General features: G+C 38.2%; 2 protein-coding genes, 3 long non-coding RNA genes and 1 pseudogene across 19 annotated transcripts; 4 read left to right on the top strand and 2 right to left on the bottom strand.

Moving 5' to 3' along the window:
- Window positions 1-9,798: 9,798 nt before the first annotated feature.
- Window positions 9,799-25,761, bottom strand: LOC148109709 (uncharacterized). 2 transcript variants are annotated; one of them, XR_015725295.1, is made up of 3 exons: window positions 25,373-25,761; window positions 12,316-12,634; window positions 9,799-12,199 (listed from the first exon to the last, which is right to left on the bottom strand). It is a non-coding gene; the product is annotated as an uncharacterized LOC148109709 (long non-coding RNA). The 2 variants fall into 2 exon arrangements; XR_015725294.1 differs by having other exon boundaries at window positions 9,799-12,634.
- Window positions 25,762-25,792: 31 nt separating this feature from the next.
- BIRC6 (baculoviral IAP repeat containing 6) lies at window positions 25,793-252,773 on the top strand. 13 transcript variants are annotated; one of them, XM_087863742.1, is made up of 75 exons: window positions 25,796-26,202; window positions 51,439-51,620; window positions 53,843-53,980; window positions 60,777-60,970; window positions 63,892-64,003; window positions 65,812-65,894; window positions 69,300-69,522; window positions 69,601-69,761; window positions 74,322-74,380; window positions 78,819-80,213; window positions 85,282-85,431; window positions 87,736-87,961; window positions 90,052-90,212; window positions 91,250-91,381; window positions 91,875-92,006; window positions 94,053-94,231; window positions 95,211-95,344; window positions 96,521-96,682; window positions 96,780-96,911; window positions 97,782-97,879; window positions 99,314-99,461; window positions 100,323-100,456; window positions 106,169-106,303; window positions 113,683-113,757; window positions 115,274-115,461; window positions 116,272-116,595; window positions 116,833-116,932; window positions 118,872-119,086; window positions 119,249-119,457; window positions 120,180-120,526; window positions 121,133-121,352; window positions 121,866-121,999; window positions 122,724-122,861; window positions 124,343-124,470; window positions 127,653-127,784; window positions 128,614-128,829; window positions 129,672-129,855; window positions 130,495-130,650; window positions 133,694-133,827; window positions 134,489-134,642; window positions 137,011-137,127; window positions 139,339-139,493; window positions 139,998-140,124; window positions 142,330-142,440; window positions 144,066-144,199; window positions 146,666-146,793; window positions 150,557-151,119; window positions 152,112-152,287; window positions 153,539-153,635; window positions 153,775-153,969; window positions 154,755-154,955; window positions 157,636-157,915; window positions 158,782-159,038; window positions 159,500-159,608; window positions 161,995-162,216; window positions 163,368-164,148; window positions 165,692-165,835; window positions 166,262-166,391; window positions 171,714-171,845; window positions 172,613-172,780; window positions 174,019-174,192; window positions 175,294-175,490; window positions 176,910-177,210; window positions 179,673-179,890; window positions 183,412-183,576; window positions 184,440-184,608; window positions 209,861-210,071; window positions 223,582-223,727; window positions 224,388-224,498; window positions 230,492-230,709; window positions 232,343-232,504; window positions 235,424-235,501; window positions 240,998-241,186; window positions 246,344-246,478; window positions 251,621-252,773. In XM_087863742.1, the coding sequence occupies exons 1-75, from the start codon at window positions 25,878-25,880 to the stop codon at window positions 251,798-251,800; spliced, it is 14,730 nt and encodes a 4,909-aa protein (XP_087719868.1). In that variant the 5' UTR covers window positions 25,796-25,877; the 3' UTR covers window positions 251,801-252,773. The 13 variants fall into 13 exon arrangements, 12 of the variants coding, with proteins under 12 accessions (XP_087719868.1, XP_045665069.2, XP_045665068.2 ...); XM_045809113.2 differs by lacking the exon at window positions 113,683-113,757 and having other exon boundaries at window positions 91,292-91,381; window positions 122,724-122,834; XM_045809112.2 differs by lacking the exon at window positions 113,683-113,757 and having other exon boundaries at window positions 91,292-91,381; window positions 106,169-106,315; window positions 122,724-122,834.
- LOC123799853 (large ribosomal subunit protein uL4 pseudogene) lies at window positions 130,657-133,687 on the top strand (annotated as a pseudogene).
- A 4,754-nt stretch (window positions 252,774-257,527) lies between the features above and the next one.
- LOC123799851 (uncharacterized) lies at window positions 257,528-262,878 on the bottom strand. Its single transcript, XR_006781727.2, has 3 exons — window positions 262,755-262,878; window positions 259,790-259,923; window positions 257,528-257,921 (listed from the first exon to the last, which is right to left on the bottom strand). It is a non-coding gene; the product is annotated as an uncharacterized LOC123799851 (long non-coding RNA).
- A 118-nt stretch (window positions 262,879-262,996) lies between these two features.
- On the top strand, window positions 262,997-437,461 carry TTC27 (tetratricopeptide repeat domain 27). Of its 2 annotated transcripts, XM_045809106.2 has the most exons (20): window positions 262,998-263,293; window positions 264,491-264,668; window positions 265,078-265,207; window positions 271,482-271,622; window positions 277,820-277,922; window positions 287,357-287,521; window positions 289,844-289,977; window positions 297,494-297,606; window positions 299,605-299,671; window positions 327,161-327,274; window positions 354,386-354,481; window positions 358,067-358,189; window positions 380,858-381,085; window positions 399,963-400,061; window positions 403,813-403,865; window positions 408,659-408,824; window positions 427,124-427,321; window positions 428,598-428,709; window positions 433,172-433,272; window positions 437,208-437,461. In XM_045809106.2, exons 1-20 carry the CDS (start codon window positions 263,194-263,196, stop codon window positions 437,328-437,330), a joined length of 2,544 nt encoding a protein of 847 aa, XP_045665062.1. In that variant the 5' UTR covers window positions 262,998-263,193; the 3' UTR covers window positions 437,331-437,461. The 2 variants fall into 2 exon arrangements, with proteins under 2 accessions (XP_087719869.1, XP_045665062.1); XM_087863743.1 differs by lacking the exon at window positions 358,067-358,189 and having other exon boundaries at window positions 262,997-263,293.
- A 4,368-nt stretch (window positions 437,462-441,829) lies between these two features.
- On the top strand, window positions 441,830-447,426 carry LOC148109708 (uncharacterized). The gene is made up of 2 exons (XR_015725293.1): window positions 441,830-442,344; window positions 447,332-447,426. It is a non-coding gene; the product is annotated as an uncharacterized LOC148109708 (long non-coding RNA).
- Window positions 447,427-491,682: the final 44,256 nt, after the last annotated feature.

Raw genomic sequence — 491,682 nt, 5'->3', positions numbered from 1 at the left:
GTGATCAAAAATGTAGTGTTGAAGATTGGAAGTGCTAAACTCATATTTCATCCAAAAGCAGTCATGTTCACTTAAAGCTCATACTTCCAAGATTTGCAGTCATCAATGAGAAGATTAAAAGGATCATATATCATTTTCAACAATAAAGAATTTAAAAGTGTCTTCTATAAATTTCACCTGAGAGTTTCAATTGTAATTCAAAGAAAAAAATATTTTGAAAGTATCATTCACATTGTTAACACCAACTACTGTTGTGTTAATGTTAAGTACAAAGAAGGATTTTTAGGCATGAAATGTTTAATAGAACTTATTAATACAGACTCTGCAATTTAGATTTATGGTCTCACTTATAAAACATACCTGACCAAAAAAAAAAGTAAATTTCAATCATTACCACAAAGCTTCAACTGTTACACATAAAAGTGTCTTAATAATTTACTTAAAAGGCGAAATATCACAATTTTTAAAATAGTTTAATGGCTTTCATTATTGCTGTGGAGCTGGAGGTAACATCTGGGGGAAAATATCAAACTTAATTGTAGGCGTTCCAAGGAAAATGATTCCAATAAGAACTATATGTAAACTTTATTGCATTTTGAACAGACAGTACTATGAAATGCTAGGGAAGAAATCTGGAATGATAGCCAAAGTTTAGAAAGATTTCCAGATGTTTTTATTTGGCACAAGGTCACTACACTTGAGTATCTCTAAATGATGCAATAAAGATATAAATAAATGAATCACTAAAGTATTTTCCCAATAAACTGTGTATTTACTATCATAAATTTATGATCACAAAGGTAAATTTTTCTGAGAAAGTATCTGAAGAGCTCAGAATTGTGGTAAGAATGGTAATTGGAATTATAGTTTGGCTTCAGTGGCAGGCTATAGTTTCAGAACTACAAAGGTAATTTGAAAACCGTATTAAGCCTTGCTTGGTTTCTTCATTACAAATTTGGAAATCAGGGGCGCCTGGGTGGCTCAATTGTTAAGGTCCCTGGGATTGAGCCCAGCATCAGGCTCCTCTTCGCTGGGAGCCCGCTTCTTCCTCTCCCACTCCCCCTGCTTGTGTTCCCTCTCTCACTGGCTGTCTCTCTCTCTCTGTCAAATAAATAAATAAAATCTTTTTTTAAAAAAAGAAAAAGAAATTGGAAATCAGAGCAAACATTTAGAATATGAAAATATTTTTAGAAATTTGGCCTTATTAAAAGATATTTGATCAAACATTATTTGGAGTTTTTCTGTGAGAGTGTTTTGGATGAGATTAATATTTAAATAAGTAGACTGAGTAAAACAGATTGCCCTCCATAAGTGGGGTGGACGTCAACCTGAAGGCCTGAATAGAACAAAAAGGCTGACCTTCCTTCCCACCCCCCCAAATCCCACCCCCAAGAGAGAATTCCTCTTGGCGGACTGCCTTCAAGTTGGGAAATCTTGGTTTTTTTCCTGCCTTCGGACTCAACTCTTCCTGGGTTTCAAGTCTGCCAGCCTTTGGACTGGAACTACACCATTGGCTCTCCTGGGTGTCCGGCTTGCCTACTTACCCTGCATATCTTTGGACTTGTCAGCCTCTGTAATTGTGTGAGCTAATTCCTTATAATAAAACTCTCATATATATTTATACATATATATTTATATGTTTATATATTTACGATTGGTTCTGTTTCCCTGGAGAACCCTGACAATACACTTTTTCCTATGCATAGTCTTAAAACATGGACGTTTTATATAAGTAACTTTTGTACAATCTTATTTAGTGTTCATTGAGAAAGTAGTTATATATAACATTTACCTTTTGAAAGGATAAGGAATGTGGGTTGTCATACTTGTGAACAGCATGTCACAGAACATGGTTACCTGAAAGCTCCACTCACTCCTGAGTACTTTTCGGCTAGTCAGTCTTCCTCAAACCTGGATGTGGTCTAACTGGCACCCAGTGGGATTTCTCTCTCTCTGGTCCTCTGACCCTATAAGTCTGGCAGTGCAGTTGGCTATAGGGTTTATTTTCTTGGAAGCTGAATCACAGCGATGCCTAGCTGATAGTTTCATCTAACACCTCGGTTATATGAGGTCTCTTATTATGAACCTGTTTTCTTGTTTTACTGTTGGTCTGGCCTGGTGCTTTGGAGGTTATTTCTTCCCCCAACTCCCCGAGAAGATAAGAAAAAGAGACTCCTAGCTGTTTCCTTCCTGTTACCTACTAAGTCACCATCTTCTCTGTATTTGGACCTTTTCCTAATAGTCTCTAGCCCTTTGCTTATTCAGTGTGGTAGCTTTCTGATAGTAATTTAATGTTTAATCATTCAGGTGTAAGAAACATTGTATTTCTCTGTTTTTCTAAATTAACTTAAATCTAACACTGACCTTCCTCAGGCCTGACTAAAGGACTTTCAATATAGGTGAAATATGGGATTTTTCTAACCCCATCACTGGATCTTACGAGATGCCAAGGATCGAGTGTAGTTCATTGAGTTTTCCATTATTCCCATTGCTTCTTTTAGAGAATGCTATTGCTGGGCGATGGTCCTTCATCAGGCCCTGTTGCTCTGTAAAGGTCATCAAAATGCCCTCACTGCCATCTCCCCACTGACCACAGGCTGGCAGAGCATAGAGACGTCTGTTTTGCTCTTAGGCCCCTGCACTTACACCAGCCTTGACCACTCTGGACACAGACACCTCTTTCTTTTTTTTGAGGTGGGAAGGGGCAGAGGGAGAAGGAGAGAGAATCTTAAGCAGGTTCCACATGCAGGGTGAAGCTCTCTGCAAGGCTTGATCTCACAACCTTGAAATCATGACCTGAGCCAAAATCAAGAGTCAGATACTTAACAGACTGAGTCACCCAAGTGCCCCAACCCATCCAAACCTCTTAAGAAAACTTCCCCAAACCTAATCCCCTTCCCAGTCCCTGGGACTCCTTTTTCTCTAACCAGGCTACGTCCTCCTTTTTCCATCCCAAGCACCAGTATCTTCCACATCCGTGTTCATCCTCAACACCAGGTTAATTCCTTTTCAACGAAATACTGGAAGAATTTTTTTCCACGACAGCCCCTGAAATACAAAGGAACTGCAGCACACCCCTCACCCTCCCTACACACAATCAGTGGAGATGAACCCAAATTCTAGAACATAAAGTCTTGATTGGAAAATGGGTGATTCCTCTCTATCAAAATGAGGAAATACATTTCCATCATGATGAGTCTATAGTCAGGAAAATAAGACAAAGGTGATATTTCTTTTAAATATACTATGAGACATTTCAGACTTACAAAAAAGATGTGCACATTAATGTAGTCAGCACTTGTGTTAAAAAATAGGGGTGCCTGGGTGGTTCAGATGGTTAAGCATCTGCCTTTGGCTCAGGTCATGATCCTGGGGTCTTGGGATTGAGCCCCGCATCTGGCTCCCTGCTTCGTGGGGAGCCTGCTTCTCCCTCTCCCTCTGCTGCTCCCCCTGCTTGTGCTTTCTCTCACTCTCTCCATTGCTCTGTTAAATTAATAAATAAAAAAATTTTTAAAAAATTTAAGAAATATAGCATTACTATCAGTTTGTATTCCATAATCATATTTTCCTTATTTTTTCTCCCAACAAAAATGAAGACTTCTAAATTTTGTGGTTCTCATTTCCATGCATTTTGTTAAAATTTTACTACATATGTATATATCCTTTTTTTTTTTTAAAGATTTTATTTATTTATTTGACAGAGATAGAGACAGCCAGCGAGAGAGGGAACACAAGCAGGGGGAGTGGGAGAGGAAGAAGCAGGCTCATAGCGGAAGAGCCTGATGTGGGGCTCGATCCCAGAACACCGGGATCACGCCCTGAGCCGAAGGCAGACGCTTAACTGCTGTGCCACCCAGGCGCCCCTACATATGTATATATCCTTAAGCAATATATGTATGGTGGTTTTGTATGTTTTAAGTTTGTACTCCAATAGTATCTTCTGGTGTGTATTCCTCTGCATCCAGCTTCATTTGTGGGGAGATAGATGCAGATTTACATTTTCACAGCTGTAGAGAATTTCCTTGAATGAATATACCACATCCTACTTACCTTTCTCCTGTAGATGGGTTGGGTTGTTACCAAGTATGTATTACCAAGTATTACACACAACGTAGCTATGAGCATTCTTTTTCATAGTGCCTTGTTGATTCAAGTAACATTTCTCTAAAGGAAACTTTACCTAGGAGTAGAATTGCCGGGTCCTAGGGCATGAACATCTACTTCAATATCAGCTGCAAATTGGTCTCCAAAGTTGAGACACCGACATACCCTTGTAACCTTTTGCTTCACATCTTTACCAATGCTTAACATGCTCCGAATTCTTAACTTTTGCCAATGTAATGGTATTTCATTGTGGTTTTAATGTCCCTGATTACCAGTGAAGTGGAGCATTATTCATGTTTGTTAGCTATTCATTTTCCTTTTCTGTAAAGGGCTCTTGTGCTTGTTCATACCCTCTGTCATCATCATCATTATTATTTTACAATATTGGGTTGTCTTTTTTGTACTGATTTATAGGAGTACTTTATGTGCTCAAGAAACTAATTCCTTGTCATTAATTTGCATTTGCAAATATATTCTTCCAGTCTGCAGCTTGTCTTTATATTGTTTGTGGTATTTTTGGATGTACAGAATTTTAAAACTTTAATATAGTCAAATGGCAGTTTTCTTTCATGTGTGCCTTAATTTTGTTTTAAAAAACTCTTTTAGGGGCACCTGGGTGGCTTAGTTGGTTGGGCATCTGCCTTTGGCTTGGGTCATGATCTCAGGGTCCTGGGATCAAGCCCCACATCGGGCTCCCTGTTCAGCATAGAGTCTGCTTCTCCCTCTCTCAGTGACCCTCCTCCCTGCTTGTGCTCTCTTTCTCTCTCTCTCTCTCTGTCAAGTAAATAAATAAAATCTTTAAAAAATTAATAAAATTTTTCATGATATCACTCCCAAAGTTAAGGGTATATGTCTAATGTATGTTCAACATTCTTCTTTTTGCTATTACAGTATCGTCCAAGTATAAATTCACACTGGTGTCATGATACAAGTCTATCTTTCTGGTCAGAATTCAACTTGGCTTACAAGTGATTCTTTTTTTTTTTTTTTAAGATTTTATTTATTTATTCAACAGAGAGAGAGAGAGCCAGCGAGAGAGGGAACACAAGCAGGGGGAGTGGGAGAGGAAGAAGCAGGCTCCCAACGGAGGAGCCTGATGTGGGGCTCGATCCCACAACGCCAGGATCACGCCCTGAGCCGAAGGCAGACGCTTAACCGCTGTGCCACCCAGGCGCCCCACAAGTGATTCTTAATATATATTTTTAAAGATTTTATTTATTTATTTGACAGGGAGAGACAGCCAGCGAGAGAGGGAACAGAAGCAGGGGGAGTGGGAGAGGAAGAAGCAGGCTCCCAACAGGGGAGCCTGATGTGGGGCTCTATCCCAGAACGCCGGGATCACGCCCTGAGCCGAAGGCAGATGCTTAACGACTGAGCCACCCAGGCGCCCCGATTCTTAATATTTTTGCTCCCTTTAGAGCAACGTAATCATGAGGAAGGCAAATGTTCTCTGGATAGGTATTACAAACTTTCCCATATCCCACCATGAAGTACTTCCTGTTTAATTTTAAAGTAATAAATTTCTTTCGACCTTATCTAAAAATCCGTGATCCTCTTCATCCTCCACTTTAAAAAATACACCAATTTTCTTGCTTTTCCTGAATACTTTGAAGTGGGAATAAGCAGCAGGAGATGGAGCCTCAGCTTAGCCTGAAATGAAGTCAGCACATCTACAGGATTGGTGGGCAGGCTCACCAGAAGCCTATTTCCATGAAGGTCTGAAAATCCTTGAAGGACTGAACTCATCCTTGGGGAAGAGAAAACCAGGCATAGTAAATTTGGTGCAGTTGCAAGCCTTTACTTTTCTGAGGGAAGAGGAAATTCTGTATCAAGCCTGAAACTTAGATTTGATTCACAGGTCAACAGTACATTCCCTACTCCCTTCTTCCCCTGATGGAAAACAGATATGACATTAAAGTCAACTCAATAAGAATTTTAGATTATATAGTATAAACTTTCTTCTCAACTGAGAATACTTTTATCTTCAAATATTTATGCTAAAATATTTGACCGCCAGACCACCCAGGTTCCAATCTCAGCCTTATCACTTATCTGGAAGACGTTCAGCAAGTTATTTAATTTCTGTGCCTCAGTTTCTTGAACTGTAAAATGAAAATAATAAAAGTAGTAGCTACTTCATAGGATTATAATGATGATTAAATGTTAATGTATGTGTATGTATGCATGTGTGTATATAAATATGTCTGTTTCCCATTTGTCTGCTCATACAGCCCAGTAGCATTGGGCACATAAAGTATCTGGATGTTGGCATCTAAATTCTTTCTCCATTAAAAAGAACCAAGACTCCTTGAAGAAATGGTTTATTCCAGGTCTGAGGCAGGGAAAATACAAGATGAACTTGGAACATCTTTTGTGGTATGTCAACGTCACAGGAACCTGTTTGAAGGAGCTCTCATGGACAAAATCTGTAACAATTTGAACATTAAAAAAAAAAAAAAGGAAAGGTATATAACCTATTGAGTAAAGAACAGGGCCATGGGGCACCTGGGTGGCTCAGTTGGTTAAGCATCCTACTCTTGATTTCAGCTCAGGTCATGATCTCAGGGTTGTGAGATCGAGCGAGCCCCATCGTGTTGGGCTCCACACTCAGTGGAAGTCTGCTTCTCCCCTTTTCCCTCCGCCCCTCTCCCCACTTGTGCCTGCTCTCTCTCTCTCCCTCTAAAATAGGTAAATAAATCTAAAAAAAAATATTCTCTCTCCCTTTGCCCCCCCATTCTCGCTCGCTCTCTTAAAAAAAAAAAAAAAAAAGAAAAGGCCACAATGGTAAAGATAGATAAGGAGAAAGTTTATTCTTAAAGTAGAAAGTCATGTGGAAGAAATGAGGGAATTAGAAAAGCATCATTTGATAACCATAATAGTAATAATTATGGATGGTAAAACTAGTAAATGAAAGTTTGAGGAATAACAGAATATTTACATCATCTCAGAATATCTTTCCACAAGATACCTATTAAGTACAAAGAGTAAACTAATAACTTGACAGTGGAGAAATCTGGTTGATACCACCTCAACCAATACTAAAGACAGTATCACTAATAGTGGGACAAACCAATATTATATGCCTTCTGAAGCACTGACGAGAACTCAGCATAGGAAAAAAACAACAGCAACAAAAAACAACTCAGCATCACTTCTGTAGTATTCTAGCCAAATCACTGAGTCTGAATCTAATCATGAGGAGCTTTCAGACAAATCCAAACCGAGGGACTGTCTACAACACAACTGACCTGTGCTCTTCAAAAATAATGTCATTTACTACAAAGACCGAGAAACTGCACCAGGTTAAAAGATGCTAAGGAGGTATGACAAGTGACTGCACACATAGTCTTGGATTTTCTTCTGATTTAGAAGACATTTTTAGGACAAGTGGTGAAACCTGAATGTAGGTTAGGTAATAGTATTACATTAATTACAGTTTCCATGATTTTAGGAAAAACTACTGAGGTATTTAGAGATAAAATGACATAATGCAACTTACTCTTAAATGGCTCAAGAAAAAAATTACTATGATAGACACATATATGAAGGGGATAGGGAGAAGCAAATGTAAAATGTTAACAATTGGTGAATCTGGGTGAAAGGTATTAAAGAGCTCTTTGTCTTATTTTTGCAACTTTTCTGTCTGAAATTCTGATTTGTTTATTACCTTGATTATGGTAAAGGTTTCATGGGCATATGCATATGTGCAAACTCATCAAACTGTATACATTAAATATGTGCAGTTTTTGTGTATCAATTCTATATCAGTAAAGTGGAAAAAATGTAAATGTATGTAAGAGTTTAGAATGGTGTCTGGCACATAATAAGTATATGTGTGTTTGCCATCATCAAGATGATGCCATCATCAAGAATGTGAGGGTAAAGATCATGAACGTAGGTGACATTTTTCCTTAGATTATCACGAGTCCCAGGAATCCCAGGACTTGTGATAGTTTATTTTAGTGTCTAACATAGCCTGTATATTTTTTTTCACTTGGAAAGAATTGAAAAGCATATGATCTTAAAGTAGAAAGTAAAAAATAGCTTTTTATTTGAAAAGAATGGAAAGATTTTGTAGGCAGATCATAAGCACACCATCTGGTTAACTCAAGAGAAATCCTAGAACTTAGATTCCGCATTTTTTATCAGCTGTGTATGGTTTAAGATAGACCTCTGTAACCTAAAAATATCTAGTCATATTTGTCTTGCTATTCGTAAATTAACTGAAAATGCCATCAGTTGCAGTACTAATGATTTCATTGATCCTAAGAATCAGAGTCCATCATGGTTCGTATTTCTCAAGTTAAGATGTTCAACTCTGTGCAAGACAAATTCATCATGTAAGAAGCAGGCAAAGTAGGCACAGTAGTGTCTAAAATTAAATAAATTTTAGTCTTTAAATGCAATCACAGTGATCCTCAACCAGGTACAATTTTGCCTTCAGTGGATATTTTGCAAAGTCTGGAGACATTTTTGGTTGTCACTACTGGGTGGAAGGAGGGTGAGGAGCAGAAGGAACATTACTGGCATCTAGTGTGAGAAAACAGGGATGCTACCAAATATCCTACAATGCACAGGACAGCCTCCTACAACAAAGACTTCCCTGGTCCAAAATGTCAGTAGTGACAAAGATGGGAAATCCTACACAACGAATACATTTTCTTTTTTTTTTTTTAAAGATTTTATTTATTTATTTGACAGAGATAGAGACAGCCAGCGAGAGAGGGAACACAAGCAGGGGGAGTGGGAGAGGAAGAAGCAGGCTCATAGCGGAAGAGCCTGATGTGGGGCTCGATCCCATAACGCCGGGATCACACCCTGAGCCGAAGGCAGACGCTTAACCGCTGTGCCACCCAGGCGCCCCTGTGCAAATTTTTAAAGCTGTTCAGGCCACAACTACTTGTCCCAACAAATGGGAGAGGATAAATCTCTCCCCATCCTCTTTTGCTTATTTTGTGCTTGAGCGAAATGATGTAGGAGGAAGTTACTTATCACTGCTCTACTCCTCAGGAGTGTATGCTTGAAGGTGCCCCCATTAAAATGGAGAAGCTACAAAGTGCTAAGAGTTCCTTTACACCATCATTCGGTTTTATTTCTCACTAGGAAAGGAAATGTCCACAAAACCTTCATCAATCTGTAGCAAAACCTCAGGTCATCTGATATTTTTGAAAAAATTGTGTTTAATGTCTTGTATTCAATGACCACATGTCTAGAAATCTTTGAAGTAAGAAATAAGTGATAATTACTTAAGGAATACAAATATTAATATTCTTTTTTAAAAAATAACTTATTTGAGAGAAGAGAGACAGAGATAGCGAGAGAGAGCACATGCTGGGAGGGAAGAGAGAAGCAGGCTCCCCACTTAGGAGGGAGCCCGACGCATGGGGCTCGACCCAAGACCCCAGGATCATGACCTGAGCTGAAGGTAGATGCTTAACCAACTGAGCCACCCAGGCGCCCCTCCTATGTTAATATTTCTTGATGTATCAATTGTAGACATCTACTCCTACCTTTGAAAAGGGTAAAGATTTAACTACTTAAGCTATTTTCTCTCCTCTTCAGTTTTAGTATATTATCTTTGTTATTATATTGAAAGTCTTTTTAACTTAAGATAAGGTGCTGTTCCTGGTTCATCAGCTTTTTTTTTTTTTTTTTTTTTTTAACAATAGCTCTTGTCTCCCCTGTTGTCTCCCCTGTAGGTAAGATGAAGCCGTTACCACACCCTCCTTTCCTTGCCTCCTTCCAACCAAACTCTGTCAGCTTCACTTTTGCTTTCTATCTTTTAGTTTTATGACATCAAGGTTAATGACAGCTACATTCTGTTCTGTAGCTATAAACAAATATTCAATGTTTTGTCCATAACCAATTCTAAACTTTGACTGGCAGTAAGCAACATTTGCTCTGTTATCACAATGTAAACATTACTTAGTGCAAAAACAGGTGCTACACCAGGACAACATTTCCTCTTTCATGAGTCCACTTTTCGACCCCTCCCACTGCCACTTAAGAGAAGATGTCCCTTTCCTTAAATTCCATCATGTTCAAAATCAAGCCACATTTTAGTTTGCTTCCTATCTGGACTGTGGCTTTCTTGAGATTTTGTTTTATTTGTTTTTCCTACAAATCCCAATTGCCTTTCTTTTTCCCTGTTGAAGAGAAGACATATGTGCCTCTCTTATCCATCCATAGCATGAAATACTTCCATTCTTTGAATACATGGAGCACGCTGACTTAATGTCCTCGGGAGATATATGGCTTCCAGATCGGCCACTTCTTGGCATTCTTCTTCACTGGACTCTTGGTTAGTTACTGTGTTCTTGTATCCCATGTCTTCTTTTTTGATTTTTGCCCTTGTTTTGCTGGCACAGATTAATACATTTTCACCAGGATTTCTTGTCTTCTAATTTAGAACATGTCCTTGATTTTCCTTTCCAAAAAAAATTAATATGCACCCATTTGAATTTCTTCTACTTTAAGTGTTCTCCCTTTGTGAACCTATCTTGCAACTCTCTTCTTAGATTCCTTACAAGAAAAGCACCAGTATTCTTTAAAAGGTAGGTGTATTATGAATTCTGTAACTTTGAGCAACCGTTGGTTCTCTATATGGTGGAATAATGATCCAGATAATAAGGAAAAACCTAATACATGTTTTGCAGCAGAAAAGTTGATAGCTTTTATAAAGGTTGAGTGCGAATTTGACCAATTTTGTCAAATTGTCTTGATTTTAATAGTATTTCCCAATAACAAAGATTAACTCAATTTAAGGGTGTACAGTTTATTGTAGCTATTTAAAGAGAAGATCTAAATTATAACCAGAAATGTTTTTAAATATTAATTATTTCTTATAAATATAGCTTAGAATAGGATTGATTCAGAAGCCTGGGACTAAAGGCAGGTAAAAATTGAAGCTTTTAAAAGGTGTCTATAATCCCAGCGTCTTTTCTGCAATAATGAGTTAGTGAGGTTGATCAAAGTTAAGAGATCTGTCAGAAGGATAGATAATATAAAATTCCTGGACATCAGTAGAAACTGGAATCTAAAACCAAGAGCTAGATAATATAGTCCCCAGAGCCGAACAGTCAAGATTCATGGAATAAATGGAAGGCAAGTATCCCAGCTGCAAAGAAATAATAGAGGTAAAAAGGATTACCCAATCAGCAAAGACACTACAGGCTTGTATACAGAGATGCTTTTCAAAATATTTGACAACCAACTGGGAACAAAGACTAATCAGAATTGAGGCTGACCATGGCTATGGAACCAGTGCCCAGAGGACCCTGCTGGACAGAGCATTAACTTTTGAGTAGATACACTGGAGGGAGGGCCCAGGTGGCCTCCAGATGGGAGCAGAAGTGTGAGGAAACACTGGCGTGTCCCGGATAGTAGCCCTTTCAGTATTTTAACCACCAGTATAGCCATGCTGGTAGTCTTGGCTCCCTGAGGTGGTTTCCAGTCTGGAGCACTAGCAGTGAGCAGAAATCCAGATAATTTTCTAATCATCTATGCAGGAACTCAGCTTCCAAGGTATGAAGCAAAAATCCAGTTCTTAAGAAACTGAGTGACAACTGTAGAAACTCAGCTCTAGAGGGGAGCTTATGCCCGAAGCTGAAACACTTGGAACAAAAGTTAGGTTAGAATAAGCAGCAAAGCCAGAGGGCTACTGAATTTGGGCTTTGCATATCTTATTAGGCTGGGGTCAGGTTGGAATCACAGTGAAGGGCAGGCCAGGATCACAGATGGGGAGGCAGCTCGTAATGAGAATAACCTGGATTAGAACGTGAGGGTCCAGACACAACATTTCCATGTATTCTAAAATCTTACTGATTACCAGCTAGGGTTTAGTGCACAAAACAGAAACCATTGGAGGTATCTTAAGCATGAAGGGATATATCATACAGATTTATGTGCTTAGGAAATCTTTGAAAGGGGCGCCCGGGTGGCTCAGATGTTTGGGCATCTGCCTTCAGTGCAGGTCATGATCTCAGGGTCCTGGGGTCGAGTCCTGTGTCAGGGTCCCTGATCCGCAGGGAGTCTGCTTCTCCCTCTCCTTCTTCCTCTCCCTCTGCTTGTGCTCTCTCTCTCTCTCTCTCTGTATCTGTCTCAAATGAATAAATAAAATCTTAAAAGAAAATATCTTCGAAAGGGCTGAAGGAGCAGGTTCGAGGCTGGGACGTCAGGAATGACTTCTAGAGCAATATAGAACGGACTCACCAGGGGACTGCCTTCTGAGGCCACTACTTGGAATGACGGAGTTCAAGACCACAATACCATGGAAGCAGGATTCGTGGATTTAGGGTTCAGGAATCCAACATGGCTCCTGTTGCCACAGTGACTGCACTCCAACCCCCAGAACGCTGTAGAAGGAACACTGAAGGTGCTGCTATAAAACAATAAAATCTCACATTTCCATGACCTCACCTGCGCAGAAAAGTAAGCAAGAGGAACAAGAGCTCTCACCTGATTTCTGCCCTTCCAAATCTCATTTGAATATGTCTAATTGACAGAAGCCAGCTCACATCCAGAGTTGTACCTGCGAAGGAGCCAGGATTGCAGATTTTACTGTTCTAGCCTCTCCTGTACAGGAAGGCACCCTAGAGAAGGGTAGAATGCAGGCTGAGTGAGCCAGTGCACATTATCCACTAAAGCGACACACCCATTTTAAAGTACAAAGAAATACGCTGAGTGGGAACAGCTAAAGGTATCAGCTCAAGGTATCAGCTAAAGACAAGATGCTGTGGAGGGGCACCAAATTCAAGATCAGACATTTTCCTGGGGTGTTTACAATCAGTATGGCCTTGATTTGCTTTTAACAGTTAGTACCTAATTGGTCAATCTTCTTCTTTCAGGAAACTTACTTGACAATTTTATTTTGCATATGGGTAATGCATGCATATGCTTCAAAATTTGAAAGTTTCACAAAGCTTTGTAGTCACTGCCCCTCAGCTACTCAGTTATTCTCCTTAGAAGTAAACAACCATATCTTTTTGTTTTTATTCTAGTACAATCTGCTCTGGATTTTTAAAATTCATTTTTTATATTTTTTATTTTAATTTTTAAAAGTAGGCTCCATGCCCAATGTGGGACTTAAACTCACAAATCTGGGATCAAGAGTCACATACTCTACTGACTGAGCCAGCTAGGCAACCCCCAACAATCATATCATTTTTGCGTGTATTTTTCCAGAGCTATTTTATTCATATATACATATGTGTGTGTCATAGTCTCCCTTCCCCTTTTATACAATGATGACCTTTATGTGCATTGCTGTCCCCTGTATTTTTAAAATCATTTCCCAGTAGACCTTGGACATTATGCCATATCACCACAAAACGAACCTCTCCATTCTTATTTATAGATGCCTAGTCTTCCACTGTATGATTAAATACCATAATTTATTTAACCAGTCCCCTATTGGTACATGTTTAGATTGCTTCTTTTGCTATTACAAAGAGCGCTTTGAGAAATAATCTTGTACACATGTCATTTCGTGAGCCTGCTGGCATAGTCATGGGATATTCCTAGATGTAGAACTGCTGGAATTTTGAGTATTTAAAAAAAGAATATGGACTAGAAATGATGAGGAAGACCGGAGGCATTAAGATAGTTCTGCAGAGGAAGGTCATTCTAATGTGCTTAGATTGGGGTCACCCTAATGAGTCCTCTTATTCATTAGGTGCTGAATCCTCTAGGACTTTAAAGATTTTATTTATTTATTTATTTATTTATTTATTTATTTATTTATTTATTTATTTGAGAGAGAGCACAAGTGGGGGAGAGAGAGAAGCAAGCTCCCCCCAGGCAGGGATCTGATGATGGGCCCAATTCCAGGACCCCAGGATCATGACCTGAGCCAAAGGCAGATGCTTAACCAACTGAGCCACCCAGCTGCCCCCTCTAGGACTTTATTTAGGACCTTGTGATTTCACTTGATGCTTTCCCCTTAATCCTCCAATTTACTATGATCAACTTGTCCTTTAAAATTAAGTAAACTTGGGGCCTGGGTGATTCAGTTGGTTAAGCATCTGCCATTGGCTCGGGTCATGATACCAGGGTCCTGGGATTGGGCCCCGCATCAGGCTCCTTGCTCAGTGGGGAGCCTACTTCCCCCTCTCCCTCTGCCTGCCACTCCCTCTGCTTGTGCTTATGCTCTCTCTCTCTGTCAAATAAATAAATATTTTTTAAAAATTAAGTAAACTTAACTATTGGTACTTCATCAAGATAAAAAGGCTCTGCACAGCAAAGGAAACCATAAAACTAAAAGCCAGATTACAGAATGGGAGAAGACATTTGCAAATGACATATCTAGCAAGGGTTAGTATCCAAATCTATAAAGAACTTATCAAACTCAACACCCAAAAATAAATAATCCAGTTAAGAAATGGGCAGAAGACATGAATAGACAATTTTCCAAAGAAGACCTCAGGTGGCTTACAGACACATGAAATGATGCTCAACCTCACTTATTAAGAGGGAAATACAAATCAAAACCATGATGAGGTACCACCTCACACCTGTCAGAATGGCTAAAATTAACAACACAGGAAACAACAGGTGTTGGTGAGGATGTGCAGAAAGGGGAACCCTCTTACACTGTTGGTGGGAATGCAAACTGCTGCAGCCACTCTGGAGAACAGTTTGGAGGTTCCTCAAAAAATTAAAACTAGAACTACCCTATGATGCAGCAATTGCACTACTAGGTATTTACCCAAAGGATACAAATACACAGATTTGAAGGGCACCTGGGTGGCTGGCTCAGTGGGTTAAGCATCTGACTTCGGCTTGGGTCATGATCTCAGGGTCCTGGGATCAAACCCCCCATTAGGCTCTGTGCTCAATGGGGAGTCTGCTTGTCCCTCTGCCCCTCTCCCTACTCATGGCCTCGCTCTCTCTCACTCTCTCTCAAAGAAAGAAATAAAAAATCCTTAAAAAATGCAATTCAAAGGGGTACATGCACCCTGATGTTTATAGCAGTGTTATCAACAATACCCAAACTATGGAGAAAGCCCAAATATCCATTGACTGATGAATGGATAAAGAAGATGTGGTATATATACCATGGAATATTACTCAGCCATCAAAAAATGAAATCTTGCCATTTGCAATGACATGGATGGAGCTACAGTGTAATATGCTAAGTGAAATAAGTCAGAGAAAGACAAATACCATATGATCTCACTCATATGTGGAATTTAAGAAAGAAAACAGATGAACATATGGGAATGGAAAAAAGAAAAGGAGAGAGGGAAACAAGCCATAAGAGACTCTTAATGATGGAGAACAAACTGAGGGTTGATGGAGGGACGTGGGTGGGGGATGGGCTACATGGGTGATGGGTATTAAAGAGGGCACTTGTGATGAGCTCTGGGTGTTGTACGTATGTGATGAGTCACTGAATTCAACTCCAGAAACCATTATTGCATTGTATGTTCACTAACTAAAATTAAAATAAAAGTAAAATAAAATTAAGTAAACTTAATAAAATTCCCCTTCGCAGGACAATTTACCAATATCTATAAAAATAAATAATACCTGGGGGTGTCTCAGTGGCTCAGTCGGTTGTGCTGTTTTGACTGACTCATGTGCTGAGCTGACTCTTGGTTTCAGCTCAGGTCATGATCTTGGGGTCGTGACATTGAACCACACGTAAGGCTCCATGCTCAGTGTGGAGTCTGCTTGAGATTCTTTCCCTCTCCTTCTCCCTCCCCCTCTGTCCCTCCCCTCACCAAATAAATAAATAAATAAATAAATAAATAAATAAATAAATAAAATCTTTTAAAAAAATAATGCACATACACTTCACCCAGCAATTCCACTGTAATCACCATAATATCTAGCAATAGGGTCTGTTTAAAAAACAAAAACAAAAACATTATGGTACATAGAGTCAATGGCGTACTCTTAGTTATATAAAAGAACAAGGAAGCTGTTCATAAGCTGCTATGGAAAAATCTAGAAACATCATTAAGCAAAAGAAGCAAGGTGCAGATAACTATGTAGAATATGCTAATTGTGTAATAATAAAGATCAGGACAATATATACTCATATTTGATCGTAAATGAATATTTACAATTTCTAGAATGATACTTACAAAACTAACAATGGTGGTTACCTGTTAGTGGGAAGGAAGGAAAAGCCAGGCAAATGGAAGACAGAAGGATGGGGGAACGGGGATGGGGGTGGTGAGAAGGGGAGAAGAAGGAACAATTTTTTTAAAAGACAAAGTATAAAATAAAATAAACTTTAAGTAATATAGTCCAGAAGCATAATATACTGGGAAATCCCATGTTCCTTTGAAAACTCTGGAAATTCCTATGGTACCCACATATTTTCTAGGTGCCTTTGTCTTCAAGTTCTGCTGACTTCTCTTTTTTGTCTATTTTACCTCCCATGCACTGTTGTCCCTTTGCCATCCTGTGTCACAGTTGTGCTGTCATCCTGATTCATTCAATCCCCAAAACACCACACAAGGCTGCTTGTAGCACATTATGGTCCACAAACAACCTCAACTTGGATCTTGTTCTTAAAATTCCCTCAGTCACTCCCTCTGCATGACTGCCTCTCCACAGAGCCCTGTAGCTGGGTACTTGTCTCCTCTTTGATCTTCCCTGTTCCCTAGTGTCCCTTCAAAAATTTCTGTGAATTTCTTAAGGCAAAGAAATTTGGCTCTCTCTTTGCCTCTCATCCAAACTAGAAGGCCTCTCTACCAGCCAACCAAAAGCATGTTGGTGTGTAGGGTAGGTGGTATGTGTGTAGGGTATGTGTGTGTGTGAGAAAGAGATTATCATTTTGAAATAACTTTAGACTTAACACTGACGTTACAAAAATAATACAGAAAGATCCTGAATACCTATCACCCAGTTTTCCCTAGTGTTAATATCTTGAATAACTACAGTACATTTATCAAAACAGGAATTAACATGAGTACAACACTATAATGAGAGTTTATTTGGATTTCATCAGATTTTCTATTGACGTCCTTTTTCTGTTCCAGAATCCAATCCCAGATCCTACGTTACATTTAGTTATCACGTCTCCTTAAGTCTTCTCTTGCACTTTCTCAGTCTTTCCTTGTCCTCAAGACCTTAAAATTTTTGGTGCGCCTGGATGGCTCAGTCCATTAAGTGTCTGCCTTCAGCTCAGGTCATGATTCCAGGGTCCTGGGATTGGGCTCTGCCTCCTTGTTTGGCAGGGAGCCTCCTTCTCCCTCTGCCTGCCACTTCCCCCTACTTGTGCTTTCTCTCTCTCTCTCTCTCTCTCTCAAATAAATGAATACAACCTAAAAAAAAAAGAGCTGGAAACTTTTGAAGAGTACTGAAACTTGTGAAGTGTACAGTCCTTTTGTAGCATGGCCTTTAGTTCAGATCTGAAATTTTTTTCATGATCAGATTGAGGCTATGCATTTTTAGCAAAAAAGTTCAAGAGATGTACTTCCTTTGGAGGGTACATAACGTCAATGTACAAAGTGTTTTCAGAATTACTAACCCATACACTTAGAAACAAGTTTACTAACTAACCAGGATATATAGTACCTGGTGCAGTTCTTTTTTTCTCTAACTTTACAGTGTACAGTCAAAATTCTGGTTTCCAGAGTTACTTGGGTTAGTTCTTTCCTGCTGCACTCCTTGCAGCCTGCTTAATTTATTGATTCATAATACACTTAGGTTAATTTTTTATAATTTATATTCCATATTGGGTTTCCTTCACAGTCTGGTTGAAATTTTTTAAAAATTTACATTACAATATTTCATTTTAAACGAAGTATATTCTCTTCAGGAGAAAGATTCTATAGACAGCTCTCTTACAGCAGAGACCAAGCTAGGTTAGGTCCAAAGATGTAACCTGTCCACACAGAGGGTTTTTTGTTGTTGTTGTTTTGTTCTAACAATTGTGAATTCCTTGCCACCATTGAAAAGTTCGAAACTTCACATAAAATGTCCAAACTGACAGCTTTGTTTAAAAGAATCAGATCTATCTACACTGATTCTGCCTTCCCATACGGCAACAGTTCCAACTCATAAGTCTGTTGTGGGACAAAGAGGTTTCCTTAGAGGACGTTAGGGACTCCTGCAATTGAGAAAGAGTGCTCGGGGTCAGAGTGAGGGACACCAGGAAAAGGCAGGATCACAACCCAGGTCCACTGACCTGAGCATTCCTCTCACTACACCACATTCCCTCTGAGCAGTAATATCAAATGTAAAAAGTTACACCCTCTTGGAGGAAGTTTAGTATGAATAGTGGCTGAAAATACAGGTTATGAAGTCCAGTGGGAGTTCAAAGTTCAAACCCTGACTCCCCTTCTTAACTCGTATATGATCTTCCTTAGGACTTCAGTGGTATCATCCATAAAACAGTAGTGACAACATTTTGCACCTTAGGATTGTTGTAAGGTGTAGTTAAACTAATGTTCCTCCCTTAGTCTTCTCAAACTGTATACTGCCCAAATGTTGACTTATGTATTGAAGTTTACCGCAGTTGCTGCCTTACGGGAAAGACTGCTCTTCAGAAGGGTGGTTCATTATCAAGATCAAGGAGCAACCAGAATATTGACTATTCTGACACAGTGGGACAGGTTAGAAATGAGAGGAGAGATACCCAAAGAGATAAGGGGTGAGTGTGATGTAAAGGGGACCCTCCACTCAGAGATCACAGCCACAGAAAAATGTTAGGCATCCAGGACAGAGCATGCTAGCCTAGAGAAGGATCCTGAGGTGAACCACACATCTCTTCCTTACATGTCAGATGGCTAGACTCTCCCCATATTATCTTTTATTCAGGAAAACTGGAGTGGCTCTCTTAGAGACATGGATCTGTTTTAAACCAGTGAGGCTGTGGGCATTTGGGCCGGGGCTTGTGCAGGGTCAAAGGATTGATTCCGAGGGAAGTGGTCAGTAGCTATGTAGATGTACTCATTCCTCTGACCCATAAATGCTGCTGGACTAAAACATGACCATCAAAGCCTTTACTGTTACAGTTTTCCTTCATTCAGCCAACTGTGAGTTCAGGAAATGGGGAGTCTTTTGACATCTCTCTCTCACTCCAGGATTGTTGAACCAATTACTGATTCTACTTTTAAAACATCTCACATCAGCCATGGTATCCGTTTCTTTGCCACCATGCCAGTTCAGGTCACTATTCACTCTCCTGAATCCAACTCCTACATTTCCTCTTCCTGGGACCCTCTTCCTTTGGTTCTCACCATTCAGATTTTCGTCCTACTGGCCCTCGTTGGCCACCTTTTCTTAAGTAGCCCCCTCCTGGTCACAAGATCAGGTTCTCTCTTTTACTTCTTTAATTCTACTTGACAAAATCTAAAATCATCTTGGTTTTTTGGTTGTTTATATTACACTAGAGTATAATTCCACGAGAGTATAGAGACTATAATTGTCTTTTTCACTCTGCACCCCTATAGTGTAGAACAGTGTCTGGCATTGTTGAATGAATGAATAGATGAATAATCTCCTAATTGGTCTTCCTATTTCTGCCCTTGTAGGGTGGGGAAAGTGAGGCACTTGCCTTGGGTGAAAAATTTTAAGAGGGTGCCCAAAACCTTAGTATTCAGGATAAATCACAATTTAATGAAATAATTTTTAACAATCAGAATAAATGCAAAAAATGGTGAAAAAACAACATTTTAACTAAGGACAGCATCTGCACTCCCACAGTCCTATTGTATTTTTCTCAAGCTAATCCCTGTCCTGGTTCCAATAAAATTTTGTTTATAAAAACAAGGAGGGGGAGTATAGGCCATTGTTTGTAGATTTGCTTTTTTTCAAGTCTTGCTTTAAAATATGATTTATCTGGCTGAGTGTTTTGGCAGCTCTTTACATTTTGCATCCTAGGTGAGCGCCTTACTGTTTCTCCCTAGTCGGACCCTGCTTGTGGCTTTTAAATTTTCTCTTCACACAACAGCCAGAGTGGTCTCTTTGCAGGCAAATCAGATCATATCACTCCATTGCTAATGGCTTTCCTTTGCACTTAATAAAAAGTCCAAAATTCTTAGTGTGGCCTACACCTACCTGTCCCTACACATGCTGTCCCCCTGCCTTGCTCTTGAACCTCAGTCCCATTGCCTACCAAACTCCAGGGGTACTTGCTGGAACAAGCCAAATGTCCCACCACCTTCATACAGAATATTCTCTGCCCAGAATATTTTTTTCCAAGATACTCCCAAATACTGGTATTTCCTTTCCAGGTTTCAGGTGCCAGCTGGACTTTTACTTCCGTGGAAAAGCCTAGCTTGACTCCAGTCCAAAGCAGCTTCCCCTGTTACTTTTTCATAGCACTAGGGTTTCTCTTTCATACACTTATCACATTTGCAATCATGTGTTTAGTTTGATGATGATTTGGTTAATATCTATCTGCTCACTCGATTGCAAATCCCAAGGATCAGAGATAATGACTGTCTCTTTGTTCTGCTGTTTCTGTCACCTTTATCACATGCCTCATCGGTAGTACATGCTTAATAAACACCTAACTCAGTGACTGGGTCATAACAAATTCCTAATGTTTCAAAATTATCAGAAAGGTAACTCAGATAGTGTATGAAAGCAAGAAGGAAAGCAAATGAACTTTCTAGGCACTTTAATGAACTTCCAATTCATTCCCACTGTTTTTTTTTTTTTTAATTAAAAAAATTTTTTTTTTTCAGTCTGACTTTTTTGCTCTGAGGCTGCAATCCTATGCTTACTCTTTTCATATCTATAGCTTCCAAGGTGTCTATCCTTACTCTTGAACAGCCTGGTGAATTTTTTTATGATTGCCTGTAAGTGTCAAAGGTAAGCAGATCAGGTATTCTTTCAATTAATGCTGTATTGAGCTTTTCTCCATAAATAATGGCTGCTCACACCAAAAAGGCACTATGATCTTTTTTTCTTTTTAAGATTTTATTTATTTATTTGAGAGAGAGTAAGCACGAGTTGGGGGGAAGGGCAGAGGAAGGAGAAGCAGACTCAGGGATCATGACCTGAGCTGAAGGCAGATGCTTAACCTACTGAGCCACCTAGGGACCCCTCCCCAAAAGTGAATTTTAATGATACACATACTAGCTGTCAATATCAGGCCAGATAGAAGTAATTTATAGGAGATCAGCCTTTCCATTAGAAATCATTAGAACTTCATCATTTCCTGCACTGGGATAAAGCGAATCTGCATATAAACTTCTGGGCATTAGGGTGATAATTTCTATTTTTTGTTTTTTTTTTTTTTAGTTTAGAGATTCCTTTATTGTCATCAAACTTTTTTTTCCTCTAAATTTAGATCCCTTTATTACATTAGGCGTTTCTGTTTTTTTTTTTTTTTTAAGATTTTTATTGATCTATGTGAGAGAGAGAGATAGAGAGAGAGAGAAAGCATGATAGAGATAACACAAGCAGGGGGAGCAGCAGGCAAAGGGAGAGGGAGAGGGAGAAGCAGATTCCCCACTGAGCAGGGAGCCTGATGTGGGGCTCATCCCAGGATCCTGGGCCAAAGGCAGATGCTTCACCGACTGAGCCACCCAGGTGCCCCATGCATTTGTATATGGTTCAATTGTGTGTGTGTGTGTGTGTGTGTGTGTGTGTGTGTTGTTTTACTGGAATGTGTTATAAATGTGCCTAAATTCTAGCTCGCATGGCTTGACCTCAGCCACCCAGAGGTCCCTTAGTATTTAGCAGGGAATCTTCAAGGGAGTGTTTATTCTGTAAGCTCTAGACTCGTTTTGCCTCTCCCTCTGCTCCTGCGCAGCTGCAGACTCAGGCTTCTGCTCAGCCCCTCACCACCTGCAGTTGTGGGCCAGGCGGCCCCTTCCAGGCCTCAGCTTCTCTTCTTCCTTAAGACTGGCCCCCACCACCAATGGCTGTGTAAGGGAAAGAGGGCTGGGTCTCAGAAACTGCTCTCTCTCTCTGCTTATTTCTTTTTCTTGCCTTGTTGCAGTGACTTCCATTAAGTTCCGGAACTTCTAGCATTGCGTTGAAAAGGAGTAGTGAGAGTAGATATCCTTGACTTGTCCCTGATTTTGGAGGGAAAGCATTCAGTCTTTCACTGTTAAGTATGCTGTTACCTGTAGGTTTTTGTTTTTGTTTTTCTTTGTTTTGGTAGCTGCATTTTACCAAGTTGAGGAAACTTCCCTTTATTTTTAGGTGGCTGAGAGTTTTGTTTTGTTTTTTTCTTTGAATAGATGTGGGGTTTTGTCAAATGCTTTTTCTGTGTCCGGCCCCCTTTCTAAGTCCACATTTCTGATTCCAACAAATTCCTCTTTCAAACTGATTGTCATTGGGAATTTCTACTTTTTTTAGGCAATCACCGCCTATGCCCAAAATGGTCTGGGTGGAGACACTCAAAAGTCCATCACTTCAAAACAGACTAGTCATGAAAATCAGTGTATTTTCAAAGTTAGAAGTATTCGTTCTCAATTCCACATGCAGAAAGAAATCAACCCAGTTGATACTGAACATCACTAAGCCTTGTCCAATTTCATTTAATGATAACTTCAATTTAAGGAATCTTAACCTGGGTCCTGAAACACTTAACTGCAGTATTTGAGGTCTCAGTAAGTGCTCAAACAAAAATACATATTCACAAAAATAAGCAAAAAGTTAAACTACAGAGTGCTCTTTGAAACACTTGTTTTGCAGGAATCTATGGTCATAAGAGTTTGTGAAATGTTGGTTAAACAGGAGTCTTTATCATAGAAGGTCTCAGCGCTTTTGGTATGCTAACGTGTATTATAAATCTCCCAAGAGGAGAAATATAGGGGGAGTTGTTTCCTAAATTTCTTTGATTATGGTAGTGTTTTATTTCAGAACATCTTCTGGGTAGCTTTGGAAAATGCTGGTTTACAGGTGAAAGCAGTCTAAATTCATAGAAAAGAAGTATTTTTTTTCCTAATCAAAAAAATGTAACACAGGCTAGCAGATAAAACTCTGCCTCAATTCTTTTCGATACAGTATAACATTGAAGTACACTAAGTTTAAATTTAGTGTTCAGGTTATTAGTTCGTTTTCCCTATCAATAAGATGGGGGCTCGATTTGCATTCAAGGCCTATTCAGGTACCCTTTCAGATGAATGAAAAAATTTGGCTCAAATGAGTCTTGACAGAAAACAACTTTGAAATGGCAGTTTTTAGTTTCTGCTTGTCTCCAGAGATATAAAACACTTTGCAAATGACACCCCCAGTTACATTTAGATTTGATTATTTGCATACTTTACTTACCTCAAGGCACTTAAGTTTTTTTTTTTTTTAAGATTTTATTTATTTATTTGAAGGAGAGAGACAGCCAGCGAGAGAGGGAACACAAGCAAGGGGGAGTGGGAGAGGAAGAAGCAGGCTCCCAGTGGGGCTCGATCCCAGAACGCCAGGATCACACCCTGAGCCCAAGGCAGACGCTTAACGACTGAACCACCCAGACGCCCCTCAAGGTACTGAAGTTTTGAACAGGAGGTTAAGTTAGGAGTCTGGGTTCTGGAGTCAAGCTGCCTGAGCTCAAACTCTAGTGTGCTGTTCATCCCTCCTCATAAGCTGGGAGACCCTGGACAAGCCTTAACCTCTATGTTTCCATTTGTACAGTTTACGAGTACTTTGGTAAGTTTTACAATTTACACGTCTTGTAACAAACCTAAATAGGGCAAATAATTTTATCATTTCCAATTGACACTCAGAATGTTTAAGTGACTTGTCCAGGTTCACAGATAGAGCTGGTAAAGGAAGCTACAGCGACTCAAAATCAGATATTCATTTAGACTTTAATACTTGGGTATTTTTCCACTTTATTATATGTTGCCGCCCAACATCAGATAAAAATGGCGTATTTGCCACTCCAAAATGGAATGGATAGATTATATAAATACAACTTTGCATACAAATAAACAGGCTTAAGATGTAGTTGAGATAATCTGTGAGGATTCCTGAAGGAAGTATGCAGGAATGTGGGAAGACAATTAACTTTCATAACTTTTATTGAGCACCTACTGCATGTCAGATGCTATTCTACACATTTTATATGACTCTTAATCCTCTCAATAGCACTTTAGGTTTTAAGGAAGAAGTATTTAGGCTTTCCAAGATAATGGAATGATCCCAAGAACATACAGTTCTGTATGCTGATTGTGGTGCAGCAATCTACACATGATAAAATGACAGAATTATACACATAACATTTTAATGTCAAATTCCTGCTTTTGATATTATACTAAACTTACGTAACATAACTGTTGGGGAAACTGGGAATACTGGACCCCTCTGTTCTACCTTTGAGGAGTACTGGTCAGGTATTTTATAGAATTCCCTAAATTTGAGTTTGTCCAGTTTTTTTTTTAATTTAAGATTTTATTTATTTATTTGACACAGAGAGAGAGCACAGCAGGGTGAGTGGCAGGCAGAAGGAGAGGGAGAAGCAGGCTCCCCATGGAGCAGGGAGCCTGATGTGGGGCTCCATCCCAGGACCCAGGTAACATGACCTGAGCCACCCAGGTGCCCCAAGTCCAGTATTTTATTGTTTCTTTTTAAGAGAATTTTTAATTTTTTAAATAATATTTTATTTATTTATTTGTCAGAGAGAGAGAGAGCACAAGCAGGGGGAGTGGCAGGCAGAGGGAGCAGTAGGCTCCCCGCTGAGCAAGGATTCCCCATGGGGGACTTGATTCCAGGACCTGGGGATAATGACCTGAGCTGAAGGCAGAGGCTTAATCCCCTGTGCCCCACAGGCGTCCCAGTCCTGTGTTTGAGAGTTAGATAGGCATTATGGTTTTTGGGGAGGCAGACCACAGAGGTCTGTACTGTATTTGCAAGTGTGAATCTAATAATTATTTTTATTTTTAATTTTTTAAAACTATTTTTAAAGATTTTATTCTCTTGACAGGGAGAGAGCACAAGTAGCGGGAGTGGCAGGCAGAGGGTAAAGAAGACGCTCCCAACTGAGCAAGGAGCACCATGTGGGTGATCTCCATCCTGGGAGCATGACCTGAGTGGAAGGCAGACGCTTAACGGACTGAGCCACCCAGGCGCCCCTAATAATTATCTTTAAATAAAAAGACTAAAAATATGATTAGGAAGTTTACTCGACTACAGTTCTTTCTGGCTCCACAACACCCCCACACATCTATTAACAATTCACAAAATTTGAGTTGTTTGGGATGTGGATAAAGACACCAAACTAATATACTTCCAGCACCTCCTATCTGGCACTTCTGTTCAACAAAAAGATCTGGGAATGGCGGCGTGCAATACGCACGGGGTACTGAGGTCGTTTGGTTTCTCCCAATCCAGACCAGAGATTTTTCAGACGGCTTACTTGTAGACTAGAGCCACGGCCCAAATCCTGGGGTCTTCTTCCGGCCACAACCCAGCAGCTGCGCAGCGCCTGCAAGGAACCGTCCAGGCGCAGCTGGAACCGCCGCGAAGGGCCTCAGCACGTCTCTGACAGGTCCCACCGGCCAGGGTCCCCGCCTAGCAGAAACACACGGAACCCAACACCCACCGCCAGGAGCTAGGGAGCGGGGAGGGGCCCAGGCAGCGGCCACTCCCCAGGCTCGGTAGAAAAAAAAAAAAACTGGGACAGTGCCGACGCGGTGCTGGCCAGACGAGGGGCGCGTGGCACGCACGAGCCCTCCCGCGCATGCTCCAGCCGCCCGCTGCCCGCCCCCTCCCTGGGTCCCGCCTCTTTCGCTCCCTCTCCCCCTCCCCCGCCAACCTCCCTTCGAGCTTGGCCCCTCCGGGCGCGCGGCCGACGTCCCGCGTGCGTGCCGGCGCCTGACTTCACTTCCGGCTAACGCGCTCCGCTTGCCCCCTGGCCCCGGATGGTGACTGGCGGTGGTGCTGCACCTCCCGGGACTGTCACTGAGCCGCTTCCCAGTGTGATTGTGCTGAGCGCAGGCCGGAAGATGGCGGCTGCGGCTGCGGCGGCCTCGGGCCCGGGCTGCTCCTCGGCGGCGGGGGCGGGAGCGGCCGGGGTCTCGGAGTGGCTGGTGCTGCGAGACGGCTGCATGCGCTGCGACGCCGACGGGCTGCACAGCCTCTCCTACCACCCGGCGCTCAACGCCATCCTGGCCGTCACCAGTCGCGGGACCATCAAAGTCATCGACGGCACCTCGGGGGCCACCCTGCAGGCCTCAGCGCTCAGCGGTGAGTGTGCGGCACGCCGGGCGGGGGCCGGGCCCGCCGCGGGAGGAGCAGGGCCCGCTGAATGCCGGGGAAGGAAGCCGCCCAGCCCCGGGGCTCGGTCTTCGGCGGAGGGGAAGCGGCGTGACGGGAATGGGGTGGCCGAGGGCAGGGCTGGGGGCTCAGGCCTGACTGTGAACCGAGGCCCGGAAGCTGGTGGAGGAGGACCGTGAGGCTTCGCTTTTTCAGCGGCGGCAGCTGGAAAGAAAAGACTGCCGGGTCGGGGAGTGGTAGGAGTTGCCTTTTGGGCCTTGAGCGTCCGGTGTAGGTGGTCCTCTGGGAGAGGTGAGGAGGCCTCGGAGCTCGGCACCTGAGAAGGCCAGGCCCCCGGGTCGGTTCTGGAGAAGGTGTCGCTGCTGCCTTCTGCTAGATCAGGGAGCGAACGGGTCGCCCGGTTGGTCCCGACGTGAGAGCCTGGTGGCCGGAGGCGAGCGTCGGAGCCGGCACCTAAGCCCTTCCCTCTGGTGGAGAGAAGCGGATACTCGGCTGTTCGTAGGACCCGCAGGTGCAGGGATGTAGAGCGGGCTTCGCGCCGGGGGTGGGGGTGGGGGTGGGGTGCGCCTGGAGTGGGGGTGGGGAGGGAAGTAGGCGGGCCGGCTGCCTGAACTGTTCCGTCGACGACTTTAGGACTCTGGCGGACGCCATGGAAGACTAGACCTTGTCCCTTAGCTCAGGGCTTCCAACTTCTACCCCCTAGTGATGAGAAACTCAGGACCTGCGGTGTATGAAATATAGATTCCTTTGGGTTCGTGATGAGGTGAAACTTCAGGCCCTCTCCTTGTTTTACCACAACGGGCCGAAAGTTAGCATTCGGAGGTATGTCTGAGTCTCGCCAGTGGAGGAGAGCACTTCTAGGTGGTGTAAACGTTGTTCCAGGGACGGGACTTTATGCATTAGGTGAACGCTCTGTGTAGTGGAGTGGAGTGTTTTGGAATTGCCCTGGCTAAGTTGTGTTTGGCTGAGATGACATTTCATTTGCGGTTAAATGATGTGTGGTTTAATATAGATATTATAAATTGAGATTGAAAAGTTAGTATATGAGTGAGTTAGACTCGTGCTCAGAGGTATATATGACTGCATTCAGCCAAGTAAATTAGTTATGTGGCTTAACAATTCACTTATATTTTAACATAAACAAATAAGGAAAGGTCGTTATTCTAGTTTACTGTGTAACAAGGCACTAAGAGTTAATAGCAATGTATGGATAGAAGGATGAGAGATATAACTTATCGATGTGAGAGCTGTGAAAGAAATGGATTGTATATAGCTATGGAATATAAACCTGGATCATATCTAAGGTATGTCTAAGAGTAAGTTTTGGACTGTAGGCTTGTAATTTTTCTTTTCTTGGCTTAGGTAAAGGACAGGAGGGGTGTCCCAGATGTAACAATGAGTAGTAACTGTGATTTGGCCGTAACAACTTGTCACTATGTATGAGAGGGAGATACTAATTAGTAATTGGATATCTTTCCTCTTAAACGCACTTAAAATATTTCAAATACAGAAAGGTATAAAGAATAAGATGAACAACCACATATGCCTGATTCTGTTCATGAAATAAAACATTAGAAAGTTGAAGCCTCCTGTCTCTTGGATTGTGTTCCTCCAGTCCTCCCCCCATGAACATTCTCTTTAATTTGGTTTTATTGTTTTCACACATTTTTGTGTTTTTCAGTATATGCTTGTATCTTTAAACAATATCTAATACTGTCTTTTGTGATTTTAAACTGACCAATTGGTATCATAGTATATGTATTTGAATTTTTTATAAAAAGCCATATTAATGGAAGTTTTAAAATGGTTTTGATAGAAAGGAGTCTACTGGGGTGTTTTTATGCTTGGAGCCTATGTTTGAAAAAAATGTGTATTAGAGTTTGTTATAAATGGTTGAGGAAATTGGACATGTATGAATGTGTCTGTTATGAAAGGGAAGAAACTAGTCACTATAGTGGTAGATTTTTAAAGGGGAGGGTTTTAGGATTTTAACACAAGATTAAGGGTACACGCTTAGAACATCACTGATGTGGGATAACTTAGCTGGGATATGTCGGGAAATTTGTTAATTAGGAAAGTGTGGGATTGGATACGGTTGCAGATGCTCATGCATTGAAGTTTGAGTATATGATTTAAAATCTGTGGAAGAGTTTATGGTAAACAGAAGGATTACAGAAAAGCTTTGAAAGTAACAGTGGGCAAAATCTGAAATGTTTTCATTTAATGAGAATTGCAGTTATTGATAATAATTACCAGAGGTTGTATAGAGTCTTATGTGTGTCATCTTTTCAGGTGATTGAGGAGGGAATGCTGCATTTTTTGTCTTGCCTGGAATATGTATGTGTTTTACATATTTATTTAGGAGGTTTGCTATTAATGATTAATAGAGGGTGACAGTCCTATAAATAGAACAAGGAGAAGGTGCCAGTAGTGACCATGGTCCTAAGATGACCCCTCTTTGCAGTTAAGGGGCAAGGAGCCACTTTCTTTTATACCCCAGAGGAAAGACATCTTTGTGTGAGGGAAAAAGAGTGGTGTAACCATATACAATTTTATTGGGTGGTAGAGTTGTGTGTATTCTGAATAGGTTCAGGTTATAAGGTTATGGGTAGTTTATTAGAGTAGATTGGAAATTGAAGGGTGGGAGCAGGACTTGGGTGTATATATATATTCAGTTGGGTAGCAAAGGTGGTGAATTTTTGACTATGTCTGCTAGTATATATCTGTATCTGACATAAAATGTTTATAAATACACTTTCACCAGGTTAAGAGCTATTAGTATAACATAGGTTAGGCAAGTATTTGCTCCCTTTTAGCATTTAAGAGTTAAGAATTCGGAGTATCTAGGCTGATTCCTTGGCCTGGCATTCTTTGACTTCTGTGATTTGGCTTCTACCCGTCTCTGTAGTCTTATCTCCCTATTTAGTTTTGTGAACTGGTTCATTTGATTTCCTTTCCTAACTCGGTAGTTTTGCTTTTTCTTGGAAAACACCAGTTCCCTCCAGACATATCTTAGCCATTTTTCAGGACCTAGAGCAGATCTCAACTTCCTGATACTTTTAGTCTGAAGTGATCCACTGAACCCCTATGCACATATTGTCCTCTTAATGTCTATTTTAGTAATTTGGCAACTTACTGTTTGCGGTATGTTTTCTGTCTTGAAATATTTAAATTCCATTTTATTTAGCTTTTTGTGAATATATGATGTCTGTTTAACTATATTAAAACTCCTTGTGGGAAGGAACCTGTTCTCTCATTTTTATCTCCTCCTCAGGACGCCCAGTACAAAATATTAATAAATATTTTTGAATTGTGTGTGTAGGTTAATGAGTATATTAAATGGATGCTTCCTTACATGTTAACTGGTAAATGAACACCTTTTTTTTCTCCTTTCTTTTCTAAAATTTTATTTTTTAGAGTAGTTTCAGGTTCATAGTAAAATTGAGCAGAAAGTCCACAGTTCCTAGATACCTCCTACTCCTGTGCACACAAAACCTCTCTTCACTATCAATGTGTTTGTTACAATCAGTGGTCCTGCATTAACACATCATCATCACCCAAGTCCACAGTGGACATTAGCGTTCACTTTTGGTGTTGTACCTTCTGTGGGTTCTGAAAAATGGGTATATCATACAGAATAGTTTCACTTTCATAAAAATCCTCTCTGTTCTGCCTGTTCACCTGTCCCTCTCTCCTATCCCCTGCCACTCCCTGATCTTTTGACTGTCTCTATAGTTTTGCCTTTTCTGGAATGTCATACAGTTGGAATTACACAGTCTTTTCAGTTTGGCTTCTTTCAGTTAGAAATATGCATTTAGGGGCGCCTGGGTGGCGCAGTCGTTAAGCGTCTGCCTTTGGCTCAGGGCGTGATGCCAGCGTTCTGGGATGGAGCCCCACATCAGGCTTCTCCTCTAGGAGCCTGCTTCTTCCTCTCCCACTCCCCCTGCTTGTGTTCCCTCTCTTGCTGGCTGTCTCTGTCAAATAAATAAATAAAATCTTAAAAAAAAAAAGAAATATGCATTTAAGTTTTTCCATGTCTTTTCATGGCTTGGTAGCTCATTTGCTTTTTAGCACTGAATAATATTCCATTGTCTGGATGGACCACAGTTCATTTACTCATTCACCTACTGAAGGACATCTTGGTTGCTTCCAGGTTTCAGCAGTTGGGAATAAAGCTGCTATAAATATTGTGTGCAGGTTTTTGTGTGGACTTAAGTTTTTAGATCATTTGGATAAGTAGCAAGGAGCACAAATGTCAGATTGTGTGTTAGGATTATGTTTAGTTTTGTAAGAAACTGCCAAACTATTTTCCAAAGCAGCTGTGCTATCTTGTTTTCCCAGTGGTAGTGAATGAGAGTTCCTATTGCTCCACATCCTTGTCAGCATTTGGTGTTTTTTGGTTTTGGATTGTGGCCATTCTAATAGGTGTGTAGTGGTATCTCATTGTTTTAATTTGCAATTCCCCAATAACCTATGATACTGAACATCTTTTCATAGCATAATTTGTTTTTTTTTTTTTTTAAGATTTTATTTATTTATTCGACAAAGATAGAGACAGCCAGCGAGAGAGGGAACACAAGCAGGGGGAGTGGGAGAGAAAGAACAGGCTCATAGCAGAAGAGCCTGATGTGGGGCTCGATCCCATAACGCCAGGATCACGCCCTGAGCCGAAGGCAGACGCTTAACCGCTGTGCCACCCAGGCGCCCCTCATAGCATAATTTGTGCACTTTGGATTTTAAAAATCAAAATAGCTGTACATATACCACTTGACCATATTGTTTATATTACTGAGGATGTTTCTTTCTTTAGCTATAGTTTGTTCCTGCAATTTAGCATAATAGGAGGGAGCCCGGTTTTGGTGACAGTTGGCTTAGGTTAAGATCCCAATTTCTGCATTCCCTCATCTCCCAATTTAACTGTGTAACCTTGACTACATTACTCAACATTTTTTTTTTTTTTAAGATTATTTATTTATTTATTTGACAGAGAGACAGCCAGCGAGAGAGGGAACACAAGCAGGGGGAGTGGGAGAGGAAGAGGCAGGCTCCCAGCAGAGCAGGGAGCCCGATTCGGGGCTCGATCCCAGGATGCTCTATTGACTGAGCCAGCCATGTGCGCCTATTCAGTACTTACTTATTTAATTACTGGTGGTGTGTTCTCTTGATTTCTGAAATAGTGCCCTCCTCCCCTAAATGAGTGCATTTTATATTGTTTGCTTTTTTAAGAAACTTTTTTGAGGGCATATAGAAAGAGAATGGGTGTTTATATTTTAGGTATTCCTGAATTTTGAATTTTATCTCACTTACTAACTCACTCTCTAAAGTTCCTGAACTTCAGCTTCAGGAAATTAAGATCAACATTTAATAGGATGGTTGTGTAGATTAAGTGGTAAACATGTTTAAAGTGCCTAACACTGGTTGGCATATGTACACAGTGAATGTTAATTCTCTTAAGCCTCATGGGTGCTTGCTATTGCCATGCTCCTCACTATTACTTTAAATATTCACTGACTTAGTGTTTATATACAGAGGACAGATAGATATCATTGAAATGGACATGGAAATGTGAATGTTGGTGACAAATATTATCTCTGGGTAAATGTCTTTCAGTGTATTGGTGTGGCTGAATGTCAGAATGAAGTTAAGACTTTTATTACTAGTTCTGTGTATACACAGATTGTTCATGTAGTATATGTACATAAGTAACTGAAGATGTATGTGTGTGGGTATTAATCATTAATGTTGTAGCATATGTGTAAAAGGAAATCATGTCTCTTCAGTTTTGAAGTGGGTTGCAGATTTCTGTCACTGTGAGGAAACTGCAAAGCTGCTCAGTGTCTTTAGACAAATAATCTAGTTTCACATTTCTTTGTGAATATTCCCTTTGACTTTGATTTGATTTGAGAAATTTGGACAGTGGTCGTAAGTAAGAAAAAGATCGCTGTGCTCTACTCCAGTTGCAGTGGAGTTCAGATTGAGTGAATTTTCACTACTTTATTTTTTGTTTGATATGAGCTTATTGTTCAGACTTAAAGCCCAGAGCTGCCTTCTCCAAGAAGTCTTGGAGCATAGGAAACTAGTTAGGTTAGCCTGTGTGTTTCTCAAGAAATATATTTTTGGGATAAAACTCATAGTTATTATCACTTTGTTAAAGGTGGAAAATATTTTTTTACTACTTCCGAATTAGGCTTGCATTAATTTGGATAAAATGTAAGCTCTTCCTGTAGGTCTCAGTTTTGGAAATCGTAAATGATTCAGACCACTTCCTATTTCCTGACTTACCTTGGTTCAGGCACCCTTCCTAGTCTTAGTTATTCTTTTATGAAGATAATAAACAGTGGGGATTTCAGTAGCCCTAGAAGATAGTTGTCTCCTGAATGCATCTGAGTTCTTTTTTTTTTTTTTAAATAAGATTTTATTTATTTATTAGAGAGAGGGCATGTGCACAAGTGGGGGGAATGGCAGGCAGAGGGAGAGGGAGAAGCAGGCTCCCTGCTGGGGAGCCCGATGTGGGGCTCCATCCCAGGACTCTGGGATTATGACCTTAGCCAAAGGCAGATGCTTAACCAACTGAGCCACCCAGGCACCCCTGCATATGAGTTCTTTATAAAAAACTTAATCGGGTAGATCTCTTTGTGGACTGAGTGCAAACTTTATGTTGCATTGATTGACTTTAGTAATGCTACGTGATGACCTGCCTTATGTCAAAGATTTGCTGTTTTATTTAATTTTTTTTAAAAGATTTTATTTATTTATTTGACAGAGATAGAGACAGCCAGCGAGAGAGGGAACACAAGCAGGGGGAGTGGGAGAGGAAGAAGCAGGCTCATAGCGGAGGAACCTGATATGGGGCTCTATCCCGGAACGCCGGGATCACGCCCTGAGCCAAAGGCAGGCTCTTAACCGCTGTGCCACCCAGGCGCCCCTGTTTTATTTAGTTTATTTTTTTAAGATTTTATTTTTTAATTATATTTTAAGATTTATTTATTTATTTACTTGAAGTGTGGGGGGGGAACGGGCAGAGGGAAAGGGAGAGAGAGTCTTAAACAGACTGTGCACGGAGCATGGAACCTGGCTCAGTCTCATGACCCTGAGATCACGACCTGAGCTGAAAGCAAGAGTCGAATGCTTAAAAACCCAGGCGCCCCATAAGATTTTATTTTTAAGTAATCTCTACCCAGCTTGGGGCTTGAACACACAAACCTCAGATCAAGAGCGCATGCTGTACTAACCGAGCCAGCCAGGTGCCCCAATTTGCGGTTCTATTAGCAAAACATTTTCCCACAATTAGAGTGAATTTATATTAAAATTAAAAAAAAATTTTGCTCTGTTTTTAAGAGCCTCCAAATTTATCCAACTTTTTTTACATTTACCTTCGAAGTTTTCCTACTTATTACGTGTTCAAAGATGGTTTTGCTCTAGCAAGAATTTGTCTTAGTCTTTTAGTAGTTTTAAACTTACTGAGAGTCACTCTAAGAGATCAGCTTCTGGAGCCAGTTTGGGCTTAAGTCTTGGTTCTATTTGATCTCGAAGTTCATCCCATAAAATGAGGATAAAAGTAGTGTCTACCCCATAAGGTGGTTGTATATATATGTACTCTTAAGTGCTTTTTATTGCGTTTTTATTCTTTTGGTAGCAGTGGCTATTTAAATATGGTAGACATTTTTGCTATAGACATTTTGTTGAAATGGCAGTATTCTTCCAGTTTTCCATGTATGTGGTAATGTGACTGGGTGAAATCTAATGGACATAATTATAATAACTTTTGTATTATAGGAGAAATATAAACTATGTAAGTTAATTGATTTTGGACTTGAAATTGTTAAAAGAGGAAGGTAGTATGAAGAGCTAGTTGATTCGTATTTATTTATACATTTGTTGAACACATGGTAGACGACACGGGGGCACAAAATAATTAAGGCAACATTTTGGCCTTTGAATGCAAGTTTGCTGATGTGTTTAGGTAAATTGTTTTAGTGTAATGTTATTATAAGTACTATAATACAGACATGCAGAATGCTGTGTCAGTACAGAGGAGGTAGTTTCTTTAACCTGAGGAAACAGAAGACTTCTCAAAGGAGGTTGCTTTTATGATTCATTTTGAAAGATGAGATAGTGAGAGGGAATGTTATAGGGATCATCATCTTAAGCTAGGGTACTTGCTTGTATAGAGACATTTTGGTCTTTCAGAACATGGTGAATTCAAGAAGTTTATGAAGGAAACCAGTTGGAGTTTAGGATGTGTGAGGGGATGTTTAGAGTTGAAGCTGAGAGATAAGCAAAGACAAGGTCATAATATGTTTTTTTAAGAAATCTCACTTAAGGGGTGCCTGGGTGGCTCAGTTTGTTAAGCGTCTGCCTTCACCTCAGGTCATGATCCCAGGGTCCTGGGATCAAGCCCTGTAATGGGCTCCCTGCTCTGTGGGCGGTCTGCTGCTCCCTCTCCCTCTGCTGTTCCTCCTGCTTGTGCGCTCGTGCTCCCTCTCTGTCAAATAAATAAATAAAATCTAAAAAAAAAAAAATTTGCCTTGATGTCAGTGGTAGGGAGCCGCTGTAGGTTATTACATGATCAGATTTGTTTTTAGAGATGTTTGAAATTAATGCCCAGGTGTGAGAAGTGATGAGAGCTTTGTATAAGTTAGTTTGAAAGGTAGGAATGATAATTTTTGGTGAATGTGGGTGTGAGAGAGATGGATAAGGTGGAAAGCACTCATGTGTGGGTTCCTACTTTGGGTAACTGGGTGAATGGTATTTTATTAACTGAACTAAGTAATACAAGACAGTGCGGTGAGCGGTTTTTGTTGGAGACGGTTGGGGAGCAAGAGGGAGATAGCGACGTTGGTTGTGTTAATTTTAAGATTCTTGAAGGATATTCAAGTAGAGATGTCCAGAAGGTTTTAGGAATTCAGAGTTGAAGTCTGAGGATTTGGGAACACAGATTAGGAAGACACTGGCAGTTAGAGAGAAAGCTGAGCCTAGTGGTTAAGGATATTGGTTCTGGAGCCAGACTGCATTTCAGACCATGATTTGCTACTTATTATCTGTGCCCTTAGGCAAGATGCTTAACCTCTCTCTGCACACCTAACTCATTCGGTTATTGAAAAGGTTAAATAAACTGATAACACGTTAGGTCCTGCTTAATCCACCATAGGCACGCAGTAAATGTTACTTTTGGATTGGTGTTCTTAATTATATAGTTCAACTCAACAGGTGTTTGTCTGCCATATGGGGATAATAAGATGAATTTAAAATCACCCCTGCCTCCCAATTTGGAAAACTTTTAGAAGAGCTGACACCTTGGCTCATAAAAGGAGTTAGCCAGGTAGAGGGAACAGCATGAGCAAGAGGAGAGTCATGAAGCAGGAAGCATTTGTTACAAGCACGTTGGTATTAGAGTGCAGAGCACAAGGATGGGATGATGAGATAGCCTGATGATCTTGGGTTTGGTCTCTCTGACCTATGGCTACCATATTTTTCAGTGTAAGAACTCCTAGTTTAAGGTAAAAAATTTAGGGACCTATTATTACAGGAGCTATGTTTTTAGTTTTCGTTGAAAAAACACTGTGAAAGGCTGCTACTTTGAAGTAATTTTTATTTTAGACTTCCTACTACATAATTTGAAAAATAATACAACACAGGGATGCCTAGGTGGCTCAGTCGGTTGAGCGTCCAACTCTTTTTTTTTTTAAAGATTTTATTTATTTAGTTGACAGAGATAGAGACAGCCAGTGAGAGAGGGAACACAAGCAGGGGGAGTGGGAGAGGAAGAAGCAGGCTCATAGCAGAGGAGCCTGATGTGGGGCTCGATCCCATAACGCCAGGATCATGCCTTGAGCCGAAGGCAGACGCTTAACTGCTGTGCCACCCAGGCGCCCCGAGCGTCCAACTCTTGACTTCGGCTCAGGTTATGATCTCATGGGTTGTGAGATTGAGAGCCCCATGGCAGGCTCCCCACTGAGTGGGGAGTGTACTTGAGAATTCTCTCCCTCTGCCCGTCCCCCCACTTGCACACCCACGTGCATTCTCTCACTGTATTTCTAAAATAATTAAATATATCTTTAAAAAACCCACTACAACATAGATACTTTGGCTTTTCCTCCCTGCTGATTCAGCTTTTAGATTTTTCCAGGGCGAGTGAGTCTGTTAAGGCTCTTCCATCTGCCCTCCAACTTCAAAAAACTTTTTATCTCCTAACTTGTTCTTTTGTCTTTGTGGGTTTGTTTAATGCCCTCTTTATTTCTTTACTGTCTTTTTAGTGAGACTTGGGAGGGAGCAGAAGTAAACGTGCTCCCAGTATAACTTTGTTGTTTAACTGGCAATTTGTAGTTGTAACCATACTTAAGTTGTTGAAAAATTGGTACTTTGTCTTTAGCAGTGTTGGCTGTAACTACAGATAGACTATAAACAAGAACAGATTTCTTTAATATAGTTTGTAAGAACAGTGGGGAGTGGGCAGGAGGTACTTTTCTGATATGTGCATTGTACTGCCCATGGCCTTATGCCTTTGTGAAGATAACTTCTCAGAGTTAGTATCTTGAAAATGGGGTGGTAATTCTTTTTTTTTTTTAAGTTACTTATTTTTATTTACTTATTTATTTTACCTTTTTTTTTTTTTTTTTTTTTTTTTTTGGTAAAGTAGGCTCCACGTCCAGTGTGGGGTTTGAACTCAGACCCTGAGGTCAAGAGATGAATGCTCTGGGGCGCCTGGGTGGCTCAGTTGGTTAAGCATCTGCCTTCGGCTCAGGTCATGATCCCTGGGTCCTGGGATCCAGCCCTGAGTTAGACTTCCTGCTGAGCAGGGAGTCTGCTTTTCCCTCTTCCTCTGCCTCTTTCCCTGGTTTGTGCTTTCTCTCTCTCAGATGAATAAATAAAATCTAAAAAAAAAAAAAAAAAAAAAAAAAGGAAAAAAGAGTTGAATGCTCTCCTGACTGGTAATTTTTGCCCAGATTACTTTATCATCTGATAATGTAGAAATGTCTTTGTAAACTGTAGCACCTCAAATGTGAAGGGAACAAAAAAGTTAAGACAAACTCCTTGGGGGGTGCTTGGGTGGCTCGGTCAATTAAGTGTCTGTCTTTGGCTCAGGTCATGATCCCAGGGTCCAGGCATCTGGGTTCAAGTCCTGAGTTGGGCTCCCTGCTCAGTGGGAAGTCTGCTTCTCCCTCTCCCTCTAACCCCTTCCTCCACTTGTGCTTGCTCTCTGTCAAGTAAATTAATAAAATCTTAAAAAAAAAAAAAAAGACAAACTCCTTGGGTATAAAAAGAGATAGTAGAGGGACAGATAACAAAAAGAATAAAGTAATGGCTTGTGACAAGGGTGGTGCTCCTAAAAGGAAGTAATTTTGATCTCATTGAGTATTTAAATCAGGGATGTATATTATGCTTACTCTTTAGGGAAAATGATAGAAGTGTTAGAATGGGGCAGATAGGAGTGTTTTCTTTGAGATTTATTGTGGGTGCCAAGAATTTAAGTTATGATTTAAATTCATGATTTCTGTACTTTGATTTATGAAGTAGGAGAGAAGTAAGACTGCATAGGGCAGTGAGTTCTCAGCCTTGGTTGCTCATTAGAATCATCAGGGGAACTTTAAAAAAATATTCTGCTTGGGTCGAAGTATTTTTTTTTTTTTTTTTAGATTTTATTTATTTGAGAGAGAGAGACCACCTACACACACGTGGGGGAGGAGGAAGAGCAGAGGTAGACAGAGAGAATCTCAAGCCGACTCCATGCTAAGCAAGGAGCCCCATATTGGGCTCTATCTCACGACCCTGAGGTCATGACCTGAGCCAAAATCAAGAGTCAAATGCTTAACTGACAGCCACCCAGGCGCCCCTTGAGTCCCAGAATTCTGTCTTAAGTGGTCTGGACTGGAGCCCAGGCATACTTTTTTTTTTCCTTTAAACAGAATGCCAGGTGATTCTAATGTGCACCTAGGTTTAGAGGTTCAAACCTTCATGAGTAAGTTTGTTTGATAAGCCTGGGATAAATGAGAGACAGGTTTCATTTGAATTGAATAGTATTCTATTTAATTTTTTGGGTAAGAAAAACCCTCCCAGTTAGTCTGCTATTAAAATCTACCTCATTGTGTTTTAAATTGTATTTAGTGACTATATAATGAAATATGCTTGTAAGCAGCAGGGATGTATCAAGGACCAAATTTCTGTTGGTTTCTCTTTTTGTTGTAATTCAGTTTTGGTTGATTTTTGAACCAGCTAAGTGCTCTGATACTTGTTCACCAAAATACCCCTACAGCCAAGGACAGTGACCTCATACTGGGGGCAGGAGTAAGGTAGGGTAAAATGGGGCTATGAAGGGTAGAGAAGGGTTATCTGTACCAGATCAACTAGTTTCATGCCTTAACTGTCTTTGTTTCATGTGCTGTTAACAAACAAAACTATGAGAAAATTGTATGTTATCACCTTACAGTTTTAATATATTAAAAAGTTCTTCAGAACCACAGAAAATGACTCATTTATTCAAAAACATATATTGTGTGTCAAGCACAGGTGTACAGTAGTTAACAAAGTCCTTGCTTTGCTAGAGCTCATGGTTCAGTGGGAAGAGATGTATTTCACACACACTATAGCAAGTGGTGATAAATACTGGAAGAAATTAAAGCTGGTACGAGATGGTAATGGGCAAATTTGTGCTGTGAGGTGGTCTGCGAGGATTTCTCCGAAGTGGCCTTGAGCAAAATCCCAGTAATGTGAGGAAGCAGCAGGGTGGATATCCGGGGAAGTTTCTGTTGGCCTGTTATTGTAGTATGCAAAAACAGCTAGACGGATTTTCATCATATTTGGGTGGAATTTGACTTGGACTGACTTAAAATGTAGGCTATGTGAGGAATGATGAAAGGTCTGTGTGACTTCTAGTCTGGATATATGTGCCTTCTGTATTCAACAGAGAACAGTAGTTTCAAATATGAGCTCCAAATAGAAACTCGTGGGGTATATGCTCCATATTATAGAATTGTATTGATTTATAGCTGAGTTCCTTTTCACATGGACAACTTTGTGTAGCAACAGGAATTTGTGTATAGATGGTTAGGGTTATCTTGAGCAATATCGAATAGGGAAGGTAGCTCCCAAATTTCACTTAATTATAGCCAGCTCAGAATCCTGAAGGAAGAATGAAACTGTTGTATCCCATGGTGATTGGGAGATTTAACTGTGACAAATTGAATAATATATGTTGAAATAGTCCCCCAAATATCTTGCAGGATGTAGGTCCTTAAAGATTGAGTTATGTTCTTAAAACTTTCTCAGTTGATGTCAGATACTTAATAGTAAAGTAGGCGGTTTGGTGGAACTTTTGGATAAAATGAATAGAGAAAATTGGAACTTGGAACTCTTTCTTTTTTAAAGATTTTATTTTTTAAGTAATCTTTACATCCAATGTGGGGCTTGAACTCAGGGCCCTGAGATCAAGAGCCACATGCTCCACTGACTGAGCCGGCCAGCCACCCTGGAACTTAGAATTCTTAATTCCAACAAGTCTGTATCTTTTGGAGACCCACTCTTATGCCTAGGCAGATGTTGGTTCTCTTACTTGGAATAATACTATCACTGCATTGCGTTTCATCCGTTTGTTACCCGTTTTTCATGGCTTGGCGCCTGAACTTTCCCAGACTTTCTTTCCTTTGCACTGAGTAGTTTTATAGTCGCTTTGGCTTTGAATAATATAGTGTACTAACAACTTTTGTTAAGTGATTTTATTTTTGGTTACTTTATTTTAAAAGCATTGTAAGAACACTAATTTTATACCCTCTTTATTGACTTTGAATTATGTTTTTATATACTGTGTATTAGTAGGGTATTTTAAGCATTGAACTCTGATGTTACCTCTGTGGAAATGTAATTTTACAGCGTGTCCTGTCAGTTTGCAAAGATAACGTAATTCAGATAATATTTTTGCAAGTTTTGTAGGGATGCTCATGGATAGTGCCTTGACAAAAAATTGACTATTTCTTGAAGTGGGTATTAGGATTAAATGATTTTAAAAAACATAGTTTCCTGCCTTTGTGAATTTCCATTTAAAAAGTGATTTACCTTATTGTAGGACATCAGCTAGATTAAGGAAAAGAGTAGACACCTATGATTTTGTTACCTAGGAATGGCCATTGTTAGCATTTTGGTGTGTAACAATTTCTATTTGCTTTTTTCTGTTGTTTAATATATTTTTTAAAGAAAGTTTTTAAAGATTTTGTTTGAGAGAGAGAGAGAGAGCAGGGCTCCATACCAGGACCCTGAGATCATGGCCTGAGCTGAAGGCAGACACTTAACCAACTGAGCCACGCAGGTGCCCGGTTGTTTAATATATTTTTATAGAATTTGGTTTGCAGTGATGTTTTATAAACTATTTCCCTCCCTTTACTTAGTTCATAGTGTATTATGGATATTTTCTATGTTTTTTTCTTCTATAATATTTTAAAATTTTATTTAATACTCTACAATAAAATAGCCTATTTTTTGTGACTAGCAGTACATGCATAGATTCATGTAACTGCCACTATGATTAGGATACAGTTTCAACACCTGTGGTATCTCCTTTATAATCTACCCCTCCCCCCATCCTGTTCCCCTCCAACCTTTGGCGGTTTTTCCATACTATTTTGTCTTTTTTAGAATGTCCTAGAAATGGAATCCTACAGTATGTAACCTTTGGATAATGACTTTTTGCACTTAGCATAATGTCTTTGAGATTCACTCAAGTTGTTGCATGTATCAGAAGTACATTTTTTTTTTAATAGCTAAACAGTATTTCATCGTATGGATATGTCACCATTTGTTTAGTCAGTCATTCATTGAAGGAGACTTGGATGTTTTCAGCTTTGGTGATTATGGATAGAGCTACTGTAAACATTTGAGTACAGGTTTTTGTATGAATGTAAGATTTTAAGTCTCCTGGGTAAATACGTGGAAGTGGGATTACAGGACCATTTGGTAAGTGTGTGTTTAATCTTACAGGAAACTGTCAAACCAGGGTGCCTGGGTGGCTCAGTCTGTTAAGTGTCTGCCTTCAGCTCAGGTCATGATCCTGGGGTCCTGGAATCAAGCCCCTCATCAGACTTCCTGCTCAATGGGGAGTCTGCTTCTCCCTCTACCTCTGTTCCTCACCCCCCCACCCCCACTCACGTCTTCTCTCTCTCAAATAAATGAATAAAAAAAAAAAAATCTTAAAACAGAAACTGTCAAACCTAGTGTGGCTGTGCCGTTATGTATTTCCATTAAAAATATATGAGTTCCACTTAACTCTGCATCCTTATAAGCACTTCGTATTGTCTGTATATTGTTAAAAAGTCAATACTACCCAAAGTGATTTACAAATTCAGTGCAGTCTCTATCACAATCCCAATGATGTTTTTTGCAGAAATAGAAAAACTCACATAAAATTCACATAGAATCTCAAGGGATTCTACAAGACATTCTTGAAAAAGAACAATGTTGGAGGACTCACATTTCAAAACTTACTATAGTTTTACAATAACCAAAACAATGTGGTACTGGTGTAGACAGACATAGAGATTAATGGAATAGAGAGCACAGAAATAAGTCCTCACGTATGTGGTGAATGATTTTTTGACAAGAAGGCCAACACGATTCAGTGGGGGAAAGGACAGTCTCTTCAAGAAATTGTGCAGAGAAAACTTGGATATCCACATTGCAAAAGAATGAAGTTGGACCCTTAAACGTAAGAGCTACAACTATAAAGCTCTTAGAAGAAAACAAAGGGGGGAGCTTCATGACATTGGATTTGGCAGTGATTTTTGGATACGACATCAAAGACACAGGCAACCAAAAAAAAAATAGACAAGTTGGACTTCATCAAAATGAAAGTATTTTGTGCATTGAAGGACACTATCAGAAGTAAAACAGCAAACCACAGATTATGAGAAAATATTTGCAAATCACATATCGAGGTATATATAAAGAATTAATATCCAGAATGTATAGAGAACTTTAACAACTCAGCAACAAAAAACAAACAACCCAATTAAAGAATGAGCAAAATATTTGAATAGATCTTTCTTCAGAGAAGAAATACAAATGGCCGAAAAGCGCATGAAAAGATGTTCAACATCACTAACATTTTGGGAAATATAAATTAAAACCACAATGCGATACCATTTCCCACCTATTAGAGTGACTAACATTAAAAATAATAAGTGTTGGCAAGGTTGTGGAGAATTGGAACCCTTGTATTGTACACTCTTGGTGGGAATATAAAATAGTGCAGCTGTTATGGAAAACAGTATGGTGTTTCCTCAAACAATTGAAAATAAAATTACCATACGATATCACAATTCCAATCTTGGTTCAATTTCCATTTGAACGCAGGGTCTTGAAAAAATATTTGTACACCATGTTCATAGCAGCATTATTCCCAAAGTCAAAAAGTAGATGCTACCCAAGTATCCATTGATGGATAAATGGATAAACAAAATTCGGTGTATATATACAATGGAATATTAGCCTTAAAAAGGAAGGAAATTTTGATACTTATTGCAGCGTGGATGAACTGAAGACATAATAAATTAGCTTATTGAAATAAGCCCATCCCGAAGGACAGATACTGTGTGACTCCACTTATATGTGGTACTTAGAAGCAGTCAGTTTCATAGTGATAGAAAGTAGAATACTGATTGCTGGGCACTGGGGGATATGGAGATTGGAAGGAGGAGTTAGTTCCTAATGGTTATAGAGCTCAAGTTTTGCAAGTTTTGCATCGTCCAGTCTGTGGATGGATGGTGGTGATGGTTGCACAACAGTGTGAATGTACTTAATGTTACTCAGCTGTGCACTTAAAAATGGTTAAAATGCTAAATTTTATGTCATGTCAGTTTACCACAATTAAAAATAATTTAGAAGTTCAGTGAGTCTGTCTCTGGATTCTCTTCTGTGAGTCTGTCTCTGGATTCTCTTCTGTTCCATAGATCTATATGTCTATCGATTTGCCACTATCATATGTTTATGTGAGTCTGTCTCTGGATTCTCTTCTGTTCCATAGATCTATATGTCTATCGATTTGCCACTATCATACTTTCTTGTGGTACTCTAAGTTTTATAGTAGGTCTTAAAATCACGTAATGTGATTTGTCCAACTTTATTCTTTATCAGAATTGTTTTAGATATTCCAATTATTTTGTCTTTCCAAATAAACTTTATTTTATTTAAAAAAAAAGATTTTATTTAAGATAGAGTGAGAGGGAGCATGAGCAGGGGGAGGGGGGTAAGGAGAAGGAGAAGCAGACTCTCCAATGAGCAGGCAGCCCAACATGGGGCTCCATTCCAGGACTCCGGGATTGTGACCTGAGCTGAGCCCAGTGCTTGGCTCAATCCCGGGACCCTGGGATCATGACCTGAGCTGAAGGCAGGCACTTCACCAGTGGAGTCACCAAGGCACCCTTATCTTATGTTTTTAAAGCTTTTGTAAGGGCGTCTGGGTGGCTCAGTCGTTAAGCGTCTGCCTTTGGCTCAGGGTGTGATCCAGGGTCCTGGGATAGAGCCCCACATCAGGCTCCCTGCTCCGTTGGGAGCCTACTTCTTCCTCTCTCACTCCCCCTGCTTGTGTTCCCTCTCTCTCTGGCTGTCTCTCTCTGTCAAATAAATAAATAAAATCTTAAAAAAAAAAAGCTTTTGTAACTGGTTTTTGTAGATTTCAGCTTCAGATTTCTAGTATATTGAAGTACAGTTGATTGATTTTTGTGTATTGATTTTGTTTACTATAACCTTTCTGAACTCATTTATTAGCTCTAGGAGTTTTATTTTTGTTTTTAGATTTTCTATGTTGGTTAATCATGTCTGTGAATAAGGACAGTTTCATTTGTTCCTTTCTAATCTGTATGGTCGTTTAAATCCTCATTTCCTACTGCAGTAGCTAGATCTTCCAGTATGATACTGAATAGAAGTGGTGAGAGTGTGTTCTTGCATTGTTCCTGATTTTAGGGGGAAAGTATTCAGTGTATTACCATTAATTATGTTGATAGTGGTAGGATTTTTGTAGCTGTCCTTCAGGTTGAGCAAATTCCCTTTCATTTCTAATTTGCTGAGTTTTTTTTTCTTAATCAGAAAGGATATTTTGCCAAATGCATCTACTAACTTCATGTAGCTTTTCTTCTTTAAGCTATAATATGGTAGCTTATATTGATTGATTCTTGAATATTGAACCAGTTTTGTATTCCTGGGATAACTCTACTTGGTCCTGGTGTATTCTTTTTATATTTGCTAAATTCCACTATCTTTTATTTTGTGAAGGATGTTTGCATCGATATGCATGAAGGATAATGATATGTAGGGTTTTTTTGTGCTTTTTCTAGACTTGGCATCAGGTTAATGCTGGTTTCATAAAAGGAGTTTGGAAGTATTCTCACTTTTCTTTCTTGAAGGAGAATTGTGTAGAATTGGTGTTGTTACTTAAATGTTTGATAAAATTCTGCAAAAAAGTCAGGTAGGCCGGGAGGTTTCTTTGGAAGATTTTTAACTATAAATTCAATTTCCTTAATTCAGATGATCTGTTTCATATGGGATGTTTTGGTACTTTGTGGTTTCAAGCAGTTGGTACATTTCACCTTTACCTTCAAATTTATATGTGTAGATCTGTCTTTATTATTCCCCAGTTATCTTTTTAAGTTTATAGTATCAAGTTTGACAGTCTGAGTTTTCAGATTTATTTATTTTGACCACCTAAGTTGTCACATTTATGTACATAGTGTTGTTCATAGTATTTTCTTATTGCCTTTTAATGTCTGCAGGATCTGTAGTGTATTTTCTCTTTCGTTCTTGATGCTATTGGTAATGTATCTTCTTTTTTCTTTGCTAGCCTCACCTAGAGATTTACCAGTTTTACTGATCTTTTCAAAGAACACTTTTTTGCTTATGTTGATTTTCTCTATTTTTATATTTGTTAAGGTCTGTCTTATGACCCAGGATATGATCTGTCTTGGTGAATGTTCTGTGTACACTTGAAAAACATGTGTATTCTACTTTTGATAGGTGGAATGTTCTAGAAATTTTATTCATTGATGATGGTGTTCAGTTTCTCTATATTGCTACTGGTTTTTTATCTACTAGTTCTATTAGTTACTGAGAGAGGAGTGTTGAAGTCTCTAGCTGTAATTTGGATGCCTATTTCTTCTCAGTTCCATTATTTTTGCTATATGTGTTTTTTTTATTTTAAGAGGAAAGAGGGGCAAAAGGGAGAGGAAGAAAGAGAATCTTAAGCAGGCTTCACCATGTGGGGCTTGATCTCAGGACCCTAAGATCATGACCTGAGCTGAAATTTTGAGGCTTAGCCGACTGAGCCATCCATGTGCCCAGCTGTATGTGTTTTGAAGTTCTGTTAGGTGTATATGTATTTAGGATTGGATTTTCTTCTTTGTGAATTGGCCCTTTTATCAGGTAATGATGTCATTTATCCCTGGTCATTTTTTTGCTCTGCTCTTTATCTCATATAAATACAGCTACTTCATCCTTTCTTTAATTAATGTTTGCCTGAAATATCTTTTTTCCATCCTTTTATCTTCACACTTTTATTTATTTCTATTTTAAATTTTGGAATTTTTATTTATTTTTAAAAGATTTTATTTATCTTAGAGAGTGCGCACACTTGTGCGTGTACAAGCTGGGGAGATGCAGGAGAGGGAGAGAGAATCTGAAGCAGACTCTGCACTGAGTGCCCATCCCTTCATGGGGCTTAATCCCACTACTGTGAGATCATGACCTGAGCCGAAACCAAGTCAGAACCTCAGCTGACTGAGCTACCCAAGCACCTCTTATTTATTTTTTTTTTTTTCAGTAGGTTCCATGCCTAGCATGGAGCTGAGTGTGGGGCTTGAACTCAGGAGCCTGAGATCATGACCCCAGCTGAAGTCTAGTTGGATGCTCAGCCACCAGGTGCCCCATATTTTTTTTTATTTTTAAGGAATCTCTACATCCAAGGTTGTGCTTGAATTTACAACCCTGAGATCAAGAGTCACACTACTGAATGAGCCAGATAGGTGCTCCTTACTTTTATCCTTTCAGGAGTGTAAAAGTTTCTTACAGACATCATAGAATTGGATTGCATATGTGTTTTTCCAATTCATTCTGACAAGGTCTTTTATTGGCATATATATAGACTGTTTATATATGATGTAATTGTTGATATTCTGTTTTATTATTTACTTTGTCCCTTTTCTCAGTTTTTCTCCTTTTCTCCTTTTTTGGTTATTTGATTTATTTTTCTTTTCTTTTTTTTAAATGTAGACTCTATGCCCAACATTCACGGGGCTTGAACTCACAACCCCTTGATCAAGAGTCGCAAGCTCCACTGACCGAGCCAGGTGCCCCTTGTTAATTTTGTTTTTAACTTTATTTTTTGCTCTAATTATGTGTATGTGTTTTTTGTAGTTACTTGATGGATTGCAATATATGTACTTTTCACAGTGTATTTAGAATCAGTACTTTACCAGTTTAAGTGGAATATAGAAACCTTTTTACTATATCATGCTCTCCCCTCTTTTGAAAGTTACTTATTATATCCACATACATTAGAAACCCTTTCAGACAATGTAATAAGTTTTGCTTTCAGTTGTCAAATATATTTTAAAGAACTGAGGCAAAAAATCTTTGGTTATATTTACCATTTCAGTTGGTCTTCCCTTATTTCTGATACTCTAATAAGTTTTCTGAAATGATTTTTCTTATATTTGATGAATTTCCTTTTGCAGTTGTTTTTGAGTAGCTTTGCTGGCAAAATTTCTCTTTAGTATTCCTTCATCCAAGAATGTATTTCACCTTCATTTCTGATGGATATTTTTGCTGATACAGAATTTCTTTTTCTCTAGTACTTAAAAAATGGTCCACTTCCTAATGAACCCTGTGGTTTTTAATAATAAATGTTTTTATTGTGTTATTACTTCCATGTAAATAACGTGTCCTTTTTGTCTGTTTGCTTTCAAGATTTTTCTTTGTTAGTTTTCAGAAACAGTAATGTGTCCAGCTGTGAATTTTAACCTGTTTTGTGAAGTTTTCCCTTCCCATAAAGAATGTCTACACTAGTGCAAGTTATTAGTGTCAATCAGGGGTCTGCAAACCCTTGTAGCTCTCAGACTATCTTCTAATTTTATAAATAAAGTGTTACTGGCACACACTGACACCCATTTATTTATATATTGACTATGGCTGCCTTTGCACTACAGTGGCAGAGGTGAGTAATTGTGAGAGACACCATATATCTTGTGAATCCTAAAGTATTTACTGTCTGATCCTTTTTACAAGAAGTTTGCTGATTTCTGTTATAGATGGAGGAATTTGAGTTTTTCCTCTATTAAAATTTCCTGCTCAGTTTTTTAAAAATTTTATCCATGTAGTTTTAAAAGTCACTTTACAAATAACTTTTTTTAAAAAAGGGATTTATTTATTTTAGAGAGAGAGAGTGCACACACACAAGCGGGGGTGGGGGGTGCAGAGAGAGGGAGAAAAAAATCTTGAGCAGCCTCCCCACTGAGCACGGAGCCTGACATGGGGCTAGAGATCGTGACCTGAGCCAGAATCAAGAGTAGGCTGCCTAACTGAGCCACCCAGGCGTCCCTTACAGGTTACTTCTGTACAAAGTTCTAAAAAGATGCAGTAGGCGGTATGGGGTATGTGCCATCGTTTTTTCCTTCTATTTAAAAGCCCAAAATAACTTTTTAGCCAACTCTTCTTGGAAAACATAACAAACATTAGTTAAGCATAGCTTATCTTTCTTTGAGAAATTTATTTTCAGATATTTTAAACTCATAAGGCAAGTGAAATAAATGGTTCATGCCAAAATGGGATTTAAGTTTTTTTTAAAGGTAGTCTTGGGAGATATAATTTAAGTATAGGTCATAAGTTTATCAATATTATTGGTAATATTAAAATATATTGAGTGTTGAAATAGTAATCATGAATCAGAGCATCATGAGTAAAAGTATAGCTTACAATATTCTATAAGACTTTGAAAACGTGTTTTCTGAGTGACACGGTCAAGCTCTACTATAGGTTTCTTGGTTTCTTCATCTCTTTTATTCTTTCTGTGCTTAAAATGGTTACTCTTATGACTAAAATGTTGAATTTATCTCATTGTGAAACCTGTGTTTTTGTTTTTTGCTGTGCAGACGCTCAATTTTGGGTCAGACTTAAACACATGGATTTTACTTTTAACTGAAATTAGAGGATTTCTGCCCTCTCTTGGTCCTTAAATAAGAAAAGATTTGCTCAAACATGTAAGAAGTTGAAAAGTTCCAAAAATACTCTTTGTTCATTGCAAGATATTTTTCTTTCACAGAAATCTAGGATTTTTTAAAAATTATTTTTAAATAATCTCTATACCCAATATGGGGCTCAAACTCACAACCCCAGGATCAAGAGTTGCATGCTCAACTGACAGAGCCAGCCAGGCGCCCCATCTAGGACTTTCCTAGGAGCAGATGAGTAAATCTCATCTTGAGAATACTGTCAGGGTACATTAACAAAGCTCTCCTCTCAAAAATAGTCTTCAGGCCGAGTAAAAGATTGAGAGAAAGGGTCTGTGGTGGGTTCAATAATCTTCCCTCAAAATTCGTGTCTGTGTGGAACCTCAGACTGTGATCTTATTTGGAAATAGGATCTATGCAGATGTAATTAAGATGAGGTCTACAAGCTAGAAGATCCTCCAAGGGAGTATGGCTGATAATACCCTACTCTCTTCCCCCGGTGCAAAACAGCCCTCTGCTTATGGATGATCTTCCCTAACTAAGGTCAAAAACTGGGAATGAACTCATCCTAATGAACATGGTCTTATTGCATGCTGACTGTACTGGCCTGAAGAAATTGCCAAGACTGCTTGATCACTGTGCATTACTTTGAATGCTAGTATTGTACAGTGTATAAGAAGTTGTAAAAACAGTGTTGACTTTTTTCAGTCAGGATCTGTTGAGGAATCTCTAGTGGCATGATACAGAATTCTTTAGGGTTGCATGGAAAACTGTTTGGAAACTGGGTTTCTTGACACTTACATTTTATACCTCTCTTGGGAACTTTTAGCAAAATTATAATTTTTATAATTTGTCACTTAAATGCATGTACCTAAAACAGTAAAGCAGAATTTGTAGTTTGTTTTTTAAAATTTTATAGTTATGTTTGGGGGCAGGGCATATATTGGAAATCTAAGTGCCTTCTACTCAGCTTTGCTGGAAGCCTAAAATTGTTCTAAAAAAGAATAACTTTTTTTTTTTAAAGATTTATTTGAGAGAGAGATCTCATGTGAGCAAGAGTGGGGGGGGGCAGAGGGAATGGGGGAGACTCTCAAGCAGACTCCCTGCTGAGCTCCTAGCAGGATGTGGGGCTCTATCTCATGACCCTGAAATCATGACTTGAGCTGAAACCAAGAGTCAGATGCCCAACCGACTGAGCCACCCAGGCACCCCAAAAAAGAATAGTCCTTAAAAATATTTATAGTTAATGAGTTTTGGTGTTTTGAAACGATCTTTTCCAAGTTCTTACATAATTTTACTCTGAGTTTCTATAATTTGTGTTTCTTGTGGTTTTACCTAGATAGTAGAAGTTCTAGGTGTAAATATGCCTGTTTTATTGTATTACAGAGATTATTTTCCTATATGCTAACATATATTTCAAACCTCCAGTTCTGAGACTGAACTGTAGATTTTTGTTTTGTTTTATGTAGATGGTGAATTAGTTCCTAATCAGTTTGGTAATGCCTCTAAGCTGTCAGAGTCCAAAAGACCTACAATAATCTGAGATTAAGAACACCAACCCAGTATTCATTGATTATAACAATGTTTTATAGTTGACCTAGAAATTAAAAACTAGGACTCTGATTTATTTCCATTTTCCTGCTTTTGTATCGTTAGGTAGTAGCTGAGCTAGTTACTGGGATGTTCTGTAGAGTTGTGGTGGGAGTTCAGGATGAGGTATACTGGCAGCAGGATTACTTGCCCACAGGAAATTATCTTTTCTAATGGAGTAAAATTTCACAATTGATCATTCGTTAAAGTCTTTTTACAGAGACTGTTTGTGGCAGAAACACTTAACATTAATCTCCTTATAAGTCTGTAAATTCAAGTATAGAAACTGATGTTATCTTAAAAAAATTTTTTTTTTGGTATTCAAAGCCTCTTGCCTGTTACTGTTTTTAATAAGACTTCTGAAATTCCACTCTGACTTATTCTGAGAAATTTTATGGTTTGTGTATTCACTGACTTTTTCCATTAAAATACTCTTCCGATACTGACTTGGCAGAAACTTCAGGAACGTTGATCTTCAGCGATAGTTGACTGTGTTTTCTCAGTGGGGGTTGAACTAGAGGCTTTACTAGTTCTCTTAACCTAGGTTATAAACATTTTCCATAATTTTATCTCAGATATAAAAGCCCTCAATAACTTCTGTGGTAATTACCTAGAAACTGGCCATACTGACTTTATGCTTACTGACTTTTGGGGAAAAAAAAAAGGCAAATACTGAATATTTTAAAATTTTGTTCTGACTATTTTAATTATGAAATAGTATAGAACAAAGAACTTCCCTGTACCCTTTACCCAGTTCTACCAGTTTTAATTTTAAATACTTTACCACATTTGCTTATCATTATTACTTTTGCTGTATTGAGAATAAGTTGTGTATATCATGCCCCTTTACCTTTTACTATTTTTTAAGTTTTATGTATTAAGTAATCTCTACACCTAACTTGGGGCTCAAACTCAAGACCCTGAGATCAAGAGTCCCATGATCTTCCAACTTAGCCAGGCAGGTGCCCCTGTTTATTTCTAAGAACAATAATATTTCTCTTTTTTAAAGATTTATTTTTTTGAGAGAGAGAGAATAGGGGAGGCACAGAGGGAGAGAGAATCCTGAAGCAGACTTCCTGCTGAGCGTGAAGCCCGACAAGGGCTTGATCCCAGGACCCCAAGATCATGACCTGAGGTGAAACCAAGGGTTGGCCAGTCAACTGACTGAGCCACCCAAGCGCCTCTATATTCTCTTTTATAATAGCTCTGTAGTTGTCAAGTTCTGACAGTTTCACAATGATACTTTTATCTGATCTATAGTTCATATTACAAGTTTATCAGTTGTTCTAATAATGTCCTTTAGAGCAATTTTTTCACTGCAGGATTAAATACTGTATTTAGCTTCCATGTAAACATTTATTTTTAATGGACTATTGGTCTTTAAATTTTAAGTGTTGAATTTTTGTTCTTTTAACAGCTAAACCAGGTGGACAGGTGAAATGTCAGTATATATCTGCGGTGGATAAAGTTATATTTGTGGATGATTATGCAGTAGGGTGTAGAAAGGACCTTAATGGAATCTTGTTGTTAGACACTGCTCTGCAGACTCCAGTTTCAAAGCAGGATGATGTGGTTCAGCTTGAATTACCTGTTACAGAGGTAAGTTGAAATAAATAAGTGTACTTTTCTACTTAATGTAATCTCAGACATATTAGCTGTTAAATTACGTTGTGTTTGAGGACATTATATATGTACCTTTTCTTTATATGTACCCCTGTAAAAACAGGGAATTGACTTACTGATCACATTTGTTTAATTCCTCTGTATAATTAATTGATGCTTATCAAAGTGGTGTTTAGGTGTAAACTGTACCAGGTTAAAGTGTAACAGAGACACCAAAATACAGTGGCTTTAAACAATATAGTTTTTTCAGTAACAGTACAGGTCTATGTGTAGGGGTAACTTTGCTTACCTCAACACTTAACTTCCATCCATGACAGCTGTTCCAATTCTCATTTGTATTTCCCAGTCATAGTGAAAGGGAAAGCAAAAGTCCAGGGGGAGCATACTGGTATGACCCCTCCCTCCCACTCTCCCTCCCTCCCTTTGTTTCTCTTTTGTCTTCTTTCCCCCCTCCTTCCCTTCCACTTTCCTTCTCTCCTTCATTCCTTCTTGTTCTCTTTCACAAACTCTCTCATATATACCCTTTTCATGTTCATCCCATTGGCCAGAATTTAATCACATGGTCACATCAAGCTGAGAAGACTGGGAAAGAGGTAGTTCTTTTTTAAATATTAGATGGAAGGGAGGAATGAGTATTAGTGGATAACCAGTAATCTTTGCTGTGTATCCTGTCTTTTAACAGTCCCAGTTTAAAATTTTAGTAGTATGTATGTTTCTGTAGTGTTGCATATTCATTACTTAATTTGTGGGTCCACCCTAATTTAAATTCTTTAAGTGTGTGTTGATGTTCATATGGTGTGATTTGAAAGTACGTTTTTCAAAGTTACTGAATTTTAAATCATTTTACGTAAAATATCGAAGATTATAATGCTGTGTTCCCTAATAAAGTGAGATAACATTTTTGTCTTCATACCAAGTTGTTAATTATGAATTGTTTTGCATTTGGTGGTATGATTAGTTGATAAAACCAGTATAGCATATTTCCCAATTTTAGGGCATGAAAATTGTCAGTGTGTAAATATAAAGTGCAGTATAAATGTTTTTATTCTCTTTTTGGAAGGCTTTTAAAAAAAAAGATACCAATATATATCCACTTAGATTTCACATTTAGTGTCATAACACAGTTGTCTGTTATATGTTATTGTTGAAAGTATGTTGCTGAAAGTTTGAGTTCTGAAAAGACAGTAGCCTTCTTTTTGTCATCAGAATATTTGGACCTGGGGTCAATGTCTAAAATTTTTGGATAGAGAATTAATTAGTTTGAGTTGTATTAAACATTTTTTCCTCCTAATTTGAGGAATTTATACTAGACGATAACCTTTAATAAGGCTGATATCCTAATAAAGGCTATACCCTTTATTTTATATATTCTATGGAATATATATATATTTTCTATGATGAAAGATGGTATCAAACTGTTCAGGTTTTAAAAAGAACTAGAGAATTACAATAAAATATTGGAATATTTATGATGAAATAGACCCTCAAATTAGTATTTTCTGTACTGTACTGTCTGAAGTGTTAAGTATTTACCTGGCTTCTATCACCTCCTCTACCTTGTTGGCTGTTAACATCTGATGCTGATTTTCTGTGTACCTAAATAATTACATAATATTGTTCGCATAATATTCTTTGTAGACCTTCCACCATCCCAGATGTCCTTTACTATAGCACATTATTTTGTCACTGTCTTCACTAAAGTATGGGGTCCTAGGTTTGGTTGGATCAGTGTGGATATATTCTTTTCCATATGTCAACCGTGTAGTTCTGTTAAGGTAGTTCTTTTTGAGTTTGTGGGTAACAATACAGAGGGTGTTTTTATATTACCTGTTGACTTAGTGAATGTTCCCTCTTACGGTTTTGTATAGTTTGAGTATTTAAAACTCATTGAAGGATTTCACATTTATCTCTTTAAAATTTTACCTTTCATTTTTGTTCATGGTGTCACCGTATCCAGTTTTTTCTGTCTTGCTTTGGTTTATAACTTCCCTGTATTGAAATTTTACTCTATGGTATTACACTGAATACATTGCTTTATCTCATTAACTTTGTAATAGTCCTTCAAATCTATATATGATTAATTACATGTGATTTATAGTGCCTGTCAGAATCATTACAAATTAAAATATTTGAATAAGGATCTGAATGTAACATTTTTTGTTGTGTTTAATTTTCTGTGATCATCTTTTTTTATTTAGGCACAACAGCTCTTATCAGCATGTTTAGAAAAGGTAGATATTTCTAGTACGGAGGGTTATGATTTGTTCATCACACAGCTCAAAGATGGTTTAAAAAATACATCCCATGAGACTGCAGCCAACCACAAAGTTGCTAAGGTAAGAAGTTTTTTTTACAAAAAATTACTTTGGATTGTAATAGAACACCTCCCTACTTTCACTTTCTCTGTCTTTCCCCCACTTTCCACCTACCCTTCAAAATATTCCAGTTCTAGATTTTTCTCTCTTTTAGAGAACAAAATGTGTTTATAAGTCACCTAAAAGTTGAAACTATTTTTACTGAAGTCTAACTTCAGTTTGTGGAAACTATTTTGCTTACTTTGTTCCTAAAGCTTCTGTGCTTGGTGGCTCTATATTGGTGGAGAGGCTGATGTAAGAGACTTTCTTGTTAGCTGATGAGCTTCATTGAGAAACGGAATATGTCTTTGGAAATGGGGCCATTTGGGCTTTCATTGAAATAAGACTATGTGAGATAGTGCTTTGAATTGAATCCTTACATATGTTTTACTGATTTTTCTTTCTTTTCTAAATTAGAAGTGTAATACATATGAAATTTCTATACCAAAGGGTGTAAGGTAGAAGGTAAAAACCATTTTCCTAAAAATAATTTTTGCATTTATAAGTATCTTTTTTCTTAAGTACCATTGTAACTTACTAAAATGTGATGTACTGTGATCTGTTCTGGCTACTATTAACAGAATACCACTGACTGGGTAACTTATATACAATAGAAATTTACTGTTCACAATTTTGAAGACAGGGAAGTCCAAGATCAGGGTGCCAGGATGGCTGCCTTCTGGTGAAGTCCTTCCTAATTCATACTTGGTTCCTTCTCATTGTGTCCTGATATGATGGAAAGGTCAGGGGATCTTTCTGGAGCCTCTTTTATAAAGGTATTCATTCCTTTCAGAGGGCTCTAGTCTCATGACTTAAGTACCTCCCCAAAGCCCTAGCTACTAAGTCACCTTTGGGGGTTAGGATTTCAACAGATGAATTTGAGGGCAAGGGGACACACACATCCAGACTATAGCATACACCTTGCTTTTTTTCACATAAGATTGTATCTTGAGTATCTTTCATATTAATCCTCAGATTAGCTGCAGCCTTCCTAATATTGAATTTTTTAAATAAAGATTTACCATGAGATTATTAACTTTTATTCCATTGATGGAACATTTTATTTCATAAAACAAACTATACTATGCATTCCAACAAAGAGAATTTATCGTAAGGAATTGATTTTAACATGTGTTTGAGAACTGAAGAAGTGGAAAAGAAGCTGTGAGGAAGCACACAGATGGTAACCCCGGGAAGCAGCTGTCACCTAGGTCTGAAGGAACAAGAGCTTAGGGTTGTCAGCACCTACAGACTTAAAGAATAGGCTCTGTGGGTCTGGGATCCAGGCTTCTCAGGAGGAGCTGCTGTCCGGCTGGTACCTCAGGAGCTTGGGGATCAGAGCTTGAGGAGCTGAGACATGGATCTCGTAGAGGTGCTGCTTGGCTGGTGTTATTACCTCTGGGGAGCTCTGTGAGGCTGGTTCTGGGAATGCTAAGTAAAAAAAATGCGGAGGACTAGAAGAATCAACTGCTGCTACCAGGTCTTGTGCTGAATCAGTGTTGAGAGCAGTGACAAGTCATAGCCGGGGGGCAGTCTTCTCTGCCCTCATTATGCTTTCCCATTTCTATCCTGTATTCCTTCTGCCAGAACCTGACAGCCAGGAAACTGGCTGGGAAAGAAGAAATGCAGTTTGCAGAGTTTCAGCCTTAAGATGATAGGGGAGAGAAATAAAGGGTCAGTTTGGAGCTGAGAGATAATAGTTTCATAATTGGCACTATCTACCCTTTGGCTACTCAGTATCTCCATACATACTTTCTGTACATATTTGAACTTTTAATATGACAAAAATACTGTGATTTTACTTTTTACAAATGAAAATTCCCTCTCCCCATCTCCAGAGATGAGAGAGACAAAGTTCCAGTAGATACTTTATCTATCCCTAGGTGATACTAACTACTAAAATTCAGTTACTTTTAGGTCTTAACTATTTAGGTAATAGAACTTACTTTACGCTGCCCAAAGACTAAATGAACTACATCCAAAATTCTTGCATAAAATAAGTCTGTGTGTCTGTCTGCATCTGTGTGTCTGTATCTGAATCTTCATCCATCCGTCATGTGTAATAAGGGAAGAAAATATTCATAGCTGCTCTATCCCTCAGTTCTTTAATGGTCAAGAGGATATACATGATAGTTATAACCTCCGTCTACTACCGTTTTCATATTTGTCCTCAGCACTTCAGCTGTCAGATGTCGTTGCATGGTGGAGTGACCCACCCAAGTCTTCACTTTTGCAGGATCTAAATCCTCAGTGGTGCTGTTTTAGTTTTTGTAATCACCTATTCATTTTTACTGTTGGACATGGAAGGACTTAGAGGTACCCTAAAGAATCCTTTGGTTTCTTTTTTTTTTTTTTTTAATTTTATTTATTTGAGAGTGAGAGCATAAGCAGGGAGGGGGCGGAAGGAAAGGGAGAAGCAGACTCCCTGCTGAGTAGGGAGCCCAACATGGGGCTTTATCCCAGGACCCTGAGATCGTGACCTGAGCCGAAGGCAGACGCTTAACCAACCGAGCCACCCAGGCGCCCCCCTTGGTTTCTAATAAAGTTCTCCTTGCCCCTATTAGTTAGCATCAATCCAGTTTCCCCTTGTTTGTCAGTTTTAATCATACCAAGCAGCGGAATAACTGCTTTCTTTGCCTGATGATTCAGTGACAAGAGGAGCCCAATATTGCTGGGTAGCAGTCTCAACATGTAATCGAATGTAACCATTGTACTCCTGGTAGAACACTCCTCCTTTGGGATGTAGGAACGCTAGAGCTTAAAGCTTGAAAAAAATCTTTGAATGGGGTATGAAGTGTAATAACGACCCTATTGGGAGAAATTGTTAGGTGTTTTTTGTTGTTGTTTGTTTTGAGTCTGAGCATATTCATCATCCTGTAAGGTAGAACCTCTCTTCCAATTAGTATTGAAAATGAGACTTTGGTAGGGCGCTACACTTTTTTTGTTAGGCCAGCTCCTTCTGGATGATAACACAGTAAGACCAGTCAGTTTCATGGGCAAGAGCCCATTGCTGTGTTTTTCTTGTTTGTTTTGTTTAGTTTTGTTTTTTGCTTTGAAGTGCTTTCTTGGTCAGAAGCAAAGTTGTGTGGAATACCATGATAGTGCATAAGCCATTCTCTTAATCCACAGGCAGTTGTTTAATAGTATGGCAGAAGCATTGTAGGTGGAACAAGTAAACATGTATCTAGAACACATGTTTATTATAGTGAATACAAGTTGATGCCCAATCCATGGCTGAAGGAATCCAATATAATCAACTTGTAATCAGATAGCTGGCTGTTCCCCCTGGAAAATGGTATCATATTGGTGGCTCAGCTTTGTTATCTGCTGTTGGTAGATTAGGCAGTCGGTAACAGCTGTAGCCTGGTCAGTCTTGGTGAGGGGATGTTTGTGTTGTTGGACCTGTACATATCGCCATCTCTTTTGCAATGGCACTTTGCATACAGGTCCATTGAGCAAAGCATTGGGAGTGGCTATGGAGAGAGGGTAAGTGACATTCATACAATGTGTATAATTTGTCCATTTCCTTGGAAGTAGATGTCTTTTGATGAGCATTTGTGTACCTCATAAGTATTTTCCCATTGTGTTTATTTTGAGAGGTCTGTCCTTAGACTTCTACCCTTGACTGCAGTCCTGGTCTTTCCAAATGCCTGACCATCCAGCCAAAACATTAGCTACTGTCTGTTTATCAGTGAGGATCTTCACTTACGGGCAGTTCTCAAACCAGACAAAGAGCACAGCCTCATATACTGGTTGAAGTTCTGCCCACTGAGATTTACCCTCACCACTGTCTTGATTGGGGTTGTAATGTTGCAGCCATCACTTTAGGGTGGTACCAGCTAAATGTGCAGAACCGTCTGCACATCAGAGCCAAGGGTTTTCTTCCACAACTACCTCTTAAGGAGTTCTCTGTGAAGCTATCAGTGTAGAATGAGAAGGAGGCATTATAATGAGAGTAGGTATTGTAGAAGTCTGGGTTACTGTCTTACTCATCTTGTCCAAAACTGGCCTTTTGGACTTTCTCAAGACTGATCTTTTGTAAACCACTCAATGAAGAGAGACTTGTCATTTGTTCCCAGTATTAAAGTTTGGTGTGTCATATAACATCTGGTTTATGATGGACAGCTCTGATCACATACGCATTTTTTTTTTTAAAGATTTATTTATTTTAGAGAGAGTGAGTGCAGGGGGAGGGGCAGAAGGAGAGGGAGAGAACTCATCTCAAGCATACTCCCTGCTGAGCGCGGAGCCGCAGGTAGGGCTCGAGCTCATGACCCTGAGATCATGACCTGAGCTGAAATCAAGAGTCAGACACTTAACCGACTGAGCCACCCAGGTGCCTCTGATTGCACAGACATTTATTTCATGGATTGATATTAATTTCTGTCAGGGACTGAAGCCAGAAACTTTCTCAAAAGAACAGTTACTTACAGGGGAGGGTGTGGCTTTATTCGAGCATTGTGCTAGTGATTGTCCCAGTTCAGCTTGCCGGATGGGTCATTTAGCATCTTTACTTGCAGTACACACTTCTAATGTCATTGAATATGCTCAGTGGTAAAAGTGGCAGAACATCTTGTCATTCAGCCAGGACCTGCGCAGAGCTTCTTGAACTGTGCCTATTCTCTGATAATTGAGTTAGAGTAACATACTCAGATATGCCAGATAGTGGGTCCAGAATCCAGTTAGGCCCACCAAGCACTGTTCCTCTTTTTCCACTATTTGCTTTTATAAGTTGTAGCAACTTGTCTTTCACGTTGGAGGAAATATCCTGACATGCTCAGACCACTGGACTTCCAGGAATTTCACAAAGGTTGTAGGACTCTGAGTTTCTCTGGGCATTATTGATCTTCTCTGGCTTGCATGTGTCTTACTAAGGCATGTAAGTTCTTTGCTACTCCCTCCTGATCCGGACCAGTCAGCGTGATGTTAGAGTGTGTTACAGCATCATGTAGTAGACCAGTGTGGTGATCTGCAGGATATTAAGTTGATCAAGATTTCTGCAGACTAGATATGGTAAAGAACATGAGCAATAGTCCCAGGGTAGTAATGAAGATTGATTGCTACTGCCAGATAAAAGAAGTCTACTTTTGGATGGTTCTTAAAAATTAGTATAGAGAAAAAAGTATTTTACAGAACTGTAACTGCCTGTCAGGTATCAAGGGATTTGTTGATTTGCTTTACTAAAGATAACTCATCTGGAATAGCAGCTGCAGTTGAAGTCACCTGGTAGCTTATAATCCACAGTTTTTCTTTCAGATCCATTTACATTTTGCATAGGCCAAACAGGCCAGTTAAACGAAGGTGAGGTAGTTTGAATTCCCCTGTATCTTTCAGGTCTCTTTTGGTGGCGTGAATCTCAGAAATTTCCTCAGGAATGTGGTATTGCTCTGGGTTAGTAGGTTTGTAGAGAATGGAAGTTCTAGGGGCTTCCACTTGGCCTTTCTTCCTTTAGTAGTTCTTAGGACTATAGAAACTGTGAAGATTTTTCTGGTTGCCGGTTTTATATCTCTTCCAATTATGCTTTTGGAAACTGGACAGTTAACTGCAAGATAGGTACAGGGATCCACAGAGCTCACGGAGATAACATTGGGCTAGAACTCCATTAACCATTTGACCATCCTAAGTCCCTACTTTCACTAGTGGACCACAGTTCAGTGCTACTTCTTGGTAAAGCCTGAAAGATCACACTATTTTCTATTTCCCAGTGGACAGTGACTGTAGTGCATGTCTACAGGTACCTTTGGGGAACGTTTGGAGTATGATTTACAGTGTATGGTGGGGAGTTATTGTAGTGCCCTTTCTCAAGGGGATTCGGCCAAGAGGCTCTTATGAATGGGTTAGTTCTAGGAACAAAATAGGAGGCTTTCATTTTCTTTGTCTTTATCTCTTTCTCTCTCTCTCTAGCAATTCAAATCAAGTTTCTGTCCAAAAGTTTTTCTAGTTAGATGGATAAATTATAATTTAGTAGGCTGCCTAGAATGTACTAGACAGAGTGGAAATCATAGGTGAGCAGGGACAGGATATAGAAATGAAATTATTTTATAGACTTCTCCAGAAGAATAATACTTAGCATCTTTGCTTTCTAACTTTTAAAATAATTTTAATGTTAAATAATTATAGTTAATATTTGTTGAATGCTTACTGTATTAAACATTGTACCAATTCTCCCTTGAATTTTCTTAAGAACATTATGTGAGTAGGTACTATGTGGGTAGTTTTTCCTCATATTACAGAAGCGGGAGACTGAAGTTAATTTGACTAGGGTCACATAGTTGATGGTGAAGATGGTTTTGGAATCTAAGTCTGTGTGACTACAAGATCTGTGCTTTTAGTTACTCTGTGTATAGTGACAACAATAAATACATAAGAGTCTGCTAAGCTGATGTAAATCCTCATATGCCTATGCATATGTACAGTCTCACTACACTGTACAAGTACATTCTTAATGAACAGAGAGATTTGGGTGCCTAGTTCGTGCTTAACATTGCAAATGTGCTGGAGGAATATTAAAAGTAATGGGTGATTTTCGTTAACCTAAATTGTTGATGCATATATGTAAGATGTGCTACCTTCAGGTTCTAAACTGTCTTTTTCTGCTTGAGGTTTCACTTTTTTACATAATTGCAAGTTCCTGCTTTAAATGATGAATTAATGGAGTAAATGAATTGAGACTGATGAATAGTTCTTTTTTTTTTTTTTAAAAAATAATGTATAAGTACAGTTTTGGTTTAAACTGTTGAGTACATTTTCCTTTGCTTACACTCCCAATTTATTTCAGTGGGCCACAGTTACATTTCATCTTCCTCATCATGTGTTGAAGTCCATTGCCAGTGCCATTGTGAATGAACTCAAGAAAATAAATCAAAATGTTGCTGCCTTACCTGTGGCATCCTCAGTGATGGACAGATTGTCTTACCTCTTACCTAGTGCTCGTCCAGAACTTGGAGTGGGGCCAGGCCGTTCTGTGGACAGGTATAACTTTGCTTATAAAGAGATGTTACAGTGAAATCGAATTGATTAGGTTTTTGGATTAACTAAGAATAACAAAAATTTAATTATGACTTAAAATGTATTTCAGAGTATTTTGGAAAACCATTCAGATTCTCATAACAAAATACTGAAGTGAATTAGTGCTTGAATTGCTGTTAAACATTTTTTCTTGGTGCTTGGAAGGTATTTAAAGGGGTCATAAAACTATTCCGAAAATTCCAGCTCCATACTTAGTAAATATTTGAGCCGCCTTAAAAATATAATTATTCAGTAGATAATAATTATGCCTTGATGAAAGCAATGAAAAACAGTTTTCATAAATTGAAAAGCTGTGCCAGAACCTGTGTATAAGAGCCATATATTATTTCCTACTTAAAAAATCAATTAGGGCAATTTAGAATTAAGATTTTTATGCTGCCTGCCCTGGATTTAAACAGTGTATTACAGAAATCATACCTCAACCATTATTTTCTTCAGTAGAGATTCATTGAGGTCCTGCTTTGTATAAAACTAATTAAAAAGCCAGTAATATGTTCATTTAAAAACTTAAATGATTTGTTTGAAATACATTAGATTCTTTTTTTTTTTTTTTTAAGATTTTTATTCATTTGAGAGAGAGCGAGCATGAGGGTGGGGCGGTGGGGAGAGGCAGAGGCAGAGGGAGAGGGCGAAGACAGACTCCCTGCTGAGCTGGATCCCAGGATCTGGAGATCAGGACCTGAGCTGAAGGCAGATACTTTTTTTTTTTTTTTCAAAGATTTTATTTATTTATTTGACAGAGAGAGACAGCCAGCGAAAGAGGGAACACAGCAGGGGGAGTGGGAGAGGAAGAAGCAGGCTCCTAGTGGAAGAGCCTGATGTGGGGCTCGATCCCAGATCACGCCCTGAGCCGAAGGCAGACGCTTAATGACTATGCCACTCAGGTGCCCCTAAAGGCAGATACTTAACCGTCTGAGCCACCCAGGCGCCCCATAACTTTAGATTCTCACCAAAAGTATTAAGTTTGGAAATGCTGTAAGGAAATAATTAAACTCAGCAGTTTTGATAAATTCACATTTGCCTTTTCATGTAGCATTTCACATTTCACTGGATGTGAATTATAATTTCTTATGCTTTTTTTCTAAAGTACATTTATAAATAGTACATGCTGATGTTAGCACAGCCCCTCCTGAATATACTAACTTCTATTAAGTGTGGCTCCTACATTAGTTTGCCATACTTATTAGCTTAGCTCTTGGTAAGCTGAGACTTTTGCTTGATCAGTTGCCTATTTTTTGTTATGGGGTGATTCTGTTATTATGTAAATAACTTCTCTTGGTCGTGTTAACATTTGGGAAGGGTTTTTATATTCTGTATAATACTGCATTGTCTGTTTTTTGGGTAAAATGTAGAGACTATCATTTTTAATCTGAATAGCTACCAGGTAATATGCGGTATGGTTATCATTAAAATATTCCTTAGAATATGTCTGGAGAGGGGGGAAAATATACCTGGAATAAGTATTTCTTTTCCTAGAGCTATACCTACCTTGAGATTATAAAACAGCCCTTCAGAGCTATTTTCTTTGCAAATAGTAGCTGGGTTTCTAAAGAAATCTGTGCAAGCTGTGGTAAATGTCTTATTTTAGGAAATGCATTCACTGGATAGGATATTGTGTTTCTGGAGGTGTTTAAATGTCTCAGAATACTAATTTTGATGTAGTCTGTGGTATTTGTTTCATTAAGAATGAATCTAGGAACTTATGAAGATGTTCATGAACTTGGGTCTGTTGGAGGTTTGTTAGGTTTTGTTAGATGCTCTGCTCTTTTGTTTGGTAATATACGTAAGTGGGTGGTTTTCTGTATGACACAGATCCTGAAGAAATCTATAGCCTGTAAATGATAAGTCTTTTCTAACCCAACAACTTTTGTTTTTTTTCAAACCAGAACACAACTATGAGTTAAACCTAAGCTCACTAGCAATTTTATAGGAAATTATGTGCTAATTTAGGGAAGAATTTAGAGGAAAGTATTTTTCTGGTCTCGCTGTGATGACCTTTACCACTTTCTTTTTTTTTCTTTTTTCCTCCCTTCCTGTTATCATTTACACTTTTGTTTTAGGAAGAGTAACCTTTGCTTACCAGTCCTTTCTTTCTCGAAGCCATTTGGACTTTGTCTAAATTTAGTATCATTCTTTAAAATAATACTCTAGGTTGGCTGCCTGGCTAGCTTGGTTGGTAGAGCATGCGACTCTTGATCTTGGTGTCGTGAATTCAAGCCCCATGTTGGGCATAGAGCTTACTTAAAAAAGTAAATTAAAAAGATTTTTTTTTAAAAAAGCGACTCATTTAAAAAATACTCTAGGTTATAGGTTTACTCTCAGTCTGCTAATATATTTTTATATGAACACATATGAAGATCTTTTTTGATAGTTCCCTGGAGAGTATAGCTTTCCTAGAAAAGGATTTCTCTGGAGAAAGAACAGAAAGAAAATTGCTTTCTACTTAAAAAAAAATTTAAATTGGAAAATACTTTCTCAACATGGTTGAGATAAAACTTATCACTGTTCCTTTGGTTGTGGTTTTATCCATGTATGCAAATTTGGCACATGATGAAAGCATAGGACTCTGTCTTTATGTCTCTAGATTTTCTGTTCTCTGCTTGGTAGTAATGCAACATTTGTTAATTTAATCTACCCCTGGAATTATCAGTTGTAGCTATCAATCAGGTTTCTTTTTCTCTATGGTGTTTCAGGGAAATTCCTGAAAGTGATCAGTTTTAGTTTAAAGTACACATTTGATATTGGTCATTAGACCATTCCCAGTTTTTGTTGATAATCCAGTAAAATTTTTGTTCAGTGTTAAGTAGGAGTGTCACTATAATTTGATGCCTAACTTCAGTTACATAAAGTATGTTTACTCGCAGATCGCTGATGTATAGTGAAGCTAACAGACGGGAGACATTTACCTCATGGCCTCATGTAGGCTATCGATGGGCACAGCCAGATCCCATGGCTCAAGCTGGATTTTATCATCAGGTAAAAAAGACTCAAAAAACATTTTTTTTCAGTATGCTTTTATAGTCTTCAGTAAAATCATCAACATTTAATAGTTTCTCAGAAATTGATTTATGCAGGCTTGCTCTGTGCTTGTATGTATGCATTTGCGTGAGTTTTGTTTTATTCTTGGACCTTTGAATACTGACTGGCTATTTCCTATATCATGTATTGTGTACAAAAAGGAAAAAAAATATTTGTTACAAGTAACTAACAACTGAGTTAATGCTTCATAACTATTTTCTTTCAGAAGCCAGGCAGTATTCTTCAGATTTGCTTTTTGAGAAGTGTTCTCTTTGGATGTGTGTTTATTTTCACTTTGTGATTTCTACATTCATAACAGAGTAGTAGATACCGAGGGTAATGCAACAAAAAGTAACACATTGCAGTTACTCCTGAAACTCTAATTTTGGTGGGGATATAAATTACCCACATACTTAGGTATAACTGAAGAAGCAGCATTGCGGGTGGTACAGTGCGCCTGAATATATATACTTGGAAGAACTGATTAAGAAATTGCACAGAAAGAGGAGTGAGTAGTCAAGGAAAATAGATTTATGTAGAAAAAAGGAGAGCGTACAGTATAGGGATTTATGTGACTAAAAGACAAGCGGGACATTATAGAGAGGTTCACTGACCTAAAGTAGAGGGAAATTAAGAAAAATGACTTCAGATGGGCATAATATACTAAATAAAGAAGGCTTAAACTGGGTAGTGGAGAATGGCTTACCACTGCTAAAGAATCTAAGCAATTTAATACTTACATGTCAGTTTACATAAAGCATGCTTACTTAATTTTAGAATTCAACTAAACTTTGAAATACATTGAAGTAACTATTGTAGAGAATCTGAAGAGTGATTATTCCTTAGTTATCTTGAAGTGTTTGGAGTATCTTAACTAAAATTAAATCAGAAATTCATACATATTGGACTATTTTATTCATGGTCTGTCAGATTTCCAGTTAAAGATAGATTAGTTTGGAGGCTGGCTAATACTAGAGTTACTGAAATTATTTTTCTAACTTAAAGTTTGAATATGGACCATTTTTCCTGATAATTTATCTTCATTGCTATTTGGTATCATTTCCTAAAACAATCTCTGTAAAGTGATGCCTTGGTATTTTTTCTGTTGAATTATTGTTTATTGTATTCCATCTTTGCGAAGAGATCAAATCATAGATTTTCTAAATCTTCTGCCTGTGTTAGGGACTGATTATTCTTAATTTTAAAGAATATAAGTAAATTTACATCTATATGCATAGTAGGTGTTAAGTAGAGTAAGTCCTCAAAAATAGTAATGTATGTTTTCAGAGCTATATTTTAGTTTAGATTTTGATGTATTACACAGGACAAAATGTCATATATATAAAGTGTCTTAAAGAATATTACATGAATTAGGTTCACTAGTTTGCTTTTCCTTTTTACTTGGCCTTTCTTAGGTGGTTGAATGAAATTCAGTTAATAATAAAATGTGTTAGATTCTACTTCCTTATATATTTAACTGTATTTCAAATACTTCAGTAATGCATTTAGAAGATGCTAGATTAGAGACTAAGTATGTGTGTGCCTCCATGTTTGCTCTAGTGCTCATTTTTTGATGAAACACAATTTTTCAAATAAAGCAGCAAATTTTTAAACATTTAGGCATTCACTGTATCTCTGGAATCAGTGTATAGGCTAATTGTCTTTTCCTCAGTGTGCTTTTTACCTAATATTATGAACATTTTTAGAAGAATTTTTATTAAAAGGTTATTTTAATATTAACCTTTTCTGTCTTTATAAATTTGTAGCCTGCCTCATCTGGAGATGACAGAGCCATGTGTTTTACTTGTAGTGTATGTCTCGTTTGTTGGGAACCTACTGATGAACCTTGGTGAGTTTTGATTTTTCTGGATATAATAGGCTAAGTTAATCATATAAGTAGGCTTCTAAATTTTTCGTTTTTCATCTAGATACAATGAAATTCTTGCCTTTTTCCATCTGTATTTTTGCCTTTGTCCTAAGAGAATGAGAGAGCACTGTCTATGCTCTGTCACATCACTTGGCATACAGTAACTAAGGTCTTTGACTTCCTAAAATCTAAGGGAGAAGTGCCAAAGAGTAGAATTAGGCCTGAACCAGAAGGCTATGATAAGTAAGTTGATACAGTATGATTAACTTTAGCAGTTTAATCTTGGTCAGTTGAGGGCAGCCTATCAGTAGGGAGTCCACAGAGCAGGGCCTTACGATCTGTGTTTTTAACTTTAAAGTAATTTTAGGGAGTCTGTGTTAATTTTGAATTCCAATGGATGAAAGTTTAGAACTTGGTTAAACATTAGAGATCATGTATTGAAACCTAATTTTTATAAATAACTGAGGCCCTATTAATAGAAATAGTAATAAGAGCAAATACTTATATAATGCTACTTACCAGTTACCATCCTAAGCACTTTATGTATGTTTAACTCGTTTAATTCTCATATTAGCCCTATGAAATAGGTACTGCTATCTTCATTTTAGAGGAGGGAATGGAGAATATTCCCAGTTTAATCCTTAACTGTCACTCAGTGCAATAGGAATTATTATCCCATTGTAAATAAAGAAAATAAAATTTGCCAAAGAGCATATGGCTGATTAGTGATGGAGCCAGGATTTGGTTTGTAGTAAAATTAGTTTGAGGTCTCTGAATGTTAATCAGCTGTTGTGAATGGGGTAAACTAGCTAAAGCCTATTGGAGTGAACATATGGATTCCCGTTTGCAGTGGGTTTACTATATGAAAATTGAAGTCGCGTCTGTCTGTGGACTGAGAGTTGAACATGTGCAATTTCCAGCTTGGGTTAAGGTTCTGTTTGGAACTCAGTCTTTTCCCCTAGAAACTATTTATATAGAAACCATTTTAACATGTATTTTTTAGTTTCTTAGGCTGATCCTCAGTTATTTAACCCATCCCTAAACAATTATACCATGATATTATAGAATGTAACTTTATTCATAAATATTTTTTGGGGAGGAAATTTCAAATATGCACCTTGGGCTGTCAAAACCTATCTTTTCTTGACATGGTCAGGGAATCAAGGATTCTATCTCTTCTTGCCCCAGGATTCAGGATTCCTCAAATTTAAGCAATTGGTAGCATCTCTGAGGACTTGAGGGCAGTGTTCTAAATGGATAGGAGGGAACAGGATTGAAGGGAGGTGGGGAGCTGAGCCTAGGTAGCTTCTGAATCTGTAAGGGGGAAAAGAAGGAAGACTTGCAAGTGGACAATGGGACTCTCATATATTGATGGCGGGAGTTGATAGAGCTACTTTGGAGGGAGATTGAAGTTTTTAAAAAATAAAATGAGCACACCCTATCATCTGGCAATTCCACTTCTACTTATTTACCTGAGAGAATTAATTCCTCTTGTATACAAAGAGGCATAAAGTAGATGGTAACTGCTGTGAAAAACTGGAATCATCTTAAATGTTTGTCAGGATGGAATAGCCAAATAAAATGTGGTATGGTCATATAATCTATTATCCAACAATTAAAAGGAATCAATAGTTTGCTCTCTATTCACCATCAGTAACTTTTAGTTATGTTATTGTATCAAGAAGTTTGTTGTAGGATGATTCATACAGTAGTAATTTTTTTAGAATGAAAAATTATATTTTCTTACATGTACATATACATGAAAACTTACAAAAATATTTTAGAAGTATACTGATTAAATTCATAAACGTGGTTATTTGGAGGTGGGAAAAGAGATTACTGGGATTGGATATTGTAATTGAGTGGTATTTAGCTTTATTTTATATAGTTATGTGTCACTTGTGTAAATAACATTTTAATTAAAAAGTTAAAACTCAGGGAAGAAAGAAGGATGGAAAGAGGAAAATACCCTAGGATTTAGTTGGGAGGGAATCCAGTCAAAATATGTGCTTGGGGATGTCATTTAAAAGCAATTATGTAAGACATCTGACTATTGCAATTTGTCCAGGGTTTATATATGGATATAGGTAAGTTGTAGGTGCTTTGAAAAAAGAAATATGTACACCCCGAGGAATGGCATATTTTATAAGTGTAGTTTTCCTTTCTTTGCCTTGGAAATTAAAAAAAAAAAAAAAAGTTCTTTTTTTGGTAGCGGCATCCTGACATTTCAGGTAATGCCTTGTAATTACAGCTAGTGAGAGTAAAAAAAAGAATAATCAGAAAGAAAGAAAGTAGTCACAAAGTTGGAGACATACTTTGTAAGTGTTAAAGTTAATCCTTTCAATATTTGAGAATTTTTAAAGTCATTATACTAGTCTTGAGAATTCCTACTGTTTTATTTTTACTAAACATGTTAGAATTTTCTAAGTAAACAAATTTAACGTTTCTTTTTGCTCATTAAGCATTTATGTGAAAGAAATAATGCACAGTCTGTGAATATTATCTTTCTATGTTTCTTTGAAAAGAAATTTTCTTTAGAAGTTATTTATCTGGTTTGGTCCTGTAGTGAATGTGTAATATGTATTTCTGTGTTCTTAACATAGGTCATTTTATCCAAACTCTAGATCTTTTTGCTTTCAGATCTTTACTAAAAAGTTTTTTTGTGATACGAATGACACTTAATCGAGTTTTTACTATATGTCATTTACAGTTGTGGCCACTGATACAGATATGCATATGATTGTATATAATTAATTTTAAAAATAGCTGTATTGAGATATCTTTGACATGTAAAAATTGTATGTATTTAAGGTGTACAACTTGATGTTTTGGTATATGTACACACTGAAAAGACCACCACAGTCAAGCTAATTAATATATCCATCACCTCTACACAGTTACCATTTTGTGTGTGTACATGTGTTAAGATCTAATTTAAAATACATCCTCTTCTCAAACTTCAGGTATATAATACAATATTATTACCTATTGTCAGTATGCTGTACATGATTTCTGGGGAATTTTAAACCAAAACAAAGTAATTACTTATTTACAGTTGTAGGAAACAGTGTGAGGAAATACCAGACTTTACACAATTTTATCAGTATGTGAATATAGTATAAATTATACTATAGCATTTCTGTTTTGTCAGCGACTGATTTTATCTGTAATACGTTAAAGGGAATAAAATCTGCTGCTATAGTGAGTGGTTGAATATGTTAGAGTGATCTTGGTAAGATTGAATGATGTGGCATTTGAGTCTTTTTAATAAAGCGTACTTTAATTGTTTTTTAAAAAAGAAAAGATGATCCTGGAGTTCTTTTTTAAATCTACAGACTTAACAGCTTTGTTGTTAAGTAAACTTTTCCTTCCTTAATCTGTGTAAAGGTCTGAACACGAGAGACACTCCCCAAACTGCCCGTTTGTGAAAGGTGAGCACACACAGAATGTGCCGTTGTCCGTCACTCTTGCGACAAGTCCTGCACAGTTTCCCTGTACTGATGGAACTGACAGAATAGCTTGCTTTGGGTCGGGGAGCTGCCCTCACTTTCTAGCTGCTGCAACAAAACGAGGAAAGATCTGCATATGGGATGTTTCCAAACTTATGAAGGTATGTTTTAATTTTGAAGTAACAAATTAGTAATTGAGAAAAAAGTCAGTCTTAAACCTCGGCTTTTCATTCATTTAGGTGCACTTGAAGTTTGAAATTAATGCATATGACCCAGCAATCGTACAACAGCTTATTCTTTCGGGAGAACCAAGCTCGGCAGTTGAATCAAGGAGACCAACTTTAGCGTGGCTGGAAGACTCCTCCAGCTGCTCGGACATACCAAAATTGGAAGGAGATAGGTATGTGAATTTTTTTTAGTGGATTTATAAAAGTTACATATTGTCCTAAATTTTATATTCTCTTAATTCTAAGTAAAGGGGCAGAAAAAATTATTAGGTCAAGAGAGTAGAGAACAAACGTTTAGTTATAAAGTCTGGAAGAGCTGTGATACTTGAGAAAAATTTTCATTCGGAAATGCCATCATCTATAAAATTTACTTTATTTTCTGTCTCAATCTATGCCAATTGGAAATAATTGCTGCGCTGAAAAATAAAGTCTAAATAATGAAACTAAATCCTTTGATTAAACTTATTTTACCTTCTTCTAAATCTTTTCCTAGTGCAGTTGAACCAAATGATTTTGGTTCCCACTTGTTTTCATTAGCACCTCAAATTGTAGAAGTGCTAATACATAGTGAAATAACCCATGGCTAGGCAAGATGACCTGATTATTTAAAACAGTTTATCAGTAGTCAGCATGAGTTGAGGCATGGTCATTATTACTGTAGAGACATTTTGGTAAAATTGTTATGTTGGGTTCTCTTCCATTCAGGTTTTGTGACAGTCTTGATTTCTGTAGCTGTATTTGATCTGTGTGGGTGCAGGAGTCAAAGTATAATTTTACTTTACCCACTCATCTCTGAAGACACTGCAGTTGTAACTCTGAACTGGGCTAGGATTATAGAGCAACATATGCAGTATTCTCAAGCAGACAGAATGAAGGTTCCAAAAACCACTCAACTTGTCTTAAGCAGTAGAAGCTACTCCCTTTTAAGATTCTGAAGGTAGCAGTGTGAAATGGGGACTATTTAACTGTGATAAGATGTCCTGATGCTGAGGCAATCTGTCATCTCTCTTGCAGGGGCTTCTTACGTTAATGATGTGTGATAGATGTTCTACCACAGTCAGTGATTTCACAGTATTTTACTTCACAGTCCTTTTGGTGGCATGTACATAACATAAAACTCTATTAGTGCAAATTGTTTCATTAATGGAATTAATGGAAAATTCATAGTATATTAGTTGGGAAGGTTACCTCTGTCTGGTCTTTCTTGGTAATGATATGTATAAATTATGGGTAGGTAAATGAATGTGGCCTGAGCTCTGAAACAGACTGCATTAAAGCTTCATTGGCTGTTCTCAGTTATTATAAATCCCTGTGAGTAAATCCCCAGCTTGATGGAAAAGCAGGTGGCCTATTGTTTGAGTTTTGACTACATTTGTCAATAGGACTAGAAAGTAAGTGTGCTTGAGCTCTGTGATTTTCTTAGAAGTTAGTGGAAAGTTAATAGAAGATAATGAAATTGGTATGTGCTTCTGAACACTGATTTAATTAATTTTTTAAAAGATTTATTTATTTATTTTAGAGAGCACGAATGGGAGGGGTAGAGGGAGAGGTAGAGAGAATCTGAAGCGGACTCTGCTGAGTGTGGAGTCCCCCCCTTCGGTCACGACCTGAGCTGAAACCAAGAGTCGGCACTTAACCGACTGTGCCACCCAGGCGCCCCTGAACACTGATTTTATTTTATTTTATTTTATTTTATTTTATTTTATTTTATTTTATTTTATTTTATTTTTTTAAGATTTTATTTATTCATTCGACAGAGAGAGAGAGACAGCCAGCGAGAGAGGGAACACAAGCAGGGGGAGTGGGAGAGGAAGAAGCAGGCTCCCAGTGGAGGAGCCTGATGTGGGGCTCGATCCCATAACGCTGGGATCACGCCCTGAGCCGAAGGCAGACGCTTAACGACTGAGCCACCCAGGCACCGTGAACACTGATTTTAATTAGAACTTTTGTCTTGGAGTTTTGTAATTTGGGGGTTAGAAATTGAATCAAGACATACTTTTTAAGATTGCACACACACTTAGGTAAAATGTACATTTTCGGTAAACACCCAGTATCTCAGGTGGACAGGTATTATGTTGTGGTGTGCTGGAGTTGAGATATAAATCTCTGCGTACTTTTAAGAGGTAGTCTTTCTAGGGTAGAAGGATCCTTTTCTCTTAAGAAAGTGAAGTGAATCATACTGAAAGAGTACTCTTAAGTTGGGGTGGTAGGAGGAAGCTGAAGAGGTGAAACTTCATCTCTAACCTCAGTCTCCCTCTCTGGCTCTCCCTTCCCCCAGAGGTAGCAGGATTTCTGTTGTATTGGTAGTAAATATACTGAACCAAACTAATACTGATTTTGTGGCACAATATATAATATATTTGTTTTGAAAAATACTGTATAAGTTTCATTAGCTCAAAGAATAATGTTAATTGAACGAATTAAAACTTAGCCAAGAAGCTTAATTGGCAGTGTAGTTTGCTTATGGATTGTTTATGACCATTTCTACTTGAAAGGCAACATTTGTCTTTGTTCTGAGTTAATTCAGGGAAGAATATTTATTTGGGAAGGAAGATTATTTGGGAACACATTTAATTTAAATGAATTAACATCTTTGTCTCATTTTGTATATTTTTTAAATTGGTAAAAATTTCCTGCATTTATCTTTAAAGTTGTTTATATAGTATTGATATATCAAAGCTAAGGTATCCATGTGATACTAGTATCTTCAGTTTTCAAAAGTAGATAATACTAACTAACCATTTAAAACTTATTCATAATATCTTATTTATTTTGGATATTTATTACTCTGCAGAAGGTTTTGCACATGTAAAAGGCTTTAGTAAATCTAGTGTCTGTTATAAACCTAATGCATGCTTAACATAGAAAAATTGGACAATACAGAGAAGTAACTTGAAGATATGTAGAGTACCCATAATTACATCATCCAGTTATGTTAACATTTATATATATAAATTTTTTAATGTGTATTTATGTGTGTTTTTTTAACCCATATTTAAGAGTTTTATTAAGGTATAGTTATACATCACAAAATTCACCCTTTTGGTATATACAGTTCAGTCATTGTACTTACTTTTACTATGTAGCGGTATGAGAATTTTTCTATCAAATAATTTTTTGAAAAGAGATTGTATTTTGAAAAACTTGAGAAAGAGCTTTTTATTTCATTTTGTTTTTTTGCTAGTTAAGGTGATTTTCTGGCAACCCTTTATAACATTATTTGTAATTTCATATCAAGATACCTTGAATTCCTTCTTTAAAATATACAACTACTTAGGGCACCTGGGTGGCTCAGACAGCTAAGTATCCAACTCTTGATCTCAGCTCAGGTTTTGATCTCAGGGTTGTGAGTTTAAGCTCCATGTTGGGTTCTACATTGGGTGTGAAGCCTATTTAAATAAATAAAAATAAAATAAATAAAATATACAAGTACTTTATTTAACTTTTTGTCCTTATAGCTGGATAATACTTGGTTATTTTTTTAATATGAAAACCCTTCCGTATATGAAACCTATTGTTTCTTCTTGGTTTGGATTTCTTCATTCTGGATAATTTCCAAAGATTAGTATTTCCTCTTGGGGTTTATTTTTCCAAGTATCTTTATTATTTCTCTGAAATCAGCCAATTAGTATTTAAATAGCTTAAGGCTAATTAGCAACTGATCTTGAACTTTTGCACATTTTTTTGTTGTTTTAAATTATAGCACAGAATTGTTTTATGGAAAATTATTTCCACTTGAAAAATTTAAGACACAGAAATTTGTCAAAAATGTCTAACTGAGCCCTGCCCCTACTGCATATTTCAACCTTTTTTTTTTTTTTAACAGAGATTACTTACTTACATTTCATTTAAAATTATCTAAGTGCCTGGCTATTTCAGTTGTAAGTGAAATATATTGTTTCAGAAAGGGAGAGTTAATATTCTTTCTTTCCTTCAAAATGCATCTTTTAATTTTTTAAATTGAGGTCATCAGAATTTTAGAACTGTAGAAGTGCTGATTGTTAAGAGTATAGACACAGTCTCATATTATGCTAGAGTGATCTTTTATTAAATTTTTTTCTTGTCTGCTAACAGATGAGAGTGCGAATAAAGATGGATGTGAAGAGGGAGGCTGGCAATTTCTTGACTGAGTAAAGAATAAAGGAGGGACCTCCTCTCTTCTTAACACATAACTTCTGAGTTGTAATAGTTTCCCTGCTTGTCAAGGAGCACTTACTACCCCTTTAAAAACAAACAAACCAAACACAAGGCAAAAATGAAGTGTGTGTGTGTGAGAGAGAGAGAGTACGTGTACATATACACATATTTATATAGCTCTTTTATTTGGTTTTAGGACAACTTTCTTGAATTCAGTAATGAAGTAGTTATTAAAATTTTACTATCTGAAATACTTGACTTTATTAGCTGCCTCTCTCTCTTATCCGTTTATTTACCTGCTATTCTCAGTCACACCTTAAGTCTTCAAATCCGTACAAATTTTATTATACATTCTTAGAGGTTTCCACATTCTGTTTCAGACAGATACTTATTTCATGATTTTAAGGTAATCCAATACCAGCATTGTCAATCAGTTATGATTTCAGACTACTTATATGTCATTTAAGCAAGTTTTAATAGTTTTATATGATACTTCTCTTTGAGTTGCAGAGCGGTGGTTGTAACTTTTTTCTTTGTCTCATAATATGTATACCTTTTTTTTGAAATTCCAAATATTTTTTTACTTTGTCTTTAAGTGATGATTTACTGGAGGATTCAGACAGTGAAGAGCATTCCAGATCAGATTCCGTCACAGGTATGTTAAAAATATCAGATAACCTATTGTTTAAATCCTTTCATTTATACAGTTATAGGTAAAGCAAAATATTACTTAATTCTGAATTTCTTAGTGAATGCAAACTCTACATTTTCATTAATATACACAGAAAACTCAAATGTTAAATATTAGAGATCTTGAATCAGCATATGTAGAGTCCCATACTTATATTTTAAATGGTACATATTTGAGCCAAATTAGTTAAAGTGACAGTTTTACTAAATTTTTGTCACAGATGTCAAGGAATAGACATTAAGCTCTTCAGAATGTGTTTGGTTTATTTGTATAATTTATTCTGTTGTTAAATAAAAGTAACATTGAAATTAAGGTTCTTTATTCCCAAAATAAAACAAGTAAAGAGAGAATAAATTAAGTATAAAATCTTAATCATCAGGTAAGTGCTGCCTTACTCATTATCTTATGAAATATTAAGGTGAAAGCGTGTGCTTCACATTCTAATGTAGTTATATAATAGGCAAGGCTAATAGTACATCTCCGAATAGTTTTTCTGTATCAGAATTCAAATTCTTGTCATTTATTATAGGCTGAATGCATTTCCCAATACATAAAAGAGTTATGTTAACTAACATCTGTTAGAGTTTTAGGGACCGATTAAGATAAAAATATGTAAAGCATAGTACCTGGGAAATAGCCAATATTTTTAAAAAGTGTTACTAAATTGCGGCTGTTCTGTAATGTCCTATCTCAGGAACTGAGGACATATATAACTTGTTAAATCTCTGGGGGAAGAGACATGGCTTTGTATAGTACAGATGTCAAAAATTAGAGTGAGTGTAGAATAGCAAGTGCTCTCTAAGTTCTAAACTGTCATGGAATTTTTTTAAAGCCCCCAAACAATGCTAGACTGATTTGGGGTTAAACCTTAGTTGTCTTTTGAAGTAATTTTTAGCAGTGAAAAAAAATTTTAAAGTAGGAAAATGCCCTGAGTAATTTATGAATGTATAATTAGCTCTAGAAAAATAAGGAATAGATTCATTAAAAAAAAATTAGTCTGATGAAGATAATGTTCCTTTCCCATTTTGTTGTCCTTTTGCAAAAACAGAAAAGGGCTACAATTGCATTTTCTTAATCTGGGAAAAAATAATAAACTGGTCACAGGTTACCTGGAGACCTGGTTAGAGCTTGAATTCTACTAATTCACTCTTTGTCCAGTCACTCATACTCTCTGGGCCTCAGTTTTTCCTTTGTAAAGTGAAGTATTTGAACTAAATGTTCCTTTTTCTGCTCTTAAAGTTTTTGATTCTAACCATAACCTTTCCTTTGTATGCTGTAGCTTTGCTCTTTTCTCTGGGTCCAATGATCTCAGTAGGTATTTTTGTAATTATAGTTTCTATCTTTGGCCTATTTCTTTATCCCTTTTCTACTTCTACCTTTTTCATCTATGCCTAGTTGCTTTTTCACACTTCCTTTAGATACCGTAGTCCTGTTTATCTCACTTCTAGTATCTAGAAAGTCACCATGTATGTTTGTTGGCTTTTTCTGTGGTACCTCATTTAAGGTTGGGGTTGTTGTCCTTATGTAGTATTAAAAGGTAGCTATGGAAAGAGAAGAAAAATCCTTCTGGTTCAAAATTTTTAATTCCCTCCTTTTAGGATTTGTAAGTTCATTTGTAAAATATGTATATTAGTCAGCCTCACTTGGGGTTTCGCTTTCCACAGTTTCAGTTACCTTTGGTCATCTGTTATCCTGAGTAGATGACCTTCTGGCATATGGTCAGAAGGTAAGTAGTAGCATAACGGTAGGGCACATTGCCTGTGTCTTTTACCTCACTTCATCTCATCACATCGGTATTTTATCTCACATCATCACAAGAAGAGTGAATATAGTATAGTAGGATATTTTGGGAGAGGAAACACAGTGACATAACTTTTGCTGTTAATCTCTTACTGTGCCTGGTTTGTAAGTTAAACTTTATCATATGTATGTATACAAATAAAACATAGTACATACAGAGTTTTGTACTGTCTACAGTTACAGGTGTCCACTGGGGTTTTGGGATGTGTCTCCTGCCTATAAAGGGGGGGACGACTCTATCTTCTAGGTTAATTCTGTTATATTGATAGTTTACTGGCGAGTTTATGAAGGCTCGTGTTATGAATGGGAGATGTGTTGTCTTCCTGAAGTATCTAAAATAAGTCATAGATGCTATTTCAAAATTTACATTTACCAACTCTAGGAGATTCCCATCAAAGTGAATGATACAGTCTGAAGAATTATGGAATGTATTTCTTACCTAAGAGACTTTTACCCATTTTTCATTTGAAGGTTATGGCTTTTGAAAGTATCTAGATGATGTCATAGAGAGAAAAGTTTGGTTTTGGGGCCAGATAACCGAATTAAGGATACATTTACTTCTTGTGAAGAGTGGGAAGAGTGTTTGACAGGAGATTGAAGGAGGGTTCAAATTGAAATTTCTTAGTTTTAGAAAAGTGCTTAGGTAAAACCTAGTTGCTTACCTCAGGAAGTTTGGCTGATAGAACTGTTGGCTGACACTACCTAAGTAAGCAGAAAACAGAAGGGTTTCCCAAAATGATTATCTGGAGAATATTGTATTGCAGTCTCTTTGTAGCTATATTATATAAAAACTTGTTTTATAGTCCAGTAGGTTTGAGAAATTCTGAGATAACAGATTTCCTTACTGCAGTATTTGACAGTTGTCATTGTGCTTTGTCAGTCTTCTGAAGTAGAATGGACAGCACCGGATGTTTCTTAGATGTTACTTAAATTGTTGGGAAGAAGCAGAGTAATAATGCCACTTGTCATGCTGCCCTTCTTAATGAATAGTCCCACCTTCTATGCCATTTAATTTGAATATTTCTTAAATGTATGTTAATATATGTAATTTGTGGTTATTTTGTTTTTATCTTTCTCTGTATCATAAACTATCTTTTTAGTTCTGACCATAACCTAAAAAAAAATCATTTATATAAGTTTCAGTTTAGTCCAATAAATAGTTGAACATCCTCAAGATTTATTACAGTGTACTACATGCTATCAAAATCTTACTGTCACCTTTTAATTTCAAATCTAAATTAGTAGAGTTAATACAGATAACTAACGCACGGTATTATAGACAGACTGCGTGTGAATGTAACCAAATGAGTGGTCGTGTAAATGAACAGCTTCATTAGGACAATTAAACTGTTGAGTGTGTAATTACAATTTTCTTCCATTTAACTAGAAATGGTGTCAGATTTAGGTCATAATAGCAACGTTATATGAAGTGAGAAGATTATCCCCAGAAAACGGGAAGTTCTAGATAAAGCTGTCATTGAGCATTTTAAAGAAATACTTAATGAAATAGCAGAAATGGTGTGAGCAGAACTTTTGGTATATGTTAAGTGTATGATGTTCTGTGAATCTCATTTGCACATTACATGGGCGCTTTCAAACTTTCATGGAGTTGTTGAGTTATTTTATACTTATTTCCTTTACTATTCTGTATTTTTCTTATCTAAAATCATAAAGCCAATTCCAGTGTGTTTTTTTTCCCCCCATAAGATCTAGACTTAGACATTATTGTTGCTAATGTTGCTGACTGATAGTATTTTTGCTATTGAGAAAGAAACAAAATGGTTCAGATTTTCAGTTCAATATTAAGAGATTATACCTGGTTTAGGGGTTAAGTGACATCTGTTACAAGGTTTTGTGTAGACAAACATGGCATATTTGGAGCTTTGAGACTGAGAAATGACTTTTGTACTCTTTGTAAGGGGACAACACACAATGGACAAAGGATCATTAAGGGATATTGTAGTTGACTTTAAGTGAGCCATGAATTAGCAGAAGACACTTTATGCTTCACTTTAAAATGGCAAATTTTGGGTTTTTTCCTTCCTAGTTATAATTTTTTCCTAAGCTGAAATTAGAATTGCATTGTATACTGTGATAATCAACTGATAATTAGCATGGTGGGGTGGGAGGGAGGAGAGCATGCTATGACTTCTTCTAAATGGTGAAAGAAAGGGAACTGACACTATAATCATGTTTCATGGATATTCTATAAAGTGTGTGACAGTTATAATGGTATTGAGTGTTTTTTGGTTTAGAATTGAAGGACAGAAATCCTATTATTTTGATACTAATAATGTCTTCATTCTTTAACCGTTCTCATAAATTAAAAAGGGTGGGGGAGGGTTGCTTATAAATTGCCAGGAGAATATATTCTGAATTGAAAATGGTTTTGACTCTCTTGAATACCTTAGTGGTTTTTCTGAATAGATTTATCTCAGATTTGATTAACTTCCCCTTAAAGTACTTTAAATTCTTCCACTTACATGATTATAATGCACTGATTGGATGAGTAAGAAAAGAAAATGAACGAAAACATTGTACTAAAGATTTATGACTTACCAATCTCAGGACCAATTCTAATGAATATTGTTCCTTTTCAAAGGGCATACGTCACAGAAGGAAGGCATGGAGGTCAGCCTTGATATAACAGCACTCAGCATTCTGCAGCAGCCTGAAAAACTTCAGTGGGAGATTGTGGCCAATGTGCTTGAAGATACTGTTAAGGATCTTGAAGAACTTGGGGCAAATCCTTGCTTAACAAACTCTAAGAGTGAAAAGACAAAGGAAAAGCACCAGGAACAACACAACATTCCCTTTCCATGTTTATTAGCTGGAGGTTTATTAACATATAAATCTCCTGCTACCTCACCCATTAGTAGTAATTCTCACAGGTCACTGGATGGTTTAAGCAGAACTCAGGGTGAAAGTATATCAGAACAAGGGTCAACTGACAATGAATCCTGCACTAACTCAGAATTAAATTCTCCTCTGGTAAGGAGGACTTTACCCATTTTGCTTCTTTATAGCATCAAGGAATCTGATGAGAAAGCAGGAAAAATATTTTCACAGATGAACAATATAATGAGCAAAAGTTTGCATGATGATGGCTTTACAGTTCCACAGATTATTGAAATGGAGCTGGATAGTCAGGAGCAGTTGTTGTTGCAGGATCCTCCGGTGACTTACATTCAGCAATTTGCAGATGCAGCAGCCAACCTTACCTCTCCAGATTCTGAGAAGTGGAACTCTGTGTTTCCCAAGCCTGGGACTTTGGTTCAGTGCTTAAGGCTGCCAAAGTTTGCAGAGGAGGAGAATCTTTGTATAGACTCCCTAACTCCTTGTGCTGATGGAATTCATTTGTTGGTAGGACTGCGGACATGCCCTGTTGAATCCTTGAGTGCAATAAATCAAGTAGAGGCCTTGAATAATTTAAATAAATTAAACTCTGCACTATGTAATAGACGGAAAGGTGAGCTGGAATCAAATCTTGCTGTAGTGAATGGTGCAAATATTAGTGTAATCCAACATGAATCACCAGCAGATGTACAAACTCCTTTGATAATTCAGCCCGAGCAGAGGAATGTTAGTGGTGGATATTTAATACTTTATAAAATGAATTATGCCACTCGGATAGTGACTTTAGAAGAGGAGCCAATAAAAATCCAACATATCAAAGACCCCCAGGACACAATTACCTCGCTCATTTTGCTTCCACCAGATATATTGGATAATCGAGAAGATGACTGTGAGGAACCTGTTGAAGAAATGCAGTTAACCTCAAAGAATGGCATTGAAAGAGAAAAAAAGGCTGATATTTCTACTCTTGGACACCTGGTAATAACCACTCAGGGAGGATATGTAAAAATATTAGATCTTTCAAACTTTGAAATTTTGGCCAAAGTGGAACCTCCCAAAAAGGAGGGCACTGAGGAACAGGACACATTTGTTTCTGTCATTTACTGCTCGGGCACAGACAGGCTGTGTGCATGCACCAAAGGTAAGCTGTTGGTTTGTTTGGTTCTCCTACAAATCTTACAAAATCAGTGTATATGGCATTCAGTTATATGCATACCTCGTATGAATTTTAGATCCGTATAGATGGAGAGGAATTTATTATTTTTTTTTATGATGAAGCGGTGAATCTTTCTACTGTTTTAACTTTTTAAAACTTTTTTCTACTGCCCTAGGTAAGGATTCTAATTGTAAATAAGTTAATAAGTCTCTCAGAAAGTATCTTCTCTGCTTTAACCTCAAGAAAATAACCTGCTGTTGTTTCTGTGAGTCCTGACTCTGCATCTGCTCAAATTTGTGGCCTTGGGCAAGTTACTTTAAACTCAGTAAACCTTTGTTTATTTATAGATGAGGATAAGAAGGCCTGTTACCAGGCTTCTTAGAATGAAATGAAATAATGTATGTAAGGTTTTTGGCACAGAGTATATATACTGGTCATTATTTCCTCCTGAAATAAAAATATTTAGTGAATAATTACTAGTTTCGCCAAATAAATTTTTCTTGTGTGATTTACTCTTGACCTTTGGCTAATGGTTGAATCAGCTTTGCAACATCTGAGGCCCCATACAGAGTAATACATAGTGTGCATTTCCCCCCCTACTTTTCTTATATATTTTAAGTTGGAAAGATAAAGCAGTATTTGAAAAGGATTACTGACAATATCAGGCAAAATGAATAGTTTTATTGATAGTATAGTAGGAATTTAGGGCCAGGAGATATTTGAAGCCCAGGTAGCTATAACCAGTGCTTGGGAGAAGAACTGGGTGTGTGGAGAGTCATACATTTCATTTGTGGTTCTTGGGAGGAATTAACCCAAGTTTTTTTCACTTTAAAAGATTGCAAGAGTTGGCCAAGAAGGGTAGTGGTGAATGTAGTGGTTCAGATTGCCTTCTTTGAAATACACCTAGTAAAATAAGGGGAAGAAAAGTCTTCAAATAACATCAAAACCAAATAGATTAATTTTAAAAACGAGCAATGCAGAATAACTTTAGACTAATTAAACTTTGAATTAGAGTTGATAAAGTTTAGAAAAACCATCAGAATACTTTGTGGTGTGAAGGATAATTTGAAGTTATTGATCATGTATGTGCCAGTTCACTGTTGAGAGAGCTTTACTTCTCATAATTCGTTTAGTCATCATGCCAACTTTATGAGGTACATACTGTTATTGTCTTCATTTTACAGATAAGGAAACTGAAGAAAGGAGAGGTTAAGTAACTTGCCTAAGTCACAGAGCTAATAAATGACAGAGTCAGCATTCATACCTGGGCATCTGTCATCAGGGTGCTTAAACTACGTTGTACTGCCAGAATGTAACAAAAGCATAAGACTTGTAGGGGCACCTGGGTGGCTCAGTTGGTTAAGCGTCTGACTTTGATCTCAGCTCAGGTCTTGATCTCAGGGTTGTCAGTTCAAGCCCATGCTGAGTGTGGAGCCACTTAAAAAAAAAGTAATGGAGTGTACTTAAAAAAAAAAGATGACGACTCATACGTTGAGTTTTAAAGAATCTTTTGATATGAAAGATTTAAAAAACGAAAACAATTTAATATGCCATAGGTCATCCAGAATGGAGCTGGTTTTGGAACCTGAGTGACCTAGTCCCGGGGCACATCTGTGTAAGATACTAGTATTTTCCAGAAATATAGTCAGGGTTTAATGATTTTAATTGTTTGATGAGATATGCTTTTGTGAGACAGAGGAGAAGTAGTATTTAAATAGATTAATGTATTCTTGGAGTTTGGACAATGAAGAGTTCTAGGAATCGATCTCATGAGATAGGGAATTTATCCGGATGGGTCAAAGGATAAGAAAAAGTCTGAAAAGTTAAGCACTTTGAAAAGTATCTCCTAGTTCTTAAGGATTGACTGATCCGGATAGACTTGAAAAGATGAGATTAGTAATAAAAAAGAGGAAAGAAAAGTTGATGTTTTAAAATGTATATATGACAGTCCAAAAAGTGGTTGTAAAATTTTTAAAAAGGATTACAGACTCTGAATCAAAAGGACATTACGTTTTCATGACATGTCATAAGAGTGTATTCAAATAGCATAAAATCTCTTTTTCTGCTGGAGACTCATTGAGCCTTTTGATAAAAATCTACAACTAATGTTGTAAGTTAATTTCAAATAGTATTAATAATGTACTAAAGGTAGATTTGATACCGCAATGTTTGATTAAAGTTCAGAAAAAGGATATACATACACGTACATATATACATATATGTGAAATAAAGAAATAAGGTCCCTTCCAGCCACCAGCTAACAATTCCAGAAACGTGGGCCACTTTCTCCACTGCTGGCACATGGCTGAGGAATGGGGGATGGCAGCTGCTTCCTGCAGGCCACTTTCATGAAAGATCAGTAGCATTTCCCTTTATCAAGCATTCTCTGGTCATTGTTTCTTATTAGGTTCCAGAGTTCTAAAATAGTTGATTTCATCACTTTCTAGTTCAGTAGCTGACCTCTAGAACTTCCTACCTAGAACTTCCTACTCTGCCATTTGGTGTGACATTACTGGTGCTTTTGTGTATATATATTTTTTAAATACTTTTTTTGGAGTTCTGTTCTTAGTGATTTAATCTGTCACAAACTACTTAGAATAATACTAACTTAATTCTAGTAAAATACATTTTGCTCTAATCTTTTTTCTCCTGCACCTTTGTGCTACCATTGTCTTATATGTTGCATTAAGATAAGTTACAAACCCAACCAAAAAGAGTTTATACAATCTTTGTCTTTTAAAAAGATTTACAAAGAAATGAGATAAAATATATTGTTCATCTACTTATTGCATTACCTATGTACTCATTTCTGGTACTTTGTGTGTGTGTGTGTGTGTGTGTGTATGTGTATGAGATAGAATTTGGTAGTGCTTTCATCTTGAAGGACTTTCTTTAGTACTTATTACAAGGCAGATCTCCTAGTAAAAAATTCTGATTATCCTGAAATATCTCTATTTCACATTCGTTTTTGAAGAATAGTACTGTATATAGAAATTATTGGTTGACTATTTCTGCACATCTCATTCAGTTGCCTTTGACCTCCGTTGTTTCTGGTACGTCTGCTGTTAATTTCCATCATTAGATCTCATGAGTCATTTTTTAACTTGTTGCATTAATGTTTTCTCATTGACCTTTCAGCAGTTTGACTGTAACATAGGTACCTGTGAATCTCATTGTATTTATCCTACTTGAGGTTCATTGAATTGATTGGATTTGCAGTGTTGTAATGTTTTTCTTCAAATTTGGGGAGTTTTTGTCCATTATATCATCAAATTTTTTTTCCTTTGCCTTTTCTGTTCTCTTTTTCTGGAATTCCCATTACATATATGCTCTTATACTTTATCTGTCCCGTAGGTCTCTGAGATGCTTTTCACTTTGAAAGATCTTTTTCTTTTTTTTTTTGGATTGGTTAATTTCTTATGCTCTGTTTTTATTTTACTGATTCCTTCTACTGCCATCTCATTTCTGCTTTGAGCCTCTCTGATAAACTTTTCATTTTAGCTATTTTATGTTTCAACTCCAGAATTTCCCCTTTGTTCTTTAAAACAATTGGTTTTTTGGTTGAGATTCTCTACTTGTTGAGTCATTTCCACCATTTGTTCCTTTAATTCTCCATACCTGATTTCCTTTTATTCTATAAAAATACTTACAGTAGCTTCTTTGAAGTTCTTGTCTGCCAAATCTAAATCTTGAGAACTCAGAAATATTTCCCAGTGATTTTGTTTTTTTTTAAGCATGGGTCATTCTTTCTTCTGGTGTCTTACAATTTTTAATTTAGTACTGGACATTTTAAATAATATTGCAGAATTCTGGATTCTGATTTCCCCTCTTGGGAGGTTGTTGTTGCTTTGTTTATTTGTTCGGTAACCCATCAGGACTACATCTGTGAGATGTTTCTTTTGCAGTGTGCAGTCACTGATGTCTCCCATCATTTTTTCCCCCTAGAGGTTTTCATTTTTAAGCCTTGTTTCTTATTTGTTGCCTCTGTGTCCACTTAGCTTAGTATTCAGTCAAACATTTTGATAAATGATTGTCCCCAAGTAACTTTACCAGAAAGGTGTGTTCTGGCTTTTATGTGCTTTATTTTTATTTTCTGTCATGCCCTCTTACAACTCTTCTGCATATGCATGGGGCTTAGTTGACTGGAAATGTGTGGATGGCTTGGGCCCCATCTGGTTTTGTAACACATGTGTACAGCCTCTGATCTTTGTGGATTATGTGGAGGGTTTGCCAACCCCCCTATGTTTCTTTTGCTTCTTGTAACTTTGTATTAAGGGCAGGGTCCTGACTTCAGGATACACCTCATTTTTGTTGCCCCTGAGCCCTTTAAACTGATGGCTCTCTAAATCCGTTGGGCCCCCTTGCAGTAGCATCCCTTCTGCTGGTTTTCATTGCTTGCGCCACCCTGGTTGAATGACAGTTTTGTCTGGCTTTATAGTTGCTTTCAGGAAGAGGAGTTGTCATCTTCCTTGTTCTGTCATGTTGAAAGTGAGTCTCCAAATACTTTTGTTAGAATATTCTTTTATCCATTGATTTTTGTCTTAAATATTGCTAACTTTGCTTTCAGTTTTTTTCTGTGAGAACTACAAAAAAATAGAAATTCAGTTTCATTTCATTTCATTGTGAATGCTTCAAAAAATTAAGAATCTTTGTTCATTTTTGTTACTGCTGAGATATTTAGCTAGTGCATCAGTTTCCTCATCTGTAAAGTGGTCACAGTAATAGTCCTTATTGCCTCAAGGGGTTTTGGGAAGACTAAGTAAATGAATGTAAGCATTTAAAATAGTGTCTTACACATAGTTAGTACTAGGTAAATAACTGTTTTCACATATGTTTGTGTATTTGCCATTTTTTAAAATTAAATTTAATTTTCAGTCTGTAATACCTTGTCAATTTAATTTCTAAATTCTGGAAGATATGTCACTTTGGCAGCCCTGTTAACTGCCTGTTGAGTGATACTAAAATAAATTGAGTTTCTTAACTAAGTAGTATGCATTTGTATGTTTATCCATATTCCGTGTACCTATGCTGATAAAATTTTACTACACTGTAGGTGGTGAGCTTCATTTTCTCCAAATTGGAGGAACTTGTGATGATATTGATGAAGCTGATATACTAGTGGATGGATCTCTTTCTAAAGGAATAGAACCATCTTCAGAAGGTTCCAAACCTTTATCAAATCCTTCAAGTCCTGGCATTTCAGGTATGATACGAAGTTTTTAAATGAAATTTTAAAAATGCAAATTCTTGTGATGTTCAAAGTTTTCTGAGTCTTTCTTAAATAATGTTAAAATTTCTTTCAGTTTCTACAGTCAACTCTTGGTTACTTTGTTGAGGGAGTTCATTTCTTTGTTTCCATTCTTTCACTGGGCTTGTTTTTGTTTATTATTTATCATTATTTATCATTTTCAGTAGTTACAGATTGTTGTGAACATTAAAATAAAAAAATGTTTTTTTACCTGTGGTGGGTTGGCCGGTATTAGTGATGTTACCTAAGAGGTAAAACATTATTTTGGCCATTAAGGAGCTTTTGGTCTAGTTAGGGAAAAAACATGAAATAGGGAGTTGATTAAAAAAGTATAAAGTCAGTGGAGTGGCTAATTTACTAATATTACTACTGGAATTGAAAAGCTTGAAAAAATATTCTCTCCCTGGGGTAGTATATTGAGATCCTCATAGCCCCATTGTGCACCATTAGATAGGTTTGTTTTTGTATGTTGTTTTTGACTTTTCTCCTCTCTGTGTTCTCTACTGCCCTTCAGAAGTATTTTTTCAGAAGTAATGTGAACATGTTACTCCTGCTTAAATCTTGGACTTTTATGAAATAACTCTCGTCTTCTCAGTGTTTGTTACAATAAACTTTTCATGATTTCTTAAGTGTATAATTACGTTTCATGCTGTTTACATGTTATACTAAGCTCTCTTTCCCCACCCTTTATGACTACAGTTAGTCCTTTTGTGCTTCCACAGTGCTGTTACGTTTTACTCTTAGTCCTTAATACATTCTATTCCCTAAATCTAGCATTTAAAAGGTTAATAAATCTTTAATGAAAAGTGTGTTTAAACTCAGATGTATTCCAAATAGAACTAATACATAAAGTTGGTATTTGGTTTTTATGGACACTTAATATTTGGGTATTTGATCATTTTTCTTTGCATCAAAGGCAAACCTTTAGTGATTACTAGTGTACATGCTAACTTTAGTGACTATCACTGTAATCTATGCTATCTTACATGCCAGGGTTTTTCAGCCTCAGCACTATTATGTCGTTTTGGGCTAGACAGTTTTTTTTTTGTGAGCAGACTGTCCTGGGCTGTATTAGCAGCATCTCTGGCTTCTATCTGCTAGAGTCCAGTAGCACAATTACCTCTTTACAGGTGGCCCTTGGGAGGCAAGATTTTCCTCCTGGTTGAGATAAACTGACTCATGTCTCATGCTACAATAAATCAAGACTTGATTGTCTTGATCAACTATACAGTTTGGTTTAAAAAGCTAACATACTGGATGTTTCTTATTTTATAGGTTATTGTTATAATGGAAAAGAAATTTATATTTTTAAAAGATTCTTAAAATTTATTTATTTGAGAGAGAGAGAACAGGAGCAGGGGGAGGAGCACGGGGAGAGGGAGAAGCAGATTCCCTGCTGAACGGGGAGCCCGACGTTGGGCTTGATCCCAGGACCCCTGGATCATGACCTGAGCCAAAGGCAGATGCTTAACCGACTGAGCCACTCAGGCACCCTAAGAATTTTCATATATAGTCCATAAATACTATTGAGTAGAGAAAAGATGAATTAGATTATAAGGAAGCAAATAATGTAAAGAAGGGTTATTGACATACAATTAATGTTTACAAACAATATTTAACAGTTTCAGTCTGATTTAAAAAGCTCTAAGCTTTGAAAAATGTGGTTTGAAGTTACTTTTAATAATTTTATAGAACTTGGTATAAATTTAAGTATAAATATTGGTATGCATACAAGATATTCTTAACTATCACAAAAGTAGGAAAAAGTCCTGGTAAAGCTTTTGGTTTGTAAGTATTTATCTGCCATCAGTGTAGTTTTGACTTTTAAAAAATTTCTTTTATATAAAGTTAAAAAGGGCAGATGTTATGTACTTATTGATGTTTAGCATTTTGTTTTGTAAATGATGAAGTCTAAAGGTTATTTATTGATTTGATAAAGACTTAGCTTGCATTTCAGCACTACTTCGTTTCCTTTGTTAACTTAGGGCTGGTTAGAGCTCATTCAGGGCTCTTCTAACAAGTTACGTTTGGGTTTCTCCAATAAGGATTACCCTTTTTGTAATTTAAAATATTCAAGATGGATTTTTATTATGGCCATTATGTAGTCAGGGCTAGTTACTTTATTTGCATATAGATATCTGAGCTAACATTAATAACTCTTAGGATAGTTGGCAAGTTTTCTAATTGAATAGACAAAAAACATGAATCAAAGCTCTTTTTTTAAAACCTATTTGAAATTCTATATTCACTGTTGTTAAGGAGTTGATTTATTGGTGGACCAGCCATTCACCCTTGACATCTTGACATCTCTTGTGGAGCTAACCCGCTTTGAGACTTTGACTCCACGGTTTTCAGCTACTGTTCCTCCATGTTGGGTAGAAGTTCAACAAGAACAGCAGCAAAGGAGGCATCCTCAACATTTGCATCAGCAACACCATGGGGATGCTGCTCAGCATACTAGAACTTGGAAACTACAGACTGACAGGTAAGATATTCTTCTAAGGTATTTGATTTTAAGCCCATGTTATGTATTTGTTAGAAACAACATAGAATTCTTAGGTATATTGTTGCTTCTCTTAACGTCTTTATATTAATAACTTTGTTCTTCTCATTTGTCACTTAATTTTGGAGATTTCTATATTCTTAGTTGTAGAATAAAATAGAGTAATCCAGCATTGCGATTAGTTTGGGCACTCAGTTCACAAGTTTATTTAACAGATATGTATTTATTTATTTATTTTTATTTTTTAAAATTTAAATTGATTTAATATAGAGTGTATCATTAATTTCAGAGGTAGAGTTCAGTGATTCATCAGTCTTCTATACTATCCAGTGCTTATCACATCACATGCCCTCCTTAATGTCCAGACCCCTAATTACCACATCTCCCCTATTTAACAGATATTTATTTAGTTGTTTATTTTTTAAAATTTTATTTATTTGATAGAAAGCACAAGCGGGGGGGTGGCAGAGGGAGAAGCAGGTTCTGCACTGAGCAGGGAACCCAATGTGGGGTTCGATCCCACACAACCTGAGCTAAAGGCAGACACTTAACTGACTGAGTCACCCAGGCGCCCCTTAGCAGATAATTAAATGCTTGTTTTATGCAGGCACTCTTGTAGGCACTAGTAACATAGCTGCCACTGGAATTTACATTCTCTTGGGGATAGAAAGATAGTAAGCCAGTATCTAGTGTGCCACATAGTCATAAAAGCCATGAAAAACGATAAGACAGTATGGTGTCAGAGTAGTTGCTGGGTATGTGCATGTGTGCAAGAGTGAGAGAGAAAATATGGTACTTTTTTAAAAAAAATATTTTATTTATTTATTTATTTGAGGGAGAGAGAGAGAACATGGGCAGGGGTAGGAGCAGAGGGAGAAGCAGACTCCCCGCTGAGCAGGGAGCTGACAGAGGGCTCCATCCCAGGACCCAGGGATCATGACCTGAGCCGAAGGCAGATGCTTAACCGACTGAGCCACCCAGGTGCCCCAGTATGGTACTTTTTATATAAGGGGCCAGAAAGACCTCCATGAAGACATTAATTCCGAGGTAATAGCAAGTACAAAGACCCTGAGGAGTTTGGTTACTGAATTCTGGTGAGAGTAAGGAAACCAGTGTTGCTGGAATGCAGTGAAGGTAGGGGAGAGTAGGAGGGAGGCCAGGTCAGAAGAGGTAGGTGGTCACCAGAGGACAAGTATCCTTTATAGGCCGCAGTGAGATTTTTATGTGGTGTAAGATTAGGAAAATATTAAAGGATTTTGGATACAGGAATAATTTATATATTAGAAGGATGCAGTAAGACTACTGTGATGACAATAGATTATAAGTGGTTGTGTGTGTTGGAGGGCAATGATAGAAGTGAGGGTTCTAGTTTGGATGCTATTAGTTTGTTGATGGTGGTTTGGACCATGGTGATAGTTGTTGAGGTGGTGAAAAGAGTGGTCAGATTCTGGATATAATTTGGCATAGAAGGAATAGTATATGCTGATATATTGAACATCTGGTGTGAGAAAGAAGAGTCAGAAATGACTAAGGTTTTGGATTGAGCTGATTGAAAAATAGAATTTCTGTTTACTGAGGTTGGAGTGGGCAATTAAGAAGTTTGGCTTTACTTATGATAAATTAGAGATGTCTGGTAGACATTTGAATGAGTCTGTAAATCAATGGAGTATGATTTGGAGATTTATTTTTCAACCTTTATATGGAATTAAAAATCAGAATAGACATGTCTAAGAAATAGAAGAAGTTCTTATTTCAAAATGCAGATTCCTGGGACCCCACTCATAGATTTGGGGTGGGGCCCAGGAATCTGCAGATAATCATGCTAATAGTCCACAGTATAAGGAACAGGGTTTATTGGAATGTTCAGTTCCCAAGATAGGTGTCGATTTCTAAGGTAAGATCAATTATTACCCTAAGTTTAACCTCTCTTTTGGGAGCTGATCCCATTGAGAAGCATTGAGTTTTGTTGGAGGCTACAAATCAGAGAGTATGAGAAGTGTTATTAATGATGATGTGGTTTTGGCCAAAGAAAGACTTTTGCTGTATTTAGCATTTTCCCCCTTGTTTGACAGCAACAGCTGGGATGAACATGTATTTGAATTGGTTCTACCGAAAGCTTGTATGGTTGGACACGTGGACTTCAAATTTGTTTTGAACTCAAACATCACCAATATTCCACAGATACAAGTGACACTGCTGAAAAATAAAGCTCCGGGCTTAGGGAAAGTCAATGGTAAGAATGAATCAAAATTTATATTTGAAAATTTTTGGAGTTGATTTCTTAAAAAAACTAATTTTCAACTTGGCTGTCTAGGTTTCACGTCCCTCCTCTCCACTCTCTCCTCCACCCCGTTGTTTTTTTCTGTTCTACTTCTGGTGGTTTTATTTAGAAAAGTTAATTCTAGAATATTTTGGAGGTTTTCAGTAGCTCAGTATTGTGTAAAATTGCATAAACTGGAATAATTTAATTTTGCTATTTGGGAAATTCAGTTGGTTCCTTCCTGAATTAGTTTCACTTTCATCATTCCTAGATGTGCACATTTTTCTTCCTAAGCGGAGACTTGATTGGGAAAAGAACTTTGTTAATGGAAGTCACATACTCTTTTAAGATCAGTAGTGAAACCTAACCTTTCATTTAATCCAGAAACACACCCAGAAATACACCCAGCTTTATTTACTTTTCTTACAAGTTCAGAATTTGATATATTGAGTCATTTTACTCAATCTGTTTAAATAGATTGTATACATTTAGTATGTCGGGAACTAGACGTTTCTCATCAGTGTTTTCTCCTTAATAGGTTAATTTAAAAGGCTGGGGATGATTTCAGAGTAAAAGGGCTGCTTTACACCAGGGAGTAGAAACAGTGAAACCTGAAAAATTTCTTGTTTTCAAAATACATATGTATGTGTTTGTGTATATGTGTGTGTTTGTGTGTGTGGTGCATTCTTTTGAATCATGGCAGATTCTGATTTAACTGGGTCTAGGGCTTAGGCATTGGTATTTTTAAAACTTGTACTCTGCAACGTAGGGTAAGAACTTTTACTTTAGTTGCCAGCAAATTATTTCTCAGGTGAATATTTTAGTACCATTGAAAGGAGTGTATGAAATGATTAGTGGAATCTAATTTTTTTTCTTCTTCTGACAACCATTTTGTAGCATCTGTGATAAAAATCACAGTGTTCCCATTTTAACAGAAAATTTTAGAATTTCAGGCACATAAATTATTGATATTAAGCAAAATTAAGTTTACTAATATTTTTATCCTCTAGAAACAGCAGTAGATAGGCAGATCACCTTTCCTTTGTCTCCAGCTCTTAACATTGAAGTGGAACAAAATGGGAAACCGTCCCTGGTTGATTTGAATGAAGAAATGCAGCACATGGATGTAGAGGAATCACAGTGTGAGTTAAATTATAGAGCTGTTGTCCATGACAGTAAAAGGAGTAGTGATCCAAATGCATCATGTTGGGCAGAGATTTCCTTATGGCTTGCAAAAACTTGGTTTTAAAAACACAATTAAAAAATAACCTATAATTCTGCTTTGGCAATATGCTTTAACTTTCAGCTCATCTTTGTGAACACAGCTGCGCTAATACTCGCATTCTTGTTTTTTTAATATCTTGGGATTTAAAATCATGTCATGGTTTTATAATATTTTTTGACGATCAAGGTGAATGTAAATAATATGGGAATGGAAAACAACATATATCAGATATTTGAAAATATATCAGATCTTTGATTATAGTTCCTTAGCATGATAGTGAATTCTTATTTGAACACATTCTAAGTGTGGTATTTTGTGTGGTGGTATTACATATGGGATGGATATTTGCTTATTTCATATTTTTAAATTACAAACTAATTTAAAAGAAAATATGTATTTTTTCTTTTTAGGTCTTAGATTATGTCCATTTTTAGAAGATCATAAAGAAGACATTCTGTGTGGACCAGTATGGCTTGCTAGTGGCCTTGATCTATCAGGGCATGCTGGGATGTTGACATTAACAAGTCCCAAACTTGTTAAAGGTGAAGTAGCATATTTTACAAAAACAGAATAAATAATGCTACTATTGGAAAAATAGATTTTTTTTTTAAACTGATCTCAGAAAAGTAAGATTTTGTTTTGTTTGGAATTTGCATTAACAGTTCCATCAGTTTCCTGGTAGCTGAGGTCATTTTCTCTCAGAAGTGACTGTATTTTTATGTGAAACTTTTGATTCTACTTTCTGTGTTTTGGAGGTCTCAGTTCTTTTAGAGAAAGCATTAAAAAAATGAATATATGATAACTTAGTGTGATATCGCAGAGCTTTTTTGAGTAACCAGGTGACATGTTCTGGCATGGTTGCCTTTCCCATCAACTTAAGAGTCCTGTGTCTTTAATTGTATATTGTTATAATATTTTCTCTTAAGAGGGTTTTTATAGAAGAGTTTTGATAATATCAGATGTAATTATTTGAGTGTCTCACATAAACACATTATAATTAATGTATATTTTAAAACAATTGGCCATTATGTAGAGGATTAATATTGCATTAGTAGGACTTTTATATATCAGCTTTTGTATCCCGGGGTAAATTAAAAAAGCCAATAAACAAAACACCTACCTTCATTATTAAAGTTATTTTGGAGGTGGGGTGGGATGTGCAGTTCTTCTGCAAATCAGGAAAATACCTGACCATGCAGATAACAACTATTTTAATTTGTGTACATTCCTTCATATTAGTTGTCTACATTTACATATTTACCTTTAGTTGCAGACATATATACAAGTTTTAATGTGTTCTCTTGACTACACCTCATTCGTTTGAGATCCTGTGGTGTGTTATGCCACATACTGGGGTATATATACGTAGTGAGCCAGAGTAATAAAATCTCTTATATTGCTTCAAGTATAAGTTACTTTTGTTGAATGAGAATGTGAAACTTAAATTTGTATATGAAAATAAAGATGTTGGCTTTGACAAAATGGGGGATGCAATTAAATGATATGCATTTCAAAAGACTCAATTTAAAAGTATTAATTTTTCTAGAATTTACCAAGAATGATTTTTTATTCTTACCAAATATTCCAAAAATCTTTGGAACTGGAGAAATTGATAGCTAAATTTTTAGAGGAAAAGGATGATATGGATCAAAGAAGTTTGGAAAAAGAAAATAGAGGAGGTCTTGTCAGATATTAGAACATAGAATAATAATACAGCAATAAGAAGAGTACCTGTAATGCTAGCACAGTAGGCAGGCCAATCACTGGAAAACAACAAAGGTAGCTTTTTAATTAGAGAAAGATTTAATACCTGCAGGGTACCGATAGGCTGATGGTTTAGTGGTGAGTGTATTAATAATTTGAGGGTATTTTTACAATATATTTTACTTATGGATTGTGTGGTGTGATCTTAATTTAGTTAAAAGAAAATAAAATGTACTGGTGGTAATAACCAGTATTTATTGAGTGCTGTCTTTGTGCCATGCATAGTTGTGTTTTAGTTGTCTTTGAGGTAGGTACTGTTATTACTCCCATTTTACATTTGAAAGAACCAAACCACAGCAGATTAATTTATCACAAGCCTAATAAATGGCAGAGCCATTACTCAAACCCAGGTAGTGACCCCAAAGCCTGTGCTTTTTCATCTATTAATACCACAGTGCTTATGTATATGTGTGTATGTGCATATGTGTGTGCATGCGTGCATAAAAAGACTGGGATGGATTCACATAATGATACCATCATTATCTATGGGTAGTGCCTTAAAGTTAGTTTTATTGTGTGTGTTTTTCTGTAGTTCACAAAATGTCTGTTACTAAAATGAATAATTTCGTTGGGGAAAAATATGCAAAGTGTTTGTAATAATTAGTCAGAATTTTCCGTCTTCTGGTGTTTGTGTAACTCCTGTGCTTTTTGTTCTTTTGCTACCAACATATGAAGGTTATTTGGGGATTATACTCAAAAAGTATAATTTGAAAATTCTAATCAAGTGTATTTTTCTTCTGGAATTAACTTGCTCTGTGAAGATGAAAAGCAATTTGGTCTTTTGGTGATTAAGTTATTTTTCCCATTCTGTGCTGCTCCTCTAGGTATGGCAGGAGGAAAATACCGTTCCTTTTTAATCCACGTCAAGGCAGTGAATGAAAGAGGAACAGATGAGATCTGTAACGGTGGTATACGCCCTGTAGTAAGACTTCCATCCCTAAAACACCAGAGTAACAAGGGTTATTCACTTGCTTCACTCTTGGCAAAAGTCGCAGCAGGCAAGGTACGAAGCAGTGTCATTTTGAACCACAACAGTGCTACTATAAACATTATGGACAAGATTTGACACAATTGGAAGGAGTACGACCCTTCATTGATTTTTCAATAGACACGTGGTTTGTTTATAATTTTTCTTTGCAGTGACTTTAAAAATGTATTTAAGAAGTATATATTTTGAATTAACTTTAAGCGAATGTTTATAAAGTATACTCAGAAGAGAGTAATTGTTAGCAGACACTTCCCTTTATAATTATTTTAGGCCATAATATTTATTTAGGTTTTAGAGTTTGTGTCTTTTACTGGTAACTCACTACTTTTTTTGGTAAACTTTTGGGAGGATGCAGGAAGAGAAGTTGGGTAATAATGTTAGAGATAAATCCTAATTTCAAGGTTGATTTTCTACAAGTAGCTGTGTACCATGCAGTCTCTTCATAATTGTCTGATCTTGGATTTTCCTGAACTCTGGAGATTTTTGTTTCTCTATCATCATTATTCATAAGCAACAATAGCAATATCAGTAACACCAATCATCTTATATTTGTATAGGTCTTCCAATTTTTCAAGGACTTCTGTGTACTTTATCTGATTTAATCCTCAAAATAACTCTGAGGTAGGCAGAGCAGGTGCTACTATTATCTCCATTTTTCATACTGAAAGTGAGTGAACCTTAGAGATTGGGGAGCGGTCATATTTCATATCGCTTTTAAGTGCTGTGGCTGGGACTTGGTCTCAGGACTTTGGCTTTCTAATCTTTAATTGGGTTATTGCCTTTAAAACAGTGACTTTGTTTTTTTCCCCCCATTATAATTCTGGGGGAATTTAGTCATTTACTGAATATGAGGGTTAAAAGCTATCATTTTAATTTGATGTGTATGTTTTGATAGTCATAATTCAGTTATTACTTTTTTTTAAAACTTTAAATAGTAAATAATTTTTTAGTTTCATTTGTTTGTTCATTGAGTTATTTGTTTTTGTATGTTTAGGAAAAATCATCTAATGTTAAGAGTGAAAATGCAAGTGGTGCCCGAAAATCTGAGAATCTCCGGGGCTGTGACTTACTGCAAGAGGTCTCAGTCACCATTCGAAGATTTAAGAAAACTTCAATTTCTAAGGAAAGGTAACCTCATTTCCTTCTCCTACTATTCTTATAGTAGTAAATGTACAAAGAGTTCTAGTAAATACAACACATATAAAATTTTTTTTTAAATAAATAAAATTTTTTAAAAGATTTTATTTATTTATTCGACAGAGATAGAGACAGCCAGCGGGAGAGGGAACACAAGCAGGGGGAGTGGGAGAGGAAGAAGCAGGCTCCCAGCGGAGGAGCCTGACGTGGGGCTCGATCCCAGGACTCCGGGATCACGCCCTGAGCCGAAGGCAGATGCTGAACTGCTGTGCCACCCAGGCGCCCCAGCACATATAAAAATTTTAAGTCTTCTTTTTACTTGAAAGGTTTTGTTTGCTTTCCATTTTACTTAAGTACTTGTAATCTCAGTGAGGGTATGAATTACCTTTCTACCTCATTGGTTTATCCCTGGTATATATACAGTACTTTGAAGTATACCAGGAATATTGTATTTGTACAAATGGTATTTGTAGAATGAGGAAAGAAATATAATTTGAAGTTTTATTCACTCTTGGTCGGAATATGATATGTTATTAAACTTAATTTCTTTTATTTTTTTAAAAAAGATTTTAGAGAGAGAGAGTGAGCGCGAGCAGGGAGAGGGGCAGAAGGAGAAGCAGACTCCTCGCCGAGCAGGGAGCCTGATATAGGATTCGATCCCAGAATCCTGGGATCAGGACCTAAGCCAAAGGCAGACGCTTAACCGGCTGAGCCACCCAGGCGTCCCAAACTTACTTTCTTTTAAAACTTTCTATAAACCAAGTATTGTTTATATGCTGTTTTAAATCTTTAATACCATAACATTAAGAGATCAACATTCCACTGTAATAATTTTCAAAAAAATATTTTTAATTGTGATGTTCATGATTCACAGTGAAGCAAATGACCAACCAGGTTGTGATAGCTTTAGTCTGTTCTGTTTTGATTGTTTTTTTTTTTTTAAGATTTTATTTATATATTTGACAGAGATAGAGACAGCCAGCGAGAGAAGGAACACAAGCAGGGGGAGTGGGAGAGGAAGAGCAGGCTCCCAGCAGAGGAGCCTGATGTGGGGCTCGATCCCATAACGCCGGGATCACGCCCTGAGCCGAAGGCAGACGCTTAACCACTGTGCCACCCAGGCGCCCATGTTTTGGTTGTTAATATATTTATATTCTCTTTTTTTAGAGTGCAACGATGTGCTATGTTACAGTTTTCAGAATTTCATGAGAAGCTTCTTAACACTCTTTGTAGAAAAGCAGATGATGGCCAAATCACAGAACATGCCCAGAGCCTTGTGTTGGATACCCTTTGTTGGTTAGCTGGAGTACATTCAAATGGACCTGGAAGGTTAATAATTAAGATTTTACTTATCACTGATGATTGCCCTTTGGATGTTATGAATAGAAGTTCAAGATGAGTCTAAATGTCTGCTATTGTTTTGCAGCTCCAAAGAGGGAAATGAGAGCCTGCTTTCAAAAACACGAAAATGTCTTTCAGACATCGTACGTGCCTGCTTCTTTGAGGCCGGACGAAGCATAGCCCATAAGTGTGCCCGATTTCTAGCCTTGTGCATTAGGTTGGTGTTTTTTTGTTGAAAGTCCAGTTTGTAGATGCACTTGAAGTTCAGCAGGTGATGGCTGTGTCTGTGGTGTAATTTGATACTTATCGAATGAGTGTATAATTATAGGATTTTCAAAAGTTGGTGAGGGTTATCGAGATTCTAAGAATGAACTTCAGATTTTTAGGAGAAAATGTCATATTGCATACATTTTTTTAAGAAGATTTTATTTATTTATTTAGAGAGAAGCATGTACGAGTGAGGGAAGGGACAGAGGGAGAGGGAGAGAGAGGATTTCAAGCAAACTCCCTGCTAAGTACAGAGCCCAAAGCAGGGCTTGATCTCACCACCCTGAGATCATGACCTGAGCTGAAATCAAGAATCAAATGCTTAACTGACAGCCACCCAGATGCCCCTTAATTAAAGTAGTCTACTAGGCTTCTCTGCCTATTATTAGCAGTTTGGGGACTTTCGTAAGGCGAACGCTTCTCCCACTTTTATTTTTATCTTCCCTGGTTGTCTTTGGATTCTTCTCCTAAGGCCTTATTCCCTGTTATATGACAGTCTTACCAGGCTTATTTGTAAGATTGTGCAGACCTTTTTTCTAGACCCTGAGACTTAAACCATCTAGTAGATGTTTAAAAATGAATAGTTAGTATTGACTATATATGCTTGTTAGCCCTTTTTGGTGAAGAAAACCATTACAAAGATCCTTAGTATAATCAGTCCCTGTTATCTTTCTATGTGTATAAAGGGCTTTAGGGCAGATTTTTCTTGTAATCTCTATGAATATATTTTAAAGGGTTTTCTTAGGTACTACACCATGTTTAGGATTGAATTTAGATATTGAGTGATATATTTACATTTTTTCTTTTAAATTTTTTTCAGTAATGGCAAATGTGACCCATGTCAACCAGGTTTTGGATCTGTTCTGTTGAAGGCCTTACTTGATAATATGTCATTTTTACCTGCAGCGGCAACTGGTGGTATGTGAAATTAGTTTAATCACAAATAGCAATAGGCATAGGAAATATCTCACAATATATTCAGGATTATTTAGTAAGTATTTTTTTCCTCGGTTGTTCCCCCTTTTTTCTGTAGCTTCTCTAAGGGGTTGATGAATTGTGATTTATCAGATTGGCAGATACTCTGTTCAGTAGTACTGCTTGGAAAAAGTGGGAGAGTTAAGTAAATAGCATCATCTTAATTGATACATTTTCTGTATTTCATTAAAATCATTGAGTTGTTTGGTTGTTAATTGACTGTAGATCAGATATCACAAATTTGCTAAAATGCCAGGAAGGGCCAGAGCGATGACATAAGTAGAATGCTCCATGCATGTATTGTGTGTGATTGGTAGGCACTTTGGCAAACGAGAACTCTCTAAAGGGGCCAGTAGATTTCTTCAGCACTTGAAGACTATAGACATGCTATTCAAGAGTGAATGTGGTGTTAAAAAAAGGAATGAATGTAGTTATCAAGTAGCACTTTATAAAGCAGTCTCTTAAAATAGCACATATATAAAGTAATGAATATTTTAAAAATATTTAAAAATATTCTTAATGCTATTTTGTTGTTACTATAAAGGGCTACTGATTTGTCCTTTTAAACCTAATGTTATCTTTTTGTAGACGTTTCTTACAGTCTTTTGTTTAATAAATAATCAACTTACTCAGCAAGGATTATATTTGGTCTTTGTGGTATTGTAGAAAAAGAGCCTACTCAAAGTTAGTTGTTATATGGTTATTTTATCAATATCTTACTTTGGGTAAAGAATCTGTTTATGTTTACCTTAGACATAAATTGGGTGAAACTATTAACTCTGTTACATAGAGTAGAATGTTTTGGACTCGGTTGCTCACTCTAACAGCCTTGGAGTTGAAAATAGTTTTTTGAGAATATTCTTTGAGGTAGGATGCTTAAATTCTGGGGTGTACTTAGTACTTAGATATCTCATGTTTTATAAAAATCTTAAAGTACATGATAATGATCGTCTTTTAACCGTGTTGATTTGTATCTAACTGGCAGTATAGGATAACTATATTCACTTGCCAGCATGTGTTACTTGTACCTCATAGCCTTCCATTGTTCTTGAAAGTTTTGGTATAAACCAAACAGTATTTCAGGAAGGATGGCTTGGAAGACCTGACATCTCTGTACCTTTCCAGTTATTCTAAAATGTCCCTCAGAGTCATCTCAAGTTATTGAAAACCTAAATGATTAGGTTGACTTATCTAGTCCTTAAAAAACACATTTCTAATTATCTGTTACTGTCTTCTTAGTGTCCTCCAAGGAATTGGTCCATTCTGTATAAGTTGTTTTGTAAGGTGACTTACTGATAAATATGTAATCTGAAGTTAGTTCTCTTTGTTAGCGAACAATGAGGAAAAGAAACATTGATTTGTTTTTATTGTTTTCAGGTTCTGTCTATTGGTATTTTGTCTTACTAAATTATGTTAAAGATGAAGATTTGGCTGGGTGCAGTACAGCTTGTGCATCTTTGCTTACGGCTGTGTCCAAACAGTTACAGGACAGGCTAACACCAATGGAAGCTTTACTTCAGACAAGGTATTTTAATATACGAAATGACTAACAGTGGGCCTTTCAGGATATGATAGGAGCTTTGTACAGAACTGTGTGTGTATATATATATATATACATATATATATATTTGCTTGCAAAAATATATTTGTGCATTTCCTTTTTCTAAATATTAGGTTAAGGTTTTCTTTCCTCTATTTTCTCTGAAATAATTCCTTTTAACAATTTTGAACGTCCTGAAAATGGTTATTTGGAGGACTAATTATATTAAAATGCTTAAAAGTGGTATTTCTTGCTAGTTGAAGAAGCATTTAAAATAATTTGTTTCTCTGTGGTTTGAATTTTGTGATTGGAGTTATATAAATCATTTATTGGCCATAATCAGTATTCTTCATCTGCTGGTTGATTTTTCTAAAACTTCAACATAATGCAATAAATAGCTGAAGGTTACGTTTGAGTTCTTGCCTGATCTTCAGTGTTGGAAGTTATTCTTTTATTTAACACGATGATTTTTGTAATCTTTTTAGATAAGAAATCTTGATCTTGATAAAATTTTACTCAAAGTCTTTGTATTTTCTACTGAGTCAGTGTAACTAGTGGTGGAGTTGAGGGAAGGGTGCTTGGTTATCTTTTCCTTGCTTTAATCTGCAGATGAAGATTCAGTCTTGGTTCATTACCTGCCAGTTTATTAGAATCACATTTGTTGAGTCTCCTTTAGAGTTTACGTTTCTGGGGGAACACAACTGAAATTCACTGAATTTCGTGGGTTAAATCTGGTTAGTGTTTCCCTTTGCGCTGTGTCAAACTGCTTTCAAAACTAAGTAAATAGGTAATTTGTTAATTAGATGGCTGACAGGAAAATTGTTAGGACATTATTTTATTTTTCAGATATGGATTATATAGCTCACCATTTGATCCAGTCCTTTTTGATTTGGAGATGAGCGGTTCTTCTTGTAAAAATGTATACAACAGCAGCATTGGTGTCCAGTCAGATGAAATTGATTTGTCAGATGTCCTTTCAGGTAGTAACATCCTTTATTAAAGGAATTTCTGAATTTTATATATTTGGTTAAGCTACCATTGACAACAGATTGTAGTTACTGTGTTCTGTCTTGAAAAACTAAAATTCTTCAGAACTTAACATCTGTGACTCATGAAACTGTTTGCCTTTATTTTATAACTTCTCCCTCAAAAAAAAAAAAATGATTGAAGTTACTTTTGGAAGGGTTGTGAATTGCTTTTTGTTCGTGTTTTTGTGTGTTTCATTGCATGTCAGTATGACTTTAATGCTCGTAAGAGACTTTAAAATTTGATTATTTGTTGTAGGCTTTTCTGCTTTATTTGGTATGCCTTTGATGGCCACAAAATCAAAGAACATTTTATTTCATATTTCAGAAAATAAGATGGATGTATATTTATTGTAATAAGTAAAGATGGAGAAAAAATTTTCTATATCTACTAGCATACTCAGTTAAACTTTGTACAGTGTTACATGTATTCTCGTATACATTTCTGAAAGAATATGCTTTTAGGATTGAATGTATAACCATTTCAGGTGCCATAATTTGGTGTTTATTTAGTTTTGTTAATGTAAATAATGACCGTTATTTTCTTACATCTTACTGAACTTACCGTAAGTGTTGTCAGTAAACCACAATGTTAGAGTTTTAGGTCAGCGTAATAAGATAATTATCACATTAAACAGAAGTAAATTTGGGCTGTTAATTTCAGTTTCTTAAACTTTAAATTATGAATCATGAGAAAAAGCGAAAGAGAAAAATCAAATACAGAAATAGAAATAAAATGTAAAGTGCCTTAATTACAAACTTTCCACCCTCTTAGATTACCTTAACAGGATGTTTAGCTGCTTAGACTTGTTTGCTACACATGTTCATGAACATTTTTAATGAAAGAGGTCATATTAAACTTACTGATCTTTTAACTTGCCTTTTAATGGCTTATGTTGCTTGTGGGTATGTGTTACCTCTTCTGTTTGATGACTTAGGCTCTGACTACTTTATGCTGATCTCTCTGTTCAAGTGACACGTCAATTTATGAGTGGACCTCAGAGGAGAGGTTAGAACTAGATATATAGATGCCTTCTGTATACTTAGGAGAGAAGGAGATTTCATTATGGAGAGAACGTAAGGAAAAGACCATAAAGCTCAGGTCCGGCCAGGGAGTTAAGCACACGAGAGCAGCACACTTAGTAAAGAGAAGGGACTTAGAAATCGTGACATAAGTCTCCATCTGAATGTTGCATTTTATTTCTCACCATTAAACCTTGTGCAGTGTTCCTTTTCTCAGTTAATGGCATCACTGGCACAAATCAGAAATCTGAATGTCATACTTGATACCTCCTGCTCAGCCTCCACATTGAGGCTGTCAACAGATTCTGTTATATCTTTTTATACCATCATGTATTTCAAAGCTATTCTCTTACCTCCCATGATCACATGATTACAGGAAAGCCAGTCATCTTGAATCTGGACTACAGTAATAGTGTTCTAACTGGTCCTGCCTCACTTGAGTACATTCTCCACGTTGCAATGAGTGTGATTGTTTTTGGATGCAAACCTGGTCACTTTACCTCTCTCCTTAAAATATTTTTCATGTCTTTCCGTTACTCTGCAGTCCAAAGTCTTTGTTTCAGCATATAAAATCTCTTATGATCTGGCTCTCTTTCCCTTGCCACCTAATCTAATACCATTGCCTCTGTTAGTCAACTCTCTCTGGTCCAGTGATTCTCAAAGTGTGGTATGTAGACCTGCTCAGGGTCCCTGAGACAACTTTCAGGGAATCCGTGGGTCAACTGTCTTTGTGATAGAACAATATTATTTGCCTTTTTCACTGCATAGACATTTATACTAATTGTGCAAAAGCATGATGTTCTCTACTCTGCCCTTGCAATAAAAAATATGCCAGTTTCATTAAAAATGTCCCTGATGAGGCAGTAAAAGTTGTTAATTTTATTAAGTTTTGAAACTGTCGATACTCATGTTTATTCTGTGATGAAATGGGAAATAGGCACAAAGCACTTTGGCTGCATACTGAAGTACCACGGTTGTTTTAAGGAAATACTCGGGCAGTTTGAGTTACAAGCTGAACTAGTTGCTTATTTTATGGAACACCGTTTTTATTAAAAGAATGACTGATTTGCAAAATATGTTCATTCGCACTTGATTGGTAGGTATTTTTTAAAAAATGAATAGAAAAGAACTATCAGTTTCCATCCAGTTGATAGTATTTTTTGCCAGTGTTAAAAGAGCTTTTAAGCAAAAATTAGAGTTTTGGAAAACTTACATCATCCAGTGAGCTTGACAGCTTCTCGGTATATAACAACTTTTCTGATAGCCTATGTTGATATTACTGAATGTCATTTTTTGATATATATATATATATATATATATATATAATGTCTATATCTATATATATAATGAAATGTGTTAACGTATGTATATAGTAGTCAACCAGTATTTTCCAAGTGGGTAAGAGATTTCTTAAAAATACAGGAAGTCCAGTTAACACGCTCTAGAGTTTGAGAAGGGCATCAGTAAGATGTCAGAGACCAGGGATGCCTGGATGGTTCAGGCAGTTAAGCATCTGACTCTTGGTCTCAGCTCTGGTCTTGATCTCTGTGTTGTGAGTTCAAGCCTTGCAGTGGCTTGAACTGCGTGGAGCCTACTTTAAAAAAAAAAGAGAGAGAGATTTAACACACCACATGGCAAATAATCTTCAAAAAAAAATACCACTTGCCAAAGTTTTTGAATATATAAGACTATTAAAAATATTCCTTTTCCAACATTTTTTTTTTATAAAGGTCTACCAAAACAACATCCTGCAACATACTGAATGTGGAGACAGATAGGACAATAAACTACCCTCTTTGATAAGCCAGATTTTAAAGAGTTTTGCAAAAATGTAAAACATTGCCCCTCTCATAAAGTTATTTTTGTCTGAAGACAGTTATTATTCATCAGAGTATGCTGTTTATATCTAATGAATTTATTACTACTACATGAGTTAATGTTTAAAATATTCTTATCCTAAGATTTCTGCTAGGATGAGTATCTATCTCTGTCTATCTATCCATCCATCCATCCATCCATCCATCCATCCATCCATCCATCCACAACCAACATAGATGAATGTTCTTTAACAGTTCTTAATCAGTTTAAAGATAGAGAGGTGTTTGGATTGAGAAATGTTCCTCCAGCCTCCTTGCTCCTTTAGTTCCTCTAATGTGCCATATTTTTTCCTACTGGAGAGATTTCACTTATGTTGTTTCTTTTGCCAGGTTTCCCCTGCCTGGAATAAATACATAAAAATGTCATTCTTCCCATAAATCTCATCTCCTCATCATGAAAGTATTTTATTACTCCTTGACTTAGACTGATTTCCCCTGGACTCATTTGTCCTTGAAACTTCTTTTAATTAAAACAGCACTTTTTTTTTTTTAGTGTTTATTTAAATTCCAATTAGTCAACATACAGTGTAATATTAGTTTCAGATGTACAGTTTAGTGACTCATCACCCTTCTTGATCCCCAACACCTGTTTAACCCAACCCCCCCCCACCTCCCATATGGTAACCCTCAGTTTGTTTTCTTAGAGTGTGTTTCTTGGTTTGCCTCTTTTTTTTCCCCTATGATCATTTGCTTTGTTTCTTAAATTCCACATCAGTGAAATCATGGTATTTGTCTTTCTCTGACTGACTTCACTTAACATAATACTCTCTAGCTCCATCCGTGTCATTGCAAATGGCAAGATTTCTTTTTTCAGGCTGAATAATATTCCATTGTCTTCGTAATCCCTTCATCAGTCGATGGACATTTGGGATCTTTCTATAATTTGTCTATTGTAGATAATCTGCTGTAGACATTGGGATGTGTGTATCCCTTTGAATTAGTATTTTTGTATTCTTTGGGTAAATACCTTGTGCCCAAATGCTAGATCATAGGGTAAGTGCTTTTTTTTAAAAGTTCAGTTGTATGATTAGTTGTTTAGTGCCCAGTAATCTGTAACACAGAGTAGGTATTTAATGAGAACTGGGTCCTGTCCTTTTCTCATGTATTTCTCATGTCTAGTATTAAGTGCTCAATAAATAGTTTTGTGTTTTTTTTTTTTTTTAAGATTTTATTTATTTATTCGACAGAGATAGAGACAGCCAGCGAGAGAGGGAACACAAGCAGGGGAAGTGGGAGAGGAAGAAGCAGGCTCATAGCAGAGGAGCCTGATGTGGGGCTCGATCCCATAACGCCGGGATCATGCCCTGAGCCGAAGGCAGACGTTTAACCGCTGTGCCACCCAGGAGCCCCAAGTGTGTGTTTTTTTTTAACAAGTGTCAGGTCCTATGATGTGCACTGACAAAATGTTGGAGAACAGGTTTATGATAATTTGGTCTTGCATTTGGTTTAGTCCTTCAGATGTTGATAGTTTTTGTATCTCCCCATCCTTTCCATCCTTGGTTTCTGTTTAATTTTGTCTGTTAAAGAATTCTGTTTAAAGCAGTGCTAATTCCAGAAAATTTGGACAATACTGAAAATAACCCTTTTCCCCTATACCACATAACACTTTTAATTGTTTTGTGTTCTTCTGTCTTGTCTTCTTGCTGTGGTTTTATGGTTCACATAATTGTGATCATGTGAATTATTTTAATTTTTTTTAACTACATATGCTAACTTAAACTAAAGTTGACCCTTCAACAACATGCGTTTGAACTGTGCAGTCCACTTATATGTGGAATTGTTTTCAATAAATAGAGTACAGTACTGTAGATGTATTTTCACTTCCTTATGATTTTCTTATTAACATTTTCTTTTCTCTAGGTTACTTTATTGTAAGAATACAGTATATAATATATAAAACATGAAAACTATATGTTAATCAACTATGTTATCTATAAGGCTTCTGGTCGACAGTAGGATAAAAGTAGTTAAGTTTTGGGGGAGTCAAAAGTTATGTGTGTGTGTGTGTGTGTGTGTTTTAAGATTTTATTTATTTATTTGACACAGAGAGAGACAGCAAGAGAGGGAACACAAGGAGGGGGAGTGAGAGAGGGAGAAGCAGGCTTCCCGTTGAGCAGGGAGCCTGATGCGGGGCTCGATCCCAGGACCGTCGGATCATGACGTGAGCTGAGGGCAGATGCTTAATGACTGAGCCACCCAGGTGCCCCATATATGGATTTTTGACTGTGTGCTGGGTTGGCACCCCCAACGTCAGCATTGCTTAAGTGTCAGATGTATTTTTATGATTATAAAGTAATAGGCCTCATTCTAAAATTGATAAAATATACAAAATACAAAGATATATTTACAGATAAATCTTGATAATATTTTAGAATGTTTCTTTAGTTTTTACTTAGTGTCATATTTATACAGTCAGTGTGAAAGAATGTATTCTGATTTTATGCATTCTTAACATCGTGTAATCGCTAATATTAGTAGCTGGTTCATTATTTTTTCCTCATTTAAAATCTAAATCACTTGTTACTGTTTCATATTAACGTGAGTGGTCACTGGGTTGCTTTTATGCAACTCTGCTTTTGCAACATGGAAACAAATATCTTCTGTTTGTGAGTTTTCTTAATCCCATGTCCATTGTGGAAGCACTGTATAATGGTTGTGTGTTTATGTATCTTCTCTAACTGAAATTGGAGTAGCAGCTATAATTTTCCATATGACTATCGCCTTTTGAAAATTAATTTACATAGCACAAAACTTGTCTCTTTAACAGGAAATGGAAAGGTCAGTAGTTGCACAGCTGCCGAAGGTAGTTTCACATCTCTCACTGGACTTCTAGAAGTTGAACCCCTGCACTTTACTTGTGTGTCAACTAGTGATGGCACCAGAATAGAAAGGGATGATGCAAGTACGTTTACTGGTATATACCTTCTTTTATTATTCACTCTTTCTATCATACGTTTTATGCTGAAGTAAAAACAGAGTGATATATAAGTACTTAAATACCCGTTTATATTATATGTAAGTTCCTTTGGTGTCATGTTGAATAGAAACTTTTTAATAGGAGGGAAAAAGCATTAATAGTTTTCCATATTTTTCTGTGTCAGTTCATAGTTTTTTTTTTTCTACTTTCTCAAACACTATCTTAAATCCATTTGTTTTTGTGTGTGTGCATTTTTAGAAGCCCTTTAATTTGGAAAATATCAAACATAACAAAAGTAAAGGGGAAAGTACGATAGACTACATTTCCCTTACCCAGCCTCAACTCTCCTCACCTGTTGGCCAGTCTTAATGTGTAGTTTGGGCATCATAATGTTATTTCTTGCATTTAAAGCTCACAGTATATTTAAAGCTCACAGTATATAATATAATATATAATATATATTGAGAAGAGTGAAGAGGGAATATTTTTTTCCAGATACTTTAAAGCACCTTCAGATATATGAACCAATATTTGAATGTGTTAAATTATGTCATATTGTTGGTATTTTAAAAAATCAATGGGAATTCTTGTTTTTAAATATACCTTCTTTTCTGTGATTTTTTTTTCCTTCACATCGTAGAATCAGTATTTATAATTCTGTCTTGCTGCAAATAATTGAAATTTTTATAATCAAAAACATTGGATATGGTTTTATCTTTATTTTACAGTCACAGAAGAGTTTGAATATTGTCTTGAATGAATTCTGCTGTTGGTGGTTTTGTGTTTCGTGGATTTCTTTTTGTTTTCTTCAACAGTTTAACGGAAAGTAAAAACAGTTTGCTTGAGAAGCTACAAAAAATTTAATCTTAAGAAGCGTTTTAGAACGAAATTTTCAGTCTTCAAGCGCCTTCTTTTTCAGAATCATCTTATATCTTCTAATCGTGGAAGTAACCATTAAGTGAAATCCTTGGCTTGTGTAATTTACATGAGAGTTTTCAATTGAAATCTAATATTTCTCTTATATAGGATGTACAAAAGGATGAAATTTTGTGTTTGCTTTCTTGGATTGTTATAGTCATTTTGTAGAGACATACATGTACACTGGAATAGAAAAATGCATGACAAGAAATTGAACTTTCAGAGAACTTTTTTGTTATAAATCAGACTCTTTCTTGGAACTGTTTTGAAATTAAGGGTCTAAAATTCATGTGTTTGAGTAAGTAATGCTTTTAGAAGATATAAAATTTTATAACAGATGTAAGAGTAGGTTTGAAAAAGAGAAGTATTCCTTCACACTCCCTTTCCTCTCCTGTAAAGCAAGCAATGGAACCAGTTTCTTTAATTTCCAAAGATGGTGTGCCTGTACAAGCACTCATATCTGTATTTCGCCCACACTGAAACCACCACCAGCAGAGGGATTTTTATTAAATGTTAGGGCAAAGTCTTGACTAGTGGTCATAAGGTGCTAAAAGGTAACTAGTCTCTCAACTTATTATTTACTTTTTTTTGGTAACATGTTAATTGTGAAATATGATGCTCTTATGAAAAAATGCAGAAAACCATTGTATGACCAGCAATTTATGACAAAACAAACTGTCCATGTGACCGCCAAGTCAAGAAATAATATATCCAGCACTCTAAAAAGTATCTTCATGTCCCTTTCCACTTATTTCTCTCTCGTTCTCTAAAAGGTAAACATTGTCCTAACTTGTAGAGTAATCATTTCTTGGTTTTTGTTTGTTTCATTGTATAATCAATTATGTGTTTCAGATCACTGGTTGAATAGAGCCTTTATAATATAAAATTGCTTTTATGTATTTTTTGGTTTGCCCTCTGTTTAGTGTTATGATTGTTAAATTCATCTATATCAGTGCATGTAGTTACTTGGTTCTTTTTCATTGCTACTTAAGATTCTGTTATTTGAATAAAACAAAATTTATGTGTCTACTATTGATTAGCGTACTATTGATTGATATTTGGGTTGTTCTGTTGTGATGCTTTTAGTGCTACTGGATATACGGTTTTCTTGGATATGAATGTAGACGTTGTTTTGCTGTTTCATAGGTTTTCCATATATTCAACTTTAGAGAAATGTACTTTTTAATTTCCAAATGTATGATGATTTTCTAGTTATCTTGCTATTGATTTTTATTTAAATTGCTATAGGGTCAGAAATTACTCTGTCAGTCTTGCACACTGTGTTGGGAATTGTAGAGGATCAGTTTTTATAAATTTCCATGAATACATGACAATAATGTTTGCTCCGCACTTGTTGGTGAAGTGTACTCTATCCGTTTGGGCAAATTTGCTATTTGTGTTCCTCTGTCTTTATTAACTCCTTGGTTTCTTTTAGTTCATACGATCAGTATGTTAAATTCTTGTCGCTACACCTGTGGAGGTGGCTGTTTGAGTTTCATCAGTCTTTATTTTATGTATTCTGAAATTAACCATACAAGTTTAAAATGCTTGTATCTTTCTTGCGAATTTAATCTTTCATCATTGGGAAGTATGTCTTTATCTTTGCTAGCTATTTTTTACAAGGTTACTGTGTTTGACATTTATATACTTTCCATCATCTTTCTTTTGGTTACTATTTGTATGATACATATTTTTCCTTCTTTTTACTTTGAAGTATTCTTTCGTAAGAGGCTTTTTTTAATCCGGTCTGATACTTTGTCTTTCAGTTGGAGTATTTATTTACATTTAATGTAATTACTGATGTATCTGTATTTAAATCTGCTATGTTTTTAATATACAAGTATTAGATTTCTCTTTTTGCCAGTTAGATGTTCTTCTCTTCTGTTTTTGGCTGATTATATTTTTATGGGGCTGTTTTTCTCCTTTTTTACTATTTTTAGCATTTATCCCAGAGATACAATATATATACACATACCCTTGATATTCAGAAGTCCAACTGCTTTTTGTACTATACAGTGCAAATATCTAGAACATTTGTCACCTTCCTGATTTGTATGGTTTTGTGGTTATATACCTTATGTGTTTTTATTCCCAAATACATTATTAGAGTTTTTTGTTTTTTTTTTTTTAAAGATTTTTTAAATTTATTCGACAGAGATAGAGACAGCCAGTGAGAGAGGGAACACAAGCAGGGGGAGTGGGAGAGGAAGAAGCAGACTCATAGCGGAGGAGCCCGACGTGGGGCTCGATCCCATAACGCCGGGATCACGCCCTGAGCCGAAGGCAGACGCTTAACCGCTGTGCCACCCAGGCGCCCCTAGAGTTTTTTATATTCAGTATTCATTTGAATTTATCTCATAATTTAATTCATTCCTCTCTTTCTCTTTCTTTGCTTTTGAACTGAAATCAAGTATGATTTTCTTTGTTTGAAAAGTAAACTGTGAGGTCTCTTTTTGTTCTTGTCTACTGATGATGAATAAGCTTAGCTTTTGGGGGAAAATTTTCAAATTTTTAAGAATAATTAGATGAGTGGGGCGCCTGGGTGGCACAGCGGTTAATCGTCTGCCTTCAGCTCAGGGCGTGATCCCGGCATTACGGGATCGAGTCCCACATCAGGCTCTTCCGCTATGAGCTGCTTCTTCCTCTCCCACTCCCCCTGCTTGTGTTCCCTCTCTCGCTGGCTGTCTTTCTCTGTCGAATAAATAAAATCTTTAAAAAAAAAAAAAAAAAAAAGAATAATTAGATGAACAGGCCACACAGTCATTATCCAGATTCCAATATTACTGATATTTTTCACATTTCTTTTATCTCTTCTTTTTCTTTGTTGAAGTAATCCAAAAGGAATCCTAGATATTATATCTTTTTTCCATATATATATATATACACATACACATACATATATATAAAATATATAACCTTAAACAATGTGGATATTCTCTATAATAACTGATGCCATTTTTAATCATATTCATTTAAACTATAATTAATCCGGATGCATTTTTATCATAACCAAATAAATTAGCATAATCAGTTCCATGTTATGGTCTGTTTTCCATACATAATTAAATTTATCTGAATATCATAACAATAAATTTTACATTTGGCTTATTAGGTTTAGAGGTGTCCTCTTTATTCTTGGAAGTATAGAATTATTATTTCTCATAGTGATTTAAAGATAATCTTTTACACTGTGTTAGACATTACTTCTTGGTCTTATAATTCCGCTTTTAAGGTCACTGTCAGTTGTCAAGGTGTTTTTGAGATTCATTCATATTCTCTTCCTCTCTTTGCCCCCACCTTTTTAATTTTAAAGGATTTATTTATTTATTTAATTTTGTTTATTTATTTATTTTATCAGAGAGAGAGAGGGCATGCACACACAAGCAGGGGAAGTGGCAAGGGAAGACAGGGAGAAGCAGGCTCCCTGCTGAGCAGGAGCTCGGTGTGGGACTTGATCCCAGGACCCTGAGATCATGACCTGAGCGAAAGGTAGACGCTTAACTGACTGAGCCACCCAGGCATCCCTCACTCCCATCCCTTTTTTAGCAATTTTCTGTGATGTTGCTGTATGCAGTTACATTTGTATTTATCCTGCTCAGGATTCATAGGTCGTCCTGAATCCTTACTTGATACCTTCCATCAGCTTTAGAACGATCTCAGCCATTAACTGTGCAACCATTGTTTCTGGCTTGTTTTCTGTCTTCTCTCTTTTTGTATTTCCAATTTCATCTGTGTTTAAAGTCTATAATTTATTGGTTTGATGCATTTATATATTACAGAATGATTACCACCATAGCAATTCCATGTGTGTTACACTTCATCAGTATAAATGATAGAATTCTCAGTTTAATCTCTCCTATTACTATGTATTGGTATTTTTTCCTAATTCATCTTCCTTTACTAATTCTGTCTTCTATGTAATGATTTATGGAACAAAAATACCCTTTTTCCTCTCTACTGCAGTGTTACCTCTGTTAGAAATCATGTCTCTGCTGTTGACACAGGTCTCTTTTTGTTCCATTGTTCAATTTGTCTAGCCCTATGCCAGTACCTAATTGTCTTTTTTTTTTTGTAAAGATTTTATTTATTTATTTGACAGAGATAGAGGCAGCCAGCGAGAGAGGGAACACAAGCAGGGGGAGTGGGAGAGGAAGAAGCAGGCTCATAGCGGAGGAGCCTGATGTGGGGCTCGATCCCAGATCGCCGGGATCACGCCCTGAGCCGAAGGCAGACGCTTAACCGCTGTGCCACCCAGGCGCCCCTATTGTCTTAATTATTGTAACTTTGTATTAATCCTTGAAATCTGATAGTATACATCCATCAGATTTTTTTTTCCTTCTTTTTTGGTAGATTTTAACAATTGATATAAAGCTTGTTGTGAAGTCATCATCATTGTAATTCCAGAATATTTCCATTACTCCACAAAGAGATTTCATAGTCATTAGCAGTCACTCCCAGTTTCCCTTTCCCCTCCATTGCCTAGCTATCACTGATCTATGTTGTTTTCTATGGATTTGCCTACCCCATACATTTGATATAAATGTGAAAGCATAGTTTGTGGTCCTTTTGTCTGGCTTCTTTCACTTAATATAATGTTTTCATGTTTCATCCATTTAGTATGTATCCCTTTTTATAACTGAATAGCATTCCATTGTGTGGATATACCACTTTTAAAACAACTTGTATGTACCTCCTTTTGTTTATCTGCTGAGATGTTAACAGGCATTTGGGTTGTTACTTCTTTTTGTCTGTTAAGAAAAATACTACCATGCAGCATATTTGTGTACCTTTTTGTGTTTTCAGTTCTTGAGTATATACTTAGAAGTGGAATCCACCATTTTTTTCCTAGTTTTTCTTAAAGATTCTGTGTCTTTTTTTATTTCCATTTTTCCCCAGCGTTATTGAGATGTAATTGACATATAATATTGAGCAAATTTAAGGTGTACAATGTATTGGTTTGATACATTTATATATTATAAAATGATTACCACCATAGCATTAGCTAATACCTCTGTCCTGTTATGTAATTACCAGTTCTTTTCAATGGAGATAACATTTAAGACTACTCTTAGCAACTAGGTGTGTAATACAACATTATTAATTGTCGTCAGGGTGTTGTACATTAAATCTTTGTATTTCCATTTAATTTTTAGAATCAGCTTGGCAATTTATACACCAAAAAGCTTACTTTTTTTCCTATTTTTAGAATTTGAATACAGATCAGTTCAGGAAAATTGGTATATTAATATTAAGCCATTTATTTCATTAACATGGTATATTTAGTATATTTAGGTCTTCAGTTACTCTGGGAGATGTTTTTTAGTTTTCCATGTTGACGTTTTGCACATCTTTTTTAGACTAATCCCTAGGTATTTGATTTTTTAAAAAGTAAGTGATTTTTTCTTAATTTTATTTCCATTTTTTTTGGTTGCTGGTGTATGGAAATAAAATTGATTTGTGTATATTAATCTCATATGTGATGATACTGCTATATTAGCTTACTAATTGTAATGGTTTGTGGATTCTTAAAGACTTTTTATAGACACAATCATGGCCTCTGTTAAGAGTTTTACTTTAGTGTTTTCCTAGTCATTATATGTTTTAGTTCTTTTTCTTTTTTTTTCTTTTTTTTTTTTTTTTAAAGATTTTATTTATTTATTCGACAGAGATAGAGACAGCCAGCGAGAGAGGGAACACAAGCAGGGGGAGTGGGAGAGGAAGAAGCAGGCTCACAGCAGAGGAGCCTGACGTGGGGCTCGATCCCATAACGCCGGGATCGCGCCCTGAGCCGAAGGCAGACGCTTAACCGCTGTGCCACCCAGGCGCCCCTTTAGTTCTTTTTCTTGCTCTCTTGTGCTTTCTAGGACTTCTTGCATGATACTGAATAGAAATGGTGGTCATAGTCATTTTTATTTTATTCTCATCTCTATTATCTTTATATCTTGTTTTTGAGACCCTTAGTATAATAATAGAAGAAGATATTGAAAACTCAGACTGGGCAAAAGATTTAAAAATTTTGTGGTAGTAGGATGACTTATTTCTTTTGGATTGTTCCTGTCTCTTATATGTTTCTGGTGACTTAATTCGTTTTCCCATAAGTATTATTCAAGCATTGGATTTAAAGTAAAGGGCTAACCTCCACATGGTTAATATTGAAAATTACTTTAATTACCCAAAAAAGTACAAGTACAGTATCAGTGCTTCAGTAAGTCTAATAATTATCCCTCTAGAATTGGATTTTTTTTTTTTAAAGATTTTTATTTATTTGAGAAAGAGAGAGCGCGCAGAGTGAGAGTAAGAGAGCACAAGGAGGGCCACGGGCAGTGGGAGAAGCAGACTCCCCGCTGAGTGGGGAGCCCAACACGGGGCTCGTTCCACGACCCTGGGATCATGACCTGGGCCAAAGGCAGATGCCCAACTGCTGAGCTACCTGGGCACCCCTAGAGTTGGAATTAATAGCTGTTTCTTTAGTGGACCATTTGATGAAGTGGATGGATTTCATTTTGGGGCACATAGCTTATGTGTGTTATGATTGCTCTTTCTTTGACCATGCTTGTGTAGTTGGATTCTTAAATATTAAATGAGGTGTCCTATGGCTGTTCTGTAATAAGTGTGTATTTTTTTTAAGTTGAGGACACTTTTAATTGTAAGAGGCTATGCACAGTTTCATTTATTGCTATCTTGTTGATTATAGCTTAATTTTTTTAATAATTTTTTTGAATCCTGGCACAGTATAGCATTGTTAGATGTTAAAATAGGCTGTCAGATACCTGGGTGTTGTTTCCCACCCACCTTTTCAGATATTTATTAGCAATTGATTTCTCTCAGCTTTAGATTCATTACTTGTAAAATGGGATAACAGTAGTACCTACCTGTGTGCCATTGCAAAGATGAAATGAGTTGATGTAAGTTCCATGCTTAGCACTGTGCCCTCCCATTGTCTTTGGTTTCACGTAGTCCTTGGTTCCAACTCTAGTTCTACCACTATGAGCTCTATAGGTAACTTCTCTGAGCCAATAACTAAGAAACAGAGTTCTAGTATCTGCTTCTCAGGGTTGTTCATCTGTTGAATATGTACTTAATTAAAAACAGTGTCACATGGTAATACACACTAAACATTTGCTACTATTGTAGTGGTGTCCTTTCCCAATATAACTTCCCAGTAAAGGCCTGTTATAATATAAATGTTAATGCTGTTATTAAACTTGGCCTTTACTTCTTATTTTGTGGTGATCTGTTTCATTAAGTTGTGAAATTAAGCTTTTTATCTTAGGTTTTTCTTAAATTGTTTTCCACAGATATTGGTAAATACTTAATGGGGAAAGAGTGAGTGATTTTTATAATGTATATTTGAGTAACATTGAAAAGGAAAGTCTAAGAAATTATTCAATTTATAGGAATTTCATAGTCTTTAAGGATGATAATTTTCACGGCTAAGCAGTATGTGCCAGAATTATTTGACATAGGTCAAATCGGACATATTTCTCTCCATATTAGAGTTCTGGGGAACATTTGGTAGGAGACAGTGCTTTACATATTCTCTGTGGGCCAGACTCTGTCTAGGCTATGCTTTAAAATGAGGAAATAAGGTATCATCAGATTTTGAAAATGGTGTTCTCATAATTGAAGGTTTTTTTGAACTTTTGTGGGGAGGGAGAAGGAGGTATTGCTATAGGAAAACTTAGTAAAACAAATTTCAGTTTATTTGTTATGCTCAAATTGTATAATAACATTGTTCTCATTTTGTGTTTTTATTTTAGCCATATTAAATGACATTTTTTGTATGCTGAAAATATTTTTAAGCTCAAAAGTGTACTAGTTTTTCTTTGATTTGAAAGTAGTTCCCAGATCCCTTAAACTTGAATACTGTTATTATCAATCAATATGCTTTTACCATTAAGATTTTCCTGCTGATACTCTTTAGGTTCTTATCTTTTAAAATGAAACTGGAGTTTTAATGTCAAGATAGTATACTTGGAATATGTTTCTATGTGAACCTTTTCCTCATCCCTCTTCTCCCCCCTTGTCTTATGCCAGTGAGTTCCTTCGGGGTTACTCCTGCAGTAGGTGGACTGTCATCGGGGACAGTTGGGGAAGCTTCGACAGCCCTGAGTTCAGCAGCCCAGGTAGCTTTGCAGTCTCTCTCTCATGCAATGGCATCAGCCGAGCAACAGCTGCAGGTGCTGCAAGAGAAACAGCAGCAGCTTTTGAAGCTTCAGCAACAGGTTGGAGACTCTTTGGCTCTTTGTTCATGCTGTCTCTAAACTTCAAAAGCTGAAAAAGTACTGTAAAAATGACCATTATTTTCGTAAAGGAAAGTAGGTTGACCGATCTGAGCTAATCAGTTTCTACAAAAATGGAGGTAACGTCTTTGTGATATATCTAAATTTTTTAAAAATAAATAATTTTTTAATAAATATCTGGGGGAATATAATTGTTATTTTTGGGGGACAGTCTCTAAGTACAATCCATTCTGTTTCAACACTCTTGGTCAAACGTTAGCGTTACCAGTTAGAATTTTTATAGATTGGACCTCCTGAAACGTTTTAGAGGTGAATTGAATTCACGTGGATTAAAATTTAGTAATAATGGCAGGTGCTTTGGAGATTTCATTGTGGTCTAAATGCAGTCTGTGAGATATCGTAGGTGACATTATTTTACGTTAGGCACCATGAGAATCTACCTCCTCCTGTTAATATTTTGCTTTGAGGAGAACTTTGTTTCCTTATTTACATTTATTTGTTCTTCTTCCTTTCTGCCTTTGCTTTGTGGAAGTCCTTGTTCCCCAAAATGAAAGGAAATTGTCAGGAAAGGAAATGACAGGAAATTGTCATCAGATATTTAATTAAGTTGGTATAGCAAAGAATACTCAGTTCATGTTGAGTCCATTTTTTAATTTATTTTCATTTTTGTTTAACTAAGATCTAGTTAATCAGATCATGTTTATCTTCGTAAGCTCTTTTCCTGTGTAGTACTCCCCACAGTTTGGGCAGGCAGGACTAGTCTATATGTTGTGGCTTTTACTTCTTTTACAGAAAGCAAAGCTGGAAGCCAAGTTACATCAGACGACGGCTGCAGCAGCTGCCGCGGCGTCGGCGGCCTCAGCAGTAGGTCCTGTTCACAACTCTGTGCCTTCCAACCCGGCGGCGGCCCCCGGCTTCTTCATCCACCCATCCGATGTTATTCCACCCACTCCAAAAACAACACCACTTTTTATGACTCCACCACTCACCCCACCCAATGAAGCAGTTTCCGTTGTGATTAACGCTGAACTTGCACAGCTTTTCCCAGGCTCAGTTATTGATCCCCCAACAGTCAATCTTGCTGCACATAACAAAAATTCCAACAAGTCCAGAATGGTAAATTATTATATTTTAAATAGGTGTTCGCTTAGACATTTAAAGATATTTTATTGTATACACTAACTTGAGAAGGCAAACTTTTCTTACGCCAACTTGATACATCAAATTAGATTGTTTTATAAAGTACTACAGAATATACATCAGGAAATGAGACTTGTTAATTTGATATTATGGTTATTAGTTGTATAGAGCAAGAGTAATATCAATATAGAGTTATACTTTTTTCTTTTCTAGAATCCACTTGGTTCTGGTCTAGCTCTTGCAATTTCTCATGCTTCACATTTTCTTCAACCTCCACCCCACCAGTCCATTATTATAGAGCGAATGCATTCAGGTAATTCTTGACTTTCTTAAAATATTTTTCTTGCATAGTCTGTCAGCCCATTGAGTCTTAATATTCTATAGTTTGATTTTCCTTTGCAAATACATCCCATCTGTTCTTGGGTAAGTACATTTTACCAAGAATAAGCACTACATCAGGCTCAGCTGGGCTCACCATGTTGAATGCACGAATGCTGCTGGTTAGGGTGGCTAGTTTTATCCAGACCCTGAATCTGACCTGTGTGTGAATCTTGCCTGTTGAACTGTGATGGTCATAAGTATCTGCTTCCACTATAGCTGCTTAATTATCATTACACTAGAAATTACACTTCAGTATTTTTAAAGACCAGCATTCTGGTGTTGAAACCATTGCCAGAAAATAACAGAATTACTGCTGATTTTAATAACTGAGTAAGACTAATGACACTTCATGGTCTCGATAATTCAATTTTACCTAGGTTTGTAGTCATACTTCTATGCTAGTGACCTGTGACTGGGATAGGTGCTTTCAGTGAGAGCATGTTTACCTAGTAAACTGTGGGCAATTTTAACCTTATAATCCTACCAAATTGTTAGTTCTGGGTTTGAGCTGCAGCAGAATTCAACAGAATCCTTCTGTGTGTTTTATAGCAGAGAATAATATGAATGTAATGCATACTTTGTCACCTTTCATCATATATGAATAGTTGAACCATATTTGCCTTATTGCATTGGGCTATTTATTCTTTGAAAGAGAGAGTTTTTAAAAAAATAATAAAATTCTTAATGGTGTTTTCTGTTCAACTTATCCTTCACTGGTATCACCATTAGTGTCTAACATTTAGAATGTGACTTGTTGGTGTGCACTGTTCTGAAATGTGAGCAGTTGTTCACACTGCAGTTCGCTTTTTATCAGTGGAATCAACTGTAAGTTATAGAATTATGTTCTTTGTTATTTAGTGGTTTTTCTGTTTAGGAAAGTGTTGGGAACTACCTTTTTCTACTAAACTAGCTCCATTGAAAATAGCACAAGTTCTAGTTGGGTCCCTTCACTGTAAAATGCAGCTCTTAAGTTTTTGAAGTACTCCTCACCCCAACTTGGTAAAGAAGGAAAATAATTCTATTTTAATGATTCTGTCTACTGTTTCACTACTTGGGCTTATTCTGAAATGTGTATGAGATGAGAGATGCAAATCTGCTCTTTTTCCATTCCTCTCAGATCATTTTTGTTTTTCATTAGTGTGAGCATCTCAGCCATGCTGAGTGTGATTTTAGTGCTTACACGGAGAGGCTTACTGCCTCTTTATTGTGGCCCTTGAGAGTGAGCTATTGACTTCACCTGGTACTGAGTAGCTGAAGAGACAGTGATATGTCAATACCTGGGCAAAAACATTGTTTGAGATACCTGTGTCTTTCTTTATTGGAGGACCTTCCTAAGGGATTGTTTTAGTGGTAGTACTGACTACGTGTGATTTCCGCCTTGTACTTTTTACTTTACATCGTAACCACAATATGAGATCTAACTCTGTAAGAAGTTAAACAAGGCTTGAGAAAACTAAAATCAAGGAATACAATTTGATATCATTAATGCATCTGTTTGGGAAATTTTTAAAAAATGACCAGGGGACCGAAAGAAGATCACATTGATACTTTTTAGAATTAATCCATATACTGTTTTTGGTAATACAGTTTTTCAACTCTACTGTTTTAAATTAAGCTTGTATGTATAGTTGGTTGCTGTCACAATAACAAACTTACTCTTGTATACTTTTTACTTAAGTCTTAACTAGCATGGATTGAGGTTTCAGAAAATTTTTGAGGGTTACTTACTTACTTTTCTTCCCATCTGTTTGTTGTTTAATAAGTTGATTTCATATTTTTAAGATGCATGTTCCCACCTGTTTTTGAATGCATCTTTTGGTGAGTTGAAACAGTAGTAGTTTTTGTCAACTCTTCCTCTCTCTCTCTGATAGGAGCAAGGAGATTTGTGACCTTAGATTTTGGCAGACCAATACTGTTAACAGATGTATTGATTCCCACTTGTGGAGACTTGGCCTCCTTGTCAATTGACATTTGGACATTAGGAGAAGAGGTGGATGGGAGGCGACTGGTAGTGGCAACTGATATAAGCACCCATTCACTAATTCTGCATGATTTGATACCACCTCCTGTGTGCAGATTCATGAAGGTAAAGAACTTCAAGACATGAATTGATATGCTTTTCATGTTTCCAACAAATTATGAAAGATAGACATATAATTAAAAAATATAACTATCCTTTTAAATACATTGCTCAGGATTTTATTTTTGCAGATGGATGTGTATGTATATTCATGTTTTTTTATTTCAGATCACTGTCATTGGACGTTATGGAAGTACAAATGCCAGAGCCAAAATCCCATTAGGATTTTACTACGGTCATACATATATCTTGCCTTGGGAAAGCGAACTGAAGTTAATGCATGATCCTTTAAGGGGAGAGGGTGAATCTGCAAACCAACCAGAAATTGACCAGCATTTAGCAATGATGGTTGCCCTACAGGAGGATATACAGTGCAGGTTATTAGAAAATTGCAGTATATTTTATTTTTTTAATTAATTAATTAATTAATTAATTTATTAATTTATTTATTTATTTATTTTAAAGATTCTATTTATTTATTCGACAGAGATAGAGACAGCCAGCGAGAGAGGGAACACAAGCAGGGGGAGTGGGAGAGGAAGAAGCAGGCTCATAGCCGAAGAGCCCAATGTGGGGCTCGATCCCACAACGCCGGGATCACGCCCTGAGCCGAAGGCAGACACCTAACCGCTGTGCCACCCGGGCGCCCCTGCAGAATATTTTAATCTTAACTGAAATCCTTTTTTTTCTGTGTCTTACATGTGTTTTTCAAGAAATGTCTTTGCATAGATATATAGAAAAAAACAAAAAGATGGTGCACCTGGCTGGCTCAATCAGAGAAGCATGTGACTCTTGATCTTGGAGTTGTGCGTTTGAGCCCCACGTGGGGTGTAAAGATTACTAAAAAATAAATATATAAACTTTAAAAAAGAAAAAGGAAAGAACAAAAGGAAGTAGGAAGCTAGAATGTTACAATATTTGATAAATTAAAATACTGTGTTTAAATAATTGGCTTCATTTATTTAGTACTTAAGAATTGACTAATTCTTTTTAATGGTTGTTAACAGGTTTCAGAGATTTAATTTTTAGTGTACATTTTAGTTCCATATAAAATGGAACATTGCAGGAATTATTTTGTATGTTTATTTTTTATTTACAGGTATAACTTAGCTTGTCATCGACTGGAAACTCTTTTGCAAAGTATTGATCTTCCTCCTCTTAACAGTGCTAACAATGCACAGTACTTTTTGCGAAAACCAGACAAGGCAGTTGAAGAAGACAGTAGAGTTTTTTCTGCCTATCAAGATTGTATTCAGCTACAGCTTCAACTGAATTTGGCTCATAATGCAGTGCAGAGGCTCAAAGTAGCTCTTGGTGCAAGTCGGAAGATGTTAAGTGAAACGTCAGATCCAAAAGATTTAATTCAGACGTCTTCCACAGAGCAGTTGCGTACCATCATCAGATATTTATTGGACACTTTGCTCAGTCTCCTTCACTCTTCCAATGGTTTGTATTTGGCTTCGGTTCTTTAAATGCTAGAAATGTATTTGATATGATTTTGTTGCATGTTTTGTTGTTGTGTTAGTATTTCCTAGTATTGTTCATTTTGATATTCTTTGTAATGTGAATATTTACAAAATGTGTTTGTAGGTAACTGCTTCCCCCCCCCCAGCCCATATTTCTCTCTCTCTCTCTTTTTTTTTTTTTTAAATGGTTTTTCTTTTATTTTTTTCTTGAGTCTTTGCTGTTGATGTGGCACGTCATTTAGTTTGGCAAAATATTAGATACTGTTATTGTGAAAACTGTTAATAAATGCTAACAGTATACTGTCATTTTCTAATCAAGAGCTATTTTTGATCATTACGCATGCGCACACAAACATACTAAACTATCTGAATCACCCGACACCACACATAAGAAATATAGTTGATTCAAATACTAGCTTTTCTCCTCTCCCAGTATTTAACAATTAACATTCTACATACGAAGAATAAATAAATGAATAGCAAAATAAATAGAGTATAATTGGTTACTGATTGCTGGTAAAGAAGAAAGCGGATATTAGAGCATACACTTAAATAGGAAATTTTATTGTTTTCTGTTTTGTAATAGGACACTCTGTTCCTGCAGTTTTGCAGAGCACATTTCATGCCCAGGCCTGTGAAGAGCTTTTTAAACACTTGTGCATCAGTGGAACCCCAAAGATACGGTTGCATACTGGTCTTCTACTTGTTCAACTCTGTGGTGGTGAAAGATGGTGGGGTCAGTTTCTTTCTAATGTTCTTCAGGAATTGTACAATTCAGAGCAGCTTCTCATCTTTCCACAAGATAGGTAGGTCAGAAAATATTGGAGTTGTTTTTTTATTAGTAATTTCAACTTTTCACAGTTAGGGTTCAGATTTTGAAATTCCGTGTATGTGGATCTATCCTGAGCAGAGAAATGAAGCACATCTTTCCAGGGTTTGGGATGCTCAGCGAAGCACATAGTGAAGAAGATTATACATGATACAACTAGACTACATGCTTTAGTTTCCTAGCTGCATCTGTAGAGTTTATAGATCTGTGTTTACAAGTATTTCCTATCAGATTATGTTACTTCATGTGTTAAATGTATTCTTTTGAGACTATGATAAAATTATCTGCTGGATTTCTTATGGATATAGTTAGGAAATATAGCCAAGAGTTTGAGAAGAGCTAATTTTAACATCATAGTTCCAGATATAAATTGTGCTAAGAAACACAGTATTTTAATTTATCAAATAGTCATTTGTTAATTTCAGTGTGAATTATTTTTTATATGAGCAGATTGATTCATACTGGCATTTTATTTATATCTCTTTTTTAGGGTCTTCATGTTACTTTCCTGCATTGGTCAAAGATCACTTAGTAATAGCGGAGTATTAGAAAGCCTACTTAATCTGTTGGATAATTTATTGTCACCTCTTCAGCCACAGTTACCCATGCATAGGAGGACAGAAGGTATTATTTATAGAGGTCATCTTTAGTAAAAACATAAGATTCCTATAAGTACTGCTTTTGTAAAATGACTAGTGTGAAGTACTTATTTTAATATTCATTGCTGTACATTTTGTTAATACTTTTATGCTGTAGACTTTTTAGAATGTAGGCTTTCATGTGATTGACTGCCATATGGTTATTGCTTTATAAATCTGTTCCTTTTTATTATTTGAATTTTGAACTTGGGAACTATTGTAATATGTTTTTTCTGTACTATCATAACTAAAATCGGACTCTTAAGTCTCAGTTTTAGGTACAGTTGCTTTTCTGGTCATTCATAATGTATTTGAGCAACAAAATTGTTATTGTAACAAAAACTTCAGAACTTAGTTTAAAACTATATGATTGGGAAATTGAGAGATTTTTTACTTAGTTACGTGGAAGTCTAAGAATATGACCTTATACTTTGTTTCCTAGTTTATAAATTATTATCTCTTAGATTCAACCTATAATCAAGAATCTATTTTCATACCATAAAGCCTTTGTCATCCATTAGATTCAATGTGTTAGTCGGTTTGTAGCCATAGGTTCCAGTTTTGAGGCTTATTATAAACAAATATTAATGTTAGTAGTGATATGGTATGTTTTGAATTTATAAAATGTTTTATCTCATAGTTATCTTCTCAGACTTCATTAGAACTCTTAGAGTCACCTGATTATTTTTTCCACTGTCACCTGTGTATAGGAGTACTAGATATTCCCATGATCAGTTGGGTTGTGATGCTGGTGTCCAGGTTGTTGGATTATGTGGCCACTGTTGAAGATGAAGCAGCAGCTGCAAAAAAGCCTCTGAATGGTAAAGACAGGGAGAGGTTTCTGACAGGTATCAGAAATTTATAATAATCTGTTGGTGGGGATTTTGAGTGACTACGCGGTTGTTCCAGAACTGGCTATTGGCCTGGAGGTTCCAGCTGTATGTAATTTATGTAAAATATGAATTAAATTTACTAGGAATCTGTTTTAAGGGTAGAATTTATTTTTGAAGGACTTTATGGACAAGCCCCTTATCTGACCATGACTTTTAGTGTTTAGATACAAGCGTGTCTTCATGAGGTTTTTTTCCCTTGCTCATTTAAACACTTTCTAATACCATACGTGTAAGTGAATTTATGAGTAGAAAATCTGTGAAGAGTTCTTTATGTTCTTGAGTGTAGTGTGTCTATTTACCATTATGAAGTACAGTTCTAATTAACTATAAAGAGCTTTTATGCTTAGATATGAAAATTCCTGGATTGATTGTTTGTTTTGTTCTGTTTTGTTTTTGAGTTTCAGTCTCTCTCTATAAAATTTTGAGGCATAGAAAAATTTTAAAGTTAAATGAAATCCAACTGCAGGACAAATTATTTTCTTCCCTACTTCCAAGCTAACAACACTTTTCATAAAGAGTTTGAACTAGCTACATCTTACATCTAAATATAGTCATTAAGTGTGTAAATTTTGAATTTTACATATTGTCAGGATTCTAGTATTTAAAAAGTTCCCTAGAGGTGTCTTACAGATAGGTGAATCAATTGGTTATGATGCACATTATGTTTGGGAAAAGGGTGGGGAATTTTTTCCATGTCGAGGGAATATGTCTTAAATATTTAGAGTCTAAGGGTCAGTTTACTCATAGGATATTACATATAACTACCATATAAAGTTAGACTATTACAGTATTGGAGATATTAGTTTTTATTTATGTCATTGAGATACTGTGGAAACGCATTGGTGGAAGACATTTTTTGTAGGTTTTGAAGAATTTGAACGGACTTAACAAATGGGTGGTAGAGAATAGGAAAGGATGTGTTTAGGTTAAGCAGGCATGCACAAGTAATTGGAGATGGGTCAAGTGTGATGTTGAACAGAAGAATGATACTTCAAGTAATAGTCTGGACACATTTTTAAAAATGAGAAAAAGTAGAGCTACACAGCATGATTTTTGAACTTAATTTTGCATTCATTAAGTCAGATTATTGAATATTTTCTTCTTGGGTCCTTAGGCAGTAGTGAGCATTTGTTGTTGTTTGAACTGAGTTACATCAGAGGTGTGTTGTACAAAAATTACTCTTAACTGTGGAGAAAGATAGCTGTTATCTTAAAGGAAAGATTGGAGACAGAAAACTCTGATTTTAAAGTCATTTAGGGTCTAGAGTAGCCTTTCTAGGGTCAGATCTTACTACTGATTTCATTATAATGGTAATTTTCTTTAAAACTGCTTTGTCATGATTGACATATTGATAAATTTGTGTTTTCTGGGTGTAGAAAGTGCTTTAAAGTCACATTTAATAGAATTACTAATAAAACTTTTTCTTGCTCTTATAGGTAACCAGTGGAGTTTTATTAACAATAATCTGCACACTCAGAGCATAAATAGGTCTTCCAAAGGCAGCAGTAGCCTTGATAGGTTATATTCCAGAAAAATCAGAAAGCAGCTAGTTCATCATAAACAGGTAATTTTCAGTATGCTTTTTAAATTTTGATGTTTGAGAACATTACTTTAGGTTGCATAAGATAGACTCGTTATCAGATGTTAGGTATGCTATTTTAAAGGAGGTGCTTAAGAAAATTGTTCAACAGTTTTGAGACTGAGCGTCCTTATTTGTAAGATGGCAACAATTTGTAGGTTATGGATTTTTGGTGAGGTCCTTTAAAGTGTCTACCTCTTCCCATCTCTACTGATACCATTCTAAGTCAGAGGCCATCATTTTCTTTGTCTAGTCACAAGGTATTTCTCTTTGTTCTTTCTCAGTCCTTACCTTAACATTTCCTTCTTGAATTCTTAATAGCTTCCAGTTGACCTGTGCTTGAAGGTCAAAGTCCTTAACATGGCTTCAGGGTGTCTATCATGGGTCCCTCTCTGTAACTTACAGGTTTGAATTTTAGTCTAGCCATATTGAATTTGAATTCATGAACACCCAATCCCAGTTTTCTCATCCAGGACTTTTGTATGTGGTACGTTTCCCTCCCCACCACCCCCCAACATAGTTTACTCTTTTGCTTAGATAACCTAACTTACTAGGCATTAGTTTATAGTCACTTCCTCAAAAAGGTTTTTCTCTCTTTTCTAAATTAGGATAGTACCCCATACAATATATTCCCCATGTGTCCTATATTTTTTCCTTTCATTATATTCATCATAAATTTTTGGTAGGGATTCTTTTATTTTGTTAACATGAAATTTGTGTGCTTCACTGTGAGTAAATAATTTCTTAAAGTATTGTTAGGAGTCTGCATGCTCTTTTTTTTTTTTTTTTTTTTGCTCAAAATGATTTTTTTGAGATTCATCCATATTGAGTATATCAGTGGTTCTTTTTTATTCTTGACCACTATCCCCATGAATGTTCCAGAATCTCTTTATCCATTTGCCTGTTGATGAACCCATTATTGTTGGTTTATTCTTTTTGAAATACAAACAATGCGCATATATGTCTCTTCTGCTTATCATGCAAACGTTTGCATATACTCAGTTGTTCTTTCACACAAAGTCATATATTAGAATGTGGTTTTTATTGTAGGACACCTGTGCATATATCTTTTTTTTTTCTTACTTGGTTCCATGATCCCCTATGAAATCGCACATACAATTTGTTCGATATGCATTTTACTGTGTAGAAGTGAATTTATAGGTGATATCAGATTCTTACGGGCCCTTTATTATTACAACTTTTTAAAATGGGTCTTTCTCTTTCTCTTACGGTATATACAAGATTAAATACTATATTCTTGATAAATAGTATGGAGCCTAGTGTGTTGTCAATAAATATTTATATAATTGATTTAAACTGTAATTAGAATTTATATGAAAATCCTTAGAATATCTGACAAGTTTGTGAAAGCTTAGGCCTTTTTAAAAACATGGGCTTAGCACTAAATTATTTCTTTTCACTTACAAGTATTTCAACTGTGAGCTAACTATTTGATTTTTTGCGGGAAAAATGATGTGAAGCTTTTCCCTCAACTCTTTTTTTTTTTGACTCTTAACTAATTTTAGGTGATAATAATTTGCATCCTTTCAAAATCAGCAAATTTATGAATATTTAACATTTATGCTTACTGTATTTACTTTAGGATATGAAGTTGAAAAACAAACCTAGAGTATAAACCCAGTAGATTTTTCTTAGTAAAATATTACTGTTTTATTCTTTACTATGAAGGACATTATTGGGACAGTGGCAAAACTTAAAAAAACAATGGGGTGTGAGGCATAGTTGGTAGTAGTGTATCAGTATTCTCTGATTTTGATGGTTTTATTATTTTGCAGGAAAGGATCTTGTTTCTAGGAAATAGACACTAATGCATTCAAGGGTGGACTGGTCATCAGGTTGCCAACTTATTCTCAAGTAGTTTAGGGAAAAAATGTCTTTTTTCAGTAATTAAAGTTGCTGATTAAGATTGTGGTTGTTTTGAAATAAAAAACATTTTTATTGTAATTGTCCTGTGTTTATCATAGAACTTTTAGGACAGTTTTCTGAAAATACTGATTTATGGTAGTTCTTACACACACACTTGTTGATTATCTAATAAATGTGCATGTTGTTTTTAATTTATGACACATTTTTCTTCATATATGGAGATTACAGCCCAGTGAATATTTCTTTGTATTAGTTAAGTTTTTTCCTGATAACAAAAATATCTATCAAAAATAGAAATTAAGAAAAGGTTCTCCGAAGAAGTAGGTTTATTATGTTCTTTTTTTAATTTTAATTTTAATTTTTTTATTATTTTTTGAATAATAATATTTTTTATTATGTTCTTAACTGAATTATTCATTTATTATTATGGGTGTTACTTTCCAGTGACTTTCTATTTAGAAGAATGTTCTGCCTTATATGGGGATGTGGTTAAGTCATTCAGTGGATTTTTAAAGTCTTCCTGTGGAGACATTTTTTTCTTTGTTTTGGTTCATTGCTACTGTCGAGTGGTTGCCAGGGGTTAGGAACTGGGCAAATGGGATAGGAGGGACATGGGTGGGCAATATAAAAGGACAGCATGAGAGAACCTAGCGGTGGTTCATGTGTCTACACATATAGAATTAATACAAAAACACAGATATATACTCAAAAGAGTAGAAGTGAAACTGGAGAAGTCTGAATAAAACTGGTGAATTTTACAGTGTCAGTACTCTGTTGTGGTATTATAGCTTTACAAATTATCATTGGAGGAAATTGGATAAAGTGTATAAGAGATCTCTCTTATTTCTTACAACTGCATATCTACAGTTATCTTGATAAAATTTTTAATTACTAAAGAACATAGACATTCTAAAAAATGTACTACTCTTGAGGGAGATTGCTATAAAAACAAAGCTAAGAATATTGTACAATAAAAGTATTTTCCCCATATATTTAAAAACCAGAAAATATCAGTCTCATTGGTGGCTTACATAAGAAGGTCTTCCACTTACTTCTCTTTTCCTATGGGTGAGGAATTAGGTTTTAATTATAACTTGCAGTGATCAGTCAGCATTTGGAAATGACTTTTCAGCAACACAGTTAAAACTAAATCAGGGAATTATTCCATTAATTGGCTGTATGAAGTCTGTGAGGTATATAATAATTTACTTTGTTCTTTTTAACACTGTTAGCTTAACTTAGGTTAAAAAGTTAGATTTATTTATTTATTTTTTTTAAAGCAACTTAACCTATTAAAAGCTAAACAGAAAGCTTTGGTGGAACAGATGGAAAAAGAAAAAATACAAAGTAACAAAGGATCATCATATAAACTTCTGGTAGAGCAAGCAAAACTAAAGCAGGCTACCTCAAAGGTATGATCTTTGCTTTTTAATGTAATTAGTTTGGGACAGTCACTTTTCTTTTCAATATGTTTAATTGAGTAGTTAAATATTTTCAATAATAAACTTAAAATTTTGTTATTTTGCTTATCAACAGAAAAATCTATTCTAAACGCCTTTTTTTGAGGGAAGGTAGCTTTTAACTCAAGGAAATATATGATAAATATATGATAAATGTATGTTTCCAGTGTGCTTCCTTTAAAGTGGATTGCGTGCCGGTAAATTTAAGATAAAAGATCCAAGGAAATGTACGGTTTTCTTAAAGTGTTCTTTCTAAGTGAAAATTAAATCCATTGATTTGTAAATAAAATTTTAAAATACAACTTAACATATATTTTTTAATTTGGGGGATAACACATGCAGCAACCAATTTTGTTTATTGTGTTTCTATAAATATGAAGTTATAGTTATTCCATCAGATTTTAAGATAACTTGAGTTAATACTCTACTTATAAATATAACATCGGTTTCTTTATCCATCCACCTCTTACGAATTATGTTTAGGATGTTTGGTAATTTTTTTTGGGGATGTTAGATTTGACCTAATGTAGCCTTAACATAGAATTTCACTTTTCTGAAATTCTGTTATGTATTCTATACCTTACTCTCAACAGGACTTTAGGTATATTGATCAGTATAGCTTTTAATAATCTTATTTTGAAGCTATGGTTTATCTAAAATTTTATTCTTTAGAAGTTGTGAATTTTCTGAGTGAATATTTTCATTCCATAAATAAATTTATACTGAAAGAATTTTCATTCAGTAAACACTGATTTAAATATTGTAATTTTTTTCTATGCAGCATTTCAAGGATTTAATTCGGTTACGTCGGACAGCAGAATGGTCCCGTTCTAATTTAGACACAGAAGTTACAACAACAAAAGAAAGTCCAGAGATAGAACCACTTCCATTTACCCTGGCCCATGAACGCTGTATTTCAGTAGTGCAGAAACTTATTCTGTTTCTGCTCTCCATGGATTTTACATGTCATGCAGATCTCTTACTGTTTGTTTGTAAGGTAGGTAAACTAATAGGCATAATTTATAATTACAGACTGAGAGGGTAAGAAGAAGAAAGAATGCATTCTTTAATTGGTTTTTGATTATGAGTAATAATAGTACTTTTATTGGTTTTCCTTTATGTAAGTCAGGTTTTTTTTATCGTGCCTTGAAAGACTTAAAAAATATTTTGTCCCTTACTTCTTAGGAGATGTGACGTCTTAGGAGATGTGATTTATATTTTAACCTAGTTAAAACTAAATCAATGTAGATTTGAAATGTATGTAAGGTGGATATGTCTATCTCTAAGCTGCCTTTTTTTGTTAGCTAAAATAGGATATATACAAGTAAGCGTCAAATTATGGTTATGAAGGGGTTTTAATACCCTGAAGGCTTTCTTGTAGCATATTCATTGTTTTTAGAAATTATTCTTAACTATTCCACCAAGAGTTTTTTTTTTTTTAATGATTTTATTTACTTATTTTAGAGAGAGAGAGAGAAAGCTCTCTTGTGAGTGCTCGATGTGAGTGGGGGGAGGGGCAGAGGGAGAGAAGCTCAAACAGACTCCCCGTTGAGCATGGAGCCCAAAGCAGGCTGATCTCACAACCCAGACTCATGAGATTGTGACCTGAGCCAAATCACAAGTCAGACACTTAACTGACTGAACCACCCAGGCGCCCCACTATTCCATCATTTTTATGAGATTTTAGTATTCAATCATGAAAATACATTTCTTTGTTTTTCATCTCAAACAATTATTTTGACACCAAAAATATATCTCATCATTGAAAAGTATTATTCCAATAGTTTGTTTTTGGAGAAAACATTTGTAATTGCTGTAATTTCATAAAATGTATTGCAGGTTCTTGCACGTATTGCAAATGCCACGAGGCCAACTATACATCTGTGTGAGATTGTGAATGAACCTCAACTGGAAAGACTACTATTACTTTTGGTTGGAACTGACTTCAATAGAGGAGATATATCTTGGGGTGGTGCTTGGGCTCAGTATTCCTTAACTTGTATGCTACAGGATATATTAGCAGGTTTGTCTGGATTTATTTTTCATAGGGTATGTCCAGATTAGCTTGCCTTAGCTCGAATAAGTAATATTTAAAAGAAACTGTAACCCCCCAAAGTGAAAGAGATCTGTTTAATGTTACAGCAGTAGCAACTATTTAGAATTACTTTTGTATTTAATTATGTTGACAGTTGTATACATGTTAAGTCTTTATGGAGGAGTTAGGTTGTTAAAGCACAGGAATATCATAGCTAGTCGATTTCATTATTAATATCAGTAATGGGCTGCTTATTAGTACTTCATGTGGCCTTGAGGATTTTATGTGCCTTAGTCTTTTTATCTGTAAAATAGGACAATAAGAGTACCTTCTTATAAAGTTGTTTTCAGTAAGTGAGTTAATATATGTAAAGTGATTATAATAACTCCTGTTCATATTACACGTTTTGTGTAAACATACTAGTTACTTGTCTTTAACATTTGAGGGTAATGCAGTGGGTCCTAGCATTAAGGAGATAGGTGGGGAATATTTTGCCTCAGACTCTTTTATAGTTGATAGCACATACATGTTGCCATTCTCTAAACTGGGGGAAAAATATGCTTTAATATGTTTTGGAGGTCTGTTAATAACTTATTAAGACACTTAGGACTGTTCTGTTTTGTACAGGGGAGTTGCTGGCTCCAGTAGCTGCAGAAGCCATGGAGGAGGGAGCAGTGAGTGATGATGTAGCTGCAACAGCCGGGGACTCTGATGACTCCCTGCAGCAGTCTTCAGTTCAGTTGCTGGAAACTATAGATGAACCTTTGACACATGATATAACGGGTACATTCCTTAAATTACATTTTATCTAAGATAGTCTTAGTGTTCTTTTTTAATTTTTTAAATTAAAATATATCTCAAAATTAAGAATTTTAGTGAAGTAGATAATTAGTTTTCGTATTTTTGTCTTAGGGCTTTGGCCTTGGTAACCACATCAGTTAAATATGATAAATATGTTTTGGTTTGATTCTCTGAATGAATGCTTGTTATAATAAGATGTAGTCCTTTCATAATGTCCTTATTTTGATATGGTCTGATTTGGCTCTGTTCAAGAAAATACAATCTAGAAAACAGTTAAAGGTACGCACTGGTGCAGATAGCAAAGTTAAAGGCTCTTACTCTTTAAGATCCAGCCTTTTCGGTGTATTTTCTTTCTTTTTTTGTTGTTTTCTGCCTTTTTAAAAACTATATGTATACCTTAGCATGTACAGTCCTTTGTTCCTTACTTTTTGAAGAGGGTATTTTAGGGGCGCCTGGGTGGCGCAGTCCTTAAGCGTCTGCCTTCGGCTCAGGGCGTGATCTCAGCGTTCTGGGATCGAGCCCCACGTCAGGCTCCTCTGCTAGGAGCCTGCTTCTTCCTCTCCCACTCCCCCTGCTTGTGTTCCCTCTCTCACTGGCTGTCTCTCTCTCTGTCAAATAAATAAATAAAATCTTAAAAAAAAAAAAAGGGTATTTTAGTTATTGCTGTGTATGTTGCAGGAGCTGTTGGTCATTTCACCCCTTTGTCATTTCTCAGTCTTACATTCTCTCATAATTTTATCCTTCTTACCTGATGTTCCCTTTATCTGCAGTAGACTTCCTTCTCTTGTTTGCAAGATGAGCTCCTTATCTAGGATTCACATAAAGCTTGCCCTCCTCCAATAAGCTTTTTCCACCACCACCAGCAGCAGTGTTGGAGACTACCTTCGGTGCTGCCTTCTACTCTAGATGGTTTCTTACAGCACTCATCATGCTGTAGTTGGTTTAATTTCTGTAGTGTATCTTCACCTCTGGACTTCAATTAATTCATTGGAGAGCAGAAGTTTGTTTTATTAATCTTCACATACTCAAACCCTAGTACAGGCTGGCATGCGCTAGGCATTCTAGAAATGTATGTTGAATAAGAGGGTGAAAAGGATGGGAAGGTAAGATTTATTGTAAGGCATAGAAATTTAGTTAAGAACTTTGAGACATCTGAGAGCAAAATAACTTCTAATTCAGAATAGAAAAATAAGGTGATTAGCAGCTTTTCCTATAGGAGCTACTGGGTGGAGAGGAGCGTGACCCTCTTCTATCCCTCGTGATGGCGTGTGCTCATCCACTGATACCAGTGGACTCTGAAAAGGGGAAATCATCTGGCAAAAATGTTACTTTGCCTCCTGTGTTCAAGGCTCCCATTTGACTTGATGCTGTGAACTTTGTTCATACCAACTTGCACAGAAACAACAGATGGCTGTTATTGAATTAGCAAGTTATCAAACCAGTGCTGAGTCTTGAATTCCCAGAGTTCAAGGTGGTGGGACTCACCGTTTTGCCAAGGGTGCTTTTAGAAGTATGTTTCGTGGGGCCTACATGTTTGCACCAAACAAAAACCTGGCACCGGTGGCACCACAGAGTGAACATAACACGGAAGTGATAGGCCATCTACTCTGCCCAGGCTGCCTGGCCTTACCAGTGCTGGTCATGTCTAAAGGTCATCGTATTGAGGAAGTTCCTGAACTTCCTTTAGTTGTTGAAGGTAAAGTTGACGTGTACCAGAAGACCAAGGAGGCTGTTTTGCTTAAAAAACTTAAAGCCTAAAATGATATCAGAAAGGTCTATGACTCTTGGTGAATGAGAACTGGCAAGAGCAAAATGAGAAACTGTCATTGTATCCAGCACAGGAGACCAGCATCATCTATAATGAGGACAGTGGTATCATCAAGGCCTTCAGAACCATCCCTGGAATTACTTTACTTAATGTAAGCAAATTGAACATTTTGAAACTTGGCCCCGGTGGGCATGCGTTTGTCCTGAAAATACTTTTCTGCAAGTAGACAATCTGTATGGCATTTGGCATAAGGCTGCCTCCCTCGAGAGTAACTACAACCTTCCCATGCACAAGATGCTTAATGTAGACCTTAGCAGAATCTTGAAAAGCCCAGAGATCCAGAGAACCCTCCGAGCATCATGCAAGAAGATTCATAGCAGAGTCCTGACGAAGAATCCACTGAAAAACCCAAGAATCCTATCGAAGCTAAACCCCTATGCAAAGACCGTATGCCAGAACGCCATTCTTTGCCAGGCCAGGAGTCACAAGCTCTGGATGGATAAGGCAGCAGCAACCTCAGAAGCCAAATCAGATGAGAAGGGGGTTTCAGGCAAGAATCCTGTGATGGTGAAGATGGGAAAGAAAGCTGTTGGTGTGAAGGGTGTGAAGAAGCAGAAGAAACCTTTTGCGGATGAAAAAGGCTGCAGCTACCAAGAAACCAGCAGCTGTGAAGAAACCTGCAGAAAAGAAACCTACAACAGAAGAAAAGAAGCCTGCTGCATAAAAACTTAAATTTGTTTATTCTATAATTGTCAAATCATTTTGAATAGCTAATTTTCGATAAAGATGATCAAAGGCAAGGAAAAAAAAGAAAAAGTTTAATAACAGTCATATGACTTGAAATTTCTTTGCTTTTCACTTTAATACTGGATATCATTTTCTGAAATATTGGATGTAACATAGTGGTTTACATATTGACATATTGGAGGTAGTAAAATGAGTAATGTTCGTTCTAGAAGTGGGTAATGATTATTTTCAACAACAAAGTTTATGCAGCCTAATTCAACAAGGGCTAATTCCATGGTCTTTTTCCCAAGGAAGTAAAATATTTTTGCATGGTGTTTTTAATTGTATGTTCTAGAGTGATACATTTGTATACTTGCTAATGTTTAGTTGTCAGGTATAAAAATTTAGAGATTTTTATATCAGTAGAAACATGTTACATACAAGTAAAATAACCTTTTCTGTAAGTGAAGACAATATATTGGTTAATTTTATGTTGCATACTCTCTCAAAATCATTTTCAATTATTTGAAGGTGCACCTCCTCTTTCATCTTTGGAAAAAGATAAAGAAATTGATCTTGAGCTCCTTCAGGATCTAATGGAAGTTGATATTGATCCTTTAGATATTGATTTGGAAAAGGATCCTCTTGCAGCCAAAGTTTTTAAGGTATGATATGCTATTCTTTGCAATTAAAATATTTCATTTTATACTTTTGGCTTAATCACTTAAAACAGGAAAGTATACATATTTATCACTAAATGTAATCCATTATTCATTGTTCTCAAAATTCATTATTTTGCTAAAGGTCCTATAGTAGTACTTTTTATAATACCAATAGAGTAGTATTAGGAAAAGTTGTACCCTTTTATTAATGTAGCCACTATTACTATCTTATATATTAGTAAGAACCGGTAATATAGGCATGGATAAGTTTAGTTGTAGATTACTAAATTTCAAGCAGCATTTAAGCTCCTCTAAACCCAGTTTATTTCAGATTCTAATTCTGTATTAGCTTCAACGTTTTATGAAGGAGATATACCCCTAATATTTTATATTGCTTCTTTTTGTGTATAACAGATTCTTTTTTTTAGGGATGTTAATTATCTCTCAGGTTCTAAATAAATAAGGTAATTTTAAATTTTGGTGTAAAATGAGAATATTACTGATCTATTCCAATAGATCATTAAGATCATAAGTATATTTTGGCGGTTTAAAGGGTGGGGAGAATGTTTATTTTGTAGCCGTATTTGAGTTTAGAAAGTGTAAATAATGTCACTCTTAGTGAAGAGGTAAAAATAAACCACAATTTTTTTTCCACTCTTTTAAGCCAATAAGCAGTACATGGTATGACTATTGGGGTGCTGATTATGGCACCTACAATTACAACCCTTACATTGGAGGTCTTGGAATTCCTGTAGCAAAGCCACCTGCAAACACAGAGAAGAATGGATCACAGACAGTTAGTGTTTCAGTATCTCAGGGTAAGTGTGTGTTAAATTTTAAGTCATGTGCTATTCTTTTTTTTTTTTTTTAAGATTTTATTTATTTGTTTGCCAGAGAGAGAGAGAGAGAGAGAGAGAGAGGGAAAGCACAAGCAGGGAGAGTGGCAGGCAGAGGGAGAAGCAGGCTCCCCGTTGAGCCTGGAGCCCGATGTGGGGCTTGATTCCAGGACCCTGGGATCACGACCTGAGCCGAAGGCAGTTGCTCACCTGACTGAGCCGCCCGGGCACCTAGTCGTGTGCTGTACTTAAAACAAGTCCTAAGTTTATGTATGTTTTGGCCTTTGAGAAAACGAGTCTGCGTGTACGCTGAGAGGGTTCAGTTTCACAGGTGTGCCTTCAGAATGACAGAGCCGTGTGTTTTGGTGTCAGTCACTTTGGAGGAGCTTCCATTTATGGGGCATCTTTTTCTCAAAATCACACCTAGCAAAATATATTTGTGAGTTGTATGGGATTGCCAGTGATTTTACTTAATTGTGCTTTTTGAAATTTTTTTACGGCTAGTAATAAACTTGTATTTTATTTATAAACAGAATGAAACCACCCTGAATATTATTTTTGCACTCTTCTAGTCATGTAGAATATATCAGACTTTTTTTTTAAATAAAATCTTTTGCTACATTTTGAAACAATCATACCTTTACTGAAAAGTTGTGAGTTTGATACAAAGAACATTTGGGAGTAAGTTGGCTAATCTTACTCATTTTTGTTTTGTTTTTATTTGTTCTTTGTACAGATCAAGGCATTTTTCTACATAAGCAATCAGGGAGCACATTCTGTCAAAATTAAGAAACTAACATTAGTGCTAACACTCATACCTCATTCAGGTTTCAGCAGTTGTGTTTAAATAACGTCCTTTATACAAAGGGATCCAAAGCAAAATGATGCCTTGCATTTAGTTGTTAGCTCTTCAGTCGCCTTCAGCCTGCTACAGTTCTTCAGAGTTCACTCGCATGGCCTTCATGCTTTTGAAGATTACAGGCCAGTTATTTTGTAAAATGTCCCTCAAAATTTGTGTTGGTGTGCCATTTCCTCATGATTAGTTTATGGTCATGCATCGTTGCCAGAAGTATCTGAAATGTAACGCTTAGGTTTTCTTATTATGTTCTGATAGTTGGTTAATTATTCGCCATTATAAAGTTATTCTTTTCCCTCGTAAAAATTTTTTGTGGGTGTGGGAGAATGGTACTTGGAAACTGTTCTTATAAAAAAACAAAAAAAGTCTGTTCATTGATTTTTAAGCAGACCTATGGTTTCCTGTTTTATTCAGTGGGTCATAATTTGTTATTATTTATTTGTTGCTTAGTGTTTATTAAGGTAAAATAGCTCGATGTTTAAGTTGTCCCAGATTTGACCAGTGGGAGGGATCTCCCGTAGCTTATCTATCTCCTCTTTCCTTGAGCACTTCCTTGTTTTCTGGCACAACAAGATGCCCCAGGCTAATTATTTCCTTTTCCTTCCCCAGATTGGGAATTAACTAAAGTAAGGACAAGCGTTTTTTGTTTTTTAAATATTTTATTTATTTATTTATTTGACAGAGAGAGACAGCCAGCTAGAGAGAGAACACAAGCAGGGGGAATGGGAGAGGAAGAAGCAGGCTCCCAGCGGAGCAGGGAGCCTGATGTGGGGCTCGATCTCAGATCCCAGGACGCTGGGATCCGGCCCTGTGCGGAAGGCAGCCGCTTAACAACTGAGCCACCCAGGTGCCCCAAGGACAAGGGTTTTTTTTAAAAACCTTTTAGTGGAAGAATGTGATTAAGAAACCAAGATTTGGGTGCTAGGTATACTTACTGTTTTGGTGGCTGTTTCTGTGCCCTTTGGTGGACAGATCTAGGGAATGTGTGTGTTTATACATATTTGCATCTATATTTCTATATCTGCCTTTTTATCTAGAATGCCCTGAGTTCATATCAATATATCTGGCTATAATTAACTCTGTAGGCTTCATTTTATTTTTTTAATTTTAAAAAATTTTTATTCAAATTCCGGTTAGTTAGCATACAGTGTAATATTACCTAGACTTCATTTTAACTTTCTGCCTTTCCATATTTGTATCTCTTTTCTCTGACAGCGAGGAACCTGTTTCTCGTTTTCCTTAACTTATTTGCTTCTGTTATCATTACTTCATTTATTTGATCCACCTCTGTCTATATAACCAGTGTCCCATCTCTAGCCTCTTTTGCACAGATGTTGGTACCTGCTGTGGCTGATACTCCCTAACAGATTGTTCTTACGTGAGGATACACTCTTCACCCTATTTTGCATTTGGATGTCAACATTTTTATTGTAGGAAGTAGGACATGAGTAATAATTATCCAATAGCTCTTTTTCTTTGAATTGCTTGTCGTAGCCCTAGATGCTCGCCTTGAAGTTGGACTTGAACAGCAAGCAGAACTTATGTTGAAAATGATGTCTACCCTGGAAGCAGATTCCATTTTACAAGCATTAACAAATACATCTCCTACATGTAAGTGAAAATCACCATTCTTAGAGTATTGCAATGAATGTTTTATCTCTTGATAATTTTTAAGTGCATTCAGCAAGGACAGATTTTTAAATTCCGTGTGTGGTGTGAATCTGAGTGGGCTAAGTATATAGCACCTCTCCCTCACTAAGTTAGAAGCAAGTTGAAAAATAAGACAAGGGATTATTAAATTAGGAAAGTGGAGGGAGAACAAAACACCTCCATTTCGTAGTATGCTTACATTCAGTCGATAAACCTGAATGATGTTTTTGTTATTGTGTTGTGAAGTTAATAAAATTCCTAGAGTTGTCTGATTAGCTAGCTGCCTGGGAGTTCATTGCATTATATCCACATTTATGATAAGGTGGGTTTTTATGTACAATAACCCCTTTTTCGGGAGAGAGATGTTTCAAGACCCCCATTGGATGCCTGAAACAACAGATAGTACTGAACCCTCTATAATGTTTTTTCTCTACAAACATACCTATGATAACGTTTGATTTATAAATCAGGCACAGTAAGAGATTAACAATAATAATAAATGGTTATAATCATATACTGTAATAAAGGTGTGAATGCAGTTTCTCTCTCTCAGAATCACCCTTCTGGTGGTGATATTTGGTGATAAAATGCCTGCATGATGAAATGAGGTAAATGACGTAGGCATTATGATGGAGTGTTAGGCTACTGTTGACCTGAGTGCAGTTGCCTGCTGGTAACAGAAACCAGAAACCATGGAGAGCAGAACCCCAGATAAGGGGTCACTACTGCAGTGGCATCTTTATCATCCTTAAAGCCTAGGAGGGAAGAGATATATATGGGCCTAACTGAACTGCTGAATGGAGAGGACTTACTACCTAATTATCTATACCAAAGGAATGCAAATGTTTTATATATAGGGCCAGGTAGTAAATATTTTCTGCTTTCTGTGCTGTACAGTGTGTGTTGTAACTACACAACTCTGACTTTGTAGCAATAAAGTAGCTACAGTCAATATCTAAACCATTGGGCATGCCTGATACACAGAAACTGTGACACAGTTAGGTGGCTTGCCTGTTTTGGTCATCAGGCAGTCATTTGCTGAAGTAGAATGCTAGACTTGGATAGATCGCCTCCTATCAGGCGAGCACATGCTCAGTTAAGATAGATAGCAGCCTGTCTCACAAAGACAAAAGATTGAGGAACTGTGCTAAGGAGATAGTGATGTTTTTATTTTTCTTAGGCCTATGAATTATTTCACCTTCTCTGAGTAAAAGGGTAGATGGACTAGTTAGAACCTAGGAAGAGCATCGTGTTCTTCCCCTGTGAAGGGGGGTTTATGACGCATTAGAGAAATTTGGGTTTTTAGACACTTCTCTGTCAAACTGAATTCTTTCACTTTGTGATTTTCATTTGTTTCTTAGCTTAGAAAGTATATAGAAAAGCAAAAAACCGAAGGAAAGGTCTAGTGTTCTATGATCCTGGTATTGGTACACTAGTGTTATTGTATCTTATCTCTCATGTAATGGAGGGATCTCTTTTGTTGGGCCAGCCTTTCCATGACCACAGACAACTCAGTACTGACCTAAGTAGCCCTTTTCTTTGTTAGACATTTCTTGTTTAAAAAAATCTATTAGAAGATGGTTTTGTAAGTTGTATCTGTTTCTCTTAATATTGTGTCTTTTGATTATTGTCCTGTTCAGAACTCTGTCCTCCTTTTAATATAATAACTTTCTAAATATATGAAAAACCTCTCGTAGAGCTCACATATTTCTCTGCTCCCCATGAATATATACTCATTTATTAGTTTGATGTGTGACTTAGGCATCAGAATTTTTTAATGCTTCCCAGGTAATTTTAATGTATGATAAAGTTTAAGAATTAATGGACTTGAGTCTAAATTATTCTAAAACTACTTTCTTAAGAATTAGTCAAGATTCTTCTTTTTCTTCCTTTTCCTTATTTATTAATTAGGAAAAAATAGAAAATAAAAATTGCTAGAGAGTAAGGTTTTGTTCCTTTGATGGACAAATGCTGTGAATTGGGGAGCTTCTCTCTTTGACTTTCAGGTAATGTTGTAAAAACAAATTTTCAAATAATATAATGATGAACCATTCTTAGGAATGCAATTTTAAAAAAGTTTTTTAAGATCTTCACTTACCTATACATACTAATATCTAGTGAACATTTCTCCTGATACTTTGTGATAAAATCATAATTGTGTTTAATTTTCAGTATCACAGTCTCCCACTGGAACAGATGATTCACTTCTAGGGGGTTTACAAGCAGCGAACCAATCCAGCCAGCTTATTATACAGTTATCATCTGTCCCAATGTTAAATGTTTGTTTCAACAAACTTTTTTCCATGCTTCAAGTCCATCATGTTCAGGTATGACTTCAGGAGAAATGGTGTATTTTTACACAGTATTGCCCGCCTAGTAAAAGATGAAAATAACTGGGAGATCTTTCTCAACCTGACAGGGATGATTTATTCATTATCTCAGACGGAAAAATATTGGAGATCCTTTGATAACCACAGATCCTCAGTGATAGGTTATTTATAATTTTTATGATTTTTAAGATTTATTACTGTAGTTCCAATTATATGTTTTACATACACCTGCATTTAAAGACTTACATCACCTATTTTAATTTGAAAACTATATTTATTAGGTAAATTACAGATTTTAATTCAGTTTAAATTTTGTTTCATCAAGAATTTTAAGATGTGTTTGCTTGTCAACTGAATAGAAGTAACCAGAGGAAATATTTAATAGAAAAATTAATTACTCAAGGGATTCATTCATCAAATTTTTGTTTAAATAGTATTTCATTGTATAATAGGTACTTTTTGTTTTTGTTTTTTCCCCTGTCAATTTTCATTCTTTTTCAGTTGGAATCCCTTCTCCAGTTGTGGCTCACATTGAGCCTGAATTCTAGTTCATCTGGAAACAAAGAAAATGGAGCAGACATTTTTTTATATAATGCTAATCGAATACCTGTCATTTCATTAAATCAGGGTAAGATTTATTAGAAGGAAAATTATTAACATAGCATAAATAAACTAAAAAGGCAACAATTAGGTTAATATTACCTAATCTTTTTTGTCATTAGGTTTATAATGTTTTAGTGGGGGAAAAAACCTTTTTTTATACATTGACTTAAATAATTTTCAGGAAAGAGAACAAAAAACTTTTTCTCTGGTTTGTATTATCTTGTGCCCATGTGTAACTAAAATTTGCATTGTTAATCTTTACATTTCCCAAAAAAACCATCTTGTTCATGAACTGTTCTGTTGCCTCTGGTGTTTCGTAAAAACGTGAATCAGCCCCAAGGGAATTGATAAATTGGAGAAGGATGTCCCATTTCCTGTGGAAGTTGTGTTAATTAGTTTTGGGGTTTTTGTTTTTGTTTTTGTTTTTGACAAATGCAAGAGTGTGAAGGTAATGGGAGTAAAATAATATCCTTCTACAGAAATAGAATTAGCCTTTAGCTCTGACTGCAGGAATCTATTTTTGTTATATTTTAAGAAAAGTGTAACTGATCATCTATTTCTGGTGCTTTCTGTCTTGCAGGGGTGAATTCTGTATTTTGTGTGGCTCTCATAGGCTTGTCCTTCAACCTTAATGACAGCCCCAGTGGCTCACGGTCCCACTTCTATCTCTGTTGTCTTGGCAAGAGCCAGCCCTGCTTTAATTAATAGGTTTTCATCTCTTCCACTGTACTAATAATTATTATAAATTGTGCTCCTATTGTTATTTTCAACTTTGTTATTGTGAAAACCGTTACACATAAACAAGAGTTGTTTATGTAGTAATTATAATATTTATGTAGTTATATAATTTATGTAATAATTATATAATAAATAACTATGCAGTATTATCATCAGATATCTGGTTAGTATTCAGATTTCCAGTTATCTCAGCTGTTACAAATAGAATCCATGTAAGATCCACATATTTTAATTATGTTTCTTTAATCCCTCCTAATCTGTATGGGTTCCCTCCATGTGGTTTTTATCCCCTCAAAAAGTCATTTATCAAAGAAATTTGGTCTTTCGTCTTTCAGGATTTCCACGGTCCTGATTTTTAGTGATTGTATCTCCATTGATGTCCTCTTGATTTCCTATAAATTGGTAGTTAAACCTGGAGGTTAATCTGATTTTTTTTAGGCAGTTTCCTAGGTTGCCTCTCTTTTTACATTTTTAAGACACTGATGCTCAGTGCCATTAATAATTCATTAGAGCTTTCAATATGAGGATAGTCTAATTCTGTCACTTCTTCTTCATTTTAGTTGAAATACTTCCATAAAGAGAAGATGCCTTTCATAGGCTATTTCGTCACCCTCTGTTGGTAGTTTGTATATTAGAAGCAGGGAAAATGCAAGAATTTCTTTTTTTGTTTGTTTTGTTTTCGTTTTTGTTTTTAAATTGAATTGGTTCACAAGCAGTCTACATGCATGATCAGTTAGTTTCTTTAATAAATATCTGTATAAGTTTATGATTAAAAAATGTTTTTTGTTTCCGTTACAATTGTGCTTATTGATGCTGAAATTTTGCCCTTTGTGGCCAGTGAGGTGCTCCTTTCTTAGTTGTTGTTTTTATATACATATTATGCTTTTGTTAACTTTTAGTGTGATAAATATTCCAGTCGATGTGTATTTTAGCCTGAAATCTGGAATCAGCCGTTTTTTAAAGGGTGTTTTAAGGGCACAGTCTGGGCACTGCATTACGTTCGTGCATTTTGAATAACTTGTTTGGCTTCTCCAGCTGCCATAAGCATGTTCTACTCTGGCCTTGCAAGTGACCGAATTATTCTAGTTTGTGCTTTTGTTCTGAAGTTGCATTGGTTTTTAGTGTTCTTACCCCATCCCTGTTTTTCCAGTATCCCTTATTATTTTCAGGCTTTAGTCTTGTAGAATGTGAAGATTTTTAGTAAAACAAGCTGTGTTGCAGTAGAAGTGCCTGTAGTTTGAAAAGCACAGCACATTTATAGTGATAACATTTTATGTGTTGCAGGCTGAGCTTTACTTAGCCATAAAATATTATTAACTCTTAATTTTTAGTGATATTTAATGGGGAACTCATTTCATTTCTGTGTTTTGAGGACACTAGGTAGTGAATTGATTTAAAGAAATAGTGTCATATTTTTAAATTTGTTTTATTTTTAATTAAACATTTGGTTTTCCTTAATTAAAAGTTTTTCCCCTTTCTCTTTTCTGTATAGCATCAATAACTAGCTTTCTCACCGTGTTAGCGTGGTATCCCAACACTTTGCTCCGGACATGGTGCCTTGTGCTTCATAGTCTAACACTCATGACAAATATGCAGCTTAATCGTAAGTGCAAAAGTTTATTCCTTTACATCCAATTACTCCTTTAAATCTCTGACCTATACTTCTTTATTCTTACTATCAGATTGTTCAGATCTTTCCAAGAAGTGATATAGTTGTGAACAGTTTATGTTTCTTATTTGATTGTATCTCTTTTGAATCTGTTCTTACATATCCTTAGGCTTCGTGCTTCCTTACTTTGATAATATACTATCATCATGAGTTCAAATCATAGTTCTACTTTCTAAAAGCTTACTACTTATTAAAATAAAACTGATTGCTTTTAGAATACAAAATCAAATTTTTACTGTTTCATGTTTGTTATTCTTTTTAAAGTACCTTTGCACTCAAAAAATGATTTGTTATATTCATGAACATGTATGATGAGTTTACCACATCTAAAAGCTGTATTCATAGAATATAATTGCTTTTTCTCAGATTGTGATAATAGGTTTTCTACTTTCCTTACTCCACCCCCTTTTTTTCATTATAATTAAGAAAGTAAAAGAATTTCTGTACCTTTTTAGTAAGGAACTTTTAGTGCTTTCTATGGCTTTATGTATTGTGAAGTCATGAAGATAACCCTGCATTATCTTCTGTAGTGCGTATTGATTTTATTTTTCACATTTAGGTCTGGGTTTTATCTGGTATTCTTGAGATTGTTGTGAGGTAGAGATGAAAGTTCACAGTAGACAATAAGGACTAGCCATATATGAATTAAAATCTTCATTCTGTCTATAGGTTATGCTAAGAGGTGGGTAAATTTCATACCCATTCTGTTTGAGATGAATTTCATTAAATAGAAAGCTCTGTCACACTGATAAATATGTCAGTTTAAATCATTGTTTAGCATCAAAATACTACTCCTTTTTTTTCATTTGGAATGTTTTCCAAATATGGGATCAAAAACATCACAGTCTCATATTGAAGATAGATTCAACTCAAAGGATATTTTATTCTGTTCAGGAAACTGGTGTGTTACCTGTATATCATTTAACAGTGTACAGCTTTTATACTACTGACACGCAAAAGTGAATAGTTTTTGCCTAGATTTATCTTAGAAAGAAGGGTTAAGATTTACCCAAAAAGTAGATTCCTGTTTTTGAAAGAGGGAAATAATTACCAAGAATAGGCTCACCAAAAGGTCAGTAAGCATTTAATTATTTCTTTTCCACTTGACTGTATACTAAATAAGATACACATTAAACCAGCTATCTTTTATAGTCAGATTAGAAGAGGGAAGATAGATGAAAATAGGGAATGTGAGTCCAACGTAGCCAATACAGTAGAGAATCAGACCCTTTTAATAAACTAACTCGCAGGGACGCCTGGGTGGCTCAGTTGTTTAGGCATCTGCCTTTGGCTTGGGTCATTATCCCTTGGATCTGGCTCACTGCTCAGCAGGGAGTCTGCTTCTCCCTCTGCCTCTTGCCCCTCTGGTGTTCTCACTTTCTCAGTGTCTGAAATAAATGAATAAAATCTTAAATGAAAAACAAAGAACAAAAAAAAAACTAACTCCCAGGAATATGTAAGTTTTCCTTGAAACTAAAAGATACTTTATATACTGTATTTCTGTTGTTTCAGGGTCCATTTATTAAAAAAAAATTTTTTTTTTTTTTAACGTTTTATAGCGGGTTCAAGCAGTGCCATTGCAACTCAGGAGAGTACTGCTCATCTGCTGGTTTCAGATCCAAACCTGATTCATGTCTTAGTGAAATTTCTTTCTGGCACCAGTCCACATGGAACAAATCAGCACAGTCCCCAGGTAAGATGACTTTTGAAAACTAGTGATAGACCCAGACTATTCAATAAACACTTTTGTAAAGAAAAACTTACTGTACTTAATATGTAAAATTTTTATTGCTAAGGTATTAAATGATACTATTTTACGTATCAATATTAAAAAAGTTTTGAATAATATATAATAATAACTATACTGAAACAAGCATAGTGGGTAGTAAATTTTCTCTTGAGTTTTTACTGGATTTTTATGCAGTTATGTATTTTTGGCATTGATTTTGGACAATTTAAGAAACATTCTGAAAAAAACACCTGAAAGGGAAGCATTTCAGAAATTTTGAAATTAAAAAAACTTTTTAAAATAATGTACCATTTTATTTTATTTTTTTTATTATTATTATTTTTTTATTTTTATTTATTTATTCGACAGAGATAGAGACAGCCAGCGAGAGAGGAAACACAAGCAGGGGGAGTGGGAGAGGAAGAAGCAGGCTCATAGCAGAAGAGCCTGATGTGGGGCTTGATCCCAGATCACCGGGATCACGCCCTGAGCTGAAGGCAGACGCTTAACCGCTATGCCACCCAGGCGCCCCAATAATGTACCATTTTAATGACCTCTGCTGTCAAGATTGAAAGTTTACCTAACTTAATAATTTTATAATATTAAATATATTCTTGAACAAAAAATAAGTATTGCTCAGAGTTTATAAACATTTTTAGTCTTACTATAAACTTCCTTTATATCAATTAATTTCTTATTACAGTGTACTGCTTTTTAAAATATTTCTACCTCATTTTATTTCTTTTTTATGTAAAATATATATGTTTAGTGTTCATAGCGTCTTTTCAGTGCAGGTTATGCAATGTTACCGTCTTTTTAAACTTACCATCTCAAATTCTTCTCTGGATTTGCCATTAGATAAATTCTCATGTAGCTGTCTAGTCTGTAATAGTACCATCCATTCTAATGTTTCATTTATTCGGTAAGTTTTTAAGAGGCTTCTTCTGTGTGGTAGGTCCAGGTATTGTTCTAGGTGCTGGGGATATAAGTAGTTACCAAGACCAAGTCTCTGACTTCTTGCAGCTTAAATTCTGTTGGATACATTTAGTCAGTACTCTCATACTGCATATACTTTCATTTTGCAGATCACAATAAAACAAATGAGACAAGGATGAAAGTAAGAGAAGAAACTATTGTAGTTAGATGGGGCCAGAGTGTTGGTGGGAGCAGAAGCATATTATCAAGGGATTATTGTACATAGAGATTTATGAATTTGGAATGTGAAGATTCCTGGGATCATTGATTCTAATAACTTCATTATTTTACATATGAGAAAAGATGCATTATCTGCATTGCCCACAATCATACAGTTTATTAGCGGTAGAGCTAGGTGTTGGAGAGCATGCTATTGTATAAAATAGTCTTTTTTCTTCCCGCTTTTGGCTTTTTAAAGGCAGAGTAAGTTATTGAAGATCACACTATCCTCCGACATTGTAGTGGCATGTAGGAAGTTTGGTTAATGCTACGATTTATGTGCTCAGTATTAGAAATTAAGTTTATCTAACTTTAAAGCAGTTTGAAGAATTACATTACATTCTATTTTACTAAAACTCCTCCCAGGTTTTATGATCATAGCAAATTGGGATAGAATAAAATCACATGGAAAAATGTTACAAAATATTCCAAAACATACCTCAGGTTACTTAGTGTGGGTCTCACCATTTCTTTCATTGATGAGACAAAAGTTTGGGAAAACAGTCTTTTTTGAATGGGTACAGGTTTGTTTTTACCTTTAGAGGTTTTTCTTTGTGGTTTTATTTTTTTCATTCACGGTAGTATTTGCTCTGCTAGTCATTAGAAGCATGACCATTTGTGTTGGGGCGCCTGGGTGGCTCAGTTGTTAAGCATCTGCCTTCGGCTCAGGGCGTGATCCCGGCGTTCTGGGATCGAGCCCTGCATCAGGCTCCTCTGCTTGGTAGCCTGCTTCTTCTCCCCCTCTCCCTGCTTGTGTTCCCTCTCCCGGTGGCTGTCTCTCTCTCTCTCTCTCTCTCTCTCTCTCTCAGATAAATAAATAAAATCTTAAAAAAAAAAAAAGTAGCATGACCATTTGTGGATCGCTTAACCTCTTTGAGTGCTTCTGTTTTGAAATGGATAATACGATTGTGAAAATCAGTGCAAAAGTTCTTTGTACTTTTGAAAGCATTATGAAGGCATTCCTTGTGTAATTCAGGTGATTTTTTTTTCTGTCTCAAGTTATATAAACCTACTTTAAGTTCTAAACCATAATGATAAAATTATTGACACTAGAATTTGTGATTTTCTGTTTAAATATATTAAGACCTAAAAAATTAATTGGTTTCCTGCTATCACTACTATTTTCATTTTTCATATGAAAAGTTACAAGAGTATAGTGCTTGATTTAACACTTGATAACATTTATAGAATTACTCATTTAAAAATTATCAGTAAAATGTTTTCCATTCTCTTCAGGTTGGTCCAACAGCTACACAAGCTATGCAAGAATTTCTTACCCGATTACAAGTACATCTTTCTTCAACATGTCCTCAGATTTTCAGTGAATTTTTGCTGAAGCTAATTCATATACTTTCTACAGAAAGGTAAATTTCATTGTATACGTATATTCCTGATGCAGAAGTATTATGTGATCCTTCAGATAAACTCTCCCTTACTATTTGTTGGGGGTTTATCTGAGAACAGATAAGCAGTATAGTAGGGATTAAGCAAAGGGGTGTAATATATTTCTCTCCTGACTGTTTTCATTCCATTTTATTATGGCTCTCTCAGATTACTCAACTCTGTGAAAGATATACCATGTGTCAAATCTCTGCTTGCTTTTAAGATTTTCCCAGATTAGTGAAATTTACTAGAAGCTGTTTAAATTGTTCTAAAATACAGAGAGAGTAAAAGCTACCAAGGATTTTACTTGAAACCTGAAAAAAATAGCTTAAAAAAGAAAATTACAGGGGTGCCTGGGTGGCTTAGTCAGTTAAGTGTCTGCCTTTGGTTCAGGTCATGATCCCGGGGTCCTGGGATCCAGCCCCACATTGGGCTCCCTGCTCAGCGGGGAGTCTGCTCCTCCCACCCCTACTGTTTCTCTCAAATGAGTAAATAAAGTCTTAAGAAAAAAAAATTACACACTAATTTCATAGAGAAATCCTACATAAATGTATTAACAAAATCAGGCAATATGTTAAAAGAATATATTGTGACCATGAGTTGTTAAAAATCATAGTACATATCGTATTAATGAATTATTATCTTCATACTGTAAGACATTTTATAAAATCGACATTACTGTCTGATGAAAACTTTTTTTTTTTTTTTTTTTTTTGAAGAGAGCAAGAGCAAGAGCACATGGGGGTGGGCAGGTAGGAGGAGCAAAGGGAGAGAGAGACTCCCAGGCAGGCTTCATGTCCAGCGCAGAGCCCAACACAGGGCTCGATCTCACTTCCTGAGACGGTGACCTGAGCCAAAATCAAGAGTTGAATGCTTAACCAACTGAGCCATCCAGGAGCCCCATGTTTTCTGTTTTTAAAGAAGGTCTCTGATATCCTGATAAATTAGCCAGGAGCTTTTAGGTAAATTAATTATTATATAAGCGAAGAGAAATACCCAGTCTTATTGTAAAGAGGGCATTCAGTTTTATCAGGTAAGTGTTTTGCAGATACTTTCTATCCATCTGTGGATTGTATTTTCATTTTAACAATATTCTTCAAAAAACAAGTTTTCTATTTTGATAAAGTCTTGTCAAGTTTTTCCTTTTTATAAACTACTTCTGTGCTATGAAAAAAAATCTTTGCCTAATCCAAGGTCATACAAATGATCTGCTATGTTTTCTTCTAGAAATTTTGTAGTTTTAGTTTTTACATTTAAGTTTATGTTGCATTTGGGTTGAAGTTTATTTTTTTGCCTCTGAATGTCCAGTTGTTCCTATGCCTTTTATTGTAAAGACTGCTTTTTTCATTGAATTCTCTTTGTATGTGTTTTGAAAATCAATAGACCATATTTGTTTTGCACCGTTTCTGGACTCTGTTCTGTAGAATTGATGTTTGTGTCTATACTTTCCCAGTACCATGTTGCCTTGGTACCTCCATAGTTTCTTGAAGTCTGGTAGTGCAGATTTTCCAACTTTGTTCTTTTCTCAAAATTGTTTTGGCTATTCTACTTCCTTTGCTTTTCCACACAAATTTTAGAATACATTTATTGATTCTTGTCTGTACTGCCCGAAATAAAACAAAACCCTGCTGGATTTTGATTGAGAATGCATTGATCTACACATCAATTCAGGATAAATTATATATAGCCACTTTGGATTTTTCTTTGTATATAGTCATATGGTCAGTGAATGAAAACAGTTTTATTTCTTCCTTTCCAATATGTATGTCTTAGCCCCTAAACCCCGTCCTGCCTCTCTCCTAATGCCCTGGTTAGTACCTCCAATATGGTTGATTGAAGTGGTTAAATTTGCCCTCTTTGTTTTTTTCTCACTTTTAGAAAAGTAGAGGTCTTTCAGAAGTAGAAATGTTACTAGCTGTAGCTTCCTTTGTAGATGCCTGATACCAAGTTGAGGAGGTTTATTTGTGTTCTTAATTTGCTAAGGTTTTAAAAAATCATGTATTACTCTTGGATTTTGTGAAATGCTTTCTCTGTATCTTTTGAAATGATCATATGTTGTTTCTTGAGTAATCTATAAATATGGTGGATTACATTGATTTTTTTTTTTAAGTGTTGACCAATATGTACTCCAGGATATACTCACTTGGTCATGATGTGTTATCCTTTTCATACTTGCTGAATTGAATTAGTTAACATTTTGTTGATTTTTGAATCTGTGTTTTTTATGAGGGATGTTTGCATTTTTCTTATAATGTCCAGTTTTTATGTAAGGTATCTGTTTTTTATATCAAGGTAATCCTGGACTCATAAATGAGGGATCCCTTTTCTATTTTCTGAAAGAAGTTGTGTAAAACTGGTGTTACTGCTCACTTAAACATTGGATAGTACTCACTCCTGAGGCATAGTGAGTCTCGAGTTTTCTTGTAGGAAAAAATGTTCCATTTACTTCATAGGTGAAGGATTATTCATGTTTTCTGTTTCTTCTTGAGTGACATTTGGCAGTTGCATCTTGAAGCAACTTGTTCATTTGTTCTATGTTGTTGAATTATTGGTACTGTTTCCTTATTATCCTTTTAATGTTGATAGGCTCTAGTTTGATTCCTTTTTTTAATTTCTGATACTGGTAATTTTTATCTATTTATATAGGTCATTCTTGCTAGAAGTTTATCAATATTACTGATATTTTCAGAGAACCAACATAAAGCTTTGCCCTGCCATTCATTCCTGTTCTGACACTTTCCAAAGTCAGCATCAGATAGAATTACAGATTTAACTCTTCAGTCCTGTAAGACTGCCCCAACTTGAGAGGGCACTTGTAAGTCCTAGGTCTCAGGCTGCCACACTTCTGTCAGATTTGGGTACAAATCCAGGGGTTCTCATAGGACTCTCTTTAGTTTTGATAATTTGTAAGAATGACACATGGAACCCAGGAAAAACACTCCACTTACATTTACTGGTTTATTATAAAGTGTATAACTCAGGAACAGCCAGATGGAATAGATGCATAGGGCAAAGTGTGTGGCAGGGGGTTGGGGAGATTGGATGCCTATGAATGGGTTTGATGACCAAGGATTCTGTGTTATTACTCTTGCATACACCAGGATTCAGCAAGTTGTTAAATATTTTAGCTGAATTCTTCTTACTCATTTGAATGTTGCCAGTGTCTCTTCTCAAATTCTGTCACAGGAGAGCCAATGCTCCTTGAAGGTGCCTACCTTTTCATGGATTTCAAGCCCACCTCTGATGGGTTTATGTGACTTTATAGCTTGTTTCACTTTCTCTTGTTAATTAGGGGGCACTGTTTTCTCCAGCTTTTTATATCTTAGGCATGAACAAAACTGGAGAGCATTTAATTTCGATGCATAGGAATTATTTGACTGAATCTTCATTTTTGAAAATCATCAGTAGAGAAAGTTTAAAATAGCACCATTTGAGGATATGAAAAAACCAGAGCTTATTCCATTATGAGGAGTGCCATGTGATGCTGAAATATTTTAGTCTGGGGTTTCAAAATCACCTCTTTGATTTACTTGTCCTTTAGTTTTCTATTTGGGAGGGAAGTCATTTTTGATTTTGTGTAACATGGAGAAGAAAATAAGGGTGACTCAGGAAGAGATGGAAACCATTTGCTGCAAAATGAAATAGTGAATATCAAGAGTTTAATTGTTAGCTTTCTTGTGTTGTGGGATGGTTACTTTTTTAAAAGTTTAACAGGGATTAATTTTTAAACCTCTTTTTCTGCAGGGGTGCTTTCCAGACAGGCCAAGGACCTCTTGACGCCCAAGTAAAGCTCTTAGAATTTACTCTGGAGCAGAATTTTGAAGTTGTTTCCGTTAGTACTATTTCTGCTGTAATAGAGTCTGTCACCTTTTTAGTGCACCACTATATTACTTGCTCAGACAAAGTAACGTCTCGAAGTGGATCTGATAGCTCGGTGGGTGCTCGAGCATGCTTTGGGGGACTCTTTGCCAACCTCATTCGTCCAGGTGATGCAAAAGCAGTTTGTGGCGAAATGACAAGAGACCAACTCATGTTCGATTTGTTAAAACTGGTTAACATTTTAGTACAGCTGCCTCTTTCAGACAATAGAGAATACAGTGCAAGAGTATCTGTGACCACCAATACAACAGACAGTGTTTCAGATGAAGAAAAAGTCTCAGGAGGCAAAGATGGTAATGGAAGCAGTAGTAGTATTCAAGGATCACCTGCATATGTCGCTGACTTAGTGTTAGCCAACCAGCAGATTATGAGCCAGATTTTGTCTGCTCTGGGCCTGTGTAATAGCAGTGCCATGGCGATGATAATTGGTACGTATTGAGAATATTTAATCTTATACTTGTTTCTGGTATTGTATCTCTTTTCTTGAGGAACATTTTTTTATTACCTTATAGTGTGAAGCTACTTTATTGCAAACTTCTTAGCATGATGTAAGTGAAAACTTTTATAGAGTGGCTTCTATCAATAAGTGAAATTGAAATTAGGAAGAATTTTAAGTGTGAATTTTTTAAAAATTGAAAATTACTAACCAAATAACTTGTAGTTTGTTAAATTAAGAAAAAATCAGTCTTCTAAGTAAGGTACCGCAATTTATGGTTGTATATCTCTAATGTCTTATAGATGAAGAATTTCACATCAAATTTTGTATTAGGGAACCAGTAAGGTTTATTCACATTTTCTTAAGAAGTGAAATATAAAATTTTATCCAAAGTGTAACAGTTTCTGTGACACATATATCAATGTAAAATTTCTATATTGTTGCTTAACTTTTTTGCCTGTTGGAAAGATAATATCTTGTGTTAATTTTTTTCAAATAATTAAACTTCCATAAATTGTGACAAAATTCATTCCAGTCTATTTTTACTTAATTCTTTGCATAAGGGAAACAGTCATTGTATTTTTTTTTATTAGATGATTTGAAGTGCAGTTATGTACCCACATCACTTATTTTCTCTCCATTTCCTTTCTTCTCCCTAGCTAATGTGTAAGATGATGTTCCTCAGTCATAGAGTAGCTTCTTTTTATTTTCACCAACAATAGAGGTATCTCATGTAAGAAGATATCCAAAAATATGCTTTACTGAATGTGATGTTAAATATCTCAGTTTCAGATAGTAGATAGATACACACACATATATATACATACATACGTGCACACACACACACACACACACACATAAAACCGTTACATATCCATCCTTCAGTGGTTTCAGGAGAAATGACTTTTAAGCTTCTATTTTAATTATTACTGGTTTTTAAGGATATACTTTTCAAAAAATGTTTAATCTTTTTATTTAAACTAGGAGCAAGTGGATTACATCTTACCAAACATGAGAACTTTCATGGTGGGTTAGATGCCATATCAGTTGGGGATGGATTATTTACCATATTGACAACTCTCAGTAAAAAAGCTTCTACAGTCCACATGATGCTACAGCCAATTTTAACCTACATGGCCTGTGGATATATGGGCAGACAAGTAAGTTCAATCCAGCAACTATTTCAGTAATGTAAATAGTTTCTAGCAGTGGGAATAAAGAATTATTTATAGAACAGAGAACAGAAGACTCATATCATATATTGGAAAAAGAGCGGCCACATCAGGTGAGAACTATAGACTATAGCTAGAAGTTAGAATGTAAAGTTTTCTAGAGTTGATATTGTCAAAAATGACTATAGTGATATAAAAATAAAACATTTAATGTGTTCTTTAATTTTAGATTTTTCCCCCATTGTCTCAAGTAGTTCTTTCTTTTCCTGTAGAAATAACATAGTTGAATATCAAAATGTTCTCTGTAGATGTTACATATGAAAATTTAATGCAACTTTTTTTTAAGCTATGTTGCATGTTTAGTTTCCTTTTAGCTGAAAGGGAATTAGATAATTTTAAAAGAAAAATAGGTTAGAATATTCCTGCTTTTTATCTTTCCTTATAAAATGAAATTGTAGGAACCAGTGTGATTATTTTAACTTCTAGTCCATTTACCATTTTTACAAATACAGGTTTTTAAAACGTACTTTTTAAAGGAGTATTTTGTCAGTGTAAAATTACCATTTTCTTAAAAATTTGTTGTATATATATGTGTGTGTATCCATGAGTAGGTAGATATTTGAGAAGGATCCATTTTTATTTTTTATTTTTATTTATTTTTAAGATTTTACTTAGAGAGAGTGTGAGAGAGCACAAGCAGGGGGGAGTGGCAGAGGGAGAGGGAGAAGCAGGCTCCCCACTGACCAGGGAGCCCAGTGTGGGACTCGATCCCAGGACCCTGGGATCATGACCTGAGCCGAAGGCAGACGCTTAACCAACTGAGCCACCCAGGCGCCCTGAGAAGGATCCATTTTTAAATGAAATTAGTGTCTAATGGAAAACAAAATCATTGCACATTAAGGTCAAAAATGATAATAGTAAATATAGACAGATTCATAGTATAGTAGTTATAGACAGATATAGTAGTCTGTAGATAGTAAATAGTCTGTAAATAGTAGATATAGACAGCTTTAAAAAATACTCTGAATTCAGAGAGGAGACTATACACTTCCTTTCTGATTCACATAAGATTTCTTATGTATTTTGGCAGATATGTTGTATTTAGTGATTTAGATTAAGGCTGCCATTTTAGAATAACTAACTATAAAAGAATATTACATTAATAAGTTTAATTGTTCTAATTCACAGGAAATTCATGATTAAGATTTTAAAGTCACAGTACACTTTTTTTTTTTTTAGGGCTCTCTTGCTACCTGCCAGTTATCTGAACCATTACTGTGGTTTATTTTGAGAGTATTGGATACGAGTGATGCCTTGAAAGCATTCCATGATATGGGTAAGATAAATTCCAAAAATTGTCATTTAGTATAATCATTTGACAGTGTATGATCTCATCTTTGTAGTGTTCTGCAAAAGGTGACTCAGTGTCAAAGTATCTTAATGTAATTTTCATTTGGTGTTCTTTGTAAATTTAGGTGGCGTTCAGCTGATTTGCAACAATATGGTTACTAGTACAAGGGCTATTGTAAACACTGCAAGAAGTATGGTATCAACTATTATGAAATTTCTTGACTCTGGTCCAAATAAAGCTGTTGATAGCACTTTGAAAACAAGAATACTAGCTTCTGAGCCTGACAATGCAGAAGGGATCCATAACTTTGCACCCTTGGGTAAGAAAAGAATCATTAAATCTTATTGGTGTGGGTTTATATAGTTGATTAGCTGGTATGAAGCAAAAATAGTTGTTGACGTAAGTTGATTATATTACAGTAACACCAATTACAAACAAGTGATTTTAAAGGTAGTGGTTTTTGAAACTTTCTGTTGATCAGAAGGAAGTTTTTAATGGTTCTTTAGCAATCACATTTGTTTTTATTTGTTAGTTAAATAGTAAGACAGTTTGTGAAAGTAGCAAATTCTTATGTCAGTTTTCATTGTAAATGTTAATCAGTTTAAAGGATTTGTTCCTTATTTTGAAAGATTTTTTTTAAGTAGCTTCAGATTTAAATAGTTACTCCTTTTTCCAGTTTACATAGTTTCTTTTTATATACTTCTTTTCATATTTCTAACTCATAAGTATTGACAACTAAGATAAAGGTGATTATTTTCAAGTTGAAGGTTGTCTTGAACATAGTTCTTTTACTTAAATTATTTGAGAGTTGTGCTAGATTTGTTGTTACTACTACTTTAGTTTTCATTCAACATGTGAGTAAAAAGAAATTAAACAGCAATAATGAACTTGTCACCTTGCAAGTTGATTAGATGTCCTGACGTTTTGTGAATATTATGACAAATCATGCTAAATATACTAATAAGTACATTTGTAGCATCATATGTTCATGGTTTTAGCTAATTTTTCTAGTTTAATTATTATGATTTGAATAGTTCTTGATGCTTTATTTGATTTCTCCTACGAATTTTTTTTTTTTTTTTTTTTTTGAAATCTCTTCTGTAGGTACAATTACATCTAGCAGTCCTACTGCCCAACCAGCTGAGGTGCTTTTACAGGCCACGCCACCCCATAGAAGAGCTCGCTCTGCTGCTTGGTCCTACATCTTTCTGCCAGAGGAGGCTTGGTGCGACCTTACCATTCACCTTCCTGCAGCAGTGCTTCTAAAAGAGATACATATCCAACCTCACCTTGCATCTCTTGCAAGTGAGTAATATTTTTTTGTAAAGAAGCATTATGAAAATAAACTGTAATCAAGAAACACTTAAAAATAAGAAAAATATTTAATAAACAGAGATACACTTAGGTATGATTACCAGATTGCTTAATTTTCAAGTTTTTTTGTATAATATTCAACATTACCACCAAATCATTTCCCTTGAAATGAATTGGCATGGCTATTTCCCAAAAACAAATAGAATGTTTCATGAAATCCAGACAGATATATTTCATTTATACATAATTTTGCCTTGCCTTTCCTCCCAAGTTAAGCCATAGCATTGAGATGAGTTAGTTTAATACACCCGTAGATAGCAATCTTATTCTCTCCATCCCTGTCTTCAGTGCTAGTCTTGTAATGTGAAATTAAATCTATTAGGTTTATTTGTCTTTCCCCCTTCCCATTATAAGATAATTACATGTAAAGAATTTTTTATTATAATATTTTAGATATTTGAGTGTGATTTTTTTTTTTTTTACTTTGTACTATTTTGAGTATCATTCAATGCTTTTTCATTGATTATGTTTTGTCACTTTGCAAGGTAAATAATTCAAAAGAATTTTTAGAAAAGTTTCACATTAAGAGGAGAATTCTTTCAAGTATTCATAAAGGAATGTGAAATACAAATTTGCATTTTTTATCCTCAAATTCTTTCAGTATAAACAGTGATTTTTTTACAGAATTGTTGACATTGTTACATTCATTTATGTTGCTGATTAATTCTCGTTGTTGTCAAATGTCACTCAATAATTGGATGAAAAACTGTGGGAAACTTTGTAGATCCCTGGCATGTGTGGAAAAATAAATTTTCCACTTGCAAGATTAGATTGCTGTTACTCTCTTATATACTTGTGGAATTCACACTTCTTAGATAAAAATAGATATAATGAATACAATGGCAGTAGGAAAATGCATGAATTCATAGTGTTTTAGCAGATCAAAAATAACTGTATTACATGGTAAAATATCAGTCAGTATAAAATGTAGAGGGAAATCTAACATGAGGAAGAGATTGCTTTTATTTAGAAAGAGTAAGAATGGTCCATGTAAATGGTGGGCTTTGAAGTGGGGCTAGAATTTGCACATGGGGACTGAGGTAGGAAGAGTGTTACAAGGAAGAACTCTGTTTTTTATTAAAAAATCACTATGTTGAGGCACCTGGGTGGCTCAGTCAGTTAAGTGCCCAACTCTTGATTTCGGCTCATGTCATGATCATGAGACCGAGCCCTGCGTCAGGTTCCACACTGGGCTTGGAATCTGTGTAGGATCTCTCTCTCCCTCTCCCTCTGCTCATCCCCCCCGACCCTCACTCACTCCCTTGCCCCCCCGACCGACCCTCCCACCCCACTTATGAACACACACTCTCTCTCTTTAAAGAAAAAAAAAATCACTAGGTTAGGTGTTCCCTACTATAAGTGTGCTTAATAAAATCTTTTGGTTTTATTATTGGAGCAGAAATTGAAAATGTGTTTTGTTCCATTGGAAATAACATAGCCTTTAGAATCAAATATGGGCTTGAATATAAAATGTGCCATTTGTTCATGTAAGAATTTGGATTGCTTAATTTCTCTGACTTTGTCAATTTGTGTAAAATGTAGATAGTACTTTTCTCAAAAGTGAAGATTAAATTTCAAAATTGATATTTGTCTAGTTCTCAGTGTAAACCTAACATGTAGTTGGCATATAGTAAAAGTTACTTCCTAATACTATAATTGAAATTAAAATTAAAATCAAAGTTCAAAGATAATTTTAGTTGATAGATTTCTTATATGGGCTTCCATGTTATGTTAGAAATAATTTTCCCATATTACTTCATTGAACCTACTTAAATTTTAGCAGAAAATGATTTAAAATAAAATCTTCTGGATGTTTTGTTAAATTTTGAAAGGGAAATAAAATATTGGAGGCAAAAGCAGTTTTTAAACTCAGCTGTATTCGGGGCGCCGAGGTGGCTCATTGGGGCACCTGGGTGGCTCAGTCGTTAAGCGTCTGCCTTCGGCTCAGGGCGTGATCCTGGAGTTATGGGATCGAGCCCCACATCAGGTTCCTCCACTGGGAGCCTGCTTCTTCTTCTCCCACTCCCCCTGCTTGTGTTCCCTCTCTCTCCGGCTGTCTGTCTCTCTGTCAAATAAATAAATAAAATCTTTAAAAAAAAAACAAAACTCAGCTGTATTCAAAATCATTGCAATATGGTAGTACTGAAATAATGAGTTAGTAGAAAAGAACTTTGTTTTTTTATATTCTTCTTTCCCAAATGACTTAACAGTAAACCATGGCATATTAATAAAATGTCCCACATTGTTGGTGATAATTCTGAGTAAAGTAGAAATAATAGAGCAATTGCCAATTTGGCAATTTTTTTTCTTGTACAGACTCAAGAGTGTACATGTGGATTACATATTTTCAGTTAATCTTTTTTTTAGGTGAGTGTTAGAATTTTTAAAATACTATTTTTGTTATATTGTAGATCTCATATTTTGTGTTGGAAAATAGATCTAAAACCAGTTATCTTGAAAGTCAGTAACAAAGTATGATGTGGCATATAAATTTTCTTTTAGCAAATTCGTAATGACTATAACTAAAAGCTGCTGTTTTACTGGGATTTCCACAAACCATGAAGTCAAGTTCACATTTTCTTTAGTAATTTTTCATATTCTTTTCCTACAGCCTGCCCATCCTCAGTGTCTGTTGAAGTGAGTGCAGATGGGGTAAACATGCTACCTTTGTCCACTCCTGTTGTCACAAGTGGTCTCACCTACATAAAAATTCAGCTGGTAAAAGCTGAAGTAGCTTCTGCTGTCTGCCTTAGACTTCATCGCCCACGAGATGCCAGCACATTAGGCCTTTCACAAATTAAGTTACTGGGCCTCACTGCTTTTGGTACCACTTCTTCAGCGACAGTTAATAATCCCTTTCTTCCATCTGAAGATCAGGTATCCAAAACGAGGTATGTTACGTATCTCATTAAAAAAGAAAAAGCTTTCTGAACTTTTTATGAAATTATTCTGTGGCTTCTTTTTTAGGGCTTAGGACGTTCTTTCCTCCATAGGTAATTTATATAATACCATAATTTTATAAGGTGCAATAGAAATACTAATTCTGTAGAACCGGAACTTGAGACTGGTTAAAGTTTAGATTTATGTGTGTTTAATTCTTGAGATAATCTACAATATGGTATATATGGGTATGGGTTTCTGTTCTTTGGATCACAGTCTAATATAAGAATTTCGAAGTGTCTGTCACCAGGATACATCTGAGCCGTACAGATAGACAATATGGACAGAGACCTAATCTTACATGGTAATTCCTAAATGCCGATTAGAAGGGTTAGCTTGGAGTCCTACAAATTGACCAAGTAAACCAAAACCTGAATATATCCTTTAATTCACATACCTCTAGTAAATTTTGATAGTTGAAAATTTTATAGACTGGTTCTATTGAAAGTTTTGCCTGATAAGAAAATTTAGGGTTTTTGTTTTATTCTCAAGCTGCCAAGACTTTATAGTTTTGCACAGCTATAAGTTTATGCAGTTTGTATTTAAACATAAATGTATGTATATGTAAAAACATTTTCTGACTAATTAAAAAGAAAGACAAGCGTGTAGTTCCTAAATACGATTAGTGGTTAAGTATTATTGTGTTATGAAGAAAACTTATTGTGTTTAATTCCTTATTGATCTTATAGCATTTTTTTTTTTACACAGATTGGTGTTATTTATGAAACACAACATGCTGATTTGTTTGGTTTTACCCCAGAAATAATTTGAGCTAGTTAAATTTACCACATAAGCCATTTTGTGTTGTATATTTCAGTATCGGATGGTTACGGTTATTACATCATTGCCTTACTCACATCAGTGATTTGGAAGGAATGATGGCCAGTGCAGCCGCACCTACTGCTAATCTGCTGCAGACTTGTGCTGCCTTATTGATGTCCCCATACTGTGGAATGCATTCACCCAACATCGAGGTCGTGCTTGTAAAGATAGGACTGCAGTCCACTAGAATTGGCCTGAAGCTTATAGACATTCTTCTGAGAAACTGTGCAGCATCAGGCAGTGATCCTACAGGTGACAGTTAACTTTGATAGTTTTTTACCTATCTGCAAAATAATGAAGTTGAATTATATGATGTCTATGATTAAACCTGTTTCTGAGATTAATTTCCGTTTTGGTTTCAATGTTTTAGGGGTTGGTTTGTTATTTTTGTTGTAACTTATAGAAGAGTTTTTTTTTTTTTTTTTTAGATTTTATTTATTTATTTGACAGAGAGAGAGACAGCCAGCCAGAAAGGGAACACAAGCAGGGGGAGTGGGAGAGGAAGAAGCAGGCTTCCAGCAGAGGAGCCTGATGTGGGGCTCGATCCCAGAACGCTGGGATCACGCCCTGAGCCAAAGGCAGACGCTTAACGACTTAGCCACCCAGGCGCCCCAGAAGAGTTATTTTTAATTAACAATTTAAAATTAAATTGAGCAAATCTTCTTACCCCATTTGCTAATTGAGCAAACTTTCTTTTGGTTCTTTATTGCAAGACTTGAACAGCCCTTTACTTTTTGGAAGACTGAACGGACTCTCTTCTGATTCTACAATAGATATTCTTTACCAGCTTGGAACAACTCAGGATCCCGGAACAAAGGACAGGTATATGTTGCTCTTGTTTTTTGTTTAAAGACACACATACGCACAGTCACATGGTACTGAATGTTACTTGTAATATTTTCTCCTTAGAGTGTTTCAGAGAAATCAAGACTGTTGATTATATTGCACATTTACCTGTATGCTTTACATGATACAACTTCTAGAGATTTTTGTGAAAATTTAACATAAATTTTTATATATTTGGTCATATTTTAAGCAAATTTGAACTCAAATAGAATTTTTAATCAATATTACTTTTGATTGGAATGGAATAAGATATTACATATTTTTACGTGAACGTGTTGTGATGAGAACTTTGTAAGTTGTAATGGTATCCTAATCATACTACTTGTCTTAGGTAGTATTTACTAACTGTGTCTGAATATAGGACTCTTGTGTCCATATTAGGTATGAAGACTATTTTGACAATGGTAAAAGTGTTTGTTTTGATTATTTATTATTATTCATAATATTAATTGACAGCTTTTTAGTAGACTCTCTACCTTTTTTTTCTTTCCTACCACAAAATGAAATGCTATCATACCAAGTAAATAACATCTGAACCTATATATTTAGTGACGTTTTAGTGTAGGTAATTTTTAGATTAGTTTTACTAATGTAGTTCTTCCTTGATGCCTTCTACCTCCAAATTGATAAGAACTCCAAGTATTTTTGGAACATGTTTTTATTGGTACATTTTTTGAGTGATGATTTGGCATTCTCGTTTTATATCTCATTTATATCAGAAGGACATTTGTAGAGTATGTGGCTCTATAAACAATCTTTTGTTTTCTGACTTATGTGATCCTGTAATATTTTAATTATTGTTTGAGGAAATCATTTGGTATTTTATTAATTTGTTTATAAATTAATATTAATTTTTGTGGGTACTTAACTCATTAGTATTTACTGAATAGCTGCTATATGCCTGGCACTGTGCTAGATACTAGAGTGTCCAGGTTCATTGAATCCAGTTTTTGTCTTGGTTTGAGGAGACAATACCGTCATTCACAAGGGAAGATTTACATAGGTCCGACTTGGGAGTTTATAGTAGAGTGTCAGGCATGGAAGGTGCCTGGTAAATATTGATACTCTAGTCATGGATAATGTAATGGCTTTTACTTATTTTAGGCTAGTTGCTTTCATATTTTCTGTTTAAAAATGTTTAAATGACATTTAACCAAGTAAATTTATTTTCGGCATGATAACTTCAAAATATTAAATAAGCTGGCTTCCATTAAGCTTTTTCCTTTACATAAATTATATGATTATTGTATTTAAAAATAGATTGGAATTAAAAAAATATTTTTTGATAAAAGAAATTTGTGCCAAGTTTGAATCATAATGGTTAATAGGGTTAAAAAGATTATAAAAAATGAGTTTTAAATATTTTTCTGGAACAGCTTTCTTAAAATCTCTTATAATTATTTGATTCTTTTAATACTTTTATGGTTTTTATCATAAGAAAATTATCCTAAACAAAGTTGTTTTTACTGCATAATACTTTTTAAAACATAACTGTTTTAGAACTGACGTAATAACAAGATTGTTGGCTTCCATGGACTGACAAAATCTTACTCCTCCCTAATTGCCTCGTCTTTCTTCTCTTTTTCTGACTTCTCTCAATTTCTTGTCATAGGAAATTTGAAGGGACTAACCCCATTTCTTTTACCCTAAAACAAAGAATCTTTTGATCTAAACTAGAAATTTGAAAGCAAACAAAAAGTATAAACACCACGTTTTAAGAACTCAATTATAAATCTTATCGTATTTTCTGTATTTTATATAAACTCCAAAGCCTTATTGCTTTAAAAGGATTGTCGTCAGTCAGTAGCCCCCGCTCCAGGGTATTGAGGGTAGGATGGCACTTGAAAAAAGTGCACTGTTTTCAGAGTGAAGGGGGATGGGTGGCTGCTATTAGTATTTAATGGTTGGGGGCCAGAGGTATGACACAAGCTATATTGCATGAGATTCTACACAATGAAGAATTAGCACCAGGTTACTGCTCTAGGTTGTGTGGATTTGTTACAACATAAAATTTACAAGAGACAGTGAATTTGTTAAGCTTTGTATCCTGTAATTTCAGATCGTGATAGGGTTTTTTTTTTTTTAATAAGTGAGTTACGAAATTAGTGTTTATTTGCAAAATTATAGTTATGTTATTTCAAACATGTTCATCAGTTAAGATTAGTAAGGTTATGGGAAAACTAGAACTACTATATTCTTCCTGCTTATATAAATTCCTTTTCCCTCCTATTTTAGGTTAAAATTACCAAAAACAGTATATTATTATTCTCATATATAAGTTGCTTACATGTAATGGTGATATTTATCCATATTAAATGTCAGTTGTGGTATAATTGGTTATTTGAACTCATTTTCTTTTAAGAATCCAGGCCTTGTTAAAATGGGTCAGTGATTCTGCAAGAGTGGCCGCTATGAGGAGGAGTGGCAGGATGAGCTACATGTGCCCTAACTCTTCAGCGGTAGAGTATGGTCTTCTCATGCCATCTCCTTCTCATCTTCACTGTGTGGCAGCAATTCTGTGGCATAGTTACGAATTGCTTGTAGAGTATGATTTACCAGCACTGCTGGACCGAGAGCTCTTTGAGTAAGTACGATTTTTGAAATTCTTTTTTTCCTCAGTACTAGATCTTTACAGGTTTTCACTTGATGAAACAGTATTTTATATGCCTATTTGGATAATAATAATACTTTGAAAGTAGTAGTTAAATATAGTCAGGTATAATTTTGGAATTAGGTGTCACACAAATTTAATTAATTTATATTCATGTCATTGCCTGCTTTTCCCACCTACAATCAGAGTGTTTAATGTATGTGTCCCTACAGTTCATAGTGTTTATTCTTTTTTGCAAATTTACCCACCAGAATTTTTGTTTTTAATAGGCTCCATGCCCAGCGTGGAGCCCAGTGCGAGGCTGGAACTCATGACCTTGACATCAAAACCTGAGCTGAGATCAAGTGTCAGACACTTAACTGACTGAGCCTCCCAGGCCCCTACCCCACCAGATTTTTTTTATCTTTAATGTACAACTAGGGAGAAAAATTATAGCTGGAAATTTTGAAAGAGTTACTACTTAGAGTTTTTATGATTAGTTGTTTTTACTGCTTTCTAGATATCTGATAAAATTGTTCTTTTGGTAGTTTCCACTTATGCACATTTCTTTACCGTATTCAGCTAAGGCTTTGTTGAACTTCCTGATAATTGCTAAATCTACAAGAGAATATCATTTATTTCTGAGGAGTTCCATGACTCTTAAAAGTTTGGCCTTTTGTCCTGTAGTCTGTCATTTTCATATTTGGCCTCCTCAGTTGGCGTAACCTATGACTTACTAGTGAAACTCCCTAATAGTTTCTGATTTGCAAATGTGAATTTAAGCCATCAATCATGTCAAATTCAATCTAAACGTTTCTTTTGTATAATTTTTCAGTGTTTCTTTATGTGACTTGCTTTAGGTCACACAAAGAATGGTAGATCCATTTTAATATAGGTCTCTTGATTTTTTGTACTCATTTTATAAGACTCACCTAACTTTGTCTACCTAAATATTTAAATAATATATATCACAAGCAATCTTCCTGAAATCTTATGATGTCATATTATGTCAAACAAAATGTATAATTTTATAGATTTTATAATTGTATAGAGTATAGGTTGATTTCTAATAGAGGTATTAGAAACAATGAGGTCTTTCTAAAGATACATGTATAATGTTAACCTGGCATCTTTATTTCCCCTAGGTTACTTTTTAATTGGTCCATGTCTCTTCCCTGCAATATGGTTTTGAAGAAAGCTGTTGACAGTCTGCTTTGCTCCATGTGTCATATACACCCAAGTTATTTTTCTTTGCTCATGGGCTGGATGGGAATTACCCCTCCTCCGGTGCAGTGTCATCACAGACTGTCCATGACTGATGATAGCAAAAAGCAAGATCTTACTTCATCCTTAACAGATGACTCTAAAAATGCACAAGCACCTCTTGCACTAACTGAATCACATTTGGCGACCCTTGCGTCCTCTTCTCAATCTCCAGAAGCTATCAAACAATTATTGGACTCAGGTTTGCCATCTCTTCTTGTGAGGAGTCTGGCTAGTTTTTGCTTTAGTCACATTTGTTGCTCAGAAAGCATTGCTCAGTCAATAGATATTTCCCAGGACAAGCTCAGGCGGCATCATGTTGCACAGCAATGTAATAAGATGCCTATCACAGCAGACCTGGTTGCTCCTATTCTTAGGTTTTTGACAGAAGTTGGCAGTAGCCATATTATGAAAGACTGGCTTGGTGGGTCTGAAGTCAATCCACTATGGACAGCACTTCTGTTTTTATTATGTCACTCTGGGTCCACTTCTGGAGGACATAATTTAGGTGCCCAGCAAACCAGTGCAAGATCAGCCTCTCTTTCTTCAGCTGCTCCAACAGGATTGACTACTCAACAGAGGACAGCAATTGAGAATGCGACTGTTGCCTTCTTTCTGCAGTGCATTTCATGCCACCCTAATAATCAAAAACTGATGGCCCAGGTAAGATTAGAAAAATTGGCTTATGTTTTAGGCATTATTTTAATACACTGTTAAACAACACTAATGAAATTAGTTGAGAAAGGGGTATGTGTTACAGGTGATGATGAAGTTTGGGATCCAGCACATTAAAGGATCTGAATTTGAACCATAATTAAAATAAAGTATTGATGATATCTGCTCCCTCCTCCTCTCAACTGTCATATATTCCTTTTGATGAGATAATGGGCAAATTCATGGCAATTCTAGCTATAGTTGATACATTCCTCCTTTAAAACTCAAACCCCACTCCCTGAAATCCAGTTAAAAAAAAAAAAAAAGCCCAGAAAAACAGTACTTCAGCTGCCAAAAGAGGATTGATCGCTTGAAAGTGGTCATCGAGCTTCTCATCCTCATTGAGACTTTGTATTTTGTTGTGACTGGATTGCTACAACTCTTGGTTTGCTTGTAATGAAGTAGACATTAGGGTAGTTTTCAGATAGGAGACTCTTAGCAAACACATTAAAAATGTTAAGAGATGATTTTATTGTAGTAAGTCCATGGGGCCGAAATCTTGAAAGCTAGAATTATTTCAATAATAATTCTAGTTGATTTTTCCCAGATTCTCCTCCTTTCTGGCTGTTTTGACTTTCATCAGGTTGTTTAACCTATAAAATGGGAATGATAATACCTGCCTCAAAGATTGTTTTTGAGACAATTAAATACCATAACGTATATAAAGTAACTAGCATAGAGCCTGAGATTTCAATAAATAGAAATCAGCTTCTTTTTTTACTCCCTAATTTAGAGTGCTTATTCAGGACAGACTTTATTAGTATCTAGAAGGATAGTTACAATAATTTTCAAAAAATACTAATGATTTAACGTTATTGAGAAGAATAACAAGATACTTTACTGTCAAAAGTAGTTACTCTGAAACTATATCCGCTTAGTGTGCCTAATTAAAAAGGAAATGCTTAAATTACCAGTTTTAACTGAGGCCATGCATATGAGTATTTGAAAATTTGGTTTGTGCCTCAGGGTAGCATGAAAACTTTGTGAATTATTGCTTTCTGGCTTAGTTTTCATCACTCAGCTTCTTACTAAGGCTTTCTGTTTTATTTCTTTCTTTCTTTTTTTTTTTTTTTTTAAAAGATTTTATTTATTTATTTGACAGAGAGAGACAGCCAGAGAGAGAGGGACCACAAGCAGGGGGAGTAGGAGAGGAAGAAGCAGGCTCCCAGCAGAGGAGCCTGATGCGGGGCTCGATCCCATAATGCCGGGATCACGCCCCGAGCTGAAGGCAGACGCTTAACGACTGAGCCACCCAGGCGCCCCTTTCTGTTTTATTTCTAATACCCTTTTTCCCATAATTTTTATTACATTGTAACCGCATTGATACTAAAGTTAAATGTAACTTGGTTATGCTAGGTATTTATTATGTGAAAACTCTGTAGTAATTTCTCTTATTCACAGAAATTTTCTCTGGGGATTGTATTTTTTATTCTTAAAAGTACAAAGCTGCAGATAAATAGTGCACTTAACTTTTAAAATCTCTACTTGCCAGGTTCTCTGTGAACTTTTTCAGACATCTCCTCAAAGAGGGAACCTTCCAACATCGGGGAACATTTCAGGGTTTATACGTAGATTATTTTTGCAGTTGATGCTGGAAGATGAGAAAGTGACAATGTTTCTTCAATCTCCTTGTCCAGTGAGTATTTAACAGTTAAATAAATCTTCATAATTAGCTGTGCGCAGAGATATTTCACAATTTCATATCAGAACCTGAAGTCACCTCTACATCTTAATTTCTAAAATAACAAACTGAAACTAGAATAACCTTTATACTTAATGATAGGACTTAAACCCTCCTTGTGTTGAATAGCCTGATTATACCCTACCATGAAAAGTACAATTTGGTTGGGGGAAAAAGTGACTGATTATTAGGTACAGTGACGCTAATACAAAAGTTGACCAACAAATCAAATGGCTGATGCACCACATTTTAAAATATACACAAAATAAACCCTTATATTTTGTGTGCATTTAAAATTTATTATTCTTTTATGCTTTTGAAATTGTTTTATAATGATACATGTATCAAAAAATAACTTCTTGATTTCTTTTGAATTTTCAGCTGTATAAAGGTAGAATTAATGCCACAAGCCATGTCATCCAGCATCCGATGTATGGAGCAGGCCATAAGTTCCGAACACTTCATTTGCCAGTCTCAACAACATTATCAGAAGTTCTTGACAGAGTTTCAGGCAAGTCAGATTTAAGTATTAATTTTTCTTTGACTTTATGTTAGATTATATAGAATTTTATTATTTTTAGCAACTGTTTATTTTACTGCATCTACTCAGCAACCATTAAATGAATAGAAAAGGTCAACATGTCTTCACATTTTGAAGCATGAGTAAGAAGCTGATGAAGGGGACAAAATGTACAGTACATTCTAACACCCATAGTTCTTTTGGTGTGATGTGTATTATGTGGGGTAATGACAGAATGGACAGTTGGAAATGTTGACAAGCCTTGGGAAGCCGTTGATGGAATTTTCTCACAATAAACCACCTGGCTGTCTTATAATAGATGATTTGCAGGCTATTAGTTGGGATGACAGGACTCTAATGAACATTCACTAGATCTCAGGACAAAATGAATGGTCAAAAGATGAAAATGAGGTAGGTAGATCTGACTGGTGACCTTATTGTTTATAATAGTGAAAAAAGAAAGAAATTTTCCCTTAGGTTCTTGGCTGTATTCTAAGATGATGCTTCTAAGCCATTCTAAGTTAATGCCTTTGAACAGCATATAGGTTATAAAAATAAAAAGTTTTTTTTATAATAATATTTTTTTATTATGTTAGTCACCATACAGTACATCCCTGGTTTTTGATGTAAAGTTCCATGATTCATTACTTGCGTATAACACCCAGTGCACCATGCAATACGTGCCCTCCTTAATACCCATCACCAGCCTATCCTATTCCCCCACCCCCTCCCCTCTGAAGCCCTTAGTTTGTTTCCCAGAGTCCATAGTCTCTCATGCTTCATTCCCCCTTCTGTTTACCCCCCTTTCTTTATCCCTTTCTTCTCCTACTGATCTTCCTACTTCTTATGTTCCATAGATGAGAGAAATCATATGATAGTTGTCTTTCTCTGCTTGACTTATTTCACTTAGCATTATCTCCTCCAGTCCCCTCCATGTTGCAGCAGATGTTGAGAAATCGTTCTTTTTGATAGCTGAGTAATATTCCATTGTATATGGACCACAACTTCTTAATCCAGTCATCTGTTGAAGGGCATCTCGGCTCCTTCCATGATTTAGCTATTGTGGACAATGCTGCTATGAACATTGGGGTGCATAGGGCCCTTCTCTTCACTATGTCTGTATTTTTGGGGTAAATACCCAGTAGTGCAGTTGCTGGATCATAGGGTAGCTCAATTTTTAACTTTTTAAGGAACCCCCACACTGTTTTCCAGAGTGGCTGTACCAACTTGCATTCCCACCAACAATGTAGGAGGGATCCCCTTTCTCCACATCCTCTCCAGCAATTGTTGTTTCTTGCCTTGTCAATTTTTGCCATTCTAACTGGCGTAAGGTGGTATCTCAGTGTGGTTTTGATTTAAAAATAAAAACAATTTTTAATGGCAGAATGCAAATCAACTGTAGACAGTTTGATTTTATTGCCTCTCAGAAATCCTGTGAATGAAATCAGTGATAAATTGACTGAGCATCTTCTGTGTCTAAGCACAATAATTAGCCCTGAGGGTGTGAAAGAAAGCAAGACACACACTCTGCCCCTCAGAGTATTATGATCTTATGTATGCTGTCAGATTAAAAAAAAACAAAATTAAAGAATGTTCACGTTCTAATACAAATATGTTTCTGTCTGTATGCATTGGAAGGGGGTACCTAAGCTTACAACTGTAGGAAGTCAGAAGTATCTCAGAAAAAAATCTTATCCCTATTTATCAGTGGGAAATAGAAATCTAAGCTTAGAATAAAAAACTGGATTGAAGAGATTTCGGAGTTGTCACCATACATAGGTAGTAGGTTAAACCACGTGAATGGATGTGATTGCTATGAGAAAATAAGATAGAAAAGAATCTTTTTTGCCTTTAGTCACTGCATAACCCAAGTGTGTATGTAATACTCTAATTCTTTTCTTTTTACATGTTATGCAATAAAATGTTAGAATACTATTATAACTGCATAAATAACATTTGTTCTTATTTGAAAATGTCTGTCTTATCTTGTTACAGGTAAACTTTTTTGATAATTTGATTTTACAGACTTTTTCTATCATAGCGTTGAAATTGTTCCTTCTACATGATGAAGGAAAGAAATGAATAATAAATGAAAGAAGGACAAGGGGGGAAGAGTACTGAAATTCAGTTATTGAGATTTCTTACATTTAACTTGATTATGGAAAAGTAATAGATATTATTACAGAGTAACTGGAAATTTAACATTTTTCTTTATCTTTACTATAAAGGAATGCTATTTTCTAAAATGTCATATTCAGTCATTAAGAATAAGGAATAGTTCCCTTTATTACATACATATTTAAAAAATAAATTGATTGTTTTGTAAGAATACTACTCTTAGTAAAAAAGTCCAACACAATCATCCTGAGCAAACATCAGAAATTTGCAAGTGCTGAATTTAACCTCTATTTAGCAATGCTTTGGTCCTTTAAGGCATGTTTATGATCTCTAGCTATATTTGATGATATATTTACATGTGTGTATGTATTTTTTCAATATGTATAAAAACAAAAACAAGTAATCCAAAATTACTTAATAATTTTACCTACTTCCTATAGCTTTTCACTATATTGCTTTAAAAAAATAAAGGTCGCGTGTCAGTATTTCTGCTTTTACAAATTTCTCTTGTTGCTTTTAAGCAATTTGATTGTTACATGCCTTGTAGTTTTCTTCTTATAATGCAGGTTTGTTGACTTTCTTGACTCTGGGTTTATAGATTTCATCAGATTTGGATTTTTTTTTTTTTTAACAAATATTGTCTCAGATATTTTCTTTCCCCTTGTTTCTCTCCTCTCTTTGGATAATTCCAATTACACATTTTTATTAGGCCTCTTGAGGTTGTTTCACAGCTCATTGAAGCTCTTTTCACTTTTTTTGCCCAACTTTTTTCCCCTCTCTTTATAATTTTTATATAATTTATATTGCTCTGTCTTCAAATTCTATTCCTCTGGAGTGCCTAATTTGTTAGAAGTTCTTTTGGTTCTTTTTTATATCTCCTTGTCCTTACCTAAAGTGTATAAGCTTTCCTCTGTCATCTTAAACACACCAGTCTGTTTATGTTGATTATTTTTTCCTTATTATGGATTGTATATTATTGTTTCTTTATTTGCCTGGAAAATTTTATTGGATGCCAGGCAATGTGACTTCTACCTTTTTACTTCTTTTGGGTGCTCGAAATTCTTGTATTTTAGTAAATATTTTTCATTTTGTTTTGGAATAAAGTTATATTAACTGAAAACAGATTGTTGCTTTTAGAGCCAGCCTGTAAGTTGTATTAGGTAGGACAAGAGCTGCTTTTAATCTAGGGCAGAACTTATTGTGATGATGGAAGTTTTTTATAAACTTACACTGTCTAGTACAGTAGCTTTTAGGCACATGAAATTTGTTTGGTGAGGCTAAGGAACTAAATTTTTAATGAATTTAATTTTAAAAAGGTGCTATATTAGAATAGAAGTAGGGTACCACATTTGAAAATGAAGGTCTAGGGCTACTTTGGCCTCATTACTGAGGTGATACTCTTCAGAGAACTCCGTTAGGAATTCACTAGGCATCAGGAACACTACATATTATAACCCTCTTTTTAGGACCTGGGGTTGGTCCTCTTACTACTTTTGAGAAGTATTTTCCTTGGCCTTTGGTGGTTTCCTCATATAAAATGCTCATCCGTATGCATTAAAAACCCACGGGAGACACTAGGTCTCTGGAGCTCTCTGCAGATCTCTCCTCCCTGGCAATGTCACCTGAAAACTGCAGCCAACTGCCTTTGTCTTCCTGGGCTCCTAGTCTCTGTCCTCACCTTGGGTGACTCCTGAGTTGTGCCAGTCTGTGGCCTGGGAAACTCAAGGCAGCCTAATCAGCTGTAGAAGTCCTAGGGCTCACCTCTTTAGTTTTCACTCATCCAGGCATCCCTCTCCTGCAGTCCTAATGGCTATTGTCTGAAAACTATTTAATGTACTTTCCTAGTTTGCGGTTATTTCAGGTTGGAGAGTAAATCTGGTTTTTGTTATTTTATCTTGACCGGAAGTGATAATCCAAGCTAGAACAATTTTAAACAATGTTGAGAAAATTTTTTCTTACTGATATCTTTTAGTATTTGGCATTTACTGGGATATCACTGTGTTAAGTTCTTAGCACCTAATGAACTTTACTGGTTTTCTTGATGATGCTATGAATTAATTGTGTGAATTTTTTTTTATTATTTAAGTGTTTCATTCTGACTTCTGTAACTGTTTTGCCATTTGGGGTTGCTTGGTTGTTTTTGTAAGACAGTGAATGTATTGTTGCATCTGTATTTATTGTTTATAGTATTTACAGAATTTCTAAATTTCACAAAAAATGGAACTCTTTAAAAACAGTCTGCAGTTAGGAAGGAGCTCCAGAAATTGAGATCACAGGGATGTTTTCAGACATTCAGAGAAAGCTAAGAGTAGGAAATAATACAAAGCATGCTATTTTATCAATTGATTGTTTCACCTTTTTAACATTATGAAGCAGCATTAGATCATAATTGTGTTAAGTTAGAAAAGTACAAAGAGAATCTATATCAATCGTATCCATTTAGTGAAAGTCATTCTTAATATTAGAACAGTTTTTAAAAAAAACAGTTCATCTAGGTTTTTGGATTTCTTAATGGCCAAATCAGATCATTATACAGTCATCCATTCACTTCATGATTTTTAATAGCATGCCATATTCCAAAGTAATGAAAGAAAACATTAATTCAAAGAGTTTATCTTATTAAAGTCCTTAGTATTTGTTTTTAAGGTATCGAAGTTTCCTAAATTAAAAAGAGCAAAACAAATCTTCATTACCAAAATTTGTTCCTTTCTACTCCTGTTTGTAGAATAAGTCTAATATAATGCTCTAGGATGAGTCCTGAGCTTGAATTCCATATTTGCCATTAATATGTTAGATTAGTAACCTTGCTAAAGGCTGTTTTCTTATTTTGAGAATAATATTCTTTCTTGATACATATGTTGTGAGGACCAAATTACATGTTGGTGGCAAGCACATTAAACTATGCCTAAAGTACAGGAAATTTAGTCGTAATAGTTTTTCATTGCCTTGAGAGGTAATACCACTGTAATTTGTAGTGTTTTCTTAGTATCCTGGCTTATGAACAGTGGTGATTCCCTTACATTGGTATCAGCAAGGAATGGATATTAGGCTTTACCTCATCAATTTCTTCTAAATGCATTTGCATTCTGTCCATATTACTGAAAATGTCTTGTGTAATCTTTGTTTCGAAATATTTGTAGCTTCCTTCTTAATGACTTTGAAAAGCAGTGTATTTTAGGTAATATTTTCTTACAGATACACCAAGTATCACTGCTAAACTAATTAGTGAACAGAAAGATGACAAAGAAAAGAAAAACCATGAAGAGAAAGAGAAAGTTAAGGCAGAAAATGGATTTCAGGACAATTACAGTGTTGTTGTTGCTTCAGGTATGATTTCTTTTTAAATAATCTTGATTTTATTTGGGTTTTTTATAAAATAACATTTATAGAAACTTAATGTAATAAAAAGTATTAATGCAAACGCTTGACTTGTAATGATGTTTTAATACTGGATGTAAAAACATTGCACCTGAAATCCGTTACTCATTGGCACTGTAATTATTACACTTATTTTATATCCAAAACTTAATATAATTCATCAGATACTGAACATCTGTGAATTGTTTAGGTGCTCCATTTAAGCTTGACAGTGTACAGAGAATTGTACTCATACTGTCAGGTGAAGAAGACAACAAAATGGCCAAGATAACTGATCATTTTGGAGGATATTTTCTTTAACATAAGTGAGATGATTTTAGTTAAAAAAAAAAAAAGGTTTCGTATATATTACTTTACTTCTCAAATAGAAGATCTCTGTATTGGTGGAACTTATTCTATATCAGAGAAGAATTAATGTGAGATTTCCTTTACATACTCATACAGAAATACTATCTAGTAAATGGGCAGTCGTCTGTTTCTCAGAGACAGTAGAATTTAGCCTTGTTTTTTACTTTCTTGGAAATAGTTAACAAACGTGAAACCAAAATTCATGGTGTGTCATGAAGGGCAAATAAAATTGGGAGATAAAAATCAGAAGAAACATTTCTCTCTTTTGGCATTAGTTAGGAATGTGATGCTTTTAAAAAATATTGTAGAAATGCTCTTTTATTTCATGAGTGTGTTGGCTCTCTGTAGAATCTTACTGATTCTTTTAGGGCTGAAATCCCAGTCTAAACGGGCTGTGTCAGCTACACCACCTCGTCCGCCATCCAGGAGAGGGAGGACAATGCCTGATAAAATAGGAAGTGCTTCTTCAGGAGCAGAGACCGCCAACAAAATAATTACTGTGCCAGTGTTTCACCTGTTCCACAAACTCTTGGCAGGTAATGTTCACAGTATTTAAAAATAAAAAAAATTTTTTGAAGACATGCAATTACCAGACTCCAGTTTAATCAAGTGCTCTTGATGAGATAAATGAGTTAGTGAGGCTTTATCCGTGTAGTTCCTTGTAAGCAAAATGAGAAGAAAAGGAGTAACCTTTTACATATCCTTTTAAACATTATAATGTTGCATATTTATAGTTTACTAGTTTCCTAAATTTTGCTGTCTTTGTGATATAAAATGAGTAAAAGTAATGTTTTAAAGAGTTCATAACAAGTTGTATAGGAAGCAGTCTGAGGCAGATTTTGATGAATTGGTTATAGTAGTGGAACTCTTTGCTGTACCACTGATAGTTAAGCAATATTTTCTCCCTAGGTGATACATATTCTTTAACCAATATACTTTCCATTGGTTAAGGTGATACCCAGTTTATTTCTATTTTTTTGCTATATTGTTATAATCATATTGCCAGCTACCTTTGAAAGGATTTTCCTTCTTAGCTTTATTTACGTTACTGATTTATAGCACAGATCAACAAAATATGGCCAGTAGACTGGATCCCTCTCTATTAAAAAAAATATTTTTTAAAGTTTATTTTTTTTTAAGATTTTATTTATTTTAGAGAGAGAGAGAGTACAAGCAGGGGGAGGGGCAGAGGGAGAGAAAATCTCAAGCAGACATTGTGTTGAGTGCGGAGCCCGACGTGGGGCTCTATCTCTTGAACCTAAGATCATGACCTGAGCTGAAATCCAGAGTCAGATGCTTAACCAACCACCCAGGTGCCCCTCTGTCTGTAAAGTTTTATTGAAATACGGCTATGCCCATTTATTTGTGTATAGTCCATAGCTGTTTTCATGCCACAGTATTAGATTTAGTAGTTTCAGCAGAGACCGTATAGTCTTCATTGCTTAAAATATTTATTACCTGACCTTTTAGGGAAAAGATTTTGCCAACCCCGGATTTATAGGAATGTTTGTTTCTTTGTTTCTTGCTATGGCTCAGAAGATCTTGGTGTGATTTGGTTGGTGACTAACACTCTCTGTAGACAATATCGTTCACGTGTATCAGAAATAAATTTCTGTAAACTTTCCATGTGCTGATTTTTAATTGTTTTTAAATTAGTGTCAGAATCAGATGCTTAAGGTGCACTTCAGTAAAAACTGTAACTAACTGACTAAATCAAACCAAGTAAATGTCTCCTTCTTGGATTCTAGGTTTAACTTAGTTATGTCATTTTTAGGCCAGCCATTGCCAGCAGAAATGACACTTGCCCAACTCTTAACTCTCCTGTATGACCGAAAACTTCCTCAAGGTTACCGTTCAATAGACCTGACTGTTAAATTGGGATCTAGAGTTATCACAGACCCAAGTCTGTCAAAAACGGACTCTTTTAAAAGGTTACACCCTGAGAAAGGTATGTATGTGATAATTCCTTTAAAATTACAGTCCCTGATCCGAGGAAGTAGGGATTTCTGTAGCTGATGACTTAATTTACTTGATTTTATTTTATCAGGCTAACAAAGTAGTTTTCTTTATGACGGAATTATTTATAAATATAAAAAATTGCTATTTTCGCTAGAAATTAATCTTAATTGAAAGATTTTATGAGCACGTATGCTTTATTATTAGCCTTTTGCATTCTTTAGTAAATTTTAGACTATTTCCTTTGCTCAGTTTTCAGCAGGATTATTTGGGGTATTTTTAGTGTTTATAGAATCTGGTTATGTGTAAACTTACTAATTTTTTGGTTTTCTTTTGTGAGTGATTCAAAGTTAAATCAATATGGTATTTTTAGTTTTCAGTATGAGAAGTTTTTGTTGGTATTCAGTTTTTCGTAATTAGGTACTTCAGAACATGATGTACATTCGTTAGTATTTGCTTTGAATCTCTGCAGACTTTCTTATTTTTACATACAATGTAAGTTACAAATATGCCCTAAAGGACAGTGCTTCTCAGACTTAAAAAATATGCTTATAAATTACCTATAGAACATTGTTAAAATGCAGATTCTTATTCAGTAGGTCAGGGCTGGGACCTGGGATTCTACATTTTGGAAGCTCTTAGATGATGCCAGTGCTCATATGCTAATAACTGTACTTTGAGTAGCAGGACTTTAAGAGGCAAATTCAGAAATCATTTAAAAATTATTGTAGCATCTAGCCTTAAAGATTTGTCTGAATAACCTAAGATATTTATGCTCTTTTGTTGAGTAGAGAGGTGACAATAAGATCTGCTTTGTAAATGAAAGATTATTATAAAAAGAGACCCTTTCTTTTTTTTTTTTTTTTTAAGATTTTATTTATTTGAGAGAGAGAAAGCGAGAGATAGAGCATGATTGCGGGGGCTCAGAAGGAGAGGGAGAAGCAGGCTCCTCGCTGAGCAGGGAGCCCAATGCGGGGCTTGATCCCAGGACCCTGGGATCGTGACCTGAGCTGAAGGCAGACGCTGAACCAGCTGAGCTACCCAGGCACCCCGAGACCCTTTCTTACTTGTTATTTGTAATTTAATTTTCTAGATCATGGAGACTTACTTGGTAGCTGTCCAGAAGATGAGGCTCTCACTCCAAGTGATGAATGTATGGATGGGATATTGGATGAATCTTTACTTGAAACCTGTCCCATTCAGTCACCATTACAAGTTTTTGCAGGAATGGGTGGACTGGCTCTTATTGCAGAAAGACTACCCATGCTATATCCAGAAGTAATTCAACAAGTAAGATAAGATTCCTAATTGAATATATCATTCCATGGCAAAGTCCTTTGTTCTCTTTTTTTTGCTTTTTAAAAAAGCTCACGTGTGTTAACCTTTTGGGAGTACCCTTTCCCTTACAGTCTTTGAGCATCTTTTAAGTCTTTCAAAGGTCAGCCTGTATAGAGCTTTGTGAGAATTAGCTGATACCAAAGAAACGCTGAAGACCGAGCACATATGCCAAGCTCATTACGCTGCAGCATTTACCTTGATTTTATTGGTCATCACACAGTAGCATTTTTATTTCTGTGCTTCTTTAGGCATATTAATTACGGGTATTACTGGAAATGTGAGAGTAAGATGGTAGTGTATACTACTACCCAAATGCATTGCCTTTTTGCTTAACTTTTTTTCCCGTTTTAGGTACGATTTCTATATCAGATAGTTTTAAAAACACACTGCTTTAACCTCTTTACTGTTAATTAATGTTGCTGTTATTGATGTATGTATTTTCATTGCTCTTTTATTAATGAGGGAGTGTGGCTCATGGAAAATTGTAATTACAAAGCACTTTATTGAATGAAGTAGGGAAATTATTCTCTGTAATTTCATGTACTTAGTATATGTATATTAGTTTCCTAGGGCTGCTGTAACAAAGGACCACAAACTGAATGGCCTAAAACAACAGAAATTTATTCTTTTACATGTAGGGAAGCTGTAAGTCTGAAATCAGGTTGTCATCAGACCCATGGTTCCTGTGCAGGCTCTGGGGAAGAATCTGTCCTTGTCTCTTCTTATACACTGGTGGTTGCTGGCACTTGACATTCATTGGCTTACAGCCGCATCAGTCCAACTTCTTCCTGTATTTTCACACAGCCGTCTTTGTTGTCAAAGACATCGAAGACAACTGTCATTGATTTAGGATCCACCCTGATCCATCTGCAGGGACCCTAGTTCCATACTGATGTAGATTAATATATGAATGAATAAATAGGTGGAGAAGAAGGGAACATTTTTACCTACAGTTCAGGGCCAACTAATAAATGTACAAGGAATGATAGAAAACAATAGTAATTATTGTTTTAGGCAAGAATTTTTAAAATGCTAATTCTAATCAGAGTTTGGGGAGAAACAAGATATTTACATAGCCTCAAAGACTCTGTCTGCAGATTCTTAACTAATTACAAAGGATAAAATAGTAACTTCATTTATAAATAAGTAAATGTATGGATGTATGTATCTAACTTTAAAGTAGAGATACTTGGCAGATACCACCATACTCATGATATCATTTAATTTCTGATGTTTGGAAGCTTTTAAAAATAAGTCCCTTTATTGATCCTTTTATTCCTGTATTTTAAAGAGAGCATTTAAAGTCAGGTCTTTAATTTGAACCTGATGTTGAAACACACAAATAGCCAAAAAAATTTTCTTTTTCTCTAGGTGAGTGCTCCGGTGGTAACTTCTACCACCCAGGAAAAGCCGAAAGATAGTGATCAGTTTGAATGGGTGACCATTGAACAATCAGGGGAATTAGTTTATGAAGCACCAGAAACCATTGCAGCTGAACCTCCACCCATCAAATCAGCAGTACAGACCATGTCTCCCATTCCTGCCCATTCTTTGGCTGCTTTCGGATTATTTCTTCGTCTTCCGGGCTATGCTGAAGTGCTACTAAAAGAGAGAAAACATGCCCAGTGCCTTCTTCGACTGGTTTTGGGAGTGACAGATGATGGAGAAGGAAGTAAGTGTTTAGAATTATTAATGAAATTTAACGTAGGACATGTAAAAGTTACTCAGATTAATGCCTATTCTTCCTTATTTCTGTCACAGTAAAGCTACTAGATCATTTGTTCTTGGTAGTTTTGTTCTAATGATACATATAACAAACCCTAAAGAATCTTCATTTTCATTACTTTATTCATTCAAAATGTATTTACTGTCTACAAAACTGCTGGGCACCATCAGAGGCAGCCAAAAATGAAGCAGCTATTTAGATCCTGCCCTCATGTAGCTAATGTTCTTCAGTAGTAGCAACAAGCAGTAGATATAAACCATAGACTTAACAAGTTACAGAAGACTTGCAGAGGTCCAGTATATTGTGAAGGCTCTCAGGTGTGAGACTATTTGCTTACTACCCAGCTATGTGAATGAAGTGACAGAGTAATTTTTTGTGGGGCCTTGAAGGATAGTCTATTTAGGCTGAGATGAGCTAGAAAGAAGATGATTTGAGCAGTGTTTGTGTGCTCAGATTATGTGAGAGACGATAAGTTAGCTGATGAAAATTTGCATAAAAAGCACTGAGAGCTCATTCTAAAAGCTATTATCAATAACGGATCATGGAAAGTCTTATTAAGAACTTCAGATTTTATTCTGAACAGTAATGAAAATTTATTAAAACATATGAACCAAGTCATGATATGATGATAATCTTTCTTAAAGTGAATCTGGAAGCAGTGTTTAGACTAAAGAGAACAGAATGTGGAAAATAACATTATATAATATTTTGTAATGTAATCATATTACAGAATGATAATAAAAAGCTATGGCAATTGTTTCCATTGGGCTGGCAATTTTATTTAATATAAGGGAACATTAAAGAAAAGTAATAAGGTAGCCTAGCAAGTACATTTTCAATCATTTTACCTGTGATTCTTCAGTTAATGACCATTCCATTTGAAAATTAGTAATTGTTCTTAATTTTAAAATCACATGGTTTTGATTAGAGGTGAAATCTGTCACATGCCAGTTAGAATACTGTTAAACCCTTTTAATTAAATATACAAAATATATTTAATCTAATAAAACTGTGAATTTATTCATGGATCCTAGAACTCTGAAGCTATTAAATATTCAAAATACATATTTTATGAAACACATTCTTTTCTTTTGAATTTTCATGTTGATGGGATTCTTCAAAAATGGCTACACTGGGACACCTGGGTGGCTCAGTCAGTTAAGCGTCTGCCTTCGGCTCAGGTCATGATCCCAGGGTCCTGCGATCAAGCCCCACATTGGGCTCCCTGCTCAGTGGGGAGCCTGCTTCTCCCTCAGCCTGCTGCTCCCCCTGCTTGTGCGCGCGCTCTCTCTCTCAAGTAAATAAAATCTTTAAAAAAAAATGGTGACATTATTTTAAATGTTTTTCTAATAACTTACTAAATTACATACTAAATAGTCTTGGTTGTTTGGTTTCATATATAAACTGTATATACCTATTTCAGTAGATCAGGGATTTTTTTTTTTTAAGATTTATTTATTAGAGAGCAGAGTGGGAGGGGCAGAGGGCAAGGGAAAGAGAGAATCTTTTTTTTTTTTTTTTTAAGATTTTATTTATTTGACAGACACAGCGAGAGAGGGAACACAAGCAGGGGGAGTGGGAGAGGGCCGAAGGCAGAGGCTTAACGACTGAGCCACCCAGGCGCCCCAGGGAGAAAAAATCTCAAGCTGACTCTGAGCTGAGATCATGACCTGAGCTGAAACCCAGATGTCCCAGATCAACAATTTCTAATTACTTGACCTAATTCGTTTAAGTAGTAAAGGGATACATTTTATTTTGGCACTCTATCACAAAATGATAGGTGTAACCCTAAGCAGAAAATTGTCTTTATGCCATTTCACCCTTTTTTTTTAGTGACTATACAGTGAATGTTTATTAAAAGTATAATTCTGGTATCCGTTGTCTCATCTGCTTTTCATATAGTGATGGTTTTTATTTTGGTTTGGTTTGGGTTTTTTGCATTTAACATTCTTTTCTAAAGCTAGATGTAGTAGAAAACTATATCACAGACCAAATAAAATAGTTTCACTCTTTCATTATCTGTTCATGGTTGAAACTATTCCCACGGCAATCAGGAACTTTCAGTGCTTCTATTTTAGTTGTTAGGTTTCAGTTCAATTTCTGGTTTATAATAATCTTAATATAGTCTATATTAATATAATTATATGAATATATCTCAACTATTTGTTTACAAATATGATGTCTTAAAGAGGTTTTTCCAGACACTTCTTATTATTAAATTTTCAGATATTCATTTGTGGTCTTTGGGTTGTTTTTTAAATAAATTTAATGATATATGTTATGTTGTCATATAATAATTATTATTTATTATTAATTAATAATCATATATAATAATTTGTGACCCTGTATATTATTCCTTATTGTGTTCTTAAATGTTTTTAATTTTGAGTTCTCTTTTCTTAACCTAGGTCATATTCTGCAATCTCCATCAGCCAATGTGCTTCCAACTCTTCCTTTCCATGTCCTTCGTAGCTTGTTCAGCACCACACCATTGACAACTGATGATGGTGTGCTTCTAAGGCGGATGGCATTGGAAATTGGAGCACTACACCTCATTCTTGTCTGCCTCTCTGCTCTGAGCCACCATGCCCCACGAGTTCCAAACTCTAGTCTCAATCAAGCAGAGGTAGGTTCAGTTTTGATTATTTAGATTATGAAAAAGTTAAGTCAAATTCATGGAGTACAGAATGGGTTTTTTTCTGAAATAATATTTCAGAAGCTCGTGTGCTCCTTTTTGGCTTCTGAAAGGATATTTAAAAGAGAAAATATGAACTAAGTGCTTTCTTCTCTATTAGGCTCTTTTAGAAACCATAAGTTAACCCATCTACTTGAAAACAAAGATTTAATGGCTTAAGCTTCCCCATATACCAGGATATGCTGAATTTATACTGTGATCTCTCATCCTTTTCTTTCTTGAACTTTTGAGAATCATACTATTGAATTGAAGCTTCTAGTTAGTTCAGTAAGAGAAGGAAAAAAGGGAAGAAAAAATAGTCCTCATTATTTGAAGATGATTTGATTATGTCTCTAGAAAACCCAAAAATAATCAATGGTATAAGTGAGTTTAATGAGGATACAGTATCCACGTTCAGTATTTAAAATAAGTTACTTCTGTATACCAGCAAGAAACATAAAATGAACTTTTTAAAGATTTTTTTTAGCATCAAAGAGAGAAAATATCTGTGAATGAATCTAAAAAAATATATGCAAGACATTTATGCATGAAATATGTGAAGTTTTTTTTAAAGAAATACTGGTCTTTCATAAACAGATCTTTGCTCATGTTTATTTCCATGGGCACAGAAAATAGAACAGTTCAATAATATCTCTTATCAAAGTGATCTTTATGTTTGATGGAATTTCTGATTTATTTTGGAGGAAATTGACAAGCCAGTTCTAACATTTTTTTGGGAAATGCAAAGGCTAAAGAATAGCCAAGGCATTTTCAAAGAATAGTAGACCTAGTAGGCTTATGCTGTCATGTATCAAAGTTTATTATTAAGCTGTGGTATTAGTACAAGGACAGATTAGAAGCTGAGCAAACAATAGAGGCTTAATTCCCTGTGTGTTTGGTTATCTAATATGACAACAGTAACTGCAATATAATGGAGTATGAACTTATCAATAAATGATGGTGGCATCACTTAAATGTTCTTGTGGAATAAAATTGAATCTTTAAACCCTAATGTACTCCATATACAAAAATTCTAACTAGATGATAGATTTAAATATGTTATATGTATAAAATATAACAATGCCCTATTACAAAAAGCATACACAGATACCTTTATGATCTTAGAGTAGACAAAGACTTCTTGAAAAGAATACTTAATAACCCGTGAGGGAAAAAAATTGGGAAAAAAACAACTCTGGTAAAATTTAGAACTTTTTTTCATCGAAAACACTAAGGATAGTGAAAAGGGAAGTCACAGAATGGGACACCATACCTAAATCCATATGGGAGACTATAGTTGGGTGTATCTGATAAAGAACTTATATTCAGAATATTTGGAGAGCTTCAAAAATTACAAAAGGAAAAGGAAGAAAGCCCAATAGAAAAATAGGTGAAATGCTACAATGGGCACTTAAAAGAGAAGATGATCTGTTTCATTAGTTACCAGAGAAGTACAAATGAAAACCTTTAATACACTACCACTACACACCCATCAAAAGGTGTAAAATTCCAAAAACCACAATACCAAATATTGTTCTGTCATCATTTGTCAGATAAGTAGGATGGATAAAGTAATGTGGAGACAGTAGAAAGTGATAAAACGTAATACTGTTAGGTAATGAAAGGAAACGGCTACAGCCAACTGCACATAATAGCAGCGATGCATTTCACAAGCACAACTAAAATACCACACATAGTGGAATATATATATATATATACAGCGTGATTCCATTTATATAATGTTCATAATTAGACAAATTGAAACTGTAGTGTCTAGAGTTTCATGCTTAGGTGGTAAAATTATAAAGAGGAGTAAGGAAGTATTGAGTATAAAAAATCAGGATTATAATTAACTTTGTGGAGAAATTGAATGTTTTATCAATAGGCAATGGAGTAGGGGCAATTTCTTATGTGCAGTGATCTAATACTTGACCCGCACAGTTAAATGAGTTTTTGCAGTTCATTAAACTTGTTTTGTGTTTTTTCTTTGTATATGTTATACTTTATAGAATTTTTTTTTTTTTAAGATTTTATTTATTTATTTGACAGAGATAGAGACAGCCAGCAAGAGAGGAAACACAAGCAGGGGGAGTGGGAGAGGAGGAAGCAGGCTCATAGCAGGGGAGCCTGATGTGGGGCTCGATCCCATCACGCCGGGATCATGCCCTGAGCCGAAGGCAGATGCCCAACCGCTGTGCCACCCAGGCATCCCTATAGAATTTTTTAATGAATAACTTTTTATCAATAATGTTACTCTGTTAACTGTTTGTATGGTAATGAAATTGCCATTCATTTAACAGTTTATCTTATAAAATGTGAAAGGTGGCATTTTCGGTCATAGATCCATAAAACTATTTTGCAGGTCAATTTATGAAAGTATTGTACATAGTATTTTTCCTTAGAAAATATTCCCATTAAAGAAAAAGAAAAGCGTTAGTATTACTTTTAAATAACCCTTGAAACTAATCTTAATTGCAAGTGTTTTTTGAGTGTACATCATATATTTAGTGAAAATTCTTTAAAAGAGAATTCTTGTTATAGAATTAATTTTAATTTTACTGTCCACAAAAATAGTAATAAAGAATTGAACTTTACAGAGTTTGAGGTTATGTAAAAAAGCCAGTGATTCTTAAGTAATTTCTTCTGTCTCTATACTGTTCACATTTTTAATATGTCCTCTTTTACCAAAGGAGTTCTGAAAAAGAAACTGAAAATTATTCCTACTAGAAATAGAAGCAATCTTGCTTACTATGATTGAAAACATATGACACTATATCTCCTAAGATATGCTTGTACTGGATTCATCCTAAGGGAAATGTCTCATATCCCTATTTCTTGCATGTTTTCTCTATTTAATTTTGAGTCATTGACTCTGTAGTCTTTATCCCGTCTTTTACTGATAAATATTTTTAAATTTTTATTTATTTATTCTTAAATAGAAGCATTTGTTCTCCATTTTCCCCTTCCCCTAACCCCTGACAACTACCAATCTGTGTTCTGCTCTCTGTATTTACCTACTCTGGGTATTTAATATGAATAGAGTGGTACAGTATGTTATCTTTTGTGTCTGTCTGCTTTGACTTAGCATGGTTTTGAGGTTCATCCACAAAATAGCATGCATGTATCATACTTCATTACTTCTTATGGTTGAGTAATTCTATTGTATGTATATATATATATCACAGTTTGTTTGTATATTCATCCATTGATGAGTATTTGGGTTGTTTTGACTTTTTGGCTCTTATGAATGGTCTTGCTGTGAAAACACATGGACCTATATTTGAGTGTCACTTTTTATTTCTTTGGTTAAATACCTAGGAATGGAATTGCTGGGTCACATAATAATCCTTTATTTAATTTTTTGAAGAGTCCTCAGACTATTTTCTATAGCAGCTAAACTATGTTTGTACTGATAAATATTTTTGAGGGTAAATAAAATCAAATAGTAAGAAATTTTCATTTTTCGTTATAAGCCACAGGTATCAAGCTCTCATAACCCTACATCGACAGAAGAACAGCAGCTGTATTGGGCCAAAGGGACTGGCTTTGGAACAGGCTCTACAGCTTCCGGATGGGATGTGGAACAAGCCCTAACCAAACAGAGGCTGGAAGAGGAACATGTTACCTGTCTCCTGCAGGTATGTTTACAGAGTTGATACTGTCAGAGATAGTAGTTAAATTATTTTTTATATTTGTATTGATTTTCAAGTATTGATGAATATCCAACTCATCCTCAGCTACTTCTATAAAATATATTATGCTCCTTGCTCTCAGTGCATTTAAGATACCACTGGACAAAGATTGTTCTTCCCTACTTATAACTATAAATTTCTTCCCTCTCAGTTAGCTTCTTCACTGAGAGGAAAGTGACAAGGATGAAATTATCTAATAACTGGAACATGTACCTTATTTACCTCTTTCCAGTCATCTTTTGATCTAAAGTGCTGTATCTGGACTCTTAAGGAAGAATATTATTTATATCTTTGTTTCTTATATTGTTTTATGACTTTTCTAGAATCAGGCGAACTTGAACAAATGGAAAGTCCCACAGAACCAGTATGAGAAGGGGAGGTGCTTAAATATTAGTTTTAGTTCCTGCATTAACTAATTGACTAAAATAGGTCAAATCTTTGACCCTTATTATCTGCAATTCTAGAATGATATGCTCATCCTAGTATAAACTTCTAAGATCACTCTCAAAATGTAAACTGAATCTAGTCAGTAAAATAAATAATATCAGAATTGCTGCTAAGTTTTTATGTTTGTGTTCTTAGGTGGATTTTTTTCTATATGTCTGACTGTATACGGTATACCATCATGCTAAAAGTAGACCCTTCTCTTTTGAAAATCTGAAGAAAAGAATATCTTGTATTTAAAAGATAGACAGTGACTGACTTGAAAATATAAACTCTTGGTACTTAGATTGAATATCTTCCAAATGTGGGCTTTTAAAGTATGTGAAGCTAAAATCCATTTTAAACCCAACAATTTTTATTTTTAGGTTCTTGCGAGTTATATAAATCCTGTGAGTGGTGCAGTAAATGGAGAAGCCCAGTCATCTCATGAGAGTCGAGTCCAGAACAGTAATGCCCTTCCTTCTGTACTTCTAGAGCTGCTCAGTCAGTCTTGCCTCATCCCAGCTATGTCCTCTTATCTACGAAATGATTCAGGTAAATCACATTGTTGTTAGTCCTTTGTTGACTTATTTTATCATGTATTAAAATAATAAGTAAAATTGAAGTATTTGGTATTAGTCTTCTCCAGTATATGTAGGTATGAGATTAATGGATGTATTTCTTTCTTTTTTTTTTTTTTTAAGATTTTATTTATTTATTCAACAGAGATAGAGACAGCCAGCGAGAGAGGGAACACAGAGGGGGAGTGGGAGAGGAAGAAGCAGGCTCATAGCAGAGGAGCCTGATGTGGGGCTCGATCCCATAACGTGGGGATCACGCCCTGAGCCGAAGGCAGACGCTTAACCGCTGTGCCACCCAGGTGCCCCTAATGGATGTATTTCTTAAAAATTATTCTGGAGATACTTAGTTGTTTTTAGGGGTTCCTAATTGGATAACTATGTTGTGATCTGTTCTGGAACACAAAATAAAAGTTTTCATTATCCCTTTGTTTTAACCTGTGAAAATACTGTGTTTAAAAATAATGTATGACTAAAAATAATAGGGCAGAGGCTGGCAGCTTCATGCCGCTGTTCTCACCTAAGTATGGTTGATTGAACTTCTGTGCATTTTAATGTTTTTATCAAACACTATATAATTTCAGATGATGGTAATTTGGAGAAAGGCAGATACAAAAATTATTCTGATCCATAGGTACTTGTTAATAAGTACTAATTTTTTACAAAATCAATAATTAAAGTACTGTAGGTACTTACTTTGCCAGTATGCAACTGATAATTGAAACTAGTTATCGTTGTGAAATTAGTTCCAAGAATTGGCATTCTTTTCCCAAATAATAATAATAGAAGTTATATTTTGTTTACAGATATTGCCAAGAAAAACAAGCAATTAACATCTCCTCCTTTTAGCCAAGAACTTTTAGGTTTTTTGTTTTTGTCTTCAACTATCTGTTCTGCTTATCTCTGCCTTTATTCATATTTTTACTTATAAAAATAGACATTTACACATTCAACTAGATTATTAAGGAAGGATAGGTAAGGAAAGTGATGGAAATAAGTCTTGAAGTCTGTTTGGTGCTTGGTAGTTTAATGCACAGTTGGATGGATGGAAAAAGCCACTTGTATTTGAAAAGGGGTAATTGGGGCGCCTGGGTGGCTCAGTCGTTAAGCGTCTGCCTTTGGCTCAGGGCGTGATCCTGGTGTTCTGGGATCGAGTCCCGCATCAGGCTCCTTTGCTGGGAGCCTGCTTCTTCCTCTCTCACTCCCTTTGCTTGTGTTACCTCTCTCGCTGGCTGTTTCTCTCTCTCTCAAAAAATTAAAAATAAAATCTTAAAAAAAAAAATGAAAAGGGGTAATTGCCCCTTATCTTCTACTACCATGGAGTTTATTGGGCTTAAAAACAGATAGTTCTCTAGTCTACCTTAAACTTCTTCATAAAAATGTTCAGGTGATGTATTATTTAGATTGATTTTGTTTTTACACTGACCTGTTTCATACATCACGTTTGTCTTTTTTAAAAAGTAGATGTCAAATACACAGTATATGTTTTGATTAAGTAAAATATTTAGAGCTATAAACAGATATTGGTGCCAAAATTTAATATTATATTGTATAGAGAAATTGAATAAAGTGAGATAAGGTTTTTCTTTATTTCCTTCCACATTATTGAAATACCATTTTATTAATCATTTCACTTTCAAAACTTATATCCTCTCAAAAATTTTAAAAATTGTCTTGTTCTATAATTCAGTCTTTGTGTAACACTTTTATGTTTATGGTTCAGGGTCAAAAAGGAAATCCAATATTATCTACTTTTACTATTTAAAATAATGTATTCATGTAAGGTGCAATTTCTGGGAAGTATATATGTTAATAAGTAAACTGATTTTGGTAACCATCTGGAATTACAGAGACTTTGATTATCTTGGAGCTTTTTTAGAAATTTAATATGATAAATCAGAGTTTGACCTTTCCTTTGTGACTTATTATTTACCTGTAAAAGGTGATTTTTTTTTTTTTTTTCAGCCCAGGGTTTAGATTTATGTCATGGAATCTGGTACCTTATCCAGTGGTATAATTGGAATTGATACATTCATATTTGAATGTGGTAACAAATTGTTTTGAAATAATATTTAAGATAAGTTTAATATAAAGTGACTTAGTTAAGTAGGTCAGATAATTTGGTAGCATACCTCTTAAATGATGTTTTCAGTGATCAGAGAAAATTATTCTCGAGTTTGGAATATATTTTGATCTTTAGTTGGTGAGAAAAGTATGCTCATTTAGAATATTCTAAATATGAATTTTCAGGGAAATATAGCTTAATGTTACATTAGTAAATATGTTACTTATATAATCATCAATTTTTGTTAAATGTTAGTTTTTTTAAGTAGCATTTTAAAATATGAACAAATTATCTAGTCATTTTTCTTGGAACTTAGTAAAATTCCAATTTTAGGGGTGCCTGGGTGGCTCAGTTGGTTAAGCAGCTACCTTCAGCTGAGGTCATGATCCTAGGGTCCTCGGATTGAGCCCCGCATCAGGCTCCCTCATCGATGGGCAGCCTGCTTCTCCCTCTCTACCACTTGTGCTCTGTCATAATCTCTCTCTCATCCTCTCTTTCTCCCTTTCTCAAATATATATAATCTTTTTAAGAATTTCAAGTTTAGAAAATTAGTCTATAGTCCATTTTCCAGTTTTGTCATTTGCCTATCAAATATTATTTTTGGCAGTTTTGGGTGGTGGGATAGGGTAAGTATCCAGTCTAGAATCTTCTGCTTTATTTAGTTGTCATATCTCTTCTCCTTTAATCTGAAACATTTGCCAGCTTTTGTCTTTCATAATATTGACATTTTTACAGAGTACACCATTTATTTCATAGACTGTCTGGCAAGTTGGTATTTAAGTGTGAGAGCAGTGCTAATGATTTCACTTGTGACATTATATTCAAGGGATGGTTTGCTTACATCACTAACAGATAATATACAGAAACACAGGCATAATGCAGTAGGCTCTTTTAAGAGCTGTAGTCAAGTAGTACACATTTCCTTTCTGTTACATGTTTTTAAATGCTGGCAATCAAGACAAGAAAATACAGAAACATACAGTGATTTATGCTCTACTTTTCACTGGTCTGCCATTAACTATCAAATATTGTTTCTTACTCCTCTCCCACCTCCTTTTTGTCCTTCTTTTCTGGCTCCTAATGCACAAGTTAGGTACTTTGAAATCCTTTAACTTTTCTTCTCAATTACTGTTAAAAATTGATAGGAATATCAGAGTCTACTCCTTGTTTCTTTTAAGAAAGGCTTCAAGTTCTCATATCAGAAGGCTTGCATTGTAACGAGCAGGTTAGCTATAAGTCTGTTTTATTTTGGTAGAAGTTTAAAAATTGGCCAAAATTTTTAAGTGATTAACAATATGCTGACCATACTGATGAGCAGTAATTGCACATAGTAATTGATCTTCACTTTTAGCTGTGAACATCTTTGCATCAGAGGTAAACAGAATACTGCAGGTTGCAAAATTATTACCAACATAAAGAGTGCATACTGATTCCTTAGGGGAAAGGACAGTCTTTTTTCCATAACAGTTCTGTAATTGAGGCACTGATCCTATTCTTTGAGAGAGGTACTGGTTATATTTAATCATTAAATTTGTTAAATTTAGTCCATAAGTAATTCTCAGTATTTTTACTTGTAGCATAATAATATCTTTGCATTATTTATCCAGTATGTTAGTTTTAGATTAACTTGTAAAATTTTAAAAATTCTCGGATGCTCTTATGAATGTGTATGTATCTGGAACTTTATATAGACTTGATTGTTAGGAGAAAATCCTAGTGTTTCTTTTTTTGTGAATTAACTGTTTCAGGAGGAATTCTTAATAACCTAATAGTAGTTTTCATACTATAACCTTTTCATATATTAGCCTCTCTCTGTTGGCCTGAAAATGGATGGAGGAGAAAATGTAAGAGCTCGTTATAAGTGAAAGAATGGAGAAATTTTTTGAGTGTTTGGTTTGGCGGCGTCACAGGGGCAGTATAACTCTTCATATTTAGCTAAGTTAATCAGATTTGTCGAATGTTACAACATGGTTCCAGTTACTTAAAATAGCTGAGTACATTTAAAGCTTAAATAGTTCTTTTTATGCTAACTAAAATAAAGACATCTGATCGTGTTCTTATTTGGTTTTGTACATTAGATTAACATGAAATCAGTAACATAGGTTGGTGTTGGCCAACTATATGTATCAAACAGTATTGTGTATGTATTTTTAAATTTTTCTTGAAAGAACTTAGTTCAGTAAGCTAAATTTATAAGAGTTGTTAGAAAAATTATAGAACAGTAAGTTTGAAGCCAGAGCTTCAAGGTGGGTTAATTCAAACAAAAAATAGTTTATCTCCAGTATCAGTTTTCAAAAGGAATGATAAAAACCCTTAAAGAGAGAAAGTAGGTAGATAGGAAAATCCTTGTATGAAGAATGTGTTCATTTTAAATTCTCTCTCTCAACTTTCTGACTTTTTTTTTTCGTAGCCAAGTTATTTTGAAAGCTGCCTTGTAAACAAGGATCATTTTTTTCTCAAGCCGTGTTAACATTTGTGCTATTCAGTAAGCATGCAGTTACCCTGCTGGCCACTAGATGGGAATCCTGTTTCATTGCTAGGGATACTTGGTTTAAAAAAAAAAATGTATGAATGTAAAATGTTACTTTAGGGTTCCTCACCCTCACCTTGTCTCGTACCATTTTGGAAAATGACATGCTCGTATTTTCAGAAAGCAACATCACTGAGCACATTAAATTACTTGCCATTAATTATCAGAGTGTTATAAAATCTCTACATTTTAGTGATAGTTTCATAGCATGGAGGTAAATATAATTTCAGAAAGGGAAATTTGAATTTTCCTCCTCAGCCCCTGCCAATTTACAGATGAGGAAGGGACAAATGAGAAAACTGAAATCCAGAGAAATTTATTCATTTGCCCAGGTTTAACTGTTTAGCAATAATATGGCCATTATTAAACTCACAAATTAGAAAAAAAAATTTTTTTTTTAATTAGAGAGCGGGTGGGAATTGAGGGGGAGGGACAGAGGCAGAGAATTTCAAGCTGTGGAGCTGATGCATGGCTCCATCTCAAGACCCTGAGATCTTGACCTGAGCCAAAACCAAGAGTCAGACGCTTAACTGACCGAGCCACCCTGGTGTCCCACAAATTTTCAAATTTTAAAGCAAGATATAAGTGGCTTTTTCAGTATGGAAAAGAGAAATGAATAAACATGATATGTTAGAAGGAGATAGAAATGAGAGAACAAGCACGGGACTTTTTTGTGGGGAACATTATAGAGTAGCTACCAATGTGTCTGGTTGTCTTAGCTAAATAATGGTATATATTAGATTAAAATTTTCTCATTTTCACAGTATTGGTTTCATAGTTCCATAGCTAGCTATAGTGGGAAACCCATTATTTGCAAGTATTATACCATCAGATTTCCCTCATACCAAATTTTATATGTTTAGAGTTCTTAGTGTATCTTATCTTTGGTTATACTTCTCAAAAAGTCAGGACTTAAGTTTTTCATAGTGTACTGTTTGAGAATAAAGTTAGTTTTGTTGTTATGGCAAATATTTTAATTTAAACATGACCACATTCTTTAAAACCTGAAGTTATTACTAAAAAGTTAATTCAAAGTAAATGTCCAATTGCCAGCATACCCATCTTCTCTCCCCAACCCCACACCTACACTGTACCCATCTTTCTGGTCTTAAGGGCAGCAAATTCAGGAGGGTCTAGTGTTCTTTGAGAGACGTTATATTAGTGTTGTGCCATGAAAAGCTAGTGGTTTATCAATAGAAAATATGTAATTTCATAATTTATAAAAACTTATTTTTGCTTATTTTATTGATATACATTGCCTGGGAACAAATAAGTAGAAGTTATTGAGCCATTATGACACATAGTACTTAACTTTGTATCTTACAGTTTTCTTGATAATGGTTTATTTGAAACTTTTGAGTTGTACTATGCATGTTTCTTTGCACTGTTTTAATAAACAGTCTATCAGAAATGGGTTAAAATTTTTAAAGATTCTTCTGCTAAGTAGAGTTGCATGTCATTTGGTTTTAATCCCAAGCTGTATGTAATGTGGCCTAGTTTTCTTGAAAATTAGTTGAGAAGTACAAAAGAATTTGGACTGCTTACCTATATTTATTGTATTTATTTCTATATATGATTACAAACAAGATACTGTTAGGACCTATCTACCATTTCATTTTTGGTAAAAGCACAGAATGCCAAAATTTTGATCATGTTAGTGTCCGCTTAAGGTGTCTTGCCCAGAGGCATTCATCAACAAATGTTAGTTCCTTTTATCTGAAATTCTCGTATTTGTCAAAGGCATCCTATGTGGGAATAAATATCTTTGGTATAGAATATACTTCACTCTGTTTTGTTAGATAATTGTACTGGTAAATTTGAAAGCGGGGGAAGAGGTTGCTTTAATTAAAATTTAGATGGATTTCCAATTGATTTCATTTGTACAAGTTTGTAAGGATAAAATACCTGCAACACTTGAGAGATGCCTTCCATGATTAACCAAAGTAACTTGATCCTTCCTTTGCTATTATTTGCCATTGTACCTAATGCTTATATTTTCACTTTTCACATTGTAGTCCTCTTATGGTATAAACTTTCTTAATGAAATTCCACCTAACTAACTTACAAATTAAACATAACTCTCCAGTTCTTCTATAAACACCTCGACTTGTATATTTCTTTTCTCAATAATTAAATTGTAAACCTATTACGAGTTAGTTGTGTTTGTTTCCAAATTTATGCTGCTTGTATTGCCATTATATGATTAAATATTACACAAACTAGATGTTTATGTGATAAATAGTAGCCACCTTACAGTACATCATTAATTTTTGATGTAGTGTACAACGATTCATTACTTGCATATAACACCCAGTACTCATTATAACACGTGCCCTCCCTAATACCCATCTTTTTAAAAAAGACCCCATAATAAAGTAATTGGCTAAAACAGTTAATTAGGTTTACATTGAGAAACGATGAAATATTTCATTTCATACACACACACACACACACACACAGATCCCCGGTAGAATGCCCTTCCAGCTGGGTAGAGCAAGTTGGCCCTGACCTGTGTAAAAAACATACATACCTTGATTCTCTGTTGGTAATCTTTGATACTTTGATGTGGATTTCTCTCTATTTCATTCTTCTTGTCTAGTTGCTGGCTTAACTGCCAACTTCAGTCAAAGTTCAGCATATCTAGGGTGGACATGAATCCCCAAAATAATTTGTTGGCTAAGGCTTGGTTGAGATGTATAAATTCAATAAATTAAATAATTGGAAAATTGCAAGGGAGAAGAAATATTGTATATGAATTGTTAGGTGCAGAAGTTATTTTTATCAGTGTATTTATACGAAACCCATTGATGTTTGCATTAGAGCACTTACATATGATAGAGTTAGTGTTATAATTATAGATGAAATTCATAGCACAGCCGTAAAATACCTTCTGTTTATTAATGGACAAATATTCTTCGTGATATGTACTCATTTAAGATATCCTTTCAGTGGGGCCCCTGGGTGGCTCAGTCGGTTTAGTGCCTGCCTTGGGCTCAGGTCATAATCCCAGGGTCCTGGCCCCGCATCAGTGGGAAGCCTGTTTCTCCCTCTCCCTCTGCCTGCCACTCCCTCTGCTTGTGCGAGCACACTCTCTCTTTCTCTCTCTGTCAAATAAAATCTTAAAAAAAAAAAAGAAAAAAGATGTCCTTTCAGTAATTTCATTTGCAAGTGTCTTAATTGCAGAGCCATGTTTTGTTTTTAAATATGTAATAGCAAAGAACAGCTTTTGGTTTATTTCTTCAGTTATGTTTTAGTGAGAATTTAAGAATATTCTGGGTAAAAACAATTCTTTCTCTCTTTACTATACCCAATATTTATTTCAGCCTTTTTTTAAAACTGTATTTTGTTCAAGTATAATTTCTACAACTTGATCACCTAGAGGAGGAAATACAGTTTACTTAGGAAGGATTTTGTATAAGTCAGATTATCAGATCAGTACTAAAAAATTGAACTCTCTTTTAAATAAATTAGTTTGCCAGTCATAATATATTTGTTACATGATTGTCTTTTAAGATATGTACATTAGCCACATTACTTTGTAGGCTTATTAATTGCACATAATTAGGGATTAAATTCTAGTAAGGATTTATAATTTACAGAGAAATAATTTGAGGATCTCGGATTGCTTTGTTTCCATATGATATTTCCATGAAATACAGAATGATTTTATGTTTCAGGTTAGGCAAAGTAATTGGATAAATTCCTTAATTGAAAATTAAATATCTGAATAATGAATTTATTTAGTTTTCACATTAGTTTTGAGTTCACTTAAATTCTGTAAACAAATAATATTTTATTAGGTTGAGTTGAGGTTTTTACACTTTAGATGAGCTTTTTCTATTTTTTTTATATTACTGAAATTCAATAGAGAAAGTCAACACATGTTGAAGATTCATCAGAAAAAAAAACAGGATGCTTTTTTCATGCAGTGTTTGTATTCTGTGTAATCTTACAGTTGCATACAAAAAATCATTATAAAGCATACATTTCTTTTGGGATATTAAATATAAATCCAAAAGAAGATGTCATTTTGAAAATATTCAGTGTTTATTAATTCTGACTAAATATTTTCCTGTACATTTTGTTAGTCTTATTTCTCATACTGACTACATTTCCCTATCCTATATTAGGTTATTAGTTGGCTGAAAGGAAACATATTTAAACACAATTTAATTGTAAATAATAAGTATTCATTATGTATATTTAGAAAAATATCAGTGGCATTTTTGCTTTGTGTCTTGATTTTGGTTTTTTTTGTTTTTGCTTTTTTTTTAAAGATTTTATTTTTATGTATTAGACAGAGATAGAGACAGCCAGCGAGAGAGGGAACACAAGCAGGGGGAGTGGGGGAGGAAGAAGCAGGCTTATAGCGGAGGAGCCTGACGTGGGGCTCGATCCCATAACACCGGGATCACGCCCTGAGCCGAAGGCAGACGCTTAACCACTGTGCCACCCAGGCGCCCCTTGTTTTGTTTTTTTAAACATTTTAAAGTAATTGCTACACCGAATTTGGGGCTTGAACTCATAACTCTGAGGTCAAGAGTCACATGCTCCACCAACTGATCCAGCCAGGCGCCCCTTGTGTCTTGTTTATATTACCAGATCTTGTATGTTTTCTGGCAGTAAATCTTTGTTGTCCATATTTATTGCTGCACTTAGAGCAAGGCACATACTCTGGAGTGTGTGTCATAATCTTCAGGAAATGTACTTTTAAAGGATATGCTTATAAATCATTCTTGTGAGAGCTGAATTTTGTCCTGAATGCAGCTCCATGAAAAAGACCATCAGATTGTGGTACAGACATACACAAAAACAATTAGCAAGAGATGAAGTGCTCTCCCAATAATGCCTAATATGGCCAAGATAGACTCTTCTTTTTCTTCTTTTCTGTTTCTTAACATCTTCTGCTATAGTGATGACAGAAGTACCCATTTTCCCAGAACATCTCTTGGTCTAGAAAAAAAAGAAAATTGTGAAACAAATCTCTAGGAAAGGTACTTTTGAACGTGTAGAGAAATACTAAATAAATTTACTGTATTTGTTTTCAGTACGCATTTCTGTTTTAGTCTGTTAACATGATGGAAAATGATAGAAAATGAGTTGTTTTAGTAGAACTTCAAATCTTTTATCATTTTAACAGTTCAACAGAATGATAGAAAATATAATGAAAAGGCTAAAATTAGATTCTGCCATTTATGTATTACTCTATATTTAGTAGCTATAAATTTATTTTTGAGTTCTTTTATGTACATATAAGCTGACATATTTAATGTGAATTGATGTCAGTTTGTCTGATATGAATGTATAATCACCACATTTTAGCCTAAATAATGAAGTTACTAAATGTCAGGGTTTTATAAAATAATTAAAAGAGATGTGATCCTTATTCTACATTGCATCAGGAATAAAGTGTTATCAGATATCCTACTTAGTCCACAACCATGATGAGTGGATCTTTTTGTGGAGACCTTCTGCTTATACTCAGAGAAAAAGAAGTGAACAAAACTTGGACAGGCTTCATATTGAAGATGGGAAATGTTTTCAATTCATTCAGAGGGATGGGTCTTCTCCATTAGTAATCCATGGTAAACTTCACTGTAAACTATTCCATTTAAATCGATAGCTTCTGCCAGTAATAAGCCAAATGGTAGATATGTTACATTTTTGTCTTAGAATTATTTTAACTTTTATACATGCTGAATGGTGCTTCAAGAAAAAATTGCTAATGTTTATGGTTATTTCTTATGAATTTTCTGTCTGATGAATCTTAAAACAATTCTGTTTCTTTTGAGTTATTTGAATATTCTTTCCTCTGTTGAAATACAGTTTCAACTACAGAAAATGAGAATTTTATTCTTGTATCTACTACTAGTTACTACTTCTATTTTTTAAAAAGATTTATTTGAGAGAGAGCACGCCAGCATGAGGGGCAGAGGGAGAGGGAGAGAAGCAGACTTCCTGCTGAACAGGGAGGCTGATAAGGGGCTCAGTCCCAGGACCGCGGGATCATAGCCCCAGCTGAAGACAGATACTTAACCGACTGAGCCACCCAGGCGCCCCTAGTTACTACTTTTAAATTAGAAAATTTCCAGTGCCTGGGTGGCTCAGTCAGTTAAGTGTCTGCCTTCCACTCAGGTCATGATCTCATGGTCGTGGGATCAAGTTCTGCGTCGGGCTCCTTGCTCAGTGGAGAGTCTGCCTCTCCCTCTCCCTCTCCCTCTCCCTCTGTGGTTTCCCTCACCCCTCTCCCTCTCTCAAATAAATAAAATCTTAAAAAATAAAAAGTTAGAAAAAATGAGAAAATTTCTCATATGGGAATAATTATAGTATTGTCACACATCTGTATCCTTGTTGAAAATTCCAAGGTATTTTTCAGGTATTGCATAATTTAGCAACCAGGAAACATCGGAGCATCAGGAGGATAGTGACTTTGCATAGTAGTAAGCAGTAACACTGAACATGCACTTGGTCCTTCCTGAGTAAAGAAGGAGCTATAAGCCACCCTTGCAGACATGGCGTTGCGTAACAGTGTTGTGCCCCTGCTCTTTCTTTGTCACCTGGTCACATTTAATTCTGTAGTAACAGTGAAGTGTGCATGTAGAAAGGAGCAAAGTATAAAGACACCTAAGGGTTTTCTGATGCAGCTCTTCAGGGCAAAAAGAGGATTAAGAATTCAAGATTAAAACAATTGCTCTGTTTTGTATTGTAACAGGTAGGTTTTCATTAAGAGTTTGTTACATTTATTGACTCCTTTTGTTCACTGAACACCCGTCCACATTAGTTTAAAAGTACATATCTTAAAAAGAGAACATAAATTAGCTTTTCCTTAGTTTTCTAAATTCTCCTCTCTGGCTATATTCAGAAATAAATCTTTTTAAAAAAATAAAACACAAATAATGCAAAATTTGATTTTAATAACCATGTTCCAGGTTCCAGACATAAGTGTAGATTGCCAGATGTGTTAATATCTCTTAGAATTTGACATTAAAATGAACGCACTTGTTTATGTAACTAGTTGTTGTCAGGAAAAATGCAAACATACAAGACCTTGACATTTGAAGTGCAAAATGCATAAGAAAGGATACAGTAATGAAATCTATTTGAAGTTTTTTTATAAATCAGACCCAGAGTTTTATGTCTCACACTGTTGGGGCTACTCTCAGTCTCATTGTCCATTGCTTATTACCCTGTCTCCACAGCTTTCGTTTCTGTTCCTTATCTGGAGAGAGTATATTTTATTTTCATAATTTAAGATTCCCAGTTACCCTGCCTACTACTAGTTTCATTGAAAGAAATAAATGCCATTTGATTAAAAGGAAGTACCATGTTTCATTTACTTAAAAGAGCTGTTTTATTTTCTCTATGCCCATTTATGTTTAGATTTTTAAAAATTTCAGCTATCAATCATACAGTGGTTGTAAATTTGTCATATCTTTTTCCCCAGCTCCTCTTTAGTGAGTTTTAGCTTGCCAGGCTCTCCTCAGCGTTATTCTTATTATGGACAGATATGTCTCATTTTATGGTTTTTCCTGTTGTTCTTGATAACTTACAACAATTTAATTACGTTTTGAAAATCAGTGTGTTTTGGAATAGTTACATTCTTGTATAATTTTATCTAAAATAACTTTAATTTTATGTAGTTCAGTTTTTATTTACTTTATTTTTTTAAATCAGTTTAGGTTTACAGAGTTCCCACATAATCCCTCTCTCTTCTACTCCTGGTATCCCGTTACTTATATCTTGCATTAGTGGGGTACATTTACAGTTGATGAATAGTGATATATTATTTTTAACTAAAGGCAGTTGTTTACATATAGGTTCACTCTGTTTTGTACAGTTCTGTGGGTGTTGACAAATGCATAGTGTCATGCATTCCACCACTATAATATCACACAAAATAGGTTCACTGCCTGTGCCCTGCCTGTTCCTCCCAACTTCCTTCTCACCCCCCTGAAACCTCTAGTAACCACTGATCTTTTTACAGGCTGCAGTTTTTCTTGTCCAGAATGTCATATAGTTGGAATCATACAGAATATAACCTTTTTAAATTGGCTTCTATCACTAAGTAATTTTTCCACTAAGCAGTATGTGTTTGAGGTTCCTGCGTGTCATTTTGTGGCTTGATAGCTTGGATATTCAACAGTTTACTTTCACATTCAGCTTTTGAAGGGCATCTTGGTTGTTTCTGGGTTTTGGCAGTTATGAATAAAGCTGCTATAAACCTTTATGCACAGATTTTTGTTACAATTTTTGTTCCATTGATCTGTCTATTCTTTTGCCAATACTACATTATCTTGATTATTTTAACTTTATAGTAAGTCTTAAATTCTGGTTGTAGCAGTCCTTTGACTTTTTAAATAACGTTTTGGCTATTCTGAGTATCTTGCCTTTCTGTATAAATTTTAGAATCAGTTGGTTGATATCCACAAAATAACTTACTGGGGTTTTTATTGGGATGATTTGTACTTTGTTCTGTTTCTTTTTGTATGTTACATGGAAGCAGGTTGGGAAAAATAAAATATTGTGCAGTACTTCATTAAATGAGTTTATAAAATAGTACAAATGGAAATTTTTGGATAACTGGCTACATTTATATCAATACAAATTCTAATGTTTCAGATATTTAAATGTAGAAATGGAAGCTATTCAGAATTTTAATGGAAGAGGGACGGTTTTTCTGAAGCTTCATTCTTTTGCTGATCCCAAGTTGAAGGAGGCTCTATAAGTTGCATTTATGTCTATGTTTTCATGTGTTTGAAAATTAAAACAACATATTAGGGAAAATGTTTATAAAACTTACGGTTTTCTTTTCCTCATATACAAAGTAGTATTATAAAGCAATTGAAGAAAATAAACATCCCAGAAGGAAAAAGTGGAAATGGTATATGAATAAATACTAACTAAAAAGAAAAAGGTTTTCTTGACAGTTCCATTGAAAGATAATTCACTTACTGTACAATTCACTCACTCAAAGTGTACATTTGATGGTTTTGAGCATACTCACAGATAGGTGCAGCCATCACCACAGTCAGATGTAGAACATTCTTATCACTTTTTAAAGAAGTCATACACCCTTTAGCTGTCATCCCACTGTCCTCTCACCACCACTTAGCCCTAAGCAACCACTAACCTACTTTCGTTCTGTATAAAGAATTGGCCATTATGAACATTTCATGTAAGTGGGATTATAAAATATGTTTTATAACTGGCTGTTTTTGCTTATTACAATATTTTCAAGGTTCATTGATGTTATCTTACTCATCAGTACTTAATTCCTGTTTATAACTGAGTGATATTCCATTGTATGGATATCTGTCGCATTTGGCTTATCCATTCATCAATTGGCAGACATTTGAGTTGTTTACACTTGTTGTGAATAATGCTTATACATTACAATAATGGGCATACAAATATCTCTTTCTGTTCTTCCTTTCAATTCCTAGGTATGTACCTAGGAGTGGAAGTGTTGTTTTACATATTAGTAAGTTATTACCTGAGCTTTTAATTACAGCCATCTTAGTGGGTGTGAGGTGGTGGGTATCTCATTGTGGTTTTGATTTGCATTTCTCTGATACCTAGTGACCTCTGGCATAGTCTCATGTGTTCATTGGCCATTTGTATATCTTCACAGAATTATTTATTCAGGTCCTCTGTCCCGAGAGTGGGGCCAGGCCACAAGGAAGCATCTACCTCTCAGCAGTACTCATCTAGAACCTAGCCACAGCAGCTGATAGGATTACAGTGGTAGGATGACAAAAGCTGAAGTCTTCCCCCTCTTGGGAAGACGATCTTCCAGTTCAAGGTAGGGGGAGAGGGAGCCCTGATTCTGTCAGTCTGGAATGGATTTTCTTTATTGCTGAGCTGAGAAGAGGAAGGGAGCAGGATCTTGGTTCAAATACTACAGACTCTTGTTTTTCTTTCTTTGTCTTAGTAGATTTTCTTGAATAAATGTTTTCTCTGTTATTTGTATGCTCTTAGGGCCATTTGCAGAGACCCTAAGTGTTGGGGGTTTTTTTGTTTGTTTTTTAAAGAATTTTTATCAGTTTGGGACTTCTGGGTGGCTCAGTTGGTTACGTGTCTGCCTTTGGCTCAGATCATGATCCCAGGGTCCCTGGGATTGAGTCCCGTGTTGGGCTCCCTGCTTGGCGGGGAGTTCTCGTCTCCCTCTGTCTGCTGCTCCCTCTGCTTGTGCTTTCTCACTCTTCTCTGACAAATAAATAAACTAAATCTTTAAAAAAAAAAAAGAATTTTTATCCATTTTACTGCAGAGCAAGTAGGTCCACTGAATTCATGCTGTCATACCAGTTAGGAAAAAAAAAATTGAGACTTCATAAACCTAGTAAAAATTTTAAAGCTTTCTTATTAATTAAGTATTCTATATCTTTAGAGTGGGTATTGTTCATCCATTAATTTCTTGAAAGTAAAAATTTAGTACATACCTAAATATACAGTATCATGTACTTTTCCTTTGCAACATAAATCAGTTTTATTAAATATTAAACTACATACTTATTCTTTACCCAAGTATTCTTTTTTTTATGTTCAATTAGCCAACAGACAGTACATTGTTAGTTTTTGATGTAGTGTTAACCGATGCATTAGCTGCGTTATAACACCCAGTGCTCATCACAGCATGTGCCCTCCTTAATACCCATCACCCGGTTACCCCATCCCCCTGCCCTACCCAAGTAGTCTTGTTTCAAAATTCAAAAGCTTTAAGATGTTATCCAATAAATAGTTGTCTTCCTGCCTCTGTCCTATAGCCAGCCAATTGAACTCCCTAGATAAAATCATTATTACTAATTTCTTAGATTTTTATAGAGATCCTGTGTGTGTGTGTACATAATATATATATATATATATATAACAAGTAAATAAGTACATCTCCTTATCTTTTTTATTGTTGTTGTTTTGTGTTATACTTTACCCAAATGGTAGTAAAGTTCCAGTGCATCAGAAAGCACATCTTCATTTTTATGAGCGCACAATTGATATTTAGCACTTAAATCATCTCCATATTGATAAGCACAAATTGATTCCTTTGCTGTTATAAAGAATGCTATGGTGACTAATTTTGGTGACCTTGATTATTTTATCTTTAGGATTAATTTTTAAAATTACTAGAACTAGTGATTGAAAGTGTGTGTCAGTTTCTTATATTGCCAGATTTTAACTTGTCCTCTATAGGTGTTAGTTGGTAATGTTTGATACCTTTGTAAAAGTTTAATACTGATTTCCTTCCTTCCTTTTATCTGTACGTGCATACGAACATACATAAATTTTACACACATACACGCATTTTTTATGTACCAATTGTGAGACGTGTGTTGCAGACACTATAACCCTGTTACCCATGTTTTAGGATTTATTTCCTAAAAGACAAAGGCAATGTACGGCATAACCACATTACAGTAATCAGAATATAGAAAATTAACATTGATGTAATACAACCATCTAATTGTCTAATTCATAGATATCATTCATAATTCATCTCTTATCCCAATCATGTCCTCTATAGCAAAGAAAAAAATCGCTTCTTGTCCAACATTTAATCTAGGATAACATGTTAACATATGTTCCTCTTTCATTTCCTTTGATCTGGAACATTTCTCAGACTTCTTGCCTTTTCTGACTATGACAGTTTAATAAAATTTTTTATTCTGGAAGAGTTCAAAATCTGTAAAACTAGTGATTGTAGCATGATAAACCTCCATGAGCTTCATCACTCAGCTTCCTCAGTGATTAACACCTGGCTGTGCTTTTTATTTATATCTTCACTCTATTCTTTCCAAACACACACATATATACACATAGTAGGTTGTTTTAAAACAAATCTGAGACATCATTTTGTGCATGCCATGAGTAATTTAAGCAATGCCTAAAAGCACAAAGGAGAAAGTAAAAATAGATTATCTCATGTACCACCCTCCAGAAATAGCAAACAGTAGCATTTAGTAATTGTGTGTGTATAGCTAGAAGTACGAATAGGTATCTAGAATGGCGATAGAAGATAAAAGTATGGAGATATTTGGAACTTAAACAGCTTAGCTATTTTTACCAAAATGGAGAGAAGAGAAAGGCTAGTGTTGGGACATCAGAGATCATTAGCTAAGCCCTTACAGCTTTTATGTGGGCTGGAACGAATAGAAATTTTATGTAGAAATGTTTTGCCAATCATAACTATTAAGCCAAACGGGCTTTGCATGATTTATGATGTATTTTTGTTTTGTTCTTACCAGAGGATTTCTGCCTTTAGGGATTTCATTAGTCAAAATATCATTGTAGATTTTTGTTTGTTTTCTTTTTCTTGTTACTTTGTCCTGCCAAACAGTTTGAAAAGGCAAGCATTTGGCCAGTTAATATCTGTAAGAGTTTACTTACTTTTTAGGTGCATTAATTGTAAAATTTCTAATCTATGGCATTAAAATTCAGCTTAACTATTTTGATTTTATAGGGCGTTTACATTTCCATATACATATTAAAGTCATCGTGTCAGTTTCTACCCCCAACAAAAAGCCTGTTGGCTAATTGGGAATTTGATTGTAATTATATTCAATCTTTACGTTAATGGAGAAAACGGACTTCTTAATATTGAGTCTTCTGATCTATGAACATTGTATATCTATCTGTTTAGATTTCCTATAATGCCTCTCAGTACTGTTTTTGTACCCTTGAATTTATGTCAAATTTGTCCCAGTTCCACTTTTTATGCAATTGTACATGGTACTGTTTTATTTAAAATTTCATTTTCCTACTGTTAGTATATAAAAATGCAGTTGATTTTTACTTATTTACCTGCTTACTACCTTGTGAAACTCATGTACTAGTTCCTCTAGATTCCTTAGGATTTCTGTATAGGTAATCATGCCATGGACATTAAAGACAGTTTTATTTTTTTCTTTCCAATTTGTATGCCTTTTTCTTTTCTTGTACTGTCTGTGTACTGTAGAAGTTGTCACTTTGGGAAAGTAGTGTTCATTCCTTCACCATTAGGTGTGATGATTGCAGTAGGGCTATTTTAGAAGCTGTTTCTCAGGTTAGGTGGTTTTCTTCTTCTTCTTCTTCTTTTTTTTTTTTTTTTAAAGATTTTATTTATTTATTTGACAGAGAGAGAGACAGCCAGCGAGAGAGGGAACACAAGCAGGGGGAGTGGGAGAGGAAGAAGCAGGCTCATAGCGGAGGAGCCTGATGTGGGGCTCGATCCCATAACGCCGGGATCACGCCCTGAGCCGAAGGCAGACGCTTAACCACTGTGCCACCCAGGCGCCCCAGGTGGTTTTCTTCTATTCGTAGTTCGGTTAGAGTTTCATCATAAATGAGTTTTGAGTTTTGTTAAATGCTTTATTTAGATCTGCTAAGCTGCTCATAATGGCTTTTTTTTTTTTTTTTTTTTTTGGTCTGTTAATATGGTGTATTACCTTGACTTTTCAAATGTTAAGTAAACCATGCATTCCTGGAAAAAAAATCCCACTTGGTTGTGATTTATTATCCTTTTTTTCTCTTTTCCCCTGTCCTTGTGAGAGATATTGATTCATATTTTCTTTTTTTCTTGTGATGTCTTTGTCTCAAATTGGTATCTGATTAATTTTACCCTCAAAAATGAGTTGTTTCCACTTCCTCTATTTTCTGAAGGAGATCATATAAGATTAATAATAAATTTTTTTCTTTCTTTTTCTTTTTTTAAGATTTTATTTATTTATTTGACAGAGAGAGAGAGACAGCCAGTGAGAGAGAGAACACAAGGAGGGGGAGTGGGAGAGGAAGAAGCAGGCTTCCAGCGGAGCAGGGAGCCCGATGCGGGCCTCGATCCCAGGACCCTGGGATTGCGCCCTGGGCCGAAGGCAGACGCTTAACGACTGAGCCACCCAGGCACCCCAATAATAAATATTTTTTTCTAAGTGTTTGATAAAATTTACCTGTAAAGCCATATGGAGCTTTTTAATGAAAAGGTTTCTAATTAATTCAATTCCGTTAACTGATAAGGGCCTATTCAGATTTTCTATTTCTTTTTAAAGAACCGATTTGGTGATGTTGGTTTTCTCTCCTATTTATCAGCTTTCTACAGTGAGAACATAGGAGTGGTTGTCTGAAGCTGGCCATAGGAGGAAAGGCATAAGGAGAAGTGTTTGGGATGATAGAAATAGTCTGTATCTTCATTTGGCCAGTGATTACACAGGAGTGTTTATTGTCAGAAGTCATTAAAGGCACATTTGAAATTAGTTCATTTTATTGACTGTAACTTATGCCTTAATAAATTGATTTGAAAACTTATAAAACTCATCTGGAAATGATTTCATGATTTTTTCTTGTGTTACAGAGGGTTTTTTGTAAGAAAGTGACAATTAGAAAATCCTGACACTTGGGGCCCCTGGAGGGCTCAGTCAGTGGAGTGTGTGACTCTTGGTCTTGGGGTTGTGAGTTCAAGCCCCACATTGGGTGTAGAGATTACTTAAAAATAAAATCTGAAAGGAAAGAAAGAAAGAAAGAGAGAGAGAGAGAGAGAGAGGGAGGGAGGGAGGGAGGGAGGAAAAGAAAGAAAATCCTGACACTCTTAAGATTCCTGAGAATTAAAGAGCTCAGTTTTTTCATTTTACCATGTGAATGCAGTAGAAAGCTAAATTTGAGACCATGCTGTAAAAATATGTTGAAAAAAGTTTTTAAGATTATGAATTATATAGTATTAAAGCTTAAAGGCAACTAGCATTTTTTAGTGGGTTTTAAGGAAACTGTTATGATGAATTTCAGGCCGTATTAATTTTTTCCCCATGCATAAAGTACTTTTTCTCTCTGTGTTAGTAAATCATGCTAGTGCTTTTCTCTGAAATTGTGACCTTGAGTGGCGTTATAGTTTAGTGCTTAAGGGTCTAGACTTCAAAGCTGGATGACCTGCTTGTGCATCCTGTCCTCTCCACTGATTATGCGGCCTTGAGCAAGTGCTTCACTTTACTCATGTGGAAAATGAAGAGCATATTTACCCCCATGGAATTGTGAGAATGGAGTTAATTAATATATGTAAAATGCTTAGAACAGTTCTTGCCTGGCATGTGTGCTCCCAGTGTTAGCTGCTGTTAACTGTTATCATAATCACTATTTACCTTTGAGACAGTAGTGTTCTGTTTAGAAGTGTCCGGTTTTCTTTGTTTTTAAAGCATCGAAACATCATGATTATTCTCTTAATGTGTACATTTATTTTCTTGTAAAGCAGAAACAGCAGGAAAATAGTATTAGACTAGAAGTCCAGACATTTCAGTTCTTTTCTAAGTCCTTTTTTGGCTGCTTAGGAAACAAAATTTAGTGCTTTGGTGTTAGTTACCTATAATAAAAGGCATTATTAAAAGTTTTATAGTAATACCAATTAAGTACCACTAACTATTAGTCCTAATTAATACCACATTTAGATTTATATCTAAATTTATATAAATTTTACATGAAGCCACCTTTAGAGGGAGATTACTTCTAGGGAGATTACTTCAGAAACTTTCTGGTTTCAGTGATTTATTGATAATGTAATCAGAATCATTTCCTGTATTATTTAGTTGTCTTTCAATTTTAGAAAGGAAAATGATGACACTGCTTATAATTGCTATTATCCTTTGGGGATTAGTAATCAATGTACTGTGATTTATACCTTTATTCTTAAAAATTGATCAGCGAGAAGCTAATGTTATGCCATTTGGAGATGTGTTTAAAATTTCCTTTGTCAAATTATTTCTTCGTGTTCTTTGGATCAAATAGTTTATTTATATATCAGAACATTTTAGGTTAAATTCAACAGGATTATTGTCTTTTAATAAAAACACAGTGTTGCCTCGGGGCGCCTGCGTGGCTCAGTTGGTTAAACATCTGCCTTCAGCTCAGGTCATGAGCCCAAGGTCCTGGGATGGAGCCCCATGTCAGGCTCTCTGCTCAGTGGGGAGCCTGCTTCTCCCTCTCCCTCTGCAACTCCCTCAGCTGTTCCCTCGCCTTTGCCCTTGTTCTCTCTAGGTCTTTCTCTGTCAAATAAATAAAATCTTTAAGGAAAACACACACACAGTGTTGCCTCAATTATTTTATTGTAAGGACAAAATTGGTGTTTATTTTTAATTCTGTTGATTATCCTGGCAAAGTGTCTTGTTATGAAACCTCTAAGACAGTTTTTGTGTATATATAATAAGCTCCTGTCACTTTAAGGTGTGGAGTCACTTTAATATGATGTCGTTTAGCATATAATTTATTTTACTGTTTCTCTAGTGTGAGAGTATATGTTATTAATTATAAAAAGGTATGCTTTGTTGTATTAGGTTTAATTTTTTGAACAATAGAATCTTGCAGAGCAGTGGAGGGTGGATTATCTGGAGGTAATGTAATGTGGAGTATAAATTGCATGCATAGAACTCTGTTCAAAGGAATGTTAGGAAAAACACCAAACTCTGAGGAAAGTCTGTAAGTATACATTACTTAATAACATTGGAAAACAGGGGCACCTGAGAGGCTCAGTCAGTTAAACGTCCAACTCTTGATTTCAGCTTGGGTCATGGTCTCAGGGTTGCATTGGGTGTGGAGCCTGCGTAAGATTCTCTCTCTCTCCTGCCCTCCCCTCTCTAAAAAATAATAAAACAACATTAGAAAACAAAGATTTTACATATTCATCTGAGAGAGATAGAGCAGGTGAACACAAGCAGGGGGGAGGGACAGAAGGAGAAGCAGACTTCCAGCTGAGCGGGGAGCTGGGTGTGGGGCTTGGTCCCAGGACCCCGGGATCATGACCTGAGCCAAAGGCAGATGCTTAACTGAAGGCAGATGCTTAACCAACTGAGCTACCCAGGGATCCCTCAAATAATTAAGTCTTAAAAAAAAAGTTCAAACTGACATATGATAAAAAGTAATTCACCCTAATGTTCTCCCCCAATCTTAGTCCTTCTCTCTACATGAAAATACCATTACTAGTTTATGATTAATATTCTTAGTATTCTATATCTAACTATACAGGTATATCCAATACATGTATTTATCACTGATTTTGAAATAAACCTTAAGCAAATTATTCATGCTGTTTTTCATATAGTCTAGAGATTGTTTATTTTACTCTATGTGATACCTACAACTCCCAGAGAAAGACCCATCTCTTTGGGTCGAGCCCCCGTGCCCACTTATTTTTCGTGGTTTTTATATGTAAATAGAATATAAGGAATTTGGCTTTTGAAGATGGCATTATCCAGGAGAACTTTCGCTATGATGGAAACATTCTTTATCTGTGGTGTCCAGAATGACTCATGTGACTGCTGAGCACTTGAAATGTGGCTAGTACAATCAAGGAACAGAATTTTTAATTCTTTTATATTTTAATTAAATGTGTGTGTGACCAGTGATTACTGTATTGGACAACTCAGGAGACATCCTGGTATAACGAAAAAACTCTAGTTAGATGTACCTCAGTGTCAGTGTTGGTCTTGCTATATTCTATTTAGCTGCTTGTACAACTTAACTAAGTCTTAGTTTCTCATACACACAGTAGGGGCCATAATTCCTTCTCCAAGGATTTATACACACAGAGAAATAAAAATTGTCTAGAAAAGGGATTAGACGTATCTATACCACAGTGATATGCCTGGTGAAGGAGTCGAGAAAGAAAGAATTGGTCAAAATAAATTGTAGCCTTGGGGCGCCTGGCTGGCTCAGTTGGTAGAGTATGCGACTCTTGATCTCTGGGCTGTGAGTTTGAGCCCCACATTGGATGTATAGCTTACTTAAAAAAAAAAAATTTAAGTTAAAAAAGTAGACTGTAGCCTTATCAGGAATGTTTTATGATTTGTCAGGATAATCAGTGTGAGATGTTACTTATATATGTAACATTAATGTTTAGAAATTCATCTTTTCCTCTTAGTATTCCTACATAGTTCCCCAGCCATAAAAAATGTATTCGAGTCTCTTTACATAAATGTCATCTTTGTGTATTATTTGGCAAACTATTTCACTCAGATATAGGTGTTGGAGATCTACTGTATTCTTTTTAAATTCTACATAAGATAGAATCATTTGGATATTATTATGTATTTAACCCTTTAATTTATTGCTCTTAGGGTGCTTCCAACTTTCAGAATTAAAAACAGTATTATAGGGGTGCCTGGGTGGCACAGTCGTTAAGCGTCTGCCTTTGGCTCAGGGCGTGATCCCAGCGTTCTGGGATCAAGCCCCACATCAGGCTCCTCCGCTAGGAGCCTCCTTCTTCCTCTCCCACTCCCCCTGCTTGTGTTCCCTCTCTCGCTGGCTGTCTTTCTCTGCCAAATTAATAAATAAAATCTTAAAAAAAAAAAAAGTATTATATATATATTTTTTTTATTTTATCTTTTTTTAAAGTAGGCTCCATACCCAACGTAGGGCTTGAATTTACGACCCTGAGATTGAGTCAAGTGCTCAAAAACAAAAATCTTTTTTAAAAAAAGATCACATGCTCTATTGACTGAGCCAGCCAGGTGCCCCTAAAACAGTATTATATTGTGTTTTATAGGTGTAGAGTAACAAGTGGTATTGCTAAGTCATAGAATATGGGCACTAAATAATGCCAAATGGGTTATCAAGTTTCATATCTACCTGTTTAAAGTCTGGCTTTCTCATATCCTGACAAGTATTAATCTCAGTGTTTTTGCCTGTTGATTAGTAACTTTGGAGTTTAACTTGAATTTTCTTGAAAAGTGTGGAGTGTACTGTGTTACGAAATCACAGTAAGTAATATTAGGTCATGGGTTGGAAAAGAGGCTTTAAACATAACCAAGTATCTATGAAAATTTTATATATGATTAAGATGGAGGGTAATATTTCAAATACAGCAAGATTGAGCGGTCATACTTTTCTACCCCGGTCCTCTACATCACTGTTGGAAGGTGTGAAATGAGGACCTACTCCTCCATCACTTTAATAAACAGCCTCCCTGTTTGTCATCAGACCATCACAACTAATTTTAGTAAGGTTTTTTTTTTTAAGATTTTATTTATTTATTTGACAGAGACAGCGAGAGAGGGAACACAAGCAAGGGGAGTGGGACAGGAAGAAGCAGGCTTCCTGCTGGGCAGGGAGCACTATGGGGGGCTCAGTCCCAGGACTCTGGGATCATGACCTGAGCCGAAGGCAGATGCTTAATGGCTGAGCCGCTCAGGCACTCCTAATTTTAGTAAGTTTTAATCAGTTGCCACATAGAGTTCAGGATTCCTATGCCTCATCCCCCAATACTGTAATCCCAGTATAGGTCTGTGGGCATTGAAGCAGTTCCTGCCTCCAGTAGGTACTCCCCCAATTCTCCTCCCCCTTTTCAATTTTTTGTGTAGCAGTCAGAGTACCTATTAGCTTCTGAAAAATTTTCCTCATTTTGTCTTTCTCTACCTAGAATGTAAGCTACACAAGGGCAGGGATTTTGTTTATTTTTTTCACTGCTGTATTCTCATCCTGTGCAGGAGCTCGTTTTCAGTCAATATTTATGGAATAACTTTATTCAATAACTGGTATTAGAAAAAAGTTGTTAGGGGTGCCTGGCTGGCTCAGTCGATAGAGCATGTGACTTTGATCTCAGAGTGCTGAGTTCAAACCCCATGCTGGGCGTAGAGCTAAAAGAAAAGAAAAGAAAGAAAAAGTTGTTAGCTCTTTATCTTACATGATTCACAAAAGTAAATTACAGTTGGAAAAAAAGCACAAAACCTAACAAAACAACTTATAAAAGCGTAGAAGTAGCATATGTTCTTAGAGTAGGAAATTCGTTCTTACATGCATGTAGTTTTAAGAAAACATTTCATTTGAACTAATAATTAAAAGTTAATATAGTTAACTTTTTTATAACAAGTTGATCTGTTGAATTATATACCTTTGATAAACTGTGATCATATTTTATTTTACCTAAACTACCATGGCTCTGTCATTTCAATTTAATTTTGAAAATAAAATTCCACTTCATTACTAATGAATTTTTGCTGTAAGTTATTATGTAGGCTATTTAGTCATTTTTATGTGTAAAATAACTAGTTACTTAATTACGTTTCTTCCCCTCTCCCCAGCTGTTTGCTGTGTTCATTTTTTGTCTCCTTGAAGTGCCTGTTACACATTGCACAGTGTAAACATCTGCATTAGTTTATTTACCAAGTAACCAATTAATCTTAAGATCTGAGTAGAGGGGTACCTGGGTGGTTCAGTCAGTTGAGCATCCAACTCTTTTGTTTCAGCTGGGGACATGATCTTTGGGATTGAGACCCATGTGGGGCTCGCACTAAGTGGGGGGTTGCCTGAGGAGTCTCTCCCCCCCCCTCCCACTTACTCACTGTCTCTTTTTCTCTCAAATAAATAAATAAATCTTAAAAAAAAAAAAAAAGATCTGAGTAGAAGCAGGGCACCTGGGTGGCTCACTCATTTAAGTGTCTGACTCTTGATTTTGGCTCAGGTCATGATCGCAGGGTCGTGAGATCGAGCCCCATGTCTAGCTCCACACTCAGTGGGGCGTCTGCCCGAGATTCTCTCTCTGCCCCTCCCCTTGCTTGCATGCATATGCTCGCTCACTCACTCTCTCTAAATAAATAAATCGTCAAAAGAAAAAGATCTGAGTAGAAGTCACATGGCTGCGGGCTGACTTTTATATTGTTCATATTCTCACTTTGTGCTTTCCCCTTTTTACAGTTCTTGACATGGCGAGACATGTGCCACTCTATCGAGCCCTGCTGGAATTGCTCCGGGCCATTGCTTCTTGTACATCTATGGTGCCCCTACTGTTGCCTCTTTCTACAGAGAATGGTGAAGAGGAAGAAGAACAGTCAGAGTGTCAAACTTCTGTTGGTACATTATTAGCCAAAATGAAGACCTGTGTTGATACCTACACCAACCGTTTAAGGTAGTATACTTGGTTCATTTCTCTTCATTCTGACCCTCACTGCTTTTTAAAATAGCTTTGTGGGTTTTTTAAAATGACATACGTTGATTAAACACACATGCATACAAGCAAGATCTAAAACTACAAAGAAAAAGTGTCCACCAAATCCTACTCTCAGAAACATTTATTCACATTGACTTATCAGACCTCTCCTTATACAGTCTTAACAGCTATAGGTGTGGAGTTTATCTTAAATTCTGTCATATTGTACCTGTTATACAGATGGATGCTAGTTTTAGTCAGTATTGGGGCCAAAGACGCCTTTCAATGCCAGTTAAATACATATTGGCCAATAGTGTTCTTAATACTTCCAATTATACATTGTATGTAGGTGCTATATTTTACTTAACCATCTGTTAGTGGACATTTGGGTTATTTTCAGTTTATAACCACATACATACATCTTTTGAGGCTTGTAGAAATCAGTAGATTCATAGAAATAGAATTGTTGGGTTTATGGATTACTTCTGTTTCATTTTGATACATGCTATTCATGCTATAATCTTTTTTAGAAGTGAGAGGATTCAGTATTTATTTGTTGTAGTTATAATAAAGTTAGTATTTATCTTCTTGGTAAATTTAATTGATTAATGAATTTTTGGCTTAAGGTTATACCTCATTAGATCCAGATGTTGAGTTAACAGAAACTCTTTTTAAGAAAACATAGTAAACCTTTTTCTTTCTCTTAGCAGAGTCTGTTCAGTGGTTGTCCATTTTATGTAAATTCTGATTTTTAAGGCATTTATACTGCCAGTGGAAATTTATTCTTCTGTCAGTGGTCTTTTGAGTCAATTAATGTTCTTTACCATCTTTATAAAATATTTGTTCTACCTATTCTTACTAATTTTTTTTAAGATACTAAAATTTGAGAAACATAGTATACATCAAATGATGGCAGAGAACTAGTCACTGAAAGGATAATTTTTTCAGGGAGAAAGCAGCTGCTGTGATAATCCTGAGTCTCTTCGTTTATTGTACTCAGTATCACTTTAAAAGCTGGTGGCTCACTGCCAGGCAGTTAAGAACCATAAATTGGATAAGAGATTAAAGAAGAGCCAGTTGGTAGAAACATAAAAAGCTGTAGGTTCATACTGCTCTTTTACCAGGGAAGGAAAATGTGAAGGTATATAATCTTTGATAGTTAGATTGTTTATGTTATAGAGAAGAGAACATTATGTGTGTCCCATCCTTCATCGTGGCAGAAATCTAACTGGCAATATACACAGCCGGCATACTTAAAAATAGTGTTCTGTCATAATTGAACTGAAGGTCTAATTTTCTAATTGAGGTAATGTCTCATTGAGAAACGTCTAGTTGAACATCGCATCTCTACCCTGGCCATCTCTGTACAATCTTATTGATTGTACAATAAACGTACAGTTATTGACAAAGCAATTAATATAAAATATGCAGAGCTTTGAAATTGCCCTTGTGTATTTTTAGGGGAATTTTGCCCTGTGTTTCTGTACCTCAGCTTTCTGTGTTTTGGGGTGTTTGTACTAGTTGATAACAAAATTGAAAATTTATGAAACCTTGAGTGTTTATTCCAGGAGTATTTTATTTCTTAGATGAAAAAATTGTGTGAAGATTTGGAATATAGTCATTAATTACCACTTTCATTAAAAATAATATCACAAACTTGTGGTATAAATGTGAAAATAAGACCATTAAAATAAGAACAATTGTTTATATTATGTATTTCCTTAAGCTATAATTTCTATTGGGTCCTGTAAAAATGGAGTTATATAGTGGGTTGAATTCTAAGGTAATTATGGAAGATACTTATTGCAGCAAATGGAATTTGTATACTTAGAGCACCTTTTTTGTTTCTTTTCTTAAGTTAATATATTTCCTGTTTTCAAAACATACATAGTGTAATTTTTTTAAAAGTAAACTTGACTTCCGTATAAAATGTTTTGATGATTTACTATAAAAATATCATTTCAGTTAGAGGATAACTGAGTTTCATTTTATTGGAGCTTTTTGTTTTTCTACTTTTTCTACCGGAAAAAAATTATTCTTCAAATCCTTTCCTTCTTTAGTAAGAAAAATGACACTTCACACCTCTCAATTCTGTACCAATGAAATATACGTGTAAAGATCATATGACTGTTCAGAGCTCATTTTATTTACATTATTTTACCTTTATGGTGACTCTGTACAGTAACTATTTGTAATAACTGTTTTAGTGATGAAGAAACAATGCTAATGAGTTTTGTGTTAGGATTTGAATATCCTTCTTAGTCAGGATTATTCATGATATGTATTATATTTTACCGCATCTGTTAGAAAAAAACCAGCACAGACATACATGTTATAACATCCCTACTTGCCTTTTCAGGTTTGGTACATTGAGAATTCATTTTCCATTTCACAGAGAGAGGGGATAAAATCTATTCTCTTTCAGCCTGTCAGGACTTAAGATGCATTTCTTTTCACATTTTCATTATAATAGAACTCTAATAAAGTGAGAAGCATAGTCTAGTTTCCTTATAGAGTTTGCTTATACCCACGGAAATCGGCTAAGTTCAATTTTAACACTGTTTGAAAGTGTAAAACTTCCCCTCCCCCAACCTGCCTATCCCAGCCCAACTGTATTTTTTTAAAAACCCAGGATACTCTTGAGAAAAGAATGGTCAAGGCAAATATGTTTTGTTCATTGATCACTTTTAGGATACGTTTTGTTGCATTATCAGGGTTTGGAGATGTGACTTTAAAAATAACGTTAGGTGTATCTCAGCTCAAAAAATATTTACATTATTTTTGTCTCTGCTGTCAGTAAGAAATGTAAGGGTGAATAAAGTACATCTTTTTAGTATAGTTTTTCTTTTTTCTAAGTAAGAGCAAGTATTTGTTTACTAATTATGTTTATATACTTTATTGCCTCTTTTTTTCTTCTTGTTAACTTCTCATTTGTTACTTTTTTTAAAGCAAGCATACACAAAGGGCATGCATTTTTTCTCCTTCAAATGAATTTTTTTCAATATGTTTAAGCATTTGGTTATCTTAAATAAAAAATAGATTTGCTGTGTACTCTGCAAAAAAGGTCTCTAGATGATAATTGTGGTTACATATAATGATTTTCATTGAAATTATTTCTTCTGTATATATTTACATTTTTTATCTTTCTTTTGTGGATGAAAGAAATGAGAATGTTTTGTCCCAGTACTGAAAGTAAGTTTACTCTCCTGCTGGGAATAACCTGATTGAGATTATTCTGTCACAACTGATTTTGATCTCAAAATTCAAAGAGTGAAGATTATATGGGTGAGCTCACTCTCCCACAGCCATGCTAGAAACCTTCTGTAGGAGGAAACAGAAAGATACTCTTAAGAAACTGAAAAGGCAGATCATTTGCCTGGCTATTACCTAATTTAGATAGGGGAGAGCTGGCCTGGTCACAAGAGCATGCCTGAATTGTTCATATAACAGATGTTTATTGAACATTCATGGGAGCATAGCAAGAAAATTAGGTCCTTTTTCTAAGGAACCGACAGATAAATGGGGTAAACAGTAACTCGACAGTTTTATTACACAGTACATGTCATATTGAGGTTCCTGAAGAATCAAACCTGATTTGGAGTCCTACAGAATAAGTAGGAATTAGCTCAATGAAGTGGGGCAGTGGGCTGGCATACCAAACTGAGAATAATGTTAGCAGTGAAAGAAAGTATCACATATTCAGGGAAACCTAAAGAAATTTTGTATGCCTGGATATAGTATAGTGTGGGAGATGAGGCTAGAGAGGAGAGCAGGAGCTCGAAGGTGAAAACGGGTGTATTTATAGTTATCTGGTCTTAAGAGTGGTGCTGAGCTACTGAAAGGATTTCAGAGATCTGATCAGATTTTCATTACCCAACTTTCTATATACCCAAAGGCTTTGAGCAAGAATGACTGCTTAGAGAAGGAACTAGAGTTGTTGCCGCAGTGGCACAACACCATGGGAATGGTTTTTATGCCTTGTAGTTCTGTAATTACTGAGTTTTTGCTATTGTGTATATGAGATATAATTATAGATACATGTATATATCAGTGTATACACATACATATATCTGAAAGGTAATTTCTGAATTTTAATTTTTGAAATAATAGACCCTAAGGCATGTTTCAAATTTCCTTCAATTATAATTATACCTTAATAAAATGATTACCTCTTATGGGTGAAGATAGTTTAATGACCGATTAGTACTCTGATGGGGTTGATACTTGGTGTGAACCAGAACATTACTTAGGGAATGAATGTAATACTTCTAGTTTATTATATTCCTCTTCTCTGGCTTAAAGTTGTTCCATAGGCAGTTGTTAAATATTTACTGTACAAATTGCATTAAGAGCTTCCTAAAGATGATACTATTTTAATATTCTTTTATTCATGATTCTTTATTTTTACTATCCACCACCTTTCCTAACCCATCCTTTCAAGATTTACAATGTATAACTGCATAGAGCTAATTTGAGTCTAATGGGTAACATAGACGAACTGATTAATATTGCTGTGGACTGATTATTAGTAAGCATTTAGGTTAAGATAAATCAGGAATAACATTCCTTTTAGAAGCACAAAAGAGTAGGCAAAAGTGTATCACTTCAGCATAGAGAATTTTATATTCAACATATTCCAACTTTTGTCTGAAATAGACAAGATTAAAGGTAATTAGTCATCAGGATTTTTTCAGGAATCAATTTTTTAAAATACAGATGACATGGGGCGCCTGGGTGGCACAGCGCTTAAGCGTCTGCCTTCGGCTCAGGGCGTGATCCTGGCGTTATGGGATCGAGCCCCACATCAGGCTCCTCCGCTATGAGCCTGCTTCTTCCTCTCCCACTCCCCCTGCTTGTGTTCCCTCTCTCGCTGGCTGTCTCTATCTCTGTCAAATAAATAAATAAAATCTTTAAAAAAAAAATAAAATAAAAAAATACAGATGACATGTTTTGTACATCAGTTGTATATCAGTTTGAAAGAAACTCTGCCTATTAGGTTAAATGTTATTTTCTACTTAGGCCATTTTCTTCTATGATCTGTCACTTAAAACCTAAACAGTATTGGAGCATTTCAGGATGCTTTCATCAGGAAATTTTGTACTTTTTTGTTGTTCATTTGAAATTTTTTACAGTAGTTTCAACAAAATGGGGAAATGGTTAATTAAACAATAAATATTGGTTCTATTTAACTTTACTTCATTAATATAGTTTATTACTTTATTTCCAAGACATTGTTCAAAAGCCACCTTAGTAATCACTTCAATAGAAAGAACAGTGGACTTCCAAAATGGTAAAGAGCTCCATTTCCTTTGTTTGTCCACGGCCATCCTAGGCACCTGTGAAGATCAAAGGGTTGAATATTTATGCACACAGGGCTTACACTCTAAGTGGAATTAACTCCCTTGGTGGTGGTACAAATTTTCCTAACCATAACACTCCCTCTTTCCTGTGCCCTCAGTGTGCCAGTATTAACCCTTTCTTTCTTGCCTAATGCAGACAAAATTTACTGGCTTCTTGTTTATTTTACCCACAAAGTCTTAATTTCTGGCTTTTTTCTTCAGTTTTATGACTTAATGATTTTTTTGTTTAATACTTTTTAATTTTAGGCCTACAAACAGTGGAAAGGAATAGTTTTGCAGGGACCAAAAGAGAGAGCTAGAGAGATGATGAGAAAGTGCATTGAGAACACGAGAACATATCAAATAGAATGCAGAGATGCATACAAGGTGTTAGCAGAGCTACCCCCAGGCCAGAGACAGCCTGTGATTACATGGTCATTGATGCATAAGTCCAGAGTCACTGCCACTTAATTTTGTACCAGTTACAAGGGGTCAGAATCTGGCGAAAATGAATTTTTCGTAACTGTCAGATCGATGACTTAGGCAGAACACCGGAGTATTTCTTGCATTCCTTGTTCTGCCAGTTTGAAGTAATTTTTGATTAGTGTAGTATTTGTGTTTCGGCCTCTGTGCTATTATTGATTTCTTTTTTCTTGAGAATTATACAAGCTGCTTTAAATTGTGGGGTAAGTTATAATATATAGTAGCATATAGTTATATAAAAAATACACAGGTAATATTATAACCTTCTATGTAGTACATACAGTTTCAAAAGTTCTTAGATACATTAGTTTTCACTCGTAATGCAGTAGGCAAGAAAATATTTATTGTTGTCGTTTGACAGAGAATGAAACTACTGCTTAAAAGAGTTTTAACATTAAAAACTTATCAATAGGTAATAAATCTGGCATATTGCTCCCCAGTCTCCTGATGCCTGTGATTTTCATTATTAAAAACAAGAATTTTTATGAAGAAAGGCAAGTCAATTGACCGTTACTCCAGATACACCATTGCTACCTCTGATCAGAATAGTTCATAGGTCACTTAGGCTTCATGTATGTAGAATGGCTAAACTTGAGGCTTAGCTGATTCTTGAAAAACACGTTGATCAAAAGTCAAAATCCAACTTACTCTATTATTTAAGGGATTAAAACTCATAAAATTATAAGTTGACTTATACTTCTATCTCCATAGCATCACATAACAATATGGAATGATTAGTCCTTATCAGATTACATTTTATAAGCTTTATGTGTCAGGACAGTGTCCAGTCTTTATCTCAAACAATATTTCAAGCACTCTGAATTGTTGCGGAATTTGAAGTGTCTTGCTGAGTAGGATTTAGTTTGTAACAAATCCTTCTGGGCATATCACAATAAGTAACCTGTCCCATATTATCTGTAGGTTTTAGAGCTAGCTGTAAGGGGACTCCTTGGGGTTCACGTAACTCGGATTCTTCTTTTTTATAAATGAGGAAAACAAGGTCCATAAATACTGTGATTTGTTCTAAGTCTTCTGATGCTAAATGGCAGAACTGTGATAACTCATATCTTCTGTGTCCCAATCAAATATATTTATCCACTAGATTAAACTTAACTCCCAAGAACAATTCAGTCTGTGCATCGGTGAATAATTAGAAATTGGGGAGGTGACTTGTTCCTGAGCTGGCTTTAGATATTTAGGATATGTAATTTTTAAAAAATGTTGACAGTGAAGTAAAATTATTTTCTAATTGAAAATTTTGCAGGGTGCCTGGGTGGCTCAGTTGCTAAGCGTCTGCCTTCGGCTCAGGGCGTGATCCCAGGGTCTTGGCATCGAGCCCTGCATCAGGCTCCCTGCTCCACTGGGAAGCCTGCTTCTTCCTCTCTCACTCCCCCTGCTTGTGTTCCCTCTCTCGCTGGCTGTCTCTCTGTCAAATAAATAAATAAAATCTTTGAAAAAAAAAGAAAGAAAGAAACTTTTGCTTTTAATACTTACAAAACTATATACAATAATGCAAATTCTACAGAATTTTTCTGATGTTTTCTCTTGCTCATCTTTTTTCATTACCCTGAAGAATTTTCAAGTCATGATAGGCCATTAAAAGGCAGCATATTTCATTAAATATGCATGGTATTTGAGTTGTGCCTAAGTAGTAATTACTATATTACTGAAGTAAACCTAAGTCTCACTGTTTTTTGGTCTCTCTAGTACATGGGCAGGGAGCAACTTTATATATTTATCACTTACATGAAGAGTGAGTCAGCTTTATCCATTTGATGATTTTCTTGCTCAAAAGAATTAATAAAAAGCACTCCTGAAAATTTCTTGGTTATTGATGTATTCTTCCTCTACTGTCTTTTCAAGCTGATTTGGTATCAACTTGCATAGATTAGGGCAGTGTGTAGGTGATAAAATTGTTTTCTCTATGTTGTAAAAGAAGCCTCTCCCTACCCTGTTATTTTCTATCTCCTGAATTTTATTGCTATCTTAATATACTTTTTCTTTCTAATATCTTTAACTCCCTTGTCAAGAAAGAATTAGGAGCACCTGGGTGGCTCAGTCGGCTAAGTGTCTGCCTTCGGCTGGGGTCATGATCCCAAGGTCCTGGGATAGAGCCCTGTGTCAGGTTCCCTGCTCAGCGGGGAGCCTGCTTCTCCCTCTCCCTCTGCACCCCCCCCAACTCTGCTCTTTCTCTCAAATACATAAAAAATTTTTTTTAAAAGAAGGAATTTCTATAGCAATACTTGATATTTAAGTAAGCCTGGGTGGCTCAGTCCACTAAGCCTCCCACCTTGATTACTGCTCAGCTCATGATCTCACGGTCATGAGATTGAGCCCCACATCAGGCTCCCACTCAGCAGGGAGTCTGCTGGAGATGCTTTCTCCCCTTCTGCCTCTGCCACTCCCCCCACCTGCTCTCTCTCAAATAAATAAATAAATAAATAAATAAATCTTTCTTTTTTTTTTAAAGAACAAGCAAAAACACTCCCCCCCTACTTTATGACCAGTTATTGATCAACATTTTATTTTAAACTTAAGCATGAAAGAACTCGAAAGCAACTCACCTCCATTAATAAAGGGATGGGTAACATAATACTTTAATATATATATCTATTATATATATATATATATATATATATATATATATATATATATAAGTACACATGCAGACATATACATATAATCGTTTCCACTTGAAGTATAATTGTCTAGTGTGAAAATTTATTCTGTTACCCGCAAAATAGTCACACTGTGAAGATGTGACCCCTTCAGCTTTTACATACCAGTCCTGGTGAAATTCAGTTTCTGCTGGCTATTCCAACCTATGTTATCTCAAAACAAAGAGTATAGCTGTAGCAGTTTGGTCTCACTTTTGAATAAGTGTGACACTTATAGCTTCTTTGGAGCCAGAACAAAGGCAGTTATTTTATCTTTAATCTTCTATACGTACTTTTCCTGCTGGATTCTAGTAGGCAAATAATCATATGTAGTATACTTAGTATTTGATATTTCACCAAAAATTTGAAAGAGGGACTTGCTGTCAGTCAAGTCTGAATTGCTAACGAGGATGCACCACAAATGCCTCTGTGCTGAGCGTCAGGTGCTCTGGACATTGCACTCCTCTTCACAGCATGGAAGCAGCCATCTTTATTGCCGGTTCCCTTAGCTGTCTCAGAGCGTCTTCCTGGTGCAGAGAAGTGCATCATATTTAAAAGTAACTGAATTCTCTTGTAGAAATATCTAGTTCCTTTTTATCTAAGCACTAAGATTTAGTTGACCTCCTGCTAAAAAGGCATATTTTCTATCAGACTCTCTTACTGTAACGGCTTTAAGCAGGTTCCTCTAGGGCTTCAGTCAGTTAATAAAGAATTTCAGTTCCAGCCTCCTACTTTTGTTTCTGTTGGTAAAACATTTCCTAGTTTCTCCTCTTTTTCCTCTACCTCTAACACCTACAGAATCAGAGGCCTGGTTTCATAGCCAGGAAGCATTTGTTCTAACTGTACATATATATATTTTTTAAAGTTTCTTTTTTTTGATGACCGTGAACAGGTTTAGTAGTTCATCAGCCTTTTACTCAGTGATGGAGACATCAGTGCCAACATTTATTTTACTGTTTTTATTTGCCTCAGCTGGATTGTCCCTTGGTGAAGCATATTATTTGTGACTACTCCATTCCACAGTAGTACACAGTACCTTCATTTTGTCCTGTGATGTTTAATCTGACCTAAAAATTATATTTTTATCTAATCTAGAAATCAAGATTTATTTTTAAATGCTTCTCATATACCTCTGTTTTGGATATTTCCTTCCCTTGTAGTGTTCATTTATGCTTCCCAAGACAAGGAAGATTTTATTTTCAATTGTAATTCAAATTGAAAACTAAAACTGGTACTTCCACTTGGAAAGAGTTTAAATAAAAAAGGGAATCAGTTAAAAACTGAGCTTTAAGCTAACAGTGCAAAGCATTCATCTTATAGAGGTCTTTGCTCCATTTATTGGTGCATTTCAAGAATTTTCATGTTTTCTGGAGATAATTAGAAGCAAATAATTCTCCACAGTAGTATTTTTAAAAATCTTTTTGCTTACTTTTAATCTTAATTTGTTTTAGACTTTAATCCCTGGCAAAAAGCTTTAGAACTGTGGAGTATTATATGACGCATTGGTTTACAGAAAAATGTAGAAGTTTCATTTGCTTGTAGTTTTAGAATCTTCCTCTAAGATGCTAATTCTTAGTTCTGGAATCTGGACATTTTAGCATGTTTTCTACAGATTACTTCTTCAACATGGCTCTGATTTTTAAATGTTTTATTTCAATTGTGTGATAGTTTTGACTTCAGAATTAGGAGTACAGGGAATAGAGGTGATCTTTCCTAATGTTCTACCACGAAAATAGCTATATTAACCTGTTTTCAGTTTATAGATTATAAAAGAATATAATTCTGATATTTTGCATTTAGTCTTAACAAAAATCCAGCTCATTTTGGGTGATAGTGTTAGCAGAGGCAGGGTCACTATAACTGAATGTTGAGTTATGGTTGTTTTTTTTTTCTTTTGTTTTTACAAGAAAGATTTACCCATTTTGCTCACATCCTAGTTCAGATTATATGTCACAGAGCCAAAATTTGCTTAATTCGTTAGCCTTTTAGTTGGAATTCACAGCATAGTGGAAAATGTTTGCAGATAATTCTGTGCAATAGTAGAAACTTCAGTTGATTCCTCGTATTTCTTCAGGGCAGTGATCACAACCAGATTCAACGTATGCACAAAGCAGCGGATACCATGGTAGCGGCCGTCGCTGATTGCTTTTACCATGTTGGATCCATTGTCAGTCTCAAAGACCTACTTCCAGCTAGGTGCCTTGAACTCAAATAGCTTTTCCCACAGACTTCAGGATGTGAGCTAAGGTATGGCCTTTTTTCATGAGCTGGGCCTACATATGGGTTGACAGTAACCTGCAACTTTTAAAGAAAAGAGACTGCTGGCTGTAGTTTAATATTAGACAATGACTAGTTGTAGTCACTGTTAGGCAGGGAGTATGTGTTCTTCATAAATTTGAAGTACTCTTGCCTTTTGGACATTATCCCTTTTTCTCCTGTATGTTTTTGTCAAGAAGATGATTCACGTAAACATTTCTTATTTGAACCTGGTATAAAGGTCTAAAATATATGTTTTATGAGTTAACCGTTATCTTCAAAATGAGATATATAAGATCATTTCTTTCACACATTTGATATAAAAATAATATTTTTTAAGCTTTTGTAGATTTTTGCACTTTTTTAACATTTTTTGTATGTGGTGATCAAAAAAAATACATGAAATTTACCATCCTGACTATTTGAACTATTTGAATAATAGGAATGTCTCCTACTAATCATCTTTTAAAAACTGGAATTAGGAAATTGGTATTCATGTATAGGGCTTGAAATTTAGAATGAGTACTTTTTCCAAGGGTAACTTGCTCTAAATTGCATTGGTGCAGTTTATTCTCTATGCCAGACATTCTTATTTCTTCAAGGAGAAAATACCCTAATTCTGGGAAAATGAGCTTCACTTCCATATCTTTCTTCTCTGCTTGACAAGATGTGTTTCTTAAGTGAAATCTTTATTGAGCGTACGATGGATCAACTGTTTGATGACAGGCTTTAGGAAACCATCTCTATTTTATTATGGGTATAACCATAACTCTTCTGTTTTTTCAAACTACTTACTGTTGTTTTCCTATTATGGTCAGTGGCCCTATTACTTAAGAATTTTTTAAGCCCTGGTATTAGAGGGAGAATCATTTACAGTTGGCAGGGAGAGAGAGAGTCCTTTTAAATTCAAAAGGAGTACTGTCATGCAGCTTACACACTTTTCTTGGCCCTCACTGTTTGTCACTGATTATGAATAGCTGTTGGTAAATGCAGAAGTTGAGAATCTGTTGGAGCTTATCTACCAGAATTATATCTTTAAGAAAATTAGCAGACCATTAAGCTATAATCTCAACTTGATTCCATAGCTATAAAAGACCCAATATCTTATTTGATTCTAGCACTTAAAATGCCTGCTATTTCAGTCTTAAAACATTAATTTACTGTGTTTTCCTTACATGTACATGCAAACATATATGTTCATATACACGTGTACATATGCATGAGTTGATGACTGAAATGATGTACAATATAACATCTGTCAAATGGTCCTGAGTGGCAAAGCAAAGTTGGCCATGTGTTCTCTATGACTTCTTATACCTCAGAGAAGATTAAGAAGAGCATAGGAGAAAAGGCAATAACCCAGGGACACATTAGGTTAAGTCATCTTGCCAGGTTAGGCAATATATACCTTATAGTTAAAAATATCTGTGGATACTTGTTTTTCACACACTATGGGAATCAATTCAAAACACATGCATAATACTATATATGTTTATCCTTGCTACCCACCTGAGTGGCACTTGTTAATTTACCTCTTATTATCTCCCTAAAGTTAAGCCCTGAATTGCTTCTGAGCAGATTTTTGTCTTTGTGATAAGGAACAGTTCATTTATACATAAATAATAATATCATTTTGTTAAGGACTCTTCTACCTTCTGTTAGTCTTTGTATAGTTCTCTAAGCTCCATGCCCACTTTATGAAATACTGTTTCAACAAAATTGCCAGGTCGTTTTGTTGGTAGGTGTACAACTAGAAAAATATGTTATGTGTAGTCTAGATGAGTATTTTAAACACCTTTATTTATATGTGATTTCTGTTTGTATTATCTATTTAATAAATTAATGAGATGTAAATTTTAGTATATAAGATGTAAATTTTTAGTATCTAAGCAATAGTGTAATGATTATTATGTAAATAATATGTGCTGAGAGTTGAAATAGAAAAAAGGATATTGATATTCACTTGTTATTTTCAGTGACTCTTATAAAATTCTGTATTCATCTAGAAAATTTAAAGAAATATTTTGATGCCTTGTAGACTGAGACATTGTTGTAGTATATCCTATTATGATATAAAATTTGATATAAGGTTCAGTACATTTTAGACCCTGAATAGGGAATGCCTCTAAAATGATTTTACCCTAAAACATAGTGTTTAAATATAGTTTCGATGTATAAAAGCACATTGTCTTAAGATACCTAGCAGTGATCCTGCGTTTTACTCTGGCATATTTCTTTTATTTTTCCCCTTGGGAATTAATACACTTACTCTGAGTGAAATACAAGTACTATTAAAGTGAAAAACTATGTATGGTCCTTTGATTCCTAAGTCTTAGAAGACAGGATAGACCGCTCTCACTTTTAGATAATAGAAGTGATTTCTCTACTTCTAGGTATTTATAATTACTGTTAGTTACTATAAAACTGTGACTCCAAGGATGTATCAGGTGTCTGGGTCTTCTTACAGTATTGTGTTTCTACAGTGTTTGTTTGTTTGTTTGTTTATTTATTGCATTTGAAGGGAAAACCTACCCAAAACTTTATTTATTATGCTAGGCATTATTGTATGACTTCAAAAGCAACAATGAATATAGGTTAAACTACCTCTGCTATATATCATATGTATGTCAAATGAAATGCACACTGTCCTTTTGATTCTTAACCACTTTTTGACTTATGGAAATACTTAATTTTCAATCCTAAAATCTTAATTTTCCTTGCGTTTCTTTCCATATTAAAAAAAAAAAAATTCAGATCTAAAAGGGAAAGTGTTAAAACAGGAGTAAAACCAGATGCATCTGATCAAGAACCAGAAGGACTTACACTGTTGGTACCAGACATCCAGAAGACTGCTGAGATCGTCCATGCAGCCACTACCAGTTTGAGGCAGGCCAATCAAGGTACAGCACTGCCGATTCTATCCTGCTTTTCTTTTGATTCAGAGATGTTTCATTTACTTCCAAAACTGCCTCTCTCTTTCCTCTGTGTTAATGGTTTTCAAACACGTTCCTTTACCTAAAAATTTTGTTGTCAGGTTTTCAAGTTAATCATAAACAGTCTCTAATTTTAAAATACTAATTTCTGTTATGTATGATTACTAATACTAGATTCGGTAGGCTAACAACATGCATCATGATTTTCTCTTCTCCCTGTTGATAGTTGTGAAATTGAAAAATGCCATCGTATTGGATAGGAAAGAATACATGAAGACAATGTGTGAGAATTTAGTTTAAATTGGTATTTTCATGTCTTAGCAATAGGAGATATAAATAATTCTGTATTATCTATTATTTTACTTGTGCTCTTTTGCCTGATTAGATAAAACTAATAAACATTTTACGAAGTTAAGCTTTAAAGTAGTTAAGGGTTTTAGCTCTATTAGTTATGTTTATGAAATAGAAGGAGATCATTTATTCTTAAATGGGTGTAATAGGAAGATAATTGTGAAGAATTGGGTAACTTTTTGGAATTAAAACTTTGAACTATTGAAGTTAATTGTTTTTGTTTTAATCTTTTAAAATGTATGCTTATGTTATTTATCTTGAAATATTAAATAACAGAAAAAAAACTAGGTGAATATTCAAAGAAGGTGGCCATGAAACCCAAACCTTTATCAGTATTGAAATCACTTGAAGAAAAATATGTGGCTGTTATGAAGAAATTACAGTTTGGTAAGTTGAAGTTTTAATCTTTGTGTCTTGAGATCTCCTTTCACATTGTGTAATAGTGCTACTGAAATGTGTTCTATTAAATTAAAGATTTTAAAAGTTGCTATTACCGTGAATCATTCATATCCTGTATATATGTGTGTAGGCATGCTGTATGGTTAGAGTATAGATATATATGCACACACATGCAAAAATTTTTATCATCTTTTTATCTCTGGGTTTATATAATTTTTAGTTATATTTGGGAATCAGGATTCTTTGGAAACCTTGGGAAAAAAGCCCAAAATCAAATGTCTAACAAACAGGCAGAAAGTGGTTTTCTTTATTTAAGACCTCTCCATTTCTGTATATCCTGGCCTAAAGGAAGCTAAGACCTGGCACTTTGAACTAAGTCTATTACTGTTGCCATTTTAGAATTCCATGAGATTTGCTTTTGGAAGATACAGTTAATGTAGTGTTCACGTGTAGCCTTTCCTATTCCAAAACTCTTGACAAGTAAGGACTGAAGAAGAGCCTGTCGGCCTCTCCCATAACGTGCTAGCCTGTAAGTAAACACATTAGTATATGCTATTGTCTGTGCCGCTTTTCCACCTTTGAGAACCAGCCAAAGGATTTGGACTATATGAAAAAGAACACTAAAGCAAGAGTGAAAATATGTAAGATTTTTGTCATGTAGTCTTTGAAACTTCTGTATAAATCATTTAGCTTTTGTTTTACCTTACCTCCCAGGTTTGTAATAAAAATCACATGCAGTAATATATCTGAAAATAATAAAGCACTCAGGCAGACCTTTGAGAGATCTTGTTCATCATCTTAAGATTGGAAGAATTGAGATGAAGTGTATTTGCTGTTATTCAGAAAGAATGTAACAGTTTTGCCAAGGGATCCATATTTTTAGTTTTTGGGTTTTTTTTTAAAGATTTTATTTATTTATTAGAGAGACAGAACAAGCAGGGGGAGTGGTAGGCAGAGGTAAAGGGAGAAGCAGGCTCACACGGGGCTCAACCCCCTGGGATCACGACCTGACCCAAAGGCAGACGCTTAACCGACTGAGCCATCCAGGCACCTGGGATCCATGTTTTTAGATAATTGTGCCAGCCATTGATAGGTTGTGACCGTTTTGTTTAATAAACACTTGAATTCAGGGGGCTCCTGAGTGGCACATTCAGTTAGGTGTCCAACTCTTGATTTCAGCTCAGGTCATGATCTCAGGGTCATGGGATCAAGCTCATTGCCAGTCTCCACACTCAGCAGGGAGTCTGCTTGAGTTTCTCTCTCTCCTTCTCCTCCCCTACCACGTACATGCAGGTGTGTTCTCTCTGTCTCTCTCTAATAATGAATAAATCTTTAAAAAATAATAAAAACAAGTAAACACTTGAATTCAGGAAAGTATAATGACTATAAATGATTATGAAAGTAACAAAAATATTGTCCGCTATAATTTTAAAGTTAAAAGACACCAAGAATAAATGCTATACAAATATGATGTGAATCATAGGCATCTGCCAAGGGTTGTCATACAAAGGAATAATCAGAATTACTGGGGAAAGCTACACACATACAAGGATCAAGTATGATCCTTGTAGCCACATTCAGTATCACAGCTAGCAGGAAAAGGACTCTTAGGGTTTAAATAGACTTAATTTTTTGAATCTCTCGAATGAAAGCCTTTGTGTAGTTATAATTTGATTAATGTATTTTGTTGCAAATCTTTTTAAAAAGTAAATTCACTATATCGTATAGAATAAAAAGTAGACTAGAGATATATCAAGAGTTGTCAGTAGCATTGCATTAAAATGAAATACTTGATATATACCTCCACCCAGTTTGCACGAAGCAAAAATCAAATAGATTGGCGTATCTTTAGCTTCACATTTCTGTTTACTTTTTCACTTTGTGACAGCCTGTTTTCCACAAAAGCATTCCCCTGTTCCACTTACCCCACCTCAGATTCAAAAGCCTAAAGAAACTTCTTCTACTTCTTTATTGGTTATCTAATTATGTTTTTATTCTGAATGAGATTTAGTCTATGAGTTGCCCCAACTGGGTGACAATACATGTCTACCAAAACGTTCAATGTCCATTTCTGGAATGTAATTCCAGAGTAGAATGGAATGGAATTTTGAACCTCAGCTCAGTGGACAGTAACTTTGTTGTGAAACCCCTGAAAACATGCTTAGCTAAAAATAAATCCTGAAAAAACTAAGACCTTTCTAGCATGGCTCTGGTAGATATGTCAGAAGGACATCATTCAGTTGCTTCCCACTCAGCCCCATTAGACATAGCACTAATACTTGCTGGAACTATATAAAGAGGAAGAAAAAGTGGTCCATAGTCATATTTCAAGATTTTAAATAGCATTTTATAAACCACATATGATTTGCTGTTACTGCTAAAGTTTGGATTGACTGATCTTTAATAATTCACAGAGGCTTTGGATTTAACTAGATTTAATCTGCTTTTTAGGTTCTTTATTTTGAATTTTTATTCACTATTTTTGCTCTTCTTTTGGGTATTTAATTCCACAAACTTTAATTTCCTCTTCAGTGTTTAGAGTATTAGCCAGGAGTGGGAGGTGTCAGGAATAGGGTAGTAGAGAGAGAAGAGATGATTCTTCTAACCAAGAATTGATTTCCTTCTACTTGGGAAAACATTCTTCCTGGTGGGCAAAAATTTATATAGATTTATTTTATATAACCTTAGTTTATCATTGAAAAACTGGTTTTGGCTTTTTAGAAATCTTTTAAAAGTGATTATTTTTTCTCTTCCATTGTTACTGTTACAGTTTATAAAACCTGTAAAGCCACTGTGGGATATTACTCTCATTTGTTTTCTGATATTGTATAATATCATTTTTATTTCTCTTAAAAATTTTCCATAATCTTGGCCAAGTAGATTTCTCCTTTGTATACTTTAATTAGGGGTTTGGTTCGTTTCTAATGATACTACAGCCTTTTGCCTCACTCATTTTGACTATCTAGTCCATTCCTCTATTCTGTTAACCTGGTCTGTTTTTTTGTTTGTTTGTTTGTTTTTTTCTTTTTAGACAGTACTTTTGAAGAAGCATTTTATTGGAAATTCCGTTTTATAATTATTTAAGATAAAACTTTGCTTGGTTTGTGTGAATTTGATTAAGCATACTAAGACAGTTTATATCTTTTTTTGGACTCTAGTTTGTTTCTATAGTATTTTATCAAATTATTCCATATTATTTATTTGTTGCATTAAAAATTACTCCCAAAACTTAGGTGCTTAAAACGTTTATTATTTTGGGACACCTGGGTGGCTCAGTCGGTTAAGCATCTGCCCTCGGCTCAGGTCATGATCCCAGAGTCCTGGGATCAAGTCCCACATCGGGCTCCGTGCTCAGCAGACTGCTTCTCTCTTTCCCTGCTGTGCGCTCTCTTGCGCTCTCTCTCTTTCTGACAAAAAAAATAAAATCTTAAAAAAAAAATGACTATTTCACAATTTCCATGGGGCAGGAATTCAGTATTCGTTCAGCTCACTGGTTCTGGCTTAGGGTTTCTTACAAAGTTGATGTCAAGATGTTGGCTAGAGCTTCAGTCCTGTGAGACCTTGACTGACTCTAGGGGCTGAGCTTTCGAGCTCACTCATATGACCGTTGATAGGAGGCCTTAGCTCCTTGCTATGTGGGCCTCTCCATAGGACCTCTTGAGGTCTTCACACATTGTATCTAGCTTCTCTGAGAGAGAGCACAAACAGGAAGCACATGAGGCCTTTTACGATTTAGTTTTGGAGGTTGTATACCATTGCTTCTGCTTTATTCTTCAGAAATAAGTCACTAAATCTAGCTCATACTCAGGGAAAGGGGAATTAACTTCTACCTTTTGAAGAGGGTGTCAAAGACTTTGTGAAAGTGTTTTTTTGGTAAGGTTTTATTTATTAGAGAGCACACATGCACACATGAGTAGGGGGAGGGGCAGAGGGAAAGGAAGAATATCAAGCTGACTCCAGGATGAGCGCAGGGCTTGATCTCAATGACCCTGAGATCATGACGGAAGCTGAAACCAAGAGACTGATGCTCAACTGACTGAGCCACCCAGGTGCCCCTAATTGAATATTGTAATAAAATTTTGGTATTAGTAGTCTCCTATATGTATATAATTAGAAAAGTTTTCCTCCAGGCATGGGAATGGGCTCGTGTGTTTCTGGTGCACTGTTGTTTATAAAATTCAAAGGAAAATTATCTGTGTACTATGTGAAAGGCAGCGGAATTGGGCAGATGAAGTGACTCCAGTTCACAAGTTTACTGACAGGAAGTAATTTTGCCAAGACAGTACATTTGATTGGTAGCGGTTATATGTACTGTATAATAAAGTAAGCTTTCAACATTTCTTTTTAAATTAGGTTCTACTCGTGTAGAATTGATGATAGTTTCTATAAGAAATCCACCAAAAGTTTCTTTTTCTCATTGAAAGATTTGTTAAAAAAAGATTGTGGCACTCCTGTTTTAAACATACGGAGTGCACAGACCTGTGACACTTTATAGGTCTTCCCCCTTTTTCTAGATTATAAACTCCTTGAAGTCAGATTTAGTTTCCTATTTATCATTTAACCCAAACAGCCTACCTAGAGCCTTGTACTTAGGAAATTCTTGGTGAGATTTAGTGCATTAATGCTAATTTTTTTTTAAAGATTTTATTTACTTGTTTGACAGAGAGAGAGAGACAGCCAACGAGAGAGGGAACACAGGCAGGGGGAGTGGGAGAGGAAGAAGCAGGCTCCCAGCGAAGGAGCCTGATGTGGGGCTCAATCCCAGGACTCTGGGATCATGCCCTGAGCCGAAGGCAGATGCTTAACGATGGAGCTACCCAGGCACCCCATTGAGCCACCCAGGCGCCCCCATTAATGCTAATTATAATATAGCATTAAAGTTGTTCCATATATTTAGAATTATATGAGGGCAAGATCAAAAGTTATTGTTGCTTCTAATGACAGTATTTCCCCTAGTATGTGGGTTTTTTTTGATTTAGTGTTAACAATTTATATGAATGTCTTCATCATAACTCATTGGTTAGGGTAGAATAATGTGAACTAGAGATAAAATTCAAATCCACTTTTTTCTTTCTTTTGTGTACAGAGTTTATAAATAAAGAATAACTAAGTCTTTTCTAAATCTGCCTAAATAGTTAAGAATTAGCCCATTAATTTTACTTTCTCAAAGTACTTAGATTACCCTAATAATCTTTTATTCCATTAACTTAAATTCTAAAAGTAATGCCAAGAATCAACTCCAGAAAACTTCTGTTTTCTGATTCCAAAATCAGTGCAAATATATAAAGACCTATTCTTGTCTTTAAAAATGAAATATAATAATGCTTTTGGCATTTAGTATTCTGAATTGGCAAAACTATTACACCACTCATTTTAAGAATAAATTGTCTTCTGCTTTACATTGTTATAGCCACTTGATATAATCTGTCAGTGTATCTACATTGTGGATTAAAAGTCATTTCCTGGGGGTGCCTGGCTGGCTCAGTTGGTAGAGCCTGCAGCTCTTGATCTCAGGGCTGTAAGTTCAAGCCCCACATTGGGTGTAGAGATAGTTAAAAATAAAATCTTAAAAAAAAAAATAATTTCCTGCTTTTGCTTCCATTACGTAGTTCATCCATCTAACAGCAAGTATGACATAAACATGTATAGTTGCTGGTTTTTCAGTCCTCTGCATTTTGTGGGGTTAAAAATTTTTTTTTTTTATTTGTGTGTAGTTGACATACAATGTTCTGTTAGTTTCAGGCGTACAACAGCGGTTCATGGTCTACCTTCTGCTGTGCTCACCACAAGTGTAGTTGCCATCTGTCACCATACAACACTGTTACAGTCTTGCTGACTGTGCTCCGTGTGCCGTGCTTCAGTCCCCCCTCCATTTGGGGCGGAAGAAGGGCTAGTGATTTATTTGTGACTTTTGTCATTGTAACAACTATCTTCCATTCTAGTTCTTTTTTTTCAGTGTTTTTTTTTTCTTCTTCTTTCAGATACATTTGAGATGGTTTCTGAGGATGAAGATGGGAAATTGGGTTTTAAAGTAAATTACCACTACATGTCTCAGGTGAAAAATGCAAACGATGCCAATAGTGCTGCCCGCGCCCGCCGCCTTGCCCAGGAAGCCGTGACACTGTCAACCTCGCTGCCTCTTTCATCCTCTTCCAGTGTGTTTGTACGCTGTGATGAGGAGCGACTTGACATCATGAAGGTAGAAAAAACAGCTGTTTCTTTGTCTCTCTGGCTAATGTCATTATTCACATACTCATACAGAGCACTAGAAATAGCATGAATTTTAATATATTGAATAAAAATTCTGTTGACCATTTTGGACATTAGTGAAAGGAGTCCTTTTTTTATTGTTAGAGTATGTGTAGGAGACCTCTCTTCAAAATAACGGTTTAGAAGAATACACCAAAATGCCTTCCTTGAGTAAAGGTTGTATGCAGCCTATAGTTTTAAGAGCTTAGTATCAAAAGATTTAATGCTGGTCAGTAGAAAAAAGTCATAAGATTTCTTCCTTGTCATCCAAGATATTTCTCTTGTGTTTTATACTGTCAGTCTTTAGAATTATTCTTTTTTTTCTTTTCTAGGAAACTCATTATTTACAGAACTTTAATATCTGTGAATTAAGTAACGGTAGTACAGTAATAAATAACTACACCTTTATGTTTCAACACTGTGGTGATCTGGTCTTAAATTCTAAGCGATTGCTGCAGCAAGAAAATTATAAAGATTGGACACCCACCAGGTGGAATGGTGGCAAACCTTTCTTTACATTTGTTATTTATTTTGGGTTACATAGTCTGTCTTCCTTAGATACTTAGCTGTAACTATTGACACATTGGTTTGAAGAACTTTTTTCCTTGCTTGCTTTTTTGTTTTGCTCTTTGGGATAATTTTTCAGTAGAAATCTCATGGACTTTGCCTATTTTAACCACACTCTTACCTGTTCCTTGTTACAAACAATAGCCAATTATAGAATGATTGCCTCGGGAAGTATTGTATCACTAAATGGACCACATAAATTCAGACTTGTGACTTCGTCTCTGTTAAACATTATGCTGTACCTAAATAAAAAATCCCAACATGGAGCTCCCAGCCATAAATCAGAGTTGTCACAGAGTGGGACTCTAGTGCCACTTGCCTCCACACACAGCTATTCAGGACCAGAGGCTTTGATGCTCATGCCTTGCACAGTTAGCATCTGTTGATCAACTTAAACAGAATTCATTAAATAATTCTGATGCTCACTGTTGTATTCTCTGCTATTTTTTAGACTACCAATAACCCTACAGGAAACACCTGCTGTTCTCTCAAAACCTTTTTATCATAAGCTGTTACGTGAGAACTTTTGTTAACTACTTATCTCATTAGGCCAGAGAAAAATATTTAAAACTAAGTTACTTCTGAAAATGTTAACTTATCTGAAGATGTATTGCAGAAAATTACCCTCATACCTTTTGGATGTGATAACGTGTATACCTAAAATCTCAAATTGTTAAATACTATAGAAAATAACATGCAGGAAAGCTCTCAGAAAAATAGTAAATTAATATTAAAAGGTACTTGATGTTAAGGTAAGCTTTCCTGCTGCCAATAAGGCATCTTTCTTTTAATAGCCCGTTTTCACCAGAACTAAATAAGTTTAATCCTAATCTAAAACCATTTTGTAGTCGTGTTATTTTTAACTTTTATCCTTATTTTTAACACATTCTGGTAGAGATACATGTAGGATGTAAGAAGGTTTTTCTTATTTCATGTTGGATTGTGTTTTTCTAAATCACGAGCCAGTGTTCAGGAAGAGTAACATGGACTTCTGTGTATTTATACATGCATACTAGGTTCTGATAACTGGTCCAGCGGACACCCCTTATGCAAATGGCTGCTTTGAGTTTGATGTTTATTTTCCTCAAGATTATCCCAGTTCACCCCCTCTTGTGAATCTAGAGACAACTGGTGGTCATAGCGTGCGATTCAATCCAAACCTTTATAATGATGGCAAGGTAATGTGATTTCGGTCTTTTGTTTCTAATACCAAAATACTGTAACCAAAGGTTCTTTGTAGTTTAAACAAAAATTTTCTTTTGGTTATCTTCTTTCTGAGAGTTACCTGGCTTTCTTCATGCTTCTCTTTCCTATATGCAAAGATTAGCCTGAGGAATGAGAGAGAAGGAACCAAAAAGGGCAGAAACACAACAGTGTTGAGAAGGACTTATAGTCTTAAGAAGTTACTGAGGGACTAACTTACTCAACATATTCCTTGGCCAGTTGAGAGCTTTCTTCACTCAGGAGGTAGTAGAGCCAAATGTCTGTCTTCGCCTCTCACCTTTCTTTACTTTGTGTATCTCCAATTCCAGTTATCTTTTCACAAGTGCCTCAGGATAGTTGAATGGCAAGAGCATGGTCCTGTCAACTCCATATTCCTTTTTTGCATATCATCACTTTTTTTTGCTTTCATAGCTGTCCATGTTTTCCATGATACATATAATTATGAACTTATTTTTGACATTTAATTTATATTAAAATGTTATATATTTTTAATAGGATGCATTCTAAAAAAGAAGTTGACTAAGAGGTATAATAAAAAAGCCTTTCATATGACAGTAAGCCTTTCAAAATTAGATTCAAAAGAATAGTCATCACTTTTCAAAGTAATTTTGGACAGCTTAATGGAATTTCAACAGTGAATTCCATGCTGGAAGTATTTCATGTTTAAAAATTAATAGATGATTAGGGGCGCCTAGGTGGCGCAGTCGTTAAAGCGTCTGCCTTCGGCTCAGGGCGTGATCCCGGCGATCCGGGATCGAGTCGCACATCGGGCTCCTCCGCTGGGAGCCTGCTGCTTCCTCTCTCACTCCCCCTGCTTGTGTTCCCTCTCTCGCTGGCTGTCTCTCTGTCACATAAATAAATAAAATCTTTAAAAAAAAATTACTAGATGATCAGAAGAAATTTATGGACTTAATAAGCAGACACTTCTTTGATGATATGAGAGGAGCAAGTGCTTGAAGTTGATCTGGTTTATTAAAGGTAGACTAAGTTTTCGCTTGGTTTTGTCTTCATCATAAACTCAGATCATAAAACTGGGATTTGCTTTGAGTTTATTGCAGGAGATTTAATCAGAGATAGACCTTACTTTCTTTGGAAGAGCAAAGAACAGGTCTTCTATAAATGAGCAGAGAAGAGTTGAGTTGACTTCACTGAAGAGAGAGACTAGAATCTGAATAGAGCTTAAGTGTAAAATGTTAAAATTTATTTAAGAAATTACTTCCTTAAGGGGCACCTGGGTGGCTCAGTTGATTAAGCGTCTGCCTTCAGCTCAGGTCATGATCCCAGGGTCCTGGGATCTTGCCCCACATTGGGCTCTCTGCTCATCGGGGAGCCTGCTTCTCCCTCTCCCTCTGCCTGCCACTCCCCCTGCTTGTGCTCGTGCGTTCTCTCTCTTTCTGTCAAATAAATAAAATCTCTCTAAAAAAAAAAAAAAAAAAGAAAGAAATTACTTCCTTAAGACTTAATGGTATAAGTGCACCTGGGTGTCTCAGTCAGTTAAGCATCGGACTCTTGATTTCTGCTCAGATCATGATCTCAGGGTCTTGAGATCAAGCCCTGTGTTGGGTTCCACACTGGCTGTGGAGCCTGCTTAAGAGTCTCTCTCTCCCTCTCTTTCTCCCCCCACCCCCGTTTCTCAAAATAAATAAATTAAATAAATAAAATGACTTAATGGTATAGGGAAGCAGGTAAGGGCCTGAGAGTTGAATATCCTGAATTAAATAGTCTTTGCTATATTGTACTCTGGTAACATTTAATCTTGGATTCCAGACCTATAGGTAGAAGTAAGAATACCTTCCACGTAGTCACCGGGATGCTCTAAAAATGAAAATTTCAACCATACCTTAAGTAATAGTGTACAGAGCTATTCAGATACTAGTTATGTCCTAAATGAATTAGTATTTTTTGCATTATTGCTGTCACAGAACGATTGCAAGAATAGCAGGGAAATGGACTTCTCTGCTTTATTAAGGACCACTCATTTTCCAAGTCTGTTGCCCATTATATGTATTGTTAGTTTACAAGTATAGATAAAATGTCCACAGTTCTGTTTTTCTCAGGATGACCTGTTAACTTCTTTCTGGCAGATAATTTGAGTTCATTCTTGCTGTCTGAGTAAACAAGTATCTGTGTCGTAAAGTTTGTTCTGAGGAACCTAGCAGATAGATCCTCAAGGTCCTTTGGGGCTCTGTGAGTCCTCTTTCTTCCAGCTTCATGTTTATGTGAAGCTAGGTTTTATCCATATACTTCAACCAGAACAATATATTGTTAATAAATTGAACGTAGAGGCAGATAGGAAATCAAGGTCTCTTCTATTAAACCATATCCATTTTGAAAATTTACAAAATTTCGAGAGAGGTTTTTTTTTTTTTTAATTTTATTTATTTATTTGAGAGAGAGAGAGAACACAAGCAGAGGGGAGAAACAGACTCCCCACTGAGCAGAGAGCTCATCATGGTGCTTGATCCCAGGACCCTGAGATCATGACCTGAGCTGAAGGCAGACACTTAACCAACTGGGCTACCCGGGTGCCCTGAGGGAGATTTTTTTTAATGTAAAATGGTACTACTTTTTCCCAGTGAAACTTCTTTTTAAAAGGTTTGGCAAAGAGTTATTTTTCACTAAAAAATACGTTATTTGTATTAACATGTAATAGGTGCTGTTTCATTTTTCATTATGAAGGAATTGTAATGCTGGGCAGATTTGGATCCCATCTGAAGATGCTAATTTGTTAATAACAGACTGACCCTTAGTGTTTTGTTGGGGGACATAAAACTGAGATACTGTGACATGATAGCATTTCGGTTTTACTTCTAGTTGTGACAGTTTTTCAAAAGCACTCAATTCTGTTTATGCTTTCTTCCCTTCTTCCTCAGGTTTGTTTAAGCATCTTAAATACATGGCATGGAAGACCAGAAGAGAAGTGGAATCCTCAGACCTCAAGCTTTTTGCAAGTAAACACATTTCTCTGAGTTTCACTTAGAAAATAAAGAACTATCTATGTTTTTTAAAAGAGTTGGTTTTAGTGACCAAGAATAAACATAGTAAACCAAAAAAACCTATCCTAAATAGCTTATAGGTGAGCAGTTAGTACAATGATACAAAAAATAATTCCTTAGGATGTCACTTTTTGGTTCTATGGAAAGACTTTGCAGTATCCTCATGAATTAAGAAAATAGTACCAAGGGGCACCTGGGTGGCTCAGTCAGTTAAGCATCCAGCTTCGGCTCTGGTCATGATCCCAGGGTCCTAGGATCGAGCCCCACACTGGGCTTCCTGCTCAGGGGGGAACTGGCCTTTCCCTCTCCCTCTGCTGCTCCCCCTGCTTGTGCATGCTCTCTCTCTCTATCAAATAAATAAATAAAATCTTTAAAAAAAAATAGTACCAATAATTTTTCCCTTTTTGTTAATGTTGAGACTAAGGGAAAAAGTACATGATTCATGCAGAGAACTATATGAAAGTTATTAGAATGTTCCTTCCAAGGAACTACTACTTCATTTTAGAAATGATTATTTCAATTCTAGTCCAAAAACTTTAAAATATTTTTTTACATGTATGTTGCTCTTGTCAACACAAACTAAGCTTATGGTGAGTTTTACTACAAAAGGAAATTCAGAGATACCCTATTTTTCATAAAGTAAATTAGACTTAGCTGAGAATTGAATTTTTTGTTGAATTTATGTAATTGTAAAAATAAATTTATAATTAATTTTCAAAGTTTTTTATTTAAAAATTTAATTTACTTTTATCTTTTATATTGCCTATATACCTAATATATACCCAAAATATTGTAAAATAAAGCAACTTAAGCTCAGGGATTTTAATTTTACAAGTTTGGAAACTTAAGTACACATAAATAAACATCTTCTTTTCTTTATATTCCTTTGGGATTTTTTTTTTTTTTTGGTCATATACATAGTTCACAGAATGAGAACATATTAGGTATATCATTTGTACATTGTTCACTTAACATTAGCGCATATCCATTTTTCCAGGTTATATTTTTATAATTTCTAATTGCTGTTAGTAATCTTTTGAGTTCATATATTATAATTGAACTGTTCCTCCATTATTGACTAAATATTTCACTTCTAATTTTTTTTAGTTTTATAAATGATAACAGTTACTATATGACATTCTCTTTATTTTAGATAGCTTCCTAAATCTAAGTTTTCAGACCTGTGACAAACTGACTTGGGCAGGAGCAAGAGGAAGGTCTCTTTTCTGTGGCAAAAGTGAATAGCCTTGTCTTCCTCCAGATCTTAAGGGGGGGAAGCTTTCAGTCTTTCCCATTGATTGTCATGTTACCTGTGAGTTTTTCATAAATTCTGTTCATCATGTTGAGGACATTCCTCTTTATTCCTGGCTTACTGAGTATTTTTATTACGAATGGATGTTGGATTTTGTCAGATGCTTTCTCTGCATCTGTTGAAATGATTCTACTATTTCTGTTTTTTAATTTTATTAATACAATGTATTATATTAATTTTTGGATGTTAGACCGACCTTGCATTCCTCGGATAAATCCATTTGGGTCTCTTGGTATATAATTCTTTTTATGTATTACCGGATTCAGTTTGCTACTATTATGTTTGAGGATTTTTGCATCTGTATTCCTAAGAAATATTGGTCTCGTTGTGAGGTTGTTTTATGCAAGAAATAAATACATGCAGGCAGGAAAACATTGCTCTTTGTCCTGTGTTAGAAACTTTCTTCAGGGGCAGACTAGAAGGGATCAGGGAAAATTACTTAATTTTTTCTTGGTTAGATTTTGGAACCCAACATTGTTTTTGCTTTTTATTTATCACATGTGCACAAAGGATAAAAGTACTTTTGCCAGATTGAAAGTATTCCATAAAACTTTTTGAAGGTTATATACCATTAAAAACAATTCCAAAATATTTTGAGCAGTGGCAAGCTTTATTAGAATTGCTTGGTTTCTCTGTAGTGAGTTTCTTAAAAGAATAATGGTTATTTGTATAAAAATATCTGGTCTTATGCCATAGGTCTCATATCCAGCAGTAACATAGTAATAGTCTTAACTATTAGCACAATTTAAAATCAAAAGTCTTATTGTTCATTAAAACTTTCATCAGAATTATTACAGTAGCACAAGATTTTAGCATTGCTATAACTAGTTTTTATGTTGCTATTATGTACTTAAAATACCTATTATAATCCTTGTGAATAGTTTCTTCCAGTAGGATGTTAATAAAAATGTCATATGCAGGAGAAGTTAAACATAATTTGTGGTTCATGTAATCAACCATTTATAAATGTTAACAATATATATTCCCATTGGGGCACATGGTTGGCTTAGTCCATTAAGCATCTGACTTCAGCTCAGGTCATGCATGAACTCAGGGTCCTGGGATCAAGCCCTGTGTCTCAGCAGGGAGCCTGCTTATACCTCTGCCACTCCTCCTTCCCTGCTTGTGCTCTCTGTCTCTCTCTCAAATAAATAAATAAAATCGTTGTATATATGAAACCATTTTTCTTTTTCTTTTTTTAAAGATTTTATTTATTTGCTAGAGCATGAGCAGGTTGGGGGGAGCAGAGGGAGAGGAAGAGACATATTCCCCACTGAGCAGGGAGCCAAATGTGGGGCTCAGTCCCAGGGCCCTGAGATCATGACCTGAGCCGAAGGTAGACGCTTAACTGAATGAGCCACCCAGGTGCCCCTGAAACAATTTTCCTTAAAATGGAAAGTTCTGGAAATCATCAACTGTTTATAGTCCTACTCAATAGCAGTATAATTTTCCAGAGGCAGGTACTTACTATTTTAAAAGGCTGAAAGCATTTTACTAATAAGAGTGTTTCCCTGACGCCAAAGATGTTATTATTTCTTCTAATAGAGTTTCTTGTTGCAAATTAATATTTTGGATTATATACTCTGTACTATGTTTGAAATATCTATAATAAATTTTAGATACAATGTGAAAATACAGGAAATTAAAAGATAATAATTACTAAGGGATGTGGGATGGAGGGAGGAATATGGCAGATTAGCGGATATTCTAAAGATAAGTCACAAGAATGGATAGTGGTAGGAAAGTTGTGACCAAATGAATATATAAAATCGTAGGATACTTGATTGCTGACTAGTTGAGTGGCTTGGTAGAAGACCACTCAACTGGGTTAAAATTTTTGTTTTGACACAGAGAGTGAAAGTAGGCTGTTACTTGGTTCTTGATTTGGTCCGTTCCAAACAAATTACAATGAAAAGTTCTTGCCCTTTTGTGGATGCTAATATAAAACTGAAGAGGCGAGGGACTGTACATTCAGCCTATGAATAAAAGTCTGTAACTCTTGACTTTGTCGAAGTATCAAAGGATTGACTAGGAATCAGTGAACCTACATTACAGAATGAAAATGTATTCTGTTTATTATTAACTTAAATGTAACTGTATGTATATAATATACTGTGCTGTGTAATGGATGTTTTTCTGTTAATTACCAATTCATTGTCAGCTCATATTCTAAGAAAACACTTTAGCCAGAGGTAGCTATGATAAACATTTTAGTTTGGTTTGATCCAGGAAGCTCTTTTAAGTTTTGTTGGTCAAAGTGGAACTCATGCTGACTGCTTTTCTGCAGGCCCATGTTACATAAGTAAAAAGACTATCTTCAGAGTAGAAATGATTTTGTTTTGCATTTTACTGTCTTCTGGATGCCTGCTGTCATTTTTACGCCACGGAAGAATAGTCACTGTGGATGAATTAAGCTTAATTAATGAGCACTACTACTTAATTCCCAACAAAAGTTTATTTAATTCTTACAGCCATTCCTTAAGTAGTTATCTTCATTTTACAGATGACCCAAAAAATAGGTTCTAGGGGTAAGTTACTCTGTTTACTGTAGTCTCTGACTTAAATGTTTTACATTGTTCTCAGAGCTAGATAATTTTTAATATTGAAAATTAAGTCCTTTCAAAAAGAAATCTTTTCCTTCCAAGTATTTATTAATTTACTGGTTTTTTTTTTTAAAGATTTTATTTATTTATTTATTCGACAGAGAGAGAGACAGCCAGCGAGAGAGGGAACACAAGCAGGGGGAGTGGGAGAGGAAGAAGCAGGCTCATAGCGGAGGAGCCTGATGTGGGGCTCGATCCCATAAAGCCGGGACCACGCCCTGAGCTGAAGGCAGACGCTTAACCGCTGTGCCACCCAGGCGCCCCTACTGTTTTTTTTCATGCCCAGTTTTATGGTTACAGTAAAGTGTGCTATGAATAAAATGACTAAACACGTCAGATAATCCAAGTCTCCAGAAGATTCCATTAAATGAATGTTATGACTCCTACATAGCTGAGTTCACTGAAGAAAAATAAAGTAGCATCTGTATACTTCCAAGGTGGTATATGTTTTAAAAAGCAGGGGAACCTGAGTGGAGCAGTTGGTTAAGCATTTGAATCTTGGTTTCAGCTCTGGTCGTGATCTCAGGGTCATGAGATTGAGCACCACGTCTGACTCTAGGCTAGGTGCAGAGTATGCTTGAGATTCTCCCTCTCCCTTTCCCTTTCCCTTTCTCAGGCTTGTACGCGCTCTCTCTCTCAAATAAATAAGTAAATAAATAAATAAATTCTTTTAAAAAGGCAAACACAGGATGCCTTTAAAAAGTATTTTCCTGGGGCGCCTGGGTGGCACAGCGGTTGGGCGTCTGCCTTCGGCTCAGGGCGTGATCCCGGCGTTATGGGATCGAGCCCCACATCAGGCTCCTCTGCTGTGAGCCTGCTTCTTCCTCTCCCACTCCCCCTGCTTGTGTTCCCTCTCTCGCTGGCTATCTCTGTCTCTGTCAAATAAATAAATAAAATCTTTAAAAAAAAAAAAAGTATTTTCCTTGGAGTAAAAATAAAGATTGCGTTTTTCTTACAAGTGAGTATTATTAAGAGTTCATAGTTACCATTATGCTCTTTAAGAGTGAGGACAGTTTGAGCACAATAATGTTTAAATTGGTGTGGGATGTTTATAAACAAATGTTTTTTTTAGCAATTTCAGGAAATATCTTTAGTTCTTTTTATTTTTTCAAGGATTCAAGAATATAAAATATAAGATAAATATTATATGAGTTTACTGTACCTTTTTAAGATTTTTTTGTATTTATTTTTGTGAGGGGGAGAGAGAGAGTGCGAGCACGAATGGGGGTTGGGGGGGTGGGCAAAGGGAGAAGTAGGCACCCGCTGAGCAGGGAGCATCGATGCAAGTCTCAGTTCTCAGGACCCCAGAATCATGACCTGGGCCAAAGGCAGACACTTAACCCGACTGAGCCACCCAGGTGCCCCATTACTGTACCTATTTTAATTTTGCTTTTAATAACATAGTATTTCAGTGTCCTAATGATTAACATCAATTTTATGGTGATAAAAATATGTGGAAGTACATATTAAAAGATACCAGTTTACTGGTAATAAAAATGTCCCATTATAACTTGTCTTTATTTCTTTGTTCCTCAGGTGTTGGTGTCTGTTCAGTCCCTTATATTAGTAGCTGAGCCTTATTTTAATGAACCAGGATATGAACGGTCTAGAGGCACTCCCAGTGGCACACAGAGTTCTCGAGAATATGATGGAAACATTAGACAAGCAACGGTTAAGTGGGCAATGCTAGAACAAATCAGAAACCCTTCACCATGCTTTAAAGAGGTATGTTCGATAAAATTAATGAAATACTTTATTAAAGAAAACATCATAGAATATAGTTTGTCAGTATTGTATCTGCCTTTATATTTAGACAGCCTGTGGTATACTAAACTTAACTATACTTTTTAATCATAAAAGATGAGTAATAATATAATTGAGGTGAATTTTAAAACCACCTACTTCCTAAAAGTCATCTGACTATATTTTGGGACAATTTTATAACTTCTTATTTTTAACAGTTACCATTCTACTAGCGAACTGTGTTACCAAAGTAGTCCTCAGAGAAATTTTTTTTTTATTTTTTTATTTTAATTTTTTTTTTTAAAGATTTTATTTATTTATTCAACAGAGATAGAGACAGCCAGTGAGAGAGGGAACACAAGCAGGGGGAGTGGGAGAGGAAGAAGCAGGCTTATAGCGGAAGAGCCTGATGTGGGGCTCGATCCCAGAACGCAGGGATCATGCCCTGAGCTGAAGGCAGACGCTTAACCGCTGTGCCACCCAGGCGCCCCTCAGAGAAATATTTTTTATCAGAATAGGTCAAGGTACTTTCTAAAGTTGCCTTACAAATAGAAACTTTGCCTTTATACTAATATCCATGTGTGAATATTGAAGAGAAGACATTTTCTTTCCTTTAGGAAAAAGTTAGACTTAGTAAGTTTCTGAAACCTGTCTTGATATTCACAAGTGCTTTTATTTCACCATATCCTGAAAAGTGACTCTTCCTGTGGTTATTTGCCTCTCCATAATCCTCTTGTCTACTGCCATACCACCCTAAACGTGCCCAATCCCGTCTGATCTCCATAATCTTAAAAAGATGATTTATTCTTTTATTTGTTTGTAAAATTTTCTTTATTTGTCAGAGAGCGAGCACACAAGCAGGGGGAGCAGGAGGCAGAGGGAGAAGCACACTCCCCGCTGAGCAAGGAGCCTGATGTGGGGCTCCATCCCAGGACCCTGGGATCATGACCTGAGCTGAAGGCAGACGCTTCACCGACTGAGCCACCCAAGCATTGCAATATGATTATATTCCTCATCTGTGATACCAGAGAACTTTATCACATCTTACTTTAACTATATTGTGAAACATGTTTCTTTTTAAAAATTGCCTCTCTTCATCATCACTTTCTTAAATTATGCTAGAAACTCAACATGTTAGAGGAAAAATTGGCATATTTACATGCCAGCAAATTGATCTTTACCCTAACAAAGCAGTTCCTTGTGGCCTCTGTGTAGCAGCATACCTGAAGCCCTCCTTATCATCAGATAGCGATGATGAATATGCTTTGAAGAAATGTAAAAGGAGCATTTCTTCTTTCATTTTTATTATTACTAAATGAATTCACACTTTGATAAAGTTAAGTGTTTTATTTTTGCAAAAGTTTGCAGTTTACCTTGAAAGGCCATGGGAATTCACTTTTCCTGATATTACAGAAAATAAAAACATGTATGTCTTTGTGCTCTGAACCATATTCTATCCCTTTTCAGGCTTGGGTTACTTTTTTTTTTTTTTTTTTAAAGATTTTATTCATTTATCTGTCAGAGCGCATAAGCAGGGGGAGTGGCAGGCAGAAGTAGAAGCAGACTCCCCCCTGAGCAAGGAGCCTGATGTGGGATTTGATCCCAGGACCCTGGGATGATGACCTGAGCTGAAGGCAGACGCTTAACCGACTGAGCCACCTAGGCATCCCAGGCTTGGGTTACTTATATTATATTTGCATCCATATCGAATGTCAACTGTTACTAGGCACTGCACTAAGGTACTCAGAACTCAAGGATAAATGAAGCTCAGTTCCTGCCCTTGAAAAACCTATATTCCTCCTCTTGTGTCATGAATTTCTTCAGTGCCCTTAAGACTCGAACAGTGAATCCAAATATATAAACTACTTGACAAGTCCACTAGATTATACAGAAGTCATCTTAACACTAAAACTGAACTCTTGATTCTTCCTTCCTTCCCTCCCTCTCTCAGTAAAAGCACCATCATCTAAGCCCCAAACGTTTACCACCTGTGACTTGATTCTCTTTCTGACATAACACATTCAGTCTAATGACAAATCCTGTTGGGCTCCACCCTTCAAAACATAATGAAAATTTGGTGGTTAAAACCATCTTTGCCATGACCAACCTATTTCAAGCCACTGTTACCTCTTGCTTGGATATTTGAAGTAGTTTCCTCACCAGTCTTCCTGCTTCCACTCATGTCCCTCTCCAGAGATTATCCACACATAATCTCATCCTCTTACTCCATTGATTTCCCATTATATGAAGAAGAAAACCCAAAGTCCTTACCATGGCCTACAAGGCCCTGTATTGTCTGGCTCCTTTCTTCTTATTCTTCAGCCTATCTACGAATTTAAAGACTTTTGATACCAAATGTTAGGATGTGCAGCAACTGGAACTCTGATGCACTTCAGATGGAAATATAAGTCATTATAGCTGCTTTGGAAAACTCTTTAGCAGGATCTGATCAGCTGAATATATGCTGAATGACTAGCAGTTCCTCTACTTGGTATGTGCTTCCTAGAAATTGGGTATAGAGAATGTTCATAACATGATTTGTAACTGTCAAAAACTGGAAACAGTTCACTTGTCTATCAACAGAATGAATGGGCAAATTATGGAATATCCATAAAATGGAATACAGCAATATAAATGAATGAACTGCTTTGCATGTTAATGTGGACAAATATTCATAAATACAATATACAACATAAGAGGCCAAGCATAAACGAGTACATTTCTTGATTCCTTTTATAAAAAGTTCAGAAATGAGTAAAACTAACATGCTTAAGGAAGTCAGGATAGGGGCGCCTGGGTGACTCATTCCATTAAGTGTCAACTCTTGATTTCGGCTCAGGTCATGAGATAGAGCCCTGCGTCAGGGTCCACACTCAGGAAATCTGCTTGTGATTGTTTCTCTTTCCTTCTCCCTCTGCCCCTGCCCGCTGTGTGTGTGCACTCGTGCACTCGTGCGTGCTCTCTAACTCAAATAAACATTTTTTTGAAAAAAGGAAGTCAGGATAGTGTATACCTGTGGGTGAGGATTAATGGTGAGAGGTAGCACAAAGGGGACTTCTGGCATGCTTGGTAATGTTCTGTTTCTCATCTGAGTAGAGATTACATTGGTGTGCACTGTGGGAAAATGCATCCAGTTGTACATGTAATTTGTGTACTTTTCTGTGTATGTTAAGCTTCACTTTTAAGATGTATTGAAATAAGCGTGTAAGTATTTATACTCAGTTTTGTTGGTTCACACATAAAAAATTTTTCTGGAAGAAAAATAAACTTAACACAAGGAACTCAGAGTGGTGGGATGACTTTTACAAAAAGCAAGTAAGTATAATTTGAAACAATAATCTTTCTCATCCTGTAGAACCTAGCTCACAGTAAAGGGGGCACCCCTTGCCCATGAATGCTTTCCTGATTCTCCCAATTAGATGTGACTCTTTGAATTCCCTGGGGTTTTTTGTTTTGTTTTTGCTTTTGTCTTTTGTTTGTTTGTTTTTTCTTTATTTTATTTCATTTCACTTTATTTCCAGTATAGTTAACATACAGTGTTACTGGTTTCAGGTATACAATATAATGATCCAACAATTCCATACATTTTGTTTTTTAACTACCTTTTACACCTATGCACTCACCTATCTGTGGTTGTCATGACTCTTCATGTCAGGCTGTGTCTTACTTTTGCATCCCTGTAGGCATCAAATGCAGTAATTGTTAAATGTAATAGGATCTTACTGGTGTTTTACATCCATTCCCATGTTTTCCTAATAGTACCTTTTGGTATTATTGCCTTTTCATTAGGGGAGATAAGGTCATTGGAATATAGTGGCTAACCCAGAATACAGAATGTTTTTGTTTTAAAGATTTTGTTTATTTAGGGATTCCTGGGTGGCTCCCCCTTGGTTGGATATCTGCCTCCAGCTCAAGTCATGATCCCAGGGTCTTGGGATTGAGTCCCACGACGGGCTCCCTGCTCAGTGGGGAGCCTGCTTCTCCCTCTGCCTGCCACTCACCCTGCTTATGCTCTCTCTGACAGATGAATGGATAAAATCTTAAAAAAAAAAAAAAGATTTTATTTATTTGGGGGAGAGAGAGAGTGCACGAGCAGAGGGAAGGGCAGATGGAGAGGGAGAAGCAGACCCCCGGTGAGCAGGGAGCCCAACTCGGGGCTCGATCCCAGGACCCTGAGACCAGGACTGAGCCGGAGGCAGATATTTAACCTACTGAGCCACCCAGGCACCCCCAGAATGGTATTTTTTAATTGATATAGTATTTCCAAATTGATCTAATTTCTAACTTAAATTTGTCAGAAGTAGACTCATGCTTACACAGTAAGAAATTCTGTCCAAATTTTCAAAGAGAATTTTTAAAAATTCCATATGCAAACCACAATTATTACAAGGAAGGTTAACTTTGGAGCGCCTGGGTGGCTCAGTCAGTTAAGCGTCCAGTTCTTGGTTTCGATCTCAGGGTTGGGAGGTGGAGCCCCACATGGGGCTTCGCACTGAGCACGGAGCCTGCTTAAGATTCTCCCTGTCCCTCCCTCTGCCTCTACCTTCCATCCCACGCACAGGAACACCTGCTTGCGTGCATGCTCACTCGCCCTCAAATAAACAAGGAAAGTTAACTTTATAAAAAACAATCTTAACTATAAATTAACCAGAAGATAAAATTTAAGAAAGTAGTAATAGTGCCTATTTTTAGGGCTCTGTTCTGATTTCTGTGTCAGTATCTTTGACATTTGGAATATCTCTAATTATTTAGGTATTTGTAGAGTTCTCTTTTAAAGGTAGAAAATTTGACAGTTTTTCTCTTGTCAGTACTTTCCTAATTATTTTCTCCTGGTTATTCATTTACAGTGCTCACCTTGTGAGTATATTGTATTATAGATGTCTTTATTCTTGCCGATAGGATTACCTATTTGAATGTCTGGTTGCTATGGGGCATTATTTTCTGCTGTAAAGCTGGGCATTTCAACACGTGTCATCTGTTGTCATTAGCCTGATTCTTCCCTGTTAATGTAAAATTCACTAAATTGAGTTTTTTGGAGACAAAAACGTTGCAATTGTCTTTTAAATTTCATTTGTCATGCCACTTCTTTTAAATTCTGACGTGAACCCCTTTTGTTCCCTTGGTTGTTTCCTTCTGAAGGTTATACACAAACACTTTTACTTGAAAAGAGTTGAGATCATGGCCCAGTGTGAGGAGTGGATCGCGGACATCCAGCAGTACAGCAGCGATAAGCGGGTAGGCAGGACTATGTCCCACCACGCCGCCGCTCTCAAGGTGAGTCAGCCTTCCTAACAGGAGCCCTACCGGCAGCGTTAAAGCAAGAGTTGTGTCTTCATTGACAGAGCCATAGTCCCCAGATGGTAAAGGAATCAGAAGGATTCAAAGAAACAACATTTATTTTAAGTTCAGAGGCCTAAATTGCTATCCGAGAGTCTGTAGAAAAGGTTCATTAATTTTGACAATGAGTTGACACTTCCTAGAAAGGATGTTGACAACAGCGTGTGCTCTGTGAAGGACTTTTTTTATTCTTTTCCCTTTTCTCTTTTGCAGTTTACTTTTCATTCTGCCCAAGGTCCCCGCTCCCAGTTCTCCACACCAGTGACCCTGGCTCCCCTCTCTGCTCCCTCAGCTCTCCCTTCCAGGCCTTTACTCTCATTTTCACCTGTTCTTGCTAGCTCCCTGCCATTCGGCTGCAGCTGAAATTTAACTTTATGGAAACCTGCCTTGACTTAGATCACTTCAGTTTAAGCTTCTCTAACACCCTCTATGTGTTCAAACACTCACTCAGGGTTCCTGACTGGCTCAGTGGGAAGAGCATGTGACTCTTGATTTTAGGGTCATGAGTTTGAGCCTCACGCTGGGGGTAGAGTTTACTTTAAAAAAAAAGTTAAAAATTTATTTTTTTAATAGTTAAAGAAGAAAAGACTCTCATTGCGCTGGTCTAAATGTCTTTTGGGGGCACTTGGGTGGCTCAGTCGGTCAGGCATCTGCCTTCAACTCGGGTTGTGATCCCAGAGATCCCATCAGGCTCTCTGCTTGGTAGGGAGCCTGCTTCTCCCTCTCCCTCTGCCCCCTACTCATGCTTGCTGTCTCTCTCTGTCTCAAATAAATAAAATTAAAAAAAAAATAAATTTTTGTCTTTTCTACCAGTTTTCATTTGTAGACCATGTGGTTCCTCCTCTTCTCATACTCTTTAACTCTTTTAGTGTATTTTTTCTTCCCCCGTCTAAATGATTATATACCTGAAGGCTTAAATTTTGGCCCTCAGGGCCATTTTAGTCTTTTACTCTCAGTTTTATCTATATCCTTAACTTTGGCCATATACTATCTTTCTCTTTTTTTAAGTGTAGCTGACATAAAATTTTATATTCACTTCAGGTGTACAACCTGTGATTCCACGTTTATATGCATTACAAGTGATCATAAGTCTAGCTCTTTGCTTTAAAGGCCATTTATTCTTTTTTTTTTTTTTAAGATTTTATTTTTTTTAAAGCAATCTGCATACACAGCGTGGCGCTTGAACTCAGGACCCTAAAATCAAGAGTCGTATGCTCCACCGACTGAGCCACCCAGGTGTCCCAAGGCCACTTTCTCTTTAAAAGTGACTTTTCCAGGGGCGCCTGGGTGGCACAGTCCTTAAGCGTCTGCCTTTGGCTCAGGGCGTGATCCCAGCGTTCTGGGATTGAGCCCCACATCAGGCTCCTCCGCTAGGAGCCTGCTTCTTCCTCTCCCACTCCCCCTGCTTGTGTTCCCTCCCTCGCTGGCTGTCTCTGTCAAATAAATAAAATCTTAAAAAAAAGAGTGACTTTTCCAACTATTGCCTGGTTTTTGCTTTCTCAGAATTATATTATGGCATTTTTACTTGGATGCCCTGTCATTACTTTTTTTTTTTTTTTTTTTTTAAAGATTTTATTTATTTATTTGGCAGAGAGAGAGAGACAGCCAGCGAGAGAGGGAACACAAGCAGGGGGAGTGGGAGAGGAAGAAGCAGGCTCATAGCAGAAGAGCCTGATGTGGGGCTCGATCCCAGATCACTGGGATCACGCCCTGAGCCGAAGGCAGACGCTTAACCGCTGTGCCACCCAGGCGCCCCGTGCCCTGTCATTACTTAAGGTGAAGGTCTAAAATTAGAACTTCTCTTCCCTCTTATCAAGTTTTCTTTTTTTTTAAAATTGGGCTATAGTTGACATAACATGTACAGCATGTTGACTTGATACATTTTATATACTGTAACGTGATTACCATTGTAGTCATAGCACCTCTGTCACATTGCATGATATCATTTCCTTTTTGTGGTCAGAACAATTAAGATCTAGAATCTACATTGATTATAATACGATATTGTTGTCTATAATAACTGCTCTGCACGTTTGATCTCCAGGACCTATTTGTTAACTAGTTGCAAGTTTGTACCCTTAAACAACATCTCTCCTATTTTCCCATCCCCCACCCCCACTAGCTACCATTTTACTCTAATTTTTATGAGTTTGGCTTTTTAAATTTTATTTTAATTTTAATTCCAGTGTAGTTAACATACAGTCTTATGTTAGTTTCAGGTGTACGATATAGTGATTCAGCAATTCCATATATTACTCAGTGCTCATATGATAAGGGTACTCTTAAGCCCCTTTACTTATTTCATCCATTCCCTCACCCACCTCCCCTCTGGTAACTGTTCTCTGTAGTTAAGAGTCTCTTTTTGCTTTGTTCCTTTTTTCTCCCCATTGTTTGTTTTGTTTCCTAAATTACACACAAGAGTGAACTCATATGGTATCTGTCTCTGGCTTATTTCGGTTAGCATTGTACTCTCTAGCTCCATCCCTGTTGTTGAAAATGGCAAGATTTCATTCTTTCTTATGCCTGAATAATATTCCATTGTCTACATATGCTGCATTTTCTTTTTCTACTCATCTATTGGTGGACACTTGGCCTACCTCCATAATTTGGCTCTTATAAATAATGCTGCAGTAAACATAGGGGTACATATATCCCTTTGAATTTAGTGTTTTCATATTTGAGGAGTAAATACCCAGTGTAGTGTGACTACTGGATTATAGGGTAGTTCTATTTTTAATTTCTTGAGGAACTTCATACTGTTTTCCATAATGGTAGCACCAGTTTGCATTTCCACCAACAGTGCAAGAGGGTTCCTTTTTCTCCACATCCTCACCAACACTTGTTATTTCTTGAGTTTTTTATTTTAACCCTTCTGACAGGTGTGAGGTGATATCTTGTAGTTTTGATTTGCATTTCCCTGATGATGAGTGATATTGAGCATCTTTTCATGTGTCTGTTGGCCATCTGTATGTCTTCTTTGGAGACATGTCTGTTCATGTCTTCTACCCATTTTTTAATTGGATTGTTTGTTTGTTTGGTGTTGGCTTCTATATGTTCGTTATATATTTTGGATACTAACCGTTTATTGGATATGTCATTTGCAAATGTCTTTTCCCATTCAGTAGGCTGTCTTTTCCTTGTGTTGGTTGTTGCCTTTGCTGTGTGGAAGCTATTTATTTATTTATTTGTTATTGTTTGTTTGCTTGCTTGCTTATTTTAGAGAGGGAGAGAATAAATCCTAAGCAGGCTCTATGCCCAGTGCAGAGCCCAACACAGGGCTTGATCTCACAACCCTGAGATCATGACCTGAGCCGAAATCAAGAGTCAGTTATTTAACTGATTGAGCCACCCAGGCGCCCCATATTTTTCATTTTAAATCATTTTTCTCTGTCTTAAAATTTTCAGATATTATTCAACTCCTCCTTCATCTAGTTTACTTGGTCAGTACTAGGTCTTATCAGTGCTGCCTTCAGGGGGATGCTGCCTCCCCTCTCTGCATTATTTCTTTTCAGTTCTCACAGCTTAAGTTTGTTTGACAAGCTTCTTTGGACTTAGTTCTCCCCTTCTAATTCTTTCTGTAGTCCATAACCAAATTGATCTTCCTCAAACCCGTGTTTAGATATCTCTTTCTTTTAAACAAAACCTTAGTGATGAAAGTCCACCCTTCTTTGGCTTTGTTATGTCAGTTGGTGTCTTGCTTATATCTCACATTCTTTTATTCTGTTATTTCTGTGTCGCTCTGGCCTGGAAATCTCTATCCCTGAATCAGCCCAAATTTATATCATTTTAACTATACCTTTGCTGCTGAGTGCTACTTGAGAAAAGTATGCAGCCTTAGCTTAATAATTCCACAGTAAGGACATAGGATCCCACCTCAGCTAAGGCCTTGGAGTCATCAAATTTTTTTCATTCTTCTTCCCTAGTTATTGTTTTCTCCTATTGTCCATAGTGGAAGGGAAATTGGGGCTAGAGAAATTACGAGTTACCAGCGTGTTAATATATTTTGAAACCTTACAAATGGCTACAAGTGTGTAGTTATTATTATTTTGTTTATAGGTCTTAGACCTCTAACCCAAATTTAGGCCCTATGAGGTCAGAGATTATATCTTCCTTATTCTATTCATTGCTTTTATATTGTCAGTGTTGAACACAGTGTCTCATACGTAAAAATTTTTCTATAAATGTTGGTTAGTTAATTTTCAAAGTCAGGTATTGACAACAACAATTTTTCAAAGGCCTGGTGTGATACTTGAGGTCTCTCCCAGTGGAAAAATATAAACCAAAACTTAATATTTGTAGACAACTCTGGTAACATCTCTACATCTTTCTCTAAATGGTAGTATGGTAGAATACAAAATTACATAATCTCTCTGGTTCTTCTTTTTCACTTGCTTAAATTAGAAAAAAAAGTGGGGGGGGCACCAGGGGTGGCTCAGTTGATTAAGTGTTTGACTCTTGCTCTTAGCTCAGGTCTTGATCTCAGGGTCATGAGTTTGAGCCCTGTGTTGGGCTGCACACTGGGCATGGGGCCTGCTTATGAAAAAAAATAGGATGATAAAATTGTTTCTAAGGTTTTTTCTGAGCATTAAGTGAGACTGTTAGTGTGAAGCATTTTGCACATGTTCTACACAAGACCTGGTACCTGATGAATACTTGTTTGCACTCAGTAAAATAATGGTGGGTTTACTTTCATTTATGGACTTCCTGTCAAAAATATTTAGCCAGAGATAGGATGTATTATAAGTCAAGAGGTTATTCTCTTTAACTTAAAAGAGTACCATATGTGAATGATATCTTATAAATCATTAGTAATGCTGTTTCTGTTACCAGGGTAGGGGGCCTGGGTAGGAGCTGTGCCCACGCTACTCAGGGCTTTTCAGCAACGTCAGTTATTTTGAGGTTAGAGGTTTTTGCCCATTTTGTTCACTGCTCCTTAGAGTAGCTAACATAAGGAAGGTACTTAATAAATATTTGTAGGCCTATTTGGGTTTTGTTTTAAACTCAGTTTTTCCCTCAAATGATGTTATGTTAGAATATCAGGGTTTGTAATTGTCGTATCGCTTATTTTCCCCTGTATAGCGTCACACTGCTCAGCTCCGGGAAGAGCTGCTAAAACTTCCCTGTCCCGAAGGCTTGGACCCTGATGCTGATGATGCCTCGGAGATGTGCAGTGCCGCGGCAGGTGCTGAGGAGACTCTAATGCATGATCAGGTCAAACCCAGCAGCAGTAAAGAACTCCCCAGTGACTTCAAATTATGAGCTGCATTGACGTGGACTTCACAGACACAACGGCTTTGAAGCACAAGCCAAATATGTCAATATTTGTATGTAAGAAACTAATTATGTAATAGTTATTGAAACTGAAACTATACTATGCCCTTAAGGAGATCCAGTTTAATTCAAGGTGATCTTTTATTTACTTGTACAAGAGTGTAAACTTTTTTGTGCTTTTATTTTTCAATTGTGAGAACCACTGATTGGTATGTTCAACAAATTTGTGTATACAAAGAAATGGATAAATCACTGATATATAAGGGAAACTACCTTAGGAAAGAATGTTTACTGAATGTTTATTTTATTATTATTTTTTTTTTACTGTAGAGTGAGGGGTTGTTAACAAAGAATATATATTGGTCATTATTACAACTACTATTTAAAGTCAGCAACTTTTCACTAAATTTGATAGATTTTATGTTTGGTCATATCTTCATGCTCATCTTTGATTTCTGAAGACCTTCTACATACACTTAAATAAAAGTTAAATGGACATACTCCCTCTTTTTTGATTTACTGGTACATTTTTTAAATGATAAATATGCCATAAAATGCATTATAGCTGGAGACTTGCACTTGTATGGATGAATTTATTACATTCAACGTATTTAATTTTATGCCTTCTAATTCTAAGATGCAGAAAAAATAAATGAACATGATTTTATTCTATGCCAACATTTGGGCCTGTGAATGTATCCGTTATTTGAATTTAAGTATATGAGAAGGAATGGTCAATTTGAAAAGTCACTCTAAACTGATTTTTTCCTAAAGGGCTCCTTTTTTCCTGGACTCTGGTTTTATTACTGAAGTCACATGTATGTATTAAAACATTGAGGCTCTGTAGAGCAGAGAGGATATCTCTCTGGTGCTGTTACAGGACATTCTGTACCTGCCATACAGGCTCATTTTCATGCAAATTCTTCTTAGAGCCAAATAAATAAAGACTTAGGTGTATTAATATGTCTTGTTTCTAAAACAGTTTGCCATGGTGTGAAATGCTATTTCTACAAAGAATTGTACACTTTCAAGACCTAAGCATGGGAAAGGAAAGGATATTTTTCAAAGACCAGTTATCACAAAGGAAAAGCTAAGGTGATTTTTGACAGTATTTATATAAAATGAAGTGGTGTGTGGGATCCTTGAATCTGGAGCTGACCAGGAGAAGCTGTATTCTGAACAGTGAGCTGCTCTCTGAAGGAAAAGGGGAACTAGGGAGCATGATCCTGTCTGAGATACAAGATATAGTGCTCCCTAAGAAGCATGGGTAAAGGAGGGGAAATGAAAAGTTCTAACACACACTGTTCAGTGTGGTGGGTGGTAAGCTACATACACCAAGAATGACAAAATAGAGAAAGAAGAGTCGGTTAAATGTCACCCCCACACATGCTAGCTAAAATCTAGGTATAAAATGATCAGCAATAAGAAGTAAAAGGACAGTCATCAGTATTCTAGGCTTTTCGGTTTTTTTGTCTGTCAGCGTCCTGTCAGGGATGATAAAAGCTACTGTATCAAGTGTATTGTTTGCCTCCAACTTAGGATTTTATTTTTAATCCTTGAAATAAGGTTGGGTTATTTTCTCCAATTCACACCACTAGTCTTCAGAAAGCTTTTATAAGAGGAAAGTAACAATACCAGTACTATAAGGTCCAATTCATGTTTTTAAAAAACCAAGACCTAGGGGCGCCTGAGTGGCTCAGTCGGTGAAGCATCTGCCTTCTGCTCAGGTCATGATCCCAGGGTCTTGGGATCGCGCCCACATTGGGCTCCCTGCTCAGCAGGGAGCCTGCTTCTCCCTCTCTCTCTTCCTGCTGCTCCCCCTGCTTGTGCTCACTCTCTCTGTCAAATAAATAAATAAAATCTTAAAAAAACAAAACCCCAAGCCTAAAAGTCTAAATTTGAGACTGACTAACATGGTTCTGTCTAGGATCCTGACTTTGAGCGCTCACTTTGAGAGTAGGTACAGGTTCCTGCACTTGAGGGTTGAATGACAGACATGGAAACATAATGTCGGTACAGTTGAGAAGTTCTCTGATAGAGTTTACAGGGTACTGTTGGGAACACAGAGGAACACTTAGCTTAGGCAAAGTGTTAATGGGCATTGAGGTGATGTGGTCATGAAAGGCTTCCTCAAGGAAGATATCCTGAGTCTTGAAGGAAGAGGATAAAGAAGTTAGGCAGGGGCGCCTGCATGGATCAGTTGGTTGTGTCCAACTCCTGATTTTGGTTCAGGTAATGATCTCGGGGTCGTGAGATCAAGGCCTATGTGGGGCTCTGCACTCAGCACAGAGTCTGAGATTCTCTCTCCCCCCCTCTCTGCCCCTCACCCTGCTCATGCTCTCTCTCAAAAAATATAAATCATTTAAAAAAAGAAGAAGCCAGGCAGAAAGAAGTTCTTACAGACATGAGAACAAGGGGAAAACTCAATAGCGCATGGGTTTGTAAGAGACAAAGTTCGATAGTCACAGGAAATGTAGGCTGTAATGTTAGAAAGATAGGAGGGCTTGGATCATGGAAGACTGTCTTGTTAAGAAACTTTAACATCCTGTGGGTGATGGAGAGCAGGGGAGCAACCTGGTCATACTCGGTTTCTAGAAGATGATTCTACCAACTACGGGGAGGCAAGGAGCTGAGTTAAGAGCCCACTAGAGTCCGGTGGTAGGTCATCAACTAGAACAAACAAAGAGGTAGAGAAAAAGAGAGGGGAAATACAAATTTTTTGGTATAAAAATAATTTAAGCATGTTTACTGGCTGAGGTACCTGGGGCGGGGGCTGGGGGTATGGTGGGGAGATGGGAAGGGTAAGCATGAAAGCCTTGGAAAAGGATGGAACTAAGACAGTAAAGATGATTGGTCTAGTTGTAAAACTACCAACTATGAAGCCATCTTAAAGAGAATTGCAAATAAACCGCTTAGTTATCACTGTAGCATTAAGACCAGCATGGTCAAAGCCAGACAAATGTAGAAAGTAATATAAAATTTTTTTGATGTCCTATAGTTTGGTTTATACAGGATGAGATAGGTGAGGGTGAGATGTTATAGTTACTGTGTCTTAAACTGGTGAAGGGTGAAGGTTTTTGGTTCCACCTCCTTTCTATTAGAGACCGATACTTTGTACAATAGGGTAAAAAGCTTGCAGCTTGCCACATTGCTTCCTCTCACTTTCTGTACTTAGCCCATTGCCGACTGGGAGCAGACCGGACCATGACCCGGGCAGCACTGTGCTCAGCCGCTCAGGTGAGGCCTGGCCTCTGGCCAGGCAGTCCTCACTGGCCATTTGTTCCTTAAACTAAAGCTGATTATTTGAGTAGACAAATGTCTACAGTTGCATTTTTTTTAAACCAAATAATATACATACTTACAGTTAGTATTCTGGCATGACCTTGTGTAGATGCTGGAATAATATTTCACTGAAACGTAAGCCTCAAATCTTGGGAGGTAGTGAGACTGGTTAGAACAAAAGGTTCCAAGATGGAAACAGACATATCTACCGGGTCAACTGAGACATGGGCGCAAATCCAGTTGCAGACCTTGAGGAGAGCTAGATAGACTCAGCTGGAGCAGGCAGCTGGGGTACCAGATGACTGGCGCTTTGAGCCTGGCCCCAGCTGGCACGCTGACTCTGCAGTCTTGGACTAGGAGGTCTGAGCATGGCAGGGCTTTGGGTTTATCTGGTTTCATAATACTGTGAAGTTACAAAAAAAATTTTTTTTAAGATTTATTTATTTTAGAGAGAGAGCATGAGCTGGGGAAAGAACAGAGGGAGAAGGAGAGAGAATCTCAAGCAGACTCCCCGCTGAGTGCAGAGCCTGACGTGGGGCTCAATCCCACCACCCTGAGATCATGACGTGAGCTGAAATCAAGAGTCAGACGCTTAACTGACTGAGCCACCCAGGTGCCCGCCACTGCCTATTTTAGAACATTTTCCTGTAGAAGAAAATTTGTGTATTTTAGCTTTATCTTTCACCCCCTTTTCTCTTGTCCTCTCCTCCCCCCATCTCCCACCCCCCGCCCTAGGCAATCAATCTACTTTCCGTTACTTCAGTAAATTTTACATAGTCTTATGATCAAGTGGCGGGGCACCTGGGTGGCTCAGTTGGTTAAGCATCAAGTGGCTACGTTGTTAGAACCTTGGGAGGGGCGGTGAACCTTAAGTTTCATTAACCTCTACCTTTATTTTTCAGGAATCCATACATTCAGTTCCCTACCGTTCACAGAGTTGGTTGGATCTAGGGGAGGGAGAGAGAGAGAGAGAGAGAGAGTGAGTGTGTGTTTTGTGAAAACTCTGAGGGGATAAAAGAGCTCATTTGGAATATCAGGTAAAGCTGAGTAAAACAAAAGAGAAACTCAAGGAGGATAAGATTCAAGAGGTTACAAAGACTTTGAGACTATCTTGGAGTTAGAATTATTTTTTGGCCTCACTTTTCCAAGTAAAGAAGCTGACTATTATTGTTTCGTGTTTTGTTTCCCAATTTTTTTAGAATGCCTTTTAAACATATAATTTATTCTTTCTATCAAAAGCTTCCCATAGTGGCCGTTGTTAGTCTAAGTAAAGGACGGTTTTGTTTTTTTTCTTTTCTTTCCTTCTTCCTTTTTCTTTTTTTTGGGGGGGTTTAATTTTTTTCATTTACCAAGGAAAATTCAAGAGTTCGGATTGTGGTGTGGCTTTATATAAGAGGTAGAAGTTCTTCCAGGAAGCAGTTTAGACTTTGACACCGACAAACCTTTAACATACCAAGAAGGGTGCTGGTGAGGTTCACAGGGTGTGCTTGGTAACCATATCTCAAATTTTCCAACTGAGTGGAGGCCTACTAGTCCTAGACTGTAGGACCATGACCAATGACCCAATAATCATTGACCTTAGACTTTAGCTTAACAAAATGACCTTCTTTCATAGACTGATAGGTCAGAGAGAGAGTGCTTCTGTGAATGTTGTACAGGGAATCCACTGCAAAGTTGGATCCATGGTTTTTCACAGATCCATCATCCATTTAACAACCTCATGGCCAGCTTGGGTTGGAGTGGAGACTTATTGGGCATGTGTTTCCACACAGTCCCTATGGAATACTCCCTTTGACATCCCGCAGAAAAAGACAAAGCTGAATGTGTTGCTTACTGTATAGTTTGCTGAGGTTGCCATAACACAGTGCCACGGACAGACGCTTCACCAACAAGGTGTTGGCAGGGTTCGTTTCTTCTGAGGCCTCTTTCCATGGGCTTGTAGGTGGCTGTTTTCTCCTTCTGTGTTCACATGGTCTCTCTGTGTCTGTGAATGTCCTAATCACCCCCCCCCCTTTTTTTAAGATTTTATTTATTTATTTATTTAGAGCGGGAGGAGAGGCAGAAGGAAAGGGAGAGAGAGCATCTCAAGCAGGCTCCACACTGAGTGTGGGGCCTGAAGTGGGGCTCAATCTCACAACTCTGAGATCATGACCTGAACCAAAATCAAGAACTGGATGCTTAACCAGCTGAGCCACCCAGGTGCCTCCCCTGACATGAACTATGTTTTTATAATAAGTGCTAGTCATCAAAATAATTAAAATATTTAAATTATTGGGCATGTTGAAGTATTCTATTGATTGGTGAGTATTGTTTGCATAAGTAATGAAATAAAACATAATTAGCATATTATTATATATCTATTCCATAGAATTTATTAATGTTGACTTTGTTTCTACAAAATCTTTAATAATGTTTTACTTTATTATTTTTTTAAAGATTTTATTTATTTATTTGACAGAGACAGCAAGAGGGAACACAAGCAGGGGGAGTGGAAAGGGAGAAGCAGGCTTCCTGCTGAGCAGTGCCTGACTCGGGGCTCCATCCCAGACCCTGGTATCATGACCTGAGCTGAAGGCAGACACTTAACGACTGAGCCACCCAGGTGCCCCTCTTAATGATGTTTTAATGCTTGTGTTAGTTCCTAGGGCTGCTGTAAGAAATTACCACCAAATAGGGGGCTTAAAACAACAAATTTATTCACTCACAGTTTTGGAGACCAAAAGTGTGAAATGAAGGAGTTGGCAGGACTATTCTCCCTTTGAAGACTCTAGAAGAGAGAATGCATTCTTTGTCTCTTCCTTTTCCTGGTCCTATTAACATCAATAAACTAAAGAATTAAAAATATATAATGTAATTTTATTCCAAGTATATAAAGTTTGAATGTATTTTCATCAAAAATACAAATTCAAGTAAATGTTAAGTTTCATGTTTTCTATTTTTTCTTCTAAAACATCTAAAATTACTAAAATTAAAAGCAAAATACAAACTATAACAAATGACTATCAAAACTTTAAATCAGTGCTGGTTAAAGAAAGCTAAATTTTTAAAATATTTAATTCAATCTTTTTTTTTTTTAAGATTTTATTTATTTATTTGACAGAGCCAGCCAGCGAGAGAGGGAACACAAGCAGGGGGAGTGGGAGAGGAAGAAGCAGGCTCCCAGCGGAGGAGCCTGATGCGGGGCTCGAACCCAGAACGCTGGGATCACGCCCTGAGCCAAAGGCAGATGCTTAATGACTGTGCCACCCAGGCGCCCCTAATTCAATCTTTTATACAAACAAAATTCAACAGTTCTATTGTTTGATGTCATCTAATGGCTAATGTGAAGAATTTGTATCATATTATATCTCATTTAAATGGTACAGCTGAGTTGTTTAAAATTGTGAAATGTTTTCTAGCCACTGTCCATATCTGTCATAAATAAAATTCTATTTCATGAGTATCTCCAGAACCAAAAATAGAACACAAATCGTAAAAAATGAGCATCACTACTGAGAAAGGGCCTTAATTATGCAAGAATCTGTTGCATTCATGCCAAGAGGGAAATTTAATAAGTTAATTGTCATTTCTAAGCAGCCTAAATCAAGAGGGCAGCGGTTCAAGGTCACCCTGTGTCCTTGGATCTTGAATGAGAGGAACCCTCATGTATTCTTTGATTTATTTTGTGTGTTTGACAACACAAGTTCCCCTTACGTGATTCTAAGCAGCCAGAAGAGTTCTAGAGTCGAGAGAGGGATGGCACTCTCTATATAGGGCTGGTTGGATCAAGCTCAGATTGTGTGAATCAGAGGCATTGTTCCCGTATCTACATTTATGGCTCCTTTGTACCCATACTGCATCTAGGGAAGTCTTGTTGAAAGCCTTATAGTTTTTCACCTGAATGAAGACCTGTCGAGGCAAGAATCTTATTTTGCTTTGTGGGACAAACAACACACCCTTCAGGGGAAGCGTGCTAGTGGTTAAAGTCAACATCTGGGGGCCCCAAGGTCAAAGGAAAGCCTAGGGGGACACCACGGGGCTGCCTGGCTTCAGTCCCCACTCCCCAGGGCAGTTTTCATAGAAGGAAACCTTTGCAGGATCTGGTTGCTTCTCACTAAGGAGGTTAGCTGTCTCGTCCTGCTCCACTTGACTTACCCACATTCCTATCTCATCCACATACATCCTTTCTGTCCTCTGCTTCTCCAGTCTTTGCTGCTGGGGATTTTCAGCATCTGTACTGACCTTGGTTCCAGGGCTGTTTTCAGTATGTTCACTAGGAAGTTATCGTATTGATTTATCTACTTGCTCTGACCTGCATACCAGTCACATACTTCTCATCCTTTGTTCATCAGATGTAGAGAGCATGGAGCTTTAAGGATCAGACTAGGTTCAAATCTTAGTGTAATTTTAGGCAAGGTACCTACCTCTCAATTTCCTTATTTGACAAATTGACTTAATAATATTTGCCTTAAGGGCGCCTGGGTGGCTCAGATGGTTAAGCATCTGCCTTTGGCTCAGGTCGTGATCTCCAGGTCCTGGGATTGAGCCCCATGTTGGGCTCCCAGCTCAGCGGGGAGTCCGTTTCTCCCTCTGCCCCCGCTCCCCCTGCTTGTTCTCTCTCTCTCTCTCTCTCTCAAATAAGTAAATAAAAATCTAAAAAAAAAGTTATTGTAAGAGTTAAGTGAGATATCCATTTAACGGTGTTTAATACCATACCTGCTTTATCTCACATCCTCAATCCATGTTGATTCATTTGCCGCAGGGCAAAGGCCCAGCTAACTCTCTTGAGGGTTAGTGGTGGTTGTGGGGCTTCGTTCTGAGAGACACAGTGCTTGGAAAGAGCAGAGGACCTGCAGAGGGATGAGAAGAAAGAACTGTGTGTCAGGTGAAGGCTTTTGAGTATTAGTCTTGGGAGATCAGATTTTACCTTTTATACAAGAGACAGTCTTTTAAAAACAGTGTTATTGAGGTATAACTGACATAGAAAAAAGTGCACATATTTTAACTGAACGGTTTGTTTTTCCATATGTATATTCCCATTAAACCATTAGCACAGAGAGTGAACATATCTGTTCACTCCCCAAAATGTCCTTCCTCCTCTTGCTTTTCCATTTCCTCAACCCCCAGCAACCAGTGATCTGTTTTCTGTCACTAGAGATTAGTTTGCATTTTCTAGATTTTTACAAATGGATTCATATTTTATGTTCTCTGTTTTCTTGGCTTATTTCACTCAGCATAATTACTTTGGTATCTGTATATATTATATGTATCTATAGTTTATTCATTTTTATAGCTGAACACTATTCCATTGTATGAATATATCACAATTTGTTTATTTGTTCATCTGTGCATGGACATTTGGGTTGTATCCAGTTTTTGGCTATTACTAAAAAGGCTGCTACAAACATTTAAAAATTATTATTAAACATGAGATTTGTTAATGAATATGAAAAAGGATTGAGGGGTCATGAAATGCTGGTTACAATCCTGCCTCCTTTTTACTACTTAGAAAAATATGAGATAGGATTAGTTAAAACACGTAACTAAATCAAACCTGAAGCTACTTGGAGAAAGGCATCATTTACAATACAGATTAAGGTTCTAGAGTAAATATGGCATGTTGAATATATGCCATCTCTCCTTCTTCAAAACCCACTAAATCTATGGTAAAGAAAAAAGTTAAGACATAACCCACAGGGAAAGAGACAATGAGACTAGCGGCCCTGTTTGGGAGCTACTAACTGGTGTAGCTGAGCAGAGAAAGCCCAATCCTACAAATGCAGTGGGAAAAGCTAAGGCAAACTTGTACGTAGCCTGAAGAATCCCTGAAAAACTCAGCAACCGGGAGCGCTAGATATCCCTGGGACTGAAGGTTATGGGATGGGAAGAGGAAGGGCTGAAACGAGGAGGACTCCTGCAAAGATGAGTCAGTCAGTCGGAACCCCTGCCTACTCCTTCCCCGCCAGTCCCCCTGCCGTGGTCTCTACAGGGTCTGATATTCAGACTGGGTCTTTTTTTTTTTTTAAGATTTTATTTATTTATTCATTCAACAAAGATAGAGACAGCCAGCGAGAGAGGGAACACAAGCAGGGGGAGTGGGAGAGGAAGAAGCAGGCTCATAGCAGAAGAGCCTGATGTGGGGCTCGATCCCAGAACGCCGGGATCACGCCCTGAGCCGAAGGCAGACGCTCAACCGCTGTGCCACCCAGGTGCCCCCAGACTGGGTCTTGAATGCTGAGACTCCTGGCTTTCTTGCTCTGCTTGGCTCTGGAACACTGGCAACCAGACCCTCACTGTCCAGGTAGGAAATTTAAAAAGTCTCTGAAAAATCTGACCAGCTCAAGAAAAAAGACTTAACAGGTGGTGACATCAGGGTTCCTAGCAGACTGCCCAGCCAAGCCACTGCACTCATCCTAAAGCGGACATATCCTACTCACTGGCTCAGTATCCACTCCATTTTTTGGTTTATTTTTTGCTTTTGTTTTTTTTTCAATTGAGACCACATTTTTTTCTCCCACATTTTTATTTCAGAGTCCATTTCCCTGAAGAGAGATGAATATACTTAATTATTATCATTGTCAAGCATATCTCACTTAAAATAAACCTTGAATTATAGAGACAGCACCAAGTTCAGTGTATGGGACAATGTGGCTCTACAGGCAAGTGAAGAACCTGGTTGAGCCGCCAGTGTGTTTCTGCTTTAATAGCTCTAACAACTGTCAAATGTTTAGACAGTGCTGGATTTTGTGCTTTAAAAAACCGAAAGGACACACTGATTATCATTTCCTGCACAAATAGCGTTTCATTACTTCTCAGTGAGAAGACATTCTAGGGCATCTGCTCTTCTCCACTCAGCCCACGTCTGGCTTCCCTTGGCTTCTGCTGGCAGAGGCTGAGCACCATTCCCTCCACAGTCTAGGGAGGAGGAAAGTGAATTGAGAATTTAGTTCCCTCCTTGCCGCCGTCACTGGGCTAGGCTCTTTCAGAGATCGCTTGCCCTTGATTTCTCCAAGAATGCGGCGTGGTCAGGGTTACCCTAACTAGTGCACAGCATTCTCACAGTGCAGGCTTCAGGCCCACGGGGGCAGAGTCCCACCCCGCGGAGGCCTGGCTCTCTGAGCCTCAGTTTTGGCTCAGGAGCGCAGCTATGAAGAGAGGACGTGCGAAAGAGGCGCAGCTCGGTGCTCAGCTGCAGGCCCGCAGGGGTGGCAGGTTTCTGGACTCAGCCTACCCGCCGCAAGCTTCCATGCACCAGCTGCGGGGCCACAGGTCCCACTCAGTCATAATTCATATAGTGGCAGCGTCAAAACCAGATTACTTTCCTTATACTTTTTTAAAAAGTTACTTATTTATTCTATTTAGTCATGTATGTGTGTAATGCCTACACCCAACCTGGGACTTGAACTCACTTTAGGAGTCGCATGCTCCTCCCACGGAGCCATCCAGGCGCCCCAAAACTTCCCTTACACTTTAATTCATTCTAATAAAAAAGACCTATTCTCTGCGGAGGTGGTCCTTGTGCTGGCCAACCCCACTTCACAGGGTCTCTAACTTCCTGAAATGGTACCCGGATGTCGGTAGCAAGGGCCCACACGCATTTTGCATGAAGTACCCTGGTTAGGTAGTCAGGAGGGCTCTGATCCAAAAATGTTTAGGAACCCAAGCCGTAGATTCCTATTACCTGTTGGCAGGACAAGACGGCTGCTTCCAGTTGAGTTTTAATCTCAATCCTCAGTGGGTGATGCAAGGGGACTCCACCTCCCCTCAGGTCTTCTACAGCCCTTGGCACCGCCCCTTTAGGGCGGGGCTGAGATCGACCGCGCCCTCCCACCCGCCCCTTCCATGCTCGGGGCGGGGCATCTCTACTGGGCATGCTCAGTACTAAGGACGTGGGTTGGCCTCCTAGGCGGAAACCAGAGCTGCGTGTGTTTTTCCCAGGGTGTCCCGCGCTGCTGTCATGGCCGCGTCCATGTGACGATGTCTGCACATGGACTTCTAGGGCTGTGGGTGTATTCACGGGAACTGTCGCCACTAGGTTTCGGCATCTTTGGACCCTCTTCCTTTCACTTTTTTTTGTTGACTCCCGTGTGACCCTCGTAGAACTCATTTTGTCTGCAGCTATGTCCAGGGTGAAGTGGATACCGGAGCTGGCAGTTTTGAGGGGCTTCCCCACTGAGGCTGAGCGGCAGCAATGGAAGCAGGAGGGAGTCGCCGGTTCAGGTGAGAACGGCGAACCTGCCAGGAACTTAGAACAGCGTCTGGACTGTGAGGGGAGAGTGGTGCCCGCTGGATTCTCATTCCTCCTTGTTTTGTTTAGTTTTTCTGCCGCAATCTAGGTCATCCCTTAAGATTTTGGATTGTTGCATCGTTGATGTGGTGGGCGGGGTCCTTTGGCCTCCGTGCTTGTCTTTACCCCAACCTTCTCACCACCTAGGTTCAGTGATAGCAACGATGGCCGTGTCAGCTACTTTTCTAAGTCCTTAACATTTATTGTCATTTAATCCTTATAACAGATGTTTAAGATAGATCTAAGTTTAATACCATTTTGCAGGTGAAGACGTTTAAAGACAGATTGTTTTCCGTAATTTATTCCAGGTTCCACAGTTGATAAGCAGAAAGGCTGAAACGAGGCAGCAAAGATGTAATTTTTGCGAACAGTACACATTTACCGGAGAAGGAGGTGTTAAAAGCATATTTACTAGTGATAAATGTGAGATAAAGGCACATCTGGTAGTGAGATTTAGGCCGGACCCGGAAGAAAAATAACAATTTAGGACAGTATCTAAGTGGTGTGTGTGTTTGTGTGTGTGTGTGTGTGTGTGTGTGTGTGTGTGAACACCCAATAGGTGCTTCAGGAGAGAGGTAGTTCTTGAAGTCTGGTGATCTGGAAAAGTTTGGTGGAAGAAGTCAGACATGAGCTGAATTTTGATTAAAGGGTAAGACAAGTGGAGAAGAGCTCTGCAGGAGAAATCACAGTGTAGAAGTGTGGAGGTAGGAATGTGCATGGGATATTAGGGGAACAATGAGAGAACCAGCTGTTCTCAGAGAGAATGGTGGGCGTAGGAGAAGGCTATTTTAGACCCCTGATTGTGGAAACTTTCTGTTGTCAATAGGAATCTTTTTGAATTCCCAGAAGGGTGATAATATTTACTAATGAGGAATATTATTCCTATGTCTAACTTCTACTTTGCTGCTTATTGTGTGGATGAGCTGCTAATTGTAGGAGAAGTGATGTTCATAGAATAATGGGAATTTGCTCAATGCTTGTGATTAATGTATAGTAAGCTTTCTAAGGATATACTTTTTTTTTTTTTTTTTTTTGCATACTGAAGTGATAGACTTACCTAATAGTGTTATCCTTTACAGTATGAAGAAGATTGGTCTTTTGGGTTATTAGACTAATTTTTTATATTGCAGAGAGTGGATCTTTCTTACAATTGCTGCTAGAAGGGAACTATGAGGCCATATTCTTAAATTCATTGACTCAAAATATTTTTAACTCAACAACGATGACTGAAGAAAAGATTGACAGCTACCTGGAGAAGCAGATAGTAACATTCCTGGATTACTCAACAGATTTGGACACAATTGAAAGGTAGAATTTTATTTGAAATTTTCATAGAGAAACAGACTGAATATATTTAATAGTGCTTTATAAGTGTAAGACAGTGGTTTTAGCCGTTGTTGGACAACTTGTGCTCCCTGGTATGGCAGCCACTAGTCACATGTGGTTGTTGAGCACTTGAAATAGATAGTACAACTGAGGGACAGAATTTTAAATTTCATTTAATTGTAATTAAATTTAAAAGAGCCTTATGTGGCTTATGGTTATAATATTGGACATTGAGACATAACTTGTTCAGATTTCAGAAATTTTGTTTTGTAGTACTTGGATAATCTCTATAAATGTTGGTTAATATTTTACATTTTTCTTAGTAAAACTGAAATGAGATTGGTTGTGGTCGTACAGTGGTTCATATTTGTTTTTTTATTCTCATATGCAGACAACAGCTGATATTCCTAATTGGTGTAAGCGGTTTACAACTTTTTGTTCGGAGTAACTGGACGGGGCCTCGCGTTGATTTACAACCTCAGGATTTTTTGCCATCCATTTTGTTCCAGCAATTCAGTGAAGTATGCTTCTTGGAAATGTCATATATAGTTATTATTGTGTTTTTTTTTCTTTAGGAACTGGTCTTTATAAACTGGAGTTAATAGTAGGTAGGAAAAAAATATGCCTTTCTAGCTTGTACAAAATGTACTAAGAATCCTTGGTCATTAATCAGATTTTCAAGTGATTCCAGAGGGTCCACTGTCAGGAATGGAATTAGAGATAAGTGTTAGTAATCTGATGGTAGAGGGGCTCCTGGCTGGCTCAGTTGGTAGAGTGTGCAACTCTTGATTTCAGGGTTGTGCCCCACGTTGGGCATAGAGCTTACTTAAAAAAATAAATAAAATGGGGGCGCCTGGGTGGCTCAGTTGGTTGAGAGTCTGACTCTTGGTTTCAGCTCAGGTCATGATCTCAGGGTCATGAAATTGAGCCCGGTGTTGGGCTCTTTGCTGGGCATGGAGTCTGCTTGAGATTCTCTCCCTCTCCCTCTGCCCCTTCTCCTGCTTAAATACTCTCTCTCTCAAATACATAAGTCTTTAAAAATAAATAAATAAATAAAATATATTTTTAAAAAGCTGATGGTGGGGGTGGAAAGAGAAGTAGAAAAGCAGCCATAATCTGACAGCCACAGTAATTAGCTCTGTACACGTCAGTGTAGTGAGTCACTATATTATGTTGCAGTAGATAATTGAAATTCATAATCCTGGCCCTAAATCATTATTGAAAGCTTAAAAGATCTTCTGTATCTTATGTCTAAGAAGGGAATTGAATCTGCACTTTACAGAGGTTTTCATCCAAAGTGATTAAAGTAAAATCCCAAAGATTGTGTCACTTAAAGAGATATGCTTCAGTTGTCCAGAAATTTGCTTATATGGAACATCTCACTCCTTCTGTTATTGTGTATGAAACAGTTTCTGCCTTTTCAGCCCTGTAGTATAGGTTAAAAATTCACCAAATAGTCAAAGTCATAGTGTTTGCTGAGCACAGATATGTGGGGCAAGTGCTTACTTCACGTGTTCTATCAATTTGAGTATCCTAGAGATGAGAAGATGGAAGCTCCCAGTGGTGAAGGAAACTTGTCAGAGGTCTTAGAGCTGGATAATTGGAAGCCACATTTTCTGGGTCCAGATCCAGCCCTCTTTCTACTATACTAGTGGAGAAGCACCTGTAAAGTCAGGTAACAATTCACGGCAGTACAGAAAGAGGTTACATGAGAGATTTGGACTGTAAGAATGTTGAAATTAACCAAGAGATGTGGGGAATGGGAATTTTGTCAGACAGTGTCATTGGGAGTGGACCATGAGTTGAACTGAAGGATGCTGAGGAAATGGGCAGGTGGAGGGGAGCAGGAAAGGCAGTCTGGGTGCAGTCACATGAGCAGAAGTTCAGATGGGGAAGAGTGTGGTGTTTGTGGGAGCAGGATGTTTTGAGCCTACTGGAGAAGCATCGAAAGTTCAGACTTCATGGGATTCAGGGCAGATTGTAAGGAAACTTTGAGACCTTGATTTTAGTTGTTTTTTTTTTTTTTTTTTTTAAATTAGAACTACCTTATACATTCAAAAAGCATATGAAGTGTATGCAGTTTAAATAATAAAACTCCTTTGTTCCCGCCACCCAGCGTGAGAGAGAAATACTAGCAGCGTTGTAGAACAGAGCTTCCTGACTGCTGTTCCCCAGATGTGGAGCCCCTCTGCCATCTCAGTGTCTGTGTGGGGCCTGGTCTGGGGTGGGGAGAGCCTTTGAACTGGTCTGTTCTGGTCGGCAGCATTTGCTAGTTCCCTGCTGTGCACTACTAATAATAACGTCTTCTGTGTGTGCCGTGACTTGGAAAGGGTTGGAAATACTGCCTTAGAAGGTCCCCTACATGTGCTTTCCTGATGGTGTCCCTGGCCCCTCTCTTCCATGAGCCAGTCCCATGAATTTTGTGTTAACCATTCCATTGCTTTTCTTCATAGTTTCAGCACCTGTGTAACGCTAGAAAACATACTGGTTTAGTTCTGCCAGTTTTTGAACTTTTATAAAATGAAACAAACTGTATGCATTGTTCTGTGACTTGCTTTGCTCAATGGTATGTTTTTGAAAGGATACCATTATTCATTTTTACTATTGTATAGTATTCCAGTTGTATGACTGTACCAGCATGCGTGTGTCTGTTCTACTCTTGACAGCCGTATGGTACTTTTTATTTTTTTTTCCCCCTTCATTAAATTACATACAATGCTATTAGGGACACATCTTCTGGAAATCGTTTGCAAGAATTTCAAAGTATAGCATACTGAAGAAATGACTGATGTAGTGTGCTAAACAGAGGAGCTGTTTTTACTGGCCTTCGGGCTGTAGGTGACACCATGAGGGCTGAGAGGATGATCTTTTATTTTTTTTTATTTTTTATTTTTTTTAAAGATTTTATTTATTTATTTGACAGAAAGAGAGACAGCCAGCGAGAGAGGGAACACAAGCAAGGGGAGTGGGAAAGGAAGAAGCAGGCTCATAGCGGAGGAGCCTGATGTGGGGCTCGATCCCATAACGCGGGATCACGCCCTGAGCCGAAGGCAGACGCTTAACCGCTATGCCACCCAGGCGCCCCAAGGATGATCTTTTAACACCCTTGTAAGCCCTTCAGAGTTGGGAAGCTCTGCTGCGGTATATATATCCGTGAGTGGAGTTGCTATGCTCTAGAGTAATGCTCTTGGTAATGTCATCTTGTTGTTAGTTTTTTTTTAAGATTTTATTTATTTATTTGTCAGAGAGAGAGCACGAGCAGGGGCAGAGGGAGAAGTAGACTCCCCACTGAGCAAGGAGCCCAATGCGGGACTCGATCCTAGGATCCTGGGACCATGACCTGAGCCGAAGTCAGACACTTAACTGACTGAGCCATCCAGCTGTCCCTGTCAGCTTGTTTTTAAAAGGAATATTCAGTTTATACCCTTTATCAGCGATCTGAGAATTTGGAGGGTAGGGCGAGTTGAAGTTTTTGAACACGTCAGTATTTTCTAATTGTTGTTTTCCTGCGCTGATTCGTGTTTCTTAGCTCTTTGTGCTTTGTGAAGCACAAATATTTGTGAATATACTTTATGGTCATGGAGTATGGTGACCAAAGCCAAATTCATTTTTCCTGCCTTTAACTTATGGCCTTGTCATTTTTAACACTGACATCTGGTGCTAAATGGTCTTAATGAGGAATAGCACTGAAGGTCCATGTCTGAGCAACATTGGTCACCTCTCACACAGAAAGGTCGATCTTAGTAATCTGGTTTTATAGTAAATTTATCTGTGGCTTCCAGATGTTGAAATTTTTTTTACTGTTATAAGTACTTATATTTTTACATGTCATATGCTGTCTTGACTGAGGAATTGTTCTGAAGAATCATAACCTTTGCTTTTTCTGTTTTTATTGAAAATATAAACAATCCTCTTTAAAAATGGACCGTTTCCCCAAACTTCTGGAAGCACATTTAGAACTCAGTTGGAATATCAGTGTTATATCTTGGGGGTAGGCAGAGGCTGATTCACTTAAGCAGAAGACAGAAAAGCATTTCATTTTTTCATGATGATGCAAGGTAGCACTGGGAAGAGAAGCGTATTTATTTGGCTATTCATACATTCACTTGTTTATTTATTATTTGCCTTGATACCATCTCCAGATAATTTTTTTAAAAGATATTATTTATACCTTTGAGAGAGAGAGCGTGTGCACACGTGTGACTGGGGGAGGGGCAGAGTGAGCGGGACAGACAGAAGCCTAAGCAGACTCCCCACTGAGTGTGGAGTCAGACAGCAGGGCTCCATGTCACGACCTTGAGATCATGACCTGAGCTGAAATGAGGAAACAGACGCTTAACGTACTCAGCCATCCAGGTGGCACCCGTCTCCAGAGAATTTTGAACTGAAGAGTAGGAAGTTTAGTAACCAAGCCCTGGCTTTCAGTATCAGAGGTAATGATACCCAGGTGGTGTACCATGGGCTATCTCTTTGTGTAATTTTTTTGTAGACTAAATTACTTGTTACTTCATCTCTAGGGATTTCATTTAGAAGAGAATGCTCTAAATTGTGCTAGAACAGTTAGATGTGTTTCTCATTTAAAGTGATTAGACCATGGGTGGTTTTTTTTTTTTTTTTTTTTAAGATTTATTTATTTGAGAGAGAGAGAGAGCGAGCGAGCAGGGCAGGGGCAGAGGGAGAAGGAGAGAGAGAGAGAGAGTCCTTAAGCAGACTCCCTGCTGAGCACGGAGCCTGATGTGGGGCTCGATCTCATGACCCTGAGATAACGCCCTGAGCTGAAGTCAGGAGCTGGCCACCCAACCAACTGAGTCACCCAAGTGCCCCGGATTCTTAAGGTGTGTCATATCTTCTTGTACTTCACCAGTTTGGTTTGGACTTTGGGCAATAACAGTGGCTAAATCTTTATTTTGACATCTCTGTATGAGAAGAGAACTCGATGAGGCTGCCGGTATAGTCTGGGCACATTAGGCAGGTTCTTTCCCGAAGTTCTTAAGTGAATATATCCACTGGTGTGTTGAGCATCTCCGCTTGGAGCACTCACAAGACACCTCGGGCTCATTGTGTCTCGGACTGAACTCACAGTGAGGGTCTCCTGTACGTGGGGCCTCTGCTGGTGTCTCTGTGTCATTCGCACGCCACTGTAAGGTAGTGGTCCCAGTCAGAAGGCAGACGTGATCCTGGCCCTGTCTTTGCAGCCTTGCTGATGCTTGGCGTAGTCCTGAGCCTTGCCCAGGGGCAGGAGGAGATCTGTGCGGAGGGCGGCATGGCGTGGTAGGAAGAACATTGGTTGGGAGTTGGAAAACAGGCTGGAATCTCTGTTCAGACACTGACTTCTGTGTCATTTTCAGCTGCACTTAACATTTGTATCTATTTCCTTCTAAAATTGAGGTAGTTGTAATAACTTCAAAATAGTTTCTTTTTCTTTCTTTTTTTTTATTTTTAAAGATTTTATTTATTTATTTGTCGGAGAGAGTGCCCAGGCAGGCGGAGCAGCAGGCAGAGGGAGAGGGAGAAGCAGGCTCCCTCCTGAGCAAGGAGCCCGATGTGGGACTTGATCCCAGGACCCTGAGATCATGGCCTGAGCCGAAAGCAGTCATTTAACCGACTGAGCCACCAGGCATCCCTCAAAATAGTTTCTTAATTATTGAAATTAAAGACAATTCCTATGCCCTAGTGTAGATAATGGTAAGCTTTCTTTGCAGTTTGTTGGTGCTCTTTCATGTCAAGTCTTTATTCCTCTATTATACTTCTCGATGAAGAAGGTAGGACAGTGGATGAACCCATAGCTATTACTTTCTTGGCCGTATTGAGTACTTTAACAACATATTGAGCCAGGCACTGGCATTATTTGGATTATTTAATTTAATCCTTACAAGAACCCTAGAAGGAGTGGGTTCTGTTATTTCATTTGGTAATTAATGAGACGTCAGTTAAAAAATGTACCTACACCCACAAACTAATAAGAGGTGGAAAAAGGACACTATCCTGTGTCTGTGACAGTAGAGCCCATGTTCCTAGTGGGTAAGCATTCCTGCTGTCTGTTTTGTGGCAGCTGTCAAAATTATACCGTACACATCTTAGAAAACACAGGTGGGGCACCTGGGTGGCTTAGTCGGTTAAGTGGCTGCCTTCAGCTCACGTCACAATCCTGGGGTCCTGGGATTGAGCCCTGCATCAGGCTCCTGCTCAGCGGGGAGTCTGCTTCTCCCACTCCCTCTGTGAAAGAAAAGAAAAGTCAGGTGCCTTGTCCATTGCAGAAAATCTCTTCAGCCAAGAAGCAGACTTTTCAAAGGCATCCCTTTTTTTTTCAGCCTTCTGTTCCCACGGGTCCATGGTTATATGGCCACTCAGCATTTGATATGTCAGACCTTGTCGGCTGTTTGGCTTAGGAATTATGGGGCAGACCCGTTTGTAACGACATTGCCAGCTAATGAAGCATAAGTGAAGTGTGTTTAATGTACGTACTTTAATGTAGGGATGCTTTTTATTGAGGTGCTCTTGTGTTGTAAGCAAATCTATAAAGAATGAAGCCTCTTCGATGCTGGCATTTTCTTGCTTTCACTGTTCCTCTAAAGTGCAAGCATCGAGGTGGCCGCGTGTTGGGGCGGCTGGCATTCGTGGGTCCCCGGGGGCATTTATAATGTTAGGATTCTGTCCGGTGCCAGTTGCTGTGTGATAGATTGATGTGTTTGTTTCATAGCAGAAAGAACTGGAAAATAGGTTACTACAAGACCTGTAAAGATTAATATTTTGTTAAATTAGGTCATCTTGGCTTACTTTTTTTTTTTTTTCCAGGTCAAAGGACTGGATGCAGTTGTTCTCAATCTGCTTATTCTAGATGGTGAATCAGTCTACAGCCTGACTGCAAAGCCTGTGCTGCTCTTGTTAGCACGAGTTATTCTGGTGAATGTAAGACATAAACTGACAGCTCTTCAGGTGAGGAGGGAAAAGAAGGCCGTTGGTCACCCCCAGGGCCGACTTCTGTGCTGAGTAGCATCCGACTTCAGGTGTGATGCTGACAGTGTTCTGCTGTGTCTTCTAAGTCTTCTTTAGGTAGTTCACTTTAAAATCTGATGAAAATAAACAAAAACGTTCTCCCTTTGTGAGATTCATCTAATACAAAATGATATTTTATTGAGCCCCTTTTAAAGGATTATATAGACCGTATGTAGGTGTACGTGTGCGTGAATATAAATGTTCAGTACTCTTACCCCGTGGATCTTAATTACTGTTTCCTGGCTCACATCCTACCTTGGTTCGTTATTCCGGTTGGATGTAGTAGAGCGTTAGTTGAATGTCTGTTACATCATTTCTTAAAGATTATTTATTTATTTAGAGAGAGCATGTGCGTGCACACGTGCATGTGAGCAGGGGGAGGGGCAGAGGGGAGAGAGAATCTCAAGCAGACTCCCTGCTGAGTGTGGAGCTCAGTACAGGGCTTGATCTCAGGATGCTGAGATCATGACCTGAGCCCAAATCAAGCGTCTGACGCTTCAGGGACTGAGCCAGCCAGGGGCCCCTGTTAAATTGTTTCTTTATAAATGAAGAATCATATACTTTTCACATGTCACAAAATATTCTTTTGTGTTTTTTTCGGTGGTTTAAAAATGTACAAACTGGGAGCACCTGGGTGGCTCAGTTGGTTAAGCATCTGCCTTCGGCTCAGGTCATGATCCCAGGGTCCTGGTTTCGAGTCCTGCGTTGGGCTCCCTGCTTAGCAGAGAGTCTGCTGCTCCCTCTCCCTCTGGTCCTCCCCCTGCTTGTATTCTCTCTCTCACTCGCTCACTCTCCCTCTCAAAAAAATAAATAAAATCTTAAAAAAATATATACAAACTGTTGGTTCTTGGGCTGTACAAAAACAGGGTGGTTGCATTTGGCCTGCAGACTATAGCTAGCTGACTCCTGTTCTAATTGTGGCAACTTGACCCATGTTACCAGAAATAATAAATCTAAATTTTATATGAAACCTCCCAATTTCTAAGTATTGGTTGAAAAATTTTGAGAAACACAGTTTTCAACTGGCAGAATGTAGATTTGGTCTGTACTGTGTAAGGGCTTATTTTCCTAAGTATTTCAGTTTACACAAAGGAAAGGTAAGAAGGCAAGTTTTGCCTTTATCACTGACTGCCATGAAAGCCAGAGGAATTGGAATCTGTTTTTACTAGAAGGAGTTTTATTAGAAGGGGTTTCAATATGTCAGAGTAGACATAAGGCCTTATCTTTGATTTTTTAGCCATGTTAGCTTGAATTAAAAAAATTTTCCAGAGTTGATCTGAATGAAATGCTCTCTTATAGAATGACTAGTACTTGGCTCTAAAGAAAGTATTACCAAAACACAGGGCTTCCAAGTGGCATTATTTTTTTTTCTAGTGAGACTAGAGTCATTAATGAGTGAGTGAGACAGTTTTAAATTTTATTGGTGGAAACCTTTCATCAGCAATATGTTAAGCATTATTTTTTGAAGCTTTTATTTATTTATTTATTTTCGAGATAGAGTGCATGCAAGCAGGGAGGAGGGCAGAGGGAGAGGGACAAGCTGACTATACTCTGAGCACAGACCCCGACACGGGGCTCAATCCCTCGACCCTGAGATCATGCCCTGAGCCGAAATCAAGAGTCAGACGCTTAACTGGCTGAGCTACCCATGTGCCCCTGTTAAGAATTTTTTAACAAAAAGATATATGTACTGTCAACTTAGGAGAACAAGTAGGTATGTGAGCTGTTCATTGTGATTGTCGTACTTGGTAGGGTTGGAGAGACAAGGTGTTTGAATTGCTTGGCAGATCCTAAACAACTTTTGACCTGGGCTTATAACCCTGTTTTCTTGTTAGATGTCACCATGCAAGGATCGCTTTGTGCTGAAATCTTGCCTTTCAGTGAAAACATGAAAGTTCTTTTTTCTTTGGATCTTTAACATGTCATTTTCTAAATGATGATATAAAAATGACTCTTTGACAAGTGAAATTAAAATGAAAGAAGTGTCCTCTACTTATCCAAGTTAATTTTAACCTTTTAAGTTAGCTCTGAATAGGCTTACTTGTAAAGGATGTTATCAAGTTGTTCATTACAGTATTTCTGTGGAACTGTAAAAGAAGGCGATTTTCCCCCAATCCTCTAATCTGTGGTATATAGGCTGATGTTAGTAGTACATAAATGTTGAGTTAAAAGAGTCTTGGCTTTGAAATCAGACCAAAGTTTGTCTGGCTTAGCTGCTTAATAGCTATGTGACGTTATGCTAGTTAATTTCTCTGGAATATCAGTTTCCTTATTTATAATTATTTTAAAAGCGGTAGGCGCCTGGCTGGCTTGGTTGGTAGACCGTGTGACTCTTGATCTTGGGGTTGTGAGTTCAAGCCCCATGTTGGGTGTCGAGATTACTTAAAAATAAAATCTTTAAAAAAAAAAATGAAATAAGGGCAGCCCTCTCGGGTTCTCTCCCCTTTTGGGAGCTTTGCGCTTTCCCTCCACTATCGCTTGATAACCCTTGCTTTGCTGCCTACCACTCTGCCTGTTCTACCTCTCGTTTTCAAAGTGATGTGACCAAGAACCGTGGGCACAGAAGGAGGAAAAAATCCCGTAATAGTAACTTATTTACATACTGATTTTTTTTTTTTTTTTTGCTAAGATTGTGTTATGTACTACTTGTCTAAAATGAGGGTAAACAAAAATACAACTCATTTCTTAATGCTATCTGGATATTTCATTTCAAACTACGAAATATTATTATAATATCTTTCATTTTGTGTTGAAAGACTTAAGCAATCTGAAGTCCTAAGTCAGTTTTCTATTAGGAATGTGATTATTTTCTCTGAGAAGATATTCTACCAACTGTCCCCAAAATTGATTCAATGCAGAAAACTTCATTGTTCTTTAGGGAACTATTTTTAAGGTTGTTGTGTAAAGATGAAATTTTAGCTCAGGGTTAGAGAAATGGCCAAGGATAGGGTTAAGGTTATGGTTATGTTCAGGTTTAGGATCGAGTGGGTTAATTTACTAGAGACCTTATGTTAGGAATCGTTTTTTGAGCCTTATTCATATCACCTTACATCTTTAGGCCCCATTTTTTTCCTCTGAAAAATGAGAGTGGGATACAGTTATTTATTTATCTCCAATTTATATAACAAAGTGGATTTTAAGAGCCCAAACTCTCATCAGCATTACAAAACTGTAAATGCATAGGATTTAGAGTTAAAAAAAAAAATCTGCATCTATGTTCTGATTCCACTGCTTAATCACAATCTGAACCAGTCTCTGACTCTGGCCTCTGAGTCTCCCTTCCTTCATCTTTAAAATGAGGAGAAATAAATTAAAAAAAAAAAAAAAAGAGGATAATAAGTGGGAAAAAAAAACCCAAAATGGAATTAGCTGGCAAATTTTTTTTGGGTGCCTTTTTAGTACACTTATGCTTCCTGCCTTCTAGGAGGTTATTAACTAACATGACTTTCTAATCAGAACATTCTGTAATAAGTGCTAAAATCAGGAGACGGGATCTAGAAACGAGAGCAAGGCTTTAAGTTTCTTTTTTATTAATGCCTCAGATTTTCTATTAAGCAGTTCTTGGCAAATAGAAAGGGGCACTTTTATTTTCCGAAAGAAAAATAGGCTATGCTTTCTCTATTTTTTTCACACTCCTCCTCACCCTAGATAAAGACTTTGGCTTAAGAGGTAATGTATAGATCTGATGTTTAAAGGTTCAGCATCTGATGTTACGTGTTTTCTTCTTTTTTTTTTTTAAAGATTTATGTATTTATTTGAGAGAGTGCATGAGTTGGGGGAGGGGCAGAGAGAGAGAGAGGAAGCAGTCTCTCTGCTGAGTGGGGAGCCTTACGTGGGGCTTGCTCCCACGACCCTGAGATGATGACTTGAGCCGAAACCAAGAGTGAGATGCTTGACTGGCCGAGCCTCCCAGGCACCCCTGATGTATGTTTTCCTAAAAGGGCAGTCTCTTTGACTGGCTCTAAATTCCTGTGCCTAGAAAAGGCAAGAGTATGCTGCCAAACCTGAGTGGCTTGTTGCTGGCAGCAGTTATGGATTTTTCTGGGGGAGGAGAATGGCACTGAGGTAGCAGAAGAGAGACTTGCTCTTTACTGTATGTGCTTCTGTATTGGCTCATTGCTGTTTTGTTTTGTTTTTTAAATAAGGATCAAGTTTTTTTAAAAAAACATTTTATTTATTTTTATTTAGAGATAGAGATCGCAGGTGAGCGGGAGGAAGGGCAGAGGGAAAGGGAGAGAGAGATTCTCAAACAGAGTCTGCACTGAGCGTGGAACCCAACGTGGGCCTCCATCTCACAACCCTGACATCATGACCTGGGATGAAACCAAGAGTTGGATGCTTAACCGACTGAGCCACCCAGGTGCCCCAGGTGTTTTTCTTTAAGAGTGAGAGAGAGAGAGAGCGCTCATGAGCAGGGTGGGGGGGAGGAGAGGGAGAGGAAGAGAGAGAATACCACCCAGTGTGAGCCCATCATCGGGCTCCATGTCACAACGCTGTGATCCATGACCTAAGCCAAAATCAAGAGTCAGGCACTTAACCAACTGAGCCATCCAGGTGTCCCAGGATCAAGTTTTTTATTTTATCTTATTTTTTAAAAGATTTTATTTATTTATCTGACAGAGAGAGAGAGCACAAGCAGGGAGAGTGGTAGGCAGAAGGAGAGGGAGAAGTAGTTCCCCGCTGAGCAAAAAGTCCGATGTGGGGGGCGCCTGGGTGGCTTAGTCATTAAGCGTCTGCCTTTGGCTCAGGGCGTGGTCCCGGCGTTCTGGGATTGAGCCCCACATCGGGTTCCTCCATTGGAGGCCTGCTTCTTCCTCGCCCACTCCCCCTGCTTGTGTTCCCTCTCTCGCTGGCTGTCTCTCTCTGTCAAATAAATAAATAAAAATCTCAAAAAAAAAAAAAAAAAAAAAAGTCCGATGTGGGACTCGATCCCAGGACCCTGGGATCATAACCTGATGGTTAACTGACTGAGCCACCCAGGCACCCCCACCCCGTTTTTTTTTTTTTTTTTTTTAATAGTGATCAAGTAAGAACAGCACCAGACAATAGAGAAAAACCTACTGTGTTCTCAGACTGTGCATTAGTCAAGACGATGTATGACAGTGCAGTCTCTGTCCTCAGAAATGTTTGGGTCAGGTGGAGTTAAACTCTTGAAACACAAGAGCCATCCAATGTGGTGCTAACTTCTACGGACAGTGTTGAAGTTCAGAGAAGCGAGAGACCAATGTATGCAACCCTCGTGGGAGAAGGCTTCGTGGGACGGTTTCACAAGGATGTGGAAGGGATTGTCTTAGTTTTGGGAAATATTTAAATCCAAGGTATTTCTTACAGTGTAGTTTGTGCAATATATTGCTTTGAGGAGCATATAGAGATGTGCAGGACAGGACTTCTTATCTTACTGGGTGGATGGTGGACAACACTGAAAGCCAGGATTGACCTCCATGAATGCAGGGGAATGTGTTTGCAAAGGATGTAGTACAAATAATATGCTAGAATTTCAGAGGAGGGAAATATTATCCCGCCCTCCCCCCTCCCCCCACTGCACACTCTGCCTCCTGGCGGTTCTTGCTGGAGCTCTCTTGGAGGAGCTGCTGTGTGGATCGCGGTGCTGAGGGGGTGCCACAGCGGACGAGGATAATGACAGCAGCAGACATTTTAAAGAAGGAGATATTAAGTTCTAAAAGGCATCAGGAAGCCCATGTGGCTAAAAATATAGGTTCTGAGGGGATGGAGGAGGCATGTTATTCTTGTGGAAGAGGGAGAAACGGATTTGGGTATTGTTACCAAGGACACAGCAGTGGACGGATAAGTTTATTGAAGAATAAGTTTAATTTCACAGATGTTAAAAAATTCTAGGGGCGCCTGGGTGGCTCAGTCCTTAAGTATCTTCCTTTGGCTCAGGGCGTGATCCCGGAGTCCTGGGATTGAACCCGCATCGGGCTCCTCGGCTGGAAGCCTGCTTCTTCCTCTCCCACTCCCCCTGCTTGTGTTCCCTCTCTCGCTGGCTGTCTCTCTCTCTCTGCCAAATAAATAAATAAAATATTTAAAAAAAATTCTAAACACTAATTTTAATTAATGTAAAAATGTTTTTTAGAGGGTCTTTTATTTTCAGCTTACATGGTGCTTTCTTTCCCTAGAGCTTGCCGTGGTGGACTTTGAGATGTGTGAGTGTTCACCAGCAGTTACTGGAGGAGCGCTCCCCGCAGCTCTCTGCTCTTGCTGGAGACTGTATCGAGGAAGGTATGGGGCAGATTTGGTTGGATGAGGTCATGCAGCTCCAGGCTAATTTCTCGGCTGAGGCAGTCCTTTTTAGTTTATTTATTTACTTTTTGACAAATAATAGTAACTTTCTGGTTGAGGTTGTTTCTTTTTTCCCCTTTATTTCTGGGTGTGGAATATCACAAATTATTAGGGTGTCAGATTATAGAATTTCTTTTTGCCTTTGAATTTTAAAAGAGGTATTCACTATCATTTATATTACCTATTTAGAAAATGATTTGTTCTCTACAGGTTACCATGATTTTATCACAAATTGCTTAGAAGTATTTTAGTATATTCTTTGTTCTTTAATCTAAGAATCCTCTTTGGAAACAAATGTGAACTTTCTTTATTTAAAAAAAATCCTTAACTTTCCTTACTTCCCCTTTTTGAATCATGTACAAATGTTCATTTTATCTAAGATTAGCATATGTTTATGTATTTCTCTCTTAGAACAAAAAAAGATTGAGAAATTAATTTCAACCAAATTACCTAGCTTAGTAATATTTATTACTGCATAAACTAACATCATCTCTAGTGTATTCTGGTCTAGCTTGTTACTACATAGATGTACCCTCAAAGGAAACAGATTCCAGTTGGAGTAAATTGTGCCAAATTACATGCAGAGTAGAAAATTACTTATCTGCTGTCCTTTGAGCACATGAAGAAAGCCTTTGTTTTTTAACATTTGGCAGAAAATACATTTTACTATGGATGATAATAGGTAGAGAGGCATTTTTACATTTTATATTATTTTTTATTATATGTAATATACATATATAAAAGTACCTAAAATCTAAAGTATAAACCACACACCTCTGTTAGTGCCCCCCACTGCCTTTGTTACAGATGCCTTTCACATTTCCTAGGGAAGCATTTTGAAGAGGAAAAATCTTGGGTACCTTGACACTTGGTTTCCCTGGGCTTTTGGAATGATTATTCTTAGCAAAAGTTGCAACACAAAGCAAAACAAAAACAGATTCTCTTGTAGTGAAGAAGCACTTACAGATGAACTTGGGCTTGGTAACGAACTTCAACGAACTTCTGAGTTACAGAGAAGGGGTTTGACCTCTGGTGTGTGTGTTTCCAAAGCCCATACTCCTTTCACATAGCAAGAGTATGTATGGCATTTTTACCACATTTCAGTGACTAATGTTTATAATTGATTATGAAGAAAAGAAAAAAATAATCTTTAAGTGCCATTTTAAAAGGGAAGAACAATATGGTGTGCTTTAGAGAGAATTCTATTCTATGGGGTAAAATTAAGTTTCCAAACAGAAAGAGTTAACTAAGATCTGGAAAATATGACGCTTAAGTGACTCATTCCCCAAGTGGTCTTGATTCTTTTCGGCAATATATTTCAGCATATCATTTGCTTTGCTTACAACTAAGCATTTTTTATGTTGCTGTTCTAGGCTAATCAACGACATTTTTCATTTTATCTAGTCATAAATTGGTCCATTTTGGCTATGTTTAGGTAGGTCTGCAGATAGTCTTAAACTGCAACATTTCATAAAGTCTTATTTTAAAAAATGTTTTATTCTGGGATTGGGCCCAAATGTTGACCAAGCAGTCAGTTATAGCTGAAATATTGCTCAGTGTCCAGAGAAGGATATTATATTTGAAATGTTGCCCTTGAAGGATCATGAAAAAGTTGGCAGGATTTTTTTTAGTCCATGAAGCAAAAGTGAGGATTTCATGAACAACTGCGATCTTTATATTTTTGTCCAGGAATGTGACATCAGTACAATGTAATGGAATAGAGCCCATCAGAATGTCAGCATAACTTTGCTGGACTGATCACATCTATGAAAGGAGTAAGTTAGAGTCTTGCAGACTGCGCTTCTCAGTGTGATTGAGGCACTCTTTTGGATGTCACGCCAATGAAACCACGATTCTCTAAAAGACTGCTTAGGGGCACACACAGCCATTTACTGTGGGAGCCGATACTGCAAATGCATTTCATGTAGTGCATGAAATGTAATATTGCAGTGTCGCTGTTTGAAGATGAGCTTATGAAGAAGTCTGTCTGAGGGAAGACAGGTCGAAATGCTTTGTCCGAGAGTTCTGCTGTAACATCTACAGGCAACTCTGTGATTCTAGGTTAGATTGTTTCCATGTAAAAAGAGCTGATCAAGAGATTAGTCTCTTGGTGACTGATGAGCGCACTGATTTTTTTTTTTAATTGATACTTTAGAATGAATGTTATTAAATATTCTGGATATGATTAATTATAATTATCTGTAGGGATTTCACTTTAATGTAGCATTAAAATAATCTTATAAGAAGGGATTTTGGGGGGCGCCTGGGTGGCACAGTGGTTAAGCGTCTGCCTTCGGCTCAGGGCGATCCCGGCGTTCTGGGATCGAGCCCCACATCAGGCTCCTCCGCTATGAGCCTGCTTCTTCCTCTGCCATTCCCCCTGCTTGTGTTCCCTCTCTCGCTGGCTGTCTCTATCTCTGTAGAATAAATAAATAAAATCTTAAAAAAAAAAAAAAGGATTTTGGTTTTAGCATACATTTTAAATGCACTAGGTGACATTTGCATCCAGAAGGTCATGAATATTCATTTCCATGGAGAACCTACTGATTTATTAAAATAATAAATATGCGTCTACTAGGTTGACATGCTCCTCTCTTTATTTAAACCTTGAGTCATCCAAAGCTCAAAACCGTGTGTTCATAGTTGACTCATTGTTTTCCATCATACTGTGCATCTGGCCAGTTCTTAATCTTATCAGTTCTTCCCTAAGGGTCCCATGTGCCTCCTTTTCCATTCCTACAACTCTTATCCTAGGCCATGTCCAAAATCTTTAGTTTGGAAAGGCCCTTTAGAGATTATTTTGTTCCACTAACTAACTCATTTTACAAAGAACTGAGACTCAGATTACCCAAGAGCCAGACCTGTGATCTAGAGTTTGTAACTCCAAATCCTGCCCACTCTTCTTTCCATTACATTTCTGCAACTGGTCAGTAGGGCAGAATTCTGATATCTAATAACGATAATGCAGTTCATGTTTCTATAGTGCTAGCCCCATGCCAAGCACTGTCCTGCATCTTTCAATACATTAACTAGTTTATTCCTCACAATAACTGTATGGGATAGAGCTGAAGAGTTGACAGAGGGTGGTGGGGTGATGCATATAGTGTGTGTGTGTGTGTGTGTGTGTGTGTGTGTGTGTGTGTTTAAACAGCTTTTTTGAAGTATAGTTAACCTGCAGTATTTACTCATATTTTAAAGTGTGCAGTTGATGACGTTTTATAAATGTATACACCTCTGAACTGATCACAATCAAGACAGTTAACAGAACATGGTGTTTTAAGATCTGGCTTTTAGTTTCTACTCTGTCACTGGCTCCCTGTGTGACCTTAGGCAACTCATCTGACTTCCAAACCAGGGATTCTTTCCGTGTACAATGATCGTTGAATCCTTTCCAGGTATAGAATAATGTGATTCTTCTTAGGCCAGCTTTCCACTCATCCTAATGCTGGAATCCATTGGAAGATTGTATCCAAAAGAGTTATTTCCTCTTTCCTTGGGCACTTTCCGAAATTACTTTGAGAGAGAATGCATTCCATTGTTAGGATCCATAATTGCTGCAAGTGCTTCCTTTTATTAATTAAAAAAAGCTGTGATTTTATCACTGACAACTGCTAGCCGGAGAGCTGGGCTGCCCGATATAGTAGCCACTAGCTATCTGTGACTATTTGAATTTAAATAAAGTAACATAAATGAGATAAAAAATTCAGTTCCTTAGTTTCACTAGCCACATTTGAAGTGCTCCAAAGCCATGTGTAGCCAACGGCTACAATTTGGACAGTGCAGCTAGAGAATACGTACATCATCAGAGAAAGTTCTATCGGACAGGACTGCTGTTGAGCAGCGGACAGTGACTGGGTAGGTCTCTCCTTCTGTATGACCAGCGCCCCAGTTACGTAAGGCCGCCATCACTATCACTCCACATCTGAAGGCTTGCACCTGACTTACAGGCTCTTTCTTGGCCTTTGTTCCTTCTCCCTCATCAGTACTGTATGAGGTACTTTTTCTAGACACCAATTTCATCATGTCACCTTTTTTTGATTAGGATAGCCTTTAATGATTTCCAGTTTTACCTTTGACTTTATATTTTGTACCCAATTTCGTATTTAATAAAAATTGTTTTTGGAATGCTTGCTCTGTTTCAGTCCCTGTGCTAGGTGCTAGGGATATCAATGAATGCAGTAGGCAGGGGCAAAAATACAAGTAGAAACAAGGGCATAAAGAGGAAGGAGTGAAGCAAAGGATGTGGTTAGTCTAAACCTGAGAGATCAGAGAAGGCTTCACAGAGTGCCTCATGCTTGAACGGACTCTTGAAGAATGAGTAAGAATTTATTGGGTGAAGTTGGAAAGGGCATATAACATGTACAAAAGGAGACAGAGACTTGAAACGTCTCTGTGCATTTGGGAATTCCGGTAGTTTCAAATAGCCAGAGTAGAGTGAGGGTGGGTGGGATGTCAGGTGATGAGGTCGAACAGGTAGGTAGGAGCTAGGTCACCGGGACATTGGACTTTATCTTGATAGTAGCCATCAAAGGGTTTTTGAGTACTTGTGCAGTCCTGGGATATTTGTTGAGCACCAGCAGTGATAGGTGGTGCACATACAGCAGTGAACAGGAGCCGTGCGGAACCTTCTTTTGTGAGCCTTATGGTCTAGAAGTGAATTGGAGCCAAATTTCTACCCATCTTTCAAGGCCTGTCCTTCTGAAAACTTTTGTTCAACTATCCCAGCCTTACGGATTTCCCCTCTTTGGTACTTATGGTCACACAATCTCGTATCACATTAACAGTGTATTGAATAATGATTATGTGTCTTCTCTTCTAAGCTCTTCTTCTCCCCCATCCTCTCATTAGGGAAGATCAGGGCTTAAACCTTGTTGTAGGATCTAGCACAATTCTAAGCATCTATAATAATTCAATAGATGTTGATTAAAAGTCATAGGATGGGAGGGGGTGGAGGAATGGGATAGGCTGGTGATGGGTAGTAAGAAGGGCACGTATTGCATGGTGCACTGGGTGTTATACGCAACTAATGAATCATCGAACTTTACATCAAAAACCAGGGATGTACTGTATGGTGACTAACATAATATAATAAAAAAACATAAAAAAAAAGTCATAGGATGGAATAGGGGGAAACCATTGAGAAGGGGAGAGAAGCAGGAGAAGGATGGAACATTGGAGGGACAGCAGTAGGAAATCAGCTTGAGAAGTATGGAGATCAGGGAGGAAAGAAGTTGTTTTTGTTTTTTTGGTTTTTTTAGAGGAAATGAGTTTGAGTTGGCTAACACTTTCCTGTTTTGACATGATGTCACAAATCTGTGAAGGCTGGCTTATGATTATGAATTCTTAGGATATATTTTCCACCTTCTTCTAGTGTCATTTTTCTTGCTGACCTCTTCTGCACGGCAGACTTACCTCCTTTTAACCTTCAGTGAAGATACAGTTCTTTGGGTTTCAGCTTCAAATGGAGTCTCGTGCTAGATTGGCTACTCTGGGTGGTCCAGGCCTCCTCGTCTTTTGTCTTTGGTGTTTTTTGCAGCCATAAAAATGAAATTCTCAGGTCCCTAAGCTGTGGTAGTTAGCTTTAGGGCAGGATATGGAGTCAGTACATGCTTAATTCCTGAGGTTCAGTTTTCATTTAGTTTTTGTTCTCTGTGGATTCCTTTGTTCTCAGCACAGTTGTTAACATAAAAATACATTACACATTTTATTTAATTATTTATTTACTTATTTTTACACAGACTTTATTTACTTGATTGAAAGCCTTTTGGTACATACAGCATTTAATACAGTTGATGTCGGCTTTGTTCACACTGACTCCGATGAATTGTGCTTGGGTTTTCTGTGCTTGAGGCTCTGCTCATTTGCTGCTGTTGCCTTTGGTTTGTTTTCTTTCAGGATCAACATGAGTACTTTCATATAAAATCTTATTTTTAATTCCTTCTCTGGCAGTTCTTCCCTGGATTTTTAGCTTTGCGTAATTATACCTATGATGGAGCCTGCATCCTAAAGTCACCAACGTTAATCCTCCTACTCCAACATCACATGATCTAAATCTACTAGTTAACAAAAAATGTCCAAGGCCAGCCACAGCAGGTCCTAATGAACCATGTAACATTGAATCCCATGCATAGGGAATGTTTTCAGCATCTAAAATTCCTAGGCGCTTAAAGGGCTTCCCCTAGCGGCACCTGGGGGGCGCAGTTGCTGAAGTGTAGGACTCTTGGTTTGGGCTCAGGTAATGATCTCAGGGTCGAGAGATTGAGCCCCACTTTGGGCTCCACGCTCAGCGCGGAGTCAGCTTGTCCCTGTCCCTCCCCCTTGTCTCCACCGCCTCCCCCTGCCCTGTGCATGTGTGTGTGCACTCTATCTCAAATAAATACTTGAATGAAATCTTATTTTTTTAAGCTTTCATTTATTTGAGAGAGAGAAAGAGAGAGCATGAGTGGGGGGAGAGGGAGAAACAGACTCTCCACTGAGCAGGGAGCCCCACCCAGGGCTGGATCCCAGGATCCTGGGATCATGACCTCAGGTAAAGGTAGACGCTTAACTGACTGAGCCACCCAGGTGCGCCATGAATAAAATCTTGAAAAAACATAAATAAAGGGCTTCCCCTTATCACGCTCACCAGGGCTTCAGTGCTGTAGCCATGGGCTCCAGTGGGTGCCTGGGGCCCTATCTGGCCTGTACTATGTATTAAACGTTTTAAATCCAGACTTTTAAAAAAGATTGATTGATTGATTGATTGATTTTTAAAGATTTTATTTATTCGACAGAGATAGAGACAGCAAGCGAGAGAGGGAACACAAGCAGGGGGAGTGGGAGAGGAAGAAGCAGGCTCATAGCGGAGGAGCCTGATGTGGGGCTCGATCCCATAACGCCGGGATCACGCCCTGAGCCGAAGGCAGACGCTTAACTGCTGTGCCACCCAGGCGCCCCATAAGATTTATTTATTTATTTTAGAGAGAGAGAGAATCAGTGAGGGGGGAGAGGGAGAGAGAATCTCAAGTGATTCTGCACCAAGCGTGGAGCCCGATGTGAGGCTTGATCTCACTCCTGAGATCAGGACCTAAGCTGAAACCAAGGGTCAGATGCTTAACCGACTCAGCCACCCAGGTGGATTTAGGTGCCCCTAAATCCAGGTTTTTAAAGGCGTTTTTATTGGAAAAGTAATTTGACATGCTGTTGAAATTTAAAGATTAAATTAATTCTTAAAAAAAAATCAGGACTTATCTTCGTATTTTATTTAATAATCTTTGAACTCTGAACACATAAAATGTAGAAGAAATAAGTGCCAGCTCAAAGCCAATTATAACACATACACACACAGACCCATGCAGATAGGTACGTAGGAGGGGAGATAGACACAGAGAACCAACTTTGAGGATTTATGGGACTTTTTTATGTGTTACTAGGACAGTTTAAGTTAGATAGCCTTCCCTAGGCTTATCTGAGCTATCACATCAGAAGTCTACTTAAATGCAGAAACAGCCCTTCTGTGTTCATTGAGAGATTTTAAAAAACCTTGGCCAAGTTTCACATCCCTTGATGTATGTTTGTATCCAGAACCTTTTGGGAAGTTTACTTTACTGTCATCAACAACTAAGAAGAATCCTGTCACTTGAGAACCGTGCTAACATGATTGAAGGTTACTGTATTTCTGAGAAACATGGCTAGACACTCAGGCGTAATGAGCAGTCAAAGGGAAAGAAGGTTAAATAAAAGCACTAAGAGCACTGAATATTATCAGTTCTAGCTTTTCTTGAGTTTGGTTTATGTGGAGGAGATCTACTGAAGGCGTTTCATTGTGAGAAGTTCATGTTTAGATACCTGTCTGCTTTTGAAGTAAGACGTGTCCATCTTGACTTATTCTGAGTCCAGAGAATCTCCTTAAAGAGCTGACAGTATATAGAAAAACACCTTTTTTTTTTCTTTTTTTAAGTAGGCTCCTTGCCTAGCATGGAGCCCAATGTGAGGCTTGAACTCATGACCCTAGATCAAGACCCGAGCTGGAATCAAGAGTTGGATACTTAACTGACTGAACCACCAGGTGTCCAAGAAAAGCGCTTTCTTTTTCAGACTCATTTTAATTTCAGTTCAGACGAAAGTAAAGGATATCTATTTCATAGCTGTAAGTGTTTCTGTCGGATAGCCGGGTGATGAAGGGGATTGGGTTGTGTAGTGTCACTTCTACACACGTATTCTTCCTCTGCCAACTCCTTCCTCAGCCCCATTTTCCCAGTAAGCATCGATTCAGATTCTGGCTTTGCCACTTAACAGCTGAGGTGACTAGTCGGTAAGCTGTCTGAATTCAAGTTTCTAATGAATCAGATGGGGATAGTGTCAACCTCAAAGACATCGTTGTGAGAATGATAACCCAATGTGTAAAATACGTCGTGCCAGGCAGAGCAGGCATTCAGTGTGTCTCCCTTCCCTTTCAGCTTGAATGGCAGAGAACGGATTCTCCCATCTTGGGACACTGGAAGTGCGTTTTCTATTCATTTATTATGCATTAGTTCTTTCACGTCTTTTAAAATTCCTTTTTAATTGCAGTGTAATTAACGTACAGTATTATGTTAGTCTCACATTATGCAATAATTCTTGTGGACTGCTGTGTGAAATGCTGACTCACCCATTACTAGAAGCTTTTGTGAGAGACAGTTTGTCAGGGATAATTAGAGGTATGGACCGGGTGGACCTGTAGACGTCCCCTGCAGCTTGGTGTGCGTTACCTAGCCTTACATATTACATATAATTAATTTTGACAATCATTTCATTTCAGACTGTGTTAGGTTAATATCCTCCTGTCTTTTCAACTCAGGTATTTAGAGAAATCAGAATCTGACTGCTAAACCAATATTCATTCTATATTTGATATTCATATGGTCATATTTATCTTTGTGTATCTCTTTCTCCTCTGAAAGGAAGACTTTTACATTCTTTATGAGGGAAGCTGTAAACTGACCTCTGCATTAGATTTTTTGTAGTGTTTAACTCTTTGTAGGTTCATTTGGTACTTCGCATCTTCACCTTGTATCGCCATAGTTTTTAATAGCACAATTAAGACAAGCGCTCTAAAATTAGAGCAGGTTAATGAATTGCGTTTCCTAGGATTATTGTGTGGAATAAAGGAGGGATGTATGTAATGTCCTTAGCTTTGTGCTTGGAACATGTGAGTGCTCAGAGAATGCTGGCTTGAATGGCGATTGTACTTGTGTTCCTCATCTTCCAGGTTTAAAATTCTTTAAGCGCAGGGACTATGCAATATATATGCTTCACGTACCGTGGACTCAACATTTGACTTATTTGCTCATTTTACTTAATCATAGATTTTCATTTTCATCATAGTTTTTAATGTTTCATCTTATGTCTTGCAGTGATGAAACTAGAGGATCTGTTTGTTGGTGCTTCCGGTCACTATTTGTCTATTCAGTTCCATCTGGAGTGTGCATATATATTTTTATATTATTATGAATATACAAAAGCAAAAGATCAGTTCAACATTGCTAAAGACATCAGCAAATTACAAATTGATTTGACAGGTAAGACTTGTTACTTTTTGTGGATGATTAATTTTTTTAATGATAAAACTAATATAGACATTGGCAGTTTGGCTATATTTGATTGTGTTTGATTTTTTTCTGTTCTGCTCTTTGCTTTATAAAAATCGGTTTTAAAGATTTTAAGAATTCATAGTTTTAGAATAAGTTTAATTGAAATGTAATATTTTCTTTATTCCTAGAGATTCCCCTTTATTTTCCAGTCTGGTTAGCCACATGTTAGTGAGATATATATATATATATATAGCAGCCAGGTAGTACACAGATGAACTCTTTTTTTTTTTAAGTAAGCTCTGTGCCCAATGTGGGACTTGAACTCAAACCCCTGAGATCAAAAGTCGCATGCTCTACTGACTGAGCCAGCCAGGCGCCCCCACAAATGAACTTTTCACCATTTGTTTATGGGTGTGGGTTTCTTAAAGTTCCTCCGATTCCCACTTTTTTTGTGGCCTCTTTACATTGCCCTTTCTTGTAAATACCCACCTGTGGCTTCCATCTGCTTTGTCTTCAGAACAGAAATTTTCGACTGTTTTATATTCAGTGCCTTAGAACGCTGGCATATTGTTGGCACTCAGATACTTGTTGAATGAACAAGTAAGGTACAGAATTTCTCCAAAAACCTTTGTATTTCTTCCGAATACAAAACAAGAAACAGGGCGTGGGTGGCTCAGGCAGGTAAGCGTCTGCCGTCTGCTCAGGTCGGGATCCGAGTCCTGGGATCAAGTCCCGCATCGGGCTCCCTGCTCCGTGGGGAGTCTGCTTCTCCCTCTCCCTCCACTGCTTTCCCTGCTGTGCTCTCTCGCTCTCTCAAATAAATAAATAAAAAGGAAAAAAAAAAAAACCCACAACAAAATAAGAAACATTGATTGCTTTTTGTGTCTTGCTCTATCCCTGGGGTGTTACAATATCATTGGCATTCAGTATTGATTGTGTTAATGAAAGTCCCATATTATCAGTTCGAGCACACTACTTACACCTCTTGAACCTGAGGTCGGCATTCCAGGCCGTGTGTGTGAGGATTGACGTGATTGAACCTATTTGTCCTTCCTGGACTCGGTCGAGGTGATCTCTAAGGTCTATTCTTACCCCTAAATTCTGTGCTTCTTATTGAGCTGGTCTTGTCATTCAAATCTTTCAAGTATATTACGAGTTAAATATGACTTTGTGCCCTGGTCTGGGATCTTAGCCATCTTTTGTTACGTTGTTTGTATGGGGAAAATTATTAAATATCCAGCATAGAACTTTTGGAACAATGGCCATATAAGTTGGAGTCTTGTCTGTATTTGAAAATATAGTTCTATATAATATAACTTGTGAGGTTAGCTTCAGAGATTATGTTTTTAAATGTTTTGGCTCTCGGGAACTTTTTTGGGGCTATTTAAAAACTAATGGCACAGTATTCTGTATAGTCAGCTTTAATGCTGGTATATTTACTAGCTAGTTCTTCATATTTTTTTCCAAGTTAAGAGTGAAAAACTTAAAAATACAAATGTGGTACAAATATAAAATGAAAATCAGATTATTATTTTTTTCCATTCAACTGTAACCCTTTTATAAAAAAGTAAGCTGTGTTAGACCATCTCAGTAGCTGTTTTTGTGTAGCATGTTTAAAAGGTTGATGTATAATTTAGAGCCAGACTCATTGCAGGATAAAATCCAGACTTCTTAGACTGGGCTTTACAATCAACGGTCTTTGTAATCTGACGCTTGCCAGAGAGTGGATATTAGGACTGTTGCTTCTATTAAAGCTATTCTGTAGCAAGTTATTTCAGATACAAGATAGAAAAAATGTGGGTGTTAAGAAGCCAGATAGAATAATAGAAAGACTGTGGGATTTAGAACCTGGAGACCCTGGCTTTAAGCTCTGGCTGTGAGACCGAGAGTCCTTGTGATCTTAAGCAAGTCCTTCCGATCTTAAGATCGGAACGTCTGTTTTTTCATTTGCTATATGAGGATGATGATACTTCTTCCACCTATGAAAATTTGGGGGGAAGGAGGTAGTTTGATGCAAAAGTGAGTATGTGTAATCTAGTGGCATAAATCTTGGGTTTGAGTTCTGGCTCCATAGCTTATTGGCTTTATAATTTTATTTATTTTTTTATTTTTTGTTTTCTGCCCCTGGCTTTATAATTTTATAAGTAGTTTTAAGATCATTACTGAGTCTCAGGTCTTTTTTTTTTTTAATGTGACATGGAGAAAATACCTTTACAGACTTTAAAGTACTCTGAAATTACTACTTTTCATGATTGTACAGTAGATATGATTGACAAATCGATAAGTACAATTTAATATGTTGTTTTTCAGGTGCTTTGGGGAAAAGGACACGGTTCCAGGAAAATTATGTGGCACAACTTATTCTAGATGTAAGAAGGGAAGGGGATGCATTTTCACATTGTGAATTCAGTCCAGCACCTACTCCTCAGGAACATTTAACCAAGGTGAGTAGGATTGTAAGTTATTTAAATTACTATCCAAATCTAACAGGTTCAGTAGTGAGTTTTGTACAAACACTGAATGGGGTGGGAAGAGGCTTCATTCTATTCCTTCTTGAGCTTTTTCATGGTGGCTGGGGGTTTTAGAAAATACGCAGACATACCAATGTGAGTTTAAGCCTTTTTTACCCTTAAGTAGAGATAAAATGTTGTTTTTCTTTTAGACTTCAGTAATATGAGTTAGTAATGCAGTCAGTTATGTATTACTCTCTGAAAAAATTCAAAAGACAGACTGCGTAGAGCCTGATTTTTCTAGCTGCTACTGTATTTGTTGCCTTAACTTTTGCCTTTTGTGGATATTTTTGAATATTAAGAGACTTGAAATTTCTTAGGTTCTTCAAAATATATAAACAGATGATAAGAATGTCTTTTTACCAGTGTTCTGATCCTTTGTTACTGTCATTATTGGGCTGATTGCTGCCTTAGTATGTTTTTCTTGACTTGGCTAATGCTTTCTCTTTGTTTTTGTTTTTATTTTTTTAAGATTTTATTCTTAAGTAATCTCTACACCCAGTGGGGGCTCAAACGTATAACCCTGAGATCAGGAGTTACATGTTCTACTAACTGAGCCAGCCAGGTGCCCCATGCATTCCCTTCTTGTAACTTAAATTTATGGCTCTTGGTCAGTTTACCTGCTTAGATGCCTTTCCATCTGCTTCCATAGAGGTCGTTAGCATTTATGTTTTCTTACTACGGAGATGCCAAGCTAATGTTTTTGGTTGTCCTTTGCCTGATGTTACTGTCCTTGAAGCCCTACCCTTCATTCCAGAGCCGATAAACAAATTTACCTTGGGTACACGGAACACTAAAATTCTCTTCTGTATTGAAAATAGTGCCAAGAGGAAGGGCTAGGGATGAGAAGGAAGAGTGACAGCAGTCAGGAGTCCCAAGGAAGGCCTTTGATGAGATACTGCACACTTCTGGGCTTGTTCCAAGCACTCTCTTGTTTGCTTTTGAGTTCACTTCAGGGAGGAACCACTGTTGAATCTAAGAGAAGAAGGAAGGAAGAAAGGAAGGGAGAGGTGTAGAAACTCAGGGATACGACTGCACAGGGTGCTGCCTGTACTTCCTGACGTATGTTGAGCCATCATAAAGGAGGGTTTGTACTGCTGTGTTGATGCTGGTCAGGGAACACGGTGCTGCTACCTGCCTCACACCTCTCTTCTTTCCTCCCTGCATGTATGGAGTCTCCTCTTTAAGCCTTTTGTTTTCTAAGCCTTTTGATGTAACCCAGGTCCCTCCCTAATTCTTAGATTAACTGCCATAAACCTGATTTTTAGGCCATCGATATAGCATCAGTTGAAAAGAGATTCCATTCTGCAGTCTACACATTTAATTCAGTAATCCATTGTTTATTGTTCTTTTATATGGCGTTCCCTTATTGAAAATTGTCTCCTGGGATGAGAAATAGGATATGATGACTATTATGAGGAATGTAAAAAAAATTATATACAATTTAATATAGTTTATTGAATCTTTCATATTTAAAGTAAAATACATTCAGATAATCTTATGATTTTCATTAATTACTACTTAGAGGTATAAGGTACAAATAATGTGATGTAGGTATTGATTATATAGAAATAGCTTTATATTTATGGGTGGAAGACAATTGCTTATTTAATTAGTTATATATCCTAATTTCTTATATCAGAGGCACTTTTAGATTATAAAATATACTATCTTTTTTTAAGAAAAGATTTTATCTATTATTTGAGAGAGAGCGAGAGAGAGCAAGAGAGTGGCAAAGAGAGGGAGAGGGGAAAACAGGCTCCCTGCTCAGTCGGGCTCGATCCCAGGACACTGAGATCATGACCTAAGCTGAAGGCAGATGCTTAACTGACTGAGCCACCCAGGTGCCCCCAATCCTTGGGGGAAGAAAAGGAACCAGTATTATATCAATTTTAGTTATTACAAAATATATCCTGATTAGAAATGTTACTGTGTGAAAATGTGTATCTTAGAATTGAGGAAACGGTAACTTTATTGCCACTGAGGAGCAGATTTCCCTTTTTGACCTTCCTAGATTTTTAATCTGTTATTAATGGAGGTTACATAGACTCAAGCCACTGGAGATCAGGGTTTAATAAGCCAACAGTTAGGAGCAACCCCAATGTGCAAATGAAAGATCTTTGTCTCTGTTCTTGAGGTGCCTGGGTGGCTCAGTCAGTTAAGCATCTAACTCTTGATTTTGGCTCAGTTCTTGATCTCAGGGTTGTGGGATCGAGTCCCGCATCCAGCTCCGTGCTCGGTGTGGAGTCTGCTTGTCCCTTTCTCTCTGCTCCTCCCCCACTCATGCTCTATCTCTCTCTCTTAAAAAAAAGGACAGTCTCTGTTCTTAGTTGTTCAGTTGTGTATTTACAGAAAACACAAATGCACACATGATCAGTATCACTGATGAGAAATATACCTTAATGCTAAATATGGTGTGTGCCGCATATTGAAGATAAATTATGTGCTAGTTTCTTGATTCAGTAGAATGTTATGAGGTCCAGGTGGGACTGAGGTAGAACAATATTTTAAGTTTGGGACTTGCAGAACAGGTAAGTAGGTACTGCAGCTGACCCATTTTAATTTCAAAAGAGCAGAATAGGAACAGAGAGAATTTTGAATGAAGATCCAAACTGTTTTGATTACTTGCTTGTGTCTGGCAAATAAATGATGCCATGCTGCCAACACTGACATATCTCAGGTCTTTGGTGGTGGAGGGGAAGGAATCCTGGGATGGCAGGAGACTTGGGTCCCTGTTCCGTCCTTTTTGTCTAGCCTAGGGTGAGAATCTGGGACAGTTATGATATTCTTAGTTCCCTCATTTGTTTTTCTCACATCACACTTTGTTAAAGGATCCGATTAGATTTTAAAGCTTTTGTACAGATGTGTTATTAAACATTGTGTATTAGGGGCACCTTGCTGGCTCAGTCAGTAGAGCATGTGACTCGCGATCTCGGGGTTGTAAGTTTGTGTCCCATATTGGATGTGGAGATTACTTAAAAATAAAATCTTTAAGGGAGCCTGTGTAGCCCAGTCAGTTAAATGTCCAACTCTTGGTTTTGGCTTAGGTCACGTTCTCAGAGTCATGAGATGGAGCCTGCTGAGTCTGGCTCTGTGCTTAGCGGGGAGTTGGCTTGAAAACTCTCTCTCTCCACCCCTCCCCCCACTTGTACATGCACTCTCTGTCTCTCAATAAATAAATAAGTCTTTAAAAGGAAATTTTAAAAAAAAGCAAAAAACCAAAAGAAAACATTGCGTATTGATAAGTAGCTTAATGCAGCCCTATAAGAATGTAAAATGATGAGAATTTTGGGATACTGTAGAGCTGCGTGGTCCAATATGGTAGCCATCAACCACATGTGATTGCTAATTACTGGGAAGTTGGTTCTTGCAATTTGAGATGTGAAGTGTAAAAGACACATTAGATTTCATGGACTGTGTATGAAAAAAAAGAATGTATAATATATAATCAATAATTTGCTGTTGGCACATATAAGAATATTATTTTTTATATATCAGGTTAAATCATTTTTAAAAGTTTACTTTTTTACATGTGACTATTACATATGTACTGCTTTTTAAATTATGGAAGGCCTGCGTTGAAAACGATGGCCACCAGGGTGCGCCATGCACCTGCCAGCCCGGCCTTTGGTGCCCATTCTGGGAGGAAGAGCCGCTTTTTCAGTGGATTTTGAGCAACACCCTAAGGTTCTGTGTTCCTCTCCTGAGCAATTTGTTGCGGTTGCTGTACTCTTTCTTAAAACACTGTAGATAGAGCTAGGCCTACAGTTAGGATGAATTTGAGGATAGACAAGGAAAGCTGTTGCTCTGGGCTGTGTTTTGGGCAAATTTACTGCTTACTAGTTAAGAGGTTACCAGTTAAGAGGTTGACCTCTTAGCCATAGGCAGTTTCTAGCCTTCTGGTCCTTTTAATTCCTAGTTTTAGCTACTTATATTGAATTAGAAAAAAATTTAAAGTTGTGCTTATTTTATTTTAAATGTACAGTTTGAATTTTGAAAAATAGACCCGTGGAACGACCACCATCATAATAAAAATACAGAATCATTTCCATTACACCAAAAAGTCACTTATACTCCTTCGCAGTCAGTCACTTTCTCTCCCACTGGTCTGCTTTCTGTCACAGATTAGAGCTGCTTTTTCTAGAATTTCAAAAAAATGGAATCATACAGTATGACTCTCTTGTGTCTGGTTTCTTTCACTTAGCATAATTTTTTTTTAAGTTCTAGCAATTCTTTTTTTCCAGTTTTATTGAGAAATAATGGACATATCTCACCGTATAAGTTTAAGGCATACAGCATAATGGTTTGATTTGCATATATTATGAAAAGTTTACCACCGTAGGTTCAGCTAACATCCATCTTCTCATATAGATAAAAAGAAAAAAACAGAAAAGAGGGAAATTTTTTTTTCTTGTGGTGAGAACTCTTGGGATCTATTCTCTTTACAACTTTCCTGTCCGTCACCCAGCAGTGGTAGCTGCAGTCATCATGTCGTACACCACATCCCCAGTGCTTATTCGTCTTGTAACTGGAGGTTTGTACCCTTTGACCACCTTCCTCCAGTTCCCCCTCCCCCCACACTCTGCCTCTGCTAACCACAAGTCTGAGCTCTTTTTCTACAAGTCTGGTGTATATATATATATATATTTTTAGATTCCATATACAAGTGAGATCATACAGTATGTGTCTTTCTCTGACTTCCTTCAGCTAGCATCATACCTTTAAGGTCCATCCAAGTTGTCACCAATGGTAGGATTTCCTTGTTTGTTTGTTTTTTTATGGCAGAATAATATTCCATTATATGTGCCATATCTCCTTAATCCACTCATCCATGCATGCAGACTTAGGTCCATTAGTGGACAGTGTGTTTATCCACTTACCTGTTGGACAGTTGAGCTGTTTCTAATTTTTGGCTATTATGAATAAAGCTGCTTGAAACATTTGTGTGTAAGTCTTTGTGTGAACATATGTTTTTAATTCTCTTGGGTAAATACCTAGGATTAGAATGGCTGGATTGTGTGGTAAGTATGTTTTTTCTTTTTCTTTCTTTCTTTTTTTTATTGACATATAATTTTTTTTCTTAGAGAATGAGAGAGAGAGAGAACACATGTAGGGGGGAGGGGCAGAGGGAGAGGGAGAGGGAACCTTAAGCAGGCACATGCTCAGTGTAGAGCCCCATGTGGGGCTCGATCTCATGACCCTGAGATCAACATCTGAGCCAAAATCAGGAGTCGGTCGCTCAACCGACTGAGCCACTCAGGCACCCCAGTGTGTTTCTAAATTGATGAGCAATCGCCAAACTCTTTTCCAAAGCGGTTGTGGTGTTTTACATTTCCAGCGGTTGGTGTATGAGAGTGCCAGTTGCAAATGCTTCATAGTGTCAGTCTCCTTAATTTTTGCTATTCTAGTGTGTTAAGGGGGTGTGTAGAGATAATCTCATTGTGGTTTTACTATTTTTTGACAATTCATTTCTTTAAAAATCGACTTCTTTTAAAGATTTATTTGAGAGTGTGAGCAAGAGTGGGGTGGGGGGCGGAGGGAGAGGGAAAGAATCTCAAGCAGACTCTTCGCTGAGTGTGGAGCCTTATGTGGGACTCTTTCTCTCGACCCCAAGATTATGACCTGAACTGAAATCAAGATTCAGACACTTAACTGACTGAGCCACCCAGGTGCCCCAAATCATTTTTTAAAAAGGATTTATTTATTTTTTGAGAATTCGAGGGAGAGGGAGAAAGAGAATCTCAAGCAGACTCTGCACTGAGCTCAGAGCCCATCGAAGGGTTCAGTCCCATGACCCCAAAATCATGACCTGAGCTGAATATATATATATGCAACCATTACAGTCAATGTATGTTTCATTAGCCTAGAGAGTTCCATCATGCCCATTTGCAGTTAATCCCCCAGTGCACCAGCTCTAAACAGTCATGGATCTGTTTTCTGTGACTACAGAGAGTTTGCCTTTTCTAGAATTTTGTATGTACTTTTTTGTATCTGGCTTCTTTTGTTTAGCATGATGTTTTTGAGATTTACCTATATAATTACATGTGGCAATAGTTCCTTTTTATTGCTGATTAGAATTCCATTGGGTGGATATAGTATAATTTTTCTTTTATTTGTTTATCGACAGTCATTTGAGTTGTTTCTGGTGTTGGGCTATTACAGATAAAACAGTTATGAACATTAATATACATGTTTTCATTTCTCATGGTAACCACTTAGAGTGGAATTGATGGCTCCTATAGTAAATGTATGTTTTTATTATAAGAAATTGGCAAAATATTTTCTTTGGTTGTACATCATTTTAAATTTCTGCCAGCGATGTGTCAGAGTTCTAATTGTTGTAGATCCTTGTCAACATTTAGTATTGTCAGTCTTTTAATTAGCATTTCCTATTGACTGCTGTTGTCAAGGATCTTTTTGTGTGCTTATTGGCCAGTTGTCTATCTTTTTTAATGAAGTACCTGTACAAATCTATTGTCTGCTTTTATATTGGGTTGTTTATCTTCTTACTGAGTTGTAAGAGTTCTCCATATTCTGAATACAAGTCCCTTTTCAGATATTTGTTTTATGAATATATTTTCTGAGTCTGTAGCTTGGCTCTTCATTTTCTTAACAATGTTTTCAAAGAACAGAAGTTTTTAATTTGATGAAGTTCAATTTAAAAAGTTTTTTCTCTGCTGGTTCAGGTATTTTGTGTCCTAATTAAGGACTGCCTATCTAGCCCAGAGTTGCAAAGCTTTTCTCCTGTGATTTCTTCTAGAAGTTTTTTAGTATTAGCTTCTACATTAAGGTCTGTGATCAATTTTGATTTAATTTTTGTGTATGGTATGAGAGAAGGGTGAAGGGTCATTTTTTTCCAAATGGCTAACCAGTTGTTCCACAATCATATATTGAAGAAACTTTCCTTTGTTGAAAGTCAGTTGACCATATGTGGGTCTAAAATTGTGGACTATTCTAGTCCATTCATCTGTACGTCTGTCTTCATGCCAGTACCACGCTGTCTTGGCTTCGTAGTCCAAGTCCCCGAAGTTCTCAGATTTTATTCTTTTCCAAATTGTTTTGGCTATTCTAGATCCTATTGAGAAACAAGAGTTGGGAATTGATACTTTAGGTTAGAATTTAGAGCAGAGTAGAAAGATCTGATTTTAAATCCTGATGCATTAGTAGAGGGGCTTTTACATACTGGGGTCACTGAACGATAGCTGTCATTCCCTATTATTGATATTGTCAGTGCATTCCTGAAGTATAGATGGCATGTCCTCCGTTTCTACCCAGTAAATTTTCCCCAAATATGTGTTTTACAGGAAACAGCCTATTGACCGTATGTAGACATTGTATAATCTTTAAACAAAAAGGTGAATGATCCCTCCTTAGTAATCAGTTGCATACAGTGTGTTGAATGAATCAGATTTAATTTTTGGTCTAAATATTTTATTTTGTATTGCACCAGAATCTTGAGCTCAATGATGATACTGTTCTAAATGAGATAAAGTTAGCAGATTGTGAACAGTTCCAGATGCCTGACCTGTGTGCTGAAGAGCTTGCCGTTATCCTTGGAATCTGGTAAGTCAGTACTTACTTGGTTACTTTGAACACTTTGCATATTGGTTTTATTGTGTTGAGAAAAACTTTATTCCAGGAGGTGCCCGGAGTTCTGGATGAATAGGGAATCTTATAATGGCTACAAGGATCAAGAATAGTGGGGCAGCCAATTACCACTACACCACCAGTGCTCTCTGCTGGGCAACTAAGTAAAGGGTTAGAGATTAGGAATCTCAGGTATCTCCTTTGAGTTAGTATACTTCACCTTCTCTTTCCTTCATAAGCAAAATTTCTTTGATTAGCCTTAGCTAGGAATACACTTTTAATAAAGTATTTAGGAGAGTTGAGAATGATTATTTTGACCTTTGAGGATATTTACGTTCCAAAGGATAGAATTCTTTTTCTTTTTTCCCTAAGATTTTATTTATTCATTTGAGAGAGAGAGAGCATGCGAGTAGCAGAGAGAGGCAGAGGGAGAAGCAGAGAGAGAAGCAGACTCCCTGCTGAGCAGGGAGCTAGCTGTGGGGCTCTATCCCAAGACCTGGAGATCATGACCTAATGCCCATGGCCATTATCCCTGTGGAGAGGTGACTTGGACATTGTAGTGGGCTGGGTTAGTTTAGGAAGGAAACACAGAGAAAGTGAATTCTTGTAGATGATGGATTGGTGAAACAGTGGGGCTAGGGAAAAAAAGACAAAAAACCAGACTCTTAAATACAGAGAACAAACTGGTGGTTGCCGGGGGGGTTGGGAGTTGGGGGGGGGTGGGTAAAATAATGAAGGGGATTAAGAATAGACTTACGTTGAGCACTTAGAAATATATAGAATTGTTGCATCATTATATTGTGTACCTGAAACTTATATAACATGGTATGTTAATTATACTTGAATTTAAAAAAAAGGTAACCACTATCATGAAGTCGAGTTGTCATTTTCTTGCCTTTTCAAAAAAATATATTTACTCACATGTTTTTATACTTCTAAGTCAATTGTTTCATTTGAGTTTTTCTCTGAGCTTTATAAAAGTGGTATCTTACTGTTATATAGTTTTCTGTGATTGTTCTGTGATTGTTTTTTTCTCTCATTATTATGTTTTTATGGTTCATTCATGTTTTATATGTAGCTACAATTTACTTGGGATTATAGCATTCCATTGGGTGACTATTTCTCAGTTTATCAGTCTCCTTTTGGATATTGGGATCATTTCAAGATTTTCTCCTGTTATACACAATATTACTATGGATATTTGTGTATACGATTCCTGGTACACCTGTTCAGGAATTTCTCTGAGCTCTATGGAATTATTGAGCTAAGGATATATGAAGGTTCACTTTACAGGGTAGTGCTAAATAGTTTAACAAAATCATCCTATCAAATTATACTTGGATCAGCAGAGTCTAAGAATTCCCACTGCTCTGCCTCTTTGACAACCTCTTAATTTTTGCCTAATGGTTAAAATAGTAATATTTTAATTCTTTTGGCATGAGTTTGATAAATAGGAGATGTTGCCATGTTAATTCTTTTCATTTTCTTTGTGAAGTGGCACAGATTGGATTTCTTTCTCCTAGTAAAATATGTTGATATTTAGTATACCAACCACATTTTGCCAGTGTTTTTTAAAAGATTTTGTTTATTTATTTATTTTGGGGGGGAGTGGGGGAGGGGCAGAGGGCGACGGAGAGAGAAACCCAAGTAGACTCTGCACTGAGTGCGGAGCCCAATGCAAGACTTGATCTCACGACCCAGAGATTACGACCTGAGCTGAAACCAAGAGTTGGCCCCTTAACTGAATGCTCCAACCAGGTGCCCCTATTTGTACATTTTATTACTTACTTACTTATTACATTATTTATTGTCATGCTTATCTTTGGTGAAGTCATATCTACATTTGCATATAATGCAGTAGTATTAAAATATGTACTTTGAAATAAAGTTTATGCTGCCTTTTTAAAAATTATATTTCATTAATTGCAACATGCATTTTAGAATTAATTTACTTTTTTTTTTTTTAATTTAAAGCACAAATTTCCAAAAGAATAACCCAGTGCATAAGTTAACTGAAGAGGAGCTGCTGGCATTTACATCAGTGAGTAATGTCTTGTCCTTTCCATTTCGTGTTTTTCCTTGCACATTCTATTGCTTCTGATTTATTCTTGCCTCAGATTGCTCATATTGAGACACTGCCACTTAAGGAAATTAAGGAGAAAAAAAACCTCACCATTTAGTTTCCAGTTTAGTTTCCAAACTGCATATATCTTGCTGTTGATGTAAGCATAAGCATTTTTCTTTGTACTTGCTTGGATTTGAGGGCAGTGGCCAACTAATTCTTGTTCATTGTTAGATCCCAGGGCCTAATAGGTGCTCCATAAATGTCCAATGAGTAAATGAAGCGACAGAGCATGAGTCTGACTCCTCACTCCAGAGCCGCTATAGTGTGCGCCTCTTTCGTCTACAACTGAGGGCGATGCCTACATGGATGGGACAGAAAGAGGATGTCAGAGAGTGAGGACCAGAAGCAGGAGGGCGTGGGTTATAGAGGCCGAGGAAGGAGGCAGTGTCAGGAGCATGAGGTGCTCGCTAGCGTTCCGCACTATAGAACCGCGCTGAGAAAGGCTGTGGGTGCTGATAATCGGGAGTGCGCTGCTTGTCTCTAGGACAGTTTCGGTGGAGTATGGTGTAGTCACGTCATCACAGGGAATTAAGGAGGGAATGAGGTATAAGAAAATAAAGTTGATAAATACCACAGTCCACGAAGAATGGCAGTGAAAAGGAAAGATCGAGTAATAGATGTGTGAGGATTTGAGCTCAAAGAAGGCTTTTCAAGGACAGAAAAGTCACAGACCAAAGGATCAGTCAGTATCTTCTTAGCTTATGGATGAAAAGATAACGCACATCTTTGATGAGCACAAGTTGCTTAAGATACTTTTTTTTAAAGACATTTTTATTAATCATAGTTAAAATCAAGAGAGAATTCTGATGTTTTCTTTCCTTGTTATTTTTCAGATAAGGCAAAAATGAAGTATTTTTATCTGGTAGAAAAGCTAGCTTACTTTGTATTGTAATATACATTTTTCAAGTTACTATTTCCTGCCTATGGTTTTAGAGCCGGTAGGATGTTAATCCCTTGAGTCCTCTGGGTGCATGTTTCATTTTCTCACTTGAGGATCTTAGAAATCTTTGGTGTTTCTGATGGTAGCATATCTGTGTTTAGGTAACTATGTGGAAATGTCCCTGTTTATTCATTACATGTGCTATAAAGAATTTGACAAATAAAGTGTTAAACATTTTTTAAAAGATTAATTTAAGAAATTATTCTGTATTTCCTATTTATTCAGCTAATCTCAATTGAATACTGAATTTATGTCAAGCATTGTGCTAGTCATTGGGGATACAGTGTCAACAGAGTCTTTTCCCTCTTGGCGTTTACATCGATTTACATTCTTGTGGGGACAATACACAGTATACCAAGAGAGAAATAATATACTTAACAGATGTCCTCTGGAGACATATAGAGCTGGGTAAGGGAATACAAATGGCACGGGGATGGCTGTTTTAGACAAGGTGTGGGGGGATCTCAGTGTGAAGGATATGGAGGGTCTGGCATGGTGGTGAGTTTGAGTTACTGTAGGAAAGTACAGAGCTGGGTGGGGACAAGGGCCTAGTTGACGAATGTGACCAGGATGCTTGGGTTTCTTCTGATGACTGGGGTAAACAGGATGTAACATGTGCTAGGAAGTGTTGCTGTTGGCCTCTCATGGGGAGGACGTCAGTAATAACATTTTCTTGGGACTGGTCTTAGCAGTTTATCAAGGTATATGTATTCTCCATAGTTACCCTAAAAAGACACTAAAATATTCTATATTCAAGCAGTTAAATTTTTTTAACATTTCTGGTTGGTGGGGGTGTATTTCTTCCTTTTTTAAAAAAATTTTCCTTTTTTTCTCGTTTCTTTTTTTTCATTTTTTCTTTTTTATAATTATTTTTAATTTTTTCAATTTAAATTATGCACCGTATTATTAGTTTCAGAGGTAGAATTTAGTGATTCATCAGTTGCATACAACACCCAGTACTCATTACTTCAAGTGCCCTCCTTAATGGCCATCACCCAGTTACCTCATCCCCCCATCCACCTCCCCTCCAGCAACCGTTTGTTTCCTAGAGTTGAGTCTCTTAGTCTCTCATTATTTGCCTTTCCGATCCCCTACCCCAGGGCCCCACCCCCACCCCCTTCTTAGTCCTCTCTACTATGAAGTACTTCTGAAGTAATTAACTCTGGTAACCTCTGGGGTGGGTAACTCATCTCTCCCAACTTGCAATGAAGGTCATAAATTTGAGTTTCATACTTTTCCGCCAAGGGCTTTGTAATACATCCTTTTTTTTGCTCTCTGTCCTCCTCTGACTCTCGTTCAAGTCAGAAGTGACCTGAGGACTGATCTCTTTGGAGGAAAGGTGTTTGATTACAGTGATGTGTAGTGCCAGGCCTGAGTCTTCTAAGGGGATGAGTTTTTTAATTCCAAGGAAATCTTTAATTCATAAGAAGTAGAACAAGGAACTTACACGTGAGGAGAGCTTTTAGGAGCCCCAAGGATACTTTGTGATCTGCACCACCCCCATCTTTTGTTGATCCCAGAGGAAGCATACAGACCACACTAGAAAAATCCAGATGAGCCCTTGTCAGCTCATCCTTGCATTTATCGGTCCTTCCTGATATCCCTTTTTTGTACATGATACTGAAGCAGATAATAAGATGAATTAGAAGTGGCCCCTCGTCTCAATGAAGAATTCCATTGAAATTTATATCCTATATAATTGAATATCCTGTATATAAATATCCTTTATCTATTACTCCAAAAGAGTATTTAAGGCAAAAGGAAACACTTCTGGTGCTATCCTTCTTCTGAACTCTTGAACTCCTTTCTGTGCCTTTCTTTTAACAGGGATTATATTTGGGCTTATATTATTTATGTATATGTCTTCTTGCTCCCACAAGACTATAAACTCCCCATTTCAGGGACTGGGCTCTTCTTCTCTGGGTCTTCTACAAGGCCCAGGATAGTGCTCCAATGCTTCAGTCATAGTTGTTGCTCAATAAATGGATGCAGAAGAAGAGAATGAATGAGATATCCTTGAACCCTGGAGAGGATTTATGTCTGCCCTATAACTTGATGCTGCATTGCTCCCCTTGGTTTTATAATTTAAGTAGTGTTATGTGATGTGAAGAATCACTGCTTGTTTTTTCTTCTTCTGTGTAATGAGGGAAGTGGGGGATGTGCCCCTTCCTCAGCCCTGAAAACTTGATTTGAGGATCAAATTTGAGAATGTCCTGAAAGTACCTTTGAGTAGGTAGAGCTGGTGCACCTGTAGCATTAGGGGATGAGTGGGGCCATCTGATCACAGGTTTGTAGGAGAGCATTCTGTTTTCAAGGAGTAAGAATTCCTAACTGGATAAGACCTGTTTGAAATTGGCTGTAGACGTGGGAGAGAAGGGAGTGGAGAAGAAAGAAACAGCATACTCTTTCCTGCTGGGCAGCCATTTCCCTTCTGTGGCGTGGTGTGGTGGCCTGGAACTGGGGGTATCAACTATTGAGACTAGGAAGTGTCTTTTGTTAATAGAAGAACAAGAGTAATACAAGTCTTCATACTCCTGCCAGTGGATTATAAGCACTTGAAGGGACGGGAACCATAGTTACTGGGTATTTGTTAAATATTGAATAAACAAATGAATGGCTCATTATTCCTGAATTTTGTTCAGTTTTAGTGAACTGTCTTAAACTTGACTAAAATGGTAAAAAATCTTTTTTGGAGAAGTTTTTAGAAGTGTTTTCCTATTGGTGTAGCATGTTGAAATGTATGTGAGATATGTTGAGAGAATGTTTTCATTCAGCAATGTCAGAAGCTTATCATAAAAGGAATACTTTATTTTTTTAAGGTTGTCATAATGTAGTGCTGTTCCTGAGATATTTGATCCACACATTTCAGGAAAACTGAATGACTCATAGTAAAAATAACCCGTATTGTTTTAGAGAGCCATTTATGTTGTATCGGCTTGATAATTTAAAATTAGCTGTTATCTACGTTATTTCCTTTCAGATGGGCCAAGTCAGTGACATTCAGTAATGCTTTTAATTTCCTTTCATTGTTGAAAATGGGAACAATTTAGTTAATTCATACAGGTGTTTCAGTTTTCATTGGCAGAAGTTTTGCTTAAGTGTGAATTGATACTGGCAGCCTGCCTTCTGAGTGTCTGCCTGAAGCCCCAAGGTCTCTGTAAATGAAAAAAGGAAAAAGACCTTTGGAATTTGTACATTATATTGTATATATTTTCTCTTTCTGCTGTTAATTTTAAAGCTATTTAGTAAACACTTACTTATGAACATAACATAGTTTGCAAACCATTTTTACAGATTAAAGTGATTGCCTGTTTTTCTTTTAGGGCATACTTATTTCTTAATTTTCTAAGATAGGCAATAGAACTTTGCGGGATAGCCAGGATACTTCCGATAGTTTGTGTTAACATTACATGATGACATATATTAAGCAGTTGTAGTTCAGGATTTTGATTTTCTTTCTGGTTTGAATACTTGTTTCTCAAAATGTTACTTGTACATTTTAATTTACTAGGCATGTATTGATAATGAACATTGTAGCGATCTCTGGATTTTAAGTTGGTAACTTTTAAAGAAGTAAGGGATAGGCATGCTGTATTTTTTGTATCAGTTCATAGGTTAACTGTTATTAAACAGAGGATTATTAAATATTTTTGGACTGTAGTTTGAGTTCCTTGTATATATCTTACTTAAGAAATAGACAGAATGAGTAATGGGATTAGTGGGATCAAGGCTCTTTTCTTACCACATCTACTTTGGTAACTGCTAGACTTCTTTCTTCACTGTTAACCATGGCTTAAGGTTAATACTTATTTGTGGGTTTACTTCGAGTCACGTTGGAGTCACTGGTACTGACTTCTTTTTACTGTAAGCAACTACAAAAACAAAATATATGAAGCAGCAGTGCAAAAAAGGATAATAAGTCATGACCAAATAGTGTTTGTCTCAAGAGTGCAAAATTGGATTAACATGAAACAATCAATGCAATTCATCTTATTAGTATAGTAAAAGGGAAAAGCCAAATGATTATCTTAGTAGAAGCAGAAAAGCATTTTAAAAAAATTCAATAAACTTTATATTATAATTTTACTTTATAATATAAAGTATGTATGTATATATATTATATTGTTAATTCCTAGTAAACTAGGAGTAGAAGGGAATGTCAACCTGGTAAAGGACATCAATGAAGAATCTCTAATTAAAATCATTATTGACAAAAAACAGTCTCTTCTTAAGATCAGAAAAATGGCACTTCAGTTTTCCATTGAATTGGAAATCCCAGATAGTGCAGAAACACATGAAGAAGATGCAAAAGGTACGTGGATTGGAAAGGAAGATATAAAACTATCAGTATGCATAGATAACACAATTATATACATAGGTAACCCTAAAGAATTGACATGAAAGCTACTGGAAGTAATAGGAAAGGCCTGAAAAGAATACAAGGTCAATTAAAAAAAAAAATCAGTTGTGGGTGCCTGAGTGGCTCAGTTGGTTAATCTTCTGCCTTCAGCTCAGGTCGTGATCCCAGGGTCCTGGGATTCAGCCCCATGTCAGGCTCCCTGCTCAGTTGGGAGTCTGCTTCTCCATGTCCCTCTGCCCCCCCAACTCGTGCTCTCTCTCATGTGCTCTCTCTCTCAATCTCTCACTGTCTCTCAAATAAATAAATAAAGTCTTTTAAAAAATCAGTTGTGTTTACATATTCCTAGCAATGAATAATTGGGAAAGACATTTTAAAACTATTTAGAGTAGCATAAGATATCACGTGTTTAGTGATAAATTTAACTGAAGTGTAAGACCTGTATACTGAAAATGATATAATGCTGAGAGAAATTAAAGAAGATCTAAATAAATGGAAAATTTACAATATTAATGGATTGGGAGACTCAGTATTGTTGAATTGACAGTTCTCCCAAAATTGAGCTATAAGTTAAATCTAATAGTGATCAGATTCCCAGTAGGCGTTTTTTCTTTGCAGAAGTCAACAAGCTGATTCTAAAATTTATTTGGAAGACTTCTGCTTCTGTGATGGCCAATTAAGCTCTGATTGGAACCATCCTTCTGCAGATAAAATGACAAACTATAGACAAAATGCAGAAAGATTCTGGAGATTTATATTTTGCTTGGAAGAAGGGAATGACATTGGTGATTTTCTTGCTTCTATCCTGTGGCTAAATCTCAGTGTCTTACATGCAAGGAAGGTAAAACTCCGAAAGCAATTCAGCAGTCTTTCTGAGGACAGAGATTGGGGCTACCATGGCTGCTGGAATGTGAGGAAGAATATTTCATAAAGGAGAGAGTCACAGATGAGGATTCTTACATTCTGTATATAAACGTTTAAGTCTGGCTCACCCTTGAGCCACACATGTGTAGGGCACACTCTTAGCAGCTCAGCTAAGGACAAAGGAGCTCAGATGAGATTCTGAGCAGCCACCCAAGAGACTATGTGTACATGTTCAGTCAAATGTGTTATGTGTTAAAACATAAAAAGCCAACACTTTGTAACAGTACAACCAAAATCATACCCAAGAGTATAACATTCACGATATGTAGGATATCATCCAAAATTGTTCAGCAAATGAAGAATGAAGAAAATGTGAGCAATTCATAAGAGAAAAGACAGTCAATGGAGACCAACTCCAACATGACCTAGATGTTGGAATTAACAGACAAGGATTAAAGAAATTTCTTTAATTATACTGTGACATAAAGGAAAAATGTTCTTAATAGTTACAAGGAAGTATTTGTAGAGAAAAATGGAAAGTATAAAGAACCACAGGGAAATCTTAAAACTGAACATACATTATGTAAAATAAAAATTCTCTGGATGGGATTTACAATTGAATGGAGATGATACAAGAAAGAGTTAAAGAATGTGAAGATAGATCAATAGAAGCAAGCCTATGAAGAACAGAGAGGCAAGAAACATAAAAATAATGAACAAGCCACTTGGCCATGTGGGATAGTATAAAAGGGTTCAACACAGGGGCGCTTGGGTGGCTCAGTTGGTTAAACATCTGCCTTCGACTCAGGTCATGATCCCAGGGTCCCGGGATTGAGCCCCACATTGGGCTCCTTGCTCAGTGGGGAGCCTGCTTCTCCCTTTGCCTGACGCAGGACTCAATCCCAGGACCCTGGGATCATGATCAAAGGCAAATGCCCAACCAACTGAGCCACCCAGGTGTCCCAATATCCCAATAAAACAAATCATTAAAAAAAAAATGCAAAAGCATCTAGCTGAAACTCCAAAGATAAGGTAAAATGGCAATCTGAAATATATTCAAATAACCCAAAATGAAGGCAGGAATGGCGGTACAATAGGATAACAAATACATTCAACCATATCTCTAATTATATTAAATGTTAACGGTTACTCCAACTAAGAGTCAAAGATCGTCAGAATGGAAAAAAAAACAACAACAACAAGACACAACTGTATGTTCTAAGAGTTGTATTTTAAATATAAAGACTCAGATTGAAAATAAATGGGTAGAAAATATCCCATGCAAACATTAAGTATCAAAAGTTTGGATTTGCTAAATTAATATCAAATGAAATGGGCTTCATTACAAAGAATATTTCCAGAGACAGAGAGGGCTATTTCATAATAATAAAGGGAAAATTTATCAGCAAGACATAACAATCATAAATGTATAATGCCTAATAACAGCCACACAACATATGAAGCAAAAATTGACAGAATTAAAATGCAAAATAGACAATGTCACAATCATATTTGGAGATATTAATATTCCTCTCTCAGCAATTGATAGAACAACTAGACAATAACACCGAGTAAATACATAGATAATTTGGATAATACTATCAACCAACTTGACCTAATTGATATTTATAGAAAAATACATTCAGAATACATGGTTTTTTCAAGTGCATGTGGTATGTTCAGCAAGACCATATACTGGGCCAGTTAAATAAGTCTCAATAAAAAAAAGAACATTGTATGAATATACTCTTTTTCCACAGTGGAATTAATTTACATAAATAACTATTAGATATCTAGAAAAATTCCAAATATTTGGAAACCAAATAATTAAACCACATATTTAGTCTGTGGATCAATAAAGAAATCACAAAGGAATTTATATATAAAAGTCAGTCATTGACCTAAATCTCCTACATTTCCTTAAGGTAAAAATTGTGTAACATTGGGGTAATGAGCAATTTTCAGCTAGGACACTAAGTACATGAACCATAATAGGGAAACTGGATTAAAAGATATATTGGACTGCATTAAAGTTAAAATCTGCCTTTTGAAAGACATCATTACGAAAATGAAAAGACAAGAATAGACTGAGCAAATATTCACAGTACATGCATCTCACAAAGGACTTTTTTTCAGAATAAATAAAGACCTCTTTCAACTCAATAATAATAGGACAAACCAATTAAAAATGGAGAAAAAGGGGCGCCTGGGTGGCTCAGTCGTTAAGCATCTGCCTTCGGCTCAGGGCGTGATCCCAGAGTCCTGGGATCGAGCCCCACAATCAGGCTCCTCTGCTGGGAGCCTGCTTCTTCCTCTCTCACTCCCCCTGCATGTGTTCCCTCTCTCGCTGGCTGTCTCTCTCTCTGTCAAATAAATAAATAAAATCTTAGAAAAAAAAAATGGAGAAAAGATTTGAACAGATCTTCCACCAGAGATATATGAATGACCAACAAGAATATGAACAGTGCTTAATACCAGTAGTCATTGGGAAAATGCATTTTAAAACTACAAGACACCACTATACACCACTTAAAAGACTTAATACTGTGCGGGGTAGTTGGAACTCTTATCCATTGTAACGTAATGTAATGCAAAATGGTACAAGCACTTTGGAACACGGTTTGGTATTTTCTCATAGAATTAATCATCAGTGCTACCTCGAGGTATTTATCTATGAGAAATGAAAATATATGTCTCTACAAAGACATATATACAAATGTTCATACCTGTTTAATTCATTATAGCTTAAAACTGGAAAAAACCCAATGTTCATCAACAAGTGAGTGATAAACTACAGTACATCCAGCCAAAGAAATGATACTAAGCGATAAAAAATGAAGTGCTGATACACTCAGCAGTGTGGGTGAACCTGAAAAACCTAATTTTGAGTTAAAGAAGCCTGACTCCATTTAGTTGGAATTCTAGAGTAGATAAAACTAAATCATAAAGACAGAGAACAGATCACAGATTGATTTCAGGGAACTTTTTGGGCTGATAGAAATTTATAGATCTTGATTTTCATGGTGGTTACATAGGTGTATACATTTGCGAAAACAGCAAACTCTGCGCTAAATATGGGTTTATTTTGTTGTACGTGTCTTATATTTCAATAAAGTCATTAAGAATAACCTAAAAGGGAAAATGCATAGGTGTTATTTAGAGCTATAATATTTAAGATTGATGAGATTATGAAGATAGATTTTGATTTCAGTGTAGATTAGTCCTTGTCATCAATTTCAGAAGCATAACATGAAATACAGCCTGACTGATGTGTGAAGTGGAAAGAATGTAGCAGAAGAAAAGGATGTTGCTCAGTATCCACATTTAATATGAAGTTTACTTTTTTTTTTTAAAGGCAAAACAGGCTAGTTTTCCTCAAATATTAGTGGAAACCTCTGTTCAAAAGGAACTCCAAATTCAGATGGAGGAATATACTGTTTAGAGCTCCGCTTGCAGTAATTTTGACCTTTAGCATCTAACACAGGTCATTGTTGTCTTGAGTTGAATTATACGCCCTTATGATTGAGAGTCACCAGAAACAACAAACAGAAAGATAGCTAAGATGAACGTAAAACCTTAAGAATTCAGGAGGCAGGAAAACTTGTGTATAACAATAGCATAGGTAATTGACATCTTCTAAAACACAGTGAGGTATGAATACAGGATTTCAAGCAACTTCTTGTGTTAATGGATATAAAAATACAGCTAATTAGACTTTAATTATTTTAAGTCTGTAAATGCCCTTTTTAGTAGAATCTATATTAGGCCTGGAGATTAAACTCTTGGTTGTGTGGCACAGTTAACTTGGTTGAAGAGTATAAAGGAATTCTTTGTATTACCCTTGAAATTTTTCTGAAGGAGAAAAATAAATCTGAAAATAAAAAGTTAAAGGAAAAAATCCTCTGGCACAAAACTATACAGAAAACGAGCAAAGCCCATCACTGCCTCATGGCTAGCTAACCATTCTTATTTGGGGTTGAAGATAAAAGCATGCTCTCTGGGACGTGTTCAGACCACTGTTAAATTTCTCTCAACCTGCCTGTGTCTCTCACTGGGTTTCCTCCTTGTGTCTTGCCCCATACTGTCTTTAGTAGCGAAGGAAACAGGGAGGCATTACAAAATAAACCCAACACATAGGTTGACATAAAGAAGGGGGACTCATGGACCAGAGACCAGAAGCTCCCGTGATCAAAGATCAGAGTCAGCTGTGAGGGATGGAATTAACTGACCTACTAGCACTTTCAAGAACTTTCTACTAAGCCAAGACCCTCAAGCAAGTCTGAAGGAATCCTGAATTCATGATGCAGCTGCTGTGGCAGCAGAAAGCAATTTCTCTGGAGGAAAACATCAACAGTCCTTAATTAAAACTGAGCAGTGAGCTCACAAAGATCAGCAGAGAGAAGAGAAGGCAAGCCATCATGACTGAGAGTCAACAAAGACAACAGTTTTCTGATTCATAAGGTAGACCAGCTATATATGGGATGTTTAAAGAAATAAAGCATGCAATAATCAAAAGGTAGCTTATAAACTTTTGTTATTAGACTTTTATGATTTGGGAGGGGAAATGTAACTTTTAGATTTTTTTTTTTTAAGAGAGTGAGAGTATGTGTATGCATGTGCAGGAGCCGTGTGGGGGAGGGGCAAAGGAAGAGGGAGAGAAAACCTTGAGCCATCTCTATGCCCAGTGTGAGCACAACAGGGGGCTTGATCTCACAACCCTGAGATCATGACCTGAGCCAAAATCAAGAGTCAGATGCTTTGCTGACAGAGCCACCCAGGTGCTCCAGAAATAATTTGAAATTAAAAACCAGAATAGAAAAAATGCAGCCCTTGCTTTTCCACACAAGAGAGAGGTTGTAAAACACTAAGAAGTTGTGTATAGCAGGTGTTTCAGAAATTGCAGTCTTAGAAGTATACCTAAGAAACTCTTGCATCTGCATCAGTAGACATATGTGTGAATGTCTCATAATAGCATCATGGCAGAGAAACTGGAAGCAACCTACATGTTGTTGACAGGGTAAGGATAGATATATTGTGATGTTTTATATCACAGTTATGAAATATACAACAGTAAAGTGAAAATAAATGAACTATGGCTATAAGCAACAACATGGATGAATTTATAAATATAATAAGTTAAAAAAACTAGTCCCAGAGTCACAGGTGTTTATATGATTATACTTTATAACTTAAACTTAGTTACTTATAATCCTCTTTATATATCAGATAATAAAAAAATGAAGCCTAAAAACTGTTTTGAGCAATGGCAAGATCATTGAAATTTTATTTGATAAACCTTTTTAAAGAATAAACAGTTCTGACTGCATACATTTTAATTTTAAAGTGAATCTTGGGGCGGTTGGGTGGCTCAGTCATTAAGCGTGGTGTGAAAGGTGCATCTGGTAGTGCTGGCGAACCGGCATCTCCAGAATGTAGAAGGCTTTTTAAAATTTATTTATTTATTTGTTTATTTTGAGGCAGACAGATGACCAACAGCTTGATCTCTCTCTGGTGTCTGCTTTCTGCAGAGCAGAGACAGAGCTTTGAAAGTGTTGTAATGACAGGAGATTTGGAATCTCAGGATTTGCCAAGCATGCTCCTAGGTAGTGTGGAAGAAATAAAGGTATAAAACATAGGACTTGCCTTTGTGGAATTTTTAATTTAGCTCACATCAGATAAACTTAGGGCAGTGTAATTGGTAATACCAGGCAGTTTAAACTTCAGATTGATAGCACAGATAAATGAATCCCCTAACTGCTCAGAAAAGAAGAAAATGTTTAAGACAGAGCAAAGAAGGCGTTGTTCACTAAGGGAGGATTTGAATCAGGCCTTGAAAGACAGATGGGGTTTAGATGGAGTGATAGCAAGAGCAAAGGGGAAGTGTGATTGTACAGGGTTCAGTTAGCTGGGTTGGAGGATTTGGTGAGGGCAACAGTGAGACTTAGGGGAAAGCAGATTCCCGACAGATTTTAAATGGTCTGCCGAGCAAGGCCTGGGAATTTGGACTGCAGTTCTCCTGGGGATAATTTATAGTTTAAATTGGGAATTTTAAACTTATTGTCATTTGATACAGATTTTAACAATGGATGCTTTTTTAAATAGTTCATTAAGAAGGGGGAATAGTTCTGCTTTTTATAGTATTTCTTTGTTCCTTGTGTTGTAAGGTCAGCCTGACCTGGGTAGGCATCATCTGATTTGGCTTGAGTATAGCCAAACACAAAGAGAGGTAGGTTTGAGTTGGCTTTGATTTATGTGCGGAAAAGCAGCTATCTGAAAGCCCCTTCCTTCACCTTTAAAGGAGCAGACTGGCTGGCTGTCATATAAAGGATCCCAGTGACCTCTGGAAGAAGGTTATTGGAAACGTGCAGTGATAAGAGTGAAAAGAAAATTTGTTTTTAATAGAAACAACACTCCAGATTTTCTTTGAGAGTGTTACAGAATTTTCTTTGCCGCTCCTCTGGGAATGAGGGCAATGTTTCGTGTATTGGAATTGTTAGCTACATAAAATAATGCCTACATATGTAGCGTATCATAATATTAAAATTTACTTTTTAGTGTGGGTTACAGTGGTATTCATTGGCTATTTCATTTCAGTTAACTGAGTTTGCTCAGATGTTAGATTATTACAGTTCTTTTTTTAGTTACGAGTCAGAGCACCAGCCCAGGTGGCGTATCTTGAAGTGATAAGTTCCTGCAGAGGCGTGCCGAGCAGTCTTCCTTTTGCTCAAGGTATCTTTTTGTCAGCACTTGCTGAAGTGGATTGATTCTTTAACTTCTAAAACGTAACTATAAGTAAGAGAGATATTACTAGAGTTTATTTCAACTTTCATAGTAATAATATTTAGAGTACATATTATAAATTTATGATATAAATATTAGTAAGTAATGTTATTAATAAGTAATATTATAGAGTATATGAATATTGTACACTTATGAAAGCTTACTGCATCAGTGAATTGCCTTTCATAGATTCTGGTCAATGAGAGTTGAGAAATGAGAGAACTTTTCTTCAGACAGTTGCATAAATGTTATCACTTATATTTAGGTGGTTTCTGAGCTTTGCCCTGTAGTGTGAAAGTGGTGAGAATTCCATCTCATAGACAAGTGTATGGCTGCAAGTGACACAACATTCTTTTTTTTTTTCTTTTTTAAAAGATTTTATTTATTTATTTGTCAGAGAGAGAGGGAGAGAGAGGGAGAGAGCGCACAAGCTGGGGGAGCGGCAGGCAGAGGGAGAAGCAGGCTTCCCTGCTGAGCAAGGAGCCTGATGCGGGGCTCGATCCCAGGGCCCTGAGATCAAGACCTGAGCTGAAGGCAGACGCTTAACTGACTGGGCCACCAGGTGTACCCCCCCCCCCTTTTTTAAGCTGGATTTTTAGTCAGCAGTCATACTTGCGTGAAGCAATATTTCATCAAATTACTTGAGTTAGCAGACTTTAAATAAAAATAATGGACTTAAAAAAAAGATAGCATATACAACTGTATGATTCCACTTACCTGAGATACTTAGAATAGTCAAATGCATAGAAACAGAAGTAGAATGGTGGTTGCCAGGGGCAGAGAGTATTAGGGCGTTGATGTCTAATGGGTACAGGGTTTCAGGTGCAAGATGGAAAGATTCCTGGAGATTAGTTGAACAACCATGTAAATGTACTTACTGAACTATACACTTGAAAGAGTGGTGAAGGCGGTGGGCTGCCTTGGGGCCCCTGGGTGGTTCAGTTGGTTAAGTGTCTGACTCTGGATTTCTGCTCAGGTTATGATCTCAGGATCCTGGGATCGAGCCCCAAGTTGGGCTCTGCACTTGGCGGGGAATCTGCTTAAGGATTCTCCCTCTCCCTCTCCTTTATCCTTGTCCTGCTTACGTGCTCTCTTTCTCTCAAATAAATGAATAAATCTTAAAAAAAAAAAAAAGGATGGAGGGGCGCCTGGGTGGCTCAGTCAGTTAAGCATCTGACTCTTGATCTCAGCTCAGGTCTTGATCTCAGGGTTGTGAGTTCACGCCCTGCGCTGGGCTCTATGCTGGGTATGGATCCTACTTAAAACAAAAAAAGGTTAAGGTGATAATTTTTGTGTTATATGTATTTTACCACAATTTAAGAAAATATTACAAAGGGAAAAAAAGTAGCACCTACAATAAAGGTCAAAGATGTGAAATTTCAAGAAATAAATCTATCTTAACATGTACAAGGCCTCTATACTAAAATCTACAAGACATTATAAGAGAAAGCAATGAAGACTTAAATAAATGGGAGTATCTGCTGTGTTCGTGGAAGACTCAATATATAAAATTTCCAGTCTTTTCAAATTAACCTATATAACCAGTGCAATCCCTAACAGAATCCCAAGTTTGATTTTTTGTTTTTGTAGTTGTTGCTGTTGTTTTATGGTTTTGTGGAACTCAAGCTTACTTTAAAATTCATATGGAAATGTGAAGGGCTAAGAATAGCTAAGGCAGGCATGAAGTACTGAGGTGGCATATATACATTGCCAGAGAGCAAGCCCTGTTATGAAAGCGTATTGTTTAACTATATCATTGCTTATCATGTTGTGGTCCTTGGACTGGCAGCAGCAGCATCACCTGGGAGCTTGTTAGAAATGCAGTTTGTCCAGCTCCATCCCAAGCCCTTATTGAATCAGAATCTCTGGGGTTGAGGCCAAAGAGTCTGTGTTTTAACAATTTCTCTGCGTTATTCTTAGGCACTTGAAAGTTTGAGAAACACTGAATTAAGACATTTTGACGTAAGAAAATATGAACCAACCAGTAGAACAAATAGAGAGTCCAGAAACAGATCCATACATACACGGTTCATCTGATTTATGACAAAGTTGGCATTGCAGTACAATGGAAAAGAGTAGGCTTTTCGATAAATGGCACTAGATGATTTATATCCCTGTAGAGAAGACTATCTTAACCTGTATATCATACTGTATTTACAAAAATCAGTTCCAGACTGGATATATAAAAGTGAAAAGCAAAACTGTAAAGCTTTTAGAGGAAAAAATATGGGAGAATGTCTTTGAGACCTTAGGACAAACAGTACAATAAAGCTCTAACCATAAAACAAAAATGATAAATTGGACTCCATTAATATTAATTCTGTTTATCAAAAGATACCATTAATATTTGTAAAGCACTTAGACCACTGCCTTGCGAGCACGTTGTATATGTTACATGAATGTTTGTCAAGAGTATAAATACTACCCTCCTCCAAGAAAAAAAATACCTGTGTTCAGAAAATATAAACTTAACAAATTATTAAGAAAAATTCTGAAAACCCAACAGAAAAACAGGCAAAGGATTTCAATAGGGACTTAATGAAGAGATATTTAAATGACCATTAACATATTGAAAGGGGCTCAGCTTTATTAGTCATTAGAGAAATCCACACTAAAACCATAATACAGTACTACTACATACCCACAAGAGTGGCTAAAATGTAAAACAGACAGTATTGAGTGTGGTGAGGATGTGAAGCAACAAGAGTTATCTAATATTTCTAGTAAGAGTGTTGAGTGGAATAACCTTTTAGAAGACTGGAAGGAACTATGGGAGCTAACTGTTTTCATACTCTATGACCTCACAATTTGACTCCTAAGTATATACCCAACAAAATACTTGCACGTGTTCACCAAAAGAACGTGTCCTAAAGTGTGCGTAACCGCACATTCTGGTAGCGCATCCAGAATGTTCACAGCACATTGGTATTAGCCCCAAATTGGGAACTGCATAAATGCCCATTAGCGATATGATGGTTAAATAAATTGTATTTTTATATAATGGAATATTATACAGCAATAAAATGAATATTCTACAACTCTGCCCAACTATGTGGATGAATCTTTCAAACAGAATGTTGAGCAGAAGAAATCAGATACAAAAGAGTACTCTGCGATTACATTTGTATAAAGTAGAAAAGCATGCACACTGATCTCTGTACCAAATTTAGGATCGTGGTTACCTTTGCAGAGGGGCAAGAAATGACTGGAACAGAGAACAAGGGGGACAGTAGGATGCTGGTAATGTTTCTTGAACTGAGTGCTGGTTATATATGTTTGTTCAGTCTGTGAAAATTCATTGTGCATTTATATATATTATATAATATATAGAAATGTTTTAATAAAAAAATTGGTTCCAGTAGCCATTTCTTCACTACATCAAACTGAAAAATACATGGAAAGAGTCACATTGGGCATTTACATTCATGGTCAGATGAGTTGCAGTGGTCATTTCCAATATTCTGAAAGAATAGTATATTTAAGAAAATGAATAAAGCACCTTTCCTCAGCACTTTTTTTTTCTCAGCACGTTTTAACCAAACTAGAATTTCTTATATAAAATAATTCCTTTCTGTTAATAATTTCATTCCAGTTTCTTGTAGGGATGTATTAAGTTGATTTAAGTGTTTGAATCTTTCTTCCATGTAGTCTACGTGAAGATAAATTATGAACTTCCAAACTTACATGTGTATTTCTTTGCTTGGGACTAATCTGATTTATTTCTTTAAGCCTATCAATGCTAGAAAGCATCAAGGTGCAGGATGACCCACTCGTGACCAGGTGAAAAAAGTGACAGTTTCTTGCAAAAAGCTCAGAAGCATCAATCACAGCTTATTCTCACAACATATTTTTTTAAAAAAGATTTTAATTATTTATTAGAGAGAGAGAGGGTAAGCGAGCAAGCAAGCATGAGTGGAAGGAGGGGCAGAGGGAGAAGCAGGCCTCCTGCTGAGCAGGGAGCCCAGTGCGGGACTGGATCCCAGGACCTTGAGATCTGTGACCTGAGCCAAAGGCAGAAGCTTAACCGGCTGAGCCACCCAGGCGCCCTTCACAACACATTTTTGCTATGTATCTAGATGATTTTGTATGTTTTTGTTTATCTTAACAAAGACAAGTAAGTGTAACATTTTTGATTGTAAGGCGTTCTGTGGTACAACAGAGATAGAACGGTATGCTGTGTTGTGCAACGAGTCGTTTTCAAGTTAATGCTGTCTTAATATTTCACCAAATACCAGGATGGAGCTACCAGATACCCCGAAGTCTGCAAGGATGTGGTTTAAACATAGTGGGACATTACTTGGGTTTGTGTTATTTGGGAAGAATTCTAATAAATTGAGTATTTGTACAAGGGAATAGCTTACTGCTGTGCACAGCTGCTGTTTGCCAGTGCACAGAGCTAGCCAGGATTAGGCATTTTAGACTTTAAGATAACTGGTATCAGTGCCTTTGTAAGGGTGAGTGCGATGTGCACTGGCAGGTTGAGCACTGCCAGAGAGCTTAGGTGGAGTGGTCACAGGTTAATTTGTGTTTTGAGTGATTTCCCTTTTAAGGGAGTTGACGTACTCTGTGCCTTCAGAGAAGTGGCACCTTGCTCCCCTAGAGGATGAATAAAATCCTGCTTAAGAGCTACTGTTGTCAAGGCATCCAAATCAGCAAGGAAGAAGTAAAACTTTCACAATTTACAGATGACATGATACTCTATATAGAAAACCTGAAAGACTCCACCAAAAAACTGTTGGAACTGATAAACTCAGTAAAGTAGCAGGATATAAAATCAGTCTATGGAAGTCTGTGGCATTTCTATATACCAATAATGAAGCAGCAGAAAGAGAAATTTAGAAAACAGTTCCATTTATGATTACACCAAAACCCATAAGGTACCTAGGAATAAACCTAACCAAAGAGGTAAAAGACCTGTACTCTGATAACTATAAAACATTGATGAAGGAAATTGAAGAGGACACAAAGAAATGGAAAGATAATCCATGCTCATGGATTGGAAGAACAAATATTGTTAAAATATCTATACTACCCAAAGCAATCTACACATTTAGTGCAGTCCCTATCAAAATATCAACAGCATTTTTCACAGACCTAGAACAAACAATCCTAAAATTTGTATGGAACCATAAAAGACACTGAATAGTCCAAGCAATCTTGAAAAAGGAAGCAAAGCTGGAGGCATCATGATTCTGGACTTCAAGCTATATTACAAAGCTGTAGTCATTAAGACAGTATGGTACTGGTTCAGAAATGGACACAGAGATCAATGAAACAGAGTAGAAAACCCAGAATGAACCCACAACTATATGGTCATTTAATCTTCGGCAGAGCAGGAAAGACTATCCAAAGGGAAAAATACAGTCTCTTCAACAAATGGTGTTGGGAAAATTGACAGCAACATGCAGAAGAATGAAAGTGGACCACTTTCTTATACCATACACAAAAATAAATTCAAAATGGATGAAAGATGTAAATGTGAGACCTGAAACCATAAAAATCCTAGAAGCAATCTCAGACACTAATTTCTCTGACATCAGCCACAACAACATCTTTCTAGATAGGTCTACTGAGGCAAGGGAAACAAAAGCAAAAATAAACTATTGGAACTACATCGAAGTAAAAAGCTTCTGCACAGCAAAGGAAACAATCAACAAAACTAAAAGGCAACCTATGGAATGGGAGAAGCTCTTTTCAAATGACATATCCGATAAAGGGTTAGTATCCAAACTATATAAAGAATTTATAAAACTCAACACCCAGAAAACAAATATGCAGTTAAAAATGGGCAGAAGGTATGAACGACACTTTTCCAAAGAAGACATAGAGATGGCCAGCAGACACATGAAAAGATGCTCAATATCACTTATGATTAGGGAAATGCAAGTCAAAACTATAATGAGGTATCGCCTCACACCTGTCAGAAGGGCTAAAACCAATAACACAGGAAACGACCAGTGTTGGTGAGGATGCGGAGAAACGGGAATCCTTTCCACACTGTTGGTGGGAATGCAAACTGGTATAGCCACTCTGGAAACAGTATGGAGATTCTTCAAAAAGTTAAAAATAGAACTACTCTATGATCCAGCAGTCGCACTACTATTTACCCAAAGAATATCAAAATACTAATTCAAAGGAATACATGCACCCCAGTGTTCATAGCAGCATTATCTACAGTAGCCAAGATATGGAAGCAGCAATATCAATAGATGAACAGAGAAAGAAGTGGCATTATATATACAATGGGATATTATTCAGCCATAAAAAAGAATGAAATATTGCCGTTTGCAGAAACATGGATAGAACTAGAGTGTATTATGCTAACTGAAACGAGTCAGTTGGAGAAAGACACATACCATATGATTTGGCTCATATGTGGGATTTAAGAAACAAAACAAATGAGCAAAGGAGAAAAAAGAGAGAGAGAGGCAAACCAAGAAACAGACTCTTAACTATAGAGAACAAACTGGTGGTTACCAGAGGGGAGGTGGAGGGGGTATGGATTAAATAGGTGATGGGGATCAAGGAGTGCACTTGGTCATGATGAGAACACAACATTTTATCTTACTAACATTTCATTAAAATCAAAACCTAAATAGAAAAAAACACTTGTCCAGACTTTTACAGTTGAGTAGTAACTGTGTTTCCCTCAAAACAAGAATCTGACTCTCCCATTATTGGCTTTTCAGTAATTTCTTATTTAGAGACAGATTTAGATAAAAATATTCAAAAATTTATAGAACATTTCTGAGAAATGAGTGAGATATCAAAAATAAAATATAAATTATAAGAATTAACAACATACTGAATTCGATAGCCTCAAAAATGTGTTCTTTGGAGGAAATAGGAACTGAGATGATTAAAAATAGTGTTTACTGTAACTTAATTATATAGAGACATATTTTCATACCCTAAAATAATCTAGCTTTTGGGAGACAAACTTGGAAATTTGGGAGATGTTGAATATGCATATAGGATGTTTCATCCAAAATATTATTCATGGCTTTAAAAAAAAGCAGTGAAATAGCTAGTTTGGTCTTAGTTATATTTTTATCTTATATTTTCTTTTTAAGTCTTTAGCAAAACTGAACTTGAATGTAAAATTGCTTTTTTTAAGGACCTTGTAAGTAATGATTTTTTAAGATATATGCTTTTTAGGTTGTCATAAAATATTCATAACAAAGTTTATCATTTTAACAAAAATTTTTTTAGAGAAAGAGAGAGAGAGGTGGGGAGAGGGGCAGAGGGAGAGGGAGAAAGAGAATCTTAAGCAGGCTCTGCGCCCAGCATGGAGCCCAGCTCGAGGCTCAATCTCATGACGCTGAGATCATGACCTGAGCTGGAAACAAGAGTCGGACGCTTAACTGACTGAACCACTCAGGCCCCTCCATTTTAACAGTTTTTAAGTGTATCATTCAGTGACATTAAAGACGTTTACACTGTTAGGTAATTATCAGCACTTTCCATCTCCAGAGCTTTTTTATCACCTCATACTGAAACTCGGTACCCATTAAACACTGGCTCCCTAGACTCTCCTCTCCCTAGAATGACAACCACCATTCTGTTTTCTGTTTCTGTGCATTTCAGTTTTCTGGGTACTTCACGCAATCATAAAATATTTGTCCTTTTGTGCAGGCTTATTTCAATGAGCGTAAGGTCTTCAAGGTTCATCCATCTGTAGTGTGTATCAGAACCTCCTTCCTTTTTAGGGCTGAATTATATTTATATATATAGACCCCCACACACATACATGCCCCATTTGGTTTATCATTTTTCTGTCAGTGAATATTTGAGTTGTTTCTGCCTTTCAGCTATTGTGAATAACACTGCCATGAACACTGGTATGTAAATATCTATTTAAATCCCTCTTTTTATTTCTTTTGGGCATATATCCAAGAATGAATTTGCTGAATCATGTGTAATCCTATGTTTAGTCTTTTGAGGATGCTTTTTTGTCTGTTTTTTTTTTTTATGTGAGAATGCTTTTTTCAATGCCCAGATTTCCTCATATGTACAAAGACATCGTCAAATAACTGCCATGAACGTACAGCTGTCAATAGAAATTCACAATCTGTTAATCCCTGATGTGTTTTGTTTTTTGCTCACATAAATAACTGGTAGCTAGACTCCTAGGCTAGTACAAAATTTAATCAGCTTATGTTTAGGTACTGTATGTTCAGTCCCTCACTGCTTCTCATGACCAGAGCTGAAACTGGGTGCTTATTTAGCCTTGTCTGGGTAAGACACCTCACTATTCCTGATCTGATGGATCCCCGTGTGGGATTTGTGAACATCTTCATTTATTTTACTAATTTTTGGCATCTGAGAAGTTTAAGTGTTCTCTAGTATTTCTCTCTTATATTGGACAGTAAAGAACTTTCATTGGCTTTTAATAACCTGTGTGGGTTTTTTGGTGACTATGAAGTCTATAATAATTATAATCAAATTAATGTTAATTAAAAATATAAAATAACCAAAATTCAACGAAGATGAACTCGGGAATTCGTGTCATTATTTTCCCTTCATCATGACAGAATTTTGTAGGTAGAATAAGCTTTGGTCACATTTAGTCCAGTTGTTTTTCTCTTTATAGATAAGACACATCTTAGTGCAAGAGAAGTTAATCCACTTATTTAAGGGCATAGAGAGAATGGCTGGGAAGGTGGAGGGACCCAAGCTAGTTTAGGAAAGAATTCACCTTAATTTTTAGATTTGTACAAAGTATCATAATGAATTATTTGGAACCTTATTATTCTTTGCTATAAAACAAATGAAATTTTATTAAAACTTTCTAGCTAACAGCAACTTTAGAGATTATCAGATCGAATCCCATCATTGTATAGATGAGGAAGAGGAGGGCTAAAATGGTTAATACCTTTCTCAAGACTTACGCAGCTAATTGGTGGAGAGTCTGGTCTAGAGTCCAGCCCTTTTTTCAGTGCATTTTTCCACTTTGCCACGCCTCTTCTTAAAAAATATGTTATATGCCACAATTTAGCAATGACTTATTTTCAAAAAGCTTGTAAGCTTATTTTATTTGGCATTTGAGCCTATTGTTGTAAAGAAAAATATACCATAAAGTAATGTTTAAGTTTCTGAGCTGCTTCACAAAAGCCTATATAAGCCACAGTGTACCTGGATTATAGTAATAAAAATATTTCATGATACCCAATTAGTATTTACTGTGTTGTGTCCTTGGGGGAGACTATTTTCCCAAATCTATTGAGGGAATGTCAGAAAAAAAAACGTTAACAGGTGATTTTCGTAAGTGCCAGTCACTGTTGATTTACATTTCTTTTTCAGACGAAGCATCTTTGTACATACCCTTTTGCCCCTGTGAAAATGACGACAAACATAAAATCCCTCCTCTGGCCTTTTCGTTCTCTCTGAATGCTTCCAGTGTCCCAGGCTGTACGGAAGGTGCTAGGGAACAGAATGGCCGGGGCCTCCGCGCGGCAGGAGTCAACCTGCATGCGGCAGTGGAGAATCACAGGGGAGAGATGGAGATACTAAGGGAAGGTGGTTGAGAGAGGCTCTCTGAGGAGGTGGCGTGTGAGCTGACACGCGGAGGGGCATGTGAGCTGACAGGCAGAGCCCGCAGGAGGCGGTAGGGTGGTCGTTCTCAGGTCCTGAATTGAGTGGAATTAAGAGTAACTCTGGCTGGGGATGCGGTGGTGACTCCGGACAGACGCGCTTGAGTCCTCACCAGCTGGCCTGCCGTCTGCGTAGTGAGGCTGGTGCTCCCTCCGTTGGTTTGCTTGCTGAACTATTAGATCGGCTATTTCTTAAAAATAGCCTTTTCTTCATAAGTTGGTAGAACATTAGAGCAGATATCCCCCATTGAATTTTCTTTTTCTTACCTAATTATGATTGACTTACCTTGTGGGCAGCAGTGTTCTGAAAATAGATTAAACACAGCCTATCTGAATTTACGTCCTTTAAAAAGACTTTCCCAAGTCTCCCGGCCAAACAGATAGGAGATAAATGCATTCTTCAGTGATGCCATTATCCGGCCGGTTCCTTTTGTAAAGCTTTTCAAATGTCTGTCAGATTGCGTTTTACTCGCAGTGTTTAGTGAGAATGCTTTGCTTGACCTTCGCATAAGAGTCTCAGGCAAACTCTTGTTCTCATGCCAGCGAAGAAAACAGTCCGATTTTATTGTTTTTCAGAGGAGAATAGCTCCCCTGTTTAGTGTGCAAACCTTAAAGCTGGGCTTTAACTCTGACCGGCCGGTCATCAGCGCGGTTGGGAGCTGTAGGGGAGGACAAGTTTTCTTCGGGCTGGGTCTTCTTAGGGCTGGGTCTGCAAATGAACCTGACGGATTAACACGAGGAAAGCACACAGATTAATTTAATACAGATTTTTTTTGGTAACATTGGGAGGCTTCATAAGGAGACAAAGACCTGAAGACACCTGAGTATTTTTATGCTTGGTTTGATGAAGAGTGGGCATCGTGAGGAATATGCTAGGTCAGAGAGTGTGAGCTGTGGGTGTAAAGGATGCTGCTTTCCTCAGGTATAGGGTATAGGGACCCCCTCACAGCAGGGTTTTATGACCTCCTTCAGGACAGGGGGCAGGGGGAAGGTCGGAGTTATCTTCCTGCTTCTGCTGTTTCCTCAGACTCCTTTGGCGTAAAATGTTCAAAATATGGTAATATTTTGGGGATAGTGTGTCCTGAACCCTATCAGAGGTAGTGCCATCAACATGTGCTCACTCTGGGTGGTGATTTTCTGTTAGGGGTCGGAGAAAGCATTACAAGAGGGGAAATCCAGAGGGGGCCAGTTCAGTGGGTACTCTCAGAGGCTTGTTAAGTTTTACCTAATTCATACTTAATCCTCCTCACAACTGTGAGAGGTAGTTACTCCTGTTTTTAGAGAGGAGCAAAGTGAGAGACCCTTGGAGGTCAAGTAACTTCCCAAGGTCACGCAATGAATCATCTCATGTGGTGGAGCTGGGATTCTGCACAAGCTCTGGCTGGCTTGGAGAATGTTCCGCTGTGCTACAGAGCCCTTCCCTCCACGCTCTTCCGTCCTGTCACGAGGTTACAGAGACAGTCCCTTTAATCAGATGAAGAGAAAGTAAGGCAGTGATGCGACCCATTGTGGGTAGTAGAATCACTTTGCAGATTTACTTTACGAAAAGAGTTGTTTCCTTTGGAAATTCTTGAGATCAAACAGTGTTATGAGTTTTAAATAGTTCTTTAATGTATTTTACCTTATGTATCTTTTTATAGTGCCATATACACCTACTTATGTTGATAAAGCCATTTTTCGTGTATATTTTAGGTAATGGAGGCTAACAAGATACAGCTATAGGTTAATCTGGTAAAGTTTATTTTAAGGGGATATAATGTTTTAATTTGCACAGTTATACAAGGACAAGATTACCTAATCCACATTGCATTAGAATGTAAATTACGTGAGGGCGGGGATCTTGTCTGTCTTGCTAGTTTGTCCCTGGGGCCTTGTGCACAGGGCCTTGTACAGAGTAGGTGCTCAAGTGAATTAATGAACAAGTACACTTTGGTGAGACCCCATTTATTGATTCTCCTCCTCCCTTATTCGAGCCCTCTTTGCTGACTCCTGCTCCCCTTAGCAGAGCAGTTTCCCAGCGTTCTTTACTGAGTCTGCTGCTTACATTGCTCTACCAGAGTTTCCTGGGTGGTATCATCCCTTCCAGGAGGTAATCATATCTCGGGAAAGTGTTGAAAAAACACTGTAAAGATGTTCTGGGGATCACGAGACCAAGTATCAGAATGCGCTTTTGCTACTAATGAGGGTGTGACACAGAGCAAGTGCTTAACCTGTTGGTGCTTCATTTTCCTTGTTATTGTAAAGGGGTTGGCTTGATCCACGGTTGAAAATTCAAATGTTTATAGAGGCCAGGCAGGTTACTCACACGGTGGTACAGTGAGGACTTGTAGGGACCGAGATAGAATTTATACTCCATTGAAGGACTTCCTGTTAACTTTTGTTTTTTTAAGATTTTAATTATATGAAAGAGAGAAAGAGAGTATGAGCACAAGCAGGGGGAGGGGCAGAGGGAGAAACAGACTCCCCACTGAGTGCAGACCCGGACCTCCTGAACCCCTTCTCCCCTGACCTTGGGGCTTCATTCCAGAATCATGAGATCATGACCTGAGCCCAAACCAAGAGCCAGCACTTAGCTGGCTGAGCCACCCAGGTGCTCCCCTCTTGCTAACTCTTAGTAAGAATTTGGAGTGATAAATGAATTTGACCAAAAACAAATACTTGTATTATCTTAGCCTAGTAGTTCTTTTTTTTCCTGTTAACATAAATGCAAGTTATATTCAAGAGATAATATTGACGAATTGAATTCTAAAAAAAGGAAAAATTTACCAGTTATCTACTCTACAGTAAAAAGTGGAACTGGGGACAACGTACAACACATAAATAAGTTCTGTCTTTACATTTCTGAATAAAGCTCTTCTAGGAGACATTTAACTTTTGCTGATAAAGTTTTGTGAATCGTGTTCAGAAACGTTGACAACACACACATACACACGTTCTTCGAATAAGTTAAGTAACTAGGATTTTCACTCCAAGATCAATTTCTGCAAGTACCTAGGACTCTATAACTTAAGACTGCATGTTTCTACATGATTTCAATTTCAGTTGCCTTCATTATAATGTTTATCGCAATTTCTTAAAATAATTAGATCAGTGTTTATTGTGACTTTATAACTCCTTCAAATTAGACTTTAATATTTGACACAGTCGTTCCAAAAAATAAATATTCAAGGCCTCAGTTTTAAATTTGCCTTCACAAAGTTGATAACAACTATTAATAGGACTACCGTAAAATAAATGCACCTTTCTTATAAAAATTACTTGTTATAATACAGTTCCCATTCTGTTCTGTAATTCTGATAAGGAATATATTTTTTTGGTGGGGGCGCCTGGATGGCTCAGTCGTTTAAGCATCTGACTCTTGATCTCGGCTCAGGACTTGATCTCATGGTCCTGAATTCAAGCCCCACATTGAGCCCCATGCTGGGCGTGAAGCCTACTTAAAATTTTTTTTTTTTAAAGAATATACTTTTTGATAATAAAACAAGGGTTTAAAATGATTCAGTCCTTGGCAAATCTTAACAGCAGTCACTCCGTGAAGAAGTCCGTCATTCTTGGAGTACAAACACTCAAAAACTGCTGTTAGCATTGAGTTTTTGTGGTTTTCGGTGCTTACTGTTTTAGTTTAGCCTCGTAGGTCTTAAACGTAGCTATGGTTTAGAATTACCTGGGAGTCTTTTAAAAAACACAGTTGCCAGATGCTACTCTTAGGGATCTGATTTACTAAAAAAAACGACAACAACAAAAAACCCCCCAAAAGCTTCTCAAGCGCTTCTAATGTACAGCTAGGTTTTGAGTGATTAATTAGACTCTTAATTAAGTAGGGTGTTTTCTGCACTGACTTTTAGAAACAAGCAAATGATCAAGGATATAGTCAGCTTTCCGACAAATGAGCATTTTCCCTTGTTTCGTAGCAATCTTGACGGAATGTTAGAGTTGTGAATGATCTCTGGGAAACAGTATGGATTCCAGGTCGTTAGCGGAGAGGAAAAACTGTGTTCATTACACCAAGCGGTCCCTACTGCGTCATCATACATTTTGCCTGTTTTTACTCACCCAGAACTTTTACTTTTCCCCCCACTACATGTGTGGTCATAGTCAATGGTTTCTACTATATTCTCTGAACTCATGGCAGTCATACCTTTCTGCGGTTAGGACTTAGCCCTTGCATATTCGAGCTTTTGTCTTAGACCAGTTTTTATTAAGATATCTCCCCTGGGAAAGCGTTTTAACTGAATCAGAGCCTCACTACCCTAACCAAGGCCAGAAAGCATTCTCAGATATGTTAGAATGGTTTTCTGTAATACGTGTTGAAAAAAAGAAGGTCTTTTGCCTTTAAGTGAACAAATACTTAATTTTTGGGCATTCCACGTACTTAAAGTTTGATTTGCACTTGCATCTATGAATTAGGATATATTTTAAGTGAAAAGTTACCACATTTCTAATGATTTGTTTTTATGTTTGAGTTTGGGTAATATTTAAACATTTATTTCAAATTTGGGAAAGATATTTTGAGGTAGTTTATTTTCTCACATTTTTTATAACCTGTGAGACAAAAAGATTTATTAATTTCTGGTGTGATATAGTCTGCCTACTGTTTTGCTTATCTGGAAAGATTTTGATTTATTCCTTAAGGGATTTATTCAATAGATTGGATCCACTAGGTTAAGTGAACGAATGACTGCTCAAGTGAACAAATTCTTCACAAAAATATTTGATAGCACATGTTTTATTATTTTTCGCTGAGAAGATTTTCATATCTGCATTCAGCTGTATTCTGATATTTTTCAAAGAATTAATTTTGTACTAATCAGAGTGGGATCACCGAGCTTATGCCTTCTTTTTGTGTTTGTTTTTTAAATCTCTTCTATCAGTTCTTGCTTTCACAACCAAAGTTTTGGGCTATTCAGACATCAGCTTTGATCCTCCGGACGAAACTTGAGAGAGGAAGCACACGCCGAGTGGAACGGGCAATGAGGCAGACACAGGTGAGAATTAATGTGACAGTTTTTGTCACTCTTTCTGTTACTCTTCCAAGTCTTTATGCAACTAATGAATCATTGAACACTACATCAAAAACTAATGATTAACTCTTTATTGCTGTTAATAAGCGTAGAGATGCCTGGACGGCTCAGTCGGTTAAACGTCTGACTTTGGCTCAGGTCATGAGTTCAGGGTCCTGGGATTAAGCCCAGGGTGGGCTCCCCACTGAGCGGGGAGTCTGCTTGTCCCTCCGCCCCCTCATGTGCACTCTCTCTCTCTTTCTCTCAAATAAATAAATAAAATCTTAAAAAAATAAGCATATATATGTGTTGTGAATATAAAATAATGAGATGTTTTTCATTTTGTTCATTTTGTTATTTTTTAGAATGTAGGTTCTAGAACTTGTTTGGCTCCAGAGCCCATCTGGGTCCCTTAGTAGCTCTGTGACCACAATATTTAACCTCTGTAAAGGAAAACTGTTCCTCGGTTCACAACACTTTTTTTTTTTTTTAAAGATTTTATTTATTTATTCGACAGAGATAGAGACAGCCAGTGAGAGAGGGAACACAAGCAGGGGGAGTGGGAGAGGAAGAAGCAGGCTCATAGTGGAGGAGCCTGATGTGGAGCTCGATCCCGCAATGCCAGGATCACGCCCTGAGCTGAAAGCAGACGCTTAACCACTGTGCCACCCAGGCGCCCCTCGGTTCACAACACTTCTGATACCACACGTGTAGGTTTTCCACACCAAGCATTTCTCCACTTTCCTGTGGACATCAACTGGGTATCCTGTAATTTAATTCAATTCTGACACTATCTAAGCTTAGAGCAGACACCACAGGTTAAGGACTCAGACCCACAAGACTGCCCTCTACTTTATTTTTATTTTATTTTTTAAGATGCCATAAATTTTAACAAGCGTCAGTTTCAGAAATGTTATTTATTTTTTTTCAAATTTTTATTTCAATTCTAGTTAGTTAACATACAGTACAATATTGGTTTCAGGAGTAGGATTCAGTGCTTCAGAGGGGAGGGGGTTGGGGGATTGGGATAGTCCAGTGATGGCTAGTAAGGAGGGCATGTATTGCATGGAGCACTGGGTATTATATGCAAATAATGAATCATGGAACATTGCATCAAAAACTGGGGATGTAGTGTATGGTGACTAACATAACATAATAAAAAATTATTAAAAAAAAAAAGCGTTCAGTGATTCATCACTTACATACAACACCCACTGCTCAACACAACAAGGGCCCTCCTTAATACCCTTCACCCATGTAGCCCACCCTCCACCCACCTCCCCCCAGAAAGCCTCACTTTGTTTTCTGTTGTTAAGAGTCTCTTATGGTTTGTTTTCCTCTCTCTCTCTCTCTCTCTCTTTTACCCCCCCTCCTTTGTTCATCTGTTTTGTTTCTTGAATTCCACATGGGAGTGAAATCATAACGGTGTTTGTCTTTCTCTAACTGACTTACTTCACGTAGCATTGTACCCTCTAGTTCCATGCATGTTGTTGTAAATGGCAAGATTTCATTCTTTTTGATGATGAGTAATATTCCACTGTATATATATACCACATCTCCTTTATCCATCTGTCGATGGACATTTGGGCTCTTTCCATAATTTGGCTATTACTGATAATGCTGCCATAAACATTGAGGAGCAAATCCGTATTTTTGTATCCTTTGGGTAAATACCTACTAGTGAAATTGCTGAATCATTGGATAGTTCTATTTTTAACTTTTTGAGGCATCTGCATACAGTTTTCCAGAGTGGCTGAACCAGTTTGCTTTCCCACCAACAGTGCAAGAGGGTTCCTCTTTCTCCACATCCTCGCCAGTAACTGTTGTTTCCTGTGTTGTTAATTTTAGCTGTTCTGACAGGTGTGAGGTGTTATCATGGTTTTGATTTGTATTTCCCTGGCGATCAGTGATGTTGAGCAACTTTTCATATGTCCGTTAGCCATCTGATGTCTTCTTTGGAGAAGTATCTGTTCATGTCTTCTGTCCATTTCTTAATTAGATTATTTGTTTTTTCAGTGTGGAGTTTGATAAGTTCTTTATAGATTTTAGATACTAACCCTTTATCAGATATGTCATTTGCAAATATCTTCTCCCATTCTGTCAGTTGTTTTTAGTTTTGTTGATTGTTTCCTTCACTGTGCAGAAGGTTTTTATCTTGATGAAGTCCCAGTAGTTCATTTTTGCTTTTGTTTCCCTTGCCTGTGGTGATGTATTTAGTAAGAAGTTGCTACGGCCAAGGTCAAAGAGGTTGCTGCCTGTGTTCTCCTCTAGGATTTTGATGGTTTCCTGACTCACATTTACATCTTCCATCCATTTTGAGTTTATTTTTGTGTATGGTGTAAGAAAGTGGTCCAGTTTCATTCTTCTGCATGTTGCTGTCCAGTTTTCCCAGCATCATTTGTTGAAGAGACTGTCTTTTTTCCATTGGATATTCTTCCCTGCTTTATCAAAGATGAGTTGACCCTATAGTTGTGGGCCCATTTTTGGGTTCTCTATTATGTTCCAGTGATCTATGTGTCTGTTTTTGTGCCAGTACCCCACTGCCCTGATGAGTACAGCTTTGTGTAATAGAGCTTGAAGTCCAGAATCATGATGCTTCCAGCTTTGCTTTTCTTTTTCAGGATTGCCTTGGCTATTTGGGGTCTTTTGTGGTTCTGTATAAATTTTAGGATTGTTTTTTCTAGCTCTGTGAAAAATGCTGTTGGTGTTTTGATAGGGATTGCATTAAATGTGTAGATTGCTTTGGGTAGTATAGACATTTTAACATTGTTTGTTCTTCCAGTCCATGAGCGTGGAATATTTTCCCATTTCTTTGTGTCCTCTTCAATTTCTTTTGTAAGTGTTCTATAGTTTTCAGAGTACAGATCTTTTACCTCTTTCGTTAGGTTTATTCCTGGGTGTCTGAGGGTTTTTGGTGCAATTGTAAATGAGACAGATTCTTTGATTTCTTTTTCGGTTGCTTCATTATTGGTGTATAGAAATGCAACAGATTTCTGTACATTGACTTTATATCCTGCAACATTGCTGGATTCATGTATTAGTTCTGGCAATTTTTTGGTGGAGTCTTTAGGGTTTTCTATATAGAGTATCATGTCGTCTGCAAATAGTGAACGTTTGACTTCTTTCTTGCCGATTTGGATGCCTTTTATTTCTTTTTGTTGTCTCATTGCTGAGGCTAAGACTTCCAGTACTATGTTAAATAGTAATGGTGAGAGTGGACATCCCTGTCCTGTTCCTGACCATAGGGAAAAGCTCTCAGTTTTTCCCTATTGAGGATGATATTAGCTGTGGGTCTTTCATGTATGGCCTTTATGATGTTGAGGTATATTCTATCTATACCTACTTTGTTGAAGGTTTTTATCAAGAATGGATGCTATATTTTGCCAAATGCTTTTTCTGCATCTATTGAGAGGATCTTATCCTTTCATTAATGTAGAGTATCATTTTGATTGATTTGTGAATATTGAACCACCCCTGCAAGACTGCCCTCTACTTTAGATGCTAACCTCAAGTCTGGTTCTGACTGACTGGCTGTAAATCAGGGGTTCTACTGACCCCTACCTGGAGTCCAATAATTTGCTAGAATGGCTCACAGAATTCAGGGAAACTTTACTTACTATTACTGGTTTATTATAAAGGATACAGATGAACAGCCAGGTGAAGAGGTACATAGGGAGGGTCTGGAAGCATCCTGAGCACAGGAGCTTCTGTCGTTGTGATGTTTGGGGTGCATCACTCTCCTGGCATGTGGTCGATTCACCAACCTGGAAACTCCCTAAGTCTGTTTGTTTTAGGGTTTTTAAGGAGGTTTCATTATGTAGGCATGATTGATTAAGTCTTGGCCGTTGATGATTAACCTAATCCCCAGCCCTGCTCCCTTTCCCAGAGGTTGGGAGTGTGGCTGAAAGTTCCACCCCTCTAATCCCACGGCTGGTTCCTGTGTCAACTAGACCCCAGCCTCCAGGAGTCACCTCAGTATCATGAACTGAAGAATGGTGCAAGGGCTTATTATGAATAACAAAAGATGCTGCTTTAGCCCCTACCACTCAGCAAGTTACGGGAGTTTGAGAAGCTCCATGCCAGGAAGCAGGGATGGAGACCAAATATTATATCACATCATACGTCCAAGCTTCATTTTCATCATCTGCAAAAGAGGGTAGTAATAGTACTTACAGTGTAGGTTTGTGATGAGTATTAAAAGAGACAATATAAGAGTTAACAAGATGTGGTTCCACAGGTACAGATTGTATAAAGAAATAGAATTCATCCTGATGCAAAAATAATTAAAATTAATCTGCATTCAGGCATCATCTCCATTTAATACCAATGTTTATTCTCGTCCATTGACTAAATAGCATTTAGTCTCTTTCACTGATTGTCTAATAACCTGTGATGCAGATTGATTGCCAAGAGAAATTTAAAATGTTGCAAAAGATGGAGGATTTCATGAAGTCAATGACAGTGATATTTTTAAGAATTTATTTTTGGCTTTGGAACAGCTTAGTTGTAGGAATGATGTGAAGAGAGGTGCCTGGGGGGCTCAGTTGGTTAAACAGCCAATTCTTGATTTTGGCTCAGGTCATGATCTCAGGGTCGTGGGATCAAGCCCTATGTCAAGCTCCGCGTGAGGTATGGAGACTGCTTAAGAGTCTCTCTCTCCCTCTCCCCTCCCCCCATCTCTCTTTCCCTCTCTTAAAAAAAAAAAAAAGAAAAAATGACGTGAAGAACTCCCATTCATCCTTCTTGATGAGACCCCAGTCAAGTTTTATCAATAGTCCTAATAATGTCCTTTGTAGCAAAAGGATGCAAGCACAGCATTGAGCTGCTTCATCCTTTCAGTTTCTGCCTAAAATTTAAAAAAAAAAAAAAAGGAACGTATATGCCTGCAGGCGCACCTGGTTGGCTCAAGTCAATGGAGCATGCGACTGTTGATCTCGGGGTTGTGAGTTTGAGCCCCACCTTGGGTGTAGAGATTACTTAAAAATAAAATCTTTTTTTTCTTTTAAGATTTTATTTATTCATTTAACAGAGACAGCGAGAGAGGGAACACAAGCAAGAATGTGTATGCCTGCAGGTACCATGTTATCACTGCTAGTTGTTTGGTTTCCAGTTCTATAGGCAGCTCCTGCCCAGCATCTAAACGATGAATGGTGGTTGGGGGGGGGGGAGTCGGAGCATGTCCTAGGTCTAGATGTTTCTTATTTTAATGAGGCTTGAGTTAGATTTTTTAACTGGGAACATTGGAAGGAAATACATAATGAGATGTAAATACGGGGTGAAATATGTTCAGGTTTACCAAATAATCATAAGCATAACTTGGTACCGTTTTACAAGGCTGGGTGGTAGGAAGGAGGAAGAGGTGACTTAGGGAGAATGCATTTGGTGTGTGTGGCATACAGAGTCCTTCAGTCTGCTTCATGTCAGTCTGGTTCCTGCTGGAGAGCAGCGTGAGATAAAATGTCGGAAGGGCTGACTGTTCTAGTTCTGGTGTCAACCCTCATAGAAGGCTACAGAATAATGTGGATTTTCTCCTCTGAGTAAAAGGAACTATGGGTAACATGGCAAAAGTCAGGTTGAAAGAGAGTCTTAGAGTACGGTAGCATTTATTGGTGAGAATAGAAGTAGAGACCTCAGCTGGGGGTTATTTTCATTGGCCTGATTACTGGGAGCAGACTTAGTATGGATAGAAATACAAATGCAAGAGATGATTTACGTAGTTGTTCTAAGTTAGAGAAATCAGTTAAATTACCTTCAATGAAACTGAAGGTAAAATGAAAGATGGTGAAACTTACAACTCTTGTTTTTTTTGTATGGCTGCTTAAATTTAAACTCTTAGGGAAAAAGTGTTCAGAATAAGATTATTTTTCAAAGAGAGGTATCAGGAAACTAAACAATGTGAGAACTTTAAAAACAGTCTTTATTTATTTATTTATTTTTATAATAATATTTTTTATTATATTATGTTAGTCACCATACAGTACATCCCTGGTTTTTGATGTAAAGTTCCATGATTCATTACGTGCGTGTAACACCCAGTGCACCATGCAACACGTGCCCTCCTTAATACCAATCACCGGTCTATCCCATTCCCCCACCCTCCTCCCCTCTGAAGCCCTCAGTTTGTTTCTCAGAGTCCATAGTCTCTCATGCTTCATTCCCCCTTCTGATTACCCCCCTTTCTTTATCCCTTTCTTCTCCTACCGATCTTCCTAGTTTTTATGTTCCATAGATAAGAGAAACCATATGATAATTGTCTTCCTCTGCTTGACTTATTTCACTTAGCATTATCTCCTCCAGTGCCGTCCATGTTGCAGCAGATGTTGAGAAATCGTTCTTTCTGATAGCTGAGTAATATTCCATTGTATAAATGGACCACAACTTCTTAATCCAGTCGTCTGTTGAAGGACATCTCGGTTCCTTCCACGATTTAGCTATTGTGGACACTGCTGCTATGAACATTGGGGTGCATATGGCCCTTCTCTTCACTACGTCTATATCTTTGGGGTAAATACCCAGTAGTGCAATGGCTGGATCATAGGGTAGCTCAATTTTTAACTTTTTAAGGGACCTCCACACTGTTTTCCAGAGTGGCTGTACCAACTTGCATTCCCACCAACAATGTAGGAGGGATTTAAGAGCTTTTTAAAAGTGTTTTGTTGTTGTTGTTGTTTTTTAATAAATAGCTCCCCTGCATTCGAAAGTCTGTTGTTGCCAGGTAAAAGCAGATGTTTATCTGGATTAAGTGAAGTTTTTATTCAAAAATCCATGAGATAGGGGCACCTGGGAGGCTCAGTCAGTTATGCAACTGCCTTCAGCTCAGGTCATGATCCCAGGGTTCTGGGATCGAGCCCGCATTGGGCTCTCTGCTCAGTGGGGAGCCTGCTTCTCCCTCTCCCTCTGCCCCTCCTCCAGCTTGTGTTCTCTCACTTGCTCATTCTCTGTCTCTCAAATAAATAGGTGAAAAAACCTTTTAAAAAAAATCCAGGGGCGCCTGCGTGGCACAGCGGTTGGGCGTCTGCCTTTGGCTCAGGCCGTGATCCCGGCGTTATGGGATCGAGCCCCACATCAGGCTCCTCTGCTGTGAGCCTGCTTCTTCCTCTCCCACTCCCCCTGCTTGTGTTCCCTCTCTCGCTGGCTGTCTCTATCTCTGTCAAATAAATAAATAAATAAATAAATCTTAAAAAAAAAAAAATCCATGCAGATAAAAAGCAAACAAACAAAAAATCCATGAAAACAAAAATCCCACGTTCCTTTCCAGAACTTATCTGTGTCAGCATAGTTTGGCAAAACCACAAGAGGGTTACCAAGTTATTATAAATGTCAGTGCTACTAACATCCCAGTTAGCAAACATTTATTGAATTCTTAGTATGTCCCAGGTACTGTATTGGGCCCTGGGTATGCTAAGATAATTAACATGTAAGCTTTCAGGAGCTTACATTCTAAGGGCCAGATTCTTTGTCTTGGAATTATTTTCCACCTCCTCTTTTTCATCTCCCTCCCCCTGTCTGCAAAATACGATGCAGTTACCATGTCCTTCTGCTTTTCTTCCTACATACTGTTTGAATTTATTGAGGGCCTACTATGTGCTCTACAGTTTGTCACATATTGTTTTAACCATTTGACTTCTTTTCACCGAGTCACATCGTACCTCAGAGCCCTTTATGTTATTGTCACAAGTTGTTTTCTCCAAATTCGTGAGACAGAGATCAGGGTTCAGTGCCACTTTAAGAGAAATAGGAGGGAGCAGGATTGGGCTGAGGAAGAAGTCACACGGAGGTGCGGGCCCAACACAGCCCAGGCTGTTTCCCATGCTGAGCGTCCCCCTGACTTTCTCCCTACCCTTCCCCGCCACTGGATATAGGTGGTCCTGGGAAGGGCCGAGACCTCAGGCCAGGTGCTCTGGGTGGCTGTGGGGGACGCTGAGACAGCTGACAGCCGGGGGCCACGTGCACACCCCACTCCCTGCAGCTGGGCCTGGTGTAAAGCCAAGAAGGAAGGTGAAGGTGTGGTTTCATGATCAGCACTTTAAATTATTCATGCTAATTGGCCCTATGGTATTGAAGTTTATTTATTAAAAGCTCATTTCACACTAAGCAGAATGTTGAAATAACCGAAGTGTTAAAATGATCACATATGCATATTTTATTAAAATGGGTGTATAGTTTTTTGTTTAAAGAGACTACACATAAATTTTTTAAATTTTATTTTGGGAAACAGTTTAAATGGGTTTTTGTTTTCTTTGCCAAAGTTTGGCCTTAATACAAATAGTACTAGATTACATTTATTTATTAATGAAGGGCATACTGAGTTAGAAGTGATTTGCTTTGCATTTATCTGGTACATTCATGTCGGCGTGTGAAATAACTAAGTCGTCATTCAGTTTTCTTTTGGCGTGGCAGTTAAACTCATAAAGTAGAGGTAAATTTGTAAGTGTATAGCACAACTTTGTCATTGGAAACCTGCTTTATTCTCTGAATTATGTACATTATGTTTTTGGGCATCAAATAACAAACGGATGTGTTTGAGGAAAATAGATTTGAAGAAGGAGCCACATCACCATGCTCTCGCGTTGTGCCCTGTCTTGGCCTTCGTATATCTCGTATCTCCCCGTCTTGCCATCCAAATCCTGCATTCTGAAGAGAATTGTGTACCTCTCTGCCTGTAGAACAGGATGAGGGACTTATTATTTCTGCCTTTGCAGGGAGATACCACAGAGAAAATCACTTCACTCCTCAACCCAGAAATTTTGGAAATTAGCCAGATCATGTGACAAGGTGAATGCAGGATTTATCTAATTTTCTGCCCCTTGTTGAGCCATTTACCTCATCACCTGAACTCTTGCCAATTCTCTGATTCCGAGCTTGATATTACTGTGCTTGTTGAAGTTGCTGCGTCCCCGAAGAATAAGAGGAAAAGGATTTTTCAAATACCTGTATGTATAAAACAATGTTTAGGAGAAATTTTGTTTTAGTTTCTGTGAAAATCTGTTTCCTTCATCAACTGTTATAGTGTGATAAAATGATAAGCTCTTAAGGCTGAAAGAAAAATAAGCCAGAAGGAGTTATTTAGGGAAGAGCTTGGTCTTGTCATATTACGAGTTGAGGAAGTGCAGGTGGGATGAGGTCAGGTGACTCGACTCAGCTGGCCTGGCTAGTTACTGACGGTCTGGACTGTAACTTGCACGGTGATGATGTGATGGCAGGTCCTGAAGGTGGCAGGTTTGGGAGGGATTTCTGAGACATGCCAAACTTAAAAGGAGAATATTGCATCCCACCGAAAGGTAAATAAACCAATGTTACAAGATCCACAGAGGAAAAAAGAACTCCAAATTGAGGAGAGTCCTTTAAAAACACCTTATCTCATGAAAATTCTTCTAGGCTGGAGTTCTTGAATGATTGCATGTTTGGGGCTGTGATGATGGTGCTAATGCTGAAAAAATGGTGTTTATGGAAACATTGTTTGAGTTGTTATGATTCAGAAGCAAAGAATTAAAGCGAGATTATATTCTCCAGTACTTATTCATACCCTGCTTCTGATGATTTTGTGTTCATTATTAAAATAATCTCGCTAATGAATTGTAATTACTCAGTTATCTCTTAACCCTGTTAATTTAAATGAGGACAGTCTGCCCCTGTTCAGGTAGCTGTGCCTCTGCGGATGATTTTCCAATAGGGATCTTTTCCTTCACCTTTGAATTTCTGGGAGGACAGTGCATTGAACTGGGAATTGGAGATTAGAGCAGTTTTCTGTCACTCTTTGTACTACATTTGACTTTCTTTACTGTGGTACTTAATTGAGATTTAACAATTTTTGAATGAGTTTTAGTTTTCCAAGAACATCTGTTCTTGATACTGGAATTGTATACATGCTTTGATGGTATAGATGTTTTCCATCATATTTGATTCTGGAGGGAGAAGAGTCCAGAACAAGACGTTTGGTACTGTTGTGGAGATTATCACTCCAATATAGGCTAAAACACTTCTCTTAAAAGCTGGGAATCCTGGGGTACCTGGGTGGCTCAGTCGGTTAAGCGTCCCACTCTTGGTTTCGACTCAGGTCGTGATCTCAGGGTTGTGAGATCGAGCTCCATGTCAGGCTCAGTGTGAAGTGTGCTTGAGATTCTCTCTCCTTCTCTCTCTCTAAAATGAATAAATCTTAAAAAAAAAAAGCTGATAGCCCTTTCTTTACATGGCTGTTTAATTTCTAGTAATGATTAAAGGCATGTCGTAACAAAAACCTTAATTAGGGAAAAACTGGTCACAGAAATATAATGTCAGGATTTATACAGTGAGCCTCTTGTTTTTGAATAATTTCATAAAGGGGTCCTTCATATTATTTTTTATACTGAGGGAAAATCACACTGCTGGTATTATATCTAACCCCTGGACCAAGTCCATGGTTAGTAGTGGCAAAGTATGTTTTGTTTTTTTAAAATTATGTCACTGTTTTTAATTGCTTTTAATTATAGAAATAATACCTGCTAATTATAAAAAGTAAGCAGTAGAGAAGCAGAAAGTAAAAAACTGTTTTCCCCCACCTTGCTTGCCTTCCAATCTCAATTTGTAACCTTCTAGACTTCTTTCTCTGCATGAATAACCAGTATGCTTAAACATCAGCGGGATCATGCAGTCTATATTACTTTATACTTTTTTGCCTCATAACAGAACAGCCTGATCAGCTCTGCATGCCAGGACCTGTGGATCTAGCTCATTCATTCCAGCAGCCATATGTCACTCTGTTAAATGGAGGTGCTATAATTTATTGAACCTATCACCTATTTCTGAAGGTGCCCTTTAATTAATGTATTTTGATTTTTAAACTGCATATTAGAAACTTTCACACTACACATAGTAAAAAAAAAGTCTACTCAGAAGGATCTCAAATGCAAGGTGTAAATTCTCCTCCAATTCCCAACTCACTTTTTAGCAGTTTCTTTTTGTTGTTCTCGTGGTTTCCATTATAACTTTAAATAGTTACACTTCTATTACTTCTTTAAATGCTTGTACTCCTTTTCTTGCTTTCCAACTTAATTTTTTTTAAAGATTTATTTATTTATTTGAGAGGGGGGTGGGAGGCAGAGGGAGAGGGAGAGAGAGTCTTAAGCAGACTCCACGCTGAGTGTGGAGCCTGACATGGGGCTTGATCTCACGACCTTGAGAGCACAATCTGGGCTGAAACCAAGAGTCAGATGTTTAACCATCCGAGCCACCCAGGCACCCCTTGTTTTATCAACTTTAGATAGAATCTGTTGCCTCCACACTATGAATTGTGGGTAAGTCAGTACATTTCTCATTCCCTCTTTCATGTTTATGCCTTTTTTTTTGCAATGGTTAGGGATTGTCACTCTGGATTTTAGTCTGTAATTTATGTCATCTGTGTTTAGTCATATGTTGATTTTTAAAATTTTAAATCAGTTTTATAATATTATAATTATGATTATATGAGTGTTTTAATTATATAACCAAATACTGTGATTGTACCTATGGAGAAAAAATCATATGCTTTGTCTTTGAACTTTTGCTATTGACGAAGGGTGTCACAGCAATCAGGGTCCAGGGATTCTCCATTTGTTCCTTTCTTGCTTTTTTTTTTTTTTTTTAACTCATTTTAGGTCATAGCTACCACTGTTTCTTTGATCTCAGTTGTTACATTCCTTGTTTTCCTTGTCTTTTTGTGTTACTTCCTGTGTAACTTTCATCTAAAGGACATGGGTGGTAAAATTTGAGTCTTTGTGAATGTATTTTTCCATCAGAATTTATTAGTTGAGTTGGGTATAGAATTCTAGTTTCAAAATAATCTTTCTGTAGGACTGTAAATGAGATCATTTCTTTAGTATCTTCCAGCATTCCAGTTTACTGCTAAGTGTGGCAGTTTAATTATTGTTCCATTTTTTAAAAGATTTATTTATTTATTTGAGAGAGAAAGAGAGTGCAAGCAGGGGGAGGGGTAGAGGGGTAGAGAGAGAATCTCAAGCAGATTCCCTGCTGAGTGAGGAGCCCAATATGGGGCTTGATCCCATGACCCTGAGATCATGACCTGAGCTGAAATAGAGTCAGCTTAACCGACTGAGCTGCCCAGGTACCCCATTATTGTTCCATTTTAAGTGATATTTTTCTTCTCTTTTTGAACATTTTTAGAATTTTCTCTCCATGCTTGGAATTCTGGATGTCTGAATGTGAGCATGGGTTCTGGAGTCATACCACCTGGTTTCAGATTCCAGCTCTACCATGTACAAAGGGTATTTTCTTCCATTATTTCTTTAATTATACCTCTCCATTTTTTTTAAAGCCTTTTTCTCTAGTTCAGTTCTGCCGTTGGAATTCTAGTAAACTTATGTGAGACCACCTGAATTTATCTTGTATGACTCTTACCTTTTTTTGGTGTTTTTTTTTTTTTTTTTTTTGTAGTTTTGCTTGATGTTGTGGGAGATTTCTTTGACCTTTTTTTTTTCTATATCTCTAGTTTTGATCATTAGCCTAATTTCTAATATTATTCAGTCTATCCTTGTAATTTTTTATTTTGATAATTCTTTTTTTTCTTTCTCTCTCTCTTTTTACAGTTATTTTCAGGTATATAATATAGTGATTCAACAGTTCTATGCACTTTTTTTTCAGTGCTCATCAAGATTAGTTTACTCTTAATTCCCTTTATTTCATTAAAAATAATATTTGACAATTATTTTTAATTTTTAGGAATATTGTATTTTTGTGATTGTTTTTTCTAATACCCTTTTCTTTTTATATTGCTGAGATATCTCATTTAATTTATTTTCACATTGTTAATTAGAATTTTAAAAATTCCCTTCTTTCCATGAATTCTCTCTCCTCAGTAGTAAATTATTTTATATGTTCATCTTGGCCTTTCTTTTCTTGGTATTGCTTTTCCTTAACTTCCTGATGATCACCAGTGTTCATTGTATTAGCGGTTAATGTGAGCTGCTTCTGCGGTTATATGAGTTTCTTTGTCTGAGAGGCCTTTCCCTGGAATGGAAGGACTGACTACATACTGCGCACCTGGCCAGGGTGTGTCTAACTGGCAGGCTTCGTTAGGATTGCCAAGAATCTTCTCTCTACCCCTTCCCCTAGGGCCTTAAACTCTGGATCTGAGGTAATTGATGTTATAACAGAGAAGCTTCTCTTTTTAGATAGGCCCCATATATCCTGTTGCTTTATTCCCTTATTCTTTTCCTCCACAAGACATGTAAGATTTGGACAGCATCCCCTAGATGGTGCAAGCAAGCAGTGTGCTTCAGCCTAGGGGCCAGAGATGGTATCCAGAGGAGCTGGTAGCAGCGCCAAGATCCCAAGTGAAGAGCCAGTAACAAGAGATATAGAGACCCTCCATGAGGAGGACCTTCTCTCAGTGCTTGTCTGAAGCATCAGCCAGTGGTAGTAAGTCACAGAAGTCATAGCCTAGAATATTGGGTCACCTTCCCCAGAGTGATAACCCAACAGGTGAACTAAACAATTTGTGAGGTTTTCTTAGCTCACTGAACTTAGAGAAACTGCAACAGATACGAAAGGCTTCGAGTGCTTAGAAGAGGCACCTTTTCATCAAGAACAAGGTTAAAATGTTTAAAGGAGGGGGTAGCAGGGTCAGAAAAAAGGCCTAACAGTTCAGAAAATGTGTATGAGGTTGATAATATGCAGAATTAGCTCTGAATCAAATATGTTAACACAGGGCCTCCCTTTCTACTCCTAGACCAAAGCCAGATCCTGGGTCATGGCATCTCATCAGAAGTGCCCTGTGCCTGTAGTCATCAGGAGCATTTGGTAGGAGGGCGGTAGTTTGGGGCAGACGGCCAGCTTATGTGGATCATCTCAACCTTATTTATTTATTTTTTAAAAAGATTTATTTATTTTAGAGAGAGAGAGCATGCATGTGTGTGAGCAGGGAAAGGGGCAGAGGGAGAGGGAGAGAGAATCTTCAAGCAGACTCCCTCCTGAGCGAGGAGCCCGACCCAGGGCTCCATCTCAGGACCCTGAGATCATGACCTGGGCCAAAATCAAGAGCTGGCCACTCAACCAACTGAGCCATTCAGGCGCCCCTCAACTTTAGAATAATTATGTAAGTGTGTGGTTCTCTCAAAGAGATGGGGATATGACTGCAAGAAAGAAGGTAAGGGACCCAACTGTAGGATATAGTATTCAGTTATACTAAGCTGGAAGCATGTTCTCAGATGCAGGTAAGAGCTCCCTAGTACCCCCCAGTTTCCCAGCATGATGTCCAGCTTTATAGGATGGCATCGGGTGCCGGAAACTCCCCTTGGCATTGACACAGAGGTGAGGGATAGTTTATGCCCACCTGGGACCTCCCATCCCTCAGCCAAATAATGATCGTGAGGGGAAGGTGTCCCCCAGCAGACCCAGGCTTCTGACCCATCTTAGCTTCAGTCTGAGTTTTGTGAGAAAAGGATTGCTGAAGTTATTTTATCCCACAACTAATGAGAGAATTATGCCACTTTAATATCTTCATTTCTCACTGAGACTGTTGTAACTCTTCTTACTTTTTCTCCTCACCAACTGGTTGGTCCTTTCGTTGAAAAATCAAAAATCAACTGACCACATGTGTGCGGTTTATTTCTGGACTGTGTTTTTTCTTTTTTCTTTTCTTTTCTTCTCTTTTCTTTTCTTTTCTTTTAGATTTTATTTATTTATTTGACAGAGAGAGAGAGATAAGGAGCACAAGCAGGAGGAGCTGCAGAGGGAGAGGGAGAAGCTGAGCAGGGAGCCCCTTGCGGGGCTGGATCCCAGGACCCCAAGATCATGACCTGAGCCAAAGGCAGGCACTTAACTGACTGAACCACCCAGGCACCCCTGGACTGTGTTTCCAAAGCTATATTTTAGCATTTATTAAATTATATTATACTTTATTTGGAAGCCTTTCTAACATCACATCTAGAATGTGAGCTTCTTGAGGGCTCACGTCTTCTGTTTCTTTTACTTTTGTATTCTTAGAATAGGCATTCAGTGGGTGTTTGCTGCATGTTGAATTTGAAAAAAAATCATGTTTGAATTAGCTACTTATTAGCAGGACAATTTGAGAATTGGCTAAATTAAAGATTAAATTTTCATCTGGCACTTGAGAAATCCATGAGCTGTAGAGACCAGCCTTTCTAATATCATTCCAGTCCAGATCTTCAGCTCAGGGCCAGAGCTAACAGGAACAGAGCAATCACCGTGATCACAAAGGTTAACGTAGTGTTCCCAGAAGGTAGTAATTCACAATTTGGTTGGTTGTATTTTTTGAAAGGGAGGGAAAAGAGATAAAGGAATGTAACTTTTTCCTTACAGCGTTTCCTAAAAAATGATGAATTACATGTATAAATCACTACTTTTTGAGGTCTTTAGAAGTGATAAGAGAACTAGAGTTCATGAATTCACTTAATTAACTAGAAATATGTTCACTCTGTGTTTCTCAACATATCTAAAAACCAAAGCTTTTTCTTTATATTACAGGCGAGTCATTTGTTCTGCAATAAAGGCTTCTCTTTCATGTTTTAGTGTCTCGGGCTATGTATGTGCTCTGGGATATATATATATATATATATATATATATATATATATATATATCTTCATAAAAACACATCCTCATGCATTGTACTTGGTAGGCTTCGTATTGACCTTGATGTGTGACTTTTTGTGTCAGTGGAGAGTGTGTGCCCTTGTGGGGCACATGGTCTAGTAATTCCCACTGTCTGTGGCTGTACTGGGCTTGCCTAAGGAGTGGGTATGGCTTCAAAATTTGAGAAATTGCATTTGATTTTTACATTTATTTTATTTATTTATTTTCTTTCTTAAAAGATTTTTTTATTTAATTTTTTATTATTTATTTATTTATTTTAATTATAATAATATTTTTTATTATATTATGTTAGTCACCATACAGTACACCCCTGGTTTTGTTTTGTTTTTTCTAAAGATTTTATTTATTTATTAGACAGCAATAGAGACAGCCAGCGAGAGAGGGAACACAAGCAGGGGGAGTGGGAGAGGAAGAAGCAGGCTCATAGCAGAAGAGCCTGATGTGGGGCTTGATCCCATAACGCCGGGATCGTGCCCTGAGCCGAAGGCAGACACTCGACCGCTGTGCCACCCAGGCACCCCACATCCCTGGTTTTTGATGTAAAGTTCCATGATTCATTACTTGCGTATAACACCCAGTGCACCATGCAATACGTGCCCTCCTTACTACCCATCACCAGCCTATCCCATTCCCCCAGCCCCTCCCCTCTGAAGCCCTCAGTTTGTTCGCAGAGTCCATAGTCTCTCATGCTTCATTCCCCCTTCTGATTACCTCCCCTTTCTTTATCCCTTTCTTCTCCTACCGATCTTCCTACTTCTTATGTTCTATAAATGAGTGAAACCATATGATTATTGTCTTTCTCTGCTTGACTTATTTCACTTAGCATTATCTCCTCCAGTGCCGTCCATGTTGCAGCAAATGTTGAGAAATCATTCTTTTTGATAGCTGAGTAATATTCCATTGTATAAATGGACCACAACTTCTTAATCCAGTCATCTGTTGAAGGGCATCTCGGCTCCTTCCATGATTTAGCTATTGTGGACAATGCTGCTATGAACATTGGGGTGCATATGGCCCTTCTCTTCACTACATCTGTATCTTTGGGGTAAATACCCAGTAGTGCAATGGCTGGATCATAGGGTAGCTCAATTTTTAACTTTTGAAGGGACCTCCACACTGTTTTCCAGAGTGGCTGTACCAACTTGCATTCCCATCAACAATGTAGGAGGGATCCCCTTTCTCCACATCCTCTCCAACATTTGGTGTTTCTTGCCTTGTCAATTTTTGCCATTCTAACTGGCGTAAGGTGGTATCTTAGTGTGGTTTTGATTTGAATTTCCCTGATGGCTAATGATTTTGAACATTTTTTCATGTGTCTGTTAGCCATTTGTACGTCCTCATTGGAAAAGTGTCTGTTTATATCTTCTGCCCATTTTATGATTTGTTTATTTGTTTCTCGCGTATTGAGTTTGAGAAGTTCTTTGTAGATCTTGGATACCAGTCTTTTTTTTTTTTTTTTAAGATTTTATTTATTTATTTGACAGAGACAGCCAGCAAGAGAGGGAACACAAGCAGGGGGAGTGGGAGAGGAAGAAGCAGGCTCATAGAAGAGAAGCCTGATGTGGGGCTCGATCCCAGAACGCTGGGATCACGCCCTGAGCCAAAGGCAGACGCTTAACGACTGCGCCACCCAGGCACCCTGGATACAAGTCTTTTATCTGTAGTATCATTTGCAAATATATTCTCCCATTCCGTGGGCTGCCTCTTAGTTTTTTTGGCTGTTTCCTTGGCTGTGCAGAAGCTTTTTATCTTGATGAGGTCCCACAAGTTCATTTTATCTTTTGTTTCTCTTGCCTCTGGAGATGTGTCATGAAAAAGGTTGCTGTGGCCAATGTCGTAGAGGTTGCTGCCTATGTTCTCCTCTAGGATTTTGATGGATTCCTGTCTCACATCGAGGTCTTTCATCCATTTGGAGTTTATCTTTGTGTATGGTGTGAGAGAGTGGTCAAGTTTCATTCTTTTGCATGTAGCTGTCCAATTTTCCCAGCACCATTTATTGAAGAGACTGTCTTTTTTCCACTGGATGTTTTTTCCTGCTTTGTCAAAGATTAGTTGCCCAAAGAGCCGAGGGTCCATTTCTGGGTTCTCTATTCTGTTCCATTGGTCTGTGTGTCTGTTTTGTGCCAGTACCATGCTGTCTTTGTGATCACAGCTTTGTAGTACAGCTCGAAATCCGGCATTGTGATGCCCCCAGCTTTGTTTTTGCTTTTCAACAGTTCCTTGGAGATTTGGGGCCTTTTCTGGTTCCACACAAATTTAAGGGCTGTTTTTTCCAGTTCTTTGAAAAATGTCATTGGTATTTTGATCGGGATAGCATTGAAAGTGTAGATTGCTCTGGGTAGCATGGACATTTTCACTGTTAATTCTTCCGATCCATGAACATGGAATATTTTTCCACATTCTTCTCTTGAATCAAAGGTGCTTATAAAGATAGATTGAAGTTTAGAGCTTTTCAAACCCTTTACCCTTCTACTTCAGTAAAATTTAAGAACAGGTTTCAGTAAGAAGTCTTTTCATTGTGAGGGGCAGAAACCACATTCAGTCTGGCTCTAAGAAAGGAAATGTACTGGCCATTGTGACTGGGAAATCATGGGGTATTCCAGTCTCAGTGACAGCTGGATTCAGGGGCTCAAGTCGATCATCAGCTCTTTCTCTTTCTGTCTTTTCTCGCCCGCGTTCTCCCATCTCTGCTTTTTGCTGCCTGCTTCAGTATCAGAATGTCTGTTGTCTGAAAAGCACCAGCTTTCGTTGTCCACAGGCCTCACAATCCAAGAGGAAGAGAGATTATATACTATAACCAAGGTTAAGCCCCCTAACCTTGTGCTTCGCTTCTCCTCTCTTTGTAGAGCAAATGGAGCAGTAAGTGGGGCCTACCTCACACACATGTTGAGGGATTAAATGAGTTGATGTTTGTGAAACGCTTGGAATAGAGCCTGACACATAGTAAACCCTCAGTAAATCTTGACTGCTATTATCATCCTCTCTTAACAGTAGGGAAAGTGTAGGTACGAGAAAACATTGCCTGGTCCTTCATGTAACTTACTAAAAGCAGTCATTACTACCTGGAACATTGAAAACTTTGGGATAATTACAGTGCTTATCATTTAATATACTGAGTCATGCCATTGAGTTTCTTAAAAATTGAAAGATGAAAACACGTCCATTCTAGGTCTGTACTTCACCTGCGTTAGTAACCATTGGCAGCGTTTGGAAGTTACTGAAAAGTATACTAGGATTTGCTCGTGTGACTATTGCTGCTTTTATATGTTGGAATGGTTATGATTAACTACTGTTTATTTAGAATTGTGTATAGTTACTACTGTTTACTGAACGTTTATATGCCAGGTGCTAAATAATCCTAGCATATAGGCATTATCTACATTTTTACTAATGAGGGAAATGAAGGATGGAAATTTTAATGACCTATCTAAGGTCTTATAGCTCAGCTGGAATTCAAACCAGGTCTCGCTTGGATTTTGAAGTCCATGCTTTCCAAGTTAATCTATCATGCTGTCGTGTTCTAAGGAAGTTGCGAGAACTGGCATCATCTAGAGGAAAGGAATTGAATGAGCAAAGGCAGGAAACAGTGAATGTAGGCTTTTGTGAGGAAGGCTTGGGTTGCAGAACCCTGCCTCTCAAGGCCAGCAATTTAGGTGAAGGGGGAAGGAAATGGAATGCTCACTCTCAGGATGAGGTGCTGTGAGAGAAGAGAACACACAGGTGGGCGAGAATTGGCTTCTGTCACGTCAAGGCCAAGCAAAGGAGCTGCTGTGAGGCCTGAGGCTGAAACCAGGAAAAGGGTTTCATCAGAATAGTTTGGTACAAAATAGGTGATGATTAGTTCATAGATGAGTGGAATAAAAGAGTGGGGCAAGTGATATACAGCATAAAAATGAACTTTATTATTAATAGTAAAAAAAAAATTAAAAACTCTAGAAAGTTACAGAAATGTAAAAAATAGGTAACAGCAAAGGAGCTTTAGTAAAGGGATGGAAGAAAGGACGCCCGCTTCCAAAGGTGGCACTAAATGATAACTCCAGTTAGATTCCAGGCGGGGACACATTTAAGTTGTCTAGACGGAGTCGGATTGTGTTGACTGAACGGACACATCAGTTTTCCCTGGGAGAACACCCTGTGCATATCCTAACAGCCTTATGCAACATTTCCCAAACTTGCCTGAACATGTGAACCACTTCTGAGGTGCTTGTTAAAATATAGCTCTGCAGCCCAGCCCTGAGGGACTGATTCGGGGTCAGTGTGAGGGGGTGGTGATTATTAGCGCTTCTGAGAAAGACGGCCTTAGGCAGAGGTCGGCTGTTAATCTTTAGTAGCTCCAGATGTTTTTCTGTCTCAGGCCCTGTACTTGGAGAGCAGAGGCCAAAAGGGCATTTACCGAGGCCTGGAGGCCAGTGTCGTGATTTAACAGGAGGGCGAGTGCCAGGAGGAACCTTAGATGTGAGTGTTATTAAGTGTCACAGAATCTGGGGCCCATTGACGTTGAGCTCTGACAAACAGGAGCTTTGCATTGACACCTACTGAGGAAGGTAGGGTGTATTTATCATTAAACTTAACCACTTTAACCTTTTTAGAAAAGTTGATACTAGGAGTTTAAAACTTCTACTTAGGTTTTAATTATAAATATTTGTTATTCTTTGCGCTCTCATAATCCTTGCAGGCTGATTTGTGTTCTCATTTCCTAATTTTTAAAGATGAGATGATGAAAAAGAACTTCTGAGTATTTCCTGAGGTGCATGGGTGGCTCAGTCGGACTCTTGATTTCTGCTCAGGTCATGATCTCAGGGTTGTGAGATCGAGCCCCGCATCAGGCTCCGCATTGGGCGTGAAGCCTGCTTGAGATTTTCTCTCTTCCTCACCCTCTGCGCCCCCTTAAGTATTTCTTTAAACACTAAGCATGGAGAAGTTTGGGGAGAAAATTGGAGGTGGGCAGATGTGGGGACGGCATTCAAGACAGTGCATCTGACAGTTCTAAGTCAGCAGTTTTCAAAGGGTGATTTGTGGAACCCTGGGGGTCCCCAGACCATTTCAGAATATCCTGTGGATATTCTCTGTAATAATACTGGGATATTACTTACCTTTTCACTCTGTTCATACTGAATCAGTAGAAGCCGTGGTGGGGTGGGAGGGTCAAACTGCTGACCCCCTCACCTGAATCAAGGTGGGTGCGCCAAACCACACTGACAGTCATCATATGCTTCACCGCCACACATTCGTAATTTCAAAAAGAAAAAGTGTTATTTATAATTGCCTTTGATAAAGCGGTAAATATTATATTATTAAATCTTTACCCTTGACAGTGTATCTTTTTTGATATTCTATGTGATGAAATGGGAAGTACTTAGAAAACACTTGGGCCGCATGCTAACGTACAGTGGTCATCTCAGGAAACAGCTGAGCTGCCTGCTTTGCTCATGGAACATTATCTTGTCTTGAAAGAACTGCTGACACACTTGGGGTATTCAAACTTAGGTAGCTGGCGGAAATTTTCTCAGACATACAAACCACGGAGTGAGCTCATCACTTCAAGGAGAGTTAAGTGACAATAATTTGTTACCAATGATAAAATCTTGAGCTTTTAAGAAAAAAAAATGAGAGTTTTGGGAAACTTGTATCTACAACTATGAACTTGACAGTTTCCCAATACTTCAGGTATTTGGATGAGAGTTTTCTCATGAGATGTTGGTGATATTAAGGCATATAATTTTTTAGTATTATGTCAAATATGTCAACATGTGGAAGATCTGTACATTTTCCAAATGACTAATACAGGATGTTAAAAAAAATCAAGCGTCTGTAAAAGATCCATTCAAGGTTCAAGGTAGACCAGTGAGTGGTTTTTTTTTGTTTGTTTGTTTGTTTTTTTACCAGTGGATTTTACTGTAACAAAGAAAAGTTCATCGATAGGATTTAAAATTCCACATTGCAAGTAATGCTAAGAAGCCACCACATGTTGAATTTTGGTGTAGTATCAAAGAATCATATCTACAATTAACTGCAAAGCTGTTAACATACTCCTCCTTTTTCCAACCACATAGCTGTATGAGGCCAAATTTTCTTCCTAGACTTCAGTCAAAATATCATATTGCCACAGATTGACAATAGAAGCAGATATGATGTCATCTGTTGAAATGTGAGACATTAAAGAGATGTCCAAAAATGTAAGACATGGTCAGTTTTTTCAAGACTTGAAAAAGTTGTTTTTCCTAAAAACATTGTATTTATGTTAATATAGTACATCTATTATTTTATTTTAAAATGGATTAATAAATATTTAAATATTTCTTTGTTGTAATTTCTAATATGGTAAGTGTTGATAGATTATAGCCCACATAAACAAAAGCACTTTGGAGTCCCTAATAATTTATGAGTTGAAAGTCATCCTGAAACCAGATAGTTTAAGAACTGCTGATCTAAGTTATGACGAAGAGGAATGCTCCCAAGTGGCTATCTGGACTTTCTTGATTACTGCCTTTTTATGTTCATCTCTTTGGTCTGGAATCAAAAAAAGACATCTAGGTTCTCCCAGCCCCCATTAGTAGACCTAGTTTCTACCAGCCCACCCACTAAGGCTTTTTCTGTGTCTAGAACAGGAAGCAGTAAGTGAAGTTCTTGAGCAGGCCATGCCCGGACTTCTGTGTTATGGGATTTAGGTGGGGGGAAAAAACCAGTTATGTAGTTCTGAATATTTTTCCACTGAGAGGGTGCTTTTTGTTTTCACAGCTCTGATAATTTTCTGCTTAGTATTTATAAGGTACAGTTTTAATGAAGCTGTCAACTTGGTCTTTGGAATCAGGCAGCCTATTTTTTTCATAGTTTTATGACTTTGGGCAAGTCATTTTTATTTCTCCGAGCTTCAGTTTCCTACACATGAGGTAAAGTTGGTCTAACAATAGGTTTAATGGTGTTGTCGATACGTACTATTTATAATAGGTTTAATTCTCGTTCCCTTTGATCTTACTGGAAATTTTCTTGGACTTGGGGGTTTGAGGCTGCAGTTAGCTTGACTACTCTATTTGTAAATCATAGCTGAATGACTGCAGACTCCTGTCAAAGGAAACTATTCAGCCCAATTGTTGGATATATTTGATTAAGTACATATTTTTATAATAAATCCAATCCTCCTTTATACACATACATACACACACACATGCACAGAGATTGTACAACAAAGCAAGGTGATTTGGCATATGATCAATCATACCTTTTAGATTATCGGCTAATTTCTACTTGGCTCTTCAGAAATACGATAAACACTTTGATATCACGCTAGCAAGAATGAATAGCCTTCAGTGAAAGGGTCGGTCCTTAGGGACTAGCTCTGTTCTTTTGAAGATATGTGTGCCATACTTCTAGATATGAGCACATAAATAAAGTCTAAATCATACCAGACCTTGTTCAGAATTGTCCTTCTATACTAAATCATTCTCCATGTGCTAATTTTAAAATGTAGGCTTGATCTTCCCTAGTTTTTTGTGGAAGTTCTTTCTCTACTGAAAACGGATCTGTGAAAAGACAGGGGACATCATTGCTTTCTGTGGTCTTATTCTTTTATTCCCTATTCCATAGAAATATCTCCTGACCTGTGGCACTGTGGCCCCTGAAAGGTTTGAGAGTGGTTTTTAGATGAGGTTAGGGAATCTGTATGCACGAGTACGTTTTCTCAAAGGACACTCAAAGTCTAAATGCTTTGAGGTGGCATTTGGGGGAGAAAATGACATTAAAAGGGAGCCTTAAAACTTGATAACAGTATCATATCTTAACAATATATACATCATGAAGTCATCGTCGGTGTGTCCCAGCAGTTATACCTGGATTTTCTGTGACTTGGCTCTTCCCCACCTCTGGACGGAGCCCTAGACTATTCCTCACTCCTTACTCATCATCTTTTCCATTCATCCGCATCTCTTCCATTCATCCGCATCTCTTCCATCACCCTCCTGGAGAATAAATACTTGCTTTCAGTTCTCAATGATCCAATTCTTAATGGTTGATTTAGGGTATATTTGCTTGTCTTTGTCTGTTTTTGGCATTGCCATCATTCCTTAAAGATCATCTCCTCATACCAGTTTTAACTTATCACCAGGTGCCTATGACTTTCAGGTGTGAAAATCATGAATTTAGAAACTAGACAGAGAAAACGGTGCAAGGGTAGGACACTGGGTTAGAGACCAGTTACCTACATCTCTGGAAGTACATGAAAGCTTGCAAAGGGCCCATTTCTCACGGAGTGCACTCTTTATGCCCGTGTTCATGCACATAGATCCACACAGTAGTAACTGGGGCACCACCTTCCTTCATTCCCATCTCCTGGTGCTGAACATCCTACCATTGTCTTCCAAACTATCTGGGCATTTGGTTTACCTCTAAGGAAATTTGCATTCAGTTGATGGTGCCTATAACTAGCTAACAAACCTCAAATGCTTGAAATGAGACAAAGTACTCTTTTGATAAAGCCATATACCCATTGAATGCAAAGATCCTTTCACAGATGGATGCCTTTGTGGTTTAATAACTTGCTTTTTGGAGATAAACCTAGAACAGAATCCAGGTCACTTATGCTTACTAGCGTGGTTTCTCCTGTAAAACACTTGAGTCTATTTGTATACAGTGGAATTATTTACCATGCCTGTAAAGGACTCCAGTTTGTTTAGATATAATGGAATTATTTCAGAATGAGTTGCTAAAAGAAATCCTGCTCGGAGAAATCTAGAGATGTCCCTATCTTTGTAGTGAATTAGCAAATAGAAAAGAGTACTTCAGTAGAGGATATAGGCAATTACAGCACCCCGTCATCCCTTTCTTTTGTATACTAATTTAATGTTCTTAATTTTATGGGTAGGTAGATCTTATTTAGGTGGCTGTCATGCTTAAAGTAGGAAGAAGTACATTTTGTGCAGGAGCGAAGATAGGTTAAGATTCTGTCATAATCGTTACATACTTATGGCCTAATCAAGTTCTTATGAAGCATGACTGTTCTTGTGCAGGGGCTTATTCACGGAATCCAGCTCAGATAATGTTGGTTTTTTGATCTCTCTCCTGTGGTCTTTGTGATTTGGGGGAGTATCTGAGAATATCAGAGATGCTTAGATACTCTGAGATCATCTGATCCTTAATATATTAAGAAATTTTTACTGAGCATTTGCTATATTTAAGCTAGAGGCAGCACCTACAGCAAGCAACATGAGTTTTGTTTGAAAATAAAGTGTTTTTCGTGTAATTAGGACTTCATAAAAGTAGGTGTTGTGATGTTGATTTGGGCCTTTATTATTATTATTATTATTATTATTATTATTATTATTAAATAAGCATTGGTTATTTTTTCTTTCTAAGAAGAAAATAGATATAAAAGGAAAAATTTGCCCCCTTTTGATGAATTAATTCAGTGAACCTTTTATTTATGTATTATAACCATATGTATTCAGCTAGAAGTTTTTCTTCTCTCTCTCCTACAACTAAACAGCTTTGGGCAGAAGCATGCAACCTTTTTACTATTAAGTTTCTCTGAAGTAAGGCCAGAAAGCTTTAAAAATATTTTTACCAAGATGGTTTAAGAGTCTGGTTATGTCTCAGTTTGTTCTGATGGACTTGATTGAATAACATCTTGGATTGTCAAAGAAGTGATGTAATGAGTATTTTCTCATTCTACAGGATATTCTTAGGCTAACAGATGTATCTCCCACCTAGTAAAATACAGAAAACCTCCAATTTAGGAGCAGTTTCCCTGCTTAGAAACTGATCTCCTTGTCTTGGGTTTGTACTGGGATATGTTAGACTCTTCGTTGTTTTCTTTCTTCTGAGGAAGTTAGACTTGCTATCTCTTACTTTTTTTTGAGGTTTTCGATTTTACAAATTCATTTCATAAAAATCTGAAACAATTTCAAACTTACCGAAAAGTTTTAAGTACAGTGCAGCTGTTTTTTGGTATCCTAAATTATTGGAAAGTAAGTTGCCAACATGGTACTTCCTTGTCCTCAAATACAAGGACCTTCTCCTACATGATCCCACTATGTGCATTGACATCAGAAAATTAACATTGACCTCTCATTACCGTGAAATCCTCATAAGATAGGCTTGTGAAAACCAGTCAACTGGCAAAAAAAAAAAAAAAAGAAAGAAAGAAAGAAAAATTGAGTACTGCATTGTGCAGAAAAGGTCATGATAATTCATAGTTGAGAGAAGGTATAAGTATGTGTCAGACAAAATATATATACTTAGGATAAACTGAATAACATATTAAGAGGCAGGTGAAGGTGATCGTGGGAATGGGGCTGTTGTACATGCATTTGCTTAGGACCTCAGAGCGCAGCTGCGTTCATTTTGATGTTGAATATGTGAGCTCTTTTGATGACTGATAATTTGATTGCTGGATCGTGCCAGCCTTTGACTTTGCCGTTGGCCTTGGTACCTTTTCTCAGAGTCCACTGTCTTGGTCTTAGTGGTCTGCTTCTTGGTGTAGTTTTAGGAGATCAGTTATTCATTGTAGGAATTCAGTACAGCAGAGGGCTTCTTCATTGCGTGCACCTTGTAGCTGACCACTGCATCTCAAGGATGGTCTCGCACGAGTGAACGTCCTGCCTTAGAGCTCTATTGCTGAAGAGGAAGAAAACTTGCTCTCTGTGACCAAATAGACCCACCTTTTGCTTTCACTTTATTCCTGAGAAAATAGTCCTAAATGAAGTTCTGCATATAACTTTTCTCTGATTTATATTAGCAAGTGCCATTGTCGAAGTAAATTATGGTTGTGAGATAGATAGGCTACAGAACAGTTTTTCTTAGAAAAAGTAAAAAGCCTGGTAAATTTAGGCTAGTTCTTTGAATGAATCATTATAGGGAATCTTAGTTTTAAAAACTATTTTATGGACAAGCTTTTAATGTACATGTTTATGTTAATGTTGGTTAATTTTAAAGTTTTTTAAATGGTTGAAGAAATTCAAGAAAAAATTCACACATTTCATCACCTTATCAAAGTGACTTGTGGGGACACCTGGGTGGCTCAGTAGGTTAAGCGTTTGCCTTCAGCTCAGGTCATGATCCCAGGGTCCTGGGATCAAGCCATGCATCCGGTGTCCCGCTCAGTGGGGAGTCTGCTTATGCCTCTCCCTCTGACCCTCCCCCTGCTTGTGTGCTCTCTCTCGCTCTCAAATGAATACATAAAAAATCTTTAAAAGAAAAAGTGACTTGTGTTCTTTATTGTTTATATGTCCATTTGTATAACTCTTCAGTAAGAGCCTTATTAATATTAAAAGTTATTACAGAGGCACCTGGGTGGCTCAGTCAGTTATGCGTCTGCCTCCAGCTCAGGTCATGATCTCAGAGTCCTGGGATTGAGCCTCATATCGGGCTCCCTGCTCAGCAGAAAGCCTGCTTCTCCTTCTCCCTCTGCCTGCCACTCCCTTGCTTGTGTTCTCTCTCTCTGTCAAATAGATAAATAAAATCTTTTTAAAAAAAAGTTATTACACATATAGATTCTGATTATGATATGTCCTCTTAAGGCTCTTGCAGACCAATTTGAAGACAAGACTACATCTGTATTGGAACGTCTGAAGATTTTCTATTGCTGTCAAGTACTCCCTCACTGGGCTGTTCAGGTATTTTTGTTGCTGTTTGTCATTGGGTATGGAAAATACTTTGCTTTTGAAAGATAAATACCTGATTTTTCAATTTATGTTCGAGTTTTCAAATAGAATAAAAGTATCTAGCTGGGGATTGCCAATTACTTCAAAATGCTCTTTTGGCTAAAATGATATTAAACTTTGAAAACATTTTTAAAAGAATTTAAAACAAGATTAAATTAGAATCCTTGAAATTAAGTAGTGGGAGAACCACAGAAGCTTTCATTTTCAAAATAACTTTAAAAGCCCGTTAGGACCTTCTGCTTGAGAATGAACCTTTTAACCGAGTTGTTTACAAAAACAACTTAAAGCATTTGTTTCTTGCTCGGTATGGTGAGGTACCGTTGTTCTTTTTCTGGGATGTAAGAAGACCTGTGTAGCTCCGAAAGCTCCCTATTGGGATGGAGATTCAGGCCCGTGTTATGGGTGTCATTCCCCTATTTTGTAAAATTTTAGCACTGAAGGCGACTTAGACACCTGGTCTGGTTTCTTAATATTACAGAGAAGAAAACTGAGGCCCAGTGCAATGAACTACACTTCTCCAGTGTTGATCACACAGCTGGTCATGAAGTAGATCTCTGGTTTCCCAATTGTTAGTCTAGTTTCCCTCCTTTCCTTGTCTCTTCGTTGGGTTGTAGTTATGCGAGCTAATGACAACCAGCTTTTATTGCATGCTTAGTATGACGCATGCGTTTTGTTCTGCATTTTGCACACATTATCTTACTTTATTGCAACAATTGTGTGAAATATCCCCATTTTATAGATGAGGAAGCTATGGCACTTAGAAGTTTAGTAGAGTGAAATGGTGACGGGCAGAAATTTCTATATAATTTAGTAACTTGTCATTTCAGCCAGCTTCCTGTCCTCTCATGGATTACATAGGTAGTGATTTAGAATTGTAAGTGCCAACCCACCATTCAGTGACGCTGAATCCCTACTGTTAGATTTCTTCGAGTATGTCCTATTCTTAAGCACGGAGTAAAGTAGGGGATTTATTACATACTGGAATTCACTTTATTGAAGGAGTCTCGATATAACAGGCAAATAAAAAGCTTTGTTATATTATCTCAAAAGGAGTGCCTTCTTTATCAAGAAGGTGTTAACAGCTGGAACTTTTTGGCATGTTTTTGACCCCGATCTATGAAATTAAGTGCCTTGTCCTATGTAGTTTGTGATGGATAAACATCTCAGATTCTGAGCTATTATTATAACAAAGCATGTATGTTGAGGGTTTAGCTTTCAGTCTGTTTCTGAATAGAAGCATTAGGAAAATTAAATACTTTTCAAATAGAATTTAGGCACAATGTTTATCTTATCTGTTTAGGAAGCTGTGGATTTTAGGATCTTTAGGCAGTTAGATAAACATCCTGTTTCATTAACAATTTAAATCATTTTTTCTTTCATTGTAGCGAATGACCGTTTCTTTATGTATTATTTTTAAAGATCAAAAAGTAGTAGCATAGTTTATTGTAAAAAGAGAATCAGTCTTTGCCTCTAGCTAACCCTAACAGCTTAGGTGCCATAACTTTCCTTGTCTATTCAATGAAAAGATTAAACTACTTACCGTGTGAGCACTAAGATTTATTCCAGCTCCCATATGCGATATTCAGTTTTTTAAAATGTCCAAATATCTTAAAATAGCCAAGTTCCCCTGATTCATGGCATATGGAAGAATTAGATCATTCCCTTTACTTATTTTTTAAAATATATTAGCTTATAACTTTCAGGTACATTTCATTTTACTTTCTAATTTTGTCAACCTAGATTTTCCATCCACTGGCTTCTTAACTCTTAAATATGTATTGAATTTTGAAAGAGCAGTAAAATTGTATTTAAGAGAAAACAACACAGTTCTCACTAATATGAAACCATGCATTACTCAAGAACTTCACCCACTTTTTTTTTTTAAAGTAAGCTCTTCACCCAGAGTGGGGCTTGAACTCATCACCCTGAGCTCAAGAGTCACATGGTCTACTGACTGAGCCAGCCAAGCGTCCTGAACCTCACTTTTTAAACCTTTTTAGTATTTTTTTCCATTCCTGCAGGATGGACCACTTATAAACCACAATATATTTACTTTTTTAATATGTTTAACTTTCAATAACCTTATCACAATTTGCCCCCTTTTTTATCTGCCAAGGCTGGGAAATAAAATAGTTAAGTTTTTTAGAATGTGTTCTAAATAAATCTAGGTAGATGGGAGTGAGAAAGACCCAGAGATGCTTTCATTAATAAAGTGCCCAAGTGCTAATGCATAGATTTTTGTCATTTATGTCAACTGCTTCAAGTTTTTATTATTTGTTTATTTGAGGTTCAATTTCATTTTTTCCCAGTTTGAGATACAGCTGACACATAACATTGTATTAGTTTTAGGTATACAACATAATGATTTGATATATCCATATATTGTGAAATGGTCACCACATTGAATTTAGTTAATACCCATCTCCTCACATAATTACAATTTTTTTCCTTGTGGTGAGAGCTTTTAAGATCTATTTTCTTCACATCTTTCAAATATACAATACAGTATTGTTAACTCTAGTCAGCATGCTGTACGTGACATCCTTAGAACTTACTTATAACTGGAAATTTGTATTTTTTGACCACCTTCATCCATTTCTCTCACCAGCACCCCTCAACCTCGGGCAGCCACCAGTCTGTTCTGTTTCTATGAATTTGATTTTTTTAGATTCCTCATGTACGTCAGATTCGTACTGTATTTGTTTTTCTCTGTCTGATTTATTTCACTTTGCATAATGCCCAGCAGGTCCATCCGTGTTGTCACAGATGGTAAGATTTCATTCTTTTTTGTGGCTGAATAATATTCCACTCGTGCGCATACGCGCGTGTGTGTGTTGTGTCTGTTGTGTGTACACACACACTACAATTTCTTTACCCATTCATCCCTTGATGGACACTTAGGCTGCTTCTATGTGTCAGTTATTGTAAATAATGCTATAATGAACATGTGGGTGGAGATATTTTTTTAAGTGAATATTTTCATTTTCTTTGAATAAAGGCCCAGAAGTGGAATTGCTGGCTCACTTAGTAGGTCCATATTTATTTTTTGAGGAGCCTTCATACTGTTTTCCATTGACATTGCCACCAACAGTGCACGAGGGTTCCCTCTTCTCCACATCCCCGCCAACACTTCTCTTTTTGATACCAGAGGTATTCTAACTAGAGTTTTTTAAGTTGATTTATTGGATCTCAGCTTTACAAATCAGAGATGGTCACAGAATCTCTACGTAAGAAAGAAATACTGATTTTGCCTTTTAAGTTCTTCTGAGTTCTTAGGAAAAAATGGATATATTGAGTGTTTTGGGAAGTTCCTATATGACAGTGTTTTAATTCCTTACCCTCTATGAAGAAACTTGCTAAAGTAAACAGGAAAGTATTGAATCATTGCAGATTTCTAATTAGTTGAGGTCAAATTGTAGAAATGATGTATTTATTACATAAGCAGAGCCTTAAAATGGCATGTTAGTGCACCCGCCTAGTGAAAGAGGAATCTCTTTACATAAAGAAATGTTCATTATTTTAACTTGATTCTTCTAGCGCCAACTTGCAGGCTTTCTCTTTGAGCTGGGATGCACGAGTTCAGCCCTTCAGATATTTGAGAAGCTAGAAATGTGGGAAGATGTTGTCATTTGTTACGAGAGAGCAGGGCAGCACGGAAAGGTATGTAAAGGAATATTCTGTGTACTGATGAGAGCCTTCTGTCTTGGGGCATCTTTCTCACTTGTTTTGTTTTTCTAAGCCCATTTTTGCTAGTAGTTCACTTATATTCTCTTTTTCACTTTTCCCCCAGAAATCTTTTTAATGTTTTCTCTGATTTTTGTTGGGGCAAATAATTTTATGTGTATACATGTATGTGTATATGTAAAGAGAAAAGCAAGCCAAAACTGATACGATGTATGATGTTTAGGAATGAATAATGAAAGTGTTGAAGACTCCGTATTTTGATCTTTTTCCTTTGCTAACTCTCCTCCTGAGGACAACTTCAGAGTGAAATGTTAGGAATTATTTTAAGCCTCACTGGGTTGCCTGATGATCAGAGTTTGTGGGGCTTAAGGGAGGTTACCTAGGACGGAGAGCAGCTGGCTGGGCCTGTAGAAGGAAATCTAAAGGGTGTGGCCCCCACCGTCCTTAGGGCAGAAGAGTTGTCAAGTGTGTAATGCATATTTAATTCCAGCCTTAAACTGGCTCAAGAGGAAAAATGTTGCAATATTCGTATCTGTTATTAATTTGTTGGTTCCCCCCCCATAAATGAACAAAATTTTTAAAGAATAGGGAGTTCTGCATTGTGAGTATCTGTTGAAACTGACACATTGAAGTCATATGTTAATTTTGGATTAAATTTTGAAATGACTAAATTTCTATCATAAGTATAGTAGACAAGCAGAGTAAAACCCACACATTGGCTCATTTATTTCCATAGTCAACCTTTTGCCATCACCCTAAAAAAAAGGAAATAGTGGTACAAGCACGTGTGTGTCTGTTTCTTAAATATCTCCCGAAGTATGTCTCATTTTAGACTAGTAGTAAAAGTTACATTCCTTTCAGTAATCACTAATGGCAGTGAGGGTTTGCATTGTATTAGCGTAAGGAGAAACCAGCATGGGAATAAAATTTTACTGTGGAAGATTATAGAATTTTAATATTTTCATCCCAGGAAAGAACTCCGTAATCATATGTTCCACTTCCTCTGTTTTGAAATAAGGAAAGGAGTCTCTGGTGATTTGCCTCAGGTCACAAAGCCGGTTACTGATTATTAGCTCAAGAGGCCACACCGCCCAGGGGTTCACAGCAGAGCCTCTCAGCCCAGGCTATATGAATTCAAATGCTAGCCTGGCCACGTGCTAGCTTTGTGGTATTGGGCAAGTTACCCACGCTCACCCCCCTCTGCCCATGACTCAGTTTCCTCATCTGCAGGCACTTAATCTACCTCTGTACAGGTTTTCATGATGTAACGTCTGTCAAGTAGGTAGAATGGTCCTTTCCTCACAGTGCGACATGGGTGTTGGCTGCTCTCACCGCTGTGATTCTAAGACACATTTTTCTCACTCTGAATTTGGAATGTGTCTGACACTTGATGGCGTCTTCCAGTTGCTGGCTGTCGGGTGGCCATCTGGGTAGATTGTCATTGCCTGTGCGTGTCTACACGTAGTTGCAGTTACGTTTAGTGTCGTCATTTCAATAGAGTTACGTACCATATCATTGCTACATATGGTGGATTTAATTGCTCTTTAGAATATCGTCAAGAAAGATTTTATTATGATTTGGCATTGAAACAAAAAGTCATTGAACACACAGAAAAGGACCGAAACAAAGTAGAGAGATGTATATTTGGTATTCATGAAGTCAACATTGGCCTTTAGAGAAATCATCACAATTTCATTTACTTTTTTTCAAAAATATCAACTAAGTGCTTTATGGGAGCCAAGCAAGGAGGACACCCCTGAGTAGGTGAAGGCATGTTTTGTATAGAGACGGGGGAGGGGGGAATGGTTGCCATTTAAAATGTCAAGCAATGAATTGAAGGCAGGAAAAACTGCCAAATTTTTCTGAATAGGTTTTAAAAATATCAAAGTAACAAGAGGCTGATGTGATTCATTCAAGGCATTATGTCATCATTTAATTGAAAGCATTTTTTCTTTATTAGTTAAGAGTTAGTCTTATGATTGATAGTGTCCCAAATTTGATGAAATATATTATTATGTTTCTTTGAGGACTTAAATATTTTTTTAGTGTCTGTAGGCCTGGCACTAAAGCAGGACTCAGCTGTTTAACGAAGGAATAAATGGGTGAATGAGTATCTTGATTCCCAGTCTGATGTGTTTCGCATTGTGTCATTCTTCACTATGCTAGGCCTTTATGCTGGTCACTAAATAAATGAACTGTATATAAAATCACAGTAGTTTTGGAAATAGTGATTTTTGAAATAATTAAGTTGTTGAATCCCAAGTTCCCAAGCATGTTTTGAAATACTAAATTTACGTAATTATTTTTAGAAAGTGTGGAAAGCAGAGACTTTCTCTAATTGCAGAAGAAAAAAAATAAGGAATCGATTCCTTTCAGAGAACGGATTTGACTCTGTCCTCCAAAGTAGTTGCAGTATTAGTGTTTTTTTAATTGGCACATGATCTTGTAAGCATTGTCTTATGATAATGATAAATTCCATGTTTCTAATTATTCTAGAAAATGTACATATCTTAATTTTTAGGAATGTGTAGTCATTTACTTTGTCTTAAAGTCTTTTGTGAGTTTCAGCCAAATATCCCCCCAATTTTTTATTTTAAAGGTTGACTTAGCATTTCATTTGTCACATAAAAGACTTCTCTTACCTGTTACTCTTATGCTATATTTGCAGATCAGTTTAACCATAGACCCTAAAAAGTTTTGCTTCAAGCTGGAAGCAAATGTTTTATTTCTAAAACAGCTGAGATTCTTTCAGTATTTGGTCACGTGCCAGTAGTTGTCACCACATTTGATTTAACTAGAAGTTTGTGAAATTTTAATCCTCGCATTTAGTGCTTAATGGCATGATTTATTTTTAAAAGGCAAATTCGAGAAAGTGTCTAATTCTAATTATTGTGTTCTGGTGCTTGCACCGTATTGTTGTAGGGTCTCAGACTTTCTAATTTAGACGCTACTTACAGAAATTCTTATGGTTTAATGACCACTGGCAAAATAGCTTAGATTAATTCTGCTTGACCTTGGGATAAGAACAGGTTCTCATCTGTTAGTATTTAGTTTTTTAAAGTTATCTGGCACACTTCTAGCAGTTTCCCCAAGCCTATGGACAAATTCTTATTTTGGTGCATAAATTTGGTCCCTAAATGAAAGACAAAGATTGAGCTGGTATAAACTGCCTGCAAGAGGTGGGTGTAAAGGGAGTGGAATGGTAAGGGGTAGGACCTCTCTTTTCTTCTCTTGTTCCTAGCAAACAAGGCTTACCTGAGATTAATAGCCTTATCTTTTATTTTGCTATGTTTGCAGGTCATTGTAGCCAAAAGCTCTTAAAAAGTTTTCCTTTAAGTTACAAGTAAATGTTTTATTTCTAAAATAGTCGAGATTCTTTTAGCAGTTGGTTTGGGTTTTGAGGGGGGGGTAGGGGAAAGGTTTCTTTTTTTGAGATTTATTTATTTATTTTACAGCAAGAGCATGCGAGCTAGGGGGAGGGGTAGACAGTGAGGACAAGAGAGAATCATCAAGCAGACTCCTCACTGAGCATGGAGCCCAATTCCGAGCTGGATCCCAGAACCCTGAGATCATGACCTGAGCCAAAACTACGATTCAGATGCTTAACCGACTGAGCCACCCAGGCACTCTGGAGAAGGTTTCTTTTAAAATAGTTTCTTTAGGGGCACCTGGGTGGCTCCGTCAGGTAAGCGTCTGACTTTGGCTCAGGTCATGATCTCAGGGTCCTGGAATGAGTCCCGCACTGGGCTCTCTGCTCAGCGGGAAACCTGCTTCTCCTTCTCCCTCTGCCTGCTGCTCTGCCTACTTGTGCTCTCTTTCTCTCTCTCTGTCAAAGAGATAAATAAAATCTTTAAAAAAATATAAAATAGTTTCTTTATATGATGTGAAAGATTTTCCAAACTCTTTTCCCACAATGCAGTCAGAGTGATCTTCTTGAAAAATAAATCTGATCAGGTCATTCCCACTCTTCAGTAAATTCCCTTTGTCTCCAGGGGGAAGCTCTTTAGCATGGATGGTTTACAGACCACTTCATGATCTGACTCCTGCTTACATTGCTAATCGCGTTATCCCCTTACTCTTTTATCTCTGCTTCGTCCCCCTTTGTACTTGCTCGTTGAGGTTGTGCTCAAAGTTCCTCCAGATTGAAACTGCTTTGCAGCATTGCTTCACCTCAGGACCTTTGTATGTGCTATTGTCTGTCTAGAACTTGTCCTCCTTAGCTCACTCCTACTTATTCTTCAGGTTTTTCCTTGGTGATTACTTCCCACGCTGACCTTTCCCTGCTCCCTCCCTCTCAGATTTGGGGTGTTTTCCTGTGCTCCGATGGCACCCAACACTACTCTGATATCCCATTTGCTAGTTTACTTCACTTACTAAACTGTAAGCTGTTTAAGAACCAGACTTGTGTCTATAGTGTTTACAGAGGTCTCCCCAACACCTAGCACAGGCCTGGCACATGGTAAATCCTCAAAATCTTTGCTAAATGAATGACCTGTAGCCTTTCATTATAAATAGTTATTGCATTGAAGCAAATCTCCAAGTAGATACTCCCTTTGGACTTTATATGTGGTGAAAGAAACTTCTCCAACTCCTGCCATATATTCTCTCTCTGAAAACTAATTATGAGATCTCTCCCCTCCATTTTAATCTGTTAATCTAATAATCTCTTTAATCTAACAACATACAAAGTATGAATTGTTTTTACCACTTTACTGATTAGCCTTCATAAGTGGCAGATTTTGGAATCTGAGCTTAGCCTTCCTTTTCTCTTAAGCCTGCACTCCTTCTCCATACCTGCCTCTCACTGAGGCTGTTGTTAATCCCGTGGAAATTAGATATTACAGGGGCTCCTGGGTGGCACTGTCAGTTGAGTGGCCACTCTTGGTTTTGACTCAGGTCTTGATCTCAGGGTTGCTAGATTGAACCGCTCTTTGGGCTCTGTGCTCAGTGCAGAGTCTGCTTGAGATTGTCTCCCCCCTCTCCTCTGCCCTTCCCACTCATGCTCTCTCTCTCAAACAAGTGGATAAATCTTAAAAAAGAAATTAGATGTTCAGTTTATAAGCCAAAACCTGTTGTGCCGACCTGAATGAGAAAAAAGGGCAAAATAACTGAATATACTCTGTAACTTGGTAATGCAAATAGGAGATGAGCAGCTAATTGGATAACTAGGCCTGGTTTTTTTTTTCTGTGTATCTGCATTGTGTACACTTGTTTTCTTTTTTTTTTCTTCTTTCTTTTTCATGGTTTTTTATTATATTTTGTTAGTCACTATACAGTACATCCCTGGTTTCTGATGTAAAGTTCGATGACTCATTAGTTGCGTATAACACCCAGTGCACCATGCAATACGTGCCCTCCTTACTTCCCATCATCACCCTCTCCCATTCCCCCACCCCCTCCCCTCTGAAGCCCTCAGTTTGTTTCTCAGAGTCCATAGTCTCTCATGCTTCATTCCCCCTTCTGATTACCCCCCTTTCTTTATCCCTTTCTTCCCCTACTGATCTTCCTAGTTCTTATGTTTCATAAATGAGTGAAGCCATATGATAATTGTCTTTCTCTGCTTGACTTATTTCACTTAGCATTATCTCCTCCATTGCCGTCCATGTTGCAGCAAATGTTGAGAACTCGTTCTTGTTGATAGCTGAGTAATATTCCATTGTATATATGGACCACAACTTCTTAATCCAGTCATCTGTTGAAGGGCATCTCGGCTCCTTCCACGATTTAGCTATTGTGGACGCTGCTGCTGTGAACATTGGGGTGCATATGGCTCTTCTCTTCACTACGTCTGTATCTTTGGGGTAAATACCCAGTAGTGCAATGGCTGGGTCATAGGGTAGCTCAATTTTTAACTTTTGAAGGGACCTCCACACTGTTTTCCAGAGTGGCTGTACCAACTTGCATTCCCACCAACAATGTAGGAGGGATCCCCTTTCTCCACATCCTCTCCAGCAATTGTTGTTTCTTGCCTTGTCAATTTTTGCCATTCTAACTGGTGTAAGGTGGTATCTTAGTGTGGTTTTGATTTGAATTTCCCTGATGGCTAATGATTTTGAACATTTTTTCATGTGTCTGCTAGCCATTTGTATGTCCTCATTGGAAAAGTGTGTTCATATCTTCTGCCCATTTTATGATTTGTTTGTTTCTTGTGTATTGAATTTGAGAAGTTCTTTGTAGAACTTGGATACCAGTCTTTTATCTGTAGCATCATTTGCAAATATCTTCTCCCATTCTGTGGGCGGCCTCTTAGTTTTTTTGACCATTTCCTTGGCTGTGCAGAAGCTTTGTATCTTGATGGTGTCCCACAAGTTCATTTTATCTTTTGTTTCTCTTGCCTCTGGAGATGTGTCATGAAAAAGGTTGCTCTGGCCGATGACGTAGAGGTTGCTGCCTATGTTCTCCTCTAGGATTTTGATGGATCCCTGTCTCACGTCGAGGTCTTTCATCCATTTGGAGTTTATCTTTGTGTATGGTGTGAGAGAGTGGTCAAGTTCCATTCTTTTGCATGTAGCTGTCCAATTTTCCCAGCACCGTTTATTGAAGAGACTGTCTTTTTTCCACTGGATGTTTTTTCCTGCTTTATCAAAGATTAGTTGCCCAAAGAGCCGAGGGTCCATTTCTGGGTTCTCTATTCTGTTCCATTGGTCTATGTGTCTGTTTTGTGCCCGTACCATGCTGTCTTTGTGATCACAGCTTTGTAGTACAGCTCGAAATCCGGCAGTGTGATGCCCCCAGCTTTGTTTTTCCTTTTCAACAATTCCTTGGCGATTCGGGGCCTTTTCTGGTTCCACACAAATTTAAGGACTATTTGTTCCAGTTCTTTGAAAAATGTCATTGGTATTTTGATCGGGATAGCATTGAAAGTGTAGATTGCTCTGGGTAGCATGGACATTTTAACTATGTTAATTCTTCTGATCCATGAGCATGGAATATTTTTCCATCTTTTTATGTCTTCCTCAATGTCTTTCAAGAGTGATTTATAGTGTCTGGAATATAGATCCTTTACATCTCTGGTTAAGTTAATTCCAAGGTAACGTATGGTTTTTGGTGCTATTGTAAATGGGATGGATTCCCTAATTTCTCTTTCTTCAGTCTCATTGTTCGTGTATAGAAATGCAACTGATTTCTGAGCATTGATTTTGTATCCCGCCACCTTACTGAATTGCTCTATAACTTCTCATAGTTTGGGAGTGGATTCTTTTTGGTTTTCCATATAGAGTATCATGTCATCTGCAAAGAGAGACATTTTGACTTCTTTTTTGCCTATTTGGATACCTTTTATCCCTTTTTGTTGTCTGATTGCTGTTGCAAGGACTTCTAGTACTATGTTGAATAATAGTGGCGAGAGTGGGCATCCTTGTTGAGTTCCTGATCTTAAGGGAAAGGCTTCCAGCTTTTCCCCATTGAGAATGATATTTGCTGTAGGCTTTTCATAGATGTTTTTTATGAGATTGAGGAATGTACCTCTATCCCTACACTCTGCAGGGTTTTAATCAGGAAAGGATGCTGTATTTTGTCTAATGCTTTTTCTGCATCTATTGAGAGAATCATATGATTTTTGAATTTTTCTTTCTGGATAAAATCTAAGACACTGATAGATTTGTGAATGGTGAACCACCCTTGCATCCCAGGGATGAATCCCACTTGGTCATGATGGATAATCCTTTTAATGTACTGTTGGATTCTGTTATCCAGGATCTTGTTGAGGATTTTGGCGTCCATATTCATTAGGGAAATCGGTCTATAATTCTCCTTTTTGGGGGGGTCTTTGCCTGGTTTGGGGATCAAGGTAATATTGGCCTCATAGAATGAGTTTGTTAGCTTTCCTTCTGTTTCTATTTTTTGAAATAGCTTTAGGAGAATAGGTATTATTTCTTCTTTGAATGTTTGGTAGAATTCCCCAGGAAAACCATCCGGGCCTGGAGTTTTGTTATTTGGAAGGTTGTTTATCACTGACTCAATCTCTTCATAATTAATTGGCCTGTTTAAGAAATCAATTTCTTCCTGTTTCAGTCTTGGTAGTTTATAGGTTTCCAGGAAGGCCCCCATCTCTTCCAGATTGCTTAATTTATTGGCATAAAGCTGTTGATAAAAGTTTCTAATAATCCTTCCAATTTCATCGGTGTTGGTTGTGACCTCTCCTTTTTCATTCATAATTTTATTAATTTGGGTCCTTTCTCTATTCTTTTGGATAAGTCTTGCCAGTGGTCTGTCAATTTTATTGATTCTCTCAAAGAACCAGCTTCTAGTCCTGTTGATCTGCTCTACTGTACTTCTGGTTTCTAATTCATTGATTTCTGCTGTAATCTTGGTCAACTGCTTCCTCATGCGTGGATCAGGCCTGTCCCTCTGTTGCTGTTCCAGCTTCTTGAGGTGAAAATATAAAAACTGCATTTTAGATTTTTCTGTTCTTTTGAGTGAGGCTTGGACAGCTATGTATTTCCCCCTTAAGACTGGCTTTACGTCTCTGGTTAAGTTAATTCCAACGTAACGTCCATAGGTTTTGGACCATTGTGTTTTCATTCTCGTTGGTCTCCATAAATTGTTTAAATTGATTTTTGATTTCCTGGTTTATTGAATCATTCCTGAGCAGGATGGTTCTTAGTCTCCAAGTGTTTGAGTTTCTTCCAAATTTTTCCTTGTGATTGAGTTCCAATTTCAAAGCATTGTGGTCTGAGAATACGCAGGGAATAATTTCAGTCTTTTGGTATCAGTTGAGACCTGTTTTGTGTCCCAGAACATGGTCTATTCTTGAGAATGTTCCATGGGCATTAGAATAGAATGAGTATTCTTTCGTTCTGGGCTGTAGTGTTCTATATATATCTATGAGGTCCAACTCGTCGAGTATGACATTCAAAGCCCTTGTTTCTTTGTCGATTTTTTCTTGGGTGTTCTGTTTCTGATAGTGGAGTGTTGAAGTCCCCTACTATTAACGTATTTTTATCTATATGTCTTTTTATTCTGGTTAAGAGTTGGCTTGTGTATCTTGCTGCTCCCCTGTTGGGGGCATATATATTTATAATTGTCATAGCCACTTGTTGGATACATCCTTTAAGAATAATATAGTGCCCTTCTGTGTCTCTAACTATAGTCTTAAGTTTAAAATCCAGTCTGTCTGATATGAGAATTGCTACCCCAGCTTTCTTTTGAGGTCCATTGGCATGAAAGATGGTATTCCATTCCTTTACTTTCAGTCTGAATGTATCTTTAGGTTCAAAATGAGTCTCTTGTAGACAGCAAATGGATGGGTCCTGTCTTTTTATCCAATCTGCAACCCTGTGGCATTTATGGGAGCATTTAGGCCATTTACATTGAGACTGAATATTGAGAGATATGATTTTAATGATGCCATGTTGCCATAAAGTCTTTGTTTCTATCGATTGTGACTTTCTGTTCTGTATCACTCTTGGGGGCTTTTTACCTTTATAAAACCCCCCTTATTATCTCCTGTAGGGCTGGTTTTGTGGTTACGAAATTGGTCAATGACTGGCGATTCTGGAAGGTCTTTATTTCTCCATCCATTCTGAATGACAGCCTTGCTGGATAAAGGATCCTTGGCTGCATGTTTTTCTCTGAAGGAGCTTTAAAAATGCCCCCCCCCCCCCACCCTTTCTCTCATTCCAGGTCTGTGTAGACAGGTATGACGTAATTCTGATAACTTTTGCCTTGGTACATGAGAAATTTCTTTGCCCTGGCCACTTTCAATACTGTATCCTTGGAGCTAATATTTGTGAACTGCACTATGACGTGACGTGGCATAGGTTTGTCGTGGTTGAGCTTGGGAGGAGTCGTCTCTGCCTCTTGGACACGGATGTTTGTTTCCCTTGCTAGATTAGGGATGTTCTCAGCTACAATTTGTTCAAATATGTCTTCTAGACCTCTGTTTTTCTCCACCCTCTCGGGGATGCCGATGATTCTGACATTGGAACGTTTCATTGAGTCAGTAATCTCCCGTAACCTACATTCATGAGCGTGGATTTTTTTAAGTCCAGATTCTATTTTAGTTTTCTCTTCTAACACATCCTCCAATTCGCTGATACATTCTTCTGCCTCATTCACCCTGACTTTCAGAGCCTCTAGTATTGACTGCATTTGGCTCATAGAATTTTTAATTTCTGCCAGGTTCACTCTCATTTCCGCCCTTAGAGATTCAATATTCTCATTACCATTTCGTTAATACTTTTTTCAAGTCTACACATCATCTTGACCATTGTTACTCTGAATTCCATTTCTGATAATTTGGTTATATCCACATCCATTAGTTCTGTGGCAGAGGCCACAGACTCATTGTCTTTTCTTTGCTGGGGGATTTCTCCTTCTCGTCATTCTGATGAGGAGAAGTTGTGGGGTTGTCCAGAGCCCAAATTATTGACCGGGACCCAGGCCTTGTGCCCTTGTTTTATAGGGATCTTAGGGATGTGGGCTTCTTGATTTTTCAGCCTGCCTTCTGGGGGAGGAGCCTGCCGCGCCGATACTCAGGCAACCCTGTTTGGGTAGAGTCTCCATGTCCCCTGCGAGGGGGGATGGGAACGGGCACACTGGAAGCCGGTATTTCTAGGCTTTTGTTCTCTGGCGGCTTTCTCTGGCGGTTTGCTGTGCCTCTTCTGAGAGTCAGAGCAGCAGTGGCCGAATCTCAGCCTCTGTCTCAGAACAGAGGGATCGCGGACCGTTCTCCACTGATGTTCTGGCCACTTTAACTCTGTTTCTGTTGGTGCTGCTCAACCCTGCAGCATCCCGGGATGTGCACCCCACACCTGGCGTCCCAGCCCTCACTTCCAGGGCCGGCGCGTCTCTGTCCTTTGTGTTTCTAACGCCGCCTGCCGCCAGCCGCCCCCCCGTGCGCTCCAAAGCTCCGGCCCTCAGTCAGGTGGTGCGCGTTCCTGGCTCATGGTCTCAGTCTGCTCTCTCGCGGGTGCCGGTCCTCGATTCCACCCGCTCCCCCCGCTCCCCCGTGCAGGTGGCTACCGCTTCCTGGCACCCGAATGTGGCGGCTCCCTCCCCCTTCCATTTATCTTCCGATATCTGCGTGGTTTCACGGCTCCCTGCTTCGTACCTCAATACTCAGCGCTGGAGATGTTCATTTGTAGAGATCCAGATGTATCTTCCTGCGTCTCAGGCTGATTCCGTGGATGTTCAGGCTGTTCTGGTACCTCTCCAACTTGACTCAGGGGACCGGCTGAAAAAGGGGTCCCCTACTCCTCCGCCATCTTAACTCCATTGTTCTACACTTAACTAGGCCTGTTTTTAATTAGTCTGTTTTATCTTGGACCTGGAGTATTTATGCTGGCAAGTTCCCTTTGGAAAATCAAGCCAGAGCATGATGTTGTCACACACATAAATGTAAAAGGCAATTAGTGAGCACTTGGCTCAGTGATAGAGTGAACGGGACTAGGCACCATCACACAGAAGAAGTCTAGCTGGGGGTGACCTGCTGGGGTAGGATGAAATGTTCTGCACTTTTCACCTCTCAGTTGCTGTTCATAGGACAAGAATTTAGAGTAGGAGCAAACTACCTTTCTGCTAGGAGAGGGGAGAGAAAATCTTAAGCAGGCTCCACACCCAGTGTGGAGCTGGATCTCATGACCCTGAGATCATGACCTAAGCTGAAATCAAGAGTCAGATGCTTAACCAACTGAGCCACCCGGGCACCCCCATTTTCTCTGTCTTTAGAGCCAGCCACTATAATAGGGAACATCAGAATCCATTTTCACTCTCTGCTACCAGGGAGAAGACTGGAATAAACTACGCCCAAAGTGGCTTGAGTTGTATGCACACAATCATACAAACACACTTTTTTAAGCCTAAAGCTATTGTCAAGTGGCCAAATCTGACTACTAGTGTGGCCTTAAATTCTTAGCCTGCCTTTTTTCCATCCCTTTGGAACAAGCCTCTAGCCATTAAGCCTACTGCTATCATTTCTGCAGTCCTCAAACATGCTTGTTACAGTTCGCACCGTATCTGGGTCTAGAGCTTGTTTTCCCCCTTCGTTCTTTGACAGGAGGGCTGCTTCTTGTTGCTGCTCTGCTAGTTTGTGGTCGCTCTCTACTGAGCAGGTGTCACGTCAGATGAAGGCCAGGCCACACTTGTCACACATTCGAATTATTAATGCCTTTCGCTCATTCACAAAATCAAGGCATAAATCACCGCCAACAAGGGCACTTTGCTGTGATAATTGCTCTGACTGGAGGATGAGTAGTTGTCCTGAACTGTTTTATCTCCTTTTTGACCAGAGATTGAGCTTCACTTTTACCCATATGGGAGCATCGGTTTTGTTTCTTAGTGCTTTTATTCCCAACAAGAGTCATTTCCTAGGTGCGACCATTTCCTAGGTGTAACCACTTGGGTTATAAGGGCTGTGAAATTCACATTCTGCTGTTTGACCTCTCTGTTCACTAGAACTAACTTGTTATTAGATATGTCCTAACTTAGTCATCCTCAGTATTGATGTCAGCCGGATCACATCCCCTAAAGGAGTTCTCCCGTTGTTCCCAGTGGGAAGAATCTTTTATGTCTTTATTTAGAATCTGAAGCCCCTTAGGAAACACCAGTAGCCCTTTGTGACTTAGTGTGAATTTCAGTCGAACTTATCCAGCATTTATAGAGTACCTACTGTGTGCTGGGCAATGGTATACCAAAGAGGAGTGAGAGACAGAACTTACCTCCAAGAAGCTTATAGCCTGATAGTACAGATCCACATGAATAGAATATTTGAGTAAGATAGAGCAGGTGTTAAGATGGAATATTGTACAGCTTCCGAATTCTATCTGGACATCGTATTGAGAGTTTAAATATTTCTCCCTCCGCTGTCCTTCTCTAAAGCAGTAGTCCACTCACTTTGTACCTTGTATAGGCTTTTTTGCTGAGATCGCTAGGATCTCCTCCTATGATTCTGCACATTTTCATAACAAAACTGATGTTTGGTTGAAATTAGCTTATGTGGAAAAATTTAACTTTAATTTTGTAATCATCAGAAGTTTTCCCCTTTGACCTCACTTCCTCTAGTCCTCTCAACCCAGTTACATAATCACTTATTCAGCAGTTGACAACAATTCTTCTGTGGGAGCAACTATACACAGTTGACCAACGTGATTATTTACAGAAAATTTTAACGTCCCTAGAAGCTGTTTCTGTGCACTTCTCTCTTCCTAGCAGTGAAAACTCAAGCATCTTACTTTCTAATCTGGTTTTCCAATAGAGGGAGTTGAGAAAGAACACAAACATTAGGTTAGGCCTTACTGTATGCCTGACAAAAAGCTAGGTACATTTCACATCTCGTTCTTGTAGGTAACGTACAAGTAAAAAACAAACTCTCAAGATATTAGTTAACGTGCTCACAGTCATACAGTTTATAAGCAGAACTAGCATTTGAAGTGCCTTTCTGACTAAAGGCACCTAAGTGCTCGCAGGGATGCTGGGCAGGAAAAAGCGCAGTTGAGGGCTACTGTAGGGTGGAAGTTTAATAGTCTAAATCTGACATTGCAAGACGTATTTTGTTTGGCTTCTCTTAAAGAATCAAACAATGTGGAAACATGAGGCCAAATTCCCACATTATTGTGCTACCTGGCTGGACTTCAGCAGGGCTCCATCTTTTATGGGCTCACTCCCCAGCCTGCTTCATAATCTCTATGATTGGCAAGAATCTATGGGCATTTGAGTGTGGGGACTCTTGTTCGAAGCAGAGTGGGTTACCAGTGCAGTTATCAGCAAGTGGAACGTTAGTTCAGCCATAACTGTAGGCTCTACTTGAGCCTCGGCTGATGTCATTTTATACCGAGATTCGCTGTGTATAGTTATTGCCACAAAATTGTATTAAGAATAATAATTAGTTGTTTGCAATTCCAGAATAAAACAGATTTTGTAACAGCCTAGATATGTATGTATATTTGGGTAGAGGAATAGTCTTTGGGGTTTGCAGCTCACAGGATTCTCACAAGCAACCCAGTTTAATTGTAGCCAGTTGCCCATTTAAGTATGTGTTTTTGTGTTTGGGAATGTAGTTTTATTCTTTTTTTTTTTTTTTTTCTTAAGTAGCCTCCATGCCTAGTGTGGAGTCCAGCATGGGGCCCGAACTCACAACCCTGAAATCAAGACCCGAGCAGAAATCAAGAATCAGGGGCGCCTGGGTGGCTCAGTTGTTAAGCGTCTGCCTTCAGCCCAGGGCGTGATCCCGCCATTCTGGGATCGAGCCCCATATCAGGCTCCTCCGCTGGGAGCCTGCTTTTTCCTCTCCCATTCCCCCTGCTTGTGTTCCCTCTCTCTCGCTGGCTGTCTCTCTCTCTCTGTCAAATAAATAAATAAAATCTTAAAAAAAAAAAAGAATCAGACACTTAAGTGACTGAGCCACTCAGGTGCCCTGTTTTATCCTTTCTAATAGATATTTAGATGACAAATTTCTTGTATTCTTTAAAAACGTGCATCTCTATTTTCCCGTAGGGAAGTAGCAGCCCATAGCCAGAAATATCAAACCTTTTGCATTCTGTGGAGATTTCTGGCCACCCACATTTTGGTATTGCAAAAGGGATATTATAAGCCCTTGTGGTTTATTTATGTTCACTGGGCATGTCTTTTATAGTTCTTTATTTGATAATAAATTACATAAATTGAGTGGCTAAGTGGAGGGGGAGGAGCATATAGAGCATTTTGGAGAGAGTGAGGAAGAAGACTGAGGAATGCAGGGTGACTAACTGAAGAAAGGAAATACATTGCCTACAAGCTTTGCCCTTGGGAAAGATCGTTCTGTTGGCAGGATGAAGAGGTATAAGATCTCAAGGAGAAAGAACTCACTTATCTAACAAAAAAATGTGGGATAGGAATTTGAGGAAAGAAGAGGCCAGTTTAGACCAAGCAAGATCGCTGCTCTTGTGTTTCTTAACTTCTTCAGGAAGCTGCCCCATTCTGGCCCTGCAGACCCATGTCATGGTGAATAAAATACCCAGAATCGATATTGTTTGGTAACAAGAAGTTGCACATCACCCACTCTCTCTGTTCCTCATTCTTTTAAGAGCTTAGATGGATATGAGCTGGTGAAGGAAGTATTTGAAATCCTCAGTATCGTATCGTTCCCAAATGTGAAGGTTTTCCTGATTATTATTTAATCTTTCATTTGTGTATTTGTCTTCTTTGCAAGGTTGCCAACGCCAGGTCTGTGTTGTATGTCTTTGGACTCTGGTGATCTTTATGGTCTATATTACAGTGCAGTTAGAAGTAGAATAAATATTTGTAGAATGGTAGCTTTAGATCATGCAGGTGTTTAAAGGGTATGACTTGATGTTCTGAATCTTGGATCCTGTTTTTTATATAGGACACCTGTGGAGTATAGTACTCCCTTATAATCCTTTTTATTTCTATGAGGTTGGTGGTAATTTCTCATCTTTCATTTCTGACTTTAGTAATTTCAGTCCAAAGAACCAACTTTTGGTTTATTTATTTACACTAATCTTTATTATTTCCTTCCTTCTGCTTCTTTGGGTTGGGTTTACTTTTTTTTTTCCCCCTAGTTTTTTATGGTGAAAGATTACATGATTGCTTTGAGATCTTTTCTCTTTTTCCAAATAGGCATTTATAGCTGTAATTTCCCTCTAAACACTGTTTTCACTGCTTCCTATAACTTTTGGCATATTACGTTGTTTTCATTTATCTCAAAGTGTTTTTAATTTCCCAGTGATTTCTTTTTTGACCTGTTGGTTATTTAGGACTGTATTATTTAATTTCCATGAATTTGTTAATTTCCTAAATTTCTTTTTGTTTTTGATTTCTGATTTCAACCCATCATAATTGGAGAACATACTAAGTATGACTTCAGTGCTTTCAAATTCACTGAGACTTGTTTTACAGTCTAACATGTGGTATATCCTGGAGAGTGTTCTGTGTGTTGTGTTACACTGCTGTTGGGTGGAGTGTTATTTAGGTGTCTTTTAGGCTTAGTTGGTTTATAGCATTGTTCAAGTCTTCTATTTCTATCTTCTGTATAGTTGTTCTATCTTTTATCCAAAGTTGGAAAGTGAAGTCTTCAAATATTATTGATGAATTGTATATTTCTCCCTTTAGATATGTCAGTTTTTGCTTCATGTAATTTGGGGCTCTGTGTTAGGTGAATATATACTTTTGATTATGTCTTCTTGATAGATTGAATGTTTATCATTAAAATATCCTTTCTTTGTTCTATTAACAATTTTTGTCTTAAGGTAAGTTTTGTCTAATATTAATGCAGCCAGTCCAGCCCTCTTTTGGTTATTGTGTACCTGATCTTCCTTCCTTCCTTCCTTCTTCGGAACTTTCCTCCTTCCCTCCCTGCCCCTCCATTCCTTTCTTTTTCTTTCCTTTCCTTTCCTTTCCTTTCCTTTCCTTTCCTTTCCTTTCCTTTCCTTTTCTTTCCTTTCCTTTTCTTTCTTTCGTTCTCTCTCTCTCTGTCTTTGGTTTTCAGCCTTTTTGTGTGGATGAATCTGAAGTGTGTCTCTTGTTGACAGCATTTGTTTGGGTCATTTTTTTGTTATCCTTTCTGCCAATCTCTGCCTTTGACTGTTGTGTTTAATCCTTTTACATTTAATTTAATTACTGATAATATAGGATGTTTATTAGTCATTTTGTTATTTTCTATATGTTTTATGTATTTCTCTTTCCCTATTACTGTCTTCTTTTTGGCTAAATGGATATTTTCCAGTGTGCCATTTTAATTCCCTTGTCATTTTTACTTTTTTTTTTTTTTCCTAGATTTTATTTTTAAGTAATCTCTACATCCAATGTGGGGCTTGAACTCACAACCCCAAGGTCAAGAGTTGCATGCTGTAGTGACTGAGCCAGCCCAGCCCCACTACTTTTTTTTTTAAGTTATTTTCTTAGTCCTTGTACTAGGGATCATTTAAAATAGTATGTTTTAAGTGCCTGTTAAGCCCATCATCTGGGCATCTCAGTGAGTTTCTATCGATTCCTTCTTTTTTCTTATGTAATGGCCATACCTTCTTGCTTCTTTGCTTATTTTTGTAATTTGTTGTTGAAAATTGGGCATTTTAAATAATGTAGTGTGGCAACTCTGGAAATCAGGTTGTTATTGCTGTTTGTGATTTTTGTTTGTTTGTTTAGTGATATTTCTTGACTAATTCTGTAAAATCTCTATTCTTTGTCTTGTGCAGCCACTGAAGTCTCAGGTTGGTCAGCTTAATGGTCAGCTAACGGGTTGGACAGAAAATTCCTTGAATGCCTGAAGCAACAAGTGTCCCAGTCTTTGCTGTTGGGCTCTGTGTGTGTGTGTGTGTGTGTGTGTGTGTGTGTGTGTGTGTGTTGGAACATGCTTCCAACACTGAGGTGGGCAGTTAACACTTGTCACTTTCACTGACTGCTGGTGCAAAGCCTCGAGGTCAGATTGAGGTGAGAGCTTAGGGCCTTCCTGGGTCTTTCCTGATCATGCTACGTTGGAGCCTTTCAAAGCCATTATGTGTATCTCACTCCCTTTTTTCACTTTTAAGTTTTTTGGTTAGCCTGTTGTTTGTCCCACATGTTATTTAACACTTCAGACAGCTACAAAATCAACCAGTTGTAATTGGTTTTTAGAGGGCTTTTCACTGGGCAAACTCAGAGGTCGGTTCAATTACAGACAGCCTTGCAAGTGGATTCTTCCAGGCAACCACCAGCCAGGTCGGATAATGACAATTTTTTGGAAATGAGACTTGAGAGTTGCTCTAAACCCACTCTGTTCCCTCTGGTGGCTGCCAGGTCATTATCACCACCATTTCCTGCTGTTGGTTTTCAAGGCTACTGCAGAGTTGGAGAAATGGAATAGGAGTGGTGCAAGTTAAAATTACACAAAGCTTGTTGTTCTTACCAAGATATCATCATTTTTTTTTTTTTAAATAACATTCTCTGGATTATTTCAAGCTTTTGGTTAATTTCCAGGATTATGAAAAAGTTGATTCTAAAACTTTTTGCCAGTTTTCTTGTTGCTTTTATGGAGTAGGGAATTTTCAGAGGTTCTTAGACCACCATTTTTGCTTATACCTACCTGTGGAATATAGGAAAAGTATGGAGCCTGAAATTAAGGTCCCATTTTTCAACTTAGTATCTCTTGGTTTGGGGATGACCAGTTGACCAAGGAATCTAAACTTCTATTTCTTTATATTAAAAAGGGACATCTTAATATCTACCTCTCAGACTTACTACAGGGATTAAGTGAGATAATGCATTTAATGCCTGTTGGATAAAAACTAATCTGTAAATCATTATCAAATGGCAGGACACATAAGAGGTTTAAAAGGCAAAAGATGAAAAAAATTGTATCATTCAGGTTTTGTTGATGGAAGCAGGGCCACTTTGAGTAGTTTTGGGATGTCATCAAGGGGCTTACTAAAGGAATTAGATCTTACACAAATGTGGGAAGAGCTGGAGAAATGAAGGTGTGGAAGAGGAAGTAGAAAGATCAGGGAAAGAAATCATTTCCCAGTCCACTTGAAGCACTGGCACAGTGGATAAGTCAGAACTCACCAGGGAATCTGAGAAGCCGAGTCCTTCCAGCCATTGAAATGGGAGCATGAGAGAGGAACTTGTGAAGAGATCTGTGGAAAGCGTCGTCTGTTTGTAGCTGCCAGCCCTGTGGGTCCCCAGTGAAATGTCTCATGGTGGTCCTGGGGCTGCTATTGGTTGGCGGGGTCTACAGTCAGAAGCACAAGCTAGATACATAGAGCAAAGTACAAGCTGGGATCTGCAGGACATCTCTGCATCTTGTGTGACACCGTACTTAATCATGACCACCTTCCAAGAGTAAAGGCTGTTGCTTTTCTTCTGCCTTTCAGATGCCCAACAAATTCCCCCCTGACCAACTGTAGTGCAAAATCGGAAGGGAAAGGGATTTGGGGAAACAGATTCAACTGAAGCAAGTTGACATGGAGGTACATATGACTTACTGGGCCTACTATGGGATCTACTGACTCCCATAAACCCAGTAACTCATCATGATGATGTTCTGGGTCCCAGAGGATTAGCATTAACTAAGAACTTACCAACACTGATAAGACAGGTATTTCTTTTCCCCCAGGAAAGAATTACCTGGTAAATATTAAAGTTTATGTCTTTGTGGAAGACAAGGGAAGAATTATGGTATATGATAGTTATATTATAGCAGGGTCCTTCCTCACCAGTATTGGCTTGCCCCTTCCTTCCTTCCTTCCTTCCTTCCTTCCTTCCTTCCTTCCTTCCTTCCTTCCTTCCTCTCTCCTAATTTTTTTTTTAAGAGGCTCTGACTCTGTGAAATGACTCAAGGATAGGAACTGGGTGAGAAACAGTGTTTTAGAATGGTGACTCGGGTCAGACATCTGGTCTCCAAACATAGATTTTTTTTTTTTTTTAATGTTCTATAGATCAAGTTTGGACGTAGTTGGCTATACATATAATTTGGTCCTAAGGCTTCTTGTCAGTCAGCCACAACCTAAGATCCATTCTTATTGCACTATTAGACTACTCTGGCTATGACTGTTGCAAGTAACAATGCTCATCTTGCTTCCAGGGATTAAGTGCTGTCAGCTAGTCTCTATTACCTTGAGTTCTAGTAATTCCCACTAAAATTGGGAAGCTCATTTCAACTGAAGGACCTCCAAGTTTTTCCATCAGCTTACACGGAACATCTACTATATAGCACTTTTCAGGAATGCTAATATTCCCATATACAATGTATTTCTCAAAGCCAAGATGAAAGGAGTATCCCCTGGGCCCTCTTGGAGGTCATTGGGATGGGTGAACAGGTTGTAAATAATAAATTAACAAAAGCCTTTTCTTCCTAAGTTGTTGGATTCTTTCCTTCACATCACACCAAGGAATTTCTGGCATCTCAACTTAGTTTTGGCCACATTTGAGTCCAGGTTTTAAGTCAGGCAATTGAGCAAATAATTTAGGACCATCCTCAGCTGCTTGAGTTAGCCCTGTGAACCAGAAATTTCTGATGAGTACCTAAATTGATTAAAATCGTGATCCACAGTTTGTCTATGGTCTGTTACCCTTGGAATCTCTTTTTCCACATGGTCCAAGATTTTTCCCTCTGGAAAGTAATGAACTCTTGTGGTTCTCTTTGTGTATAAGTCTTATGTGTATGGAGGCAATGAGGGATGGAAGGGGCCAGGTATGAGGAGAATTGGCATTCTCTCGCTGGGTATCTCCCTAAGGTGTAGTCATTCCTTCTGTTGTCTTTAAGCAAAGTAGCACGAGTCTTAGCAGATAGGGGAGGATCGCGTCTCTGGCATAGGAAACTCAGTAGGGTTTGGAGATTTCTGTTATCTGACTCATTGCAAATGTCCTTCGTTAAATTCTTGGGTCTTTCTCTTTCATGATCAATGCCCCCTTCTCCTGACCCAGGTGAAGTCAGTGGTACCAGAGTAGCCCTTGTGTTTCAAACAACCATTGCAGTTACTGTGGCTGTGAACCAAACCACATCAAAACTAAGTGACTGAAAACAGCAGCAATCCCTTACTTCTCTTTCATTGTTTCTATGGAACAGAAATTTAGGAAGGGCTTGACTGAGCCACTTGTGACGTGAGAAATGTGAGGTGAAACAGTATTAGCTCTGAATGAACTTTGACAGAGTGAAGACGTGCATGATTAGCGCCAGAGCGGTCACTCAAAAATAATCAAATGACGTGTAGCTAAAAGGCAATAGAGGAAGAAAAATGAATGACTAAAACATTTGATTAACCCAATCACGTGCCTTAACTTGCACACAGACCTCGTGAAGCTGACTTGGTCCTATATTGTCATTGAGCAATCATGCAGGAGCAATGTCTGCATCTGCGTTTTGGCTGTACTAGGTTGGCAGGTTCAGGGCAAAAGAAATTCCTTTAGGCAATCATAGACATTCCTTGGTTCTCTGACCTTGAGGATTAAAATACTGGATGTCATTTTCTTTCTTTGAGCTGTTCGGTGAACTTACAAGCAGCCAACCCACCTCACAGTCTGATATCCTCAGTGTCCTATAACTTAATTCACAGAAGGCTTACATTAGGTAGGTGCTTTCTTGTAAGTTCCCACAGGTGATAATTTAAGAAATGCTTTCCTCACTGGATATCACGGACTACCAGTGTTAAACCCTTTCGTGATCGCTGGCTCCTCATGTCTTCAGATCCAACTAGATCACATTAACTAGTCACAAATTTTCATTTTCTGCAGGGGTAGCTTCAGAATTTCTGGGAGGGTGTGGGTATCAAGTTTCAATGCCGTATCGCCCAGAGAAATGCCCTCAGTTACACTGTAAGATCATTTCAGCAAAAATCCTGCTGTGGCTCCAGGCTTCTACCCATAATTTGGTTGGATACTATGGGCATATATGTAAGTATACATGTGTTGGGTAATTATATAGATGACCTTACATAGAGTTAGATACAGTAGTAACTATTGTATCGTCTATTACAGAGGAATTACATGGATTTTATTTGAAAATTTCATGTGTATTTTGGCTATTTGGGATTTAAAAAACTCATTTTCCTTAGAAACTATTTTATAAATTCTGGTTCCATTTTCAGACTAAGCCTAAAAATCCTACATAAACTGCAGAAATGCAGAGGAGCCAACATCCAAAGACACTTTTAGAACACAACCGTCTTTTTTTTTAAATTTTAGTTAACATACAGTACAATATACAACTGTCTTTTAAAAAGATTTTGTAAACATTGGACTGCTTAAGAATTCTAGCTTTGTGTAACCTACAGCAAATCAACTCTATAGAGTTTACGATTGCCAGCTATGTAAATTAAGGAGTCTGAAATATCACGTTAGCTACGATAGGATGGCTTCCTGGCTGTCTACATCCATTGTGGCCGTGGCTGTGTTGGCATCTTTGGTGACTCCACTGCTGTTGTTAGGAAGGTGTTTGTGTGTGAGGAGGGAAAGTAGAGCTGCTAACATGCTGTTGAAACCGATCAGAAACAAGGGGGAAGGGGTGTGTGTCAGGGGAGGGGTAACAAGTCCAGAATTAGCCTAGCTGATGAGGTGAATCTGAATTGTGGACCTTTGCGAATCGTACCCAAGCTTGTGCAGTGCACGGAGGATGGTCTTTAATTTCTAGAGTGAATGGACCGTTCGGAAGCAGAGAGGCCTCATGTTGGCAAGTTTTATCTATGAGAAAAAACAATGACTATGAAGTTGTACCTCCCTCCTTCTTTTATAAATGTTTCAGCAATCCCAGGCTCCCTGAGCATGCCATTTTAAAAAAGGAAAAACAAAACAGACAGACAATAAATAAATAAATAAAATAAAATAAAAACGGGAAAACCTACTTTTCATTGCTGTTGCGTAGAGGCGAACTAAAGATGCCTCTCTCACAGTCCCAGTGGTGACAACTGGAGTGGCAGCAAATGGGGAGCTCAGTGAGTCCTCCCAACATTGTGGAGTAAGCTTCTCCTTGGTACCTTTCTTTCCTGTAGGATTCCAGACCCCAATAAAGTAGCATTCGCCTCTTTCTTCTTGTTCCTCTCTTTCCCCTGTACTGGATTTGTTTTCTGTTGGTTTTCTCTTATTCAGCCTGCGTCTCAGATGCATGAAATAAGCGGGTCATCTCAGACTTTGAAAATAAACATTTGGATCCTGTGGGATAAAGATGTCTATGTGCTAAAAAACAAAAAAATAGCCATTTGTCACTATAAGCAATTCAGTTATTTCTGTTGTTATTTCTAGGCAGAAGAAATCCTTAGGCAAGAGCTGGAGAAAAAAGAAACGCCGAGTTTATACTGCTTGCTTGGAGACGTCCTTCGAGACCACTCTTGCTATGACCGGGCCTGGGAGCTCTCCTGCCACCGCAGTGCTCGGGCCCAGCGCTCCAAAGGCCTCCTTCATCTGCGGAACAAGGAGTTCAGAGAATGCGTGGAGTGCTTTGAGCGCTCGGTGAAGATCAATCCCATGCAGGTGAGACAATGGAGAAAGCCCCATCCACCCTGGGCACTACGTTTTTCTTTGCGTTGGTTTCTTTCCGAATGAGTACCTGCCTGGTGAGCTTGTCTTCGCAAGCTGAGAAGGGAGCCTCTGTTGGCCACTGCTTCTTGCTCGTCACCAAAAACGTTAAGCACTTTCTGTTGTGTTTCTGTTATTAACTTCTCTGTTTTATTTTGTTATTTCTTTCCTTTAACTGTCCTTAATACACATGCAGCTATGCAAATTAGCTTGCATTTTCAGCAGATATGTTAGGAGGAAATGAACGGGAGTCCGAATTACAGCCCCTGTAGGACTGGGCAGGGGAGACTGTGGAAATCAATAATGGAAGCAAAGCTCATATAAACAGGGTAACATCTAGAATGGATGATTGATCATTTAAGAAAAAGTCATATACATATATATATATATATATGCACAAATACTTTCAAATGTTTAAAAAAAATTTTAAGGTTTGAAAAAATAATACAGAAAGAGTCTGGATCTTTAAAATAAATGGCAAGACAAATCCACAGGAGAGGACCTAATTTTGAGGGGAAAGAAATTGACCTTACTTTGTGCTTAATGATACTCATTTGGTAAAATGATTTTATTCTCAGAAACAGTCCTTATTTTTTTAAACCATACTTCTTTATGACTGCTTTCCTGTTTCACTAAATGCGCACGTTACTGTCAACCATGGGTCCTGACAGACATGCACACCAACTTGGTAGAATTCTGGTTAATGTACTAATTTGTAATTAACTCTTAATGTTTACTGAGCACTTACTATGAGCCAGATAGCTTGCTAGGCATTTTGCCAGATTTTGAACTCAAGACAGTCTGACCCCAGAGCCTGTATGCTTTAAAAAAAAAAAAAAAAGTGGTAAAAAGCACATAACATAAAATTGCCCATCTTTACCATTTGTAAGTATACCGTTCCGTAGCGTTAAGTGCATTCTCACTGTCGTGCAGCTATCACTACCCGCCATCTCTAACACCTTTTTTTATCCTGCAAAAGTAAAACTGTACGCATTGAATGGCAGCTCCCTCTTCTCCCCTTTCTTTAGTCCCTGGCAACTATCCTACTTTCTCTCTCTATGAATTTGACTACTATAAGTACCTCAGATGAGTAGAGTCGTAACAGTATTTGTCTCTTTGTGACTAGCATATTCTGCCAGCATAATGTCGCATAATGTCGATGTTGTAGCGTGTGTCAGAATTTCCTTTCTTTTTATGGCTGAGTAATAGTCCATTGTTACGGGTATACCGCTGTTTGTTTCTCTGTCCGTGGTTGAACACCGGGTCGCTTCTGCCTCGCGGCTATCAAGAATAGTGCTGCTGTGAACAAGTGTGGGCAGAGATGGTCATGTTTGAACTGGGTAGACTTGGGGCATATCTGTTATACTGAGGAAAATTACCAGTACATTGTTGAGCCTATTGCTTGCTTTCTTCACTCTGAGTAATGAATATAGTGAGAACCTTCCAAATCAGCTGGCTGGTGAGAAATCTGGGGAAGAGATTGTTAGCAGAAATTAGATTGTCAGTGGAAATGAACAGGTGCATTCAGCAGCAAGGATGTTTAAAGTATACTTAGAGTTGGTTTTTATTGACAGTTTGCTCTAACTCAGTGGCTGTCAGGTGGGGCGGATTTTGCCCTGCAGGGGCTTTTGGCACTGGGGTGGGGGTGGGGGGGTTGGTGTGAAGGGGTCTCCTACTGCCATCTAGTGGGCTGCTGCTACACATCCCATAATGCACAGGATAACCCCCCACGATAAAGAATTGCCTGGCTTAAAATGTCAGCAGTGCCAAGATTGACAAACCCTGCACTATTTTATCACTTGGCTTTTTTTTTTTTTTTTTTTGGTCCCAGTAGAAAATAGAACTCAATATTGTGTTGTCATAATTTTACTTTTACTTTTAGGAAAATTGTATCCTATCCTTGTTTATCTTAGTACCCCTGCCTAAAATTTGCCTAACCACAGCTGCCCTAAGGAGTGAGAAAATAAACTCCCTCCCTTAGCCTCTGTAGTCTAAGTTAAATCAGTGCCATGTTTCTCATGAACATGGATTACTCTCTCAAGCACAAGGTCTCTTCCCAACGGACTGGCATTCACATTTTCCTTGTTTTCCTCCTGCCTCACCGGCTCCTCCTTCTCAGTCTTAGCGGGTTCCTAGGCTTAGTCCTTGGATCTTATCTCTGTCTACACTGGCTCCCTGGATTTCATCTGCTCCCATAGGTTTGATACCGTCTATATACCGACAACTCCCCATCGAGGGTTTCAGCCTCATTTTCTCCCCTGAACTCTAGACCCCTGTGTCTGACTACTCCCTCAGTCTCCCCATGCGTTACTCCAATTTAATATCTCCAGTGTCTAAGATACTGTTCTCCCCATCCTAAAGACTTTTGTCCCCGGGGTCATCCCCATCCCAAATTACTCTGACTGGTCTTCCTGCCTCTGTCTGTATTCCCATCTGCCTATTCTCAATGACCATCCAAGTGGATCCTTTCAGATATGGGTCACATGTGTCATTCCTCTTCTGTGTTCCCTAGTGATCACAGCCCAGATCCCTGAAAGACCGACAGGGCTTCTCTCAGCCTAGCTCTTCCCATTCCCCCCACCCCACTCACCCCACATTAGCCTCTTTGTTCTTCCCTGAATATTCTAGGCACATTCCTGCCTCAGGGTTTTAGTACTTGCTTTCCCTCTGCCCAGAATGTTCTTCCAGAAATCTGCATACCTCACTCCATTGTCTCATTTAAGTCATTGCTCAAAAGTCACTTGTTCAGAGAGGCCTTCCACGATCATTCTATGTAAAATCATAGCCCACTTTCCACCTCTACCTTATACCGCTTACTTTCTTTCCCTGCTTTTTCTCCAGAGCACTTAGCACCTTCTAATATTTTTACAGCTTACTTTGAAAAAAAGAATTCTATTTCTCCTTCTCTAGAATGTAAGTCCTATGAAGGCAAGAGTTTTTAATCTGTGTGGTTCGTTTATACTTTCCCAGTGCCTGTAATAGTGCCTAGCACATATTGGGATTCAATAAATATTTGTTGAGTGAGCAAATACATAATATCTTTAACCAGTTAGTCAATCATATATATATACTAATTGTTTGCGTGCACATAGCATCAAGTCAGAGGACGAAACAGTAGCAGCAGATCACCAGAGAGGCTGGTTTATACCCTCTGGTACAATCTAGTGAAGTGACCATAAGCAAACTAGCCAAGAGTACGAGGCATCAAAGAAACACCAAGTGAGTTATTTGTAAAGCAGTAGTTATGTAGAGGTCAAAGAGATAGTAGAGATAGGATGATAGATAGTGAAAATAGAATGTTGCATTTGGCTTCGAAGGATAGTACATGAATAGGCCAAGGGGAGGGCAGTGGTGAGGCATCCATGCAGGTGGACGGTATGAGCAAAGCCCTGGAAACAGAAGGAGAAGGGGTGTGTGTGTGCGGGCGCGCGCGTGCGTGCGCGCATGCGTGCTGGGGAAACGGAGGAGTAGTGAAAAGGCTGGTTTGGGAGTAAAAAGAAATAGGGCGGTTCCATTGGGAAACCTGGACTGGAGCCAGATTATAAAGGGTCTTAAATGTGAGGCTAAGCTCTTTGACTTTTTATTTGGCAGATAGGGAGCCACTGAAGGGCTGATTTGTGTTTGGCTTTGTTTTGAATCAAGGAATGTGGTCTGCATGGAGGTAATTTAGGCTTGGTGTCCTGGCCGCACTGTGGCCGTGTGAGATACTAGATGCAGACAGGTTTGGGGGGCCAGCACTAGTCTAGCGTGACGATTATCAGTGTGGCAGGGGCAAGAGGAAAACGGGATGGATATGAGGGAATCTGCAAGGGAGGACTTGACAGGGCTTGATGGTCTCTTATATAATTTGGAATTAATTACTTAGCAAGACAAAGAAATGACAGTTGCTCAAAGCAGCATCACAATACAAACAGATGTTATGTGGGGATATTTTGTAGCTTGTCATATGGATCCAATTGAGGCAGGCTGCGAGCCATGCCCAAATATGCAGGCATTTGATGCTACACTTGTATGGAACTACTACAAGATGCAAACTTGGACGCACAGACCTTAGAACCTGGGATCCAAGTTTGAACTGTCTTTGAAGAAGGAGCTCCTACATGCTGTCGTCTCCTTTAAGTCCCGGAATAGAAGGAAAGTAGAAGAATGGAATGTAATAGAAAAAGGAATTTGAAGAAACGTATTCTCTTCTTTCAGACATTTCCAAACAGTTAGGTTTAATAACAAAATTTAGGCAAAATGACAGTGATACTTGAATGGCTTTTGTGCATTGCAATGATTTTCTGAAACCACATTGGTATAAAAATAGGAGTGTTTGGTTTTATATCAGGGAGGGTCTGCAAAGCAAATGGGCTGTCTGCGGTGCATTTGTTAGAGAACCAGAAGATGCGTGTACCATTTCCATGTGTGCTTTAGAGATTGCCGGCTGTTATCCACTCATACCTGCCTGTCTCATTCTCCAAGCAACTTCTGAAATGATGAAAATTCATCCTTAGACTTGAGTTTGTGGGCTGTTGGAAGCTGAAGAAAGTGGGAGGAAGTGTTAGCCAAACCTCCCAAGCAGGATCTCACAGTCTCAGGACCAGAAGTAAAACAGAAATCCTTATGTCTACTTATTATTCCCATTGTCCCCTAACCTTATGTAAAAAGTAAAAACAAGGAAATTGCTCAGATATCAAACCAGCATGTGTAGCTCTGAAAAAGGAAAGTATCACTTCCTATTATTTTTTCTGCCTTCTCTCAGCACACACAGTATATTTCTTTTCTTTTGTCCCTACCCCCCTTTTATTTTCCTGAACTCTCTCCTCCTCATTGAACCGGTCACCCACCTTTGTAAGGTTATATGATATTACTGCAGTGTAATGGGCGGAAGGGCTATCGTTGAGAGGAGGTGGGCGGTCGCCACGGACTGACAGGGTCAGGGAAGGCCATGCTGGAGATGGGGCAGGAGTGTTAGTGCAGATGTGCCCCACACGGTGGAAGGTGAGTAGACATTCAGAGGGCGAACTGACTTCCCAGGGAGAAGAGCATGAAGAAAGCCATGGATTTGAGTGTTCATTAAACATAAATGGCTTATGTTTGTTCATTAAGCATAAATGGTTTATGCTTGTTATCCTGGTAACCCATCCCGTTTAGTGTTTGTCTCAAGATTTTTCATTTCTAAATGAAGTATTATTAATTGTTGCATAAAAAGCAGTTGCAGTGCGTTTTCACAGGCGTCCACTTTGTGCTTCCATCTTCTGCCATAGTCTCATCTAGTATTATATTTAGTGCCTGTGCAGTGGACAGAGCTCCCGCATACAGTGCTAAAATCTGAACAATGACCAGGAACAGCCTGTCTCTTTTTTTCCAACCCTTTCCTGACACAGCTTGCTAACATTACGCTTTCAAGGACAGCATGCAGGATGCTTGCTGTTACAGCCTGCTCTGCTTCAGGTCCTGGGTAGCGGTAGGAGAAATCCTGGGGCCAATGTCTTTATAAGCCCCCTGGTCTATATCAGACATTTGTGCCAAGCCGCAGCCCGCACAAGGCATGGCATTGCCTGACTACCAGTTGGCAGGATTAGTGAGAAGTGTGGGGAATCGTAGGCTAGCTGTATGGGGAGCAGAGCAGAGCAAGCCTACCATAAATAAAGCACATGGGGAACAGTCTGAATTCTCTTGCTACAGCGGTTTGCTCACTTATTGTATGGCCTAAATATACCACTATTTTTGTATTATGTTGCTTGGTAACTTTTTATAGTTTATAATAAACCCTTTGGCAGCGTTCATTTTCAAAAAGCAAACAAACCAAAAAAGTGTGTTTTTAGAGGACAGTAAGGAACTCAGTTCTCATTTGTCAAGATAGCTAATGAACTTGCACAAAATGTAATTGACATTTACCCTCCACCTCAGGGACCATGGCAGTATCACTGACTACGTGAAAACCAGAAGACCTAAGTCTGTTGAAGAAACATTAGCATTTATGTCAAAAGTTGTAGTTTTGTTTTTTTTTAAAGAAGTCATGTCCAAAGATGACGATTTAATATATGGCCATAGGAGATGCATTTTCATGTCATTCTGTGAGACTTGACTTTATCTAGAGCAAATGAAAATGAGCACAAATGGTTTACCAGATTGGTCCATACCATATTTTCTTGTACGTGTTTGAAAAGTTGAGATCATAGGTGTTAATGTGCTAGCTCGTTTAGCAGAACTAGTTCAGTACCAGTTGAATTTACCAGTTTAGTATCAGTGACATCAGATGCTTCAAATAGAAAAGTCGTTAATTCTGTTCTCATAATGGTTTAATTTCTTTCACCCAGTTGTGGATTCAAAATAACATTTTTGGAAATTCATTTTCTGAAAGGTAAAACATCTGACATTCTGAATGCTGCTGTAAATTTAATTAACAAGTTTAACATAGCAGATAAAAGTATTTCTTTTAGTGGTGATAGTAAGGTTATAAATTTTGGTGAAACATGGCAACATGGTAAAGAGAATGCTCTTTCTGGATTAAGAAAACCTGTGGAGTGTGAATGTACTTGAATTTGGCTGTAGTGGTGGACATAATGTGGACCAAACAGGCTTCTAATGGATATAAAAGCTGGCTGTTTTCATTTACAAATATTTTCATACACACTGTTAGGGTAATTGAATTATAAGATTCTTGTGACACGTCTGATGTTGAATTAAAAATTGTATCGTGTTGGGGCGCCTGGGTAGCGCAGTCGTTGGGCGTCTGCCTTCGGCTCAGGGCGTGATCCCGGCGTTCCGGGATCGAGTCCCACATCAGGCTCCTCGGCTGGGAGCCTGCTTCTTCCTCTCCCACTCCCCTGCTGTGTTCCCTCTCTCGCTGGCTGTCTCTCATAAATAAATAAAATCTTTAAAAAAAAAAAAATTGTATCGTGTGGCAGTGTATACTTTTCTGTTTCTGCCCATCATCAGGTGGACTTTAAAAATGTTTTTTTAACTCCTGTAAAAAGGAGTTTTGAAGAATTATTTTATAAATCAATTTAAGTGTCCTACAGGATATGAACTTTTTAAGAAGAAGTCTTTTGCATTTTGGCTGCATTGTGTTCAAAACCAATTGGAAATCTTTTATGTATTCAATTAACGGAGTTCCAAAAAACTTCAGCTTTTTAAAAAAGTTTTTAGCAGATTGTAATTATTGAAGGCAGCACTTTCAAATAGGGAGACATTGAAATTTTCCATAAGAAGGAATATTGAGAGCTCAAATGATAGACAGGATTTAATTTTGCAATATAAAATTATACTTTTGAATATCTTTCAGTATTAGTCTGCTAGGGCTGCCATAACAAATTACTACAGGCTGGGTGGTTTAAATGACAGATTTATTTTCTCACAATTCCAGAAGGTGACAGTACAAGATCAGGGTACCTTCAGGGTTGGTTTCTGGTGAGGTCTCTCTTCCTGGCTTTTGGGTGGCAGGACTTTTCCTCTGTGTGACTGTAGAAGGACACCAGTCCTATCAGATTAGGGCCCCACCCCTATGACCTCATTTAATCTTATTTCCTTAAAGGTCCTATCTCCAAGTATAGTCACAAGGGGGGGGTGAGTTTAAACATTTGAATTTTGGGGGTCTAATTCAGTATCATCCAATCCACTTGGGAGGAGTCTTTTCTTTGTAACCTTTTATTAAACAAATTTCAATTATATAAAATATGCGCAATAGCAGAGAGACTTACTATAATGAGCCCCTTCCCACATGCATCAACCAGCTTCAGTAATTACTAACTTATGGCTGATCTTATTTCATCAATATTTCCCTAACTCTGCCCCATATTATTCTGAAACAAATCCAGTGTATCAAATCATTTAATTTTTAAATGTTTGCATATATAACTCTGAAGAAATGACTTTGAAAAATGACCATAATGGGGCACCTGGGTGGTTCAGTCAGTTAAGTCCCTGCCTTCAGCTGAGGTCATGATTTCAGGGTCCTGATCAAGACCCACATTGGGCTCCCTGCTCAGTGGGGAGCCTGCTTCTCCCTCTCACTCTGCCACTCCCCTCTTCTCGTGCTCTCCCTCCCCCCCCCAAATAAGTAAGTAAATAAATAAATAATCTTTTTTTTTTAAAAAGTAACCATAATACTATTGTACTTAAACCATCAATAATAATTTGTAGGAAACTTTTTTTTTTTAAGAGAGGGAGCAGGGAGGGGCAGAGGGGGAGAGAGAGAGAGAATACCAAGCAGACTCCACGCCCAGCATGGAGCCTGATGCCAGACTTGATCCCACAATCCTGAGATCATGACCTGAGCTGAAATCAAAAGAGTTGGACACAACCAACTGAGCCACCCAGGTGCCCCTGCAGGAAACTTTTATTGAGCTTCTGATTTTAATTGAATAAATTTATATTCTGTACTGGAATTAGGCCTATAGTTTAGCAGTCTCTAGATTTGGTGAAACTTAGAATCATAAATAGAGACAACTTATTTGTGTCTTATTAAAAATATTTGTTCAGAGCACCTGGGTGGCTCAGTTGGTTAAGCGTCTGACTCTTGATCTCAGCTCAGGTCTTGATCTCAGGGTCCTACTTAAAAAAAAAAATTGAAGAAAGGCACTCTAAATGGAGGCCAAAAGACAGTTCCTAAGAGAAATACTTAAAAGTTTCAGTATTAACAAGATTAGTATTAAGAATATCCTCTGTTTAGCAGTAGTTGCTCTGAGTTTACCAGTTATCTCAGTGCATTGAAATTTTTTTCCAGCTTTATTGAAACATAATTGACATATTACATGATGTAAATTGAAGGTATACAACATGATTGATACTTGTATATATTGCAAAATGCTCATCACTGTAGCATTAGTTAAATACTCTGTCACCCTACATAATTACGTGTGTGTGTGTGTGTGTGTGTGTGTGTTGATAATATTTAAAACCTACTCTCTTGGCAACTTTCAAGTATATGATACAGTCTTGTTAACTATAATCACCATACTAGAATGCTAGGAACCCAGAACTTATTCATCTTATAATAACTGAAAGCTTGTCCCCTTGGACCAGTGTCTCCCCATTTCCCCTACCCTCCTAGCCCCTGGCAACCACCATTCTGTTTCTAGAGTTCAGCTTTTTTAGATTCCACATACAAGTGAGAACATATAGTATTTGTCTTTCTCTGTCTGACTGACTTCATGTAGCACTCAGAGTGCATCCATGTTATCACAAAAGGCAGGATTTCCTTCTCTTTTATGGCTGGATGACATTTGTGTGTGTGTATGCATGCATGTGTGTTTGTCCACATTTTCTTTATCCATTAGTCTATTCACAAGCAATGAGATTGTTTATGTACCTTGGCTATTGTGAATAATGCTGCAGTGAACACAAGGGTGCAGATACCTCTTTAATCCCTCAGATAGATACCCCAGAGTCGAATTTGCTGGGTCATATAATAGTTCTATTTTTAATTTTTCCTCGCTGTATTTATAAAGAATATTTTCTCAACTAAAATCATTATGACCTACAGATAAGAGTGAGTCAAAGTTTTGGCAATTTTAATTGTATTAATAATAAATATGATAATTAACAATAAAGAACAACATTGGAGTAGACAGGTAATTTTATGAGAAAATTGTAAGTACTAAGATCATATCCAGAAAAGGAATTAATCAGAAAAACAGCAATGACATGGTATTAGATTAGGTATGATTAAGGAAATGATTAAAGTTTATAAATATCCACTGATAAAATTTAAGTAATTTTAATTCTGTAATATATTACAAGAAATGTACAAATGCTGTAAATGTATAGCTTGATTAATGTTCCTTTTGTTATATTTAAATGTTCAGATAATCAGTGTTTAAATATTTTTACTTTAATATGTTTTTATTTCTCAATTTTGAATAGAACAGTTTCATTGGTCCCCTGATATAGTAAAACCAATTTGTTGCTCAACAATTTGTTGGTCAATAAATAAGGAATTTTTTTAGATATGTAACTTTAATTATTTTTTTGATGCTCTGTTTCACTTTCAAAAATGTTGTGTGGCTGCCTAACTTAGCATTATCGAGAACCTACCATGTACAGACACGGATGTGGGAATGAATTCGGCTGTGTCATCCTATCTGTGGAGAGTGGAGAGTTTCCGCCAGGGAGTGATATGGGTAGAACTAGTCCGGGAAGGGACCTATATACAAACCCTTCTTCAGGATTGTCCAACCCTGTAGATATGGAAGTCTGTTGTGGTTTTGAATAAAAGAGGGATACGACAACAGTGGTATTATAGGAAGTTTAAATAAGGAATGAATGTTATCGATGAGCGGGCCGTGGCTTTAGCAGCGAGGGTGGAAGGATAGAACAGGTTGAAGCCTCATTACAAAGGAAAATCTTCTGGGACTTACTCATTTGGATGGGCAGGATAGAGGGAGAGCTTGGAATCTGAGAGGATGCCAGTTTTCTCAATTGTCTGATGAAAAAGGAAGATGTCTCTGTTGATAAAATATAGAGAATTCAAAAGAAGGGAAAATATCTTTTACAGGAAGAGGTGATGTGATTTTGGATATTGGGTACGAAGGCATGTCGCTGTATCTAGGCAGAGACGGCTGATCGTCCATTGGACATAAGAGCCCGAGCCCAGTAGGAAGGCCAGAATTAAGCTTGCAGATTTGGGGCTTTTTTGTGGAAGAAAGATGAAGCCATGCAAGTGAGTGAATTCTTTACAGAAAATCTTGGAAGACAACACTGAGCAAAATCCTGACCTTTGAGCAGCAGTTGGAGGAAGGCAGAAGAAATAGCACTGGTGAAAAAAGCTTCAAAGAAAATACACCAGAGTCTTGGTGAGAGGGGTAGGGATTCATGGAAACTAAAGGAACAACAGGTGTTAGTGAGTAATGTCACAGGTAGTGATGATGTCCAGAGAGGGCCAAGAAGAGGTCACTGGATTTGGAGCTCACTAATGACCTTCAGAACCAGCTTCAGGGGGTTTAGAGTGGGTGGCACGTGAGGAAAAGGATAAAACACGTATAGACTGTTCATATTGGGCGCATGTCAAAGAGATGAGAGTCAAATGTCATGTACAAGGGGCAGGAGAGGCAGGTAAATCTGGCAAGATAACCAGAGACCTTTATGCAGTTGAGAGCAGTGGATAAAGGAGAAAGTGAATCCAGTGGATGGCGGAGAGATTGAATGTTGTATAACTAGGAAAGATCATTTGAGGGAAGAGTGAAATGAGGAGAAGAGATGAAGGTGTTAGCTTTGGGAAAGGAATAATATTTCTAATGAGACTGGAAAGAAGATGAGAGCATTACTATTATAATGGCAGTTTCTATTTATTAAGCATCTTCTATGGTCTAAGCTAGAATGTAAGCGTAAACCATTTTGAGGTATTGAGGGGGATACGGAAGAATTGTGTTAAGACATGGCCTTTTGACCTCCTGTGGTTTCTGTGGGCTAAATGAGGAGAGGAGGCAGAAATAACTTTGTATGTGGTCAGGGAGTAGCGTAAATAGACAGCATGCTTTGGATGCCTAGTGATGGCAGTGTGAATGAGGATATGAACGGTCAGTACAGGCCTGATGCTGATGTTCTGAACTAGGAAGAATGGTTGGGATTTGGATGGGAAACATAAGTTGGGAAAACATGTTTCAGGAGAGGAAACTAGCAGATGAAAAACCAACCAGGTAGCCAACAAAGATTTCTTGATAACTGTTGTTTTTCACTGTTTATTTTTTATTCAGTTATAATAATAATAATAATAATAATAACAATAATAGCAGTTAACATCGAGTATTTACTAGGTACCAGGTACTAGCCTAAGCATTTTGCATATATTTTTAAACCTCAGCACAATCCTTGAGGTACTTACTGTTTTTACCCTCATTTTACAGATAAGGAAACAGAAGGTTAAGTAATTTGCACCAGTTCCCACAGTTTATGGTGGGTGGAGCTGGGATTTGAACCTGGACTTTCTGGTTCCAGAGTGCTTACTCTTAACCTCTTCCTTTTTTGCCTCTGGAGGACATTGTCTTATGTTAGGCAGTAGTGGTGAATTTGGTTGAGGTCTAGTTAGAAGTTATATGGGGCGTGTGGGTGTCTCAGTAAGTTTAGCTTCCAACTCTTGGTTTTGGCTCAGGGCATGGTCTCAGGGTTGTGAGATGGAGCCCCTCATTGGGCCCCATGCTCAGCACAGAATCTGCTTGAGATTCTCCCTCTGCCCCTCCCTCTATTCACGTTCTGTCTCTTTCTCTTTTTCTCTTTCTCTCTCTCTCTCAAATTAAATAAATAAGATCTTTTTAAAAAAAAGTTATGGAAAGCTTTGAACACAAAAATGTCACATTTGAATTTTTTTCTTCCTTTAATGAAGAACCACTGGGGTTTTCATCAGAGCAAAGAGAAGTTACAACTTCGGTGTTTTGGAATAATCAAGCACATAACAGCGAGTGTCTCTGCAGGACCGGGGAATTTTAGAGGATCTGAGGCAGCCTTTCCCAGCCCATTCTATACAGAAGACCACACTTCTGTGACACAGTACTCAGAATTGTTAATTATCTTGGGAACTTGTGCTCATCCTTGATCTGTAGTAGTTAATTTTCAACATCATCGTAGTTTTTGAAAGAAGAAAGTGGTTTTTATTGGAAAGGGAGTTAAAGAGTTTCTGTTGTGAACTGGTATTAGCCGTGGTGGAAAGACTCGAGGAGTTGGAGCTTACATTCCGATGGAGAAGACAGAATGAACATATGTGAATAATATGTAGAGAAAAAAGAGATTCTTTCCTTTTTGTTCTTCCTTTCTCATACTGGTAAGCAATAAAAAATGAAACTCTTAAAGTCTCACTTGCATGACTGCCAGGAAACACGAGCACTGCCGTTGACATCTGGGCTGTAGCTGGGACTCTAGGGTGGTGGTGGGGGGACAGAAGCCTTGCCGCCCCTAACCTGATTCCAAATCCTAGCAGCTGCAAGGAACATAATGTAGGTCAGTCACCTCGTCTGTCTTTCTTTCTTTCTCTTTCTTTCTTTCTTTCTTTCTTTCTTTCTTTCTTTCTTTCTCTCTCTCTTCTTTCTTTCTTTCTTTCTTTTTTTAAAGATTTTATTTATTTGACAGAGAGACAATCAGCGAGAGAGGGAACACAAACAGGGGGAGTGGGAGAGGAAGAAGCAGGCTCACAGCTGAGGAGCCTGATGTGGGGCTAGATCCCAGGACTCCGGGATCACGCCCTGAGCCGAAGGCAGACGCTTAACGAATGAGCCACCCAGGCGCCCCTCACCTCGTCTTTCTGAGCTTCAATTTCCTTACTTGTAAAGTGGAGGTTATAATACCTGTCTCAGCGTGCTGCTGGGGACATTAGAGCCAATGTATGCACAGTGTCTAGATGTTTCCAGGCCCACAGTAAGTTCTCAGTCACAGATGGTACATTGTGGGCTTTATCTCTCCTCCCTATTGCCATGTTGTAATAATAGTGGAAGGAAATTGTCATTGCCCCGTTATCTGTAGCCTAGAAATAGGGCGATACATCCAGCAGGAGAGTCTCTCTCACATGCATAAGACATGTGAACGCCTGTACTACCTCATGTTTTGTATTCTCTGGAAAGAGTGGGCAAATGTAAGAACCAGTGGTAACCGAGTCAAGGAAAGGAATAAGAGGGCATTAAACAATTAATAACCTGTCTAGTAAAAGAGAAAAAGTCTGTGTAAAGTTTAGTTGATCCTGTAGTTTAAACAAGACACTGAAATAGAGGAAACTTCCTTTAGAGAGAGAGAGAGGCTGGCAGCTGAGGACTTGTGTTTCCTTAGGAAGGAGAACTGCATATTTGGTAAATGAGAAATTTGGTCATGAAAGAATTTTAAAAGAATATGAGCCCCCAAGCATCAGTTCAGGAAAAGCTGTTACCAAAGAACATTGGTATCGCTCTTGGATTTGTCTTGGGTCATTTCCTGTTTAAGGAAACCACATTCAACAACTTATCTGCATTTGGGGTCATGGGAATGAGTCAGGGATGTGAGAAGAGGGGATGGAGAGTGCAACACGGCCTTTAGGATTCATTCTAATGTGTTGAACATTATATGTGATATCAGAACAGTTCAAACAGAGATCACATTTCAGAGGAAAATTAGCAAAAGTGTGAAGCTGCCTGTCATTCCTTCTGCAGAAACTTCAAGGAGGAAGGAAATTTGAGTAGTAGTAGAAATCATTTAAGAAAGAAAATTGTAATATATAAGCAAATGATACCTATTGCAGATGTGCTTTAAGACTCTTGTAAAAATTAACTTTTTAATTGTAAAAATAATCCATGCCCATTGCCTAGTTGTGCATAGTGTATGTTAGCCTTTAGCAAGCTGTTTAAATTTTTTTAATGGTTTAATTTCTCTTTTAATTATTGAGGTTAATACATGTTGTGCTTTCTATCTTCATCACACCTTATGCACAACAGGAACCAGGAACCGGTAACTGTTGTGTGGCTTTAGGCAAATTACTTCCTTTCTATGCCTTGCTTTTCCTCTCCGCCTCTTTCGGAATTGATTTCTAAGGCTTCTAATTGAATTGATTCCCCATCCTAGCTCCTCAAACCTGCTGCTTCTCCTGTTTGTATCATCAGGGTACTTACTTTGCCACTAGATGGCACTAATGTACCTTTGAACCCAGTCACCTCTGGGTTTTCAGAATCTTGGGTGTGAAGAAGCCTTGGAATTTTTGCTTAATCAAATCCCCATTTGACAATTGAGTGACTGAGACTCAGAGGTTAAGTTACTCAGAGCCTCTTGAATCCCACTCACCCATCTTCCCCTCTATTCCACTGTTTCTCTATGGGGCTTTGTGAGGGGAATCAGAGAGAAACCTCATTCTCAACCATTCTTGTTCTTTGTTAATTATTTTAAAAATAATTTAAAACCATTCTTTAAGTGCATATGTCATCACATTCAAAATGAGTAGTTGGCCTGCTTTTGTGTTTCGGTATTGGCTCCCTCAGAGAAAAAAGCTAGACTGTCAGCTTCTAAAGATCATTGCTCTGCCTATACTTAGCCTGTCTTCACAGTTTGCACTGGAATGAGCCCTACAGATATCTCAACCAGAGCCTCTCTGTCAGAGGATAATCTTTCTCCATTCTTGCCCAGTCCCTTTGATAAGAGGTTTGCCTTTCAGCTGTTCGCTCCAACTAAACATGGTCATCCATTCTTGTGCTTCATCTCTGTCCACTTGCCTAACTGGGAGAGCTTTGCAGGGGTAGATAGACTCCAGTTCTTAAAAAATTGATCTCCTGGGTTTTCCCAGCCCATGTTGACTGTGTTCTTTTATTCCTCTCTGCTGTATTGGTGACAAGGATGGTATTGCCATAGATCTTGGCTTTATGTGGGCAGAATGGTACAGTGGGAGGCATTGTGGCCATGTGGAGAAGACATGGGCTCTACAATCCCATTGATGGGGTCAGGTCTCTCCTCTATCACTGACTTACTCTGTGACCTCTCATCATCTCTCTAATGAGGGTGATATTTACTACCTTGTCAGGCCCTTGTGAAGAAGAAATGAGGTAATGTATGGAAAGCTCCTGGTATCCGTTCTTGGCACCCATAGTACATGCTCGTTAAGTGCTAATATTCTAATAGCTGTTGTGTAGAGAGGAATAGGAGGGACTATAGCATGTGAAAGGTAGGAGCCTAAGGGAGAGGTGCTTGATTTTTTTTTAAAGGTTATATTTTTAAGTAATCTCTATACCCATCGTGGGGCTCAAAGTCACAACCCCAAGATCAAGAGTCACATGCTGCACAGACTGAGCCAGCCACGTGTCCTGAGGAGCTAGATCTTTCCTGAAGAAAGAAGGGAGGGATGCAAGGTATGCAGGGGTCTTTGTCAATGTTTTGAAGAAACAGTGCAGAACTGTGCTGCCAATATGGTGGTCACTAACCAGTGTGGCAGTTGAACACACTTGAAACGTGGCTGAAGTCAAAACTGAGATGTGCCATCAATGCAGGATACATAACAGATTTCAAAGACTTGGTGTGAAAACAATAAGTATAAAATATTTCAATAATTCTGTATATTGATAACATGTTGAAATGAGACTATTTCAATTTATAGAGTTAAATAAAATGTCACTAAAATTAATTTCACCTGTTCCTTTTTACTTTTTAAATGTGGCTTCTAGAAAATGTGATGAGGCTAACAGTGTATCCCCACGTGATTGCGCTGGACTGGAAGGCAGAGGTCTTTGGTACTCAGGCATATACGATTTTAATTTGGGGAATCATCTGAGAAGTTTTTTTGAGGCTTTTGATTTTTTTCTCTTATGATGTTCTGTTCTTAAGAGCATGACCTGAATCCAGACGCCAGTCACTGTTGTTAGTAATAGTTTAAGTAATAGTCTAAAATGAAAAAGGTGAAAGAGGCACCAAATAATTCTCCTTAGTCCTCCAAATTCTGAGGACCTCAACAGAAAAGCAAGGTACGAATGCATGATTTATGGTTTAGTGGGTCAGCTACAAGCAATTAGAAGATCTTAGAGTTTGTTTTTTAAAAAGCCATTTCTTGATTTCAAAGACTAGGGTGTATGCAAAAGTCATCTCCTATGTAATTATATCTTATCAACAGATGGAAATCTACTAGCAGTTAATGATCCTAGAATTTCCCTTCAGATGCAAATTATTAAAACAAGACAAATGACCAAGAGTAAAAAAAAAAAAAAAAGAGAGAGAGAGAGAACCATAATGCTATATATCAAATTAAGTCATCTACCTGATTTTCATTAAATTTATTTTGGTTTTAAGACACTGGGTACAAAACATTGACTCGTTTCAAAATCTTAAAGGTAAATAGTAATCTCATCACCAGCTTGTCTTAGAGCTATGAGTAATTGCTAAATTTTGACATTTGTAACCTTTGTCTTTACAGGTGGATTGAAAAATAAAGCTGTTTATTTACATCTTGGATTTACACTTGCTTTCTCTTTTTTTTAATAACACATGTGAAATAGTTTTGTGTGAAGTTTGTTTGCAGAAATCAAGCACGACACATGCATTTTGAGAACTTTGAGGGCAGTTCTCATTGTTCTTGCTTTAGTCCCAGAGTGAGGGATCCCTCCTTCCAAGTAAACTTGTGACCACAATTCATTGGACATAAGATGCCATCAGTTGTAACAGGCACATTATTTTAAGTGCCCCCTTGTATAAAAAATAAAATGCCTCCAATAAACTCTGACAAGCCATCAGATCTATTTCAGAGATGTTAAATGGTGACAAAAAGGTGTACCTTGTGTCTGATGAAATATAACACACAGATGTTGAAGCTTGCACCTTAGTTAGACGTTAGAGAGCTTGTTTTATATGTTGTTTATAAGTTAGCATCAGACTTTAGGCCAGCTCAGAATGCATCATCAGTGAGCGGGGTTTGGTCTCTCAATTCTGTAAATAATTGACAGAAGGAAGGTGTAAGGAGGTCACGTTTCAGTTGCTGGTAGTCCCTTGATGCAAAAAAGTGAACTTCTAACTCTGCTTCAACCTGATATCTCTAGTGTCTCCCCTCCTCCCCAAACACACACCCACCCCTTTTCAGCCAGTACCTATCCCTCTAACAAAATCTGTTCTCCATAAAGGCTCCCGATAGCAGTTATTTATAGCCTCTTGTGAATTCAAGGCAAAGTGTTAAATTGCCCAAGGATGTTTGCTTTCTAAGCCTTATCTCTAATTATCGGCTAAAAATCTTTATCTGCTTAAAAACCATTCAGGCCTCAAGGAGCCATACGGAACAGGTTTTTGTGGAAATGGCTGGGGGAGGAGGGGTGTATGGGCCGCCTCCTGCGCCTCCTGCGCTGCCTCCGGAAGGATACAGCAGATAACAGAGCACCTCACTTCCTTTCCCACCCCGAAGGGTGCTACCAGACCTGTCCACGGGCTCCCTCCCTTTGTCCTGGGAGTCAGTCAGCAAGTCAGCTGCGTTCTCCTGCTGCCTTTACTAACTGTATCCGAAAGGAAAGCAAACTTGACTCCCAACAGCTGCATTTCTGACTAATTTCATTGAATTTTTATCAGTTTTATCTTCCTTTTGATAGAGGCTATTGAATTTTAAGGGAACACTGTGATATGAAGAATTCTGTTGTAATTTCAATAGCTACTTCCTAATTCACCTGTTTTTTCTAAATCTCTCCGCTAGCACATCTTACTGACTCCGGTCAGGCTTTCCATTTTGAACGACTATTTGGTAATCCAGATTCTCAGCCTGCTTTCTCCAAATTATTTTCAGGCGTGCCTAAGCAGATACATGAGTTGCTCTTGGTTAAACTGCAGAATTGTTTGTGGTTTAACTTGAAGATGAAAGCGAGAGTTTTTCTTCTTCTCAAGTTTGTCGTACATTTATCAGTCGTGAATTTGCTGATGCTTTGTATACTTTTTCTTTTAAAGATTTTATTTATTTATTTGACAGCGATAGAGACAGCCAGCGAGAGAGGGAACACAAGCAGGAGTAGTGGGAGAGGAAGAAGCAGGCTCATAGTGGAGGAGCCTGATGTGGGGCTCGATCCCATAAAGCCGGGATCACCCCTGAGCTGAAGGCAGACGCTTAACCGCTGTGCCACCCAGGTGCCCCGCGCTTGTATACTTTTAACATAGTTGATACTCAATAAAAAGGTTAGATTAATCCCACGTTCATAGTATCAGGGTTTATACCAGAGCTCTGGATGGCATTCATGGTCTTTGGTTAACCCAAAGAATGGTCTTTCTCAGCAAAAGACGTGCGGTGATACTGCACATGCTTTTGGTGTTGTTTTAGCTTTAAAAATTGTATGAAAAAATTCATCTCTACCACTCAATTTCCTACATGGAAACGAATGTAAAGTGTAAAAACAAATATCCTGTAGATGTCCCTCTGTGTTGGAATGACGCTGACCTTTTGTCTTTGCAGCTGGGGGTGTGGTTTTCTCTTGGCTGTGCCTATTTGGCCTTGGAAGACTATGGAGGTTCAGCGAAGGCATTTCAGCGTTGTGTGACTCTCGAACCCGACGTGAGTTTGTTCAGTCTGCTTTCCTTCTCACAGCTCTTCAGTATTCTCTAAGTTACTTGGATTGTACTGTAGTTCAGAATAGCAATTCCTGTGGGTGTATAGTTTCAGTTATACAAGATGAGTACGTTCTAGAGATCTGCTTCACGACACGGAGCCTGTGGTTAACAGTACTGTGTTGTGTACTTGAAAATTTGTAGAGAGGGTAGATCTCATCTTAAGTGTTCTGTCTCAAAAAAAAAAAAAAAACAGGTTAAAGAAGGCAAAATATTCCAATTTTCTATTTATGTTACAAGAACAACAGTTCCTTTTGCATTGGAAGAAAGTATGCCTTTGACAGGTCATTACCTTAAGGTAAATGACTTATAAATCTAGAAATAAGTTTCTTCTTATAATAGCTAAGTTATTCATGGAAATAATTTTGATACAACAGTTTTTTAATTAAAATTATGCTTAACTGAAGTATATAGCAGAATGTCACATCTATTTTGTTATTCAGTAACATGTGCTGCCTATGTTAATTGCATTCTTAGAAAGTTCTTTTCGTTCACAGTCTTGTAATATTTAATAGTTTTACTGAGATGATAATTCACATACCATATAGTTCCTCCATTTAAAGGGTGCAATTCAGTGATTTTTTAGTATATTCAGAATTGTGTAACCATCGCCATAGTCAGTGTTAGAACATTTTTATTATCATAAAAAGAACCCCCCCTGTACTCATTAGCAGTTACTCCTCATTTCTTCCAAACACCTTCCACTCCCCACCCTCCGCCTCCTGCCCCAGGCAGCCACTAATGTACATTCTGTCTCTAGATTTGCCTAGTCTGGACCTTTCATATAAATGGAATCATATGCTATGTGGTCTTTTGTGGCTTCTTTCACTTAGATCAGTGTTTTCACAGTTCATCCGTGTTGTTGCATGTATCAGTACTTAGTTCCTTTTTATGGTCAAATAATATTCTTTTATGTGGGCGTATCACACGTTACTTATTTGTTCATCAGTTGATGGACATTTAGATTATTTCTGCTTTTTGGCTCTGATTAATTAGGTTGCTATGAACAGTCATTTACAAGTTTTTGTGTGGACATACGTTTCTGTTTCTCTTGGGTATGTACCTACTAGTAGAGTTACTGGGTATGTTAGCTCTGTGTTCACAATTCTGAGAAACTGCCAGACTGCCTTCTGAATCACCATTTTACATCCCTACCAGCAAATGTGTGGGGTTCCAGTTTCTCAGCATCTTTGTCAGCACTTGTTATTACCTGTCTTGTTGATTCTAGCCATCCAAGGAGATGGTTTCATTTTCCATTGCCCTGATGGCTAGCAATGTTGGCCATCTTTCCATGTGCTTATTGGCCATTTGTGTCCCATCTTTGGAGAAATGTTTATTGTCATCCTTTGCCCATTTTTAAATTGGGTTAGTTGCCTTTTATGTTGAGCTGTAGGAGTTTCTTTATACATCCTAAATAGAAGTGCTCATGTTGAATATATGATTTGAAATTTTGTCTCCCATTCTCTAAATTGTTTTTCGCTTTCTTGATAGTATCTTTTGAAGTACCACAGTTTTTAGCTTTGATGAGGTCCAGCTTACCTGTTTTTTCTTTTGTTGCTCATGTCTTTGGTGTCATATCTAAGAATCCATTACCAAATTTAAGGTCATGAATATTTACCCCTGTCTTTTCTTCTAAGAGTTTTGTTTTAGCTCTTACATTTATGTCCAGTCTGCTGTTAAATCTATTCATTAAACTCATCACACTCCATGTGGTGGCAGATGTTGATTAAACTTACTGTTGTGATCATTTCACACTATAGACATACATCGAATCATTATGTTATTCACCTGAAAATAACCTAATATTATTTCTCAATTTAGAAAAATCTACACATCATTTCAGATAATGTATTTTTTTAGTTCAAAAACTTTCATTTGGTCCTTTTTATAGTTTTCATGTTTCTACTGAGATTCCCAAGTTGTTCCCGTATTATGTTCATGTTTTCTCCAAATCTTTGTATTTATAACAACTGTTTTCAAGTCCTTGTATGCTCATTCCAACATCTCTTTCATTTCTGTGTCTGTTTCTATTAACTAACTTTTTCTTTGGTTATGGACGAATTTTCCTGTTCGTTTGCATGTCTTCCAATATTTTTTATTGTATCCTACACATCGTGGATGCCATGTTGTTGAATTTCTGGGTTTTGTTGTTTTCCCTTAAGGAAGGTAGAGTTTTATTTTGGCATTTGGCTAATTTACTTGTGGATCAGTTTTATTTTGAACTGTGTTAGGGTGGGTCCTACATTGTTCTTATTCTAGATTTGTAATCACCCTTCTTTTACAGTATAAACTTTTGGTGGTTGAACTTAATACCATTTGTGAACAGTAAGAGTTCTCCACTCTGGTTGGTTGGAACTTGAAGAGCTCCTAGCATTGTGTGACCTCCAAAATTTCCAATCAGCTCACGGCTCTCTGGTAGTTGTTCTCTGTCTGGCCTCAAGAAGTTTTGCCCTGAACGTGTATAGCCAGGGACTCAAGGAGATGCTTATTGAGGTTTCTGGAGCTTATTCTCTGCACAGGTCTCACTTCCTTGGTTTTGTGTTTGTTTGTTTGTTTGCTTTTGCGCTGCAAGTTCTGGCCAACTTTTGAGCCCTGAACTCTGATCTCTTTCTTAATCCCAGTAAGACTTGCTGAGCTTCGTTTGATTTCTACCTCTCTCTGCTGAGCCCTGAAAGTGCCTCTAGATGGAAATATAGGTAGATTGTTGAGACATCTCAGTTTACCTTCTCTCAAGGGTCACAGCCCCATGCTGCTTGTTGTCTGACTTTTCAAAAACAGTTCCCTAAGTTTTGTCCAATTTTTGGCTTTGTTTTTTTTAAGATTTTATTTTTTTGAGAGAGAGAGAGAGAAAGAGAGAGTGCATGCATGAGCAAGAGCAGGGGGGAAGGGCAGAGGGAGAAGCAGACTCCTTGCTGAGCAGGTAGCCTGATGCGGGACTCGATCCCAGGACTCTGGGATCATGACCTGAGCCGAAGACAGACGCTTAACCGACTGAGCCACCCAGATGCCCCAGTTTGTAGCTTTTTATGGTGATAAGGCTAGTCTGGTACTAACTGTGCTATGTCTGCAAGCAGAGATCCATTGCCACTTAATTTGTAAATCATACATATGAACTTGAAAACTATATACTCTGTATTTTATAAAGAGCTGAACAAAGAGGAACAAACATAATTCATATCGTTCAACATTTATGTAATGACTGTAATTTATTTTTGTCATTGCACAGAGGAATAGGTAGAGAAATATGTTTGATTGATGAAATACTTAGAAATAACACTGGAGAACACATACTCCTTTATTCTCCTATCTGATGAAGGATGATGGTAAAATAGCAAAGGCTTTTAAGATATGAAAAACAATATTCTGTATCACCTTGGGTTTGTAATAAATCTATATATTGTGTAAATTATATTGCAGATTGTCCAATTACTTTGGAAATCTAAATTTGGAAATAAAATCTTAGCTAAATTGCAAATTAGTGCTATAATAGTTATGCCAGTTTGTTGACTATTTTTGTTTTAAATTATAAAAGTTAAATTTAAATTATTTAATTTTCTCATACACCTTGAACATACCTTATTGAAAATTATGATTGTAAAGAGCATCTCCTAGACTAGAAAAATATGTTATACTTTGGGTGGTAGCAATTATTTTACTTAAATGAGAATAGTCTATGACTGAGTTCTCTATCATTTCAGAATGCTGAAGCTTGGAACAATTTATCAACTTCCTATATCCGATTAAAACAAAAGTAAGTACATCAAGCAAATGTGAAGAACTCAGTTTCCAAAACAAACAAGATTTTCTTCCACCGAACCTAGTGTGTTTACTCCTTTTCCCCTTGCCCATCCACACCTTTGAGTTAGAATTACTTACTGTAGCCATTTGAAATCTAAATGTAGTTTATTTTTCGAAAACATTTACTCTGTAATAAAATAAGTAATATCATCTGGAATCTTTATTTGGTACTGAAGTTTTGCATCCTAAATTCCATTACACGATAAGACAAGGCATGCCTTTAGTTGGTCAACTCAATTGATAGATTCTTATTGATTGCTTGCTGTGTACTTGGTATTATTGAGAAATATAAATATGAACCAATGTCTTCAGGAATTGTGGATTTAAAAAATAAAATATCAGGCTGTATTATTTTAAAAATTGATTAGCATTAGAAGTAGTATGTGGTAAATATCAGGTAGGAAATACAAGGAAAGCTATGGCAACAATAGGTGGTATTTGTAGAGCACTCATTCTATGCCAGACACTCTGTGTGGGTCTCAGAAGAGAGAAGGATTATGGTCCTTGTTCAGGAATGCTTCTGGAAGAATGCTGGACTCAAGCTGAAATTTGAAGAATGGGTAGAGGGGACAGAGGAAAGCCTCTCAAGCGAGGGGAATGTGATCATATGCAGAGCAAGTAAACTACACCAGCTATAGATTATAGTGAGGTCCATAGGGAGAGAGAAGGTTGGAGTCAAATTGCAGTGTGTTCTGATGATCTGACGAACAAGCTGAGACTATCCTGTTAGCAGTAAGACGCCAGAGCGTTCAGTGGGGGCAATTTCATGAAGAAAGAAGCTTTTGGAGAAGATTTATCTGGTGGCAGTGTGAGACAGACTGGAGAGGAAACTGGGGCTGGGAACCCAGTCAGGAGACAGCTGTTGTAACAGTGCAGGCAGGAGATAACTAGCCTGGAAAAAGAAGGGCAGATGCCAATTTATAAAGGGGACAACCAACTGGCCTTATGGACCGGTCATGGAAAGCCAAGGAGAGGGACGAGACAAGGATTGCTATTGCCAGAGTTTTAGCAAATGAAGGAAAGGATGGATCTGTTTCCATTTTCATTTGGCCTTATTTTCAAGCCTAATTGAATTTTTCTTTGTGGATTCACAAGATACTTCTGAAGATATCATTAAATCTACATTACACTGAAATACTTCTGCTGCTCTTGGATGACAAACTACATAAATAAAGTACTGTTTTTTCTACTGCACTCTTTGGAAAATAATATTATGTTCTTGATTGCAACTGCTTGTGTTAAAATTCCCTAGGGACCTTTTGGTTTAAAGCAAGGGGCAGGGGAAATCCCTGTCATGGTTGTAGAGTGATCTCAGTGGGTTTTTCTGGTAACCCGGATAATTTTGTATGTAGTGAGGCTCTTGATACTCTACCTTGTTTTCCAGCCCATTAACCCTGAGAATTCCACTTTCTCTCGTAGGGGGTCCTGCACATTGTTCAACTTCTTTTTGGCACTTTCTTGTCTTCCTGCAGCTCCATGAATAGGTTTTTATGTAAAAGTGGGGTTGTAAAGTCGAAGGTGAATCACTGCTTTATTCTTGCCTTTCTGCTCTTTCCTTTCTTTGCTGCTGTTCCAGACATAGCTCATTTTTGACTCATGAGATTGTTACTCCAGGGGTAAATTATGACCGCTCCTCTCAAAAGAATCCTATCCGTGCCTAAAAGGGATCCTTTAAATGATCTCATCTGTCCCTTTGCTCTTCTAGGGTTCTTCACTAACATGCCCCTTTTGCTATTTCATCTGATCCCCTAGCATCACATCCCTGCCAGTCCTTTGGGAAAATCTTCCATCTTTCTCTGTAACTTTTGTAGCATAGTGTCACAGCTATTGTGGGCTTGATAAGTGAATCCTGAACTGAAGATCCGTATGAAGAAGCCACACTTATGAAAAAGGAATTCATAGCAAAAACTTTGAGGCCAGGAGATTGTGGTCAGAGGATGAGAGGACACGTAGGACAAAGGATAATCCTCCAGCCTAGGTTGCTGCCTGTCAAGATCTTTTCCAACAGGCTGACCTCACCCACCCCCATGCGGATGGGAGACCACTGCTGAAGGCAGTTGCTCTTACATGGGAGGTGGGCATAGAGAGTGGAACCACGAAAGGGAAGAAGTGTGCGCGCACACACACAGACACACTCCCACAACAATTTAAGGTGAATTTGAAGAAGGGTTACAGCAAGGGTACCTTCATTTTTAACTCTAAAAGGTGGTGGACCAAGGGATAAGTGAATCAGTACATTCCATAACAACTTTAGGTAAATTGTTTAATGTAGAGAATAAAAAATTAAACTGCAGTGAATTGGCTGCTAATGAGAAGACAAAAAGGACTTCATTATAAGGATGTTATTGTGATTGGTACCATAGGTATATTAGAAATTGATTAAATGCTTCAGGGAGTGATTCTCAGAGCAATGGGCTGGAATGACCAAAACAATCTCTATTATCCCCTCCAAAATTTGCCTTAAAGTCATGGAGGAGGAGCTTCCTTGTTGAAACACTGTGGGGCCCAGCAAGGAAACGGAGGTAGACCTTGTAGTTGTAAATTAACAAACTCAAAATGGCTTTGGAAAAGGAGACTGATAGCATACATTTGAAGAAGGTTACTGTAATTGTCTAGTAAAATATATATGATCCTTAAAGGAGCTATAATCTTATCCAGACAGGGGAGTAAAACATTAAGCGTCTTTTTGTTTGCTGAGATTTTTAACTTATAGAAAAGGTGACATGTAGTTCTGTTGATTTCCTTGTTGGTGTTAAGTTTTTAATAGTCTTTTTTTCTGAAGTGGCCTGTATAAGACAAGCATTCCTTGATGGTTTGGTGTACATTTTCTGTAAAACTGCCTGGCTTTGTTTTAATTTTACTTGATTTATTTCGCTTTCTATTTCTTTAGCTCATTTGTATAATTTGTTCATAGCATTCTCTTATGATTTAAAAAAAATTACTGATCTTATTTGTGCCATTTTCTTTTATTCTAAATGAAATTTAGTTACACATTTGTCTGTTTCATTTATTTTCAAAGAGCCAGCTTTTGGTTTTGTTAATCATTTCTATTCTTTCTTTATATTTAATCTATTATTTTCTTCTTTCTTAATTTTATTTGGTATTTTTCTACAGTGTTAAGTTGAATTTTTTCACTAATTTATTGTCATTTTTTTGTAATAAATGCATTTAAGATCACAGATTTCCCTCTATAAATACTGCTTCAGCTATATCTTGCAGATGGTGACATATGGTATTTTCATTGAGTTCTAAATATTTTGTATTTCCTAAGATGAGTCTCTTTTTCTCTCACTGTGATTTCCTTTTTTTTTTTTTTTAAATAATGCATCTTTAACTTTCCAGGCATATTTTTCTCTCTTTTTTTGGCTATTTACTGTTGATTTCTTACTTAATTTCAGAGAATATGGTCTACTTTTTTTTTTTTACACAAACAACTAGTAATTTTTGTTCTCAGTATTTAGTTAAATGTAATGATGTATTTCATCAATTTCTGTTCTCACCATTGATCACTTATTGTATCCCTTTCTTTCTGTCTGAATTCCCTTTTATTTTTGCGAGAGAGGAGGGTCCTTCAATAGTTGGCAAACTTTCTTAGTCTTCTGAAAGTGTTTGACTTCACATTTACTCTTGAGTGGGAAGTTTAGCTGGTTATAAAATTTTAGGTGTGATAGTTATTTTCATGCAGTGCTTTACATGTACTGTTCTGTTGTCTTCTGTATCTTTTGTTGCTAATGAAGTATCTGCTATTCTCATTGTCATTCTTTTGTAGGTTTTAGGATTATCTTTATGTTTTGCAATTTCATACAATATACCTAGGTGTTGGTTTATCTTATTTATAATATTTGATACAAAAATATACTTTTGATCATAGAATTTAGCTCTTTGTTCAGTTGTGGGAAATGCTCAGCTTTTCTTTTCAAATACCTTGTCCTGACATTTTCTGCATCTGTTTACTGTGGCATGTCTATCAAATGTATGTTTGAGCTTTACCTCTCATACTTTCCTCTCTTTGTTACTCTTTAATTTTGAATCTGAATTCCCTGTGGATTTCTCACTATTGCTTTCTAGTTTATCAGTTCTCTCCTTGCGTGCAGTCTAATTTTTTTTTTTTAAAGATTTTATTTATTTATTCAACAGAGTTAGAGACAGCCAGCGAGAGAGGGAACACAAGCAGGGGGAGTGGGAGAGAAAGAAGCAGGCTCATAGCTGAAGAGCCTGATGTGGGGCTCGATCCCGTAACGCCGGGATCACGCCCTGAGCTGAAGGCAGACGCTTAACCGCTGTGCCACCCAGGCGCCCCATAATTTTTTGTCTCCTATTAAGGTTTTATTTGTTTAAATGCCTCTTTCAATTCCAAAATTTCCAGTTGGTTTTTATTTATATATCCCTGTCCTTGTTTCATTACTACCTGTTTTTTGCAATTTCTTACACCTTTAAAATTATTATTTTTTAAATTTAATTTACTAATTTTTAATTTAAATTCAATTACTTAGCATATAGTGTATTATTAGTTTCAAAGGTAGAGTTCAGTGATTCATCAGTCTCATATAAGCTCCTTTTAAATCTTAAAAAAATTTGTAGGGAAATTTGAGGTGGTCTGGGGTTGCTTGGGTCTCAAATTCTATTTATTAACATGAATGACTAAGGACTGGCAGGAAGTTCATATTAGTATTTTATACCTGAAGCTATGGTTTCTTTAGCTATGACTATTCATTATTATTCTCTTTAAAATCTGACCTTCAATAGAGTAAAAGCTTTTAGAACTTTACAAGAAGCCCTCAAGTGCAACTATGAACATTGGCAGATCTGGGAAAACTACATTCTCACTAGCACTGATGTTGGGGAATTTTCAGAAGCCATTAAAGCTTATCACCGGCTCTTGGACTTACGAGACAAATACAAAGATGTTCAGGTAAGATATTCATATTTTGTTTTTTCAACTTGTGATTGATGTTAATGCTTGATTATATGATTGTGATATTGACTAAATATGCATTTGGTTTTGATTCTGGTTTCTGGCACAGGGCTCCAAAAACCTTCAGAATTTCCTAAGCGAAGACAACTGTAAAGGTGTCTTTTATTGTGTTAATGGGGTGATTTTTGGAAAGCACCTAAGGATGGGGATGGTTGCCAGGGAGTCAACCATGTGATTAGAGGGTTGGAACTTTGATTCCCATAACCTCCACTCCTCTCCCCCCATGACCTTCTGGGAAGGGAGAGGGTCTAGAGATTGAACTCCATCACCAGTGGCCGGTGATTTAATGTCATGTCTATGTAGTTGAGCTTCCTTGAAAACCCAATAGGGTTTGAAGAGCTTCTGGGTTGATGAACACATGGAGGTGCAGGGAGAATGCTCACCCCAAGAGAGCATGGAAGCACCATGTCCTTTCCCATATACTTTGCCTTATGCGCCTCTTCTATCTGGCTGTTCCTGAGTTACGTCTTTTCATAATAAACCAGTGATCTAGTAAGTCAAATGAACTTGGAGTTCTGTGAATTTACTGCTCTAGCAACTTAATCAGACCCAAAGGGTGGGGTTTAGAACCTACAATCTATAAAGCACAAGTGATAACCTGGACTTGTAACTGGCATCTGGAGTGGGGAGGAAGAGGAACTGGCAGTGTTATAGGACTGAGGCCTCAGTCTGTGGGGTCTGATGCTCTCTCTCAGTAAATAGTGTCAGAATTGAGTTGGTAGTGTGGGGAATCCCCCAGCCCTGCACGCATGTGTGTACGTGTGCATGCATGCACACACACTGGTGACCAGAATCATCTGAGTGATATAAACTGTTTCCTTGACTACACACAGGAAAATTTTGTTAAGCACATGTGATATATAGAACGGGCATTTTTTTCTCTAGTTGAATATTCTTCATTACATATTCTGGCATTCCAATGTCAGATATGTTAGTGCAGTCATAGACTGAATGTTATTGTGACTCAGTTAGGAATATTTGATATGTGGTTTATGTACATACTTTCAGCTTGCAGAAACGAAATAGAATGATATTTGTGTGATTTATTGCTTTGGTTATCTCAATGTAATAGCTGGAGTAAGTCCCATACTCATTTATTCACTCACTGAACAAGCATTTACTTCATACTTTCAGATGTTTGGAACAATATAGAAATGAAGACTAACATTTTCTTTTCAGTGTTTAGTGACATGGTCCTCTTGGTGAGATGACATCAGAATGGTTAAGTTTAACACCATACAAAAAGTATTAGATCCTTTCAGAAAGTATGGGAGGCTTGAAGCCATTGTGTTTGTCATCTTGTGGTTGAACTGTGGTTGAAGATTGTTCAAAGACAAGGCTGTGCAGAAGCCTATGGGTTACAAACTTAGGGGGCTTGAAAATATAACACTTTATTTGCATTAATCAGCACATGTTATTTAAAATGATGTAGTTGAAATTATGAAAAAACAAAAATAACATCTAATATATGATAATACCTTAATGTTTTTATATCCTATTATCTGTACTCCAGCTGTTCCAGAATTTACCTTATTTGGGCCCTGTCATATAGCCCCAGCCCTCAACCTGTATGCATAGTCTTGGAAGCTCAGCCATGTGACTGGTCACATTACTTCAAGGCTCAGGTTCTCGGCCATTCACTTGAAAGATCTTTGGCTTCGAATAGAAAGATAATACCTACTTCCAGGACATACGTTGACCACTTCGAATCAGCTTTCCTTTTCTTTTACTCTTCTGTCCTTTCTAAATATTATACATTGATCTTTCATTATAGAAAGAAGGGCCTTGAATTCTATAGCATAACGATCAAGTAAAATGTGAATGGAGGCATAGTCGAATTTTACATCCTAGAAAAGAGAGGAGCCCTAGCAAATCTATTTGCGTGTTTCCTGCCAGTCCTGTAAACAGAGCTGAAATTCTCTGTGGGGGCAGTTCTTTCTCCTTTATACTTGGCCTGTGGACAAAGGGTACTGATGAGGCTCTGAACAGATCTTGGTATGTTACCAAACCACTGAGGATGGGTTAGAGATTCCAAAGTGCTTATCTCCTGTTTACTTCAACTGTAATTTTTAAAAAGATCCTTTTTTACTAGAAAGCATTCTGAAGCCTGTTCCTAAAGTCTCAGGAAGAAAGTAAATAGTTTATATTGGTAGTTTATTCCATTTTATACTTGAAATAAATTCTGGGTTCTTTTTCACATTTTAAAAATGTGCATAAAACATTAAAATCCAGCACCCCTCATTTAGACACCACCGCTGGCTCAATTCCAGCATTCTTTAGAATTACAAACCATCAGAGCAGGAAGGGACCCTAGAAAAGGCCTGTAGGCTCGGCTGAATAAAGCACACGTGCATCAGAAAGGAGTGTGAAGCCCCCCTTGTGCCTGATAAGACTAGAAGGATTGATTCTCCCAAGTTGTCATCCTGCTAGTGTTGCTGCTGGGGATGTCATGTCCGCCTGAAGTGTCTTAGAATTGGCTCCTTGGTCAGTCTGCTCCCATTAATCTTCTATCTTGTGTCCCCGGTTTCTAACTGATCTGCTTTTCTTTCTGATGGGCGTGGGATTTCCCCTCCGAATCCCTATTTTAACTCACGGCTGTCCTTCAAATCTGCTAAGGATTAGTAATAATTGACTTACCAGACTGGCTTTTTGGATTTTCGTGAGAAAATCCTGATCATCCTTCTATGGTTGGCACCCTTGGAGTTGTTTTTATATAAGGACCCCACCTGGCTAGGTGTGGGGCCCTCTTCCATGAGAGATGGACTTGGCTGGTTATGGTACATGAGCATCAAGGGGGGGGCGCGTCTTTTCTTTTTTATCTCTACTTATTCTCCCGTGCTTCTCAGGGCACATAAAGCAGGTCAAAGTGGGGCGTGGTAGTCATAATAACTAACATTTATTGAGGGCTTGCTGTGTGCCAGACACTATTGTAAGCACTTGACGTGTATTAACTCAGTTCTCACAATGGCTTTCTGGATAGATTTGGACATTCATAAGCTATTTTGGACTCTGAAACATATGTATGTATCTTCCCCTGTGTTTTAAGGAAACTAATGCTGTCAAAATAACTCTTCAAAGATTGTTCTGAAAAGCTGTTATTTCCACATCATATAGAGTTATAAAGTCACCAAGATATTGCTGATTTCAGTTGACTTAGGTCTATCAAGTATGCCAGATCATCCAGATATCTCGTACCTGAAAGACCTGTATTCCAAAAGAAAAGCAAGACAAATGGAACAGTTGCTTTACTGAAGATGATGATTTAGAGTAAAATAGGTTCAGCCTTGACCATTCCAGTCTCTTGTAATTAAATTAGCTGGAAATGTATTGAGAATCTTACTTAAGTTTTCTTCCTGTCCCTACTGTTCCCAGTTTAGGAGTCTCCTTCTCTCTCAGGGTGGAAAAAATTCTTACACATGTCTAGAATAATACTGCTGTATTTGAGTATCTGTAACTGCATGGGAAGAGAGGTGATATTTAGAATAATATATCGGTAGTCGCAGTGGCAGATATCAAGGAGAAAACTCTGGCAAAAATAACCTGTGTTTAGTTGATTCTAAAGATAAAACTTTCAGTTGTTGATTCGGCATGTTGTATACTGAATCCAGTTCATTGGAATTGTAAGAACACATGCTTAGAAATCTTTCAGTAGCCTTCCCTGAGAAAGAACAGAGAGACTCACACAATAGTTTTTATTCTAGGGAATTCTGGGCAATTCTCAGTCAATACAATTCATTTTGAAGTAAAAATGTATTTTTCTTAAGTTTTTAATGAAGAGCTAGAGAGGAAGCGAAGCTTAATTAATGTAAAGAATGATTCTCTAACAAAGGATTACTTTTTTCTTTCAGTTTATCCAACCTTAGTTCTAATACAAAGAGGTGCATTTCGAGCATTTTTCAGAAAAGGGAAAAAAAAGTCTTAAAAACCCAAAACTTCTAATGTGAATTGGGATGCTTTGATTGAACTTTTATCTTAAAATTTTCAAATGTATTTTGGTGTTCATGGAGCTTTTCACTCCTTCCAGCGAATCTAGTCATGAGAAATTTCTACCCATGGAAATATCATGTTTTGATTCCCATTTAAAATTCTAATCCTGAACTTATGTGACAATTTTTTGGTTTTCTAGAGAAAATTACTAGGATTTAGTTTAAACTTATGGCCAGCTAAACAAGTGTTGGCAAGGATTCAGAGAAGAAAGAACCATCGTGCACAGTCGGTGGGAATGCAAACTGGTACAGCCACTCTGGAAAACAGTATGGAGGTTCTTCAAAAAGTTAAAAATAGAACTTCCCTGCAATCCAGTTTTTGCACTACTGGGTATTTACCCCAAAGAATATGAAAACACTGATTCAAGGGATAGATACAGCAATGTTTATTGCAGCATTATTTACAATAGCCAAGTTAGGGAAGCAACCCAAGTGCCCATCGATAGATGAATGGGTAAAGAAGATGTGGCATATGTGCACGCATGTGTGCACACACACACACACACACACACACACACAGGAATACTATTCAGCCATAAAAAAGAATGAAATCTTGCCATTTGCAAAAACGTGGATGGACCTAGAGAGTACAATGCTAAGTGAAGTAAGCCAGTCAGAGAAAAACAAATACCATATCATTTTCACTCATATGCGGAATTTAGGAAACAAAACAAGTGAACAAAGGAAAAAAAAGAGACAAACCAAAAAAACAGACTCTTAACTACAGAGAACCAAACTGATGGTTACCAGTGGGGAGGTGTCAGGGATGGGTGAAATAGAGGAAGGGGATTAAAAGAACACTTAACTGTGATGAGCACTGTAATATGCGGAGCTGTTGAACCCCTATAATGTACACCTGAAACTATGTAACACTGTATGTTAAGTATACTGGGATGAAAATAAGTTTTAAACAATTTATAGCCAGCTAGGAATTTAATCTAGTTTTCCTGTAATTCTTCCTTTGTTCCTCAAATTTAAAATATGAAACATACCTTTTGTACAGTATTTCATCTGCACATGAGTATTTGAGTGAGTTTGAAATTAGTTTCTATAAAAGTTCAGTGTTTTTAGAAACAATTAAGGACAGCTTTGGGGTCCTTGGGATTTCCCTCCTGTAGCCCCACTGCCACACACAGAAGCCCCAGGAACCATTCTTGTGAGAAATAGTGCTTGTAAACAGAGCACTTTGAATAGCACTTTTGCTAAGAGCCTAATAGGCTCTTAGCTTAATTTTTACATTTGAATTTGGAGAAATATTACTGAGAACATAACATCTAGATAACCAGCAACTTGCTCAAGCCAAATGATCATCTGTAGCACTTTATAATGGAGAAATAGCCACAGTGAGAGAATGTGTCAGGCCCTGTTAATAGCTCTCCTCACAAGCATCTTAGAATGCTGATGGCAGTGGTTAGTGTCTGGCAGGTGTGGGGAGAATCGCTCTGCAGTGATGTAATCATCGTGGAAGGAAAGTCTTGATGGCTAGTGATGGGCTTGGTCATATTTAGCTCATGGAATTATTTCTGTCTTTCATCATGCTTGATTACAATTAGTGTGGACTAAGACAATTGGTAGGATGTCTGGAATATTTTTATCTTGGCTAAAAAAATTTTACTTAATTTGACGCTACAAGTTTGGCAACAGGTGTCTTTCAAAAAAATTCTGATATTCTTATGTTTGACTACCTGACCTCATTCTATTTTAGTTTGCTTTAAAAATTTATTTTTTTCTACTTCTTTATAAATGTGATTGTCATTTTAATTGTTTCTGTTATATGTGTGTACATGTGTCAATTTATACTCCTTTTACTACAGATACAGAGTAAGTTAGCTACAAACTAGTCTGTATTTTTCAGTATTTGTAATAAAAGGAGTACTATCTGTATCACTCTCTCCTTTTTCTGTGTCATAATTTTGACTAATGCATAGACTAGTAAAACTCAGGAATGCTTTTTTATCATAGCATATATTTATATTCATGTTTTAGTTACCATAAAACAAAATTTCATATTCTTGCGTAGTCTCTGTTCAATTTTCTGGGTATTTACTATTGTGAATAATGCCGTGAGTATCTTTGTAGATAAATGCTTGTGTATAGCCATGCTTCTTTCCTCAGGGTAAATTCTAATGTTGATTTGTTAGTTTTTTTCTTTTTTTCTTTTTCTTCTCCCCCCACCCTTCCGCCTTCTCCTCCTCCTTTGATGACAAGGGCAATCATTTCAGGAAAAGAATTTAAGTATTGCAGTATTACACCCCATTTGCTATTTATAAATGGAAGAGGAAGGGAAGGGGATTAACATACATTAAGTGCTTGCCATGGGTTTCTGGCACTTACCATGGGTTATCTTTTATAGGGCATTCAGTATTTTCAGTTGGATACTAAATATTTCTCATTTTACCATGGATGAATGTGAAACATAGGGAGCTTATATACTTTGACCAGCCATGTAGCTAGTGAGAGCCAAAGACAGGAATCACATTTAGGTATGCCTGTTTTTCTCCTTTGTGTCATGTCTTAAAGTCTGTGAGAAAGTTAATGTTAAAAAAAAAAAAAAAAACCAGGGGCCCTGGGTGGCACAGCCGTTAAGCGTCTGCCTTCGGCTCAGGGCGTGATCCTGGTGTTATGGGATCGAGCCCCACATCAGGCTCCTCTGCTGTGAGCCTGCTACTTCCTCTCCCACTCCCCCTGCTTGTGTTCCCTCTCTCGCTGGCTGTCTCTATCTCTGTCGAATAAATAAATAAAATCTTTAAAAAAAAAAAACATTTCTACATTATATTAGTGAGTATGTGAACTATATATGACAAAGTTTTTAAAAATTGAGGCATAATTTACATATATTAAAATGTATAGATATTAAGGGTTAGTTGATGTGTTTGGATGTGTTTGGATCATTCTATGTTCTTATATAGCCAACACCCAAAACAGATACGGTACATTTTCATCACAGGAAGTCCTCTTAGACCCCTCTCTGGTCCATTGTACTACCACCTTTTCTCCCCAAGCCAGGCAACTGCTTTCTGATTCTGGCACCATCATTCAATTTTGCTTTTTCTTAAATGTCATATACAGAGAATCATACGCTGCGTGTTCTTTTATATTGATGTTGTTCTTTGTGTGGATTTCAATTTGGTATCTTCTTTGGGAGAGGGGAGGCGGTGTTGACATGCAGTGGGGCAGGCTGCCAGCCACACTGCAGTCCTGGAGCGAGTGGTGCTAGGTGTTACCTGAAGGAAAAGATGGGAGGGGATGGGTGTATCTTACACGAATTAAATCTGTAAGGTCAGTATTATTTCCATTTGATTGCTGAGTCTGTGGCTCAGCAAGGTGAATTAATAAGGCTGATGTTTCAGAGTGAGCAAGGGGTAGTAGAGCCAAGACTTGAAGCCTAAAGTCTAGTCTTTTTAACCTGAAAGCCTGGGCACGCCTTTTCCACAATCGAAGACGTTTCTTTTTTTTTTCCCTGAAGAAATGAAAAAGCAAATATTAAACTCCCTACCTCGCTGTGATAACCGAGGTCTGGGGAAGCCAAGGGTCAGGGTTATCAGGCCAGGAAACAGAGCAAGTTCTGTAAAGAGCTCCAAGTGGAGCAGGGAGGCCGCCAAGCCAGGAGGCGGAAAATGGCTTCACTCCTGGCCTGGCGCCCTCCTGGAAGTTTTTGTAACTGGCCCTCAGGCAATCCCATTCCTTCCTGCTTTGAAGACCTCCAGAATTCAAAGGGCCAACACCTTGTGCTTTCCGCCAAGATTTTGGTGAGACCTGGCCAAGGATTCCAAGGTTAGTGTTAGGGATGGGGACAGTTCGGCCTTTCTCTTTGTGGGGAATCTTCAGCATGTACGTCGGAATCACCGTTCCTCCACGTGAGGAAACGTGAGCTCTCTTCAGGGGCTGGAGGTGGCTCCCCACAGTCATTCTTTGCTGCTGCCTCCCCTAGGCACGGTCCGGGATGGAGGTGAGAAGGAGGCTCAGGATAGAGAACGAAAGTTCTGCATCACCTCAGTGAATGAGACACGTGGGCGAGGGATTAAGAGGTCATTGCAGGGCATCTGTGGCAATGGCGTTGGTTTGGGGGGGCTGTGAGGAACTACAGACCTGTTTCTATTGATGAGAATGAAATCCCTCTAAGCATCAGCCTTAAAAAATATACTTAGTTTATTTTATGATACATCAAATGAATTCCAAATGGACTAACTATATGCAAAATATTGTTTCATCTCATAAAAAATATCAGGAATAGAAGTGGATACTTCCCAAATCTTTGAACTTTAAAGCAATAAAAGAAAACTTGAAAGAATTTTTGTGACCACATTTAAAAAGTATGTGATAGAATATTTGTAACAAATAGGAAAGATAAAAAGCTAATAATACCCTTATTATATAAAGAGTTAACATCTGCTACGGGAATGAAATGTGACAGGACAGAGGATTCAGAAACAGACTCAAGTAAGTACGAGAATGTGGTCCATGATAAAGATGACATTTTAAGTCTGTAGGGTAAAAATAGAATATTCAATATGTATCGGAATAGTTGGCCAAGCATTTGGGATAAAATACTAAAGCTCTGCTTCACTGCTTATACCAAAATAAATTCAAGTGGACCATATATTTAAATTGGAGTGCTTTGAGAGACAGGATTACGTTGTAGATCTGAGCGTAGTTTCTGGACTTAGACGGTCCGGGCTTGCAGCCCACCTCTGGCAGTCACCAGCTTTATGGCCTTGGGGAACTTAATCACTTTGTGCCTCACTGTCGTAAGATGGGGATGAAAATAGTATCTGCCTCCCAAGGACTGTTGTGAGGAGTATATGAGTTGATCTCTGGAAAGGGCTTGGAACAGTGCTTGGCACGTACAGGTGTTCTAAGTGTGGCTGCTTTCATCATCATCATCATCTTCATCATCACTGAAAAAATTAAAACCATAAAGGCACTGAAAGAAAAGAAAGTATGGCAAATATATTTTATGAGCTTGGGGTTGGAGAAACTATTTTCAGTCATGACACAAAAGCCATACCCCAGGAAGGAAAACTGAGAGATTTGATGTTTGAAACTTCTCCACTTGGGGAAAGAATGCCATCGGAGTGGGGTGCCCGAGGTCACCATCCCTAGAAGGGATAGGCTGTGATGTGACAGCCATTCATTTAGTGCTTCCTGAACTGAACCTGGAAGAGGATTAGGAGAAGCCGGGTAAGTGCCCTGGGGAGAGACTGTCTCAGTGATTTCAGTGTCGTCTGGGTCTTTCTACCTGACACTCCTGGATTAGTCTCCTGCGGCTGCTCTAACAAGTTACCACAGACTTGGTGTCTTCATACAACAGAAGTGTGTTCTCACCACTCGGTTCTGGAGGCTTGAAGTCCGAAATCAAGGTGTCGGCCAGGCCGTGCTTCCTCTGAAGACTGTGGCGAGCAGTCTTTCCTGGCTTCCTCTGGATGCTGGTGGCTCCTCCTCCTCCTCCTCCTCCTCCTCCAACAACCCTAACCCTGGTAAAACTTCATCTTAACTAATTGTATCTGCAAATTATATCTGTTTGAAATAAGATCACATTGTGAGTTCTGTTTAGATATGAATTTGGGGAGGATGCAGATTCACCACAGCTGACCCACCACAACTGTTATGCTCCTTTCCAGGGGGAAAGCACGGCCTTCGAGAATAGTGGGGTCGGTAAAGGCCGGGCGGTGACCCAACACACAGCAGCACCTCAGTGGTAGCGGTTGTGATGGCAGAGATGACGTGCACAGAGCTACACCAACAGGAGGCCAGAGAGACCGCTACTCATCATGTAAAGGCCTTGCCTTTAGCAGATGATGCCAGGTGTTTGAACATCTGGAAGTGACAAAGGAGATAGTAAGAATAGGGAGGGAGTTGATAGAAAACTAATAAAGCTTTTCAAATAGAACTCGGTCATATGCAATATTGAGAGAAGAAGACCGAAATCCCATGCCATGGTGGACAAACTAGGATTTCTTTTTTTTTTTTTTAAGTTTTAAGTCCAGTATAGTTAACATACAGTGTTACATTAGTTTCAGGTGTACAATATAGTGACTCAGCACTTCACACAGCACCCAGTGCTCATCACAACAAGTGCCCTCCTCCATCCCCATCACCTATTTCCCCCCTCTCCCCCCATCTCCCCTCTGGTGACCATCAGTTTGTACTCTGTAGTTGAAGAGTCTTGGTCTCTCTCTCTCTCTCTCACAAAGTAGGATTTCTAAGAAGGATCCATTGTTAGGCTTTAGGAGATTGTGGTATGGCTTGCAACACTGTGAAAAAGACTTGTGTATGTGGATATGCACATTCTGGAAAGAGGGTTCTGAATTCTCATTAGATTACCACATGGGTGTCCTGAACCCCAGGAAAGTAAACACAGACTAAAGAATCGTCTTTGGAGTAGACTGTTAGGATTAGTTTTCAGATAAAAAGGCTAGTTGGCCCTCCCTTAGGATCACTGTGGATTAAAATATACCTCTATAACTTGTGCTCCTTTACAAATGGGAAAATGCTACAAATGCGTTTATCTGTTGCTCTGGTTTGTGAACATCCTCTGTGTCTTCCAGCCGTGCGCGTGAGTAATTTGTGCACACTCACTTCCTCCCCAGCCACCACCCCATCTCTCTGCGGCTCTGTAGCTCGGAGGAGAAGCGTCTTCCCCCATGGCCTCCGCTTCCCCTCCTCCCTGCCGCGTTGGAGCTCATGCCGGTGAGCTCCCCCTGTCTACTGACCTGCGCTGTGGGCAAGGTCCCTCCTGGAGCTTCCAGGGCACATTCTTCAGTCCTCAAGTTCTTCAGCCTGTCGGCAGAGTCTAACACCACGGATCCCTTCCTCCTCGAAATGCTTCCTTCACTGGGCTTCCAGAATTTCGCACTTCTTACCTGTGGCTTCCTCATCTCCTTGGCACCTTTCCCCTGTTGGTGACAGCCCCTCCAGGCTCAGCCCTCCCTCTGACTTCTTCCCCATATGTGCTGCTACCCCTGGGGTCTCACTGTCACCTTGGTTTTCCTTCCTCTCCTCCTGAGAGTATGTATTATGAAAGCAAGGTAACAAGTTTTCTTCCACATGACCCTTTAAATCTTTCTCATGTAGGCTGTTCATTTTGTTTATTTCGTTATGGCTGCACTTCTCTGATGTCTTCTTTTTTCTCGATTGGCTCATACTCACCCTGGGGATTTTGCCTTTCCACTGGTAATACATGCTGGTGGGAGGGCCGAAGCAGTGCCCTTCCACAAGAGTCTGGGCCCTAGGGGAATGTAACCCCTCGGGTGCACTTCACCACGGCCCCCTCCCACCACCAGTAGGTGGTCTGGCTCTTCAAGAAACCTCCCTCTTCTCTGCTGGGTGCCGCTTTCCTCCTGTGCCCGTGTTCCTGAGTAGCCCTCTAACGTTAACCTTGGCAGGTGGAGGGCCAGCCAGGCGGCCGGGGCCTCTGCCCAGCTGCACCCGCAGGTCCCTGGCTTGCCCTGGGCCGGCACTGCTGTGTGGCCATGTCCCGTGCTGATGGCACGCCCACCTGTGGGGACTGGCACCTGGCACTCTTCCACTCTTGGCTGCCCTTCGCCCGCAGCCAGTTTCTGTCTCCCATGGTTTCTCATGTGTTTGCTGCTTCTGCCTCGGGTTCATCAACTCTCTCCTTTCTCAAGCCATGTGTGTGTGCTGTTGGGTTCAGAAGGAGGAGCCAGCAGTGGATCAGTTCATCAGCTTGTGGATTCTGTTATTTCCATAACAAAGATTAACAGTAGAGCTGTTTCCACATTGGAAACAAATGAGTTCAATACAAATTAAGAAAACATTTAAGTATCTTTAAAAGGAAGTATGTTTACTCAGCAAACATTTGAAAGGAGATTTAAGTGCACTAAATAATAAAAGAAATAAAGTTCAAAATAATAGCTGCATATACCTTTAGTAGAACAAAGTATCAAAGATTTAAAAAATAATGATGTGCTCAGTACTGATACTATGCAATGAAATGACACATTTTCATATACTACTGATAGGCATCTAATTCGATTTAGCCCTTTTAGAAAGTATCAGACTCACTGCCAGAATCCTAAAATGTTTATTCCCTTGATTCCATAATTCTGTTTCTGGAATTCTTTTTTTTTTTTTTTTTTTTTTACAATTTTCTGTTTTTTTAAGTAACCTCTACACCAAGGTGGGGCTCGAACTCACAACCCTGAGATCAAGAGTCGCATGCGCCACTGACTGAGCCAGCCAGGTGCTCCTGTTTTGGAAATCTAACCTAAGGAAAGCTTCAGTGTAGAAAAAAACTTTGGGCACAAAGATACGCATTGAAGTGGTATTTATAATAATAATAACAACAGTGGCAGCACATGGAAGCAGCCTCTATCTGACTGCAGGGAAATTGTTAAATAGACTACAGTCTGTCAACCCAGTGGAATATTTTGAATCTATTAAAATGGTCTATTTTATTTTATTTTTTTAAGATTTTATTTATTTATTCGACAGAGATAGAGACAGCCAGCGAGAGAGGGAACACAAGCAGGGGGAGTGGGAGAGGAAGAAGCAGGCTCACAGCGGAGGAGCCTGATGTGGGGCTCGATCCCATAACGCCAGGATCACGCCCTGAGCCGAAGGCAGACGCCTAACTGCTGTGCCACCCAGGCGCCCCTAAAATGGTCTATTTTAAACAGTATATGAAAACATGAAAAAATTCTGTGACATAATGTTAAGTGAAACGGGGAAGATAAGACCGTTTACATAATATTTAAAAATTTACAGATAGTAAAAAATTAGAAGAAAATCACTGCAATGTTAGTAGTGCTTGTGTTTGGGAATTTTATTTTTCCTTTTTTTTTTTTATTAACTCTGATGTCTTGGGGAAGTAAAAAAAAATAATAATAATAAAACTACAAAAACCTGTTTGGTTTTGATCCATTCAGGATTTGGTAAAGAAATGATAATGAAATGATCACAGTCATTAGTATACATATGTCATAAATGAGGAATTTTTCCAGTATAAAAGAATCTATTATTAGAAAGGAAGAAATAACAGGAATAAGGAACTGTGCCTCGTAAATGAACACATGAATGCTTGAGCGCAAGATCCAGGACCTGGACTGTGGGTTCAAATCCAGCTCCACCTTCCCCAGGTGTGTGACTTGGACAAGTTACAAGTTACAAATTTTTATTTTATGAAAATGATACATACATATATACAACTTAAATAGTAGTCAAAGGCTTATAACAAAATACAGCAATTTCCTGTTCTACCCCTTTCTAGTCCTAAAGATCCTGTTCCTTAAAGGAGTGTATAGTATTTAGTATATAGTATTTAGTGTTTCTTTTGCCATTTGCACATTTCCATATTTCATAATATAAATATATACTGCTACTTTTATTAACCAAATTTAGGTATTATCTGTTCACTATTATAGTAAGCAAGGACTTAACTCCCTTATATCAACACCTCTGCTACTTCTCTTTCTTTGTTTAAAAGGATATTGTTTGTTTATTTATTTATTTATTTATTTATTTATTTATTTATATTTATTTATTTATTTGAGAGCACAAGAGGTGGAGAGGAGCAGAGGGGGATGGGGAGGGAGAGGGAGAGAGCTAAGCGTGGAGCTTGATGATGTGGGGCTCGATCTCATGACCCTGTGATCGTGACCTGAGCCAAAACCAAGAGTCGGATGCTGAACTGACTGAGCTACCCAGGCACCCCAAGTGCTACTTCTGTTTCTTATCTTCCCAGGATATTTACATTACATTTTTTGGTTAAACGAATGTTCTCTATTAAGAGTCTACTGTTAACAGCCTAACAGGCTGCTATGATTAGGCCCTTTTTTTGCTTTTTGTTTTTTATAATGTTAGTAATTGTCTTGGTTTTCATGTTTTTCTCTCTCTTTGTAAGCCTCTCGCCTGAAGTCATAATGTCTCCTGCCTTTCTTCTGCCTTTTTTCTGGATACAGTCACTAACCCTTTGTAATTGCTAAATCCAGTGGAGTCTTCCAGCCCTAAACTTTTTTTTTTTAATGATTTTTTATTATATTATGTTAGTCACCATACAGTACATCCCTGGTTTCCGATGTAAGGCTCGATGATTCATTAGTTGTGTATAACACCCAGTGCACCATGCAATACGTGCCCTCCTTACTACCCATCACCGGTCTATCCCATTCCCCCACCCCCCTCCCCTCTGAAGTCCTCAGTTTGTTTCTCATAGTCCATAGTCTCTCATGTTTCATTCCCCCTTCTGAATACCCCCCCTTTCTTTATCCCTTTCTTCCCCTACCGATCATCCTAGTTCTTATGTTCCATAGATGAGAGAAATCATATGATAGTTGTCTTTCTCTGCTTGACTTATTTCACTTAGCATTATCTCCTCCAGTGCTGTCCATGTTGTAGCAAATGTTGAGAACTCGTTCTTTCTGATAGCTGAGTAATATTCCATTGTATATATGGACCACAACTTCTTAATCCAGTCGTCTGTTGAAGGGCATCTCGGCTCCTTCCACGATTTAGCTATTGTGGACATTGCTGCTATGAACATTGGGGTGCATATGGCCCTTCTCTTCACTACATCTGTATCTTTGGGGTAAATACCCAGTAGTGCAATGGCTGGATCATAGGGTAGCTCAATTTTTAACTTTTTAAGGGACCTCCACACTGTTTTCCAGAGTGCCAGCCCTAAACTTTTATAGCTGTGCTCTTCTTGTTACTTCCTCCTTCCTTGGTTTCCATGACATCACTTTATCCCATCTTTCTGAGCACTCCTTCTTATGCATAGACCCTGTTTACCCCTGTTGCTTATGCATAGACCCCTGTTTACCTTCCCTTAAGTGTAGTGTTCCTCAGGATTCTATCTGTAATCTGATTCTTAGCCAGCAGAATCTCTTTAGGCAGTATCTGCCATGGTCATGAATGACTTCTATTATCTGTTCATCCTTATAGAACTTTCTTCTAAGCTCATTCAACTGGCCATTTAACAAACAGAGAGTATGCAGACATTTGTCATTCTTCCATTCCTGTTCAAGGTCCCACTCTCTTCTCGTGACATCAGCATGAATTGTGTAGAGGCTTTGGTATCTTCCTGTCTAAAGTTCCCTTCACCCTACCTGCCCCTGTTCACATAGACATGCCACCTCCTAACCTCTTATGTTTCTGTTCCCTTCACACACCACCAAATACACACACACTCTTCTCCAACTTTTCCCCTCTCAAACACCTGCGCTCCCACTCTCCATTTTTATTGGCAAGAAAGCTAAAAGTTTTCTCTCCCCCGTATCCTCCTATAGGTAAAGTGAGAGGATGGGATGTTGGGTCAATTGTCAGATTGCAGAGAAAGCAAAGTATTTTACTAATTTAGCATGGTTTATTTGTACTTGATAGTAACTATTTTAATAGACCATCCCTTTTAAAACGTATTAATCCTTGAAATGTTTAAAGAATGATCACTTGACTGTAGTGCATATTCATGCAATTTCTTCTGCATTGTTACTTTTAGATTTAAAACCCTGAGTGAGATTGTAATAAGAATTTTATTATTTTAAGAATTAAAACTACACATGTGGTTGTAATGTGAATTTACAAGCAGAGATAAGGTTCTTGTCCAAACAAGAAAGAAAAAACACAATTGAATGTTCTCTTCTCCACTTTTATTGCTGTATGTAATTAGGGCCATGAGTCTGAGCTTACATTCCTAAAAGCTACAGGTGTCAATCATCATTCAGAGATAGCACTCAGAATGAGAAGAGAGAAGCATCAAGCCTGTAAAAGAAGAAGCCTCCAAGGAGCCTTAAAAGGAAGCCCATGTGAATCAGCATGTGATTCTAGAGAGTGGTTCAGGATGGCTTGATGTTTATTAATTTTTTTATAATAATAATAATTTTTTTTATTATGTTAGTCACCATACAGTACATCCCTAGTTTTTGATGTAAAGTTCCATGATTCATTACTTGCGTATAACACCCAGTGCACCATGCAATATGTGCCCTCCTTAATACCCATCACCAGCCTATCCCATTCCCCCACCCCCCTCCCCTCTGAAGCCCTCAGTTGGTTTCCCAGAGTCCATAGTCTCTCATGGTTCATTCCCCCTCTGTTTAGCCCCCTTTCTTCTTCCCTTTCTTCTCCTACCGATCTTCCTACTTCTTATGTTCTATAAATGAGTGAAACCATATGATAATTGTCTTTCTCTGCTTGACTTATTTCACTTAGCATTATCTCCTCCAGTCCCGTCCATGTTGCAGCAAATGTTGAGAAATCGTTCTTTTTGATAGCTGAGTAATATTCCTTTGTATATATGGACCACATCTTCTTTATCCATTCGTCTGTTGAAGGGCATCTCGGCTCCTTGCACGATTTAGCTATTGTAGACAATGCTGCTATGAACATTGGGGTGCATATAGCCCTTCTCTTTACTACATCTGTATCTTTGGGGTAAATACCCAGTAGTGCGATTGCTGGATCATAGGGTAGCTCAATTTTTAACTTTTTAAGGGACCTCCATACTGTTTTCCAGAGTGGCTGTACCAACTTGCATTCCCACCAACAATGTAGGAGGGATCCCCTTTCTCCACATCTTCTCCAACATTTGTTGTTTCTGCCTTGTCAATTTTTGCCATTCTAACTGGCAAAAGGTGGTATCTCAATGTGGTTTTGATTTGAATTTCCCTGATGGCTAATGATTTTGAACATTTTTTCATGTGTCTGTTAGCCATTTGTATGTCTTCATTGGAAAAGTGTCTGTTCCTATCTTCTGCCCATTTTTTGATTTGTTTATTTGTTTCTTGTGTATTGAGTTTGAGAAGTTCTTTGTAGAACTTAGATACCAGTCTTTTATCTGTAGTGTCATTTGCAAATATCTTCTCCCATTCCGTGGGCTGCCTCTTAGTTTTTTTGACTGTTTCCTTGGCTATGCAGAAGCTTTTTATCTTGATGAAGTCCCACAAGTTCATTTTTTCTTTTGTTTCTCTTGCCTTTGGAGATGTGTCATGAAAAAAGTTGCATTGGCCGATGTCGTAGAGGTTGCTGCCTATGTTCTCCTCTAGGATTTTGATGGATTCCTGTCTCACATCGAGGTCTTTCATCCATTTGGAGTTTATCTTTGTGTATGGTGTGAGAGAGTGGTCAAGTTTCATTCTTTTGCATGTAGCTGTCCAATTTTCCCAGCACCATTTATTGAAAAGAATAGAGAAAGGACCCAAATTAATAAAATTGTGAATGAAAAGGGAGAGGTCACAACCAACACCAATGAAAGAGGAAGGATCATTAGAAACTTTTATCAACAGCTTTATGCCAATAAATTAAACAACCTGGAAGAAATGGATGCTTTCCTGGAAACCTATAAACTACCAAGACTGAAACAGGAAGAAATTGATTGTTTAAACAGACCGATTAATTATAAAGAGATTGAAGCAGTGATCAAAAACCTCCCGAAAAACAAGAGTCCAGGGCCTGACGGATTCCCTGGGGAATTCTACCAAAAATTCAAAGAAGAGATAATACCTATTCTCCTGAAGTTGTTTCAAAAAATAGAAACAGAAGGAAAACTACCAAACTCATTCTATGAGGCCAGTATTACCTTGATCCCCAAACCAGGCAAAGACCCCATCAAAAAGGAAAATTACAGACCGATATCCCTGATGAATATGGACGCCAAAATTCTCAACAAGATCCTAGCTAATCGGATCCAACAGTACAGTAAAAGGATTATCCATCATGACCAAGTGGGATTCATCCCTGGGATGCAAGGGTGGTTCAACATTCGCAAATCGATCAGTGTGATAGATTATATCAACAAGAAAAGAGTCAAGAACCATATGATCCTCTCAATAGATGCAGAAAAAGCATTTGACAAAATACACCATCCTTTTCTGATTAAAACACTTCAGAGTGTAGGGATAGAGGGTACATTCCTCAATTTCATGAAAACCATCTATGAAAAGCCTACAGCAGATATCATTCTCAATGGGGAAAAGCTGGAAGCCTTTCCCTTAAGATCAGGAACACAACATGGATGCCCACTCTCGCCACTATTATTCAACATAGTACTAGAAGTCCTTGCAACAGCAATCAGACAACAAAACGGGATCAAAGGTATCCAAATCAGCAAAGAAGAAGTCAAAATGTCTCTCTTCACAGATGACTTGATGTTTATTTTTAAAAAATGTAAAGGTGATGTTCCATCAGGTCTCAAGGTTTTTCACCATCACTGTCATTGATGATGGTGATGGGAGCCCTTTATTTTTTGTTACTTGATGTTTGTAGCTTACCAGTTTGTTCTGTGGATTTTTTAAGGTCCTTAAAATTCTGGTCAGGGCAGTAGTGGATGGGATGACTGATCGAAGTGGGGATGTTGCAACTGGCCTCAAAGGAAAGCTGCAGGAGTTACTTGGCAGAGTGACTTCAAGAGTGACGAATGATGGAGAAATCTGGAGGCTGTATGCTGAAGTGTATGGAAATGGGCAGAGTGAAAAGCCTGATGAAAATGAAAAGGTAAGTCCTCTTTCAGTCCTCCTGGGTGCTTGCCTTTTGTTTGAATTATGTGTAGTGGATCTGCTTCCTTGATGTTTGGAGGAAGAGTTAAATAGCTTGAAAGGGAAGATTGATAAGCTCAGGTTTTCCATTTGGATTCAGAATCTTTACCATAAGCACTTTGAATTGCGGGCAGGTTAAGACTTGTAAGCGTTCATTTTCTTTTTTCTTTCCATGAATTTTTCTTGCATAATTTTTCTCTATTTCCTGCAAAAGGGTCTCCTGCCTCTTTCCGCAACCCAGGGTTGCAGCAAGCCGCTGTTCACATTATTTACCCTCAGCCCTTTCTTCAGGCTCCTTGCTAAAGACTCAGGTAGATGGGGTCCAGGGACAAAAGAAGGTTTAGATCTGAGATAGGGGCCATGGAAGGAAAAAAAAAAAAGGCGCTAGATAAGAACATTGGAGGAGAGCTTTTAAATGCTTTACAGAGGTTACCCTGTCCCTTTCTCGGAAGTGCATTAGAACACCAGTTACACCCAAGTTATGCCTTTGGCCTCTTATCTTAGAACTCAGAGGAGCCCCCAGAGTTTCCAAGGCTAAAATAATTGTTTTCTGTTTTTTTCAAAACGTCCACAACAAATCAAATGTACTCCTTGAGCGAGTTTGGAATTCGCTGCAGTACAGCTAGTCTGTGGGATTCCTGGCCACCTCTCCTCCCTCAGTCCGCCCAGCTTGTCAGCCCAGAGAACACATATGCACACGCACGCACCACACACTCCCACTTTCTGTCCTTCCATTTCTTCTTGAATTACGTGCTCTTGTATATCTGGAATCGGGTCGTCGGAATTCTCTGATCTGTGACTTCTCCCTCAAGAATCTGCGAGGATGGGGCCGTGAAAGAGTGTTTTAAACTTTTGTGAGTATCACGCCTGTCGGTAATTCTGTAGGTGTCGCCAAGTTCATGCCTCTTTCTCTAAACCGGGCTTGTAAGCTGATGGCTACAGATGCTGAGGAAAGGTGTGTGCCCTTCTTCTAGATTTTCAAATCTGGCATCTCTCTTTTTCTGTTTGGAGGGAAGTATCTCTGTCCAGATAAATCCATCTGATTGCTTTTAATTGCTTGTTGCTGTTGGGTGTGCATCTGTACCCCTTCTTTGATGAGAATAATAAAGACCGTGCTGCATAACACAGATGCTCGTCTTTCAAGTTGGAATTAGTTCCACATGACTTCCAGGAAACAGAGTTTGAAATGCGAATTCTACTTGTTTTTCTGAACATTGTTCTTTTTCTGTCCTCAGGCGTTCCAGTGTCTCTCTAAGGCATACAAGTGTGACACACAGTCCAGTTGTTGGGAGAGAGATATAACATCATTTAAGGAAGTGGTGCAGAGAGCCTTAGGACTCGCACATGGTATTCGATGTAACGCTTGATATCCCTGCCACGGTTTAATGTATTTTTACTGAAAAAGAATTTGTCAAAAGTGAAGTTCCATTACAAATAAGTTCAGAGTATTTTGTTATATGGAAATTGTCATATTTCATGCAGCAAATCTTTATAAGACCAGCTACTAGGTGGTAAGCACTTTGGAGCAATAGGAGCAAATAGAGGCTGGAGTGGTAGGAAGGCTAGAGGCTTAGATACCGTTGGCATAAGTGACAGGTATTAGGAGACGTGAAGTACCTTTCCAGCTGTGTCTAACCTGCACGCACACAGAGTCTGTTTGTGTTGATTGTGTAGTATTAAGGAAATCTGTTAACATTTCCTGACTGATAGTCTTCCTTTATAAATGAAAATATTTTTTCTCAAACACACATAGATTATTGGAGAACATAGCAATGTAAAAGAGCTATGGCATATGCAAAAGAAATAAAAAATATAATCCCATCCCTACCTTTGGGAAATTCAGTGGGTGATATTTGAGGGAAGAGATAACTTTACATACAAGGTTGCATGCCTATTGGGTATATTCCAGATAAAGGCCCCTTTTCATTATTTGCATTAATGAAAACTATACCAGTTAAATTTAATAATGCATTTTTATATTTAGAATTGAATATGGATGTGTGATGCCCTGGGAATGCAGTTCAAATAAAATAATGAAGCCACAGTGTTAAGAACTGAGTCACAGAGACTATGAACCTTTCCTAAAGTCCTCCTCTAACTTCTTTGGCAACTAATAATTACAGTAATTGGGGAGCCAACAGGGACCATAAAGAGGGCAGACCTTTGAGATCAGGAGACTCCAGGACCAGCCCTGCCACGTACTTGCTAGGTGGTGCTGGGTAAATGACTTAACTCCTCTGAGCCTTAGTTCCCTCATCAGTAAAATGGGGGTAATGCCTACCTTCTTGTTACGAAGAATAAATGAAAACATATTTAAACACTTAAGAGTATCTTGCACATGGTTGAAATGTGAATCCCTGACCTCCTCACCCCAATCCTGTTCCTTCTGGGGTAGAGGAGCTGAGCTGTCTGATAAGGCATTCAAAACTAAAAAGAGAAAAATGAAGAACAAGAGTAAAGTTTAACGTGTCTCTAAAGAAGTCACAGAACATTCAGACTGTTTAGAAATGGGTTTAGTAGTTGATAATTCTACTTATGGTCATTGATATCACTGACAAAAAGAATATAAATATCCAATTATCTGGGCCGCCTACCCCTTGACAGATCAGGGAGACATGCTGAACTCTGTCCAGCTGAAATTCAGAGTAGACGAGGTGGAGGTCATTGCTGATAGTCCCATGGAATGTGGCTGCAGTTCACGTGGCTTGTGCTGGCCTCATGTTGGGTGGGCTCAGATGGAATTCAGTCCTGATGCCTTTGGCTTTGATGGATATAGTACCATGTTTGAGGAGACCCATTCCCAGGTGTATTATGTACATAATTATAGCAAGGTGCAATCTCCTTGGAAGAATTTATCTTATCTACTTGAGATTGCCAAACCTAAACAGTTCTGTGTACAGCTAGCTTCGTAACAGCCAAAGCCAAGATATTTTGTGTAATCACTAAGTGATGCTGTTTAAACCCGTCAAATATAAATGCGCAGGTTAAAGAAATAAGTACTGCAGGAAGAAAATCTTCATTTTGTGTCTTGAAGTTGTTTTTAAGCTATTTTGGGCACCGTTTTTTCATCAGGGCAACACTGGGAGAAAAACAAGCTTCTGTTCTTTTAAGTTCCATCTGTCTTTAATGAATTAGGCGTTGGTGTTCCTACAACATTTTAAGCATCTTTGAGTGGATGCTCAGTTTTAGTTTCTGGTGATATTTTAGATTTACGAAGATAAATCTTTACCTTTTCTTTGTTGTTTTTGTAGACCAGTGCTCAGTTGTTATATATTCTCTTTTTAAAATTTTTCTCCCCGGCACTGTTGTCCGCCTTGCTCAATTCTGAAAAAGGAAATAGAACATTAAAAAAAAAAAAATCTCCGCACACACACACATCTCCCCATGACTTACTCCCTTTTGGGTTGCTATTTTTAAGAGTAACCATGTACTTTGGAAGGCTTGATAAGACCCTGCAGTGTCTCTACATAGGGCTTGAGACCTTTCTGTAACAGTGTTGCTATTGTGTATCCATTTGTATTGTCTGGGGGCTATTCATTTCCAGTTTCTGCTATTGTTTTCTGGGAAAGGGTGGGCAAAAGCTGGTTCCTTCTTTGCCATCCAGGACTTTCAAAATAATAGTTATGCATTTTAACTATAGTTTGCCTGGAGGAAGCACTGCTGTCTTGGATTTCCTGATGATTTGAAACAGCATTTTATTTCTCTGTCTTTCTAGAACTCTTATCTTTGTCTCTAGTGCTTTTTTGTGTGTGTGTGCTCAATATTTTATTTTATTTTTTTTATTTTAATTTTTTTTATTATATCATGTTAGTCACCATACAGTACATCCCTGGTTTCTGATGTAAAGTTCGATGATTCATTAGTTGCGTATAACACCCAGTGCACCATGCAATATGTGCCTTTTGGAAATGAGAATGAGCAAGGGATCTAATAGTGGTTTTGTATTTTTGCTCTGTTTTTTTCCCCAGAATGAAAATAGGATTTAAAAAAAGAATCACAACTGTTTCTGATATGTTCCTAGATATTTAACAGCCCATTTAACTACCTCACCCATGGTAGTTACAACTTTCTTCTCCAAAGGGACACAGACATCATAATCTTCACTATCTCCAGGTTGACTGTGCCCTTTGAAAATGAGTTGCATGTTGTTGATTACCATGCATTGTTTCAACCCTTTGCTGAGAAATGTCAAAATCTAATAATCATTTTGAAATGAGAATGTCAAACTTGGTTCTCACCAGCAATGGAAGATAATAATGATAAAACGATTTTGCCAGCACAGGCAATCCCCGCCAGTTGACGAGAGTTTGCATGCAAGAGAAACACCTATTTTCCATTCCTGGTCTAAGATCTAGGGCACTAAGAGACTTCCATTGTTGCACTGTTTAGTGTAGTTTTAAACTAGGATCTGGCTATCGGTCTGCTTTGTGGCAAGCATAATTTATTTTATTTATTTTTTTATAATAATTTTTATTATGTTATGTTAGTCACCATACAGTACATCCCTAGTTTTTGATGTAATGTTTCATGATTCATTACTTGCATATAACACCCAGTGCACCATGCAATACGTGCCCTCCTTAATACCCATCACTGGCCTATCCCAATCCCCCACCCCCCTCCCCTCTGAAGCTCTCAGTTTGTTTCCCAGAGTCCATAGTCTCTCATGGTTCATTCCCCCTTCTGTTTACCCCCCCTTCATTCTTCCCTTCCTTCTCCTACCGATCTTCCTATTTCTTATGTTCCATAAATGAGTGAAACCGTATGATAATTGTCTTTCTCTGCTTGACTTATTTCACTTAGCATAATCTCCTCCAGTCCCGTCCATGTTGCAGCAAATGTTGAGAAATCGTTCTTTTCGATGGCTGAGTAATATTCCTTTGTATATATGGACCACATCTTCTTTATCCATTCGTCTGTTGAAGGGCATTTTGGCTCCTTCCACAATTTAGCTATTGTGGACAATTGTGGCAAGCATAATTTAGAAGAACAAAACCAAAAACAAATCGGTGGAGAGGTATCAGGTGTTGTATTTTTACAGAGCTCTTCACTTGTTCTTATAAATCATCAACAGCCAGGCCTTCTGCTAAGGGGGATTATGCCCTCTTGATAACTTCACATTTTCAGAAGATGGGACACCCCCCCCCCCCCCCGGCATGCTGAAGGCGGAGTGGTCACCCGTGAGTGACTTCATTCTCTCCCACCCCCTGCTGATGCCAGGCCCATCTCAGCAACCTGAGAGCCCGGGTGTGGTCGCCTTCACTGAATGCAAGCACCTCGGTTGTTGACGTCACTTCTGCCAGGTTGGGCAGGAAGCCCCGAGTAGGAAAATGCAGTTAGAATTGAGCTGTAAATACCTGGGTGTCACTTACCCAGGCTGCTGTCATGGGCAACTGTGAGTCCCTGTTAGGGCCCCGGCGCTCCGGGAGGCTACACTGAAGGTGTGCTACACCTGGTTTTGCCCTCCGTGGCCCCTTGTGTTCAGTGAGATTTAGTCTCTTTTTGCCTAATTTCACGTGTGTGTGTGTGTGTGTGTGTGTGTGTGTGTGTTTAGGGTCTCTTCCCGATGATCTGTAACTTACCAAAAATCACCCATTTCCCTCCAAATTCTCCTTTTAGCAATAAGTGTTAAGAAGGATAATGGGGGGAATTATGCATATAATTGTCCTTTTGCCAAAACAAAAACTTTCCATGCGGGAATATTTCTAAAGTCTGTACTATAAAATCCTAATTAAGTCATTGTTTCTTGTACTTGTAAATTATCATTACGAGGGTTTAATTCATGTTTTCTCCCGTATTTATGTTTCAGTGGCTATAAAACACAGTAAAAACAAATCCAGCCCCCAGGAGGCTGTACAGGTGCTTTCTTCTGTTCGACTCAATTTACAAGGCTTGTTATCTAAAGCAAAGGTGAGAGTGAAATGTGAATTAATTCCAAGTGTCATAGGAAAAAGCGTCTCTAGCATGAGCTGACTGCTCTTAAGTCTTCTTTTACATCGGTGATTTTCGGCCCACATTACGTTTTAGGTATCAGCCCCCAGGTGGTCAGTTGTCCTGGTGGGGGTGTTATCGGCCCAGTGGCTAGACCACCCTTCACACGGGTAACTCAGGAGTCTTTGAAATTAATATTTATAATCCAGCCCTACTGCTTTCTTGAATTTAAATTAAAACAATGCTCTTCTTCTTATTGTCACTTTGTCCAAAGTGTGGCGTATATGCCACTGATAGCACTTGGCTGAACTTTTGATTTTAACGTATATTTATTTTGGTACATGTTAGAAAAAGTTTAACTAGCACCTCAGACCTACATTTTCATGAATATCATCGCTTATTTTTCATTTTCAGTAATGTTTCCTCTAAAAAAAAGACTTTTATCTAAGTTTAAAAAGTTGATTTAGAGACAAATATTAAGTAGGTAGTATATGGATTTCACAAAGATTAAGGTAGGTGAGTGGCTCAGATTTGACAACTAAAACATTTGCCGTCCATCTACAAATGCCACCACGTGAGCTAGCGCTGGGTTGGGGATGCCCGAGTATCCCCGAGGGAACTGGTTTGGAGCCCAGACTCGGAGTGTCTACCTGAGGCAGGTCAGGTATGGGGCGGAGCCTGGGAGATCCATGCAGCCAGGTGGGGATTCCACCTCTGGAAGCAAATGGTAAAGGAACATAATTTCTTTTCTTTTTTCTTTTTTAAAAAAAATTATTTATTTATTTGAGAGAGAGAGAGAGAGAAAGCATGAGCAGGGAGAGGGAGAAGCAGGGTCCCAGCAGAGCAGGGAAGCCCGACTTGGGGCTTGATCCCAGGATCCTGGATCATGACCTGAGCCGAAGGCAGACGCCCAACCGACTGAGCCACCCAGGTGCTCCAAGGAATACAATTTCTAACACAATTTGGTGCTTTCTTTTCTCATTTTTGCTTGCCTTCACTATTTAATCTTGGGCTGTAAATGAATTCTAATACTTCTGAGAGCAAGGCTGCAGACAGTGAATGTCACTTCTGGACACATGTAAAAACCTTCCCAGAGTATGTATGCCATTTTATTAATTGCTTGATCTTTTCAGATGAGGGCATCATTTTTGCCTCTTCAGATTACTAACTTGTTTTACTATCCCTTTTAATCTGCAAGCTGGAACCCAGTTTCTAGAATCTACCAGGAAGAACTGTATTTCCTCCTGGCTTGGTAGGATAACTTCAGAATTTTGTATCTCTCGGAAAGCTGCATGAGCTCTCAAAGAAAGTCAAGGTAGCAAGCTTTTCCTCTGACTTCTCTTCTCAAATTGGGAGCTAGGTTTCCTAGTTTTGGTTAGATCACTAACCTCCCCATGATTGTTTATTTCCTCAGGAGATACTCTACTAGTTCCCTCATCTCTGTGCAAAGCTTTTTCTTTTAAGTTATTCATTTTACATAGATTTGTACCTGCAAACTTAAATAGTCTTGTCTTTGCACGTACTGCCCATCCTCCCTTTTGTGGAAGATTCCCAGACATTGAAAATGAGGCCTCAGAACATCATCTATGCTTAGATTTTGTTCTCATTAGATCCCAGCCAGGAAAATTTTCCTCCTGATGCCTCCTTTGAAAGCCCGTTTTGCTAGAATATTTGGGAGTCTCTGATTTTGTAGTAGATCGTATGCCTTTCCTATTTTTTTTTAAACAAATTGGGTTTGCTCAGCTGAATTGCAGTCCCCAAAACACTTTTTTTAGAACACTTTTAATGTTGAAAATGAAATAAGATAGCTCTAGTAAACAGCTCATAGTAAGTTTGGTTTGTACCAATCTCTGATCTTTTCTTGCCAGACCAGGGATTTCATAGAAATAAACTCCTAGAGCCTAGAGACTCACCTGACATCATCCAGTCCATGCCCTCCCCTTCCTCCCCCACCCCCACCCAGAGCAACTCCTTGCCCCTCAGCACAATGTCACTGCAGATTTGCTGCAAAGGGCTTAAGGGCTGTTGGAGAAAACTCTGGAGAGCCTGGAGACAGGACAGATTTTACCACTTACATGCTTTGGGATCCTCAGCAAATAATCCATTCTTTCTAAGCCTCAGTTTCTCTTTCCTTCCTCTTTAGTTCATAGGGGAGTGACGCAGATTCATGATGATTCGCAAGCACTGTAATTCGCTATGTGAGTCCAGGTTATTTTTCTAAAAGGTGTTTTCTCTACTGATCACACTGCAGCAGTTCTTAGGTCATTCTCTTAGGAAATGCTGTGTACGGTGTGACTACACGGTAATGTGACAGATCTTTATAAACATCGATGAAGTCCTGCATTCAGGTGAATGCTCTTGGCTCCAGAAATCACTGTGTGAAACTCTTAAGCTTGTCCCAGTGATTATGCCATCACTCAAAACATCTCCAGGACTCCCTTTTTAGAATAACCCTGAGAACACTTGTCAGGTGCTGTCATCAATGGTGATAGTAAACAGTCATATGGTAATGGTAAACAAGTCATCTAGTCAGGTCTGATGAAAAAGATAGATAGTGGGGCACCTGGGTGGCTCAGTCAGTTAAGCGACTGACTTGATTTCAGCTCAGGTCATGATCTTAGGGTCCTGGGTTCGAGCCCTCTGTCGGACTCCACACTCAGCATGGAGTCTGCTTGAGATTCTTTCCCTCTGCCTCACCCCTACTCTCACACATGTGCTCTCTCTCCAAAATAAAAACATAATAAGAAATAAGTAAAATTTTTAAAAAAGAAAAAGATAGATAGTATGTTGAGTAAATTACATTTCAGATCAACACACACACACACACACACACACACACACACACACGGTGGTCGTAAAATCCTGAAGCTTATTTTCTTGGGCGTCTATCCTGGCTCAGCAGGCAGTTCCAAATAGAGAGGCTCTCCAGAACGTCTCAGCTGTGGTGGCATTATCAAAGTATGTTGCATTGTGCCTCCCAAGGCAATTTCTTTTACAGGAATAGGGCACATTTATTTTTATTTTAATATGGTGGGCTTCTTTGCTCTTTCCAAATCTTGATAATCTTTGTGGCCTCTGAGTCCTAAGCCATAATTAATTTTCAAATAATTAGCATGAAGGGATATGATTTGTATGAGCTTGAATGTAAAATATATTCATTTTGCATGTATATACAACGAATAGATTTGTTTTGTTTGGATGAAAAATGTCAATTCATCCTGAAACCATTGTAGGACATTAAAATGAATAACCAGGGGATGCCCGGGTGGCTCAGTCGGTTAAGCATCTGCCTTTGACTCAGGTGATCCCCGGGTCCTGGGATCGAGTCCCACATGGGGGGGGGGTCCTTGCTCAGCAGGGAGCCTGCCTCTCCCTCTGCCTGCTACTTGCCCTGCTTGTGCATTCTTTCTCTCTCTATCTGACATAAATAAATAAAATCTTTAAAAAAAAAATGAATAACCAGTGTTCAGGGCAACTTTTTTTTTTTCTTCAAAGATTGTATTTATTTATTTGACGGGCAGCGAGAGAGGGAACACAAGCAGGGGAAGTGGGAGAGGAAGAAGCAGGCTTCCTGCTGAGCAAGGAACCCGATGCGGGGCTCGATCCCAGAACGCTGGGATCATGACCCAAGCGAAGGCAGATGCTTAATGACTGAGCCACCCAGGTGCCCCCAGGGCAACCATTTTGAAGAGCAGAGCTCATTTCAATTTACAAGTTCAGGCCTGTTGTCTGATGCCTGGTTTAATTTTGTGGCTTGTGCATTTCCAGGATGGTGAACAGAACAAACATTAACCATAGCTACTACCATGTGGTATTATTAGATACAGCGAATTTTAATTCTGCCCTCTGTACCTATTTTATTTTAAAGAGATTGTCATTGTTTTGATAGTTCTGCTTTGTTCTTTATGTTGCAGCAACTTTTTACAGATGTGGCAAGTGGAGAAATTTCCAGGGAGTTAGCTGATGAAACAGCAGCTATGGACGCCGTTGTCATAGAGCTACAAGGCCTAAGCAACCAGTTTCGAAACCAGTACTGACCATCCCGGGAACAGTTTCTGGAAAAGGAGGTTTCACCTTCTGAATTTCTCTTTTACCTGTGTATCTGAAACATAATTGATTTTTTAAAATAAATTTCTCTTTAATGGCTAAAATTTTTCTTTTGTGATTTTTTCCACGTTTGGACTTTCTGAAGTACATTAATTAAAAGTTCCCTGTTTCTTTAGGCTTAGTTGCAGCTGAATTCAGTATATCATTCTGTATTTCGTCACAAAGAGCAAAAAAAATTGTAGTTTTCTTTTTAACATAGGGTTTATTCTCTCTCAGCCTAAAATGAATTAGATCATCCTTTGGAAAGACTTAGTCTGTAACAGGAAAAAAAAATCGCACACTACAAGTTTGTGGAATCATTAGATTGGCTGCATTATTATCCAAAAGTGATAAAAGGGTAGTTTGAATGATGGAAATCTTTTTCCTTCTTGAGATTTTGTAGTTGTGTCGGAAAGATAGAGGCTTGGCTAAATTAGAAATGTGGGTATACTTTAGCTTCTAAATCAAGAAAATGCAAGAAAAAAAAATGACATAACCCAAATTTTGATTGAGCAATTCAGCACTACTAACCAGGCTGACCCTCCTCATTTTGCAGATTGCCAGCCCTAAAGATGGTCGTTTAATAAGGTGATTATGAGTGAAGACGGCCATAAATCGTGCCGTATTACAAAAATGCCAAAGTCAAATGCTTTCTTAGTAATGTCTGTGGAAACAAATACTGAAAGCAGCAGCTGAGCTTAATAATCTTACTACAAAAGTCATAGTGAGGAATTCTCAGTCCTGGCTTGGGTTGCTGAATTTTGGGTCCTGTGCATCAGTCATTTGACCCTTGCTTTTTATCCATGTTCTTATTTGTAAAATGTGAGTAGTTTCTACCTCTGGCTTCTTTGTGAGTTTCAGCTGCCATTGGAAATTTAAAAATGCATACTCCACATATGCAGGTATTCTGAATGTTAAAAAAACAGTCTTTAAAAACTTTCATGGATGAATTTTAGTTATAAATGCTTACCCGTGCTTTTCCTTTCCTTAACCACTTGCTTCTCTTTTCTAGTACGCTAGTCTAAAAAAAAAGTTGGTGTCTGCCCCAAAGCAGTTTCTTTTAGAGGAGACATAGTAACTATAAGAAAGACCAGTAAAGTGAGCTAGTAGCCTGAGTTAACGTAAATGTCCACTCAAATCTTTTGTGGAAGCTGTTGGAGAGTAGGTGGGTAAATGGATGGATGGGTGGACGGATGGTTGGATGAAGTGGGTGCATGGATGGACGGATGGATGAAGTGGGTGCATAGATGCATAGATGGATGAATGGATGGATGGATGGATGGATGGATGGAGTGGGTGGATGGACGGATGGATAGAGTGTGGTTTTAAGATGAACTCAGTACCCAGCTGTGATCCCCAATAGAAAATGGATAGACAAATACTTTGAAGGACAAAGATTTCAGAAATCAAATGGAAGATTGAAGAAGAGTTTCCAAGTATTAGAAGTTTAGTTCTCAGTTTGTTTTCCTTTGGCTTCAAGGTAGAAAGACATGAGTGAGTTGAGTTGTCACAAACCAAGTCACAAAAGGATCGTCTCCTTCCAGGCCTATTCTCAAATGCTATGTTGAATCAAATTGTCCAGGGTGATGCCCTATACCCTCTTTTATCTTGGAATGATCTCACAAAAGAGAGTACTGTTAAATGTCTTCTTTTAAAGACATAGCTCTGTTAATTATGCTTAATAATCTTCCTTATGTGAATGTTTAACATAATTGAAGAAGGTGTTTGGGGAGGTACTATGGTAAAGGAGGAAAAGTTGGGGTTTGATCAAAATCTCATCTCCACTACCTCCTAACACTTAATACTTAACACTCAGGTACTTAATTTCTTCATCTGTAAAGGGAGTGTGGTGGTAATAGCACCTTTCATCGAGCTTTTAACATCTCTTAGAGCACTTTCAACCCAGCTGCGGAGACAGTAACACAGCATCTTTAAAGTGCTGTATTTCGCTGGCTGTAGGATCTTTGATGCTTCATATTGCTATATTATGATTTAAATGTTTGCTTTTTCCAGACATCTTATCTTTTATCAATTTCAACTTTGCTTTTCGAGTATCACTACTTTTGTTTTTGGCATTACTCTTGTGCATCATCAGCTAGAATATATAAGATGTGATTCTTTAATATTTATTGAGTTCCCATAGCATAAATAATCATGCCAATAGCTACAAGTTATGGAGCTCTCACGATGCACTATGTAGGTCTGCGGGAAACTAAAGCTCACAGACTCTAGAAAGAGAAATAGCCAGAACTCTCTCTACTTGCTATGTTGGGGCTAGCAAAAGCTTCCAGTGGTCTGCTGATTTCTGTCTTCTCTTTATCACAATGGGATGCCTGGAATGTTTGCCTGTCATTGTTTATAAAGTTCTTCAAGGAGAGAAATTCTGTGAAATCTCAGTTCTTAATAGCCTGTGGTCTGTTAAGATTATTATAGTCTTTTTTTTCCCCTTTAGTGAAGCTTTCCAAAGAAGCCGCATAGTACATGGGGGCCCTAACTGCAGAGGAGTTAAGCCCCAATGGAATAAGAAATATCTTCTCTATACCCAAACCTCGAGCTCAGGAAGCTTAGGGAGTGGTTGCTGAGTCTGGGAAGCAGAGCCATGGGGCATGTGTCAAGCGCCGGCAAGGGGGGGGGGGGTGCTCACAGCTATAGAATCCCGGGTTGGACTTGGAGGTTCCTTTTTAGGGTGAGTGCTTGGCCTTTCCTCAGATGGAGCCTCAGTATGGTAAGGAGGACCCCAAACATTGAGAGCATTGATTTATTTGTATCTCAAGGCTATTCTTCATGCTGTACTTGTTTCTATTGGACCTGCTATCAGTGTGCTATTCGTAAGCAGAAATTTAAGGAAGAAATGATCCTGGGTAGATGTAGTAAGTAAATTCACCTACGTTCCAGACGCCACTCAAAGACTGTGACATAAGCAAAGGTAGGGCTAGTTTGGGCTCTTTGTGACCGTTTATGCAAACTGTGGTAAATCTACTAAGTTAAAACCCTGGGTGAGTCTCATGAAAAGTACTTTTTTCCACTTCTGTTTTTATAACATCCACATCAATCTAAATCACTGTTTAGATAAGGTAACTCTACTTTACAGGCCAAGAGTGAGGAATAAAGCCTGTTAAGTAGATGCAACACACTTCCTTTCTGCCTGTTCGTTCGACAGGCCCTATAGTGAAATGGCAAAGAGCCTTTATTCAAACGGTGGGCGCCATGCTGTGGTGATACAGATGGATTTTTCACAACGTGCAGAAGTGCTTATAAATAGATAGGTTTCAATCAACAAGTAGCTTATTCAGGCATGTGCTCAAATATAGTAGCTGCATTCATTAGACAGACATTTCCACTAATCCCAAGACTATACTAATAAAAGAGTAATCCCTATGGGCTAAAGGTAGTGCTGGCTTGCTTTTAACTCCTATAGAGTCTTTCACAGACCAGGGCCTAATAATGATTGTAGCTGCATTTAGGTTTTCACCAAATGAATTATAAAGCCAAGCTTATCTTGAAATTTTTTCTTTTATTTTTTTAAATTGCAGTAGCTTAAGTGGACAAAGAGGTACTTTTTACCCTGGATATACAGCTTGTAGCAAAGCCAATTTAAAACCAATTGTGTGTACATTTGTGTGTGTGCGTGCGTGTGCCCATTGTGTGTTCTCATTACTTTATCATAAAGCACTTTCTCTTTCACCCTGGTTAGTAAAGTGATGAATAAAGGGTTTGCTTGAGCAGATTTTGTTTTTTTCCTTTGGCTTTGGGATAAATAACAAGTTAATGTCAATTTTGAGCTTTGCAGACTCAGTAGAGTGGTTGGACTTTTTCTGTGGACCTTTTCCTTGGGCTGGGCTTTGTTCGACAGGGTTTTACCTCTCCCACATCATTCAGAGCTAGCTCTAATTAGTTCACTTAGCACAACGCTAACATTTTTCCCTTGCCAGTGATGTCAGACCTGTCTTCCTTTTTATTATTCTGACTTCTTATAAACTGCAGTGACCTGTGAGTCAACCACACCATCTCTCGGCCCTGAGCCAACATCGTGATCTATGGAAAGGGACTCCTGCCAAGGACTTTCAGGCGGAAAACTGATAGTATTAAAGAGGTCTTCTGAACGGTAAGGATCAGCCATATTTGAATCTTTGGTGGTGTTATTGCCAGAAAGGGGTGGGAGGAAGTAAATCATGGTAATGTTGTTAAGGAGCTAACCCATGCATTGCTAACTTTTTCCAGACTGAGGGCTCACATGAACATCAGTAACTGTGGACGTGCTGAAGTTATTACTGCTGCTCATAGAGGAGTGCTGCTCAAAGCCTGTGTTGCTCTGGGGCTTGAGGAAGCCCTTAAGCACTCTGTAGTAGCCTGTCAGCATCCACAGACAGAGATGTTATAACAAGATTGATCGGAAGACGCATGTAAAACTGCTTTTTTTTTTTTTTAAGATTTTATTTGTTATTAGAGAATGGGGGGAGGGGCAAAGGCAGAGGGAGAAGCAAACTCCTCATTGAGCAGGGAGCCCAATGTAGGGCTCGATCCCAGGACCCTGAGATCATGACCTGAGCTGAAGGCAGATGCTTAACTGACTGAGCCACCCAGGTGCCCTGTAGAAGTGCTTTGAAAATGAAAAAATTTAATAGAAATACATGTCAGAGTGTCTTAGAAACCATTGATAATAAGCATTGACACCATCTTTTCTGTTCCTCAGTCAGGAGCTTGATGACATTCAGTGCTGCTGGGTCATGACACTGATGTGTCGTATTCTCAGTGTCTTCATTTGGTATCAGCCTCCCTGTGTTTCTGGGCTGCACGTGTGGATGGGGGAAGGGAAGAAGCAGAGAATGTGATGGATTTTTATGAAGTGGTCGAGTTTTATATCATCAGCAGTTCTCCAGTTGGACCGGTGCTGGGAGAAGGAAAGCAAAAAGATGATAGACAGGAGCAGGTGAAAAAGGATGACCCGAGGCATCGACTGACCAGGTAAGTCAGTGTGACCAGTCCTGGAGGGAAGTTCCAGCCTCACCACTTCCTAGCCATGACCATACCTGAGCCCCAGAAACCACTTTGGGCCTCACTTTCCCCAGCTGTAAAATACAAACCGCCACCCTACAGACCAGACAGAATTGCTGTGGGGATCGTAGCAGATGCTGCGTGTGAAGTATTTTGTGAGCAACTGTGCACAACTAGTTCTTGTTATGATCAAGAGAAAGGGGCATTGTGGATGGTCTTGTGGGTCCCAGGGACCGTTGGAGTCCCTGGATGGGGGCATCCAGCCACTTGGCTCCGGTTTCCATAATCCCCGTGGGGGTCATAACCCCGTGGTTTGAGAGACAATGCTGCTGAAGTTTTTCCAGCCTTGTGAGTGCCCTTCGTTGCACTGCTGACCAAAATCAGTTTGGCCTCTAGGATGTCTGGTGCCAGTGTTGATAAAGCCGTCTTGGTATTTTTATAGCTGTCTGGCCAGAAAACCTGCTTGTACCTCCACAATTCTTATTCACAAAACATGTGTATCTGCCACAGAACTGGAGTGTGCTTTACAGACTTGGTTGAGTCCCCTGACCATAAGATTGGGGTTATTTTTTGGGGTGGGTGTGCCCTGATTCATGTTGACCTTCCCCATTAATAAATTACGCAAGTGTTCCATCCCATGTTCATTGTGAAAAAATTAGAAAATACAAATAAGAAAAATATTGAATCACCCAAATCCCCACCCCTGTAGAAAATAACCGTGTCAACATTTTTCTGCAGATGTGTGTATGTGTGCGAAAGAAAGAGATAGGCGTTAAAAAAATTTAAGCTTTCTAATAAAGCACATGGAAGTAGGCCTGCCTTCAACCTGGTGGGACTCAGAGCCAGAGTACAAACGGAGGCCCACGTACCACGTATCTAAATATTTAAAAGTTGTAAATCAAGCTAAGAAACTGTGAAAATTTGTTTTATGTTTTGGGTCTTAATAGATATTCCTATATAGTGACTTGGAAGGGCGTATTTTAATTTAGATTTCTTAAAACTTGGAATTCCAAAGCAGAAGAGGGTGGTTCAGGAAGAGCTGGCCCTCTCTCAGCCCCCCTTCTCTGCAAGGGCCTCCTGTGCAAAGGGGTGCACACCCAGCCTGTCATGCCACCCAGAGACGGTCATAATGCCACCCTGCAGACCTTGGAGTGCGTGGACCAGAGGCCACTCTGCACTTGGGAGTATGGACCTGGGGTAAGGCCATGCCACCCCCGCTGTAGGCTTTGGGCTTTTGAGCAGGGGATTCTGAGGTCTCAGGTACCTGAGTGTGGTCTAAAGGGTGAGGTCTAAAGCCTAGAGGTATAGGCTCTAGGAGGGTATGTCCCCTTGGTCCTGTGAGCAAGGGGTGTCTGGAGGACAATGACGAGAGAGGGACCTTTTAAAGCAAAAGGCCCAGGACAGAGGCCTCTCTTGCCTGGCTTTATGGGTGACGCTGATGGGAAAGTGGTGTCAGATACACTTCTTCCCGTCTCTCTCATTTTCCCTAGAAGAGAGAGAATTTCTAGTCAGCATGCTATGACGGAAAAGAATAGCAGGAACAATTTAGCTTCTGTTTACTCTGCATTTAATCCAGTGCCGGAAGAGAGACGGAAGGAACTAGGCAAGCCTGACTCTCCCGGTCTGTCTGTCTGTCTCTCTCTCTCAAGACCTTCCCAACAAAAGGGAGTGCTCTCTTTCCACCCACGCTCTCCCCATTAGCACTCTGGAGTCAAGGCCCAGGCTTGTCTGAGAGCTGACCTGTCTCCCCCTGTTCTTCCGAATGGGGCAGTAGTTCTGGGTTGAGGTAGGTATCTGCTCTGCAGGTCCAAACTCTCCCTTTCTGGATCTGGCCAAGAGCTACAGCGCAGGCAAAGTATCTGCGGGCTCACATGTGATAACACATCAAAAAAATAAAACGGACACTTTGATTTCCATCTGTTGGAGTTCAGAGTGTATACCTCAGTTGGTTTCAAAATCAGTCCAGAGAGGACAGGAGAGAGTGATTAATTACTTGGATTCAAGCCCTAGCTGGGTTCATTGAGTTCTCTAGTATATATATATTTTTAAGTCTGGTGATTTTTTTTTAAAACCTCTACAGATATTTGCCTTTTATTTTTTATATTTTTATATTTATTTATATTTTATTTTTTAAAGATTTTATTTATTTGAGAGAAAGAGAATGAGAGAGAACACACATGGGGGGGAGGGGCAGAAGGAGAAGCAGGCTCCCTGATGAGCGGGGACTTGATCCCCCGATGTGGGACTTGATCCCGGGACTCCAGGATCACGACCTGAGCCGAAGGCAGTTGCTTAACCAACTGAGCAAAAATCAATTCTTTTTTTTTCCTTGGAATTAATTCTAAGTGAATTGTAGACCTAAATGTGAAATAATTAGAGCTTCTAGAAGATAATATAAGAGAATATTTTCACGACATTGGGGATTTTAGTAAAGTGTCCCTTGGGACACAAAAAGCACTAACTTCATGGGAAATTTAAAAACAATTTTGAACTACATTAACATTAAAAGCACTGTTCATCAAAAGACTTGACAAGGAGCTTGAAAGCTAAAAGGTGAGTGTAAATATTTGCAATGCATGTAACTGGAAAAGGATGTGTATTCAGAATATTAATAGAAACTATTAAGAAAAACAAGTAGGGGCGCCTGGGTGGCACAGCGGTTAAGTGTCTGCCTTCGGCTCAGGGCGTGATCCCGGCGTTATGGGATCGAGCCCCACATCAGGCTTCTCCGCTGTGAGCCTGCTTCTTCCTCTCCCACTCCCCCTGCTTGTGTTCCCTCTCTCGCTGGCTATCTCTATCTCTGTCAAATAAATAAATAAAATCTTTAAAAAAAAAAAAAGAAAAACAAGTAAAAAACGAGGCACTTCACAAAAAAGGATAACCAAACATCCGATAAAACTACAAATATATGCTCAGACTCAGTGCTCAGAGAAATGCAAGTTAGGGTCGCGATGATCTAGATGACTACATCCTCAACAAAATGGCTAATGCTGAAATGACTTTGCGCATCCGTGAGGATGTGGAGTAACGGCAGCTCTTACACGTCGTTGATAACGGTATAAATTGATACTGACACTGTGGAAAACGGTTGAGCGATATCTGCTGACTTCGAAGATGAACATATCCTGTGACCCAACAGTGTTACTCCTAGGTGAATGTGCGTATGTACAAGCACACGTGTGCATCCGTGCACCCAGACTCTCCTACAAGAATGCTTATAGCAGATTATCCGTAATAGCCCCCAAGTGGAACCGATCCAAATATCCAGCCACAGTGAATGGCAGCATATATGGCAGGGAAGCCATGCAGTGGAATTGTATGCATCAGTGACAGTGAATGTACTGTCCTAAACCACAACAACAACACGGGTGAATCTCTCAAACATATTGCTGAGCAAAGGAAGCCAGATGTGAGGGGAAAAAATGCATGTGGCATATTTCCATGTATATAATATACAATTGAAAAGGCAGATGAAATTAAACTATAAAACTTAGTGATCCATGCTGGGGTGTTAAAACTGCGAAGGGAAGCAAGGCAGTGAATACCACGAGAGACGGTGGTTACTCTTGTGGGTACGCAGTACGCAGGGATGATGACCGGGAGGGTGTGTGAAGGACTTCTGGGGAGTTGGCAATATCTTTTATTAATCTGGGTCATGGTAAACGTGGTTTGTTTGCCAAATCATTGAGTTATACATTTTTGTTTTATACATTTTGAATGTGCATTACAGTTCACAGTAAAAAGCTTTAAAATATTAGGAGCGGTGCAAGCCCCCTAATGTGAACCTGAGTGTTTGCTTTTCCTCTCTGGATCTTTGTACTTTTCTACTTCTTCGGCCTTTCCCTTTTTGAGCAGCCCTGACTCCTTTTGCTTGCAAATCATAAAACTGACTTTAGAGAAAGCATACTGCTCTTTGAGGCAAAATTTGGCATCACAAACTGAAACTTACCCCATGTAACTTAAACTACCATCCCCCACTCACAAACACCTTAAACAAAATATAACATTTTACAGCTCTCCTGTGGTTTTACCCTAAGACAAAAATGTGGATACTTTGACACTATACTCTAAATGCTTTATTTCTTTTGTCTCACACAGTTAAGATCCTGTGCCTTTCGTCCCATATTGCTCTCTGGATAAATAGTGTGGTACTAACATAAGGGAACCTGGCCAGTTTTGAGTCATTGATAGAGTGTGGCCATCTTGTTGACCAAAGCCAGCTTCTCACATTTCCTCTTGAAAAGCATGCTGTTGACATGTTTAATATCCTGTGGCATTTCCTGTGGGCTCCACAGTATGATGGAAAAAGTCCCTGTTGATGTCTGATGGCCAAGTTGAATAAGCAAGGCCTTGAGACGACCCACTTCACAGCTCTGGCTGGGGTGGTGATTTCCCCCAAAGCTGTAATAGGAGTCCTGATAGTCGTATCTTGACAGGATCCCCACACCACTGCTTTCAGGGAGAGCACTTATGTGTGCCTGGATGGGTTTTGAATAAATAAAAGTGAAATCTCATCCACAGCTTGATAGGGAATGATAAATCAAAACCCAGCACACTACAGAAAAAAAAAATGATAACCCTAAGGTTTTAAGTTTCTCTGGAAGAACTCCAAAAAGGCATATTTTAAGGGAATGTCTCAGGGCAGCCCTAAATAAACTGGTGACCTACAGATCAAAGACGCTGTGTTTTATTAGCCATCTCCTGACCCGGCCAATCCTACTGTCCTCTTAACTGTTACACGTATCCCGATAAACCCTCCCTTCTCTTTCCTTTCTTCCTCTGAGAATCACAAGAATCACAAATCAGCCCTGACAGCATTTGGTTTCTCATCTTTAGGAATGTAGCTGGTACATTCTTTCGGCGAAAGAGACAATCCTAGACAGGGGTCTGACCCAGACAGAACGAAGAGTATCTTATTTCATCTGCACAGAACAAAAGAGTGTCTTTCCTTTTCCAGTGCCTGCGTGAGTCTGAAGACTTGCATGGAAGCGGACTGGCTGAGCTTCGTCCTGAGGACAGAGACACGGCCGATAGTGAGAGGGGTCCACTGAGGTAAGGGGTTCACTCTCTCTTCTCCATGATTGTTCTTACAGTACAGTCCTGACTTGGAAAGGGAACAGTGATTGACACAGGCTTCTTTATTCTTGACTGTAAACTTCCACCGAATTAAATGTCTTCTGCCACTGATTCCAAGTCCTATAGGTTCATTTGGGGTATAGTTAGTAAGATGTTATGAGTTTCCATAAGTTTACTCTGTGCTAGGAATGTAGTGACCTATGTATGAGGCATGCTGCCTCGAAGAAGTCCCCCAGTGATCTCTGCCTCCCAGTAGTCATGGCTTCTGTAATCTCCTTCCTTTCAATAATTAGTTCTCCTAACATATAAAATATTGGCAACATTGAAGGATGTCCCTTCCATAATTAGGTTACATAAGGTAGTGGCTCCTACCTTTAGCAGCCTCTGTCCCTTGCTGGCTTTGATATAGCAGGCTGCCATGTTGGAGAGGTCTGTGTGGTCAGGGACTGAGGGTGGCCTCAGGGCAACACTTGGAAAAGCCCTGAAGGAAGTAAGGGAGCCGAGGAAGCTGTTCGGTCCAACAACCCTCCAGAAACAGTTCAAACACTTGAGCTTAGAGGCACTTGAGCTTAGAAGCAGATCATTCTTCAGTTGAGCCTTCAGATGAGACTCTGGCCAACTCCCTAATTTCAGTTTGATGAGAGACACTAGAGTAGGAACTGGCTCAGCTGTCCCTGAACTCCGGTCTCACAAAAACTGTCAAATAAGCAATGTGTGCTTTACGTTAGCAATTTGTTATGTAGCAAGAGGTAACTAATACAGTAGATTTTACCTGTCATTTTTCTTTCCATAACATAAATATTCACTTAATATTCACTTTGGGAAATGTTTCCATTGCTATTTCTAAGATGGTAGGCTGACATACAGTTATACCCTGTACTGTGTTGAAATCCGTCATCTCTTTAGAGAGTTATCTATAAACTAATCATATAAGATCTCATAGATCTTACAAGATCATATAAGGGCAAGCGCTCAGAAGCCTTTATGGTCTAAAATGTGGCTCTAGTTGTGTCATTCCTCTGCTTAAATACCTTGTGGAACACTCCAGGAAATGCAAACTCCCATAATGTGACCCCAAACGACCTTCCCAGGCTTTCTCCCCATTATACCGCTCCTTGTCACCCTTCCCACACTGTGGTCCATCCCTTCCCATGTCTGTCTTCTCTCCTCCTGCCCTTCAGAGTGCCCTCCTCCCTCCACCACCTCATGTCTGCCTGTGGAAGGCCTAACTCTTCCATGGGGCTTCTCTAAGATCACACACCTACCCCTAAACCCAGAGCCCTGTCTCTTCACTCTCCCCATACCACTTTGGCCTTGCTTCAGGTGCTTCTCATGTGCTGACCTTCATCCTGGTTTGCTTTCCATCTGGTCTCTGATCTCCTGTGCGAGACTAAAATCTCCCTGAGGGCAGAGACTGTCCATCCCTCTCTGCGTGGCCCTTCCCACACCTAGAGCGTCACCTTGGGCATGGAGAGGGAGAGGAGGTGGTCTTCCAATGCGTGTGAGGTTGAGTGTGACAAAAGGCGGACTGGGATGTCATGCTGCCTTCCCAAGAGGGAGTTCATAGAAGTGCTGCTAAGGAAGGGCTCTCTGGCTAGACAAGGTTGGGAGACTAGGTGTGCCTGTCCCCTCACGAAGAGTCCCCATGGACGTGAGAGGGTCGAAGTCTCCTGTAGTAAAGAAATGTATGTTGTAGCTTCCAGCTCCAGCTTTCTGTAATGCGGTGCTTTGGGCAGGAGACTTGGAAGCAGCCTGTTCATGCATCTGTGGGATCCCTGCCCATTTCGAGCTCACCTCACAGTGATGGCAGCATGTTTGGTTTGCCCTTGGTAAGGCTGTGAGTTTACCATGCTAACTAGTCTACATCCAGCCCCTTATTTTGTCACCAGTGATTCCAGATGCTTTCATCTCATGATGCTCTGAATGGATACTCAACTCCCCAAATACACAAATCCCACAGTTAGGAGCTAAGGCACCTACACTGTGTGAAGAACCATGTTTATAACCATGTTTGACACCACCTTGTCATTATGGGCCCTTCTGCTTAAAGTGGCAGAGACCGTATTTAAAGATTTCAGATGTTAGGGACTCATTTTTTCCACCAACCTTTGCCAGAGCCCATCCTGGTTATTGAATGTGTAATAAGCATAACCTGAATCAGGTACTGCGCTAGTGCTTAGGGTACAAGACTCGCTAACCGTCTGCTCTGGCCCTAAAGAGTGTGTAGTCTGACTCAGAACATAGGTTCTCTTAGTACCATTTCTGAGCACTAAAACCCTGTTACGCGTGGCTGCACAAGCTGGGGAGGGACACTCAGCTGAGAGGCACAAGGAAGCCTAGGCAGGAGTGCTGACAGATTCTGAAAGGTCACCCTGGGAATAAAGGTGGAAAAACAGAAAGTGCAAGTCAACAGATTTGTTTTTTGAACACTCCCTCTCTGCCAGCAACTCTCTGCCATGTCCTGAGAGTTCTAAGATGAATAAGGCACACTCCCTTCCTTCCAGGACCTTAGCTCAGGGTGGTGGGGGCAGAGGTGAGGTGAGGCCCCCAGGGCCTGATTCGTGGGGACTAGGGGAACCCAAGGACTGTAAGGCCAGTGGCCAGCACATGCCATACCTTCCGTTGTAATTTAACAGTCATTTCTTGCCTCTAATCTTTTGTTGCTGCTGGTGGTTTTTTTTAAAGAACAAACATCATTCCTCTGAGCGTCTTAAGCCCCTAGACCTAAGACCTGATTGCTGTGAGCTAACAATTCTTGTCGGGTCACTGGTTATCTCTTCCCTGCCTCGAATACTGTTCCTCCCTTCCTCTCTCCTTGTACTTCACCTCCCTAAAGGGCCATTCAAAGGGAGGAGGAGGAGGCGGGTTTGCCTCCTTTTGTGGTCTTGATGACCCTTCCTAGGATTCACTGCGGAGGGCCACGGTAAAGTGGTCGCAGTAACAGCTACAGCTGATATCTCCGTCCGTGGCCACAGCCACGCAGACTTGGCGGTAGATTTGACTCCGTTGCTCATCGATTGTGTGGCCTTCGGTGCATTTCCTAAGGCTCTGTGTGTGGTTACCTCATCCGTAAAATGAGGTGAAAAGATATTCTTCACAAGGCTGTGTGTGGGTTAGTACTTCTGTGCCAAGCATACTGTCTTATAAAGGCTCTATTAGGTGCTTCATAAATGTGAATCGCCTCCCTCTATTCCTTTAAATCAGGGAAGTCATCCCTGCTTTGTTGGGATATGATTGGTATATGGCCTTGTGCGGGCTTGGGGTGTGCAGAATGACCTTTGGATTCGTGTGTCTGTGGCAAGATGACTCTGCACTGGGGTTAGTTAACCCCTCCATCACCTCATGGTTACAATTTTGTGTACGTGTGTGCTTAACTTTATTTGCTAATTTCTCTTAGACACATTCTAATTTTATGATAAGAAAAAAATTTAATTGAAGAGAACAATCAGGGAAGTCACACTTGTTCTGCATGTATAAGAAGAACATTAATTTTCAGTTCAGGAGCTCAGTCATCAGGTTGAATTTTCCTTTTTTTTTTTTTTTTAAAGATTTTATTTATTTATTTGACACACAGAGAGCGCGCAAGCAGGGGGAGCGGCACGCAGAGGGAGAGGGAGAAGCAGGTTCCCTGCTGAGCAAGGAGCCCTATGCGGGGCTTAATCCCAAGGCTCCCCCCCCCCCATCATGACCTGAGCCGAAGTCACCTAACCGACTGAGCCACCCAGGCGCCCCCAGGTTGGGTTTTCCTGCGAGAACCCTGGGCATAAGTAGGGGGCGCCCTTCTCAAGGCAAGTGCAAGTGTTATACGTAGTCTCGTCTGTCTGGGCTGAGAACAGCCTGTCATTGTGTTTGTTACCTCAGACAGGTGATCTGGACATTTTTGTTCCGTTCTAGGAGAACACCACTGTCTCATTTTTCTCCAGCTTTACCTTGAGAAAGACAAGGGAGTTGGTAGTTTATATTGGCAGCATTGAGAGAGAACATAAAAATGGGCGGAACACATATTCAGTGATGGATGGGGATGTGAACATTTTTGGCATGAAAATCAGTTTTCCCTTGCTCTTGTACTCAGGCCAAGGAAGCGCCGATGACTTTGGGTCTTTCCCAGAGTAATTAATTCACCTGGAATGCCTTCCTCTCCTCCCTTCCTGTCATGCCGTCTCTGTAACTTATTTTCCTTTATTCAAAGAACCTTCACTGAGGACTGTATGCTCTCCTAGGGACAGAGCTACCGGATGAAGAGGGCACGGTGGAGGGGGGGGCATGCGACAGGCACACACACACACACACACACACACACGCACACACACACATGCACACTCACGCCCTCCACTCCTTGCCTGAGCTGAGTGCGTCTGGCCCGGTGGCTCTCGGTAAGGGGAGAAGGCAAGGGCCCTGGGACCCGAGGGTCTGCAGGGAGTCACTCGGAAGTGGAGCGAGTGGGTGCCGGCCCCACAGGACTGAGAAAGGACTCAGCAAAGCCAGAATGAGTGATGGGACTGGGGCATGCATGTGGGTGGCCTTCCAAGAAACACAGGTCAGTAGGGGTGACGTGCGGAGGAGTGGAGAGCAGTGGGGAGAAACCTGGTGCAAATAGCAGTAGGCGAGGGCCTCTTTCTCACACTTCTCTGCACGTCTGACCTCTTCCTGGGTCAATCTGGTTACAGATAATGAGCTGCTTTCACTTCATTTAGAGAAGCATCCAGTGGGTCATGCTGTCTGGAAAGGGGGATACGAACCAAACCAGGATGTGGTCACTGGAGTTTGCAGCCCCCGTGCTGGGCTTCCTCATCAGAGCTGTGCGTCAGAATCACCCCGGAGCTTTAAGGACATACACCTTGCACAATTCTGATTCGGCAGATGGGGTGGGGCCGCCATTTCCGCACCCGAGAACCTGTGTCTTGTGAAATGATGAGTGGGAGAGGAGGTCAGCGCCCCTGTTTTCCGGGCACTAGGCTAAATGCCTCACATTGTAGGGGATGAGATACATAAATGGAGCCTTCTGTGTCCTGAGTAGGCCAGCACAGCACACAGGCCCATTTCCTCTCAGCTGGACATTCAGTGGCGTCACACCGGCTGCTCTGAGGTCAGCCATGCTGGGGATATTTACACCAGGGAAGTTGGCAAATGCTAAAAATCAGGGCATTTTCCTCTCTAGAAAGCCAGTTGGTAAACATTTCCCAAGACACCGCAGTGTGCGTATGTGTATATGTAGTCTCCTTGAACTTAGTCTCCACAATAAGCCCAGATTTTATGCACGGAATAACACTTCACTGCTTTCTAGTCACTTTGAAACATGTTACGTTACTGTCACAATAACCCGTGAGAATAGGTTGGAGCAGTATTGCTAGCCTCATTTTAAAGAAGCACTGGCTCAGAGAGGTCACACAGTGAGGAGGCCAGACCTGACCTGAACCCCAACTTGCTATTCCGGCAGGCTCTGCCCCGGCAGTCAGATTTCTGGCTCTGAGTCAGTGTCTTGATCACGAGGGCTGGAGGGACCAGACCTGACCCCGTTCTCAGATATCTGATAACAGGAAGTTTCCCCAACACGGGCAGGTGGAGCTTTCATAAATGACCTTCCTGCTCGGCTTATTTTGGGGCACTGAGTATTCTCATGCTAAGTTTGGGGCCCAACTAGGCAGGCTTACAGGGACCCGCAGTCCGGGGGGGGGTTATATTTTGAGGGGGATGTGGTGCGGTGCCCGGGGAAATGTGCTTTTGGCTGGCATGGAAAGAAGGGAATCCAGAACTTTTTAAAACTCACCCCATTAAGGTCTTGGCCAAGGCCATGGGAATTTCCAAATATTTCACTGGTTCTAATTGAGGTAGCAGTGAGTTGGAGGCTAGCATGAGGCTTGGAGATTTATGTCAGCCTGGAAAATTCCCAGTAGACAGGGAGCTAATTCTAAAATGGTGCAAATAGCAGGGAACTCAGCCATCGCCAACAGATATCACCTGCTGGGGACCAAGTGTGTCCTGAGGAAGAAAGGGAAGAGACAGACTCCTCATTCCGAGGGTGGCGCTCCCCACACTTATTACTCTGTCTCGACCTACCTGCTGTCTGCTGGGATAAACAACGGATTGAAAAGCGGGTCACATCATGGAAAAATCACACTGAGACCTTTTTAAGACAGAATTTTCCTTTATGTCTGAGGTTGAGGCGGCTGGGATTGTTCCACTCACGTGACCCATACGGATTGCCACACCCAGTGTTCCTTGTGTGTCTGTCATACTCTCTGACCCTACCTGGGACTCCTGTGGAGGTGTCAGGTGTCCCTTCCACTTTACGTTCTGAAGGATGTCCTGTCTGAGGGATGAGCTTGCAGATGGTGCCAGATGGAAAACCGGGGGGAGTCGTGATCTGTGCAGCAGTCGCTGACATCAGGCCTGCAGAGGGTTCTGCATGACGGGCTGAGAGCCTCCAGGCCTCCTTGTGGAAGGTAGATGAGTCCTTCACCACGCTGTGCCTCCCACAGCCACCATGCTTCTTGCCACCCCCAGTCCTGGGCACAGAGTACAGACTTGCTTTCTTTGGAATCCATAAACACAAGTGTGCTCCCTGACGTGTCTCAGACAATGTGAGTCAGTGGAAGTCCAGGAGCGTTGGTGCGGAGTCCCCAGGGTTGAAATTGGACTGGAAACACTGGAACTGAGTGCTCCCAGGTGGGCCCACCCCTGCTTCAGCAGGGAACCCTCCTCAGGAGCTCTGACATTGCCCTGAGTGACATAGAGGGACTCAGAATTTCAGACTCAGGGTGTGAGGGGAGATTGGAGGTGACCGGTGTAAAGAGTCAGCAGGAGGAAGGGGCAGGATAAGGCACATTCACTGGCCAACATTCTCAAAAACCTGCTGGTGCAGTGGGGGTCCCAGACCAGCAGCGACCAGCATCACTTGGGGATGTGTTAGAAACACAGAGTCTGGGGCGCCTGGGCAGCTCAGTCAGTGAAGCGTCTGCCTTCTGCTCAGGTCACGATCCCAGCCCTACATTGGGCTCCCTGCTCACTGGGGAGTCTGCTTCTCCCTCTCCTTCTGCCTGCTCCCCCTGCTTGTGCTCTCTCTCTGTGTCTCAAATAAATAAATAAAATCTTAAAAGAAAAAAGAAATGCAGAGTCACAGGCCCCACCCTGACCTCCTGACTCAGAGTCTGCACAACAAAACCCCGGGGAATTCCAGTGGATTTAGAGCTTGAGCAGCACAGCTCTGACTGAAGCCAGACAGGCTTCTGGCCACTGACTCAGACCAGGTCCAGGGCACATCCGGGCGCTGGTGTATCTACCATACAGTAACCTAAAGATGTCTGCAGTAGAGTCAGTGGGGGGAGGGAATCTCTTTTCCCTTCTCTCTCTCTCTCTTGCAGACACATAGACACACACAGAGACACAGACATACACGCACGCACACACGCATGTGGTATCATAAAGGACCTGGAGTCAGAAGAGATTTGGAGTTTCACGCCTGGCTTTGTCACTTAATAACTTAATACTTGTGGGACCTCGGCCAAGTGTCAGACTTCTCCAAACACGTTTCCGTATCTCTAAAAAGGAGACAATCGATGACTCCACTGAGCTGGGCACTCACAGGGAACAAGCAGTAAACATTTTACATGTATGACTCATGGAATCCTGTGGACAAGCCATTGCCCACATTTGACAGGTGTGGCCCCAGAGGCCCTCACCGGCCTGCTGGGGATCACATAGCGTGTGGGTGATCGCACAGCAGCATGGGGCCTGACTCTGGAGCCCACACCGTCCATATCCCATGTTGGGGACCCCACCAAGTGACCAGTGGACTGGCAGGGAGCGTGTGGAAGGATGGATGGGAGCCGCCCAGGCCAGCGCCTGAGCTCTCAGGAAGTGATGACTGCCAGTACTATCCTTCTGCAGGTGAAGGCTGGAGAAGATGTAGGCCTTAATTAGGTCTCAGCAGTCATTTCTTTAAGATGCCTTTTCTTGTCTGTATTTTCCTGAAATTAATGCTTTTCTTTTGTCAGGAGAATAAGTAAGAAATTGTCATTTATATAATTCCTTTTGACTTGCTTGTATGAGTGGCTCGTGTGACTTGCTCCTTCCCAGCATGAGGGAGAGAAGGACAGAAACCTTTCAGAGCCTGAGCAACTCCTAGCTGTAGAAGCACAGAGGACACTTACCCAACTCTGAAACAGCAGCCCGCCTCCATCTCTCTTTCCACAAGTCACAACAAATGACCCGTAAGAGGGGCAGAGCCTACCACTTGCAGCAGGAACTTAAGGAACTCCCTTCGGTCTGCGTTTCACTCTCTTCCCACCCCAGGGACCAGAGCCTCTGGGGAGGGGGTGTCCCTCTGTCGCCTTAGTTCCACTGCGTCCAGAATGAACATTCTCAACAATAAACCTTTCAGTGCATGAAGTGAGGGCACGGAGGAATGCATGTGTTAGAGACTCAGGGTTAATGACTTCCTAAGTGTGGAAAATTTTCCCCCAAAGTGTTTCCAAATATAGAAAACTCAACATAATAAATGACGAGGGCTCACAGATCTTGGCGGCAGCAGTAGCAAGGGGCAGAGTGAGGAAGGAGAAGGAGTTCCCAATTCCCAGGGCCAGTCATCCCACACTGACTTCCAGCCTGTGTGCTACCAGCAGTTTCATAATCGCACCCACTCAGGAACTCTTTAGATACATAATCTAAGTGGAAATCCAATGTATTATTATTATTTTTTAAGTCATTGACAAAGCCCCTAAAATAGATTGCATTTCTCCCAGCCCTTCTGTACCAAGAGTGTTGGGGAGGTTGAGAATGTCACTGGTCACGTTGTTCTTCTCTCCTGTGTCCCTAAAGGGCTTTGTTGGGAACCTTTGTTAATAGTTGTCACATCCTCACAGGCCTTGGGCGTTTTTAACCAACCAGGAGCTTGTTGGAGCAAACAAACAGGCTAAAACCACCCCTGATTCTCTGCGGACTACATTTACCAAGATCAGTTCCTATAATTATCAGGTTGCTGCCTAAGCCAAAGGCTACTCTCAGTCTTCCCAGCTGAGCCTTCTTTCGTTCCTTGACAGCTGTGAGCCTCCTCATCCCCAGGGGTGGAGAAAACTGGTAGGGGCATAGGAGATGGGAGGATTGTGGAAACCTGAATCTCACTAATGTTCCCCAAATTTTCCTTCCCTGAAGCAAGGAAGGGCCTAGTCTTAGCACAGAAAGGATACTCAAAAATGTATCAAAAATGCTCAACTGAAGGAAATTATGAATTAATGTCTCTGGGATCACAGCTGCCCAAACAGGTCTCTTTCATCTCTAGCTAGTCCCCAAAGAATGAGGGAGCCATCAGAGGCTCTGAGTATATTTCCTCAAAAAACAAAAAGGCCCTGGAGGAGGTCTGGGCCTAGGTGGGCCTCCAGAAGAATGGCAGCATTTTCAGTTCGAGCCCGAGCCCTGTCATAGCGTGGGACACATGAGAACTGTATAGGGTGTGGGCGAGTGGCTGTGATGTCCATTTTATGGACAAGGAGGTACCCATATCCTGAGAGATTGTCGGGGAGCCCTGGGCTACATATTTTGACTTAGAAAGTCCTAGCAGAGTAGAAGGAAAGGTCACCATGTTATTTTAAACTCAAGCTTGGTACTTGGATGTATTAATGGCCTGTCATACAGAGGTTGAGAAATAAGTCCTCACTCCCTTGCAAGGCCTTACCCACATATCATTTTGAGGTTAGGGCTCTCCATTTTGAGAAAGATTAAAGGATCCAAAGAGATCCCAAGAAGAAGAAGAAGAAGAGGAAGAAGAGGAAGAAGAAAAACCTGGTATGAAAAGAAAGCATGGAATTAGGTTTTATGTAGAACGTTTAAATGTGTTAGGAAGAAAGCCACAGGACAATGAAATCTCTGTATTTAAGGAAAAGAGGTTGCTTATACAAACAGTGCCAATCTGTTTCCTACTGCCAGGTAATTAAATGATTTTTTTGCTGGTTTCCCATGAGGGTCCACCTTGGGGTGGCATTGAATTAGAATGTCTTCTGTGGGAAGATCCCAAGGATTCAGTTCTGGGGAGGGAACACGAGGAGCAGATTCAGCCTCTGGGCCGTGCGAACAAGAGCCCGCCAGGGTGTAGTGGTGCTTCGTGAGCCTACCTGGTGACCGAGGTGATGGAGAATTCTAGTGAGGAAGATTTTGAAAGGCATGGTGGCCAAAGAAGAATAAAGACATATTCAGTTTTAAGGTTAATGAACTATTGAGTAAAGCCCATGGAAGAAAGAGTGGGCCTTCTTTCCTTGGGGAGGCTTAAGAATAATTGCCACCTTCCTCATTTTAAGGACCCTCTTGCCTGGAGTCAGGGGCTACACCAGGTATCCTCTCAAAGCTCCACCTACTTTTATGGATCTACAATGTATTAGAACTCTGAAGATGGAAATCCACCCCTGGCTAGCCTGGGCAAAGGGGCAGATGTGGCGTTCACATAACCAGTCTCCAGTGGGGCAAGGCTGTGGTTGGGCTGAGGGCCCTGCCACCCAAGGGTGGTATACCACCAGCACGCTTCCCCTCCCCCTTTCTCTGTGTGTTGGCTTTGGATTTTTGTTTTTTATTTTTTCACATAGCAGAACACATAACCCTTGAGAAGGCCTGGTTTTAGGAAAGGGAGTAAAGAGGAGTTGCCTCTTTTTCCTCGGTTCCAAGCCAAAATATTCTGGAGAAGGGCTAGATCAAGGGCACACCCCCGAAGGCAGGCAGCCCATCCCTCAGTGGTTGCAGTGGAGAGGGGAAGAGATCCCTGGAAGGAAGGACCGAGCAAATACCCACAGATACCCAGCATGGCACTAAGCCAGATGCCAAATTCTAAGTATGCAGAGCTGGGGGACAAAGAAGAAAGAAATGGAACACAGGTCAGAGTAGGGCTGGGAAAGAGTGAGGGACAGGGTCACTCTGGAGCATAGGTATGCTAATTCAGAGGACACTGAGTACTACTCTTGACCGAAGATGCCTCCAGCCATATGTATTTCTTGCCAATTTCCTTTCAACCTTAACTAATAACTTTTCCTTCTTAAATTCTGTCTGAGCTAGTTGGCAAAGCGTAAAAACACTTTCTGTTTATTTGCGCTTGGTATAGCTGGAAAGATTCCCGTAAAGATTTTTGCTCTCATCATTTTGTAAGTTTCTACCCAGCATGATCCCTTTCTTAGTTGGCTACCTGGGAAATGTGAGGGGCAGTAAACTGTCTGTAGTAGCTGCACCTTTTTACTTGGTACAGTATATCTTGCATGAGGAGCTCTAGGCATGAGTGGGATGAAAGCTTATTTGCAGTTGTAGCTGGACCCAGGGACAGGGCCTTAACTTTCCCAGTATGGACCCCCAACCTGACAGTGGTGGTAACAGGGATGTGCAGTGGGGATGATTAGGACTTGGCAGCTGGAAAGACAAGAATCTGAATCAGGCTGTAAAACAAGTAAGGACTGTAATGGAGGCTGCAGGGCATGTCCGGATCCCCCTTCCCAGCCAAGCATTCACTGCTGAGGGGATTGGCTGCTGGGGCCTCACAGCTGGGTTCCCTCCTAAGACTGCCATGACTGAGGGACCAAAGTTACACCTCTCCCAGAATGGCCTGATGCAAGGGTTCAAAGTGCAGTGCTTGCACCTCGGTTCAGGGCAATTCTGAAGGTATCCCAGCTCCAGGGCTTCAGAGGGATCTGCAGGGGCCTTTCTTGGGACTGTCTCAGTGTTCAACCTCAGCATCTGCCCCCTCCTGCTTCCTCACTCCCTAAGAGGTGTTGCTTCAGAGAGCACTGCCCAGTAAACTTCCTACGTGCAAATGTCCATCTCAGTATGTAAGACACGTATTTCCTTGTAGGGCTTTTTCCATCAGGATGAAAGCCAGCCAGTGTGTGTCTTGAACAGGTTGCTCATGAAGTTATTGTAATGTTTTTAAAGCCATGACCCGGATGGTTCAGTCCCAGAATTGAGCCACAATTAAGTAGGATGCAGTCTATTCAACCAGAATAATTTAAAAAAATAACTCAGGTCCTTTACTGATTCTATTGGGAGTGAGACTTCCAGTTGCAAGATACAGAAAACCCAAATAAGCTTGTTTAAGGAAAGGAAAAGTTTGTGTGTTCACATGGTCAGTGGGGAAGGTACATGAACTCTGAAGTCCAGGGGTAAACTTTCATGTATGTCTGGATGCAGGGGCTCATGGGGGTCATAGGACCTCTTCCCTCCTCCTTCTTCCTTTATGCTGCCTCCAATCTCAGATGGGTTTTAACCACCTGCTGGTAAGATGGCTTCCATTATCTGCCATGTTTACTGCAACATTCCAGCCCCAGGCACATGTTCACAGTGGGAGAGAGAATGCCTCTTTTCCAGGTGCTCCCATGGAACAGGTGTGTTGTAGAGTGGTTGGGAGCATGGAGTCTCACCCCACATCGCCCAGGTGCAAAATCCAGTTCTGTCCCTTGCAGCAGTATGCTGTCAATGAATGCGTATCAGACCCTCGCTCCTGTATCTGTACAGTGGTTGATGAAGCACCGCCCTCCCTGTGGGATCACAAATACGAAAGGTGTGAATACTTGTAAAGTGTTCAGAACAGGGCTGCGCATATTGTAAGTACCCCATAAAAGGTGTTTTTTTTTTTTTTAATTAAAAAAGTGCCTATCTGATTTACTTGGGTCACAGTCTCATCTCTGAATTGTAACAGAAGAAAATGATGTTCAGGTTGCTCACCCCTGGAGATGAGGGTAGAGTTAATGCCGTTGAAATACGGGGTCTGAGGCGGGAGGTTCTCCAAAAGCATTCAGGCTTCTGTTACCAGACGAAGAGGAATGGATGCTGGGCAGGCAAAATAACAATTGTCCCCTCTGTATGTATTTTCTAAAATAATACAGGCACACAATTGCTTAGCAATAGTTTTTTAAATCCTTAAAAAAATAAAAATACTTTTAAAATGGAGTGCTCTGATAGACACCAGATATTATCCAAGTGAAAAAAATTAGTATCTCCTAAAATGAAACAGATCGATCTGTTGTATTTTCTAATGTGACATAATGGGAAGATACTCTCCTTTATTAGTTTCTGGAAGTATTTTTTAGGCTATTTGGAATGCATTGTTGTATGTGAGATGAGTCTTTAAATTTATTTTTTTTCCAATACGGATACCCAGTTTCCCCATTTTTTAAAAAGTTCATCATTTTCCCACTATCCTGTTTTATCACTTCAATTATATTTCAACAGACATAATTGTGAGTTTATTTTGTCTTTTTATCTATTCCATTGGTCTATTTGCCTATTTCTGTGCCAATACCGTACTGTTATTATTATACAGGGTTAAGGGAAAAGGTTTAACAGATACTAAAAAGTCCTAGAAAGACAGCAGGAGATTCAAGAAGCCAAATAAACCCTAAGATAGATAAACAAATATTAATAATAAGTAATAATATAAATAATAAAAAATAAAATAATAAATAATAAGATAAATCAATGGAGCAAGGAAAAGCAACAATAATAACAAATTCACACAAGACACATCATCAGAGGTACAGAAAATCAAACAAATAGAAAGTCATATAAGAAGCTAGAGAAAAAAGACAGATTGCTTATTAATGAGTAATACTTGACTTCTTAATTGGAACAACAGAAGCCAGAAAACAGTGAAATGAAACCTAAAATGTCCCGAAGGAAAACAACTGCCAACTTAGAATTCTGTACCCAGTGAAAATATCTTTTAAGAATGATGGTGAAATAAACACATTTTCAGACAAACAAAAACAGTAGTTTGCTCCTAGCAGATACATGCTAAAAAAAAAATTCTAAAGAATATACTTGATAGCAAAAGGAAAGTTATCCTGAATGGAAAGTCTGAGATGCAAGCAGTAAAGAGCAAAAATGTAAACGTGGCTCCAGTGATTATAATGGTACTTCATGCTGGTTTTTTGTTGTTTTCCTTGCTATCTAATGACAGCTGTTTCATTGTCTCTCATGATTCTGTGTTGACTGGGCTCAGGGAGGCGGGTCTTCTGCTGGTTTCCCTTGGAGCATCTCACGTGGTTTCCATTAGATGTCAGCGAAGGCCAGAGTCATCTGGAGGCTCAACTGGGACACCATCATGTCAGGGTCTCGCTCGCTCTCTGTGTGCCATCAAGTCCTCTTCTTCACCTTGTGGTTTCTCATATGGTAGCTCAGGACTCCTAAAAGTGCAGTTGTGAAAGCTGCCAGGCCATCTTAATGTTTGATTCAGAATGTCACTTCTGATTCCTAGACTGTTTTTTTCAGAGAAGCAGAACCAGTCAGATGTGTAATATATATTATACATTGTATATGTATACATAGATGTATCTATGACATATGTGTATATACATATGTATTATACATATGTAATGTATATTATATATGACATATACATATATGTGTGTAATATTGAGGTGCCTGAGTGACTCAGTCGGTTAAGTGTCCAACTCTTGATTTTAGCTCAGGTCATGATCTCTGGGTTGTGGGATCGAGCCTGGCATTGGGCTCCATGCTCCGTGGGGAGTCTGCTTCTCTCCCTCTCCTTCTCTTTCTGCGCTCTCTCTCTCTTTCAAACAAACAAATAATAATAATAAAGTTATATTTGTGTAATATATAGTCACCACATACATAAATTCATTATATGGAATTGGCTTATGTGATTATAATAAAGAGATTGAATTAGTAATAACAACAATAACAACAACAACAACAACAACAACAACACATTTCCCACAAATGAAAGCCCAGGCCTAGATGGCTTCTCTGGTGAATTCTACCAAATACTTAAATAAGAATGATTGCCAATTCTTCACACTCTTCCAAATTGCAGGCGAGCCCTGTGGGACTACATCGAAGAGAATACTAGATGTTCGTTGGGATCATCTTTGGAGACCAGCCACCAAAATCTACCTTGTGCAAAATCTGATGATAGATCAAAAGAGCAGACAGTTTTTGGCATGCACCTGATTGCTTCCTGAAACTCCTTTGGCTGGAGCTCTTCTGTGTTCAGGCTTTGAATCTTAGTAAGTACAAATCCCCTTGAGGCAGTAACACACTAAGTTTATAGCAATCATTTACGTCTTAGTATAAATCCAGGACTTGGGAGATGTGATATTTAATGTTGTGATAAAAGGAGATTATTTCAAAGCCTTAGGACTCAAGGTAGGAAGAACGGAAGTTGACTGAAGGATGGGTGCGACAGGCTGGACAGCAAGGTTGGAGTAAGAAAGTTACCTCACTTCCTTGTTAAGTTTGCTTAGTACCAGGCCTGTTTAAGTCCTTCATAGACAGTGATCCAGTGTCTCCCTTCAAGGGGGCGGGGGGTTGTTAGTAAGGATCTCAGTCCAAAGCCATGAATCTATAATGGCACAATTTTGGACACATACCAGCAGGAAAGGAATGGGCTTGGGGGCATCAGAGCCTTCCCAGAGCCCCTAAAATCACAAATTAGTTCTGCAGTGTGGTCTGTTGACAGCCTCCTAACTCGAACTATATTTACTACAGAACAAAGATTCTATCCTTTTCCCTAAAAATTATGCTTCTCTTAGAGATCGGAGCACATAAGAGTCTTTGGAAGCTACTTTATAAATATTGACATCATAGTTATTTTGACCTCAGTCACCCAAAGCTACCAACAGTGGCAGAGGAGCCAAAGGGTTCAATGTGGTTAGCCAGTGTGATGGTTCTTTTCTTGGATTTCAGCAGGCCAGCGATTCCTCAAGTGTGTTGGGAATGGAAACCATAAACAAGAGACACGGCTTTCTTCTTACATGGTGGTCTCCCATCTGAGGCTTGCATTTCAGGTGTTACCTGTACCTCGCACAGCCTTTGGCATGAAACGTTTCAATGAATAATACTTTTAAGTGGCTTGCTTAACTCCATCTCTCTGCACACTTTCGGTGAGCTAATTCTATTAGCAAAGGTTGTTGATGGTCTGAGAAAAATTGAAGGAGTTCATTTTTGGCAAAGATTCCTAATTTGTAATGTTGGTGGTTACCGCACCCAAGGCTTCCAACTTAATTGGAAACAGTGGAATGTAATTTAATGGTGGCTGTTCCTCTGGCTGTTAATTTAGCTGATTTGAATTCCATTAAGGTTTTAATGGAAACAGTTCCTTGCTAATTAACCAGAACCTCCACTGCTAGTAGCTGGTTACGGGTAGGATGCACGCGGTGCTTTGCTCACCCTCACTTCTTAGAGCACCCTCCGCAAGGTCGCCTGGCCCCAGCTCTGGATACGTTTGGCATCTAGAAACAGATCTTTGAAACGGCTGGTGTTTATAATCAAAACCAGAGTCTATTCAGTGACCAAACACTAAAACTGCTTGAGTTTTGTTTTTCTAGCTGAATTTCCAATGACAAAATATTGAAGGCGTTCTGTTTATTGGCTTTTCCCAGGAGATCTACTGCTAAGATAAGACTAAAGCTTTACAACATTGTTTCAAAAGAGAAGTTAGCATCTTAAGAATCTTCTTTAAAAAGAAAAACGATAAAACAAATACTTTCCACTTCATTATTTTATTAAGATTTTAGTGATTTCGAAAATCTGGTATTTTGGTCTACTAACCCTTGTGGACTAACTGTGGTCTTCTAAGTTTTCCACAGGAGTGTTCAAGCTGATCAGGCAGCCCCATGTTCCAAGATATTTATAAGGTATGGGTAATGATCCATCTTACTTAGTCTTCCCCAAAGTTAGGAACCAGGCTCAGCCCAGTTCTGAGAGAACAGACCCGAGCCCTAGCCGTCCCAGGCTTAGAAGCTTCCTCTCTTTGCAGAGGTAACTGTGTCATAGAGCTCCAAAACAAAAGTCTCCTCTCCAGGGTCATGGTAAAATAGCGTTGATTTTAAATCGCAAAGGCAAATTGAGCCCAAATCAGAGAACGCTACAATGGCCTTTCCCCCATTTTCCCCTCCCCCCACTTCGCCTTGCAGCTGAATCTGGTCAGTGTTCCTCCTTCCTCTGTCAGAACACACTCCACTGCTTGTAAATTGCCTGAGTTTTCAGTGGCAGCTTAGACGTTGGCAGAGCTTTAATCAGTCTGGGAAGAGGAGCCTTCAGTCAGCACATTCACTTCTGAGGTCTGATGGGAACATGTGTGACTACACAGCAACCCAGGGATTGCACCAGCCACGCAGGGAAACCAGCCTCAGTGCCTTCCAGCCCCATCCGTGGTCTTCTTGAGGTTGGAACTTCTCTTCTTAATTCCTGCTTGCATTGAGCTGTTAGTCTCAAATCACATGCTTACCTCTTCTCAAAAGTCAATGTTTAGCTTATGTAGAGTGGAGACCTAAGGATTAACACGGCACTCTACCAAGGAAAAGGAATGTGTTCCCATATGCTCGTTATTCAATTACCATCTATTGGATGTCTCTTCAGGGATCAGATGGTTTAGATTTTCCAATATAGCTCCATGGAAAGAAATTTTGAAGTTTTCCATAAAGGCCAAGTATTAACTATATATTAAATATGGTCATAATCTTTGACATTCTTATAAATATATAAATAAGGGAAACCAGGGGGTATTGAATTGTATGTTCCGTGTTTGAGGTTTGACTGTTTGATCATCTTAGCTGTGTCTTCACATATTTTTTAGGAGCAAATGATGATTTGCTTTTAAAAGCATTCACACTTAGCAGGGGACAGAAGGCGTGTATACCAATAGCATTAATAGAAGGTAGAGAGAGACAAGTGTGACAAGGCAGAAAATACTGATGGGGGAATTCAGGGAAGGCAATTATGTTGAGCTGGAAAGGCTTCCCAGAGGAAATATTCCAGCCAGGGTTGAAGGACACCAAAGCTTTGGAGTAGTGGAGATAAATTACAGAGTGTGGAAGGCCTGTAAAACATATGAGCAGAAATCTGCAAAGGGTAATGGAGTTGAGGGCATGGAAGGGGTGTACAATGAAATGAAGAGAGAATGATAAATCGATCCATGAATCTTACACCAGAGAGATGGGACATCACCTAGGAGGTGGTGGGGTGAATCTGAGTATTCAGGTAGGGAAGCATGATCAGAACAGCTGATGTGGTGTCACGAGTAGACTGGGGCTGGGCCTGAGGGTATGGGGTGAACAAGAGGAATGCAAGGAACTTGGAAGGAACCAGTCAGGCCTCTGTGCGAGAGGGGAAGGATTGTCCTTGGAAGGCTGTGGCCACGTGGGGAGAGTTCTGGCATCTGACAATGTGTGTGGCAGGAGTCCAGCAAAACACTCTGGCCAGGAAAAAAGGACTCTGGGTGAGTTAGAGCCACACTTCTCAAACTTTAATGTGTACACAGACCACTTGGGGATCTTGTAAAAATGCAGATTCTGAATCTGCAAGTCTGGGCGGGGCCTGAGATTCTGCGCTTCTAACAAGTTCCCAGGTGAGGCTCAGACTCTTGGTCCGAGGCCCACGTTTTGAGGAACAAAGAGCTAGAGTAACTCATATTTGCTAGTTTTAGGAAATGATTTACAAGTGCTCAAAATCTGTGAGAACCCCATGGTTTCCAAGTACATTTATTTCTTTAAATCTTCTAAGTGTGGCAAGAAGCTGGCATGTGGTTGAGATTGTGTGTGGTTTTAGGTACTCACTTGACCCGTCCAGACTGTGGCCTTCCTCCCAGGAGGGTGTGTGAGCAGCCTTTATGGCTCTAGAAGTCACAAAGGAGAGTATGCTCAGGTGTGAGCAGCCCTTCGAGACAATTCCGCACCTGCCCTAGTTTCAAGTAGTAGATCTCTTCATCATTATGGAAGCTTCCCTTCTGTGTTTGGGATATAAAGGAGGAGAAGTCAAGGAAGGACAGAACACTGTCCAGAGGCAGCAGGTCCTCAAGCCCATCCTGGCCCAGTGTTCTGGAGTCAGTCTGCAGCCTCGGAAGGAATGGAGTTAACTGCAAGATGGTGTTGGTGGCTCAGTGACCATAATGGTGGCGGGAAAGCAGGTAATGCCACATTTGAGGTTGGCCCAGGTGGGTTGATGGCCTTCATGACTCTGAGGAGTGCTGCCAGCTCATTCGCTGTTACTTCCCGAGGCCCTTCATTTATGGGGAGACCAGCTCGAGCTTTGTGCCAGCCCTCTGGCAGCAGAGAGCCCTGCCCTGGAAGAACTGGCTTTGAGCTTCTCCTCCCGGAGTGGAAAAGGAGGTGCATAAGCCAAATCCACTTACAAACATAGGGGAATTGTTTATCTCCCTTCTTTATCTTAGGCCACAAAGAAGGTCCTATTTCTCTGTAGGATTCTCAACCGCCATCTACTAACTTGAGCCACCTTTACATCCTTGTTTCCTCTCCTGGGACAGCCTCCTAGTGTCACCTCTGAAGCCAGAGCTCCCTTGAGCCTGGAGAAGGCCTGGGCACTGCTCTGCACAGGGGGGCTTCCGGTCCCCCTGCACGGCCCACGCCCACTGTTGTCTGTGGCCAGAGCATCATCCCACAGTTCAGCCCATGCAGTTGCTGGCGGATCAGCCTCACTGTCACATGGGATATGCACGGAAGCCCATGGCTTTGCGTGGTGTGGCTATGAGGCCCTGTTGGACAGGAGCAGCTTCTCAGGGTTGGAGGGGAAGGGACAGCAGATGGCTCCCCCTCCAGGATGGGGTCTTGGTCCCTATTTGGTTGGCACTCTCGCTGGTTGCTAATGCACTGCTCAGAGGCCCTACTGTATGAGTCCCTGTCACAGGTCATCCCTGGACAATAAAAGTCCTGGCATAGGACTAGGGTCAGAGGTCACTCAGCTGGTACTCCTTTCCCCTCATAGTGAGTTCCCTCTTGGCATCATTTTCACCCATTGCTCCCACCCAGTGATCAGAAGTTGGGTCCAAGCAATCACTCATTACTCTCATAATTGGAGGTGCACACATGGGGCTTCTGCAGTTGAATAGCAAGGGCTGAATCCTGGCTCTACCAAATAGTTCGTGGCCTCTTAATCGGGCATGGATCTTGGGGCCAGCCCGACTGGGACCCATGTTCCAGATCGTCCTCTTCCTCGGGCAGGCCCAGGATCTCTCGGAGTCTAGGTTTCCTCAGCCACAAAGGAGAGGTGCTGATGCCCCCTCCCCTGGGGCTGTGGTAAGAATTGAGTGATGCAACGTGGTGTGTGGCACATGGGAAGCACCCAATAAATATAAGCTTTTGCTATTAAATGATGCTTATTTAATAAGTAAGGAGTTGTGGGTTTTATTAGAAGCAAAGCAGGTACGTCTGCTTCTTAGTCCCTCATCCCTCTGGGAAGCCACACCACGAGCTTGTAAATGCTGAGTGCCGCGTCCACCTGGTGGCCGCATCCCCAAATCTCTCATCAAAAACCTTGGAGGAAATGAAAAGGCTTGTAATTTATAAACCGAGGCTTCTCAAGGGGGCAAGGGGAGGAAAGGGGAGGGTCGGAACCCATGCTCTGGGGCTTCATGGGGTCTGCACAGGCAGCTTGAAAACAAAGCAGTACTTTGTCCTGTGGCTTTGCTTTGCTTTTTGTCATAATATTTAATTAATTTTGAAATTTCAAATAACATTAAAGGGACATGTGAGATATTTACATCTCTTAAAGAAGGGGGCGTGGTTTAAAAGGTTGAGAAACCATCTATAACCTACAAAACACAGCGAAGCTCCCAGGAATATCGCAGCTATAGGAAGGCTTGGTGCTCCGAACCTTCAGCCTGCTCTGCTGAGCGCCCAGCCATCCCCAAGGTGGCAACAGGCGGGTGGAGCCCACGCAGCCCTCCCAGTTGGCCTAATTGGAAAAAGCTGGCACATGCACAGGGCGCTTCTGTGTTCTGGACCCTTCTTTTGCTTTCTAATGCTAATGAGTGAAACCTGAACAAATGTTCATTAAAACCATTCGAAACACGATGCCCCTTCAGACTTGGGTTTTCACTATTATTCCAGCTATCCATTAGGATTGGGGCATAAATCCTTTATTCAATCCGAGAGGCCCATTTGCCACTCTGGTGAAATAAACCTCCTTTGTGGATCTTTTGTCCTAGTTTTCTTTTCTTTTTTTTTCACAAAAGACTTAATAAAAATTTAAAGTTAATAAAAGTGAAAAATATTTTTGCAGAACAGTGCACAAGTGTCTGGCTTAATGAGCTTTACAAAGTCTGACCAATCAAGAAACAGAATGTTCTCATCCTCCCCCGCCCCTCCCCCTATCTTTGGTCACTAACTACCCCCAGAATGGTGACTACAACCCTGGCTTATAATAGCACATAATTATTTTGCTTGTTTTTGAACTTTATTTAAATGGAACCTATGGGATATGCTCTTTGGGGTCTGCCTTTGTCCAAGGTTATGTCAGGAAGAACCATCATCCGTATTGTGGAGTATTGTTGTAGATCATTCATTCTCCTGCTGTGTAGTATAGTTGTATGGTCCTTCATGATTGAGCCGTCCCCAGTGGAGGTGGGCATCTGGTCCCTGAGGTGGGCATGTGACTGAGGTGGGCCAGTTGGGATTTCCCAAACTGGAACAGATATTATCTCTAGCAGGTTCAGGAGTCAGGCCATCTGTGCTTGGTCCTGGCTATGTCACTGACTAGCTATGGTATCTGGCATATGTTACTTAATGTCTTCATCTTCAGTACTAGTTTCTTCATCTTTAAAAGGGGATGATAATAATAATAATAATAATAATAATAATAATAATAATAATAATAACATCAACAAAATGAAAAGGTAACCTACTGAATGGGAGGAAATATTTGCAAATCGTATGTATGATAAGGGACTACTATTCAAAGTCTATGAAGTAGCAGAAAAAGAAACAATTTGATTAGAATGTGGGCAGAAGATCTGATCAGACATTTTTCCAAAAAAGACATGCAGATGGCTAACAGACACATGAAAAAAAGCTCAACCTCACTCATCATCGGGGAAATGCAAATCAAAACCACAATGAGACATCACCTACCACCTGTTTGAACGGCTAGTATCAACAAGACAAGAAACAGCCTGTGTTGGCGAGAACGTGGAGAAGAGGGAACCCTTGTGTGCTGCTGGTGGGGATGTAAATTAGAGCAGCCACTCTGGAAGACAGTATGGAGGTTTCTCAAAAAATTGAAAATAGAACTACCGCATGATCCAGCAATTCCACTGTTAGGTATTTATTTGAAGAGAACAAAAATACTAACTTGCAAAGATATCTGCACGCCTCTGTTCACTGCAGCATTATTTATAACAGCCAAGATATGGAAACAACCTAAGGAAAACTTGCTGTTTGTGACGACGTGGATGAACCTCGAAGGCATCGTGCTAAGTGAAATAGGTCAGACAGGTCAAGGCAAGGACACCAAACTGTAGGACTAGACACTGGATTCTTCATCATCACGTTCTCATAAAAAAGCCAGGTTCACTTAAGAATGCCTTTGAGTAGGCAGTAAAAATTGTTAATTTGTGACCTGTGTAGGCCTGTACTTTAAAATCTCTGTGTGACCAGATGGGAAGTACACCTTAGGCGCTTCTTGAGGGCACGGGAGCAGGAGGGCTGTCTCAAGGAAGGACCCTTGTGCACACACGCTCCAAGGTGAATGAGCTGCTTTGTCCACGGAGCACCATTTTACTTGAAGGAGCAAGTGATTATTCAGCCTTGGGTGGCTGGCAGAAATTTTCTTGAAAACGAATTAAGAGAGCTTGCCATGTCAAAGAAAATAACTGTCGGTACTTGTTGCCAAAAATAAGATTTGGACTTTCAAGTAAAAATTAGAATTTCAGAAAACATGGAAATGCCACCATGAGCAAAACAGCTCCCTGCGACTTAAGGCTCTTCTCATGAGATGACAGGAGACAGTAATGAATGGGGTTGGGCCATGATCTTTCATGCCTCTCTTTACCTGTGCCTCCCCCTCTCCAGGTTGTGACCATTTTACTCCCAGCATGAGTTTTAACCCACTCATGAGCTCCTCCCCTCCAGGTCTCATCATGTACCTCAACCCACCCCCCGCACACACACCAAAGGCCACTCTGTATTGGACAGAGTTCACTGGGAAGGAGCTGAGCTGACTTCCAGGACGACTGCCCTGTGTACCACAGCCTTATGGAGACAGCATCTGCTGGTTGGGTGGTCCCTTCGTTTAGGGTCCAGGGGGGATTTGGGTTCTAATGGTGGGAGGCTAACACCAGGTGAATGTGGGGAGGCTTGCCCCCAGGAGGGCTGGAGAGAACGGTTATGGACAGGCAAACATTGCAGGACCCTGTGGTCACACCCTTGCTTCTGCCTAGAATTCCTTGTGAAAAGAGGTGTCATAAGAGCATTCTCTTCCACTCTTTAAGGGGAGACGGTTTATGGTCTAGCAGCTTGTTTTTTTTGAAGCCCCAATTAGGAAAGAATCTTAGGGCCTGCCCTAATCTCACATCATTAGTTCAAAGGGGAGGAAGACTCTCTCAGCCCTCAGTGGATCATAGGAAAGTATTTATATTACTTTCTTATTGAGAGCTGATTAATATCACTCTTTAGCAATTATTCTGAAATACTTTTTATTATTTTTTTATTTTTTTAAATATTTTTTTATTATATTATGTTAGTCACCATACGGTACATCCCTGGTTTTTGATGTAAAGTTCGATGATTCATTAGTTGCGTATAACACCCAGTGCACCATGCAATACGTGCCCTCCCCACCACCCATCACCAGCCTATCCCATTCCCCCACCCCTCTCCCCTCTGAAGCCCTCAGTTTGTTTCTCAGAGTCCATAGTCTCTCATGCTTCATTCCCCCTTCTGATTACCCCCCTTTCTTTATCCCTTTCTTCTCCTACTGATCTTCCTAGTTCTTATGTTCCATAGATGAGAGAAACCATATGATAATTGTCTTTCTCTGCTTGACTTATTTCACTTAGCATTATCTCCTCCAGTGCCGTCCATGTTGCAGCAAATGTTGAGAAATCGTTCTTTTTGATAGCTGAGTAATATTCCATTGTATAAATGGACCACAACTTCTTAATCCAGTCATCTGTTGAAGGGCATCTCGGCTCCTTTCACGATTTAGCTATTGTGGACAATGCTGCTTAATCCAGTCATCTGTTGAAGGGCATCTCGGCTCCTTTCACGATTTAGCTATTGTGGACAATGCTGCTAAGTGCATATGGCCCTTTTCTTCACTACGTCTGTATCTTTGGGGTAAATACCCAGTAGTGCAATGGCTGGGTCATAGGGTAGCTCAATTTTTAACTTTTTAAGGGACCTCCACGCTGTTTTCCAGAGTGGCTGTACCAACTTGCATTCCCACCAACAATGTAGGAGGGACCCCCTTTCTCCACATCCTCTCCAACAATTGTTTCTTGCCTTGTCAATTTTTGCCATTCTAACTGGCGTAAGGTGGTATCTTAGCGTGGTTTTGATTTGAATTTCCCTGATGGCTAATGATTTTGAACATTTTTTCATGTGTCTGTTAGCCATTTGTATGTCTTCATTGGAAAAGTGTCTGTTCCTATCTTCTGCCCATTTTTTGATTTATTTGTTTCTCGTGTATTGAGTTTGAGAAGTTTTTTGTAGATCTTGGATACCAGACTTTTATCTGTAGTGTCATTTGCAAATATATTCTCCCATTCCGTGGGCTGCCTCTTAGTTTTTCTGACTGTTTCCTTGGCTGTGCAGAAGCTTTTTATCTTGATGGTGTCCCACAAGTTCATTTTATCTTTTGTTTCTCTTACCTTTGGAGATGTGTCATGAAAAAGGTTGCTTTGGCCGATGTCGTAGAGGTTGCTGCCTATGTTCTCCTCTAGGATTTTGATGGATTCCTATCTCACATCGAGGTCTTTCATCCATTTGGAGTTTATCTTTGTGTATGGTATGAGAGAGTGGTCAAATTTCATTCTTTTGCATATAGCTGTCCAATTTTCCCAGCACCATTTATTGAAGAGACTGTCTTTTTTCCACTGGATGTTTTTTCCTGCTTTGTCAAAGATTAGTTGCCCAAAGAGCCAAGGGTCCATTTCTGGGTTCTCTATTCTGTTCCATTGGTCTATGTGTCTGTTTTTGTGCCAGTACCATGCTGTCTTTGTGATCACAGCTTTGTAGTACAGCTCGAAATCCGGCATTGTGATGCCCCCAACTTTGTTTTTCCTTTTCAACAATTCCTTGGCGATTCGGGGCCTTTTCTGGTTCCACACAAATTTAAGGGCTGTTTGTTCCAGTTCTTTGAAAAATGTCATTGGTATTTTGATCGGGATAGCATTGAAAGTGTAGATTGCTCTGGGTAGCATGGACATTTTAACTATGTTAATTCTTCCGATCCATGAGCATGGAATATTTTTCCATCTTTTTGTGTCTTCTTCAATGTCTTTTAAGAGTGATTTGTAGTTTCTAGAATATAGATCCTTTACGTCTCTGGTTAAGTTAATTCCAAGGTAACGTATGATTTTTGGTGCTATTGTAAATGGGATGGATTCCCTAATTTACCTTTTAAATTCGCCTTTTGAGGAGCGTTTTTCTTAAGACATCAGAATCTCTTATGTTTCATTCTTTTTTTTACTTTAGAAATTTTTAAACATATTATTTCAAAATTTAGACTCACAAGAAGGTGCAGAAATGGTACAGTGCGTATGTTCCTCTGTACGTGTCCCCCAGCATCCTCCAGTGATAACACATGATATGACCAGAGTCTGTTATCCCAGCCAGGGAACTGACATTAGTACAGTGCTATTAACCAAATGACACCTCTTACTTATTCTTATTTATTTATACTCCCTCATGTTACCCCTTTATAGATGTTCTCCATTCATCTTTAAAATGCAGTTTTTATTTTAATGAAACTTACCCTCTATAAAAATATCAGAACCACTGGGACCCTGGTATAGCGTCATGCACATAGTGAATTGTATGCAATGTAAGGTTGAAGTCCTGCCTATAAATGTTGAATTGTGGCTCACTCGCTGTGTGATTATAGGCAAGGCACACCATATCTCTGAGCCTGAGTTTTATCATCTATAAAATGAAGCTAATAATAGCCACTTGGTAGACGTGCTGCATGGGTTAGACGCAAAGTGTAGGAAGTGCCTGATGTGTTGGTCACAGGTGCCCTGTCCATGGTCAGTGTCGCAGGTCGGGTGACCCGGGAAGACTGAGATGGAAGTCTGCAGGCAGGAAGTTTACAGGGAATGCTCAAGGGGTCACACTGACAAGCTAGCTGGGACACACAAGGTGGGACAGAGGGAGAAGTTGAACTACCATGCAGGGTGACACGAGGTGCTAGATGATCCTGCAGAGAGCTGGGGTGGCCAGGCCTGTGCACCCCTGCGCGGACCAGTCGCTGTCGGTGGCTGCTCTTAGGGAGGGGGTAATCTTGGGGGTCGAGGGCAAGGCCCGGGGACAGGCCCAGCTGTGAGCCTTCAGCAGCTAACGGTCACCTAACAGTGAGCCTCGGCCCTGCTGGGGAATCTGGGCAGTGACTCACAGCATCTCCTGCTCTATTATTATGGCTCTGAGGAAGGGGACATCAGACGGGGAGACAGTCATAGGTTTTTCACCACCTCCCCCTTTAGCCTCATTAGACCCAGGCATATGTGAATGTCTTGATAACTCCAGAAAAAGCTGTTTCTTTTTCTGCTTTAGGCCATTGAAGGGGATCTCTTTACATTTTCAGGAAGAGCTCATTTGGAAGAGAGAGAAAAGCAATGGATCTTAATCTTCTTTATAGGTGCTACAGGGAGTTTCTTAAAATTCTCTTTGCCTTCCCCACAAAAGAACCCCATCTTGTACCTTGCCACCCTATGTGAAGATTAGTTTCAGGTGAGTTTTGGAGGCAGACTTTTTTTTTTTTTTTAAGATTTTATTTATTTATTCGACAGAGACAGAGACAGCCAGCGAGAGAGGGAACACAAGCAGGGGGAGTGGGAGAGGAAGAAGCAGGCTCCCAGCATAGGAGCCTGATGTGGGGCTCGATCCCAGAGCACCGGGATCACGCCCTGACCTGAGCCGAAGGCAGATGCTTAACGACTGCGCCACCCAGGCGCCCCTGGAGGCAGACTTTTAATGCCTTTTCAAGAAATCCCTCTCAGCCTGCCGAGGACAGGCTGCTATCCGTGATATCACAAGTACTTGTGTTTGTGTAGTACTAGCTGGAAGCCTGGCTGAGCAAAGGCCTGTGGAGACCAAAGAAGAGAGACCGAGTCTCCAGCTAGAAAGATTCCATTTTGTGCCTTTTCTCTCTGCACAGCCACTCAGATAGAATAAATAATGGGATTTTGAAAGCACCCACCTAAGTAGCACAGTATGGTTCTGAATACTCAGTGGTTGTGGATTAAGATCCTGATGGTTCTTATCTCAACTTGATTAGTGTGCTCTGGGCTATAAACGTCATGATATGTGTCCCCTTTTGTGAGGGATAGATCACATATGTTAAGGTAAAGCACATCTATTTGGTGCAACACCGTAAGTTTTGGGGTGAAAAACTAAAATGAGTTTTCATGAGTTTTCCTAATTTGTGAAGTCTCTTTGGAGCAAAGTTCTCTGGCCAGTTACCCAAGCAACTTTTTGCCTTTGTTTTAAATAAAGACACAGCTCACTGCCCACAGTAATAGTGAAATGAAATCATGAAGAATTTTCATCAATCAAGGGGATTTTTCTGCCAGACTTGATAAATACCTTTTGTCTTTCTCTAACATCCATGCTGGGTATCTTGGGGGAAGTGTCTCCACTAACACACAGTAGAGACTGATCTAGAAAATTTCAATCTGTGACAAGAGTCCAAGTCCTCACACTCTGCAGAGCTGGGAAGGGTTAAGCCCAACCCTGGGGTCACTGTCCTCCACTACTCTCTCTTGCTCTCTCTGTGTCTCTGTCTCTCTCTCTCTCTCTCTCTCTGCCTCTTTCCAAACCAGGGGCTTCCAGACAGCTGTGGCCTACTCCGCATGGAGGAGGAAGAAGAGGGGAAGGCAGGTCGGTGGCCTGGAGGGCCCAAGAATGAAGCTCTGCTTAGGAGAGCCCCCGCAGGATTGGGCGATGTGAAGGCCTGTGCCCCAGGGGACTGACGTGGCCAATGTCACCCCTTTCCTGGCTCAAGGGAAAGATCTAGGGGGCAGGGAGCCAGATCCGATTTCCCTTTGGTGGCTCACAGGGCTTGCACAGATACAGTTAGTGATTGCCAAGTGTTGGAGACTGAAGGGCCTTTTGTTTGACTCCTTATTAGCGGGGCCAGAAAGTGAAGATAGGAACTAGTAGTGCTGATGAGCTCCCCACATTCATCCTTTTTAGAGACACCTGCGTTTGGACAGTTACATCCGAGATCTGGGTTCCTTCCTGGAAACTTACTGGGCAAAGGTCCTCTTAAATCAGAGTCTGTGGTGAACTCGTCTAACGGATGTCTGGATGTGCACAGTCTGGGAGTCAGAGGAGGCCGGGGCTCAGATCTTTTCCCAGCTCCATGACCCTAGAGAAGTGGCCAAACCACCTGAAGGCCCAGTTTTCTCCGCAGTTACGGTGGTTGATCCCGCATGGCCTGTTGTAGGCTTGTTTTATAGATTGGATGAGCTCATGCCTGCAAAGTGTCAGCTCACCTCAAGTGCTTAACACATGGTGGCCACGATCATCACGAGTAGGGGAACGATGTAATATGTCACCAGATCAAGATACCTCGACAGCAAAGGGGGGCATAAAAATAATTAGAATGGTAACTTTCTGAAGCGTTTACTTACCAACAGATTGGTTTCTTACATTGGTGGACCTGTAGAATGGTTGTATTCAGGGACTCCTCAAGATTCTCTTGAAGAAATGAAAGAACATGTATCTGTGTCCATTAAAGCAAATTTGAAAATTTTCTCTATATTGATCTGAACATTAAAAAAATTTTCAGCAGAAAAATTTTTCTTGATACATATTTATGTACTTTAATCCATTTCTTAACTTATCTGTCATGGTATTTTTTTTGCAGAATATATTTTTAAAGCCTTGATGTATGTATGCATGTATTTACAGAGCTCCCTCGAGTGGTGGGGAGGGGCAGAGAGAGAGGGAGAGAGAATCTCAAACAGATTCTGCACTGAGCGCAAGCCCGACGTGGGGCTCGATCCCATGACCCTGAGATCATGACCTGAGCCAAAATCAAAAGAGTCGGATGCACAATGGACTGAACCACCCAGGCCTCCCTGTAGAATGTATTTTTAAATAGTTTCATTATTTTTAACTTTTTCTACAAAATTGTCTGCATTTAGGGCTTAAGAAATTTGAAATTGCTGATACTTAACATTGACTTCTGTCTAGCTCATAATATATTAACTGAGAAAATATTTTCTTTACGGGGGCAAGAGCAATCCTGCTAAACAAAGGCTATTCTCAATTCTAATTTTTTAAAATATTGAGAAGTGTAAATAATTTGGTCCAAATATTTGCTCAGGTAATTCTGGCCTTCATTCAGAGTTCCTTTTTTTTTTTTTTTTGGCAAATATTTTTATAATACAACTTTTTGAAGAAATTGTCTCTATGTATGATTCTTTTGAATGGTTCACCAAATTTAGATGATTCAAAATTGTAGGCCTCTCAATTACATTCTGTTCTGGGACAGAATTTAAATTTATCCAAATAAAAATAGGAGCTCCATCAAAATGTTCTTCTCACAGGTTGAGATCATCTAGGGCACAATTATAGAATTTCAAAATATTGCATTAGAGCACTCCTTGTGCCCTACCCCCCACTTCTGCGGGATACGTTTCAATGTCTTCCTGTTTGCAAAGCTGGCTTCGTGGGCTTGTGACTTGTGCAGTCACACAGAACCTAGTGCTCAGAAGGCCTCCACACTTGGCTGACTGCTCTGCTATTGCTATCCGAAAATTCTTAATTTTTTAACAAGCATTTTCATTTTGCGCTTGGGCCCCGCAAATTATGTAGCAGGTCCTGCTGGTTTGTCTTGGTTTTCAATAATTGCAATTTTCCAAAAACTTCAAGCTCAAAAGCTGGATTAAAAAAAAAGAAGAAGAAAGAAAGAAATTCCATTTACTCAATACTTTGAAGACTTCCAGATGATTTTGAGGAAAGTGCAACCCAACGTTGTAAGACGCTTAGGGTGATTTTAAGAAAATCATTTATCGTAAAGACTCAGATATTCTAAGTCATTTGGTAGGCAAGAAGGAGAATTTTGTGATCCAGTTACTTTGCGTCTGTGTAACATTTGACAACTTAGCTTCCATTTCCCTTGGGAGACACCACAGCTTGTTTGGACAGAAGTACTAATTGTATATGTTCCAGCACCCAGTCCAAGTACATTTCTGCTCCTCAGGTTCTTCTGTTAGTAAGAATACTGTGTCTACCAGGATTCTCTGGCCATCAAAATACACCACCTCAAAAACGAAGTTTCCCTTCAATGATGAACTTTTCTTTTTCTTTTTCTTTTTTTTTTAAGATTTTATTTATTTGAGAGAGAGAAAGCACAGGCAGGGACGTGGCAGAGGAAGAGGGAGAAGCAGGCTCCCCACTGAGCAGGGAGCCCAACACAGGGCTCGATCCCAGGTCCCTGGGATCATGACCTGAACGGAAGGCAGACACTTAACCAACTGAGCCACCCAGGCGCCCCCAGTGATGAACTTTTAAACTGGATTTATAATAGCAAGAAGAATAATGTCAGATTTTTCACCTTTGACAGAATGAACTTTCCAAAGGTTTAATTTTATTCCCTGAATTAGGTTTTTTAAAAAAATGAACCATTAATAGAATTAATTTCTCATTGGAAGTATCTGACGACCCTGATAGAAACCTTGAGTCATTTCACTGTTTACGTAGCACTACTTCTGCTGATGGCGACTCATTAGCAGCTAATACGTCATTGTTCAGTCAGGCACAAGAAACCCTGGGATTGAAAAGGAGGGAAGTTAGTTTAGAGGAACGGTCATCGCATCTACATAAAAGCTCAGCGGCACAGAATGTCGGAAAACACACCTGTGCAGCCACTGGTGTGAGATTGTGATCTCTGTGCACCGTCTCCATAGCCACTCACTTTGGAAGTCAGAGCTGATGTTTCTTCAGCAAAATTGTGTTTGCTGGTTTTCACGATGATATCCCCACAGAATCAGGAGGTCAGTATTTTATGCAAGTTATTCATTTATCTACAATGTTAATATTTTAATTTTTCCCCAAACATGTGCTTTGATCTTTCCAAGCTGATTGCTGCCCCAAGAGTGTATTGCAAAAGGAAAAGATGTTACCCAACAGTGGAATAAATAATTGCTGTAAATGCACCGTACGGTGAGTGACAAACCGCTGCACGCGAGAGCATTCACCAGCAGTCTGTGCTCTGTGACCCGGCTGCTCAGCTTGCATTTCCTGCCCGTGTCCCGTTTACACCTACCCCGGGCTTCCCCACATTTCCCACTGCCCCTGCTGGTGTGTGCGCCCCCCAGCCCACAGCAGGGACGAGTGAGGGGTGGCAGGCAGGGGCATTGCTCACCACCACTGAGTCCCGAGGAACTGGTGGCTGGACCACTGCATTTCATCAAGCTGTCCTCCAAAGGCAGTGCTAGCTGTCCCCTACCAGGAAATGGTTAGGGAAAGAGAAAAGGTATAGCTGGTCATCGTTCCGAATTCACCAGGAGAAAAAGTGAGATCTCAGTTTATTGCCCTTGTGTCTCAACACTAGTGTTCAAGACTGGTAGAGGCTGAGACTGCCAAGTGCCGGACTAAGTCCACCCAGTGTGTTTGCTTCCAGTATTATTAATAACGTTTTTTAAAATGAAGCATCTGGGGGCACCTGGGTGGCTCAGTCGTTAAGCGTCTGCCTTCGGCTCAGGGCGTGATTCCAGGGTCCTGGGATCGAGCCCCGCATCGGGCTCCTCTGCTGGGAGCCTGCTTCTTCCTCTCCCATCCCCCTGCTTGTGTTCCCTCTCTTGCTGGCTGTCTCTCTCTCTGTCAAATAAATAAATAAAATCTTTAAAAAAATAAAAAATAAAGAAAAATTAAAAAAATAAAATGAAGCATCTGATATATATTAAACCTCCTGGCACCGTCCTAGAAAAGCCTGGACATATAGTCACCCTGATCACCGTCAACTGCTTTGGTTGTCCTATGACTTCCCAATGAAACATAATATTGCACTAATTTTATCAACTTCTACATCAGAAAAACGACATTTCATTTTAGTGTGAAGGAGCGAGTGAAGTTGGTACAGTCTAGAACAGGACAGTGTAAAGGTACAAGATGAATGGCAACTCAGGGGGCCCATTTGGATATCATGACTTACCTCTCCTGGAAGCCAAATCCCAGAGACAATTTCTGATCATTTTCTTACTGGTCCGGAGCTATTTTTAGCTAAAGCAGACTGAATTCTTGAGAAGAAGGGGAAAGCTAGGTAATTTATCTTACTCTTGCTTCATAAGCCTGGGGCCTACATAAATTTGGTTGGGTCTATAACACTGAAATCCACTTTTAACTGTGCCACAAGTGAAGTGTCAGGAAATCACTACCTTTTTTGGGGAGTGGGGGCGGGGCTGGTGTTAGAAGTCCAATGTTGCATTGGAGACCAGCTGTATACAAGTTGTGTAAACTTTATTGTCTGAGGGCTTCATCACCTGTAAAATGGCCCTCACAGCATGGGCTGCCAACACATCTGGGTCAGAGCAGCTGGGAACAATTTTCATTTGGAAAAATAACTTATGTGGAAAAGGAGCATAAACTTTCATCATATACTGGCTGGTTGTAAACTAAGGCCATGTCAGGGAGAAATTCTAAAGGCTTGTTTTTCTATTTGGTTATAGTCAGATATTTCTGGGGCATACAAGGTGCACATTTCCCAGGCGACAGGTCATTATAATAAAATGAACTGGATCACCTTATTACCTTTCTTGAGTCCTTCACTAGTGGATTTTGGGAAACATGCTAAATGTTTAACAAAATCCATGCACAGATTTGTTAGGGCTTTTCCACAGTAACCTGATCTTTACAAGGTGCCCATAGAAACAGCATAGCAAAGTAAACAAGTATGACCTAACACAGATTAAAATTGTATTTTTTGAAAGATTTATTTATTTATTTTAGAGAGGGAAGTAGAGTGCGCGTGCACGGTGGGGAGGGATGAGAGAATCCCAGGTGGACTCTGTGCTGAGCGTGGAGCCCGAGGAGGGGCTTGACCTCAGGACCCTGAGATCATGACCTGAGTCGAAACCAAGAGTCAGACACTTAACTGACTGTGCCACCCAGGCACTGCCAAATTGTATTTTTGTAATGTCAAATAATGCCACATGAACTTAGGTGACCAGATGACTGATATTGAGGATGTCTGGAGAGGAGAAACAGCAGAGAGGGTCCTATCCAGAAGCAGAGTAAAACCATATTTTAAATTTGGAATTGCTTATAGTTTTAATCATAAGATATCCTGCTCTTTTCCTTGTTTAGAAAGCAAAAAGCATGAGTGGACTTCAATCCACAGGGTGTTTAAGAAATAGAACTACACCTGATACTTGTAAACTCTACCTGGACTTGTATCTTGTCAACTTTGGAAGTCTTTCTGTTTGCCCAAAAGACAGGATAAAAGGTTAGTTTTTTACAATTTCATTTGACCTGTTATTCAGCTATTCTTTAAATATTTTGTGATTTCTAATTTCAAAAAAATTGTCACTGTAGTGAAACATAACACTGCCCCTTTTAATCATTCTCAGGTGTCCAATTCGGTGGCACTAAGTTCACTTACAATTTTGTGTAACCATCTTGACAATCTCTTTCCAGAACTAATTTTTTAATTTTTTATTTCTTCAGCTTTACCCAGATAGGATGCTTAAGCATTAAGAGGGAAAAATACATGACTTTGCTTTAAAGTGAGATGAAGAAGCAATCGTCTGCTGTCTTCCTGCCTGGGGATGTAGATTCTTCCTGAGACAGCTCTTGGTAAGTATGTCTGTATCTGTTAACATGTTGTGCTTAACCCCGTTTTGAACTCTGCTTTTATTCTAGGAGGGTTGTAAACTAGGGAAAAGCTACAAAAATCTGTCAGTGCTCTAAAAAGACATTCCAGGCCTATATGGCTGGCATGGGAGCTGAGGGGAACTTTATTATGTTCTTATTTGGAAGAAAGGAAAGTCGTTCAAGCCCCATAACGGCTAGATGTGACAGTGCATGTCAGCGACATAGGGGGACTGAGAGGAGTTAAGTTACTGAACTTCTGCCGTTCAAATTGTGTATGGATGTTATTAAAATGGAGATGCTTATAAAATGAAATCTCGGAATATGTTTACATTAAAGGAAATCAATAAAGTAAAAGTAACTTGAGACTTTCAGTCTCCCCGAAGGCGATCTTCAGAGCTAGCCACTCTCCTGGTTCCAGGATGTTCATCTCTCCTAAATGTCCCATATTCATGTCCACACAGACTCATTGCCAGCTCTAGCCCACCTTCAGGCAGGAGCAAAGCTCTATTGAAGTCCTATTTGAAATATTTATGGTCTCTTCTGGAACCTGTCTCTTCTGTTTGGAAATCGTGGTTGCAAAAGACTCAGAAGTGAAAGGTTTTAATTGTAAATGTCCCTTAAAGAGAAACATGGAAGTGGGACTATCGGTTTAACTTAACAGTTCATTCCATTGGTCAAATAGAGATCCCCATCATGATGTTTATACGTGACAGAAATATGGCAAAATATCGCATCTGTTAAATCACTGTGGTTACTAGGTAAGTGTTGGTTTTATTATTCTCTGTACTTTTCTGGGCCTACTATGACAAAAATGAATAAATGCAATTTCTGGAATTGACAAAGCAGGAGAGATCATCTTTCTGTTGTAGGCAAAGGCTATTTCAACATTACGTTAATTTGGAATTGACTGGCCTTCCTAGAATAAAGTTGCTCCCAAACTCCCAAGCAGTCTTCTCTGTACATCTTTTGACACAGATTTGATTGTGGCATGCAGCCCACAGGCTCATCTCAGGCCATTGGTCCGGGGGTAATACAGCCCTTTCATTACAGTGAAAGAACATTTTCAATAAGTCCTAAAGATTGGCCCATGTTGGCCGGTTTGGAAACTGTGATGAGTGAATTCAGAAAATAAATTGTTCTGATTCTTTCGAGCTTTTAGGCTTTGAACAAAATAATGAATAACCCTTAGTAATTAAATGCCTTGTTTGTTTTTAGTTCTTTTGAATGCAATCAAGGAAAGGAGTGGAAAGGAAAGAAGTGCTCAGGAGGCCCCCAAAAGCACTTTGGCACTCACCGAAGCAGCCAGACGATGAATAACACAGTGGGGGTATATGGCTAAGTAGGTCCTATTTTTGTGTTGTTCAATAACACTAGGAAACATGCTTTAGTTCAAAGCTTTATTTCTCTTCAAGTGTCTCCAATCAGCATCGCATAGCTTTTGGTAATGCTAGAGTGATTTCAATGTACCAAGTGTCTTTGAGTAGTTGTCTAAGGGAATAAAGCTAAGGAAAGAAGAGGGCAGACAGAGGGCATTTGACCACAAAGACTGAGAATTTCATTGGTTTGTGGGAGAATTCCTTGGCTAGTACCTCTGGGAAATGGGGTGGTTTATAGCAAAGATTCCCAGGCATACATGTTCTTAATAACAAAGAGGCCTTTGCGATGCTGTCTTGTGAGGATGCTTTTAGCTGCAAGTAACCACAGACCCCACTGAGGACAGCTGAAGCCCTGAGGGGATTCATGCCCTTGCATAACAAGTCCTGAAGTAGGCATGCTCCACCCGACACACACGGACCGCCGGCTCCACTCTCTGAGGCTTTCTGGATTTCTCCTCTTCTCTGTGTTGGCTTCATCCAGCAGCAGTCCTGAGCCTCACGTCCATTCACAACCGTATCTCGTGCTGTGTTTCACCCCAGCTTTGGGGCCTTGATCAGGGCATCCCAGAAACTGACTCTTCTCAGTCAGGAGGTGTTGAAAGCAGTGCCACTGAGGACAGTTGAGGCTGAACAGGCTGAGAGGTGTGATAAAAGTAAGAAAGAGATGTGTCACTGTGGAAAGGACAACTCCAGTTCTTAGGAGGACACATCTACCTGCAGTCGCTATTTCCTGACTTCTGGGACAAGACAGCCAGCAAATCGAGGGAAGATAATACTGTCCTCCATAGATTACTATTGGCATATTGCCTTGCGGACAAAACGTCTTCTCAAAAGTGGTTGTAAATGAAAGAGGCTACTCTAGGTAGAGATGTACACTTTCCATGTTAACACAATAACGTTGACTTATATTTATGTGCTCTAAGCACCTTGAGGGCCTGGATTTTGTGTTATCTACTACTGGACCAGCAGTGCCTAAACCAATAAACAGCATATAGTAGGTTCTCAAATATTTGCCAAAAGAATGAGTAATGTAGTGGTTTTTAATTTGCTAGTTAAGAGGCAACTGGAGAAAAAGTGGGAGGGAGACAAAGACCTGGGTTTGAATGCCAACCCTGTGGAATCCTTTCTGTTTTTCAGTTTCTTTTTCTGTAAAATGGAGCAAATAGAAAATTGCTTTGTCAGGTTGCAACGACGATATAACGAGCTAATACATCTCAAATACGTGGAACTGTAGTTCTCAGAACGTGCTATTTATTGTCCTCGCTACTACTACGAAGTTCTGAATTTTTCCGTTTCCTTATTAGTAAAATGGAGATAATAAAAAGGTATCCCATTTTGAGGATTAAATAAGACAGTGTCTGTTCCTTCCTCATGGTGTCAGATATGGTGTTAGGAGCTTGGCCAAAGTCACTATAATTCTATATCTATTCTCCGTGCCTTTTATTTTATAAAGTTTTTTTTTAAGATTTTCTTTCTTTATTTGAGAGAGAGAGAGAGCATGTGAATGGAGGAGAAGCAGAGGAAGAGGGAGAGAGAATCTGAAGCAGATTCCATGCTGAGCACGGAGCCCGATGTGGGGCTCAATCTGATGACAGCGAGATCATGACCTGAGCCAAAACCAAGAGTCAGACGCTTTTTTGTCTCACATATTCTTTGTTTCTTCTTTCCTACCTTCTGTTAGACTGATTTATTATTAGTATTATTATTTTAAGTAGGCTTTACACCCAGCGTGGAGCGCAATGCGGGGCTTAAACTCATGACCCTTAGATCAAGACCCGAGCTGAGATCAAGAGTCAAACACTTAACCCGTTAAGCCACCCAGGTGCCCCTGATTATTATTTTTATATTCCTTTTATCTGCTCTACTCGATCTTAACTCTGCTTCTGTTTTTTTAAATGGTGGCTCTAGTGTCTTCAATATGTAACTTTACTGTATCATTGTCTACATTGAATAATTATAGCACTTCATGGGCAAAGTAATAACCTTAAAACACTTTAATTCCATTTTACCCCTTCATTCCTTAGCACTGTTTTCTACATGTTGTACTTCTCCATATGTTATGAACCCCACAATACTTGCGATTATTTTTATCTAAACATTCAAACATCTTTTAGAAATTGAAAAAGTGAAAAATAGTCTTTTCTATTTACTGACATATTTGACATATTTACTTTTTCCAGTGCTTTTCATTCCTTCCTGTAGATTCAAGCTTCCATCTGGCATAACTTCCCTTTAATTCACAAAAGTCTCTGGAGACTAGTGACGTAAACACAAGGGACCATTTATTATACTGTGGATCTGTTGGTAATACATCTTCTCAGATTTTACTTGTTTGAAAATGTCTTTATTTCTTCCCTACTTTGAAGTATATTTTCACTGGATGTAGAATTCTAGGCTGATACTTATTTATTTATTTATTTATTTATTGTTCAGCACTTTAATGGTGATTTTCCATTATCTTCCAGATTCAATTATTTCTTTTCCTTTTTTAAAAAAAGATTTATTTATTTATTTATTTATTTATTTATTTATTTATTTATTTATTTATTTATTTTAGAGAGACAGGGAGAGAGAGTGTGAGTGCACCTTTGTGAGAGCAGGGGGAGGGGCAGGGGCAGCGGGAGAGAATCTCAAGCAGACTCTGTGCCAAGCACAGGGCCCAATGCAGGGCTCGATCCCACGACTCTGAGATCATGACCTGAGCCGAAATCAAGAGTCAGGGGCTTAACCGACTGAGCCCCCCAGGCGCCCCCCCTTTCTTTTTTTTAAGATTTTATTTATTTATTTGACAGAGAGACAGCCAGTGAGAGAGGGAACACAAACAGGGGGAGTGGGAGAGGAAGAAGCAGGGTCCCAGCGGAGGAGCCTGATGCGGAGCTCGATCCCAGACTGCCGGGATCACGCCCTGAGCCAACGCAGATGCTTAACGACTGAGCCACCCAGGCGCCCCTCAGGCACCCCTTTTATATTTTTTTAATTTCTCTGTACTTCTCGTTAGATCATTTATAGTGACTTGTCTTCACATTCTCCAATGCTTTTTTTTTTCTGTGTCCAGTATTCTCAGGAAGTTAGTTCATTTACCCTTCTTTGTGTCCACAGCTCTTCACTGTTCACTAGCTTTAAAGAATTAAAGACACAGATACAGGTGTAGATATAGATATAAATTTTCCTTTGGCAAAAGCAACGGTCTTTTATAATTGTCTACATTTTAGTAGGAAGTAGAACCTGCAGTGTTCTTGAATAATCTTAAATCATCCAGGGAACTTGTGAAAAATTCATATTCTTAAGAAATGCCATCAGACACCAGACAATATCTAGGGTACTAAAAAATTTTCCAAATGATTCGGATCAGGAGTCCCCAGGCGCCCTTTGAAAACCACTAATTTGTTAGAAGCCTGCAGTCAAAATAAGTGGTTGGCAGTTGGAAAATGCAAATCAGCCTCAATTGAGATCTGAGTAAGACTATCAAAAAGCTATCAGATTGCTTTACTCAACCCAAATTTAAAAACAAAATAACCTAATTTAAACAAATGGGTACACGTGGAATCAGAGCAGCCTAAAATTGCCAGAAGCCAGGTAGTTACTCCATTTCAGAAGGTATTCATTTCACGTTGGGCTGTGGCTCCTCAGTAAGCCAACTGGAGACGCATTTAGACAACTTGGGGAAGCAAGAACATCTTCATGGATATGTTTGTTTGTGTTGGTGGTCTGCTGTAACTCTCGAGGGTCTCTAAAGAGGAATATAAATGAATGAAAACACCTGGATTTACTATGCCCCAAACAATCCTAAGGTTTCAAGGCCTGGAACAAACACCAAGAGCCAATGCCAAAGTCATTAACGAACATATTATGTGGCTAATTTTTAAAGAAACATACAGGAAACTGTACATTCAAATAAGTGCTGTCTTCTTCAACAGGGTATAATGCAAAAAGACAAATAAGTGGAGTATCAACACCATTTCATTGGTTTGGTGCCCTGAAGAGCTGGCTCTAGCTCAGTAGGAAAGGGTGCTTTCATCTACTATCAAGATCTGCCATGGGCATGATTGGGGACAGTGGGAACTCACACACTATCTGTATCTATCTTCCTGGTTTAATGATAAGATCCCTGGATTTGGGGTTTGAAGATCTGAACTTGAATCTTGCTTCTGCCATTTACCAACTGTGAGATCTTTGAAAACGCGTTCTGTAAGCCCTGATTTTTTAAATTTAATGACCATTAGACTTAAAAAATATTTCCACTCTCTATTTCGTAGATATGTATGTGATAGCCCCTTTATAATTTGTAAAGCAGTAGTCTTAAATTATTCAAAGAAATCACTTTGGTAGGCTGTGGTCATATTCACAATAATTTGGTCATCGTACGTAATACTTTGGAAGTGCGTTAGCAAATAGTTTGAGCAACTTGGAAAAAGCACTTTTATATGTACGTTGTTTTTATAATCCAGTCAGATCGCTAACAAATTGATCATGACCTTTGGATCTAAATGACATTGGTTCTTCCCTGAAATCAAATTCACTATCAATGGATGAAGATTTATTACCCCTGGATTATTAAATAGGGTATGCCGCAGGCTTTTGAAGATTATTCCCAAAGAGGAACTCCTAAAAATATTTGTGCAATGGCAGCCTCATTAGTGTAAGGGTATGGTCTTCTAAAAGTATTACACTGAAGGCCAAAATTCACTTGAGTGTATAACCTCCTGTTAGCTTGTTTAATAAACCAGTCATTTTGCATTAGACTCTCATGCCATGTACAGCGTATCACCATGTATTGAATCAGAATGATGCTCATAGGCTGATCCTGCAGTAATCTCTAGGAAGACACAGTGATGTGAACAAGGAGCTCAAATGAATTCTCAGCCTCTGATAGAGATGGAATTAGAGCTCTGCAATTCTTATTGATAATGTTAATCTCCAAGCAACCAAATGTTGGCAACTCCAGAATTATGAAATATGGATTTAATACAGCTGTGAAAATACTGTTGTGTTCATAGACAACTTCTGTGATTATAGAGAAGCAAGAAATATTGAAAGGAAAGCAACCAAATAGTCCTTGGGAGGAGTGTCTTTCAGCATTGCTGTCTGGGCTTTTGAAGGGGATGTTGGTACAATTCTAATCTGAAACTATTGTGGAAGGTGCAACTGGGTCATGGGGAGCCCCTGCCCTGGCCCTGAGCTTTTGAAGGTCATACTCTGGCCTTCCTGTCTCCATAAGGGGAAGAGTCCCAGAGACAAAAGGACGTACCACCTTAAGTTCACTGTGGTAGGAGGAAATCTAAGATGGTACCCAAATTCCTATCCCCTATCTTCCTCTCTCCTTGAATGCAGCAAGACCTATTAATATGACAGATGTCATTCATGTGATTAGGCTACATTATTTTTTTTATTTTTTATTTGATTAGGCTACATTATATGGCAAGAGTGAAGGGATTTAGGAGATGTAATTATAGCTTCTAATCAGTTGACTATAAGTCAATCAAAAGACTTCCTGGGTGGGCCTGACCTAATCAGGTGAAATCCCTTAAAAAGGGGACTAGCCCTTCCTAAAAAGAGAAATTTTCCTTCTGGCCTCGAATAAGCAAGTTGCCACAAGTTCTACAGCCCCAAGGAACTGAATTCTTCCAACAACCAGTGAGCTTGGAAGAGGACCCTGAGCCTCAGATGAGACCCCAACCCTGATTGACAAGTTGACTGCAGCCTGGTGAGATCCTGAGCAGAAGACTAAGTTAAGCCATGCGTAGACTCTTGCCCCTTGGAAACTACCAAATAATAAATATCTGTTGTAGTAAGCCACTACATTTATGGTGATTTGAGATAACAGCATAGAACCCTGGTTCACCCGTGTTCAGCTTCTAGTTGGTGGTACACAAAGCATGGTCTGTTTACTACTGGTCCATGGTGAGCTAAATACAGAAAGTAAGAGTAAATGTTCCATACTTTCGATGGCAATGTGATACTTCTCAAACATTTTAGTTGTATTTTATAAAAGTATTGGTCCATAGTAGAGTGGACATTTTTAAAAAACAACCAAAGGTAGCTCTTCACCAGAGAAGCACAGTTTCTCGTTCATGATCTGGGTATCTAGAACCCCAAATTCCCTGCACAAGTGATGGCAAGCCAGCTTCCAGTGCCTGCCCAGTCCTCTTTCTCTCATCTGCCTATCCAAGGGCATGTAGTGCTGTTGCTGAGCTAATCCTAGGCCTGAGGGTCGCCAAGGGGCAGCTCTTTATAGTTGAGGAAGGCATGGGTCAGAGTGTCCACATGTGAATGTGAGCTCTCGAACATGCTGGTAAGGAGGTGGGAAGAGAGGGAGGGAGGGAATAGCCAGGGGTCAGGGGCTGTGGATAGCTCTCTACACCCTCTCTCAGAGTTCTCTGACGAAACATAGGGAATCCACATTTTCTAAATTCAAATAGGGCTTTCATGTCATTGTGAAGGTCTGTTGGTCAAGGTAGGAGGAGAGAACATATTTTACTCAATATCGTGTTATCTTGATTTGTATTTTTATTTTATTTTTTTTTTAAAAGATTTTATTTATTTATTTGACAGAGAGAGACAGCCAGTGAGAGAGGGAACACAAGCAGGGGGAGTGGGAGAGGAAGAAGCAGGCTCATAGCGAAACAGCCTGATGTGGGGCTCGATCCCACAACGCCGGGATCACGCCCTGAGCCGAAGGCAGACGCTTAACCGCTGTGCCACCCAGGCGCCCCTGATTTGTATTTTTAAACATTCTAGACACAGGCTTTGTGAACTGCCATTTGTACTCTTCACTGGCCTTGCAGAGGCTGAGTGAGTCTGGAGTGTGGTCAGTACTCATGGGTCACTTCCAGGTTCTTCTCCCAGTGCCTGCAAACCTAGAACCCTAGTTTGCTAAAATGCCAGGGTGGTTCTAGGGGAGAATCCTTCTCTGAATTAAGAGTCTGGGGTTTGGGTGTGCATGTGCAACCACTACCAGTTTTCTAGATGTTCTTCTAGAGGTAAGTACCATGGAATAAGCGATATACATGAGAAGGAGGAAGACAATGACATAGACCCATGGGGCATGCTTCCAAAGCAGTGTGGAAGGCTGGGTCCCAGCTGATGTACTACTTTAGAGCAAAAGGGTGTTTCCTTAAAATAACTGAAGGAATGCTGAGAAGAACTATATATGTGTTCAGCTTTATTCCCACAGTGGACATTTATGACGTCTCAGTTCCTGCTGATAGCTTGACTGACAGACAATCAAGGGACGCGTAGGACTTCCATCTATAAATGGTCCTGAGCACACCCGAGAGGGAGCATGCTTTAGGGCAAGCATTGGAGACCAGATGGAAATGAAAAGTTGAAACGGAGCAAAGGAAAACTCAGGGAGGCTAGGGAATAGATGTTCCCAACCAAAATGTCCAAGCTTGGAGTCATCTTCTGATCACTGGGAGATAGTGAGAAGCTGTGGATCTGAGATGACTGGGGTGTGACAAGTGTTTGTGGGCAGATGAGGGGAAGTCTTTCACCTCTCCCTCCATTGAAGCTTTGGGTTAGTCCCAAGGACTGTGGATGCTGTTGAGGCTCAGGGAGTGCTGAGGTGGAGAAAATGAGACTCACTTTCTCCATGATCTTCTTTGAGCCTCAGAGGGGAGCTCAGACTATTTTGGAAAAAGCTGCAGGCATTCTCCCAAATGGCCTTTTTTTGGTCCCTTTGGCTCCAGCCCATGAACACATTCTGTATTTTTCTATTCATGTACGTGTCCGAGTCCAGCCTGCAAAAGTGTTGCTGAAAGCCACTGGGGAGTGCCTCCTTCATCCCTGATGGACTTGCTGCCACTCACTTTCATCTCTGCTTGACAAATGGGTTTTCTGTATTTTTGTTTTGTTTTTTGTTTTTTTCTGAATTTGATCTACTGACCATAGTGTTCTCCAAATAGCTGCAAAACCATCTCACTTAACTAGTCTAACTTTGGATTCGACTTACATCCAAAGAGAAACTAGTGAGTAGAGTTTACTACCTCAAATCCATGTACCTCCACTGGCTTCCCAAGAGTTCAGTATTTGCCAGTTGTGAATGGCGGTGATGGGCGTGGTGAGAAGCAAGCGGCCCTCCAGAAACACTTCGTCTGTTTACTCTGGTGTTCAACTCTTTCTGCCTGAAACTTAGTGTAGTATGTGCTTGTATCTCTCCCGGGAGAGGGGATCCTTGGGGCAAGAGAACATACTGTTCTCATTTTCATATTTTCTCCTCTTGCCCACTCCCATGCCTCCTCCCCTGCCCTTGGCTCTCCACCAATACAACTGCCAGTTAGACACTGAATGAATAGGAGCCTTCACACATGAGTTATTTAGCCAACTGGTAGCAGAAGTATCTCGAAATGTGCATAGCACCTACCCAATTTGATATGTTTTTAGTATCACATCTTATGTTATCTCTACAATATCCCTGTGAGTAATGAGAGTTCCATTGAACATGTTTAGAAAATTGAAGTCTGGAAGTGTTGGGACTTTACCAAGGTCACACCGCAAATTATCGGCAGAGTTCATGGTAAGTTCTGTTTCTTTGCTCTCTTTGTCACAACACCATGAAGCTTTGGTTCATCTAGTTGACCTCCAGTAAAATTATAAACGTTCTCATTTTTGCAAGTGGGGAGGAGACTGGAACCTAGGCATCTGAGTTTTGACCTGGCTATAAATCGTGCCAGTAGGGTTGTAACTGAGGTCTCATAGACTGGAAAGTCTCAATAAAACCATCATTCTATATATAACCCAAAAGGACACCTTGGTAGTTCTGAACTACAGCAGTTAAACCACAATACCAACTTTGTTTTCTGACTGCAATCTCTTACTTAGGTCATTTTGTTGGGAGTGAGGGTGGGAGGCTCCAGGCATAGTGATTTCCAGAAAGAAAACTCTTACTCTTAGGTGCTTATGAATGAAGACTCACAGAGCCAGAGGATGCTGCCAGGTACTTGTTTCCATTTCCATCAGGGTGCTGCCACCCCCTATTGGAGTCCACACTGGAGGCTAAATTGGATTTCCCTTCTCTCTGTGGCCCTATCCCTCACAGTCCCCTCTGCCTTTGGACCCACCCTTCCCAGGGCTCTCTGTCCTCAGCCACATATATTCAGCCT

The sequence above is a fragment of the Ursus americanus genome, chromosome 7, assembly GCF_024610735.1.
Source record: "Ursus americanus isolate L20-20 chromosome 7, mUrsAme1.1.p, whole genome shotgun sequence".
NCBI classification, from domain to species: domain Eukaryota; kingdom Metazoa; phylum Chordata; class Mammalia; order Carnivora; family Ursidae; genus Ursus; species Ursus americanus.
This window is presented reverse-complemented; position numbering and strand designations above follow the sequence as displayed.

Bases quoted from the DNA above. Each gene is read 5' to 3' on its own strand.
- BIRC6 (XM_087863742.1), top strand. From the start codon at position 25,878: ATGGTGACTGGCGGTGGTGCTGCACCTCCCGGGACTGTCACTGAGCCG. The intron at 87,962-90,051 runs GTAAGATATTCT...CTTGTTTGACAG, and splicing joins TGGAAACTACAGACTGACAG to CAACAGCTGGGATGAACATG. The intron at 99,462-100,322 runs GTATTTTAATAT...TTTATTTTTCAG, and splicing joins GAAGCTTTACTTCAGACAAG to ATATGGATTATATAGCTCAC.
- TTC27 (XM_045809106.2), top strand. From the start codon at position 263,194: ATGTCCAGGGTGAAGTGGATACCGGAGCTGGCAGTTTTGAGGGGCTTC. The intron at 263,294-264,490 runs GTGAGAACGGCG...TTTATATTGCAG, and splicing joins GGAGGGAGTCGCCGGTTCAG to AGAGTGGATCTTTCTTACAA. The intron at 428,710-433,171 runs GTATTCGATGTA...TTTATGTTTCAG, and splicing joins AGCCTTAGGACTCGCACATG to TGGCTATAAAACACAGTAAA.